The sequence below is a fragment of the Dama dama genome, chromosome 21 (genome assembly GCF_033118175.1).
Source record: "Dama dama isolate Ldn47 chromosome 21, ASM3311817v1, whole genome shotgun sequence".
Lineage (NCBI taxonomy): Eukaryota > Metazoa > Chordata > Mammalia > Artiodactyla > Cervidae > Dama > Dama dama.
Window position 1 is genome coordinate 15,929,415 of NC_083701.1, and position 463,688 is coordinate 16,393,102.

General features: G+C 42.9%; 7 protein-coding genes across 17 annotated transcripts; 4 read left to right on the forward strand and 3 right to left on the reverse strand.

Annotated features, from left to right (window-relative positions):
- The first annotated feature begins 20,874 nt into the window (after positions 1-20,874).
- On the forward strand, positions 20,875-181,138 carry MTSS1 (MTSS I-BAR domain containing 1). 7 transcript variants are annotated; one of them, XM_061123232.1, is made up of 17 exons: positions 20,875-21,502; positions 45,016-45,077; positions 49,326-49,399; positions 144,466-144,550; positions 147,099-147,190; positions 148,649-148,723; positions 152,715-152,726; positions 163,531-163,688; positions 164,871-164,978; positions 166,350-166,447; positions 168,716-168,935; positions 173,251-173,370; positions 174,199-174,393; positions 175,636-175,809; positions 176,154-176,316; positions 178,045-178,398; positions 178,507-181,138. In XM_061123232.1, exons 1-17 carry the CDS (start codon positions 21,431-21,433, stop codon positions 178,737-178,739), a joined length of 2,295 nt encoding a protein of 764 aa, XP_060979215.1. In that variant the 5' UTR covers positions 20,875-21,430; the 3' UTR covers positions 178,740-181,138. The 7 variants fall into 7 exon arrangements, with proteins under 7 accessions (XP_060979215.1, XP_060979213.1, XP_060979214.1 ...); XM_061123230.1 differs by having other exon boundaries at positions 20,876-21,502; positions 178,045-181,138; XM_061123231.1 differs by lacking the exon at positions 152,715-152,726 and having other exon boundaries at positions 20,876-21,502; positions 178,045-181,137.
- Positions 181,139-181,650: 512 nt separating this feature from the next.
- On the reverse strand, positions 181,651-188,907 carry NDUFB9 (NADH:ubiquinone oxidoreductase subunit B9). Its single transcript, XM_061123243.1, has 4 exons — positions 188,749-188,907; positions 185,558-185,750; positions 184,883-184,996; positions 181,651-181,960 (listed from the first exon to the last, which is right to left on the reverse strand). The coding sequence occupies exons 1-4, from the start codon at positions 188,847-188,849 to the stop codon at positions 181,829-181,831; spliced, it is 540 nt and encodes a 179-aa protein (XP_060979226.1). The 5' UTR covers positions 188,850-188,907; the 3' UTR covers positions 181,651-181,828.
- An 18-nt stretch (positions 188,908-188,925) lies between these two features.
- On the forward strand, positions 188,926-220,598 carry TATDN1 (TatD DNase domain containing 1). Of its 4 annotated transcripts, XM_061123238.1 has the most exons (12): positions 188,926-189,008; positions 194,390-194,455; positions 196,252-196,301; positions 197,452-197,515; positions 198,648-198,791; positions 198,893-198,935; positions 210,038-210,123; positions 210,206-210,246; positions 213,458-213,534; positions 216,858-216,928; positions 217,981-218,107; positions 220,414-220,598. In XM_061123238.1, exons 1-12 carry the CDS (start codon positions 188,987-188,989, stop codon positions 220,514-220,516), a joined length of 894 nt encoding a protein of 297 aa, XP_060979221.1. In that variant the 5' UTR covers positions 188,926-188,986; the 3' UTR covers positions 220,517-220,598. The 4 variants fall into 4 exon arrangements, with proteins under 4 accessions (XP_060979221.1, XP_060979222.1, XP_060979223.1 ...); XM_061123239.1 differs by lacking the exon at positions 216,858-216,928 and having other exon boundaries at positions 213,458-213,530; XM_061123240.1 differs by lacking the exon at positions 220,414-220,598 and having other exon boundaries at positions 188,927-189,008; positions 213,458-213,530; positions 217,981-218,058.
- Positions 194,488-195,970, forward strand: LOC133042270 (mitochondrial import inner membrane translocase subunit Tim8 A-like). Its single transcript, XM_061122796.1, has one exon. It carries the CDS (start codon positions 194,792-194,794, stop codon positions 195,086-195,088), a length of 297 nt encoding a protein of 98 aa, XP_060978779.1. The 5' UTR covers positions 194,488-194,791; the 3' UTR covers positions 195,089-195,970.
- RNF139 (ring finger protein 139) lies at positions 219,613-233,743 on the reverse strand. Its single transcript, XM_061123237.1, has 2 exons — positions 233,514-233,743; positions 219,613-223,265 (listed from the first exon to the last, which is right to left on the reverse strand). Exons 1-2 carry the CDS (start codon positions 233,692-233,694, stop codon positions 221,449-221,451), a joined length of 1,998 nt encoding a protein of 665 aa, XP_060979220.1. The 5' UTR covers positions 233,695-233,743; the 3' UTR covers positions 219,613-221,448.
- A 6,340-nt stretch (positions 233,744-240,083) lies between these two features.
- Positions 240,084-244,692, reverse strand: TRMT12 (tRNA methyltransferase 12 homolog). 2 transcript variants are annotated; one of them, XR_009689513.1, is made up of 2 exons: positions 243,200-244,692; positions 240,084-240,419 (listed from the first exon to the last, which is right to left on the reverse strand). XR_009689513.1 is itself a non-coding variant. In XM_061123244.1 (2 exons), the coding sequence occupies exon 1, from the start codon at positions 244,602-244,604 to the stop codon at positions 243,288-243,290; it is 1,317 nt and encodes a 438-aa protein (XP_060979227.1). In that variant the 5' UTR covers positions 244,605-244,692; the 3' UTR covers positions 240,084-240,419; positions 243,255-243,287. The 2 variants fall into 2 exon arrangements, 1 of the variants encoding a protein (XP_060979227.1); XM_061123244.1 differs by having other exon boundaries at positions 243,255-244,692.
- A 47,919-nt stretch (positions 244,693-292,611) lies between these two features.
- Positions 292,612-336,357, forward strand: TMEM65 (transmembrane protein 65). Its single transcript, XM_061123245.1, has 7 exons — positions 292,612-292,911; positions 321,977-322,021; positions 325,015-325,082; positions 329,615-329,669; positions 330,497-330,539; positions 332,869-332,974; positions 334,535-336,357. The coding sequence occupies exons 1-7, from the start codon at positions 292,617-292,619 to the stop codon at positions 334,634-334,636; spliced, it is 714 nt and encodes a 237-aa protein (XP_060979228.1). The 5' UTR covers positions 292,612-292,616; the 3' UTR covers positions 334,637-336,357.
- The last annotated feature ends 127,331 nt before the right edge of the window (positions 336,358-463,688 follow it).

Genomic DNA, 463,688 nt, shown 5'->3' on the forward strand with positions numbered 1-463,688 from the left:
TTCCTTTTATAGTACCTCCCATCAACTGCTTTATCTTCTGGGGCATCCTTCCGCACCAAGATTATCTGTTGCAGAGAATTCAGTTTCCTGCAAGAGAAAGCACTATCCCTTGTTGTTGGAGAAGGGTTTTTACTACTAGACACCAAGGGGACACAGCCTGGAGAATCCCCAAAACAACAAGAAGAGGGACATCTAAGAGACTGAGGAAATGTAACAGGCCCTTATGTCATGATTTGTTTGCCTTACAAGTCAGTACTTGGGTGGCACAGAGGGAAAAGCCTGGCTTTGGCATCAGGCAACCTTGAACTTGAGCAGTGATTCGGTCACTTAGCAGTATGGCATTGGCCAAGTCATGTCCTTGAGTTCCCCCAACTACAAAGTAAATGAATAACAATGTTCTCATAGCAATCTTCTGAAAATTAAATAATGAAAGAGTGCCTACCTTAAAGAAGGGGGCCAAATGATAGTTCAGAGACATCTCTGCCTGTCATCCTGACCATCCAGACAGAGGCGCCAGAATGGTAATTGGGATTTGGGTGGATCCCTGGCTTTGGAAGGGCAAAATCTTCCAGCCTTCAAACCTCACACTTCCTTCCTCTCCTCTGTTCTGAACCGGCCCTCAAACAACTGTACTTCCCTTTAACCCCCTTCCCTGCTTTAAAGCGATAGCAGGGGGAAAAAAAATCCAATTTTTTTTTCCCAACATTATTTCAGCCCCACTGAAGTCCCATGTGAATGTCCAGTACCTCAAGGACACTTGCAATGTCACACTGGCCTCACACTTTCACTTTCTGATGAACGTGGCCTTGACACATCTCCAACTGAGTAAGTGGTCGAACCTGGAGGCTCTTTCCATAAAGGTGGCTTACAAATGCAAAATAGTCCACATCCCCGGAGATGTCTGTAAAAGCTATTATAGCCATGCCGGAGAAATGAGCAATCCAAAAAAAGCTGCCAGCAAGGAACAGGATCCCGCTGCATTCACTGTGTGTGAATTGGGTTCCTAGAGCAGCTTGTTCACAAGCCTGTAAACTTAGCGCCGCTGCCTGTAAATGGTGTCAAGGAGAAGTGGGTGATCTTCAGAGAGAGGGTAGCGAAGGGGACCCTCAGGCGATGGCTATTTGGAAACATTCTGGACAGAGCCTCTTACAAGGGGAAATAAAAACAACACACCCAAAGGGAAAGAGGAGTGAATAATGGATATAGGTCTGAGTGAGAAGTAAGCAAACGATCTTTCTTTACTTTTTTTTCCTAGCACCTGTTGAAACAAATGTACCTTTTCATCCTACAGGACGTCCAAATATAACAAAAGACATGTTATACAGTAGGTAAATACAAACATAAGTCTAGTGGGGGTAGGGTGGACAAATGACTGTGTGTAGTAAAGTCTTTCTCTTAGATTATTAATGATAACTTGGAATAAACTCAATCAGGGACACTGGATAGTATTAACTCCCAGTGTATATGGGATGTTGTGTTAGACCCTGTACAGATGAAATATTAATAGAAGCCGTTCTTTCAATCTTCATTCATTCCATGAAGACCAGTTTAGGTACTCAGCTTTGAGGTAGGTGCTGGGAATTCAGTGGGGCACAAATGGCTGTGGCCTTTTCCCATATATGATTATCAAAATATTTATTTATTAATTTATGTATTTGGCTGTGACAGGTCTTAGTCAAGGCATGCAGGATCTTTGATCTTCCTCATGGCATGAGAATTCCCAGCTGTGGTATGTGGGATCTAGTTCCCTGACCAGGGATTGAACCCCAGGCCCTCTGCATTGGAAGCACAGAATCTTAGCCACTGGACTACCACCAGCGAAGTCCCATCCATATAAAATTGATGTTGCAGAGGGTAGAGTTGTAGCCATGAGCAGTACAGGTTCAAATCACCTGTGAAAAGTCCTGGTTCCATCTTACCAGCTGCATGATCTTGAACAAGGTTACCCTAACACTGCCATATCTCAGTTTCCCCATCTACAAAAAGGAGGTGCTACTGGCCTCTAGCTCACGGGGTCACAGTAAGGATCAAATGAGATAATAGCCATGATGTACTCAGAACATTGTCTGCCAGTAAGCATGCTTTAGCTGTTTTTGTTGTTTTTATTACTGTTGGCAGAGGGGCTGAGCAGGCTAGCCTTGGGCAAGTAATGACAAATGCCTTAGAACTATGAAGGAGAGGGGTAGGGCTGCATGTATTGGAAACACCGAGAGAAACTGATCTAGGAGGTGGATGTGCAGTTGGTGGCAGAGTCTAGACTAGGACCCAGGCTCCCAGGTTTTGATTGAGCTTCTTTTCTCCTGATGGAAACTTACTCAGAACACAACTACAGTGGAACTCTGATCCTCAAACCAAAATACAAAAGCCAGTACACTATTGTAACAGACATTAGTCTCATCTATAGCATGGTCGGGCTTCCCAGGTGGTACTAGCGATAAAGAACCTGCTCGCCAATGCAGGAGACATAAGAGACACAGGTTTGATCCCTGGGGTGGGAAGATCCCCTGGAGTAGGAAATGGCAACCCACTCCAGTACTCTTTCCTGGAGAATCCCATGGACAGAGGAGCCTGGGGTCACAAAGAGTCAGACATAGCATGGCCAAGCAGCACAAAGGTTTACTGGGGCAAATGGCAACCGGAATTAAAAATCAATGAGTCAGAAGGCAAACTGTAGAGTCCAGTGGGCCAGGACTCACTCCCTAGCTCCACCACTTGCTGGTTTCATGAACATAAGGAGACTACTTGGCTTCTCCTAAACTTTATTCCGTCAAGGTTTGTGCATGGGTTAGAAAAGAATTTCCAGACATGAGGCAGAGTGAGAGGAGAATAAAGTTTATTACAGTGGGAGACACTGTCTAGTAGCCAGGCTTTATAGCCTAATGATAGAGAAATCCTACTGGAATGGTGGCATTAGGTGATTGGTTAAGATGCTATAGGGTGGGAAATTGGGTGGGTATTTTATGTAATATAAAATACATTCCCTTGTGGCTCAGCTGGTAAAGAATCCACCTGCAATGCGGGAGACCTGGGTTCGATCCCTGGGTTGGGATTATCCCCTGGAGAAGGGAAAGGCTACCCACTCCAGTATTCTGGCCTGGAGAATTCCATGGATTTTATAGTCTGTGGGGTTGCAAAGAGTCAGACACGACAGTGACTTTCGCTTTCACTTTGTGTAATATAGTCAGGGAACTGGCCAGTTTAGATCCACAGGCTCTTGGCAACAGTTGCTATGGGGCTTGGTCAGTTCCAGAGATTCTTGTCCTGTAACCTTGGTATAAGGCTCCACCCCTGTGACCTTGGTACAGGGCTCCACAGGTTCTTTTCCCTGTTAAGTGAGGTTAGTGATAGAACCCACATTGTGGGGTTATTGTGAGGACTGGATGGTCAAAAATAGCCTTTGTTGTTGCTGCTGCTGTTAAATTTCATGTGCAATTTACTGTGGACATTTCTCAATCATTCAGTTTTTATTATGTCTGCAGATTGGGATCGTAACATACACACTGTTCTGCAACTTGCTTTTAGACTTAGTATTTTTTCAAGTTAGTACTTACAGACAGACCTCATCTTTTTAACATAACATTTCAGAGACTCCTCATAATAGGCATTGTGCATTCTAAATGCATTTGTGCTTTGCATGTCACAACAGCAGCTATAGCTATTCAAAGAGTGTGATATGTGTACAAATGAGCCACACTATATCTCTGGAAATTAAGGAAGAACAACCAAATGAGAAAAGCAAAGGCTGTTTACAACAAGGGAGAGACAAGATGGTCACTTGCATTTTGCAGAAACCGAAAGGCAGGCAGGGGAGTGGAAGAGCTTTCTGGTGGGAGGAATTGGAGGGCTTCGGGTGTGCCCTGATTGGAGACCGTTGGCTTGCGGCAGCTCCAGGCTAACTGAAAGCAGGCTATCCTATTTGTTAGGGGTACATATGTAGCTTTCTCTGGTTGGTCCTGAGCTGGAAGCAGGGACAAAAAATTACAGAAGCTGTCATTTATTAATCAAGTCCTGGGCATTTGGGGCTGATTTTTTTACAGAATTAGTGTTTAGCTTCCTGGATTGTCACTGGAAAGAACAAACTGGCTGCCTGCGAAAGTTTGACTATTAACAGGCTGACTACCTGAGTCATTTATTGTAGATAAAGGGTTGGGTTCCTGGGCAGGTTGCAGGTCAAAGTTCTACTTTTTTATGTGCTCTGACCATTGTTTATATACTCAGTCTCTCAATACATGAGGCTTGGTGGTTCATATGGATGTATGGACCCCTTGCAGTAAATTCACGGGCCACAAAAGGAATCTATAGTTCTAAAATGTCAAAAAACTATTTTTGGCATGTATCCTGGGACTTAGTTGCCTTTTTGTAGGTAGCAATCTTGTCTGTAAGTTTGCGCCCCCACAAAGACCAGATGTTTCCCAGGCTTGGAGCAGAGTACTCAGTCGGCATGCCCTTCTCTCCTGGGTGAGAGTTCAACCAGGTGGTTTTAGTGCTCCAGGGAGATGGTTTGTTGTGCCATGGGAGGAGGTTCTGAATTAGAAGCCCCAGGTTCTGGTGTAACTCCTGCCTCTTCTTAGCCCCGGGCCTTTGGGACATCAACAGCTCTAAGCCCGCATCCACTTCTGGAGTCCAGCTTACTTCTTTCACAGCCATCTTCCTGGCAACACCGTTTGGGAAAATGTTTTGTAAACTGTGCAGAGTTATGCAAATGTAAGTGAATATTATCAAGATGATAGAAATGTTATTGCCTGAAATCATCTTTCCAGCATTTTAAGGAATCCATTAATAAGATTCTTTCAAGAATTTTTTTTTTTTCCCCCTGCTGGCATTGTTCTCAGTCAGGCTACAGCGTGGAGTCTTACCTGATCAGCTATTAGGTCTTTTAAGCGATACACAATTTTCAAGTGAGTAATTCAATTAATCATTTCTGTCATATCTACCATGTCCATTGGATTGTCTGCTTCTGGAAAGCATGGCAACTGGAGAAGGGGGTCCTAACTCCCTGCTCATCCTCCAAACAGATCAAATGGCCTTCGGGGGAAAGCCCTATTAATGGCCAAATGAATTAGTTGCAAGTTGGAAAAACAGGAGAGAGCCAAATGGTTACCAACACAATTTACCTTCCTTTACACAATGAAGGGGTCCAGTAATGCAGCTAGCTAAATGGGATTGCTACAGATCGAATGGAAATGCAGGGTGGGGATGGGGGTAGATTGCTATTTAAGGGCCCCTGGGGGGAATTACTTGATAAAGGATCTTTCCATTTTCATGAATGAGTCCCCTGATAGAACTGCTTTCTATAAATTTGAATTTTTATAATCTAGCTTTCAAATGATTATTATATATTATAAGGTATATTAAAGGATAAACAGAAACTATATTATAGAATATATAAATATGTACATAAAATATGGTATATTCTATGTAACATATTGAATATAATTTTATAATAATAACAGCTATTGAGACAGTGGCCAAAGAGTACATGAACTGTGTGTCTATTTAAGCTTCTCCTCTGAGAGACAATGTTTAAGGAAAGGTAGTGCCTTGATTATAAGTCCCTAAGAGATTCGTTTCAGTAAGGGGAAAAGATTCGAACTCAGGGTAAAGGAAATATTTCAAATAGCTATGACCTACAAGGGAAGGGATTGCCATTTTACAGTATTAACCTCCCTATCAGGAAAAAAAATTTAAATTATGGAGAACAACTTAGTGGAAATGTGTTTACATTTGATGATTGGGTTGGAATTTGTTCTAGAAAATACAGATATAGGAGATGCGAGATGGGCAGGCCTCTACTACTTCAATCTGTTTAGGTTAAAATAGCTTTAGGGTAAAATGCATCAAAGCAATGGAGGGGGGAAGTGCCCCAGTTGTAGGGAAGATGAGGTGATGGGTAGCCTTTGTCCTGCTTCATCCAGTGATGGGTGTTCTCCAGCTGTTTGCATTTATATGTACAACAAGGTGGGGGGCATGGGAAGGCTTAAGACTAAGAAGTTACTTTCTTCTTTCACTGAGTCACTGCCCAGAGCAAACAGCACCCATCCTTTCCCTAATCTCTTTTTCCAGCTGTCTCCCAAACAGAAAGACACATATCCACAGAGACAGACATTTATACCTATATCTAAAGCAGACACAGAATCCAGAGAGAGCCTAAGTTCAGTCTGCCGTTCACACGGCAGACACCTTTAACCTCCCCTGGAAGGGACCAGTAGTAGTAGTAAGTGTTAGTCACTCAGTCATATCCGACTCTTCATGATCCCATGGACTGTAGCTCACCAGGCTCCTCTGTCCATGGAATTCTCCAGACAATACTGGAGTAGCTAGCCATTTCCTACTTCAGGGGATCTTCCCGACCCAGTGATCAAACCTGGGTCTCCTGCATTGCAGGCAGATTCTTTACCGTCTGAGCCAACAAGTCTCTCCTTTTCAAATGGGAACATTGAGACCCAGATAGGATTTGTGACTCCCTCGGAATCACAAAGTCCTCTCTTCTGCCTCTGTCTCCTGATGGGCATCACTGGGGAGATTACTACAGAGCATCATTCCTGCCTTGGGGACAGGGAACCGGGGGTGTTGGGCTCATTAGTTGGGTAATGCTTGCAACCACCTTTGAAGCTGTTGGATAGGATCAGCGGTAAGTATCATTACCTCTGCAAATGAAATGTTTCCCTATACACAACCTGTTTTCACTTGTTGCCTACGGCCACTGGCCACTTGCAGCTGCAAAGATTGCTACCGAGTTCCAGCTCACAAGCATCCATTTGCTCACAGGCTTCAGAAAATAGGAGGGTTGGGTCTGGTTCTTATTATTAAAAGCAAACAAACCCATTATTAAAAGTAAACAGGCAGAACTGCTTTGCAACAATTGAATAAATGTTTCCCAGCTCAGAGGCTGAAATTCACCTCTGTTACCCCAAACAAAGCCTCCCTTATTGGACTCTGAAGGGGGGATGCCAGCAGTGTCTTGTTAAGGAGACTGCCCCCTCTTCCCAGTGTTTGTTACAGGTTAGGCTCAAGAACCACGTTATCTCCAATCCTTAAGACTTAGTAGTTGGCGTTATATTTTGTGTTTTGCCAGTGATGGTAAGGACTGGTTAAGGAATTTGTTCGTGGACACAGCTGAATTACAAAGCCATGAGGATTTGAACTTGAATCTCTATGACTCCAAAACCCATACCCATTCCATCCTAGCGTGTCACCACATTAAAGACAGGTCCCCTGTGTTGATTTCAAACAAAAGTTGCAGGCATAGGAGAAGGAAACTGGTGTCTGCCCTGGCAAAACCTCCTGAAATTGCAGGTATGCTTGTGGGGTTGCCAGGAAGAGGGAGCCCTGGACCACCTATGTCACTTAAATGTGTGAAGTGGGTGGAACAGAGATTGTTGATGCAAGTTCCTAGGGCTCAGCCTCTTACTTCCAGGTCTGCCTAACTCTTGTGCCACTTTATGTATTCTGCTGTCCAAACACATCAGAATGAGATTTATAGATCCAGGATCTTGGCCTTGCCAGTGAATCTAGAATTAACTGACTTAGTGATAGATTCCCATTAACCAAACTTATAAGAGACAGATGTACAGATAGAATATGAATTGGCTATAGTAGAATTCTGTTTACCTGGGAGTCTTAGTGCTAGAAGCACTTTAGCAATGGGATTATTCTAAAATAAGTTTTAAAATCTTTAAAATTATGCTACTAGAAACCTCAGAAAACAATTTACTATGAGTGAAATGCAGGGTAATAGGTTTACTATTCCATCAATGACTAGTTGGAGATGACACAGCAGGAAACTATCTTGATGTGGACGGATGATGTCACCATTATAAATAGACAATGACTCCATCAGAGCTAATTCATGTTGTGAAAAAACATTATGAATTATAAGGAGTATAAATCTACTTACTGGGAAACAGACAATTCTTCAAAAGATTACAGATAGATTTTCCATATGACTCAGCAATTCCACCATAGGGGGGATGCCCAGGAGAACTGAAAATACATGTCCACAAAAAACCCGTTCACAGTTACTCACAGTATCTTTATTCATAATGGCCAATAGGTGGAAACAATGCCAATATCTATCAACTGATAAATGAATAAACAAGATGTGGTATATCCATATAATGAAATATTATTCTCCCACCAAAAGGAATGTAGTACTGACATGTGCTGTGACATGGGTGAACCTTGAAAACATATGCCACGTGACAGAAGCCAAACATAAAAAGCCACATATTTTATGATTCCATTTATATGAAATGTGTAGAATAGGCAAATCTATATTCAAACTGGTTTTAGAAAAGGCAGAAGAACCAGAGATCAAATTGCCAACATCTGCTGGATCATCGAAAAAGCAAGAGAGTTCCAGAAAAACATCTATTTCTGCTTTATTGACTATGCCAAAGCCTTTGACTATGTGGATCACAATAAACTGTGGCAAATTCTGAAAGAGATGGGAATACCAGACCACCTGACCTGCCTCTTGAGAAACCTATATGCAGGTCAGGAAGCAACAGTTAGAACTGAACTTGGAACAACAGACTGGTTCCAAATAGGAAAAGGAGTACGTCAAGGCCGCATATTGTCACCCTGCTTATTTAACTTATATGCAGAGTACATCATGTGAAAGGCAGGGCTGGAAGAAGCACAAGCTAGAATCAAGATTGCCGGGAGAAATATCAATAACCTCAGATATGCAGATGACAGCACTCTTATAGCAGAAAGTGAAGAGGAACTAAAAATCCTCTTGATGAAAGTGAAAGATGAGAGTGAAAAAGTTGGCTTAAAGCTCAACATTCAAAAAACTAAGATTATGGTCCCATCACTTCATGGGAAATAGATGGGGAAACAGTGTCAGACTTTATTTTTTTGGACTCCAAAATCATTGCAGATGGTGATTGCAGCCATGAAATTAAAAGACACATACTCCTTTAAAGGAAAGTTATGACCAACCTAGATAGCATCTTAAAAAGCAGAGACTACTTTGCCAACAAAGGTCTGTCTAGTCAAGGCTATGGTTTTTCCAGTGGTCATGTATGGATGTGAGAGTTGGACTGTGAAGAAAGCTGAGCACCGAAGAATTGATGCTTCTGAACTGTGGTGTTGGAGAAGACTCTTGAGAGTCCCTTGGACGGCAAGGAGATCCAACCAGTCCATCCTAAAGAAGGTCAGTCCTGGGTGTTCATTGGACGGACTGATGCTGAAGCTGAAACTCCAATACTTTGGCCACCTCATGCGAAGAGTTGACTCATTGGAAAAGACCCTGATGCTGGGAGGGATTGGGGGGAGAAGGGGACGACAGAGGATGAGATGGCTGGATGGCATCACCAACTCGATGGACATGAGTTTGAGTAAACTCCTGGAGTTGGTGATGGACAGGGAAGCCTGTCCATCCTGTCCAGCCTGTGCTGTGATTCATGGGGTCGCAAAGAGTCGGACACGACTGAGCAACTGAACTGAACTGAACTGAAGTGATAGAGACAAAAAAGTAGATGAGTGGTCCCCGAGGCTGGGCTTGGGGAAGTTGGGGAGAAATGCGGAGTGATGCTAATGGGCAGAGAGTGACTTTGAGAAGGGATGAAAATGTCCTAGAATTGTTGTAGCGAAGGTTGCCCTACTCTGTAAATATATTAAAAATCAGGAAATTTTATACTTGAAAAGGGCACATCTAATGGTATGTGAATAAGAAAGCTATTTTATTTCATTTTTGGCTGCAGTGGGTCTTTGCTGCTGTATGCACGCTTTCTCTAGTTGCAGTGAGCAGGGGCTACTCTCTACTGAAGTGTGTGGGCTTCTCATTGTGGTGGCTTCTCTTGTTGCAGAGCACAGGCTCTAAACATGTGGGCTTCTGAAGTGGCAGCTCACAGGCTCTGGAGTGTGGACTCTGTAGTGTGGCACATGAGTTCAGTTGCTCTGTGGCATGTGGAATCTTCCTGGACCAGGGATTGAGTGCTTATATTGTGTCCCTTAAGTTGGTAGGCAGACTCTTCTCCACTGTGCCACCAGGGAAGTCCAATAATAAAACTATTCTTAAAGAAATGTACTGCTAAGCAGGAAATGCTAAACCTGTATTCCTTCACTAGCTCTCCATTTTTGGCTACTCTGCCTGGTTCCCCCAGGAAGCTGACGCTATGAATTGTATCAACAAGCTCCCTTATGCAAGCCATCAAATAATTTACTGTCTAAACTGAAACACTGCTGAGAAAGAAGACTCAGACAGTCAGTTTAGTTGTTCAGTTGTGTCCAACTCTTTGCGACCCTGTGGACTGCACCATGCCAGGCTCCCTGTCTATCACCAACTCCGGGAGCTTGCTCAAACTCATGTCCATTGAGTCAGTGATGCCATTTAACCATCTCAGCCTCTGTCATCACCTTCTCCTCCTGCCCTCAGTCTTTCCCAGCATCAGGGTCTTTTCCAATGAGTCAGTTCTTCACATCAGGTGGCCAAAGTATTGGAGTTTCAGCTTCAGCATCAGTCCTTCCAATGAATATTCAGGACCAGTTTCCTTTAGGATAGACTGGTTGGATCTCCTTGCCATCCAAGGGACTCTCAAGAGTCTTTTCCAACACCACAGTTCAAAAGCATCATTATTCAGTGCTCAGCTTTCTTTATAGTCCAACTCACATCCATACGTGACTACTGAAAAAACCATAGTTGTGACTAGATGGACCTTTATGGCAAAGTAACGTCTCTGCTTTTTAATAGGCTATCTAGGTTGATCATATATTTTCTTCCAAGGAGCAAGCATCTTTTAATTTCATGGCTGCAGTCATCATCTGCAGTGATTTTGGAGCCCAAGAAAATAAAGTCTGTCACTGTTTCCCCATCTATTTGCCATGAAGTGATTGGACCAGATGCCATGACCTTAGTTTTCTGAATGTTGGGTTTTAAGCCAGCTTTTTCACTCTCTTCTTTCACTTTCATCAAAAGGCTCTTTAGTTCTTCTTCACTTTCTGCCATAAGGGTGGTGTCATCTGCATATCTGAGGTTATTGATATTTCTCCCAGCAATCTTGATTCTAGCTTGTGCTTCATCCAGCCCTGCCTTTCACATGATGTACTCTGCATATAAGTTAAATAAGCAGGGTGACAATATGCAGCCTTGACGTACTCCTTTTCCTATTTGGAACCAGTCTGTTGTTCCAAGTTCAGTTCTAACTATTGCTTCCTGACCTGCATATAGGTTTCTCAAGAGGCAGGTCAGGTGGTCTGGTATTCCCATCTCTTGATGAATTTTCCACAGTTTGTTGTGATCCACATAGTCAAAGGCTTTGGCGTAGGCCATAAAGCAGAAATAGATGTTTTTCTGGAACTCTTTTGCTTTCTCAGTGATCCAACTGATGTTGGCAATTTGATCTCTGGTTCCTCTGCCTTTTCTAAATCCAGCTTGAATATCTGGAAGTTCATGGTCCATGTACTGTTGAAGCCTATCTTGGAGAATTTTGAGCATTACTTTGTTAGCGTGTGAGATGAATGCAATTGTGCAGTAGTTTGAGCATTCTTTGGCATTGCCTTGTTTTTCCAGTCCTGTGGCCACTGCTGAGTTTTCCAGATTTGCTGGCATATTAAGTGCAGCACTTTCACAGCATCATCTTTTAGGATTTGAAATAGCTCAACTGGAATTCCATCACCTCCACTAGCTTTGTTCATAGTGATGCCTCCTAGGGCCCACTTGACTTCGCATTCCAGAATGTCTGGCTCCAGGTGAGTGATCACATTATCATTGTTATCTGGGTCATGAAGATCTTTTTTATATAGTTCTTTTGTGTATTCTTGCCACCTCTTCTTTATATCCTCTGCTTTTGCTAGGTCCATACCATTTCTGTCCTTTATTGAGCCCATCTTTGCATGAAATGTTCCCTTGGTATCTCTAATTTTCTTGAAGAGATTGCTAGTCTTTTCCATTCTATTGTTTTCCTCTATTTCTTTGCATTGATCACTGAGGAAGACTTTCTTATCTCTCCTTGCTATTTTTTGGAACTCTGCATTCAAATGGGTATATCTTTCATTTTCTCCTTTGCCTTTAGCTACTCTTTTTCTCTCAGCTATTTGTGAGGCCTTCTCAGACAACCATTTTGCCTTTTTGCATTTCTTTTTCTTGGGGATGGTTTTGATCCCTGCCTCCTGAACAATGTCATGAACCTCTGTCCATAGTTCTTCAGGCACTCTGTCTATCAGATCTAATCCCTTGAATCTATTTGTCACTTCCACTGTATAATCCTAAGGGATTTGATTTAGGTCATACCTGAATGGTCTAGTGGTTTTCCCTACTTTCTCCAATTTAAGTCTGAATTTGACAATAAGGAGTTCATGATCTGAGCCACAGTCAGCTCCCGGTCTTGTTTTTGCTGAATGTATAGAGCTTCTCCATCTTTGGCTGCAAAGAATATAATCAATCTGATTTCCGTATTGACCATCTGGTGATGTCCATGTGTAGCGTCTTCCCTTGTGTTATTGGAAGAGGGCATTTTCGATGACCAGAAGAATGGAGGTGAACAAACTCTCCTGGGCAAACCAGGGGTCCTGGTTCTGTTGGGGTTTGGTCCCTGCAGGGCAGGTTGGCTGCCTCACTCTGCTGAAGCCGACAGCTCCTACCAGGTGACCCTCTCTGCGCGGCTGCCTCTCTGGGCTCCAGGCTCCAGCTCTCCTTGCCCTTCAGTCCCAGGAGTGGCCATGGCATCCTGCCTCGGCCCCCGGAACCACACAGTCCCACTGGTTTCCTCCAGCCCTGCCCGTGTCTCTTTCTTAAACTTCCTCCATTTTCAGTTGCACTGGGCCATCTGTTTCCTGACAGTACCCTGCTGATACAAAACTCCAGATAAACAGCCTGAAAGAGAAATTTGACAAGGAAAAGTGTGGTCAGCACAGTGATATCACTATCTCTTCCAAAGGGCCGTTGTACCAGCCCTCCTTCAGTTTCTGCAGATGGTGGTTAATACTGATAGTAAGTTCTGATAATAAGTGATTTTACTACACTCTCTAGCAGCAAGGATGTTCAGTAAAAACAGTTTTATTTTTTATTATTATTGTAAGTTTTTTTTTTCAAAACACTTTGAAGGAAATGAGTATACAGCAGAAATTACAATTTTTCACTATAAGAATATATACATTCATTGAGTTTATCTTGTTCAGAATGTGATGTGCTACCTAAATCTGAGGATTTATATATTTCATCAACTCTGGAAAATTCTCAGCCAATGTCTCTTGAAATATCTGTTTTCCCCTCCCCTCCTTTTCTAACATTAAGCTTTATTCTCCGTATGTCCTTGTCTCCTAACCTCTTTTTTTCTATTTTCTACTTTCTTATTTCTGCGTGCTTTCTTCTGATCTTTCTGATCAAAAATTCTCTTTTCGGTTCTGTGTCTATTCGGCTTCCTAACCTGTCCATACAAAGTTCAAATACACATGGTAGTTTCAATGATTTTAGTTTTTATTACTAGTCAGTCAACGTAATTCTTTCACAGTGCTTTTCCTCTTTTCACAGCGCGTTGTGCTTTTATTTCCTTCTTTATTTTAACCATGTTAGATATACTTATCTCTCAGACTGTTGGATTAGCTTTAACTCTCCTGGGTTAAATCTTGATATTAGTTATGTCCACTGACTCTTCTTATTAACATTTTCTTTCTTTGTGTCTGGTTTTAGTTGTGGCACATGGGATCTTTGCTGAGTCATATGGGCTCTTTCCTTGTGGCACATACACTCTAGTTGTGGTACGTGGGCTCAGTAGTTTCAGCACTTGGGCTTAGTCACTCTGAAGCATTTGGAATCTTAGTTCCTCGACTCAGGGACTGAACCCATGTCTCCTGCGTTGCAAGGCGGATTCTTAATCACTGGACCGCCAGGGAAGTCCCTGTCTGCTGACTCTTGATCTATTCCTTTATGTAATGGATTATAATTTTGAATTCTGAACTCATTCCAGGGCCTTTATCTGTGGGAATCCTATGAGGACTTGATTGAAAGTGGGTCCCCTCCGAGCCATTTCTCTGTTGCTTCTGTTGGGTTACTCAGGATTATTTTAGGCCAGTAACAAGTTTTTCACATTAATTCTTATGTTGGGCATTTTGGATCTATTCAAGGTAAAAGAAATTCAAACTCCAAACGCAGCTGTGATGCAGGCCTCAGGTTGCACATTCTCAGTGTACGCTTTTTGGCCCCCTACCCAGAGCCTAAACCAAGGCTATCACACTTTGCATCGGCTACCTGTCCTGCTAGGCACATTGCTTCCTGATCCACCTGTCCTTGAAGCTGTGCCATTGTAGGGGGTGGTTGCAGGAGGGAGGGGGCTTCCTGACTCTGCAGAGGGCTCTCAGTTATGCATCCTTCATACATGGAGGATGTATGGGTCCAGGGCCTCTTTTTCTGAACCCCCTTTGTGGGTGAACATCTGGGCCCCTGGATTACTGAAACCAAGGGCTCCTCCCAGGGAAATAGAGGCATCAGCTCCACATATTCTCTGCTGGTTGTCAGCTTCCTCTTTGCTTCCAACCTCTGAGGACTTCCTTTCTTTCATGCCAGCTCTGCCATGTATTTGGAAGGATTCTGGTTACATCGTACCTTGAGTGTCTTCATGGCTATAGCTGGAGGGCTTTCAGGTTATAGAATCTGCCTCTCTACAAAAACTGGAAGTCCCCTTTTCAAACTGTTTATATTACAAAATATTGGGTTTTGTATAATGTGTACTATTTTCCATTTCTAGGTCAACTCAGATGCCTCTGATTGATTAGAAATAACTAGATGGTTTTTCAATTGCTTTGCACGGTATGTTAAAGGTAGGGTGTTCTCAAATAATATGCTTTTCATCTTCTTTTATTGCTACTCTAACCAGAACTCATGTATTACATACAAAATGTTCCTTTGTCTCATCTGAGTTGTGTGGAACAGAAAAAGCTAAGCTTCAGAAGAAGAAGTGATCAGGCCTGGGACACTCTTGTTCTAAAAATGCAATGGGGATATCAGCTCCCCTGGGAGCCCCGTTCTCAACATCAAGGCTACTCAGAAGCCAGATTAGTAGTCAGCAGGCATTTGGGAGAATATAAATAAGGAGAAGGATGTCAGAGGTCCCTACATGCCAGTTGTTGTACTGTACCATTGTATTTTTCAGGGTACTGTGCCATCAGATTTAAAGCATTTTCTGTATTTTTTATGTTTGTTTGCTTTTTATGTATGTATTATTTTTGTGAAAAATATTACCAACCTATTGCAGTACGGTACTATGGAGCTGATTGTGTTACTTGGGTACCCAGGCTAACTTCGCTGGACTTATGAACAAGTTGGACTTAAGAACGTACAGACTTATGGACACAACTGGGTAGGGGGGAAGGAAGGAGAGGGTGGGATGTATGGAGAGAATAACTCCATACATTATTATATATAAAATAGACAGCCAATGGGAATTTGCTATATGACTCAGGGAACTCAAACAGGGCTCGGTAAGAACTTAGAGGGGTGGGAGGGATGTTCATGTGGGAGGGGACGTGGGTAAACCTATGGCTGTTTCATGCTGATGTTTGACAGAAGCCAACACAATACTGTAAAGCAATTATTCTTCAGTTAAACATAAATTTTAAAAAATATGTTAAAAAAAGAAAAGAAAAAGCATGTGCTCCCAGAACAGATCTTGTTCCTAAGTAAGGGAATTACTGTATTTGATTCCCATGATCAGAAGCTGCACACTGGTTTCCAGGCGAGTTTCTAAAAACAGGGAAATTTTAAAATGTTTTGATTTGGGCAAACTTCTCATCAAAGTCCAAGCTTTCAGCTCTACCAGAAGGACTGGAACATGTGGAAATTCAGGGCTCACTTTCCCATTTGGCCTTGGACTGGGGAAGGACTTGGAAGGAGAACTTGCTCTTCAGAGCTTGACAGTCTCCCTGACCAGGTGAACTTACACCTGGCCTGCTTCACTCAGGTGTGCTGCCTGACCCCTGTGGGCATGGGCTTGTGACCCTACTGCTCCAGCATTATTTGGCCTGGCAGCCAATCAGTTCATGAAGCGATACCTTCTTTCATGAGTTTCCTGCCGCTGTGACATATTCTGCCCACTGAGGTCACATTTGAGTGTCTCCCAGGCCACCATCCACAAACACATCACAGACATCTCAAGGTGAGTCATTCCCACAGATAGGATTTGTTGACTCTTGCTAGTTTCATTTTCAAAAGGGGCTCTGACTCTACATTTGAGACAGTTTGATACACCGCGTGCGTGCTAAGTTCCTTCAGATGTGTCTGACTCTTTGTGACCCTATGGACTGTGGCCTGCCAATCTCCTCTGTCTATGGGATTCTCCAAGCAAGAATACTGGAGTGGGTTGCTATGCCCTCCTCTAGAGGATCTTCCTGACCCACGGATTGAATCCATATCTCCGACTCCTGCATTGTAGGTGGATTCTTTACCACTGAGCCACCAGGGAAGCCCTTAATGTACTGACAACTCCTCAAGGGATTTGGTGGCTCTGGGCTTATAAAGAGTTCTGCTTAGAGGTCATGAGAGTGAGCTTAAACCAATTTTATTTCATAGAAGAGCCATGCTAATGATTAATATATGTTAATAACTGGAGAATTCCTTGGCGCTCTAGTGCTTATGCTCTCAAGCTTCCACTGTAGGGGGCCTGGGGTTCGATTCTTAGTCAGGGAACTAAGATTCTGCATGCTACATGGCCAAAATATTTTTTAAAATACTAATAACTAGCCTTTATTGAGTACTTACTATATACCAAGTACTAGACTAAGTAACGCCATTCAGGCCTCATACAGCCTTAATGCCTTGTATTTCCATGGTCTGTTTTACAGATAAAGAAACTGAGGCACAGAAAGGACGAGGATGAGCCAGAGTTCAAAGCCAGGCAGTCTGATTCTGAGCCTATCCGCTCAACTATCTCGCACAGCTCCCTCTAATGCAAAGACCCCTCACGAGGATCAGGGATTTTACTAACATTGCCTGAAGTCTCGCAGCAAACTAGGGGCCCCTCACACACAATCTAGCCGCACATTAGAATCAGCTGAGAAGGCTGTAAACCACACCTAGGCCTGGAGCAAATACCATGATGGGTTATCATCTGGGGACTCTAATGAAGAGTAATGGAGAAGCCCTGCACTCTCCTTGTACTGTTTCTGTACCTCTGAAGTTTCATCAAAATTTAAAAAACAAAAAGTGAAAGTAACTAAAGAACATAGTAGGACAATATTAGCTGAGCAGGAGGGATTTCTCCAGGAATTGTTGATAGCAAGAGGTGCTAATAAAACTGTTACTTACAAGATCCAGAAACGTGTGTGTGAGTGTTTGTGATGTGATCTCATTTATGTAAGGCAAATAGTGACAAGATACACACATACACACGTGCCTATACATCCTTTTAGGAAGATGGAAAGAAATCTGTATGATACATTAAAAAAAATTCTGGATCCCAGTCCCCAGCGACTCTACTTTAGTTATTTAGAGGTAGGACCTGGGCATGGGTATCGTCTGTTCAATTTCCTTAGGTCAGGGTTCTTAAATTTGCTGTACATTAGACTTGTCTGGGAGATTTTAAATTAAAGTCCTGAGGCCCAGGCCATAGACCTGTTAAATCAGGCTCCCGTGGGAGTGGAACCCAAGCATGGGTGTTTTAAAATTCCGCCATGGCATGTCAATTGCCAAGTTTGAGAACCACATCAGGCCCTTGTGCAGCTCACGCACCCAAGGCTAGGACTCACGTCTGGGAGGGAAGAGAACTGCGGTGTGAGGCATTACACGGTAATAGGCCCATGGGTTAGGAACTCCTAAGAGGCTGACTGCAGAGATCATACAGGGTCCCTGAGGTCACAGAGCCAGGAGATGGTGGTGCACACCCTAGTCCACGGTCCACAAGGAAGGTGACGGGCACTGCTTGGGGAAGACTTCCTTGCCTTCCCAACTCTCCTTCCTAAGATCGGGGGAGTTGAAATTCCTTCAGTAGATTCATTACTTTGTGTTCCTCCTCCTAAAAGTTATTAAAAAAACAAGCAAATACTGCTGGGATGAATTGCATGTTAATAATATCTTGATGCCTACTCACTGAGTGTTGGGTGTTTTGAAGAGAGAAAAACTTACAGGGATGCTCAAACATGGGGGAAAGCATGTCATGTAGGGGTTGACAGTCTGATTTGTTATTTTCCTGCTCATAATACCTCCGTTTCTCAGAATCACCTTATTAAAAATGCCAAGTGTTATCTCACCTCCAGGCCTTTCCTGCCTTGTGGAAACTCCCAGACTCCCTCTCAAGGTGATTTGGGATGCTTCACTTAGTTGTCAAAGACAAGGGCCTGCCTCTCAGATCTGAGGCTAGCATAGAGCCAAAGAATAAGGAGGCAAAAGGGGTGAGCTTTGGAAAACACCGATAGAGTTGGCGCTTTGGGGGCATCTAAATGCAGGCATGTGGCAGGAAAGCCGGCCACAGGGTCCTTGGGCTTAGGTGTGGGGCTCTAGCCCAGGAGGGCTGGAGACTGGGTAGAAAGACCCCTCAGGCATGGGAGTCAGCCCTCCACAGCTGGAGTCCTGACTGCCACTTTCCAACAGTAAAATAAAGGCTTGATTGACCACCTTCTTCTCAAGGCTGTGGTGATGATTAGATATAACACAGGTAAAACACCCAGACTGTATACAGTAGGCCCTCGGCCATGTCAGTGGAACATGCCAACATTACAGGCTTGCAACGTGCACTCTGGGACCAGGGTGAGAATCAACCTTGACCTGGTCCCTACTTTTTCAAAGTTTATTTCATTGTGGTAGGAACACTTCACATTTGATCTACCCACCTGACAGATTTTAAATGTACAATATGGCATGGTTAATTATAAGCAGTGTTGTGCAACAGACCTCTGGAAGTTGTTCGTCCTGCGTAGCTTGAGATTTCATGATCATTGATTAGAAACTCCCCATGCCCCCACCCTCCAGCCCCTGGTGACCAGCATTCTTATCTCTCCAATTTGATGAGCTTGACAAGTTTACACACTTCACATGAGCGGAATCGCGCAGTATTTGTCCTCTGACTTAGCTGTGTCTTGTCCCTTAGTGAAATGTCCTCAGTTTCATCCATGTTGTTCCATAAGGCAGGATTTCCTTCTTTTAAAATGTTTATTTATTTATCTTTTGGCCTCGAGGTATGTGGGATCTTATTTCCCCGAGCAGGGATTGAATCTGCACCCCCTGCATTGGCAGCGTAGAGTCAGGGAAATCCTGGGATTTCCTTCCTTCTTAAGGTTAATGTCTCATTGTGTGTATAGACTACATTTCTTTATCCATTTAACTGCCATGGACATTTAGGTTGTTCCCACATCTTGGCTCTTGTGAACAGTGCTGCAGTGAATCTATTTCTGTTGATGAGATTTACTGAGTGCTTCTTTACTGTAGGCCAGGAACTAGTCTAAATGCTCTATGGGTAATAGTGCAGGTAAAACTCGGAACAGGCCTATGAGGTTGACACTCCCTTTATCCCCATTTGCAGGTGAAGAAACTGAGGCCCATTTAGTATGGCCAAAGCTTATACCACATATAGGTTTTCACCTGGAGTTTGAACCCAGGCAATCTGGCCCTACAATCAGTGATTCTGATCACTATAATACTGATAATATTAAAATCATAATAATGATAATGATCAAAAGGAAACTATGTGTCAAGGTTATTGGCAAGGTAAAGATGAGAGTTATGCATCCAAGTGACCTTGGGGACAGGATCCAGGGGGTTGCCCAAGAGATGAGTTAGTTCTAACAGTAACACTCATGACTTGGGGAACAGGGGTGGAGAGGGAGATGATGACTAAGAATGGGGCAGGGTGGCCCAGAGGAAAATTATCTGCTACAGCTGTGATATTCAGCTCCATGCATTGCTTTGGTTCATGCAGTTTTCAAAGCCAGATCTTTTCCTATTTGAGTCTGATAGGAGCCTGTACAGCATTTTGCACACAGTTTCTTTTGTTACCCTCTCCCACCTATTTTCCTTTCCTCCTGTTTTGTGCTTCAAAGGATCAGCTCAAGGGTCAAGGGAACAGCCCAGAGTTGGGGGCTTGTTTTCAGGTCTTTGCAAAGCTACTAGTTTGACTCCCCTCCTCCTTGTCTATTTGGTGTTGATCTAAATGACAGAACTGGTTGCGTGGTGGGAAAACAAACCACCAGCTCCCAAATCAAACTGAGTCCAATGGTGCTGTTTCCAGGTTAAAACTCCCAGCGGGGCTCTCTGCAGTGACACCACCACCCGGATGTCCTCAGAGCGCCTGAAAAACCACAGACCAAGTCAGGGGCTGCCAGCAATCTCCATAAACTGATGAGCAGGACACAGAAGCGCAATGCCACTTATTTTGCAATGGCAAAAATCAATCTACTTTCCCGTAATCCTGCAACTTATTGAACTCGGCATCTCGCTGCAGGATACGCCCCCGAACTCTCCCTAATTACGTATTTGGCTGCTTGCAATCGTGACTTAGCTCTGCAGTCCTGCTAGCAGGGAACGGGCCTCTTAGAAGCCTGCAGCAGTAGCAGCAGTTTTCCCGCCCTACCGAGCGCTCCCTAGTTGCAAGGTACTGCGCTAATCTTGCCACCGTGCAAGTCCCCGGGCCGGCGGCTGCAACCTCCGTGCCGAGCGCTCGCAGCCATTGTGGTGTGGGCGCTAGACCAGCCGCGTGCTGATACTCCCTCTCGGCTCTGCGACCCGCGGCCCAGGGGAGGCGGGGGGCGGGAGCTCGGCGGAGGAGGCTCCCGCGGGGGTTGGATCTTCTCCGCACCGCCCGCGCGCCTGCCGGCTCTTCTCTGCGGCCGGCGCCCCACGCGCCTCCCGGGCACGCGCTCCCAGCCCCGCCCGCGTGCAGCGGCCGCGCGGCCCCGTGCGCGCGCCCTCCCCGCGCCTCCGCGCGGACGCAAGGCCGCGAGCGCGCGTGCGCCCCTGCGAACGTCCCCGGGAGCCGAGCTGTAGCGAGCGCCGGGGCTGGGCGCGCAGGACAGAAAAGGAGGCGGCGGCCGCGGCTGCGAGCAACAGATCAGGGCTCCGCGAGCAGACCAACTCTGCTCTTGGGCGATTTTTTTTGTTTCATTTCAGAAACATCGGTTAAATTAGAAAATCTTGCATTTTGAAATGGCGCTGGCCCCGGGTCAGCGGGCGATTTTCTCTGCTTCAAGATGGGCTTTGCCTTTTCTGTCGTGGGCACCAGTGGTGGCCTGATTGTCAGTCTTCTCCGGGCATTTTTAAGGCCAGGAGCTGAGCGCTGCCTGTAGGCGCCCTACAGAGCGGTTTGGCTTTTTTAAAATTTTTAGTATTATTTTGGGCAGAGAACAGTCGATCTCGGGCATTTCGTCCTCTTTGCAGAAGAGGCTGCGAGTCGGAGGTGGGTCACTCAGAGGGTGAAATTCCTCCCGGGCTGAGCGATCCCCGGCCCCGCACACAGTCCAGGCGGCTCCGAGTGTGTGTCCTGCCCCTGCCCGCGCCGGGAAAATGGAGGCTGTGATTGAGAAGGAATGCAGCGCGCTCGGAGGCCTCTTCCAGACCATCATTAGCGACATGAAGGTAGGACGCTGGGTGAGCGGCTGCGGCCGCCGCTGCGCTGTGACCTCGCTGCGCGGCTTCGCCTCCGCCCCGGGCCAGCCGCCCGGCCTTTGCCTGCGCCGTGGCCGCCGGCCACCTGCGAGAGCGCTCCGGCCCGGGTGTCACCTGCTCACCCGGGGCGCCGCTCCGGGTTCTGCTGGGTCACCGAGCGGGCGGCTTCTCTTGGTTGGGGGGGGGGGGGGTTGGTATCTGATGGTCGCTGCCCTCTCCCGCTCATTGTCCCAGGGGACCGCATCATCTTATTTCCCTGGGGGCCCGGGGCCCTGGCTCCAAGTTTTCCATTGTCTGTCGCTGGTCTGAGTGTCTGCGACCCGCAGCGGGTGGATGCTTGGGCGGACACCTGATTCCCCGGGGTACGGGAGGGGGTGCCTGGCGCGGTGGTGGGGAGAGGGGAGGGGCTCTGCCCAGCTGTGGGAAGGAGCCCCCCCAGCCCGAGAGACTGGGAGGGAGACCTCCCTCTCCCTCGTGGGCTTTCAGGTCCACCTGGGGGCTATCTGAGCAAATTAGGTATTAATTAGGCTCTTCCAAAGCTGGTAAGGGTTTGCGTGCCTCCCCTCTGCCCTCCCCTGGGGCGTGGAGCAGAAGTTCCCAGAGCAGTCTTGCGGGGGACCCCAGGTCCCCAGACTGAGGCTCTGGGGCACCTTAAACAACTGTATCCCCCACCCGCCCAACACGCATAGACACCGGGTTTTCTCTTGGAAGGATTGTGAAGAGTGTGTGTGTGTGTGTGTGTGTGTGTGTGTGCGCGCCCGCTCGCGCGCGCGTGAGTGTGTGTGATGGGGGCGGGGAACACCACCCAGGCTTTTTCCTGCGAAGGGTGGGACTGGGGATAACCTGATCCTTGAATGTGGATTTTCTGTGCATAGAGATAGACCGGGGCCCTGTGTTACTAACCTAAAGGAAATATAACCAGCCGCGCGAGATGGCTGGAGGTGGGAATTGGGGGCGGTGGGGGGAATTTTTTTTTTTTTTCCCATGTGTATTTAGGGAGCTTCTCTTTGGCTCTAGCCCAGCCCCAGTTTGCCTCAACGGATCCGGGGAGGTGGTGTTTAATTAAAAGCTCGGCTTCCAAAACGAGTGGGCAGGTTTGGAAAGCTGTGCAGCGAGTGGGTGTGGACAGCCCCTCTTCAGCCGCTGCCTGCGCGCCTGGAGGTGCTTTTGTCTGTTGAAATGTAAGGTTTGGAGAGGACTGGGAGATGGACTTTGGGAAGGAATGCTCAGCTGTCATGGCCTGTTTTCCCCTCTTAGCGCCAACTGCCACTCAGCCAGGGTGAACTTTGCCAAGGTGCCTGCGTCCTGGTCTGATCCATTTTGAAATCCTCCTGCAGAGCCTGTGCCTTTTGTCAGAAATTGACATTCGTGGAGCATTCTGTTCAGCGACCCCGCTTGCTCAGGAATGCCTCTAATCCAGCCCCTTGGAATTAGATGGATTATGTCCTGTTCAAAGACAGCCCTTTCATTCCTTTGCCCCCAACCCCCATTGAATAATTGAGACAAAGCTTGGTTCCCTCTGTAGACTCTGGGATATTTCTTGTTAAGTGAAATCTACAGGCCTTGTAATCAAACAAGATTTGGTTGGAGGCACATGGGGATTCTGATCACCAGGGGAAGAATTTGAGATGGGTTGGGAGAACTGCCTGTGTGTTTTGGAGGAGAAAAATGGGTGTTTCTAGTCCCTCTGTATAATGCAGACCCAGTGACCTGACCCATGTCCCCACTGCAGTCTCAGTGTGTTCACACCTGATTTTTTCCTCCTCTTTGTTCATGAATCCAGGCTTCTTACGGGTTGGAACCCGAAGCCCTTCAGAAAGTAACCCACTTTAGGGCGGGCGCCCATGCTTTCCACCGGGTGTCTCCTGGCTGCCCTGCCGTGCTTTCTGGTCAGGGAGGCCAATTTGTGGGTGCCAAGGTGGTGTACTTCTCCTTCCACAAGATTCCAGTTAAAAATAAAGACTTAATACCCTTTGAGTGCTGGATCTGTAGTTTATGATTCCTGAGCTCTTTCTCTGAACTGAGTCAGGTTTGTTCAACATCCTGTTGGGAAGGCATTTATTTTAAAAGTTTATTTTGTTTTGGCAGTCAAGGGTTTTCGAAGTGAAGTGGAGTGGAAGACGAAAACATGCCTTGAGATCTGCAGAATTTCAGACTTTTGGGGAGTAGAGAAATAAGGGAAAAAGGGGGGGGGGATGTCTAATTTCCATGATTGTTTATGCCTAAGACAGTTGCAGAGTGTTTTTCATGGAGTTTTCTTTGGAAAAGACTTCTTCGTGGATTAGAAGGCACTGACATTTTAAAGGGAAATTTTAAAATTTGGGCGTGTAGCGTTGTGTGGTATGCTTATGCACGAAGTTGTCAGCAGTAAAAATCACTGTTTAATATCTGAAGTGGGCTGTCTTTCTAAGGACCTGCTTATCCTTTTTTCTTGAACTCCCACGATAGGTTTACGACGCTTGTGGTCCCCTTTCTGTTTGCTGTGAAGGACACATGTACGTTTTGGAAGCTCATTTGGAATGCCATCTTGAGAACATTTTTAGGTTATTTTCTCAGAAGTGATGTTGAAGTCGGGTGAGGAAAGAGTAAGGAAAAAAAATTTTGTTTTAAAGTAGCATTTGATTCTCCAAAATGTACAGCAACACAGGAAGGGAGTCAATTTCCTCTTTGGAGGCAAAAAAAAAAAAAAAGAAAACAACAGAAAATGGAGTAATTTCAAGGCTTAGCCCCATCCATCTTCCCAAACCAAAGAACCTCAAGACATGGAAAAGCTGGGGAGGATTCTTTCTGTTTTCTTCTAACAATCCTTCATCTGACTAAGTCCTGGGCTGTCAGGGTGTGTGGTTTATCCTTTTCAAGGGGACGGGAGCAGTGAAGAAACCCTTAGTTTTCTTCCACTGGGATCCCACAGCAGCTGTTAAATAACTTATTGATTCCTTGAGAGGAAACCTTGTGTTTTTTCCCTTTCTTCCACCCTACTGTGGTGGCCACTAATGAATGGTAGTGTGCAAAATCGTTTACTGGCTGCCTTTCCACATAAATCAAGTCGTCTGATGTGAGCTGGTCCCAGAGGGAAGGAGAGACAGGATTCATGTGGCTGGAGGCATGGGCTCATCGGCGGTTCATCTAGGGGAACTGTAGCTTGGAAGCGACTGTGGAAGACCAGATGACTGACTTCTGGTGTTTCAACCCTGTTGACTACATTGGTTGATCCTGAAATCTTTTTGGAATTTCTCTCCAAGTCCCAAGAAACAAAGCTAATGCTTCAAACAGCACATCTGTGCCATTACTTTCCTTAAATTTGAGCTGTGACACATAACGTTAGTTTCAGCTGTACAACATACTGATCTGACATTTGTATTTGAAAATCTTTTTAGTTAAGTAATTGAACCGGCATGTAGAATTCAGTGATGTTTGGAGAGCTTCTAAGACCAGGAGACCCTGGCCAAACTTGAGGTCAGTTCACCCTGTTGATGTCTGTCTTCTTTTAATAATTAACTTAGTTAAAAAAACAAGAAGTTGGATGCTAAAATCACATATTTTCCTCTGCTTTGTTGCTCAAGAGTCAGCATGTTAGGAGCTGTGTGGGGCCCGAATGCAGGGAGAACTTTGTACTGGGCTGGAGAGTGTGTTTGGGGTTATATAATGTGACTGGGGGTGAAAGAATACCCAACCCCACCTTGAATTCCCCACCCCACGTCTCACTTTAGACAAGGGTGTCCTGTTACCGGCACCTGTGCCAAGCAGAATAGGGGCCTTGTTCAGTTTTCTTACACTGCCCCCACCTCTGTTTGCCACCAGTATGCACCCCTCCTAAATTCTACCTAAAATTAGACCTGCTAAAGGGACTTCTTGAATTCCATGGAAATCTTCTGTGGTTCGAAGACACATCATGATATTTTCCCTTACTTATCCCAAGATCAAGAATGTGAGCAGTGAATCCAGGGCTGGATAATGATTTCAGGGTTTTCTCCCCCACCCCCGTTACTATTTTGTTTTGGGGTTGCTGTCAGACAAGAGGTTCACTTCCTCAGTGTTTGTTGAAGGCCTGCTGTGTGAAGGCCTTTTGCTGGGCGGTGAGGAGCCAAGGCTGCCCTTGGAGACCTGCTTGTCCAGTTCAATTCAATATGGTGGCCATGAAGGAGGGGCTGGTCGTCCAGCCTGGGGAAGGACATTGGTCAGCCCCTGTGGGACTTCCTTTTGACTCTTTCAAAAGAAGGGAAAAAAAAAAAAAGTTTTCTCTAGAAAGATGCTGAAAGTCCAGCCAAGGCCTCCGGCAGTGGCCTGGTCTCTGAGTGAGGTGGGCTGCTCTGTAAACGGTGACATGCAAAGACAGACGAGCCAAGCCCTTATAAAGTACAGATGGGCCCCACATTGCTTTTTCTCTTAGCAAATGGCTGTGTTTGCCCAGGCTTTTACAGCTTCCTCAGTGTAGGCCTCTGGGAGAGGGAGGAGAAGTGAAGATGTCATAAAACCAGCAGCAGGGAACTGCCCGGAATGGTGCCTGTTCAGAGACACAGGGTTAGCCCTCTGTAGATCAGTCTCCGAGGGTTTTCAGGTGTAATTTTTCTTGTCCCGGTTTGAGAAGAAGTCTTTTTTTTTTTTTGGTCTTGACTTGAGTGACTCTGGGGAGAAGCCCTTATACATCATATTTAACCAGATTGTTTAGAACTTGTTTGATTCTGTGAACCTTGATATTCTGAGATCCTAGTTGGTAATGCCCCAGTTGAGAGGAGGTCATTCCTAGTTACAGTTTGCATGGACGGTAGGCTGACTTTGAATTTTGCCCAGTTCAGCTATCACTTAGTTCTTTCTTTTTTCCTATTTTTATTTATATATTTTTTAAGAGACTGATTTTATTTATTTTATGGCTTTGCCATGTGGTATGCGGGATATTCCTGACCAGGGATCGAACCCATGTCCCCTAAGTGGAAGTGTGGAGACTTAACCACTGAACTGCCAGGAAAGTCCCATCATTTAGTTCTCAGACTAACGTGTCCTCACCGTCCTACAGTATTGATCAAGCATTGGTGTCATCACAAGTGTTGAGCTTGATGCTGTATTTTCAGCAAGTAAAGATACAGGGTCCCTAGTTGAGTTTGTATTTCAGAGAGACAGTGAAGAATTTTTTAGTACGAGTATGTCCCACGCGTGCTCTGCTGCTGACCTTTTAGTCTTCGAACTCTTTTTGCCTCTTGGGGTAGAGAGAAGGAAAAAACTAAAACTGTCAATTTGGCCAGCTCACTTGAGGTCTTTAAAGTGCTTGGAGGGTGAAAAGGTTGAAACTATCGATTCATTAGGCTCTTTATCTGTAATTTTCACCTAAGCCCTTTCCATCTTCCCAGGGATGGGCAAGAGCTGGCCAGATTCCTTCTATAGCAAGGCCATTTAGATGTTCCGATCGGGTATGGGAAAATGAGATCATTTTGAGTTTGCCATTACTTCTCGGAACTGCCTTCAGGACACTTTCCCCTAAAGCCCACACCTTTGCAAAAACAGAGAAATACCTCTCCCGGAGCCAAACGAAAGCTCCAGGGCAGGTTCAGCTGCCTAGGACAGCAGACAGGACGCATTTGGGACCCTGGAAGGGAACTGTGATGCCTGAAGCCGTTTAACTCAGATTTTCAGATTGCACTGCTGATATGTCCTTATTAAGTAGCAAACTGGAGAGACAAATGGAATAAATTAATTGGATGAGCACTGAGGAAGCCCATTGTATTTGACTGCCAAGGTTTTTCCTTGAATGAGCTGGAGACTGTGGAAGGGTTCTTCTGAGTCTGTGTCACACACACACATGTTACATGTTACAAACCCCCCAAAGGTAAATGAACCCACCCCTCCCACATTATCAATGTTTCCTACCTCTTAGCCCAGGGAAGGCCTTGGCGTGGGGCTGTGTCATTTGCTGCTTCTCAATTTAAGATGGTCTGGGGCGCCACTTGGTATACAGGTGCTCTGTATTTATTTGGGCTTCCCTGGTGGCTCAGTGGTAAAGAATCCTCCGCTAATCAGGAGACTCAGGTTTGATCCCCGGGTCGGAAAGATCCCCTGGAGAAGGAAATGGTGACCCACTCCAGTATTCTTGTCTGGGAAATCCCATGGTCAGAGGAGCCTGGCGGGGCTGCAGTCTATGAGGTCGCAAAGAGATGACATGACTTAGCCACTAAACAAAAGCAACTGTATTTATTGCATGTAGTGAACAGGGGGCTGGAAGGGACTCGATGAGAATCTATTATGTGCCAGGATTTCCTGTCATCCTCACATCACCCCCGCTTTACAGTTGAGAAAACTGAGGCTTTGAGTTGATCATTTGTTTAAGGCCCTGGTGAGGTAGACTGGCATTCAGACCTTGGTCTATTTGACCCTGAAACTGGAGCTCTGTAGAGTATGCCTAAGGTAGAGAGGGGGCTGTGTATTAGTTTCTAGAAGGCAGCATTTCACTTGCCTGAGTCCCGCAGGAGACCCTAGCAAGGAATTGGGGTCACATCGCAGCTCCTGCAGCCCAGAGCCAGCCTGGGGGTATGAACCTGAGCTGAGACACTGGGAGGACTCGGGGTACAGGGAGTGGAGATGGGGGTGGGAGGCTCCCCTCTGGCTGTCACTTTTGTGGAAATGATTTAATTTATAATATATCAACGTGTTGTGGCTTCCCTGCTCCTCCTACTTACCAGTCTTCTCTGATACAACCTGTCTTTCTCTCTCCTCCCCTCCCCCTGGCTTCCTAGAAAGGAAAGTCACCCCCAACCTTGGCTTCTGTCCTTGTCCTCATACAAAGCCCCATGGTCTTCTCCGTGACTGGCCAGAGGGTCACCTTTATATGTCCATGGAGCCCATTGGTCCTTGAGGTTGGGTGACTATGCTCATTGGTACCCTCAATTACATGAATTAAGTAAATTCACCCAAAGTTGAGTTAACTCCTCAATGAGAACACCTTGCCTTGAATTCACTTTGTGTCCAGCCCTGGAACTCTCTTGTAAAAGGACTTTCTGTATTGAATTATTTCCCTGTCACCCTCCAGTTGGGTTGAGTCAGTCAAGCCATGGCAAGACTGTGTTTGGGGGAAGTTGATGGAATTCACCAAGAAAACCTCCCTTCTGTGCCGATTTCTTGGCATATATGACCTCCATCATAGTGTCTAAGTGGTTTTTCTTTTCCTGTCTAGTTTAAGTGGGTGGAAGAAAAAAAAAATCAATGGAGTGCCTTTTGAGCTCTGTGTCTTTTTATTTGCTTTCTTTCCCTTGAAGAATTTGGACAGCAGTGAAAGTATTAGCTGGGTCAGCACCAGCCGCCTCCCAAGTCCTAGAGGTGGACGGTGGGTTTTGCCTGGGCCTCGCTCCCCGGCCACCTCCCCCAGGCATGGGTCTCCAGGGGGCCTGAGGGGTGGGTCTGGCTGAAGGGAGAAGAGGCGGTTCTGTACCCCTTTTGGTAGAACAGACATGGTTACAGCGATGAATGGATTCCCTGGGAGCCATAAGATGCTGATACCTGGACCCTACTCCCCAGAGGGTCTGATTCAGTGCCTCTGGGGTACACCCTGGGCTTTAGGATTTTTAAAAGTACCCCCAGCTGTACACAGTCTGAGCGCCCTCGACATGTTTTCTCAATCTTGCCTCAGTAAAAGTGTCTTTCATGGTGACACAGCAGTGAGAATCTGCTTAACACTACCGGGCTTCAGGATGGTCAATGTTATGTGTATTTACTACAGTTAATAAAAATAAATTTATAGTGAAACAACATTAAAGTGAATACATTTTAAAAAATAGCAACAGAAAAAAAGCATCTTTAGAATCCTTGGGTGTTTTTAGTTGATCTGTAATAGTCTTGTTGAGTACGGTTGTATACTATCGTGGAAATTGTCAGATACAGTAAGCACTAGCCTCATGTGACTCTTGAGCACTTGAAGTGTGGCTTGTGCAACTGAGGAACTGATTTTTCAATTTTATTTACTTGCAATTGGTTTCAGTAGTCTTATGTGGCTAGTGGCTACCGTATTGGACAGCGCGGATCTATAACATGACATCCAAGTGAAAACTGCTTGCTCAGCAGCACAGCTCCCTGCCCACATCCTATTCCTTCTGGCTACACCATTGCCCCTAAACCCCTGCTATGGAAATTCTGGAGCTGCTGCTGAGCTTGGAGGCAGAGAGGTGGTTTATTCACTAAGTCGTGTCCAACTCTTATGACCCCATGGACAGAGGAGCCTGGCAGTCTACAGTCCATGGGATTCTCCAGGCTAGAATACTGGAGTAGGTTGCCATTTCCTGAAGGAAATGGCAGAGAGATCTGGTTTTAAATCCTGTGGGCCAATTTCTTCATCTCTTTGAGCCTCATTTTCCTCTTCTGTGAAATGGGTCTCATAAAGTACCCATCTTTACAATGTTGTTGGGGCAATTCTGAAATGAGATTGCACTTGTAAAGGGCTTTGCACCATGCCTGACTTACATGCACTCAGATGTTGGCTGCGGTTATTTTCTGTCTTGCGTATTTGGAAATGAAGTGTTCCATAGTTTTGAAATCAATAATTATCTCCACCACTTCTTAGGGCAAACAAGACCCCACCCTTTACTGAGCTGTATTTAGAACTTGCAAATGAAGTTGCAGGAAATGGAGAAGTTGAGTTGTTGTTTTCTTTTTCTTTTCTTCTTGCTAAGTATATAAATCACTCCTGAGTTCATTATAACCTCATCTGGCTCAGCAGGGCCTATTGGCATTTCTCTGTTTGCAAATCTTCTGTAGATAAAGGTAGGGAAGGCCTGGGTGCCTGGCTGAGGTCCTCAGGGCCTTTAATGCTTTATAAAAAAATGCCTTTTAAGAGATGTTTACACCAGTGTAAGGGGAGACAGTTGCTTTGTAACTGTCGTCTTTTCTTGTCCACCTTGTTTGAGTTGCGCTTTCTTTTTCTGGAGTGAACACCAGGAGAAGCGGCCTCATTTGCCTCCAGTCTGCATTTTACCAACAGCTTTGTACTGGCTTCTGTCCCTTCCTAAGGCTTGGCCATGTTTGTGTTCTTCCTACCTGCCTACTGGGGCTTCCCTGGTAGCTCAGCTGGAAAGGAATCCGCCTGCAATGCAGGAGACCCTGGTTCAATTCCTGGGTCGGGAAGATCTGCTGGAGAAAGGGTAGGCTACCCACTCCAGTATTCTTGGGTTTCCCTGGTGGCTCAGCTGATAAAGAATCTGCCTATAATGAGGGAGACCTGGGTTCGATCCCTGGGTTGGGAAGATCCCCTGGAGGCGGGAATAGCTCCCCACTCCAGTATTCTGGCCTGGAGAATTCCATGGACTGTATCATCCATGGGATGGGAAAGAGTCGGACATGACTGAGCGTTTTTCACTTTCACTATCTGCCTACTAGCTGTCTATGGCCCACCTGTCTTAGCCAGGCCTTCAGGCCTCCCTGTGATTGACTCTAGTGGAGTGGCCTGCTCTGTGCCCAGTGTCCCCCAATCTGGATCCCCTGGCTTCTTTGAACACTTCCTGTGCTCTTCATTCTTGCTGTTGTCCCACTTGAAGGACCTTCTCTGCCATATTTTGAATTACTGAGATCTTTCTCATCCTTCAAGGCCTCACCAGAAAGGTCGCTCATTTCTCCATCCTCCTCTTTATACCACATCAGGCACTCTTGGGCATTTTTCCACATGCGTGTTGATTCTACCTGTACTCACTGCATGCCGCCTTAAATGGTTGCCCTTGGACTGCCACTTCCTAGCTCTATTACTCTGGGCATGTTACTCTTGTTCCCTGAGCCTTGATTTTCTTACCTGTAAAATGGGTGGAGTAATAGTCTCCTATTTAAGTTGTGGAGGATTAAAAGAGAAAGTGTATGTAAAGGGCTTAGCATGAAATGAGTGCTAGATAAAATGCTCTTATGTCTGAAAGTGAAAGTTGCTCAGCCGTGTCTGACTCTTTGCGACCCCATGGACTGTCCATGGAATTCTCTAGGCCAGAAAACTGGAGTGGGTAGCCTTTCCTGTCTCCAGGGGATCTTCCCAACCCAGGGATCAAACCCAGGTCTTCCGCATTGCAGGCGGATTCTTTACCAGCTGAGCCACAAGGGAGCCCAGAAATCTGCTGGCAATTTCTAGCAGAGTACCCTGCCCACAGTGGTATTCAGATGCTTCAGAAAATACAAGAAACCTGTCCCTTCGCTTTGATAATGCAGTTGAGACAAGAGTGAAATGCTTTTCAACTTTCAGCATGTAAATAATTTGAGAGAATGCAGTACACATATTCGATAGATATGACAAAGTGCCTGCTCTCTGCCAGGCACTGCTGGCGGCAGGGGAGGGGGGTAGAAATACACCCATGACCTTGCCCTAAAGTTGTTTAGTCTAGAGGAGTAACAGACAAGTAACTGGAAATCAGTGTGACCAGTGCCATAATAGATGTCAGCATGAGATTTTGAGAGGGGCCAGGGGAAGACCTCAGATTCTCATTTGGAGCTGGGGGACAGAACCAGGGGGAGGGTTTTGGTACAGGTACAAAACCCTCCCTGGTTTTATTTTCTTTACTTAACAAGCATTTGTATGGTACAACCAGGCCTTATACTAGTGCTTTACGGTTCTGTTAATCCTCCCAGCAACCCAGGAAGGTAGTTACAAATGCCTCTATCAGTGAGGGAGTTCCTGCCATAATTCCCATTTTACAGATGGAAACTGTAAGTGCAGAGTGGGTAAGCCATTTGCCCCCATCATACAACTAAGGAGAGGTACAGCTGGGAGTGGAGCCCAGGCAGTCTGGCTCCAGAGTCTGTGCCCTTAATCCACGGGGCTGAGCTGTCTCTTACAGCATTTTAGGATTTCCTTTTCAGATTCCGTAGTGGGTATATGTCAATGATCGCTTTGATCATCGTCCTACTGATAACTTTAGGACTCAGGACGAACCAGATAAAGCAGTAAAAATCTAGGCCCTCCTCTGAGCTGCTTCAAGAGGCTCAGCAGGGCCTCCCTTTATTTCAAGAGGGGGTGGGACCAGCCAACAACATGAAATTGTTGGGTGGTGGACTCACCCCGGGGGGGCCGCTGACTCGTCCACAGAAGGAAGTGTGTGGGGCGCAGGCGGGCTGTGGTTCGCAAGGGTCTGACATGGTTGTCCGAGGTGACAACCGCATGACACATGTTTGTTTTGCTGGAGAACCACCCCCCCTCTGTCAGGGTCTCCCCAGTAACAGCTCTGCAGCCCACAGGATTGCACAACAGGAAAGGGGGACCGTGTAGGGGAGGCGGCTGGAATGGCGGCGAGATTAGTTCCCAGGAAGACCTCTAAGTCTCACTTCTGAGGCCCGGCCTGCTCCAGCCCGGCCGCAGCTGAGCTCGAGGCCATTAAGGAAGTCTTTGAGTTTGGTTTAATGGTCCTTCTTTGTTTTGAAGTGATTGTTTACTGAACCTTCAAAGCCCGCTCTCCAGCAGGATGTGATCTGGGGCCTGGATAATTGGATGAAGCACCCCAATAGGAAACAAGTAGCGGGGAGCAGGGCCAGGAGGAGACAGCTGATGGCCAAGCCCCTGGCATCCGGGCCCTGGGCGGCTCTGAGCCACTGCTGGGGGAGGGGGGTCATCCTGCCACCAGGAGTAGACCTGGAGCCAGGGTCCCTAGGAACCTGGCCTCTTTGATGTTGGGCTGGCCTTAATTAGGGACACCCTAATTAAATCACAGAGAAGAAAGCTTTCCCCTACATTTAGCATGAAGTGTTAGCAAATGTTTTGAGAGCGTTTCTACAGGGATTACTTCTCTAAGATTATGCAAGTAATTGAAAGTTAATGGAAGAAAAAAAACCTGAAGACCTCAGGTTAGTAAAAAATAAAAGTCACCCATAACCACTTGATTCCAAAGTGGGTTGTGGACACACCTTTTAGAGGAAGGCTTTTGAGGCCTTTGCCCTGCCAGAAATTTCTTTTTCCACTTAGCTTTTCATTTAACACTTTCCGTGTTGTAATTAGAAGCCGGGTTAGTTTTAATGGCTGTGTGGTGGTCTGTTGTTTTGTTCATAGTTAATTGATTTAGTTAACACCTATTGGAGAACCTGCTGTGGGCCAGGCTCAGTGTTAAGTGCTGAGGTGTGTGTGTGCTACGTCACTTCAGTCTTGTCCGACTCTTTGCGACCCCATGGACTGAAGCCCGCCGGGCTCCTCTGTTCATGGGGTTCTCCAGGCAAGAATACTGGAGAGTGTTGCCATTTTCTTATCCAGGGGATCTTCCTGACCCAGCGATTGAACCCACGTCCCCTGTATTGCAAGTGGATTCTTTACCTTCTGGGCCACCTGGGAAGCTCTAAGTGCTGAGGACATAGCAGTTAACAAAATGGACTCAGGTCTCTGTCCTCTTGGGTCTTACATTCTAGTGGACAAGGGGTGGGCATCTGGGACAGACAAACTGAATAAGTCAGTTGTGTTGTATTTTAGAAGGGGTGTGTGTGATGGGGAAAAATAAAGCAGGCCCGGTGTGGTTGTTTTTAAATAGGGTGGTTGGGGAAAGCCTCACCTCAAAGAGAAGGTGACATTTGGGTGATAACTTATGAAGTTTGTGGCCATCAGAGAAATAATGAATGTTCCAGGCCCAGAAAGAGCATGTACAAAGGCCCTGGGTCAGGAGCCCAGTTCCACAGTGATTTGTGATCAGGCTGTGTCCAGTTTTTCACCATGAGCAGCTCTTCAGCAAATAGATCCTTGCAGTTACACCTTGAGTTACATTGGTGGTTTCCCCAGAAAGATTTATCCTGGGTCAAAGGCACATACTTTCAAGGCTTTTGAAACCCGTTGCCAAATGCCTTTCAGAAGATGTGTGTGTGTCCACATTCTCCTGTGCAGGTGATTATCACCGGGGATTACTCCTACAGGGGCATGGCCTGTACGTCAGGACTGAGAAATCGCTGAGGCCACAGTATCCAAGGCCTCAGACGGCTGTGGCCTGCTATCTAGAGTGATGAGTCTCAGATCTGTGTGTGATTTTGGCCATCAGAGCATGAGTGTCCCCTGGGGAATGTGTTAAGTGCAGACCCCTGGGCCCCACCCCTAGGGATCTGGTTGTGTTGATTTGGGGCTGGGTGTAGACATCTGTAGGTTTGGCAGGCATTCCCTGGTGGTGAGTCTCAGTGAGCTTGTGCTGGGAGTCTCCCTTGGGTTAGAAGAAGTGGGGGTGGCTCCCGGGCCTCCCTGAGCACCACAAGCCTCCTCTGCAGCTCGTGGGGTGGGTGGGATCTCCCTGCTCTTCCCCCCACTCTCATCCCCCAAATCACACCTTCCCGGGATGTCTTCCAGCTGAACAAAGTGATTCATGTCTGAATGTAGCATGATCTCCTATGCTTCCTATCCTTGGCTAATTCTTTTTCTTTTGCAGGGAATGCTTCCTCCCTCCCTTTCTTTCCCCCTCTTCTTCCAGGCTTCCCAGGTGGCACTAGTGGTAAAGAATATGCCTGCCGATGCAGGAGACCCAAGAAATGTGGGTTAGATCCCTGGGTCAGGAAGATCCCCTGGAACAGGAAATGGCTATCCACTCCAGTACTCTTGACTCCCATGGACAGAGGGGCCTGGTGGGCTACAGTCATTTAAGACCCCAGTGAGGAATCACTCCTGTCCAGAAATTTGTACCAATTGCACCTTCTAGTGCTTTATATCTAGAGTATGGTGCCCTCCGGGATCAGTGGCTTACACGGCAGCATTCCTCAACACTCTGGCTTCTTTTAAGCCACACCCAGTGCCTGTGCATAGTAGTGTAAGTCACTCAGTCGTGTCCGCCTCTTGCCACCCCATGGACTGTAGCCTACCAGGCTCCTCTGTCCACGGAATTCTCTAGGCAAGAACACTGGAGTGGGTAATCAGTCATTCCCTTTTCCAGGGAGTCTTCCTGACCCAAGGATTGAACCCAGGCCTCTTGCATTGTGGGCAGATTCTTTACCATTTGATCCACCAGGGAAGCCCAACCTGTGCATAGTAGGTGCTCATTAAATGTCCAAGTCTGGGTGGCCTTGTACGTGACTCATTAAAATGGCAGTTGCCAGCATTTCTGGAGTTCTGGGTGTTAGTCACCCTTCTGCGCCCTCCTTTTCTTTGACTTACCCTCGTTAGGATCCTTTGAGGAGGGGACCACCATGGTCATCGTTTACAGATGAAGATAAAGTCACCGGATGACTGAGTCATGTAGGTCTGGGGAGATCTGAAGCTGGGCAGCCTGACTCCACCCACTAGACCACACTGATCCTTTCAGACACTGGGTATGGCTGCTCATCAGGGCCTTCTATCCAGGCACAGAGATGGACACTCAGTGGAAAGACACTAAAAAAAGAGTAAATGACTGTAGACATAACAGGCACAGCCCTTTTTGGTGGTTCCTGCCCCGGTGTTATTCCTAGCAGCCTGGGTGGGTTTTGGGGCTTGTGGAGTTTGGTGGGAGGGAAAATCTGTTGAAATGGGAAGCGCCAGCATCCATGAAGTGTGCACAGAGCTGTGAGGTTCTCTTCACAGGCATTTTATTGCTGGTGAGCTTGGGTAGGTGGGTGAGGGTGGGCGTGTAAGGAAGCAACTGCTGATTATCTGCAAGGCTGTCATCCACTTGATGGACAGGGGTAATTAGTGGATTAGGCAAGCCCCAGTCAGAAAATAAAAGCCCAGGAATGGTTTTATGATGGAGGGGCTTAAGCAGCGCCTTTCATCAGAGGACCTTGGGAACACTTCATCTTGCCGGATGGGGTGGGGAAGGGTGGCTTTGGGGACGAAGCTGTGACAGGTACCCACTCCTGGAAGTCGCAGATTCCTGCCTTGTGCTTCAAGAAGCGTGGAGTCCAGAGGTGCTCCTGCTTTGGTCAGAAACTTCCTCTTGGAGCTTTGTTTTTGTTTCCCTGAAGGCTGAGCTCACCTAGGGGTGTCCCTGGAAGAAGGGGAGGGATGCTGTGGACTGTGCCCCTCACACTCACACTGGGGAGGGACCTGGTGGCAGGGCTGGGGATGGAAGCCTGGAGAGATGCTCGGGACAGTCTCCCCCACCTCCTGTTAGAAGCCGATCAGTTCCAGTGTCCACAGGAAACCTGAAGACGCAACAGAATCAGCCATAATCACACTGCTGATGGTGGTGACTGAATATTTCCGGTGTGTGTCTATCTGGTGTGTGACATTTTCTGCGCAAAAGGCTTTTCTTTCATGTTTTCTTTTTCACATGGTTGAGGATCCTGACTATTTCTAGGGTGACATTACAGTTCTCCCAGGTCCTTTGCAGTTGCAATCAGGGGTTATATGTTTGGGGAGCCCTTGCTCCCCGCTCTATCTGGGCTTCTGATTGTTGTTCAGTTGCTAAGTTGTATCCTATTCTTTGTGACCCCATGGGCTGCCACGTGCCGGGTTTCCTTCTCCTTCACTATCTCCCAGAGTTTGCTCAAACTCATGTCCATTGAGTCGATGATGCCATCCAGCCATCTCATTCTCTGTCGTCCCCTTCTCCTCCTGCCTCAGTCTTTGCAGCATTAGGGTCTTTTCCAATGAGTTGGCTCTTCCCATCAGGTGGCCAAAGTATTAAAGCTTCAGCAGCAGTCCTTCCAATGAATATTCAGGGTTGATTTCCCCTAGGACTGACTGGTTTGATCTCCTTGCTGTCCAAGGGACGCTCAAGAGTCTTCTCCAGCACCACAGTTCAAAAGCATCAATTATTTGGCTTCTACTGAACCCAGATATAAAGCAGGACCCAACCTGCCTACTGGGCTTCCTGCAGCCCTAGGGCCTGGTCTGTATATCTTGCTGCTTGCTCTTTCCAGAGTCAGGGTAGTGCTTAGAGGGGCAGATCAGGGATCACATTTCAGCCTAGAGTGCTAAGATGCAGCCTCTCTGGCCCTGGGTTTCTTCAGCTGTGGGATAACAGCAGAACCTGCCTCATGGGGTTTTTTGAACACGTAGTAAGAGTGTGTATCAAGCTGTGCCCCTCCAAGTGTGGTTTATGGACCGGCAGCCTCAGCGTCACTTAGATGAAAGATAAAACATCCAGGCCCCACCTCAGACCAAGAGATTCAGAATCTGCATTTTTGCAGGATCTCCAGATGATAGGATTCTCAGTTAATGTTGGAGACATGCTGATCTCTTTATCAGGCACCTAGCAACTGTTCAGAACATGGTGATGTGTAATGATGACGGTGGTGACAGTGATGCTTGTCAAGGTGAAAAGGGGCTTGGGAGATGACCTGTCCAGTCATATATCTAAAACTTGGGTTCTCATCAGCCGTAGCCACTGGTCAGCCAGCTCTCTCTGGAACCTGACTCCTGTAACCTGTCCCCGCTGGTCCCTATTTCATTTTCAGCTGAGCCAAATCCCCCTTCCTCTCGAGAGTCCCCTTCAGTCTCTAGCTCCTCTCAAATGGCCCTTTCTCCGACACAGGCTCTGGGCTCCTCTGTGTTCCCCAGGTGGCAGCCCTGCTGTCTGATTCCCTCAGCTGTCCCCGAGGCTCCACTCTCATGTGGGCACGGCTGGGAGAGGCAGTGGCTGCCTTATTTATGGGGCACTGTTAACTCGCCGGGCCGGTTAGTTACAGTTTTTTTCTTCTGCTCCGTGTGGGATGCCATCCCGGGCCTCTGTTTAATACAAAGCAAATAGAACCCCAAACCAGCAAGTGGCCTGCCCAGCCGTTTGGCTGTGGGATATGTGGGGGAGAGGACCAGAACTCGGTGTCCCCAGAGCTCAAGTCTGGGTCGGGAAGATCCCTTGGAGAAGGAAATGGCAGCCCACTCCAGCGTTCTTGCCTGGAGAATCCCGTGGACAGAGAGCCTGGCTATACAGTCCACAGGGTCGCAAAGAGTCGGACATGAGTGAAGCAGCTTAGCACACACCCAGGGCAGCCCACTTGCCTGTTTGCTTAAGTGGCCACCAAACTCTTGGGGAGTTGACCGAGATAGGTAGACCTTTTTCTCAGAAGTAAGAAGATGACTTTATTCTCCTCCCCACCCCCCAAGGGACCAGGCTGCCTTCAGGTATTTGATGGGGTCGCCAGGTTCTCTTGTCACCATACTGGTTTGGGATTCATGTCACCCTCCATTTGAATGAAGCCCCATTTGTAGTTCAACCCAGGACCTTCCCGTAGACAGCTGCCCAACTCTCCTTGTCCGTCCTTCCATCTCCTGCTTCCCCCAGCACCACTGTGCCACTGTGGTGTCCCTGGAGGAGCCCACATGTGTCCTCCCCGTCTCCCTGTCCTTGCCCCTCTTATTGGAAATAGTTTCCCTTCCCCCCTCTGTTTTTCTGTCCTCAAACCCACAGTTCAGTGGGGAAAACCTAGGCTCAGAGAAGTGAGCTGCGTGATGTGAGGGAAGTGGGGGGGGGGCAGTCCCAGGATGCTCTGCAGGAGGTGACATTTGAACTGGGTGCTGATGGCTGAGTAGGAGTTTTCCAGATTGTCGAATGCCCCCGGAGGATAGAAGAGAGCACAGCCGGTGTGGGTGAGGGTTCGGGGTGGGGAGTCTGTGTGGTGGGCACCCTGCCTGTGGCTGCAGACTTAGAGCCTGTCTTCAGGCAGGCCCCATTTCTCTCCTTGTAGGAAGTGGGCATATTCAGGCAGCTTGCTAAAGAGAGTCCTCCGCATGCTTGCAAACACAGCAGTTTCCAGCCACAGGGGTCTCTCCTTTCTCCCAGAACCTGGTGTGATCTGAATTCTATTCTCAACAAACTGCCAAGGCTTCAAAACCTCCCTGCTGTCCCCCCCATCCCCTGGCACCCCCAAAGAAATTCAAGAAGGAGATTCCAGAAGGAGAGTCTCGTTTCCCTTTGCCCGTGACTTTGGACTTGGCGGAACCCAGGTGCTCGGCAGGAGTCTTGTTTTCCTTGACTTTGTTCTGTCTGGAAAGCTGTGAAACCTGGCTGTGTTCTCTGGTGAACTCCACAGTGGGGTCTATGTTGAGACTTTCTCATAGTTTAGAGGATGCATCCCTGGAGGTTCCATAAACGTGAATTGAGCCCTGCCAGACACAATGTCAGGAGACAGCTTTCTGGGATTTCTTGGTAGGCAGCGCAGATTAGAAAATTAAGGACCACATTGGACTGGCTTTCTAAAAGCCCTCTCAGTGCACATGTTGTCTTGATTGGCAAATTTCTTCTGCAATTTGAGTCTGCTCTCCTTTACCCAGTCTTATTGTCTAGAACAACCCAGGGCTTTTTTCTCTCAATTACCTTTTCATTTTCCAAGTCCCTTCTCCCTCCTTCCTCATTCCCTCCAAGCTTTTGAATTTTTGTAGTAAAACTACTTTCAGGTGGGTAGAAACTTTTTTTTTCCTTGAAAGAAACTTAAAAAAAAAAAAAATCTGGAACAACCCAACATCACCTTGCCTTTTAAATTTTAATAACATTTACACACTTACATTTCTCAACAAGGAGGTTTTTGTCTTCTGTTCTTAGAAGTTCTTTTTTTTTTTTTAGAATCCATTAAATTATATATTGCCTAAAACAGGTGGGCCTGATACTCTTTGATAGACTGTCAAATATCTAGACTGTCAAATATCATTAAGTCGGGAGAGAGTGGCTGTTGGCAGGCTTCTTCTGGCAGAGTGGGTGTTCGTAGGTGGAGAGCTGGGTGCTGTACCCCCTAATTGCAGCAGGGACCCTCCTTTTGTTGCTAATTTGGTAAAGACTGAAATGAGGCTCCAGGTGGGGGCAGGTAAGTCATTTTTAAAGTGGCTCTAGTGGTTGTTTTCAGGCACATTTGTCTGGGGTCTGAGTACTCCATCCGCCTTGTACTAGGAACGGCAGAGACGCTGACCCTGTGTGTCCCGCTGTCTCTTTCCATGTCTGCTTTAACTAAGGTGAACTCAGAGTAGGATGCATGTTCAGGGCTGTTCTTAGGATTGAGAATGAGGGATTCCAGCCTGTGTAGACCGTCTGACCTCAGGAGTTTTTTTTTGGCCACAGTGCATAGCTTGTGGGATCTTAGTTCCCAGACCAGGAATCGAACCCCCACCCCCTTGCAGTGGGGGCACAGAGTCTTAACCACTGGACACCCAGGGAAGTCCTGACCTGGAGAGTTGTAAACGTCTCTCCCAGCACCCCAAAGGAGATTGTTGGGAGCCTGCAGACGCTTGGATCAAACCTGTCAAAGGTTACTGAGCCCTTACAGAATGCCCAGCATTGCTCTGGGCACTTGGGATGACTGACCTCACTTCCTCCTTGCACCAACCTGGGGTAGTGGTGACTGACCCATGCCAAGGTTGGACTACCTGCCTGCTGTCATGCGGCAGGTGGGAGAGCTCAGATTCTAGCCAGCAGATTGGCCTCCGGCGTTTGTGTTCCTTATTTCTTCCCTACATTCTTTCAGTGTTGCGTGATGTCAGTGTTCAATAATGGTGATGGAATTATAACTTTTTATTGTTGATCATTTTAAAGAGCTGACCTGAGAGGTCAAGTGACTTCCCCCCACATAGTTCACTGCCAGGGCCGTGGCTAGAACTCGGGATTTGGTGCTCCTGCACATGGATCCTGCCGTTCTGGTGTGTTCTTGCGTGTCTCACCCGTTTCTTAAGTGCTGTGGATTGTCTCAGTGACCTTCTGCAGGGGTTCCATGGATAGGAGCGGTTGGTGCTAGAGAGAGGAGGACCTAGTTCTCATTTCCTTCTATGTGCAGATGAGCGATGATAGTTTCTTTGACTGGAAGTTGATGCTCAGTGTCTGTGAACGCAGGCTTTTTGTAAAGCTTCTCATGCTGTCTTGTTGACCAGAAAGAGAAGGACTGGCTAGATGAGGCTGTAATTGGTTGGTAACACTCTCATCTTCTGAAGGATGCTGAAGTCCATCTGAACAGAGATCTCTAGTGCCCAGCCAGAGGACTCTGATCTTGGTCCATACCCCTCATTACCTGGATGTAGATATGTTAATAGAAGGCATGTTCATATTTGGTATTGATAACAAAATGGTAAATGCTATAGGTGGGATTTCCCATAATGTCTTCATGGGCCTGGAAAGGTAGCCTGAGCCCTTAGAGGTTTCATTCAAAGCAAATAAAGTTATACTCTAGGGTTGAAGAGACCCCCTGGGGCACAGAGATAGGATGGAGGCGAAGTGGTTTAGCAGATGATGACCAGACATGTGCATGAGTGTTGGTGTCAGTAGCTCAGATGTGGATGCCAAAGAACTTCTGCCAGGAGCCAGTCAGGCAGAATCCCTGGCCTGGTGCAGCTCAGCGTCCCATGGGAGCACATTGCTGCTTGGAGGAATAAATCCAGAGTGTGCAATTGAGCCGAGCAGGTCCCCAGTGCACAGATGCAGAATTGATGGATGTGATCTAGCAGCCCAGGTGAAACAGACTTTAGGGGCTGTGTGGATTGTAAATTCACAGTGCTGTTATTGCCAGAACCGCTAATTTGATCTTAAATTTTTTTAAGTGTAGTGGTGACTACATTGTTTTCATAAAAATGATGTATGACCCTTATTTAAAAAAACAAACAGGAAACTATAGCTATGGAGGAAAGTACAAACAGGAAAACAACACATTGGTCCAAATCTCAGCTCCCGAAAATATTCCATTTTAATGTTTGGTAGATGGTTTTCCTGACATCTCTGCACATTTCAGACAGACTTGATAGCTCAAGAAATATATTGTTGTTCAGCCACTCATGTCTAATTCTTTGTGACACCGTGGACTGCAGCAGCCAGGCTTCCCTGTCCATCAACAACTCCCAGAGCTTGCTCAAACTCATGTCCATCAAGTCGGTGATGCCATCCAACCATCTCATCCTTTGTCACCCCCTTCTCCTGCCTTCAATCTTTCCTAGCATCAAGGTCTTTTCCAATGAGTCGGCTCTTTGCATCAGGTGGCCAAAGTATTGGAGCTTCAGCTTCTGTCCTTCCAGTGAATATTCATGGTTAATTTCCTTTAGAATTGACTGGTTTGATCCTCTTGCTGTCCAGAAGACTCAAAATATATAAATGAACACACTTTTAGAACAGATATTCTGTGCAAGATATTTTCAAAGTAAAAATTATTTTTATTACTTTAAGAGAACTGAAATTGAAATTAAGTAATACTGAAGAAATTGCTGAGCTTCAGATAACTGTTTCTTCACCAGAAGAAACTCATTTCTCAGACATTCCTCTGAAGCAGTGGTTCTTCACCAGGGGTGATTTTGCCCTGTAGGAACAATGTCTGGGGGCATTTTGTCACATCCAGTGACACCTGTGAATGTTACTGACGTCTAGTGAATGGAGGTTGGAGCAGCTGCTGAATATCCTGTAATGCGCAAGACAGCCCCCCACCTCCATCTTGACCAAAAAAAAAAAAAAAATTATCTAGCTCAAAATGTCAGTGGTGGCAAGGTTAAGAAAGTGTGCTCTTAAGAGTAAGGGGATGTATGGAGAGAGTAACCTGGAAACATACATTACCTGTAAATAGATAGCCAATGGGAATTCACTGTGGGACTCAGGGAATTCAAACCAGGGTTCTGTAACAACCTAAATGGGTGGGATGGGGTGGGAGGTGGGAGGGAGGTTCATGAAGGAGGAGACATATGTATACCTGTGGCTGACTCATGTTGATGTTTGGCAGAAACCAACAAAATTCTGTAAAACAATTATCCTTCAATTAAAAAATAAAATTAAAAAAAAGACACAATATTATAAATCAACTATATTTCAATAAAAATAAATAATAACTGAAATAGTAAGGGGGAAGAGGTTATTAAAATTATTAGGGGAAAAAATTAGAAAGCTGAAATCATTATGTTTTAACTCAGTTTCAGTTTTAGTCTATTTTGATGGGACTTATTTTTTCTTTTTTTTTCCCCTGGGCGTAGCTTTAATTAGAAGATTTTAGTTATTTACAGAAGTCCACAGCTCCCACCGAAGGCCCCACTGTTCTGTGCTCCCTGCTGCCTGGGGATTGGTGGGGCTTCCATAATAAAAAAATATATAATAAAAAAAATGAGATGATTCACTGTATTACAGTTTCTCCATCCTCTCTCCTTAATGACAAAATCAAGAGGTGTCATGTTATTTTTACCTTGTCGAGGTTCATAACATTTATATTCTATCCTACAGCCACAATCTGCCAGGTGTTTAGGGTTAGTTCTATGTCTAAGTGATTCAGTGCCAAACACTGCTTCTCTAACCATGGCTTCCTCTTCTCTGGGTTTATTTTGCATTGACTCTTAGTTGGCTACCTGATCTTGTTGTTGTTCAGTTGTTAAGTCGTGTCCGACTCTTTGCGGCCCCATACACTGCAGCATGCCAGGCTTGCCTGTCCTTCACTGTCTCCCGGAGTTTGTTCAAATTTGTGTCCATTGAGTTCTATGTTTAAATGATCTGGTGCCAGACACTGCTTCTCTAACCATGGTTTCCTCTTCTCTGGGTTTATTTTGCATTGACTTTTAGTTGGTTACTTAATCTTAGTATACATTTAATGTGTTATGTAAGACCCCACTCTGGTTTGCCCCAGCCAGAACTACTCCTGCAGTTTAGAGTTTGTCTCAAGCACCGTAATTAGAGGGCTTCCCTGGTGACTCAGATGGTAAAGAATCCATCTGCATTGCGGGAGACCTGGGTTCGATACCTAGGTTGGGAATATTCCCTGGAGAAGGGAATGGCAACCCACTCCAGTATTCCTGCCAGGAGAATCCCATGGCCAGAGGAACCTGGTGGGCTGCAGTCCATAGGGTTGCAAGGAGTCGGACACGACTGAGTGACTGAGTGACATACCATACTTAGAAGAGTAGAGACATGTGATGGAATATCCCCAGGACCCTGTGGGGATGTGAGACAGGGTCCCGTGTAGAAATGGAGTTGTGGTTGGGAGCTGAAAGAAGCAATGCTGTGAATGAATGTGCTGGTTGTCCTTAGTTCTTTGAAAAGACAGATGTGGAAGCAGGATTGATTTAACTCTGTGGATCCCTAGGTTAGAAGTAAGACTGCGTGGATAGAAAGGAAAGCTTGGCTGATGTAGGTAGGTTGCCATGGAGGGTGGCGAGTGTCCTGTTAGCTGCAATATGCTGGGGAACCACCTGTAACCGTGTAGTATGTAGATGATGGTCCCAAGCCATCAGCTGAGCAGCTATATGTAGGTAACTTCCCAACCTTGAGATTCTGCTAGACTAACGCTGTGCTGGATGCTTAGTTGCTCAGTCGTGTCCAACTCTTTGCAACCCCATGGACTGTAACCCGCCAGGCTCCTCTGCCCATGGGATTCTCCAGGCAAGAATACTGGAGTGGGTTGCCATGCCCTCCTCCAGGGGACCTTCCCAACCCAGGGATCGAACCCAGGTCTCCCACATTGCAGGAGGATTCCTTACTGTCTAATGCTTGCCAGTAGCCTCCTGTCCTGGAGAGGAGCTGCAAACACTCTGGTTCCCTCCTCCTTGCCTTCTGGGATAAGGAGGAGAACAGCCAGAGTCATGATCAGGTGGTTCAGGGTAGAGCCTTACATGTTCCACGTATTTAGAATTTGGACCCACCGATCATTGGAGTTGGGTGTGTTATTAGTGTCTTCATCAGATATCTATCACGCTGGACTTACTGATCGATGGCTTTGTTTTGTTGTAGGGGAGCTATCCGGTTTGGGAAGATTTCATTAACAAAGCTGGAAAGCTGCAGTCCCAGCTTCGGTAAGTAGAAGCATGTCATCTCCAAGAAAGTGGCAGCAGCCTTAGACAAAGGATGCAAGAACAGGGACCCAAGAGTTGAACTAGGGTTACTTTTGGAAGTCTTACAGGTTGAGAAGCATGCATTGGCTTTGCCACTTACTAGCCATGTGTCCTGACCACTGATTCCTGTATGTAAAAGCAACTCATATCTGTTCTGTCTCCTTCCGCTGGAATTTTGAGAGTCAAATGAGAAGTCAGTTATATGTAAGGTAGTCATGGATGACATATAGAGAGTGTTCCCTACATGCCAGGTATATGGTAACAGTTAAATCTCATGACTCCAAGAGGTAGGTATAGTTGTTATCCCATTTTGCTGATGAGAAAACTGAGGCAGGGATAAACTGAATAACTTACCCAAATTCACGCAGCTAGTAAATGAGAGAGCAGGGAATTGAACTGAGGCAGTCTGGCTCCACAGTTCATTCTGCTTCCTGCCTATTCTTACAGAGCTTAAAGTTTAGTTTGTATAATTCCATTTCCATGAATTGTCTATATAATGCAAATCTGTAGAGACAGATGGAGACTAGTGCTTTCCTGGGGCTGGGAGTGGGAAAGGAGGTTGACTGCAAATGGCCATGAGGGACCTTGTTGGGGTGATGGAAATATTCTAAAACTGGATTGTGGTGGTATTTGCATAACTCTGAGTTTACTGAAAAATTGTTAACTTAGACACCTAAAAAGGGTGAACTTTATGGTATACAAATTATGTCTCAATAAAGCTGTTTTAAAACAATGGGATCTAATGCTGACCCGCTCTAAAGGGCTATTATTATTGCCTCATCATGTGCTCGTTAATACATCATTTGATATACAATAGGAAATATGGCAACATCTTCTTGTTAAAGCCGTATGCTTTTAAAATCAGTGGGGAGTGGGGTGTGATTGCATTTAGTGGGTTCTTCAAGAGAGCTGGCACATTTGAAGAAGAGGTTGTTTTCATGACCCTGGTCATGGCTATGGGGATGGTTTTCCAGAGAACAAAGCAGGTAGGTGTTTTCTGGGATGAGAAGCTATGTGGATGGCAGACAGAGGAGGGAGGAGTAACATGATGTTCTTAGGACTTTGCCTGTTGACCTCAGGCGTTCCTGCCCAGAACTTTGGCCACAGGACTGGGCATTCTGTGGCTCCCCTGTAGATTAGGAGAGAACTTGAAAGATGTGGAAATTTCCCAGTCCATTATTCAGCTTCGTGGGGCCTGGGATATCCAGAGCCATGAGTGGGCATCCAGATGGACTGTGGGCTTCAGAATATGGCCCTCTTGCTGCTTGTTGAGTCCTTTGCCATTTCTTTGCTTAAGAACCTGTGATTACTTTGTCCTGGATCAAATCCAATCTCCTCTTCTCAGAATGTAAGGCCCTCTCCCCCAACTCTGCTGCCATCATGGTTCATTTCAAATAGGCTAGTCTCTATCCTGTAGGAGGTCGCCTCCTGTAGTAAAACATGTAAGTACAACCCCTACCCCCCACACCTCTTCTTATCTGGCCTCATTTAATTTCTGGCAGGTTTTCAGGGTTGACCAGGGAAAAGGTGCTTTTCTCCTTTTACCAATGAACCAGCTAAAGCTTAAAATAATTACCTGATTGGCTGTCTTAAACATACAGAATAAGACTTAAAACAATCTAATCCCCACTGGTACAAAGTACATTATAATATATTGGGGTTGGCCAAGAAGTTCATTCAGGATTTTCTGTTACAGCTTATGGAAAAACCCAAATGAACGTTTTGGCCAACCCTGTATAGATATAATATGCATATTATATATATAAAGTATTAGTTGCTCAGTCATGTCCAGCTCTTTGTGACCCCATGGACTGTAGCCCACCAGGCTCCTCTGTCTGTGGGGTTTTTCCAGGCAAGAAAACTGGAGTGGGTTACCATTCCCTTCTCCAGGGGATCTTCCTGACCCAGGATCAAACCCAGGTCTCCCACATTGCAGGCAGATTCTTTACCTTCTGAGTCGCCAGGGAAGCCACACACACACACACACACACACACACGCGTGTGCACATGTGTGTGTGTGTACATATATGTTAAACAATAGGCCCCGTGAGGCAGAGACCATTTCTTCATTTTGTCAAGCTACTATTACCTGGTTGACAGCACCATGGGAACCTCAAGCCTGTGGTTTAATTTTCTGTGTTAAGAGAGTGGATGAGGATGAAAGCAGAGAAGAGGCCGACTCTTGGAGCGTGTAAGCTGAATCACTCCTTTCTCCTGCTGATGGATGCACGTTTGCTCTGCGCCATCGGAGAGGGCTAAGATGTCCTGTGACAAAAGCAGTCTGTGAAATATGGCTCATCGGAAGGCGCTGTTTAAAACCTCTTAATTCCTCACACTTGACCACAGTCTGTTTCCACGGGAGCCCTGGTGACCGTGTAATGCTTGAGGCACCTCTACAGCTGGCTCATTTGGAAGATTGGCCTTGACTTGAGTGAGAGTAAATCCAGCTGTTGGGTCAGATATTAATTATAAATTTGAATGAGTTGTTTATAAATCTCAAAGCGTAAAGCTAACTTTTCCATGGTTTGCAGTTGGTGCCAACTCTTCAAGAAATATGCTTTGAAGTGGGTTTTTGTTTTTGTTTAGTGTGTATGTCTTTGTGTGTGTGTGGTTTTTTTTTTTTTTTTTTTTTTGACCAGAATGTTTTCCTGCTCTACTGGAAAATATCAGGCCTCATTTTGAAGCTTGGCTCTAAGGGACTGTTGCCCAGGTTTTCCTGGGGACCATTTCTAGCACCTTCCAAGAACCTTTTGCTTCACAGCTACCTTGCTTAGGCTCAAAGGTCATTTCTTTCTCTTTTTTTTTCTCCTCCATTTTGAACTTCCTTTTTAAATCCTTCTTCTCATCTTCTTCCTTTTTTAGTCCTTTTTCTTTTTCTCATCTTCTTCCTTCACAACTTTGCATTATTAGGGATGCTCTATAAGGACTGTATTCGTATGTGAACTACTTGCACATTAACATCAGGCTGTAAACTCTGTTGTACAGTGTTCTTGTGAGTGAGCCTGGGGCTGGCCTGCTTGTCCTGGTTGTTCATAGCCCTGGGATGCAGTGGTGTTTACCTTGTTGAATGACATCTTGGACCATGATTCTAGGAACCAGTAGATCACAAAGTGCTCAAGGCGTCTCCCAGTGCTCAAGAGAACGTGAAGAATTCAAGACAACTTCTAGGAAAGTAAATGAGATAGTAACCCCTCTTTGTTCTCAGCTTTTAGGAATTCAGGAGATGCTGTTGAGATAGCATTCTAATGTTGAAAATAATAATATGTCGGTTTCACTATAGTCATGATTTAGGGGGGAAAGTCACATAGCTGGGATCCTATAGTGGGATGAACATGGGATTGTTAAGTCATGCTGGACTGCTAGTCTCAGCTGTGGTATGAACGGGTGATCTTGACAATCACTGTGTAGTTATGGTCTCAGTTTTCCCATCTCTAAGATGAATTGTTTAACCTAGATCTCTTCAGGATTCCTTCTACCAATCCATGTAGCTATATTGTTTTCCTGCTCTAAAGTATCTTTCAGCCATACCACTTATGTATTTTTTAAAGATGTTTTTCTTTTTAGGTAGAAACACCTGTCTTTTCCTTTTTTGTGAAATTTTACTTGTTGATAATTTTATACCATCAGGTGAAATGGAGTAGGAAGAATAGTTAGCATTTATTGATTAGTACTGCATAAGCCATACATTATTGGGGTACAGTGCAGTAGGAGAAAGTCTTCTTTAAAAAGTAGGTCCACACACAGTGCGGGAAGGAGAGGGTGGGATGAATTGAGAGAGTAGCTTTGAAACATATACATTACCATATGCGAAACAGGTAGCTCATGGGAAGTTGCTATATAATACAGGGAACTCAACCTGGTGCCCTGTGACAACCTAGAGGGGTGGGATGGGGTAAGGGTGGGAGGGAAGTTCAAGAGGAAGGGGAAACACACACACACATGTATATATAAAGATATATACACACACACACATACCAATGACTGATTCATGTTGTTGTATGGCAGAAAGCAGCGCAACATTGTAAAGCAGTTATACTCCAATTAAAAAAAAAAAAAAAGGGTCCATTAAGCTGATGCTTGTCTATCTAGTCAGGTTTTCCCTCTTGGAGGGTAACTTTCAGTCCCTGGCAGAGATTCCAGCCCTTTTGCTATCACACATGTGCTGGTGTGAGACATTCCTCATGCTTTTGTTATCTGTTTGCATTTTAGGACAACAGTAGTAGCAGCAGCTGCCTTCTTGGACGCCTTTCAGAAAGTGGCTGACATGGCCACCAACACACGTGGTAAGCAGATGGAGGAATGGCACTCAGCATGTGGGCTCTTACCCTTGGCGGCTTCACATGAAGATGGAGCTTAAGTTATCAGGGCTTAGCTGACTCATATTTTAAAATATATATATTTTTAACTCTGGGGGATTCTGCATAGTAGATGCTGCAAATCGTTCTTCAGATAATAAAACGCATGAGAAGAAGGAAAAATAAACAAAAGGAACCAGTGTTTATGCCTGAGATGGCTTGATGTGTTTGTCATCACTTTTAACAGTGTGCTGGTTGCAGAGTCCTGAGCTGTGTGTTTGGTTGCAATTTGTTTTTCCTTCCTCATATGTATCGTCTTAAGATTTTCCTCATTCCCTTGTGGAATGAGAAGCAGTGAGAATGATGGGTTAGACCATTTTTTCCTGGGTTCCCATAAAATGAGGAAACCTATTATAAGTAGCATCCTATTGTGTTGTATGTGTCTCCCATGTTTGACTGCAAACCCCTCAAGGTATAGACTGTGACTGGTGTGTGTCTGAACTTTCCCAAAACATAGCACTTGGCACACAGTAGATGTTTAAAATGTGTTTATTAAATCAGTGAACAAAGGGAATTCTTTTGAAAATTTGTATTGGTTTCAGTGACTATTAAATCGTGGAAAAGAATTTTTAATAACCTGTGAAAGGTCTGTAGAGAAGAAAGTAAAACTTTCTCTACCCAGCACCAGCATTAGAAGTATGACATTACCCATAACCTAGAGACCCCCGTTCAAAGGGGGGTGCTTCCCAATTCATTCTGAGACAGAGAATCTCTTCTGCCTCTTTTTTTTTTTTTGCCTTCTTTCTGGGCCTGCTTGTTTACTGACAGCTACAGGTCTGTTCTTGTTACCATCGTGATGACACTGGAAAATGTGGTTGTCGGGGGCCGGTGTTGGGTGGGTTTGCTCCCAGTCACACTAGAGTTAACCTGTGAAGCCCACGATGGGTATGTACCTCTAGTGGACTTCAGTATGTTCTCATTTATCATAGGTACTTGATTAAATATTGAAATAAATTTGCAATGAGGACTCTTCTCATTCAAGATACTTGAAAACTACTGATATTTCAAGCACTGTCTTGTGACCACAAAAATCAGCATGTTATATTCTGCATCCTGGAGGGGCTTGTAGTTTTCGGTGTGGGGGGAATGCTACCTGCAAATCAAGAATCTCAGTATAGAAATAATATGTTTGATATGGTAATAGTGGTAGAACAGAGCGCTGGGGGAATATGGAAAAGTGAGCAATTAGCTCAGCTCAGGGAGTCAAAGTTCTCCCAGGAGAGGTAATGTTTCTCCTCATTTCCAAGATGCCAGCGGTGTTTTCAAAGGTTCCCTGGGAGAATGTGATGGAGACCCAGAGCGTTGGTTTCTTCGTCTGGTTTGTCAGCTTGACTGGGGTCTTAACCAGTATCTTTTTAAGACCCTTAAAAAAACTTTCTACATACCACATGTGTGTTTGTTATAAAATCTTTAGGATATACTAGTATAAAGAGGAATATGACATTCATACCAGTGTTGACTGCTGTTAGTGCTATTGGGTCTGTTTTATCATATTTTCTTCCATTGCAGCAGCATCTGGGACTGGACTCACCAGTCATAAGGATGTCTTTCTAGAATGACCATCAGAGTGTATCTTTCTTAAAGAATTTCTCTATTATTTTATGAAAACTTAAGTATCTGATTCTTCATTTTTGAGGCTCTGTGATTCATAAGTTTAAGTTTTAGTGTTTAATTACTCAGTGGAACCTAGAGGATGGAATAGAAAGTTATTCTATGATTGTCCATAATTTCCTGCAGTAGGAACCTGGGTTTTTGCAGAAGTTGCTGCCAAGAAGGGTTCTTGGTGGGAAGCTGGAAGGCCTGCAAGTTCTTATGGTTGAAGGGAGGAAAAACCATTGTTTGTACAAAAAGAAATCGGACTAACCTCTCTGTGGTGCTGTTGGAGGTAGAGGAGTTTGGAGGCGATGTCTTTGACAGAAGACGAATAATGTCGCAGTGAACAAGATCCCTACTTGGATCTATTTTTAAACCATCTGATTTCAGTCATTTTTTAGTGATGCCACAGTACTTTACATCTCGAGATGTCTAGAATCTATGTGCATTTGAAGGAAATAACTTTCTATTAAATGTAGGAGTGTGAGAGCTTACATGACCGAAAAAATGTATGGTTGATGCAAAGAAAGGTATATTTTATGGTGATAAGAGAGAAACTTGAAGGCACATCTGATGTTCAATTAAATGTAAAATTAGTTTTATTAAGTTAATTTTTTACTTAGCAATTGCTTAACAATTGAAAAATGTGGAACATGCTCCTTAGTTTAAAAAAAGTTATGTAACAAAGTATATAAAGTCTACCCTCCGAGTACCCTCTGCAGAGGTGGGGTTTAGTGTCATTTATAGACTTTTTTGCATTCTTAAACATATATATAGCAGGAAAAATTAATCATAGAACAATATGTAAATTGATATATAGAATAAAATATATTTTTAAGATCTTTTTTCAAAAAGTGGCCTATAAGAAACATTGTTCCTGTGTTTTTAGTTCCCAGTGTATTATAATTATCTTTCTATGTCAGTGCCTAGAGAATCTACCTCATTCTTTCTAGCCACCAAATGGAATTTCTTGTCTGGATATAGCACAGTTTAATCATTCTTCTATTTAGGGATATTTAGATTATCTCCACTTACTGTTAGACACCACACTGCAGTTAATACCCATGTGTACATGCTTTTAGAGATCTATGGGTAATCTCTTTTTAATGGTTGTATGCATCTCCAGGGAAATGAAGAATCTGTTAAAAAATGCTTCAAGCTGTTTTGGTCAGCAGCAAATGTATTTTGGCTCACAGTCATTACAGGCTGCAGCCCTAATACAGTTTGCAGTTTGATACCTACACACTGTGGAAAGGCCAGTCTCTTGCTTAGTGCGTTTATTTATTTTTGGATGTGCTCGGTCTTTGTTGCTGCATGCAGGCTATCTCTAGTTGCGGTGCTCGGGAGTCTTATTCCAGTGGTTTCTCTTGTTACAGAGCGTGGGCTCTAGGGGTCACAGATTCAGTAGGGGCTTCATTGCCCCGTGGTATGTGGGATCTTCCCGGACCAGGGATCAAACCCATGTCCCCTGTGTTGGCAGGCAGGTTCCTAACCATTCGACCGCCAGAGAAGCCTGCTTAGTGCCTTTAGATGTAATACTTTTCAAGCCCTTGTTTTAAGTAAGAGAAGGGAGTAACAGTTATTCTTATGTGTCTCTTTTGGACAGGCATCCAGAATCTCAAACTAGCGGGTCTCTGGTTTCCAAAATATTAGCATTCCATATTGTTTCCCAGAGGAAATGGCTCTGAAAAGTTTTTGTCCTTTTTAGCAAATATTTTGCACTGGCTGTGAAAATAGTTTATTTAGTGCTAGTCATTATGACAGCAAAGTCAATCTAGTCCTATAACTATAGTTAAGTAGCTATGAATGTGGAAATAAATTAGAGCTGTTTTGTTCATTTTTTTTTAAAAGAGTATATGCTGCTACTGTAATGTGTGTGTTTAGGTTAATAATTAAACTATAATGGAATTTAAGAATTAACACCATAATACATACAGTTCTGTATTTTGTTGATCTTTGCATTCTGGAATGAATATCCAGCTTGTGCTCAGTATGAAAGTATACCTGTTTGCGTGTTACTGGCCACAGAGAATTAGTGTCTTGGCATTTGGTGTACAAAGAATGCCTGACTTCGTGAAGCAGGGTCTCCATTCTCCTCGTGTCCATGATGGAGCAGCACATGGGCTGTCATGGAAGTGGTTTGAACTGACTGGGGCACAATGGTCTGAGTTACTTAAAGAAAAGAGAAAGCACAAAAGTGCAGGGAGGCTTCTCAGCCCTCGGTGGTCGGTACTGGGGAGCAGTGTGCCTCCTCCTGTAAGCGTGCAGCCTGGTGCCCGCCAGGCCCTTACCCACCCCTTTCACTGCAAGGCAGGGGCACGTTGCTGATGAAATGCTCCGCCTTAGTCAGCACTGGCCCTTCGTGGCCACTGCTTCATTTGCTGGTGTCAGCATGGGCCTTTGGAGAGCATGATGCTGGGTGACTTTCATTGCTGGCTGCCTCTGTGTGCTTCTGTAATTACTTTATAGCTTTGAACAGCCATCTCTGGGATGTTGAGATGATGATGCACCAGACCCAGAGTGAGGAGTTTAAGATTCTAAGAAGGAAGGAAATGGATCCCGGCCGACTGGATGGTCTCTAATCACCTTTGTTGAATACATAACACAGGCCAGGCTCTGTCCTACATGTTTTACATGCAGTGAGTCTTTTTATTCTCAGAACAGTTCTCTGAGGTCAGTGCTTATGATCTTCATTCTAGATGATGAAATCTGGATGAAGAGAGCTTATCTAAACCAGCCAAGGTCATATAGCTTGGAAGTGGAGAGACTGGAGCCTGGCCCAGAGTCTGGATTCTAACAACTAAATTATGATGCTTTATGTAAGAAGCTACTGGGTTTAGTATAAACTTAAGTTTGCTTTTTTGGGGGGATCTGCATGGCTTGTGGGATCTTAGTTTCCTGAGCAGGAACCCACACCCTTGGCAGTGAAAGCGTGGAGTCCTAACCAGTGGACTACCGAAGAAGTCCCTTAAGTTTGCTTTTAAATTTATTAATCGTGATTGCATTGACAAGAAACCAATCTATGTAGCACCTTGAAGTGATGACTCAGTCGGAAGTTGGATGCTGTGTTTGTCTTCTGCTTGGCCAGCTCTGTAACCCTGACTGATTTTGTTTTGCTTCTTCAGGCTTTGATTTCCACATTTGTAAAAGGGGTTTTCCCAGGATCTAGTCGGGCCTTAGATAGTTGCAAGTAATCTTTTTTTGGCTCTAATATTCTATAATTTAAAATCTCGCTTTGGCCCTATTAAATCTTAAAATACAAATTAAGTTGGACAGTCAAAATTTTCTTTTTCTGTATTATCTTTACAGTTTCTGATTTTTGCTTGGGAGACAAAGGAAGTGGAGGTAAGAAGATGATAAGGAATGAGAAGGTTAGAAGAGACCCTGAGTGTGTGCGTGAGGAGGGCAGAGGGAAGCTGGAGCTTTTAGGACACCCAGCGAGGTCCAGACAATCCGAGGTGGACTTTAACCAGTGAGCCCGGATTGCTGAGGTTCTGTGAACTGATGAAGACAGTCTCCAGGACGCAAAGTGAACAGAGCGGTTGTGGTTCATAAAATACGTGATGCTTTTTAGTACGTGCTTAGTTGCTCGGTCGTCTCTCACTCTTTGTGACCCATGGGCTGTAGCCCGCCAGGCTCCTCTCTCCATGGGATTTCCCAGGCAAGAATACTGGAGTGGGTTGCCATTCCCTTCTCCAGGGGATCTTCCCAACCCAGGGATCGAACCCATGCCTCCTGCCTGGCAGGCAGATTATTTACCATCTGAGTCATCAGGGAAGTCCTTACTCTGCTGCTGCTGCTGCTGCTAAGTCGCTTCAGTCGTGTCTGACTCTGTGCGACCCCATATATGGCGGCCCACCAGGCTCCCCTGTCCCTGGGATTCTCCAGGCAAGAGTACTGGAGTGGGTTTCCATGTCCTTCTCCAGTGCATGAAAGTGAAAAGTGAAAGTGAAGTCGCTCAGTCATGTCCGACTCTTCTCAACCCCATGGACTGCAGCCTACCAGGCTCCTCCGTCCATGGGATTTTCCAGGCAGGAGTACTGGAGTGGGGTGCCATTGCCTTCTCCAGGGGATCCTCCCAACCCAGGGATCGAACCTGTGCCTCCTGCCTTGCAGGCGGATTATTTATCATCTGAGTCATCAGGGAAGCCCTTACTCTAGAGTTTGATAAATGCTATGCTCTCCTTATGTCACTGATGGATCTTAATTACTTAGGACGCTTGTTTTAAACTACAGATTTCAAAGGCTACATATACATGTATGGCTCAGTTGTTTTGCTGTCCACCTGAAACCATCACAACATTGTTAATCAGCTATACTCCAATATAAAATAAAAAGTAAAAAAAGTACAGATTTCAGAGTCCTGCCTGAAGATTATTGATTAATTGAGTGGAGCTTAGACCTCTTAGATTTTCGAAGGCTTCGCAGGAGAATAAGGCCTCTCACCATCTTGCTGTTACCCACCTGCCCAGTGACATCTCTGCCCACGGCCGGCAGTTCCACCCACAAAAAAATGCCCTTGGCTCCCTGCATCCCTTTAAACTGTTGATCCCTTCCTTCTTGGACTTGTGAATTCCAGACCCAGGGTGTCCTTCCCAGCCCACCCCCTCTCCACCCCCTTTAAATGCTTGAGGATCTTTGGCTTATCTTCCTAGAGCCAGTTTAAGAGTCAGGTTACCTGTGAAATGCTTGCCCTCACCGCCCCCTCCCTCTGTCCCCAGGGTAAATGGGGTCTCCCCGCCTCCTTGTGTAGTCACCATCCTCCCCGCTAGACTCAGCCACCTCCAGGGCAGGGTCTGGGTCCTGCTCCTCTCTGAGGAGCCCAGGTACCCAAGTGCTAATAAGTATCTGGTATTTAGGAAGGTGCAGACCACATTGCATGCAGTCCTCGGTGGGTCTGGGTGAGGAAGGCTGTCATCTCTGGAGGCCGGAGCCTGGTGACATGGGGTCTTTGGCCAGATTCCACTTAGGAGTTCAGAATTCGAATCTTGGGACCCCTCTCGGTGGTTGAGTCTCTGGATTATATGACTTTATAATTCACTGTTGCCCAAGAGGGCCCAGCACATCCATGATGGGGGTCACAGGAAGTGGGCAGGTGGATGCATGGCAGCTGTCTGCTCTTGGCTGGAATTGGAAAAGAAGGGGAAATCTTCCTTTTTAGGGAAGGAGGTGCCAGCAAGCTATTTCCAAGAGACAGCCATGCTGGTTTTGTTTGCCCACAAGTTTTATTTTAATGAGGTTGTTTAACTGAGACTTCACTGACTCTTAACTTCTGGATTGACTTTGGTGTTTCAAACCTGAACTCTCTTTCATGTGATTAAAGCAGAATTTCTACCTAGGAAGCTGCTCAGCCACAAACTGAAAAAAATAACAATAAAAAAGGTCATTGTGTTTGTGCATGCTCAATCTTGTCCAACTCTTTGCAACCCCATGGACTGTACTCCACTAGGTTCCTCTGTCCATGGGATTTTCCAAGCAAGAATACTGGAGTGAGTTGCCATTTCCTTCTCCAGGGGATCTTCCGTCCCGACTCAGGGATCAAACCTGCATCTCCTGTGTCTCCTGCATTGCAGGAGGATTCTTTACCTGCTGAGCCAATGGGGAAGCCCCAAAACAGGTCATAAAAAACTTTTTCATGGGCCTGGAACTGCATATTCTTTGAAGATGACCTTAAAGAAACCTGGACAGTTTCATTCACTTAATTAAAAAGAAAAAGGCATAAAACTGCAATCTACTGATCTAGAGAGATGTGGCTGTTGATCACCAAAATGGTTTTATACTCAGGTAGTCCAGTTCAGGTTCCTTAATCATTTTTGGTTATTGTCCTTAACAACTCTTAAAAGAGCCGAGCCCTTATGAGTATTTGAGGAAACAGCTCAGTTGTAATTTTTCTTTAAAAGCCAAGTTTATGGTTTTGAAACATTCAAGGATAGTGTATTCATTTTTCTGATGATCTTATTCCAGTTGAGACTTTAGAAGTATTGGGGAGCAAAGGGAACCTAGCAGAAAGCATTAGGAGCCTCAAAGTATTACGGAAAACTGGCTGGTGTGAATTTTACTCAGAGTCCGGATATGGTTCTCATAGGGGCACCTTGACAACCCTACACAGGCTCTAAGTAAAATTAATGCCAAGCTCTAATATTCTGGAACCCTGGCACATTATAGATGCCCAGGAAGCAGTTGCTGATTTGTTAAATAAAAACTGATGAAGTGAAGTACTTTGTATCTTGCTTACAGAGTGGATGGATCAGCAGCCGTATTCTCTGACATTTTAAAACATGAATCTGGGCAGACTGTATTGACAGTGACCTAGAAACTCTACTGCCTTTCATTTTCGCGGTTTTGAATTTGACCTCTTGATTTTGATTCACATGAATTATTCTGAGGAAGCCCGAAGCCAATTTTGCTCTGCTGGTAGTTACATTTTGAAAATTCTCATTGCTGTGTTCTAGGTGGGTATGGGGCGTAAGAACAAAGCTTTGAAAAATAAGAATATTTGTAGTTGATTAAAGCGGGAAATTGGCAAGGCCAAGACAAAGCCACGCTTTTCCTCTTATTTCTTGTTTATCTCTTTCTAATTGTGTTGCTTTATGCCAGAGCTTGACGTGTCCTGCGTGCGCTGTGGTGAGTGACCCCAATGCGGTCCTGGCCTCTTGTGGAGCTTTTAGGTTGGGCCACGGCCATTCTCTGTGATAGAATTTTCTATGGTGATGACAGTGTTACACATTTTCACTGTCCAGTATGATAACCAGAAGCGACCTGAGGTTATCAAGTACTTGGAACATGGTTAGTATAATTGAAGAACTGAATTTCTGATTTTTAAATTTTAGTTTTAAACAGCCACATATACCTAGTAGCTACCGCATAACAGAGCATGGATGTAAGGGCTATAACAATGTCTACAAAGAAAGGCTTATTTTGCCTTTAACAGTAAATGTACTAGTTTATGAGTCACTTGATTTATTCTGTTTTATATCTACTATATTGAGAGTTTACTAGGTACTTGGTAAAGAATGCAGAGAGGTGCTGTTTCGAGGCATTGGGTCAGTGGGTGGTAGAAGAATCTAGACAGGCATGTAAGCAATAATAATTCCCAACAGTGAATGCTTCCCACTTGTTTTTATAGCATATCTGTTTCATCTGTTTCATGTATTCACGATGGATAAGATATCGTTCCAAAGGGGCAGGGGGTAATTGGATCTTGAGTAGGGAAGGAGGTCTTACCCTTTTTATGTATCAGGTACAGACATGCATACAATACATATGCAAGCCTACACACATCTGTGAAATTAACATTTTATGAGGAAGGGGGCTGATTAGGAAAAATGTGTCCAAAAAGGCTCTTTATGGGAGCAGAAAAAAGGGACAAGCTTGACAAAACTGCTTTGTGATGAAGCCTAAGCTTTTAAGACATTAGGTTAGCCTTTTGCTTCTTGTCTCCTTCCAAGTACATTTAAGTAATTTTCATGAACTTGAGAAGGGTGATTGCTATTGGTGTATCTCCTTTATTTGAAATAACTTGGCAAAATGAATCCATATTAACAGACTGTAGACTCATCGAAAAGTTACCTAGTGTTGAATAATAAGTAGATTCAGAGGTAGCCAAGACTGAGTGTCCACCTCACTGTTATGTGTTCACTATTTGTAAATATTCTTAACCGTGATGAATGCAGAGAACAATTTTAATCCTGGGTTGTATCAAACAGTCCTTTAATAATTGGGCTTTATAGGTGTAATCCTTTCAGTGAAGATGTGTGTGTTTGTGTCTGTCTATACACATAGTATCTATACAACCAATGTCTATAACATATATAACAACCTGTTTATATAACATAAATATATATATATACACACAAGTGTGTGTGTGTGTTGTTAGTTGAAAGAATTAAAACATTAGATTGGTCTTAGAAGTTTCTTGCCTAAAAGGACAGAGACACAAATTCTGTGCTCCAGGATGACTGGTTTCTATGCAGAGCTCATCCTTGATATGCTTACGACTTTGCTGAGGGCTCTGGGGGGACCAAAACCTGGAATAGTTTTAGTGTAGCCTCATTAACAGAGCTTCCCTGGTGGCTCGGTGGTGAAGAACCCGCCTGCCAATGCAGGAGGTGCAAGAGACGTGGGTTAGATCTCTGGGTTGGGAAGTTCCCCTGGAGAAGGATATGGCAACCCACTCCAGTATTCTTGCAAAAGCATTTGACACGACGGAGCGACTAAACAACGGCAGCCTCATTAACTTCCTTAAAGCCCCTCAAGCCACTCCAAATTTGAGTATGTGTATGTACATCTATATTTATACTGAATACCTATGAGTTTCAATCATATGAAGTGTGAAAAAACTTTTGTGAATTATTGCTGTTTCTAATAATATGTAACCTAGCTAAAACTGTATGCCTATTATGTAAATACAGTTTCAAGGAGCTATCATTGACCTAGTAAGTGGTGACATAAAAAGATGTAATGCCTTTTAAAATGAGTTGATAAATGTACATTTTGCTTTGAGTTTCATCATTTTGGTGTTTTACTCCTCTGATGGTGATTTAGTCACTAAGTCATATCCGACTCTTGCGACCCTATAGACTGCAGCCTGCCAGGCTTCTCTGTCCACAGGATTCTCCAGGCAAGAATACTGGAGTAGGTTTCCATTTCCTTCTCCAAGTGATATTTCCCACCCAGGAATCCAACACAGGTCTCCTGCATTGCAGGCAAGTCCACTCTGATAGACCTTGAGTATTTTAACTCTTTAGCACAATACCTTTATTCCTGCATATTCCGTTTAGGATAAAACAGTTTTTGTTTTTTTAATGGCACTATGAATATGAAGTTTGTCTTAACCATTTTCTATTTTCTTAAAGTTGTTTTTTGGTTTGTTTTATATGATACTCAGACTTGGTGTTGAGTCTAGCACAGTAAGGTGGCATGTGTATTTTAAACATTTTTTTCTTTTACAAATCACACTATAGGTAAGGACTAGAAATAACAAAGGAATCCACATATTTACTGAGTATTTTTATTTAATAAACTTCTAAAAGAAAATTTTATTTTCTGTTCCCCCCCCCCCATTTTTGGGTCGAAGGAGTTGGGAGATGGGGACTTTATGTATCTGATGGGCAAATTTGTGTATTTCAGGAAGTTTGGAATAGTGAACTGACATCACTACTGCTGAAATGAAAATCCCTCCTCTGCGTCCTCACTGATCTTGATGTTAAAACTGATCCCTGACAGCAGCACTGGTCTCCACTCTACAAGTGGTTATTATTGTTGATCTTTGGTTGGGTAGCAACAGTTGCCAGAGATGGGCTGTTTCCTTATGTCCCGCCTAGATGGTATTTGACTTTTCACTGCATCTTCACAAAATGACACTTGAACAGTTATTGTGTGCTCACCAGCAGGGCACTAACCTGACTCCCACGTTTACATACCTGTATCCCAGATGTCCAGGGCAGGATGTCCCCAGCATCCTAAAATCCTCTACCAGGGAGAGCTCAGGATGGAAGAATCCCACACCCATGGCCGAGTGTCCGGTTAAGGCTCATCCTCCCACTAACCAAGAGAAGCATTTGCTCCCCCTGAAGTCAGTAGTGTTTCCTCTTTTTGTCTTCCTTGCCCTGGCGATGCTTGAATTATCATGCGTACTGTGCCGTTTAACCCCAGCAGCTGTAATAAACGCTGGTGAATTATGCGGTGGTGGTGGCCGCGGCGGCAGTGGGGAGGAAGGTCCAAGCGTGGTGGGGATGTGTGTTTTTATGGGTGACTGAGTCGGTCCGTGCACGCGGTTGTTTGTGTTGTTAGGCAGTTTGCATAATGAAGTGGTTTACTCAGCAGCTCCGTCCTTCCAGCTGCTTGCAGGGCTGTCTGCCTGGGGCCGTGGGGACTCTCCCACCCTCCTCCCGACCCTAGCTCTTTCCCTTTGCTTTTCATTGTGGCTTAAAATAACTAATGCCCCTTCACCCCATCCTGCTAACCACACACACAGTCACGTTTGGTAAAACATAAATTACCATTCTAAAAAGGTGCAGTTATTTCAATTCATATACATGAGGCATTTTTTGTTTTTTTAAACAATGCTTGTAGAAGATTGTTTGCCATAGAGTTGTGAACTTGGTTTGTTCTGCCTGTTGTAAAAATAACCATTTGGAGTGTAAATGTGCATTGGAAGACACTTGGACTTGTCAAACTAGTGTTTTTCTAGGCTGAGTCTATTTTGCCTGATCGTGTAGCTGCCTCCCCTCTGCTCTGATAAAGCCCCAGCCTGAAAACATGCACCAAATGTGAAAGCTGCTATGAACTAAAATTTTCACCTTAGCTGTTTTTGTGTGCTTTGCTGGAGGAAAGATCTGGTGTTGGGAAATTGCTCAGATAAGAGATAAAGAATATTCAAAAGGTCTTCTGTCACTAGGAATCTGGCAGTGAATTCTCCTGGTACATCTTAAAGAAATTTGATTTTTATACACTACTTTTGGAAACATATCTGTGGCCTGACATGAGAATTACCTGGAGTCTGTTGCCTTGTTTAATATAAGGCTTTGGTCTTTGATTTTTAGAAGGTGGAGAGGTCTGTTCTAGACCACATATATCTAGTGCAACCTTTTCATTTTTACAGGGCAGACTGTGAGCTGAAGTCATTTGCCTGAAGCTTCTCTGCTCACGGAGGGACAACGGGATTCTCACTCTATGGCAGGGCCTTCTGTCCCATGTTTTCCCTGAAAGCCTCCTGGCCCACTTGTTAATTTCGCCTCTTGAGACCATTCAAGTAGGAAAGATCATGAGCTATGGGAAAAAACTCTGTCCTGGGCTCTCAGTTGGTTATCATTAGTCAAGATTTTTGTTGGCTTATTTATGTGGAATCCTTGGTCATCTGGTTTTCCAAAGCAGTTTTCCACTTCCATTGCAGTTCTTTATGAAAGATGATTTTGTTTTCCTTTAACTCGTATGTGTGTGTAAGTGTGTGACAGCCTGTTTTCTTGTATTTTAATAATTTGTTATGTTTGACAGAAGCATATGTATCTGTAATAATAGCTAGGCTTCTTTCATCTCCATTGTCTTAGTTTTGTGACTGTATCTTTCTGTGTGCACGTGCGCACCTACATGCGTACACACACAGTCCACACACACACACACACAGTGCTTTTCGATTCCCAAATGTTTAAAATCGCCATGGGACATCTTATGTCTAGTGAAAAGATACTGCTTTGGAAATCTGCAGCACTTCCTGCTGTGAGTGCCAGGGCCCAGGGACCCTGGTTACCATGGAAACCAATATGGAGCCGCTGGGGCTGGGTGGTGCTTGCCTTCAGAGCTGCATTGCTGCTTCTTCCCCACTCCCCACCACCTTTGAAATTAGGGGAGGGGGAAAAGCTGGGTGGTTACGAGTAGAAAAGAAAATACTGTTTTAGCTAAGGCAGAATGAGATCTTTAAAATGTACCCTTTTAATGTGATCACCTACAGTGGGGCAGAACCGTTCCCTGAATATGGCCAAAGGTACCTGATAAAATACAAAGAGACTGTGGAGGAGATAGTGAAAAGGAGACCTTCTTCCTGTGTTGCTGACCTGCGGCTTCTCCTTGGGGCATGTAAGGCTGACTCGGCTTTATTCCCACGGACTCTGTTTGAGCCCATTTAGTTTGTCCTGGGGGCTTGACGGCAGACAAAAGACCTTCAGCTCTTGGCGTGTGCCTGCTCTCCTCCATTCCCTGGCTCCTCTCTCTCAGAACCTACCCAGAGAACCAGATCTGAGTGCCTGGAGAGCTCGTCCGGATTTTCGCCCTCGATTTGCCATTTAAGCACGTGAGAGCCATCTGTGCTTGTTGAAAGGGAATGCTGATTACGAGAGCAGTACTTCATTCGGATAGTACGATTTAAAGCAAGATGTGTTGCTTATACTGGAACTGGAGGACATAATGAGCCGTGTAAACACACCCCCTGACCTCCCAGGGGTGGTGGCGATCCTGCCGGTCAGGGGCCACAGGTGGGCTTACAGCAAGTCTGTGCAGGAGACTCAGCGATCCCCAGCGCCAGGCTCCTACTGCCTATCAAGCAACTCCTGTTTCCAGAGACTGAAGGATAATAAAATTGCCTCCAACCTTGTTAGATGGATGCCTTTGTGCTCTGGTGTTTGTTCTTCCAAATGTGTTTGTATAAAGCAAATATCAGGAGTGTGTTCTGTTTAGAAACAGTGAAGTACCTTGGAGTCTTTGACTATTGCAGGCGGCTGAGATCTTAGTCCAGCCTTGACCTTGAGGGTCTTCTGAGGGCCCTCTACCTGTTGAGGCTCTCAACTAGCCCTTCAGCTGCTCAATCTCACTGAGGAAGGTAGTAGGAACCTTGTTCTGCAAACAGGGGAAACCGGATGGTGATTTGAAGTGCCGTGGTCAAAATGCCACACAACTCTGCAGCCACAGAGCCTGGCGTGTGTGTATCCCCTCTTCAGGACCCATCAATCCACCCTCTTTCCATCTCTGAGATCAGTTGTATTTATGTAGTCACCTGGGAATTTAGAGTCTCAATCCATCATTAGAGGCATTTTGGGCCATGTAATTCTTTGTTGTGCGGGGCTGTCCTGTGCGTTGAAGGCTGTTCAGCAGCATCACTGCATCTCAACCCTTCAGTTGTTAAAGTCAAAAATATGCAGCCATTCCTGAATATCCTCTGGGGTGCAAAATGACCCCGGTGGAGAACCACTGAGCAAGACCGCTTAGGTGTTCTTCTTTGACAGCTTAATGGACCTGTGGCTCTGCTTTTTCTTAAGGCAGTCACGAACAGCTTGATTCATTTAAGCTAGGCTTTAAATTATTCATAACTCAGGATATTAGAAATTCGACGGTCCATGCATGGTTTCATCTGGGAAATGACCACCATGCTGAGTTGTGCATAAAACTTTGTGACTAGTCCACATCTTACATATATAATAATAATTATTATACTGTTCATTAGATTTGAGGTATTACAGGAACATGAATAAATTTTGATTTTTATTTTAACAATGTATTGTAAAATGTTTCCTGCTTTTTTGAAGTATGATTGACAAATGAAAATTGTGTATTTTTGGTACTACAGTGAGATTTTTTAATAAGTTCTACAGCATGATAACTAGATACACATATTGTATGTTGTGAAATGATATCTACAGTCAAGTTAATTAATATAATAGACTCATCACCTGACATAGTTACCAGTTTGTGTGATGAACGTTGAGTGTTTTAGTTGTCTCCCTCATGCCCAGGGATAGGGAATCCGTCACCTTTGGAGTGCCTAGAATCTTCCTCTCCCTTCTCTCCCGCCACATATTCCAGCTGATCCCTTAGGGTTTCTCGCTGGCAGTCTGTCCCCTGTAAAGCGTTTCTCAGTCCTCAGAGGGGGTTAGAAGCTGCCCTGCTCTGCTCCAAGCCCTGAACCTGGGCTCCTCCTGCCCTCTCAGTGTTCCCCTACCAACCCGTGAGCTTCTCCAAGACGAGGACTCATTCATTCATCAACAAACAGTGAGCTGGTAGTATGCCTGGCACTGTTGTTCCTTTTTTTAAAAAAAAATTGAGGCGAAATTTACATAGCACAACATTAGCCAGTTTAAAGTGAACGATTCAGTGGCATTCAGTACATTAGGTAATGTGCAACCATCACCCTTGTCTATTTGCAAAAAGCCCTTCAATTCAGTTTAGTTGCGCAGTCGTGTCCAACTCTTTGTGACCCCATGGAAAAAGTCCTTTCATCACCCCGAATTAGACCCCGAATCCAAGATGAAGAAAGAGTTCTGGAGATGGGTAGGGTAGTGGTGCTTGTTGTATAACTAGGTGAGTATATTTGAATGCCACTGAACTGTACCCTTAAAAGTACTTATACTGCACAGAGGATTTTTAGGGCAGTGAAAATACTGTGTGATACCATGTAATGGATACATGTCCTTAAATATTTGTTCAAATCCAGAGAATGTACAACAAAGTGAACCCTAATTTAAGCTATGAACTTTGGGTAATGATGTATCCGTGTAAAATTCATAAGTTGTAACAAATGTACCCCCTTTATTAGTGAATGTTGATGGTTGTGGAAGCTATGTGTGTTTGGGACAGGGAATATATAAGAAATCTCTGTACCTTCTCCTCAGTTTTGCTGTGGACATTTGAACTGCTTTAAATAAGTAAAATCTTAATTAAAAATAATTATGATAAATTTTATGGAGGTATATTTCACCACAAAAACCAAAACCCAGGCCCATTAAACATTTATTGCCCCCTACCCCCAACCCCTTCCCCTCCTCTGGCAACCTCCTTGGCAGTGTTTCGTGTTTTATTCATCATTATTTCCTCAGCCCCTAACGTGATTGTTGGGCTTCCCTGGTGGCTCAGTGGTAAAGAATCCACCTGCCAATGCAGGAGACACGGGTTCCATCCCTGGTCCAGGAAGATCCCCTGGAGGAAGAAATGGCAACCCGCTCCAGTAGTCTTGTCTGGAAAATCCCATGAATAGAGGAGCCTGGTGGGCTACAGTCCATGGGGTCGCAGAAGAGTCAGACATGACTTCAGGACTAAACAACAACATGGCTGTTACTAAATATAAAACTTTGTTGAATGAATGAAATGAGCTTTTATTTTAACTTTGATTTGTGTTTGTATATTTCTTCAATGGCTCTTTAATGGGAAAAGTAGGAAAAGTTATCTTTAAGGAAATTCATTTAAGGGATTTCTTCCCTACTGATATTGCCATAGAAATGCCTCTAAAACCAAAGGTAATTTGTAGTTTTTCTGCTCATCTTGGTAATTTTTTAGTTTACATTTTGGAGTAATGGTGGACTGGTTCTGTACCTGGTGGTGTGCTTGTCTGGTGCACTTGGGAACAAAGAGGTGTTGAGTCTTTCAAATACATGTAATGATGTCACATCTTAGGATGCTAAAGTTTTTGATTACTCTTTCCTATACGGAGGAGAAAGGAAATGTAACTATTCTTTCAGAAATCAACATTTTTACCCCAATTTTGTCCTTGAAGAATGGCTGCCTTGTTGTTAATCCTTTTCTTTTTGCTCACAAGTCACAAAATCTTGTTTTTCTTTGTTGCTCTATAATTTATAAAATTGTATTGCAGTTGGCTTGGGTAGAATTTACTTAAGCATAGTTGAGCCTCTAGATTTTCTTTCTGGCATAGACAAAAGCATCATTAATTATGAATATGAATTCCTTTTGCAGAATGACAAGATTGAACATTTCCTCATGCCAGTATCCCAGCTGTCTCATTCTGATGCTCAAACAAAGACTTTTCAGAGATTGTTTTTAATAGCCATGGTATCAGATACTAAAAAAAAAAAAAAAAAAGCTGAAAAGAATGCAAAATAGCTACAGTTCATCTGTCTAGGAAAAAAAAAAAACATAATGAAAGGTTTTGGTTTTATTGCGGCTGTTTCTACCCTTGTGATTGCATTTGAGGTCTCAAAATTTTGGCCATGGCCACAAACCAAAAGATCATTTCCATTCTCAAAAGTGTTCTGCTGTTGGCAGGTGCGAAATTCCATTTGTTCAGATGATCAGTGCTTGAGAACCCCAAGGCTTCGGTCACCTTGTGGCCTGCCCTCCAAGGAGCAGAAGCTCACTCTTGGTTTGGTCACGGAGGTGGTGGGGTTGGAGGTGATGGGGTTGCTGGCGGGTGGGCGCTGAGTGCTGAGCCCTCACTGTGTGGCATCTCTGACCCACCGCACTCACAGGGCAGCTTCTGTTCCTCCCACTGCAGGGGGTGCCCTGGGGTCTGATTCCCGAGCCTTCAGGCTTTTCTCCACCGTGTTCCGTTGCCTCAGTCCTGAGTGTGTCTGTCTAGCCATTGGTTGACCATCTCAGTGAGACAGTTTCTGGTGTCCTCACTTGCTTCCTTCTGCATCACAGGGGCCAGGAGTGGCCGCGCCAGCCTACCCTCTGGTGTATTCTTACCTCATAAAAATTGAGGCTGCAGGGAAAATCTATCATGTAGTAGGGCTGAGCCCAGCATGAAGGAGGCTGCTCTTGGCTGCTGATGGCCTCTGATGGTGATGGGCACACATTGATAAATGGCTTCTCCACCCTGCTCTCATTCCACATGAAAACGACCACAAAAATCATTACAGCGTGAAATGGAGAAGACAGTAAATTATTCTGGTGCGCAGGCTGCCCTGTCGTTAGAGTTAAGAAATTGCATAGCACGCTGGCAAAGAACCTTCGATTTGAATTAAATCACAGGCTGCTTTTTTCTTTTTTGCCACATGGCCTTTGGCAAGTTGCTTAACCTCTGTGTACGTCAGTTTTCTCGTCTGTAAATTGGACTTGCTAAGGACACCTATGCAGGGGGAGAGTCTTTGAGAAGGTGTGTAAAGGGCAGAGTCCAAAGCCTGGTCCACAACCGCCTTCAGATGCTGCTGTTACAAATAAGGAGAGCTCCTATGTATCAGCGGCTTCCCTGGTGGCTCAGGCCGTAGAGAACCTGCCTGCAATGTGGGAGACTGGGGTTCCATCCCTGGGTTAGGGAAGATCCCCTGGAGGAGGAGATGGCAGCCCTTCAGTGTTTCAGTATTCTTGAAATACTTCAGTATTCTTGCCTGGAAAATTGGAGATGAACCCGGCAGGCTACAGTTCATGGGGACATAAAGAGTTGGCCACAGCTGAGAGACTAACAGCTTCACTTTTACCTGTGTATCAGGACACATGAACGTGCCAGGCTCTGTGCTGTGTGCTTGGTATAGACTGTATGAATGAATCTTTATAGAGAGTTGTTCTTAGATGGGTGGGGTTGATTTTAAACAGTGGTCAGAGTGCCTCGGTCATTGAAACAGTATGAAATAGATGCAGGATGTGTACATTTTCATTGTGGATATTTTAAATAACACACACCCCAACAACGCAACAACTGGGAATGGTGCAGAAGAGTCCCTTTCATGCCTGAAATAGCTTTTCCAGCGTAACCACATGCAGGAGCCTTGGGGCCGGCTCTTCTCTCTGCTGAGAGAGGATTGGTGATGCCACGTGGAAGGTTAGTTACTTGAGTTTATCGTTTGCTTTATTTTTTTTTTTTAATCATGCCACCGCTTCCCTGTGTTGTTTTGAGTTCGGCAGTCTGTAAGAATTCCAGAGTCCAGCTTTTCACTTGGGAGGAGGCTGAACACAATAACCCTCCTTTTTGTTGCTAACACTGACCTTTGGAGTTCACTGCACGGCGGGGGGTGGGGGGGGGTGGGGGGGGTGGGGGGGTGGGCACAGGGGGTGGGGGACAACCTTCCTCCTCTGTGCTCTGTGGCTGCATCCCCAGGTGGCCTTGGATAGATCATGGACTTGCTTTCCTGTGATTTGGGAGCTCCTTTGCTGTGGTCTAAGGAAACCACCACTCTGGCCCTGAGGGTCTTTGTGGCCTGGCTTAGCTTTCCTCCTGTAGGAAGGAGGGCTGGATAAGAACAAATGCAGATAGCAAGGCGTTGGAGGCTTCCCTGGTGGTTTAGCAGTAAACAATCAGCCTGCTAATGCAGGAGACATAGATTCATTCCCTGGGTCAGGAAGATCCCCTGTAGAAGAAAATGGCAACCCACTCCAGTATTCTTGCCTGGGGAATCCCATGGACAGAGGAGCCTGGTGGGCTGAAGTCCATGGGGTCACAAAGAGTTGGACATATTTTAGCGACTACACCACCACCTTGGCGGGGTGTTAAAGGCAGTGAAGGGTAGTGATTGGAGTTCCTGCAGCTTCTCTTGCTTGGCTGAGGGGCGTGCCCTTCATTCATTCGGTAGAAACCCGTGCCTGGCCCCAGTGAATGTTCTCTTGTTCTCTGAGGCATGTAACAGGTTGTCAACTTTCTCTATGAAGAGTACTTTGGTGGTCAGTTCCTGGGTGTCTTTTCAAAGAGATGACTATAATAGAAGTATTGTAATAATATACTATCAGTGTAATAGGTATATTATATACTATTAATACAATAGAAATGTTACTGGATTCTGGAAGCTAAGTGCCCTAGACCTGGCATATAAATAGCCTTTGTTTTTTCTTATAATCCTCCTTCCTACCTTTATCTTGGAGTAAGGGCCTCCTCTCTGAGCACATCCTTGCACAAGTCTTCCTTCTTTGTCACTTTTAGCTGAGAGCGGAGGCCACAGCTGGGTGACCCAGGTTCCTGTAGGTTTGATGTCTGGAGGGATGAAGGCCTTTTGCAGGTGGCTTATCCCTCTCCTGGTCCAGACCGCCTGACTTTGAGTCTTGCAACAGAGAGACAGACAGAGTCCTGGTACTCTGTCTCAATGCCTGATGACTGAGCTGGGGACTGAGTTGTTCTGCTTGGGAGAAGCGCCATGTTCTAGGATGTAGTCTGAGCCAGTAGGAAAAACGTTGCCATTCAAAAACCCCTCCGAGGGGCCCGTTCTGTCTTTCACGCTTTATGTACTGAAACTCTCATAGGACTCTTCATTTTCCCTGTGTGTTTCCCAGGCTTAGTGTATAAATAGCAATCGGGAGAACCTGACTCACTGTTTTGCTAACCCTAGATCCTAAAAAAGAAAAGTTCTGGAGAGGATAATAAAAGACTAAATGTAAAGAATGTCTTGGCAGTGGTTAGAGGAGATTTTAATTAAATCTTGAATTAGTGGGTGTGTGAGGTTTTAATTCCTTTTTTGAGGATGACTGTTGGGTTTAGTCCTGCTTAAATCCAGGTATAAAGTGTTGTATGAATTTTTCGCCCATTGAAGAGTTACACAGCTTTCCAGGCTCTTTCACTTAAGCCTTGTTGTGAAAGTGTGGGTAATTTTGAGATGTTCACAATCTGTAAATCTTCTGTTGGCATTCTCTGAAGTTCGTTTTTGAACCCGGATATGGAGGAGTTACAAGCTGACTGATATTGTGGGGTTTTGCATTGCATCCAGGTTTTCCATTGTTACCAAATGGCAGTTGGTTCTTTGGTTCAGCCAACATAGTCTGAGCATGTTCCATGATTGGAGGATAGGGCCAGCTTCTGGAAAGAGCTTCTAAAGCAGATTAGACAAGGATTCGGGCCCAGAATGGGAGAGAATGCATGTCCCTTAACACCTGTCTCTCAAAGGAGAAAGGGACTGTTTCTATGGGTGTTTGGAGTATGAGTTCCTGAATATTCCCTGGTAGACAGGGGATGAATCTGATCTCTCAAAGCACAGGGAACGATGTAAGACAAGTGCATGTTCACCATGCAGAGGCCAACTCCAAAAGCCAGAGGGTCACTTGTCAGGTAGACTCTGTTATACTTGCTAACCCTCCTGGTTAGCAAAAACCAGGAGGTGGAGGGAGGGAAGGAGAAAGGAAACACACAAGCCATGGCATTAGGCTTTAGAGGTGAAGACTTTGAATTTGTCTAATCAAGCCCTTGGGCAGGTTATATTTAGCAGGGTTTCCATATGACATCTAAGGGATGGGAAGGTCATGTAAATGAATGAATGTAGCCAGCGTGCCAACAAGAGAGCGTGCACCCTGTTTGGAACAGGCAAATGACCCTCTGACCAGGGTTATATTGTTGGAATTTGGGCCTCAATTCTCAGATTTTTGTGAACAGCGCTGTGATGGTGGAAATGTCCCGTGTCTGCGTCATCCAATATGGCAGCCACATGTGGCCCTTGAGTTCTTGCAGTGGGGCTAGTATGACTGAGGAATCGAATTCCTAATTTTGTTTTATTGAATTAATTTAAAGAGCCACATGTGATTCACAGCTACCATGTTGGGCAGCGCAGCTGTGGATGCAACCGAAATCTGAGCATTACGGGAGAGCTTCTGACTTTTAAGAGTTTGCCAGTGAGATTTGGCCCATGGGCCGTCACTCTCCAACTTCTACCCAGAGATTCAGAGGAGCCTTTAAAAAATCCTAATGTTTGGGCCTCTCTCCCAGACGGTCTGATTTAACTCATCAAAAGTGGGGTCTGGACGTCAGTATTTTCTGAAGCTCCCGGGTTGATTCTAAGTGCAGCTGAGGTCAGGAATCACTGCTTTCACCCCTGAACATTGGAGGGTGATAGCACAAGATCCTTGTGGGTTTTGAAATGCTAAAAAAGTCTCCAGTGTGCAGTTACTTTCAGATTCTACACATGGCCAATAAATACGGTTATACTGATTTCTTAGAGCAATTGCAGGGATTAAATACAACCATTTGTTAAGTGAGGAGAACAAATGTGAGTTAGATGCCGGTGCTCGGCTTGGCTTACTCACTAGCCAAATGACTGCCCCTCCCAAACCACCCTTGCCTCTCTAGGAGACGGAAAAATGTCTTTTTCTACTACCTTCTCAGGTTTTCCAGCTGGGGCCCTGTAAATTGGCCTGACGCAAGACAGACTAACAAGAGAAAAGCATACAAATCTATTTAATGTAAGTTTTATGTGACACAAGAGACTTTGTAGGGAAATGAAGACCCTGAGAAACGGTTAAACCTGAGTGTTTTTATAGTTAGTTTGATGAAGAGTGGAAAGTCGTGGGAAAACATGACGGCCCCTAAGGGAGTGAGCGGAGGGTAGTTACTGGGGAAACACAGCAAGGTCTGTTTGGTTGGATCCCTCCTGGCCTCCTTCCGAGGTCAGTGAGTCCTTCCTGCACCTGCCATTTCTCAAATCCCTTTGGTTTAAGATATTTCTGACACGAAAGTGGCATCTTGGGGGACAGCATATCATGATCCCGAGAAGGGATTCAGACTTCGCCTTGGCACAACCATGAATTAGCACTTGCTGTAGGATTTCTTAAGAATAGCCTCAATCAGGAATATTTATATTTTTTAAGACTTTTATTTTTTTTTTTGTGAACCATTTTTAAAGTCTTTATTGAATTTGTTACAATATTGTTTCTATTTTCTATTTTGTTTTTTTTGACCGTGAGTCAAGTGGGATCTCGGCTCCTTAACCAGGGATTGAACCCACACCTCCTGCACCAGAAGGCAGAGTCTTAGCCACTGGACCCCAGGGAAGTCCCTAGGGACATTTAACTCAGCAAATGTCCGTGGTCTCCTAAACTCACACAAAAATGGCAGATATCTGACAGACCGTATGTGTTGATCTAGGTCTGTGATTATTCCAAAGCTGGTGTCACTCTCAGAATTGCAGGTTGAAATAGAATTAAAAGGAGAGAAAGTGAAGGAAGGATAGGCATTTTATAGTTTAAGAAGTGTTTTTGGCATGCATGTTTGTTTTTAATGAAAAAAACCAATGAGTTACCACTGGTCTGTAAATCCCAGTGTTGGAGACTGGATCTGCCTTGTTCATTGTGTTCCCGGGGCCCTGTACATTGTAGGGGCTCATTGAACCTTTGTTGGATGAGAGGATGAATTAGTGCCTACCAGACCCTGCACCAGCGTGTTGGGATTATTTGAGAAAGTTACTTTTATGTCTGTTCTTACAGGATGAAGGATTTGGAGAAGTTGGTTAGTTTCCCCAGGGTCACAGAACTATGGCAGAATCAGTATTTTAAAGCCTGGAACTGTTCCTACAGGACTGTGCTAACTTTGTTGCTTTTATAAACATGTATGCTGCTAACCCTGAGCTAACATCATCTCTAAAATTGTTGCAGTGGATCAAAGGGAGAATCAACTGGCATCATGGTTTGGGAGGGATCAACCCTAATCTGTCGCCTCCATACTGGGGCTCTACCTCTGAAAGCTCTTGGGGATCAAAGACCTTTGAAGTAAAGTGAAACTGTAAGTCGCTCAATCGTGTCCGACTCTTTGCAAACCCATGGACTGTAGCCCGCCAGGCTCTTCTGTCCGTGGAATTCTCCGGGGAAGAATTCTGGAGAGGGTAGCCATTCCCTTCTCCAGGGGATCTTCCCAAGCCAGGGATTGAACCTGGGTCTCTGGCATTGCAGGCAGATTCTTTATCATCTGAGCCACCAGCTAAGCCCCCAATAGACCTTTAGGAGAAGAGAGATTTTCTGATGTCCTTCACATTCAGCAGTGTGACCAGTGAACACACAGAGGCATCTAGTGAGTACCTGCTGATCTGATTCAGATAATATAATGTCTCTTATATTACTTTTTCAAAGAGAAGGGAGTGAAACTTTTAACTTTCAGAAGTAAGAAGGCACATTTTAAAATTCATGGTCCTCTGCCAAGAGGTGATTAAAAGAGTTTTCAAACTGTCTTGGGATTTATATATCTGAGGTATGTGGTTTCTTTCTGGAATATACTGTTGTAACCCTCCCTTTCCCTGGTTCTGTCCTGCTTTACACGGATCTCTGAGCCTCCCTCTCCTCTTAAAGTAAAAGAAAAGTGAAAAAATCATATACACTGCATCCCTAAGAAGCTGGCATGAATAATTTAAAGGGTTGGTAGGCTGTAACCTTGTGTCCCCAATCTTGCCTGCTGCTGGCCAATGAGCTAAAGATGTTTGTTTTAAATAATTGAAATAATTGGAAAAAATGTGAAGAGTCATATTTTGTGACATGTGACAGTTAATGTGAAATTCAAATTTTGAAGTCCATCCATAAAGTTTTATTGGAACACAGCCAGCTCCTTTCTGTCCACAGCTGATCTGTGACTACATTTTTGTGCGGCCTCAATAGAGTGAAGGAGCAGAGACTGACCGACCCACAGAGCCTAGAATATCTACTAAATGACCCCTTGCAGACAAGTTTGCTGATCCCTGATTGAAAGCAAAGTAGCTTGGGAAGAAAGGGTAGGGGATGGGAGTAAAGGTAGAAAATATTATTCTTTACTTTTTCCCTGCTTTGGGTAAAATTTGAATCTCTTAAAAATCCCCCCCCCTGATTTGCATATCCATAAATTCGGAATCTAGACTGAAGAAGACAAAAGAAAAAAATTAACAAGTGGCGGTTGTGGAGACAGCAAGAGAAAAGGTTCTTTTTAAAATATTTTAAAAAACATTTTTTGGCCACACCATATCACGGGATCTTAGTTCCCTGACCAGGGATTGAACCCACGCCCCCTGCAGTGGTCGTCTTGACCACCGCATCGCCAGGGAAACCCTCATGAGAAGGAAGGTTCTGATACAGTTCAGCAAAAGGATTCTTATGGTTCTCACTCCCTTCCCTTCTGTGTCTTAACCCAGCACCTTTAACAGTTTGAACAGCCAGCTTTTTTGTTGCATCACAGTATGAGAATGTTCATCTGACTGACTTTATTATGGCTACAATGACGAGTGCTTGACAGGACGCAGTGAACAGTGCCAAGCTCTCTTAATCAACATGGGCAGGGGGCCTGCAGCAAGCAGGGTTCTTTCCTAGAGTGAGGTTGCATTTTGCCCTTCTTGTGATGGGGTTCACTTTACACTGCATCTGAAGCCCCAAACCTTGGATGAACAAAGAATTCAAGGGCACTGAGACTTATTTCTTGACAACTTGAGTGTCTTAACACTGACAAGGTGTTGGGTCTCCCTGTCTCAATGAGGAGTGGTCTTGGGAGTCAAACAGTGACCCTGTTAATTTGCCAAAGTTTCAGTCCTCAGTCGTATCCTGACTCTTTGCAACTCCATGGACTGTAGGCTCCTCTGTCCATGGGATTCTCCAGGCAAGAAAACTGGAGTGGATTGCCATTTTCTCCTCCAGGGGATCTTCCCGACCCAGGGATTGAATTACGTCTCTTGCATTGCAGGCAGTTCTTTACCACCGAGCCACCTGTTTAGATCTGAGCAAATTGTCCTTCCATTGGACCAGCCTTGGACAAGTGCACTGAGGGTCTGTGAGGGTCCCTTGCTTTCATGGTTGCCCACGGGTTGCCTGCCTCGCTTAGGGTTTTGAGCTGAAAGTCTCTGAACAGGAGTGGAAGTGTCAGCGTGATTGCTCAAGGGAAGGGCTGCATGTCCTGAAGGCCCTGAATGAGATGTCGAGGAAGGGCTGAGCCAGGGATGACATTCATTCTCTCCCAACTACTTTCTATAGGATTTAATCTACTTTTTACTGCAGTATCTTTACTCTTTAAGGAATTTAATCTTTTTTACAGGCTTTATGTTTTCTGCACATTAAGAATGATGTCCAGAAAAAAAAAAAAAAAAGAATGATGTCCAGGTGTGTAAGTCCTGTTACACATGCTCAGTTATGATGAATTTTTTAAAAGTTAATTTACATAAATTACATAAAATTTATTTACATGAAAATTTACAAAAATTATTAATGACAATTAATTTCCTTGCCACGCAGTGTCCTTGTGTGTCTGATTTGGCCTCAGAAGTCCTTTGCCATTTTTGTCTTTTTTCTAATTGAAGTATAGTTAATTTACAGTGTTGTATAAATGTACAGCAAGTTTATTCAGTTATGCATGTGTATATGTATCTTTTCTTCAGATTCTTTTCCATTAGAGGTTATTACAAGATGTTGAATACAGTTCCCTGAGCTATACAATAGGTCTTTGTTTATCTATCTTCTATATGATAGTGTGTATCTGTTAATCCCAAATTCCCAATTTATCCTTCACCAGTCCTTCCTCTTTGGTAACTACAAGTTTGTTCTCTATGTCTGTGAGTCTATTTCTATTTTATAAATAGCACTTTTTTAGATTCCACATATGTGGTATCGTATGATATTTGTCTCTCTGTCTGACTTACATCACTTAGTATGATGGTCCCTAGGTCCATCCGCATTGCTGCAAATGGCATTATTTTGTTCTTTCTTATGGCAGAGTAGTATTCATTGTGTGTGTGTATATATGCCACAACTTTATCCATTCATCTGTTGATGGCCATTTAGGTTGCTTCCAAGTCTTAGCTATTATAGATAGTGCTGCAGTGAACATTGGGCTTGCCTGTATCTCTTCAATTTAGAGATTTCATCTTCTTTGGATATATGCCCAGGAGTCCTTTTTATTGATTAAAAAAAGAGTGGGGGGGGGTGTTGAGTGTGATAAATGAATGAAAGCAGTATACCTTAAATATTATTCATATGACCAAGGTCTACCTCACAAACTTGTCAGAATCAAATGTATTACAAAAGTGCTTTAAGAGATAGCCCACTATATGAATATTCATAACACCACTATTCACATGAGGGAAAACGTGGAAACAGCCCTGCTGTCCATCCTGGGATGAATGGATAGCAAATGTGGTATATCCACAGAATGAAATACTATTCAACTATAAAAAGGAATGAAATATGGTATTTGCTACAACTTGGATGAACCTTGAAAACATACTATGCAAAAGTCAGGCAAAAAGGTCTCATGTGATTCTGCTTATGTGAAGTTTTCAGAATAGATAAATCCATGGAGACAGAAAACAAGTTCATGGTGGAAAGAGGAAATAGAGACTGAGCATGGGAAGTTTATTTTGCAGCAATGAAAACATTTTGGAATTAGATAGAGGTGGTTTTTGCACAATGCTGTGAATGTACTAAATGCCGCTGAATTGTTCACTTTAAAATGGGCTAATTTTATGTTACATCAATGTCACTTAAAAAACATAATTTTATGTTATGTCATGATTTCATTTCCAATAAAAGCATATATGCACACACATACATATGCACACATTTAACTGGTATCAATACCACTGTGTGTAGTACACCTGCTGAATTGCCAGGAATTGTCAGTCCTCCATGTCCTTGGTTTCCAGGCTGTAACAGAGGAAGAGCTACACACACCTTTGCACATGGGGAGCGCGAAGATAAAGGATGATGGAACTTGATCGAGGTCACGTCACTAGAAGTGGCAGTTGTAGAACTGGCTCCTAGATTTTCTTGTCCGTCTTCACTGTTTCCATGTGATGGTTGCTGGCAGGGTGGCAGAAGCTGACAAACTGGACAGACGAGGGAAGGATCAGAATTCCTCCTGAAGCTTCAAGTCTGCCTCTCTCAAAGATAAAGTTTCTTGACAGTCCCCACTGTGAAGCAGACGGGTTAGTCTTTGCTCTGACTCTGCTCTGCTGTGTATTTTTGGCCTGGTTCTTTCCCACTTCTTTGAGCTGGTTTACTTTCTTTTAAAATAGAATTATTAAGAATTATAAGAGGATCATTAGGAATTCTTAATAAGATGTGCAGTGCCTGGGAGAGGTGTAATGAATGTTATCTATTACATATGTACCTGCCCCTTGTATTAATAGAGTCTGGTTCATTAAGTTTTTTGGCAAGCTTCAAGGAAAAAAGCCTTGTGCCTTTAGAGGTATATTTGTACACAGTTGGTGTGGGAGGCCCAGTGACCTTAAGTGGCGCTCCAGCTGGAATTGTGGGCATTTTCCCTCCTGCTCTCTGACGAGGACCAGCCTTCCGGTGTCTAGGACAGCTGGGGCTGCTCTTGCAGTTGGGTAGCTTTGACAAAACCAGAAAGACTAAAGTGCTCTACCAGCAGTTCACCTTGAGCCATTTTTCAGGTGGATCTGGTCTCTGGTTCCGTGAAATATGGCAATGTTCGTGAAATGCTCTTAGACTTTACAAAAAGGGAGAAAGAAAAGAAAAGCAACAGTGCTTTCAGCTATGCTGACGCATCACATCTTCATGCCCTAACAGGAGGCAAGAGAAAGATGCTTCTTCAAGCCTCGGTCTCCTTATCTTCCTGTAGTAACAGAAATTGATGCAGCCATCTGTGCTGCTTCAGAACAAACAAGAGTGAAGTCATGGTGCTTAAAATAGCACAGGGTGGCGGGGTTGACAGCAGCCCTTGCTCACTCTCATCTCCCTTGGGGACTTTGACGCAGGATTTTGGCATCTCGGCTCGTGTTGGGCTCACTCTGCGTGTTTGTTTCTGGGTCACGCGTGTGCTCGTGATCAGCGTTGACCCCCGTGCAGCCCTCTGAGGGGTGCTTTTCTGCAGGAGGATTCCTGTGTGTGGTCTCCTCTTGGTGTTTCATTTCCCCGGCCTGCCCTCCTTCACCTCTTTGGAGCTGTCATTACGTATTTGAGAACCACTTTAAAGCCAACCTCGCCTTACTAACATAACACATCAGTCCAGTGTGGAGCTTTTCATTTCGAGCTTGGAGAGTCCCTGAAGGAGATCCTGACTACTTAATCCCAGAGCCAAGGGCATGGATTGGGTTCTTGAGGTTTTACTTATGAGGAAGTATTGGGTCAGCCAAAAAGTTCATTTCGGTTTTTTCATACGAGCTTACAGAAAAACCTGAACGAACTTTTTAGCCAATCCCTTAGAAGTCAGCTTGATTCTCTTTCCCAGACAGTGAATGAAAGGCTTCATTTCTCACGATGCCCTTCTCCATAATTTTAAGTGGAAGAAAATAATATGATGATTTAATGCTGCCTTTGTGTTCTTTACAGTCTGGGTGCATCTTGTTACTCCACACATGTGTTTTTAAAAAATGCATCTTCATTCGTGTTCCCTGTGATAATGATAAAGCATGAATTCCAGGTGGCATCTCTAAAGATGCAGTGGGGATTTGGCTGCTTAATTTCTCTTAAAACTTCTGCAGAACAGTGCTTATTAGGTGCAGAGACATGTACCCTTAGCGTGTGTTGTGTCAGTTGGGATTTTTCCGGTAAAGCCACTGAAGAGGGCAGAAATTGAGCTCTTGTTTGTCTTCTTTTCTTGTACAAATAGTTTTGATCACAATGTTTATGAATGGAGGATCTCAGTCTCTTCTTCCTAAGTTGTATTTACAAAGAAAATGGATGTTGATCGTGGTAGGCTTTCTTGGGGAAGGAGTATAGTGGCAGAGAAGTGTCTAAGGAGGTCTAGATACACTTGGAAGGGAGCCTAGTTTAGGAAGATGGTGGTAGGGGCAACCCAGACGTGATGAGCTTAGCAACAGGGATGAGAAGGCACTTCAAGAACACACACACACACACACACCCCAACCCGGGAAAATGAAGGATGCCTGTGTCTTGTATTTTAAAATGACACATGTGGGTTTTGTTTGTTTTGGGTTTTTGATGACCAGGCCTTTTGGACTCATGGATCTGTATCTGAAGCCGTGTTAGAGAAATGATTTGAAGTCTTCAGTGGGAGAAGAGCCCGAAAGCCACCTTCTTTCATCAGTCTTTGCAGTTATTTTCTTTAACCATGTTAGAGGTGGGACAAGTTGGTTTCAAGTAATTAAGAGCTGGTCCTTAACCTCTGCTGCTCCCTGTCTTCAGTATAACCATCCAAATGAGATGCGGTGAATGCTCTTGATAGGCCCTGGGGTGTTATATAAATGGTGTTTATCATAAGCCCACTTCCTTATTTTTATCCTCTCAGATAATCAATTCTAAGTGTAGTAAGTTTGCTGAGAGCACCCGTACACTTGCATTTTAAGCAGTGCCTCCTTGTTGGTATCTGAGACCCCTTCGCAGGTAGAACAGTCATGCTCAGTTGCTTCAGTCGCGTCTGACTCTTTGCGACCCCCTCGACTGGTGCCCGCCAGGCTCCTCTGTCCATGGGGCTTTCCAGGCAAGAATACTAGAGTGGATTGCCATGCCCTCCTCCAGGGGTTCTTCCCGACCCAGGGATCGTACCTGCATCTCCTGCATTGGCAGGTGGGTTCTTCACCACTGACGCCACCTGAGAACACAGTCAGAAGTTCCTAACCACAGCCTGCAAGCCTGCATGGGGTGCCCCCCTCCCTCCTGAGCTCTGCCCTCCTCCCTACTTGATCCACCCCAGTTTGCTGTGCTCAGTCATACTGGCAAAATGTTTTTCCATCCTAGGATCCTTGTACTTGCAGGTCCTCCGGCCGGAAATGTCCTTCCCCAGACTTTTGTATGGTTTCAGCTCAAATGTAATCTTGGAAGGCCTTTCCGACCAGTCCAGATAAAATACCTCCACCCTCCTAGGAGGTACTTCACTCTCCTTCCCCCAGTCATTCTGGTTCACTGCCGTGTTTGATAATTATATGGAATTTTAATTTATTTGCATGACCTCTTTTCATCTCTTTTCTTTTCCATTAGCATGTAAGCTCTGTGAGGGCAGAATTTTATGTACCTCTGTGTTCACAGTACCTGGCGCTCAGTAAAGATTGATTGAATGTATGAATGGACCAGAATTTTAAATGAATGAATTTAAAAATAGCTTGTGCTTGCAGACACATCCTTCTGTGGAGGTGATATTTGGATACTATTAGTAGAGCATGAGGGAGACTCCTACCATCTGCCTTTATGTAGTGGAGGGAGGCTCTCTGTTGTAACTATCCATTTTCTTTTGCCAGAACTAAACCAAGGAGAACAAATATTAACTTTGCTTAGTCAAGTGGAATGAACGCATTTTAGCACATGAGCTAGAAAGGTCATCACTTTGCCTTGTATCCCTGAGTTTGTGTAGACAGAGACACTGAACATTTGTAAAGAAAAACAAAACAGCCAAAACTATATGATTCATTTTCTTTGACTCATTTCTGTCTGGTACCTTTTGCAGTACTGTTATTGTTTAGATGCTAAGTTATGTCTGACTCTGTGGCCCCATGGACTGTAGCCTACTAGGCTCCTTTGTCCATGGGATTTCCCAGGCAAGAATACTGGAGTGGGTTGCCATTTCCTTCTCCAGGGGAATCTTCCTGGCCCAGGAATTGAACCCACATCTCCTGCATTGGCAGGCAGATTCCTTACCGCTGAGCCACCTTGGAAAAGCCCCTTTTGTAGTACTGTAGCTTCTATGAAACAAAAAACCTACCTTGAATGTATTCCCTAGCCAGCTCTTTTTTTTTTTTTCCTCCTCCCAGTCCAAGAAATCTAGGCTATATCTAAAGGGACTGTTTTCCACTTAGGATGTCTAGTACTAAGTGTGTATATTTCAGATTTCGAGCAAGCTATGTTTTAAAAGCCAGGCTGGGTGGGTCATCTCAGCTTGTGCAAACATTTGGAGCCAAACACTGTTTTATTTGCCCCTTGGCTAGCGTCATTTGTCACACAGTCTCCAAGTAGTAAGACAGTGACACCCACGCAGTTTCTCAGGCTGTGCTTTCTACTAATTGTTTGTTTAATTAGAAAATGAGTAAGTATTTATAGGGAAAATCTAAAACTGTGGGGCTGAAACCTTCTCTAATTGTACCCTGTTATCACCATCTCCTAAGGATTGCACTTTGGGAGTGTGTGGGTGGTGAGGGTCTTATTTTGCTGCCGGTGTTTGCTAAGAGATTCTGCTGAAGGTTTCAAGGGCAGCAAAATGAAATCCAGTGGCAGTAAACCCACTCTGAAAGAAGGTTTGAAAGCCAGATAGACTAAAAATGTCTGTCTCAACCACGAGGCTTGTGTGCATTCAGCAGCTTAGGCTGGGAAGCTGGTACATTCAAGACATCTTTGAAGACCCGTAGCTGCATGGGAAAGGGCCCGTGTGTACCAAAAGGTGTTTTCTTTTACGTCATAGGAACAAAGTGAGTCACACGTTGATAAGCTCTGTAGAATTTGCTGGATGAAAGCTCAGAAGCAGGTGAGATCTGAAGATAAAGCTAAGAATGGAGTTTGGGTTCTGGGTAGAGGAATTGTCTTCAAAAGGGTGGTCGATTTTGACTGATTGGTTGAATACACTGAGACCTGGATTTCAATTTGACTGCTTTAGACATCTTTACATTTTGATTTTCTGGTCACATTCAAAGGTATGGATTTCCACCACCACCCCACGCCCCCAACCAAATCTGGCTTGCTGTTAGCGAGTGTCAGTATATATGTTAAGTTGACCTTTTAGGTCTAAACAGAATGGCTGAAACAAAATGGGCAACGGGAAGGAATTTTTTAGTTTTTTAATAAAAATTAATTTATTTTTAATTTTTTAGAGGAAATTCCCTATAAATTTCCTCATTTCACCAAGGAAATGAGGACTTTGTCTGCAGACCCAGTAGGGGTAGGCAAGAACAAGGGGAGGTTGAGACTGGAGAAGAGATGGGATCAAATTCCTGCTGTCGCTCTTAACTGAGGTTGGCCACCTAACTTCGTGTCTTTTGGATCAAGGCGGTCTGGGGACACCTCCTGTCTACAGTGTCCTGGTCCATGAAGACGTTTGTAGGTTGAGAGCCAGGATAAAACAGTGCTGACAAGCTGTGACTTGTGGGGTGATCGTGCTACAGATGGAGAGTAGAGACACCGTCATGCACCCTCCTCCAGCCCCCTCGGCGGCCTTGGGGGAGCTCACTGGGCTGTTTGCCCTCCGCTGCCGCCATCTTGCTTGTAGAGTCAGCCAGTGGGGGTGAAAGCCTCGGAGCTCAGCTCCGCAGCTTGGCATCTCTGCAACCTTGTAGTAATTACAGAACCTTTCTAAGCCTCAGTTTTCTCTCTTGAGAAATGATAATAACACCTTGCAGGGCTATTATTTTTTATTGAAGTAAAATATATATATAACATAAAATTTACCACTTTCACCTTTTTTTTTTTTTTGGCTGTGCCATACATCATGTGTGATTTTAATTTCCTGACCAGGGATTGAACCTGTGACCCCTATAGTGAAAGCACAGAGCCCTAACCACTAGACTGCCAGGGAATTCCCACCACTTTCACCATTTTTAAGTGTACAGTTCAGTGGCATCAAGTAGATTCACCTTGCTGTCCATCCACCTCCAGAACTTTTTCATTTTCCCAAGCTGATACCCTGTACCCAAAACAATAACTCCCCATTCTCTCCGTTCCCCCCCCCGCCCCCAAAAAGAACTGAGATCTGAATGTGGGATTTTTGGCTCCATGGCATCTTTTCTACCATATCGCATCTCAAGAGGGTTTGCTGTCTTAAATGTTGGACATCTCCTAAGAATCTGTTATGTTAATCGGTACCATCTACAGAAATGAGTTTTCTAAGTGAATGTATACTGCATTCCACGATCTGTCGCTAAGGGTGGATGAAGAGTCTGGGTGAATGAAGCTCCCTCTTCTGTTCTGCTGAAATTCTCATCAGTGATGAGGACATTCCAGATTTCCCAGGAAGAGTGACCCACAGGTGTCCTGTCTGCACCTCCAACGTACAAACTAAAATCAAGTTCTAAGAGGGAAGGAGATGGAGGCGGTCTTCTCCCCAAAGCCTGCTCCCTGAGTTGTTCTTCTTTCCTTTTTATAGAGCTCTCAAGACTTGATTTCTGTCTGTGGTTCGCTGGAACATTTCCTTGCTCCTGAAATGGGAACCCTGCTCTCTGTTTTTATTCTCACCCTCTTTTCCATCTCTCTCTCCTGAACTCCACCAGTGGTATCCCAGCCAGTCTTCTTTCTCCTCTCCTAGCTAACCTACATGTGCTGGTGGATTTTCTTTGCAGCAGTTCAGATCTGATCACCCCACTTCCCTACTTGGAAACCCTCATAGCTCCCCTTAGCTACTAATTAAAGTTCAGACTCTACCAACTGACCTTCTAACCCTCTGCCTGCTGGGTTCATTCTGAAATGTGTGACCCCCTTCATTCTCCCTCAGCTCTCCCATCCATCAAGCAGGAAGACAGGACCCTACAAGGAGGCCGGAGACAAGGAGTAGAGAGAGAGTGTAGCCAGAAAGAAGTCCCTGCAGGCTTCCTGGAGGAGGGTGCAGTGTAGAGACAAAGTCAGCAGAGGCCCAAAGATGAGGCTGAGTAAGTGAATGAACTTCGGATGAAATTTTATGAACGAAGGTCTATAGAGCTGGGAAAGGGGAGGAAGGCAGTATTCCCTGAGTAGCTTGAAGGGGGGGGGGGGGGAAATAGAATTAACTGGTGTGCAGATTATTGAATTGAGCAGAGGAATCTTTAAAGAATCCTAGAGAGAGAAAAATGCCTTAGACTTTGTGGGGCTAGTATTTGTTTTTAGTGTTGAAAGGCAGCTCTGCTTCTTGGCTATATGCACATTCAAATGATTTCCATGCTGAAAGACACCCAGCAGATTACCTGGTAACAGAACTTTGCATTAGGGTGAGTCATTTACCCTCTCCCTTCTCACTGTCTGTATCGGGAAGAACAGGATAAAATCAGATACTTCCTCAACCCCAAGATAACCTCAGTTAAGCTGCAACTTTAATTTTTTTTACCACTCAGGAAAAAATCCTGCCAATGAAACTGTGACATGCCTTTCAGAGATGTTAAAAGTGTGGGACAAAAAAGGATTGGCCACAGAACTGAGTCTAGGATTGTTCTGGAATCAATGGAATACAGTATCTGCTTCCCAGGGTTCTCGTGGACAGTGCCAGACAAACAGCAGTAACTCAAATTGTTGTGGTGACGGTGACGGCGGTGTTAACACAGAGAAGGAAACAGGCCTGGAGGCTGCAGTGACTAATGACTTGATGTAAGCATAAGTTCTCAAGGAAGTGCTCTTTCTGCAGATTTTGCAGATTTCAGACTGGTCGGGTCTCTGAACAGGCAGGAGCCCTTGTTGCCTGTAATTCTGTGTTACTGCGGGCTATGACTGTGGGTGCTTTTAGGTACGCTGCAACCCAGTGGTCACTGACCTCTCCCAAGCCCGAGGGGGGCAAAGGGCTCAATTGCAGAGCCTGGCCTCTAATCTCTCCTTAGCCCTGCACTCTGATCTCCACACTCCCAACCATTAGAGAGACGTTTTTGTAACCATAAATGGTCGGCTGCAGGCTAGAGTGCCTGGGTGCTCCCAAATTACAGGCCAGTGGGAAGCTGCGTGGAGAACCTGGACTCCGGCCCTTGTGGTCGAGAAGCCTTTATGTAGTGACAGGCCTTGCTGGGAGGAAAGGGCCACGCCCGGGTCTCAGGCGACTTTAATTAGAGCTGTAGAATTGGTTGCCCCGGGATGACAGGTCGAAATGAGGTCTGCGGCTCCATGGCATGAAACCACCCCCGGGAAAAGCCTCGCAAAAGCGTGGGTGGCAGCTGGGGGATTCAAGAGAGGGTGGCCCTGTAGTGCTAGCCCCTGCCTGCCATCTCCACCTCCACCGCACCTACTGATCGCACTCAGGTGTCTGGTTTCTTCCCACAGATCAGCAGGGCTCCCTCTGTGTCTTGCTCCCGCTCTGCAAACACCACTTGGCCGTCAGCGATTCGTCCTTGGGTTTGGACCCAGACTGGGCACCCTCTGGTCCTCACTCAGCCCTGGTTCCCTGGCTTATCTCTTTTGTCCTGTTTTTCTACCGTAACTTTGTGTGTTCTGTCTTTGCCCTTGGAGAATGGGGCTGCATCTTATTTATCTTTCCGTCTCCTGTGGTTTACACATAGTAGGTCCTTTACAAAAGGGCACTGGACAGAGCAAGATAGCAAAGGTGGTACTCTTGAGGGTCCTTGCACGAGAGGGAAGGCAGCTCTTGAATGTGGATGAACAGGGGGCCACATGGGCCCTGCCGAGAAAGGGAAACGAATGCACAGAGTCTACTGCATTAAGGAGCATGGGGGCAGGGGAGGGTGGGACAGCCCTGCTCTTGACCTTGATGGAGTCACGGCTCGGGCTGGTGAATGGTTCGGGGCCAATCGTGCCTATAGGAGCTCAGGCTCCCACTGGCCCCCTGGTCCTGCTCTCAGAGGCTTTGGGAGGGAGGGGGCTGTGGTCCCGCCAGCAAGCACCAGTTGCTAGGGTTTTCTGCACTCTAGGGACGAGTGTCCTTGGCTTCTCTTTGGCGAGGCTTCTAGAAGCAGAGGGCACCTGAGGCTATGAGGTTCTCAATAGACGTGCATTGTTCACTTAGGTTTGGGCAAGTGACTTGAGAACTGCAAGCGCAGTTAGCGTGCTGCTAACTCCCCAGAGGGAGTCTGGGGCTGTGGGTGGAGGAGACGTGCTCGCAGACCTCGGGGTGCAGGTCAGCACCGACGGCCTGGGTCCTGAAGACCAGGTGGTCAGCTCCTGCCACAGCGGCCCCAGCCCTGCAATCCAGTGTCTTCATCTGGCTAAAGAGGGCTGCTGCCTCTGGGGTCCGAAGTGGCTCAGGGTCACGGCTCCATCACTTGGACCCTTGGGGAGATGCCCTGGATCTCTACCCGCTCTGTATCATGGCAGGTACTTGTCAGGTTTAGAAAAGCTGAAGGCGGGAAGGGAGGTGTTAGTCCTTACAAATGGAAAAAAAAAAAAAAAAATTAACCTGTGCCTCCCCCATGCCTGCCCTCCAATATTTATAAATATAATAATAGCTTGATTTTTACTCTCTGGAGCAGAGGTTCTTAACCGTGTGTCAGAATCACTTGGGTAGCTCTTTGAAAACTTGCCAGACCCCGTCTTCAGAGGTGGTTCAGAAGGTCCAGGGGAGAGCGTGGCTCCTGAGTGTTTTGGAAAGGCTCGCCATCTCCAGGTAATTGTGATGGATGCTTAGATCAAGATCTGCTGCCTTAGATGGGAAAGCTTCCTCGGGCCAGAGGTGGAGTTCCACGTATCTTGGGGTCCCCTGCACCTTTTATCTTTCACTCAGAGTGTTTATTGAACACTTGTTGTGGGGTTGACCCCGGAATACAGTGCTGAGCACCACTGATGTTGTTCCTCCTGGAATCGCCCCCCTGGGCAGAGGGGGGGTCCCTTTTTCTCTTAGATCCTAGAAAGTGTGGAGACCAGCTTCTGTTCCTTCTTAGGCATCACTGGATCCTGGTTTTTTTTTTCCCAGGTGCCATAGAAAAGGTACCGGGTAGCAACAGCATTGAGGTTATTCCCTTCCCCACCATGAACCTGGAACCCAGCTCACCCAGAAGGGACCCCTGGAGTACTGTCAGTGTTAACAAACAGGATAAATAGAGCTAAAACTCCAACCCTGACCTTCCCATTGAGACTAAAGAATAGAACCTTCAGACAAGACTGGAATGGAGCCTGCCCCTTTCTCTCTAATGTAAAAGGAAACCGAAGTTTCGTGCCCTTCCATTCACTCCTTGTATTCATGGGTTTCCTCACATACTTGGCAAACATTTCCTGAGCACCAACTAGACACAGAGGATGCAAAGATGAATGAAACACAGCCCCAAACCTTAGGGATTGCTTAGTCTAACCTGGGAGGTGGATGTGCAAACCGACACTTGCAAAAGAAGATTTAACAGGTTCTGAATGTGTGTTGTGCAAACTGTGAACAGGCTCATCACTAAAACATCTTTGGTGGTTTTGATAAATAGAGAATCCTTCATGGATCTGCGCTGATGCCCGGATGCCCTGCCATGACCCCCAGCTCCATCTGTGAAGGGCGAGGCTGGGCCAGGCAGGAAGGCTTGCACCTTGCACGCGTTACCTGGTCAGGAGAGGCTCTGGTTTGTGTTCTCGCTCAGCGGTGTCTGCCCCAATGGCTTTGCTAGGATCCCACTACCTAACCATTTCCTGTGTGATGGTCACATGCATATGTCCAACTGCATGGTTCTTTTTGAACTAGCCTGAGACAATCGTGGCTTCTGTTTCTAAGAACGAGCGCTTTGGTGAGAACTGGGGATCTTGAAGCTTGCCCTTTGTCTAGATACTGTAATAACCAGCTTGTGCAGGCAGGAACTGTTTGCAAATATCCATCTGTTTACAGAACAGCAGCAACAAAAAACCTGGGGGAAATAAACTGACACATCTAATTTTCGAGTTGTTTCTAGGTGGTAGGTTTTATGGGTGATAGCGTCCCAGCCTTTTTACTTTGCACTGTTCCCCTTTGGTTTTGGAAAAAGCAATCAGCTGTGTTTTTAAAAACATAGATGGGTTAGTGAGTTTTTCTTACGGAAACTTTCCTCGGAGGGTGAAGGTTCTGAGTGATAAACGTTCTAATGACCAAGCTCATCCTCCTGCCCTCTGCCATCTTGCTTGGTGGCTGGCTCTGGTTTTTCCTGTTCACAGATGGGGTGCCTCCGTGTCTCCCATTTTCTCTGTAGATTGAAAATGGCCTCAGGGCTGAGAGGTGACACTTTTCAGAGGCTAGACTATGATCCAAATTAATTGTGTGTGCATGAGTTCAGCGGTGCCTCTAGGGTGTCGGTCCCTCATCCTTTTGCCCTCCTGGGGAGGAGGACACTGAAGGAAGACCCTTCCCAGAGGGGAGAACCAGGATTTCTGGGGGTGGGGGGTGGACCCAGGAGGACGGGAAGCATGGAAGACTGTGGGGGCTTCTAGGGCTGAACTAGCATGAGGTTGTACCACATTCAGAATTTCAGGACCACTGGTGCCATTTGCTCTGAGAACTCACTTCACAGAAGTGTCATGACTTTATGGATCCCCACACGAAGGCTTGGGCTTGTTTTTGGTCAGTAGCGGGAGGCGTCTCAGCCCAGGCATGTGGGAGCCGGTTAAGCTCTGACCCAGGAAATGCCTTTCTTTTGGAGGAGCAGGGCAGTGATCCCTGCTGTTGCGGGGGATTTACTGATTTATTGACTTGATCTTGCCTCCCCCTTTCAAGGGTGTGTGTGTGTGTGTGCGCGCGCGCACGCCTCTTTCTAAATACCAAAATATGCCTTCTAATTATAAACTTGTGTCGTTGGTTCCTTGCCCCCTTCCCTCTGCTGTTGACTTTTTGGGTTTAAATGCTCCTCTGTTTAAGGCTCGTGTTTCTATTGGCCCAACCTACTCTAAATCGCGCAAATGGTTGTGCTTTTTTGAAACCTCACTCAGGGCTGCCTGGTGCCTTTTCATCCCCCATAGCTGAGCCCAGAGAAGAGTAGGGTTTTCAAAGTTCTGAAAATGTCCATGGGTAGACCATCTTGACATTCAAGATGGCATTGGAACAGTTGTGTGGTTTTGAGGTCTGCCTGGTTAGCTAACAATGACCATCCCACCTGCCACATTTGAGAGGGGACAGCGAGGCTGGCAGAGCCTTTGAGTCTGTGAAAATAGAGACTCTGTCTAATTTTCTGTGGCTTTCGTTGTTTCAGTTCCTTGGGAAATGGTCACAAGGTCTGGTTTTAACAGACACAGTCAGGAGGAGGCATTATTCCTTCTAGTGGTGTATATGTGAATTTATTTCTACTTAAGTTGTGATTTTTATTTGGACTCTCATTTAATTCTATGTTCAGGACAGCTCTCACTGCTTGAAGTTGATTTAATTGTTCCTTATATAAATACCCATTCCTTTCTCTGATGTCTTCAAGGTACTTTTAGTTTATCCTGTTTCTTCTGAGCGTTTTGTTAATTTTTCAGGCTAGATTGAGTAGGTTCTCTACTCATCCATCCACCCACCTGCCATCCACTGAGCAGGCATTGAGTGCCAGCAGTGTGCCAGGCACGGTGCTTGATGATGCCGACTAGACGTGTGAGTGACAGTCCTCTCCTTCAGGGACTTGGTCTAGATGGACATTCTCCTGGGAAGCGAGCCCCAGGGGAAATGGCATCTGAGGCTGGGAGGGGTGTCTGTAGGAGGGCAGGGGGGTCACCCAGGTGGCAGGAGAATGGTCCCGGTGTCGTCCCACCAGTTGCTTAGGGAGAGGCTCTAGGTGATGACCAGCTACTTTTATGTGATCTCTTTGGATCCTGTGACAATTGTGCTTGGTCTCTTTCCTCCCAAGGATTTCTGTGGACTTCATAATTTAATCAGTGGGAACAGCATGATTTAAGTGTGCCGGCTGTATTTTTCTGAAGTCAAATCATAATTCTCAGCCTTAATCTCCTGAGAAATGAGCTGAGTAGCTCCGTGTGATTTTTAGGTAGCTTTTCTGGAATAAGCCTAGAGTGGTGATCATGTGTTGTGATCCAAGCATTTTGCTTTATTTAAAGGGAAACTTTCCTTATATTATCAAATAAAGGACTGCCATATCTATGATCATTCCTGAGATTCAAGTTACTGAAATGGATTAAGACTAATGGGGACATTTTAATAAATGATTACTCTCAGCTACACAGAATTTGAGCTTTAAATCAGTGTGGTAATTGATACCATTTGGCTATTATTTATTTAAAGTTGCCCTAATGTCGGAAGTGGGCTTCCCTAGTGGCTCAATGATAAAGAATCCGCCCACCAATGCAGGAGACATGGGTTTGATCCCTGGGTCAGGAAGATCCCCTGGAGAAGGAAATGGCAACTCGTTTCAGTATTCTTGCCTGGAAAATCCCATGGACAGAGGAGCTTGGCAGGCTACAATCCATAGGGTTGCAAAAGAGTCAGACACAACTCAGCTACTAAATAACACTAACAATGTCAGAAGTAACTGTTCTGAACAGGCAGAAAATAATTTTTGTGGCAGATGGTGGAATTTATCTCTGATCATCCATGATTCATCTTTTTGCAATAGTAACATCAAAGATCATTGATTACAAATCACCCTAACAAATATAATAATAAAGAAGTTTGAAATACTGTGAGAATTACGAAAATAGGACATAGAGGCACTAAGTGAGCAGTTTTTGTTGGAAAAGTGGCACCTTGCTCAAAAAATGGTAGACTTACTCAATGCAAAGTTGCTATAAACCTTCACTGTGTATGTGTGTGGATACATATAAAAGCATTATCTGTGAAGTGCATTATAGCAAAGCACAGTAAAATGAGTTGTGCCTGTTGTTTGAGCCTCAGCTTGTTCTTTCCTAGAATGAGCAGAAGATACTTCTTTGATGAGACGTTAAGTAAACCGTCAAGGCGTTCATGTTCATCATCAGGTTTGCGAATAGGTGGGTCACATGTTGCTCCTCGCAGAGTAGTTGTGTGAATTATGACCTCTCTCTGTTAGGACAGCATCTGAGACCTAGATAGATTACCAGCTGGTTATAGTTACCTTGTTAGTAGTGACCGAGCTGGGTTTAGGGTGAAGGTTCTTGGTGGTGTTGGCATAAGAATATGCTTCATGTGGTTTAGTGTGAACCTTTGAATGTTTATACTTAATAAAACTCTTGTTTTTCTTAAAACTCCTCATAATTTTGATTTATCCTTTGCTCCTGATCTCTGCTATATAATTTATAAATGAGCCTTGCATTTATAGACACTGTTATCACCATGGAAAATGGCAGAGACTGAGGGCTAGGTGGGAACTTTTGCTTCTGTTGTGCTTCATAAGACAGTGAATCTTTGCTAACGATGCATTTCTTTTAAATGAAGACTGGATGGGAGAAGAGGGTCAAATGCTTAAAAATAGGTTAATAATTCATCTGGCCAAGATTCTCTTCCTCAGGATTTTGCTGGCAACTGTCCTCAGGAATGCCTCAGGCCTGTCCTTTCTTTCTTTGGAGTTGAGCCTGCTATTAGCTGGCTGGTTCGTGATGCTGATTTACCTCATTACCCTCATGTAGGGGAGTGGTAAGATATTTCCAGAAGCATCCGCCCAGCACTGGGAGCTCTGGAATGTAAATAACCTGAGACAGGCTGCTTTGCCTGAATCAGTGATAGGAAAGAGGATTTTTTTCTTTTTTTTTTTTTTTTTGTAGCCAAAGCCTCCATCTGCCTCCCAATGGGCACTCAGGGAATCAGTGAGTTAAGATCTTTTTAAGTTTTTACCATTCTCCCAGGGTAGTGAAGAGCCTACTCATTGGAATAGACTCTGATGCTGGGAAAGATTGAGGGCAAGAGGAGAAGGGGGCGACAGAGGATGAGATGGTTGAATGGCATCACTGACTCAATGGACATGAGTTTGACCAAACTCAGGAAGATAGGGAAGGACAGGGAAGCCTGGCATGCTGTGGTCCATGAGGTCGTGGAGAGTCAGACACAACTTAGCAACTGAACAACAACGTTACATCTAGTGGTTCTGTGGACTGTAGACTTACCCCATCATTGTCACAGAAACTCATATGTGTTGTGTGTCCTAGGAGGAAAAGGAGTATTTTATGCATAGTAATGTTATGAAGGCCTGTTTTGTACTTTTTTAAAGATAGCACGCATCATGGGTAGACCTAAAGATTATCATACTAAGTAAAGTAAGTCAGACAAAGAAAGACAAGTGTCATATATATTACTCATATTTGGAATGTAATTTTAAAAATTGATACAAATGAACTTATTTACAGACTCACAGATTTCAAAAACAAGCTTATGGTTACCAAAGGGGAGATGTGGTTGGGATGGGGAATAAATTGGGAGTTTGGGGTTAGCATCTACACACTACTATATATATAATAGTCAACAAGGACCTAGTGTATAGCACAGGGAGCTCTATTCAGTATTCTCTAATAATCTAGATGGGCAAAGAATTTGAAAAAGAATGAATTATATGTATATCTATACCAGAATCACTTTGCTGAATCACACCTGAAATTAACACAGCATTATAAATCAACTGGACTCCAATAAAATTTTTTAAAAAAAGATAGTACATATCTCCTCTTCTCTGATGTTCTACCTACATAGTTGCAATGAATAAAAACTTATAAAAAGACAAAGCTTGTGGAAAGGTATTAGCAGGCTGTTTTGGGACTAAGCCGCGCAGTGTGCTTGGCATCACTTAGAGCTGCAGCCTTTCTGTATTGTCCTCAGTTGTCACTGCGCAGAGGACTGCTGTGTGGGAAGCCCCAGCCCCAGTTTTTACCCCCTTGTTGGCACAGGAACGGGTCTGGACTCTCCTGTCAGGCCCACCTTTCTGAATTCCTACCCATCTCCTCCCTGACTCACATCTGGCTTGTGCTTCTGCCCCATCTGGGCATTCCAAAGAAAGGCCAGCCCCCGTGTGTCTGGGCACAGAGCCAAATATGTCTTGGCTTTAAGTCAGTTACTTCTTCTTTTGCCGTGCCACGTGCCTTGCGGGATCTTAGCTCCCCGACTAGGAATTGAACCCGTGTCTCTGGCAGTGGAAGCACAGTCCTAACGACTGGACTATAAGGGAAGTCCCCAGTCACTCCCTTTTGAATGTTGCCCCCAAAGGGACAGAGAGCTTGGAATACAGGTGGTCCAGGTGAGGCAGAGAATTCATTGTGGTCAAGCCATGGTGTGAACAAGATTGCAGAGGTTAACTCCTCACAGGTATTTCCCACGAAGGCAGAACTTTAGAGTGTTTTAGGTGGTTATTCATTAAATCAGAACCCATGGGATCAATGTTTAGAAGCACTTTTGATGACAGTTATTGTAGTTTCCTATCCATTTTTGAAAGATACAAAGGTTCACTGTCTCACTGTATCCATTGGAGGTGGAAGGAGGAACTGGGTGTGTCCTAAAGGCCCCTAGACAAGAGAAATACTGCTTGTTTTCTACTTTTAAGAGGAATGCTTGATGTGCCTGTGATTATCTTTTTTTTTTTTTACCCTTTATGCTAGTCCTGGTATCCCAGTTAAGGGTGGGAAGGGGAACATTGGACTGAATTGGTGAAACGTGAATTTCCTACATCTCAGAAATTTAGGGCTTATTCAGAGGAAGCAGAGTTGTGCTGCCTTCTAAAACAGTTTTCATTTTAAATTATGTGTAGATACAGATGTGCATGCATGTTAGCTTGCTTCAGTAAACTCTTTGCAACCCTATGGACTACAGCCCGCCGGGCTCCTCTGTCCATGGGATTCTCCAGGCAAGAATACTGGGGGTGGGTTGCTGTTCCCTTCTCCAGGGGGTGTTCCCGACCCAGGGATCGAACCCAGGTCTCCCACATGGCAGGCGGATCCTTTACCATCTGAGCCACCAGGGAAGCCCTTGTACGATAGGAATGCCAACAGACCGTGGTGTAGAACTGCCCTGTCCCACACTGTAGCCACTGGCCACATCTGGCTGTTGAGCACTTGGAAATGTGAGTAGTCTTGATTGAGATGTACTTTCCAGTGGAAATCACACACTGGATTCCAAAGACTTATTATGGGAAATAAAAAGAATTAAAGTAGCTCTTTAATAATTTGTATGTTGGTTTCATGGTAAAATGGCAATATTATAGATATATTAGGTTACATAAAACATATTAAAATTATTTTTTTCCCATCTCTTTTTATGTTAATGTGGTCACTAGAAATTTGAAAATGTGGGTAGGAAATTAGAATGGGTATTCTCTGGGTCTCATCCAGTTATTAAAGAGTTTATGACTGGGTAAACAGAAAGGGAGGAAAGATGAGAAGGAACCCCAGGGATGGTTGAAATGGGTAGAATATGCAGGAAAGGGCTTCAGAGGCAGGTGGCAGTTGGATGAGTTTTGAAGTTGGGGAGTGAAGAGTCTTTAAGGAAAAGGAAACTGCATGGGGCTCCCCCTGACACATAAGGCAGGGCCCACCCTCTGCTCCCGAGGAGGAAGGAGGGTCTGGCCGACAAGCACAAAAGCAGCTCTCCCTCTAGGACGGCAAGTGCAGCAGCTTGGAGATGAGAAAGCTGAAACCCAGCGAATAGGCCATCGTTGGTCCCCTAATCTGGGGACCAGGGTGAGCCAAGCCCAGTGGATTTTCCTGTCCCTGTGCTCCTCGGTGATGTAGCAAGTTCTTCCTGAGTGAGGAGTTTTTCCTGCTGGCTTTTGGTGGGGACTGGGCCTCCCAGCGGGAACTTGGGTCCCAGAACAGCTGAAAATGACTGCTTTGCTTCTGAAGGTTTTCACATTGTTCTTTATCTGGCCTGTGGTTTCAGGAATGAGCCCTTCTGCAGTCAGGAATCATCAGTGGCCTTTATTTAGAGGGCAGAACCCTGGAGACATGCTTTTAATGTGACGTGTTCCCAACAGTAGGCACGTCTGGCCAAAAAATGCCAGCGAGGACTGTGTTTAGTAGCTCAAAGCAGGCAGAGCCATTCGGTATTGCTTCTGTGAGTGTGCTACATGCGTGTGTGACGAATATTCTTCAAGCGGGCGTGTCACGCTCAAGTTCTCGTTTTAGACTTACATGCCTGACCAATGGGTGCTATCAGTTGGCTTTGTGGCATATTATCAGCTTAAGCCAGATGTCCTTTGCAAAAGGCTCCTGTTGCCTGATGCTTTCATACCACCTGAGAGGTGGCTTTTCTTAATTCATAATTTCATTTTTTTAATTTTTAAAAAAGTGTTTTGATGGGAACCATTTTAAAGTCTTTATAGAATTTATTACAAATATTGCTACTGTTTTATATTTTGGTTTTTTGGCCCCAAAGCATGTGGGATCATAGCTCCCTGACCAGGGATTGAACCCACAGCCCCTGCTTTTGAAAGGTGATGTCTTAACCACTGGATCTCCAGGCAGGTCCCCTTGGATAATAATTTTTAAAGTTGCCATAGGCGTGTTTGGGGAATGATTTGTGAATGAGAAGGCAGAAGTAGTCCAAAGATTTGGGTTTAAGTCGGATAGATTCGATTCAGCAGATAACAGTGGCCAACATTTAATGGCCTCATACTTAGTGGCAAGCACTGTCCTGGGCAGTCTTTGTGTATTAACTCACTTAGGCCTTATGGTGACCCTGTGTGCTAGATTAATGTTATTTCCATTTCACAGAGGAATGAACTTGTGCAGAGAGAAGTAAATTGACATACCCAAAGTCAAAGGCTAGTAGATGGAAGAGCGGAGTTTGAATCTAGGTCCTAAGCAATGAACTGGGCACCTGATTTAACTACCAAGGTCTTGCTGGGCCTAGAGATGGATATAGAGCAGTGAGTGAACCAGTCTGATGGATGTGATTTTGCTGCCAGGTCATACTGAATTTCTGAGCCTCAGTTCTCCAACTCTAAAACTGGTACCTAAACTCTGTCCTCCCTACCTCATGAGATGTGTTTTGTAGCCTCAGTTGCCCTGTGTCATATTCGTGTTTGGAGGCTGTCTCAGGTGGTCGAAGGCTGTGTGCGTGCATGGCTTTGGTTTGCAAACATCGAGACGATGGAGTAGAAACGGGAGGGCAGGAGAGAGGGCTGAGGAGAGGCTCCTGGGATGTGGTCGTGATGTGGTTGTGTCGGGCACCCAGCTGGTCACGTATTCCTGATGATCTGGTTCCCTGTCATCGCTGTGTGCTCCGGCCGGAGTCACACCCCTCAGCGTGAAGCAACAGGAGCTTGATTTCACAGCCCTTTAAAATGCCGCCTCCTCGCCGCCCTGGCTGGCCCGCAGCGTACTTTGGTCACCCTCTGGGTATCCGCTCTTCCCCTTGCTGCCTGATAATAAGGTTACACGGAGAGTGTTTGAGGATGGACTCTGGGCTGCTGGCTAAGTCTCGGATCCTAGGGATGGCCTTCCATTTAGGATTGAAGGAGTCCACCCTCAAACAGCTCACAGTATTTTCCTTCAAGCACAAGAACAGAATCCAGAGCCTTTAACTTTCTGTGACTCAGCAAAGAATACCTCACCCTTTCCTTGTACTATAGTGCTTTGAGTCCGTGATCCTTTCGAGATCACGGTAAGAGGCGCCTTCGTGACTCATAAAAGTGAGTTGCTCTCAGTGATTCACGTTTAGCACTGAATTCTTACTCCGGGAGCCCTGGTGTGGGTCATTAGTATGGATGGAGCACGCTAAAGAACCAGGCCTGGTTCTAGGGGCTTTTTATATATGCCTTCATGTCTGAGCCTCACAACAGCCTCGTAAAGCCAGTATCGCAGCCCTAATTGTATAGACAGAGGAACTGCGGCCTGCCAGAGTCATGTGGTCTCAAAAGCTGGTAAGAAGCAGGGCCCCCAGCCCTCTGTCCACACCAGAGCATTGTTTAGGTGAGGGCTGCTTCCTGCTGATAATGATATGTATATCCTAGAGGTTTAAATGCTTTGTGCCAGTTATGGGAAACTTTTTCTGTAAAGGCTGCAGGGTAAATAGTTCAGACTTTGAGAGCGTCTCTGTCACAGCTGCTCAACTCTACCATTGTTGAGCGAAAGCAGCCAAAGGAAATAAGTAATTGGGTGGGCCTGGCTCTGTTTCAATAAAACTTTATTTAACTAAAACAGGCAGTGGGCCAGATTTGGCCTGCGGGGTGTGATCTACCAACTCTTGACTTAAGGTTTTGTCTGAATGGAGATGGCTATTTTTTTTTTACTTTTATTTATTTTTATTATTATTATTATTTTTTTTTGTCATACATTGATATGAATCAGCCATAGATTTACACGTATTCCCCATCCCGATCCCCCCTCCCACCTCCCTCTCCACCCGATTCCTCTGGGTCTTCCCAGTGCACCAGGTCCGAGCACTTGTCTCATGCATCCCACCTGGGCTGGTGATCTGTTTCACCATAGATAGTATACATGCTGTTCTTTTGAAATATCCCACCCTCACATTCTCCCACAGAGTTCAAAAGTCTGTTCTGTATTTCTGTGCCTCTTTTTCTGTTTTGCATATAGGGTTATCATTACCATCTTTCTAAATTCCATATATATGTGTTAGTATGCCGTAATGTTCTTTATCTTTCTGGCTTACTTCACTCTGTATAAGGGGCTCCAGCTTCATCCATCTCATTAGGACTGGTTCAAATGAATTCTTTTTAATGGCTGAGTAATATTCCATGGTGTATATGTACCACAGCTTCCTTATCCATTCATCTGCTGATGGGCATCTAGGTTGCTTTGGAGATGGCTATTTTTATTAAGACTATTATTTCCTGACTGTTTTGGAAGAAGGACAACAGATGAGCTCACCAAAGATAGAAAGGGTCACTTTTTTTTTTTGGAGGTAATTAAATCACGATCCATTCTTACTTGGGGGGCTTCTCACAGAGTCTGGATATTGTAGAAGCTGTGTGAGGGCTGGCTGTATGCACCCCACAGCTTGGCGAATGCAGACGTGGGAGCCACGGGTGTTGGATAAATTGGGCATTTTTCATCTCGATGTATTCACAGCTTTTTGATGTCTGTTTCATGGTGATTTCAAGGCCCTGAAGCCTTGGAGTCTCACTTAATCTCACTGACTTTGCATTGAAATATCTCTGGGCATACCTACAGTTTGTGTGGAGGGTGGCTTCTGCTTCTTGCCTCCTGAATCTGACACCAGGGTGTTGGGTGGCTGCTGGACATCCTTGGGAAATGCCACTGAGCTTCCCACCGGCTTTGGTACCAGGGTCCCAGACTTTTCCAAGTTTAATGTATTATCTGAAAATGGAGTGCACACCTATGGGTGCTAGCCTCCTCACCTAGCTGAGGAGTTCAGTGAGCTGCTTTTCTGGGCCCGAGGAGCTCGAGGAGGGGGACGAGGTGAGTGTCCAGGGAGGCTGTGCAGTCTCTGTCTGATGCCACCTGGCGTGTATCAGGTTTTTTAAGCAGTTCTCCGTGGCGTGGCCTGACTGCTAAAATGACAGAAACCCACTGTCAAGGGTGACCTAATGAGCCCATGGTGGGTGCTTTGAAATACTTATAATCAAGCAAAACCCCAAACTAAACAGTGTCAACAGCAAAACCATCTCACTGGGATCTCTCCTCCACCCCCCATGCATCGGTGCAGTATCTCTGAAGCGGCTCTGGGAACTCCTGTGTCCTTTTGTCCTCGGTGATTTCCTCTGTAAAAGGCTTTGAGATGCTGGGATGGGGCGAGTCTTGCTCCCTCCTGATTTCAGACGTTAATAAAGAACCTGATGGTCCATGCCTACCTTAAATGGGACTCCAGCCCTGAAGGAGGAAATCTGCTTCGGTCCTATCGCCCACCTTGGTTGCCTTCCTGTTCTTGAAACGTAAGGTGAGTTGGAGACAACTATTTCCAAGATGGTCTCTAGAGTCATGTCCCATCATTTGGGACGGATTGGGTCACACCAGAGACCTGTGAGTGACTCCAGAAGCTCTCGTTTATCCTCTGGTTTTAGGGAGAGAAGTTCTAGATTTCCATGCCCGTGACCTTAGCCTTGATCCTGTGTTCTGTTACCAGAGATATGACTACATAGTTATATTTCAAAAGGTTGGAATTGTCCTACTTTCTACCACTGACCAGCTATAACACTAGGAATAAGTGAGAAATTATTTCGTAGTACTTTTGATTTTAGTTAAAAACATGATAATGAGGGTAGAAGGAATGGTAACACTTCAAAATGTACACACACCTATGTATTTTTGCTTATTAGAGCTTGCTTTATTAAGGATAAAAACTGGTAAACATGAAAACTTTGATGTCTAATAAAAGCCCAAAGCAAATTGTTACACAAAGTTCCCAGAATCTTGGCTGTATCCGAACAGAAATTACATAATACATACATAAATAGTATGAATTTGTAGTTTGAGGTAGTTCTTAAAGATATAGATAAAGTTCTTTTATTTTAAAAAGGTCTGTGAAATGCAGCAGATTATTTTTAACCATGTAGAAAATAGCTATTAGCTATCATCCAGTAGGTAATATAACATTTATTTAGTGAAAATAAGTGAAAATTTCCTTCAAGGTACTGGGTAATGGCTGTCTAATAGTTCTTTTCAGTCTGAAAGGTTTAAAATTCAGGGGCATTTAGTCTTTTAAAGCATTTGGAAAATCTTATTTCTATGGCATCCAAATACTGCATTCCATTTTTCTCAGTAGTAGTTTAAGTTTTGAGGGATCTTGCCATTGGATTTCTTGCAGGTTGTCTGAATTATCAAAGTATGGATTTTTAACTTGCTTTTAAAAATCAGTGGATGTGTAAGAGATGTCTTATCTAAAGATAATTTGAGAAACTCCAGTACTTAGTTGTTCTTTGTGATCCAGGAAAAGATGTTTAGAAACCAAAAATTTTCCTAGTATCTGTTTATTTATTCCATTTAGTTACAAAGAAATGCTGATTAGATGACAGCTATATTTAGTTTGCATTTTCCAGGTCATAAACTGTTTAATATGTAATTGACTAAAGATGAGATGACCCATCCATTAGGTTAAAGGACTAAAGCTTGTGAGCTCAGCCTTGGTGATATTACCTTGAGAGGAAGGAAAGAAAATACAGGAGAAAATGAATTCCTGGTTTCCTGAAGGAGCTGAAACAAGATAGCCCAGGACTGTCTTTAAAAAGTGAATTAAATGTAATGAAAAAAACCTCCACTGTCCATTAAGTGTATTTAAAGTACTTAACATTACTTTTTCTAAGTTAACCCTGGAGAGAGGGGGAGACATATAGCAGGCTTGATTGGGATTCATTTGCCTTTAGCTGCCTTAGCAGCCCCTGATGGTACCACAGTCTCTTTGAAATCAAGTGAGGTTCATTGACCTTTCTGACCCAAAAGAGCAAAGGTCATTGTGTCACCACCTGGGCTGAGGGAGAAGGAAGCTGGGGTTTTGTCTGTGTGGGAACATGGACAACTGTTTCCAGTGCAAGCTTAGAAGTGCTCAGAATAGTAAGATGCATGTGTTTCTTGTTGCTTTCTGGGCACTCGTGATAAGGAGTTGAAGTCAAAGGCCTGGGCTTGAAATTAGAAGTCATGCTGAGCTGTAACAGAGAAAATGAGATTTGGAAAATAGTTAAAAAAAACAACAAAACAATTTGGTAAAGGGGTGTGCTTTCCGTTTGAGATGTCACAGTGGCTGCATGTTATTGTAGCTGCTCTCAGATAAGTGTCTGGGGTTCTTGTGGGGAAGAATAATTCCACCAGCCACCTTGCGTGTACAGGAGCCCCTGTTTTGTTGTGTTTGTGGAAAGATGTATTTTGACTAACTTGAGAGGGTCTCTGAGTCAGGTGAATTTTTTTGACTTTTGGGTCCCCAGTACTTATCACACTGCCAAACTAATGGTCAACCCCCACCAGATGCTTAGGATTAAATGACTGTGCATGCCATACCTAACTTTATCCAGTTTATCTAGCCAGAGCCATCCTCAAAAATGACTCAAGGAGCAGACACATTTCCACAAAACATTTAAAATCCTTTTATATTAATAGTTACCATGTCATAAAGGGATGACTTCAGTGTCCTCATCCCCCTCTTTGGAATGATCTCCTGGTCGCTCCATAATTTTCTGTCCATAGTGTTCAGATGTCAAAGCCTTTCTCACAGCAAGGCAGGTTTTTGTTTTCCTCATTTTGACTTTCACTTGTTAAAATTAGGTCTGGGAAACAACCCACTGGCTGCTCAAGGGACACCAGGTGGAGACAGTAGGTAAATGTTTAGACATCAGTACTGTTTAACGAAGTTGGAGACTTAAGTGTAATTTCCTTTTCCTTCCTCTTATGAAAAAGATTAATTATGTTTATGTGATGCTAAAATTAAATTTTGGTAATATGTGAAAATCAGACAGTTTGAAACTCAAATGGTGAATATATCAAGATTCTGCTCTTTATGATCCGTTGTGTTATGAACAAATGTATCCATTTGTGAACAAATTTGTTAATTAGAACTTCTTAGTGAGTGAGCCGTTCTGCCACCATTGGCCACTGTGGTGCTGGCAGTGAGTCTCAGGGACTTTAGAGGACAAAGATGATTTCATCTGTAGCTGAGATCAAAGAAGGCAGAGATAAGGTTGCCAGGGAAACCAAAATACTGCAGAATTAATGTGCTACTCATGCATTTCAATGTGGTTTGTGGTTTGGGAGCTCCTGCCCCCACACACACACAAGTGATCATACATATGTGGAAAGGGGTGATGCCCATGTGCCTAGGTCTTCAAGGAAACGACCCCAGGCTTAATATAGCTCAAACTGTGGGGCTCAGGGGATCATATTCTGTGCCCTTTTTCTCTGTGCTTGAGCATCAGCTACTAATGGTGTCCTTCCAGTTTGTTTTCACGCAAATACACTGTGGGATCTCTCTTTAAGTACTTTCTGTCCATCCCACACACACGCTTCACAAACCTTTTTTTTAAGTTTATACTTTATTTACAGTTTTTATAAAATATTGCCTATATATCCATTTTATACAATAAATATATCCCTGTGGCTTATGTAAATAGTTTGTACTTCTGAATCTTCTACCCCTATATTGCCCCTCCTGCTTCCCTCTCCCACAAACTTAGTAACATTCTTCTTGATTTTTAAAATAAATTCTTGGTACAGAATTTTAAAAACAAGAAGCAGTTTTCCTCTTACAGATGTATAAAAATAACCTGTAATTTCACCATCTGGAAATACCTAACATAATATTTTGTTGTACTTCTAATATTTTCCCATAAATATGCATATATGTATATACGTGCATATGTGTATAATTTAACTGTGAATGTATATTATTTTAAATATACTTATTTATTATATATAAAGTATCTAAGTTTGGGGCACAGATTTTAATTTTTAAATTATATATATTGTGATAATTGTGGGCCACAGAAACATTAACGCATGTGAACATACAACTGTTTCTTTAGCCATTTCCTGACTGTTGGTTGTATCTTTGTTGTTTCTAGGGATCCAGTATTATACATGATGCCATAGCAAGCATTCCTGTGCGTCTTTTTGCATACCTTATTTCCCTAGGTCAGAGTCCTAAGGTTGAATTACTGGGTCAGGGCACAAGTATTTTTAAGGCTTCTGTTCTGTATTGCCAGATGCTTCTTTTGGAAGGATTTGGCAAGATACCCTTCTACTGGATGGTGGGTAAGCTGTCTGAAGTAGGTTTTATTCTCCCCATTTCACAGATGAGGACACTGAGACTTAGAGAAACAGAGGCTGTTGACTGTTTTCATATTTTCTTTAAGTTACAATGAAGACAAGTAAGGCTGCCTTAAGAGACTCATATTTCCAGATTGGGTGGGTTAATGCATATGTTATTAGCTGAGAAAATACTGGCTCTTTTAAAGCTTAGTGAGACCCACATGGGTTGTTGGAAGAAGGGAATTAGCTGAAACTGTTGGAGAAGGGTAAGCTGACTTTGGCTACTGTTTAAAATTGAGACGTTTTTCTCCCCAGAATATAGTGTCCCCTCCCAAGGTGTTTTGGGTATGTCTTGTTAGCACTTTGAGCTTTTGTTTTAAAAAAAGTCTACAGAGTTGGTGAAAGCCTTATTTGCAGTGGTTGATTCATTAAAAAAAAAAAAAAAACTTAAGATGTGTTGCGCTCAGGGCTTTTCCTTCTGCCTGTGTTTTCATTCATATCACTTCCACCTCGGAAAGTATGTGTTCCGCACCTGTTTCATTTCAGAGCTTAAACATCCTTCCAGTTAACTGTGCATTTTATGCAATGCTAAGTACTTGAAACCAAGCCACATGGTTGTGCTTCTGGAACTATTTTCTGTTTCAGACTTACTATTTATTGACAACGAAAGGTGAATAATTTATCTTTTCACTGAATTTAGTTGTCTGTACTTTAATCTGCCCTTTGGAAAAAAGTCACATTCTATGTATCCTCATTCTCAATAACTACAATTGGAAGGAAGAGGGGAAAAAAGATCTGTCCACCAGTGAGCCAGTTCTTTTGTTTAACATCTGGGACTGATACTTTTTTTTTTTAATTTTCTTTTAGAAGGCACAGATGATTTGTTTAAATTAATAGATTTAACCTGTTTACTAGATACAAAATCAATATGCAAAAATCAAGTTGAATTTCTATATTCCAGCAAACAATAGAAAATTAAATTTTAAGATCATTTTAAATAATATCCAAAATATAACATTTTTGGGAATAACCATAATGAAATAGGGCAATCTTTCATGGAAATATGCTTGTAAATTTATGGAATGCATGACCGATACTTTCTGAACTCTTTTCTGCTTGCCTCTTTTCCTTTTATCCATGTCCATGTTGTTGATAAAATTAGAACTCATCTTCCAGTGGGGAAAACTCTGCTACAGGATAAAGCTTCTTGATTCATTTATTGGGGCCGTTTGAGCTAAGGGAAATTACAAAAACGAAGGGATTTTAAAGTTCTGCCACCAATCCAGTTGTCCACCTGGCTGTCCTTTCTGTCTGTCCATCCATCCATCCCTCCCTCCCTCCCTCTTCAGTGCTTTCTACTCTGAAGCATGTTGCCAGGCTCCGAGGGGGAAAAGTACACAGGCAGAGAAGGAGCTCATGTTTATTGAGCATTTCTATGTTCCAAGGCCGGGGCTGGCTGCTTTCCATCTATTCTTACTGAATTTTTGCAGCAGCTGCAAGAGAGACACTTTTAACCACTTGTTAGGGGGCTCAGAGAGGTCCTGGGACTTGCTAAGGTCATGGTTCTTTGGACCCGTGTCTGTTGGGTCTCATTTCTCCTGCTCTAGTACTGTTCTGCTTTCTGATGGAATCGCCTGGTGTTGGTCCCATGGTGCTTACAGGTGCGTGTGACAGCCCCTGTCTTCACTGGCCTCCAGTGGGCCGGCTGGCCAGAGATGCTGCCCTCTGTCCCTCCCCGTGGTCCATGGTGGGGTTGTGATTTGCCCCTTCTCTTTGCCCGACCTCATCTGCTTCCTCGAGACCAATTCTCTGCTTCCTGCTTAGTTGTGCTCTATCCCCCAAAGTTCTTGCTTTTTGTAATTATATCATTGAATGAAATATATTAACAGACACAATCTTGAATGTGAAGAGAACTTGTTTTTCTGAAAACTCCATTGTGTGTTTCGGAAAGACTTGAAAAACAACTTATTAAAAAAAAAAATCCTGGTGTTTTAGATGTGGTTGAGCTGCATTGGTATAAATTAAGAGGGGGCATGGTGGTGGTTAAAATCTAGAAGGATTCTTCTCTTTTCAAGTAGTCTGACTCTCCTTAAAGGAACCTGAAATCAGACATTGCAGGGCGTGGTTTTTTTGCTAGAAAGATCACAGACCTCCCGTTCAGCTGATCCGTACTCGAAAGGAAAGACCTTTGCCCTTTATCACAAAATTGAGGAATGAATGTTTTAAGTCAAAGTAAATTATTTAAGGGGTGTATATATAGTTTCTGAGTCCTTCCCTGCTCTGAATTCTTAAAGTAATCAAGCAGCCATCTCATCAGACAGGACAGTTTTTCCACTGACCTAGAGTGGCTGCATTACCTCGCATCACTTCTGGTTGATTGGTGGGGAATAGGCGTGAGTGGTGAAAGAACAGTGATGGGGCTGCCTGGGAGTCTAGAGAGCAGAGTTCTTACCCGGTGTGACCAGTGGTAAGACCTAAGGGAAACCACTCAGTTTCCTCATCTGTAAAATGGGATGAACAGTTCTTGTCCAGCACTGCAGTTGAGGAGCATCCAGCTAGTCAATGGTATATGTGAAAGTGTCTTTTCACATAGTGCTGAAAAAAAGTTAGGCTCTCAGTGGTGTCTGACTCTTTGCGACCCCATGGACTGTAGCCTGCCAGGCTCCTCTGTTCATGGGATTTCCCAGGCAAAAATACTGGAGTGGGTTGTCATTCCCTTCTCCAGGGGACCTTCCTGACCCAGGGATCGAGCCCGCATCTCCTGCACTGCAGGCAGGTTCTTTACCATCTGAGCCACCAGGGAAGCCCTTTCACATAGCAGATGCTCGTAAACATGATAGGCTTATTGTATTTCTCTGTCTTTATAATGTTTATGTTATTCACTATTATGTTTATCAGTTTTGAGGGGAAGAAGTTTAGCAGAAATCTGATTCAGTTAGGCTTCCCAGATCCCAAGTTTATGAACATTTAGACATGATGGTCCTAACGCTACATAGAAAAGAAGTTTACAGGGCAAGTGAATACTATCAAAGATTGTCTATTTAACAGCATCTGTTCTTATGGCACTTTGGAGAAGTTTATTTACACAGTTTCATTGTGAGAATTTTACGTCTTCATTAAAACAGGTTTCTAGGATTTCTGCTTGCCAACACCTTTTAACCTCGCTCATTTCTATATATACATTTGAAAAATGAAGTTTTTTTTTTTGTTGTTGTAAATGTATGATTCATGTTGTTGTATAGCAGAAACTAACACAACTTCATAAAGCAATTATACTCAAAGATTTTAAAAATGGGTAGTTAACACACCTATTTGTATTGCCAGTTCAGCTTTTTGATGGATTCAAAGTGGCCTTCTCAGTTAATTAAAATTCTTTACCTCGTGGGGGCTGTTTCTGTGTTTCGAAAATGATATTTATCATTTGTTTGCTTTTAACATTAAAGCAATAATTACTAGTGATTAAGAAAAGCATCATTGCCTCTCCTACTCATTCTTTGGTGGCCTCAGGGTCCTCGTCACCCTCCTGTGTCCTGACTGAAGTGGCAGGAAATAACGTCTATGAGGGGTGTTAATCTAGAAACTCCGAGGTTATTATGAGGGAGGCGTTTGGGGGAATTTCAGCTTCACGCTTGAACGGTGGTGATTAGCTCTGTGGTTTGGGTGCTCTCAGAGCTCCAGGGAGACCAGAACTGCCCTGAGGATGTGGGGACAGCAGGTGTCTGTTTATCCCATCACGGACCCTGCGGTTTCCTGACAGTGCTCCAAAGGGCACGGATCTCCGCCAGGGAAGGAACTTTGGAAATGGAATGTCCGAGTGTGATCTTTTTTCCTGTTTCAGACAGGACTCTTCTCCTTCCAAGCTTGTTTTTGGATGACTGGGGCTTCCTTTGAAGCTCGGTTCAGTAACATTACTGAGTGCTACAGTGGGGCTAGTTTGGGGTTGTGGATTTGATCACAAACACTTGCATGCAGCTTCTTAACTGTCTTCTCCATTGATAGAGGGGTAGCAGTATTCAAGCTTTAAACCTTTTGTAGTCATGACATTTGAACTTTCCTTGGATTTTTCTAAGGTTAAAAATATATATATGATTAACATCTTTTTTAGATTTATAGTCAAAGGCTACATTCTCTGTCTTAAAGGATGATAACCATAAAGCAGTCACTATCTTCTGCCATAAAAATATACAGGAATCACAGTTTCATGAGAGACCTTGTTGGGGAAGTTTCTCAGGCGATTTTTATTATGCGCAGTAAGACTTGGGAAGGACCATCCTAACTCCCAACTGAAATTAATCTAACTTCTCTGTAAACTCCCAAACCTGTTTTACCTCCTTAATTTATCTAACTTGTGTCTTCAGTCTTCTATGAGAGCAGACTTTCTTTGAGGGCAAGTTCAGGCTGACTTGATTTCATGTTCCCATAGCAGCTTTCACACCTGGGCTCGGTAGGTATTTGTATGAAATGAATGAATGAACAAGTGCTTGCATCCGCAATGTAGCTATTGAAACCCAGCCCTTTAAACTTTTAGAGGCAGATCACCCCTTCACTTAAAGATTCATCAGGAGAACGCTGCTCTGGGTGAAGACTCTGAGGCCCAAATGTGATGCAAAAATTCCATTCCTGCCAGGATGTGAACGGAAATGACCACCTGTTTCCTGCAGGCCCAGTGTGAAACAGCAGCTGGGCTAAGGCCAAGGGTTTGCAAATGCTCTAACCCCCTCGTGCCTGCAGTTCGACAAGTGTTCAGTGCTCATCTTCCGGTACCAAATTCCCCCCGCCCCATCCCACCAGCTCATTCACATTAGAGCCCTGTCCTCTGCTGCTGTCTCAAAAGAACTGCTTCCTTGGGCTTTTATCCACCCACTCCAGCCCTCTCGGACATCTTAGCCCTGTGCATTCCTCATTTGGGATTGCCTGTTAGTGTACATATCTTCTATTGTCACCATCCTAAACCTCTCCTGATTCTATTTGCTTCTCTAGTTAACCATCCCATTTCCCTGTTCTATTGCATTTCACAGGCTATATCCTTGGGAGGCATTAAATTAATACATTCATTTAAAAATCTAACCACCTTAATCTGAACTCTGTTTTGAGGGAGCAAGATGACTCCTTAGAAAAGCAGAAACAAATGTACTTGCTTCAGAGTAGACAGTCCTGAGCCTGGTGCTTACTTTTGTAGCAGGACCATGGTTTCCTGGTCTTTGGGGTAAATGTCTAATTCTCTAGCTTGTAGTGATATCAGAGCAGGGGACCATGTAAGGTACAGGGGACACAGCAGAAGATTAAAACATCCTTCCCGATGGGGGAAGGGATAATTAGGGAGTTCGGGATCAACGTGTACACCTGCTGTGTTTAAAATGGACAGCCAGCAAGGATCTACTGTACGCACAGGGAAGTCTGCTCAGTGCTATGTGGCAGCCTGGATGGGTGGGGAGTTTGGGAGAGAAGGGATACAAGTATACACATGGCTGAGCCCCTTTGCTTTCCACCTGAAACTGCCACAACATTGTTAATCAGCTATACTCCAGTATAAAATAAAAAGTTAAAAGATGAATAAAAGATCCTTCCTTAGCCATTTCCATGCACACCAGAGCAAAGTCTCATCTTAGTTTCAAGTTTTATACCTGTGAATTTTTAAATGAAGTAAACAAGTCCTGAAAGGTACAAGATCAATAGAGTCAGTTGCCATTGGCAAATACTGCCCACAGCAAATGCTGACCGTTGGGTCCCCTAAAGAGGCTCTGAGGCCATCACACAGCTCAGGATGGGTCAAGGAGTCCCACATGCCAAGATGTGAAGCAGTCGCCTCTCCAAAGCGCCTCTGCGAGGGTGCTGGTGTTCAGAGGGGTTGGTTGTGCAGGAATCCTCGGAGACTCTCCATCTGCGAGCTCTGAGTGACAGCCGGGTGTGCGTTTCCTCAGCAAGGATCATGAGGACTCAGTAATCACAGCAAAAGGAGCAGGGAGGACTCTCAGGCAAATAAAGCTTAATTTGTCATAGCTGTCAGAATGATCGTGTCACCCTGGCTGCCCTCTGGAAAACTTTTTGGAGGTAAGCTCCCTGAGTTAATAACCTTTGTGACTGTTTCCTTGCGTTTGGAATCTCAAAACATGTTTAATAAAAAAAAGAAAGAAATCTCTCTAGCATAATTCCACAGTGATCAGAGACCAGACTCCGTATGATTTCAGTACCTTTAGACCATGACATTTTTGTACCTTGTTTTATGTCCCTGGATATGTTCCAGTGTCTCCTAGTTTATAGTCTATGGGAACTTGAATAGAATTTGTATCCTACTGTTAGGTGAAGATCTTATAAATCTTAATTATGTTGAATTGGTTCACAGCGCTTTTCAGATCTACTGTATACTCCTACTTCTCTGTATAATTCATTCTATTAATTTTTGAGAGTTTGATATTGAGATCCAACTAAAAACTTAATTAATCTACTTAAAAATTGTAATATATAGTGGAACTATATATTATTGTTATATATAGTAAAGAAGACAGAACGCCAAAGAATTGATGCCTTCCAACTGTGGTGCTGGAGAAGACTCCTGAAAGTCCCTTGGACAGCAAGATCAAACCAGTCAATCTTAAGGGAGATCAACCCTGAATTATTCACTGGAAAGACAGATGCTGAAGCTGAAGCTCCAGTATTTTGGTCATCTGATGCAAACAGCTGACTCATTGAAAAGGTCCCTGATGCTGGGAAAGATTGAGGGCAGAAGGAGAAGAGGGCGTCAGAGGATGAGATGGCTGGATGGCATCACTGATGCAGTGAACATGAACTTGGGCAAACTCTGGGAGATGGTGAGGGGCAGGGAGGCCTGGCGTGCTGCAGTCCATGGGGTTGCAAAGAGTTGGACATGACTGGGCAACTGAACAACAACAACAACATAATGTAGTAGTCATATGTAACTATTCTGTATTTTCCAAGTCTCTGGTAAATGTGTTATACTTTCATAATTTAAAAAATTAAAAAAGAGGGGAAAAAAGAAATCTGGCAGTAACTGCAAATAAACCCAGGAACCTGTGTCTGAGGCCGCTTTGGGCGCTGTTCATAGCCCAAGAGGCCCGGCAAACAGACCCTCTCACCTTTGTGTTCAGGGCCTTCCTTGGAGACTTTTTCAATACTTGGTGTATGCATAGGGCATTTTATTCAGTATTTGGCCTAAGTGAGAATGTTTAGACAAGATAAACTTTCTCATTATTTTGTTTAGCAACCAGGTGGAAAACATAGCAATCGAACAAAAGTGAAATCAGGATCATAAAATAAGTGGAGTCCACCTCAAATTAGGACTATTCCAGTACAGACGGTAACAGCTCAGGACATCCACGCAAGAGCAGTGATTGAGCACTCACTGTCTCCTGGGTCTTGCATTGCTTTGGAAGGTGTAGAGATGAGTAAACCACTCTGTCCAGCCTCAAGCAGCTTAGCATGGCAGATGGGGGCTAACCCACAGTAGGTGATGGTGATAAGGACTTCGCTGTGCTCCGGCTGGAGGGAGGTGGGGGATTTTTAAAGGAACAGAGGCTTTAGGGCCTTTGGCTGGCTATGTCAAGCGTTACACTTTTCTCTATTTACATGTAAATTTATAGCTGAGCTTTTTAGAAAAGAAGCCCCAGGTCTTCCAAAACATTGGGACCCATAGCCATGTTCCTGGGTTGTTAAAACCACACCGGACAGCCAGCCGCCACAGCCAGCCACCACCACCAGCCGACCCGGATCTGTTTTGTCTCAGGCTACTCCAGAAGGCTGGGAGTGGGTGGATGGACAGTGATGGAGCCTCAGCTTAACTGAGTTTGGCTTTGAGGAACCCTGAGTCTTATTCTGTCAGCATGCGGGCCTGGGCAGGCAGGATCAACAGAGACGAGAGTAGTGCTGAAAATGGTTTGAGCTGTGGAGAGACAGACGCTGGTAGACCCGGGGGCTCTGGGTGTGAGGTGCACAGGATGGAGCCAGGATATGTTGGGACACAGATTGGGTGAGTGAGGGGCGGGGTGGAGGTGACCAGGACTCAAGACCAGGTGCCTGGCGAGGTTCAGAGGAAAAGCAGAGCTGTGAGCGGGGTCATGTCCACTACCTGGAAGAGGTTCTGACCGGCACAGGTTGTCTACCTGTTGTGTAGACAGCCTTGATTTCATATGTGCCTTTGGTAGCTCAGTGGTAAAGACAGCCTGCCCATGCAGGAGATGTAGACGATGTGGGTTCGATCCCTGCATCGGGAAGACCCCGTGGAGGAGGAAATGGCAACTCACTCCAGTATTCTTGCCTGGAAAAGTCCATGGACAGAGGAGCCTGACGGACTATGGTCCGTGGGGTTGCAGAGTTGGATGTGACTGAGCTTGCATGTATTTGGTGTCCCAAAGGTCGTCCCTGTTGTGAAATCGGTGTGTGGTGTTTGCTGGCTCTGAAAGTAAAGGACATTTTGTGTCAGTGAGGAGATTCATGGGTCAAGGTAGTGACCGTTGGCCTGTGCTGTCCTCACGGCCCCCGGCTGAGGCTGCTCGCCTGGAATCAGAGTCCGAAAGAGCCAGCCTGTCCCATCCCCTGGCTTCCTTGCTTTGGACCTCAGTGCCAGCGTGCGAGGTGCTTTAGGCTCGGAAACAAAGCCTCGGGGTCCTGGCTGATGAGATGCCTGGTGCCCCCGCCATTGGTCACTATTTGCCTTTTGTTATACAAATGGATCTTTGGCTTCAAGTGTGGTTGGCAGCTTATCTAGGTGATAATGCTGTGAAAATTGTGTATTGAAGAGCACAGTGGTGAGTGGCAGGACACTGCAGCCTACCAGGCAGGTTCTAGAGTGCCATGTCTAGAAGTTTCCAGAAGGATGCAAGCAATGAGAGGTGGTATCTGCTAACTTGGGGTCTACCTTTAAATGTTGGCAATAGCAGAGCCCACTGCTGTTTTTGGGAGGTGGGGGTAAGGATTTTGTGCTAAGTGCTTTACATGCATTATTTTGTCTACTTCTTAAAACTGCCCTATAAATAAGTCCTGCTTTTACAGATGAGAGTAAGCAGGCCTGTTGGGCTACGTAGCTTGCTCCAGGCCACATGACCCGTGAGTGGTGTTACTGGAATTGGAACCCAGATGTTTCTGACCCCAAAGCCTGTGCACTAGACTAGCACATCTCAAACATGAAAGTACCTATGAATTACCAAGAGTCTTGGTGGGATGCAGGCTGTGATGTAGGAGGTCTGGAGCAGGTGGCTCCCAGGTCTTGCTGCTGGTCTGTGGGTCCCCTTGTATATAGCAAGTGTCTGCACCACCTGGTATGTGGCTGGATTTCCTTGATTCTCACTTCCACTCCTTGTAACCCAAGGACATCAAGTCTTGTTTGCTCCTCATTCCTTAGAATTGCAGAGAGAAATCATGTAAATCTTTGAAAATCAAAAAAAAGAAAAATACCAGGGGCATCCTTCATCCTCTTCTCCTTCCAGTCTTTTCTCCTCCTCTTCCTCTAGGTCTGTGCTCTGCTCATCCTCCAGCCCCATGTCACCTTCCATCCCCGTGTGAATGACACCATCTCTGTAAGGGGGATCGGCTTGTCTGTCTGTGGCTCTGTTGATGTGTGTAATATGTTTTTAAAAAGCTCACAGTTAAAATGAAGACTTATAGATGCTCGCAGAGGGAATTTTAGTTGTTCGGATGATTCACTTAGGGAAATCCTTCATTCTTCCAGGGTGCGGGGGAGACCTTGCACTATGCTGTCAGAGAAGAGAGTGTCTCTTGGGGCAGGCTCTCTGTGGGTTGGGATGGAAACAGTGCCCGCCCAACCTCCATCAGGACAGGAGGCTATGTAATGCTGGAGGTACTGTGTCTGTCTCAGCGACTGGGAGTGTAGGCACTTGGGGTCTGTTCTGGGGAGGAGCTTACACAAAATCCAGCTGTAGTGTAGCTCAGTGATCAGATCTTGGGTGTCGGAGTCCGGTGCCCTGCGAGCTCAGTACCCAGCTCTCGCATTCCTTAGCTGTGCCACTTTAAGTGACCTAGTTGCCCTGAGTCTCAGTTTTCTCATCTGTCAAATGGGCATGATAATAGTACCTCCTCACGGGGTTGCTGGAAGAACAAAAATAAATTAACATGTATATAAAGCTTACACCTTGACCTGGCTCTTGAGCACTCCATATATGTTAGCTCCCATTGCCCTGTTTGCCTCGTGGACTATCTTGGTGGATAAAACTTTCCTGTAGATAGTCCAGGATGACACAAAATCTACGCGTGTTCCTTCCAGAGGGTGCCATGGCATGATGGGGCGTGAAGTACAGACTTTGGAGCTAGACGCTGTTTGGATTTGAATCCTACATTGACCCACACACAGCAGCTTTCTCTTAGCCTCAGTTTCCTCACCTTTAAAAATGGGATGGGTGGGTAACTTAACACTTGTTTCAGAGGGTTGCCATAAGCAAGGATTAGATGAAATTATATCAGGTGCTTCTTGCAGTTTCTGGCCCATCGTAGGCATGCGATCTTAGGAGTCTATTAGGCAACTAACAGAATGCCTATAACTTGGATGTTCTGTAAATTGTCAGTGGGGAAAGAACCCCCATTGGGGTTGATTGCCTTTGCCATCAGCATCCTCAAATAAATGATAATCCCCAAATAAATTCCTGGTGCAGGACAGTGGACTTGAAGGTGAGTGAGCCCTGTCTTCTCCAGGTTCTGCCATCCGTGTCTTCTTGCCCTTTTCTGGAGCACCTGCTCTGGGGGCTTGTGGGCATGGAGGCAGGGGTCCCACTGGGCTCACCCATGGTCCATGTTCCTTGGGTGAGCTGTGGGAGCCCTCCTGCTAATCAGGGTCATAAATGCCAGCCCAGGGCTGGCTGAGCATCCTGAGGCTGGTTTGTGTCACTGGATTTAGTGTCCTGTGGTGGTGGTTTAATTGGAAGAGATAATCGGCGCAGTGTTCTGGGGAGCACAACTGGGGAGTGAGAAGGCAGGGGTGGGAGGATGGTGGAGCTCAGGCTCGCTCCTGCGATGGGAAAAACGCCTCCTCCCCCACCAAGCTTGTAGCCTCTTCCCTTTTTAGTAGCCTCTGCTCCTTCTAGTGGCCTCCTTTGCATCTTGCATCACAGCTAGTATTCTATCCATTGGGTAGTTCTGTCTGTAGCAAATGGTGATTTTTTTTTTTTTCTTCTGTTTGAATGCAGTCCACGTGGCTTCCAGTGCTTCCTTTCCTGGGTCCCTATGGCCGGAGGAGGTTCACATACTCAGCCTGGCTTCTCACCTCCCTACCTGACCCACTGGGTGGTCCCTGAGGGACCCACAGCGCTGCTTGGGCTCTGACGCATCCTGTCCCCTCCATGACTTCTTTCTAGCACCTTCCTGCCCTCCTGGTCCCGGGTCCCCTCTCCTCGTCTGCAGCTCTGTTGTACAGGAGAAGCTGAAGCTGGGGATTTGGCTCCTGACAGTCCCCTTTTGAATCCTGGCCCCAACACATTCTCCGCTTGTGATGTTGAGTAAGTGACACAACCTCTGTGAGGCTTGGTCTCCTCTTATCAAGTCGAGGTGTCTGCCGTGTGGGCTTGTGGGGAAGGGGAAGTGTTGAGTGCCCAGGGCATGCAGTGGTGCTCAGAAGTGTTGGCTGATGCAATGATTGGCCTCCAACCTCTCCCTGATCGTCAAGTCTCATCCTTTGAGCACTCACTTAAATAGCCTAATGGAGCAACCAGTTCTAGATAGTTTACAAGGACTTCAGATCTTCAGACAGCCCCAAGGCACCATGAAGACACCATCAGAGATGCCAGGGAGCCGGAGATGATAAACACAGCCTCGGGTATTCTCCTGAGAACTGGGTGGTAGCTTCTTAAGGCCCTGGAAGTTTTTCTCTGCACCAACTTTGAGCGGCAAACAGGAATGTGGGGAGGACACCAGGAGTGGAGCAGCATCCTGTGAGAGGCTCCCTTCCCACCCGGGTGTGCAGGCTGACCAGGGGCCGCGAGCAGACCGCTGGCTTAACAGCCGCAGTAGCCGGGAGATGCCTCGGGAGACCTTTCTTAGCACCAGCCCCTGTGATGGTCACCGTGGAGATGCCATCCCTCCTTCCTTTCTCTCTCGTCTGCTGGAGCAGAGGCTGGGGCCATGCCCAAAGGAAGAAACCTGCAACTGGATAGCCCAGACAGAACTTGCAGGACACTCTGATCTGTCTTCACTGAGCTTTGGTCAGTTCTAACCACCTTGTCCTGTGATCAGGTACATCTCATTACCTCTGTTTTTGAGGGCAGGCGGCGTGCCTCCCAGCAGACCCTGCCTCAGGGAGTGGGATCTCGCTGGATCCCCGTCTCCGCCTATGAACTCCTACTCAGGCGGCTCAGGTCGCTCATTTCTGAACTTCAGGCTTCTCAGGGTCCTTTTGCCTGGGTCTGCTTGGACCATGGGATTGTTTTCTAGCTCAAGCATCATGGCAGAAAAGGCAGCTGAAAAGCTGTCTGTGGGCTGGACCAACCCAGCACTGTGCATGTAGAATGTTCTCTGGGAAAGAATCCACGAAACATTAGAAACGCTCCGTGTGATGAGAAATCATCCTCCTCCTGGGAGATTCATGCACCCCAACTTCCTCTCCCACAGCCCTTCTGATTGGGGGTGGTTTTGCTTTTGTCTGGTCCCTTCACCCGTTCTCATCTTCATCATCCTTGTCTGCGCAGTGTTGTGCTTAAGACAAGACGCCTGGCCCTGGAGTCGTCACACTTAGGCTTGAATCTCAGCCTCCCCCATCCTGTTCTCATCAGACTCTGCACAGTACCCTACATGTAACGGGTGCTCGTTTTGCTTACATCGAAGGTGCAGACTGTGGAAAATTGACCCTGTAAGCCCCCTGGAAGGTGTGAGGGGGCACTGGGGACATTGCCTGCATGTAATCCTGTCATCTGGATTTCTTGGATGGATACCCTGCTGTGTATGAGGGTTTGCTCATGAAAATGGATGTGTAGCCCTCCTGTTCTGCCGCAGTGCCAGGGAGCCTGTTCATCAAGAAATTTAGAAAAAAGAAAAGAAACTCAATGTGTTTAAAGAAGACAGCATAGCTGCACTTGCAGCTGGGGCATTTGAGTGCCTTTCACAGTGGTTCTCAAAGCTGCGGGTTGTGTGTGTGTGTATTCAGGGTGTGGGGTCCCTTGACTGGCCTTCTCTCTCAGAGCCAAGACTGGGCTGTCTCTGGGGGTAGAGTTTGCCTCGCAGGCAGATGGTCTGCACCAGCTGAACCTGGCCCTGAAAGCCGCCTGTGTGGGGGAACTAAAAGTCTGTATCTGAAAGTACTGGTCTGTCTCAAGTTTTGGGTTTTATGATTAGCCTTGAGTTCTCCAACACACACTCTTTTCCCTGGACTGGACCTCCTGCCTGTAAGAATGAGTCAGAATGATTGTGATAGGTTCAACTGCAAAGATTTGAAGGATCCTGCCCCTTGCCAAGAAACTCTTGCCCTGGTGGAGCTATTTGCATGGTTTTTCTTCTGTGTTCCCTAACTAGAATCTTGAAAGGCCCACTTTGCAGGCAACCACACTGAGGTTCAGAAAAAAATCCTTCCCAGGGTGATGTACCTAGCAGGAGGCAGAACCAGGACGTGAGTCTGATTCTTCCTGACAAAGAGGACAACCACTCACACATGTCTTCTCATTCACTCTTCTTTCTGGCTCCCAAGTCCTGCAAAGAAAGCCATTCCTTCCCCCGGCCCCCTGAAAAGGCATGATTTGCATATTTGGATCTGAAACACGCACACCCAAACTCCCGACAGGCTGGGGGCCTCATACCATTCCAGCCACTGAGGTCGGTAGCAGGGGACATGTGGCCACGTCGTTCATAGCATTCGTCTGTGAAACAAGTACAATGAGCTGAGAGCATCAGGAAATTGCCAGGCATTTGCCAGACATCTGTCATTTGTCATGTGGTGGGAAGGGAACAGCTTTGTGAGGGGGCTCATTCATTCTCGTGCTCACACCTCCCCGCACTGGGCACATCCACCCCTTTGGGTCAGTCTCCAATCCCTTCCCGCCATCTGCTGGTTGGTCTTCGTTTATCTGGACAGACATTTATTTCAGCGCCATCGACACACCTGGCATGATACAGGGCTGCTTGGCCCTCCCAGTGGCACCTGAGACTCAGCCAAACCAAACCACCGCCTCTTGATTTCCGCGTCTGTTCATGGAACTCCCAGTTGAGGTTGTCTGGACCGCAGACGTCAGACTTGCTTCTGATTCCCGGTCCTGCCTTGCTCACACTCTCTCGACTTTCAAGGTGGACAGGTGCGGCTGCCTGAAGCCCTGTCATGCCCATCCCTTTCTTTTCTCTCTGTCACATCGCCCCCTGAATCTGGACTGCCTTCGGTCCCCTCCTGTCTGAACTCTGGTCCCTGCCTCTCATCAGCCCTCCCACAGCCGGGACAGACTGGTCACTGCCCCGCCCTGCTCAGGAATATGGTGCTCCCTTGGCGTCTGAACACAGCCTGTGGGTTTGGAGCTTTTCTGTAGCTCATGTTAAAGCCGTGTGTGCAGGCTCCCGTCCCCCCCAACTCAGCAATCCAGTCCTTGGGAGCAGAGCTGCCTTGTTCTTCTTTGTCCTTCCAGGTCTTTGCACACCCATGAGCCTTCTCAGATTCGTGCGTGAGCGCTGACTAGCATGTTTAAATGCAGACTTGGAGGAAATCTCTCCCCTTTGTTTTAAGCTGGTTTAGCCTGCCGTTAACAATTCACCTGGGGAAGCTATGGCTGGTGGCTTTTTTTTTTTTTTAATTTGGCTATGCTGGGTTTTAGTTACAGCGCACGGGATCTTCATTGCAGTGTGCAGGCTCTAGCTCCCTGACCAGGAACTGAACCTGGGCCCCTGCATTGAGAGCACAGAGTCTTAAGCACTGGGCCACTAGGGAAATCCCATGGTTGCTAGCTTTGATGAGCTGATAAGAGAGGAGGCGTTTTTTCCTATGTTCTCAGGGAAGAGCAAGGTGGCAACATATTTTACAAGGTGTTTCTGTGTTTTAGGTGTTCTTTCTATATTACAAGCTTCACTCTTTCTGGCCAATTTGTTAATTCAACAGATGTTCACTGTGCAGATGAGTGGTTTGGGGAGAAGGTCAGGGCACCAGACTTTTTTGATCTTTGGATTTATTTATGTTGGGGAAAAAGAAAGTATGGTGTTCACATTGCATTTTCTAATAATTTTAGCCTTTCAGTACTTGCTGCCTGTGAAGTTGATGGATCAGCACCTTAATGGAAATTATCTGGGGGAAATATGACAAGTTTAGTACATGCATGCAATTTAGTCCCCTGTATTCTTTGTAAGAAGGAAAATATTTGTGTGAGTTCTGATGACAACAAATGAAGTTAAACACTTTCAGTAGGGTAACCATACCCTGTGACAGCTACACTGAATAGTGTGGGGAATCTCTTGTTATTGGATCCTTCAGATGAAACCCTCCTCTGGATTAGCTGTCACTAGACTGCTTCCTTTAATCCCCAGGACTTCATTCAGCCCCTGAAAGGGCCAATAAAGGCAAGTAGGTTGGCTTGTTGTTACTCGTGTACAAGGGTGGGGTTGCTTGTACTCTGATGTTACTGTAGGGCCCCTCCCCTTATTTTCTGGCGACTCCAATCAGCGAGGGTCTTTTGAACTGAGAGACTCAGGCCAGCTCATGGTAGCACATCCCCCGAGAGAAACAAAACCCAACCAAATCCTGAACCACTACAGTTCAATGTCAAGCGCCCCCTTGAGAATCCTCATGTGTCTCCAAGGGTTAAGGAGGATTCTCTGGGAAAAGCAATGGGGACTAGTCCATGAGAGGTCACTGCTTCTGCAAGACCGAAAGATGATGCTGCCGTGCTGGCCGTGTTCCCTCCCCCAGGACTGCCTCCCAGCTCTGGTTTAGAGCATCCCGCCCCCTCCCTTCCTGGGGCCGACCCTTCAGCCATGAGACCATGACCAGCGAGAACACGGCCCCGCCATCAAGGCTGCCTCAAACAAAACCTAAGGCCATTAAATTTTTAATTAAACTATTTCACTGTTGGGGATATTGTGACTCATGTTGAAAATGAATCACCTACCTTTTTATCTAGCTCTTAAAAAATAGATCCCTGGTTAAACATTTAAAGGTCAGAGTCATGGTGATGGCAGTGGGGCCCGTGTTTTCTTTCCTTGTGGATTTGGGTGTGGAATGGGAAGAAAGGGGCGGGTTTGAAGGGAGGTGGTTTGTGAGGAGTTACCTTTCTGGTAAAGGGATTCCAGGTGATCAAGGTGGCTGTGCTTTTCCTATTTACTTTTCTTTTGCCTCTTCTTGTCTTGGTTCTCCGGAGAGATGCCAGGAAGGGGCTGGAATGTGGGCGAGGCTGGCCTTTGAACTAGACCTCCGAGCTCAATAGGAGAAACCGTATTCCCCGTCCAGTCATTCTAGATAGTGTTTCATTTGCCCTGTTGGAGCTCGGTGAGGTATCAAAATCTCCATTGTTCAGCTTTTTAATTTAATTTTGTACTCAGGCAGAGAAGAGATGTTTGGAGATTCTCAGAGTGTTCTTGCTGTGTGCACAAGGCCGCCGTTCCTGCCGCTGAAATGTCTGTCCTCACAGGGGTCTGTCCCTGGCATTATTACTCGGCTATAAAACTGGCTGACTTAATTAGTTTCAGTGAAAGTAAAAAATGAAAATGAAAGTGCTAGTTGCTCACTCATGTCCAATTCTTTGTGACCCCGAGGACTGCGGCCTCTGTCCATGGGATTTACCAGGCAAGAAGATTGGAGTGGGTAGCTATTTTCTTCTCCGGGGGAATCTTCTCAAGCCAGGAATCGAACCTGGGTCTCCCGTCTTGCAGGTAGTTTCTTTACCATCTGAGCCACCAGGGAAGCCCTTAATAAGCTTTAGGTGACTCCTAAGAAGCTTTTCATCCTGTTCTACATGATGGGAATTTCTGGGGAAGAAATTGAGGGCCTCAGAAGTGAAGGTGTGTGGTTGACATTGGGTTTTACGATGGTATAAGATCAGCTATGAAATATTTTGAGCTTCCATTGCCCGCCAAGATCTTGTTAGGCACCCTTGGGAGCTGGAGTTGATCTGATGACCTCTCAAGCGCCTTATCTAGACAAGTTGAGCAGAAGCTCTCCATTTTCTGATTGCCCCATGCCATTTTCCCAAAGACAAACTTCAAACTTTGCATATCAAGCCCTAACTCATAAGTTTCTTTGCATCTGATGGAGATGATAAGCAGCAAGAAAGTTGAAGCAGTGGAAAGCAAAGCAATCTGCTGTAGTTTGTGTACTGTTATTCTCTGGCCTGCAGTTGATGGCTGTTTGGGGAGAAATGTCCGCCAGGGTAACAGAGCATTAATGGTGTGTTGGGAGCAAAGCAGACACATGTTTCCTGCGTTATATGAATTCTGGGCCACATGACGAAGGATCTCTTCCAGTTCCAAGAGTCTAAACTCTGTGGTGTGTGTGTGCATGCTAAGTTGCTTCAGTTGTGTCCGACTCTTTGAAACCCTATGGACCATATTCTGCCAGGCTCCTCTGTCCATGGGATTGTCCAGGCAAGAATACTGGAGTGGGTAGCCAGGCCTTCCTCCAGGGACTCTTCGCGATCCAGGCGTCAAACCAGCGTGTCTTACGTCTGCCGTATTGGCAGGCGGGTTCTTGACCACCTGCTAGTGCCACCTGGGAAGTCCAAGTATTTAACCAGCTAGAGATGTCAAAAAAAGTCTTTTGAAACAAATCTGAAAAGATAAACCAAATCTATTTTGTATGAATATGTTTGTATTTCCATTGGCTTTAATGACATCTGTTACCCCACCCCATTTCTCAAGTGATTTCTTCCTTCACAACTTCTCAGCTTCTGTTAGTCAGTAAGTACTGTTTTATTTTTTGTCCAACATATTTTTTTTTAACTTTTTATTTGATTTGATTTTGGAGTAGCCAATTAACAATGTTGTGATCATTTCAGATGAACAAGGCTAAGGGACTTGGCTATTCATATACGTGTATCCATTCTCCCCCAAACTCCCCTTCATCCAAGCTGCCACATAACACTGAGCAGAGCTCCAGGTGCTATGCAGTAGGATCTTGTTGGTTATCTGTTTTAAATGCAGCAACGTGTACATGTCCATCCCAGACTCCCTACCTTCCCCCTCCTCCCATCCTTTCCCCTCGATTCAGCAGGTGTCTTCTGAGTGTTGCTCATGCCGAGCGCTGTGCGGTGGACAGGAGCCCCGCCTGCAGGAAGCTTAGTCCTGGTGGAGGAGACGGAGTAAAGAAGCAGTGGCAGGATGCTGTGTGACAGGCTGTGTTGGACACAGAGGTCAGGCCAGCGGGGCCCCCTTGCAGGCAGAGCTCCTGGAATGCTGCTCAGTCCTGGCGACACCCAGACAGGGTCACATGGGGGCACAGACACTGGTGAGAAGGGCAGAGTCCCAGCGTGTGCCGAGATGAGAGAGAAGGGCTTAGGGAGGCCGGGGTGTTTGGAGGCTGCTAGGATGCCTGCTGTCTGGAGCGTGTGTGTTGGCAGTTTGTACCGATTGTGTGTGAGTGTGTGTGTGTGTGTGTGTTTTTCTGCAAAGATTCTCAGGTGCCAGTTTAAAAGAACATTCACAGCGATCTGCCTTTTTGTCTGTTGACTCGAATGGATGTCAACTCTATGTGATGCAGGTGAAATTCTCCTCCCGTGAATACTAATTACCTCTGATACTGAGTACAAGGAAATTTGCCATCAACCAACTTAGCAAACATCTGTCCAAACCATTTGGAGCAAAGCACAGTGTCTTTACATTTTCCAGCCGTCATAGCCCTGAATGTGATAAATCTGTTGCTGTGGAATGACTTTGAAGGTGTGCGGAAGTCCTTGTTAAGCCCGAGACGACATCACATCTGTTCCCTTTTACGCTGGTTTTTAGAACCGTATCTCAGCCTGCTTGTTGTTAGTTCATGCTTTGGGGGGTGGTTTTCTTTTCCTTCTTTTTCCCTTGTGTCTGGGGAAGCCTCTTCTTCTTGCCCTTGTGTTTGTGGTGCTGAGGGTGAGCGGGCTCCTGACTTCTGGAGACTCCTGGAGAACCAGGGCCATCAACCACAGAGCTGATCTGGGGAAGGCTGGGCAGGAAACCCTGTACTTGATGTCCCTTTGGGAAGGAAAGGATTGGCCATGGGCTCCTGCTCCTCCTTGCTGTCCTTCTGCCTGGTCACGATGCGTACAAGGCAGGTGTGGTTTCTGCAGGGTCACCAAGTCTGCTGTGCCAGCTGCCGAAGCATTTGTTTTGTCAACTGCAGATCACATAGGAAAAACTTGGCCCTCATCCTCTGTCCCGTTGACATCATCTTTGGAAACCTGTCTTGTGATAATGTGGAAAGATGCGGCGGTGGCTTCCTCTCCGCCTGGGTGAAGGCCAGAAACGTTTGAAGCAGAAGAGTGTGTTTTGAGTACTTGTCTGTTCGCTTGTGAAAAATTGGTTCAGCTGGGGGATGGCAAGTGGTTCTCTTCAGCTTCCCCTGAGCAGCAGCCTTGGGGGTATTGCACTTAGAGAAGCAGTGAGTCTGATGGAAGGTGCCTGGGCTTTGGAGACAGAGGACCTGATCTGCAGGCCACCAGCTCCCTTGCATGTTAGCTGTGTGACCTGCGGCAGGTTACTCACCCTCTCTGTGTACTGGCAGCTTGAGAATGTTTTCAGGAAGTGTTAGATACCAGTCCATCGGGAAGGGATACTTTCACACAATACTTTGTGCAAGACTGAGAAAATATGCATAGCACATGTAAAGAATCCCCCTTTCAAGAACAGAATTAGGGGCAGGGTGAAGGATAAGGGCTAGGCCACCTTTTGGAATACCTGCAGCTTCTGTGCCTCGGGTTCCTCATCCATGATGGGAATAGTCATTCCCAGCACATAGTGTTGACATGAATATTAGAAATCTAGTACATTCATTGCCCAAAACAAGATTGGTGGCCCAAGCAAGAACTGTAACCTGTGGTTGTAAATTTTGCCAACTGCTTTTATTATTATTATTATTATTTTTTAATCTCAGAAGTCTCTAAAGTTTGAGTGTGCTCTGGTTTTGAGTGGTATAGTTGGTAAGTGGACTCTTGGAGGGTGACCGGAGCCTTAGGGTGGAGACCGGTGTCTACAGAGACCCCCCTTTATGTCCCCACCCCCTGCGGCCAGATATGGATCTCTTTTCTCCCTTGGAACAGCATTTTAAGCAACATTTTGCTGCTTAAAAAAAATTCCTTTTTTTGAAAATTTCTGGTTTGGGCAAGATCCCTTCTGAAGGACCAGATGGTTTTTCAAGGACCTTCTCACTTCCCCTCTGGTTTTCTCATTTCTGAAGAGTAGAAGAACTGAATTTTAGGTCTTTTATCATTGGCCAGGAAAATGAAGGTAAATGGGTTAAGGGGGTTAATAGCTTTGGGATCTAAATGTCTGCCCCACCCAACCTGAATGGGGACTGTCTGGGACCCCGCTGGCCCTCTGGTGGGTACCTGTTCTGCAAATGGGGGAGAGGTGTGGGGTCCCTGCCTCGTGGTGGCAGCTTCTGGTCGCCCAATGACTCTGCCAGTGGGCCGCGTGGCAGCCACATCAGCACCTCTTCCAGGAGGGAGGAAGCCCTCACTGGATACCCAGGCTGCCTACAAAGCATCTTTTTGCCACCAGCATTCTGGGAAGGAATCCTGGAAAGAACGTTAAGCCCAGACTTTTAAGTCTGAGGTAGACAGACAGCCTGCCCTCACCCTGAGCCGAGAGCCTTTCCAGCTGTGGGTCTCCTGCTTACATAATCCTGATTGGAAAGACATTAGGATTTGCTACAGGCAGAGAGCCGCTGAAATGCTAGTCCTTAGGTGTGGATTTATGCCAGTTAATCTGATTGTTAATCAATCCCTGTTTTCCTAAAGGGGCTCAGAATCTGAAATGAAAAAGCAATCAAGATTGCAACAGCTCAATGCCTTCCTGCTCAAGGGGTGAATTGAGAAAGAATATAATTCTCTCCTGGATATTATCATCAGTAGCAATCACTTCAGACTCAAAAGGGAGTGTGTTAGAGGATTAGGGGTAGGGGGTGGGTGCTTACTGGATCCACTTATTCCATCTTCTTCCTTTCCAGTCCCTCTGTTCCATCATAAGATTAATATCTGTGATGAGCAGGTGCCCATTTATGTATTTATCTAACGCTCCCTTGAGACCTTCCCAGGTGGCATTAGTGGTAAAGAACCTGCCTGCCAATGCAGGAGACATAAGAGACGTGGGTTCGATCCCTGGGTCAGGAAGATCCTCTGGAGGAGGGCATGACAAGCCACTCCAGTATTCTTGGCTGGGAAATCTCATGAACAGAGGAACCTGGCGGGCTGTGTAGTTCATAGGGTTGCAAAGAGTCAGGCACAACTGAAGTGACTTAGCATGCATGCTCATGAAACCATGGACTCTTTGGTGAGGCATGGTCTTACTTGTTTTATACATCCCATCCACAGCGCCGGCAGGTGGGCAGAACATACAGCATCTCGGTGGGCCAACCCCACACAACAGAGCAACGCCGATGGGGTGTTTTTGCTGCCCGAGACCAAGCACACTTGCAGCAGTGGCGGCAGCAGCAGCACAGACCGAGAAGGTACCTGAGCCCGTGTTCTCAGCCCCACCGGCTTCCCAGCCCACCCAGAGGCACGGGAACGTCGCTCTATGTGCAGCTCATGGCCCCGGAATCACGTGTTGGAGACTCAGGCCCAGGGCAGTGCAGAGCCTCAGACACAGTCACGGCAGAGTGTTGGCTTGTTCCTCTGTATGCTGAGCGTCTTCCTGTTGGGTCTGGTTGATCTGTGCCCGCAGCTGTAAATGTGAAATTGCATTCCTGTTTTGGTTGGAGGCAGATGTGGCCCAGAGTCGCGAAGACCTGAGGTTGTCACCTCTGGTGATGGCAGAGGAGAAAGTGGTCCTGGGGAGGGACGGGGGACCCTGCCGGTTCCAAGGGCCCGGGGGCCCAGGCAGGTTCATCCTGTGATTCTGATGGACTCCTTCTAAGGCCACCAGACTGCTCTGGTTGGTGAAGGCATCAATATGATGAGTCCTGTGCTGGACTCAATTCCTCCTCCTGAACCATCCCCAGAGCAGAAACTCAGACTGAGGTGAAATTGCCGAGCTCCTTTGACATTTTTCATTTTCAATAGTTGGCAGGTGCACATAATATAACAATTTCCTTGTTTATATTTTAAAATGCCATTTTTCAGTGTACAGCTCACGTGGTGGTGTTATTCACTAAGCCGTGTTTGGCTCTCTGTGACCCCAGGCTCCTCTGTCCACAGGATTCTCCAGGCAAGAGTACTGGAGTGGGTTGCCATTTCCTTCTCCAGGGGATCTTCCCAACCCAGGGATCAAACTTGCATCTCCTGTGTTGGCAGGCGGATTCTTTACCACTGAGCCACCAAGGAAGCCCTTACAGCTCAGTACTGTTAAGTGTATTCACGTTGTCTTGCAGATGGGAAAGTCTCTGGAACTTTCCCATCTTGCACAACTGAAGCTGTATGCCTTAGGTGACAGCTCCTCGTCTTCATCTTACCCCAGCCCCTGGCTCTTCCACATTCTGTTTCCATGATTTGGATTGCTCTAGCCACCTCCTGTAAGCAGAATCAGGCCATATTTGTCTTTTGTGACTAGTTCATTCAACAGAATGTCCTCAAGGTTCATCCACACCATAGCCTGTGTCAGGATTTCCTTCCTTCTTAAGGTTTGACAACATCCTTTCGTAGAGCTCCTTTGAGTATGTATTTGTATGGCTTAAGAGTGACTGATGGACTTGGGTGCTCTTTAGCTCGTCCAGATTCTATTGCTCATTTTTTCTGAGGGCCCCCTGGGCCACTTCCTCTGCTTTTAAGAGGTGTTATGATTCATATAAACCAAATACGACTGTTAACATTTGTTGAAAGGTTTTTCCAGTGCTTCACTTGGGCCTGGAAGTCACAGCTACCATTCTGTTGAATAGCTTTGAGTGGATGATACTGTAAAAATATTTATTAGTTGCACCGGGTGCAGCGTTAGGCGTTCTGCGTAGAATAGCCGCCACATTCGTGCTGACCGTGTGCTTGGCCCTGTGTCTCGTAGATGCTGTCTCGCCGAGTCCTCTCAGCAGCCTCGTACTGTTGCTCCTCTTTGTAGAGATGAGGACGCAGGTTGGGAAAGGTGAGGACTGGTAGGGCCTGGGGGAGCTGGGGTTTGAACCCAGGTCTAACTCTGGTGGTTGTGCCCTTGAACTGCTGTTCTTTAGGGGCACTGGCCAAGGCCTGGGCTTTCTGTTAGGAACACAGGTGAAAGGTGCAACAAAATTTCTAATTCGGTGCACAGAAGGGTTTTGGGATATGTGTATCAGAAATGACCAGGGGTTAAGTAGGTTATTGCAGGCAGGCTTGAGAGCAGGCACTTCCTGAAGGAACATCTCATTCAGTCATCTTTCACTGGCCAAGTGAAAGATGTTTTCATGAAAACAAAGTGTTTCTCATGAAACAGCCCTGCTATCAAAGAGCTTCCAATGGATTTGAGTGACTTTTTATGTTAGTTTGAAAATAGAAAAACTGGTAGCCAAGCACTTGCCATTGTATCTGGGACCTCGGCCACTCACCCCTGACTTTTAAATTAATGGATTAATTACCATCTTAACCATTTAAAACATATAGCTCAGTAGTATTAAGAATATATTTATTGTTATGCAATAGATCTCCAGAACTTTTATCAACTTGCAAACTGAAACTGCATACCCATTACGAATTCTCCCTTTCCCCTGCCCCCAGCCCCTGATAACCACCATTCTCCTTCTTGATGAGCTTGACTGTATTAGGTACCTCATATATGTAGACTCATATAGTATTTGCCTTTTTGTGTCTGGCTTAACTCCACTTGATGGAATACCCTCAAGGTTCATCCACGTTTGTAGCATGTCACTGGATTTCTTTCCTTTTTTAAGGCTGAATTATATTCCATTGTGTGTGAGCACCACATCTCGTTTATCTGTCACCCACAGGCGGGCATGCGTTGCTTCCGCCTCTTCCACCATGCCTCTTCTTTTCAACCTTTCTGTGCTCTGGTTTGCCTTGGGGTGAAGTTACCCCACAAAGCTTGACCTTATTGTTGGCTCCATCTCACACTTGGCCCATGCCTGTGATGCTGTGGTCGCTTGGACTCCTTAGAGGCCCCCAGACACACCCTGTCCCTTCTTCTTGTTCTTGCCTTGTCTCTGTCTGGAATGCTTTATCTCCCCAACCTTCTGGATGCTCCAGGTGATAGTCTTAGCCTGTCTGTGCCTTTCTGTCTCAGCTTAGACAAGCTCGTCTTGACTTTGCAAATCTGGAACCTTACCACATTGTGTCATCCATTCCCATTTACCTGTCATTTTGTACCATGGGAGCTATTTTTAGAGCAAAGACTGCTTTATTGACTCATATTATGGTCTGTGCGTGGCGGGTATAGAATATTTATTAAGCACAGCAAGAGTACCATCCTTTCAAATGCAGGAGTCTCCTCTTTATCCCTCTGCTCTTTTCTCTTTGCCACGAAAATCCATGTCCCAAGTTGAAACTGAGTACTTTTGGGAATTCCCTGGCTGTCTAGTGGTTAGGAATCCATGCTTCCATTGCAGGGGGCACGGATTTGATCCCTGGCCTATGAACTAAGGTCCTACAAGGCGTGTGGCACAACAAAAAACAAACAAAAACACCTGAGTACTTTTTTCTGGTAGAAGCACTGTGATGGGATGTGGTCAGGTTTAGTAGTACATGATTTAGATATGGAATGGGTTCAGTTTGTCCTCTACTCTGAGAACTTAATTACCATTCACCACATTGTTTCTTTGGGGGTAAAGAAATCATGTCTGTTTCCAAAATGACTGAAGTATAAACAGTTTTCTGGAAAGTGCACTTCTTTGGTAAGTTGAGGTCTGCTGTTGGTTTAGAAATCAGAGATGATTTTCCATCCCCATAATGAGGACAAAGATGAGTGGTCCTCTCTCCAACAGGAAAAGAAATCTACTCATCCACCCAGAAGGGAGAGGCAAAGGGTATTGCAACCTCATTCGTAGTTGAGTAATTCTTGAGAATTTAAAGTGTGATTTTTAAAAACATAACATACGTGTTGGGCCATTGGTACTAGCCTCGGTTTACACCAGGTTTCAGTAGTAGATAATATCCCATCCTGTCCTCTAGCCATCTGGTTGGGACTGTCCCTTTGCTGAGAGTGAATTTGTCTGTTTTAGTTTGCCAAAAGACAAAACAAAAGATGACAGTGGCAGAGCTGGTAGTGCCATGACTCAGATTCCACTGAGACCTCATTCCATATTTGACTGGGGTAGAAATGAGACTTTAGGATGCCCACAACTCATTGCCGATGGGAATATGGTGGCTGCTGGAGTTGTGCAGTGCACGACCTGTGCAGCCATACATGGCAGCCTTCCTTGTTAACCTAGTAGTTTAGTATTGTCAGATGCCCTCATCTGTCCCTACCCTTGGGTTCACTCGTGTCCGTATCTGTCTCTCTTTCATAGACACACAGACACACATGCATCCAGACACATTCTTTCACCTTGAGGTCATTCAAATGTCACTGTTTTTCCTGTTTTCTCATTTGGGACCAAAAGAAATCTGATGCCAAGACTTCTACCTGAAAGGTCAGTTTTAGCTTTGTAATAACTGGTAATTGTTCTCCTAAAATAAACCAGCCTCTCCAGGGCTGGAAGCCGGTCTTTTCAGCTGTCTGGACGCAGAGCCATTCTCACCTAATGGCCATGTGCCTGTGCTGTTTCCTGTAGCCCTGCACGGTCATCTGGAAATGTAGCTCTCAGGCCCATGGTGGGGGAGGACCAGCTCCTTTTCTGGAAGGAAACGAGCCTACTCCTGCCAGTCCCACCACCCTCGTCCTCCGCCTTCTGCTGGGGAGCCACTCTCTGCCTTTGTCATCCCCCGTTGTTACTACTGGTTTGGAGTGGCCGTCCCCATCTCTGTGGGATGCTCACCAAACTGACACTGATTCTTCCTGAAGCTAATTCCTGCCTCTGACTTTAAAGTTTGCTGATGATGTACCATTACGATGGTTTTCTGGGTTCTTCCCCAAAAGAATGCTGCGTTCCTGATTAAGAACATTTGTGGGGGGACTTCCCTGGTAGTCCAGTGGCTGAGATGCCAAGCTCCCAATGCAGGGGGTCCCTGTTTGATTCCTGGCCAGGGAGCTAGATTCCTACATGACATGACTAAGAGTTCACATTCTGCAACTAAGAAAAATCCTGCAAAAAAGAGCAAAGATCCCATGGGCCGCAACTAACACCTGGTGCAGCCAAATAAATTTTAAAAAAGGTTGGGTAATCCTGGGGAGCTGTATGGCAGCCTTTTGGGGCAACCCCTGCTCACTGGTGCTGTCTTCATATTAAATCTATTCCAAGGAAAATAAGCCCCCACCTGGGTGTTTGGTATCAAGGAGAGCACAATCTCTTTGTGCAAACCTTTTTCATTTTTTCCAGTTTTGCTTTTGGGATTCTTTATAAGGCCCTGAGCACACTGGAGTTTAAAAATGGATTCTTTGCTTCACACTTTTCTGGCTCCTTCTTATATGAAATGAGGTAAGCTTGCTTCAGGATGGTGGTCCTGGGTACTGCTGCCCTGGCCCAGAGTGACTGATGAAAGATGCAGATGCTGTCCAAAGCCACCTGGGAAGTGGTGAGAGACCCTTGGAGGTGGCCTTTTCATGTCGGCTGAATCTAGAAGCCTCCACTGCAGGCCAGGCTGCTCCTCCTAGCAGCACATGTGGGTGAGGTGTGGGGGTCCCCTTCAGTCAGACTTGCACCCACTTTTATGATAACCATCCCCCCAGCTTACCCCACCCCCGTCTCCTAACCTGGGCTACATACATGAACCTTCCTGGGAATTGGCCAAGAATCCATGTGCATGGATCTAAAAACAATGCCCAGGGCCCTGGGAGAAGCCATCCTTAATGATGCTCTGCAGGGGTGACTAAAGAGTCATATCCATGGGGACTCCCCAGGGGTCCAGGGGTTAAGAGTCCACCTTCCAGTGAGGGGGCGTAGGGTTGATCCCTCACCACGTGCTGCGAGGTGCAGCCAAAAATTAAAAAAACAAAAAGAGGCACATCCTGATGGGTTTGTGGGTACATGCACGCATTCGTGTGCACTGTGTATACAGCATGTGAACACAGGGCATATCGTTATGTTTTTGCCATGTGCAACCTCCCAAGTGGCTTAATGATAACCCCAAGGTCCTTCGCGCTTTCTATATAGGTGACAATTATGAATTTGCAGGTAGCACTCAATGGCTGGAATTAGAAACCAGCTCTGTCCTTAAGACCACCTTCCATGGCTGGCTGTTCTTGTTTTGTTCAGCCTCATGGAACGATGGCAGCCATTGCCAAAGAAGCCCTTTGTTTGGGAAGGGAAAGTTTCTTCAAATAACCCCCTCTCTTCCTAATCCTATGCTTGCTTTACTCCACAGATTATGGGGTTTGGGGTGGGGGAAAGCTCCCTGCGCTCTTCCCCTGAGGGTGGAGCAGAGTAAGGTCTCTGGCCCTAGATATATTTCAGCTGAGTCTAGGCGACTCAGGCAAGGGCTAGAAAAATTACGGTGACAAGCTAAAACTAGGTTACTCCTAAAGCCTCCTTTAGTTTGTAAATTCTGTGACTCCGAGATGCCGAAGGTCCTTTAGAAAGTGGCTTTAAGAAATCTTGGGGCTGACTGCTGAGAATATCATTTGGTAGGTCCCTTGTCCTCCTTCACACGCTGCCAAGTGATTGTTGTCATGGTAACAGAGCTGCTCCTGCAAAGGCTTTTATAACAGCATATGAGGGGATCTGAAGCTTCCTGAGATTGTTAGTAATTATCTTCTAAAAAAAAATGAACTCTGAATATTGCAAACGTTTTAATGGGCCCTCTTCCATCCTAATGGCGATTTTTGAGGTTCATTATCAGCCCCGTATCTTAAAACAAAATGGCTTGATTCTTTAGTTTTCTTTCCTTATTTTTCTTTTGTGTGTGTTCTTGCCTGGAAGAAGAGGCATTGAATAGATGCTCAAATATTTCAATTGAAAGGTTGGCAGAATAGCCAAACATTGATATAAATATTCTTTATCATATTAGCATTTAGATATGCTCTTTCCCTAGCTGACATTGAGCCTTAAACCAGGCAAGCCTCTCAGAGCTCACAGCTTGTGGATCTAGAAGTCCTGTTTTTTTAATTTTCATACCGGGGGTGCCGAGTGGATCCACAAGTGAGTCTTACTTGTAAAGAACCTCTTAGCGCCCTCTCCTGGGAGTATGATATTATCCAATTAAACTTTGTTTTTCTTTTTGTCTGCAAATATCTATTGAGTCAGAGATGGGTCATGCATCTTCCCCAACACTGAGAATTCCGTGGAGCCTCAGATATTGTCACTGGAGGTCACCTGTGAATTGAAGGACAAAGGCCCAAGAAGTAGTAAGCCCGTGCTGAGTCACCCAGGACAGCATTAAAAATGCACATAGTTATCTGAGAGCAGGGAGGTGAGCTAGTGATTGTCTGGTCCCCTTATTCACTCCTTCCCTCCACTATTCCATCCTTAAATGCACATGCTAGAGGCTTCTGAGCTGCTCATCCTCCGAAAGGCAAAAGAGAAAGATTACTCCATGCCCACCTTCCATACTGAGTTCTCTGCAGGCTTCTTAATGTCCCAGGCATGGGGTGAGACCCAGGCTATTTGGTGACCCACTCTCAGCTTCTGTTGACTCACTTTGCCCTCAGACATTGTCAGATGCTCCCAAGTCTCCTCTTTTCTTTGGATCCTACGTTGCCATTTCTCTGCTGGCAAGAGGACATCTGGGAAGGGGCTGGGGAAGCTTCACCAGCAGGACCCTGTGCCAGCCGAAGCCCCCGAGTCCTATGGAGGTAGAACATGGTGAGCAGTCACATTCCACACGTCTGCCCTCTGAGTCCAGGGCACAGGAGCCTCATCTGGTCTGTGAGGTGGCGGATTTCTCAGGAAACGGGGAGAAATGAATTGCTTTTGGATTTGTATTACTACTTCTTGACCTTGAGACTCCATTGGGGAACTAGGTACTATAACCAGTTTGTACCCTTTATAAGTGGGCTTCCCAGGTGGCTCAGTGGTAAAGAATCTGCCTGCCAGTGAAGGAGCCACAGGAAATGTGGGTTCAATCCCAGGGTCAGGAAGATCCCCTGAGGATGAAATGGTAACCCGCTCCAGTATCCTTGCCTGGAAGTTCCTATGGACAGAGGAGCCTGGTGGGCTACAGTCCCTGGAGTTGCAAAGAGTCAGACACGACTGAGCGTGCACGTACCACCCTTTGCAAACAGGTGGAGGTTGGGAGGGAGGGGCTGGCCAGGGACCCCTTGGTGGTGCCATAGTGCTGCTTCCTTGCGTGCCAGAGCTCTAGACCTGTTTTCTTGTGTTTGGCTATAAGAGCCAGCCTCCTGCTGGCTATATACCAGGGTTAGAATTTCAGTTGCTCTTTGATCAGAAACCATCCAGTCATTCAGGAACCACTGGGGAAGGTACAACCCAAGATAGAAATCAAGGGGAAGACTAAGGTGGTACTAAGTCCATTTGAATGATCTTAGAGGAATTTGGCTGGGAAATTAGCTGCAAAATGGAATTCTGCCTGGATTTTATGGAGCCACCCATGGAGTCTCAGCCCAAATGCAACCTCTTTTCCCTTAGAATCTTAAATCTTATCTTCTGCTGATCGGTTCCTTGTTGGTGTGGAATAGAGTGGGGAGGAGGGAGATGCACTAAGAGAATTGGGAAGAATGGGTGTTACAGGCTCAGTACTCAAAGCTTGGTGTGTCTGCCAGGTCCCGCGTACGTTTGTTGAGCACCTACTATGTCCAAAGGTGTGCACACATCCCATTATGTGCTGCTTTACGAGATGTCGGTGTTGATAGAAAACCGTGGGATGCTGAGTTCAGCTAAGCAGGGACTAGCCGTTTCTGGGACACTATACTGCAGTGGCCCCACCTGGGATGGGTCAGTAGCCTAAAGGGTGATCTGTGGAAAGATTCTCCTGGCAAGTAGGGAAGGGTCCCCTGCTTGAATAAACAGTACCTCCGTGCCACAGGAAGCTGGCAGGGGGCGATGCGTGCTGAGACAGTCCGTGCCCACTGATCCCAGGGCCTCGCGTGCCCACCAGCCTGCCCACACACAGTCCAGCAAGGAAGTGGTGGCAGTGTGGTTTGAGTCTGGCTGATGACACAGATGTCTGAGTGGCAAGGTTTTTATTTTCTTTCAATCACAGGATGGGGGTGGAGAGCAAAAAGCTACCTTCTCATCCGCTAAATATGTTGGTGCATATTAGCAACAGCGAGATGTTCTCAAGAACAGTTCTAAATATGAACTCAGCCTTGGATGAAAATCCTGATTTCTCCTGTGCCACCGTGGGCAAGTTGCTTAACTTCTCTGAGCCCCTTGGCCTCATCTGTAAAACGAGTATAATAATTCCTATCTGACCATGCTACCTACAGGAGGCATATAATGAGATTTTAAAATTGAACACATTGTGCTTGCAAGTGCCTGTTAGATTGCCAACACTGAGTAGATGGTAGCTATTCTTAATAATTTGGAAAGCAGCAGAATTGCTTCCTGAGAGATAGTTAAGTCAGCACATTCTGGCATGGTTCAGGGAGGTACAGAAGCCCCTTAAAGGGACAGAGTAGTACTTAGGCCAGCAACACTCAAGAGAAACCTGATTCTAGATACTGGAGGTTTTCAGCAGTAGCAGCAGAGCTCGAGGGTGGCATCACAGACCCACTTTCTGGGGTCTCATCCCTTTGGAGGCAGTGGGTGCCTCAGGCTCTTGCACTGACCCCTAAAACCATAAACTGCCCTCCTCTGCCTCTAAATTCATCAAGTGACCCTCTGATTTAGCTGAAAAATGCCTGGGAGATAATGCTCAGATCAGCAGCTGTGAGCATCTTATCTGCCTGACAATTCAGCTTCATGAGCTAAGAAAATGATGTGTGGTTTTGCACATCAGCCCACATCTGCTTTGCTGGCATGAGCTGGCGTCCTGGGGTCCCTCCAGCCTGGCCCTGGTGGGAGCATCTTTCTGCACCCGTACCCCAGAGGCAGACCTTGGCAGCGGGCATGCACGGTGACAGATGTCGGGGAGCCAGCGGCATTTCCTGGTGACACCCCGACCAGAGCTTTTCAACCAGGCTCCACTCCATTGGAGACGAAGGTGGGCAGAGTCCCCATCGGAATGCCTTCGCTCCTTCTCTGGTTTTTCCTAGAAGTGTGAGCGTGTTCGTGTTGTTGTGTTTCCACATTACCAGTCTCACTTTGCTTTTAAAACAGCAACAAAGGAAGAGGAATATTGGTCTTTGTGGCTGCCAGTACCGTGCCTGCCAGAATCTTGTGCTTGCTGGTCTCAAGCCGCCAGATGGTGATGGGACTGTGTGTGGTTTTTTTTCTTTTTTTTCTTATTTCCTCTGCTTTTTGAAAAGTCGTGAAGTGGGAGAAGTTGGGAAAGGTGAGTCTGACTGAAAGATTGTCAGCTGATAAGTTTGCAGTATCTTCTACCCCACCCACACATGGGCACAAGGATGTCTTCCCAAAACGTGTCGCCGACCCTCCTTGGCCTTTGCTGCACACACAGTATCGGGTGTCCCGTGAACACCAACCTGGATTGTCCCACGTATCTCGGCCACATACAGGAGCCCAAGAATACAGTTTCTGAACAGGAAACTGCATGTTTTTCTCTTCCTTGAAGATGGAAGCATGTTAGGTTTGCCATTGTAGCAAAAGGGAAGTTACACTTCCTTTGTCCGGGAGCTTGCAGGGTTTATTTTTGAAAATCTTTTTAAGTTTTTCCACATTTGACCTAAGCCACCTCATGAAGACAAAGGGTCAGATCCTTCCACTGCTTAAAATACTACTCACGTTTCTCACTCGTTTGTTTCCTTGAGATCAGATTGTGTATTTGTTGCAAGAATATTGTGGTGATTTAAATAGCACATTCAGAAAGCTGGCGCAGTGGTAAAGAATCTGCCTGCCAATGCCAGAGACACAAGAGATGTGGGTTCGATCCCTGAATCAGAAAGATCCCCTGGAGGAGGGCATGGTAACCCACTCCAGTATTCTTGCTTAGAGAATCCCATGAACAGAGGAGCCTGGAAGGCTACAGTCCGTAGGGTTGCAAAGGGTCGGACACAGCTGACCGCAAGCACAACAACAGAAATGTTTGGATAGTTTTGAAGCCATTTTCAGGACTAACATAATAAAGTACTTGGACAGTCTTCAGTGATTTGTGATGACCAGTGACTCCCCTGAGTGGGGCTCCCTTATGTGGCTGATGTAAATGATAGATGGTCTGCAGGGTAACTTGTAAGACCAGGAACTGATTGTTCATCCCTCACCCTCCGCCCCATGTAAACAGATACAGGACATCAAACGATGCCGTCTCTCCCAGTGGTCCATCTTTTTGTGCCTAAGGATAAAAATAAAATGCTAATGAAGCCAGGAGAAATACAGTTTGTTGGTTTGATGTTTCGATAGTCTGAGTGCCTCCTATGACCTTTGATGAAAATGACGGTGCCCTTGACAGGAGCCGGCCGCCTCACCAGGACACAGCCAAGGACACGGATGCATTTCTCTGAGCAGGAGGAATAGCAGTGAGGGCAGGACTCCTGAGGGGGCACCTGGGGCTTCTCTGCTTGTTAAAGGCAAGCGTTGGGTGCTGAGCAGGAAGGCACTGCTGATTTGTTGCTTCATGAATTTTCCAAGGCACCTCTCAGCCCGAAGTTCACCCTGAAATCTGTGGCTTCTGAGTTTAGATGAGCCACATCCCATGAGGGCGGGGGCTGTCTCTTCCGCTAACAGCACAGGAATCAGACCACAGGAGTGTCTCCTCTATGTTTGTGAAATATGGGATGCTGCTAATCTCTCCTCCAGCATCCTGGTTTCCATACGATCTTTTCTCTTAAGATGGTAAAGGGTGCCATCTAATCCAGCCTGGAGGTCACCGGGAAGATGTGCTTTCTTGAGCTTCGAGCAGGTGTGCCCACCTCCAGCTGAGGTCTCCCTGCCTGGGGTCCTCAGGGCTCCCCGATGACCCTGTTGTTGGTCTTGCAGTAGGGGTCCACCTAATGGCCTTTCCGATTTGGTTCCTTGGACTGAACCTTTGCATAAAGCATGGGCTTTGTTGGCTGGCGCCTCACAGTTGAGCCTCCCTGGGCATCAGAATTGAGTTCCCTTCTTCCTCTTAGAATTCAGGTTTATTTAATATTTTTTTTCAAAACCAAAAAAATCTCTTATTGAAGTCTTAAAGTACAGTTAGCTTAATTGCAAATAAAGCAGCCATCTTCAAGACTAGTAAAAAGATAAGTCATCCCAAATCACAGGAAAAAAATGAAAAAAATACCAGATGCTTATGCTCTGTACCTCTGATTGTACATAAACCTCAACAAAGAAGGGTTAAAACTTCAGCATGTGAGGAAATTAATCTCCTGATAATTTGCAGACTTCACTATGATCAAAACAGAAACATCTTTCATTAACAAAAGAGTAAGAATTTTAGTTTTGACATCTGTAAAACTAAAAGGGACATAGGTCCTGACTAATTCAATATCCATTTTCATTCAAACGTATGAATAAAATGATGTGTTCTGAACTTGGTTTTGCCCAGAGAGCATATGCCCTTTCTTGCTGTGCTTGATGTATATATTATAGGAACAGCCTATTACCTCTCTCTATATATATATTCACATACACACACACAAAAAACAAAATGCTACAAGGAGAGACAAAAAAAAAAATCTCTATTTCCCAAGTTTGTATAATTATATGTATGGAATTCAGGTTTATACCCAGGATGCAATTTAAGACTCTCCCTCTCCCTTTTGAAGTCTGTGTGTGTGTGTGTGTGTGTGTGTGTGTGTGTGTACTGAGTTGTTTCAGTCATGTCCAACCCTTTTGCGACCCTGTGGATTGTAGCCCACCAGGCTCCTCTGTCCATGGAATTCTGCAGGCAAGAATACTGGAGTGGGTTTCCATTTCCTCCTCCAGGGGATCTTTCCGACCCAGGGATTGAACCTGTGTGTCTTATGTCTCCAGCATTGGCAGGCGGGTCCACCAGCACCCCCGAGGAAGCCCTCTTAGCCTGTGTACCAGCACTTAAACTTGTGAAATGAAAGCGTCCCAAGCATGGCAGGGAAAGTGCAGGAGGAGGGAGCCAAGCTTCACAGTCAGCTGCGATGCTGGTGTGGTGGGCACAGAGCCGTGGGCATCGCCCGGGACAGCGGGTGGGACACCCGCTGGGCTGGCCAGAGCAGTGGCCGCTGAATGCTGAGGCAGTTTCTGCGATGCAATGCTCAGACAGTGCTCTAGTCAGCCTTCAAGGTGAAAAGACACCTGATATTTCACAGTTCTGGGCTCAGAGAGCAGGGGCTTGAGAGGAAGGAAAGAGACACCCTGTTTCCTAGTTTACTGAACCCTCAGCTTTCCAAGCTGCCGCAGGTCATTGCGGAAGCGGTCCTGGATCTCATAGGAACTTTCGTTTCCAGTCTCTGTTAGCAGAAAGCTGATGACACAACTGTCCCGAGCTTTGCAACATGAAAAGAAAAAACAGAGAGAGATCTTGGGCTGGAGACACCTTTAGGAGCTGGTTAGCCGGGGAAACTGTCTCCCTGTTTTGAAGGCATAGGTCACCAAGAGATAGACTTTCTGCAGTCAGTTGACCGTGGACCTCTCAGCCCTGTGGCTTCAACTTCCACCAATGACCACTTGGTTGGTGATTAACTGTTGATGGCGAGGAGATCCTTCCCAAGCAGACCTTCTGGACCTCTCCTTTATTATTATTATTTAAAAAAATTTTTTGGCTCTGCCGCATGGCATGTAGGATCTGAGTTCCCCAACTGGTGATCGATCCCATGCCCCCTGCAGTGGAAGTCTGGACTCTTAGTCTCTGGACCACCAGGGAAGTCTCTGGTCCACTCACTCCCTTTTGAACTTTTGTCTTTGAAGATGTTTGGGAAGAAGGAGCTGTCAGGGAATTGGCAGTTCCTCCCTCTTCCCCTCTTGAGTTCTTGTGGCCAGACTAATAATAAAATTGACACAAGACAGATGAGCAGGAGAAAAAGAGGCATTTTAATTCCTGTGTGTGGAGGGCTCATAGAAATGGGACTAAGGAAATAGCCAAACTTAGCAACTTGTAGACTTTTAGATGAAATGATGTATCAGATGATACATCTGTAAGAAATAGGCAGGACAAAGAAATGTAGGCTTGGGGTGGCCAATTAAGGAAGAATCTAAACAGAGTTTGGGCTTGGGGTAATTAATGAAAGAGGTAACAAGGTTTGTTTACACAAGCTTGGCCCGGATGCTCTTTCTGGCAACAAGGGTGTCCTTCCGTCTCCAGATGCGGGGAGCACACCTCTCACAGGAGAGATGTCATTCTTGCGTTCGGGGAGACAGAAAGGAGAGTCAGAGTGTCCCTCTTGCATTGGCCGTTTCTCAAGCTCTTTAATTCCAAATAATCAATATGCCAGTATGGCATGTTTGGGGGTGACACACCCTGAACCCTAATGGGACAATTCTGGCTTTGTTCCTTTGTACTGTTACTCCATTAGCCAGATCCTTGGAGAAGGATGATATTAGTTAGATGTGGGAGAACTGGGGACAGTCACATACTGACTAGCACATCATTGTGGGCGGACACTTCGGCCAGGGCTGAGGTGATTACTCTGGCCTCCACCTTCTTGTAGGACTTGACTGATTACTGCTACATCAGAGCCCTGCTTAAGTGGCCCCTTTGATGTAACCAGGGCTCTTTATTTTTTCTATAATAATGTACCGATCTCTGCCTGCAGTAAGCTCAACTTACTGTAGACTTCTCTCTGTGTACATACATTTCTTCTACCTGAGTTGTCAGCTTAACCAAGGGTCAGATGTGCAGTCCAAAACCTGTATATGCCAGTTGTACATCGTTACATTATTTAAGGTATATAAATCTTTGGGATGAATGTGAAAAATCAAGATTGGTGGTTCCTGAATAAGTGGAATGTTTAGAAAGCTAAGACAAAAGCAAGTTGCTTTTCAAAAAAATATGTAGATTGCCATCAGATTAAGTGGGAATGAGGCAGTTGTAAATGATCAGAGACAAAAATGATTTTTAAAAGTCTAGGATACCTCAGACTGTTTCTCAAGAATCCCCAACTGGAACCCATGGACGGTGCATTTGGAGTGTGATGACAGGAAACACCAGTGGGCAATCATTTCTTGGGAATATAGTCATCAACAGTTGAGTCTAAGCACACAGACACAGCCAGTGAATGGGGGAGCTGCGCTTTGAATCTGCGTTGTCTGACTTCAGAACCAAGCGATTAACCCTTTTGGCTTGACTGCTCTTCTTCCTGACCCTCTCACTAATTCAGGAGACGGCAAGGAGATTGTGCTAAGACTCCAGACCAGCCACAGTGGGAAGCAGCTGCTATGGGTGTCCTGGGGCTTGCAGGCTCCTTGGGGTCTGCCCGTCACCCTCCAGAGCCTCAGTTTTTCCATTTATAAAATGGGGACAGTAGTACCTACCTCCTAGGATTGCTGCAAAGATCACGTTCCCTGCACCATTTCATAGCTATCCCCCCAGCCAGTCTGTGAACACTTCCAAGGCTGGGCCCTCCACCTTTATCATCTTTGAAGTCACTTTAATCCTTGTTGCATGGTAGATACTTATTAGAGGATGTGTTGTGATTCCCCATCCCACAAAGATAGGTTGCCATTCTAACCCCTGGTCCCTGTGAATCTGACCTCAGTTGGACATGAGGTCTTTGCAGGTGTCATCAGGTTAAGATGAGGCCATTAGGGTGGACCCTAGTCCAGTGCAACTGGTGTCTTTATAAGAAGAGAGAAATTTGGACACAGATACATGCAGAGAAGAGGGTGCCTTCATGTATGTCTCATGTGAAGACACACATGCTGGGAAATTGCCAGGTGAAGACGGAGGAAGAGATTGGAGTGATGTGTCTACCTGCCATGGAGGGCCAGCAGCCACCAGAGGGGGCAGGGAACAATCCTTCCTTAGCAAGTTTCAGAGGGAGCAGGGCCCTTCTGACCCCCTTGATTTCAGACTTCTAACCACCAGAATGGTGAGACAGTAAGTTTTGGTTGTTTTAAGCCAACCAGGAGGGTACTTGGTTACAGCAGCCTAGGGAACAGATGCAATACTGAATAAATGTGGAATTTGTGTCTTCATGTGCCCCCACGTTCATACTTTGGTAACCTAAGCTCTAGACTTTTTACTTCTTTCTATTTTATTTTTATTTATGTATTTATTCAACTTTATTAAAACCAGGTTATTTTAGGTTTTCCTAGAGGCTTTATAGGAGGCTTTTAAAGGAGGCTTTGCAATATCATGTTAGTTTCTGCTGTACGATGAAGTGAATCAGCCACATATATATACACACACACGTATCCCCTTCCTCTGAGGCCTCCCTCCCACTCCCCCAGCCCACCCTCTGGGTTGTCACAGAGCTCCGAGCTGAGTTCCCTATGTGTAGTAGCTTCCTGCCCGCGACCTGTTTCACACGTGGTAGTGTGAAACAGTATATGTGTATATATATGTGTCTACGCTGCTTCTTTCCACTGATTATCTCCTTTGCAGATCACCTAGTTTCAATCACCTACTGATTTTGTGCTACTTTTTAATAAAAAACCTTTGCTTGTTACGGGAGGACATCCTCAGACATATCACACAAAAAAGAATGAAAACTGTTGCCATCAAGTGTTCGTGCGTCCCTCAGCAGTGAGTGACGGACTTGCTGTTCCTTTTGGCCACAGGGTGGTTCCCGGTGCAGGGAGGACGTGCGAGGCTGTTGCTCCCTTCCCTCTTCTTTGAACTGGCAAGAAACAGAACCAAATCAAAGTGGCTTTAAAAATAAGGAAGTGTGTGTCTTTGCAGAACCGGAGCCCCAGGTTCAGGGGAGCAGGCTCCCAGCGTGTTAATTTGGCAGCTTTGTGAGCTCACCCGGAGACTGGGGCTCCTTCTCGGTTCCATCTGCAGAATGTGCCTTCTCCTAAGGCAGGAGTCCCCACTGCTGTAAAGACGGTTAACCACAGCAGCTGGGCAGCCTGCTTCCTGTTCTCACCCTGTGGGGTCTCTTGTGTGTGTTGATCTTAAGATCAAGGATATTTTCCCCAAAGGCTTCCCCAGCAACGTCTCAGTCTCTTGTCTCGTCCCTGAACTGCCAGAGCGGATGGAGTGAGATCATGTCTCAGTTAATCATCTGACAGAGGACCCCAGTGCCCCATACATTCTCCAAATTAACAACTCCTACTCATCTTTAGTAGCCAGAATAATGCCCCCCGCCAAAGACATCCATGCCTTCAACCCCAGAACCTGTGAATATGTTACTGTACATCACAACAGGGGCTTTCCACATATCATTCAGCTAAGGATCTTGGGGTGGGGAGATTATCTTGGGTTATTAAGGTGGGTCCAGTACAGCACGAAGCTCTAAGGAGGAAGAAGGAAGATCAGAGTCAGAGAAGATGTGAGGACAGAAGTGGAGGTCAGAGAAGAGTGAAGGTGCTACTACTGACTTGAAGGTGGAGGGAGGTGCCATGAGCCAAGGAGTGCAGGCAGCCTGTGGGAGCTGGAAGAGGCAAGGAAAAGGACTCTCCCCTAGGGCCTCCAGAGGAATGAAGCTCTCCCAACACCTCGATTTTAACCTGGAGAAATTGATTTTGGACTTCTGACTTCGAGAACTGTAAGATAATAAATGGGTACTGCTTTAAGCCACTAAATGGGTGGTAATTTATTACAGAAGCAATAAAAAAACCGGATAAACAAAATCCTACTGTGTCACACAGGGAACTGCATTCACTATCTTGTAATAAACTGTAATTGAAAAAATCTGAGAAAGAATACATGTATATACATAGCTGAATCACTTCGCTGTGTACCAGAAAATAACACAACATTGTAACTCAACTATACTCCAATTAAAAAGAAAAAGCCAAAGCGAATACACCATTGTTTCTCCAGGCTGACCTTGAATCAGTATACACCTTTGATAACATAATAAGAATCTTGTATTGATTTTGAATCTTCTATTGTATGCACAGAGAAGATACCCAAATATTTATGCATTCAACAAAAGGCAAACCCATTCCCTCATCCTGTCTCTACCTAGCCAAAAATACTACCATTTTGCCCTCCAAAACGGTCTGGCTTTGTAACTAGAGCCAGTTTCCTCTGAAGCTTTTCAAACCTGCTGATTTTTTTGTTTTTAAGTTTTAGCAAGGGTCAGGAAGAGCAGAAGACATTGTTAAGCACATCCACAGATAGAGCTATTTTTAGGGGCCTGGAGTGGCGGAGATCCGCAGGCATTCTGACGGTTGGGTCCTGGCGTCCACGGAGGAGGTTAGCTGCCTGTCTCCTGCCCTCCTGCCCCTTGGACAGAGAGGCTGCTCTTTGGGACTTTTCTCTGTGGTTCTTCATTTCCTCCTCTCACAGGAAGCCCTGGGTGCCACAGAGCAGGGGGGTCCCCAGCCTCTGAGATCTAATGCCTGGTGATCTGAGGTGGAGCTGACGTAATAATACTAGGAATAAAGTGTACAATAAGTGTCATGCACTTGAATGATCCCCAAACCACCACCACCCCCCCCCCCCCCCGCCCTTGGTCTGTGGGAAATTTGTCTTGCATGAAACCAGTCCCTGGCGCCCAAGAGGACTGGGGACCCCTGCTGCGGAGCAGAGTGGAGGGGTGCACACAGTCTGTGAAGGACCGCTTGTTAGCACACCGCAGTTCAGTTGTTTCCGGGAAGCCTTGGGCTTTCCCGGGGATGATAAATGTCCAGTGGCAATCTGTGAAAGTATCTGGGAAGCTAACAGAAATCCAGGACCAAAGGAATGGAGTTCGGGAGCCAGGCTTCGAGGTGATCTTTTCCAACCACGGCATTCTGTTTTGAGGAAACTGAGGCGTGGGTAATCAGTGACACAGCTCTCGGTCACGTGTGAAGCAGCTTAGCGAGAACCAGAGCTTAGTCCCCGTGGTATCAATTGTGGACAGTTCTAGGCTCGGGAACCGAAATAAGCGAGCTGGACCGTGAAGCCCTGATACCCCTAAGAGTGTAGATAAGTTAGCTTCCAGGGTGTTCTGGGCTCTTAGCTCTGCTTCCCATCTCCCGTTGTCTGTAATAAGTGCCAAGTGCTGAATGGATAAATGCACGGACTCTGGAGGTTTGGCCTGGGTTGGAATCCCCCTTACTAGCAGCGTGACCTTGCTCAGATTACCAAAGGTGCTTTCCTTGTCTGCGAGGTGGGGGTGATAGGAACAGCAGCATACCAGGTGAGCTGACTTAGTGAGTTCACATGTGCAAAGCAGTCACCTTGGGGCCCAGCACTTCCTCAGCTCTAACAAACGACCTCCTTCCTGGGACCCGAAGCATCTCTCCAGCACTTCGGCTCACTGCGTGCTTTTTCCATCATGTGACTGCATCCTAGGGTTTTATTCAGCTCGCTCCCTAGAACAAGATGTTGTTTCTTGTTTTTACTATGGTAAACAACATTTCAATGACTATCCTCATAGGTGAGGATTTGCTTTCACTCGTGTCCTCCGATAAAATTTTTCTGAGTAGAATTGCTGGGTCAAAATGGGAGCTTGTTTTTGTAAGACGTGTCTTGATAAACGCCACCAGATTTTCCTCCAGAAAAGTACTAGTTGACACTCTTACCAGCTGTGAGTGAGTGCGCCAGTTTCCTTGCGTCGCCAGGTCATTAACTTTTAATCAACTGAAGGTCCTGGAAAAATAGGAGAGATTTCTTCTGGGGATCAACTGTTCCTAGTCCTTGCTCCTAAGAACCTGAAGGGAGCCCAGACGACAAGTGGCGCGTGTGATAACGGCGCCCTCTACTGGTTCTCCCTGGTGGAGCAGTGCGAGCGGCCGTAGATGGTCCGGTTGCCACTGGCTCTAATTGAGATGCCAGGAACTATAGGGCAGTATTTTACCCTTCTGGCCATTTAGAAAGTCAGCCTCAGATGACCTTTAATTCTCACTCAGGTTCCTTTCCAGAAGTACTTAACCAGCTAGGGGAGAATTTGCTCCGAGGGAGCCCCCGGTACTGTCTGGAGTCATTTTTGGATGTCACAAACTGGGGGCGGGGGCGCTACAGGCTTTGGCTGGTTGAGGCCAGGAATGCTGTGAACCACCCTTTAACAAAGAATGGACCTGCGCCTATGTATCAATAGTGTTAAGACTGAGAAACCCTGTTTTAGAAGAATGGCTGAAGAGGCTTCTTTTCAGGCTAAAATAAAATATAGAAATATCAGATGTTTATCACCATTACTACTATTTTTTGGTTCTGGAAACCTGATAGTTTTGCAGAATAAAATGGAAAATAGGTGGACGTGAAGCAGCACACTGGCATTTCTAGGAGAGAAGGCAGAGCGGAAAATACAGCCCATAATAAATAATGTCACGAGTACTAATGAAGGAGGGAATTTTTTTCCCTATTAAGTTGACTTGGTTAAACCTGCAGGAAATTCCTGTGGCTTTCCCTTGAAGATCGTGTCTATTCTTTTTAAAAAGATAGTGCTTTTGGGGACAGTTTTCTTTCTGATTTCATGAGCCCCAGTGTTTTCATAACATTTATAATTGTGCTTTCCAGTGCTTGGTGCAGAATTACCATCTGTAGTTACTGTTTGCCTCCCCCTCCTCCACGCCCAAGTAAATGCTGATATAAATGTTGTTTCTAAGAGGAGGAAGGAAGGGAACTTCAAAAATAATCTTAGAAAAGGGTGTGCCTGAAGGGAAAAGTATGACAAGAATTTTGGGAAAAACCAAGCCATATTTCAATGTACTTTGACATTGGCTGAGTTTGAGGACTTTTCACACTGGTGTTACCCAGACCCATCAAAAAAAAAAAAAATCCCCTATTGTTTCATTTTGCTTTAGCCCTGCTCTTCTCTACACTGCTTGAATTCTAGAATATGTGACTTTATGCAGTAGCTTCACTGGCTGTTCTGAATAGTGCTAGAAGGATGATTTTGCCAAAAGTGGAAAACGAAACAAAACTACAGCTTTTCCCTAAATATCAGATACTATTTTAATAATCTTCCTTGAGAAGTATTTTTGACCCAGTGAGTTGTAAAATCAACTTCTTCTGTGTCACAGTCAGTATAATAAAAAACAATAGAAAATATTAGAGAGTATTATTACTTATAGTAAAGATAGCTTTTATTTTGGTGATTATTTCAAGATGTGTAGCCATATATATATATCTTGGTGGTTCAGACAACAAAGAATCTGCCTGTGATGCAGGAGACCTGGGTTCGATCCCTGGGTCAGGAAGGTCCCCTGGAGAAGGGAATGGCTGCTCACTCCAGTATTCTTGCCTGGAAAATCCCATGGACAGGGGAGCCTGACAGGCTACAGCCCCATAGGGTAGCAAAGAGCCAGACATGACTGAATGACTAAGCACACACATTTATGTCTGTGTGCACAAGCCTGGTGAGAAGTCTGAAAGACAGTGGCTTGGGTTATAGCGCAGTGAAATCTGGCTAGTTTTTCAATTTTTTCATTCTTTTAAGGATCTCAGTGATTTCGACTTGTCTCCTGTCCCTCACGTTTGCCTCTGTTGTTTTTCCAGGTGGTACCAGGGAGATCGGATCTGCCCTGACCAGGATGTGCATGAGGCATCGGAGCATAGAAGCCAAGCTGAGGCAGTTCTCCAGGTGAGGACCATGTTTCTCCCAGATCTCAGACGCCCCTGATGATTTCAGGTTAAGAAAGCGCTGACGAGGAGCATCACTCGCCTTGAACAGCACGGGTTTCCCGGTGACGTGAAATCCCCGCGGCTTGTCTCTCATCACAGCCTGTCACGCTGCTCACTCACTGAACAAGTTTTTTTTTTTTTCTTTTAATTTGTTTATTTTTGGCTTCTCTGGGTCTTTGTCGCTGCGTGTGGTCTTTCTCAAGTTGCGGCAGCAGGGGCTACTCTTCAGTTGTCGAGCGTGAGTCCCTCGTTGTGGTGGTTCTCTTCTTGCAGAGCACATGCTCTAGGCACGCAGGCTTTAGTACTTGTGGGGCACAGGCTTAGTTGCCCTGTAGCATGTGGGATCTTCCCAGACCAGGAATTGAACCTGTGTTCCCTGTATTGGCAGACAGATTCTTAACCACTGGACCACCAGGAAAGTCCCTAAGCATCTGCTTTGTGTCATTTCTTTCTCCTGCCTGGAGAATCCCATGGACAGAGGAGCCTGGCGGGCTACAGTCCACGGGGTCACACAGAGTCAGACACGACTGGGCGACTAACACTGCTATGTGCCAGGCACTGGTCTGGGCCCTGGGAATACGGTGGAGAACCGGATGGCCTGGGTCCCCGCCTCGCAGAGCCCATACCCCCCACCTTGGGGTCTTCTCTATGTGTCTCTGCTCACTCCATCAGTGTGGGGAGCCGGGCATCCCACTGAGACCTCCGGGCCCCACCCCTACAGGACCCTCCGAGGAGGAGAAGCTGCTGTAATGGACAGTGGGGTGTACATGCCATCCTGTTACCCGGGCCCTGAGTGCATCCTCCAGACCCACCTAGGAGGGCAGTGGTGGCTCGCAGAACCTTCTACACTGCCAGCCTCATTGTTTCACGTGCGTCCACAGTGGGTAGAAATGACAGTGGCTGGCATGGGGATTTGGAGTCGCCAGTGTTCCAGTGAGAGTAGGACGTCCTTCCAAACAGATTAGCGTAATCGTCAGTCTTGCTGAGTCTGCTTTGTGAATTGCACGTTGCGTGAGAGGCTGCCAAGGCGGAAGCCCTCTGACCCTCTTGCAGGGCCATCTCAGGTTGCCAAATGTAGCAGCAAGCGCCTAGTCTTGAAGTCACTCGGGCCTGGGTTTGAATCTCGGGCTGGCCACAAGTGTGCTGCAGTATGGGGCTGGGGTCTCAGCCCCTGGCAGATGAGTGTAGGAATCCCTGAAGGGCTCTTGTGCAGATGTACACTGTGTCCACACAGCAGAAAGCACTCACTGGAGCTGGTGACGAAACTGAACTTCCTCCTCTCCTCCTCGCTCCTGGGGAGCACGCCCCATGATGGCACCTCCTTCCGCACCCATCATCTTGTTTACCCTCGGGCCAGTCTTGTGACCCTCATTCCATCGTAGTGATGAAGAGACGCCAGCTCCATCAGCCACCGTGTATTGAGCACCTACTATGTGCCGGGCACCATCTTAGGTGTACGGGGCATAGCCCTGACTAGGACCACATTCTGCACTTACAGGGCTTATGCCGCAGACGCTATAGACACCTGCCAGACTGTCAGGCGGTAATGAATGATAGGGGGAGAAACACGTGGGGTGCGGTGGGTCGTGGTTGCTGGATACAGGCTGGGCAGGGAGCATCTCTGTTCAGAAGGACAAAGCTGAACGGAGACCTGGAGGGAGTGAGGCTGGAGGAGGACGCGCGAGGGTGGGAGCTGCCGGGAGACCCTGGTAAGAATGTGGGGAGGTCGTACCAAGAACTTGGAGATTTTCAGCAGGCCCAGGATCGAAAAGCAGTCTGAGAACTGCGTTTGTCGTAGTTCTCACCACCATCATTCAAACAATTTATGGGCATTTTCTAATTTTCGACAACATTGCTGTTATGTAGGCTTGGGTTGATTTTCCTTCCATTGTACAGAAAACCCTGTGTCCCATGACTCATGATTTCTCTCCATGGGGTGCTGTCTTTCCACTTGTCTAACCGCAATCTGTTTGGAAATCTGCACAAAATAAGAAGGAGACCTGGAGACCCTCGTCCCTCTGATCCTCTCTAGGCTGTCCGCAGTCTGCAGTCACAACTCATTATCCTGAATGCACATCAGAATCACGTGGGTCTTTTTTTTTAAAGTAATTCTGGGGCCCCACCCCAAGTTTCTGTCAAGTATTAGGTGAGGCCCAGGTGTCTTCTTTTTTAAAGTTTTCCAGCTGGTTCCCTTGTGCAGCAAGGGGCATGACCCCTTTGGTCTGCAACCTTGATTGTGAATATAAGTGTTGGAATTTTTAAAAAAAGGCGATGAGAAGGGGTCACACCAATCGGTCACATGTACAGCTTCTTAACAGTCATTGAAAAGCATCCTGAGGACACAGTCATTGTGAAATTGGGAGGCTTGGAGGTGAACTTGGGCTTAGGGTGCTGCCTTGTCCTGCTTCAGGTAATTGTGATTCGGGTGTGTTTTGACAACCGAGTGTAAACCTTGACAACAGATTATATCTGTGTAATTTCTCCTTCTCTTTGTCTTTTTGTGCAAGTGCTTTAATCGATTGTCTGATAAACCCACTTCAAGAGCAGATGGAAGAATGGAAGAAAGTGGCCAACCAGCTGGATAAAGACCACGCGAAAGGTACAGGGCTAACACATGTCAGTCTCAGATGGCAGGTCACTGGCTGCTGCTTGTGCCTCTGCGGGGGTCACTGATGTCACCTGGAGGACCCTCTCCTCCCCCGCTGCTCCTGTGGGCATCTCAGTGTTGGAGGGTGAGAGATGGGAAGTGATCCCACCACAGGGCTCGGTGCTAGGTTTGGGGCATGCAGCCTCACTCAGGGGATGCCGTCATCATCCTGTGGCGTCAGTTGTGATCAGCTGAATTCAAAGTGATTGTAACCTCAGGCTTAAATGCTAGAGACTCACACTTCAGGTGTTTCAGCACATTTTGAAAACCAAACTTTTTAATGATTTTTGAAAACCAAACTTTTAAGGAGCCTTCAGTCTCCTGCCCAGAACTGGCCGTTCTCTTTGTATATACCTTCAACCGGTGGGTCTCAGAACCTCATGTGCCAGCTCTGGGGACTGAGTGGTCCAGACAGTCATCACCCCTGTCAGTCTTCCTGGAACCAAAGGGTAGGGGTGCTGGTGGCATGGAAGGGTCAGGAGACCTTGCTCCCAGCATCGTACAACCTGCAGTGATTATGGTGGAGGGAAAACGTGTGGACGGGTCTGAGGGATGAAACTGGAAAAGGTTGACTAACAGTGATGCCAAGAGCATATAAAAGAGAGCTCTGATAGATGCCAAGAGCATATAAAAAAGAGCTCTGATAGGTTCAGGGTGGGAGGGAGGGAAAGGATTGGAGTGGCTTTGTGGGAACTGGTCAAACTGGTGATTATATTGACTATGAGGGTAGCAAAGGAGAGAAGTATCAGAGCCAACTGTCATTTCAGATATTCGTGCCTGGGTGACGAAGATGCCAGCAACAGAAATGGGAAAGTTCGGGGTGGGCGTGAGCGGTGGGGGAAAAGAAAAGTGTTTGGTGGGGATGTGGGTCGTGTGGGCTGCCCCTCCTCTGGGTCCACAGGGTCCAGCCTCAGTATTAATGTAAACGTAAGGCAGCCAGGCCTTTCCCACTTCTCTCCCATGTGGTCTAGTTTCTCCTGTAGTCTGAGATGCTCGTTTTTGAATTGTAGCATCTGGCCAGCATCTATCCATGTGGATTCTTCTTGGAGTGAAGCCCTGTAGATTTGGGCCTTGGGAAAGTAGATAATACTGGAAGTATTTCCTGATACTTACGCTGAGAAATTGTGAATTTTAACATTTTTATTGAAGTCTTCCCAAATGCCATCTTTTCTCAGAGCTGGTATGAATGAATACTGAAGAAAAAGACCCCGGTGCATTTTGTCAGTTTTCATGTTCATAACCCCTTTGCTGTAAAATGGCATCAGAAGATTTTTTACCATTTTGTATTCCAATAAAGCTATTTATTGCATGTCAGAGTTTATGCTTTCAGCAATAAAAGTAATGGCTGTTACTAAAATGTTTTCTGTTGAGCTAAGTGGTAAGATTGTTCAATATTCTTCTCTCTCTTAGAATATAAAAAAGCTCGCCAAGAGATAAAAAAGAAGTCCTCAGATACACTGAAACTGCAGAAGAAAGCCAAAAAAGGTAACTCTACAAATTCTGCCATTAATATATGTTGCTTTGGGAAAAATGAACACCTGCTTGATTTTTCTTTGAAGCAGAAAGTCTTCAATCAGACTTCCTTACATATAATGGTCCTGTGAACAGATAGGAACTAATAGAATCTATCAGGACCAAAGTCCCCAAGTGCAGAATATCTGTTAATTTGAGATACAAAGTGGTACTTGACTTGTTCCCTCCCCCAACCTGATCTCCAAAATTTGACAGTTTCCATGTCTATTGTGTGTTGTGATGAGACCTATAAATTTCTTGGAAGCCTTGGGATAGTACATAAAAGCCTCTATGCAAATGTTCTATAGTAATTATTGCAGAAATTATGTAATTTTCTCCTCCATCCTTCATAGCCTATAATCTCCAAAACCCTTTATTAAGTCTTGTGAGTATGTTAGAAAAGCCTGCAGTGAGAGCCTGGGAATCATGCCTGCATAGGGAGATTTTTCATGAGTGTTCTTGAGGGTGGGAGCCAGGTAAGGAAAGTGAGACTGCTAGCCGATCATCCCCCTAGCCGATCATCAGTTACAGACCAGTTAATTATCAGATCCACTACCCAGCTTTGTTCTTCCAGCTTGAACTGGGAGTTTGAAGAGAAAAAAATCTAGCTACATCCACTTTGCAAGCATTTTATTAAGACCTAACAAGATATAGGGACTCTTTTCTTGAACTTGAGAATGTAACATTCCCTCTAGACTCTTCTTCTCAATACACAATTTTGAGTTTGCTGATAAAATGGTTCCCTCTCTCCATCAGGATGCTCTGTGGGTGGGTAGTTTTTAGCGTTTGTTTGAAACAACTTTTTTAGGTAGACATCTCCAAAACCAGAGTTCCCCTTTCTTAAGCAAGTGGTTCTCACTTGGAATTAAAAGAAACATTGGGAGAGATTGGACACTTTGGTAGAAGAGGAGTGAGGATAGGACAGACTTTTCAAGCTAAATGTCGTCTCTCCCCACCCCCACCCCCGTGCCCTGGTTCTTATAATAACCAGGAGACCATCTCAGTATAAAGGCAGCAGGATTTTCACTCATGATCAGTTTTTCAATTGGTATTGGCCCCAATTGTTCCTTTTTGGATGTGTTTTCCTGTTCTTGGTGCTTCTGCAATTTACATTCTAACTTAGGCACCTGGGAGCTAGTATTCCACAGGTGGAATAGGTTTTGTGGCCAGTAACATTTTAGTGACTCTAGAGGCAAATGTAAATAAAACTGCCACCCTATTCCATTGTATCTGAGGTTTCTTGGAAGAACAGGTTGGTAAAAATTTGGAGCTGAACTCTACCTAATTGACACCATGCCAGCTTTGAGATGAGAGAGATGAATGGGTTTGCAGAGAGGGTCCAAGTCTATGGACTTGAAAAAGATTTGGGAGTTTGGTGGAAAGGTTGAGGTAAGGAAAAAGTAGCTGTTTTACTTTCTCTCTTCCAGAATTTTCTTTTCAGAGGCCTTAAGTTCTTGGCTGCAGTGATAATCCTTTTATCTGAATTCTGCCTGGAGACTGAAACGGTTTTTTTCTGTCACTCAAAGTCACTGGCATTGTCCAGTTAGCGGAATTTGGACCTGGAGGGAATGCCTGATAGGTGGATTGCAATGCAACATAAAAGGAAGTTTCTGGCAATTAGACTTGCCCAGCACCACTTGGGCTGTCTGGAGAGGGTAACAAGCTTCCCATCAAGGCGCCGGATGGAAAAAGTCAGGAAACATAGGGTGCCGGACTGTATTACGTGAGAAGATGCTGCTGGTCCTGGGACTTGGGGATAATCAGCTTTTAGTTGATTATTGAGGCACTTGAACCTGAAGGCTGAGACAGTGGAGGCTGTGATCAGGGGTTTCTGATCCATCTTGTCAACCCCAGTCCTATAGCTGATGGTCTTGGGCACTGTGTTCTTTCCAGACAACAGAGCCATGATGGTGTTCTTATGTCTACAAGCCAAATCAGATCAGTAGCTTAGAGTTTTCCAGATGATTTTCTAGTTGATCCAGAGAACAACTGGAAAATTATTTTTATTTATTTCCTTTATAAAATTTTTTTTTCTTCTAAATTATGTCAGTGCCTTTAAAAAACTCACATTGGTGTATTTCTGGGGTGACTGGAGCTTCCTAGGAGGTACCAGTCATCCTTCTGAGTGAACTCTTATTATGAAGCGCTCTTCTGGAAGGTATATGGCCTGAGAATGGACTAGAAGGACTGCGATTTAAGGGCTGGAGGAAATCTGGTTATTTGAGGCTCTCAGTTATTTTTGGGGGTCTGGTTAGCTGACATTTCCCTTTTTACTAAGATGCCTCTCTATCGCTTTCATCTCCTTCAAGTGGTAGCTTCCTAGACTCTTGGCTTATAAAGTATCGGTAGATCCTTCTGAGATTTGCACCATGTGTTAGGATGGTTTGAATACATTTTTTTTTTGTCCTGATAGAACTAAATTTGGTTTATACAGCCCAATAATCACTTCCTTTTAAATGTGTTTTCAGGCAGTTGTTGAGCAGCTTCATGTCATTCCTTTTTTCAAAACTGTGATCTTTGATCTAAAAATTCTTCTGACTCTTCTTTTCAACATTTAAATGCCTTTATGCATTTAACTGTGGATTTGGCATTCCTTTTGACATAGACACATATGGGATGTGATTTTCGCTTGCTACTAATTTTACCTTAAATTTCACTCTGCAGATAAATCACCTTTTGCCACATTCTGTATTTGACACTTTTTTACTATCCTGTAGATAATGGTAGTTTATAGCCTAAAGGTATTTAAATATCACTGTCAAAAAGTGTTTAATGTTTTTTGGGGTTTGATAAGACTTTATCTTAAAATCGTTTTAAAACAACTTGACATTTGCTCCAGCCATGGGTGAATATACCTATTTTTGTGGAAGGCAGGCTTCTTAAATACCTATGGGGCATAAACCTAGGTGGGAGTTGGGGGCTGGAGGGAGAGAGGGTCCCTGCCCTCCAAGAAGTTCCAGGCGAGGGCCAGGGGTCCATGCATGGGGCAGGGTCAGTCTTGCTGACAGGTCAGGGCGACAGGACAGAGGTAGCAGGAGGGTGGAAAAGTGGTGTGGGACTGACCCAGAAGCCCAGGCTCTGAGTGGTGTCTCTTGAACCCTCATCAGGCCCTGCTGCTTGACATCAGCTCATGACTTTTGAAGTCCTAGAGTTGGCTGTAACCCAACTGGGGGAAGTAAGAGCGGATCAGAAATGAGAAACATTCTGTGCTATTTGCCCACTTCTGCCACCTCATCATGCAGTCAGCAGCCTTATTTCTCATTTAATTAATTCTCATATTGTTATTAATTTTACTTGAATAATTATGGTAAAGCCTTCCATTTCCATCTATAACTACTTTTATCAGAGACATTGAGGGAGGAAACTGCTGGAACATTTTAATATGTTAACCCTTGAGCCTGACCATTGAAATAGTTGAATGTGTCATCTTTCACCAGAGACTGCAGAGCTGATTTTATAAACCTAATAAACAGACTCCCAGAGTCCCATATCAGCATATTATTCACTGTTATGTGAAAGTTTTAAGTTCTTTAATTTTTTTTTTTGTTTTCACCCCAGCTTGAACTTTGGATGCTGGCTTCCTTAGTGACTTTCCAAGTTACAGTAAATTACACCTGAAAGCTTTTCTTGTGAAAGCATCTTAATTGACTTCTTACAGGAATATATTCTTCCTCTCTCTTTTTAAGGAAAAAAACCTTGTTGCCTTCTCTAGGACTGACGATTACAAACTAGGAAGATGTCTGTTTAGATGGGAAGTAAAGACTCTTAGCAAGGTGGGGTGGGGGACCTGGGTTGCAGCTCTCAGTGGCTGTGGGTTTAATCGCCCTGATATAAAATTCTGTGGCAAACCATGGACTGTTTTAACACAGGTAAGACTGCTGCCCGAATACCAGTTTGACTTTATTATTTTCCTTTTTGTGTCAATTGTGTATCCTGCACTTTCTCACCGTGTGCCCCCTGCCAGTGGACGCTCTCGGTAAGTCTCTCATGCTGAATCTCTGGTGGCTGGTCACGGTGTGGTCCTTGCTGTGGGCTTTCCGTGGTTGTCCAGACCTACGCTAGTTGCTCCAGTTTTCCTCCCAGTTCAGAGCAATCAATGGTGCCTACTTAATCTTCCGCAACTTTAGGAAAATAGTGTGTACGTGTGTTTCAACCAATCATTTTCTTTTTTCGAAGTTTGACCCTTTAACGGGTTAGCTTAACATTCTAAGAGTCTTTACATCCTCATGATTCAGTATTAGACTCATGGAAAAAAGAAATACAGAGTGACTTAAACCCTCATTTTCACAGGAAAAAAATATATGTATACATACATATCTAAGTGTATATGTGTGTATTTACATCACAAACAAAACATGGAGAGCTATACTTAATAACTTCTCAAAATAATTCCCAAATCGGATTTGGTTTTATTAAGCTTGCCAACTATCTTTAACTTAGTCTGCCCTGGACCATTTGGTTTTTTCAAAACCAATCATTTGTTTAAAAAAAAAAAAAATCAAAAGTATTTCTTATTTCAGCAGAGTTTGTGGAATGTTTCATTTCGAAGGTATCAGATCTTCAAATTCAATAATCACAGTGATTCTTCTTGACTAAATGTTGACCCTCATTCTGTGGGTGACGGCGCTACTGAAACTTCAGGTTGCTTTCGGCGTCTCGTGGCTGTCCTTCTGTCTTGGAAAGGTCTGTCTGTGGGCTGTCCATGTGGTTTCTCTTGCCTGAGTGTGCCTGAGTGTTCTCTGAGCCTTTGTACTGAACAGCTCTAAAGAGATTTTTGCGTTGAATTCTGTCGTCTCCGAGGAACCCAAACCACATGGTCCCCTCTGGCAGGTGGGGCCGGGATGACCTGCTGTCTCGGGGGACACAATTCTGCCCCTTTCCCATCATGGTGACTTTGGGATAACGTCCCCCACTTTTTAAAAGTGATAATCCTTTCCAGTCCTCAATGCTGTGGTTATGACATAGCCTCGTGTACCTTTGGGAGGAAGGTAAGACACAGTTCCCCTTCTGCTTATTGTGCTAAAATTCATGTAACATAAGATGGACCATGTTAACCCCTCTAACGTGTACATTTCATTGGCTTGAGTGCATTCCCAATGCTGTGCAGCCATCACTGCTGTCTAATTTCAGGATGTTTTCATCACCCCAGAAAGACATTCCCTGCCATTTAAAACCGTCATGCCTCATTCTCCCTCCCCTTCAGCTCCTGACAGCCATTCATGTGCTTTCTGTCTGTATGGATTTGCCTATTCTGGACCTTTCTTATAAAGGGAATCATATAATATGTGGTCTTTTGAGGACACAGAGTTTTATGAAAGCCTTTGCTTGGCAGCCTGGCGTGGGTTTGTCTATGGAATAAATGGGGCATGCTATTTGTTTTAAATGATGGGCAATGGGATTAGGGATGAGGGAAGGAACCACACAGCCTTTTGACTCTGTGACTTGGATTCTGCTCATGCTAGGAAGAGTCCCTGCAGCCCCCTCTAGTTCTCTCTCTCGCAGGGGCTGTCTCCCAGAGCTAAGCCACGGTGACGTACGATCATAGCAGTGAACTTGGGCGTAAAGATGTAAGAAAGCTATTTGACTTAAAGCCCTCTTAAATTTTATTTTACAAGTTTTAAATCATTTTGGAACCTGGACATGTGTATTTTAACAACATTTCATGCTAGTTAAAATGTCTTGGTTTAACAAAAGAATATATGTTTATATATATATATATATGGAACTTTCTTTCAGTCAAGTCAGAAGTATTTGCCTTGAATCCTTCAGAAGTATTTACCTTGAATTCTGCATGAGCAATAACTGAGTGCCCCCACAGGGAAGACATTTATAACTCAATGAAGTGTACTGAGACAGGGGTACGTTGCTCCCTCCAGGAACGGAGACTCTAGTGGAGGCAAGCCAGTTATAGTTGTCCCTCAGGATTCAAGGGGATTTGTTCCAGGGTCTGCCGCATGCCATGAGATGCTCAAGTCCTATAGTCAGCCCTTCATATCTGCGATTCCATATCCACGGACTCCAGCAAGGATTGTAAACAGTACATGAGGCACAGTTGGTTCAGTCTGCGGATGCAGAACCCATGGGTTTGGATGCCGATTCTGTATTTACTGAAAAAAAAATCCATGTGCAAGTGGACCTGTGTTCAAACCCGTATTATTCAAGGGTCAACCGTAGTTCAGTCTGGTGTGCTCAGCGCCGTGATGAGTATCAGCAGAGAGTGCGGCACTGGGGCAAGGCAAAAGGAACCCGTTTACGCTTGGTGTGGGCAGGTGATGAGGAAGATGAAACGGGATCGGCTGGTGGAGAATGGGGCAGGGGCTGCTCAAGGTTCAGGGAAGGGTGTGAGCCATCATCATTTACACGCGGGCACCAGAACCGAAAGGAAGGGTGACCATGCTGCAGGGTGGGGGGCGTTTATTGTGTGACCCTGAGTCAGCTTTAGGGGTGAACTGCGAGCCACGGTGACCCCCACTGCCCATCCTCAGCTACCTGCCTCCAGATGGTTCTATTACTCAGCCCCATTTCTGATCACATCCCGTTCTAGACTGACTTTCCCCCCATCACCCTTCTTTTCCTCCACGTGGAGAAAGCAGAACGCTGGAGTGATGCCGAATCCTTTCCACTGGCTCAGTGGTTTCCATGGCCCCAGCCACATCAGCGTGAATGTTTGCATTTCCTGCTGGTTTCTTCTGCACTTACGAAACTGGCAGAAACCCCTGATGCCCCAGAAACTGCAGTCAATGTGTGGATGGTTCTCCCTGCTCAGTGGTAAAAACCGAGTGTGTCTCAGACCGCTCCAACTGCCCCCCTACCCCCGCTTCAGTTGTTGAGGAGTAGTCCTGGGAGTCCTCTTGCCTGGAGGGAGCTCCCACCTACAAATCTGAAGTCCAGGTTATCTGTTAGTGGGTCACCTGGCTTCCTTGCCAGGCATAGTACAGAGGCTCTGTTCCCTTTGTCGAGTTAGGGGAGATGGAGAAGAAGCAGACCGCGCAGAAAGTGGTGTGGCCCACACAAAGAGACCCTTGGGTGTGCCTCCAGGTGTGGTCAGAAATTGTCCCCCCAGGACCTCCTGAGTGACTGGAGTGAGCATGGAGCTGGAGGTGGCCTGCCCCGAATTGCTGGCGATCCAAACTGTGAGACCCAGCCCTGGAAGGAGGCAGCAGCACCAGAAGTCTCCCCTGGATGGTTTCTCTAACCACCTCCTTCTGATGCATGTCAGCTCTCTGAAAGATGACACCCCAAAATAAAAATCCTTCCTGAATGCTGAGATGAAGGGCTACAAAGAGCTGGTCTATGGTTCTAGGCTGTTTTCTCCACTTCCCGCTTCCCTCCAGTGAGCATCCCTGGAAGGGGTAGATTGCCACATCAGTGCAATTGGGAAACATGTACCTTGAGCCAAAACCAACGATTGTTCTCTATTGGAACCAAAGCTGGAAAAGTTCCCTCTGAGGGCAAGGGAGGTGGCTATGCAGACAGGTGATCCCTGAGACCCTCCAGGGCTTGTATGACCACTTGTAGCCTTGCGATCTCTCTGGACTTTTAGATGCAGCTGCGCATAACACAGCAGGGAAGACTGTTGAGTCACTGCTTCCTTCCACACTTGGGAAAGGTGTGATAGGAGCCTGCGAAATATTTGAATGGGTACAGTTTTACTCGATGGGACAACCTGTGTGAAGTGGACAGGGGAGGACTTTTTAATGAGTCAGCATTGGAGAGCTGCGGCCTGCCATACGTTCTGGCCCAGGAAACGCCAGGTAAAGCCATCAGCAGAGTGAGCAGGGAGAAGGGAGAGGTCAGTGGGTGCAGCCAGTTGTGCCAGCCTGGGCTAACAGGCTGATGGGGAAAAGCATACCAAAGGGGCAGCCTGACGCCTTCTGTCTTAACAGCAAGAGTGGTCAGACTTTCCTCTTTAGACCCCGTGTGGTTCGGTGAGCTGTCCCTGATTGTGGTCAGTGGAGATGTGGGAATCTAACCCAAGAAACTCCCGCAGGGGACTGTTGTGTATGTGGTAAAAGCGTGGAGTCTTCGGAGGCCAGGGGATTCATATTTCATACCTGGGAATGCTAGGTTATAAACAGACTATGCAGATCCACCCAAGGCCCAGAGCTGTGTGAGCTCCTTTCCTTTGCAGAGCTGGTCTCCGGGAAAGCCTTGGCCTGCTATAGCTCATCAGGTGCCTTGCTTGTGACTCTGGCTGCAAATGGCTGATTGTAGGAGTCAAAAGAGATGCAGAGAAATGTCCCTGTGCATGAGGAGACTTTGTCAAGGTGTAGATCACCTGGCTTCCCTGCGGCTGCATTTAGAGGCTGGGAAGATGCTTTTAAGGGGGCAGGGGGAGGACACGACAGGAGCCCCATGCTTTTCTTAGTGTTAGTTTTGCCAGAAGATAAAAAGGACCATGTGCTTGAAATACCCATCCCCCACACGCCATGGTGTTGATTAACCCCGTGAACGCTGAGCGGGTGGTGTGGTGCAGGGCTAGATGGGCAAATGGGGGTATAGTCCTGCCTTTCTCAAGTTGCGAGCCTGTCACAGTTTTCACAGGGTTAATTGTTTCACTTCTGGTGCCTCTCTTTCATTCATAAATTCTCCAAGATTGCCACAGAGGAGCCCTGTGAGCCGAGTGTGTCTTTGCACGTTCAGGACGTAGGTGTCAAGGGCCTTCTCTGGGCTACATCCCCTTGGCGGCTCTAGTGCCTCTGCACTCAGGGCCATCCCCAGGATCGCAAAGGCCTCTGTGTTCTGACATCAGTTCTCTGACACCAACCAGGTGTCCGCCAAGTCACATCAGTTCAGATACTAGCTACCCGGGGTGGGCTTGGACCCCATGGGCTAAGAACAAGAGTTTCTCCACTTCAGTCACCAGCCGCAAGCGGGGTCCACAAGCTACCCACCTGTGTGCCCAAGCCAACCTCAAATTTAGGGTTTCCCATGAACCCCCTCAGGTTTGACAGTTTGTTAGAATGACCCACAGAATTCAGGAAAGCACTGCTTTTTAGGGCTGCTGGTTTACTATAAAGGAAAGAAATGAACCCCCAGGTGAGGAGCTCTATAGGATACAAGATGGGGCCAAGGTGGGTGCAGTCTCCTTGTCCCTGACAGGCATGTCAGTGTATTTCACTGGAGCTCACTGCGCCAGAGTTTTTATTGCATTTAATCGTTATGGAGGTAGGCTGTCTCCTGCTGAGATGCCCGGGGTTTAGGAGGAGGGCTTTAAAGATGCTGTGTTACTGCCAGTGGCGCCTAACACTTCCTAAAGCTCATCATGTGCTGGGTCTGGTGGTGAGTGCATTATGTGAATGAATCCATCTGCTTTCACGACCATGTGAACTCGGTGCTGTTTTTTATGTTTAACAGATGAGTGGAAACTGAGGCACAGCCTGTTGAAAGAATAGCGGACATTGAGTTTGTTCGAAACTGTTCAAGCCCAAAAGCTTCCAGTCTTGTCTGATGACATCTCTCCTTCTTTTGATCTCTGGTTGGTTTTGCTTTGGAAAAATCAATCAAAAACTGCTGCAGGATATTAAGGGTAGAAGATGACGTATGTAGGAATAAGAAGGACAGCTACCTTTTGGTGGAAAGAGGGCGTTTTTCATTCCAAATTCTAATCTTCAGCATCACCTTGCATGTCTGTCTCTGAAATTCTATCCTGTATTTCAGTATTTATATCCCTTATTGCATTGACTGCAGATGCCATCAATGGTAAGATGCATTATTATTTTCTCAATGATGAAAAAAAAAATTTTAAATGCTGTGTAAACTATGACTCCTACTGACTGTAAGATAAATCTTAATTTTTAAAGTATAAGCATGAAAAAGCAGGCATCTTCAGATGAAACACAGTATTTGCATGAGTGTGTCAGGGACATATGGAAGTCATTTTATGGGATTCTAATTGCAGAGCTTATGTGTGCTATGAGCATGAAGCTATGCTTTTGAATGGGAAAGATGGAGAGTTGGCATCTCTCTGCATCCATTCCTAGCTCAGGGGCTCTTGCACGCCACCCTAATCTCAGTTTACCCCTCTGTCAAATGGGGGTGGTAATTCCTGCCTTGAATGTTTTTGTAAAGATTAAGGAAAATGTAAATGTTGGGGAAATATGGAATCTTGGTTTCATTCCAGAAAGCTTTGTGAATTCTCCCTACCTACTTATCAATTCTTTTTTTTTCTCCTTTGAGGGTTCTGCTTTGGTCCATGACATGGTGCCTATTAATAGTGCTTTTGCCCCAGGAGCATTTTTTTGTGAAGAGAGTAATCATATGATTTCCCCTGTTGGGGAAAGTAAAGGGGCTGCTGGCTGTATTCACCAGAATTCTCCAGCATGAATCCAAGCCAAGACCTGGAAACTCGCAGGGGAAAAAAATTATCGAGACTGAGATGATTTTTTTACAGAAAAGGCCACAGGCAGTGCTTTACTCAGGAATTTTGTCTGGAAAGCCTGTTTAAGCCCGCTCTTCTTTTGGCTGATGGGCGGCCCTGGAATTTGTTCGTTTTCCAGTGTTAGGCCATTTAAGGGCACAATGGTTGAACAAACTCAGTAAGCAAACTCAGCTCGTGCTATTATATAGTGAGTGCCTCATGCATGCGCGCTCAGTCACGTCCAACTCTTTGTGACCCCCCCATGGACCGTACCCCACCAGCCTCCTCTGTCCATGTGATTTCCCACGCAAGAATACTGGAGTGGGTTGCCATTTCCTCCTCCAGGGGTGTCTTCCCAAGCCAGGGATCAAACCAGAATCTCCTGTGGCACCCGCACTGGCAGGGGGATTCTCTACCGCTGAGCCACCTGGGAAGCTCCTATCAAGGCCTCATTCATTTGCAAATACTTGAGTACCTGACTTCCAGGCAGGTGTGCTGAGGTAGAAGGTACAGTGCTGGGCAAAAATATTCGTGGTTTCTGCCCTCGTGGGGCTTCCTGATCACCAGGGGCGACTGCCGTCCGTGGAAGAACTGGAGACGTAAAGATGAAATGAGAACTGGGAGGAGGGTCATGAAGGCTGTGTAGAAGGAATCTCTGAGAATTAAATATGAGAATTTAGCCACCGAGGGTTCAGGGAAGGCTTCTGTGAAGAACTGTGACCTAAGAATGAACAGATGCCCGACAGCTGGGGTGGAGGGAGAGGGGATGTGTAGGTGGGTGGAGCCAGACGCTGGAGCAGTGCCTGGGAAGTGGGCACGGGGTGAGGGGGGATGGAGAGTGGTCTCAGAAGCTGACCCACGTGTGTCTTGCAGGAGAGGCCATGTTCAGGACATTATTGTTTTGGCTGCACAGTGCAGTGGCATCCAAGGTCTTAGTTCCTCATCCAGGGATCAAACCCATGCTCCCTGCATTAGGAGTGTGGAGTCTTAACCACTGGACCGCCAGGGGAGTCCCCACTGAACTTTCTTGAAAGCAGTGGGAGCTACTGAAAAGTGATAAGATTTGCATTTTGAAAGTAATTCAGGGCTGTTCCAGGCACGTTCGTCCAAATGCAGTCAGAATGACCTCTTAGGGACTGATGGAGCCATCCAGGTGAGAGATCGAGGTAGTGCAGTGAGGGTGGCAGAGCAGAGATGAAATAGGAGACAGAGTCAGGTCCACATCGGAGCTGTTGCAGTCATCGGCAGTGGCTCTCCTAACATTGCTGATGGGAGGGAAATGAATGGGCTTTTGTGTGTTAAATCAGTGCTAACACAACTCCAAATTTGTGGACCTAAAAAGATGACTGTAAGAACCAGTATCTCCAACTGAGACATGGAATAATTTCTTCCACGGTGTTTTTTTTTTTTTTTTAATAAATATATGTTGTGGTTACTGAATTTAAGAAATAAACATTGTGTTTCTAGGTTATGGTATATCCCACATGGAAATGTATTCACTATGACTATAATTATAGCAATCTTTACAGATTATACTTATTTTAGACTACTATAATTTGAAAGTCCTTTAATTATAACATAATACATATTTAAAATAACTTGACTAATCATAGAATGATTTAAATTTATATTTACCAGATTAGGTAACACTTGGTTCTAGTCACTTTGCTTTCCTATGTCAGTGTATTTTTAGAAATCAGTGTCATTAATCACAGATAGATGTGCGCCTTACAACTTGTGAAAGGAAGTAAAGATACCCACTTCCTCAATTTCTTATAATTATAGGCTAGTATTGAAAGAAATTGCTACCATAATTAAACTTTGCGCCCCTGGAATTAAGAACATGCTGACTTGGTCCATGGTCCTCCATGGGTCCTCAGCTGGAGCATCCTTGGAGAGATTGAGAGGCTTACAAGAAGGCCTTGGGACCCGCCACAACCACGTGGCCTCACTGCAGGCTTGGCCAGGCTGTTTGACAGGTGGTAGAGAAACAGGGAGTTTCATCACCAAAGGGCTTGTATCATATACACAATCAGTGTGCGTGGATTCAGCTGCACAAGCCAGCATTTTGTTTACTTATTTTTAAAAAGTTTTTGGCTGTGCCTTGCTTTTGAGATCTTAGTTTCCTGACCGGGAATTGAAGCTGGGCCCTTAGCAGTGAAAGTGCAGAGTCCTAACCACTGGGACTTCCCTGGCAGTACAGTGGTTAGCAGTCCGTGCTTCCTCTGCAGGGGGCATGGGTTCGATCCCTGGTTGGGAGACTAAGCTCCTGCCTGCTGTTCAGCCCAGTTAAAAAAAAAGGAAAAAGAATAGAGAAAATTATCAATTTCATGGGACTGGGGTGCCCGCACACTCGCCTCCCTGCAAGTCCCCCTGGAGAATGAAAGGGTGCTCTGACAAGTTTCTTGTCCACAAAAACTCATGAAACCTATGACTGTGCGACTGGGTAATGTGTGAAACTGGCTCCTGGGCAGAGAAACTGGAAGAACAGGTAGAATTATCGGGGTCAGGGAGGGATGGTAGCTGATACACCTAAAAAGTTCTCAGAGCAGATTCTCACATAATTGTTGGATAAAATCCCTCCGCATGGAATTAAACACTGTGTTTAGCTGCACCCAGCGCACGTGTGTGCTGACCTGACCGTGAGGACTCCGTGTACGGACCACTGACTGTACTGGAATGCCATCTAAGGCATTTTCAGGGACGACCTTTGTCCCCGATTTTCCCCTTTTGTGCTAACTTAGAACTTAACCCCTGCCAAAAATCCAGTGACTTTTGCTAGTTGGATGTTCTTGATGCCTGACTGCCTTTCTGGCTCCAGAGGAAGCTTTCTCATCTGCTTGTGAGAAAATAACAGAATATATTCCTACATTCAAGGCAGTTTTCCCTGACACTGTACTTTTTCAAACCAAATAACACATTGCATCTAAGTGTTCTCTGGGGCATTCTTAAAGAGGAGGGTATGTGGTGACTGGTCAGGTCCCTTTCTAGGTGGCGGGTGGAATCCAGTCCCTCGACTTGAGGCAGCTGGTGGAGGAGGGGCAGGAGGAGTCCAGTGTCAGAGGGTCAGGCGGGTGCTCTCTGTCTGCCTGCCTGCCCCTGCATGGCCCTGGACGGTCCTCCCCTTCTCCCCTCCTCTGAACTGGGAGCAGGTTGGCTTAGAGAAACCCTAGTGCTCCCTCCATGCTAACATTCTGTTTAAAACACCTATTGAGTATCTGTTGTATGCATTTATTAAACACCTGTTGAATACCCATTGTATACACCTATTAAACACCTATTGAGTACCTGTTGTATACACCTATTAAACATCTGTTGAGTACCTGTTGTATACACCTGTTAAACACCTATCGAGTACTTGTTGTATATACAGAGAGCATTTCACTGCAGACTAGGCTAGGAAAGTCCATGCCTCTGTCCAGAAGGAGTTTAGAGATTACTTTTTCTGGTTCAGGTGGTAGGTGAGCCTGGGAGCCCAGTGTGGAAGCTCACGAGCTGGTCTCCTGATGGTCACCTTTTTGTCCTCAGATCAGATTTACAATAGCCATGCCCTCTGACACAGTGTCTATTTGCCCAGGTTTATCCATGTTTATGCAGACTTCTTCTGTAAATATTCTCAGTCCAGGAGCCAAACGGTGTGTGTTACAACAACTTTACTCAGCAGTTGTGATGAGAGCGGGTATAGACAGCCTGTAAATGAATGGGCGTGACTATGTGCAAATAAAACTTTATTTACAAAGACAGTTGCCTCACCAAGTTCTTGAGTTGTTGAAAAGTCTCGAAATGGGTGCCTCTGCGTATCTGGGGTCTGTGGATGGGGCCAGGTGATTCCCAGGCATGGGCCAGCCTCAGTGCCCAGGCCCCCTTCAGTCCTCCACCAGCAGAGCTCTGACTGTGGGTCTTTTTGTTGCTGGGCTTGTCCTACAGGGAAGGGCCTTCAGGACCCTCCATCAGGGAGTTAAACTAGCTGCCAAGGGTCCCAGGGGCCTCCCCAGAGCCAGGAGAGCTGATGCTCACCCCCTTTGTATCCCGGGACAGACTTCTCTTTCAGACAGAGGCTCTTTCATTGAGCATGACCCAACAAAGCCAGCTTGTGCCCATTTTTGGAAACATCCACAGGCCTTCACCTTGTTCTTCATATCTTGGCCTCTTCAGAATGCAAGTCAGGAGACGTTACCCCAGGACATTTTACTTGTCATAAATAAGCTAGGACAAGCATCCCCTTTGGGCACTGGAAATTGGAAATGGCTGATCCTAGAAAAACAGCTTCTTCAGATCCTTTCTGGGTATAAATAAATGAGTTTTTAGAAGTCCCGGGGGATTGTGGTTTCCACTCCAGCAGGGACCCGAGGGAGGAGGACACTGCTTCCAGGAGCTGCTGTTTCAGCAAGCCAAGCTCCGGGCTCTGTCTCGTTTGCAGGGCGAGGCGACATCCAGCCCCAGCTGGACAGTGCGCTCCAAGACGTCAACGACAAGTATCTCCTCTTGGAAGAAACGGAGAAGCAGGCTGTCCGGAAGGCTTTGATCGAAGAACGCGGCCGGTTCTGCACCTTCATTTCTATGCTGCGGCCCGTGATTGTGAGTCAGTGGAAAGTTCCAGAAGGCTTAAACTGCCAGTTCCGAGGAGACCCTCCTTGTTTATCTGGAGGCGTTGAGAAGCTGCCCTGTGTCAGGAATCATGATGGTGGAGTCACATTTATGAGCCAGTAGTTGTCTGCAAGCTGCTGATGGCCGCACGGCCCTCTCTGTATTCTGAAACTGGTGGTTCCGCTTACTTTTTCTCCCCAAGATGCCCCACAGAGTTGTTCCCAAAGTTGGTCCCCAGACCAGCAGCATCACCTGGGAACTGATTAGAAATGGGCATTCTCAGACCCAACCTAGACCTACTGAATCCACAACTCTGGGGCTGGGAACCCCACCCAGTCATCGGGGCTTTTTAAACAAGTCCTCCAGCTGATTTCGAGACCCGGTGACCAAGATGAGTGCCAAGGAGTGACTGTGAGGTTAATAGAGGAAAAGCCTCAGTGAATCCATGCAGATTTATTTTTGAAGTCAATCAGTTGTATGCCTTGAAAAGTTCTGCTGGAGCTTTTCTTGAGGCTGATAAAAATGCACCAGCTGCCGTCCCTCAGCCCCGGCAAAATGCCCAGATTGGAGTTGTTCCCCTGAGCGTAGTGCTTTCCCGTGAATCGTTCTTACCTGGGCCCACAACCCCAGCTTAGCTCCTTGGTGATGTCATTCTTCTACAGTCCATAGTTTGCCTCACTTGCCATTGATTAAGTTGATGAAAAAAAAAACAAAGACGGGGCTGTTAACCTCCAGTGAACATACATGTGCTGTCACTTCGGTCTGTCAAATCTGGACCAGAATGTCCCCAAATGGTGTTATCTGCTGAAGCCAATTGTCTTCCAAGGGGGAGGGGGCGGGCGAGCCTTGGCTTGCGGAGGGGGCTGTGCTGCAGGATTCCACCCACAGGCAGACCGCCCCCCCCTGCCCCCAGCAGGGGTGCCGGCCCCCAGACACTTCTAGGAAGGCCCGTGTGTTTGCTGTGGAGCTCACCGGTCTCTCCGTGGTTATGGCTGATTTCTTGTTCTCCATTTCCCCAAAGAAAGGGCTGGTAAATGGCTTCAGCACAGATGTATCAGGCCCTATGCTCCTCTTCTGAAAAGCTGAAAGTATAGATAGTGTCCCTAAGAAAAACAGCTGGATCCAGATGATAAATTGAATCATGCACAGTAACAGGTTGTAAATTACTTTCAGGAAGAAGAAATCTCAATGCTGGGGGAAATCACTCACCTGCAGACCATATCAGAAGATCTGAAAAGCCTGACCATGGACCCTCACAAACTGCCCTCCTCAAGTGAACAGGTAGGCATCTTGGGATAGGTGCTCAGAACAAACCCAAGAGATGAAGGTTCAAGGTCCTGAGGGTTCCTTGCGGCAAAACCTCATCTGAAATGGTACCGTGTTTTACATTGTGATATGTGGCTGTCATCCTCACAGGTCATCATAGAGCACCTACTGTGTGCCAGGCCCTGCTCTGAGCTCTTACATAGACTTCCTCTGTGAATATCCACCATTATCCCCATTGTACAGAGGACCCTGAAGCACTGAAAGATGAAAGTCACTTAACCAGGCAGTTACTGGTAGAACTGGGATTTAAACCAAACTCGCAGTTTCCTCAGCCCATGCTCTTAATCATGTGTTTGCCGACCCTCTAGAGGTAAAGTTGTCTGCATGTTCCTCCCCTAGGAACATGACGGTGGGGTCTTTTGGTTATCACTGTAAATCATTCTCTCTGGATTTCTCCCATTCTAAGTAAGGAATGAATGAGGATCCCACTTATGAAAAAGGTGACTTTATGTTGACTCATTTGGTTCATGTGACATTAATACTATGTTCAGTAGAGCAACAGCTGAAAAATCACATGCTTTTGCTTTTGCCTTTCATATGAAATTCTTATTGTTGCCTTGGGAGCCAGCTCAGCAGACAAATTTGGGAGCTTATATTTTCCATCTTGCAAAATTGCTTTCATTAGACTATAGCCTTCAGGCATTCATTCACTCAGTAAGCAGATATTTATTGAGCACCTACTATGTGAATAGAAACTAGAGCTTACATTCAACTAGCTCTTTGTCAAGTAAGGGAGACAGATGTAGGAGTCATTATGAAAGAACTGGTTTGTTCTTGATTCTGTCAGGTTTTATTGGTCAGATGGGGACATGAGTAACTATCAAGTGGCTAAGATGTAAGGTCAGTTCAGTCGCTCAGTCGTGTCTGACTCTTTGCGACCCCATGGACTGCAGCACTCCAGGCCTCCCTGTCCATCACTAACTCCTGCAGTTTACTCAAACTCTTGTCCATTGTGTAAGATCAACACATCCTAAAAGCGTTATCATCTCTGTTGTGCTGTAAACAAAATCCCTATAGATTCTAACCTTGGTGTAAATGTCTCTTGTGAACTGTAACTGTAAATCTTTTTCTTTTTTGACAGGTATGTTGTGGTTTTCCTCTCCCTTCCCCATTAATTATATCTTTGCTTGTCTCAGAAAAAGGATTATGACACTGATGGATTGGTACTATGATTCTTCCATTGAAAAGGAAACTTCACAACATATTTTTCTTTGCTCCCCACTCCTCCATGATGGTGGAATTTCGACGTTATGACGGTTGTTAACATTTGACGGATAACGTTTCCCTTCTCAGCACTTTGCTGACTCTCCTGCTCTGTCCCCTTAGGTGATTTTGGACTTGAAAGGTTCTGATTACAGTTGGTCATACCAGACCCCACCCTCTTCTCCGAGCACCACCATGTCCCGCAAGTCAAGCGTCTGCAGGTAGGTGAAGCTAGGCTGGGCTGTTGCCTCGGGGATGTGGCATTTCGCTTTACACTAATTGTGAGTGTTGGAGCCAGTCTTGGGCTCTGAAATAGTGCATCTTAAACAGGAAATGGCGATCAGGTGAAAGGGTCCCATCACGATTCTGGTCTCACTCTTTAGTTTTGGAATTAATTTTGGGTTAGAAGGAAAAATCCCATCAGACCTTAAATTGGTGGACACAGCTTTCTCTCTCAGGGTACATGGTACAAATCTCCCCATTTTATGAATTCTCACTGGATTTTCCTGTTTAGCAGAGGAGGAACCACATGGGCTCCCAAAGGGTGAACAGGGGTCGCTTCTCGTGCAGACGCAACTCGCTGTGGCCAGAACAGATGAAGGCAGTGACGGTGGCTCCCGCTCTCACTTGCCCCCCAGTCTTTGTCTCAGGGCTTCACAAAGTGAATAGAATCCTTGATCTGTTCACCTCTCCCACCACCACCATCACTGCTATTGTTAACCTGGTGACTCAGGGTCCATCGGAATAGTCCTGCCATCGGTCGGCAACACCGTTCCCTGGCAGCGTGCTGTTCAAGACCGTTCTTTACTTGCTGACGGCCAAGTTGGTTATTCTCTTCCCGTGAGGGTAGAAACACCCTCATGCATCACGTCCTTCTTGGTACACTCTCCCTGCTGATCTTTTTCTTTGACTTTTCCAAGCCGAATGGATTTCCTCTTCCTGTGACTTGGCGTTGAGAGTAAAGAACAGGATGGAGCGTGGGAATCTCTGTCTACACACGTGTGTCTGTGTGTCTTTGATTTTTCATGTTTGAGCTCATGCAGTGTACAGGCAGCAGGAAGTTCAGACTTGAGATGCTACAGCCTGACATTCTGTAGCCCGAGGATGGTGTGTGGTTTCTTGTCATCTTTTCTGTGCTGTGTGTGTGTGTGACACATCTCCTGAGGTTTTTTCCTATTGAGGATTTTTTCTTCGTTTGGTAGTGAAGAAAACTTTATCTTGTTAGTATAAAACAAAGCTGCGTGAGTCTCTTTTTGTAGTTTTAGTGTCAACAGAAAATCCTGTCACATGGATACCGCCAGCCCTGAGCTTGCTGTAGTGAAATTGCCATGAGCTTTGCTGTCAGTCTCCACATGCCCTGTTCTGTCTGACGGGGGCGGGGGGGCGGGGAAGCAAAACTCATGATAATTATCCTTGATCTCCTCCAGCACACTTCGCTATATCTGTTGGAACGTTAGCACCAAGTCATTCCGGTATAAAACACCAGAACAAGGTAGTCAGCCCTTGACTATCTTATTAGCTGGCTGAGTTTGTGAAATTTGACAGGAATCTCTTGCGGAGTTAGGAGCAGAAACCACAAGTCTTCTAATCCCAGTCTGGGTTGTTTATTTCACGCCTTCTGATGCTGCTACAGCTGCCCTTTATCTGTCAGCTCTGCCTGTTTGGGCCAGGAGACTTTGTTCAGTTTTCTGGGTTTCATAATTTGAGTGATTAGACAGAGTGTAGGACATACTGCTTACGACTGGAAATGGAACAGGCAGAAGTCCAGAGGGCAAGTGTCATTTTCCGACATCCTGTTTACTGTTCCATCCTGGAAGCAAACAGCTTCGATTGATGACCTTTAGTCCCTGAAAGCTGCCTGCCTCTTGCCAGGTGTTCTGTTTGCTAGGCTCACAGATAGTTAAACAGAGAAATACCTGTGTTCGGGGTCAAGCCATTCATTAAACCACCAACTTTGTTAATACTAATAAAATGTAAGTACATGAACACAGAGTTGCCTCACATACAGGCATCTTGAATGAAGCACACTTAGGATGCAATCACCTTGAGAAATCTCTTGGTGCCAAGTGATGGTTGGCCAGGTTGATCCAGAGGGTTCACCTGAGGAAGACACTTGGGTGCTCCAACTAGGTCATGCTGAAGCCTTCATGTGGTTTTTGTGAGTAGAGGATATGAACCTTTTTCATGCCTCAGACATCGAGTCCCCTGGCTTTGCTGGTCGGTGACATAGCAGAGCTGGGCAGCACTTGACTCTTTAAAATCACAGCCTTCCATCCTAAAGATGCCTCATGTGCCGTCGGAGAACCACGTCTCCACAGTTGGTTCCCCCCCCCCTCCCCTTGCTCACAGTGAAGAGAACTTTTGTTTACTCGCTTAATGATTGGGTGTTTTGAAAACATGCCTCCGCGCTGCGCTGCTTCTTGGGCGGGGGGCTGGTTGCATGATGCGTTCTCCCCTGTCACCCTTGTCCTGTCCCGCTGCCCCCGCAGCAGCCTGAATAGCGTCAACAGCAGTGACTCGCGGTCCAGCGGCTCCCACGGCTCCCACTCGCACTCGCCCAGCTCCCACTACCGCTACCGCGGCTCCAGCCTGGCCCAGCAGGCGCCCGTGCGGCTGTCCAGCGTGTCCTCCCACGACTCAGGCTTCATCTCCCAGGACGCCTTCCAGTCCAAGTCGCCGTCCCCCATGCCGCCTGAGGCCCCCAACCAGGTAAGGGTTCCCTTGGCCCCAGGAGCGGCCGCCACACCTGAGGCCCTGGATCAGCCTTGATGGCTGGAACCAGAGAGCTTGGACAGACCCTGGTCGTCTGACACGGGGAACCTCTGGTTTAATTTCTCATCTTTAGATGAGCTGATCCCCTAAAGGGAGAGATAAGGTAAGTGGGGGTTAAAGCTTGTGATCAGGCTTCCCTGGTAACTCAGACTGTAAAGAATCTGCCTGCAATGCAGGAGACCTGGATTCGATCCCTGGGTGGGGAAGATCCCCTGGAGAAGGAAACAGCTACCTACTCCAGTATTCTTGCCTGGAGAATCCCATGGACAGAGGAGCCTGGCGGGCTACAGTCCATGGGGTCTCACAGAGTCGGACATGACTGAGCGACTTTCACTCACTCAAAGCTTATGATCACCATGCAGGTGATGGTTGTCACACCGTTGGAGAGTTTTCACACTTATGTAGACAGACTCAGAGTCTTGGCCACTCTCTGGCGTCCCTGTGCCTAGCTTGGCATGATGTAGTCATTATCCCATTTGCACAAGGGGACAGAGATTCTGCTGTTGAACAACGCCTCGGAGCCCTTCCTTGGCACTTTCAGCTTCCTTGCATCAATTTGTGATGAGGATGAGAATAAGAAAGTATCTTCAGTGGCCATGCAGGTAATTCTGTTGGCACCTTCCTCCTGGGAGAAGGGAAGGTGTTGAGTCTCTGAATACAGTTGGGTTAGATGGCACTAAACGCCCAGCCCAGTGGGTGCAGAAGAGCAGAAGGCAGGAGCTGGGCATCCAGCACCCTTCACCTGCTCCGCTGGGTCCCTTTTTTGTGTCAGTGGGTTGGCGTCTAGACTGGTAAGCACAACGTACAGACAACCAGGAAACGTGAACATCCAGATGTCCCGTCAGCGCCATCTGCTGGGGAGTGTGGTGACTGCGAGCCCATTGCACATTAGGTTTGCCAAAAAGATCATTAGGGTTTTTCCAAAGTAAAACGTTACAGAAACTTTTTTGGTCAACCCTATATAATACATTTTGAGACCAACCACAGCCTTTGGCCCAAGATCCTTTGGATTCAGAAGGTCACGTGCTTGTCTTGTTCATCCAGGTATCCAATTTGCCTGACAGTCAACAAGTATCTCCTGTGTGCCAGGTACCATCCTAGGAGCGCCTGCCTGTTATCTGTATAGTCCTGCCAGCAGCCACTTGGAGTGTTGTTATCCCTGTTTTGTTGGGGGAACGGGCTCAGAGATGTAAAGCAGTCTGCCCGAGTGGCACAGTTGTATGACCTGTAGTCAGAGATCTGAAACAAGGGTTTTAGCAACTGGTCCAGTGGCCTTTCTGCACCACTCTGGCCATAAGGTGCCCCTAGCAGAGTGTTCTGGGGAGCACTCCACATCAAGGAAGCACCTGTCATGTTCTGGGAGCCAGACAGCCACTCGCATGATTCGTCTGACATTGGTGAACCCAGGGCCGCTCAGCCTGGAGCCCCGCCTTTGGCATTTCACAGCTGTCCCCGGGGGCACTGTTGTGTCTCTCTGTCTTCTTAGGGTTGAGATTCAATTTTAAACAGAAATGCTCGGAGCTAGGAGCTGCAGCTTTAAGTCCTCTACTTGTCCTAGCTGGGGCGCTTTGGCTCACTGTCTGAGAGGTCCCGTCTCGTGTGGCACTAAACTGCACCTGCGTGTCTCGTGAGCCTAGAGTGAGCATGGTCGGACAGGGAGCAGGGATTTGCAGCTCCTCGAAGGCTTCTCTAATGTGCAGCGTCATTCTGTGTGTGTTCTTAATCAACTGATGCATTAACAAAATCTCGTGCGCTGACACCCCTTCCTAAAAAAAGAGGCCATGCACTCCAGCCTTGCTGTGCGTGTGTGGATCAGGCTGAATGAAGCGGGGTTTCTGCCTCCAGTCATGTCGAGGGAAACAGAAGGCGGGCTTGTTGCGATTTACTTAAATCTGAAAGCCAGTGCCTAAGATAAATGCTTGGCTAAGCAACTCTAGGGTAGTTTGAGTAAACTCAGGGATGCTGCAGAATTTAATTGAGAATTCTGTTTTTCTTGAAAAAGGCATTATGGCTGCTTCAAAGGCAGAGGGTAAATTTAAGGAGATTGTACACCTCACACAGGCCAGAGGGTGTAGTTTCCTGGGGGAAGTTTTATTACCTTTATTTGGGTGGGAGAAAGGGAGCACACATCCATAAGCGGGGCGATCCCTCAGGTGCACGGGTGTAAATGAATGCCATGTGGCAGGATGTATTCAGGATTCTCCCACTGTCCCCCACTCTGCTCTTTACAAGTTGTGCCACATGTGCCCAGGAGAGATGGGACCACGTCTGCAGCGGGGCTCCTGCCTAGAACCGTCCACTCCATCCACTCAAGGGGCTCTTCAGAAAAAAATGAGCAGAAGTCAAAGGAAATAAGAACCTGTAGTCCTGGGGTGCTTTACTGTTTCTTTTTTTCAAATTGAACTTATTTTAATTAGAGGAGCCAAAATAAGTAGTTCTGGTAAATTATAATGGTAACTGGCTTTTGTTTACAGTTGGTTAAGCACTACATACATAGATACACACACACATGATCTCATTTAATCTTCATCCGATAGATATTATTGATCTCTATTCTAAAGAGGGAGGAAAAATGAGGTTTAAGAGAGATTAAACCCATGGTTCCTAGCCTGGGAAGTGGCAGAAAAGGGACTTCAAACTTTCAGACTTCAGTCTGAACCTGGACTGCTAACTAAACACTGAGCTGGGAAAGCAGCTGGGACCTCCAGTGTGGGGTCTGCCCTTGCTTTGGCTCCGAGGAGCCGCGTGCACATGGAATGCCTTTTTGGTTCCTTGCTCTTGTAGGATCGGAGCACCAGCTTTCAGATTTAAGTAAATTCAGATTTAAGCTCGCCTTCTGTTCCCCTCGACATGACTGGAGGCTGAGACCTCGCTTCATTCAGCCTGATCCACACACACACAGCAAGGCTGGAGAAACCTCCCTTTGGTCGGTGAAAGTTGGGGGACAGAAACGTGACTCTGGCCTCCTTGCCAGTGAATACAGGGACACGTCCAGGGAGAGAGTAAAGAGGCTCAGACTTGCTTATACGGATGGGCTGAGACTGCAGTTAATAGAAGAAAACTGAAAGCAACGTCTGGGTGGGCCCAGAGCATGCCCCCCGGGGGGACACACTTACATGGGAGAGATGGTCATTGTCACTCATCCATTCAGCACTGCTCGGCACCTGCCACGTGCCAGGACAGGACCAGTATGTCAAGATGGAGTGATGAATTAACAGGCAGTCTCTGCCTCGGCTGAAGCTTAGGACCTGGGAGCAGGTGCCTGGTTGACACTAGGAGACGGGTAGGGACTGGAGGTTTATAATCAGATCAGCCTGAAGAGATGTTTTGTCAAGGCAGACCTCAGTTCTGTGATGTCTCAGATCTCACTGGATGGTTCATCCTCCCTGTGACGGCCACTAGAAACATTGCCCTAACCAATGGACTTGACTGCCCACAGCCTCAAAATCACTCCCCAGGCAGAAAGACCTAAAATCATGTCCTGTGAGGATACAGCTTCACAGCTGGAAAACCACCCCTTAGGGATTCGGAGGCTGCATGTGACAAAGGGAGAGAATCCAGGAATTAGAGCCATTCTAAGGAGACAAGGGGTTTCCCTGGTGGCTCAGCGGTAAAGAATCCACCTGCAATGCAGGAAACACAGGTTCAGTATCTGGGTTGAGAAGATCCTCTGGAGAAGGAAATGGCAACCCACTCCGGTATTCTTGCCTGGGGAAATCCCATGGAGAGAAGAGCCTGGTGGGCGACAGCCCATAGGGTCACAAAAGAGTCAGATGTGGTGTAGTGACTAAACAACAGGCAGACGTGGAGCCAAAGCCCAAGCTGGGGTGTCAGTCCTCATGTAGTAACAGCCGGGCACCCGAGAGATGTAAAAGGAGGCACAGGGAGAAATGCCCTGGGGAACACAGGAGCCCCGCACCGCGACCAGAGCCCCTCTCCCGGGCCAGGCACGCAGCCCATGCACTACACACACCCCGACGTCAGGGTCCCGGGCGTGCCACAGTCCGGCGGGTCTGGGTCTCACTGGGCATCACGCTTCCTTTCCAGGGCTTGGAAGCCTCTGTGTGGGCGCAGCTTTGGGGGGAAATAACCCTAACTCTGCTTCTCTCATCCTTCTCTCTGTGCATGTCTGTCTCTCTCTGTTGCGTGACCTTCCTCCCCCCCCCCCCCGCCCTCCCCCATCTTTTTATTTTTTACGGGTGTCCTTTTGTGGCGGCACGCGGTCCCCACGCGTGGTCCCTCCCGGCTGCAGAACTCGTCCAGCTCGGCCTCCTCCGAAGCCTCGGAAACCTGCCAGTCGGTGAGCGAGTGCAGCTCGCCCACCTCGGTCAGCTCAGGCTCCACCATGGGCGCCTGGGCGTCCACGGAGAAGGTGACCGGCTGGGGTCCCAGCCTCTCCCCCGACCGCCCCCCTGCCAGCTGTTTCCCGCCCAGCCGCAGGAACCCAGAAACTCAAAATCTCCAAGAGCGGCCCCTCTTGGGACAGAGGGAGGGACGAGACTGAGGGGTTTTTCGGGAAGGGGTGCCTGGCTCCTGAAGCAGTGACCTTGTGGTCACCCAGAGGGAGAGGAAGGGGTATGGGGAACTCGGAGGTGTGAAGGCTTCTTCCCAGGACATGGATGGTCATCCATCTTTCCTCCTCCCCCTCCCCTGCACCCCGCCCACCGTGGCCACCTCGTCACCCTGTCGTTGGATGTGACATTCCACCACGTCAGAGGCTGTGTGCTTTCCCGCCTTTTCGTTTGCAGCCCCCGCTTCTTTGCCCCAATTTAGAATCTGCTCCTGAACACTCTGATGATTTGGAATCCTGGAACGAACAGCTTCAGCTGATGGTGTTGAGTTTTGAAAGCTGCATAATGAGATGAGCAAATCACCATCACTGTGAAATTATTAGTGGAATAATCGAAGACCATTGAGCACTGCACATTAGGGACACCGATCATTTCCAAACTATTCTAAATGTAGATACAGTATTTTCCCCCACTGAATGCTTGGTGTCAGATAAACATGCATTCTTTGCGGCCTGGAGCTCTTCTCTCGCATCATGGACTGTCCATGAGCAGCAGAGTCCCTGACATTTATTTGTAAATACTCAGGTCTCCCCCATCCCTTGAATGTCAATGCCATCTTGTACCTCCACGCTCATCCTGTTGTATTAATTTTTTTTTCCTTTTTTCCTCCCCCTTTTTTTTGTTTCCAGTTGTCTAACGGGTTTTCTCACTATAGTTTATCAAGTGAATCCCATGTGGGGCCCGTAGGGGCGAGCCTTTTCCCTCATTGCCTGCCCGCCTCCCGCCTGCTCCCTCGGGTCACCTCTGTCCATCTTCCAGACTACGCTCATTATTACACCATTGGGCCCGGCATGTTCCCGTCATCTCAGATCCCTAGCTGGAAGGTTTGTGTCTCTCCGCCCTCTCCCCACTCCCTCATTGCTTCTGTGCTCACCCCTCTTCTGCCCCCACGATTCTCACCCCGATTCTCCCCTCAACCCCTTCCTCTCACACTCTGCCTTCTTCCCCATAACACCTCCTCCCTGAGTAAATTCTCCCGGGGGGGACCAGAAACCAGCAGGCAGCGCTGAGGCAGAGATGTCCACGCGGAGCTGAGGTTGGAGGGGCTGTAGGAGACACCAGTTACCCCCGGTTAGGCCCCAGTAGACCCAGATGGAGCACGGTGGGGATGTCTGGTTCCTGAGTGTACGTCCCGGTTCTGCCCTCCTGGGGGATTCCTGAGGGAGCCGCTGATACCGGGGACAGTGTACCCCAGACTGTTCCCCTGAGTCCCTTATCGGGGCATGGTAATAGAACCATGCCCCCAGATAGGTTTTGGCTTTTTTTTTTTTCCAAATCTTCAAAGTCCATGCAGACTTTATTTTTTAGTCTTAATGGTTTATATTAAGACATATAAATCAATAGACATTGCTTTAAAGCAATAAACATTGCTTTAATATAAAAAGTTTTTATATTATTTCCTAGCAAGTACAAATGACACCCAGAGGATATTTCGAGAGGTCCCTAACTGGAATAGTAGGCCCCTAGGCAACCTGCATTTTGAACAAGTGGTGCAGACCTCTCAGACTCCTCGGAATCCTTCTTCCAACCCAGGGGCCTTCCCTTCCTCTGTGAGGACCTCAGAAGGCCCTTTGGGGCTGCTTCCCTGAAGTGAGGTTCAGCCTCAGGGAAAGTGTCTGACGTTCCTTTAGTGCCCCCTGGTGGCCAGGCTATGCAAGTGCGCTCAATTGAGCCCATAGGCCAGGGGCTTCCTCAGACATCCGGGGAGGGCCTAGTCCCTGGGGACGTCTCTCCACTGGCTGGTGCCTTTAGACACGGCAGGCAGTTGGTCAGCTGTTTGGTGGCTGTAAGAGTCTCCCCCAGGCTCCCTGCCCAGTTGTTGTGGGTTTTCTGTCTTTGGGCAGATAAGAGGAAAGGAGAGGTACCCAGGGGGTCCCCAAAGGACTGTCCATTCCTTTCTGCTAGCATAGCACTGGGTGAGGGGAGAGGGGGCTGCTGGCTTGTCCCAGCGTGAGCTCCCCCTCGGGGACCAGCCGCCTTCCGTGGGTGGGCAGCTGTCTGGGGGGTTCTCTGGCCTCCAAGTGGAGGCCGAGGCTCTGGCGCCTGACCACGCTTGCTCCACTCAGGACTGGGCCAAGCCAGGACCTTACGATCAGCCTCTGGTGAACACCCTTCAGCGCCGCAAAGAGAAGCGAGAGCCAGACCCCAGCGGAGGAGGCCCCACTGCGGCAGGAGGTGCCCCCGCCGCTACCGAGGAGGCCCAGAGGCCAAGGAGCATGACCGTGTCGGCCGCCACCAGGGTGACACTCTTGTTTTCTTCAGCTGGCCGGGGCCCTCCACACCAGGCCAGGGGACATGTGCTGGCCGGTGGCTGGAGGGACCTGAGCCCTTTTCCCTGACTCCCTGGTCTATGGCATTTAGAGGGCCCCCAGGGAAGGTCTCATATGGGAGCTAGACTCTAGAACTTTCTAGAGCCTGGGTAGGGCCCAAGCAAGCTGACAGCCTCCTGGGCCCACAGACCCAGTGGTGGTCATGGGAACAGAGTAGATCCAGACAAGGCCCCACTGGAAGAGTAGAAAGGCTCTGGGGTTATCAGACAGGGACTCATGGCCCCGGGGGCTCGTCTCTTTCCTCCCACCTGCAGCCTGGAGAGGAGATGGAGGCCTGTGAAGAACTGGCCCTGGCCCTGTCTCGGGGCCTCCAGCTGGACACCCAGAGGAGCAGCCGGGACTCGCTCCAGTGCTCCAGTGGCTACAGCACCCAGACCACCACCCCCTGCTGCTCCGAGGACACCATCCCCTCCCAAGGTAGGAGGCAGCCTAGGCTTTCCAGCCCGGCTTCCTGAGCGGTGTCAGGTGAGGACGGGGGGCCCTCCCTCCTGGGAGGAGGCAGACGTCCGTCCAGACACCATTGAGCATCTTGGAATGCTCGGGAGGGCTCTGCCTGTGATTGTTAGGTAGCTGCCATCCAAGGAAGTGGCAAGACTTTCACAGCTTCGCTTGTTCTTCAACTTCAGGGTTCAGGGCAGTTCCCAATGTGAACACAAGATGCTGTTAATGGTACTTTATCATTTGTGTTTGGCACTTTATAATAAGCACTTTGGGCTTCCCTGGTGGCTCAGAGGGTAAAGAATCCACCTGCCAATGCAGGTTTGATCCTTGGGTCAGGAAGATCCCTTGGAGGAGGATGGCAACCCACTCCAGTATCCCTGCCTGAAAAATCCCATGGACAAGGTTGCAAAGAGTCAGACATGACTGAGCCACTAAACAGACGAAAACAGACTAAGCCCATTTATTTGTCACAGCCACTTACATAACATGTATGCGTGCTCACTCAGTCGTGGCTTGCAGCCCCATGGACTGTAGCCCACCAGGCTTCTCTGTCCATGGGAATTCTCCAGGCAAGAATACTGGAGTGGGCTGCCATATTCTCCTCCAGGGGATCTTCCCGACCCAGGGATCAAACACTGCATCTCTACATTGGCAGGCAGGTTCTTCACCACTGCGCGACCTGGGAAGCCCATGTGTATATTTATCCTCATTTTACATACATGGAGACTGAGGCCCAGGGTTCACACAAGTAATAAGAAGCAGAGCTAGAGTTTGAAGCTAAGATCTTGTCAAGAGTCTGAAGCCCAAACTCCTAACCTGTTCCAGCCAAGTTCTCTATGAACCGCCTCTCTGATCCGTCTCCCCAGACAGCCGCAAAGCCAGCATGATGGCATCGCAGCCACTAGATCTGTGTGTTGGCCAAGCCTGCTGGCAGTCCTCCATCGAGGTCTCTGACAGTGGGTCTCAGTGGAGGGCCATCTTGCTCCCCAGAGGACACTTGGCAACATCTAGAGACATTTCTAGTTGTCACAGTTGGAGGGGGTGCTACTAGCGTCTAGCAGACAAGGCAGGGATGCTGCTAAACATCCCGTAATACAGCCCAAAGACCCCCACACCCCCACCCCTGGACTGACCTGGCCCAGATGCCAGAGTGCCGCTGTTCAGAAACGTACTCTGAGGTGTTCGGCCGGGACGCCTCCCGCTCCCACGTGACCCTGTGTTGGGAGGAGGTGAGCACACTGCACTGATGGAACCTGTCTTTGTGCATAGGTTTCAGAGTGCCAGTTCCATTGTTTTTCTAGTCTTTGCACTAGTGAGCTGATCATGAGGGAGCTCTGTATGGTCCATGTGGGGTTTGTTTCTCACATTATATTCCAGGTTGGAGAGGTTATTTCCTCCTTCCACCCTCTCTATTCCTCCCAGAGGTTCTCAGAGGTAGCGTTTTGCGTCCTTCCCAGCTCAGCGGCATTTGAGTGCAGGCCGCTTGTGTCCAGCTCTGCTCTGGGTGCTCAGGGCTCCCTTGGTGAACAAAATGACAATCCCCGTCAGGGAGTTCTTAGATGATGGGGGCCTGGAAACCCAGGGAGGCTCGGGATAAAGTTGCGGGTGAAATCCCTGGCTTCTGGGGCCTTCTGTCCTCCCAACACAGAAAATGAAAAAGCACAGCCACCACCTCGGAGATTTCTAATCGCATCCTGTAATCAGTTTCAGATTACGATTATTTCTCTGTAAGTGGTGACCAGGAGGCTGATCAGCAGGAGTTTGACAAATCCTCCACCATCCCAAGAAATAGCGACATCAGCCAGTCCTATCGAAGGATGTTCCAAGCCAAGCGCCCGGCCTCAACCGCGGGCCTTCCCACCACCCTTGGACCTGCTATGGTCACCCCAGGGGTTGCCACCATCCGACGGACCCCTTCCACCAAGCCTTCTGTCCGCCGGGGGACCATAGGAGCTGGTCCCATCCCCATCAAGACACCCGTGATCCCTGTCAAGACCCCCACTGTTCCAGACCTCCCTGGGGTGCTGCCAGCCCCTCCAGATGGGCCCGAGGAGCGGGGTGAGCACAGCCCAGAGTCGCCGTCTGTGGGTGAGGGCCCCCAGGGTGGCACCAGCGTGCCCGCCTCAATGTGGAGCGGCCAAGCCTCCGTCAACCCCCCTCTTCCAGGCCCGAAGCCGAGCATCCCCGAGGAGCACAGACAGGCGATTCCAGAAAGCGAGGCCGAAGACCAGGATCCCCCAAGTGCCACTGCCTCCCCAGGCCAGGTTCCAGAGAGCGACCCTGCAGATCTGAGCCCGAGGGACGTCCCTCAAGGAGAAGACATGCTGAATGCCATCCGAAGGGGCGTGAAACTGAAGAAGACCATGACAAATGACCGCTCAGCCCCGCGCTTCTCTTAGGCTCTCAAGAAATGCTGCCAGTGGGGAATGAACTGTCTAATTAATAAGACCTAATTTGTCTTGATCCATTCCAATCTATAATCAAAAGATTTTGTAGGCAACTCAGAACACAGCTCTTTTGAAAGTACACCTTTAGATAAGAATTAAAAGTAACATGTAACTGACATAACCTTGATCTTTTAATTTGTAAATATCAACAGTTTTCTTTCTGCACATTTTAATCTTAAGTTCCTCTTTTGATTTTTCTGAAGGTGCCAAATTCCATTTAACTTTTTTACAAGTCTTTGTAAAATTTTAAATGCATAAGGGCGGGGGGAGGTCGGGCAGGGGAACCACAAAGTTAGTGAGTTCAGAAGAAAGGATAACTATACTTAGCTTTTTTCCTTTTCTTTGTTTTCCTGCAAGCTTTTGTAGATGCATTGTAGTAGTCTGGCTTAGGAGCAAATTCAAGTTATTTTAATGTACAAACAAAATGGATAAGGAGTAAAAATCCTTATCCAAGCAAACTACTTTCGGGATGAGAAATGCGGGAGTCAGTTGATGAGCAATATTTGGAGTGAAGTAACTCTGGAAATGGTAGACTGTGTTGGGATTGGGGGGAGGGTCGGGGGAGGGGCACACTGTCAACATAGCCGATCCTGTTACATTTAAGGGTAGCCTCGTAGGTTGAAATTTCTAGTAGCTTCATGGTAAATGCATCCGAATAAGCCATACTGGATTGCAGTGTTTGTTTCTGTAGGGTGTTTAAGGACTTCCTTTCTCCCACGATTCCTCCTGACTGCACACAGCACCCACCTCCAGTCCTGTGCATGCGGCCGCCACCGGGTAGACATAGAACCCCCACTTCAGTTACTCGTCTGTTATACCCACTTTCATTGAGTCCAAATGCATCCAAAATGGTAAGGCAGTTTTAAAAATGTGAAAACATTTAAAAATGATAGCAGGGAATTCTTAGATATAGCAAATGCCTTTTACTTAACTGTGCCCAGCAGGCTGGGTGCGTTGAAAAGCCCAAATATTTTGAAAAAACTCGAGCGGATTTAACAAGGGTAACCAGCTTGGAGTCTAGCAACTTGCCAATGTGTTTACCAGTCTGGGGGCTTGTTTTTCTTATCTTCTTTTAAATAAGTGGCAGTTAACTGGCTTCATACTAAACATCGGAGAGGAGGATTTCTTTCTTGTCACCTGGAATCTGACCACTATACTGTCCTCTTTTGTATCCTAGGTAATGTTTTTTGGAATGGATTTCTGTCTTTTATTTTTTAAGTGAAAGTTAAATTTGTTATAATGCCCATCCCCTAAAGCCAACAGAGATTTGTAGATTTAAAGGATCACATCTGGGGACTGCAATGGTGTTTCAAAAAAAAGAAAGCCAGCCTCTTAATGGGGTCAGTTCAAAGTGCTCATTTGGGACCGAACCTCTCAAGGAGAAAGAGCCTGGCGGGTCTCCCGGGGCCTGCAGATCTCTGTTGGTGGCAAGCTTCGGCTACATACTCTTATGCTTTAATACATAACTGCATTGGATGTGAAAGAAATGTACCTGTATAGTCACTGTTCTATATATTAACATTTAACACTGCTGTGATCGCTCAAGGACATTTTATGTTATGGCTTTAAAGCAAAGGCATGATTATTAGAAACTATTTAAGCTTTTTTTCTTTGAAAAACAAGCTCCTTTTACAGAATATAAGCAACAGTAGTGCCTGTGGTTTAGCCCACCAATCTTGATGACTAAAAGTAGCTGATGCATTGTGCATATGATGCTTGAGATGGTTTTTGCAAAAGCAGAAATCACTGCAAGGTAATTACGTTAGATAAAAGTGGTATTTTAAACCTTTGAAATAAATGGATGTAACTGTACCCTGGTACAGCTTTTCACTTGTTTAGTTTTTAAACGTTAGTATAATCTGAATAAATTTAATATAAAATGTTGCCAAATTCAATGTAGAAGAATGTGACAAAACACCTTTGGTAGTTCTGTTTGTGTTTTTGCATATTGTAAAAGCAGTGTCACAGCTGAAAATAAAGAGATCGTTTCTAAAGGTAAATTATTGTGGTTTAGTTGCTAGTTTGTACTGAGAGTTGACCTCTCCCTGTGCAGTTTTTTGTTCTAAACTTGTATAAATAACAATTGTGTAACGTGTCTCCCTTCTACCTTGTAACAGTTGCTTCAGCCTACATTATAAATAAAGAACCACTAGAAAAAAAAGCCCTGCATTTCAAGTCTTATTAAAATTCAGGCTGAGGTCTTGGTCAAATGTTAGAAGATGGGCTGAAACTCACATCGAGCTTAGTTAGAAAACTGACATCATTTCTGTGCACCCTAAGAACACTTAGTTGCCTGACCTAAGTGAGTTTAATGTTAACAGTTCCAGTGAGTTACCAAGAACTCAGAGTAGCTGAGTTTGGCTGAATTTTTTAAATGGCTTTACCTTTAGAAAAAAAACAAAAAACTTCATTTAGTTTTTGCCACCCTTACCTTTGTGTCTGCAGACAATCCAAGCTACAGTAGAGGAAGCAAAGCTGGGAAACTGCCTTTGAAATGACTATCACAAAAGTGCCATTCAGATCGAATGCTTTAACCCCAGCCACCAAACTCCAATCCTGAGAACCCCATAAACTGCATGCTTATTTGCTGAACGTGTGCTTCGTGTGCTTAAGAGTGGTCCTTTAATCAAAGCTAAAATTCCATGAGTGGAATCTAGGAAACAGCAAAGTTATCTTACACACTCACTACTGGCATGCTTTCTCTTCTTAGCCTCTCATGCCTTCCACTCATTACAGCTGAGTTAAGCCTTCAACTCAAGTTTATTCAAGTAACTCTTGTATCTGGTTCTGCTGTGTAGTTTTCCCTTGATAGCATATTTATCAATATGACTTAATGGGGATGAACAGAACACATCTGACCGACTACATTTCACATACTTTTCTTTATATGCATAACTGCTAAAAAAATGACAGCGGCCCAATCATCCAACATGTCACTCCTCAGAACACGTCAGTCATACCAGGTGGAGTTATTTTATTAGGGCAAGTGTGTGTCCTATTAACTCATCTCACTTGCGAGCGTGACTGTGAGGCATCTTCCTCTACATGGGCCGCTCCCGGGGTCTGGTCACGATATGCCACCACAGAGGGGGCAAGTCACCTTGCTTTCGGGCTGGGGGCAAAGCTTCAGTTCGGGGACCACCAACCGGGGTTTCCTCCTGCAGCTGCTTCACCTAAAAGAGCGGTAAAGAGGGAACAATTAGAACAGGAGTCAAACTGATGGTCCGACCTCTGCTGTGGAGCAGTGTCAGCGTTGTTTCTACTCTGTCACATGACACTGATCCTCACTACAGAAAAGGGCTGTTTATACAGAACTGCATTATTTCTATGCCTGTATTTTAACTCAGACACAAAAGCTGTTCTCCTCAAAGGTTTTCCCATTCTAAAACAGCAAAGCTGAGAACAAACCCTCCTACCCCACCTCCTACTCATTAAGCAAAACCCTGACAATTACTACTCCAAGTTCCCCTTGTTATGGCCCCTTCACCTGACCACTCCCCCCAGCATGTTCTCGTGTCTCTGCAAAGTGGTCTCCGAAAGCACTGTTAAGAAACGTCAATTTGAATACATCAGGGATGTTAATTTAAAAGCCCTCCAAATAGCAATCAGGTACAAATGTGCTCAGTCCTGCCCCCTGCTGCCTAGCTACTCCTGTTCCAGCAAATCTCGGAGATCACCACTGTCCTACTAGAGGAGGAGAGCCAAGGCACCCACTTTCCAGAGCCATGGTTTTTTGAACCTCCCTACAGAAAACCAATTCTGGGTTGTGGCAAACCTGGGCTACAGTACATATGCTGTTTAATAATGTCGATGGAATAAGTAAAGGAGGAAGGTTCTGGGGAGAGGTTATCAAAGCAATCAACTGCAGAATGAATCTGCTGCTCTCCATGAACAAACACACCTGAAGTTCCCAAATGCTCACATACTTCTTGGAAAACACTGCCGTCCTTGATCACAAAATCATGACTTCAAGTAACCCAATATCCCAGTAACCAGTGTCCTCTTCCAGCTCATTTACTTAAAGGCCCGTTGAACATAACTTCTTGAACTCACAGAGGCTCCCAGTTCCCACGTTCTCCTAACTGGCCCTTCTCTGCATCAGTCTCCTGTGTACGTCCCTACTTGACCCAGCTAGACTCCATCACGAAAATCACTCCCTATGGAGGAACTTCAATTCCTTGTCGCTCTTGACAGAGAAGAGCCACACAATCTACCTTCAGGCCTGCACCCGTACAGCTTAGTATTGCTAAAGAGAAAAAAAAAAATTCCTGGAACAAACTGGAGTCACAACACATTTATTCCCAGCCTCACATGGGCCTTCACCACCCCACAGCAATCTTACTGCTCCTCTCCAGCAAGCTCATCCTCTGCCCACGCTTATCACACCTTTTCATGTTCTACAAACATGCTTTGCCCACTCCCTGGCTTTTCCTTATTTTACTTAAAAAAGAGAAGCCCGCACATGAAAGTCTGTCATTTCCCCACCATCCAAACTTCTAACCCAGAAGTATTTACCTACAGCTTCTGTCCAATAAGAATGGAGGAAGAATCCCTTCTCCTTTCAAAGGCCCCCACACAGGCTCGGGATCCTCAAAAATTTTCCTTCTGTACCTGTTCTATCTTGATTCGGCATTACCAGACTCTCCCTCACCCCAAATCTCACCAGTACGCATGCATCATTATTTATTTTAAAAGAAAGTAATCTCTAGGTCTCTAGTTACTGCCCCATTTCTTCGTTCTCCTCAGCAAATGTTCAAGAGTCATCTCTCCCTCACGTTTTCTCCTCCTCACGTTCCGATCAATCTTTGTGTGACAGATAAGCTCAAGTCAGGGCCACTAATGCCCTCTCTGTAATTAACACCTCTCGATGTTATTTCCAGGACTCTAGACCACATCAAAGATGACTGACCCTGACCACTATTCCTGAAACACTTTCTCTTGGCTCTAAGGATCTCAAACCTTTCTGTGGCTCTCTGCCAGCCTCCACTTAATCCAGTTCCTCTGCTGTGGAGAGGGAACCGGGAAGAGGCCCCCATTCCCTCTTCTGTGGCTTTTAAAACAACTGATAACACCCACATTTCTATTCTGAGCCTAAATCTCTCCTCTGAGTTCCAAATTTGCACATCCAGTCACTGTCTGACACCTGCATCAGATGTCTCACAGGATTCTCAACTTTTACATTTTTAACCATTTAAAACCGAACACCTGATTGTCCTGACATCTGTTTTCTCTTCTCTTCCCTATCACAATAAACACCACCACCAAACTCCACATGTTGAAGCTTAAAACCTGGAAATCATTCTTGATTCTTCCCATCCTTCACTCCACACGAAACCCCCACCCCAATCCAATCCCTCTTCACATCCCTGCAAACAATACCCTGAAGCTGCTTCCTTCCACATCCACCATTCCCATCCTAGCGCTGGTTGTGTAGTCTTTGGACTGAACTACGGCAATAACCCAAACTGGTCTCTTCCCTTCTCCACTTGCCCTCTCCAATTTATTTTTCACACTACCGCAGACTGAATTTTTTAAAATATAAATCAGGGCTTCCCTGGTGGCTCAGTGGTGAAGAATTCACCTGCCAATGCAGCAGATACAGGTTCAATCCCTGATCCAGGGAGATTCCACATGCTACAGAGCAACGAAGCCCGTGTGTCACAGCTACTGAGGCTCTGCTCTAGAGCCCGGGAGCTGCAGCTACTCAAGCCGACACACCTCGAGTCTATGCTCAACAACAAGAAAAGCCACCTGCAATGAGAAGTCTGCAAACAGCAACTAGAGAGTAGCCCTTGCTTGCTGCACCTAGGGAAAAGCCCTCACAGCAATGAAGACCCAGCACAGCCAAAAAATGAATTAAGTTTTCAATACATACATAAATCAGTCATCATGAGTGGAAAAACACCCAAGGCGCTGGTGGAGAAGGTTAAGAGATTAATAAAGTCAAGCAAAGGATAATGGAGGGGAAGGAGAAGAGAAGCAAAATTAAAGAACAGAAAAGCCCAAAGACCAGGAAACACATTTAACCTCTTTCTAAGATGGTTGTAAATGTTGTATTGAACACACCTGAGAGACAAAGTATAGGCAAGACTCACCTCCCGCTCCCAGCTCTCCCTCCGCAGTTTCTTCCACTGCTCTCTCTTAGCAAAGTAGTCAGGATACATCGCTTTCTCCGAAGGATGCCAGTCATCTAAGCACCACTCAGGAACCTGTCAGGAGGGGAAATCACAGCGTCATTCCACAGGACACATTTACACATCACGGGGAGGGCCTTCTCAGGAGACAAAAATCAATGTATTTTTATAACAATTCTAAGTTCCAGACTTGCTTCTGACACTAAGCCATACATAGCAGAGGACCAAAATAAAGAACACCTTAGACTGAAACAATCTAGGACCGAAAAACAGCAAGGTCAGTCCAAAGAGAAATGGCATCGCCCCTCCCCTACCCAAGCTCTCTAAACATCCAATGTGGCTTTATGTTTTTTGGAAATACCCCTTAGAATACTAAGCACCAATTGAAACTGCTTAACTTCAAGATCCAAAAATGAGTTATTGACCCATTCCTTAAGCAATTTCCTTTGTCAAAATGTTTACTGCAAGACCCTGGCACTGAGTTTGGAAAGAAAAGTCTTGATGGCATCTGGGAGAGAGGAAACTGATGCTGAAAAAACATGTAACTGTCAGAAAGGAAATCTAGCTGCCCTTAAAAAGGCGAGTGGTTTCCGGGGCTGAGGTTTGAAATTCGACACACCTGTGGTCCTCACCTACCTTGTAACACTCGTATCTCTCATAGGAGGTGCCCCCCGGAGACTCAGGGAAGGTGTACGGCTGAGGATGCTGACCATGCCAGAATTCTTCCTCTGCCTCCCTCAGCAGCTGGGTGGCCTTCACCATGTCCTTTTCATTCTTATGTTCATCAAACCGGGCTCTCAACAAGCAAGCAAAGTACCGGTATTTATCCCTTAAACCAAAATGGTTTTGGAGATTAGAAATGTAATCTACTCGATCGGGAAGTATAACTATCTGACAGTTATCTGACAAGAGGGGTACTTCCATTAATGCCTCCCAAGTGAGTAATGCAACTTCCCAGCTCCTCCCCGGACCCTGTCAATGGAGCAGCTGCATCATTATGACAGCTTTCTTGGCAGTCCCCCCCAAACACCAGCAGCAAAAAACTATTGTATTAATAAACACAGCCTAACTTCTTTCCCCATCTCCTCTATAGGAGGATCATTCAATTCATTGAATGACAGCTTATGTAACTTCCTCCTACCTTGTGCTAGACACTGAGCTAAATTCTGGACACAGATGTGGGAGGCAGGTATTACACGGTGGCACAGTGCGGCTCAAAACAGAACTGGGTTCAAATTCTGAATCTGACACTAGCTGCATGACCTTAGGCAAGTTCTGGTCAGGTTCTAGAAAGTGTTAGTGAAACTGTTCCTCAGTCGTGTCTGACTCTTTGCGACCCCCATGGACTGTAGCCCACAAGGCTCCTCTGTCCATGAGATTTTCCAGGCAAGGATACTGGAGTGGGCTGCCATAGATGCAGAGATCATTTATGGGGCTTAAAAATTTTTTTTATTAAATTTTTAAAACAATAATTGATATACAATGTTGCCTTAGTTTCTGGTGTACAGCAAAGTGAATCAGTTATACATACATACACTTTTTCATATTCTCTTCCATTATAGCTTATTATAAGATACTGAATATAATTCCCTGTGCTATACAGTAGATCCTTATTATAGACAATAGTCTGTATCTGCTAATCTCAAACTCCTAATTTATACCTCCTCCCCAACTTCCCCTTTGATAACCATAGTTTTGTTTTGTCTGTGTGTCTGTTTCGTAATTAAATTCATTTGTATATTTTAGATTCCAAATATAAGTGATATCATATGATATTAGTCTTGTCTGTTTGACTTACTTCACTTACTTCATTCTTTTTTATGGCTGAGTAATAACAGGGCTTTGATAATCCAGACCAGAGATGATAAGGGCCTGAAGCAAGCCACAGTGAATGGATGGTGACAGGAGAGAAACATTTAAACTACAAATTTATGAGAGCAGGCTCTGGAATCAGATTGCTTAAGACTGAGTCTTAGCTCTGCACTTACTAGCTGTGTGATCTAGGGTAAATTACTTAAAGTCTTTAGGCCATGGGTTCTTCCTCCATTAAGGTATTAATAACATCTGTATCTTCAGGCTGTCCTTAAAGATGTGATAAGCTAAAACATATAAAGACACTTCACACAGTGCTGGGCACATCCTCAGTGCTCAATGTCAACTACTAATATTATTACAGTGGGAAGAGAATTTACAAAAATCAGTGTCCAGTTGTACACGGCATATAAGTATGTATATATACCCCTCTGCCAGAGGGGTAAGTTTGGAGCACCTGAAAATACTACTAAGACTTAAAGCTGAGTGACTATATTACTAGTAATGCCATTAGCTGAGGCAGGGAATTTGGGAAGAGAGTCAAAATGAGGTAGTGAAAATAAAAGTAAGTTCAGCTTCAGCATACTGTAGGTAATCTAACAAATAGTTAGAAATACAGCTCTAGAGACAAGTCCCAACAATAGATGAGGCTGCACAAGGTATATACAGCAATAACCAAGTGTCTAGAATGGACCCATGCAGAACAAATAGCACTGTGAGGGCAAATGGAAGAAAAAAAATATCAAGAAAGTACAGAGAAAAAGATGTTAGGAGATTTAAAGGAACGCTGAGTTAGTGTTATCATGGTAAATACATTTATCCTTTCCTCCAAGGCTAATATTAATATTCCCAGATGTAGTTCAGCACTGCCTGAATTCTTGATGGCTTGACTTCCTTCATCTTATAAAACTGATAATTCCCTATGCTGTTTACATGTGTCCATCTTCCCCATTAATCCACAAACTGCTACAGCTAAGAAAAAAGCCTTGTTAACATTTATTTATTCATCAGCCAGCATAGAACCTGAATAGCAAATTCTGTCATGAATAAAAAAAATTAGGAAAGTAATGAACCCTACAGCCTTGAACCTCGCCATCCTGCTGCCTAGCACAGAGAAGTAAGTCGACGACTTACAGTCATCCCAAATATATAAAATCTGGGCTTGCCCTTCACAGCTTTTCCAGATATGCTCAGTTTCCTACTGCTTAGAAGTTTTCATCAGAAGCGCTTCTCGTTAGACTAGGTTTTAGGATTCTGCTAAGGGAGTAGAGGCCTTGCATTCATACATCTTGGGTTGTTACCCCAGCATGCATTGCACTTAGATCACAAAAATCCGTGTTTTAAGACTGTGTTCTAAGACTAGTTCCAGATGGACAAGAGAGGGAAGAAGAAAATTATGTGGGAGGTAAAGAATTACGTGGGATGAAGCTAACAAAAAAGACTGGATGAAGCTATAAAGAGGAAAGCTGATGGGGGTGGGGTGGGGGTGATGATGATGCTTTGGAGTTAAGACACCTGAGTTTTAACCCTGGCTAGGCCACTTACCAGCTGCAGGGCCTTGAGCAACTTACTCTCTTGCCTTTTCTCATCTATAAAATAAGGCTAAATCACCCCTAATTCCCAGAAGTGCGAGGACTAAAGAAAACGCACTTGTTATTACTGCCAATATTAGGAAGAGGTCACAATAGGAAGAAAGCTATTAATGAGTGAGCGCTGGAGGGACAACAAAGTCCATCTGTGGTACTTTCTTTCTCTTAATTGTTATGCAACCCTCTGCGTGGGTACCGTGTCCGTTTTCCTGATTAGAAAACTGAGCCCGGAGCCAGATAAACAAGTCTTCAAGGTCTCCCAGATGTGGGCGATGAATTCCGCACTCGAACCCGGGTGTAGAGGCGGGCTTATGGGGGCGAGGGGCCGTGTTCCCACCCTGTCCCCGAAGTCCTTGAGCCGCCCGGTACCAAGGGCCTTTCAGCCCCCGGGGTCAATTCCCCGCGCCCTGGCTCCCCATATCCCACCTGTGGATGCACCATGATTCCAGGTGTCGCAGCGCCCGCTTATAAAGCCGGAGCACCTTCTGCTGGTGGGTCAGATAGGCCGCCGAAGACAAGAACGCCATGACGGCCGGCTCACCTTCAGCGGCCCCGGGGGCTCCCGGGAAACCGGATGTCAGCGGCGAGGGGGCGGGGCTGCTGGAAGGGCGGGGCAATACAGGGCCGTTTCCGCTTCCGTCGAGGAGAACGTGGGGCTGCAGTCATGAGTCGTTTCAAATTCGTGGGTAAGAGTTTGCCAGCATTGGGGGCATTTCGGTTCCCGGGCGTCGCGCACCGCTGCTAGAGGGCCCAGGACGTGAGCTCTCCAGCTCTTTGCCGGGTTGAAAGTGCACCCCTCGGAAGAGGGCGCGGGGAGGCCTCTGGGTGCTGGTAATGTTCTGGTGCTCAGTCTGGTGCTGGCTTCACCGGTATGCTTATTTGTGAAAATTGACGAACTTCGCAGTTATGACTTGTGCTCTTTCCAACATGTTGTTGTATTCAATAAAAAGGAAAAAAAAACTACTAAAAAACTCAAAGCCAGACGTTGTATTCTCCTGTAGCCTCCGTGCACCTCCCACCCCTTACCGTTTGTTTGGCGGAGAGGAGGATGGGGTTTGGCTTCGAGGGACGCGGTCACGCACTGATTCGTATCGTAGTTCATATCACAGTTACTGAGGCCTCTGGTGGGCCAGGCACCGGACCAGGAACACAGGTACCTGCCCTTAATCTGCTGGCACCAACACCTGGTGGGGAAACTGGAAGACACACACAATGGGAAGAGAAACAAGTTCTGTACTTGGCAAGTACACTAACCATTCAGCATCGGTAGAACAAGAGAGGGAGAATTCGACAAGGACTAAAGGAGTAAGCGTATTTAGTACCAGGCACTCAGGAAAGGGGGGGGGGGGCGGGGGCGATGGGGGGCGCGGACATTGTGAGAGCTAGGATTGGAAGGCTGACTTGGGACTTGAATGTGTTGCTGAGTTTAATTTTACTGTGTATAGAGGTTCACTGGAGGCTTTTGACAAGGAACATTCCTTAAGCAAATCATTGGGTGCCAGTTTCCCATTGGGAGCCTTGGGCTGTGGGATACAGCAGTGGGTAAAGCAGGGCATGCGCCTTCTTTGTGAACTTTCTAGCTACTTGATGTGGGAAAATGACAGCCCTTCTGTCGGTTTGGTAGGTCACAGGGAGAGGCAGGGAAGCACATCAGAACTTGAGCAAGGGCATTGGAAAAGGGAGAGAAATGGGGGAGAGGTACAGATGCAGCATTTAGCAGCTGAGTGTTTATGACAAGTAAGGGAGAGTAAACATGATTCAGGTTTGGGATAAACACCTCAATATGAAATGGAAGCCTGATTAGTTTGGCAGTGGGTGGGCGATGTAAGGAAATCCATTTGGATTAGGTAAATGTGAGAATCTTAACAGGACATCAGGTGGGGACAGTTACTGGCCAGTTGGAAATGTCTTGCATTCAAAGAGGTTAGGATTATAAACTTAGATCTAAGTTGTTTTGGGCAGTTTTTTGTTTTTTTTAACAAAGATATTGTGCTAAGTATGTGGAATTATAAAGAATCTAGTGGTACAGTTAGTACCAGAGGAGCGTGGCACCTTACAGTGCCATGAAAGAGGCTTTTTAAAATACTGTGGGAGAGCCTGGGGTGGGGGACAGGTAGGTCCTCAGAGGTTGTAGACCCTTTGCAGGTGTGGTGTCTCTCAGCCTCTTTATTACAATCTGTGATATAATTGATGGGGTAGATGGGGTGAGAGCCACGAAACACTCCACAAAGAAAAGGAAACACACTTTTTAAAAAGTTTTGTGTTTGTCATAAAAACTTAATCCTTGCCTCAAGTTGTCTCTTTAAATCCTTTCTCTAGCCTCCAGAGTGGTCTGTATAAAAGTCAGCTACATTTTTCTCCTGCTTCAGATCTTTTAGTTACTGTCCTCAGAATAGTTGAAGTGCCTTAACGTAGCATTGGAGAAGGAAACGGCAACCCACTCCAGTGTATTCTCTGGAGAATTCCATGGACAGAGGAGCTTGGTGGGCTACAGTCCATGGGGTCGCAAAGGGTCGGACACAACCGAAGTGACTCAGCACACAGCCTAGCATACAAAGCCTTTCTATGGTCTGGTCCTTCCTGCTTTTCCAGCCTCATCCTTTTTATGCTCTATAAACACTTGGAGGTGCTGTTTCTTGCTTCCGAAAAGGTTTTAGAGTGGCAGTTTGAGACCATAATGTCCCCGCTGTCTCTCATATCCTCTTGCCTGGTTGATTTTTACCTACCCTTTACTTTACCACATTATTTTATAATTAAAATACTTATGTATCTGCCTTTCCCATTAGTCTACACTCTTTTAAGGCAGATGCTTGGTGGTATTTGTCTTTGTTCCCAGGGGCTTATCTAGTACAGTGACTGTTCAGTGGAAGTATGAATGAGTGAGTAGAAGAAGACGTGTAATTTCAGTATAGGTGGTAAGAAAATTGATAAAAGAATCTCAACCAGATAAGCTAGAGAAGACTTCTTACAGAAGGTGGGTTTAATTGAAAAGTATTTCTTTCTGTATGCTCTTCATTTCCACTCTCCAGGGGTAAACAATGTTTAAAATTTATATCCTTCCATAGTTTTTCAATTTATATGGAGACATAAAAATAGGCAAACATATCAGATGTGTGTCTCTTTATAACAAAAATGGGATCATACTATGCATTCTATCTTTGTTATGTGAGTTTTTTCCATGCCGTTTAAAAAGTTCTGCCTATGACCCACTACACAAATTTCTGCCTATAGTACTCATGAGCAGTACTTTGGAAAACAACCTTTTAGACCCATGGACAGTTGTTCCATGAACAAGCTTTACATGTAGCAGTTGCATGAAGAATTACACCAGTGGAGGAAGTTCCCTTGTTGGTCTAGTGGGTGGGATTCAGTCCCTGATTGGGCAACTGAGATCCCGTAAGCCAAAAGGTGTGGCCAACTTTTTTTTTTTTTTAAATAATAGAAAAATTAAGCCAGTGTTATAAAAGCAACCTTAGATTTTTATTTAGGAAAGCTGACTATCGCCAGGTTGTAATCCTACATTACCCCCCTCTCAAAGCGCATAACCAATGGCTGCCTGTGTTTCTAATCTGGGGAAGGAGAGCATGAAGCAGAAGTATTTGTGTTTTATGGGAAATATTGCTCCCTCCTAGGAGACACTTCAACATTGTGTCTTAGGTTATACTTGAGACTGATTTCTGTGATATTGTCTGCATATCATACCACAAGTGACCATCTCCTCAATTTGAATAGCAATAAGAATCTATGCTTAATCATTGCAAAGTAATAAAATTTGGAATGGAGTGGAGCTCCCTTTTCAGTGCTGGTGAGTTCCTGCTCTAAAGAGTAAAGTGGCTCAGTCTGATTTTTTGCAATCCCATGGACTGTAGCCTGCCAGGCTCCTCTGTCCATGGAATTCTCCACGCCAGAATACTGGAGTGGGTAGCCGTTCCCTTCTCCAAGGGATCTTCCCAACCCAGGGATCGAACCCAGGTCTCACGAGTTGCAGGTGGATTCTTTACCAGCTGAGCCACCAGGGAAGCCCTCCTGCTCTACAACTCACCCACCAAAGGTCACTTAAGGGCCCAGAGTGAAGGATATACCCCCGGGTGATAGGGGTGATGGTAGTGGTATGTAAATCTTGATGCATTTACAGAATTTCTCTGGATGTCTTGTGTTTAACTTTGAAATAATATAGTGCCCTTCTAAAATTAAAAACTGTGTTATCCCCAAGATTTTCCAAAGTAAAATTGATACTCCAGGGAATCTCAGGGTGTTACATACTCTGGAATAACCCTCGTTTGAAAAGCAGAGGTTTAGAAGATTCCCATCTAGTAGCCTCTCTGCCCACTCCCATCAGATGAACCAGTGAGAGAGCAGCTTGCAGTAATTAGTAACAACTACCTCAACCTCAGGTTGATCCTGGGGGATCAACCAGCTGGGGGCTCTTAGGGACTGTCAGGAGCACTCCCCTCAGTGTGACGACTAGAAATGAACACAGACATTGCTGGATGTTGGGAGCAGGGTTGGCAGGGAAGGGAGAGGTTAAACAAAGTGAGGGACAGTAAAATCACTCTCCACTGTGAACCTCTGCTCTACAGCACAATGAATTTCTTCCAGACTTCTACACACACCTGTGTGTGGGATGCCCTTTCTGTTTGAAGCTTTTAAGCTTCAGCTTTCTACAAGATCTAGATCTTCTGTGAAGCTTTTTCATCATTCTTGCCAAAACTGTTTGTGCTCCTTCTTGGCACTCTGAAGCACAAAGCTGTAAAGTGATTATTTACAGGCTTAAAAGTGTATAAAGCTCCTACTATATACCAGCCATTATGCTAGGTTCTAGGGATACAGCATTGAAGAAGATAAACGCTTCTCGCCTCTTGTTGCTTACAGTCCAGCTTATTTTTTTTTTTTGTTTTTTTAAATTTATTTTTTTATTGAAGGATAATTTACAGATTTTTGTTGTTTTCTGTTAAACCATCTTATTTTATATCACAAGTTTTATTTGCAGTTCCTATATAGACTAAATTCCTAGAAGGCTGGGACCAAGTGACAGGTCTTGTTCATTTCTATACCCCCTAACTCCTTACATAATATTTTGGCATAGTGTGGGTCTTCATAACTATTGGGTGAATAAAGAAAATAACTTATTGCCCTCCCTGCATCTCCACTTGTAATTCAGTTTCTCTGCATTGCAAATAGGAACTCTTGACTGTTTCCCGATGAACTACCCTGACTCCATTTGCCCCCTTCAGATCCCACCTTCTACAAAGACACCAGAACGAGAGGTCCAGAATACCAATCTTGGAAGCCATCAGTGCTTCTTGGTGCATCTGGTGTTTTAAAGACAAGCATCTGTAACATGGTTGAGTTTGCTCTTTTCTGGTCATTCGCCTCTCTGCACTTCTCTCCACGATCACTGTGTTATTTCAGACCCCGGATGCTTTATTTCTGCTGCTTCCTCTTATCTGCAGTTTCCTGTCTTCTGCTGGGTAACTCCCAACTTATCCTTGAAGATTCAGTTCAAGAAGTGCTTCTTTCTGGAAACCTCTTTTGGACTAATTATCAGACTAAGTTGGGTGGTCCTCCTGTGTGTCCCACAGTGCTAGTATCTACTTATGATTTCTTTCTTTAAAAAAAAAACAAACTTGTTTATTTCAGTGTTTAAGATACTGTGTCAGATCTTAGTTGTAACACACTGAATCTCTGACTCTAGTTGTGGCTGGTGGGCTTAGTTGCTTTATGGCATGTGGGATCTTAGTTCCCCAACCAGAGATCAAACTTGCATCCCTAGCATTGCAAGGCAGATTCTTAACCACTGGACCACCAGGGAAGTCCCCTAATTGTAAGTTCTTAATTGGCTATTAAGGAGTATGCCTTGCCAGTTCTGCAGTGAGTTTCTTGAGAGCCGGACTACTGGCTTTCATCTTGGTATCCCAAGTGTCTAGCACAGTGACTGACAAGCAGTAGGCACTTAGATTTTGTATGAATGTGTGAATGAAAAGGTTAGTAACTGGACCTTTTATTAAAGTAAAAATTTCAAATAGAGGCCCTCCATGATGATGTGTTTTGTTTTTGCTTTCCACAGATATTGGTATCAACTTGACAGATCCTATGTTCAGAGGAATTTATAGAGGGGTTCAAAAGCATCAAGGTAAACTTTTCTTTTGATAAGCTATTTATGAAGACAAATTTTCTGACCCAAGGGAGAGCATAAAAAGCTTAACCCACCCTTAAAATTGAAATATTAAAGGATTTATTGTGCATCTTGGCTAAAACTATAAACAAAGTGAAACCCATATCAGCTATATTGGTAAACCACGGTGATGAACATGTGTAAAATGTTATCAAGTTTACAACTTTGAACATAGAAACTGAGATAACCATGTGCATAAAAGGCAAGCCATAGTGCTTCCGGTTCCTCCGCGGAGGCACGTGAAGGTCGGTGAGTTGGCGCAGCGTTTGTCTCCGGCCGCGGGGCGGCGCTTGGATGGATCCCTCCTCATCGTCGTCCTCCGCGGCGGGTATGGGCTCAGTCGACCCGCAGCTGCGGCATTTCATCGAGGTGGAGACCCAGAAGCATCGCTTCCAGCAGCTGGTGCACCAGATGACGGAACTCTGCTGGGAGAAGTGCGTGGACAAGCCTGGACCAAAGTTGGACAGTCGGGCTGAGGCCTGTCTCGTGAATTGCGTTGAGCGCTTCATTGATACAAGCCGGTTCATCGTGAAACGACTGGAGCAGACGCAGAAATCCAGGGCAGGCTTCTCAGAAAGCCTTTCTGACTGACCTCAGCATTACCTGTTGGAAAAGGAAGGTAGTTGAAGAAATGAAGAGCAGTTGATGGGATGGTTGAAGAAAAGGCTGTAGGGGATTGGCTCCCACCTTCGTCACTCTTGGGACGGCCAGTCCTCTGAGAATGAACAAAGACCAGTGTTTGGTGTGGGTGGAGATTTAAGGGTTAGATGTGTTTGGGGTTGTGTTTTTTTAATGCTAATCTTGTGAAAACAACTGATAGATGAATGGAAAACTACTAGATGAATATTACTCTATGTGGGACGATGCTTTTCTCGTAGTCCCGTTAACTGCTTCTTATAATTTTAATAGTGGAATTGCTGTATAATTTGACAGTGGAACCACATAGGTAATAATCTGTTAATTTGTTTTTTGTGTGGGTTCATTTCAGATTTCTGGGGATACCAGTGTACGTCTTTGTGTCTCAGGGCAGCAGTCTGGGAAGAGTAATTTGGTACTTACCTGTAGGCCTCCTTATCTAGCGTTTGACTACAGGTGATGGCAAAAATGTATGGTATCTTCATACAGTACATTCCAACTTTCTGGATTATCTCCCTCCCTTATACTGTGATTCACTTAAATATTTCTATAAAGTATGGTCTCAAGCTAGGACAGGTTGCTTGAGAGTCTAGAGGCCTTTAGTTAAAGGAGGCTAGCCAGTGAACATAATTTTCATACTAAACTGCCACAAGGAAGAAAGTTAACTTACCGTGAATATCAGGGTCCAAAAAATTTTATAAAGATGTGCCTAAAATGAGAAAATTAAGATTTGGGCCAGTCAGAAACTATTAGCAGTATCAGGTAGAGGTGCATGCCTGTTGTAAATAAGGATAGTTTCCATTTACTGCATCTTTTCATCATTGAAATAAAAGCTTCTAAATGAAAAAAAAAAACAAACCATAAACCCAAACAGACTTTTCGCCCTTTTGGTCAACAAAACAGAAGTACAGTTCACCTATTTTGCCTTATGTGGTTGCTTTTTTTTTTTCTTTTTAAAGATATTGCCAGGTCTTATTATATGATAAGCACTTATCAAATAGTATTGATTTGACTTTGATTTAGTAACTGTGATTTCTGTTTTCTTTCAATAGAGGATAATTAAATTATAAGCGAGTTCTTATTTACCAGATTTTTAATGTGGGCTTCATCTCTTACAGATGACTTACAGGACGTAATAGAGAGAGCTGTTCAGATTGGTGTTAAAAAGGTAATGTTTCATTTTTGTTATTACGATTTTTTTAAAAAAACCTAAATTTTGGTTAAAATACTGCAGATGAGAAAGAGCCAATGCCACACTTAGCATTTTGTGATATGTATTGTCATATTAGCAAGTTAATAAAATAAAATATCAAAATATTATGTTCTCATCAGTTTAAGTGACACACACCTTGTGGGTGGTTCTTCCATGCGATCAGAAATGTGGTAAATGGCCAAGTCTTCTTGAGGAAGTTTTTTAAAACCCATCTGAATTACCAGGCTTCTTAAGAGGCAACTATTAGTAGATTTTATAACATAATTTAGCTTTGGTTAGAAGTAAGCAATCATCAGAAAGATATATCTCCAATCACCATGTTTAGCTTTTATACTGTGTATAACATTTCAAGCAACTGAGAGAACACTTTAATTTTTATGGTAATAATTTGATAATCAGGAGAATTCCTACTACTTTTAGAGAGTTCTAAGCAAATGAATTTTAGCTCTGTCAAATTGTTTGAATAGATATTTCTCTTTAACTGGTATTTTTTAAAGTAGCAAGCTAGCGCACACATGCGCACAGGGAATAAGATTTAAGTTCCATATGGCTTCCTGGCAGCTCAGTGGTAAAGAATCCGCCTGCCAATGTAGAAGACACAAGTCTGATTCCTGATCTGGGAAATCCCACATGCCATGAAGCAGCTAAACTGCTGCACCACAGCTGTTGAGCATGCCCTTTAGAGCTGGGAGCCGCAAATACTGAGCCCCCACACACCCTAAAGCCCAAGCTCTGCAACAAGACAGTCCCCCACAATGAGAAACTCGGGCACCAAAACTGGAGAGTAGCCCCCAGCTCGCCACAAGTGAAAAAAAGCCTGCACAGCTATGAAGACCCAGCCCAGCCAAAAATAAAAATAATGAGTAAATAAAATATATATATACATATATAAAAAGATTTAAGTTCCATAGTGTGGTATCAGGGCACTTAGTAGCTATTGCTTGTAAGTTAAATAAACCTCAGTTTTAAAAAGTGACCAGGTGAGTTCTGCAGGTTGGTGTGTGACAGTCGAAGAGAGAGAAGCATTTTGGGGAAAAAAAAGCAGGAAAGCACATTTGGGAAACTTGTTGACAAAGTGGACTTATTTTATTCCTTTCTGTTTCAGTTTATGATTACAGGTGGAAATCTACAAGACAGTAAAGATGCACTGCATTTGGCACAAACAAATGGTATCCTCATATTACTTTTACCTCCCACAATGTGAATTAAGTTATTTTGAAGAAGTCTTTCTGAGAACTGCCTCAGGTACAGGTACAGCAGATCATGACTGTAGACACAGCAGGAAGATAGACTGATTTCAGTGGGACATGATTAAGATGAAAAAATTCAAAGTGCCCATTGTCATATCAGATGAACCCTCTTGTATTTAATAAGAATTGTTTTAAGATTTCAGTTAATGAGAATTAAGTTCACTAGGCATAGAATTTAACCTCAGATATTCCCGATACAGAATTTTTGTGTGTATGCTGTAATATGTTTTAAGATATGAGTTGCTTTTAAATAAATAGCAAATAGCTCTTTAATTTAAGCTACAGAAGATATTTATTAAAATATTTATCATGCAGATTAGAGACACTGTGCAAGGCCCCAGGAATGCAAGTAACAGTATATAACCCTTCATATGCTCACTTTATAGACTAAATAAATACAGGCATATGAACATAAAGTTTTGGAGTTGGTTCCTACAAGAACCCTAGTTACATAAAACACCATCCTTTATCTGGCATTTATTTACTTAACCTTTTTGTTGTTTGTTTTTGCTGGGGAGGGGCCGGGCGCACACTTCATGTGCTTGACACTAAAGAATTAGGCATTCCATGTTATTTTGCAAAATACTGATTTATTCATTAAAAGCCGTTATTTATTGAAATCTTTTGAAAATGCATACTTCAGGATTCATTGACACTTTTTCTTAGTGATTAAAGTCCTAAAAACATCTTCCCAGAGGCTTTTGATGTGTATAAGAATATTACCTTCCATACTACCTTCCATAAATAATATTACTTCCATATTACCTTCCTTATTCATTATCCCCAAACAGATAGGCTTTTAAAAGGTCTCGGTTCTTCCACTCTTCCACTCCTCTGCATGTTAAAGCAGTTTTCATATTCAGGTCCAAAAATGGCATTAGTATTCCAGAAATTCTTATGTGATTAATCCAGCGCATTTCCAATAGTTTGACTAGTTTATGGGTATTGTTAAAAATGGACCAGTTGAAATTATGTGATATTCTTTTTTCATATTAAATATAAATATGGAAAAAATACTTTGAAAATAATCCTAAGCATTATTTTGTGCTAGATATGTTTTTCAGTACCGTTGGGTGTCATCCTACAAGATGTGATGAATTCGAAAAGAATGACCCTGATCATTACCTGATGGAGTTACTGAATCTTGCTGAAAATAACAAGGGGAAAGTTGTAGCAATAGGGGAATGTGGACTTGGTAAGTGTCAACTTATCCCTTTAGTGTGACTCAGTTTGAAAATAGCTGATTTGTTCTTTACAAGTCATGAGTAATTCTTGATTCTTTTTTATCTTTTCAAGATTTTGACCGACTACAGTTTTGTCCCAAAGATACTCAGCTCAAGTAAGGAAATTTATTGTCTTTAGAAATTTTTGTAAAATCTTAAGGGTGGTTTTTATACAGTTTTTATCAGTTCAGAATGTGTTAGGTTAAGCTTCATGGTTTTTTGTTTTTTTTTCCTTTGTATATAAGAAGTTAAGTGAAGCACATTCCATGCATGCTTGTATGGAGTTTGTGAGGGGTGGAAGAATGCGGTTCCCTATCGGTTTAACTGTCTAATTTATTAGAAACAGGGATGATTTTTACATGCTAGACTTTTGATTTTTGTTTGTTTGATAATAAGTGCATTCATACACGAACCATTCCAGTGAAATAAATTCAGCTGTGGGGCATATGACTTAAAAGATATTTTTTAAAAAATATAGGGTCAATTACCAAAGCTACAAAAGCATATTTCACTCTTGTTGGGCTTTGGATATTGTGATTGGAACTTGAGAATCCTTTTGTAGGAGCCATGTTGAAAGTGGTGTCTTCTAAGAAAACTCCAAGCTCACAAGCTTCAGAGACCTCCTATAATAACATTGCCTATAGCTGTTAGTTGGAGTTCCTGTTGCCAGACTGTTGGGTTGTGTTGAAGGCCGAAAAGAAAAATTGCGTCATGGGCTTAATTTAGGACCTAGGCATTTTGTTGAGTTTCAGGTACAGTGTATTAATTATCAGATGGCAAAACAGAATGAGCTTCTGGAGGAGGCTAATTTAGGTATTCATCTATTCAGTAAATATTTATGGAGTAATATGTGCCAGAACCTGCTGGGAACTCATAGTATACAAAACTATAAATAAGGTGTAATATCTGTTCCTCGAGCATTTAAGAATAAACAGCCCTTCATCCTGCTTAGGTTCTCAAACAAGACAGAGGAGTCTGGATCAGATTCTCTCTTAAGATACTATCTAGCTTGCTCATAATATTTAATAACCATTTTTGTCATATGGTCTTGATTAAGCCAGTGCTTGATGGCCTGAAGGGACTTTATAAGTTATACCTGCCAGAAGTGTACTTCCTCCTGCCCCCTCCCCTACCTACACACAACAGTCCCAGTGTGTCTGGTCCATGGGAAGTCCCCACAGTGAGGAGCAGATTGACAGTGAGTCTGTTGTACCCTGGACTCCAGGGTCCAGAATTCCTGAAGAACCATGACCACGTGACACAGGATGGGGTACTGTTCTATGGACTCTTCCTTTCAGGCTTCACGGTAATAGAGCCTTTCAGAGCTGTTTGGTTGGTAGCATGTTATTTGCTGTGTTTTTTTAGGGACATTTGACTGATTACTGGTAGGATTACTAAATCTCTGTACCTTTGCTGAATACCATGTAGGTCAGTTCGCTTAACCTTAGAAGTTCACATATTCACACTTAAATAGAGGATCAGTTGTCTGTAATAGTTTCTTAGGTTAAGCCCGCAGGTCATAATACCTCCACTTTCATGGCTGTTTTTGGCCAAGATGAGCCTCAGGAAGTGAACAGATTGTGTGGTGGGACCATCAAGGACAGTGGCAGAGTCCCCCAAGATTTCTTGCCCATGACTTTATCCAGATGACATAAACTGATTCTAACATGCAGCCAAAATGCTTTAAACCTGATTAGTGTGTGTATTACATGAAAACATTGATAGTATCAGCTCTGCGGATACTTGACCGTCATCTTAAGATCAGAACTTAAAAACAGTATATGTATAGCAGTGCCATAGTTCATGGGCTTCTGTGGTGGGTCAGTGGTAAAGAACCCGCCTGCCAATGCAGGAGACTCAGGTTCGAGATATTCCCTATGTTGAGAAGATCCCCTGGAGAAGGAAATGGCAACCCTCTCCAGTATTCTTGTCTGGGAAATCCCACGGACAGAGGAGCCTGACAGGCTACAGTCCATGGGGTCTCAAAGAGTCAGACATGACTTAGCGACTAAACAACAACGTATAGTTTATGCTTCAGCACACATGCCAGTTGTCCAGGTGTTGTCCTGTAATAGAGTTGAATTCCATTGGTTAAGTAAATGATTACCAAGTGTCTCCTCAGTCTGATACAAAGAAGAATAAATATGGCAAAAGTCATCACAATATTGTAATTATCCTCCAATTAAAATAAAATTTTTAAAAAAAGACTTGGTTCTTATGCCTCTACAGATAGTAGAGGACATAAATAATTAAATTGGTTGGAAAAGCTATCAGAAAGTATGTGAACAGCAGAGGGAAGGATTCACTTTCTGGGGCAGTCAGATGGTTTTGCTCAGGTGACAGGATGTGACTAAGGCCTCTTCCAGAGCAGGTAAAGCTAAGGACAAACTAAAGTACCATAGAAATTTTAAATAGATGGGCAGTTCAGTTTGAGATTTCATTTTCTTACAAAACATCAAATGACAGTTTAAAAAAAAAATGACACACCAGTAGTAATTCATTTGGATTGTTGTCATAGAAACAGATACCTATGTCATCTGCCTTTGCTTCCTCCTTTCCCATAGGGTGTACTAACAGCATCATCCCTATTCTCTGCCACATAGCACTCTGTCCTTGTTGCCACATTTCTCACACTGTAATAAGTGGGTTTGTGTTAACCCCTTCCACTCTCACAACACATCAGTGTCTCCGAGTTCTTCAAAGGCCCAGACCAAGCCTTCCGTATGTTTTAGTTCCTATGTCACCTTAGCACAGAGCACCTAGTACTCTGAGCACCATGTATATGTGCACAGAATTTTTAATAATGAGGGAGGCATCTTTTTGATCCCTATAGAGCATCATGGATAAAACGTTTATAATTCAGCTTTTACTGGTGAGTCTGTTTGAAGAATTTAGATTTTGGTCTATGCTTACATATGCCAGTTGTCCATCTGACACAATTACTAGTGTGCAGTTTGTTATTGTTTTGCTTTTTAAAGTAAAAACGTATAGTCAGAAAAATGATGTATGAGAAGAGACAAATAGAAAATAAATTAGTATAGTGGATTAGGAAGGAGGCAAGACCAAAAAAAAAAAAAAAAACCACCAAAAACCCGCTACTATGCAGTAGACAAAGTATCTGGGGGAAAAAGAAAGGCAATAGATAACATAGTATTAAAAATAAGACCTTTTGAATCAGCAGATCTTTATGTTTGAATCATACCTGCCTTTTGGTGTTTTCCTTTGTAAATTTCAATTTCCTCATCTTTAAAGCGGGGATACTGTGCCTGCCTTTCTTAACATTTAGTACGTCAAGTCCCTCGTGCTGTGCCTGGCAAAGAGTCAGCACTGAATAAATGTTAGAAATATTGCCATCCTAAAAGAAGACAGTGGCTATCATTTTTGTTTGGGGCTTTTGAAAAGTTGGGTTTTTTGAAGAGAAAGAAAAGCAAGTAGATAAGGAAAAGGCCTGATTTAGATATGGGAAAGTTCGCCCTTAAGCATACCCTGCATTTTCAGTTGCTCTGCCTGGTGCTACACTCCTTTCTTTGTTGCAGGTTAAGAGTTAGGTTCATTTGAGTGGGAGGAATTTGCTTTGGGCATTTTTCTTGGGATTTTAGAATGTTGATACTATATTTAATCAGACATCAGATAAAACTTCAAAATAATCATTTGGGGCTTTAAGGAACGTAAGGGCTGATGGTATGGAGTGTCTCACTCTCCCATTTGGCTGATGTGAGATTAACACTGGATTAAGGTGTACTGCTGGAATGCTTGGGTCTTTGGATTTACATCAAGCCAAATACAGGCATTCCAAAGAGATATCAGGGGTTCAGTTCCAGACTATCACAACAAAGCAAGTCACGGGGATGTTTTAGTTTCCCAGTGCATATAAAAGTTAGGTTTACAATGTATTGTCTATCAAGTATGTGATAGGATTGTCTTAAAAAACAATTCACAGACTTTAAAAATGCTTCATTGCTGAAAAACGCTAACCATCATCTGAGACTTCAGCCAGTCTTTTTGCTGGCTTTTTGCTGACCCTTTTTGCTGGTAGAGGGTCTTGCCTCAGCGTTGATGGTTGTTGACCGATCAGGATGGTGACTGCAGCAATTTCTTAAAATAAGACAACAGTGAAGTTTGCTGCATTGATTGACTCTTCCTGTCACGAACTGTTTCTCTGTAGCATACAGTGCTGTGTGGTAGCATTTTACCCACAGTAGAACCTCTTTCAAAATAGGAGTCAGTCCTCTAAAACTCTGCCACTGCTTTATCAAACTAAGTTTATGTCATGTCATTTCAACAGTCTTCATAGCATCTTCACCGGGAATAGATTTCATCTCAAGAAATAACTTTCTTTGCTCATCCATAAGAAGCAACTTTTCATCCATTAAAGTTTTATCATAAGATTATGCAGTTCAGTCACATCTTTAGGCCCTGCTTCTAATTCTGGTTCTCTTGCTATTTTCATCACATCTGTAGTTAACTTCCTCCACTCAAGTTTTAAACCCCTCAAGGTCATCTGTGAGGGTTGAAATCAACTTCTTCCAAACTACTGATAATGTTGAGATTTTGACCTTTTCCCACGAATCATGAATGTTCTTAATGGCATCTAGAATGGTGACTCCTTTCCAGGTTTTCAGTTTATTTTGGCCAGATCCATCAGAGGAATTATTATCTATGGCAGCTATAACTTTACAAAGTGATTTTCTTAAATAATAAGACTAGAAAGTAAAAATGACTTCTTGACCCATGGGCTGCAGAATGGATGTTGTGTTGGCAGGCATGAAAACAACGTGAATCTCATTGTACACCCCCATCAGTGCTCTGGGGTGAACAGGTGCATTGTCAGTGAACCACAGTATTTTGAAAGGGATCTCTCTTTCTGAGTGTTGTCTCAGCAATGCACTTAAAATATTCAGTAAACCATGTTGTAAACAGATATGCTGTCACCCAGGCTTTTGGTATTCCCTTTGTAGAGCATAGGCAGAGTAGATTTTTAGCATAATTCTTTTTTTCTCCTTTCCCTCCCTGCCCCCGCCCCCACTATTTTGGCTGCATCACGTGGCATGAGGAACTATCCTGACCAGGGATCGAACCCATGCACCATGCAGTGGAATCAGAGTCTTAACCACTGGACCACCAGGGAAGTCCTAGCGTAATTCTTAAGGGTTCTAGGATTTTCGGGTTGGTAAAATGAATATTGGCTTCAACTTAAAAGTCACCAGTTGCATTAGCCCCTAACAAGAGTGTGAGTGTATTCTTTGGCATTGACTTCTCCTCTCTAGCTGTGAAAGTCCTTGATGGTATCTTTTTTTCAACATAAGGCTGTTTCATCTGCATTGAAAATCTGTGGTTGAGTATAGTGACCTTCATTAATTATCTTCACTAGATCTCTGGATACCTTGCTGCAGCTTCTACATCAGCGCTTGCTATTTCACCTTGCACTTTTTTTTTTAAATTTTTAATTGGAAGATAATTCCTTCACAATATTGTGATGGTTTCTGCCGTGCATCAACATGAATCAACCATATATATACGTATGTCCCTTCCTCTTAAACCCCCTTTAAACCAAACTTTGTGATTGTCTTATTTTAAGAATTGCTGCAGCCACCCCAAACTTCATCTTGTATTTTATGTTATAGAGATGACTTCTTTTCTTAAACCTCACAAACCACCCTCTGCTGGCCTCAGATTTTCCTACTGCAGCTTCCTCACCTCTCTCAGCCTGCACAGAACTGAAGTTAATTGGGATCTTGCTCTGGATCAGGCTTTAGCTTAAGGGAATGTTATGGCTGGTTTGATCTAGTATCTAGACCACTAAAACTTTCTCCATGTCAGCGGTAAGGCTGTGTTGCATTCTTATCATTTGTGTATTCAGGGGAATAGCACTTTGTTTCCTTTAGGAATTTTAACTTGGCATTTACAACTTGCCTAACAGGCTCAAGAGGCCTAGCTTTTGGTCTGGGCTTTAAAAGCGCCTCCCTTGCTAAGCTTAAATATTTCTAGCTTTTGATTTAAAGCATGAGACACGAAACGTTTCCTTTTATTTGAACACTCAGAGGCCATTCGTTGTAGGATCATTAGTTGGCCTAATTTCAAAGTTGTTGTGTCTCGGAATAGAGAGGCTCAAGGAGAGGAGAGACGAGGGGACACACACTGTTTATCAGCTTTGCTGTCTGGTATGGGCAAAGTTTGTGGCACTCCAAAACTACAACTATAGTAAGATCAAAGATCACTGATTACAGATCCAGTCATGAAAATATGGTAATACAGTACAGTACAAATATGATCATGAAAAAGTTTGAAGTATTGCAGGAATTACCAAAATGTGAGACAGAGACACACAGTGAGCAGATGCTATTGGAAGAATGGCGCCGGTAGATATGTTTCATGTGGAGCTGCCACAAACCTTCAATTTGTAAAAAAACAAAAAACTGTCTGAGAAGCTCAATAAAACAAGATATGCCTGTAATAATTACTGGTACTCTGAAGTTGAACTTTTCAAGCTCTTGTCCTTAGCTATTGTTGACCCTAAAATCAAAGAAGCAGTAATACAACCAGAAGCAAATTAAAACTTCACTAAAAAGAGCAAATCTAACTCAAGTAGAGATTAATTCCCATTTCTGAATTTTTAAAAACCCTAAGTAAAAGAAGCAAAGAAGTCTCTTAATAGGTGCCACTTCCTGCCCTTTAGCTTCTGTTATCTTGTTACCACTGTGGGTTGTTTTTCCTTTTAAGCCAATAGTCATATGATGATAACTACCAATTATCCTCAATTTGTATTATTAGGAACGCTGTTTTACCTCTTAGTTTTCTTATATAATACCTAGTTATTAGCTTGAGCACATCAACCTTTCTTTCCTCAAAGTATATAAAATCCCTGTAAGCACATTGTTTGGGCATCTGTTATTTTCATAAATTGTACTTTTGCCTTCTCTGTGATAGGAAGGCTTATTTCCAAGGTGATCATTAGATTGTGTAACTCTGTGTCTTGGTTGTGTGGCTTTGTGTAGCCAGAAGCCAGAAACAGAGTAAAGTTTACATAATGACTGGAGAACACTTAACTGCTGACATTTGAATTACTTTAGAGGTTATGGAAGTAATGACTAGTAGTAATTATTAAATTTTTTTTTCTTCCAAGTGTTTGTTTATATTTTCTACACTGTGAAGTTTCAGCACCATGCTAATTAACTGAAAGTATTTTTACTTACTCTAGCCCAGGAGAATCTGAAAGAAACAAACAAACAAACAATGGATAATACATAGACCACCAACTTTGGGATGGCTGTTTCTTTGAGAAGTACATTTCTATTTCTGATTTTAAAATTGAACATTTTCAAGAGCTTTACAAAGGAGGTGCTCTAGGAAAATAGTTGTCTGGCATTTCCAGGAGATCAGATATAGGAAAACACAGCAATGGCGATTTAAGTTAAACAGAAAAACTGTTCCTCTAAACACCTTAATAAAAGCTAAACCCTTGTCTGTAACTCCTGGTTTAGCTTAAATTGCATGACCATTAATGAAATAGAGAGGGACCACCACTGAAATGAAAGGAAACATGAACTTCCACCCTGTCATGTCCTGTGATGTTGTCATTATTTGCTGGGAACAGGAAGAGGCTTCTTGAAAGCCTCTTGCGTGTTGTGATTTTTTTTTTTTTTTTTTTTTTTCATTCATAAAAGGTAGATTTTATATTATCACACTTGATTGATATATGAAGTTCAATGTTACTTTTTAACTTTTTTTCCTTTATTTTTATTAGTTGGAGGCTAATTACAGTATTGTAGTGGTTTTTGCCATACATTGACATGAATCAGCCATGGATTTACATGTTCCCCATCCTGAACCCCCCCCCCACCTCCCTCCCCATCCCATCCCTCTGGGTCATCCCAGTGCACCAGCCCTGAGCACTTGTCTCATGCATCCAACCTGGACTGGTGATCTGTTTCACACTTGATAATATTCATGTTTCGATGCTATTCTCTCAGATCATCCCACCCTCGCCTTCTCACATAGAGTCCAAGTCTGTTCTATATATCTGTGTCTCTTTTTCTGGCTTGCATATAGGGTTATCATTACCATCTTTGTAAATTCCATATATATGCCTTAGTATACTGTATTGGTGTTTATCTTCCTGGCTTACTTCACTCTGTATAATGGGCTCCAGTTTCATCCATCTCATTAGAACTGATTCAAATGTATTCTTTTTAATGACTGAGTAACATTCCACTGTGTATATGTACCATAGCTTCCTTATCCATTCGTCTGCTGATGGGCATCTAGGTTTGCTATTATTTTCTCCCATTCTGAAGGCTGTCTTTTCACCTTGCTTATAGTTTCCTTTGTTGTGCAAAAGCTTTTAAGTTTCATTAGGTCCCATTTGTTTATTTTTGCTTTTATTTCCAGTATTCTGGGAGGTGGGTCACAGAGGATCCTGCTGTGATTTATGTCGGAGAGTGTTTTGCCTATGTTCTCTTCTAGGAGTTTTATAGTTTCTGGTCTTATATTTAGAATTTTAATCCATTTTGAGTTTATTTTTGTGTATGGTGTTAGAAAGTGTTCTAGTTTTCATTCTTTTACAAGTGGTTGACCAGTTTTCCCAGCACCACTTGCTAAAGAGGTTTTTTTCTTTCCATTGTATATTCTTGCCTCCTTTGTCAAAGACAAGGTGTCCATAGGTACATGGATTTATCTCTGGGCTTTCTATTTTGTTCCACTGATCTATATTTCTGTCTTTGTGCCAGTACCATACTGTCTTGATGACTGTGGCTTTGTAGTAGAGCCTGAAGTCAGGCAGGTTGATTCCTCCAGTTCCATTCTTCTTTCTCAAGATTGCTTTGGCTATTTGAGGTTTTTTGTATTTCCATACAAATTGTGAAATTATTTGTTCTAGTTCTGTGAAAAATACCGTTGGTAGCTTCATAGGGATTGCATTGAATCTATAGATTGCTTTGGGTAGGATAGCCATTTTGACCATATTGATTCTTCCAATCCATGAACACGGTATATTTCTCCATCTGTTTGTGTCCTCTTTGATTTCTTTCATCAGTGTTCTATAGTTTTCTTTTGTTTCTTTAGGTAGATATACTCCTAAGTATTTTCTTTTTGTTGCAATGGTGAATGGTATTGTTTCCTTAATTTCTCTTTGTTTTCTCATTGTTAGTGTATAGGAATGCAAGGGATTTCTGTGTGTTAATTTTATATCCTACAACTTTACTATATTCATTGATTAGCTCTAGTAATTTTCTGGTAGAGTCTTTAGGGTTTTCTATGTAGAGGATCATGTCATCTGCAAACAGTGGGAGTTTTACTTCTTCTTTTCCTATCTGGATTCCTTTTATTTCTTTTTCTGCTGTGATTGCTGTGGCCAACACTTCCAACACTACGTTGAATAGTAGTGGTGAGAGTGGGCACCCTTGTCTTGTTCCTGACTTTAGGGGAAATGCTTGCAGTTTTTCACCATTGAGCATAATATTTGCTGTGGGTTTGTCATATATAGCTTTTATTATGTTGAAGTATGTTCCTTCTATTCCTGCTTTCTGGAGAGTTTTTATCATAAATGGATGTTGAATTTTGTCAAAGGCTTTTTCTGCATCTATTGAGATAATGATACGGTTTTTATCTTTCAAATTGTTAATGTGGTGTATTACATTGATTGATTTGCAGATATTAAAGAATCCTTGCATTCCTGGGATAAAGCCCACTTGGTCATGATGCATGATCTTTTTAATATGTTGTTGGATTCTGTTTGCTAGAATTTTGTTAAGGATTTTTGCATCTATGTTCATCAGTGATATTGGCCTGTAGTTTTCTTTTTTTTTGTGGCATCTTTGCCTGGTTTTGGAATTAGGGTGATGGTGGCCTCATAGAATGAGTTTGGAAGTTTGCCGCCTTCTCCAATTTTCTGGAAGAGTTTGAGTAAGATAGGTGTTAGCTCTTCTCTAAATTTTTGGTAGAATTCAGCTGTGAAGCCATCTGGTCCTGGGCTTTTGTTTGCTGGAAGATTTCTGATTACAGTTTCAATTTCTGTTCTTGTGATGGGTCTTTTAAGATCTTCTATTTCTTCCTGGTTCAGTTTTGGAAAGTTATACTTCTCTAAGAATTTGTCCATTTCTTCCAAGTTGTCCATTTTATTGGCATATAGCTGCCGGTAGTAGTCTCTTATGATCCTTTGTATTTCAGTGTTGTCTGTTGTGATATCTCCATTTTCATTTCTAATTTTGTTGATTTGGTTCTTCTCCCTTTGTTTCTTGATGAGTCTGGCTTACGGTTTGTCAATTTTATTTATCTTTTCAAAAAACCAGCTTTTAGCTTTGATTTTTGCTGTGGTCTCTTGTTTCTTTTGCATTTATTTCTGCCCTAATGTTTAAGATTTCTTTCCTTCTGCCAACCCCGGGGTTCTTCATTGTGTGTTGTGATCTTAGACAAGGTCTTATACCCCCTCTGATATCAGCTGTTTCCTATTCTAGGGTTATTTTGAGAATTAGATGAGATAATGGTATGAGGCACTTGAAAAACCTTTTTATAAAGTACTCTAAAATATTCAGGTCTGCCACTTTATCATGTAGTTTTCATTTTTCTGAAAAAGAGTATTTCAGTTTTTGTGCTCATTTGTTTAATAAATCCTCTGCGTTTAGTTCTTTAAGGGAATCCTTTTTGCTTAGTGGCAGTAACTTCTTGTATAACAGCACATGAAAAACACTGAGTATAATGCCTGGCTTCTCCCTGGAATGAGTTGATTCCCCTGGAGGTGGTCAGCCAGCTTTGGGGACAAGGGGCTGGCCATGTCTCTTCTGCCACCAACACATGCTTTGGGGAAAGGATCCATGGGTATTAGGAGGGTGTCCACTTCATTTGTTGGGATTTAGTCAGAAAGCTAGTTAAAAGTAATTATTTGGGGAAACAGTCCCCATCACTGTAAACTTCAACTTTATAGCTCTTTACTTCCAGCAATGAGATAGTAAAGAACTACCTAATTACCTGGCAGTTATAATGGAAGAACTAACAGACATTTCTGAAAATAATTTTGTAATCCCAGAAAATCAAGCAACCCTTTAGGAAGTTTTTATAAAAGCCTTTGGCTAGGTCTGATGTATCTTAAATGCCTGAATTCACTATTTCTGTTCTATAATTTCTAGAGAATAAAAGTCCTTTTAACTTAAAAATCATTTGACAATTATCTTTCTCATGCTAAAATAAAATTCTTAGGAAAAAAAATTTTTTTTGCATTATGCAGGTATTTTGAAAAACAGTTTGAACTGTCAGAACAAACAAAATTACCCATGTTTCTTCATTGTCGGAACTCACATGCTGAATTTTTGGGTGAGCTAAAGCTAATATCTCATATAAGAATTTGCAGAAATCAAGCTATTTGCTAAAAGGTGTTTCTGTTTTAAATTCACAGACATAATGAGAAGAAATAGAGATCGGTGTGTAGGTGGAGTGGTAAGTATAGAAATTACTTTTAATAAATGATGCACAAAAGCGCTTTGGTTAGTAAGGTTGGCCACTATCAAGTAATTTAGATGTCAGCAATAAAGTTACTAAGGTTCTGCGCTCTCTTAAATTAATTGAGGGCATATAAATTTACTGTTGAATCTATGGACCAGATAAGGTATAAATATAAACCACACTGTTTTAGTTGCATTTACTTTGTTCAGAGTACAAGAATGAGTACAAGAATTCTGTTCACAAGAAAATCCCATGAATTTAGTTCTATACCTTGTAACACTCTGCATGATCTTTTTCTCTGCTTCTTCCCTCAGCCATTCTTCAATGTTTTTCCATTTAAATTTTGAGCAAAATATAAATTTAAGCACTGTTTTCAGCTTTTCACTAATTTCTTGTAACTGTATTTGTTTGTTATTGTCACTCTGATTAGAGACACAGTGTCATTTCTGTAGTTTGCTTCTGTGAGCTGTGGTCATTCAGTTCCATAAATATTATCTAACACTTAGCTTGGGTATCCATAGCAGTGATTTTTGTTTTTTTTTTTTTTTTTTTTGAACCATAGACTCTTTTGAAAATTGCCTCAGAAAAATGCTCACATGTACAGTTTTCACACGTGATTTTAAGGGAGACTCACTGATCTCTAGCAAAGCTGTGATCCAGGTGTATGAAATCCCATAGTTACACTGTGCCAAAAAGGTGGAGCTGGCAAGAAGCACATACTGTATGCCCACATTACATTGCTTTGATAGTTTTTTGTATATTTTCTCAAGATTGCAGCCTCTGCTTCCTAGTTCATACTACTAGTGATATGCACGTTTTCTACACTACTGTGGTGTTATCATTGGGCACATTTTCATCTGTCCTTTCAGTCAGTCAGTTCACTCACTCAGTTGTGTTCACCCCTTTGTGACCCCATGGACTGCAGCACACCAGGTTCCCTGTCCGTCACCAACTCCCGGAGCTTGCTCAGATTCACGTCCATTGAGTTGGTGATGCCATCCAGCCATCTTGCCCTCTATTGTCCCCTTCTCCTTCTGCCTTCAATCTTTCCCAGCATCAGGGTCTTTTCCAATGAGTCAGTTCTTTGCATCAGGTGGCCAAAGTATTGGAGTTTCAGAGTTCTGCTTCAACATCGGTCCTCCCAGTGAATATTCAGGACTGATTTCCTTTAGGAGTGACTGGTTTGATCTCCTTGTAGTCCAAGGGATTCTCTAGAGTCTTCTCCAACACCACAGTTTAGTGCTCAGTTTTCTTTATGGTCCAACTTTCACATCCATACACGACTATTGGAAAAACGATAGCTTTGACTAGATGGACCTTTGTCGACAAAGTAATATCTCTGTTTTTGCATATGCTGTCTAGGTTTGTCATAGTTTTTCTTCCAAGGAGCAAGACTCTTAATTTCATGGCTGCAGTCACCATTTGCAGTGATTTTGGAGCCCCCAAAAATAAAGTCTGTCATTTTTTCCATTGTTTCCCCATCTGTTTGCCATGAAGTCATGGGACCGGATTCTGTGATCTTAGTTTTTTGAATGTTGAGTTTTAGACCAGCTTTTTCACTCTCTGCTTTCACTTTCATCAAGAGGCTCTTTAGTTCTTCATTTTCTGCCATAAGGGTGGTGTCACCTGCATGTCTGAGTTTATTGATATTTCTCCCGGCAATCTTGATTCCAGTTGTGCTATATCCAGCCCTGTGTTTCTCATGATGTACTCTGCATATACATTAAATAAGCAGGGTGACAATATACAGCCTTGATGTACTCCTTTCCCAATTTGGAACCAGTCTGTTGTTCCATGTACAGTTCTATTGCTTCTTGACCTGCATACAGATTTCTCAGGAGGCAGGTAAGGTGGTCTGGTATGCCCATCTCTTTAAGAATCTTCCACAGTCTGTCGTGACCCACAGTCAAAGGCTTTGGCACAGTCAATAAAGCAGATGTTTTCTGGAACTCTTGCATTTTCTGTGATTCAGCGGATATTGGCAATTTGATCTCTGCTTCCTCTGCCTTTTCTCAATCCAGCTTGAACACGTGGAAATTCTTGGTTCATGTCCTGCTGAAGCCTGGCTTGGGAGAATTTTGATCATAAAAGAGACAGACACAACTTAGTGACTAAACAGCCAGGATAATACAGTTGACCTTTGAACAGTGTGGTGGTGGTTAGGGGCACTGACCCTGTGTGCATCAGATATCCATGTATAACTTACAGTCAGCCCTACGTATGTGGGTTGCCCACATAGTTCTGCATCTGCAGATTAAACCAACAAAGGATCATGTAGTACTGTAGTATTTACTGTTGGAAAAAACCAGATGTAATTGGACCTTCTCAGTTCAGGCCTGTGTTGTTGAAGGGCCAGCTGTAGTTTAAAAAAATTAACATCAACAACAAATCCAACCTGTTTGAACTTTATTAAAAAAATTGCCAAATAAAGAATAATTTTCTACAGTGGTTTATGAGGGTTGTATTTCAAATTATCTTGGTGCTATCAGAGGCTCTTTTTCTCTCTAGTCAGCTGGAGATGCTGAGAGGTAGAACCGACCCTCTTGAACAGCTGTGTTGTTTTATTTTTGAGAAACACATGATCCACAGTATGTTCAGACTCTAGGTGGTGTATTAACATGACATCACTTGTTTAAAGGAGTCATTTCACTTATTGTTTTGATTACACAAATAACAAATATATCAAAAGTGTGAACATTTTTATCTTTGAAGGAGAAAAAGACCATCTTAATCCTTTTTGCTTGCTGAGCTGATATAGACTATGTAACAATTTACAATTTAATTGATGTTCTTACAATCTCTTTATAGATCTTAGTTTGTCTCTTAATTCTCTTTTAGGGAAAAAAGTATCCTCTAACAGAAAAATTGAACATCTAAAATTTTAAAGTTATGTACATGTCCACTTTTCCTTATGCCTTGCCTAGAATGTGGCTCCCTCTTCCAGTCCCCTTCCTAGAGGTACAGAGACCTCAGCACAGCCATAGACAGAAATTCTAGCAACCATCTCCTCCTTTCTTCATCACATTGGAGATGACAGGCTATAATTGTAGTTTGATTTGAAAATAAAAACTGTAGTAGCCACCTTTGAAATCCCATATTCCAAATATCCATATTGCATTTATATTTTTACTTAGAAAGCCTATTAAGGTTATTTAGAATTTTAAAGAAAAAGTATTATAATAAAATTGTGCCTTCATGTCCTTAGGTGCATTCATTTGATGGTACCAAGGAAGCAGCAGCTGCTTTGATGGACTTGGGTCTCTATATAGGGTTTAATGGTTGGTAGGTCCTTAAGTGCTTTTAACTTTTATATTAAGCAGATTCCTTAAATTGTTTTATAGTGAATTGCTGATAAAGGTTTAAATTTGTTCTATTAAAATTTGTGTATGTGTATTGTATTGATCTTGGTCTGTGCATTTTAGTAATAAATGTAAGAAATAATATGTTACTATTACAGATTAAAGCTTGAAAATTATAAACTGCTATCCTGTGTTCCAGTGATGGAAAACAATTTTTTGCTGATGTCAGCAGCTAGCTTTCTCTAGCAATGCAGTTTATTTTCAGATCATTTCATCCCTTTAAAACATGTATGTATTCCCAGCATTGCATATACATATACACAAGTGATATCCATCTATGAGGGAAAGGTCACACTATGACAGTCGTCTTCTGTGTCTGTAGGCCAAGAAACGGAGGCACAGAGAAGTTAGGAAACAGGTGTAGTCACTCAGTGTGAGAACTTTATACTTTTCCTCACTTGGTGACCTTCCTGCTTTTATATACACTTAAACTTCAGGCACCCAATGCAGTCCACTAGCATGCTGGATCCCTGGGCTCAATTTCTTCCAAGTTTTTTAATTTGGCGTTTTTACCAGTGTCTTTTCTCAGCTATCAGTGTAGTTCAGTAAATCAATTGCGAAATAGTAAGACTTCCTTCCCCTCTTCAGTGTTCTAGTTCATTATTTTTATTATATATACTTTTTTTTTTTTACTAAATTCCATTTTTGAAAATAGAAATAGGAAATTATTTTGCTCTAGAATTAAGACTTAAGTAAATGTCCTAGATGTTTCTTTCATATTTTAAATTAATCAATGATTTAATTTTATAGTACATTACAGGTGGCTCAGTAGTAAAGAATCCTGCTGCCAAGCAGGAGACAAGGGTTTGATCCTTGGGTTGGGAACATGCCCTGGAGAAGGGAGTGGCAACCCACTCCATTATTCTTGCCAGAAAAATCCCTTGGACAGAGGAGCCTGGTGGGCTACAGTCCACGGGGTCGCAGAATCTCAGACACAACAGCAGCAGCAGCACCCTTAAGTGAAATTGTGGGTCAGCACGCCCAGTTCTGGCCTGTCCCACAAGGGGCTTCCAGGAACAATCTCCATTCAGAGAGCTGGCAGTAAAATAGTCCTATTTACACAAGAGCAGAGGAAACCCAACATGGGCAACCCAGGCTTCCTTAAACATAACCAGGGGACCATCAGATAAATGAGGTGAACCAGCAGAAAGAAAAAGACCCAGATAAACAGAAAAATTAACATTAGAGGAAACTATTTAGGGAAAAGCACTTTAAAAGAGATCCTTTAAAGATTTGAGATGTTTCATCTATAAAATATGAACAGAATGCTAAGGAAAAATACAAAAGTAAGAGCTTCTTAAAGATTAAAAAAAAAACTTAAAGACTTTAATTTTTAAAAAATACTAAAAATTAATGTGTTAAAAATAACAGCACCACTGGAGGAAGCTAGGGAATCAACACACTTAAAAGATTTTTTTATTTACCTCTACCACTGAGTACCTAATAGTAGACAGGAATTTTCTCTCTATACAGGTATTCTAGCTAATAAATGACAGGCTGATGGAATTATAGTATTATTTTGCAACTCCTTATGAACTAATCAGTCTAGGCATTGGGGCATCTACATCTGACTTAAAGGACAACTAGATATTATGTGCTTCTGGACAGAAGATCATACATACTACTGCCTATGAAATTCTTGCAAAAAAATAAAATTCAACTTGAATCCGATCAAGATTCTGGATTGTACTTTAGAGCTCCTTGAAGAAATGCAGAGGACGCAGGACCCTGTTAAAAGACAACGCACAGATGAAGTCAAGACGGGGAGATTATCAGGGCAAACAACTGGTTTTCTTCAACATATTTCATGGGGGAAAAAAGATGCAGGTGAAGTTAATAGGTTAAGAAATTTAGAACACTGATGACCAACTGTAATATTTGTCCCTCATTTGAACCCTAGGTCAAACAAAAGGAGTAGGTATGACAATTTGAATACTAGATATGATAAAGAGTTGGATTTTTCTTAAGACATAATAGTACTGTCTTTTAAAAAATCCTTATGCTTAGAGATGTGTTAAAATGTTGAATCCATACAACTTTCCTTATATAGGAGACAGCAGGGGTAAGTGGATGCACAAGATCAATCAGGAGTTGATAACTGATGGGGCTAGATAATAAATACAGGCGGAGAGTTCTATATATTCTAGTTGTGTATCTATTTGAAACTCCACAAATAGTTATAAGAGGTCTTGAAATAAAAAGTGCAACATAAAGACAGTATTAGTCATCATCACATTACATAGCAAACCATCCCCAAACTCACTGGCATATTACGTTAAACTTTAACACTCATGGGTTTGAGTCTGGTGGGGTTTAATTGATAATGTGAGCTCTCTGCCACAGGGTACATGTTGGGTTCAGATCTTCACCCTGTGTTTTCATTCCAGGTGCCTAGACACCCAGGTAGCAGCTACTTGGCGCATGCTAATCTCAGAAGATCCTGAGATTGCCATTGTAAATCATAAAAGTGCATTCCAAGCCTCTGGCCATATCCCATTGGTCAAAGCCAGTCTTGAGGCCATGGCCAGATTCAGGTTCCTTCTTCCTACTAAGAAATGGCAAAGATGCAGATACATAATTCTGTCAAAGGAGAGAGAATTGGGACCAATAATCCAGTCTGTCTCAGAGTCTGAAAATGAAAATCAATCCCCCAGAAAAAGAGGTATGAAAGAAGCAGGACCTAGGAGACCAATTCAGGAGTCCTAAACTTGACTAATGAAAGTCCCAGAGGGAAGAGAGAAAATGAAAGAGGAAACATCCTGTTTTTCCATAATGTTTTCCCTGAGTTAGGCATGGGGGAAAATCTCAATCAGAAGGTTCCAACTGCCTAAATGGATGAAAATGTTTCATGCTCGGACACGTTACCAAGTTTCACAATGTCTAGAGAGTAGCGGAAGATTCTACAAGTTTCCAGATTTGGGAGGGTGAGGAATGGGGGGTGCAATGCAAGATCTTTAAAAGATTTTTTAACATAGACTGTTACAGAAAGTTATTGGATGATCAACTGATAAACATAAAAAATTTCATCCCCTGAAGTGAGATCTGCTTGGAACAGTTCTTAATCTGGATTCTATAAGGAAAGGATGTGCAAACACTTTTCTAAAGTACACTTCCATTGTAGCCAACCAAAGTTTTCCTTCAGGATTTTGGGTTAGTTTTGCAATCTGTTTTAAACACGTTTATAGTATGAAAAAGTCGTTATTCATTAAATACATTTTTATATATAAGTAACCTTTCTTTTTAAAGCTCACTGAAAACTGAGGCTAATTTGGAAGTTCTAAAGTCAATACCTAGTGAAAAATTAATGATTGAGACTGGTAAGTTTGCTTTTAGAACTTAATTTTCATATTAAACCATACCCCCAAGAGTTAGAGAAAAGTAATAACAAATATTTTATTTTGAAAAGCATTCTTAAACCTCAACAGTTATACTTGTCAGAAAGTCTTTGGGGAGTTGTAATAGAAAAATATTCATGCAAGCGATTTTTTCAATCTAGAAGCTTGACTAAGCCTAAGCATTTAAAAATGCAGTGTGAGACTATCTGGTAACTAAGGAGATTATTTTATTAAACAAGAATGGATTTAAAAACTATTCAGAATTTTTTTATACAATGGCTTAATTGTATAATACTTTTAAAGTAATGCAAACATTTAAATCAAATTGGGTTTAAGCATTTTAGAAATTAATCTCTTGCCTCTCAGAATACAAAGTTCAGAGCTAAAAATTCTGTCTGTAGTCTGAACTTGAGGCTCTTCTTATACACATGGAGTTTTTAAATAAAGTCAAGACTGAGTCATTCTGAAGAAATCAGGTATATTTCCTTAGGGAAGTCATGAAAATTATTAATGGTTGTAAAATGTGTAAACTATTTTAATTCTTTATTAGAGAGTTAGGTAAGTAAATAATCCCAGTATTCAAAGCACAGTTGGGGACCTCCCTGGCAGTCCAGTGGTTAAGACTTCATGCTTCCAATGCAGGGGGTGTGGGTTTGATCCCTGGTCAGGAAACTAAGATCCTGCATGCCACACTGTGCAGCCAAAAAAAAAAAGCCACTGTTTTACATTTAGTAGAGGCAAAAAAAGTTTTAAATGTTTTCATGTTACTACTGTATTTTATTTTAGCTTTAGATCATTTTTTAAAAGCCTATTGTTAGTGGGGGAAAAGAGGAATAAAAGTTTTAAAAGAATTTGTACAGTTCAAGATTTCATCTTGTACTTTCTTAAAGCTGTTTTCTGTTGCCTTTTACCATTTAAGCTGAATCATGGCTTATATTTTTTAGAGGTTATATAATAGTTTGATAATATTCACTAAAACAAAAACAACTTAAAAAGGTAAATCTCTTTGAGAATCTTTCTTTGCTTACCTTTAGATGCACCTTGGTGTGGAGTCAAAAGTACACATGCTGGATCAAAATATATAAAAACTTCATTTCCTACCAAAAAGAAGTGGGAAAACGGGCACTGTTTGAAAGACAGAAATGAACCCTGCCATATAATGTAAGTATCTTGTTTTCAGGGCCTTCAGAATATTAAAGTCAATCACCAACAGTTTACAAAATTAATTCAAGGTACAGAATTAAAGTTGGATGAAATCCAAATGATGTTATCAAAAAGACCATTTTAATGCAGTGATTTGGAGGAATTTGTATCAGCTTTTTTTTCCCATACCCTCTCAACCCAAAGTGGTTTTACTATATAGCAGTAAGAACTTGAAGTGATTCTGGTCATTTGTCATTTTGTAGGGACGGGGAAAGCTCTTAAAGCTCTCCATAGATAGAATTACCTTACCTGGCTTAAGTTCTGTTATCTTGCAGGTTTCCTGCTGATGGTTATAAAAGCAATCTTAGCAGGAGACCCAAATGATTTCACAGCTTGAATAAACCTAAGAAATAACACTGTTCTTTAAGCCTCTGAACAAAAGGACAAATCATAGAAAGGATTTCCTTTTTCCAACTGGAAAAAAGTGCAGAACTTTACAGAATTTTACTTCCTTGGGAAAATCAACATTTGCAAACTGAAAAATTTTAAACTACATTTCAGAAATAAACATGCCTCTAGTCTAATGCTGAATACTAATTAGCATCTTTTTAACAGTTTTAATTATTTGAATAGAGATTACCCCTCCCCCCACTTTAGACTGTGAATTCCATGAAATACATTCTGGAGCTCTTGTCAAGTATCAGGGGGGATACAGGTTACTGAGTCCCTGACCCCACCAGATAAGCAGGTGCACTGTGCCAGGCACTTTGGGTCAGGCATCAAACAAGTCTGACAAAGATCCTCCTGGTGCAAACAAGCAGACAGTAAGTATAATCCAAGACAGCAGTGCTGTTACAGGGGTAGGGACACACACAGGACAGAGCAGCTGCCTGCCCTGAGGGGAAATAGAGCGCTTAACTCGAGTGACATTTCAACTGTTTACTGAGCTGGACTGGGAGTTAGGCCAGACGGAGATAAACACACAGCTTGAGTGAAGGCAGGCTGGGGAAGAGCTGCGAACAGTGACCGCAGTGTGGCAGAAAGTAGGATGCTCAGTAAGTGATAGGGAGGACAGGCCAGAGAGTGCAGCCCATGTGCCACCATCTGTGGTTTAGATTTTATCAGGACCCAAAGGATTTTAAGTAGGAAAGCTATTGAACTGGTTGGTATCAATCAATCCATGTGGAGAAAAGACTGGAAGGGAGACTGGTGGCAGGAATCATACTGATTTCTCAGTATTATGTATTAATTTCCAGTTCCAAGTAGTCTATAGAAGAAAACTCTGTAATTTGCTAAGAAAACCGGGTCTTTAGTGTCACTTTAAATGTTAATAGATTTTCTTTTAGCATATTTTGTCAGATAAAAATTTCCTAGTCACTTCGTTTAATATATGTTAAACAAAGCATTTGTCACTATTATAGAACTTAAAAGTTCCAGTTAATTGCTAATCTCTGTCTCTTGATTCCTCTTAGGTGCTCATATTTTAAAAACCCATAAAGGGAAACAAAAAGCTTAAGACAAGGAATATTTAAATGTTTAATTTGACTGAATTTTCTAATTCATGCATAAGAAATATTCTGTCTACATGCAATATTGCTAGAAAACACTGCTGATAATTACCATCATTCTAGGCAAAGAAAGTGAAAGACGGGCACCTTTCTGTTGCAGGGCAAAACCTACAGGAAGAGAAAGCACCTCTCTCCCCACCCCCACCCCACCCCCAGTGCACTTCCAAGTCCCGTGTTCTAGCTTCCTCTGCTGTCCCCGTGCTGATGATGATGCGGCAGTTTCTTGCTGCCCTTTACAACTAGTTATCTAAGCAGTGGCTTTCAAACTCTTGACTGCTATCCCCACAATACCACACTGTGTGACTTGGTACACATTTGCATATATAAATATAACCCAAACAAAAATGGAACACTATTTCCCTTACTAAATGCAAGTGTACTTTTAATTTTTTAAAAGTTCATCGTGACCCACTAATGTGTAATGACCCCCAGTTTAAAAGGGCTCGTTATTTTCACTGGTTAGTTCCACAACTGTGGGACACATAATATGGGCTGGCTTTATGATTTACTTGAACCTGGTTCCTGGCTCTAGTTACATGCAAGATTGTCCCAGAAATTTATTTCTAATTGCTTTGTTTTAAATATCCTAGCAGTTAAACTTTTCTGTTAACACTGCTGAAAACTTTAATACATACTGTTAGGCTTTTTATGCTAAAGATGCTAAAACAGTATCTTTTCATTTATGTGAAAAAAGATAAATATCTTTAAAACAATATTTACTTAGAAATTTAACCATCTATTTTTGTTTTGTTTTAGTCAAATCCTGGAGATAATGTCAGCAGTAAGAGATGAAGATCCACTGGAACTAGCCAATACACTATATAACAACACTATTAAAATATTTTTTCCTGATATGTAATTGATATGTGTCTCCCATTTTCCCACCATGTATATAAAATTTCATGATAAAACTTAAGTTTCAATAAAGGAACTCTCTGGAAGTTGTCTAAAGAGGTATCATATCACTGCATACCACCCATGAAGTCAGATCAGAATTTTCTAAAATCACTTAATTTTGGTTTAAAATACTGAAAACCCCCCAAAGTATTTCATTTTGTAATCTCTTTAAAAGTTTAAAAGGACAATGTTATGACAATGCTGCAAAGACAGAATGGCTTATACTGATTTTTACATCAAAATTAAAACCATTAGCACATCCTGGTTTATACCAAAGTTTAGCTGCTATAAATAAGCTTACTTCTCAACTCGCACAGTCTCTGATCTGAATCATTACTTTGAAACCCAGCTCAACTACAATGCTAATCTCAAGTGTCAAAAAAGTCTCAGTCACTTCTGACAGCCTATTTTCCCCTTAATTGCAAAATACTCTACATACATATAGAATTTATCCTCTGGTCCAAGTTGTTTTATTTCCTTGATTTAACATAGTTTCCCCTGATTTGCATTTTTATTCTCTCGCACCCATTTTAAAGAACAACTAGGGTCCCGAGTTGGATACATCACAGACTTTCATTGAGGAATCTTTGGCACAGTTGACGCACCATATTATTACATCTATTAAAAAGTTATTTGTTCAAATTTGTCATAAAAATGTGAAAACATTTTATTCTATGTACAATAATGTACACAAATTTAAATAGGTCACCAAAGAGACCAGAAGTAATTAAAGAGGTATATTTACAGTAGCACATCACAGTAAACGGAAAACCATTCACAGATTCAACACTGATACTGTTTTTGTGCTTGGTTACACACTGAAGTGAAGCAGATTACTCCATTCTGGATGAACTGAATTTTAAACAGATACCTCAATGATCAGTAAATGCTATTTTAATCAGTATCGTCATCAATCAGTTCTTCAGCTGCTGTGCCTGTGTGCTGAATCACTCCGTTTCTTTCTCTCTGAGCATCATCATCACAATCTGTACTGTCATCTTCATTCAATTCCCTGTCAGATTCGGCAGCAGCTTCTCGTATAGCTTCCTCTGGATTTTCATTGGGTGCAATAAATCCATTGTTGTTAGATGTATTTGTGTTATCCTTGATATCATCTTCAATGTACACTTTTTGATGGCACATTGGACAAGTATCTTGAATGTACAGCCATTTCCGAAGGCAAAGTGCGTGGAAATAGTGATTACATGGTGTGATACGAGCAGATGTTGTAAACTCATGGTAGCAGATTGCACATACGTCATCTATTTCTTGTAGGCGGCTCCCCCTTATTTCAGGAAGTGAATTAATTTTTTTTACAGCAGTTCTACGATTCATGAATGTCTTCCAGCCATTTTTCGCTTGTAAGTAGATGTTAAAATAGGCATGTAAGCACATCATACAAGCCCGGATTTTACTTCCTGACTCAAACATCATAGTATAAGCCCCATTTCCAAACATTACTACTCCAAATATAAATTCAATAATATTGCCTGTTGAACGAACATAGTAGACATAATCATCAAGCTTTTCCCAGAGGACATTATAGTAGCCATCAATCATGAATAACGTATAAACAGTGAGAGAAACTATTACTTTTAAGCAGAGCTCCACACAAAAGGCTGTAACTGCAAATAACCATGTATTTAGTGCATAGTGATGCCAAAGAACATAACTGAGTATAACAGGAAGAATAAACAGGCAAGCAGAAACAAAGAGCACAGGAAAATGTCTACGAAAAGATGACACATGAGAGGCACTGAGCGACATTAATACGGGGTCTGTCATTCCATGGATGAAATGCAGGACTGCTGTTAATAAAAGGCACATGTTTCTGCTTAAGCGAATAAGTCTCTCTTCTGGTCTTAGCCCACTTAAACCAGTCTGAAGAGCCAAAATGAAAAATAAAACAGGTGCTACAAAGCCAAGTCGCCTGTCGTCTTCTTCAGTCGATCCAATGAAGGCCAATATTCCAAGACCCAAGTAGTGGGCTACTGAGGAGATGACAGCACTCATGCCCAGGACAGTGAGTGTGGAGTCACATCCACTAATGATAAGGTTGCAAATGAGGTCCCAGAAGTCATCCCAAGAGAGAAAGAAGGAATCCGCTTCACTGGCCATTCTTAAAATGTACACTAACACTGTAGCCTGAGCTGTAACTCTTGTCAGCCAGAAGACTCTCAGGACATCTGGGAAGCGGATCCTCTTCCAAGTGTCCTCCATCAACAACTGTAACCCATAAATTCGATACATGTGCCTCACTAAAAGGTAAACATATCTTGTGGAATAATAAAACCACTTAAGTTTCACTGCCAAGACAAGCACTGTATTTAATGTGAGAATCAAGGAAGAAGTAAAAACTAAAGTCTCTCGGATGTGTAACGGTAGTTCTGTGATTAAGCCTATTACAGGAACCAAGAGATCCAAAATAATTAACTGTGAATAGATGGAATGAATTTGGAGTAGTGTGATGTATCCAATTCCAAATGTTAGCTGTAGAACAATGAGTGCCATCCACAGCGAGGGCCCTTTTCGAGGAAGCAGCTCAATTCCAAAAGCTGATGTGTTGTAGGCACCATAGAAGTCAATGTGCAAAGCAGCATAATAATTTACCAACACTGAAGTCGCAGCTAATAGAAAGGCTGAGCTGTACATGTAAAACTTGAAAAGTGATCGCTGTGACAAGATCAGAACAATACTGGATACAAATATACCTAAAAAAAAGAGAGAAAGAGGTCATTCGAATGAAACTTTGTTAAAGAATGTTTTTCCATTAAAAGTTATGATATTCTTCCTTTAATAAGTATGAACATTTTCAAACTGACGAACATTATGCCTCAAGACAATTTAGGCTTAAAGGCCAATAAATGTTTTGTAAAATCAGAGTTCAACAGGACAGATCAAACATATCCTTAACATCTTACTCCTTATTTTCTAATTTTCAAAGTAATTCAAGTAGCATTATATCTCCAGAAACCAAATTACTAAAATATTTCCAAGATGAGATTGTTGTGATATACAGTTTAACAAAGCTTTAAACTTGAAAGAATGTATACTGTAATTTCAAAATTATTCAAAAATAGTTTTCTTAGATACACCTGTCATTTAAAAGTGGACATTTAATTTCCAAATACATGGGATTTTGTTTAAAGTATCTTTAATATTAATATCTCATCTTGATACCACAGCATTTAAATGCTTTCTTCTCTGAAATTACCCTCTGTGTTTTTTTCAGCTTAACTTTATTGAGGCTTTCAATGGGTAGGTGGAAGGTCTCTCCAGGTGAATGTCACATTGCACCTGAAAATATGTGGGTTATTTTCAAATATCCCTTGATACTGATTTCTAACATAATTCCACAGTGATAAGAGAACAGACTCCATATGATCTCAATATCTTTGGACCATGAAATTTCTGCACCCTGTTTTATGCCCCTGGATATGTTCCAGTGTCTCCTAGTTTACAGTCTACGGGAACTTAATAGAATTTGTATACTACTGTTGTGTGAAAACTGTATAAATCTGAATTATGTTGAATTAGTTCACAGTGCTTTTCAGGTCTATTATATCCTTCTCTGTATACTAATTCTATTAATTTTTGAGAGTTTGATATTGAAACGCCAACTAAAAATCTTCATTTATCTACTTAAAAAATTGTAATATGTAATTGAACTATATATAACCTTGTTTTGTATGTTCCAAGTCTCCTGTAAATGTGTTATCATACTTTGATAATGTAAAAAAATTTGAAGAAAACCTTAAAAAAATAGTTAAGATAATTTCATTACAAAAACACTAAAAATAAGCAAAATGGACAACATTTATTCCTATTAAATCTGAGATTTTTCTTAAAAGTGTTCTTTAGGATGTCAAGTTTAAGTTTTACATTTATAGTTACTCCTATTTCCTCCTTTTACTTAAACTGTGAACTCCTGCAGGCTCTTATTTTTCCTGCTGCTTAAATCTGAGAATTCTCCCTTGGGTCCAAATTCACTTTCTGTACATACTTTCCTACAGATACCAAACATGTCCTCCACATTTCCTTTCTCCTTATGTTTGAGTCTTTTTCTTCAAATGTGTGTGTGTACCAAGTTGCTTCAGTCATGTCCAACTCTGTGACCCCACAGACTGTAGCCTGCCAGGCTCCTCTGTCCATGGGATTCTCCAGGCAAGAATACTGAAGTGGGCTGCTTTGCCCTCCTCCAGCGGATCTTCCTGATCCAGGGATCAAACCCGCATCTCTTTACATATCCCTGCATTGGCAGGTGGGTTTTTTGTTTTATGGGTTTTTTGTTTTTTGTTTTTTACCACTAGCGCCACCTGGGAAGCCCTTTCTTCAAACAGTCATCCTTCTGATTATTCTTCAAACTAAAGTAGCATTCAGAAAACCAAAACGTATTTTAGTAAGTTTCCCCCCCTCCCCAACTCCATAAGCACCAATATACGGTCTCATATGCACCATCTTTCTTGGTGCTCTGACAAATTTTTAAGTGAGATTACAATAAACATTATTATCCAAGGTTTCAACTATGGAAACCACATCCAATTATTCACCTATTTCTACTTCTGCACTGCAACTACAATACTCAGAATTTCTAAAACCTAAACCTAAACTCACCTCAAACAGCTCTTCCTTTCAATTTCCAATTTCAGTCAGAGATACCATTATTATTCTTTTAGCTGTACCTCTAGACCCCCAGCCTCAAACTCTGATATTAGTGACAAATTCTACTAATAACTATAGCTCCCTTTTCCTCAATGACACCCATCTATTAGTCTGTCTCAAAAACTCTTTCATTCAAATCCACCTACAAGCCACCAAATTGCCTTTCTTCATGTCTGTGGCTCAAAATACTGCAGCAGCTCTTACTGATTAAAATCTACAGGTCTTGTTCTAACATTCAAGGACCCAATTTGCTATAAAGTATCAATAATATTCCTCTCAACACAGGAACCAACACTTAAGATTTCTTTCTTAAACACACCCCTTCTTCTCTGCTGTAATTAGTTGTATTTACATTCTTCTCTTTGCCTAGCAGGATGGCCCCATCAACTTCCCAAATCCCTGACTGTCCAAATCCTACCCATCCGACAGACACTCAGACATTACCTGATACTGTAGTTTATAATTGTGTGTGTGCGCTTAGTCACTCAGTCATGTCTGACTCTTTGTGACCCCATGGACTGTAGCCCGCCAGGCTCCTTTGTCCATGAGGATTCTCCAGGCAAGAATACTGGAGTGGGATGCCATGCCCTTCTCCAGGGGATCTTCCCAACCCAGGGATAGAATTCTGATCTCCCACATTGCAGGTGGATTCTTTACCAGCTGAGCTACCAGGGAAGCCCCAGTTTATAATAACCTGACCGTAATATATAATGTGTCCTTGATAGCAAGCAAGGATCTGAACTTTTACATCTATGGATTCCAAAATATTTTGTAGAAAATAAAGTCCAATTAGTATTCACTAGGGAAATAAACATTTCTGTTGAATTCTGAATTATATTTTTAAAGGCAACCATGAAAGACAGCCCACTTGGAAATGAAAAACTATGACAAGACAAAGCGGAGAAATCAAGCCATGGCGTACAGAAAAAGTGACAAACTCCAAACAAAACATCCATCTCTCCATGTGACTCCGGTATGTAACCAAGACCGACAACGCACGTTACAACGCAGGTGTTTCACAACCCACTGCAGTCAGAAGCAAGAGCCAAGTTCCTCCAAATGATGACTGCCCACAAATTTTATTTTGGGCCAATCTGTCAGGTCATTTGTGAGAATCAGAACAAAAGGAAACAATCACCTGGAAGGTAAATACATCGACCTCCGTGCAAGAACTACCCGATTTGCTGAGCAAGTGGACCACTAACAATCTCCCAAAAAGCTGTCAGCTGGGAATGGCCCTTTCAATAGAAAATGGGCTTTTTTTTTTTTTTTTTTTTGAACAGGATGAGAAACCCCCTTCCATGGGATGTAACAGAAAATAGAATTTATTCAGCCACCACATGCCATATGTAATCTTACTTTCTCTACACAGAAAAACAAAACTCAGTAGTTTTCTCCTGAGACAAAACTTAATCTAAAATAAGTCAAAATTAAATCAAGATAACTTCAGTTCTACTTTATGCCACTTTTTAAAAAGGGAGAGAGTTAAGTAGGAACTGTAAATTATTTTTAACTTGCTATTCACAAAGTGGTAAATTATCTTTACCTGTCAGTATTCATGAACTTTGCTATAACTTATAACCAGACTTTATTCTAATAGCTTTTTTCCCACCACTAAAGCTTATTTTTACACACAGATTAAGGAATGATTTGGGTTTTTAGAAATACTTCCAGATAAAAAGTGCCATTTTGCTTTCTGCAATGTACCAAAAGAAAAAAAGAGAATATGACAGGCAAATAAGGCAGTGAGACTACAACTTCAAAGACTGGTATCTCCTTGTAAGTAACAATCTTATACTACTCTTTCCTGATCAAAATCACTCCCCAAGATTTAATAATGACCAACATTTCCTGGTGGCTCAGTGGTAAAGAATCCACTTGCCAGTGCAGGAGACACAAGAGACACCGGTTTGATCCCTGGATCAGGAAGCTCCCCTAGAGTAGGAAATGGCAACCGGCTCCAGTATTCTAGCCTGGAAAATTCCACAGACAGAGGAGCCTGGTAGACTACAGTCCACAGTCCATGGGGTCGCAAACAGTCAGACACAACTGAGCACATGCATGCCACCATAAACATTTCAAGAATAGTATAACATGATTTTAATTCCCACCCAAAGTTTGCATGCATATGAGGTTCTTAAATTTTTCCTTTATATTCACGTTCCTGTGTATGGAATACAGAATCAGCTCTCATCTTCACAGGAAAAACGTAGGTCAACTTTCCAAGTCTCTCAAGAACTCTTCCCTCTCAAGGCCTTCAGGAAGTGTTGTCAGTAACACCGACGTTTCATTTCATTTTCACAACTCCAGACATTCAACTCTTGATATTTAACCTGTAGGCCTAAGAAAATTTAGCTCCTAGACAGGAGTCCTCACTAGGATTTAAGAGTGACCTGCAATAAGTAATCAAGGCTATATATAAATGCTGCTTTACAAGGAAAAATCACCTTGGGACAGTGGCAAATAGAACTAACTAACATCACAATTTAGGGATCTGGTTCTCCAGTGATTAGAGTTTTACTGAAGTGCTCAAGGCAGGAAAAGAGGCTAGAATCCGAATCAATTCAGGTGCTCTGAAGCTACATATGAATTCAATTCATGAAAGAGTTGAGGGCCTTTTCAATTTGGATTACCAAAAGCCAACAAAACAAGCAGACCAAAAAAAAAAAAAAAGCCCAAACAAAAAAAACAAATCACCATGTACGTCATACAACAAAATGTTTAACTCTTTTATGTGTAAAGTCCATTCACACCATTAACCATTCTGAAGTTTGGGACTAAAAACTGGAAGGAAATAATAATAATACAACTCCCCAGGTACCTTCAATACCTTTAGTATATAACCTAAAGCAAGCTGTGGAAAAACATTTCAACACCTGACAGAATAAAGGTGAAACAGTAGTAAAATAAATCTTGTAACTGCCCTATTACTCCCAAGGGAAACCTATGCAATGAAATGTAGAACAAATAAAACATCTTGAAATGTTAATCTGTAGATGTACCTGACAAACTATAGCATAAAATTTTTTTCTATCAAACTTTTAAAAAAAGATACTCTTATTAATAAGATAAATTGCTTTTTAATTTTAACAAGTATGTTTTTATTAAAAACATATGAACATGATTTTTTAAAAGTCCAACCCTATAGGTATTAAATGAAGAATTAACCAAATTTTGCATAAACAAACACACTCATGGATAAATACTTCTTTTTGCTTTTTACCCAAAGGAGATCCCATTATAATAACTGAGTCTTTTTCAACCTTTTCAAAAAACTGCATTTCTGAATACTCACTGGGCATCTTCTTACTTATTGACCATTCATGTTTCTTCCTCTGTGAAATGCCAGTTTATCTTTTGCTCATTTATTTATGGAGCTGTTTTTCCTTGCTGAAAATAGTCATTTAAAAAAATATTCTGACTACAGACTCTTTGTAGCTATCTGTAATGCAAACATCTTCTCCAGATGTGAGGCTGCTCTTTTCTCTTTCTGATGCTCCCTCTGATTAACAGAGGTTTTTAATTTTAATATCACTGAATTTATTATTTCATACATTTGTTTTTATATAGTTTTAAAGAACTTTTCCCTTACTCTAAGATAAAAAAGTTCTACATTTTCTTCTAACTTTTTAAAGTTCTGCTTTTCACATTAAGATACTAGTCCACTTTGAACTATTTATATACTGATGTGAGGTAGGATTCAATATAATTTTTTCCATATAAGTAACTAAATTACCACAAATTGAATAGTCCACATTTACCTCAAATGTACTTCAATTCTACCTCTGAAACACATCAAGTTTCTCCACATACATAGATAGTCTGTTTCTGGGCTTTCAACTCTATGCTCTTTATTGGTCTAGTTGTCCATCTCAGTGGTTCTCAACCAGAATCAGATTTTGCACTAATCATTTGGCCACAATCGCGCCACCCCCACCACCAAAGAATTATCCCTCCAAAATGTCAATGGTACCTGCTCAGACTCCCTAGGCTACCCCAGTGCAGTCAATAATTACAATTGCTTCACTTTGTTTTTACAGTCACAGGTTTTCTGAGTTCCTTCTACAGCACCAAAAGTAAGTCACTTTTTGCAACAACTTCACTGCATGGCTGTAACTAGTACACATATGAATAGATTCTCTTTCAACAGAGATTTAGATTAACAATTTTTGTTTTGTTATTACCAACAATGCTGCAACAGATATTCTTGCCCACATTTTCTCTAAAACTGTATCTTCAGGCCAAATATTCAGAACTAGAATCGTGAGTCAAAAGGTATAATGAATTTTAATTTCAGTTGACAGTGCCAAGTGGCTTTACATAGAAATAACAGCTTACCAAAACTGTTTAACATCATCTATTTTCCCATATCTTTGCCAAACTAGTTTTTATTCAAACTTTGAATTCTTTACCAATCTTGTAAGTAAAATTTTAACTGCATTTCTTTAATTATAAATGAGGCTGAGTAATTTTTGTTTTGCTTATTGACCTTGTGCATTTCATTTACTCTGATATGCTTATCCTGGGGCCTATTTTCCTCCGGGAGTAAATATTTTTCTTATTGGCAGAGTAAAACTCTTACTAGTACTTCAACTAAATATGACACAAATATTTCACCCTTAGTGTGTCATTTAAAAAAAACTTTGTGAAAAAGAATTTTGTCATCAAGAAGTATTTCATTTTTATGTACTCAAATTTATCAAAATTTCCCTTGTAATTTCTGGATTTTCTCTTATGTTTAGAAAGGCCTTTTCAAGCCAATGAATTGTCATTCTATGAGTAATACTATTAAAACAAACTCCTCTGCTTGCATTTTCTGCCTTGGAATTAGATTTGCTAAATCAGCATTACACTGCACTGGGTTACATTTCATTTAGCATTTAACACCTCCTAAGAATAGCTTAATATTCTTAAAAATTAAATATATTATGATATGATCTAATTTGGATCTCCAAAATGAGATGCTTTGTATTTTGACCTGCAGAAGCCTCATATTAGTTTGATACCATAAAAATAACAGTTTCTTGTAGGAGAGTAAATTCTTTAGACACTATAAATAAAACTGGATGCAGAACAGATTTCCATCTTGACAATTCCATCTTAAAGAAAAAGGTGAGACTAACAAATTTTGAGATTTAAATTCAGTAGTACAGAGAGGTCTACAATTATTAAAAAACTAACCAGGGAGAACAATTGATTTCAACTATCTTTGGGTATCTTTTACACACAAACCTGTCACTTTGAATAACAAACAAGATCCTTCATTGTTTTGCTGTTCAGTTGCTAAGTCGAAACTAACTCTCTGCAACCCTCCAGGCTCTCCTGTCCTTCAATGAATGGTCCTCAAATATTTAGGACATTTATTTTTATTCAGGGTGAAATTTTTTACCACCAAAACCAGTTTTTAATAATTTTATTATTCTTACAAATATGATAAATTAGTATAATTACATTGTCATAATGTGAGGAGCTTCCTTTGGGGCTCAGATAGTAAAGAATCTGCCTACAATGCAGGAGACCTGGATTCAATCCCTGGGTCAGGAAGATCCCCTGGAGAAGGAATGGCAACCCACTCCAGTATTCTTGCCTGGAGAATCCCATGGACAGAGGAGTATGGCAGGCTACAGTCAATGGAGTTGCAAAGAGTTGGACATGACTGAGTGACTAATACACACAATGTGAGGAGCAGCCAAGAGATAGACTTGGAAAATATTTTGTATCTTTCATAAAGTCTGACCCAGAGAACATTCTGAAATCAAAATTTTCAAATAAACAGCACCAACATTTTGCTGATGACTTCCAAAAACCAAATTATCTGTAACACAGTAGTATGGTCTTAACTGAAGTATAAAAATTTTGTTTAAAAGCTATTAATACTATGTTTACTAGTAGCTAACAATTAAATGTTCCTTACTAGATTCCAGATACTGTTATAAGAGCATATAGCCTTACTTATTGCCCTTAACACTCTATAAGAGAGATACAATATTATGGTTCATCTTCAAAAAGGTAGAGAAAAGAGGCACACAGGTTAAGTAACTTGACAGAAGTCACATTCTTATTTAACCTGTCAAATACTAACTTCCATGATTTGCTACAAAAATAAGAAGCATGGATATAGTACAAAGAAAATACCAGTTCAATGTTCTTGAACTACAAAAGAGTTAATCAAAGAAAATACTCCTTTCAAGTTCCCTAGCCTGAAGCTCAACCATGAGCGCCCTGCACTGAAGTACCTGGTATACAGGCCAGAACATTCAAGGCATTGGCTACACTGCTGCCAGAATGACTTTGTGAATCCTCTCTAACCCAGTTTTGGGTTTTTTTTTTTTTTTTTGGCTCCTCCTCCTTGGCCTCCTGCCTCCTCTCAAAACAGACTAGGAAAAGCCCCTCCTACCACCCTCAAATCCGTTACACTTGTTATTTATTGCCCAAAACAGAACTGAGTAATTTCAAATTTCATGAAGTTTTCTAGGAGTCTGTTAGCTTCTACTCTCTAGCAAACTTTCTCTTCTCCTATGGGGTTCAGGAATAGAAATGATCCATGTTCTCCATTTCTCAGTCTCCCCACCCCAGGAATCAGCACAGGTACTGACTACAGGCACGTATGTTATCATGTCATCAATTAAGGTGGAGAGGTGGGGGGGTGGGGGGGGGTGGCAGTCATAAGTTCAGCTGGGACCACCTTTCTACCTATATAATGAAACAAGCAACTGCCTTATTATGATGAGGAACTTCTAAATGACATGAATAAAATGCTTTCCCAACAGGTCCCTGTTCTTATTCATTTCACTGTAACATTATTTAACTAACTTCATTTTTATCCCCCCCCCCCCAAATATCAGTATTAAACAAAATATGTTAAGTACAAAACATTAAGGTTGCTAATTCTCTTTTTATATTGTAGCAGAAAACAGTAGTTTCAGGTGAATAATGTAATGATTCGCTATTTCAATATACTGGAAATCACACAGCTCCATTTTTGCTACAAATGATGAGGGCATCACATTTTTGCAGCGGTAAGTGGGATTACGTTACTGACAAGTCTTGTGCTAAGGAACATCACATTCACATTTGTTAGTTTTAAGGCCTAGCGTTATGATCATTACTATACCATTCTGCATCTGGATTACAGCTGTACTGAGGAAGAAAATGAGGCACCCCTGATGTCTTAAGACAACGTTAAGACAAGGATCTTGCTGTGTATCAACCTCTAGAACTTTCAGTTTCCTCACCTGTAAAATGAAACTATTCATAACACCACCCAACTTCCTTTGAGGGATTTTTGAAAGTCAGGTTAGATAACACCAGTGAAAATGCACTGCAAAAGTAAAGTATCAAAAAATGTCAAGGGTTGTTATTTATCGCTGAAAAGAAAACTCAATATTATTTTTTAAAAGAATAAAGTAGCAACAGATGGCTTCTAACTCAGACAGGCTTAGAAAGGATCTCACCATCCGCTCGTCCTCAGCAATACTTCAAAAGAACTACCTCACTAAAACCTGACACCCTGATTATTTCATCAACAAAATCTGCCACGTTTCAATTCCTTAAAAACTTAAACAGAAATGCTTCTCACTCCGGCAATGCAAGAGAAAACGGGGAATGAAGTACAACATGCTTTTCACACTCCACTGTTATAGAACGAAGATACTGATTTTCATAAATCTCATCAGTTTCTAGCCACCTTTTTATAACCGTTCTCAATACCTTCTCCTCTATTCACAGAAAATTTTAGGACTCATTATCAAGTATCACCTTCTTCATGAAGGTCTTTGGCAAGTCTCAAGATTTGATTGACATTCTCTTTCGTGTGGGTGTCATTCAGACAACACCACACGAATACTGCGCATTTTGGAAAGGGGGAAACTGAGGCCCAGGCCTTGGCACGACGAGCCCAAGGTCACACACGGCGAGATGGCAAAACGTAAGCAGAGGTGCTGTTTTTCCAAGGCTGTCCGTAGGACGCGGCTCACTCCCCAAGAGAGCAGCAGGCGCAGGGCCACATGCTCGCACATCGCTCTTTGCTCCCCACCCTCACTCCAGAGGCAAAAACCAACAGGAGGCTGACTCGCCCGGAGGATCGCTCTGCTGTCAACTCCGACACCAGTGTCATCTCCTCCTCCCGCCCGGCCCACAAAGACGCCGCCCGCCCGCCTTGGGGTGGGGGGTAAACGAAACTAGTTGACACACACACGCCCCACCCCACCGTCCACCTGCACACGGCCGCCCTCCCCCTCCTGCACTTCTCGGCCCGCTGAGCCGTCCCCGGACGCATCCTACCCCGTTCCCCTCACCAAGGAGCCGGAGGAAGATCTGGAGTCCAGTGCAGAACCGGCTTTGGCTGGAATCGTAGTAGGTGTTGAAAATGGCGTCGATGATGTAGAGGCAGGGCACCCGGAGCGCCACTTCGAGCGCCGCCCAGACCTGCTGATGGGCCATCCGCACCTGCTGCTGCGGGGGCCCCACCGCCGCCATGAGCCGCTGCCACACCGGGGCTGGGCGGGCCGGGCAAGGCCGCGCGGGGCAGGGCCCGGGACGGCGGCCGGGGGCGGAGGCGAAGGCAGGCGACTCCGCCCCCGCCCTCCCTCCTCTCGTGTCTCTCTCACGGCCCGCCCCGCCGCCCGCTCGCGTCTCCCGAGCTGGAGCAGGCGGCGGAGGCAGCGGCGGCGGCTCCCGGGAGGCCTCCGGGTGTCGGTGTTTCCGGCCGGCTACGGTCTGGCTCCTCCTCCCTCCACCGCCTCCCCCGCCCGCGGAGCCACCATCTTGACCTCGCCCGCCCGCCCGCCTCTGCCGTTGCTGCTGTTGCCAGACCGGGAGGCCGCGCCCGCGGTCACGCGAGACCGCGGAGCCCGCGCGCCGACGCTCGCGTCATAATCCGGCGCTAGGGGCGCTCCCCGTGCAGTCATCACGCTCGGCGTAGCAGACGTCCCTCTCGTTGCCATGGTTTCTGCGCCTTCGCGGCTTTTGGCGCCACCCAGTGGCGCAACCTCCGGGTAGCTGCCTCACCACTAGAAGCGTCGGGGCAGTGTGGATTTCCTTGCTTCCGTGGGCGGGAATTATTTGTTACTTTAATAGAGCCCATTAAACGTCCCATAAACATGATTCAGAGCTGCTGGGAGTTGGAAAGCCAAAAGGCGCCGCCCGCCAGAGCAACTCAACTCCACCGACAGGCCGGGTCTGAGTGGCCGACCTTCCGGCGAAGATGCTACCAGGCCGCCTGGGGTTCTGTTGCAGGCGTCGCTGCTCGCGGGTTATGGAGCAACGCTGTGGTTTGGGCTGGGTGTGGTAAGCGATACCGAGAAAAACATCCCTTTGCACATTATCCTTCCTGTCTCCTACCTGATTGGGCAGAACTGCGGACACTAGTTGGCCACATTAGTATTATGTAAAGGGCAAGACCTCTGGCCTTGGTATTTAGGTCACATCTTTGAGGTACGAACACCCAGGCAATCCCTTCTCAAGGCGGAAGAGACCATACTTTTTAATGTTTCTGTGGGGGATTAGAACATAAGACCAAAATAAGACACTTTGACATGATTATTTTAAGTTGAAGATAGTTGAGACACAGCAGGAACAAACAAAAAGCTCTCCACCTCAGCACTTAACCCTTCTATTTGCCTAAATGATCTTAATTTCGTGAAAGTCGCTCAGTTGTGACTCTTTGCCTAGAATTTTCCAGGCCGGAGTACTGGAGTGGGTAGCCGTTCCCTTTTCCGGGGGATCTTCCCAACCCAGGGGTTGAACCCAGGTCTCCCACATTGCAGGCGGATTCTTTACCAGCCGAGCCACAAGGGAAGCCCCAAGAATAAGGGAATGGGTAGCCTATTCCTTCTCCAAGGGGATCCTCCCGATCCAGGAATCAAACCGGAGTCTCCTGCATTACAGGCGGATTCTTTACCAACTGAGCTATCAGGGAAGCCCTCCATTTACCTAAAAATCAGACGTAAATTTCTATTGGTAAAGTTGTGTCCCGCCCCCTTACCAAGAGGACAGCTCAGACTCAAAACACCCTCAAACCTTATTAAACTAATCCTTATCTTCCATTAGTTTTCCCCATATGTTTACCTTCCCAGAGTTTGCCATCCTTGAAAGCCTAAACCCCTTTTCCTTTTATCCATTTCTCTACAATATATGGTTCTTTTTTAAGATGCTGTATAAGCCCCAAACTGTAGCCACCTCATTGAGTTATTCAACACTTAGCTTCTCCCAGGCGTCTGTGCACTGCATGAGTCAATAAACTCTTCTTTTTCTCTTGTTAATTTTATTTTAATTTTTATCAGTTTAATTTCCAGGACCCCAGTCACAGAACCTAGGAAAAGGCGTTTGTCTCTCCCCTACACTTTCTTATCCATGTTTTAACAGTTTCTGATTTAAATCTGATGCACAGATTTTTATTAGTATAAGAATTTCTAATTAAAACTAAATACCACCTTGGGACCAGAACTTTCAGGGTGGTGGCACAGTTGTTCTTTCAGATAGGACTTCAAGCAAGTCTCTAAACTCACTATAGGTCTCACTTTCCCCATCTGTAAAAATGAAGGTTTGAATAAGATCCTGGCAAGGACTTTAAAATACTACCTTAAAATTAATTTATATGAGTGAGGTAGTTTTTAGAAAAATTGTAGGAATTTTGAAGATAAAAGATAAGCTTTCAAAGAAATAGCTGCAATTCACTGAATCTAATCTCTCTGGCTTCTACATTGGTTTGAGTGTTGCACAGCTCATGTATATAGTAAACTGGGTCTACCCAGAACAATAATGTGGTGTCTATGTATTAATAAATTACCCATGTTAAGAAATAAAATTCTGTTTCGTTTGACAGTGGTTCAAAAGCCTTTCAGTAGCTCTAAAGAGTCCTTAGATGTAGAATGTGTAAAACTTAGTTTGAATTTTCAGTTTATATTTTCATCAGCCAAGTCTTTGTTACATGCAACAGGAACTGATTCTGGGCTATCTGAAGCAAAAGATTTTATTAGAGAATTGTTTTAATTATTTCCTCAAGATTTCAAGCTCCAAGAGTGACCATGCAATTGGTCAAGCTTATTGGATTATATCTCTGTACCCAGGGCTTCCCAGGTAGCACAGTGGTAAAGAATCTGCCTGCAGGAGACCCAAAAAATGCAGGTTCGATCCCTGAGTGGAGAAGATCCCCTGGAGAAGGAAATTGCAACCCACTCCAATATTCTTGCCTGGAAAATCCCATGGACAGAGGAGCCTGGGGGACTATCGTCCATGGAATTGCAAGAGTCAGACACCCCTGAGCACACATACAGGCATCTGTACGGAAGCTGCACCAGAGGGTAGATACAAGCAGCTCCCTTAGTGGAAGAAAACAATAGGAAACCAGCACTTAGAATTTCCACCCCTCCCCCAATGTATTATGTATTTTTTCTTTTGAATGAAAGATGGGGGTGCTGGTAGGAAGGGTAGGGATTGATAGCCCCCCCAAAGGATAAATACATACCGTAACTTTATCTCAGACCTTGGGAATTAATTAAGAAATAATCTCTTATCCTAAATTGCTTTATAGTTTTCTCATTAAATTTCAGATACACTCAAGACCAGTGAATCCCATGGCCATGTGCCCACTGAAACATCACCTGCCGTAAAGCGGGTCCCTAGGTCAAAGGCAGTATTAGGCAGGACACATTGATGGATCAAACACTTGGAAATCATTGGCTAAGTAGTCTGACCAACACCCTGTGGACAGGAAAGGCAAACCCATACCTGGAGATAGGAAGATTCTAGTCAGGGTCAATCACTGTCCTTCCAGGATAGGAGTCCAGTGTAATCAACTTGCTATTAAGCAGATGATATATGAGGTGCTCAGGGCTGAACATGAGGGAGTGGCCAGCTAGTGAGTGGAGACCATGTTGTTGGCCTCTCAATAACCTGCATTTCTGGACATGACGATGTACGTGAGCCCATTATGCCAGTACTGGGTTAGCTGGTGACGCGGCTGCTGGTTAACTGGCCACGCCTATTTACTTGGTTGTTGAGTGCCTTTACTGTGGTGGACTGTCCCCAGTAGGCATTGTTATACAACCCAAAGCTCTTTACTCACATGCCCAAGCCCATAGATGTCTCCGCTGCTTCTTCTCCAGGGTTCCTAGTCCCAGATCTTTTTCATTCCAGGCCCCTAATCCCCTAGCCATCTTATTTGCCACTTGCCAAGAAGCTCTATTTTTACTTCAAGCCACTTCCCTTTCCACACAAAAGGGATGATCAGGAATACTGCCCCAGATTCCCCTGTCATTTAACACTACTGAGTAGGACTGTAGGGCAGCAAAAGTCTGTTTTTGTTTTGAACCCATATCCCAACAAACCAATCTGTGAAGTTAGCTTGGGCTTTTTTGGCCTCCGTCAGCTAGACAGAGAGCCTCTCAAGCAGCCTCAGCTGTGAGTCGTGGGAGGGACCGTGGTGCGACATGGGAGCCTGGGCTGCCTGCCTGTGCACCTAATTTCCCCTGGCCCTGCTTGTCATCAATCCCAGGAATACCACTTCCACCTTACGATGGATTGACTTGGTGGGTCTGACAAAACTTAGGGCAACTTGGGCTATAGGGTCGCTTGATGCCCCACGAGATGCTCAGTTCCTACCAAGGCCCATCAGCATGCAAGGAGCCATTTGTGAATGACATGTTCTCCACTGCAGATTCCTTGGCCTTGCTACGGAAACTAGAAGTCTACTTTGGGATTCTCCAATTGGAGTCTGCCATGAACTCCTGTGACTGCTTTGCTTATCAGGTACTCCTGTCCTGTAGAAAATCTGCCGTATCAAATGGCTCATGTATTAAAGCTAATTACACTTCAGCCTGTACCTGCTTCAGAGCCTCTCTGTGCTCTGCATCCCACTGAAAACTGGCAGCCTTTCAGTCAGTGTATGAATCAAGAGCAGTATTCCCAGGTTCTGAATTCCCACAAGGAAGGCTGGAGCTTGATGTGCTTCCTCGGTGGCAGAATAATACTGATAAAATGAGTGAGATGCAAAAATTCATTCTTTATTGTGGAGACATCTTGACATTCAAGCAGACCACCGGACCTTAAAAATTTCACTGATGTAAAAAGGATGCTGGTTCCTACTAGTGATTATTTCTTATCCTTGGGACTACAATATGCTACCTACATATCTGGCCCAAGTAGTAATGATGTCACGAATGTAATAGTGACGTTCTGTGGAAGGTTCAGATGGTCCAGGTCTCTCCAGACTACATCATGACAGAGGGTGGGTGGGTACTGCGCTCTGTCCTGTATGAACACAGTTGCTTCTGACCCCACATCCTCAGGCCCAGTTCCAGACTCATGGCTCCTGTTGGTACACGTAGGTTAGGTCCTGAATCTCCTTTGGCACATAGGCCCACTTGAGCATGTTGAAAGTAGACAAAGTGAAGGGAAATGAGCTTTAGAACTGTTTTTTTTTTTTTTTTTTAATAAGAGTATGCATAGCTTTGATTTTAAAATAAAACTCAATTACTCAGTCTGTCCATCTATATCTACTTGCCTAAACATGTTATACCAAAATTCAGTTTTAGCTTCATATTCAATATTTTCTGCTTGCTTTTGATTCAGCCTTGACCTCTTAAATACCCAGAGGCAGATACCTGTTTTCTCACTGTTTCTGGCCTCTCTGAAATCGTGTGTGATTGTTGGTCAAGAAATCTTGTAAGTTATCATACCTAAAAAGAAAGATGTCACTGCTAAAACATAATTGTAGCAAGAAATTCTTATGTGCTTTACATATTGAAACATGTCAATTGACGTGTGTTATGTATATTTATTATTGCTAGAGTGAATTTCTGCAATGATTGTGAAAGCTGTACATTTACGTACAAAACAATTATTGTAAACTTCTAAATAGTTTAAAAAAACTAGACAAAATTTATGAAACAACGCAAGCCACTGGACATAGGCGATGAAGGGGGCAATGTCCACGAGAGCTGGAAAACAAAGTGAGCCATACAGTTGCTTTGGTCCACTGCCTGGAGAAGTGTTCTAGGCTGTGGCACAAGAAGCGAGGGGAGGCCAGCAGACTCCCTGTGGTGAGGAGATGGGACTCAGAGTCCTGGGAGCCCAGGTAACTATAGAGTTCACAGGGCAGAATGCCAGGAAGCAGAGAGGCACACACAGAGAGAACTCCAGAGATCTGCTGACCAGGCCCTAAAAGCATTCAGCTGAGTAATGACCCGCCCACGTGATAGGAAACTACCAAAGGCCAACAGAAGAACCATCGGAAAGGATTACAGGAGACAATACTCAGAGCTCACACACACAGGGCGCTGGGTAATTCCTGTTCCTACCAGTAAGAGTGGCAAATGTCCTAATTCACAAGGCATCAGTCAGAGAATGAAGAAAGGTCTTGCTTCATGATGGAAAAAAATTCATCCCAGACTAAATGCTGCTCTGACAAATGCTCAAAAACAAGATTCAAAAAGATCAAACTGTTCAAGTAACTTAACTGTATTCCAGAAAAAAACTCAAAAATGTTTTTAGAAATATGAAAATAGTTTTAATCATTTAAAATAATAGTTCAGCTTGAAAATGACTATTTTAATGGCTTGTCCAGTGTGAAGTGGCTGCACCCTGAGGCTATTCAGAATGACATATATTGAGTTTCTTCTCATATGTGCATTCAGGGTGGGAAAAACTGAAATTAAAAATGCTTTTTCTAAGAGAAAAATGATCTCATAAGCCCTATATTTCCATTCCAGTTAAATCCTGATTCATGTTGTTCATTAATGTATATCAAATGTACTATGCAAAATGGAATAGTTATTAAAAAACCCAATGCCATCCATTATACTTAAAAAAAAATCACTAAAGATGTGGTTTAAATTGGAAAAAAAAACCAAAACTTTTTTACATACTAGTTTCTCATCATTTTTAATTTGCATATTTAAAATTATACATGATACTGATATATTAATACAAGTATATAATTTATTAAAATTATGGAGTTAATGAATATAGTTCATGGTTAAGTGTTTGATAAAATCATTGCTTTTTAATCACAACTTCTCCATCAAGTGGGAGCATTAATCAGCAACTAATACTGACACCTGCAAAGGAAAGCTTTAGCGCTTCTACAAATTCCTGGATTGAATCTGTAAGGACTCTGTGAGCCTCCTGACTCCTTTAGTCTTTCCTTGGTTCAGTTACACGTCTCTTCTGGGTCAGGCCATCCAGCAAGTGCTTGGAGAAAACTGTAATGTAAATGGATATACTCAATTGGAGAAAAAGGTTAAGGGACCCTTATTTTCTTCCATTCACACACAACTCCTGCTCACTCTGGAACTTTCAGCCTAGGCATCCCTGCTCCCACCTTCCCAGTCACCCTCTTCACCCCCCACAACCCAGATCCCCAAATGTGGGAGGTGCCTCCCGACATGTGCCTGTAAAAGCCCATTTGTTTCTGTATGTGCACTTAGTACATGGTACTGACATTGTTTCCCTCATGTCTAAGTCACCAGATGGTGATTCCATGTAGGCAGGACTTGGCTGCACTCACCTGTGTCCCTGGCCCTCTACCCAGTGCCGGATTCGGAGAATTCACAGAACATCCTCATTAGCCAGTGAATGGCTTTCAAAATATGGACCTTCTGCTAAGTAAAGCAGATGTGTAGCAGTCACTCACAGGCAAACTGGGAAATGGTAGTTGCCCTGACACAAAGACTGACGGAAATATTCACGATATACTAGTCACTGTGATGACAATTACCGTATGTTAACTCATTTAAACTCAAACACCTTCATTTCAGGACACATTCAGTTGTTAACTCCAACCTACAGATGAGGAAACGAAATCATGAAAGATTCACGATTTGCCTCAGGTCACACTTCTGTGTAGACCTGCCAGGAAATGAATGAGTGAACCTGAATTCCATGAAGGCAGAGCGCACATGTCTCCCTTTCCCACTAATACTCCGGGCCTGGTGTGCAGAACAAGGTGAGTGAATTCACTTGGGTGCACCTGACGTGAGCCGCCTCTCCCACACCTTACAGCAGGAAGGCAGCGCCTAGCCCCTGGACAGGTGGCTCCCTGACTCATTCCTCAGTTTCTCCCCCACCTCCCTCCCCATATTGGCTCAAGCCCCAGCCTGCCATCTTGAGCTTGAGGAGAGAAAGCAGTAGGCACCCATGTGGGAAGAAACCCAGTGTGTGAAAGAGGAAGTGAGGAAGGCAAACCCAGGAAGGCTGCTCTGTGGGATGGGAATGGAATCCAGGCGCCCTCTGCAGGATCACGTGACTGCCAGAATTCCCTGGGGGCCTGCCCTGCACCAGACACTGTTCCTTTTAATCCTTACATCAACCCTCATCTTCAGCATGCCGCTCACTGCTGCTGCTGTTCCAAACTGATCTACTGGCAACGCTCCAAACACTCTCTGAGCAAACCGGCACCTGTTAGTCTCTTCAAGCAGCACCTGCTTCCACACCAACTCCACTTAACAAAATCTTGCCCAGTTTTTAAGAGCCACTTCAAACACTACCTCTCTGAAGACCACCCCATTCAATTCTCAGAGCTTTTCTTCCCCACTTTCACACTCCCATGACAACTATCACCCACATGGACACATATTGTGTCCCAACTTTTTCTGCATTTGTGTTAGGTCTGCTGCTAGCCTGGGAGTTCCTCAGAGACAGCATCTAATGTCTCTTCATATTTCCTTTAGCTCATGTGGACAACAGGCATTTAATATTTGCAGAATAACACACACAGCAGCAATCCTGTCCTTACTGCCACCACTGCAAGAGAAGGACAGGCAGCCCAGCCCAATGCCAGGTACAATCACAATCCTGAGAAAGCCACACTTTGCTTTTTTTTTTTGGCCAGGCCACACAGCTCTTGGGATCTTGGTTCCCTGACCAGGGAATGAAGCCAGGCCACAGTAGTAAAAGCCTGGGCCATGAGGCCACCATGAATTCCCAAGCCACACTTTGTATTTCTTTCATCAGGCAAACAGGCCCATGTGGCTTCAAAGTGCCCCAAAACAAAGCTCTGAAAGGTGATTCTTGACTATTAGTCAACCCCAAAGGTAAACTGACTCCCTACAATTAGTCATTCCAACAGTAAACCAAGGTAAGGCCTGGAAAACTCACAATCTCCGACATTCCTTAGGGCTCCTTATGTTGGCCCTGATGTTGCCAGGAAGGAAATGGAAAGGGAATTTGCAGCCTGTAAAGATCCTCAATTTTAACTCAAACTTTAAAAAATATCTAGCAATTGGCAGCTACTGCACAAGCTACAGCTGGAAATCTAGTTTTCCTATCATTTAATATAGTCATTCTTTAACATTTTCTCTACCACAATAAACCCAACATAAGATACACTCTCCCCACCCTGCTCCCCACACACTCATTTAGGCATGCTAAATAGGGAACTGAGTCAGTACACTGGAGTAATTGTTGTCTTCATCCCTCCCTAATTTAGTCAGTCATAATAACCAAGCAGCACCACTCTGTCTTGCTTTGGAAGCCACGGCTTAGGCCCATCGATTTTATTTCTCAAGTCCATTCTCCTCCCACTGCCACCACCCTAGTCCAAGCCACTATCATCTCATGCCTCAACAACTACAGAAGCCCGGCTCACCCATCTCCCTGCTTCCATCCTGGCACCACTCCAGGCAAGTTCCCACATGACAGCTGCAGTGATTTTGAAAACAGCATTGTGTCTTCCACTTTAAAATAACAAATGCCCTGTGTACAACTGTCTATTAGGTAATACGCATGTGAAACCATACATGGAAAACCTCATTTTGCAAATGAGAAGATCCTAGGCCAAAAAGAATATTGAAACCATGTACCCTGGGTCAGACAGACAGAGCCAAGGTCAGAATTCAGAACTGTGCAGACAGGTCTCATTTCAATGAGCCACACTGCTTTCTCCCACGTATGTGGCTCATTCTGTAGTGTGTTAATGGAAGACAAGTGAAGTTATATGTATTGATTGAGGGCCTGCTTTCGGGGTCACAAAATGTTAGATTACCAGGAGACAAGAGGGGTGAGACCCGGCCTGAGCTGATGCTTTCAGGGTGACTCACAAGTAGATCTTCCCATCTCAGGATCCACCTCCTCTAGCCAACTAGAGGACAGGGGCGGCATTCCAAATCCAGGACTATGTGATCCACGTGGGGAGCATAGGATTTCACTGGTTGGATGTGCAAGATTTGTGTCTTCCACGGTTTTCCATGCACCTGATGAAGAAGAGTGGCAATTCGAGTCTCTGCAGCTTCGGCCCACCTCTGCCACTCTGGCTTGGTAGCCACTGACAGTGTTTTCCTCCTAGAATCACTGGTAGCTCCATTTTTCAACTGGTTGCTGATAATCTGCTGAGGAGAAGGCCAATGCTCTTCCATCTCACTGCTTCCAGGAGGCTGGAGAGTCTTCCCTGGGAAAGACTCAACATTTTGGTGAATATGCAAAATGCCTCCAGCATCCTGTTTTAGCAATCGGCAGGCAATGGGCCAGCCTTCTTCAGAGCTGGGAATCAGCCCCAGATTCACCCGGTCCGCAACGTTTGATAGCTTCAGTTTTCTGTTATCCCCAAAGTGTATTTGGCATTGATCAGCTACTCCATTGAGTTCAAGGTTATTTCTCAGAGCAACTACCGCATGGGGATTCCACTCACAAGCATGGACGAAAGCAGCCTCGGCATGAACTAGGAAAGGCAAGGTAAAATAACCAATCCCCGCATAGAGATCCACCAGCACTTCTCCGGCGCAGGGCAGCGACGCCACACGAAGCTTCTCAGTGATGTTTCCGAAGGAGAACATGCACTGGGTCACGTCAAACTTATACCGAATCCCATTATCCACATGCTCTACCCAGCCGTGGTTGCCCAGCAGCATCCTCACTGCTGGAGTCCGAGTGCTATCCGGGGACACCCGCCCTCGTTTGGCCAAACGCTGGACGCCAAGTGCCGAGGCAACCGTCTCCCAGAGTTCTGGCTCCAGATGTCTCCACTGCTTGGCTTGGAAACAGTCCTCACTCAGTAACAAGAGGTCACCGTGTCGTTGCCAAGATCGGGGCAGGTCAGCCTCCAACTCGGCCGACCACGTCACTCCGCGGCCCTCTACCCAGCGACTCACCTCAAGACACAGCCTTTGGGCAGGTGAGTAACTCTGGGCCTTCTTTGAAGGAACAGGATCCAGGAGCTGCGTCAGCACACAGGTGCTGCCTGGAGCCACACGATTCCTCAGCTCCTGCAGATGCTGCTCAAGGAGGGCCTCTCTCAGAACCGGTAGCGCCACGGTGCCATCCCGCAGCTTTTTCACACGGTGTTGTCGATCCAGGAGTTTCTGCTTCTCGAGATATTCCCTGTATTGCTGGGTAAATCGAGGCTCAGTCACAACTGCAACAACAGCAGTGGGCTTCCCGCCTGTCCCTTCCATGTTGTTGCTGGCCCCACATTCTCTCCGACTCCCTCCACCTGCCTCTACACATTCACGCACAAAACAGGAAGAAAAGCTCGCACAACGCCGGCGGGGGCCGGAAGTGACGTCAAGCAGGCAGGCCGGAACTAGATTATATTATCTCTGTTGTTGACGAATGGCGTCGGCGTCGCCGTTAGGTGTGAAGCCGCCGCCGCCATCTTTGTTGTGGTCAACCATTACTTGCTCCAGCCTATGAGAAAATTAGTAACAAGAAGGATTTACAAACTTAGTCGACTTGAACTGTCGACTTATAAACTTCAAATTAGTTGGTATCCTCCGGAAGCCTCAGTCACTCTCTTCCATGCTGTTTAGCCATCAAAAGAGAGACGTGAACCTGAAACGATGCCCTATATTTGGAGAAAGCCTTCCCCTAGTCTCCTGCTGCACCTAAATCTCAGTCTGAGATGAAATTATTCTCAAGGCTAAACACACTCTAGGGACACCGGTCTCCTTTCGCTTTCTAAACCAGGCCAAACTTTTTCTTGTGCTTTTGCCTCTACACTTGCTGAAATGCCCTTCCCCAGAAGATAGAATGCCAGGAGATTTGTCTGACGGTTATTTTCTTGTGAGGCCTTCATTAAACACTCAAAAGTGTCACTCTCTCCCCTCCACGTTATATCTATTTAACACAGTGATTCTGATTTGCTATTTATTTGTTTACACTCAATAGCCCTCAGACAGTGACACTTATAGTTGCTCAGTTATGTCCAACTCTGTCATTTTTTTTTAATCTGTTCCTTCTTTAGTCTCTCTCTCTCTCTTTTAAATCCATTTTAGCTGCACTGGGTCTTTCTTGTGATTCACTGGATCTCCATTGTGGCGTCCAGACTCTTAGTTGCAGCATAAATGCAGGATCTAGTTCCCTGACCAGGGACCACACTCAGGCCCCCTGCATTGGGAGTGTGGCTTCCTATCCACTGGACCACCAAGGAAGTCCCTCTTGTCACTGATTTCTAACTTCAGTCCGCTGTGGTCAGAGAACATACTTTGGTATGATTTCAATCCTTTTAAATTTATCAGGGCTTGTTTTATGATTTAGTATATGGTTTATCCTGGAGAATGTTCCATGTGCTCTTGAAAAGAAGAATATGTATTCTGGTGGTGGTGGTGGAGCCAACAGGCCTGTGTGTTAGCTGATCCATTTTAAAGTTCATGCTCAGATAAGGTAATTCTGTCATCACTACAATTCACAAACATAGCCTCAATTCAGAAACAAGAATGCTTAGTATTGAGTATATCTAAATGCATGGCCTTCTTTTATTCCCTTGTATTCAACATACTCCCTCCCTTTGCTGAAGCTCACTTTCAGGACTGCTCTCACTCTCTTCCTAACCTGGTTATTCCCTGAGATTTCAGAAATGAATCTCAGGATGTGCTGGATAAGCATCTCCTGTACAAATCAGATATTTATCAACGATAGTCATAGCCGCATGCTCTTCTCTTATAGCTCTTCCCAATACTTTTCATCTTTAAACTTGATTAATGGCTATCTTCCCCCAGATGTGTATGTTTGAAGAGGCAAGAAACTGAATTTCCTCTTCTCATTATCATATTCCTTACTGTGTTTAAGAGGTATCACCACACATAGTACTTCCTCATAAAATATCTGTAGACTGAACATGAGTGAATGAGGAAAGAAGAAAAATCTGCAGGTGAAAATAGTTCATGGCCAGAAAGAATTTTAGCTCCAAAATATTGCCACTAGATGGCAGCAATAACCAGTACCAGAGCAGTTGAAGTGTCTGAATTCCTGGATTTCAGATGGTTTGGGTTTTCCTGACTTCTCAAGGAGCCTATCCTTTCCAATAGGCCTTTATTCATTAATCTCTATTAGACATCCCTTATTGACATGGTTAATCCAGACGTGTGAGTATATTTGGCAGCAAGTAACACAAGCGCCCAAAACAGCAGCTCCACAGCAGGCGGGGAGCTGTATAAATTTTAAATATAACAGCCCAGGGCAGGTGTAGCTGCTCAGGGAAATCCTCAGTTAACCAGGCTCCCTCTCAGCCTCAGTGAGATCCTTTCATCCTTGTGGTTTCAAGACAGGCACTACATTTCCAGGCTCTGTGAGCTCACTGGGGCAGGAAGAGTAGGGCAGAGCTAGAGGAAACAAGAAGTGTCTGCCGCATGGACTTCTGCCTACCCCTCTGGGACAGAAAGGGGTCTTACTGCCAACCTCTGACAGCTGCGGAGGCTGGAAATGGGGTTGGTTTTAGTGTTTGATTGTGGAATTAACCAAGAACGCATAAGGGAGAGTGAGCAAAAGCCAGGCATTAAGTTGACATTCCTCTAAGGCACTAGGCGAAAAAGCCCCTGGAAACAACAAAGAGTTCTGAAGAGAAGTTTAGAAGAACGACAGGAAGGAGACCTAAGAGACAAGAACAGCATCTATGGAAAAAGTGTTCATAAAATGTACAGTTTACTTAAGAAAAGGCTGACCTGACTCTTATTTACCTTCACCTTCACCCAGCAAACTCCAGTGTGTTTCTGAAAGTTCCAACTCAGATTGGGGATCACCTTTTTCAGGAAGTCTTTCCAGGCTTCTCTCTCCTTCACCTCACATCTGGGTTTTTTTTTTTTTTTTTTTTTTTGGAAGGACAATGTAAAGCAAAAGATTTTAAATTGTTTTAAATAGGGGAACTGAGGAAAATAATAATTAACATTTAACAAGTGCTTACCATGTGCCAAGCACTGATGTCAATGTTTTAATTAACCTTCCCAAGAACTCAGTGAGATGTGTACTCTTTTCATTTGTGTTTTAAAGAAAAGGATATTGAAATTATCACACAGAGAGGAAGTGGTGGAGCCAGGATATGCATAAAGGTCAGCTGGCTCCTGAGTCTACATTTTCACTTGTGCTGGGTCTTAGTTGTGGCACATGTATTCTTTTAGTTGCTGCTAAAAGGCTGTAAGATCTAGTTCCCTAACCAGGGATCAAACCTGAGCCCCTGCATTGGGAGTGCAGAGTCTTAGCCACTGGACCACCAAGGAAGTCCCTGCATCTACATTTTTAACCACTCTCCCCATACTGCTTCCAAGAACAATTTGACCACACTGCTTTTCAGAAGGCTCCAAAATGATGCAGTACACCCCATGAGTATGCCAGATGGTCCCAGTGGGAGAGAAGGAGAAATACTAAACTTTTCAAATTTCAATTTTTTTTGTATCTCATATCTTTAATTTCTATATCTGCATATATTTAATAAAGTACAAAATACATTAGTACTATAACTCTTTTCCAAAATTTGTAAATAAAATATGTAGATACAAAGTTTAGAGCTCTCAAGATTAGAGTTGCTGGCTTAAAAGCCTGGTGCCGGTGAATACTTAGCCTGAATGTACATGTGTTACCAGGTCTCTGCAGGGGTGTGTTCATGGGAAAAGAGACGGGAGGGACTGCTTCAGTTCCTTTGTGTGGCTGTAGTGAGGGCGCTGTGAACATACTCCCCGCTTTCCTCCTGTGCAATGGATGCTTCTTACCCACCTGGCCAGTCCATCCACCTGTAGGCTTTAGGACGACCTATCACAGCCCAGGGAGAAGGCTGAAGGGCATTGCTATCCTGCATCTCCCCCTGCACCCTCCTCGCCTTGAAACTCAACTCAGGCATCACCTCCCCTACCTTCCCCAACACACTCCCTCCCTCCCTCCCTCAGCCACACCCTCACGTCAGGAGGGGCTCCTGCTTCTTCTAGGGGGCCCTTAAAGTTGCTGTTCATTTTTCACACGTGGCACATGCCACCGAGTACAGAGATCCACCTGGCCGGACAGTGACCCCTTCAAGAGCAGGGGTGCACATTTTCTTTCTGTCCTGACCCTCAGCACAGTGCCTGGGCAAGATGGTGCACAGCAAATAACTTCGTGGAGAAATGACTTTTCAGCGACTTCTCTGGCAACTCAGTGGGTCGTACTCTGCATTTCCACTGCAACGGGTACAAGTTCAATCCCTGGTCAGGGAACTAAGGTCCTGCATGCCGTGCAGTGTGGCCAAAATAATAAGAGAGAAATGACTATTTCAGAGTCAGGCTGTTCTGCTTTAGATGAGCAGACGTGTAGCCACCTCGCCAGCTGAATTAAGGTGGGTACACAAGACTCACTCTAAGCAGAGCAGCAGCTAGTGAGCTTCCTGTTCTCAGAAGCAGATTTACTGTGACATTAATGAAGCTAAGCTCAGGTTCCTTCACTTGCCCAGGCCCCTTCCAAAGGCCTTGCATGGGACCCTTCATCACTGTTTCACAAGGTCATGTGTTTGGGTAACATTTGCACAAGTAAAGATGTCTTCACCACAAATGGTTAAGCTCACTGTGTTACTCCACGCCACTTTCCTCCTGGCCGACTTCCCTTCTTGAAGAGTGACCTTCAAGTGGCTGCAGGCAGTCTGGGGACCGAGCAGGTTAGATGAGAATACATTTAATTGGGGGTTAGTGGGATACACTTATGTGCTGCAGTCCACTTCCGTGTGTGGTTAAGTTCTAGCTAGCTGTTCAGGTTTGAGAAGTATACTCCTACGGCTGATTGCTGACTCATGGGCATCTTGACACAAAAATGCAGGCCAGCTGTCACACAATGACATGAATGTGTTCTCTGGTGCTGAGCACTGGAAGGACACTGTTCATGGAGGAGAAACCAGGTTTCAAAAGTAAGACATCAGTAACTAGAGTAGAGAAAGTTCTTTTAATCTTCAGATAGGTATAACTTTATTTTTTTATTTAAAAAATATTTATTTATTTGACTGTGCCAGGTCTTAGTTGGGGCACACAGGATCTTCAGTTGTGGCATGTGGGACCTAGTTCCCTGACTAGGGCTAGAACCCAGGCCCCCTATATTGGGAGTGCAGAGTCTTTGTCACTGGACCACCAGGGAAGTCCCCAGACAAGTACAATTTTAAACAGAAGATTCAGTTCTTGATAATGTCTGGTTAAAATGGAAGTTGTCTCCTGCTAGGAATATATTCAATAATGTAGCACATATAATCATAAATACCCTAGACTTTAAAAAAAAGTCTAAAGTAGAGTATCTAATGAAAAATCACATTCGATACAAGTTTGACTCACTAAAACATACTCTTCTAACTCACTAAAAGCATACAGCACTCATTAAACTGCTAGAATGGAAGAACAAGCACAGAAGCCCCAAGTTGCTGGTCTATGCTCCAGCCTTCCTGTCTTAATCATGCCAAATTCACCCTCCAAACTCAGGAATCTTCCAGTTTTCAGGTTTACCTCTCATTTTGGCAGAACAGCATAAAGAAATATCCCACAAGAAGAAACTTGCTCTAGGACAGGAACATTGATCGCTCTTAAGTCACGAGAAGGGAAGGAATGAAAGGGCAACCTGGTTATCAGACGTCAGCAGCACATTCAGTGCATGAAGGAGGCAGGCAGAGACACACATCCGATGGTTAGGGCTCACCTTAGCCCTCCTCTGAAGAATCTCCTGTCATTCAACCCATTTGTCTTAAGAAGTCTAATAGAAAAAAAAAAAAGTCTAATAGGTAATCTCTCTGACAATGTGTTCAACTCTTTGCAGCCCCATGGACTATACAGTCCATGGAATTTTCTAGGCCAGAATACTGGAGTGGGTAGCCTTTCCCTTCTCCAGGGGATCTTCCCAACCCAGGGATCGAACCCAGGTCTCCCGTATTGTGGGCAGTTTCTTTACCAGCTGAGCCACCAGGGAAGCCCCTCTCTGACAATGTGATTGGATCCTTTATCAAGAAATTTTTAGGACTTCCCTGGTGGCCCAGTGGTTGAGAGTCTGCCTTGTAATTCAGGGGGCTCGGGTTCAATCCCTGGTCAGGGAACTAGGATCCCATATACCACGGGGCAGCTAAGCCCTTGGGCCACAACTACAGAAGCCCACATGCTGAAACTAGAGAGTCTAATCGGGAAAGATCCCATGTGACACAACAAAGGTCCTACGTGACCCAGCGCAGCCAAGTTAATTAATTTTTTCAAAAAGAAAATTTTAAACCAAGTGGTTGCTGGCCGAGGATTTTCCAAAAGTTTACATTTCTTGTGTAAGCCAAAGTAAGAAAAGAAAAATCCAGCATTATCCTTCCCTGTGCCAACTACATCAGTGCAGGAGAGAAAATTAAATAGGAGAACCTCCCTGTCTTGGCCATGAATGGCCCCTGATACTTATCCACTATGTTTAGAACAAGCAAGAGCTGCTTTATTTTCTGTAATTCAACTTAATTTCTATCCTCAAGGTTCCCTTTCTCCCAACTGATAGAATCTTCCCATTGAGGACTGGGCTATAGTTTTGCACCTGGAATTTTGACATAATTTCAAAATTATGATGATGCTGAAGTAAGGGGTTAAGAGGGTTCTGGTCAGCTGTGACTACAACTGTCTGCATCGGCATGGCCTTTTGGGTCTCCCCACACTTGGTGGGTTAGGGTACTTTGGGAGCCTCCCTGTCTTTTTGTTTGCCCAGACAAACCCACTCTGGGGTGTGGGGGCTGTTTCTCTCTCTAGCTTGGCCCCTTAGCACCTTTCTCCTCTTTCAGCTCCCCCATCCTAAATATTTTCAGATTTTCCCTTTTAAAATTTTGATCCCAGGCTTCTCACTAATGGAAGAAAATTTCACATATTGAGGTATGAGGAATTTTACAAGGAATGCATTGATAAAACCTTACATCCACACATATATGGTTGACTAATTTTCAACAAAGATGCCAAGGAGACACAAAGGGAAAAAGACACTCTCTTCAATAAATTGTTTTGGGAAAACTGAATATCCATGTGCAAGAGAATAAATTTGGATCCTTATCTTACACATATTCAAACATCACCTCAAAATTATTAAAGGCTTAAATGTAAGACTTAAGGACAGAAATTTCCTTTTATGGAATTTGATTCCAGGGCTTCCCTGGTGGCTCAGCTAGTACAGAATCTGCCTTTACTGAGGGATGAGGGAGACCTGGGTTCGATCCCTGGGTTGGGAAGATCCTCTAGAGAAAGGAACGGCTTACCCACTCTAGTATTCTGGCCTGGATAATTCCATGAGCTGTATAGTCCATGGGGTCGCAAAAAGTCAGACATGACTGAGCGACTTTCACTTCACATAAATGTAAGACCTGAAACCATAAAACTCCCAGGAGAAAGCTCCTTGACATTCGTTCTTCATAATGATTTCTTTGGGCATGACAGTAAAGCCTCAGGCATGGGAATTCCCTGGTGGTCCAGTGGTTAGGACTCTGCACTTCAACTGCAGGGGACCTGGGTGTGATCCCTGGTCCAGGAACTAAGATCCCTCCAGCCTAAAGACATGGTCAAAAATAAAAATAAAATAAATAAAAGCAAAGACAACAAAAGCAAAATTAAACCAGTATGGGGCCTTCCCAGGACAGACTGCCGCTTCTGCCCCCATCCTATGTCCTCTGCCTGCCTCCTGTCTGGACAAAATACTTTAGGCAAAGTATAAATTTAATCAGAAAAATAAGAAAATGCAGAAACAAATGAAAATAGTCTAACAAGCCAAAATAATAATAGTTTAGCTCTTAAACAAAGTCAAGGACCTTTAGTTTCTCCTCATACATAGATTTTATTCTGACCCATACCCTTTGAGCTGCTTTGCAGCTACTGAAACCCCCAGAGCAAGAAGTTAACTGTATGCTGACCACAAGCATGTAGACCCCAAACTGGTTAAAACCAGGGCCAGCTAACCAGAGACTTGTGGCTCAGATAATGTTCCAACCACAACTGAGAGGTGATAGCTACTTAGAACCACATGATGGAAATAATCATCTATGAAAACAGAATATTACCTCCTCCCCAGCATATAGCCCTTTCCTCTTTTCCCTATCTAATCTCCAAACAAAACCTGGGGATTTGAGAGAATTGATTACAGGGGCATGAGTCCACCTTCACCCAGGACTGCCAGCTTCCTCAATAAAGCTAGCTTTCTTTTTACCCAACCCTTGTCTCTCATTATTAGGCTCTTGAGCAATAAGCCCTTGAACCTGAGTTCAGTAACAAAGCTAAAAATCTTCTGCATCCAAAAGGAAACCATCAACAAAATGAAAAGGCAGTCTGTGGAATGAGAGAAAGTATTTGCAAACCATGTACATAATTTTTAACCCTTATATATTGGGTTAATATCCAGAATATATAAGGAACTCTTATAACTCAATAGCAAAACAAAACACCAAATATCCAAATTAAATAATGGACAAAGGAGATGAAGAGACATTTTACCATAGAAGACATCCAAATGGTCAATAGGGACAAGAAAAGGTGCTCAGCCTCACGAATCATAAGAGAAATGCAAATCAAAACCACAATGAGATGCCACCTCACCCCTGTTAGGATGTCTATTATGAAAAAGACAAGAGATGGAGGTCTTTGCAACCTCCAGACATTCTTTGGATTCATTGGAGAGTATATAACTCCATTGCTAACACTATCAAAGGGGTACTCTTTTGCCCCCTTCTGATGCCTATGTCAGAAGCTTTCTCTATCTCCTTTATACTTTAATAAAACTTTATTACACAAAAGCTCTGAGCGATCCAGCCTCGTCTCTGGCCCCGGATTGAATTCATCTCCTCCGGAGGCCAAGAATCCCGTGTCTCATAGTTCAGCAACAACTTTTCACCTTGGGGGCTCGTCTGGGAGCCTTCAGGACAAGATGGGCCTGATAATCTATGTGAGCCTACTTCTGCTGACTCCAGAAATCCTGAGTCTGCCGTTCGATCCTCAAGACAATGCCTTCCTGTCCTGGGCTCACTCCTATGCTGCATTCCACAGCATAGGAGTCTAACTGCTGGGTCTAACTGCTGGGTCTGCGGAGCACTCCCCTCTTCATCAGTGAAAGGCATCCCATGGTGGACATCTCCACTTCAAGGAAAGGACTTTCTCCAAGTCTGCAAATACCTTCAACAATCGCATGTGATGCCTCTTCTTAAACTGATGACATCTAACAACCTTAAGATGGACTGATGTAACTATGGACATAATGTGACTTTTCATTTTGATTTTAACTTGGTTTAATGACTATTTTGCCTTACATCTGTAACTGTATAATGGGGTTTTCTAATCGTCTAAAAGCTTTTAATTTACAAATAGTTGTCCGAGCTCCTATGAGTGCCACAGCCTCCTCCAACTATTACTTGGAGCCCCTGGATCAGACATCCTCACTATGAGGATTAGGAGAATATGTTGCCTCACCAATTTAGGGACAACGCCCCTTGTCAGCTCGGAAGCAGTTATGGAATGAGAACGACGCCCCTTTTCCCTAGGCAACATAATTCTCCTAAAAGAAAAGAGGGGAATGAGAAAGCCATTTCCTAGGCAGGTTGATAAGAAGTCTAGGGGTCCCCAAGGAGAGAGAGGTCTGGGATATTCAAGGAGGAAGAAAGGACAAACTTTTTTTACTTTTTTCCCTCTACATTCCTTAGGATTATATAACAATAATGTATCCTGCCTGAGGACAGTCTTTGGATCAAACCTTCTGGCTAATTCTGTTATCTTAAAATGTAAATTATGGGAGTAGGTCTGGTCTTTACAAGGATGTATCCTGCCTGAGGGCAATCTTTGGATTAAACCTTCTAGCCAACTCTGTTATCTTAAAATGTAAATTATGGGAGTGGGTCTGGTGAGGTCTTTGCAACCTCCAGACAGTCTTTGGATTCATTGGAGAGTATATAACTCCATTGCTAACACTAGCAAAAGGGTACTCTTTTGCCCCCTTCTGATGCCTATGTCAGAAGCTTTCTCTATCTCCTTTATACTTTAATAAAACTTTATTACACACACACACACACACACACACACACAAAAGACAAGAGATGACAAACGCTGACAAAGGTGTGGTGAAAAGAAAAACCCCATACAGGTTTAGTGGGAATGTAAACAGGTACATCTAAAGTGGGCCTTAGGACGCATCACTATGAACAAAGCTAGGGGAGGTGATGGGATTCCAGCTGAGTTATTCAAAATCCTAAAAGATGATGCTGTGAAAGTGCTGCACTCAATATGCTAGGAAATTTGGAAAACTCGGCAGTGGCCACAGGGCTGGAAAAGGTCAGTTTTCATTCCAGTCCCAAAGAAAGGCAATGCCAAAGAGTATTCAAACTACCACACAATTGCACTCATCTCACACGCTAGTGAAGTAATGCTCAAAATTCTCCAAATCAGCCCTCAACAGTATGTGAATTGTGAACTTCTGGATGGTCAAGCTGGATATAGAAAAGGCAGAGGAACCAGAGATCAAATTGCCAACATCTGTTGAATTATAGAAAAAGTAAGAGAGTTCCAGAAAAACATCTATTTCTGATTTATTGACTACATCTTTGACTGTGTGGATCACAACAAACTGTGGGAAATTCTTAAAGAGATGGGAGTCTCTTTAAGAGACCAGACCACTTGACCTGCCTCCTGAGAAATCTGTATGCAGGTCAAGAAGCAACAGTTAGAAGTGGACATGGAACAACAGACTGGTTCCAAATTGGGAAAGGAGTACATCAAGGCTGTATATTGTCACCCTGCTTATTTAACTTATATGCAGAGTATATCATGAGAAATGCTAGGTTGGATGAAGCACAAGCTGGAATCAAGATTGCCGGGAGAAATATCAATAACCTCAGATACGCAGATGACACCACCCTTATGGCAGAAAATGAAGAAGAACTAAAGAGTCTTTTGATGAAAGTGAAAGAAGAGAGTGAAAAAGCTGGCTTAAAGCTCAACATTCAGTAAACTAAGATTATGGTATCTGGTCCCATCACTTCATGGCAAATAGATGGGGAAACAATGGAAAAAGTGACAGACTTTATTTTCTGGGGCTCCAAAATCACTGCAGATGGTGACTGAAGCCATGAAATTAAAAGACTCTTGTTCCTTGGGAAAAAAAGCTATGACAAACCTAGACAGCATACTATAAAGCAGAGACATTACTTTGACAACAAAGGTCCATCTAGTCAAAGCTATGGTTTTTCCAGTAGTCACATATGGATGTGAGAGTTGGACTATAAAGCAAGCTAAGCACCAAAGAATTGATGCTTTTGAACTGTGGTGTTGGAGAAGACTCTTGAGCATCCCTTGGACTGCAAGGAGATCCAACCAGTCCATCTTAAAGGAAATCAGTCCTGAATATTTATTGAAAGGACTGATGCTGAAGCTGAAACTCCAATACTTTGGCACGTGATGCAAGAACTGACTCATTGGAAAAGACCCTGATGCTGGGAAAGATTGAGGGCAGGAGGAGAAGGGGATGACAGTGGACGAGATGGTGGGATAGCATCACAAACACAATGGACATGAGTTTGAGCAGGCTCAAGGAATTGGTGATGGACAGGGAAGCCTGGCGTGCTGCAGTCCATAGGGTCTCAAAGAGTCGGACACGAGCGACTGAACTGAACTGAAACTGATGCAATCACTATACAGTATGATGTTTCCTCAAGAAATTAAAAATAGAATTACCATATAATCCAGCAATCCCACTTCTGGGTATATATTCAAAGGAAATGAAATTACTATCGGAAAGAGATATCTGAACCCTTATGTTCACTGCAGCTTTATTCACAATAGCCAAGATATGGAGAGAATCCAACTGCCCATTGGTGGATGAATGGATAAAGAAAATGTGATACACACACACACACACACAGAGGAATATTATTCAGCCATAGAAAAGAAAGACATCTTGCTGTTTTTTCAATATAAATGAAGTTGGAGGCCATTATGCTAAGGTAAATAAGGCAGACAGAGAAAGGCAAATACCATATGATGTTATTTATATGTGAAATCCAAACAAAGAATGAAGGGGAATTCACAGCAACAGAACAGAATGGTGATCCCAAGGGGGTGGGAGGCGGGGGAAATGGGGAGATGATAAAGATCAAGGTGTATAAAGTTTCAGTTATAAGATGATTAAGTTCTGAGGGCCTAATGTCATCTAACAGAGTAGATCTTATGTGTTCTCACCAAAAGGAAAAAAAAAGATGTATGAGGTGATGGATATTTTAATTAATTTGATTGTGGGAATCCTTTCACAATGTAGACGTATATCAGATCATTATTTTGTACAACTTTAAATATATTACAATTTTGTGTGTGCGTGTGCTAGGTTCTGTCCAACTGTTTGGGACCCCATGGACTGTAGCCTACCAGGCTCCTCGGTCCATGAGATTTTCCAGGCAAGAATACTGGAGTTGGTTGCCATTTCCTACTCTGGAGGATCTTCCCCATCCAGGGATTGAACCTGTGTCTCTTGAGTCTCCTACATTGGCAGATGGATTCTTTACCATGGAGCCATCTGGGAAGCTCATTACAATTTTACTTATTGTTATTTTATACCTCATTGAAAAAAATTCCTTAAACCCTCCATACTTCCGTAATAGTTTAAACAGTTAATGAAATAATGGTTCAGCAAGGAACTGCCAAATGTCAACACTTTATTTTAATGAAACCCTCAAGAGGCCTCTCTCAGATCCCCATCTACTTAACATGTGCAAAGTGATATATTGTTCCTAACCCTTACAGCAACACTTATGTCAACTGCTGAGTCCCAAAGACATTCTAAACTCTTAGAGTTCCCCCTAGTCTCTCCAGGGAGGAGGGGAACTACCTAGGAAACTCTAGCCAGTTAGGTCACAGTCATTTACAAACAGACCTGGCAGAAAAAGGAGCAGTTCTGGATTTCTCCTTACTTTTCTTATGAAATAAATACGTGTTATCCTATTCCTCCCCCACCCTTTTTTGTTGCTTTTCATATTTCCAAGATGTTCAATCATAACTGTTATTAGTTACGTGATCGCATCCAATTTTTTTTTAGTTCTCCAGGTTATAATTAAGGTCTGTTTGTTATGCATGCCTCGTTACAGCTTGTGTGGCTTTATGACTCCTTTAAGTTTCCGTGGCAAATACAAATTAAGTTACAAGTCATATGCACTGTTAAATACCTATCAGTAAATAATATTCTTGCCACATTCTGAAGAAGGTTTTCTAGCAAATGAAGTGGGTGGAATAGTGAGTGCCCTCCCCCTCACTTACCTCCACTTGGAATCTCAGGATGTAACCTTATTTGGAAATAGGGTCTTAGCAGATGTGATAATTAAGATGAGGGCATACTGGATTAAGGTGGGTGCTAAATCTAATGACTGCTGTCCTTATAAGAAGGAAAGGGGAATTCTCTGGCAGTTCAGTGGTTAAGATTCTATGCTTCCACTGCAGGGGGCATGGGTTTGATCCCTTGTTGGAGAACTAACCTGATAACCTGGGGCTTGCTTCCCTGATAACTCAGTTAGTAAAGAATCTGCCTGCAATGCGGGAGACCTGGGTTCAATCCCCGGGTTGGGAAGATCCTCTGGAGAAGGGAAAGGCTACCCACTTCAGTATTCTGGCCTGGAGAATTCCATGGACTACAGTCCATGGGATCACAAAGAGTCGAACACAACTGAGCAACTTTTGTTTTCACTGGGGAACTAAGGTTCCACACGTGGCACAGTCAAGAGCAGAAGAAAAGATGACGCACAAAGATACACAGAGAGGAAAGAAGGCCGTGTGCTGATGGAGTCAGACTGCAGTGAAGCAGCTGCAAGCTCATCCATTTGCCCATGCGTCTACGCTACTGTCCTATTTCCGTGCCAACGTGCAGGGGGCCCTGACCTAGGCCTGGGGAACCCACAGTGGGTCACGGGCAAGCGTCACGAGTATGCAGCCTGTGCAACAGCGCTTGGCCAGGGGCTTAAAAGGGCCCTGTCCTTGGTTTAACACTGCTGTTGTTGTCTTAAAATACTTGCTGCTGCTGCGGCTGCTAAGTCACTCTAGTGTCCGACTCTGTGCGACCCCATAGACGGCAGCCCGCCAGGCTCCTCTGTCTCTGGGATTCTCCAGGCAAGTATATTGGAGTGGGTTGCCATTTCCTTCTCCATTAAAATTCTTAATAATATTTTAACAAAGGGACCCCTCATTTTTCATTTTGCACAGAGCTCCACAAATTATGTAGCTCCATCTTCATCAGAATAGATACAGAGTTACTCATGTTACAAAGAGGGTAGAGAAGAGAACCCATAGTCTGAGGGGATGATTCACTGAGGCAGCGAGGGAGGATGAATTCCTTGAAGAAGGAGTTTTGTTCAGAGTTCCTGTGCTGGCAGGTCTTTGGGGCATAGAGAACGCATGTGACTGACAGGACAACTGAAGGGACCGTGGTTGTGCTAGCGCCAGAAGTACCACTAGGGGGTGCTCAGAGAGAGGATGACGGAGAGGCAAGGGTCTGATCCTGAATGGCCTGAGAGCAGTTCGAAGTTCTTGGCTTTCGTTCAGAAGGTGATGGGAACCATGGAAGATGCTGACCCCCATCCAGGACACACCCCTCAAATTTGCTCCTCCAGGATTTCAGCTGATTCATCCTGTGCTCAGAGATCCAGTCCCCACAGACTTGTACATCTTTTCTCACGTGTGCACACTGGGGAAGGGTCTAGAGAGAACCAATCCTCCCTTTGTGTGTTTACTGCTTCCCCCCCCCCCCCCACCCCCGCCGGGTATTACAAATTACATGAATAACAAATATGTGTTCAGAGCCTGCCAGGATTTACTAGCCTGAAACATGATGGTCCAGGAGGACTTTCTGGTGAAGCTCCCCTGGCTTAGCCCCCCAGTGGGTGTCCAGACTGGTCATCTCTATAGCAAGGTTCATGTAACACAGGAGATTTTAGGAACATCAGACTTTGTGGTGTGCTGAATGGGCCCCCAAAGAGGTACAAGTCCTAATTTCCTAAGCTTGTGAATATGTTACCTTACACAGTAAAAGGAACTTTGTGGCTGTAATTAAGGATTTTGAGATGGGGCGATTTTTCTGGGTTACCTGGGTGGGCCAATGTAATAACAAAGGTCCTTAGAAGAGGGAGATAGGGGGATCAAGGTACATTGCAGGAGATGGGAAAACAGAAGCAACAGGCTGGAATGATGTGGGGAAGGGGTTGGAATGTAGGTGGCTTCTAGAAGCTGGAAAAGGCAAGGAAGTGAAGTCTACAGCCCCATCACCTCGATCTTAGATTCTGACCTTCAGAACCATAAGAGATAAGTTGTGAGCAACTAAGTTTGTGTTACAGCAGCAACAGGGAACTAATGCAGATCTTTAACAAATATTTTAACTCATTCTTTGTGAAGTTCTATCTTAGTGTATGTTTATAATGTACATAATATAGTGGTATGATACCAGCACATATATAGCTTAAAAAAAAGTGAAAAAACTTATATTGGGGCCTTCAATCTGAATGACAAATGTGTGCATATTTAAAAGTTTTTAGGCCTCTAGGATAAAGTAAGGGTAACAGAAGTCTATAATATAAATTAATATAATTATGTAAATTAATTATAATTAGTATAAATTTTCAGTGTGACTATACACATACTCAATAATCACAAAAGAAAGAAAATACTGCTGTTAAGCAACTGGTAATATTTTCCATACATTTGGTGGTTGCCTTAACATAGATTAGAAAAGTCAAAGTTTAAAAGCAGGAAATTCTCTGTTCTAGTCTGTTCTCTTGGCTAAAAGGCTGGAGGGCATGTGTCTGAACCTGTCACCCAATGATGCTGTTATTGCCCACCAGTATTGTTCTCAGAGAGTGATTTCCATTACAAATCAGTTTTACTACAATGAGGTATTACCTCACACCAGTCAGAATGGCCATCATCAGAAAGTCTACAAATAATGAATGCTGGAGACAGTGTGGAGAAAAGAGAACCCTCCTACACTGTTTGTGGGAAAGTAAATTGGTGCAACTACCATGCAGAACTCTATGGAGGTTCCATTAAAAACCATATGATCCGGCAATCCCACTTCTGGGCAAATATCCAGAAAAGACAATAACTCAAACTTGAAAAGATACGTGCACCCCAATGTTCATAGCAGCACTACTTACAATAGCTAAGACATGGAAGCAACTGAAGTGTCCATCAACAGAGTACTGGATAAAGAAGATGTACTATGTATATAATTGGACAGAGAAAGACAAATATCATATGACATAGCTTTATATATGCAATCTAAAAACTGACACATATGAACTTATTTACAAAACAGAAACAGACTCACAGACATAGAAAGCAAACTAGGTTACCAAAGGGGAAGTAGAGGATGAATTAGGAGTTTGGGATTAACAGATATACAATACTATATATAAAATAGATAAACATTGATGTACTGTATGGCACAGGGAACTCTATTCAATATCTTGTAATAACCTATAATGCAAAATAATGTGAAAAAATATAATACATATTATATATCTTTTTCAGATATATATATATATCTGAATCATTCTACTGTACCCCTGAAACTAAATAACATTGTAAATCAACTATACTTCAATAGTTTTTTATTCAGTTTTCATTCACCCAAGGATGTTAAGATTGTTTTGAAATATTGTTGATACAAACTCATTTTATCAGAGATCATTAAACAGGGTCAAGCATTAGTATTTGGGGGATATATCCTAGAAAAATCTATTATATGTTCAACTGCACAGTGCCTAGTTTGATTTTAAGGAAAATGATTATGCAAATAGATATATGTTTAGAATTTTTTCTGTGCCATTAAAAATAGTTTTCAGGCTTTTAAAAAAGTAAAGTAGATAGTTGCCCAGATCAGAAGTGAAAGATAACCCTTTCTAGCAGGAATAAATAAAATGTTCTGAAAGGCGCTGTTCTAATTACTCTGCATCTCTTGACTAATGTAATCCTTAGAGCAACCCTGTACCACTTTTTAAAACATTAACTTATCCACTTATTTATTTTTGGCTGTGCTTGGTCTTTTATTTTTGTTTTGTGCGGGGTTTCTCTAATTGCAATGAGTGGGGGCCACTCTTCCTTGCGGGGCACGGACTCCTCATTGTGGTGGCTTCTCCTGTTGCAGAGCATAGGCCCTAGGCACATGTGCGCATGCATGCTAGGGCTTCGGTCGTTGCAACCCGTGGGCTTGGTAGTTGCGGCTCGCAGACTCTAGAGCATGGGTTCAGTAGCTGTAGTGCAAGGGCTTAGGTGCCCCTTGGCATGTGGAATCCTACTGGACCAGGGATTGGACCTGTGTCCCCTGCATTGGCAGGTGGATCCTTATCCACTCTGCCACCAGGGAGGTCCTGTACTACCGTTTTTATAGATGAGGAAATGAAGGCTCTGGAAAGTTAAAGGATGTACCCAAGATCACACAGCAGAAGACAGAGCTGGAATTTGCACCCCGTTAGTCTAGTTCTATAGCTTTTGCTCTCAACTATGGCACTACGCTGCATACCCAATTAAGAGAGAAACAAATGAAGATGTACGTTACTGTTTAAATTTGGGGTTTTTCATTGCTTGTTTGTTCATTTTTTTGGCCATGTGGCATGTGGGATCTTAGTTCCCGGACCAGGGACCGAACCTGCGCTAGAAGCACACAGAGTCTTACCTGCTGGACCACCAGGGAAGTCCCTTGAGTTCTATTTTAAAGTATGGTCAGGTTAGAGAAGGTTTTTCTACTTGTGACCTTACATTCAGTGAGTGAATGTCGCTCAGTCGTGTCCAACTCTTTGCAACCCTATGGACTATACAGTCTGTGGAATTCTCCAGGCCAGAATACTGGAGTGGGTAGCCTTTTCCTTCTCCAGGGGATCTTCCCAACCTAGGATCAAACCCCGGTCTCCCACATTGAAGGCTGATTCTTTACCAGCTGAGCCACCAGGGAAGCCACAGATTTATGTGATAAACAAATATAGATAGGCAGGCTATCCTTGTGCATGGCCTCCGGGCAAATGGAATAATTGTTCAGGATTTCTGTCCTCCAAACTGGTTCCTTTACAACCAGTTTTGATTCTAAATTTCCTTTGTATAGACAAAGTGTCATATGATAGAAATACTGCCCCAAGGACTAGAGATTTGGGCTAATCTTTCATTGTCTTCAGTAATAGTTATCATTTGCATTTAAAGCACAAAGTGGTGGTCCCTGGTCACATTTTTTTCCCCCTATATAGATTCACTTAAAAGCTAGCCCTGGGGACTTGCCGATGGGGAAGAAATAAATAAATTAATAAAATGAACAAACAAAAAGAGGTAGTACAATTTACTGCTACCAGCTTCCTTTACAGGGTTGCTCTAAGAATTAAATGAGTCAAGAAATGTAGAGTACTTAGAATAGCCCCTTTCAGGACACTATATAAATTTACTTATTCCTGTTATTAGTGTAATCTTTCACTTCTGACCTGGACAACTATCTACCTTTACCTTAACCACTGTTAAGAATCCTCCTGCCAATGCAGGGGACATGAGTTCAATGCCTGGTCCTGGAAGATTCCACATGCCTCAGGGCAACTGAGCTGGCACTCTAGAGCCTGTGCTCTAGAGCCAAGGCTCAGCAAAAAGAGAGGCCACTGTGATGAGAAGCCCGCCCACCACAACTAGAGAGTAACACCCACTCACTGCAACTAGAGAAAGCCCAGAGGCAGGAAAGAAAACCCAGGTTAACAAAAAAAAAAAAAATTTTTTTTAATTAATTAATTTAAAAACTAGACTTTTAAGGGAAATAAGTGAATGAAAAGGAGTGGATAAATAGATTCTATTAAATTATTTTTAAGTTAATTTCTTGGGTTCAAAGAGAAGGCTCCAAGGGTTAGAATGGTCCAAAGAAAGAAATTCAGAAAAATACACAAGGTTGCCTGGGAAATCATCTTCATTTTGGAGTGCCAATTTCAGAAGAAATATAAAGAGCTCAGAGTGGTCATGTTAGAAGGTGAAATTCCTGGCCAGGGTTTCTTTCTTTCTTCCATATTTATTTATTTGGCTGTGCAGGGTCTTAGTTGCAGCATGCAAGATCTTTTAGTTGCAATATGTGGGATCTAGTTCCCTGTCCAGGGATCGAACCCAAGCCCCGTGCATTGGGAGCATGGAGTTTTCGCCACTGGATCACCAGGGAAGTCCCCTGGCCATGGTTCTAAAACCAAGTTCATTACAGAAATGAACATAGGCACCAAATTTGATCAGAGTACATTTTTTTTTGCATGGATGTTTAATCAGTGCATTTTTCTGCTTAGCATTCTGTAATGACTGCCCATTCATTTTAGAATACATTTAAAACTCCTTGGCACTGTCTCTGAGGCTTTTTGTGCCATGGGCCTTGTCTGTCTCTTACGGAATATCAGGCCTATCTCCTGAAGCACACAGTGCTCCAGCCCTGGGGGATGACCTCAGCCTCTTTCCTGCTTTCAGGGACAACACACACAGCCGTGCTTATGTCGTGCTGTGAAATGGCTGCAATGCCAGCACCTTCTCAGATATCTGCCCTGGCTGCCTCCCTTTCACTCTGGTTCAGTTCAGCTCCTTTAGGGTCCATGGTGCAGCTAGTCCATAACTCTCCCATAGCACTCACCCCATTTGTTTTCCGGTCTGTCTTCCCCACCAGACTGAACCCCTGGTGGGTCATGACTTAGCTCTTTTCCTCTGAATCCCCTGGGGTATGGGTAATCTCAACCTGCTGTTTTTATCAGTTCTTCTCAACTCCTCCTTTTTAGTCCTGAAAGTATGAAAGGATGGATTCTGTATTAAACATGCATGTCATTGAAGACCAGAGACAACTGCCCTTGGTGCTACACTGCATGGATGATTAAAGAGGTTTCCAAAGTCAATTTATGTCTACACCTGAGTGTTTTAGGCACATTTAAATGCCTGACTCCTGCATAAGATGAACTCCATTGACATTATATTTGTTACATACACTTTTTGAAATTTTTTGGTTTAAGAATTCTAATACTAAGTCTCAGTAAAGCCCAATTTTAAACTCATTAAGGAGCTTGCTATTTTATAACAAAAAGGAACATTAACATAAGTATCTCTTCTGGAGAAATAGACTATTATTTGTTTGGATTTGTTTCAGCAAGTGATCTGTCATGGTTAAAAATGAGGGCTAGGGCTAATGTCTCTAAATAACAAACTCTCAGGAAGAAGCAAATTAGAATTTTTTTTTCATCCTGACACTGACAATTAAAATCACTGATTTATTTAGACACAGATGGCATCCATTTATTATATTCAGTGCTGCCTCTTAGAAAGGGAATTGCTGAACTGCACTTAGGCGAATCGAATAGGTCTTATATTTCTTGGTATGGGTTCACCCAAGACAATATTTTATAGAGCAACCATTCTTAGAAGGAAAATGCTCTCACTTCAGCTACTCAGTAGGATTTCATAATAAAGCTAAATGAGGATTGAAGTTACTGCATCTGCTAAAAGTGATTTCCAGTTTTACCATGAATTCTCTTTTTTTTTTTTTGAGAACTTGATTCTTGAGAGTCCCTTGGATAGCAAGGAGACCAAACCAATCAGTCCTGAAGGAAATCGACCCTGATTATTCATTGGAAGGACTGAGGCTGAAGCTGAAGCCCCAACATTTTGGCCATCTGATGCGAAGAGCCAACTCACTGGAAAAGACTCTGATGCTGGGAAATATTGAGGGCAGGAGGAGAAAGGGGTGACAGAGGATGAGATGGTTGGATGGCATCACTGACTCAATGGACATGAGTCAAAGGAAGCTCTGGGAGATAGTGAAGGACAGGAGGCCTGGCGTGCTGCAGTCCAAGGAGTCACAAAGAGTCTGACTTGACTGAGTGACTGAACAACTGCTCTTTTCCTTGATATCTCATAAGTTAGAAAATATAAGGATCATGTTGGTGGATTACAATCTAAAGCCTGAATAATCATCTGTAAGCTTTATTGTGTCCCTGGTAATTTGCAACTTGACTTGCTACCACACCTTAAGTTGTGACGCTTCTCTCCTCTCCTCCTGTTGGTCCTTTAATGGACCGGAACCTGGTGGTCCAGAGTAGACGATAAGAAAGTAAGAGAGAGAAAGAGGCTGATATCCCCTGGTTTACGCGGAAAGCCAATAGAGTCCTGTCCTTAGGGCTCGTGCTGCTGCACGTAGGCACCGGGCGCCCTCTCGAGTGGGTGAAGGCACAGTGTGCCTTCTCCAGACGGTCTCAGAAGCCCGGGCAAGAAAGTGAGCTCAGTGGGCCTCCGCGCTCCAAGGAATTAGCCAGAAATAGAGAGAGAGAGAGAGAGAGAGAGAAAGACACGGGGACCCAAGCTGTGATGGAGCAAAGGTGTTTTAATCAACGTGGTGTGTGCATATATACTGTCTTACAAGGTGGTTATTCTCAGCAAAGATAAAGATTAAAATTCCAGACTTACAAAACATAAGACGATCCCTATCAAAGAGAGAGTTGCAAACAATCACCTTTTACGGTATGGCTCATAAAAAGGAAGAGGGTGCTTATCACCGTAATGAGAAATGCCTGGATTCCTCAGCCCCGGGAAAGGCGTGCCTCTCCTCTTAATAGGAATTAATAAGGGCCAGAGGGTTCCTGACAGATCCAAAACAGCACACAGGAAGCCTCTTGTTAAATGCTTCCTGACATCCTCCCCAGTTGTCACTAAATTTCCTATTTACACCTGCAGAAGCAGAGTTTCCTCAGGATGATCTTGGATTTCTGCTCTGAGAATCACTCAGAGCTCACGTTAAAGATGCAGGTTCCAAAGTGCTTCCCTTGTGGCTCAGCTGGTAAAGAATCTGCCTGCAGTGCAGGAGACCTGGGTTTGGTCCCTGGGTTGGGAAGATCCCCTGGAGAAGGGAAAGGCTACTCACTCCAGTATTCTGGCCTGGAGAATTCCATGGCCTGTATAGTCCATGGGGTCATGAAGAGTTGGACATGACTGAGTGACTTTCACTTTTTCACTCACTTTCCAAAGCCCTACCCCAAACCCACTGAAACCTTGGTGGAGAAGGTACCTCTCCCCATATTGGTTCAACCAAATGGGCTTTTATTTTTCTCATAGCAAGAAGTCCTGAGGTAGGTATGGATTTTTTTGGTGGTCCAGTGGTTAAGAATTTGTCTGCCAATGAAGGCGACATGGGTTCCATCTCTGGTCCTGGAAGATTCCACAGGCTGCAGAGCAACTAAGCCCATGTGCTGCAACTACTAAGACTGCTCTAGAGCGCATGCTCCACAACAAGAGAAGCCACCGCAATGAGAAGCCTGTGCACTGCAACAAAGAGTAGCCACCCCTTGCTGCAACTAGAGAAAAGACCAAACAAATCAATGAAGACCCAGGGTAGCCAAAAATAAATAAATAAATTTTTTTTTCCTTAAGGGAGAGATGGCTCAAAAATAAGACACACATATTTCTATAGAAAACTGTGCTAAGAAAAAGGAAACTACAAAAGTAATTTGTTTGCAATTTGGGGTTTTCTTATCTGGCTTTAAAATTTTTGAAGACATCACTGAATGTAATACATACTAAATAATTTGTCCAAATTATCCAAAAATGTGAGGAAAGAAAACTACAAAATCCCAGTCCTCAAGGAACTAATATAAAAGCAGGGATTTGATAAGTACTTATTGATTTCTAATGCACTGAGCTTTGAAACTTGGATAATCTGGCTACTTATTATGTCACGCCTTCCTGATATCAAATAGACACCCAAAGTCTAAGGATTTCAAAAGTGCCTAATTAACAACAAGGGACTACTTCAAACATTGGCAGAATATGGGGTTCATTAAGTACAATTTAATCATTAAGACAGTAATGTTTTTTGCACATGCTTTCTGGGGAAAATACCCAATCACATCCTTCTGTCTTAATTACCATCTCAATTATAAATTATATTTGAATTTATATACCAAAGGTTACTCCAAAGGAAGGAAGCAATGGTATAAATAGAAACAATAATTTTTTTTTTGCCCAGAGCTATTCAGAAAATGCTAGTCAAAAGAGGAACTAGGCTTCTAAACACACTGTGAGTATTTGACTATTTCAAGGTCAAAGTCAAAGTAAGCAACTTGGTCCTAGATATTTTTAGCAGTAGCTACAATGAAGACTTAACAACACTGTATGGGTCTGGAAAATGTCATAATGCCATACGCTGATTATTATCTTGAAATTCATTAAGAAATTCACAATCATTAGGGTTTGGGAGAACAAACAATGGAAAGAATATTTTGCTGGGTTCCTACTATGAGCCTGGTGCTCTATGATTTTTACATAAATTGTCACATTTAATTCTCACAACAACACTGACATGCAGATTTTTTTTTTATTCCCATGTTACAGGTGAGGAAACAGGGGGGAAATAATTTGCTCTGTGTCACAACAGCTAGTAACTGGCAGAACTAACTTTTAAATCCAAAAAAACTGCAGAGAAAATGACAAAGGAAGATAGCTGCAATGAATGATCATATTAACAAAATGTTGCATTGATTTCCTTTTATGTAAAAAATTATGGCAAACCCAATGGCTTAAAACATATTTATTCTCTCACAGGTCTGGAGGTCAGAGACCTAGAGCAGGTCTTGTGACACCAAAATCAAGGTGTTGACACAGCTGTGTTCCTTCCGAAGGCTCTAGGTAGGGGAAAATCCATTTCTTTGCCTTCTGAACTTCTAGATGCTGCCCATATTCTCTGGCTCAGGACATCCAGCGAGCAATTGTATTCCTCTGATTCCATGGTCAAAGCCCCATTGCTCTGACTCTCCTCTCTTTCTTTTTCCCTGTTAAGGAAAAAGTCACCTTCGTGTCTAGAAGGGGTCCAGCTGCATAGCCCATGATAATCTAACCATGTTACAATCCTTTAGCACATTGGTAAAGTTCATTCTGTCCTGTAGGGTGATGTATTCACATTCTGAAGGTTAGGATGGAAACTAGTTTTTAAATTATTTACTTATTTATTATTATTATTATTATTGTTGCACTGGGTCTTCGTTGCTGCGTGTGGGCTTTCTCTAGCTGTGGTGAGCAGGAGCTGCTCTTGGTTGCAGTGCCAAGGGCTTCTCGTTGCAGTGGCTTCTCTTGTTGCAGAGCACAGGCATCTGCTAATCCCAAACTCTCAATCCAACCCTCTCCTACTCCTTTTCCCCTTGCCAGTTCAGTTCAGTTCAGCCACTCAGTTGTGTCCGACTCTTTGCAACCCCATGGACTGCAGCATCACCAACTCCCAGAACATGCTCAAACTCATGTGTATCAAGTCGGTGATGCCATCCAACCATCTCATCCTCTGTCGTCCCCTTCTCCTCCTGCTTTCAATCTTTCCCAGCATCAGGGTCTTTTCCAATGAGTCAGTTCTTCACATCAGGTGGCCAAAGTATTGACAAAGTATCCCCTTGACAACTACCAGTCTTTTCTCTATGTCCCTGATTCTGTTTGGGGAACCATTATTATGTCTACTGAAGAGTTATAAAAACAAATTTATGATACAGTAATACATGTGATTCTTTAAAAATATATTAAATAACATGATCCATGCTGGGCCCAATAACTACTGTAACATTTAAGTAATGTTGAGTATAAACAATACTTTGAGATAGCTGCAAAAATTATAATGAAAAATATAAAACATCTGTGATTACTACTGGGTGGTCAATGTGAATAATACCGTGGTTTGTTTTCTCTATCCATAATTGAAGATATTGCTGTATTTCAGTTGAAGGTTAGTGAAAATGAAGATGTAATTTTTTTCCCATTAAAGTTTATGGACTTCCTAAATTTTATCCATGGACTCAGGCAGTGGGGGGAAAGAAAATGGGCAGAAGATCCTCTGCATTGAACCAATGAGCCAAATTCATCAAGGGTCAGTTTTGAGTCATGAAAATATGTGTCTAGCTTATTTTATGGATAAATATCTTATTTTATGGACTAAAACAAGGCTAGAACTTGAAGGTGAAAGTCTCATTTATTCAACAAATGTTTATTGAGAACCATAAAGCAGTCCCTTGGCTGCAATGTGAGAGGGCCATCAAAGTGGATTCTTCTGTCCCCTACTGGAAAGAGCAGTCACTTGGAACCTTGGCTGTACCACTGTGTGACCTTGGATAAGTTATTTAGTCTCCCCATATCAGTTTTCCTTTTATGTGAGACATAAAAGGTTCAGCTTATGTGATCTTCATCTTCACACCCAGCTCCAACAATCCATTCATGTACATAATATTGAATATTTATTGGTGGCTCAGATGGTAAAGAATCCGCCTGCAAAGCAGGAGATCCAGGTTTGATCCCTGGGTTGGAAAGATCCCCTGGAGAAGGGAATGACTACCCACTTCAGTATTCTTGACTAGAGAATTCCATGCACAGAGGAGCCTGGCTGGCTACAGTCTATGGGGTCGAGAAAACACAACTGAGCTACTAACACTTTCCCTTTTTTCACTTTCACTGTTCATTTTAATGTTTCATGAAAGTTCTGATTGCAATTTGTGAAGTCAATTCTTCTCTCCGGGCTGAGATTTAGATGACTGCAATGTTGATGGGGATCCATCAGAGTATTTGGCAAAAATTTCATGAACTCCTTCACTGAAGCTGAATACAGATGAGAAACTGTGAAGCACCCCAACTAAGTCATCCTCTTACCTTCTGCTGAATTTACAGAAAGTGAAGTGAAAGTAAAGTCGTTTAGTCATGTCCAACTCTTTGTGACCCCATGGACTGTAGCCTCCAGGCTCCTCTGTCCATGGGGTTTTCCAGGCAAGAGTACTGGAGCTGGTTGTCATTTCCTTCTCCAGGAGATCTTCCTGACCCAGGGACTGAACCTGGGTCTCCCCTATTGTAGGCGGACGCTTTACCATCTGAGCCACCAGGGAAGCCCTCTCCAGTTTATACTGCCTAATGTTGTGGCAAGGAAGAGAAGGCAAGAACTAAAAAAAAATTTAAAAAACAAAAGCATGGAAGCCTGAAAGCATGGAAACCTATTCTAGGGTAAGGTAAGGTAAGGGATGCTGCCCAGAAGTAATTTTCTGGGAGTCTATAGTCGATTTTTTTTATAAAAGCAGTGTGAATTATGGGGACCTGATATATTAGTATAGCACTAAATTTGGTCTTAAATTTAGTACTTTTTTTTTTTGCCTTGCTTGACATGTCACCACTGAGAAGAATAATTTTCTGGGACAAACATACCCCAGGTTGCAAACAATTTATCAAGCTAGTTTTTAGGGTTCCAGTCATTGACAAATTACAGATTGCAAAAAAAGTGAATATTTATTGGAGAAGAATTTCAGCAGTTCAATATGAATTGATAGCACTCATCTAAGCCCCTTATTGCTTATTGATAAAGGTTGTTATTTTAGATATCCAGTCATACCATCACTTTTTAAATGTTTAATTGGAGGATAATTGTTTTACAATATAATTGGCTTCCCTGATAGCTCAGTTGTTAGAGAATCTGCCTGCAGTGCAGGAGACCCTGGTTTGATTCCTGGGTTGGGAAGATCCCCTGGAGAAGGAATAGGTTACCCACTCCAGTATTCTTGGGCTTCCCTTGTGGCTCAGCTGGTAAAGAATTTGCCTGCAATGCAGGAGACCTGGGTTCGATGCCTGGGTTGGGATCTTCCCTTGGAGAAGGGAACAGCTACCCACTCCAATATTCTGGCCTGGAGAATTCCATGGACGTTTAGTCCATGGGGTCTCAAATAGTCAGACACTACTGAGTGACTTTCACTTCACTATTGTGTTAGTTTCTGCCATACATTAACTTGAATCAGCCATCAGCATTCATATGGGTGAGCTCCCTGCATCACAGAGCAAATTCCCACTGGCTCTCTATTTTACATATAGTAATATACATGTTTTGATGTTACTCTTTCAATTAGCCCCTCTCTCTTCTTCCCCTACTGTGTCCACAAGTCTGTTTTCTATGTCTGTGTCTCCATTGCTGCCCTGCAAAGAGGTTCGTCGGTGCCATCTTTTTAGATTCCATGCATATGTATTAATATACAATATTTGTTTTTCTCTTTCTGACTTACTTCATTCTGTATAATAGGCTCTAGGTTCATCCACCTCATAAGAACTGACTCAAATGCATTCCTTTTAACAGCTGATTAATATTCCATTTTATATGTGTACCACAACTCCTTTATCCATTCATCTGTCCATGGACATCTAGGTTGTTTTCATGCCCTGGCTGTTGTAAACAGTGCTGCAATGAACACTGGGGTACATGTATCTTTTTCGGTTATGGTTCCCTCAGGGTATATGTCCAGCAGTGGGATTGTTGGGTCTCACCATAACTTTTCAGTGAGGTAATTGCAAGCCCCAATCCATTCACTTTAGTGATGTGTTCTTTTTTTTTTTTTTGGCCATGCCAAATGGCATGTGGGAACTAAGGTTCCCAAACCAGGGATCAAACCTGCGTCCCCTGCAGTGGAAGTTCAAAGTCTCAACCACTGGACCACCAGTGATGTGTTATTAAAGCTAAAGTAAAGTAATGGAAGATAATTCTATTTCCATATTGGCAGTTTTCACTTCTACACTGTTGTTCAATCTTTATTTTAAAATGTATTTATTTGGCTGTGCTGGGTCTTAGTTGTGTCATGCAAGATTTTTAGTCACAGCAGGGAAACTCTTAGTTGTGACATGTGGGATCTAATTCTCTGACCAGGATTGAACCTTGGCCTCCTGCACTGGGAGCACATAGTCTTAGCCACTGGACCACCAAGGAAGTCCCACGCTGTTGAATCTTTCATGAGAGTACAAGTATGTCTTAGCTCTTTGACAGACTGTAAGCATCTTCAGGGGAAAAGGCTGTGCAATATAATTTTTATCCTTCACTTATTCACATCTGCAATATTTATTGAGCATCTGTTTTGTCAGGCCCTGGCAAAACAGGAGCAGGGATTTAGCAACGAGCAAGACAGATAAAGTCCTTATTTTCATAGAACTTATCTTTAATATAGAAATAGACTATAAAAAGTATCTAACTATATGAACAAGGTTATTTTAGATAAAAACTGCTAAATAATAAAACAAACTGACATGAGTGACAGTCAACTGGGGAAACAGTGGAAACAGTGGCTGACTTTATTTTTCTGGGCTCCAAAACCACTGAAAATGGTGATTGCAGCCATGAAATTAAAAGACGCTTACTCCTTGGAAGGAAAGTTATGACCAACCTAGATAGCATATTAAAAAGCAGAAACATTACTTTGTCAACAAAGGTCCATCTAGTCAAAGCTATGGTTTTTCCAGTGGTCATGTATGGATATTAGAGTTGGACTATAAAGCAAGCTGAGCACTGAAGAATTGATGCTTTTGAACTGTGGTGTTGGAGAAGACTCTTGAGAGCCCCTTGGACTGCAAGGAGATCCAAACAGTCCATCCTAAAGGAGATCAGTCCTGGGTGTTCATTGGAAGGACTGATGTTGAAGCTGAAACTCCAATACTTTGGCCACCTGATGTGAAGAACTGACTCATCTGAAAAGACCCTGATGCTGGGAAAAATTGAGGGCAGGAGGAGAAGGGGATGACAAAGGATGAGATGGTTGGATGGCATCACCGACTCAATGCACATGGGTTTAGGTGGACTCCAGGAGTTGGTGATGGACAGGGAGGCCTGGCGTGCTGCAGTTCATGGGGTCGCAAAGAGCTGGACACGACTGAGCGACTGAACTGAACTAAACTTTATACAGGGTGGTCAGAATGGTTTTGACAAAAAGACAGTGGTGGGGAAACTGGGAAGCCAAGTGCAACATGCTGGAGAAATGGCAAGTGTGGAAGCCTTGAGGCAGAAACAAGATTTATCTGTCCTACGATCATAAGGGGCTTCCCTCATAGCTCAGTCGGTAAAGAATCTGCCTGCAAGGCAGGTGATGCGGGTTAGATTCCTGGATTGGGAAATCCCCTGGAGAAGGAAATGGCAACCCACTCCAGTATTCTTGCCTGGAAAATCCCATGGACAGCAGAGCCTGGCGGGCTACAGTCCAGGGTGTCACGAGTTGGACACAACTCAGTGACTAAACCACCAGGATCTTAAAGGGAGCTCTGTGCCGATAAAGTGTGGAGCAAAGGCCACATGTAAGGAGAAGAGGTATCAGATGTGGACAGAGGACAAGTAGGTCATAGAAGACCCACTGGAACTCAGTGGAGGGGTGTTTTGGGTTCTTTTTCTTAATATTTACTTGTATCTGGCTGCTTCCAGTCTTGGTTGTGGCAAACAGGATCTTTCGTTGCGGCCCATGGGCTCTCTAGTTGTGGTGCACAGCAGTAGTTGCAGTATGTAGGCATGTGGGATCTTAGTTTCCTGACCAGGGATTGAACCCTGCATTGCAAGAGGGATTCTTAACCACCTGACTACCAGGGAAGTCCCTAGTGAAGAGTTTTTATTCCATTCCAAGTACAAAGGAAAGCCATGGGGGATGGGTAGAGAGGGCTTAAGCAAGAGAGTGACAGGGTTGGATTTACACTGTAAGAGAACCATTTTATCTGCTTTAAAGAGTAGGGATTAAATGAGTGGAACCAAGGAAACAGGTTCTTGTGGTTATATTGTCCAGAGATGACAAGGCCAGAACTAAAATGGTGGCCGTGGATATAAATATAAAGGGAAGTGGTTATATTTGAGACACATTTTGGAAGACAGCCCAAAGATCTGCTGGTGGATTTAGATTTGAGCCTAAAGAAATCTTTTAGTTTTTAAATTTCAGAGTGAAAAAGTAACTCTGAGACATTTTTTACAGTTTTTTTGAAATATACTCCATATACCAAAAAATTCATCCATTTGGTGCCTTAATTCAATGGTTTTTTAGTATATGCAGAGTTGTACAAACATTATTATAATTTTAGAACATTTTCATTCACTCCAAAAAGAAACCTCCCCCCTATTGGCAGTCATTCATCAATACCGTCCACCTGGCAGCCCTGTGTATTACCAGGACTCGATAGTTGAAAACAACAGAAACTTACTTTCTCATAGTTCTGGAAAGCAGAAGTCAACTGTCAGCAGGACTGTGCTTCCTCCAAAGGCTCGAGTGGAGAACCCTTCCTTACCTCTCTGGCTTCTGGAAGCTTCAGGCATTTCTTGGCTTGTGGCTGCATTACTCTAGTCTCTGTCTCCATCTCCACATGGCCTTCTCTCTTCCATGTCTTCTCTTCTTGTCTTATAAAGACACTTATCATTGGATTTAGGGCCCAGCTGGGGAATCTTGGACGCCTGCATCCCAAGATTCTTAATTACATCTGCAAAGACTCTTTTCCAACATCATATTCATAAACTCCTGGGACTAGGACACAGCCGTATCATTTTAGGGGCCATCATTCAATGCACGACACCTAGGAAATCACTACTTTATTTTCTGTCTCTGTAGATTTGAATATTATAGACATTTCACTTCAATGTATTTGGAAATGTATTTATTTATTTGACTGCACTGGGTCTTAGTTGCAGCATGCGGGACCTCTGATCTTCCCTGCAGCATGCGGGATCTTTAGTTGTGGCATGTGAAATCTTTTTTTATTGCAGTATGCAGGATCTTTTACCTGCAGCATGTGGAATCTTTAGTTATAGTACACAAACTTTTAGTTGTGCCATATGGGATCTAGATCCCTGACCAGGTATTGAGAGAGCAGAGTCTTAGCCACTGAACCACCAGGGAAGTTTCCACCTCTAGGATTTTGACCCAAGAATTTGGGTGGATAGTAGTGCTGCTTACCCAAGGCTAGACTGGGGATAACTGGTGTAGAATCAAGAGTTCTCTACCTATGTCACATTTGAGATGCAGATTGGACATCCAACTGGAGATGTCTAGTAAACAGCTAGATACAGGAGTCTGGACATGTTAGTCTGGAGACAGAGATTTGGAAATCATTGGCATATAGATGGCATTTATAGCTGTGGGACTGAATGAGACCACCTAAGGATCAAGTGTAGGTAGACAGAGAAATAAGCTGACAACAATCCCTGGAACGTGCTCGAGTACTGCAGAGAAGCCTTTTAAAAACACTTAGAGGAAGGAACAGCCAATGAGATGGTAGGAAAACCGGAAGAGTGTTTTCCCAGATGTCAAAAAACAAATAAATAAATAGAGGGAATTCCCTGGTGGTCCAGTGGTTAGGGCTTCATGCTTTCACTACAGAGCACGGGTTTCAACCTTGGTTTGGGCAATAAGATCCCACATGACTTTTAGCACCATCAGAAAAAAAGAGCATTTCTAACATGAGGGGGCTAGTTCATCATCTCACAAACCTTTGCAATTTGGAGGAAAATCAAAACAGAAAAGTGAACACTGGATCTGGCAACACTGCTCTTATTGTCAGATAAAAGTGGTTTCAGGGCAGTGGTGGAGATGGGGTTATAACTGAGCAGGTTAAAGAGTAAATGTGAAGTGTGGAAGTGGAGATGCTGACCACGAACACCTCTAGTCTGAAGTGAAACAGACCAAATGGGGCAGAAGCTATAAATAAGTGTGCTCAAGAGATTTATTTTAAAGATGAAAGATAATGGGAGATGCCTTTATGCTTTATCCAGTGGGGAGAACTTAAAGATGCAAGAAACTGGGGATTCACACTAGCAGTGGTCTGCTTGAGCAGGCAAGATCCATAGACCAACCTCTAATGAGAGAAGGAACCCCCCTCTGTTGTAAAGGGAGAGAGGCTCCCCTGGCAGTCCAGTGGTTAAGTCTGTGCTTCCATATCAGGGGACAAGGGTTTGATCCCTGGTTGCAGAACTAAGATTCCACATGCCATGTGGTGCAGTCAAAAAATTAAAAACCTCGGGAGCTGGTGTGGATACCTGGCAAATATTTGAGTTTAGCCAGTTGACAACTTGCCAAACAAGGAGCATGGAGAGAGAGAAAGGCAAGCAAGTTAACAGTGTTTCAAAGGCAGTCATGATAAGGCTGTGTAATATAAGGTGGGCTCAAAGAGAAGGGAAGATACAAGATGATTGATGGATAATAAAAAAGTGGTAGAGTCAATGGATTGAAGTTCCCCGTAGGGTTAAAAACTAGAGTGAGGAAGCGTAAGAATGAGAATGTCTAAAACAGTAGAACAAGATGATCAGAGAGAGGAGTGCATTAATTGAACGTTGAGGTTTTGACATTTAAAAAACATTTATTTATTTAATATTTGGCTGCACTGGGTCTTTATTGCTGTGTGAGCTTTCTCTAGCTGCAATGAGTAAGGGCTACTCTTCGTTGTGGTGCACAGGCTTAATTGCTCTGCAGCATTTGCAGTCTTCCTAGACCAGGGATGGAACCTGTGTCCCCTGCATTGGCAAGTGGATTCTTAACCACTGGACCATCAGGGAAGTCCAAAGTATTGACATTATTTGTGATGGCCAAACCAGGTATTACCATGGGGATTAGTGGCTAAAGAGAGAAGGAGTAAAGAATCATTGGCGGGAAATGAGGTCATGGATCTGAGAGGTCAGAATGCCAAGTACAATGCTAAGCAGAGAGGAGGTTGCCAATAAATACTTGCAAGTGGAAAAGTGGAAATATATTAATCCTGTCTAATGTATTGTGCTATGGTTGGTCTCAATGGAAACTAAGATAATACCCTAAACATATTTTGTATATTATCTTACATAACTTTTTCTCAAATGATATATTTTCCAATGCCTCAGGAATAACATTACATGGAGAAATCATTTGAGGTAGTTAAAACAGGTAATGATAAGGGGAAATTCAAATTGGAGATTAACAAAGTCATTAAATGTGACGCCAGTCAGGCAACAGAAGATTTATTGAAGGAAATTGCTGCTGGAGCTATCAAGAGGGAAAACGGACTTTTTGATTTTGAGGAACCTTGAGACTTACACAGAGATATGTCTGTACCTGAACTTGGGTCGGGCTTTTGAGGGGAATAAGCTTGAACTCTAGAATCACAGAGACCGGAGGTCTGAGTTGTCTCATTTATTAGCTGTATGACCTTGGGCAAGTTACTTAACCTGCCTGTACTTCTAGTTACTCATCTAAAAAATGGGGATTAAAAATAGTTCTTACCACATAGTGTTATTAATAAAGATAAAGAGAGGCAATTTATATCGAAGGTTTAACACAGTGCCTAGGCCATGCCAAGCAGTCAAAAATGTTTGAGCTATAACGATCATTATTACTGTTATCCACAAACCAAAGATAACAAAAGCTACTTTTGCAAGGCTAACAGGATTAAATGAGATGAAGTATGTCCTTAGCACAGTGTCTTTCATGTTGTGAATACTAAATAATGATTAGCTATTACTATAAAACTGGTCAGCAGAACTAATTCTTTAACTTTACAGCAACTGGAAACAGTGGAGGAAGAATTAACTTGAGTTTTGCTTACATACATCAAATAAGCTGCATTTGAGTTCTGCTTATGTGGCTTAAATGGTTTTGTCTGCCTGAAGGATTTTCAAGCAGTCTTCATTTTATTTTAGCAATATGCCACCTTTTTTTTCATCCATTCATCTGTTGAAGGACACTTCAGTTGTTTCCACATCTTGGTTATTGTGATTGCTGCTGCAATGGGCATGGGAGAGCAGATATCTCTTCAAGATACTGATTTCATTTCTTTTTGATATACCCAGATTGAGGAATCTTCATGCTATTTCCATAATTGTTGGACCAGATTACATTCCCATCAACAGTGCAAGAGGGGTTCTCTTTTATCCAACCATTGTCAACTCTTGTCTTTTGGTACTAATCATGCTAACAGGTGTGAAATGATATCTCATTGTGGTTTTGATTTGCATTTCCTTGATGATTAGTGATATTAAATGCCTTTGTCATATGCCTATTGGCCATTTGAATGTCTTCACTGGGAAAATATCTTTTCAGGCCCTTTACCCATTTTTACCTCTTATTTTTTTCCTATCGAGTTATAAGAGTTATTTATATATTTTTGTTATTAACCCCTTATCAGATACATAGTTTGCAAATACTTTCTCACATTCTGCAAATTGCCTTTCCATTTGTTGACTGTTTCCTATGCTGTACAGAAGCTTTTTAAGTTGTGGCATGTGGACTCTTAGTTGTGAGGTGTGGGATGAGTTCCCTGACCAGGGATCTAATCTGGGCCCCTACATTCAGAGTGAGGAATCTTAGACATTGGACCACCAGCAAAGTCCCCTCCCTCATCACTTTTAATAATAACTACCCAGCTCTGTTAGATTAAAAACTAGTGAGTGTTCTTGACAACTGCCTAACAGCTCTCTACACTGATAATAAAAAAATAAGCTATCATTTACAAAGTGTACATGATGTATTCCAGGCATTCTGCAAAACTCTTCATGTGTATTACAGGCATACCTTGGCAACATTATGAGTTCAGTTCCAGACCATCAAAATAAAGCAAATATCTCACTAAAGCAAGTCACATGAATTTTTGGTTTCCCAGTGCAAATAAATGTTATACTTTCACTATACTGTAGTCTATACTAAGTGTGCAATAGCATTATATCTAAAAAACAATGTACAGCCTTAATTTAAAAATACTTTGCTGCTAAAAAATGCTAACCATCATCTGAATCTTCAGTGAGTACAGTAGTAATATCAAAGATCAGAGATCACAGAACATTATAGTATATATAATAATAATGTAAAGGTTTGCGATATGGACAGAAATACCAAAATACAGAGACATAAAATGAGCAAATGCTGTTGGAAAAATGGTGTCAGAAGACTTGCTTGATGCAGGGTTGCCACAAACCTTCAATTTGTAAAAAACACAGTTACTGCGAAGTGCAATGAAGCAAAGCGCAATAAAATGACTTATGCCTGTATCTCATTTAAATATATGAATGACTTTGGGAGGTAGGTAACATTATTGTGTAAATTTTGCCAAGAAGGAAACCGAGGAAAGAAGGCTCAAAGAAGCTAACTGGTTCGAGAAAATGCAGCCCGTAGGGGCAGAGGCAAGATTTTAGCTAAGGTTAATCTGACCCCAATACTTTTGTACTCATACTTTAATTATGTGGCAGCCACAATATCAGGTTTTGGCTTCTCAGTTTTAATAGAACCTTTCAGTTCCCCTACACTCTATCTTTTCTTAAGAACCATATAATATTTTCCTGTCTTCCTGGGACCTGGGGTTTGAAGTTAGCTGGTCTTATTATGACAGCAGTTCTTAAGATCACTGCTCTTTTTTGCCTCTCAAATGACAGTATATCATAAAGTCAAATATTGACTGGCTGACTGCCCCTTTACCAAGGGGCAGGGGGACAGGAATAGGGGAGTCGTTCAATGAATATAAAGTTACATTTATGCGAGATGGGTAAGCTTCAGGGATCTTCCATACAACATAAAGCCTATAGCTAACAATAAGGTGTCATGTGCTTAAAATTTGTTAAGAAGGTAGATTTCATGTTAGGTCATCTTACCAAAAGCCAAAACTAAAACAAAGAGATACAAGGAAAATTTTGGAGGGGATGGATATGTTTATTACCTTGATTTTGGTGACGGCTTTATAAGCGTATAAATTTGTCAAACTGACCAAATGATATGGGCTTCCCAGGTGGCACTAGTGGTAAAGAATCCGCCTGCCAGTGCTGAAGACATAAGGGATACAGGTTCAATCCTTAGGTTGGGAAGATCTCTTAGAAGAGGGCATGGTGACCCACTCCAGTATTCTTGCCTGGAGAATTCCCATGGGTAGAGGAGCCTGGTGGGCTATGGTCAATAGGGTTGCAAAGAGTCAGACATGACTGATGCAACTGAGCACACACCAAAAGATATACATTAATTATGTGAAAATTTTGGTATACCAGTTATATATCAATAAAGCAGGAAAAATACTGATCGGCTATTGCATTTAAAATTCAACAAATGTACTGAGTGTGTATATGTACAGGATGCCATGCTAGCTGCTCAGGGTAAACAAAGATGAATTAGGGAAGTTTTCTTCAAGTCGCTTTTAAGTGAAACACCCCAAGGATTAGAATGCAAGGATTTCTTTCAGAGAAAGAGATGGTGGTGGGTGGGTGGTGGTAGTGGTTGGAAACAGAGCTCATGCCTTCCTGGAAAGCACCTCCAGAAGCCAATTCAAGAATGAGAAGGCATTAGAACTGGGCCCTGAAGACTGGGAACGATTCAGTACACAGAGAAAATGAGAGAGTGAAGGTGCTGCAAGCAGAAGCGGCAATGTGAACACAGTCCTGGAGAGTGGAACTCTTGGTAGGCACCAAAGGAGTGTTTGGCTCGAGAAAGGGGAAGTAATAAGATCTGTGGCTGAAAGAATAGTCTTTAATAAGACCAGGAAAAATTATTTAACAAGGGGACCTATTGGAGACGGAATTTACAGGCTTACAGAAGGAGTTAAGTCTCATACTGACATCAACAAATCCTGATGGCTTACACTCTGTCAGGGTTGGCCAGGGTGGAAAGAAGGAGCTGAAAACGTTTAATAGGTAGAACGTATAGCATTTGGCAAGGACAGGTTAGAATTGAAAGAAGAGGTCAAAGAAGGTTCAAATTTTGACTTTGAGTTGAGAAGGTGTACAAAGGTGTTCAAAGAAAATAGAGCAGAAAGAATGGATGTCAAAGGTAAGGTATTATTTCAGGGACAGGTTAAGAAATAACAGCCAGAAACCATTTTAATAATTAAAAGCACAAAACAATGTTCTGAATCCTAAAACTTCACATGAATATACTAGACACATGAATTACATATGTGGGCCCAATACGCAGAGCTCATTAAAACACAAATCCATGCACCATACCTGTGGCCTAGCTAAACTAACAGACTAGCTATTAAAGACATTATTTAAACATTTGATTGATAACATTTGGCTGCCTTTTAGAATTCATCTCCCACTTGTCTTAGCCTCTCTCCTTAACCCACTACAATCTGACCTCAGCTCCCAACACTTAACTGAAATTACATGGCAAAAGATTATCAATGATTTTCTCACTCCAAATCCAAAGAGCACTTAAAAATTATTTATGTCAAATTTACATTTAGTTTGTAAAAGTCAAATTGTTCTACAAAGTTTATAATCAGTACCCAGTCATTGTGTAACACATAATGATACTTATTGTACAACAAAGCCTGAGTTTTTACCAACTGTAAACCCCTAGAGTTAGGTGTCTCCCTCCTAATCCATCCATCTATACCATGGCCTTTTCTCTTCACACTCAGAAGATTCATAAGGTTATTTGCCTTTAGCGATTTCACTTTCTTACAGTATGAAATGATGAAGGTTGATAAAAGGAGAAATTACATTTAAAAAATAATAATAAAGAACAGGAAAGCAAAGCTAAAAGAAACAGCAGCTCTAATTTATTTCTCTGTGAGAGTCTCAGGTCTTCTTACGTGTTTTCCTGTTTTGGCTCTTCAAATCCAGCCTAAGCTAAAATGAAGAGGTATGGTAGATGCTGTTACACATATACACAGTTCCCAAAGACCCCAGCAGGATAAAGACCAAAAGGAAGCAAAACTAGAAGATAAAACAGGAGAGTTGGGTTTAATCCCTGATTTGGGAAGATCCCCTGGAGAAGGGAACGGCAACCCACTACAGTATTCTTGCCTGGAGAATCCCATGGACAGAGGAACCTGGTGGGCTACAGTCCATGGGGTCGCAAAGAGTTGGACACAACTGAGCAACTTTCACTCACTCACTCATATATAAAGCAGTCATCAACCCTGATCTAATTTCTGATTTTTATTTCACAAAGGCAACTATTTTCAACTCTTTGAGAATTCTCTGCTGGGTACATAAGAGGATCATGCCTATGATTTCTTTGTTTTTTGGCTTTCTTATTGTGTTGGCTATCTCCCTTGTGTCCTCTGGATCTATTCTCTACCCTTCTCCTTGCTCTCTGTTCACAGAAACTCATCTGTATGGACCACATCAGTGGGCTGATGAATGGGCCTTTTGGCTTCCAGATGAGTTTGTGTTTCTCCTATTGGGAGAACCTAGAGAGGAGATCAGAGAGAGAGAGAAAAGACTGTGAGATCAGAACGTTTATTCCCGACTCCCTCCTTGACCATCTAATCCAGCAGGCTGTGTCCTCAACAGGAGACTTTCTAAACTCTTTTAATCTAGATTCTCATTCTAGACTGTGATCCCCATGCACTTTTCCACTCATCCCTGTAAGCCCAAGGCTGGTAACAGTGCAATGGCTTCTAAGCCCTGGGTTACTGCACTCTCTCTTGTGAGTTCCCTACATCCACTCCTTTGCAAATAAACCCTCCTCAAGTGATCCTATTTAGAGGGGACAACCACCTGTGTTCTATTGTGACACTACCTGCTATGCTGACTAGGAGAAAGATTTAGCTTTTTCACTCCCACTTCCTTGTCCCACAACACATGTCCAATATAAACACTTAAGCACACTTTTTATTAGGAACTGAATGTGTCTTCCACAAAGTCATATGTTGAGGCTCTAAGTTCCAATGTGATATTATCTGGTGGTGGAGTTTGGGGGAGGTAATTAGGATTAGATACGGTCATGAGGGTGGGGCCCTCACGATAGGATGAGCACCCTTATGGGAAGAGACACCAGACAGCTTGTTTCTCACACACTCGCATAAGGAAGAGGATATGTGAGCACAGAGCTGGATGGTGGCTGCCTGAAAGCAAAGACAAGAGGTCTTAAAAGGAAATCTACCTTGCTGACACGTTCATCTTGGACTTCCAGCTTCCAAAACTGAGGGAAATAAATTCCTGTTGTGTGAGCCATGCAGTCTATGGCATTTATTATGGCAGTCTGAGTTAGTTAGTAAGATCCTTCTCCTTGCCCATCTGCCTTGCTGTTTTTGCTATTCAGTCGTTAAGTCATGTCCGACTCTTTGCAGTCTGCCTAGTTTAGATTTATCATAATTTTTGGTTAGATCAGTATTTGCTATTATTATAATCCTGTATACACTATTTACCTGTGACTTTTAAATTATAATTTCTCCCTAATGTAACTTATTACTAGAGTTAATAAAGTTTCAGTTTGCTTAATTTTGTATTGCTCATCCACTCCCAAACTCTCTCCCAGAACTGTAACTCTCCTTTAATATTTCAAATACATCAGAAAAATGTATTAAGTCCATCTCTTTGTTAGAGGCCCACCTCCCAAAACCTTCCATTGCCTTGTTCCCAGGTAGACCCGATGCTTTCTAGATCTGTCACCCTGTGATTTCTCATTTCCTGTATCTCTTGGTTTATCCCTTCAATTTGATGGAGTGCATCTTCCAGTGTCTTCTGATAAGATGGATGGGACATAAACATTTTAAGATTTCAGTGTCTGAAGCAACCCTCAAACCAGATTGCTGGATACAGAATACTAGATTGGAAATGACTTCCCTCAAGATTCTAAAGTTATTTCTCTGTTGACTTCTGGCTTTCAGCAATGCTGTTGAAAGTCTGGATGCCATTCTAATGGCACTGAACTTCCCTTGACAACCTTTGACTTTGCTGCTGGTAATGTTTAGAATCTTTTCTTGGTTCCTAGTGATCAGAAATGGCATCATGACAGGATTTGGAGTGGGTCTTTTTCTCATCTAGTGCTCTGACCCCTCAATGAACTCTTGATCTGGAAACAAATGACCTTAATTTTAGGAACTTTCCTTTAGATTTGAAAATTTTCTCCCTTGTGTTTTCAAAAAACGATTTTATCTTAACTCTTGTCCACCTCCTGACCTTATTTTATAATTTTGTCACTCACCTTCTATTTTATATGTTATATTATCTACCATCTACTTTTAAAGGTTTTTCTTGGTTTATCTTCCAATTTTGCTACATTTTTCACTTTGTCGTGTTTTAATTTTCAAGTCAGATTTCCTGTTTTCTGAATGTTCTTACTTTTAAAAATATTTATTTATTTGTATTTTATTTATTTGGCTGTGTTGAGTCTTAGTTGCAGTACTCAGGACCTTTAGTTGTGACATTTGAATTCTTAGCTGCGGCATGTGGGATCTAGTTCCTGATTAAGGATCAAACTAGTGCCCCCTACATTGGGAGCATGGAGTCTTAGCCACTGAGCCACCAGGGAAGTTCCTGGATGTTCTTACTTTTACATACTCCTATTTTCCCACAGATGCAGTATCTCTCTCCTTATTTTGCAAACATGTTAATGTTATGCATTTTCAAAAATTTTATTTTGCTCCCCATGTCTTCAGAAGTCCTTTATTTATTTTTTTAATTCAGTTCTGTTTTTCCATCTTGAAGGCTTTCTTCAGCTGACTAGTGAATTTAGGTTGTTAGCTCATATTTTGTATTTAAGAAAAAGACAACAAAAAGCTGGAAACTGAGATGAGCGGAACTGGTTAACTGGTGGCCTGGTTAACTGAAGGTGGCCTGGTTGTACTCTCTTATTGGCTTCTCAGAATGGAATAATGAAACAGAACAGGACCTATGATACTTCCCTCCATGTTCTCTGCCTGCCCTTTGTCTATGGAAAACTTTAGTCAAAGAATAAATGTTATCAGAGAAATGAGAAAATGTAGAAACAAAGGAAAACAGTCAAAGGAGACCAAATAATAATAACGTAGTCATTAAGCAAAGTCAAGGACCTTTAGTTCCTTCTGAAGGGCTATAGATAATATTCTGAGCCATCACCTATGAACTGCTTTATAGATACTGAAACCGCCCCCCACCCCAACCAGGTGAAGTTAACTACATGATGACCAGACTGTAGCCATGACATGAGCTGCCACAATTCTGAAGACTGGCCTCAAGGAAATGGAAATAAACTGACCCTGGAACTGAAGATGAACTGTACCTAAAACAATCCCGATGACACTGGTCAGAACACTGCATGACCAATTTCAAGATGACTGTCAAGAGCTGACTGTGCTGTTTCTGCATGTAACCCCCTTCCTCTGTCTATAGAAGCTCTTACACCCTGCTTGTCAGTGCGGGAGTAGGCCTTTGGACAGACGTCTGTTACTCCCCTCTAGTTGCTGGTATCTGAAATAAAGCAAACTTTCCTTTCCACAAGCCTAGTCTATTTATTGGCTTTTAAGCAGCGAGCAGCTGGATCCCACACATTTTTGTAACAACAGTATGGCTAATAGTGTTGCTGAAGGAGAGCGGGAGAGAGATAAGTGATTCATAAGTCAATTTGTGACATTCACTTAACCTCCTTGTTTGCGGGTGGCTTCCCTTACCCTCAGGTGTTCCTGGAGCCCTCAAGCTAGTGTTTCTCCACTAGTAAATATCTAGATTTCTCCTGGGGTGAGGGAATGGCAATCTTCCAGCTGCAATGGAATCTGAGTTTATAACTGCTCCATTAAAAATTTTCACCCAGATCTTCTGATTTTAGTTCAATTATATCTCTACCTTCAGAGATACCTGATGGCTCCAATTCCTGTACTTTTTTGAGGCTGCTGCTAGAATGAACCGGTGCTGGAGAAGACTCTTGAGAGTCCCTTGGACTGCAAGGAGATCAAATCAGTCAATCCTAAAGGAAATCAACCATGAATATTCACTGGAAGGACTGAAGTTGAAGCTGAAACTCCAATACTTTGGCCAGAAACTCTCCGCAAGGTCCAACTCTCACATCCATACATGACTACTCGAAAAACCATAGCTTTGACTAGACGGACCTTTGTTGGCAAAGTAATGCCTCTGCTTTTTAAAATGCTGTCTAGGTTGGTCATAGCTTTTCTTCCAAGGAGCAAGCGTCTTTTAATTTCATGGCTGCAGTCACCATCTGCAGTGATTTTGGAGCCCCCCAAAATAAAGTCTTTCACTATTTCCATTGTTTCCCCATCTATTTGTCATGAAGTGATGGGGCAGGATGCCATGATCTTAGTTTTCTGAATGTTGAGTTTTAAGTCAGCTTTTTCAGTTTCCTCTTTCACTTTCATCAAGAGGCTTTTTAGTTCTTCTTCGCTTTCTGCCATAAGGGTGGTGTCATCTGCGTATCTGAGATTATTGGTATTTCTCCTGGCAATCTTGATTCCAGCTTGTGCTTCATCCAGCCTGGCATTTCGTGGAGGTACTCTGCATATAACTTAAATAAGCAGGGTGACAATGTACAGCCTTGATGTACTCATTTCCCGATTTGGAACCAGTTGCTCAGTCATGCCCTACTTTTTCCTTAATGCTATTGACTCCCAAATATTTATCTGTGGCCCCCGGCCCACATAAAGCACAGAAACCAGACAAAGGGAAAGAGGATCCTGTTTCCCTATATCTTAAGCCTGAGGAAAAACAAACACCTGGGAGCCAAAATATCCTTTTAACAAAAATAGAAGGAATGAAGGAAGGCATTCAAGGTAAGAAACAAAGGAGGAGCTGTACTAGTCATCACAACATGGAAGTTTTTGCCTAAATCACACTGGCTTAACACAAAAAAAGTTTATTTATCTGTCATGTAAAATCTGCTGTGAACTGGGGCAACTCTCTAGAGCAGCTGTCCTTCTATACTGTTTCACTACTCCTTATCTCCTCAATTTCATGGAACTTCCATTTCAACACATGTTGTGAAACTTACCATGCTAGGGGAGGACAGAGCTGCACAGCTAAGCACAGGCAATTAAGGGCCTGTATCTGGAGGTAAAAATGTGTCAGTCAGGTTTCCATTCATTGGCCATAGAAAGTCACATGGCCACCCTCAACTTTAAGGGGACAAGGAAGAATGATCCTCTCAGGCCCTAAGAATCAATTCTGTTGAGCAGTAGTGATTAATAACAGTGAAAATACTTGGTCTGAAATGGAAAATCTGGCCTTAAACAAAATCTTTTTATTTTTATACATCCAGTCCTAGCTTGGTGGCTGGTACAGACAGGGGAAGGGTCAATATTATTTGAATATCAGATAACACAGGTATGTGTTAGAAGGGGCATCTGTAGTGACTCAGTGGTAAAGAACTTGCCTGCCAATGCAGGAGATGCAGGTTTCATCCCTTGGTCAGGAAGATTCTCTGGAGAAGGAAATGGCAATCCACTCCAGTATCCTTGCCTGGGAAATCCCATGTACAGAGGAGTCTGGCGGGTTACAGTCTGTTGGGTTGCAAAAGAGGCAGACATGACTTAGTCACTAAACAACAACGTGTTAAAAGATAATTTAATAAAATGTCTATTTAAAAGTTATTCAATAAAGTCTGAGTTGATGCCTTATTTTTCTTCAAAACCAAACAACTAAAGGGACTTCCTTTGAGGTCCAGTGGTTAAGACTCCATGCTTTCAAAAAAAAAAAGACTCCATGCTTTCAATGCAGGGGCCACAACTTCGATTCTTAGTCAGGAAACTAAGATCCTACATGCCTTGCAGTCAAAAAAAAAAAAAAAAAAAACTGACATAAAATGGAAACAATATGTAACAATAAAGACTTTTAAAATGGCCCACATAAAAAAATCTTAAAAAAATTAAAATAAAGTGGACAGCAATAGCTGGGTATATAATGTATCATAAGATGTAGACAGAACATGGCCTTGTGCCATACCATGAACTGGGATGCCAGGAGTTCTGGAGAGCATCTGCATGATGTAACCTATTGAGGACTGCTGATTCGGCAACAATTTTTCATGAGGAGGAGACAGTGATTGTTAACTGAGGCATGATGTTTGTCATCTTGAAAAGTGAAGAGCAGGTTCTGCTGATCCCAGGCCAAGATTGCCTTCTGGGACTTCCTTCTCGCCATCTTTCACTTCTGTAATCTTCTCCAATCTGCTGAAGCTACCTGCTCAGCACCTTCCCATTTCCTCACAACCTTCCTCTTGCTGCCCACAGGTAGACCTGCCTTATCCTAATCTTCTCCATAGCTCCATACACGGACCCTGCCCCATCTCCTTCATTTATTCATATTTAGGGTATTCAAGTGTTCAGAGAAACAGTGGATAGGGGATCTAGTTAGTACACGTGATATGTGTATCAAATGATAGCTAGGTAGGTATTTCCCAAATTAGGGTCCAAAGACCTAACCCTAGAGGTTTGAGGGGTCCACAGGAATTAAGGTAATAATAATGCATTGAGCACTTACATGTTTCAAGTGCTGTTTGAAGTGCTTTACAGATATTTACTTTCACTATAACTTTCTAAAGCAGATACCCTTACCTCCATTTAACATATAAGCAAACTTAGCAACATCTTATTACCATCAAAGACATGAGCAGTTATACAGCTAGGTTATACAAGGTTATACATTTACAGCTAGTAAGTAGTAGAGAGGGACTCAAAACCTAGTCTGCCTCCAGAGCGAATGATCTCAACCACTTTGCAACGTTGTCATCTGGGGCTTGACAGGGACTGAATGGTCCAAGATGGCCTCATGCATGTGTCTGGTAGTTAGCTGGGGCTATTGGCTGTCACCTCCTCCTCCACACGGCTTTTCCAGCAGGATACTCCAAAACTCTTTACATGGCAGCTGAATTCCGAGACTGTACCATTGGTCATGGAACAGATAGGCTTATAGACCAAATTAAGATGTGTGAATCACATTGTTAGGTGGCAGCTTTAAAACATGTCCCTAAATTCTCTGACTTCTTCCACTGAGAGATGGAGGTCCATTGTTATTCAGTCTCTTGGTGGTGTCTGACCCCATGGACTGCAGCATGCCAAGCTCCCCTGTTCTTCACCATCTCCCTGTTACATGGGCTGGCCCTAGTGGCTTACTGGTGGCTGGTAGAATAAGTGGAAGTGACACTGCATGATTCCTTAGGATAAGTCATTAAAGGTCATGAACCTGGTATTTTTTCAGACACTTGCTCTCAGGGAAGCCAGCTGCCATGTGAGAAGTCTGACCTGTTGGGGGTGTGTGAAGGTATTCTGGTTCACAGTCCCAGCTGAGCTTCCAGCCAGACAACAATCAGCATCAACTGTCAGCCACTTGACTGTGCCATCTTGGACATCCAGCCTTGATGAGCCTTTAAATGACTGCAGTTGCAGTGACATCTGATAAGAGACTCTAACAAAGAACTGCCCAAGCAATTCCTTCCTGAATTCCTGTTAGTATATCATGAGCAGGATAAACTGCCTAGTTAAGCCACTAAGTTTGGTTTAACGTGTTCACTCAAAGACTAGCAAGAGTAACCCAGTTTATCAACCAATTTAGAACAGAGTGAGAAGCAAGGACAAAGAGATAAACAAGTAGATAAACAAGCTTAGGATGAGACATAAGCAGGGTGGAAGGACCATAGTAAAAACCATTTTGTTTTATGCGATGTTCATATGTGTTAACAGTCTCTGCCACTCTTCTCTATAGATGGCATAGTTTTAAGAACTAGAGTGGAGAGGAAGTGAGGGGTTTCAGCAGACTGAAGGGGCCTGGAATCAACACAAGGGAAGTGTGTCTTGTCAAAACCATAGCTGGCCATCAGCTGGCTAAGTAGCTAGGGATTCATCTGCTAGAATAATTTATCTGCTAGATTTATCTGTGCAGAGACTATATAAGGCTGTAATGTGGGCATAATGGATATTACGAATTGGTGATAACATAGCTGTCAGTCTAGAGGTAGTATGATCCATGCCTTATTAATATTTAAAGTTAACTTGGTCTATTTCTTTCTATCTAAAGTAGAACTTTATTTATTTGACTGTATTGGGTCTTAGCTGTGGCATGCAGGATCTACGAAGCTTCTCTCTAGTTGCCGTGCACGGGCTTAGCGGCCCCTCAGCATGTGGAATCTTAAGTTTTCCAACTAGGGATTCAACACACGTACCTTGCATTAGAAGGCAGATTCTTGACCACTGGACTACCAGATAAGTCCCTAAAGTATCATTTTCATTTGTTCCAGCCTTTTTATGTTTAACACATACCCACTCAGTCTATGTGTAACATGTCTTATAAGCAAATTGTGTCTATGTTTTCATTTCTCTTATTCTCTGTAGCAGAGCTGATCACTCATAAAGCATGCAGCAAACACATTTCAGCAAGCCTCAGGGAACAAGCACTTATCGGAACATGGTTGTTATGTCCCACTTACTGCTGAAAGTATCACATGGCCAAGCCCACAATCCTATGGTACAGGTCTACACAAGGAGGTGGATACCACAAGGCATGATTCATTGGGACCATAATGGAACAATTGAACACTAACACTTAGCTAGGAAGTGATTGATCCAATTATTGAACTTTCAGCAATCTATGCTTTTGGAGCCTACACACAAAACTGATGTCCTGGAGACTGCTGGGAATTCTTACTGAAGAGCTTTTTCAAATCTCTCTTCCCAGGCCCCACCCCAAACCCAATGAATCAGAATCTCTTGGGGGTAGAAGGTATACATGGGGGGAGGTGGTAGAAATCTCAAGAATTTGAGACTTAAATAACTCTGTAGAAGATTCCAACACACCATGGGGGATGTAGGAGGTTTCAAAGACAAGAAAGTCTCTTCACTCTTAAGAGCTTGCATTTTCCACAGAGAACATTCTTAATTATCATTACAACAGGAGCATTGCCCTGAAATTTAAAAATTTTAAAAGTGCTTTCCCTGTTCAAGTTAGAGCAGTGGTTCTTAAACTTTTGTCTGTGTGTGTGTGTGTGATGTGTTAGTCACTCAGTCATGTCTGACTTTTTGCAACCCTATGGACTGTAGCCCCCTCCAGGCTCCTCTGTCCATGGAATTCTCCAGGCAAGAATACAGGAGTGGGTTGTCATTCCCTTCTCCAGGGGATCTTCCCAACCCAGGGATCAAACCTGGGTCTCCCCCATTGCAGGCAGATTCTTTACCATCTGAGCCACCAGGAAAGGAATTAGTATTAATTGGAGGGCCTGTTAAAACGCAGATGACTGGGTCCAAAACCCAGTTTCAGATTCAGGAAGTCTCTGGTGGAGCACCTGAATTGGCTAGGGACCATACTCTGAGAACCACTGAGTCAGAGCAGTAGAAGGATTTGGTGATAACGTTCCTCCAATGACTCACATTTTTACAGCACATGGACTGCATATATGGTCTTGGGCTGGGTGCAGCAGCGGATATAAGGATAGGATTTAGGTCTTGATTACACTTGAGCAGATTTATTCTCTAAGTGGATCTATTCTCTAAGAAGCCAGGAAGCCTAAGTGTCATCAGAGAGTTCAGACAGAGCAGAGATCTCCTCCCTTAGGAAAAGATAAATGAAAGCTCGTAAAAGGAGACCCCGTGACTCCTCCAAAAATGCCTAGGACACGTGCAAATGGTGGAAAATCGCAGAATTCTTTCTGTCTCAGCATAGATGAAAAAACCAACCCAACAGACCTGAACAAACACCTGGAAAGGTCTGCGATATTCCTGCCTTGGGCTCCAGCATTAACAATCTGCAAAGTGCTTGCATCAAAACGGGGAAAAGTGTTCTCAGTGTCAAGGTCTCAAAGACTTCTTGGGAAGGGGTAGACATGACTTCGCCTTCCCTTTACAGTTTCCAGAGATCGGGGTCCGGCGGAAGCCTGGGTGTGCGGTGACTTGGCAAACGGCGCGGCTTGAGCGCTTCAATCACCCAAAAGCTGAGCAGCGCTGTGGTGAGGCCCGTGCCAAGCGAAGGAGGCCACACGCTGGACCATCATTCAGAACCAGCCTCAGATACAGGTATGACGCTAGGGCGGGCCGGGTGGCAGTCGGACTACCCAGCCCAGCGAGGGGCTCAAGGCTCTTCTTCCGTACCCCCCAGTCTGGACTCAAACGTGGTGGAGGCCAGGGCCGGCAGCCACGGCCCTCTGGGCACCTTCACGCACCGGACGGCTGGAGGACGCGCGTGCACTCGCCTCACGCGGGAGAGCGCGCGCGGCCCGCGAGCCTGCGCACTGCGCCTGCGCGACACCGCCCCCTACCCGCCCCTTTCCTTCGCCCCGCCCCGTTACCCCGTACCCTGCCGCTAGGGGTAGCGGCGGCGGCTGGGGCCCGAGAGCGCGGCTGCTTTGAGGCAGACGTGAGGAGTGAGGACTAGCGCCGGCCAGAGGGTGGGAAAACCGGCGGTAAGGGAGGGCGGTGCCGGAGAAGGGCGGCGCGTGGCTGACTCATCCCTGTGGAAGATAAGACTGACAGCCGCAAACCCTTGCCGAACCCGCCCGCCCGCCCGCCCGCGCTGCTCCGGGTCGGCTGGGAGGCGCCCGGCCGCGCCGCCCTCCGCCCGCCAGCCAGTCTTCTCCGGGAGCGCTCTCCCGGCCCGGCCGCCTCAGAGAAAGTTTTCGTCGTCGGGAGGGACCGGAGGCGCCGCGGGCCTTCGGGGAAGGGAAGGAGGACGCAAGAGGAGGCTCCTGCCGCGCGGGCCCGGGAAGTGCATGGTGCCCGGCGCCTCGGCCGCCTGTCGGGAGGACGTCGGGGCGGGGTCGGGCTGAGGCCAGCTCCTTCTTTCCCGCGACCTCGTCAGAAATCGCCCTCCCGGACTGCCGCGGGGTCCCCGCTCCTCAGCCCGCCATGTCCCGGCTGCTGCCGCTGCTGAGGAGCCGGACCGCGCGCAGCCTGAGGCCGGGCCCGGCCGCCGTCGCCGCCGCGCCCCGCCCGCCCTCCTGGTGCTGCTGCGGGCGGGGGCTGCTGGCGCTCGCGGCCCCGGGCGGCCCCCGGGCGCTGGGCACCCACCCCAAGAAGGAGCCCATGGAGGCGCTGAACACGGCGCAGGGCGCGCGCGACTTCATCTACAGCCTGCACTCCAGCGAGAGGAGCTGCCTGCTCAAGGAGCTGCACCGCTTCGAGTCCATCGCCATCGCCCAAGGTAAGGGGGACCCGAGGCGGGCGATCCCGGGGGCCCGGCGCCCTCTCTTCCCCCGCCCGCATCTCGGCCTGGGCCCCTGGCCGCCGCTCCCCTCGCCTTCCTGGCCTTGTGCCTGGGACTTTGGAGGAGGGGAACTTTCCGCCTCCTGAGTGCCCTCGGGGCAGGTAGGACAGGCGCGGATAGTGCCAGGCAGCCGGGGCCAACGCTTGGCTGGTTCCTCCCCAGCCTCAGAATCGGAGCTCAGCCCCAGTTACCAACAGACGAGGACCCGATTTTCTTTAGATTTGCCGTGTTCACCGCCCCCCACCCCCCACCCCAGTCCTCCTGTCCCCTAGCTCCTGCTGCTTTTCCTGGGAACGTGCAGCCGTGCAGGTGGCTAAGCCGACAGGCAGGAGGAAACTTTGTTGAATGGTTATCAAAAGAAGATGTGTGGGTTCGAAAGAAGGGATGTTGCTTCTTAAGGCAGAGATACTCTCAGCTGCCTGTTTGCACACACCTCCAGTTGTATTCATCTGAACAGCCGAAGGAAACATTTTCCTGGGAAATGGAAAGAGTGGAGTAGACCAGCAATAGCACATACAGACTGGCAAGTCAGTCCGTCATAGGTTTGGTGCTGCCCAAGTTAAACTCCCCTTTCTGTTGTTTCCCCAGAGGATGAAAGGATGCAGTAGATAGGAAGGTATTTTTTTCTGGAAATCTGTGACTCTACAATAAAAAGCAGACTTCTGCTCAAAAATAATCTGGAATGGTGAAAACCAAGCTATTTTTAAGCTAACATGTTAAAAGAGGATATTTTTAAAACCAGTGCAGAATGCTGGTAGGTCAGAATTTGAGTCCAAGTGAAAAAGCTAAAAAGTCAGAAAACCAGAAGAGGTGAAAGGGACCAGTGATCAATCATTCATTCTTAAAATACCTTTGCCATTTAAATACCCTAATACAGACAAAATACATTGCTGCTGTTTTATATTACATTCTGGTGTGTTTGAAAGTTGTGGTTTTTTCCCCTAAATTTACGCCTCCCTTCCTTCAGGGTTGGTACGTAAATAAACATTCCATAGATTCCTTACGTTAAGAGCCCATTTATTTGGAAAAAGACGTTTCATTTGCCAGAGCCACTTGAAAGTGCTTCTTTGACCTGTGGATAGGAATGAAGGAAAGAATTATGTACCTCATAAGCATGATTTTTCTATACTACTTTTTCAGAAACTTTTTGTTAGTTGGGCCTTTAACTGCTTTATTTTCCTCAGTTCAGGGAATTGTGGAACAATTTATGGTATTGGATCATTCCAGACATTGTCTACCCACAGTGCTTCTATAGGAAAAATGTGACATCCCAATCAATTCGATTACTCAATATGTAATCATGATACTATATGAAGTCATAATCAGATATTAGCATATTTGTAAGCTATATGTGCACTCAGTGTGGTTTTAAAATAATCATTTCCGAAAATGTGACCATTGGAAAAAACTGTAAAGACATCCATGCCAGAGCATTAGTTTTAGGAATCTTTCTCCATGGACAAGACTGTTTGAATGCACATTTGGCCTTTTCTAAGTAATTTCTTAGAAATTCTGCATTAACATTGTTTCAAGATTGGAGGGCCTTCTTAATATGACTTTATGACAGTTCATGAAAAGCATGTACTGTGATACACATGGATAAATTTTACCTTATACCTTATTGTTGTAGCACATGCCAATAGTATTGTGGTAGGAATGCTACATTTTCCAGTGAAGATAATGCTTTAAAATTTAACATGGTTTTAAGTATTCTGGAAAGGACCTATAAATTTCAGTCAATGGAGATCAGTTAGTGCCAAACTTAATAATATGTAAGTTACCTGAGAGAGAAATTGGTAATTTAAATTGTGTTTGTTAGCGCCTTCTTAGCGCAGTGGGCAGCGCGTCAGTCTCAAATTGTGTTTGTTCAAGATAAACAAGCAAGGATATAGGAAACAATGTAGTAGTCAAATGCTTATTTGACTTATAAGCTAAACAATTGTAAAGTTTAAGTCAACTAATTTTACCAGTGTTGATGACTAAATTAGTGCCCTTTGACTCATGTGACATTTATTGATGATGATGCTTTAATTTTTAATATAGTCTTAATACTAATACAGTTTTCAATATCAGTCAGTGCATATAGTTTTGAGGGAGATAGCTGGGATCATAACTAGTAAATTACCCTATTCATTAACCATTTAAGGTAAAGAGATTTCTTATGTCAAGAATGCATACAGCTCAATCCATTGCTGAAATAAATTTTTTCCTCAATCAAATGAAAAATTGTCATGTTTTTCTTTTATTGTTGCTTTTTGAGTGTTTTTAAATACTCAGCCTGTGTTTTAAATGTGTGTGTACTAAGTGCACTTTCTAATGAAATAAATCATTAAAAGAGCTGTTTCTTATAATAGGAAATCTTATATGTTCTTGGAAAGCGTGTGCTTGCATGATCTAATGTAGTGTTTTGGATTTGGTGTGGAAACATTACAGGAAAACGTCTATGCTTTGAAATGGAAGTGGGGTCTACTGGTGAAATTTGTCACATTTGTCCTTATCTTTCTTATGTGTTTATCAGTAGGCAATTGATACAGTCTGTGGCAAGATAAAGCCTTAGAATCAATTTGTAATAGATAAAACAGACTTTGTGGGATGTCTTGTTAAGTAAGATATTGTGATTTTTAAATTACAAACTGATTTCCTCCCTAGTTTTAAAAAAGTAGATGTTATGTTCTCAACTTATCTGTTCAACCTGCTTTCTTCCAGAAAGAGTCCATATTCTTCTGACAGTACATTGTTGTGCTGATATTATTACTATTGCCTTTTAATTTTATCTGAGCTTTTTAAAACCAAATTTGTTTTCAAATTTCTGCAATTATTATTTCTATTTGTAATTATTTTTAAAAACGTTTAAAATATCAATTTGGTTTTTCAAGAATGAGCAGGATTCACTGGATTAGTTATACATTGCTATACAACAAATTACCTCAAAACATAGTGGCTTAAAACAAATATGTATTTCACATGGTTTCTGAGGATTAGGAGTCCTGAGGCAGCTTATGGGGTTATTTCTGGCTCAAGGTCTCTCATGAAGTGTTAATCAAGTTTTCAGCTGGGGCTGCATCATCTGAAGTCTTGACTGGGGCTGGAAGAACCAGTTCCAAGAATACTCGCTTACATAGCTGTTGGCTAGAAGTCTCAGTTCCTTGCCACATGGGTGTCTCCATAGTACTGTCTGACTGTTTCAAGACATGGCAGCTGGCTTCTTCCAGAATGAGTGATTAGAGAGAGACCTAAGCTGGAAGCCACAGTGATTCATAACCCAGTCTTAGAAGAGCTAGTCCATCCTTTTTTGCCCTAATCGTACATTGTGGAAAGATACTATATAGGATGTGAATACCAGGAGGTGGAAATAATTGGGGTCATCTTGGAGGCTGCCTTGCATGCTTATTAACTTGTTGTAATTAATGATCATTGGAGAATTACACAGAAAAGTAAGAGCTGGCTTTTGGGGAGGCACAAAGAAAGACGTGATTTGAAAAAAGGAGCTTCTTAGGAAAATTTTTTTTTTTAATGTGTACTTATTTTAAAAATGAGATTATATATAAATATATATATATGTATACAAATAAACAATGTTTTGAGGGGAACAGGGCAGTGTTTTTTTTAATCAATCTTAGATCCTAATCAACTTGCACTTTTTTGTTTCTCTGTATAAGTGGTAATTGTATATGTTTAAAAAATTTTTTTTAACCACTTATCTGCATTCATATAGATATCTCATATAATTCTAAAGTTAATCTTGTAGTTCTCCACCTTTGTGATTATTTACTTAAGGTATGATAAGGAGTTTTGTTTTGAGAACTTGTCATATAGCATACTTAGAATACATAAAAACAAATATGACTTTTCCTGGAGTTCAAATCCACTAGGGATCTTGGACTCTTAACAAGAGTATTCCCATTTTTGTCAACCCTTTGTATAGGATTATATAAGAAAGTAGCGAAGCTGTTAAGCTGTTGGCCTCTGGGATGAATTGAAGATAATCTTGGCTTTTGCTCAGAGAGAATAGGAAAGAGGGCAAGAAAACATTTCATACTCCAGTTTAACATTTGTGAATAAAGATATTTCAGTGCCTTAGTTGAAACAGTAAAAGAAAGTAAAAGAACAACCGGACCTCCAAGAGGAGAACAGATGAGAATATGAAATGTGGATTGAATCAAGAGGAGTGAGTCATCTCTAATAAGCTGGGAACTTCTGTATCTTGGCCCTGGATAAGTAAATGAAGCTTTGTTACAATCAGTTATTTTTCCAGTGTGGAAGAAACCTGATTATAGCAGTATATTCCAACAACCTTAATTACAAATAGTTTTAGAGTTAATGAGCATATTAGAGTAGCCTTATAACTAGGGTTTCTGCCTAGAAAACAGATAACATAAATAGGTTTCCTTCCATTGTAAAATGGATATATTCTATTAACCATCTTTAATCATCATTTAGCATATAACTTGAGCTCTAGAGTTATTTGTGACATAAAACAGTGACCATTGCATTATATCTCATGGTTTTATGGATCAGGAATATAGGCAGGGCTCAGCTGGGTGATTTGTCTCTTTCATGCAGTATCTGTGGGGGTCACGTAGTAAACAGCTGGCAGATGAGCTAGTTACAGGACCCAAGATGGCTTCACTCACTTGTCCGGCACTTTGTTGGACATGACTGGGAGTTTGGGCTCACATGGAACTACTGACCAGTGTAGATGCGCTTGATTTTACCAGCATGACAGTTTTAAAATGAATCAGGACTCCCAGAGAAAGTGTTCCAAGAGAGCTGAGTGGAAGTGGCAAGACTTTGTATCAGTTTCCTATTGCTGCTGTAACAAATTACCACAAATATAGTGACTTAAAAGGACACAAATTCATTCTGTTGGAGTTTTGTGCTAAGCCAAAATTAGACTTAAGGGGCTGAAATAAAAGGATTACCGATGTTCTGTCCTCCTAGAGGCCCTAGTGGGGAACCTGGTCCTGGTTTCGTCCAGTTTTTGGCACGTGTTCTTCCTGCTCACATTAATCTCTGCTTCAGCGGCCACATCATTGACCTTTTTACCTGTCTCTTATAAGGGCCGTTGTGATTACATTTAGCACTGACCTGGGTTATTCAGGATAATCTTTCTCTCTCAAAATCCTTAACTTAGTCACATCTGCAAACTCTCCTGTGAACACAGGTTGAAGGATTAGAATGTGGACATATGGTGGGGGATAATATTATTCAGCCAACCACAGATTTATGACCTAGCCTTGGAAGCCCCCAAATGTCATTTCTGCTGCATGCTATTGATCAAGCAAATTGCTAAGGCCAATGTAGATTCAAGGGAAGGAAAATTAGGAGGGAATATGCTGGGAGGGATTGGGGGCAGGAGGAGAAGGGGACAGCAGAGGATGAGATGGCTGGATGGCATCACCGACTCGATGGACATGAGTTTGAGTAAACTCTGGGAGTTGGTGATGGACGGGGAGGCCTGGTGTGATGCAGTCCATGGGGTCACAAAGAGTTGGATATGACTGAGCGACTGAACTGAACTGATTCTGTGTAGTAACCATAACTGATAACTGTAGTCTGTTCCTTTTTCTCAGTACATGTAAAAATTAATCGTTTCTGTTAGAAATTTTGTATTGCATCATTCTTTATTAATGCATACCAGTAACATTGAATTTTTGTTTAAGACTTTTGAACATTCTGAGTGCCAGTGTAGTGACAGTGATTCCTTTGATTGATATATATTAATATATTGATTTATATATATATATATATAGAGAGAGAGAGAGACAGATATACAAGACCTTTCCTCTATATCAGAATTTCTCAACGTTGGCAGTATTGACATTTTGGACTGAATAATTCTTTGTTATGGGGGTTGTCCTTCACATAGGATATTTAGCAGCATCCCTGTCTTCTAGCCACTAGATGCCAATAGCCCCCTCCACCCTCCTCACCCCAAGTTTTGTGAACCAAAAATGTCTCTAGATATTGCCAACTGTCCCTGGAGGAGACATTGAACGGGAGGAAGGGGAGGAATTTAGCAAAATAAAACCAGTCTGATCAATGGCCGTTGCTTCATATGAAATGCTGTATTTCATATAAATATATAAATAGAAAAGACGATTTTTCTTCACTCTTTGTCCCTGTCTCTCCCCTTTTCCTATCATCCATTGATACTTGCTATTTTCAATATATTCTCTTTGATTCTAGCTCATTTCCTTCATTTTACATTTATTTTTCTATGGATAAGGACAGAAGAGTAATTCCTCACCTCTCTATCAGACTCTTTGGGGCTTCCCAGGTGGATCAGTGGTAAAGAATCTGCCTGCAGTGCAGGAGACTCAAGAGATGTGGGTTTGATCCCTAGGTTGGGAAGATTCCCTGGAATAGGGAATGGCAACCACTCCAGTCTTCTTGCTTGGAAATTCCATAGAGGAGCCTGGTGGGCTACAGTATGTGGAGTCGCAGAGTCAGGCACGACTCAGCGGCTGAGCACATGTTCCCTGTCAGACTCTTCACCTCATTATTATAAATGAGCTCTGCAATAGCTGTTTTCCTTGATTGTGATGTCCTTTCACTTCTAAGTTCTTAACTAAATTCTGAGTTAGACACTTAGAAAATAGGGCTTCCAGATAAGTCAAACACTGCTATAGTTGAATTCACCACTAGTTTGGTGGTGGTCCTCTCAGTAGTGACTATTTGCTTACTTTTTATAGTAATTGTGACAAGTAAATTTTTATAAACAAATTTGTAGATAGGGAAATCAAAATAATATAAAGTCTGCAGTGTTATAGGGTCATCCAAAGGGTCAGGCAGAACTAATGATAATGGATGACCTTGAAAGTTAGGGATGATCTGTTATTGAACCACTATTAACGGTGACTGTTTTAGTTTTTCTAAAAACAGTGATGAGTTTGCGTAACTATACTTTTTTTCTGGTTTTCTTTGGTATGTGAGAGTATAAAGCTAACTGGAACAAATAGGGGCTAAATTCCTGAGTGCAGAGTTTATTAGCATTTTGCTAGTCAGCTGAATTAATTAGCGAAACTCTAGCCTTGTCCTTGACTCATAGGTTTATGTCTGCTCTAAGTTAATGAAAATAACCACGTGAAAGCAAGTAGTTACTTGTTAAAATATAATAATGTAGTTACCTGAAACCATCTGGTAAATGAGAGACTCTTCTACACAAAGGACTTTGCAGGTAGCAAAATGTCATTTCTCTTAACCTCTGAAATGTTTACTTTGACTATTTTTGATGGCAACATATCTGAACATACTGCATTTTTCTCTGCCTTAGTAAAGTATATTGGGCACAGTTTTGCTTCTACCAGATGTCAGAGTTTTTGTCTACTGTATTTTAATACAGTGATTCTCTTTGGGGCTACTTACTCCTATTTGTAGATGTACTAGTCATCACACTCAGCGCCTCCAGAACACTGTGCTGTTTCAGTTGGCTTGCTTTTCAGACTGTGTCATAGTGCTGGTGAAAGGTGTTGGATTTCTTGTGCCACTGTCCCATCCCATCTCCAGTGCCCTCAGACGATGCTACTATATTCTCATTCATCCCTTGTGGTTGTGGTAAACTTTTCTGCTATGTAAGGAGGTCTGCTTCTTGGCAGCTCTGTTACGGTTTCTAATGTCTGCTTTTTGTCACTATTCCATGGTGTTTTCTTCTTATTATTTTTCTTTCATTTTCTCTCTCTCTCTTCACCCTTAAGTTTTTCAGTAGGGCTTACTCTTTTTTTTTAAATTTATTTATTTTTTGCTTGAAGGATAAATGCTTCACCAGCCTGAATCAGCCACAGGTATACGTATGTCCCCCCCTGGAGCCTCTCTCCCGCTTCCCTCCCCACCCCACGACTCTCACTGGTTTGAGTTCCCTGAGTCAGACAGCAGATTACCATTGGCTGTTTATTTTACAGACGGTAATGTAGGTTTCTATGTTATTGTCGCCATCCATCCTACCCTCTCCTTCCCCACCCTCACCCCTTGTATCCAAGTCTGTTCTCTATGTCTGTGTTCCCATTGCTGCCCTGCAAATAATTTCATCAGTAGCCTCTTTCTAGATTCCATATATATATATGTTAATATACATTATTTGTTTTCTCCTTCTAACTTACCTCACTGTAGAAATCTTAGATGTTTCAGTGTCACAGACCACTACTCTCTCCTGTCTTTCCAGCTAGCTCATTGTGCCTATCACATTGTTACTGATCTTTGATTCTTCAGATCTCACACTGAAGATCTCGTATTTGTGCTAACATTATGATTATGGCCGTTCAAAGGATTGTTGTAAATCTGAAAGATACTTAGCTGAAGTTAGAATGATGTTCTTTACTTGGCTTAATTTAGATTTTCTTCTGAGTCTTAGTCTTCTTTCTGAGTCTTAGTATAGATTATTTAGGGCACTAGGTTATTAAAACATTTGTGATTTTAAAATAGCGTGATATTTTTGTAATATAGCTTCTGAATTTCTGTTGTATAATGGTTATTATATTTTATAGTAGACATCCCACTGCTCCCCTATTGCTGCTGCTAACACTATTTTCATTACATTACTTAGCAGTTACTGAATATTTGCTGTAGACGTACTGAGCTAATTAAGTGAGTTTTCATGTAATTATTCTGTTTACTTCTCTTGGAGAGAGAACGAATTATCTCCATTCTCTGGATTAAGATGCTGAGGCTAAGAGGAGCTTGCCCAAGATCCTTAAACCTGTGTGGCAGAGTAGAGTTTTTAGCTTAGTTTGTTTGACTCATAAAATCCCTGTTTTTATTATTGCACCTTTTGAGATATTCACAGGGATTTCCTGGTGGGTAAAGAATCCGCCTGCAATGCAAGAGACCGGGTTTTGATCCCTTGGTTGGGAAGATCCCCTGGAGAAGGAGATGGCAACCCACACCAGTATTTTTGCCTGGGAAATCCCACGGACAGAGGAACCTGGCAGGCAACAGTCCACGGTGTCACAAAAGTGTTGGACATGACTTAGGGACTAAATAACAATGACAACAGATATTCATATCTGGGATTTTTAACATGCTGGAAAAAAGATAACAATTCAAATGCTTGTGCTGGTAACATAACTTAGTCTACTTTTTATATGTTTGCATAATATACCCATTCAATACAAAAGCAAATATGGCATTGTTAGTTTTAAAATAAGGGAAATCAAAGCAAAGTCAGTGGGCAAAAAGTTTGTAAATTGTGGGAGGATTTTGAAAAAGTCAAAAAACTGGTATCTGGGACTTCCAACTGTCATAATAAATCTCTTAACTTTCAACTTCTACTGTAATTTTCCTTTAGATTTTTGAATGAGCTTTTAAAAAACATACCTAGCATACTGTTCAAAGAAAACCTTCCTAAACTTTGAAAATTTATTTATGTAACAAATACTTGTTAATCTCCTACCATATCATAAACATGGTACTGGATATTGGGGGTGCATCAGAGAATTAATTCAGGAAAATATTCTCATGAAACTTACATTTTTGCGAGCAGAAAGATATGAGAAATAAATAATAAAATAATTATAGATAGTGTGTGCTATTAGAAGTATAAACAGAAGGACCTTTTCTTAAAGGTGATCTAGGAAGGCTTTTGTTTAGGTAATATTTAAACTGAAAATAAAGGATTGAGAAGAAGCCATTCATTCAGACATAAAGGAAGAGCATTCTCAGAAGGAAAAGCAAGTATCAAGGAAGGGACCTGGAGTGTTGTAGAAATTGAAAGAAGGCAAACATGAGTGGAACTTAATGAACAAAGGGTATGGGATGAGATGTTGGTAGGCAGAAGCCAGATTAGTCAAGACCTTTCTGGGTGAACCATATGAAGGCCATTTAAACAGGAATGGAGTAATGGTATCTAAAGAGCCCTCTGGCTGCCAGGGTTGCAGTCAGACACGCTGAGTGACTGAGCACACTGGCTGCTGCAAATTAGAGGGCGCAAGGCACGAGCTGGGGGACCACGTAGGAGCTGTCCCAGTGGTCTAGGCTGGCAGCGTTGGTGGCTGAGACTAGGAGGCCATGGAAATGAAGAGGAAGAGACAGATTCCAAATAGACTTTTGAGAGTGATCTGATGGGACTTGCTGATGGGAAGGAAATTAAGGGAAAGGAAATAGTGAGTGATGACTTAGGTTTCTGACTATAGTGATTGAGTAAAACATGTTATTATTTACTGCAAGGGAGAAGACTGGGGAAAGAATAGATATGAAATTTTAGATACCTCTGTGAATATAAATGGAGATGTCAAGAGAGTAGGGGTGTGTGTGTGTGTGTGTGCGCGCGCGCGCTTGTGTGTATGTATGTATTTATACACTTAAATATAGAGCTCATTGAGGTTTAGGCCAAAGATGTAAGTGTAGGTGTCAACAGTTGTATATAGATGGAGGAGATCCAGGATAGAACTCTGAAAAACAGTGATGTTTGTTGGAAGGCAAGACGAAGATCAAGAGACATACATACACCTGTTGCCAATTCATGTTGATATATGGCAGAAGCCAGCACAATATTATAAAGCAGTTATCCTCTAATTAAAAATAAAGAAATTAAAAAGAATGAAAACTAGAGAGAGACTGAGGAATGTCTACAAAGTTAGGAAAAATAACAAGAATAGTGTATTCTAGAAGCTAAGTGAAGACGAGAGCATTTCAAGAAAGAGGGAATGATCTGATGCTTTAGATAGTTCAAGTAAGAGGAAGAGCGGTGAGGGGTGGGTGGTGGGGGTAAAGAAGGTTTATTGGATATAATAACTTGAAAGAGAGCGATGTATTTGTCAGTTTTGTAAGAAGTATGTGGAGAGAAGCTGGATTTTAGTTGACTGCGGCGGAGGGAGTGCCAACAAAGAAGGATTCAACTCTTTTTAAAGGGAACTTTGGACGTAGAGGGCAGGAGGTGTTGGGCAGTATCCTGAGTAGTACTGAGGTTATCTATCTCTTTCCCTATCAGTCAGGAGTCCGAAAGTAATTTAAACATATGTTACCAGTTTACTAATTTTTTACAGAGTCCTATGTAGAATTCTAGTTTATCAGAGAAAAATGTAATATCACTGGTAAGCAAAAGCATGCTCTTTTTAGCAGCATGGTGTAGAAAATATGCAGACCATTTAGCAAGTAATGTCTTTTCATTTCCTTTGGTAGGAAGCTTAGAGAAATCAGGAAGATGATTTGAAACTCCACTTTCAAATCAAAGTACCCAAGGACTAGGGAGAACATTTCTTTTCTTGGAATGTGGGACTTTGAGTGCTAAAACTGAATTAGTCTGAGGCAAAACCTACCCTAAGGGTGACAGTATTTTTGCCCTTTTCATAGATTAAGGCTTTGACTCACAGGAGAGATTGAAAAAGGGATTCAGATAGTTTCCTGTCCCTTCTGCAGCTTTTTCTTTCCTCTAGATCTGAACCACTGAACACTTTCTTAGGGCTCCCTCTGTTATCATTTGTGTCTGGTGGGATTTCTAGTGAAAGAACCTGCAGGAAGGTGCTGGCTCCCACAGAGTGTTCATACCCGAATCCTTTACAGCGACTCACTGACCATCAGTCTGCCTTCACCTGTTCCCTTACTATTCTAGCTGTCCTCTGCTTATGGTGTCCGGTTGCATCTGTCTCAGATAAACATGTGCTAACATCTCCTCTGTCCTTGCAGGGGCCTCTTCTCTTTTGATTTAGGCCCAGCTATTTGTTTTGTGACTTGAGTTCCCTTAAGGCTTAAAAATAAATTATAAATTTGAATTTAGTTTGACATTGTTTCTCTGTAAGGGTGGGAGCAATGCTCTTTGTAGCTCTCTGTATTCCACAGTGAAAACTAGAACCTGCTTCACCAAGGTTAATGTACATATAAAATCATCTGGGAATCTTACTGAAATACAAATGCTGTTTCAATAGATATGGGTTTGAACCTGAGTTCTGTGTTTCTGACAATTCTGTGTTTCTATGTTTCCCAGTGGTTCAGTGCTACAGGTCCAGGGGGGCAATATTTTGAGTAACAATAGAGCAAATGTTTTGTTTTTAAGGTGAGAAAGAGTTGAGGTCATGTAGATAAACTCAGGCATGCTTGCATTTTGAAAGGAAACAGGCAGGCAAACAGGTGCGAGAGCAATATTGTAAGATGTGGCATATTTTGTGAGCTGGCAAAATTTTATGTTTGTATGTGAGAAAGATCCTATGGTTTCAAAAACATTATTATAGCATTTTTAATACTCAAAAGGGTTTGTTAAGGACATTACAGAAAGTGTGCATTGTTAACACTGATTTTATAGTTATGCAGCAATCACTGAGTAATAAATGCTGTGTAATAGATTTATTCCTTGTTGCTCATCTCTTTTTCTTTTGCGTCATTACCTTGAATGTGCTGTTCATTGGTTAGTCTCATTTCTTCGGTAAACCATGCCCTCTGTCATACATTTTTTTTCTGCTTTTCATCAGCCTGTTCTTTCTGTATTTTCCCCACTCAATTTTATATTGCTTTCTTCTTTTTTTAAATTTTATATTACTTTTATTAAAACTTAGAAACAACCTCAAGTTTATAGAAAAGTTTTACATATAGTACAGTATAAGCTTTTTTTTTTTTTTTTTTATTCTTTCCCTCGAATCATTTGGGATAAATTACTGACATGATGCCCTGTCATTCCAGGTGCAGGGAAGGTTCCTTGGGAAGCAGTCTCTGAGAGAAAGCTTAACATGCAAGGAGTTTATTGGGAATGCTGTCTAAAATCCTCACCAGGAGGATACTTCAGTAGTTTAATATCATGAGCTATTTCATGCTATTAAAAATATGAAAGATAAAATGTAAGCTCTTTCAGACTTAGAAAAGAGTATGACAATTCCCCAAGGCATAGGAAAGATACTTGTTCCATACTGTAAGTTACATGATGAGACAGAGTGCTAGCACTGTTGAAGCAACTTTTGATCATTTAACTTTTTTTTTTAACAAGGAATAAAGCACTTTTTTTAAAAAGGTCCTTGTTAGTTATTCATGAAGAAAGAGACAAAACCAAATTGAAGTACTGCTTCAACATAACTGGTCTATAATCCTCAAAGTATAATCCTCACCAGAGCCTTGAGTGAGTTGAAGAGCAACGTTCTTCAACTGAGGCAGTCCCCTCACAAGACTGTCACTGAGGAGTGTCTCTGGGAAAGACTTCAGGCAGCTAGGGATCGACTGCATCCCAGTGCCCACTACAGCTGGCTTATATTTCCTATAAGAACATTGTTCTGTATAAGCCACAATATAACATGGATAGATTCCTTCCCTCTTACAGTTGTGTCATTCCAGTGTTCACCAGTTGCCCCATTGGTGTTCCCCTACATCAAAAAGATCCAGTCCAGAACCATGCACTGCATTTAGATTTCCCTTTATTTGAAAGTTTCCAAAACAGTTTCTCAGGCTTTCTCTTGGCTTTCATGAGGTTGATACTTTTGAGGATTATAGTCTAGTTATGTTGTAGCAGTATTTGGTTTTGTCTCTTTCTTCATGAATGCCTTCCAGTTAAGCATCTTAAGCAAGAATATCACAGAAGTAATTTTATGTTCTTTTTTCCATCCTGTCAGTTGCTCATGATTTTTATTTATTCCTGATGATGTTAACCACTTCTTGGTTAACCATATCCTTTGAACACTGGACTAAATAGTATCAGTCTGCTTTATCCACTGTAGAGTTTCTATTTCCCTTTTGTGATTAGTATTTTGTGGGGAGGTACTTTGAGTCTATGAAATACCCCATTCCTCATCAACTAGTCAAGTTATGAATTCATATCAATATATGTTCATGAATTCTTATTCTGTTTAATGGGTTACAGTTCATTACTTTCATTTTTGACCTTCCAGCTGTCCCATGCTTCACATTTAAAAAAAAGATAATCAAAAGAGAATTGACCAAAAAAAGGGTGAAAATGCAGCAAAGAAATTAGAAGTGGTAACGCTGATGTGATATTTTAATCAAATGTAAAAGAGGTTATAGAAGAAATAGCTGACATTGGGAATCTTCATACTGTTGTTGAACTGCTGCCATTCAAGAGACTCCGGATACTCAGCCAGAAGAGCTAAGAGAAGGCAAACGTACGGACATAAATGAGGAAAGTGAGAAGGTTGTGGTGAAAGGATAAAGACTTGCAGAGGAAGGGATTCTGGTAAAATTTTCACATTCAAGGAACTCTCTGAGCTCTTTCATAATATTAAAAATATGAAAGGTAAAATGTAAGCAATTTCAGACTTAAAAAGGAACGTGACAGTTCACCAAGGTATACGAAAGTTGCTTGTTCCATATTGTAAGTTATATGATGAGAAAGAGTGTTAGCACTATTGAAGCAACTTTTGATAATTTAATTATTTTACAAAGAATAAAGCACTTTTTTTATAAGTTCTTTGTTAGTTATTCATTTTATATATAGCAGTGTGTACCTGTCAATTCCAAACCCTAAATATCCCTTCCTACCACCCTTCCTTGCTGGTTCCCATAAGTTCTTTTTCTAAATCTATGAGTACAAAGAATAAAACACTGTACTGTAATTCTAAATGTGTCTAATATTTTCAGTTACAAATATTTTAGTCAATAGTTTTACTATTTAAAAACTTTCCCTTTATATTTATAACTACCAGTAAGAGAATTTTTTAAAGTTTTGAAAAAAAATTTAAAAATCACAGAACAATGGTGATTTTTCCTACCAGTTACTAAGACTGCTTTGCCACTTACATTGTCATTTTTATGTCCCCATAATATTGTACGAAGTGAGGACTGCCCATATACTAGCATGTTTCACTTCAAAATTTCATATACATTTAAAGTTTTATACATATTTGTGTTGTTGCTTGAATACATTGATTTAAAAATATTTTTAGCATGCAGGTATCCCAAACCTGAGATTGCCATTGTGAAGCGAGCGAAGGAGGTATCATCAGCAGAGACCCCTGATAGTTTTGGTACAGTACAGTATTGCAGTATTGATTGTTTGTCAGATGTTTATTGCAAGTGGAAGAGCATCTATTTGACAGGACTTCTTGCTTGTTTGAAATAGAATGGTTTGATTATAGTAATAGTCTTTTTTTGTTTGTTTGCATCAGTGTTTCAGTGTTCCATTGTCTTTGGAACATCTATTTTTATTATCTAACCCTAGACCTGTGGATATGATTGACTAATAATTGCATGTTTAACTGACTGAAAGATTACATTTATGATCTTAACAAAAGACAGAATCACTAATATTTAAATAACATATTTTAAATGTTGTTGAAATAACCACAGCAAAGTGAGACATAAGAAGCAATAAAGATGATGAATTTCTTTAGGATGAAAGTAAGACAGAGGGACCACACACAGGGAAACCTTCAGAATATTCTAAGAGAAACTATGTTTCAGTAACTGAACTTTAGTAAAATATATTTTATGAGTATACTCTTGAATAGTTTGAAAGTACGTTCATTATAAGGCCATTCATGAACTTTTTTTATAGATTAAGTCTCTATACAGTTTGCTATCTGACTTACATTGTATGCTGTGGTGGTGGTGGTGGAGGAGGAGGAATTGTGTTGAGTGTGTGTGTGCGTGGGATGGAGGGAGAAATAAAAATAAATATCTCTGTCCATATTTTATTTTTTGATTACTATTTAATATAGATGAATTGCCTCAGAAGTATAACACAATGTATGGAAAGGCATAAGAACTGTTTTATGCACCAATTGAAATTTTGTAAGAAAAAGTTTCTTAGACGGTATATACAGTGTCAAAAGCAAAAGCTAAGCTGAAAGATCCTCTGAGAAATGGGGAGGCATGTAGTATATATGTACAAACATACACAGTTGTGTATATTTTAACATATCAGTACAGTGCAAAAATCTTCCAATTTGCTCTACTTTGCCAGTTCTAGTGTTATTCTAAAATTAAAAATTTTATCTCAGTGTGTATGCAGAAATTAAACATTTAATGAAAATGTCCTTTGAAAAAATAAAAAAAAAAAGAAAATGTCCTTTGAAGAAAAAAGTTTCAATTTTGGATTATTCTGAAGATTGTTTTTAAATAATCCTTGTTTTAAAGACACTGTAGGGAAAAGGAATGATACTTATTCTATAGATAATGGCAAATGATATCACTAGGAGGTAAAGTGCTACTGAACAATAACTAATAGGATTTAACCTGTCAGTGATCACCTTTTGAGACTCAGTCTTTAATTATGTCCCTACTCACTGTAGTGTGCCTCTTCATAAATGTTTATGTGGTACACCTCTATTTTTTTAATCCTACTATTTCTACAATAAGGAGGCAATATAGAGTCAGAATATTAGAGCTAGAAGGGATACAGAGACCTAAAATCTTTGTTTTATGTAACATGAAACATAGTTTATGATGTACTCAAGGTTTGGTGACTGGTTTTATATGTATATATATGTATATCAGAGCAGGGATTAGTGTGGAGGCCTTTGAGTTTGTTGTTGTTATTATTATTGATTTGTTTATTTGGCTGCACTGGGACTTAGTTGCATTGTGTGGGCTCTTAGTTGTAACTTGTGGGATCTTAGCTACCTGATCAGGAACTGAACCTGGGTCCCCCGAATTGGGAGCATGGAGTTCCAACTACTGAACCCCCAGGGAAGTCCCGGCCTTTGGGTTTTTAGTTCAGTGCTTTTTTCATGGTAATAAATTACGTTAGGATTAGCAGGGGAGATTAGTGCTAGATTAGAGGGTATCTGATTTTGATGTTCTTGCAGGAGAAGATGCATGCACATCCTTCTACGCTGCCATCTTGACTTCTGTGCTATGGCATCTCATCTAGTCACATCACATCATGGCAAGTAGAAGGGAAAAAAATGGAAACAGTGGCAGATTTTATTTTTTTGGGTTCCAAAGTCACTGCAGACTGTGACTGCAGCCATGAAGTTAAATGATGCTTGCTCCTTGGAAGAAAGGCTATGACAAACCTAGACAGTGTTTTAAAAAGCAGAGACATCACTTTGCCAACAAAGGTCCATATAGCCAAAGCTGTGGTTTTTCCAGTAGTCATGTACAGATGTGAGAGTTGGACCATAAACGGGGCTGAGTGCTGAAGAATTGATGCTTTCGAACTGTGGTCCTGGAAAAGACTCTTGAGAGTCCCTTGGACAGCAAGGAGATCAAGCCAGTCAGTCCTAAAGGAGATCAACCCTGAATATACATTGGCAAGACTGATGCTGAAGCTCCAATACTTTGGACACCTGATGCAAAGAGCCGACTTATTGGAAAAGACCCTGATGCTGGGAAAGATTGGGCAGGAACAGAAGGGGGCGACAGAATGAGATGGTTGGATGGCATCACCAACTCAATGGACATGAGTTTGAGCAAACTCCAGGATATAGTGAATGACAGGGAAGCCTGGCATGCTGCAGACCATGGGGTCACAAAGAGCCAGACACAACTAACTGAACAACCGCAACAACAGATAGTATCCAGTTCTGAAACCAGCAGAAACTATGTAATTTTCCCATTCAGAAAATGTTTTATTTGGTAACTATAATAGATGAGTTGATTTCTTCCCCTCTCAACTTTGATGGATTTCTTTTAATGATTTATATGAAAAAGAACGATTTCTTAGAAGAGAAAAAAAGCAATTGGAAAAGGTATTAGTATTTTAGATAATTGCGATTTTACTTCAGTTTTGAATATTAATACCTGACCAATGTTTTCACAGTTAGAACTGGACATGGAACAACAGACTGGTTCCAAATAGGAAAAGGAGTAGTCACGGCTGTATATTGTCACCCTGCTTATTTAACTTATATGCAGAGTACATCATGAGAAACGCTGGGCTGGGAGAAGCACAAGCTGGGATCAAGATTGCCGGGAGAAATATCAATAACCTCAGATATGCAGATGACACCACCCTTATGGCAGAAAGTGAAGAGGAACTAAAACCTCTTGATGAAAGTAAAAGAGGAGAGTAAAAAAGTTGGCTTAAAGCTCAACATTCAGAAAACTAAGATCATGGCATCTGGTCCTATCACTTCATGGGAAGTAGATGGGGAGACAGTGGAAACAGTGTCAGACTTTATTTTTTTGGGCTCCAAAATCACTGCAGATGGTGACTGCAGCCATGAAATTAAAAGACACACTCCTTGGAAGGAAAGTTATGACCAACCTAGATAGCATATTAAAAAGCAGAGACATTACTTTGCAAACAAAGGTCCGTCTGGTCAAGGCTGTGGTTTTTCCAGTGGTCGTGTTTGGATGTGAGAGTTGGACTGTGAAGAAAGCTGAGCACTGAAAAACTGATGCTTTTAAACTGTGGTGTTGGAGAAGACTCTTGAGAGTCCCTTGGACTGCAAGGAGATCCAACCAGTCCATCCTAAAGGAGATCAGTCCTAGGTGTTCATTGGAAGGACTGATGCTGATGCTGAAACTCCAGTACTTTGGCCACCTCATGCGAAGAGTTGACTCATTGGAAAAGATCCTGATGCTGGGAGGGATTGGGGGCAGGAGGAGAGGGGGACGACAGAGGATGAGATGGTTGAATGGCATCACCGACTTGATGGACATGGGTTTGAGTAAACTCCAGGAGTTGATGGTGGACAGGGAGGCCTGGCGTGCTGCGATTCATGGGGTTGCAAAGAGTTGGACACGACTGAGCGACTGAACTGAACTGAACTGAACTGAGTACTGTCTCTATACCTAAAACATAAAAGTAAGATCTGCTTTTTTTAAAAACTTGTACTGTTAGTTTACCTTCTTAGCCTTTTTAAAAAAGGCAAATCATTATATATAGTAATTGTTTTCTTTGTCTGGTTTCCTTCGGCATGAAAGAAGGAAAGGAATACAGTGTCTGAGTTAAGCAGTGTATATAATTGTTCTAAATAGACAACTTAGACATGTAAAAGCAACCACAGATGGATAGTATGTTTGATTATCCTAAAAAAAAAAGAACTCCATGAAATGACAGATATAAGAGAAATAAATTACTGTATATCTAGTATTTACTATTTTTTAGATTTATTTTTATTTACTTGGCTGTGCTGGTCTTAGTTGCCGCGGGCGGGATCTAGTTCTCCAACCAGGGAGTGAACCCTGGTCCCCCCCTGCATTGGGAGCAAGGAGTCTTAGCCATTGGACCACCAGAGAAGTCCCAATATTTACTATTTCTTAAGCCAACATTGATGAAGTTAACAAAGGTGATGATCAGTTAGGCTCTATCACCTTCCCGGGGCTTCCCTGGTGGCTCAGAGGGTAAAGAATTTGCCTGCAGTGAGGGAGAACTGGGTTTGATCCCTGGGTTGGGAAGATCCCCTGGAGGACGGCATGGTGACCCCACTCCAGTATTTTTGCCTGGAGAATTCCCATGGACAAAGGAGCTGGGTGGGCTACAGTCAGTGGGGTCGAAAAGAGTCAGACATGACTGAGCCAGTAAGCATGCACATATCACCTTCCTCATCATTAGTACTGGCCAACTCTTGTCATCTGTTATACCACTGGACTGCCTCGGACCAGGAATTTGTTAGTCTCCCTTAAGTAAACTGCAGTGAAGCCCCAGGTTGCATGCTATGTTCCCCTGAAGTTTAGTGAGTGACAATATTACATGATCTGAGTAAACATTTCTTTGCATGTTGCAGTAAACTTTTAAATGCTAAATAACAAAATCACACTGAAATACTTCTTTTTGGTCTTAGTTAAGGAATGTGTTTAAAAAACTAAACATCGTTTTATAATTAATAGCCATTATTTTAAAAGACAAGACCTGTTAATTGAAATTTACAAAATTAAAAAGTTAAGTTTTTTTCTGTTTCTAAAGTGTTTCAATTTTCATTTCAGAATGTCAGGTTTTGTAAGTAGGTTAAGCAATAGCTTAACCATATTAATTTATTTCTTTTAAAAAATATTGTGTTGTAGCTTTATAAACCCTTTTGGGTGCATGTTTGATTTTTTTGGCACCTGGTATGATTTGCTTTGCTTAAATTATTTTGAACAGCATGATTTGCATCTTAAGTTTGTCTTCTTTAATGCATTATATATTTATTGTAAATTTAACCTTACCTATTGGAACTTTTGGTTCTGTTAAAAGTCTAAGCAGTTTATGTTTATATGTACACCTATTCTTTTTCAGATTCTTTTCCCTCCTAGATTATTACAAAATAGTGAGTTTTAATTAAATAATGTAATATGTAACACTGTAGTCAAGGGGTGTAGTTTTGTTTTCTAGTGAATGTGAAAATCGCTTGGTCATGTCCAATTCTTTGTTACCCCATGGACTGTAGTCTGCCAGGTCCTCTGTCTGTGGAATTCTCTAGACCATAATACTGGAGTGGGTAGCCTTTCCCTTCTCCAGGGGACCTTCCCAACCCAGGGATCACACCCAGATCTCCTGCATTGCAGGCGGATTCTTTCCCATCTGAGCCACCAGGGAAGCCCACCACTTTATAAACACATTGTTTTATAGTGGAGGCTAAAATAAAGAAACTATAGGCGTTCCACTTACTTTCTTCTACCAAAGTATTTTGATTTTCAGTTTAATATATATTTCTTGCTAGAATGACTTACAATCCTAAAAGATACTATAGAATCGTTTGTTGATATTGGACTGAAGCTTTTTAAAACGTATTTTTATGGGAAAATATAATTAAGGAAGGACACAGCATGACTTAGTGACTGATCAACGACAACATAATTAAGGAGGGGTATGCAGGTTAATTAAATTTCATAATAAACTCTGTGAACCTGTCCTCCTTATTCGTTGTGTTGAAGTCTTTTGTCAGTTAAAGTAACTTGGCAGTTGACTGGGGCTTGAAATTTTCTTTCAAGGATTTTGTTTTAATGACATTTTACCTACTTTCTGAGAGCATAAGAATATTTATAGTAAAGGTGTAACATGAAAAAAATTAAAATGTATCAAGATGGGAGTAATTTGGCCTGCTTTTTCTGAGAGAAATTTTGTAAAATTTTAGAAATCCTTAAATTTATGCCTTTTTTGGATTCAGTAATGCCACTTAGGAATAATCTATGTTAAAGAATTTTCAGAGAAACATAAAAAGATTTAGGTACAGGTTTATGTAAGTGTTATTTTAAAAGCCAAAAATAATGAAGAATAAATATCTAGTTAAGGGGATTAAACTATTGTGTATCATATAATGAAATAAAATACTACCAATGCAATTATTGCCTTAAAGAGTTAAAAGGGGAAATGTTCACCATATAATGCTTTGTAAAAATCACAGAATACAATTTTATGTGCACTTCTGTATTGAAAAACGGCTTCCCATGTGGCTCTACTGGTAAAGAACATGCCTGCCAATGCAGGAGATGTAAGAGACCATGGGTTTGATACCCGATCAGGAAGATCCTCTGGTGGAGGAAATGGCAACGCACTCCAGTATTCTTGCCTGGAGAATTCTGTGCACAGAGGAACCTGGTGGGCTACAGTTCATAGGGTCACAAAGAGTTAAACATGACTGAGTGACTAACACACATACAATTATGAATAAAGAATGGCTACTTAACAAAGAAATACAGTGGAGAGACTGAAGAAAACCAAGTCCTAGCAACTCCATTCGCCCAGAACTAGAGTTTCCTTCTTGTGTGGCCTTCAATGAGGCTCCTTTCAAAAATTTTCTCTCTCTCTCTTTTTAAAAAAATCTCTACAATTGTTCCTCATCTGTTTTTGTGACGTTGCTCTCTCATTTCTTCCTTTGTCTTTCTCTTTCTAATCTGACACCCCCCACCGCCTCCTTTTAAGTGAATATAGTATGAAGTAATTATTTATACTTATATAGCAAAATATAAAAAACTGCTGGATTAAATACATTTTTATTCTTGAGATAGGAGAAAAAAACCTTACTTTGTATTTCCTTATGACTCTTTTGACTTTTATATGGCAGTGACCCTCAGTTTTATATTTCCTAAATAGATAATAGTTGACCATTAAATGATGATTCTGATGCACTGTAATATTCCAATTCATCAAGGAAATATTTCTTTTAAAAATTCAGTGTTAGTTAGTAACAATATTTTGTAAGCTACAACAGGTCTTTGGTTGCTTTTGTTAATTAGAAGACTAACTGGAATTCCTCATTTTTTGTACATCCTAAAAAATCAAAATTTCATTTCGTAAAAGTGAAATTGCATGTTTTAAATTGTTTTCTCTATTCTTCCTGGGTTACTGAAGCAAAACAAAATGTTGAAAGTGTTGAAATTTTTTATATTTAAACATGTGAAGTGTTAATAGTTTTCAGGATTTATAATTAATATCTAGGGAGTTTTTAATTAGGAAAAGATTTGTTTATACATTAAAATAATTGAATGTTTATGTTCTCAAGGATAGATTAGAAGGAGAGAAAATCCTACTTAAAATAATTTTCATTTGGTTTGATGCAGTATAAACAAGCAATTTGTAAAAACTATTATGTCTTACTTTCCTGCCAGTAAAGACTTAAATGTGAAATCAAAAGGAAAAAAAATGTATGTGTAAATATTATCTCATAGACACATACAGATAATTGTCCTAACCTATATATTTCTTTGTGTGTGTGTGCGTGTGTGTGTGTGTGTCTTGTTTGGATTTTCATTATCAGTAGATCAATTCAGTCATTTTTAGCTAAAGTTTATTTGCCTTTCTGCCTGTGTACATAAGACTTTTAAGAGCAAATTTCAAAAGCACCTAACTTCTTTTACTCCTGTTCATTAATTTTAATTAAGCTTTTTATTTTGACATAATTGCAGATTCACATGCAATTGCAAGAAATAATACAGGCTACCTACTTTCCCCAAAGGTGACATCTTGTAAAAACTATCATATGGTGTCACGTACAGAATATTGACATTGATAGAGTCAACATACAGCAGAGTTACAACCCCACAGGGATACCTCTTGTTACTTTTTTTTTTTTTAATTAATTAATTTATTTTAATTGGAGGCTAATTACTTTACAGTATTGTGGTGGTTTTTGCCGTACATTCACATGAATCAGCCGTGGGTGTACACGTGTCCCCATCCTGAACCCCCCTCCCACCTCCCTCCCCATCCCATCCCCCAGGGTCGCCCCAGCGCACCAGCCCTGAGTGCCCTTGTCTCATGCATGGAACCTGGACTGGCGATCTGTTTCACATATGGTAATATACATGTTTCAATGTTATTCTCTCAAATCATCCCACCTTTGCCTTCTCCCACAGAGTACAAAAGTCTGTTCTTTACATCTATGTCTCTTTTGCTGTCTCGCATATAGGGTCATCATTACCATCTTTCTAAATTCCATATGTATGCATTAATATGCTAACCTATATATTTCTAAACGTGAAACCCTGTTAAGTGCAGCTTCTTCAAATAATGAAAAATACCTGAGAAAAAGAAAAAAATAAGGAAGTCTGGATGTTAGTTATTTTTGCCAGTATTGTGAATAAACACACTTTGGAAAAGCAGTTTCTATTCTGTTATCATTCCGTTAAGTTATTTTTCCACTAAGTTATCATTCTGTTAAGAATTTTTCTGTCTGTGTTCATGAAGGATATTGGTCTGTAGCTTTCTCTTTTTTTGGTAATTTTTTGGTTTGATTTTATTTTTAGTACTCTTCTGACCTTATAAAATGAATTAGGAACTATTTCTTCATTTTTTGTTTTTCTGAAGGAACTTGTAAGTTTGTCTGAGATTGGCGTTTGCTTTTCTTTAACTGTTTAATAAAACTCATTAGTGAAACCATCTGGATCTGGAGGGTTTTTTTTTTTTTTTTAGTGTGAATGTTATGGAAAGGTGCTTGTCAACAAATTTGATTTTGCTACTAGATAGGGCTATTCAGATTTTTTATTTCAGCTTATATCTTTTGGTAAGTTGTATTTTTCAAGGAATTTGTTCATTTCATCTAAGTTGACTAGGTTGGCATAAAGTTATATGTGATATTCTCATTTTAATGTCTGTAGAATCAGTAGTGATGTCCCCTGTTTTATTCCTGATATTAGTAATTTGTGTTCTCTTTCTAGATTGGTGTACCTAAGGGTTTTTTCATTTTGTTAATCTTTTCAAAGAATCAACTTTTGGCTTTGTCTATTTCCGTTATTGTTTGCTTTTTATTTCATTGATTTCAGCTGTTTTTGTCGTTATAGCCTTTATTCTACGACTTACTTTTCATTACCTTGCTCTCTTTTTTTGGTAGCTTTTTCAGATAGAACCATGCATCATTTATTTTAGGCCTTTCTTCTTCTTAATATTAGTACTTAAAACTCCTCTAAGCATTCATTGAGCTGTCCTGACAAATTTCAGTATACTGTATTTTCATTGTGATTCATTTGAAAAGTATTTTCTAATTTCCTCTTTGATTTCTTCTTCGGCCTGTGTATTTAGAAGATGTTACTTAATTTCCACTTTCTTCCCTAGATATCTTATTATGAGTTGTATTTTGGTCAGAGAACATATTCTTTACAATTGTAATCATTAACTTATTAACACTTGTTTTGTGGATCAGCATGGATCAGCATATGGTCTCTTGATAAATGTTATCATCTGCACTTGAAAAAAATATGCATTCTGTAGTTGTTGAGTATGGATGTTTAAATATTAGTTGAATGAAGATGATTGGTAGTGCTGTTCAGATAATCTATTTCTTAGTGATAATTTCCCCTGGTGTTCTATCAGTTGCTGAGAGAGAAGCTTTTGTATCTTCAAGTATGATTGTAGAAATGTTTATTTTCCCTTTAATTTTGTCAGATTTTGCATCATGCGTTTTGAAACTTTGTTACTGCTGCTGCTGCTAAGTCGCTTCAGTCGTGTCCGACTCTGTGCGACCCCATAGATGGAAGCCCACCAGGCTCCCCCATCCCTGGGATTCTCCAGGCAAGAACACTCTAAGCATAAGCAAATTGTTATTATGCCTTTTGATGAGTTGACTCTTCACATTTTGAAATGTCCCTGGTTCTGGTAATAACTCTTTAAATCCACTTTATCTGTTTTTAACATCGCCTTTTTTGCCAACAAAGGTCCATGTAGTCAAAGCTGTGGTTTTTCTGGTATTCATGTACAGATGTGAGAGTTGGACCATAAAGAAGGCTGAGCACCCGAAGAATTGATGCTTTAGAAATGTGGTGCTGGAGAAGACTCTTCAGAATCCCTTGAACTGCAAGGATATCAAACCAGTCAATCCTAAAGGAAATTAATCCTGAATATTCATTTGAAGGACTGATGCTAAAGTTCCAGTACTTTGGCCACCTGATGAGAAGAGCTGACTCACTGGAAAAGACCCTGATGCTGGGAAAGATAGGAGGCAGGAGGAGAAGGGGGTGACAGAGGATGAGATGGTTGGAAGGCATCACTGACTCAATTGACATGAGCTTGAGGAAACTCTGGGAGATAGTAAAGGACAGGGAAACCTGGTGTGCTGCAGTCCATGGGGCGCAAAGAGTTGGACACGACTTAGCAACTGAACAACTCCAGCCTTAGGGGCTTCCCAGGTGGTAAAGAATCCACCTGCCAATGCAGGAGACACAAGAGATGCAGGTTTGTTCCCTGGGTCAGGAAGATCCCCTGGAGGAGGATATGGCAACCACTCCAGTATTCTTGCCTGGGAAATCCCAGAGACAGAAGAGCCTGGCGAGCCACAGTCCAGGGGGTCACAAAGAGTCAGATGTGCCTGAGCAGCTCAGCACAGCACTGCTGCAGCTCCAGTCTTACAAGCTTACTGTTTGTGTAATGTGTCTTTTGCCATTTATTTACTTTTAATCTATTGAAGTGTAGTTCTTGCAGATATCGTATAGTTGGGTCTTGCCTTTTTGTCCGTTTTAACAACCTCTGCCTTTTAATTGGATTGTTTAGTCCTTTAACATTGAAAGTAATTATTGATATAGTTGGATGTAGGTTTACTATTTTACTGTTCGGTTCTCTTTTCTTTCTTCTGTTCTCATTTCCTGTGTTCTTTTGACTTAATATTTTTTTGCAATCTCCTTCACATTATTTAGCTTTTTAACTGTGTCCTTGATGCATTTTGTCTATATGTGTGATTGCTCTAGGAATTGCAAATAGGTATCCTTTAACTTTGCATACTGCTTAGAGCTACTTCTACTTAGAACCTTGTACCATGTCACATTCATTGTTTAAATATTGCAATCACATTTCCAAATTGGTCCATTTGTGACCTCCTTCATCCTTTATGCTTTGATGTCAAATGTATTATATCTACATACATTATAAACTCCACATGGCAGTGTTGCAATTTGTGGACAATCAGGTTTATTTAAATTACTAGGGAGAAAGTAGTCTTTTATATTTACTCAGTATTTGCCATTCGTGATGCTCTTCATTCTTTTTATTTTCTTTCTGTTTTACCTTAAGCTGGGATTTTTGTGGTTTTCCCTGCAAAGGCGCAGTTCACACAGAAGCCCTATGTTGAACTGAATGTGTATCAGAATTGAAGGCTCCTCCTTTCTGACTCTGCTCTTTTCTCTCACTTTGCAGTGGCTTTGGTTATCGTGTACCTTGCCCACTGCTTCTTTAGGCCAGAAAGACTGAAGGGTTCTTCTTTTTTTAAGAGCTGGTTTAGGCCAAAATCTTCATGAAATGGGTAACTCACTTAGTTCCATTCTTCTTTGTAATTGTTGATTCCTCTCCACAATCAACCTGCTTTTTGGTCATTTTCCGGAGCTCTCAAATATTTATTTATAGTTGTTCTGTATAGGATTAGTTTGATAGAGGATAATTCAGCCTGTACTGGAAGTAGAACCAGGACTTTTTAAGCTAAAAATGGTTGGAAAATATGGTGTGGTAATGTACAGTCTTTGGAGAAGGAAATGGCAGCCCACTCCAGTATTCTTGCCTGGTGAATCCCATGGACAGAGGAGCCTGGCGGGCTACAGTTCATGGGGTCGCAAGAGTTGGATATGACTTAGCAACTAGATCAATAGTCTTCTTATTTTAAAATATTTAGAAAAAGAGAGAAATTGTGATGCATGTAATGCACACGCACACTGAAACGGAAAGAACTAGTTTTTCTAACTCGAGTCTGCTTAATAAAACATTAGATTGGAGTACATTTCCATGTAAGTGTACATAGTTTACCGTGTGTCAGAAGAAAAAATTTAAGGTTAAGATGTGTATGTAAGGATATAAAGCTTTGGGATTTACTATGATTATTTTCAAGGGGATTATATTAGCTCCCCTCACATTTTAAAATTGGCACAGACTGCTGAAACCTTGGGCTTATTTCAAAGATTGAGTTTTATTGTGTGTTATACACCTAATGTTTTTTCACTTCTGATATATATTTGTCTTCTTTCTGTTAATGTAGTAAAGAAGATATAGTGTCAGAATCCTCAAAATGGTCAGCTTATGAGTCACAATTTTTGATGGGTACTTTCCAATAAAATTTCCACTTTCTAGGAAATGTTCCTTTCCTGTTTCCTCTTATTACTCCTTGGGTTCTTTATAATGCAGGAGGCAAAGCTCTGTGCTTTGATTTTGCTTTAACCTCTGTGCCAGTGGTTTTCCTCCCTGCTATGTTTCCTTTACTTTGTATTATTTTCTTTTTCTTTCTTTTAAAAAGAGTTATTTTTCATTACCTTTAATTTTTTAATCCTTGTATGTACTTAGAAAGACAGATTCGAAATATTGCTTACATTATTTGATTTTTTCCCCCTCATTACTTTTACACATTATACATTTGCCTTGCTCTTATCCTTTCATCCTAGGAGTTGTAAAATATTTTAAAATACTTTGCTCAGTATGTAGAGAATTTGAAGAAGTAAAAGCAAGGACTCTATATATTCTCATTACATTGGGAAGGTCCTGCTTGTTGAATTTTTAGGTATTTCAAGATGTTCCAGTCAACTGACAAGGACTTCTCCTCACAGTGTCAGAACTGTAGTGATGGTGAGAGTAATGCAACTAGGAAATAGTTCTGGTATGTAACCACTTGTGCATGTTTACTTCACCAGAAAACTGTGGAGTACAGTGGTGTCTTATATTCCTTGTTAAAAATTTGGAAAACTATTTGCATGCTTTCAAAGTAGATTTTGAGGTATTAGTACTAGTCAAAGAATAGAGATTATATTCTAAGCAGATATAAAATACTGCAAAGTTTTAGATATCTTCATTTCTTTACTGTCCTAGAAAAGGAAAAACAAAAATTTGCATTCTTAGAATTTCTTAATAATCCAATAATTGCCTAAACTCTAGGTTTTAGCGCATTTCTTATTATAAAGTCATTATGATACTATATGCTTTTTTAGTAAAATAACATTTACAAATATATCATACTCCTTTTTATGTAGCTTATTGATGGAGATTCATTGGCTTTTCACATTTTAAAAACTAAATTCTTCAGTTCTTATGTTGTCATAGATTATAAATATTTTAGAAAATATATATCCAGTTTGTAATGTATTTCTTTGGACACTTTGGTTATACTAGATCTTTATTGCAGAGTGACCCATGGTTTGGGTTCTTCTGTATAGTATATCAGTTAATCCTGTTGGATTGAATGAGAATAAAGAAGGTGGAATTCTCTGCCATTTTACTGTAATTTACTCTTATACAAATGATAAGTTGGTTATTATGAGATTACATAGGTAGCATTTTTGTAATTGTTAATTTTTAGATTTAATGATGGCACTTGAATATAATTTGATAAAATATACTTGAGAAAACTTTTTGTGTTTATTATGACATATAAGTAATGTTGCTATTTAGTGAATCACACCCTACTCTCTGGGGTCATTTTGTTGTGTAAATGTTCTTTATTATCCTGTAGTATATTTTTCAAAACTCAAAATATTCAGTATATTATCAAGGGATATTAATTAGTCTCATTGTAGAGATACAAAGACTTATTTACAAAAAGCCAAAAACAAGTGATTTGCCCAGGGATATAGGGTTATAGTAGGCCTGTAACTAAAGCTCAATTTGTTTTTCTAGCCTTGTAATTTAATCTATACCAAGAAATATTTCCTGTATGGATAACTTTGGTTCATTCACCTAAAGATAATTTATGAATAAACTCTGCTGTTCTCTCATTTTGTAATTCTGCTAGTGTTTTCTTCATTGTAATAAAAAAGAAATCTTGCTATAGTAACTAATTCTTGACCACACCCTCTCTTTCCCCTTCAGAAAAGTTGGAAGCTCAACCACCAACCCCAGGACAGCTGAGATATGGTAATGGTTCTATAATTATTTGTGCATCTGTCTTTTACTTGAAATAGCTATGTTATTCATTAATAATACAGAAGAGTCAACAAATTAATTCATTCCAGATAGAATAGATTATCCTATTTATTATGCTAAAGCAAAAGGTTTGTAAATTTGGTTTAAAACATAGTATTATAGAATTTCTAAGATTGTTAACCATGTCTGTTAATGTTTAAATATTGTTACCATCTAGAGATAGAATTGTAGTAGAGGTTTTCTTAGTTCCTGGATAAAAGGATATGTTTACTTTAGTTTGGATTTAAGTTGGGTTATTTCAGAACTGGAATTTCTAGGCTATTTTCTTTGGTGGAGAAAATGCTCTGTCTTGTTTCTAATAATGAAGAAAGTAAAGTTCATTTTAAGCCACCCCAAAGAAGAACCTTTTAATGCTGCTGGTCTGCTCTCTTTACTGTATTGTGATTGGAGTAACTGTTCAAGGGCTAACACCAAAGGAATGTAAAACAGTTCAGGGTCTTCTTACAAAGACAGTGGAAGAAGAGAAGTATTCAGCAGTGCAGTGAATTTGAACTGGTTGCAAGTTAAAGCTAAATATTAGATATGGTTTACTGATAACTGCTGAGTTATAGAATAATATTTTCCAAAGGAAACTGAAGAAATCACAAATTGGTAGTCTGTCATTACATACTGGAGAGCAGACATATAATTAAAATGTAGTAGCTAGTTCCTTTTTTTCTCTCAGAGGTAGAATGTAAGTTGCCTTAGAAATTAGTAGCTTTTCCCAGGTATCAAAACAATTTAAGAATTCTTTAAGATTTTTCTTTCCCTGGTAATCTTTTCTGATGCTTCTAGGCTGGGTTCACATGCTCTATATCCATAGCACTGTATAATGCTATCACCAGTTATGGAGTCATGTTGACATTAACTATATGGCTCTGTTATCATTCCCAGACTTCTTGAGGGCTGGGATCAGCTATCTCTGTTTCTCAAGTGCCCAGCGGAGTGTCCAGTACATGTTATGTAATTTTTTGAAACTTATATTTTTCCTTTGGGTTGAAAATAAATTTTTATTTATAGGACACATTTATTTACATCTAAGCATCAAAACATGATATATTTTACAGTTGCAGGTAATTATTATAGCAATGTAGCAACATGCTTTGGTTTTACTGACCAAGTTTCTACTAAGATAACTATTAGCTTAATCTTAGTTTAGTAACCTTGACACCTAATTTTGAGATATTTATAACTAGCTAGTTTTAGAGATGCCGTCAGATTAACCCTAAAATGTTTAGTAATTCCAAAAGTTTCATATTTTACCATATTTACTTTTCAAAGATGATTGAGAAGGTGTTTGGGAGTCTTCTCTTCAAATATATATATCTAAGTAGCAGCTCTCTCTTCTCTATAAGTGTTTCATATAGTGAACTATTAGAATTTCATTATATTCCTTTGACTTACCAATTTGTAGTATTTTTTGAAATTCTGTATGTGTTTTAGAAGCTGATTATTATAAAATTTCAAATGTCTGGTCATTAAGCTCCTGAACCTAGGCAAAAAGTTGAAGAATTAAGACAGCCCTTTAATAAAGAAACGCTGTTTCATTAATGTCATTTGATTTTTTATTTTTTAAAACAATATACTTTGTAATTAAAAAGATGCTGCTTTTTACCTGGGACATTCTTATGTGGTAACAAGAACTCTGAAATGACCTAAAAATATACCATTTCCCCCCTTGATTCTTAGTCTTTGATAGTGCTTATGGGTAGAAATGTTTCTTGTTTTACTGTTTATTAGCCTTCCCTTATTGGTGCAGAACTCACCATAGTAGTATCAAATTTTCATAATTTCTGGATTATATTTTAATTGTATTTTCTGTGGACTTAACTACATTAAAAGAAAAAAGATGTAAAGTCACTGAACACTAAACACATAACTAACCAATTGATTTAAGGGACAATTTTTTGGATGTGGTATAAAACTGAATGCTTTGATGCCTATTTTTAAAAAGTCCTCAGTTGAACGGATGTTGACTATACCTTGGCAGATTTATAGATTAATTAGAATAAAGTCTTAACTGTCCTCAGCTTTTAATCTGTTTCACAGTCTTCCCTCAATTGTCTTAGTCTGGAATTTTCTTCCTTTCCAAGGTAGATGTCCTCAACTTAATTAACTAATGCTTGTTGAGCATCTACTATGCACTAGGCATTCTGCAATGTGCTGAAGATGCAAATAGGAAAAAAAGATGAAGCAAAATATATTTAAAAAATAGATATTAGCTCTTCCTAGTTACATTTCTGTTTTCTCAGGTCATCCAGATTATGTACTTGGTAGATAAGATATGGTGTGTTTTTGGTAGGAAGAGGCCAAGTTACATTTTTATTTAAATCAAATATTATTTGTTTCAGTTTGTGAAAGCAATCAGGGATACTGATGTGTCGAGGAAGGAAAGAGGACTTTGAATCCAGATGTCTAATAGAAATGACATAATCACAGTTTCCTAACAGTATTTAAAAAATTGTTTGATAAGTAAATGTGACCAGATAACTTCCCTGAAATTTGATTCAAACATTTTTTATTACTTCTAATATGGAGATCAATTTTATGATATCAATCTTTAGGTCTAAGAGAGAAAAAGATTGATGTCAATAGTTATTTAACAGGTAAAATATGGTACTCATAAAATGTATTTATTTATTGTTCTGTCATTAACTGTATGTAATTTGTATGTGTGTGTGTATGTGTTGCCAGTAAGAAAGCACAAAAGCCTAACACAATTAATTTTACATGTTACGTGTTTTTTATTTTGTTTTTTCCCCATTATAGCTTCTACCAAGTATATAAACATAGCAGAAGCAGAATCTTTTGGCTGTGGGGAATGGAAAGCAAATTCTAAAACTTAAATCATATCTACTTATGAGACTTTAATCATATGATCTGTTTTGTCATTTTAAAATTATAGAAATCTTAAAATATATTTTTCTGTTTTTGATGTTTTTCAGTATTCATCCACAATGCGATACCTTTCATAGGGTTTGGCTTTTTGGATAATGCAATTATGATTGTTGCAGTAAGTTCTTTCAACCCTTCTATTTTGAATTAATAAAGAAATGTGGTCTAAATTTTCCTAATAATTTATATATTATAGTTGTAAAGCTTTAATTAAGAAATGAATGACTATTTTTAGCTGTATTTCATGTTAATTAGACTGTAGCTCAATTTTAAGGCATTATATCTATTAATCAAGACTTTTGGTAAAGCATTGACAATAATAAACAGATATTCATTGAGTCTATATTATTCTGTTCTAGTTTCAACATTATTAAAGAAAAAAGTTTGTAAAATTTTCTGATGTCCTTTAATTTTATCAGCAGTTCTCATATGTGTATGTTATTAATTAGTTCTTTGTCCAGTTTTCCCATACAAAAATGTTTACAAGAGTGTTTTGATATTCAGTCTATCCATTTAACTCAAAGGTGATTTAAGTTTCAATTCAGAATACTGTAAATGATAAGGCCTTCAGTCTATTCCATCAGTGTTAAAAATTCTCTTTTGCTGAAGTCATTTTCATTTAAGGTTGTTGCTTAAAGGTATTGTTTAGTCTTGCTGCTGTTTAGTCTTAGGAATGGTCAATTGACCTTTCTTACTCTTCTGTGACATCTTTTGTCAATAGATGTCAATAGATGTCAACCCAGTTTGGGGTTTAGATTAGAAAGTCATGATGAAAATACATGTCCATCATTAGTCCACAAGGAAAATGCAGGTCTTCTGAAGCTGCCTAGTCCTGTATCCAATTTTCCTCACTGACTTGAAGTTTTAAAAAGTCTAAAAATTCTAGATATTGTGTATCTCAAAAAAAAAAAAAAGTGATTTTAGGATTATCAAATATAAGGAAAAATATTTGAAAGATGCCAGGGTTTTTTTTTTTTTTTTATTTGTCATCGTTTGTTTTGTTTTTTTGTTTCAGTGTTTTGACGGTCACATGTACTGTAGGCGGAGGAGATAGAATATTTGGTTTTAAAATAGGGATGAAAGTATAGTTTACATTGTATAGATTATAAAATTTGCCTGAAGACTATCAAATTGGTTCGCTCAAGAATGGTTTTCTTTGCTATATAGTCTTAGTTTATGTCCAGATTGATGGTGATCAGATATCCAGAGATTGTAGCCATTCAACTGATTGAAGAAACACAAGGTTTACACATCAGGAAGGTATCTCGCTTGGTAAACAGTCATAGAAGATACTGTAGCATGTACATAATTTGAAAGTGATAAGCACCCATTGGATGGATAATTCTTGAGCAGAGTAGTCTGGTAAGAGCATCTAAAATATAATTTCAAAATGCTAGCTTTTTGGCTGATTATGATATTTTCCTAATATGTATACAAGAATCAAGATTATTAATTTATGTATCTGTGAATAAAAGAAACTTTTTCAACCATGCCATACTACCTTTTCTGAAATAAGTAAGCCTTTAGTAGGCCTTGAGTTGGTTAGATTATTTAAATTGTTAATGTAAATAAAATCTAATTTTATTTACTATCTATAGAAAAACCCACTATGATTAAATTATGAACTGTCATTTAAAACTTGGTATATTCCTGAATAGATTGGATTACAGCTTCTCTGTGACAATTTTACACTCAGTATTTAAATTCTGTATTGAAAGCAGGTATCCCCCCATTCTACCATCTTAATAACCTTTTTATTTTTTTGGCCTCAGTTGAACAAACCTTAGATACTCAAATGATGAAAAACTATCCTTGCTAAAGGGAAGCGTTGAGGTTTAGTATGGCATTTTGCTTAAAGAGGGGGGCAAGGAGATTTTGAAGAGGGAGCAGAATAGGGAAACTGGGTAGTTTCTTAGGTCCTGAATAAGACCTTCACAGTATGGTCTTGGGGATTCCCTGGTAGCTCAGCTGGTAAAGAAACCGCCTGCAATGCAGGAGATTCCGGTTCAATTCCTGGGTCAGAAAGATCCCCTGGAGAAGGGAATGGCTACCCACTCCAGTATTCTGACTTGGAGAATTCCATGGACTGTATAGTCCATGGGGTCACAAACAGTCAGACACGACTGAGTGACTTTCACTTTCATCAACTTGCAGTATGGTCTTACTATTTCTTTGAAATAAATATCTCCAGTAACAGATGTGGTGCGCTGAGTCACTCATTTGTGCCCGACTCTGTGACCCAATGGGCTGCAGCCCGCCAGGCTCCTCTGTTCATGAGGATTCTCCAGGCAAGAATACTGGAGTGGGTAGCCTATCCCTTCTCCAGGGGATCTTCCCAACCCAGGAATTGAACTGGAATCTCCCACATTGCAGGCAGATTTTTTATCAGTTGAGCTACCAGGGAAGCCCCAAGAAACGGATATCTGTGTTTAAATACCAATTAAGACAGTTACCAATTAAGACAGAACAACCACACCCACATTCTAAAGTCAAATTATTGTAATGTTGTTCCTATCTTGTGTTACTCAGGCCTGTGTCTAATTATTAGTGTGACTAGAGTGGACTGTTTTTCTAGGCCTGAGATGATTGACTCTAACTCAGTAAAATTTGTTTTTCTGGTTTATGTTGAAATCCAGTTTCACAGACATCACCAGTTTTTTATTTATATAGTACTGAAATAAGTATTTAAACTACTGGCTTAAAACTGATTAAGAGTAAGAGGTGTGGCAAAAATATCCTGTGATAATTGCAGAATAATTCAGAAACAGTTAAATTTTTCCAGAGAGACTTTTTTAATAGACTGTTAAGACTAAAAATCCATAAATAATATAACTATAGAATCTATGAAAAGGCAAATAAGTGAACATTGTTATCTTAAGAATGTTTTTCACCTTTTTTAGTTAAACACTAACTGCCATTGTAGGATAGCTGTGATTGTTTGAAGATAGCTAGTTAAGAAACCCTTCTTTTTAATGTTTAATTTTTAACTGATTCTTTTTTTTGTATTGTGCCATTTGATGTTTTTCCTGTTAGATATACTTTCTTGACTGCTACCCTAATTGCAATCATGTAAACAAATTCCTATATAATTTCTCATAGTAGATTTGACTTTTATTCTTGGCTGCTGTTCATACTAAGCTTGTGATTTCATAGTTTTTTATTTTTGTGTTGTTGGATTGCTTTTTATAACTTAGATTTTAGTGGGTGGGGGGAATTCTTTTCCTTACAATTTGATTAGGATAGAATTGATTAGAATTCTAGAATAGATGAATAAGATTAAGGTGACGAACCAAGTACAACTTTCTAACTAGTACTAGATTTATTTATAATTTCTACCCCACCTGTTAACATGAAATTTGATGTTATTATGGGAAAAAGGAAAAGAGTGGAGATTTCATTGCCTTCAAACCAACTTTGAGTTTACATGAAGCTTTTCATGCTATTAAAATCATCTTCAGGTTTCTTAAATTCAACCAAGTGATTAAGCATGTAAATGCTTTATAAATACATGTGTTGGCAGACAGATTAATTTTAGGTAATTTCCAATGATTCATTGCTGTTAAAGATGTTTTATTTATTTTTTATACATTGTAGCTATCGGGTGCTTCTCTCCTATATTAATACTCCAGGGTATTTTGCATCCATGGATAAAGATTTTTCTTTGTGCCAGTTTTCTTTTTCTTCAGAAATCTGTTTCTTTGCGTTCCTTTACAACCTTGTAACTTTAATGCCTGGGAGACCTTTACATCAGGCTATTTGGTCCATACTCTACAGGAATTATATTTTAAAGGAGTGGAATCAAAAGGCTTAGGGGAAGGAAAATTGAGGAAGTTAAACTTAACTTCTCTTCAGTTTTGTAAATAAATGCATAATGCCATATTACTGTATACCAGATAGGGCATTCTCTTTTGTTTTTCCTCAACAAATATTGAGATTTGTAGGGCATTTTTTTTTTTTTTTCTCTATAAGTATCATTGAGATTTAAAAAAATTTTTTTAGAAATTTTCAACCATCAATATTTAAGAGAACTTTTGAGAAGTCCATTTTTGGCAGTATTGCATAAGGGTTAGAGCTGAATTAGCACAATAGGTTCTAGGATTTCTTTTTTGCTGTATCTCTAGTGTATTAAATGCTATTGTTGCTTGTAAATGAATTATGTAGTCTCATTATCTAGTGATTAAAGAGCTAAATGTTTTAAAGATAATTTTTGAAGTCTGATTTTTTGGGTCCTTAGAAACTGGTCTAGTCTTTTAAATCTTTTATAAGGTAGATACCAATAGTATATAATTGTATCATTCAGAATTTAAAATTTAGATGAGTTGGTTGTCTTTGTGTTCAAAAGCATTAAAGTACCTTTCAGTAGTAGGAAAATATAAATTCTAGATTATTAATGATGAATTGTATTGCTCTGTGTGTTGCTGTTTTTTATTTTTATGAAGGCTTAATTGTAATGAATAAAATATTGATGTTATTTCTGCATGAATGCATGTATTTAATAAGTGGTTTGCTATAGTATATGCATTTTATGTATATTATATATAACTTTGCTGTAATAACATTGTTTTATCTGTTTTATTAATGCTTTGCTATTCTTTTATAGTCACTTCAGTTTTAATTTTTAAGATTAATTTCTTTGTAATTGTTTTGCAGGGAACCCATATTGAATTGTCTATTGGAATTATTTTTGGAATTTCAACTATGGCAGGTATTTAATAATAGTAGTGTTATTATTCCATTGTATATTTATGAAACATTTTAGTAGATTAAGTATAGAAGATACTTCATTTGAATGAATTTACTCACTGAGATGTCTGTCATTAATAGTTTATCTCCTTAATCCTATCTTTTAATTTTTAATTTTGTACAGGTAGTATGCATTTTTCTGAGAAAGTTTGGGTACTTTATGTTAGTTAATGAGTAACAATAATCTACTATATTGACTGTGTTAAAAATTTTTTTTTCTCTTAATTCAGTGTTACCCTAAAACCTTCCTACCCATTTTCTCTATCAAATTATTTATTTTCAAGTTGGGAAGAAAAATCAAGGAAGGAAACACAAGATCAAAAATCTGATTTGGTTCTTTTTCCTTCTTTCCCCACAAATACCACTCTACTCTTCATGATGGTGGGATTTGGGAACAATTCTGTGTTGTGTTATTATGGAACATGTGAAGTAGATGAGTAATGAATGAGACATTTCTTCTCCTTGATTTTCTTGAATGTCATAGCTGTACATATAGCTTTACTCTTTAACTTTCAAGTATCCAAATTCCCTTAAATATTGTCTGAAAGTTGAACTACAGAATGTTATGCAGATGTTTTAATATTGAAACCAAACTGGAAACTGGCTGCCACATCAGGAAAAAAACTACTAATTGATGGAGGTTTATGAGTTACTTTGGATATAGTCATTGTAGCTTGGAAAGGTGGTAACTCTTCCAGACTAGTGCTTTATTGATTACACGGTGATCTGCTATAGTGATTTTTCTGACTTTTATGTAGTAATTCACTTGTCCATTTTTTGTTTTTTTAGCTGCTGCTTTGGGAAACCTTGTGTCAGATTTAGCTGGTCTTGGGTAGGTTCACTTGTGCATGTGTATACTTACTCTCTATTCTCCATTCTCCTTTAATTGGGAAGGATTTTGAAAAGGGACACTTATTTTTGCATGTGTGTTTTAGAACTAAATTTTTAAAATTAATGTTTCTAAATCAGCAGCACTAAATCTTCGGTGTGCATCAAATATAGATGCCTAGCTCACATCTCAATCTTGCAGAATTAGTGTCTCTAGGGATGGGGCCCTGACATTTGTGTTAAAGAATCTTCTCAAGCAATTCTGATATGTGTAAAATTTTTTTCTAAAACTACTGTAAGGTAAGCAGAGTTGAATTTTTCATTTCCTGAAATGTTTATATGTATTTTATAAATATTTCTAAGGATGAGACAGGACTAAAAGTAAGAAACCCTATCATTATTTCACACCCCCCGTCCTCCCACTAAGTCCAAAGATAAGAAATATGGCTCAAATATGAGGATACTGACTGGGCATGTTTTCTAGAGAGAGGAATTTTCAAAGCAAATAATGGCCAAAGCTTACATGGACTTGGCTAATTTTTGCTCATTTTATTCCATGTGGCAAGAAGGAATGATGAAACAAACAGGGCGCCTACTCAGAAAAGGCCAGCTTTCTCCTTCTGTTTTTACATTTTCTCTTCTAAGCAGCAGATGGCCTGGGCTATTCCCTGAGCTTGGGGAAGCCTAGGAAGTATGAATTAGACAGAGTTGGCATTAATTATTGTGATAAACATACTCTGTCTTGCTCAGTCTTTGGTTCTGTTTCTTCCTCTTTTTTTGGGTTCATTTTGATGGTAAGTTTTGAGATTTGAATTTGCGTCTAGGAGCAGTCTACTTAGCCCTATAATCTAGGGAAAGGCAGCTTTATTCATGATCTAACTCTGTATGTTAGACATCTGCACTTGAGTATGGGGCCACAGCTACTGTTCAAAACACAGTTTCTTTGTTCTGGGCCAAAGCAGAAATTTTGTATTCCTGGAATTTCTGATGTAAACCTACAGTGATATTATCCCTTAAACATTCCATTTCCCAGTTTCCAACATTAACGTTTATAATGATAATATTATAGATTTGTTGGGACTCTTCCATCTAAGAACTATTTCTCCTCTGCCTTAAAAAAATACCATTATATAGTAAATACCACATTTTATCAATCTTAGTTGCATAGGTTTTTAGAATTTAACATATCTAATATTGGGATCCATTTATAATTGATGGTATGCATAATTTAATTGGCAAATTTTTTCTTTCTTCCAGTTCTGAAAGTAAGATTGTATCCAATAAGCAATGGCCACTTAGAAAATAACTTGAAATTACCCTGAAAATTATAGGCTGTTTTTCTTAGTATATCAGTCTGATAAATTTTAAGAAAACTTTTTTTCTGGTGACAGTTATTAAATTGTATGTTAAAGTGCATTGCTTTGAATTTGGATTAAATGCGTTAATTGTAATTGTAAAATTTTTATATACCTTGAATTGTTCTTTTTAAAGCAGTGGTAGAGAGTAATTACTTTTAAGTCAGTTAATTTACCTGTATTAAATATGTCAATCTGGAAAATATTAAACCAAATATATGTATATATAATAAAGATGAAAATTGTAAAAGAATGTTTACACCATTTCTGGAGTATACAGATATAGAATTATCTTTGTTGTAGTCATGAGTTTTTCATATATGAGGACATAGTTTTTCATATGTGTCTCTTTAAAAACTTATTTTCTGTCCTCTTGTATTTTTTTTTATTTAAAAAAAATTTATTTATTTTAATTGGAGGCTAATTACTTTACAGTATTGTGGTGGTTTTTGCCGTACATTCACATGAATCAGCCGTGGGTGTACATGTGTCCCCATCCTGAACCCCCCTCCCACCTCCCTCCCCAGCCCATCCCTCAGGGTCATCCCAGTGCACCAGCCCTGAGCACCCTGTCTCATGCATCGAACCTGGAGTGGCAATCTATTTCACATATGATAATATAATATATGTGTTTCAATGCTATTCTCTCAAATCATCCCATCCTCACCTTCTCCCACAGAGTCCAAAAGTCTGTTCTTTACATCTGTGTCTCTTTTGCTGTCTCACATATAGGGTTGGATGGCATCACCAACTCAACGGACATGGGTTTGGGTGGACTCTGGGAGTTGGTGATGGATAGGGAGGCCTGGCATTCTGCAGTCCATGGGGTCGCAAAGAGTCAGACATGACTAAGCGACTGAACTGAACTGAACTGATACAGGGTCATCGTTACCATGTTTCTAATTTCCATATATGTGCTTTAATATACTGTATTGGTGTTTCTCTTTCTGACTTACTTGTCCTCTTGTATTTTTAAAGACTTGCAGGCTATGTTGAAGCTTTGGCTTCCAGGTTAGGCCTATCAATTCCTGATCTCTCACCAAAGCAAGTTGACATGTGGCAAACACGTGTTAGTTCACATTTGGTGAGTACTTTGTGTGGTTTATGATAATGAATTTGGGTAGCCAGAGCGACACTGTATATAATTCAGTCCCTTGAGAAATTTGAGATTAAAATTTATTTGAGTGGAGTTTTTAACAAAAACTGTCCAAACCTTAGTAGGTTTCAGAAAAACTAATCATTGACCTTTTTTTATAAGCATACTTGATTTTTGAAAAAAATCTTTATATGATTCAGTTACTGTTGAGGAGTATCAGTTATGTACTGAGACTGAAGGACATAAAATGAGTAATAAACTATAGTTCTTTTTGAGCATTGTATAGGTAAAGAATCAGACATATTAGAACAAATTATAATTTAGTGTGGCATATTCAGTAATAGAAATGTACACTGGATATAGCAGAAGCACCAGGAGAAGAATTAAGTCTTTGTGGAAAGAAATTTCTTTTAGTGGGGAGATTTCTTGGTGTATATTAGATCTAAACTTATTTTTAAATTATTCATGAGACATTTATTAGGTGGGAGAGAGAATTCCAAGTATATTGATTAGCAAGTAGAAAGGTATGATGATAACTAACTGGAAGTTCCTGGCGGAGAGAGGGACTGCATCTGACTAATCTCTGTCTCCCTGGTACCTGCCATAGAGTTTGGTACTTTGTAGATTCTCAGTAAATGTCTGTATGAAGATGTAAAACTTAATTGGTAAGTATTTTAACCTTAATAGTCATCATAAGAATGCAACATTTAAAAATCATTTACAAAAATTAAATAAATTTTTCATAATATAGGTGAGGTCACAGAAAAATTGTGTGTATGTAGGCATATAAATATATTGCAGTGGGTATATACATATATTTGCAGTTTTGTCTAGAATAGACAGCAAAGCAGTATAATTATTCACAGATATTCATATTATTTGATTTTTAGATAAATCATTGAGGAAGAACTATACACTGAAATATTTATTGTTCTATCACTGACAATAGCAATGATTTTTAATGGTAAGAAGAGCTTTAACATTTATTATAGGCCCATCAATTCAGTGGAATTTAGAAGTTTTTGTATTAAGTTTATGAAACAGTTTGAAAAAGAGGTTTTCATAACATGTGTGACTGGTGGGGGGGAGGCGGAAAACAGTAAACAAAGTTATGTTTACATAATGATTAGCCCTACATATATAATTAGGTGTACATGGGGATAAATACTGAAAAGGAATATATACAAAGGACAGCAAATCCAAATATGTTGAGAGTACTGGGTGAGATTTTTCGTTCCTTTCTATCTTCTGACTTTAAAATATATGTGCATTTTTAAGGTATTTTCTATTTGAATACTTCTCTAATGTTATTTTTATGGCAATTTGAAAAAATTTTTAAATTTTTTTCCTGGTTGCCTTGAACTTTACATATTATTTGTTCTAGAACCTTTTTGTATGTTATTTTTTAATTTAAGTTAGCATGATCAAAAGAAATATAGTAACAGTTGAATTATATAGTATATAGTAATTTTTATCATAGATACTTAAGCAGATGTTCCTCTTACAGGGATAAAATAACTGAAAAAATGTTTTCTTTTGTTTCCATAGGGTAAAGCTGTCGGAGTGACTATTGGCTGCATTCTAGGAATGTTCCCTTTGATCTTCTTTGGAGGAGGTGAAGATGATGAAAAACTGGAAAAGAAAAATTAACTCACATAGAATACCTTTAAAAAGATGTAAACTAATGTACCTCAGTTATCAAATATGCTGTCAACAGCATTTAGGAATTAAGACAGTAACAGTGTATAGATAACGGGATCAAATAATTCAGCATGTATTATGGAAAACACTAACTTATTGTGGCTTGGTTTTCTTAGGACATCTTTTTAAAAAATTTTTGTGTAAATTGGTAAAATGCTTTTTCATCAATGGCAGTCAACACTTTACCTTTTCTTTCTCTTTATATACCAAAATACCATTTAAGTATCAGTTGTTGATGTACCGTGCTAACTTGAGATTTACCTGTTTGTTACTTACCATGTGTACACGCATGAAAGCATTTTCTGTCGTCGTCGTCCCCTACAGTTACAATTCAACCTTAAAATTCTTTCCAAATTACTTAAGATATTTAATATCAGTTGAATATTTCTTTTTTACTCTCTTTTTGGCAACATCAATTTTGTACTGTTTCACAGTAAACATTTACAATCATCTAGTTTCAGTCATTTTTTTTAAAACTCTCACATCTATTCAAAATGAACAGACTTTAAGTACTTATCACTCATTTTAATTTTCTGACCTCTCAGTCTCAAGAGCCGGAGATTAATTAGGATGAACAATTATTTTTAGTCTCCCTACTACATAAGAACATATATGTTAAGAAGTGCATTATTTTGAGTTGGTTTTTATACTTTTATTTTCTCAACTTTGAATAATTCTGTAGTGGTTTTTGACTCCTATGGGAAAGGAAGTCATTAGAGTGCTTTTAATGGGGATTGTGAGATTTAGGTCAACTAAGAGGTTTCACATGACACTTGGAAAGTTACGAGGCTAGAAAAGTTTTTTTCACAGAAGTATAAAATGGAAACTGTTAAGAAGGTCTATGGTATAATTGGTGAAGTTGAGGTGATGTGTGTAAGGTTAATAAGTACAAATAATATTGTTTGGGAATGCTCCTCCCCTCCAAATGTCTTCTTATCTGAGTTGAATGAATTTGAATCCTAATGTTATATCTTCTTTAGCAGATTTTATTTCTGGATAACTTCGTTTGAGGTGAAAAATAAATATTTTGTATTTTACTTTTTGCTATATATATATAGCCTGGTAATCAAAAGATGTATGAGGAAAAATTTTTTCTCCCATTTTTTGTTCCCTTTCTTTTTTTGTGGTGTTTAAATCATATTCTAGATTGAAGTTCCTTATGTCCAGTCTTGTGTATCTGACCTAAGCGTAGCTAGAATTCACATCTATATTTGTGAGTCATAAATTTTAATTTTATGAACCTGTAAAGTTTGTTAGCATGTGATCTGTTACACATGCTAAAAAATTACTCTTAATTGTAAGAGTACTTAAATATATCACAGAGGAGAAAAACAAATTAAAATTACTGTTTGGGCCACTGAAACTATTTACTTTGCTAAATAGATGAAAAAGAAGGGAAGCTTAAAGATGGCTGTATTTACAGCTACCTTATTTTAAAGTTTTATTTGCACATTTGCTTTGAACTCTTATTTTCAGAGGAGCTGGTTTCTCTCACAAGACAGTTTGTGATAAATTCTTTTCTGTTTACTTCAAAATTATTTTAGAGCTATCCTGTAGTTATAGATTTTTGAGGGAAAAATAGATCATATGCTATAAAGATATATAATGTTCTTATTATGTACAAATAATGTGACAGTTTCGTTTAATCAAATTAAAATCATAAAACTTAACATCTTAAATAGAATTGTGGTTTGTATCTCCCACATAACATCACAGACACCAAAATTTTTTTTTTTATTTCAGTTGATAGGATTAGAGTGATTATTTAAAAAAATTTTTTTTGGTAAGTTTAAGTGTTTTTGTGCCTAACTTGTATTGCCAGCCCTGTCTGTTCTCTAAAAACATATGTTATTGTGGTGCTTAAATTTTCTTTTTATTAAGTCCTATATCCAGAAACCTTGCCTCTGAGTTTAGAAAGGGCTTTTGATTTTACTTTCTTTTTTGCTCATGAAAATAACCCAGTCCTATAGAATCTTTTAGTTTAACTGAGCATCTGTGGAATTATTTAAGATTTCAAAATATGGAATATACAGCCTTCATATTGAAAAGTACTTTAATTTATGGTTATAATAAAATTTGCATAATTCAGGTAATTAGTTTAAAAGAATGGAGCTCTTTCGTCCTTAACCTAAGGTACACATTTTTTTCCTAGTATGGTGCTTTGCACAAAGTGACTTCTGAAAAATGGTTCCCTTTAAGATAATGACTTCATATAATCATTGTTTTATGTTACTTGTTATGAAGAATGTTATTTCAGGTTGAAACTGGAGTTCTTATTTCTCACATTAACTATTTCTTTATTGGGAGCAACTATAACTATGGTTAAATGCAACGTGAGCTGTGTCAATACTGTTCATGTGAAATCATATTGTCTGTGTATTATGATTTATTGACTTATTTATGCATGTAAATTGGGTGCATTTTGTTGCCACTGTATGTTAAACGGTGACCAATGTTTTTACAAAGGAATTGAACAAAGAAAAATACCTTTTAAGAAATTTTGGAATGTGGTTTTGATTTTGAAATTTGATTTTCTTTCTAATCTCAGAAAATCCTGGTTATTCTGTAGCTTAAAGGAAATAGTATAAATAAATGCAGACACGACTGAAGCGACTTAGCAGCAGCAGTAGCAGAAGAGATATCCAAGCCTTCTATATAAGAATGTGTCATATACTTTACTCCTTTTCTCCAGAAAATGAATTTTGAAAGTAATAGAAGTTTATCTTCTATTCCAAAAGCTTGTGCAAACCATTTTGAAGTAAATTTTCCCAGTTTTAAAATTATAGTTTCTTGCCATCTTAAGAGTGTATTAAATGTAATGTAATCTTTTTCTTGACCAATTGGTATCTTACCTAGGATGCAGTAGTGGGTCAATGTAAGGGGGTCAATCATTGTAATACACTGCATTAATAGAATGAAGCAGAAAATACCACATCATCATCTCAATTCTTGCAGAAAAGTGATTTGACAAAATACAACATCTTTTTTTGTGTGGAAAAAAACAATCAGAAAACTAGGTATATATCTGGTTTTTATAGTTTTTTCATCCCCCCCCCATCCCCCATTTTTTGTTGCTCTCTCTGGAAATTGCTCACTGTCTCTAAGTTGCTGTTTTTTGGCTGTGTGCACTTAGAAACTTGATAGTCAGTCTTACCATAAATTATTTGAGAAATATTAGAAAATAGGCTGTGGAGCCTGAGTGAGATGATGGTGGTGGTGATGATGATAAATACAATGTTAGTTCCCTTTTGTTAAGCACTTACTGGTTGCTTTGTACTGTAGTATTTTACACACATTTCCACACTTAATCTCTGTAATAGCAATGTTAAGTTGGTACTGTTATTGTCCTTATTTCATATTGAGCAAATGGAGACATGGAGAGGTTAGTTTGCACAGGGCGTCACTATTAATAAGTGGACTAAAGTCTGGCTTTGTCCAAGCATGAAGTCTGTGTTCTTAACTACTTACTATGCAGTCGGGACAGCAGTTGCAGGGATCTATAATGTCTGTTCTCTGCTCAGTCTTCTTTTTGCCTGTATATTTATGGAGTTATTTTCTCACTTATACCTTAAGGGAATTGTACTAAAACTCTCCAAGTTCATTTAACAAAACTTGTTTTTGACTGTATATTATGTACTAGGAACTGTTCAAGTCTCTGAATGAATAGCCAGAACATCCATATATCCTTAGGAAGTTTATTCTGTGGGGGAGTGGAAGTGAGGGAGGAGAATACCGGAAAGCAGTTGTACCCTTAAATAAGTGGTGATAAGTTCTTTAGAAATAAATGAAACGAGAAGGCTAGAAAGTTCCAGTGGTCATATGTGGGGGGTTATTTTTATACAGAGTGGTCAGGGAGCACCTGAAAGAAGTAAGAAATAAGCAATACATATATCAGGGAAAAGAAGGTATTATGCTAGGTTCCAGAAGGTTGATGTTTAGAGAATCTCTACTATATGAAATATTTTCGTATTTCACTTTGGAACGCATTATATGATTTTTTTCTTTTAAAAATTGAAGTGTAGTTATATACAGTACTATGTTAGTTTCAGATATGCAGCACAGTGAGTTATATATATATTTATATGTATATATTTTTTCAGATTCTCTCCCCTTACTGTTTATTATAAAATATTGCGTATAGTTCCCATGCTGTACAGTAGGTCCTTGTTGGTTATCTATTTTATATATAGTGGTGTGTTTATGTTCACCTCAAATTCCTAATTTATCCCTCTCTGTTCTCTTTCTGCCTTGGTAACCATAGTTTGTTTTCTGTGTCTGTGGGTCTATTTAAGTTCATTTGTATCTTTTTCTTTAGATTACACATATGAGTAATATCATATGATATTTGTCTTTCTCTGTTTAATTCACTTAGTATGATAATCTCTAGATCCATCCCTGTTACTGCAACTGGCATTATTTCACTCTTTTTATATGACTGAATAATATTCCATTGTATATATGTGCCACATCTTCTTTATCTGTTCACCTGTTGATGGACATTTAGGTTGCTTCCATGTCTTGGTATTGTAAATAGTGCTGCAATGAACATTGGGATGTGCATGTAAATTTTCATAATTGATTTTCTCCAGATACATGCCCAGGAGTTGGATTGCGTGTAAAAAATTTCCTTGTTTGTTTTGCAGTATTCATGTTTTCAGAATTAAGCCTGAATATTAATATTTAAGTTTTAAGATTGATACTCCCTGCATATTTATTGACAACAGTAAAGGGAAATGACTTGGAAGCATGGAGAAGCTACCTTGGGATTCATAAAGTCAGTGGGTGACCAATCTATCAGCAAATGGTTTAGGGTTTATTATGTACTCATAATGAAACCTTGTAATGTTTTTTTACCAAGGTAGTAAATGCTATTGGTGTATGAGTTTTAACACTGAGATAAGTTTTTTTCCTCTAAATTTTAGGACTGAAATAGTAATTAAAGCAGGAACTTGTAACATTTTAACATTGAAGCTTTAGAACTTTCAGGATCTATTGATCTTATGCTGATAGCTGTATGAAGCACATGGTGTTTTTTATTGGTATTTGTATGAAATTTTATAACATCATACATAGGTTAATGCTATTGATGAGTTTATGAATGAAAGAAATTTCAGCAAACTTTTTGTTGACTTCTGAGATTAAAAAGATGGAATAGGCATAGGATAGATTATAATTTCTCCACAACTACAAGTCAAGCCTTTAGATGAGTAAATTGTGAGAATGATGACTGAGGAGTTAACAAAAAAAACTACTTTGGGGGGAGATGAGGGGAATGTTCAAAAACTGTAGGATAAAGAAATTTTCTGTGAGAACTGTAAAAGTCAGTAAAGATTTGATATCTGCTAATAATATGAGAGCTATACATTTACATAGTGCTTTACCGTTTATAAAATATTTATGCAAATGCAAGCTGTGAATGGAGTTTCAGAGAGAGTTGAGTCAAAGAAAGCTGTTGAGCACATTTCTGTGGATTGGCTGTGCAACTAGTCTGCTGGTTTTGCCTGGGTTCAGTCATGTGACTGTAGTCCAACTGGTGAGTTGGCAGAAGCTAGAGGGTTTAAGATGGTTTTGACATGAACAGAGGGAGGACTAGGATCTCCCACCATGTGGTCTCTGATCATTTCATAGTCTATGACCAAATCTTAGCATGGCAGTTGGGTTCCAAGAGAGTAAAAGTAGAAATCATGAGGTCTCACAGTGCCTACACTCTGGACCTTCTACAGTGTATCTTCGGCCATCTTCCCTTGGCTAGGACAAGTTACAAAACCAGCCCAAATTCAAAGGAGTGGAGAAACTGACTCCATCCTTCTGAGGGGAGGATCAACAATGGCCTATTGCAAAGGGGCATGGACATAGGGGAGCATTGTTAATTGGAGGCCATTATAACATCTCTATCCTTCCAGATTATGCTTTATCATGGGCATATTTTTGGGTACCCATATCCCTTCTGTTATATTGTGAGTTCTTGAAAGTAGGATTTTATTCATTTTTTATTTCCCTTTGCAACCATCACAGACCTCAAACACTGTCGTCAGTGCTGAGTTTCTCGTGGATGATGAGATGAGAGAAGTAAAAGGAGAGTGGGAAAAAACTAAAATTGAAAATCTGTCTTTGTCATGGTAGGGTGAAAAGATCCCAAGGTGTTTAAAATGATAATTTCCATAGCCAGCAAAAGCAAATCACAGCTATTGATAAGCCATTTAGAATATCCTAATAATCACAGCATTTTGTAGCAAAATAGGTAAGGGCAATGCAATCCTTAATTTTATAGATGAGAAGAGTTAAACTGTTTTTAAGTAATTAGATCTTACATAAATACAACTCCTTTGATTCGAAATTCTAGTTTTTCTTCAAATTTTATAGAATTACATTTTTAGATAATTGGAGAGCAGGTGGATAACTTTGGGATTTTAAACTTACAGAAAAAACATTCTGGTGGCTAGTACCTTGCTTTTTGTGTTTATATTTTTCTGTGTAGATGAAAGATTTTAGAACAATGCTTGAGGTGCTTAAAATAAACATTGTTCATTTATTCCAAGTCCTTTGTATTTCTAAGCGCTTAGATTTCAAGAGACAAAGTATATTGCAGAGCAGCTCTGCCAAAAGCTTAGTCCAAGTTCTTTAGTCTTTTCTAGAAACTGCAGCCAATGTTTTGCCTATCTGCTATTAACACATTACCCTTTTCTTGCCATCTGATATCTGGCATGTTTTGTAAACAAGCTGAAAACTCTAGGCTGGATCCCGGCTACGTTTTAGGTTTTATAATTATATCTTCCTGCAATATTCTTCCCACTCAGACATCTAATAAATAGTTTAACTAATGCAAGATTCACCCTTTCTCCTTGTCTCTAAAATACAGAAATTGAAAATGCAATTCAGAGAAAAACATCTTCTGTATTCACTCCTATTATGAGTTTGGTGTCCAGTAAGGAACCAGGTTATGAGGGAGGTAGATCAACAGAATCATGAGACCCGATCCCTTCCCTGGAGGATCATCTGGTATCAGACAGATGGACAGTCTTTGGGTGTCTGCAAGCTCTGGAGTTCTGTGATTCTAAGTGCGTGATCCACGTGGTTCACAGTATTGCTGTTTAGTTCTTGCAATGCATTATATTATAGATTTTTTAAGAATTTATATTTATTTGGCTGCACCAGGTCTTAGTTGCAGCATGCAGGATCTTCAATCATCATTGTGGCATGTAGGATCTTTTTTTTCCTTTTTTTTTTTTTAAGTTGCAGCGTATGGGATCTAGTTCTCTGACCAGGGATCAGTCCTGGGCACCCTGCATTGGGAGTGCACAGTCTTAGCCACTGGACCACCAGGGAAGTTGCTATTAGAAGTTTTTTGTTTTTATATAATTCAACATATCGGGCAATAAAGTCACTTTGACACTATTCATATTCATCTTTACTCTGAAGTAAGACTTAATATAACCTTTTAAATAAAAACACTGAATTATTCCAATTCAGGAAAAATATAAATGAAACACAGTGATCTTAGAGGGCAAGACATCAATTTAGTTTGAATTATTGAGTTAAAAATCTCAGCGATCCCATGGCTCTCTGTGAATACCATTAATTCACATCCATTGTATGATGCCTCAGCACTGAGGCCAAGGCTGTATCTAATTCATTCTTGTCTTTGATATTTACCACGATAGTATATTATAGGTTTTCCTTCTTTCTATATTTTTTATTAGTCTTGGTATCAATTATGAACTTCTGAAGGCTTGGTAAGATAGTTGGAAATTCATTAAAAATACATAATTAGATTGAAATTCTGCACCCATCTCATGTTCATTTTAAGCCTCAGCCTCTGAATCTCTTAGTAGAGTGGCTCCTGCTGATCCATCTGGCAGTCTTTGTAGAGGAAGATCTCCTTTCACAGCTGAAGTCCTTTGCTTTTCTGAAGTCATGTGAATAGCATCGATCATTTGGCATCCACACCTCTAAGCTCATCAGTTCATAGCTCTGGGAACTTACATACCCATGAGGACTAATCTCTCTGAACTCTCACAGTGTCTGCATTATAAAATTGAGACAGTAATACCTCCTTACAGGATTGTGATTGCATATGTATCATGCCTGGTGGAATGCTTGGCATATAGAAAGTGCTCAGTTGATGGTCATAGTGAAGATAGTATTTTTCAGAACTCTTACTCCTGTCTTCAATTTGGTGGTTAAATCTTTGGGAAAAAATAGAATCTGTGGAATATCTCTGAGCTGAGAAATACTGGGAATGTGAAAACATTCCACTTTCTCTTTGGTCATTTACAGTGTGATTGTAAGTATTGAAATCTCAGTCCATCAGACAGATCTTTGATGAAAATTAAGCAACCAAAAGATAACCCAGATCAAACACGTGGTTTTGTAGTTATTTTCCCACTGCTACCCCTAAAATAACTGCACTGAAGTGCAATGATTTGGAGCCTTCCAGTATTTTTCTGGTGTTGTGGAAGGCTGCTAAGGGCCTATGAAACTCCTGTAGTTTTACTGAAATAATGTTTAAACCTAAGTTCTCAGGTCTTTTGTTTACTAGCTGTTTGGTCCTAAACAAGTCAATCAGCTCATCTGCAGATTGAGTACTAGACACACTTCTTTATCTCACAGGTTTAAGATTGAATGAGACATTTCATGGGGAATGACTCTGTCATTGGGATGGCTGTTAAGCTGTAATCATTCTAAAGACCTATTGGGGTGAAATGGGACTCCATTTAATGGAATACTTCAGAAATACCTTTCTCATGTGAAACAAGACTGACTACAGTTCACTGGATTCTTACATAGATACTTAATCTCATAGCGCTAAATTCTCAATGGGCCATCAACTTTAACAATTCTAGCCTTTCTCAATCACTAACCTGGCTAATTCTCTCTCATAGGTTGTATGTATCTGCCATATTTTGCTTATGATTGTTGGACTTGAGGGGAACTTGTCACTTCCTGGGTCCCCTTTGGTATCTGCCTCTCTGCAGAGAAATTGGCCACTTGATAAAATTATTAGAAAACATTTTGCTCCTGCCGAAAAAGTCCCGAGTTTACAAAAGACACATGTGACTTGGTAGCTAGTCTGCCTAGTTCTTGAGTGCAGACTTATGGAGCCCATTTTTTCTGTACACCATATTTTCACCCTAGGCTTTATCAGCAGTAAGGCTGCTATTTTTATCTTCAACTGTCCGGCTTATTTGTTTCTCAAAATGTTAAGAATTTAACTGGGAAAGAGAAGTGTTCTTTATTACTCTACTGAAAATTAAGGGCTGACTTAACCCAAAACTGACTCCTCACATGGTGGCCTCTGAAAAACTCCATACAAACTAGCTACAGCTGAGAGTTGAAGACAAACCAACATAGGGCCTGGTGAAATCTGCGTGGCAGTTTAGTTGGACTGATGTTCCCACAGCCAGGGGTGGACTTCTTAGGTGGCTCGGTGATAAAGAATCGGACTGCCAGACTGGGCTTCAATCCTTCGGTCAGGAAGATACCCTGGAAAAGGAAATGGCAACCCACTCCAGTATTCTTACCTGGATAATCCCATGGACAGAGGAGCCTGGCAAGCTATATAGTTTATGGGGTTGCAAAGAGGCAGACACGACTGAGCGTGCAACACTCATTCACACATTTCAACCAGGGATACCAAGGTGGCAGACCTGGGCTGCATACTGAGGTTCTGCCATGTTATACAGCTGTGACCCCCCAGATCTGACCAACCTCTTGGTTTTGATAACTGATGATTGCTGGTGTTATGACGTCAGGGTGGAGTCAAGGCTCTGCCCCATCATAGCTGGGGTCACAAGTTTTAGACCCCATATCAATGTGTGTTTGTGTGCCTATGTGTGTGTGTGCATGCACATACACCTTGCTAGGTCATTCGTCTTTGGTTGCTGTCACCTCTAAACTTCAGCATTGTCTGCTCAAAAGCAATGATTATAATTTATCTAGAGCTCTCTGGTTGACAAATTTCATACTGATTATCTCTTTTGGCCATCACAATAACCTTGAAGACATAGATATCCCTTCAGTCAGGCAGTTCAGTCACTTAATTGTGTCCGACTCTTTGTGACCCCATGGACTGCAGCATGCCAGACTTCCCTGTCTGTCACCAGCTCCCGGAGCTTGCTCAAACTCATGACCATGGAGTCGGTGATGCCATCCAACCGTCTCATCCTCTGTCGTCCCCTTCTCCTCCTGCCTTCAATCTTTCCCAACATCAGGGTCTTTTCCAGTGAGTCAGCTCTTCACATCATGTGGCCAAAGTATTGGAGTTTCAGCTTCAACATAAGTCCTTCATATGAACACCCAGGACTGATTTCCTTTAGGATGGACTGGTTGGATCTCCTTGCAGTCCAAGGGACGCTCAAGAGTCTTCTCCAACACCACAGTTCAAAAGCAGCAATTATTTGGCACTCAGGTTTCTTTATGATGCAACTCTCACATCCATACATGACCACTGGAAAAACCATAGCCTTGACTAGATGGACCTTTGTTGGCAAAGTAATGTCTCTGGTTTTTAATATGCTGTCTAGGTTGGTCATAACTTTTCTTCCAAGGAGTAAGCGTCTTTTAATTTCATGGCTGCAATCACCATCTGCAGTAATTTTGGGGGCCCAAGAAAATGAAGTCTGTCACTGTTTCCATTGTTTCCCCATCTATTTATCTTGAAGTGATGTGACTGGATGCCATGGTCTTTGCTTTTTAAATGTTGAGTTTAAGCTAGGTTTTTCACTCTTCTCCTTCACTTTCATCAAGAGGCTGTTTAGTTCCTCTTCGCTCTCTGCCATAAGGGTGGTATCACCTGCATTTCTGAGATATCCCTTACCCCATTTCATAAGCAAGGAACTTGAATTCTGACAACTTCAAGGTCAAATACAGTGAATGAACAGAGGTGGTTCTCTGGTACCCACGTCTTTGGCCTCTAAATCCTGTGCTGTTTGCTTTATAACCCTTTCTAGAAGTCAGTAGTTTTATAAACATCTACTGGGTCATGTCGAAAAGCCTGATTCCCTTGTTGCTATGGGAATAGTTGAATGCTTTGTTTTCCAAAAGCCTTTTTCTTTATCCCAGATAGCAGTTCCAGTAATGGATTTAGCTTTAAATAAAATAAAAAATAGCCCATCTCTGTTCTCTAGAGCTTATTTTTCAGCTAATTTTTAAAAGTTGCACAAGAGCTAAAGAAAAGAGAATAGACAGTGAAATCTCTCACACCCAGATGCTGCTGAGGTGGTACTGCAAGTGAAAAAGAAAAGAATACCAGTTTGGGATGCATGTGTTCAGAGCCTACAGGGAAGATTAGATGATAGCCAAGGAAAGGTGGAAACATCAGATGAAAGGAGGTGTTAGGTAAAAGAGAAGAATGCACATCCAGCTTTTTAAATTGTGTCTCTGCACATTGGTAAATCACATTGTTACACCTATTGCTTTGTCCCAGCGAAAGTTCTGGACGTGCCGGGCAGTCAGGCCACTTTCAGCCCTGAAGGGACCAGGAGGAGTTACAGCCGTGATAATGGCTGATTGGTAGAAGTGGGGTCAAACAAGAAGGGTAATCCAATGGATGGAGTCTAAGTTAGGAGAAAAACTTAGAGCCTCAAAGGACCGTGAAGATGCAGGAGTGTTGTAATGAGAACTTCAAAGAGGGTAAGACTTGATCTCTTCTAATGAGCTTGCAACCAAACATGGCACACAAGGCCTGACAAATACATTTTCTACCCAGAAGTGTCTAGAGACACAATGGTTTAGAAAACAGATGAGCAATGAAAATATAACTCGGGAATCAGAACTGTCCCTGGAGCAGGGGAGAAATTCATAATATAGGCCCAGAATATAGCAGTTCAGAATTGCTGTGGGCCAGCAATTACCATGTGCTGCCATTCCTTTCTATGTTGAATGGGAATGTCTATTATGATTACCCTATCTCTTTCTTACCAGTATGTGGGAAAAACCTGTTTGTCTCTTAAGTTCACAGGTTTTCAGATCTAGAGGAAAATAGACCTGAGGGAGTCTTACCTACACTTGACCCTGTATTAGATAAAAGATCTTAGAGCCTGATACTGGTGCTGTCATAGGGTGCAACTCCTAGAGGTCTTGGAATATGGGAGGACTGTGAGCCATCCAGGATCAGAGAGCCAAGTTGCTGTCTGTCTGATCAGCGGCCACAGGAAACAATGCCTCCTGGCATTCACAGTCTTGTGTGGTCTCCTTGCCATGAATCTGGCCTAGGCTTATGACTAGCTTTAACTAGTGGAATGTGGCAGAAGTGGCAGCATGTCAGGTCCACCTTGTCGGGTCTATGCTGACATATAAGGAGTCTGACAATTGTGCCAGAGGGTATGTGGAGTGACCTGAGAGAAATTCTGCCATCCCAGAGAATCAGCTCCGCCCAGCCCCCAGCCAACCCACAGCTCAATTCAGCCAGGGAGTGACCACCATCAAAATCAGCAGAGGGTTTGTCCAGCTAAGCCCAGTCTGGATTTCAGAATAGTGAGCTAATACAAAGTGAGTTGTTTTAAGCCACTCAACCTGGGGGAGGGTCTGTCTATAAGCAATAGACATATGAAATAGAACCAATTTGAAAAGTGGATCGATCTATGAGCATATGATTAAAATAATTATGTAATAACAATACTCATAAGAATGGAAAATAAATATCTGGTTTGACTGAAGTTAATTGACTAAGTTAACGCAATCATAGTCTGAGCATAAATCACAATTGAAAAGACTGACACTGCAGAGTAAATGCAGCAGGTTCAGAATGCTGACTATATTCAGCATCTTGGGATTTGGTGTAGGATGTGTGTGCATTTTAAAATCAGGAAAAGGGGGGAAAAATCAAGTCCTAGTAGAGCCTAGAGATTTGTTTATGCTTTTTAATGCCAGAAACTTGAGATGGTTTTCCTCCCCTGAGGAAGGAGGGTCCAATTTGTAATCCTGCACAGCTGAGAAAACATATTTCCGTTTTCCCTCCTCAAGTCTCACTTGTCGAATGCTGAGTGCTTAGTCTCAGTTGTGTCTGACTCTTTGTGACCCCATGGACTATTGCCTGCCAAGCTCCTCTGTCCATGGGATTTCCCAGGCAAGAAAACTGGAGTGGGTTGCCATTTCGTCCTCCAAGGGATCTCACCGACCCAGGGATTGAACCGGTGTTTCTTGCATCTTCTGCATTGGCAGGCAGATTCTTTACCACTGTGCCACCTGGGAAGCTCCTAAGAATCATTGCAGCCCCTCAGATATGCTAGGGGCTCTCACATCTCTCTGCCTTGTTCATGTTATTCTTCCTGCTTCTGTGCCCTGTCCCCAAATCATCCATCAACCTCTATCCTCCACTCACCTTTTAAACATATAAATTTGGCTTCTTACATATACAAGCAAGTGGGTAAATGAAGAGAGACATGCCAGAGGGTATGTGGAGTGACCTGAGAGAAATTCTGCCATCCCAGAGAATCAGCTCCGCCCAGCCCCCAGCCAACCCACAGCTCAATTCAGCCAGGGAGTGACCACCATCAAAATCAGCAGAGAATTTGTCCAGCTAAGCCCAGTCTGGATTTCAGAATAGTGAGCTAATACAAAGTGAGTTGTTTTAAGCCACTCAACCTGGGGGAGGGTCTGTCATCTTTCTTTTAAGTGAAGAGGATTTCATGATGTAGAGTCCTTGACAATTTGGATTTGTTCTTCACGCTATGCACTGACTCTCTGGGATTCCTGATTTTTTCTTCCAGACACAAACCATCTGCTTCATGACCGACCACTGACTGCCTCTTCAACACTATCTTATCTCTTCCCCTTACTCTTGATGCTCCCGCCACGCTGGCCTTCTTTCTGTGTCTCACACTCAGCAGACTTTTCGCCTCAAAGTGTTTGTCATGCTGTTTCCTCTGGGGAAAATGCCTCTTCGATGTGCTTACAGGACTGGACCCTTCTCGATATTCATACCTCAGCCCCAAATTCTCAGAAAGGTCTTTCCTGAATTCTCAGTCTAATCTTCTTTCTTGTCCTGCCACAAATCCATCTATCATGGGAGGTTTTGGAGTTTTTTGTTTTGTTTTGCTTTTACCTTAATTAAAAATAGCTTATTGCTAAAATTCTAACCATCATCTGAGTCTTCAGCTAGTCAGAATCTTTTTGATGGTGGTACACTTCATCCACTTTGTCCCCCTGGAAAAAGTACAGGGAAAGCTTCCACTTGGGAAAGAACTGCTTGACAACTGTCCTCTGTGTCCCCAACAGGCAGACCTCTCCCACCCCCATATTTGGTTTTATCTCTATTATTTATGGTTTGTTTGCTTATGTTTTGCTCCTTCTAGACCATGCATTTCTACTGGAGACCTGGAGAAATCCTACTGAGATGACACATGCATAATATGGGGCAATAATGGCACGGTTACACTTGGCCTGAGATCAGTGGTTTTCAAAGTTCTGGTTGCATCAAAAGTGCTTGTTAGAGATGTGTACTTTCAATCCCCAATCCACATAGTCTCATTCATTTTGAGGCTGGGAGATCTGCATTTTAACAACCCTGGTAACCCTGATGCAATAGGTCAGGTGACTCCATTTTACAAAATACAACCTGGGTTCCTCTAGTCTCCTCTGGCCTCTTAGTACTTTGGGCTGATTCCCTCCAGCAAAGGAGGAGCCTAGGATGGTATTTGGTGAAACTCAAATCAGGGGGACACATTTGGGTAAAATGTCCTGTCCTAAAGTCAAAGGCACAGGCTAAAATAATAATTATTTGTTGATGTTATTTATATCCACTTGCTCTAACATACTTTTCCACTAACAGTCAAGAACTAGCCATATTTAAAGGTGTGCTGGTTGATTTTTTTTTTTTCAAGGCACACTGTGAATAACTCCTCAAAGCTAGAAAAGTTCATGCATTTGATAATTGAATTGTGAGGAGCTTATCTGTCAGCTGCACGGTGTTTCCGCAGTCTTCCTGTTCTGGGCAATAAACCCATCATTATTGAAGGCAAGAGCTATTCATTAGTTATGTTCATACAGTCCAGTTGGAAGGCCCAGATTATCCAAATTGACAGTAATTACAACAGCCGGGTTACACAGTGGTAAAGAATCCACCTGCCAATGCATGAGATGCAGGAAACCCAGGAAATACTGGTTCAATCCCTGGGTGGGGAAGATCCCTGGAGTAGGAAATGGCAACCCTCTACAGTATTCTTGCCTGGAAAATTCCATGGCCAAAGGAGCCTGGTGGGCTATCATCCATGGGGTCACAAAGAGTTGGACATGACTGAGCATTAAGCGTGCACCATTTATCTACCTATTGCTTTGTATCAAGGCTGTGCTCAGAGTTTTATATCCATTTTATTCTTTAATCTTCATTAATACTTTTGAAACAGGTTTTATAAATGAGGGAAGTGGGGCTCAAAGAAATTTAAATAACTGGCCCAAGGGACAGAGCAGGGATTATTACAAGGTCTGCTTGACTCTAGGACCTAGGTTTCCATATTACACCACAGGCTCACTCCTTAGAGCAAACCTCTGTAGGTTACAGATGGGAGAATGGCCATTTAGTATCAGAGTAGAACTTAGGACCCAGGCCTCCTGACCCTCAGCATAATTTCCTATTCATGACCTTATATATGGGGGAAATGAAAGAGGGAAACTGGGACTATTAATGATTAGTTCTAGGGAAAAAGAGAGGAAAAAATCCTCTGATTGTCCTTTACTTGCTTAGATAATTTGGGAAATTCTTGACTCCTCCAGAAAGTGTGGTTTTACAGAAATACCAAAGTCTAAATTCGCTATTATACATGGAATTGGAACGGATGATCTGGGCCCTGGCCCAGTTTCCACAAACTGCTATTCCCTTAACTTTGTGGAAATGCTAAAACCATCACATAATCTTCTCCGTCCATTCTGAAGATTCTCAAAACCTCTGAAGGCCTTGTTAGACCCATTCAGCCATTACAGAGCTTTTCACGGAGAACTGGCAAAGGATAGTAGCTAAGTCACGAGGAGGGTATTTGAGACTGAGAGCAGGCTGGTTTTATGAAAACCCAGCAGCTTTTGTGAATATTAACAGAAGAAGCAGAAAGCAGCACAGGCAGTGCCGTGAGCAGCCAAGACTGTGGCTCCATGTGACCAAGACCCACGGCGTGGCCAAGGAGACCCCAGACCAGCCTCGAGCCCCTCTGTTTACTCAGCTCTGCCTGTGGCTGGTGAGAGCGTTGGCTGTTCAGTCGTGTCCGACTCTTTGCGACCCCGTGGACTGTAGCCCACCAGGCTCCTCTGTCCATGGGTCTCCAGGCAAGAATACTGGAGTGGGTTATCATTCTCTTCTCCAGAGCATCTTCCTGACCCAGGGATCTAGCCTGGGTCTTCCGCATTGCAGGCAGATTCTTTACCATCTGAGCCACCAGGTGAGACAGGCAAACCTCTCAACTCAGGCGGGCTTTTTGTTTTAAGTTATTATCTAAAGTATCTATGCTGCTAGTGGAGGTGAGAATTGGGCAAAATGTCAAAAAACTCACCACAGCTCATTTCTCTGTGTTTTTGTTTGGTTTGGGTTGTTCACTTATTTATTGTTTATTAGTTTTGTAAATTCCACATGTGAGTGAAACCAAACAGCACTTGCATTTCCTCCTCTAACTTAAGTCACTTCGCATGATATGCCCAAAGTCCATCCACGTTGTCACAAAATTTCATTTTTTGTTATGGCTGAGTAGTATTGTGTGTGTGTCTGTATGTATATATATATATATATATATATATATATATTTATGCACCCACACTACATCTTTATCTACCTATCTGTTGATGGATACTTAGGCTTTTCTAAAGTGGGGAGGGATGGGGAGCAAAATAGATAAAGGGGATCAACTGTACAGTGACCAATGGGTGGGATGATCTGAGAGAACAGCATCGAAACATGTATATTATCAAGGGTGAAACAGGTCGTCAGCCCAGGTTGGATGCATGAGACAAGTGCTCAGGGCTGGTGCACTGGGACGACCCAGAGGGATGGGATGGGGAGGGAGGTGGGAGGGGGGGGTTCAGGATGGAGAACACATGTAAATCCATGGCTGATTCATGTCAGTGTATGGCAAAAACCACTACAATATTGTAAAGTATTTAGCCTCCAACTAATAAAAGTAAATGGAAAAAAATTAAAAAATTTTAAAAATGTAATAAAAAAAAAAGAAAAGAATCCACATGCCAATGCAGGGAATATGGGTTTAATCCCTGATCCAGGAAAATTCTATGTGCGGTGGAGCAACTAAACCCCTGTGCCACATCTGCTGAGCCTGTGGTCTAGAGCCCGTGCTCCACAGCAAGAGAAGGCACTGCAATGCGAAGCCCGTGCACCGCAATGAAGGGTAGCCCCTGCTCACTGCAACTAGAGAAAGCTGTGCAAAGCAACGACCCAGCGCAGTAAAAAAAAAAAAAAATGCAAGCAACCAAATACACACGAAAATAACACCCCATGTAAGCTGCTGGGAAGTTTAGAGTCATCTGCCATCTTTGCTGGCCGTTCTGTGATTTTTCAATATGACTTCACAGTTGATGTGATCAACATTACTGCGCACAGCAGGAGTGCAGCCAGTACTTGGTGGAATCAAGCTGCTGGATGTTTATGATAATTGAGAACTTCTAAGATGAGTTTGAATCCCACAGATGTCACCTTGTCCCTTGTCTTCTGGAAATTCAAGAGCTAACGGGTTGTGCTGGTTGGAGATCTCCGTTGCCTAGAGTGTGGGATGTGTTCTGTCACTATAACATGCAGGATGTTTCACAGGGTAGACAAACGTTTTAAATGTGTAGTTAGATATTTAATTTACTGTGTATATTGTTAAATATTCATTTGAAAAATGAAGTTAAAAGTTATCACTTAAAAATATATAAAGCAAACAGTAAGGGTATGACAAAAATCATATGACAAAAAAAAATCAAAGTGGCACACATATGACTACAATTTAGGATCTCCTAGAATATTGTCCAGGTCTTTGCAGCCCCATGGACTATAGCCCGCTAGGATCCTCTGTCCATGGGATTTCCCAGGCAAGATTACTGGAATGGGTTGCCATTTGCTTCTCCAGGAGATCTTCCCAATCCAGGGAGTGAACCCAGTTCTCCTGCATTTCAGGCAGATTCTTTACCATCTGAGCTACCAGAGAAGCCCCAGAATATAATTCCTTAAGCCAAACTCTTGGAGCCAGATGTGTTCTAGAATTCAGAATATTTCATGCATTACTTGATACCACCAGAGGTAACTGGAACAGCACTCTCAAATCAAACACATTGTTGGTTCTGCAGTAAAGCATGTGAATCGGATAAGTAAAGTCTATAAATAGACTTACACTAATTCAGGTCAAGTATTGCAGTCAAATGAATTACAAAAAATACTGCTTTTCAGATATAAAAATGTAAAAGCATTTTGTAATTGAGAGATTTTTAACCTATGGCAAGAATACTGGAGTTGGTAGTCATTTGCTTTTGAGATCTTCCCATCCCAGGGATTGAACCTGGGTCTCCTGTATTACAGACAGATTCTTTACCATCTGAGCCACCAGGGAAGCCCATTGTAAAACAGATCTAGGGGAAAAAGAGATATATCCAAGAACCTTTCACATGAACTATACTTTGTAGTTTATAAAACACTTTCCCTCTCATTATCTTATTGGTGAAGTATAATACCTCATATTATAGATGAGGAATCTGATGCCCAGAGAGGCTAAGTGACTTAGACAAGATCACACAGCTCAGCTAGTAACCAGTCATGTCAGGACTGAAATCCAGGTCCACTGGCTCCAGGTTTCTGGATCTTCCCATACCATAACCCACACATTAAATAAATCTGAAGAGTCAGAGCTGCAGAGGCTGAATTCTTGAACACGTTCTCTGGAGCACAAAAATGCTTTCCCCTAGGGAAGTGGTCTCATCAGACTGCAATTTCCACAGGGAGGCTTCTGGAAGGAAGAATGAGAGAGGAAGATGAAACTTTGACCTTTTAATGTTGAGCTACAGATGCATCCAAGGTATTTGGTTCAGTCTCTTTGGGCAATGCATAAAACCCAGCCCAGGGACTTCCCTGGCAGTGCAGTGGTAAAGACTACACTCTCGGTGCAGGGGGCACAGGTTCTATCCCTGGTGGAGGAACTAAGATCCTGCATGCTACATGGCATGGCCAACCACCGTCCCCAGCCCCACCACCGCCCCCAGCCCCGCCACCACCCCACGAAAACAAAACAAAAAACCCCAAACTGAAACAAACAGCAAAGCAAACAAACAAAAATCCCAGCCCAAATGCTTGTCATGGTTCAGTGGTATTTCAGAGGAATCATTGCCTGCTACTTCCAGGAATTCTAAAACTAGTATTTATTGACACCTGCTATATGCCAGGCCCTCTTCATCATAACATTTTGGGGTGTTTTTACTACTCCCATCCCCCAGAAGAAGAAATGAAGGTTCAGAGACATGGTCAAGGTCCCATAGCAGCCAAATGACAAGTGAGGGTTGAGCCAGGTCTGGTTCTGCCTGGGGGCACAGTCTTACCAGATACTTGCACAGAGCAATGGCAGTGCTCGGCATTTCCCATCCAGCCCTGGGAGAGATGCCTTTTCCTGTGACCTAAGGCTGCTGGCATGCGTGCAGGCAGGATAGGTTGAGGAGTAAGGACCAAAAGCACATCTCCCATGGTCGTCCTGAAGGAGACTTCAGACAAACTCTAGGAGTGTTCTCTTTGCAAGACACGGATGCAAAGATCCTCGAGGATTATGGGTGTGCTCTAACTTGATCTTGTGTTTTGCAAGCCTAGAGTCTCAGAAATCCATGTACAAATGGGTTCAGCCTCCTGATTTTGATGGTATAGTCTCCTACAGTAGGGAAGTTTGAGGGAGTTTGCTGTATTCACAGTGGAAGTCACAGTGTGTGCATATGAATGGAAGTAAAAGGAGGGTGGAGTTTGAGGGAGGGCTGGGGACAAAGGTTAAATCGTAAAGGGCCTTATTGTTCTCACTAAAGAGATTAGAGTTTGTTCTCTAAGCAATGGAGAGTCATTGGTTTGGAGGAGGTGAACTACCCGGTCATATTTCCATGTGTGATATCTCATTTGACTCGGAAATCAGGGACTGTTTTCTTGAAGAGGTATCAGTTACCCTAGGACTGAATGGACCAGCAGAGATGGCCTTTCATCCAGGGCAGAAGTCGCTGTGACAGCCAGATGTATCCAGGGTTCACAGTGATGTGACTCAAAAGAAACCATTTCCATGTGTTGAGTACCTACTATGTGCACCAGCATACACACACGTCTCTTTAATCATGGCAGAAGCCCTGCAAGGAAAGCCATCGCTCCTAGGACACAGAAGTGGAATTCAGACCTATCCCTGTCAGACCCCAAAGTCCACTCTCTCCCCATCCCACAAGCTGCCTCTCCTATGGAGTTCAGTCTGGGCACAGAGACAGAAGAAGGTGGAAGAACAGAGGCTCAGACAGAAATGAAAGTTGGAACTATATATATATATATATATATATATGTACATATAATATATATGTATATTTAAAATATATATGTAATATGTATAATTATATATATAATTGTTCTTATTGTTCAGTCACTCAGTTGTGTCTGACTCTTTGTGACCCTACGAACTGCAGCATGCCAGGCTTCCCTGACCTGCACTATCTCTTGGAGTTTGCTCAGATTCATGTCTATTTAGTCAGTGATGCCATCCAACTATCTCATCCTTTGTTGCCCTCTTCTCCTCTTTCCCTCAATCTTTCCCAGCATCAGGGTCTTTTCCAGTGAGTTGACTCTTCGCACCAGGAGGCCAGAGTATTGGAACTTCAGCTTCAGTATCAGTCTTTCCAATGAATATTCAGGATTGATTTCCCTTAGGATTAACTAGTTTGATCTCCTTGCTGTCCAAGGGACTCTCAAGAGTCTTTTTCCAGCCCCACAGTTCAAAAGTATCAATTCTTTGGTCCCGAGCCTTCTTTATAATCCAACTCTCATATCCATACATGACTACTGGAAAAACCATATATAAAATTACATTGTCTTGCATTGTCTGTTGCCAGTTTGATAAAAATGGTGACTTCCAATGAGAAATTCCACCATTACTTGATTTGTGTTTAATTTCATATGTATAGCTTTTGTTTTGCTTGCCTATGTTTCTTTTCTTCTCTTTTCTGAACCAAACTCCTCTGTTTTTTTTATACTAAGAAACAGTGTACAGAAGGAAATTCTTGCCCTTTGTGTAGATTCTTTAATAAATTTGAGCCAGAATACTTTCCACTGTCTTCTTGGCAATTTCGGGATTTCTTAAGGCTGATATATGGATGGATTCTGTGAATGGAAATTTTAAAGCAAGTTCCTAAATTATGTATCATTCTTGAAGGTCATGGGTACCTATTGTGAAACTGTGAAGCTGTATTTCTGAACCTGGAATAAATGATAACATTTGAAGGACAAAATATATATACATATAAATATATTAAATATATGTTAAACATATGTATATATATTTTATATATAATATATATATGTATGTATGTATTTTTTGGCCATGCCATGCAGCGTGCAGGATCTTAGTTCCCCCACCAGGGATGGAACTCAGGTCCCTGCACTGGAAGCATGGAGTCTTAAAAACTGGACAGCCAGGGAAGTCCCAGAAGTAGGGATCAAACTTTAAAGAACCTTAACAACTTAGCAACTGTTCCAAACTTGGTCTGTCCAGATACCATGCTGCTTTCAAATATACCTGTGCCCCTAATAAGGCTGTATTCATCAAAGTGAGATTATTATGTACGAGAGGAGTGTTCCAAGGGAACTAGTTTTAATCCAGGATTCATTTCCCTAGCCTGCTCCTTTGTCTGTGTGCTTTTCTCTTTTTATTTTTCAGAGTCTGTATAGTCTAGGTGAAAACAGAAATCATGAGAAAGAATTTAGGGAGCGGGCCACATTGCAGCTGACACTGTTCAGAAGGCGGTGTTGAGGATCTAGAGAAATTGCAGAGGTGGCTAAGATGTGAATGCGAGTTGGATACTGGGCTAAGGAAGGCTGTGGGGGATATAAGCATCTTTAGGGCAACCTTCCTGCTCCCCTCCACCCCATGAACATCAAGGAAAATACCACAGGAGTCAAGGATGTACCTTTGAAGCAATCAGAAACGATGGCATGCTTATGTGTTAGGTAATGGCTGAGAGAGAGGGTTTGGTGATGGGACAAGTGTGGGGTTATCGTGGATGGTGACAGGCAGGGAAGGAAAGGCCCTGGGTCTTGAAAGCGCTGGAGCCTGGATGCTGGCTGTCTCTGACTAAGGGGCCCAGGTGTGGGGCAGCATGGAGATGAGTTATTCCCTGGCATGAACGCATTCCATGAAAGCTGACTCACTGAGAGCACTGGGGCCTCCACACATCAGTAGCCCCAAAGATTAACCCTGGGGGTGAGGTGGTTACCACTACATATCCCAAGGGATAGATATATTATTGGCCGCCAAACCTGCCTCCCCAAGCCCTCGGGGCTCATATGAATTAAATAAGACTGGGTGAGGAGGCGAGATCAGCACCCAAAGGACAAAGGTTACCTGAGTGTGGTTTCCTTTGGCCCAGCCTCCGACCAGGTATTTATAGGATAAAAGCAACCTGAGGGGCTCTATGTGCAAGACAGCAGAAGAGACACAGATATAAAGAACAGACTTTTGGACTCTGTGGGAGAAGGCAGGGGTGGGATGGTTTGAGAGAATAGCGTTGAAACATGTATATTACCATGTGAAATAGATGACTAGTCCAAGTTCCATGCATGAAACAGGGCACTCAGAGCCGGTGCACTGGGACAGCCCTGGGGGGTGGGATGGGGAGGGAGGTGGGAGGGGGCTTCAGGATGGGGGACACATGTACATTCCTGGCTGATTCATGTCAATGTATGGCAAAAACCACCACAATATTGTAAAGTAATTAGCCTCCAATTAAAATAAATAAATTTTAATGAATCACACACAAAAAATTCTCTCAATACAGAAGTCTTTAAAAAAAAAAAAAAAAAGCAACCTGAGGGGCTTTTTATAAAATGGTATTGTCACAATCCAGGGAACACTACTTTTTCTGAAAAAGGATAGACTCTTTGCATATGTGCCATGCCAAAGTCCATGAAATAGCCAGGGCCCCCAGTTATCAATGTACCTTTGACCCTGTGTTCTTTACCTAAAGATTTCTTTATTTATGTCTTTGGGAGCCAGACTGAGTCTGTCTTACCATGAAGCCCCTGGGATATAGCTTCTCCTGGCCTGATTCCCAGGAGCTCCCCCTTTCTGTCTTTCCAAAGGCTCTAGAATCTCACCCTGTTCCCCACTCTGGCCCCACTGATCACCAGAAATTTCTCTCGACTTTGTTGTCTCTAAGGACCAGCAGATGGGCTCCTCTTGTTTGAAAGTTTTTTATTCTCCACTAATCATACTGGAAGCACACATAGCAGAGAGACCAAAATCAAAATAACAAGCCCAGGGAGGTCATAAAGTTCAGGAAATCTTACAGAATTCATGCTGTCATGGAGTTTTTCTGGAGGTGCTGACAATGTGGCCAAGCGGAAAGGGGTCCAAATCTTGGTCTAGCCACTTACCAGCTGATGACCTCAATGAATCAACTACTTATCCCCACCGAGCCTCAGTCTTCCCTCTGGAAAATGGGGACAGAAGCACCAGCTCCTGGTGCTGATCTAGAAACAGAAAATATCACACACATGGAGCATGACAGCTAATGCCCTGCATGTAATAGGTGCTCCACAAGGAACTGTTTTTCCTGCTAGTGTTTGGGAAGACCCCTGGGTCCAGCTCTCTGTCTTCATTTCTGGAGGAGATGGTCATCCCCTCTGCCATGATGACCTCTTCTCAAGCTTATAGGCTGCAGATGGACTATCCAGAATCATGGGCGTCAACCAGTCCCTCCAGCTGCCTCCACCCTGCCTATGGGGATTGACTTGAAGTTCGGAGAATGCAGGATGGGCTGGTTCCCTCCTCACCAGGCCCCTAAACTGTCCCCTAAGAGGAGTTCCTGGTACTTCTCCTTTCTTACTAAAAAGGAAATGTCAACTGTTCCATTTCCTTTTCACAATCTCTGCTCCATCTCAAAGCAGTGAACATCAGGCCTTATCTTTGCTCAAGAGGTCAGGAGGCTAAGGTATCCAGCCATGTTCACCATCTTGGTGTGTCTGTTAGTGGCTCAGTCATGTCCAACTCTTTGTGACCCCATGGACTGTAACCTGCCAGACTCCTCTGTCCATGGAATTCTTTAGGCTGGAATACTGGAGTGGGTTGCCATTCCCTTCTCTAGGGGATCTTCCCAACCCAGGGATCGAACTCGGGTCTCCTGCACTGCAGGCAGATTCTTTACCATCTGAGCCGCTAGGGAAGCTCACCATCAATGTGCTTCACATCAAAGTTGAATTTCTGCTGGGTCCTTGACCCTCTCTGTAGGTCTGTGCTAGAGGTTTTCTTAGAGATCAACCCGGGCAAAACTTCATCGTCAGCTTGGAGAGTCAATCACTGTCCCCAGCAGGTTGGCTATCAGTCAGGCCAACAAGGTTCTAGCGCTGCCCTCCACTGAGGACCCACATCCGTGGCTGGCCTGCCACTCCCACAGTCTCCCTCAAGGTGTTCCCACACCTTGAATCCCATCAAGGTTTGGCGTTTGGCTAGGGTGTGGATTCCCACCATCACTCAGTGGAAGATCTCTGGGACTTGCACATCTGTCTCCTTGCCCTGTGATGGCGTGATTGGATATGCAGAGCTATACAACTCGCTTCACCACTTGTGGGAAAGGAAACCAATGCTTCCTGAGTGCTCCATGGTGCTGAACACCAGGATCAGAATGTTGCATGCATCATCTCGTTCTCTCTCACTCAACAGCCCTTTTAAAAACAGGAAAGGGAGGCTGGAAGGGGGCAATTAGCTTGATGTTTCCCTGGGAACTCAGATGAAAAGTTTCTGTTTAGGAGTCAAATCAGGAAAAACCGTTCAGGAAGACTGGGAGTAAACCAGGCAAGAATCTGCTGATGAGAAACCAAGGATGCTGGGAAACTGTAAGCAAGGTGACCTGAGCCTAAGGAGATCAAGCAGGGGTCTTTGGAGTCCACTCAGCAGAAGCTATTCGCTTGTAGTTTATGGTTTTTGTGAGGGACTAGGGGAAGCAAAGGTGTGCATGAGGTTGAAGAACAGAACAAAGAAAACTGTCAAAGAGCCAGGAGCAAGTGGAGCCTTTCCAACACTGTGCTGGAGAATGTCTGCTGCCCCATGAGCATCAGTTCAGTTCAGTTCAGTCGCTCAGTCGTGTCTGACTCTCTGTGACCCTGTGGACTGCAGCACGCCAGCCTTTCCTGTCCATCACCAGCTACTGGAGCTTACTCAAGCTCATGTTCATTGAGTCGGTGATGCCATCCAACCATCTCATCCTCTGTCATCCCCTTCTCCTCCCACCTTCAATCTTTCCCAGCATCACGGTCTTTTCAAATGAGTTAGTTTTTCGCATCAGGTTGCCAAAGTATTGGAGTTTCAGCTTCAGCATCAGTCCTTCCAATGAATATTCAGGACTGATTTCCTTTAGGATGGACTGGTTGAATCTCCTTGCTGTTCAAGGCCACCCCTATTTTTGGGTAGATGTATCATACCATGCATCAGTCTACATACTCCCCAACTCGGCAACCCCACTCTGCAAGCAAAGCTTCTGATTGTAATTTTGATGTCTATATATTTGGCATGTAGGGAAAGGCAGATATTTCTTTCTGGCTATGCTGAGCGGCATGCAGAATCTTAGTTCCCCAACCTGGGATCAAACCCGTGCCCCTGCAGTGGAAGTGTGGAATCCTAACCACAAGACCACCAAGGAATTCCCAGGAAAGGCAGTTGAGAGGTGTGCTGAAGTGGGCAGCTGGGCTTGCTTGACAGTTTTACTTTTCATCTTTGACTCACAGGCATTCTGACTCCTGTCTCAGTCTCTAAGAAGAGACATGTGCCCTGTAAGCCCCAAGATGGACACTTCCCTCTGAGACCTCACAGGTTACAACCCTCTGCAGCACATTCTCACACTGGCTCATTTGCACAAACTCTAAGAACAAGACACTCAATGTTCTAAATCAATGAACGAACAGAGATGCACTTAGTGGTTCCTAATGAGGACAGCAGCCCAAGGAGAACAAAGTCATGATTGAGTGTAAAAGCAGAAAGGGTTAAGGGGGATGCTCAAACGGGTGAAGGAAAGGAGGAGCATAAGAACCTCACGTAGGACCAGATTGCTTCCCTTCCCAGAGATGATTATATAAAGGCGGTCATTTTATCTTTGCAGGCTGTTTCCCAATGTCCAGAGTAGACACATCGAGATCCAAGGAGCTGCTCTAATATTCACCAGATCCTTTTTCCTTCCTTAGTGACTTGTATTATTTTTCTTTTTGGAGGAAAACGCTTCACTTAGAAATGTCTGCAAATCAATAACGTTTATAAAGGGCATGTGAGTCACACAGCGTGAGGCTGGGAGGGAGATACTCGTATATAACACGGCTTCTGCCAGGGCCGCTTTGTACACCTGTGCAGGTCCTACTAGTGTGTTACCAGCCCTGTCGTCTCTGCAGTCGTCCCCTCTCCCCAGCTTATTCAATGCAATTCGTGGTATATGGGGGGCTCTGGCCCATCCAGGGGGCTTAGAGCGCAGTTGGAATTTGAAGGCTACAGCTGCTTTGTGGAGCTCCCCACAGAATCTCAGATGCTGAAACATTTCGCAAAGTGTAGGAACTGGGACTGAAAACTGTGAATTCCTTTGGTGAGTGGTTTGGTCCATACTCATTCAGTCGGTGCCTTCCAGCGAAGTGACAAGGAATGAATGTACGGAAGGATCTGACGTAGAAGAAGCCAGACTGTGCGTAGAAGTAACCATCCGCTTGGGCCTCACCTTTGGGAACCACGGTGTCTCTTCAGGAAGAACGACAGACCCGGAAGAAAAGCATCTTCTCAGGTGCGTGGCTCTCCCCTCTCTGCCCCTGTCCAGGGACACCTTAAATAGAACTGGCTCTGGAAACAGAATTCCCCAAAGCCACCGTAGAAGTGAGTCAGTGTGGCTTATCTGAACACGTGAGTTGATGTCAGAGAAGTGACTGGATATTGGGGAATGCAAGTAGACTGTGTTAGTCAGCTCCGGCTGCCATAACAAAGTGCCACAGACCGGCTCAAACGAGGGAAAGGAATCTCACGGTTCTATAGGCTGGGAATCTGAGATCAGGGTGTCTGTAGGTTTGATGTCTTCTGAAGTCTCTCTCCTTGGCTCACAGATGTCCATTTTCTCCTCCTGTCTTCACATGGCCTTTTTACCGTGTGTGTGTATCCCTGGAGTCTTTCCGTATCCAAGTTCCTCCTCCAGTGTGGACACCAGTCAGTTTGGATCAAGGCTCAATCTTTTAGCCTCATTTTAACTGCTCTTTAAAGGACCCACTTCCAAATATAGTCACACTTTGAGGTCCTGAGGGTTAGGGTTTCAACATACAAATTTTGGATGGGTAGGGGACACAGTCCCAACTAACTTAAGATGGCCCACCCTAAGCATTGTAGGGGAAAGAAAGATGGTACTCTCAGGGAGGAATGAACGGCTGTCAGAAGGTGGACTGCAACACAGCCTGCAGAAATCTAATCAGAAACGGAGCAGAGGCTCACCAAACATAGGACACCCAGGCCTCCAGTCTGGGCCCTTGGATCTAAGTCAAACCCGCCTGGAGGAATTTGGTGGGACAGGATTCTGAGGAATTTGGAAATATCAGAGCAAAGCAGAAGAATGCCTCCACCTTGAGACCATCCAACCAAGGGAAATGAATGGTAAAGGGAACAGACCTTCACTGAATAAGAGGTTCCATGTGGAATCTGAAGGGCCGCTGGCCCCAGAGGGCTGCCCTTCTCAGACTGCACCCAACCACAAAGGACACAGCCATGTCTGAACATAACTACACACCATCCCTAGTGGTGTGGACAGTTCAGTTGAGGTGACACATGTTCAACTGTGACACTGGTGATATATGGGTTTTTTAAAATAGTCTATTTGCTTATTTGACTGTGTCCAGTCTTGGTTCTGGCATGCAGGATCTTTCAGTTGCAGTACGCAAACTCTTAGTTGTGGCATGTGGGATCTAGTTCCCTGATTAGAGATTGAACTCGGGTCCCCTGCATTGGGAACGCAGTCTTAGACCCAGTGAAACATGTTTCAGCTGAGATGGTTGTGTTAATCATCCTTCCCTATGGTTCTTCTTGTCTGTGTAAGAGCAATGATAATAATGAATGATTTTAACACTATTTAATCTGTACAGTCCTTTCAGGTGGGTTTTGATTGAGAACCCGGACCCAAAGTTCAACCAAAAGTAGATGTCAGCTCTGGCATTTAGGCTCTAGCCTGGCTCACTCCATAGCCCACTCATTTTACCACTGGGCTATGGTCTCATGCAGAAAATTCTGGAAAGCAAAGCCTGGAGGCTGGAATCTCAGCTTTGCCAGTAGCCAGACAGGCCATCCTTGTTTCTGCATGTTCACTTCCATGTCAGAGAAGACACTCTGGTGGAAACAAGGGGCCTGTGGACATTATCAAGCACCCTAGACTCAGTAATTAAGGATTGCCCTTGAAACAGTTTAAGGATATCTCTGCCTGCAGACAGCATCATGGTGGTGGGTTGGAGGGTTCACTGATAATTCTTCTCTGATCCTACATTCAATTTGCTTGCTTAGGGAAATTGAATTACTCAAGAGGTTGAGAAAGGAACATTGGTAATAAAGTTCAAAGACATAGTTTGCACTCAGATTTCAGCCTTTTCAGTGCTAAGCAATTGATTAAATCTTGCCTGTTTGACAGTGATGGATGGCTGAGGAACTAAGAATTTCATCCCCTTTTCCAAAGGATGTCTTTTCTTGTGTCTAAATGAACTCAAGAATGGTCACTAATTGATCTTTTTCTAGGGTCTCTGCTGAGAGGCCAACTTTTGATATGTTTCTGGAGCCCAACAAGCTCCATTAGTATGGAGATGCTAATGGTGGTTGTCCATGGGAAAAGACATCAGTCCTTCTGTTTGATTCTCAGTCATAGTAGCATGGGAATGTAGTTAGAAGGGTGGTTTCTGGCCCTGGGTGAAGATAGTATTTATGCATTTAAAGAAATAAGTGAGTAAACAAGCATGAAGGGATCCTGCAATGTGTCCCAAACCACACAGCAGTGTAGTTGACCCCAGAGCAGCCCAGCATGTAGACTTCCTACTCCACTCATTTCTATGGTCTCGTTAAATTCTTCCACCAGGATCAAATTGGGAGCGTGTAGCTCTCCAAGTTGGCTTTCCTGGTGGTTCAGTGGTAAAGAATCCACCTGCCAATGTAGGAGACGTGGGTTCGATCTCTGGGTCAGGAAGATCCCTTAGAGAAGGAAATGGCAACCCACTCCAGTATTCCTGTCTGGAAAATCCCATGGACAGAGGAGCCTGGCGAACTACAGTCCATGGGCTCGAAAAGAATCAGATATAACTTAGTGACTAAACAATAGCTCCCCAAATTAGAAGTTAGTTTCCGCAGATTAGAAACTCCCAATTGGGTTGTTTGAGATAGCTCCCGGCACTTTTGAGGAGAGGTCACTGCACCTTTGAACATGAACTCAGCAGCCTTGGTCAAGCTTGGGAGGCTGGGACCACATCTCTTTTCCTTGGAGTCCACCTCCAGTTCATTACTCACTAGGCAGTCACTATCTAAATGGTGGGAAAAGCATTACTCTTAGTACAAGAACTCTTTTGAAGGCCCCACAAGAGATTGTAAAAAGCTCTGAATGTTGTTTATGAAGTAAACAGATTAGGAAAAGAAAATTGAAGTTGGCCCAGTGCCAGAGAAGAGAGGTTTAATTAACAACAAAAGCAGAGAATCAACAGAGCAATGTTTTATTTTGGTAGAGCTTTTTTGTTCTCTTTAACTAAACAATTCTTTTGTGTCAATCTTTTGCTATGAATATAAGCTAATCTTTTTCTCCTGCCCTAAGCCCTGGACAGATTTTTTTCCCGTGGCTCATTGTGTGAGAGAAAGGAAAGATGTTTGTTATGTACTATGTGAAACAGCCAACTAGGGGTGGTGGATTCACCTGTTCAGATCATCCTCACACAGTCCAGCGAGGTTAGCTTCATATTCAGAATCTCGTCTTGTCATCTGATCGCCTGCTGTTTCCAGACACTAGCTGAACTGAATTAGAAGCCAGAGGAGCCTGGCTGACTCAACACTTAAAGGTCAGCCTCCCTGGGCACTGAGGAGATGTTGAGGGTGGAGAGTGAATCTGAAGGGGCAAGCAGTCACTGACCATCACAGCACCCACGCTGACTGCGTGGAGGTGGGCATTGTGATCACAGTGATCCAACAAGGAATTTAACCTGGCTTTGAACTTGGCTCACTGAGCTTGCAGATGACTAGGGCTCATAAGCAAGCCCAGGTCGTCTCATAGAATGTCCTCGGGATCTTTCCAAGCCTGAAAGCTACATCTCCTGGCAAGAAGCCATTTGATAGAGTGGACAGAGGACCGACTAGGGGCAAGGAGACCAAGGGTCCAGTGCAGCTTCTTCCATGTAGAATGTGTAACCATGGACAGGTCTCCTCTTTCTAATTTTTTTCAATTAAAATTTTTTTTTTCTCCGCCCTACCCCTGCTGCAGTTTTATTGAGAAACAGTTGACATATACAAGTTTAAGGCATACAGCATGATGGTTTGATTTACATCTATCATGAAATGATTATCATAAAATGTTCAGTTAACATCCATCTTCTCATACAAATACAATAAAAAGAAAGAAGAAAAAAGGGAAAAAGCAATCTCCTTGTGATGAAAACACTTAGGATTTGCTCTCTTAATAAATTTCCTGTGTTTCATACAGCAGTGTTAGACATGGTCATCATATTGTGCATTATATTCTTAGTACTTACTTATCTTATAACTAGAAGTTTGTACTTTTTGACCACTTTCCTCCAATACTCTTTCCCTCCACCATCTGCTTCTGGTAACCGCAAATCTGATCTCTTTCTCTATGATTTTGTTTGTTTTTCAGATTCCACATATTAGTGAGATCATATGGTTTTTTTATGTCTCTATCTGACTTCACTCAACATACTACCTTCAGGGTCCATTCATGCTGTCTCAAATGATATGATTTCCTTGTTGTTTTAAATGGTTAATGTTCCCCTTCGTGTGTGTGTGTGTGTGTGTGTGTGTGTGTGTGTGTGTATATATATATATATATATATATATAACATATATAACTTCTTTATTCATTCCTCCATTTATGGGCACTTGGCTTGTTCCCATGTCTTGCCTGTTGTAAATAATGCTGCTCTGGGGGTGCAGATATCTTTTTGAGTTAGTGTTTTTGTTACTTTTGGGTATATTCCCAGAAGTGGAATTGCTGGATCATATGGTAGTTCTATTTTTAATTTTTGAGGCTCCTCCGTACTGTTTTCCATAGAGATTATACCAACTAACATTCCCACCATCAGCACACAAGGGTTCTCTTTTCTCTACATCCATGCCAGCATTTGTTATCTCTTGTCTTTTTGATAATAGCCATTCCAATAGGCATGTGATATCTCATTGTGGTTTAAAGTTGTATTTCCCTAATGACTAGTGAGGGGCTTCCCTGATGGCTCAGTGGTGAAGAGTCCACCTGCCAAGGCAGGAGACCCGGGTTCAATCCCTGGGTCAGGAAGATACCCTGGAGAAGGAAATGGCAACCCACTCCAGTATTTGTGCCTGGGAAATCCCATGGATAGTGGAACCCAGTGAGCTATAGCCCAAGGGGTCACAAAAGAGTCGAACACTACTTAGCAACTAACCAACAACAATGACAATGAGAGTGATGTTGAATAGCTTTTCATGTATCAAATACCTGTTCGCCTTTCATGAGTCTTCTTTGGACAGATGTCTATTCAGGCCTTTTGCCCATTTAAATTTTTTTTCTTTTTTTTTGCTATTGAGCAATATGAGTTCTTTGTATGTTTTGGATATTAACCACTTGTCAGATACATGGTTTCCATTTTTTTTTCCTGTTTCATAGGATATCTTGTCACTTTGTTGATGGTGTCTTTTGCTGTGCAGAAGCTTTTTAATGTGATGAAGTCCCACTTGTTTTCTTTTGATTTTACTGCTTGTGCTTTGGGTGTCTGTATGTTCAGGTCACTCAAGATGGCCGTTCTCTTGCTCTGTGTACGTCCTCCACTGGACCAGTCCCTACTTCACCTACACCGTCTCTCATGAACGTGCTTGTCCCCTGCTCCAGCTAGTGACTGTTCTAATCCTTAGTCCAGAATGGCTCCACCTGCTAGTGTTGTCAAGGGAAACATCTGCTCTCATGATGGTCATTAACCTGAGGAGGTGTGCGGGACCTGCCCCAGCTGCTGGTTTCCCTGGTAACTGATGAGGTAACCCGATGTCAGCTCCTTCTATAAATGGCAGTCTCTTTCTCCCCTGAGTAGTGAAGACTGTGGTCACGTCTGCTGCACACAATGGGTTGACGCTCCAGGAACTTTTGCTTCAGACATAAGATTCCTCTGTCCAATAAACCATTGATGTCTCTGTCACTGTCTCCAGGCTCTTTCTTCTGTCTTGAGGCTGGGCAGCTACAGGGCTTGCAGACTTGTGGGTACAGTTCAGCATGTCACATCCAAAAATCATTATCAAGACCCATGTCAAGGAGCCTTATTCCTGTGTTTTCTAGGAGTTTCATGGTTTCAGGTCCTACATTTAACCCTTTAATGCGTTTCAAGTTAATTTTTTGTGAGTAGTTTAAGATATGGATTGTTTCATTCTTTTACAAGTGAATAATGAATTATTCCAGCACCATTTATTAAAGAGACTATCTTTTCTTCAATGAGTATTCTTGGCTCCCTTGTCAAACTTTAGTTGATCGTGGGAAGTCTTCTTTCTAAGCCTGATTCTTCATCTATGAAGTTAGTAGGTTTGACCTGATTTGCAGGTCTCAGAGTTCTGCAGCAGAATCCCCAGGAAACTTTAAAACTATTCACCTGCCTGAGCCTTTTAGAGCATTTGTTTCGCTTGTCTTGGGTGGGGCCTGGGGATTGATATTTTACAAACATGATCTAGATGATTCTCATGTTCAGCCAGGGTTGAGAAACGCTACACTAGACCCTCACCTCCAGTTCTGGGATTCCACTTTCACGGACCAAGATCCCTTTAATTAGAAAAGTTTACTTTTCTATGGAAATAGCAAGAAGGAAATAAGCATTTTATTGAGGATCTGATAGCACATTTGTGATATTTATTCTGTATAACAGTCTCTAGGCTGTCAGTTATCATATCCATTTTAAGAGTTGAAGTAACTGAGGTCAGAAAGTTTTGACATTCATTCAGCAATCCTTGCTGAGCATCTACTCTGTCTGGTGCTGTTGTAGGTGCTGGGGACACTTGATGAACAAGACAGACCAATTCCCTGCTCTCATGGAACTCATGTCCTAGTCTGACAGGTGGATAATTTGTTGTTGTTCAGTCTCTCAGTCATGTCCAATTCTTTGCAACCCCATGGACTGCCGCATGCCAGGCTTCTCTGACATGAGTCAAGCTCATGTCCATTGAGTCAGTGATGCCATCCAACCATCTTATCCTCTGTTGTCCCCTTCTCCTCCTGCCTTCAATCTTTCCCAGCATCAGGGTCTTTTCTAATGAGTTGGCTCTTTGCATCAGGTGGCCAAACAATTGGAGCTCCAGCTTCAGCATCAGTACATCCAATGAATATTCAGGGTTGATTTCCTTTAGGATTGACTGCTTTGATCTCCTTGCAGTCCAAGGGACTCTCAAGAGTTTTCTCCAACACCATGGTTCAAAAGCACCAGTTCTTTAGCACTCAACCTTCTTTATGATCCAACTCTTACATCCATACATAACTACTGGAAAAACCATAGCTTTGACTAGACGGACTTTTGTTGAGAAAGTAATGTCACTGCTTTTTAATATGCTGTCTAGGTTGGTCATAGCTTTTCTTCCAAGGAGCAAGCATCTTTTAATTTCATGGCTGGCTACAGTTACCATCTGCAGTGATTTTGAAGCCCAAGAAAATAAAGTCTGTCACTGTTTCCATTGTTTCTCCATCTATTTGTCATGAAGTGATGTGACTGGATGCCATGATCTTCGGTTTTTGAATGTTGAGTTTTAAGCCAACTTTTTCACTCTTCTCTTTCACCTTCATCAGTAGGCTATCAGAAGTTCCTGGTTTGTCTGGGATCATAAATATCTGTCATTTTTAACATGGCTTTTGGATCATCGAATTGGTTGATCAAGGAACACATCCTTGAGAAGGTGACATATGAGTTGAGATGTGAATGGCAGAGACCTGAGACCCCAGGCAATGGGAACGATAAATGTAAAGACTCTGAGCTAGGAATAATTTTGTTGTGCTGAGGACCAAATACAAGGCCCAGTAAGACAAGGTCAAAGAAGTGGGCAGAGCAGCCTTGGGAGTTTTGTTGGTGACACTTTGGATTTTATCCTAAGTATGGTGGGAAGACTCCAGAAGGATTTAAGCTGGAGAGAGCCAGGATCTAATTCAGTGATTCTCAACCAGGAAACATTCAACAACGCCCAGAAATATTTTTGGTTGTCACATTTGACGGGTGAAGGTATTACTGGTATCTAGTGGGTAGAGGCCTGGGATGCTGCTACACATACTATGTCACATGAGACAGGAACTCACCCTCCCCCACCTCTACAAACACACACACACACACACACGCAACTGGTTACCCAGCTTGAAATGTCAATAGTACTGAGGACTTCAAAGATCATTTTGCACTCTTGGTAGGAATATAAAATAATGGCATTCATCATGGAGAACAGTGTGGCAGTTCCTCAAAAAGTTAAAAATATTATTACCATATAGTTCAAAAGAATTGCACGAAGTGTCTTGGAAATTCATACACTCATGTTTGTAGCAACAATATTGATAAGAGCCAAGAGGTGGAAGCAACCCAAATGTCCATTGACAGATGAATGTGTGTGCTCAGTTGTTCCCTTGTGTCTGACTCTTTGCGACACCATGGACTATAGCCTACCAGGCTCCCCTGTCCGTGGGATTTTCCAGGCATGAATACTGGATTGGGTTGCCATTTCCTACTGCAGGGGATCTTCCGGACCCAGGGATCAACCTGCGTTCTTATGTCTCCTGTATTGGCGGATGGATTCTTTACCCACTGAGTCACCTGAGAAGCCCTGACAGATGAATAGATAAACTATATGTGTTCTTCTACATACAATGGAATATTATTCAGCCTTAAAAAGGAAGACTATAGTGACACATATTACAGCATGAAGGGAGCCTTAAATAATTATGCTTAGTGAAATAAGCCAATTACTAGAAGACAAAAACTGCTGATTTCACTTATATGTGGTACTTAGAGTAGTTAGACTCACAGAAACAGAAGCTAGAATGGTGGTTGCAAGGGATGGTTAGGAAATGAAGAATTGTTTAATGGGCCCAGAGTTTTGCAAGATGAAAACATTCTAGAGATTTAGTTGCTCAACAGTGTGGACATACTTAACACTACTTAAAAGTGGTTTAGATGGAAAATTTTATTATGCATGTTTCATCACAATTTTAAAAAAAACATCAGCTCACTCTGGCTATTGAGTAGAGAATGAACTCTTAGGTGACAACTATAGATGCAGGGAGAACTAGTTAGCAGGTTATTGTAGTAATCCAGATAAGAGATGATGGTGGCTTGCATGCAGTGGGTAGCAATGGTGATGAGAGAAGTGACCAGAGTTAGGACGTCTTTTGGTGGTGGAGGGCCTGCTGATGGTTTGGATGTGGGGATCAGGCCTATGTCCAAGGTCACCCTGCCGATAAGTGGCAGAGCTGGGACTCGAATGCAGGGTTGACTCCACACTCACTGTCTCTCCCAATATCACACTTTCCAACATCATCTAATTGACGAAAACCTCACTGGAGTAGCATTTCTTGCCATTTTGATCCATTTCACGCTATTGGGTAGGTGGCAATTACTTCATATATTGTCTTCTAAAAAATACCATGACATATATTTCTCAAAGCCCTAAGCTTTCAAACACTGCTTTTATTTCAGCTCATTGCACACAAGCTGGTCTTTCTGCCAGCAGCTCCCAGCTTCACTGCCTTATTTGCAGTTGTACTTTTGTGTGGCTTTAATTGTGAAGGGGAACTACAGTCATCAGCCTGTGGTTTTCTGTTTAGCCTGTGGATTAAGATCACAGACTTTATTCATGCTGGCAGTCAAAATGCTTCTAATTCCACAGATACCTCTGCAGATACCTAATTCAGTCAGAATGCTTCTAATTTGCTTCCAGTACCTGGTGAGGGAAGCCATCGGGGATGATCTCCTAGAAATTTTTGTTTTCACCTCCATTTCTTAATGTTTAGGTTGCTAGGAAACCAGACAAATATCAGAGAAAGGGCTTTCTGAGGTTACCTGAGCACCAGCTTGTGTTAATGGCCACAAATTGCAATCAAGCTTCAGTGGTTGCCAAGGTCTCCTGAAGAGGTTGAATAAGGAGACTTCCCTATGGTCTGGTGGTTAAGACTCTGTGCTTACATTGCAGTAGGCACGGGTTGGCTCCCTGCTTAGGGAACTAAGATGCCATGTGCTGCGTAGCGTGGCCAAAAAAGATTTTAAGAAAAAAAGAAGAGTAAAGGTTAAGTAAGGGTGCTGTGGCTGCCTTGTGGGGCCAGTTTATTTTCCCTTTCCTGGACTTCTCCTTACCTGTGAGAGGGTAACAGGCAGGAAGGCCAGGGGTCTCCAAATGGAGGAAATAGGCTGCAAGTGTCTATAAAATGCAAGACATTTTTTATCTCTCTCTTAAGTGGCAGGAGGAAACAAACTAGTGATATATATATATTTTCCCTTCTCTATACAAATTTAAAAGGAGGTTTCTCTTAACATACTGTGTAGCCATAATGACACCTGGTTCCACCTGAAGTTAACTATTCTCAAACCTTGAGTTAACCAATGCATTCTTCTTATGGAAATGCTTGTCTTAAGCTATGTTAATATACTGTGCATTTACCCCAGACTCTGTCTTTAAGTCGGTTCCTTCTAATAGCTCAGAACCAACTTGACAAACCATTATGTTATCCTCAGACATTGTTCCCCTAATCTATGTAAATGAAACTATTTGTATGGTAATCTGCCCTTCTACAAGATTCAAGTCAATCGTTTTATGGCCCAGGATGACTCATGACTCTTCTGGTGCCAAGATTATCCCAAAACACATTTTATGGATTAGGGGCCTGGTGCCATTCTGAGTTTTAAGACATTCCTTTCTCTCATTAATAGACTGACATTAATAGTGACTATATAACATCCAGCTAAAAACTAGCAGGGGGGTACTCTTTCTGCCCCCCTTTGATGTCTGTGTCAGAAGCTTTCTCTATTTCCTTTATACTTTAATAAAACTTTATTACACAAAAGCTCTGAGTGATCAAGCCTCGTCTCTGGCCCCGGATTGAATTCCTCTCCTCTGGAGGCCAAGGATACCAGCGTCTTTTCGTGGTTCAGCAACAACCTTTCACCTGGTCCAAGGAAAGACCCTTAGGGAACTAAGCCACCAAATCTGGGAGGCCACTGAAGCCTTGGCTTTCCATTCTCAGCTGCTATGGAGGGGATGCTTGGATCTAGGCTAAGCAGAAACCTGCTGCTGCTTCTTAGGAATACATCTGCTCAGCAAATAATGGTATTGCATGTACGTTGGTGGGTAGGGAAACCCAACAACCTACCCTAAAGTTATGCTTAAGGACTCCTCCTCCCCTGTTCTTTTTGACTGAGGTTTATGTAGTCGATACTGTGGCCATAAAAGCAGGTGTTCTCAAACTGTGGTCCCTGGACCAGCAGCATCAGCATCACCTGGGAACTTGTTAGAAATGCAGACACTTGGGCCCTATCCCAGACCTCCTGGATTAGAAACTCTAGGGCTGAAGCCCCGCGATCTCTTGACAAGGTTGTTGGGTGATATTGTGCAGCCTTGGGAAAAATCCAGTCCCAGGAACCCAGCATTTGTCAGTTGAGTTTATACCTTGGTTCTTTTCCATGAGCCTCAGTCTAAAGGGAGGAGGTAATTCATGCCAAGCATCTGGCATACATCAGGGATGCAGATCCTCTTCCAGTAAAAGCTGCTTTTCATGATTTGTTAGGCAGCACCTGGAGTTAAAATATGTGTTCAAAAAGAAGGGACTTCTGTTACAACTTAAAGATTATTGTTTGAGTGTAACCTGTCTTATCACAATATAAAATCTGAATCACAGAGCTTTTACTGTGGTTCAGAATCTATGCTTCTCAGAAAAGAGGATGCTGGGGTCATGAGTACCTGTTTGAATTCTGGTGGTGGTGACTTCTGTACACATAAGGGAAAGAAGACAGAGAGGCCCTCTCCTTCCTCACAGCCACTCAGGTTCAGAAAATCCACTGGGTTCAATGTCTGATACTCTGCCCAGTGGAAACTGATAAGAGCTCCTAAAAAGTCCAGGACCCAGGGCATATCTCCCAGGGCAGCTGTCCTTCTCCACCACCCAGAGATGCTGCCCTCTGCCCTCTGGGGCTGTATGTAAAGGCCAGTTTGCAGCTGGGGAAAATATTTAAGCTTTTTGTGTTCCACCTCAAGTGCCAAGGGGAAGGTTATCAGAGGGAAGAGAGGAGAAAGATAAATGATAGCAAATTCCTCCCAGATCACCAGGCACTGTTCATCTTGTGTCTTCTTCTCCTCTTCGTTCAGGGTGGCATAGTGAGAGTTCAGAAGTCATGACTATTCCAGGGCTCACTGTGTGCCACATGGTACACTCAGCGCCTTATATATATATTATATATATGTTACCTTCGTTAATTCTTGTGATGATCCTCAAAGAAGATTTAATCTCCATATATCATCATTCTGCCATGCCTTTGGACCCACAACTAGAATTGTAGGGGAGGTGGGATTCGCAATGGCCTGGGGATGGACTGCAGAGGCTGGGACAACACCTGCCAGGCTATGGTGTGATGTTAACAGCTGTTGAACTTTGGCAGCCCAGCATTCTGGTGCAAGCTGGGCTTCGGGGAGACAACTGACACAGCAGTGGTCTCGACTTGACTTGTACACAGGGATTGTCTGGGGAGCTTTAAAGTAATACTACTGCATGGTCCCTTCCTAGAGATTCTGATATAACTGTGCTGAGGTGGAAAGTGAAAGTAAAAGTCGTTCAGTCATGTCCAACTCTTTTCCACCCCATGGATCATACAGGTCCATGGAATTCTCCAGGCCAGAATACTAGAGTGGGTAGCCTTTCCCTTCCTTCTCCAGGAGACCATCCCAACCCAGGGATTGAACCCAGATCTCCCAATTGCAGGTGGATTCTTTACCAGCTGAGCCACTGAGAAACTCTATCATAGGCTCAGATGGAGCTTGGGAGGCAGTTAAGCACCAGGCATGTGCAGATCTGGCCTTGACTTATAGACCTTTCAGAATGCAATCTTCTGAGGCTTCCCTGGTGGCTTAGTGGTAAAGAATCCGTGCAGTGCAGGAGACACGGATACAATCCCTCATCTGGGAATATCCCACGTGCCTCGGAGCAACTAAACCCAAGTACCACAACTACTGAGCCTGTGCTCAGGAGCCGCAGATCCTGAAGCCTGCATGCCCTAGAGCCCATGCTTCTCAACTAGAGAAAAGCTGCCACAGCAACAAAGATCTAGCACAGCCAAAAATAAAATAAAAAAGAATGTAATCGTCTGTAATCAAACACATACAACAACAAACCTCATCAAGTCCCCAGACCTCTCCAGCAACAAGAAAGCTGGCACTTCTATAAGCCAGAAGGAAATGGAAATCTTTGCCAAGTTTAGAAAAAATTCCCTGACTTTGAGCAATATTTGACCAGTGTCTTAACAGTCTCTCCCCCGCAAAAAATACAGAAATGATACATTCCAGACACATCCAGTCAGTTTCGTACATAGCTTCTTATGTATTTAAGTTAAAAGTGACCCTAGTAATAAAGTGGCATGATTTTCTTTTTTTAATTTTTTAAAAAATTTATTTGACTATGTAGGGTCTTAGTTGCATCATGCAGGGTCTTGTTGCAGTGCATGGACTCTCTAGCTGTGGCTCGTGGGCTCAGTAGCTGTGTTGCCGGGACCCCAGCGCACACAGGCTTCAGAAGTGGCAGCATGTGGACTTAGTTGCTCTGTGACATGTGGGATCTTAGTTCCTTAACCAGGAATCGAACTGCAACCCCTGCATTGCAAGGTGGATTCTTAATCACTGGACCACCAGGGAAGTCCCATAAGTTTATAAATCCAAGCGAGTATTTCCCTCTCCAACAAATCCATTTGAGAATGAAGTCCCATGTTTTAGTGATGCTGTCATTGCTTAAGACTCCATGGAGATCCTTTCAGAATTCCCTGAGAACTGTAGTAATTAAAAAATAATCTTCACAGATTATTTAATCATTGCCTTGTTCTTTGATCAAAATTGGATTTACTTCACTTCTTTAATGTCTTTGTTCCCCTGACTGGCTCTGAATAATGTCTAGCAATGTTTGCTAATCTAATCTGCAGGCAGTCACGTTTTGTCATAAAGAGAATATACAAATGAGTGTGGCCCAGGTGCTGCAGGCATTCCAGGGTTTGTGATGTGGCAAATAAGGAAATGCTATCTTTATATTATAGCAGTTTGTTCTAATGTGTGTTATTCTTGTCTCTCCAACTCAGCTCTTTTGTACCACCCAAAGGTCTGAGGTGTCTTAGAAATATCTCCACAGTTCCTGTGCTTGGTACATAGTGAAGTTTAATTGGTGCTTGTTGGTTGATTAAATAGTGGTCACAGGTTTTTGCCACCATGTGGATGAACTTTCTCAGGAGAGGATTCTACACAGAGAAAGATCATAGGAGCAACTGCTCCTGAAAGTTGCCTCAAGCACTTTTTTTTAGTAACAGTGCTAAAAGGATAGTAAACAGAAGGACTGCTAACTACATTAAAGAACAAGCAATTGTAGAGTTGGAAGGGGGCCAGTCATTGGAATGAAGGTGGAGGTAAAGCTGCAGCCCCATCAGTCAGTGGCTCAGTGTTGAGATTACAACTTCCTGTGTTTCAGTTTCATCATCTGTGAAATGGGGATAAGAACCTTTGCATTACAAGGTGCAGAAATGGATTACATCCATAGTTGGGCACCAGCGACTGAACTGGAGATGAGCTCTGGGAAAGCAGGTGCCTGGGAGGAGGCTCTGGCCTTCTGGGGTCAAGTCTTCAGTTCTCTCAGCATCACAAACTTCTTTGGAAATGTGGCAGTTATGATACTGTTTTTTTTATTGTTGGTCACAACTCTCTGGCTACTATTCATAGCTGTCCTTTGCAGAAATGTTACTGTCTCAGCTCTGCCTTTGGAAAAGAAGAAAAGGACATGTTGGTCCAGCTTGGGCTAGAGTTTTAAGGGAAAGGAAGATAGCTCTGGAGTCTAGTATCAAGCTGACCCCAGAGCTCAGCAGGAGAAAGCTGAGACCCAGGGGACGTCAAAGGGAGACTCTTACCCATGGGGTGCAGAGCACCCCCACTTTGTACCCCTTCTTAGCGGAGGTTGTATATGTGTTTACAAGACTTCTGCTGTTGTGCGAGGGAGACTGGCAGGTGGAAAGCCCTATGCTCTTCGGAAGGACCCACCAGCTTTGCAACACCTTGTTTCTCAGTCCAGGAAGCCTGGTTCTGAGTCCTCAATCTGCCCCAAGAACCTGCCTAAACTTGAGAAAGGCACTACACTCTGCTCCTAGCCCTTTTTTGTGTTGGTTGGTTTGTTTTTTGTTTTATTTTAAATTAATTTGTATTGGAGTATAGTTGTTTACAATGTTGAGTTAGTTTCTGCTGCATAGCAAAGTGAATCAGCAATATGTGTGCAAATATTCTCATTTAGGTCACCAGAGAGTACTGAGTAGAGTTCCCTGAGCTATACAGCAGGTTCTCATTAATTATCTGGTTTATATATAGTGTCAGTAGGCTTCCCAGGTTGTGCAGTGGTAAAGAATCCATCTGTCAATATAGGAGATGACAAAAATGTGGATTTGATCCCTGAGTCGGGAAGATACCCTGGAGTAGGAAATGGCAACCCACTCCAGTATTCTTGCCTGGAAAATTCCATGCACAGAGGAGCCTGGCGGGCTACAGTCCATGGGGTCACAAAAAGTCAGACACAGCTGAGCGACTGAGCACACACACATCAATGGTGTATATACGTCAATCCCAATCTCCCAATTCATCCCACCCGCTTTTCTCGCAGGGTGCTAGCTGTTAAATGAACGTTAGCACCTGTATCTTATCTCCCAGTCATGGGAACCCAATAAAACAATGGAAGATGAGTAAAGACACAGTGCAGATCAAGACACTCGAAAAGCAAAGCTTTTTCAGACGTCCTGAGTTTCATTCTGTGAACAAACAGGAGCTTGGCTTTTTCACTCCTCAGTGACAGTACCAGAATTGAAAATATTTGCTCTTGGAATTCAGATGAGTTTATTCTTCGCATCCAAGGCTGGCCTGGAGTGTCGAATGTGACTTTGGCCATATTTGCAACAGTAATAATCGTGTTCTCCCCATGTCTTCTCTGTGCCTATCCCCACCCAGAGTGTCTGTTACTGGTTTTAGCCTTTCAGAACAGTCACCCAGTGCTTCAAGGTGACCTGTTGGTGGGTAGCTCTCTTTTCTCCCTGATTATTTGCCTGCTGAGTTCTTCTAGGATAGAGATTCATGATCTTTCCCTTTCCATCCCTCTTGCAAAGAAAAAAGCCTTAAGCTGGGTGTTCATTGTGATCCAATTTGACAATGAGCTTGCGTGTGTGTGGCTAATCTCAGAAATGACAAGTGGTTTCCTTTCCCCTTTTCTTAAAATAACTGATTTGGACCTGAAGAAAAAAAAATCCAAGTCTGTCAGAGTTGAAAGAGCACTTACCTAGCCTTCGCCCTGGAGGAGGGAAGGGGAGAGGAGGAATTGCCACCCATCTCCTGGGTTTGATGCCAACTGTAGCATGCTGCCATGTCCTAGGTGTGCCCTGGGGTCACTGACTGAGCCTTGTCGGGGCAATGGCAGGAGAGAGGGGCCCAGGACTGTCCCTGTGGTTGTAGCTCGGTAACAGTTCTAACTGCAGGGGTGACTAAGTCGAAACAAGGCAATCTTATCTGTAAAATGGGAACTCTAAACTGGATGATTTCTGAGGCCCTTTCAGTTCAACTTAGTTCAATTGCTGAACTTTAAGAGAACAAAATTCAAATGCTACCAAGGTATTTCTTTTTTTTTTAATTGAAGGATAATTGTTTTACAGAATTTTGTTGTTTTCTGCCAAACATCAACAGGAATCTGCCACAGTTACCAAGGTATTTCTGATCCACTTGGTCTTATATCTAATATTAGTAAAATAGGTTTGTGAACCCGGAAGAACTTCAAGAAAGCATAGCTTTCTATATTATCTACTTGTTAATGATAATCTGAGACAGTTTCAAAGCTTGATGTTCTGACAACCAAAGCCATAATTATTATAGAAATATTTACTGAGAAACTACATAACTGGCACTATCTAGTTTAACAGAGCGGCTCCTACACTTTTCCTCTTTACAATAAAGTTGGAGAGGGGAGGAAGAGATTCATATACATAAGAAACTAACACATGGAAAATCTATTAAATGCTGAACTGGAAAAATCAAGTGTTGTGGGAGCTGTGGAGGAATGAATGGCAGCCTGTGACTTGTAAGAATGGAGAAGCTGACTCAGGACGTCTGGCTTAGAGAATGAGAAGTGTCTAAAAGAGTCTAACTCAGCGAAACAGAGAGTAGAATGGTGGTTGCCAGGGGCTGGGGAAGGGGAAATGGGAAGTTGTTCAATGGGTACAATGTTTCAGTTATGCAAGACAAGAAGGGTTCTAGAGTCTGTCTTACTACACAATGCCCGTAGTGGACAATACTGTACAGTGCCCTTAACCACCTCTTAGAAGGGCAGATCTCATGTTAATTGTTCTTGGGCTTCCCAGATGGCATTAGTGTTAAAGAATCCATCTGCCAATGCAGGAGAGTCAGGTTCAATCCCTGGGTCGAGAAGATCCCCTGGAGGAGGGCATGGCAACCCACTCCAGTATTCTTGCCTGGAGAATCCCCATGGACAGAGGAGCCTGGCGGGCTACTGTCCATAGGGTCTCAAAGAGTCGGACACGACTAATGTGACTTAGTACGCAGCACGACAGTAACAACAACCACAACACGGAGAGGCACAAATAAAATTTCAGAGGTGCTGGCTACGCCTATTACCTTGATTATGATGATCACTTCATGAGTATATGCCTATGTCCAAACTCATCAAATTGTATACATTAAACAAGTGCAGTTTTTTGTATATCCATTATTCCTCAATAAAGCTATATAAAAAGAAATGAGCAGAAAAGGGGAGGGGGAGAGAGAGAGAGAAGGAAGTAATTCTGGGCAGAGAGATCCTGTGAGCAAAGGCAGAGAGGGAAAACACTGGGTTTATTTAGGACGCGGTAAATAGTGCATCAAAAGCAGAATGAGGGCAGTGAGTAGTAGAAATATTGGCAAAAAATTATATTTGAGACAGATTAAGGAGGATCTTGAAGATAATGTGGAGTCAGAGACATAAAAAATAAGGGGCTGATTAAATGAGATTTGTATTTAGTGATAACCTACTGATTATTATCAAAAGGAATTGCTTTGGGTGAGACCGAAGGCAGAGCGGCCAGCCAGGGAGAATAGTTTCTACAAACACAGCATCTCTACGAGGCAGATTTTCCACGGCAGCTCAGATCTCAAATAGACCTTTTATTTGTCTCCCTGTGTGCTTGTCACATGCCCTGACTTCGGCTTCAGAAAATAAAATCCTGAATCACAGATGATGTGATTGCTAATCTTCTAGATAGATGCTGATGGGTGTGTTGCCCAGGCAATTTGTGCCACTAATAAGGGCTGCCTGGAGAAGACGTCCTTGTGCAAAAGCGGGTGGGAGTGTGAAGCATGGTACAGGCTACTGGGGGAGGTAAATTCTGACTTTTGGTGCCCTTGAAACTCACAGCGCTGATTGTCACATATTTAAAAAATAGTTAAGGCCACCTTTCTCTGTAGGGATCAGGTTGTTTTACTCTCAGCTAGCCCCATCCTTCATGCTGCTGCTTACACCTCCCTCGGGCTCTTTTTATTTTCTGCCTCTTGCTTTAATTATGTGTGTATGAGTCTTTTGATCTTTCCACTAGATGAGAGAGCTCTTTTGGGGCTTGCTGAAATTGCAGTTCATTTTGTATATCATCATTTCTCATCCATCAATTTTTGTGGAATTACAGAATCTTGGATTGTAAAGGACAATAAAAAACAATCCATTCTAAGGGTGCCCTTCGACATCACAGACCATGTCTGGGTGATTTGGATGGGTGGATGAGTGGATAGATGGATGAACAGTTAAGTAGAAAGGTAGGTATATGGATGAATGGATGGATGGGTGGGTGGGTGGGTGTTAATCAGATAGGTGTATGGCTCTATAAATGGTTAGACAGGTGGAAGGATGGATTGAGGATTGGAGAATGCGTGAATGGGTAGATGAATACTACATATGGGAGACGCTTTTTCATCGGAAGATGTTTACAGCAACTCTAAGCAGCACTTTGGTTTTTCAGATGCACAATGAAAGTCAGTTACCTTGTTCTGGGTGGGGTAGATGTTCTGCTTGTGGTCAGCCACCTCTGAGGTTTGCATACTGAACTCTGTCCCAATGATGGGGACCAACACTGAAGTTGATTCATTTCTTTCTACATCAGGAAGCAAATGACCACACAATTTATACATCTTGCCAACATAATTCTATTCTTCATGTAAGTAAGTCTTTGGGGATATTTGGATCACTGAGTCAAATGAGAAAGTGATTTAGAGGTAAGGGTGACCAAGCGTGAAAACTGTTTCCATTGTTGTTCTCAAGCACACGGGCATTTGCTGTAGCCCTGATATCTCCAGGGATGACCATCTTCCTTTCTTCAAATGGATGACACACTGTTAAGTGACTATGGGAACTGAGGCTCTCCTGTACCCCTAACTGGTAAGGTGCCTGTGAACTTTACCTCGAAGAAGCTGACTCTTCTTGGTATATTACTCTTGGTGCTAATCATTACCTCTATCGCCATAAATACAGAGCATTTATCACAAGTCATGCCATGTGCAAAATGCTTTGCATGCACTCCACCATCTGATATACCCAGATATATCCACCCAGATATGTTACCTTTCCTTGCCCACTAGAAGGATGTGGATTTTTTTAAAAATAATTTGTAAAAGTTGTGGGTTTTTTTTTTTTTTTTTGGCTACACCACACAGCATGTGGGATCTTACTTCCTTGACCAGGGATCGAACCCATGCCTTCTGCATTGGGAGCGTGGAGTCTTCACCAACGGATCACCAGGGAAGTCCCAGGATGGGGATTTTTTTAAAATATTTTTGTTTACTGCTCGAATTCCAGCAGCTAGAACAATGCTGGCACATTATAGACATTCAGTAATATTTATTGACTAGATGGATGAGTTATCTCATCTATTTCTCATAGAGGCTCTAGGAGGTGGATATTTCCCTTTCCACTTCAGAGATGGGAAAATTATGACATGGATCTTAGGTACCTTTGGAGATATTTTAGTTTTTTTCAGGAGGATGTACCATCTGAGGCTCATAAGAAGGGAAAGGATGCATTTCACCAGAAAAACATAAAGAAAATAAAATCCAGCTCAGCTTTGCTTACATAAGGCAGTTACACAGGGTCTTCACCATGGACTTGTTTCCCTCAACTGTGTATTTCATCTTCTACTTACCACTAGCATCTGTGTTGATGGAGGAGATATATGCAAGGGCTCCAAGGCAGACATGGAAGGGAGTGAATAAGGATGAAGCACACAGCCCAGCCAAGCCTTTATGTAAAATGTTACCTCACTCCCTGGTTGAAAGCAGAGACAGGATTTCCTAGTCACATGATCCGAACGAAGAGGCCCATCTCTTCCCCTCCCCATCTGTTTATGTGCCTACCCACTTGTTAAGCTCTTGGACAGAAAACCCTTTGTCATCATTACATCTCCACTGCTCAACAGAGTTGGGCAGGTGTGCAATAGGTGCCTCATAAATGCCGGTTCACTTGATGGAATTTCTTTGGAGTAAATTCAGGGGCACAGCCTAGCTCCTAAGCACTCTCAGCCCCTTACTTATGCCTTCCGGTTGAGACTTGATCACACAATCCAAGCTGGGAGGAGGTGAGAGAAAGACTGGGCTCTGTTGACAGAGATGGTGGCTATTGGCAGGTTTCTGTTTTGACCTTATCCAGCATTTCCATTTTTCTCTGGCCTTTTGATTGTGTGACTCCTAGTGCATGTGGGTCCATTTCATGCTTCATTGGAGAGTCCCACAAAATGCTGTTAAATCAATTAGGTTGGGGGGAAGGGATGAGAGAAGCGGGGAGGGGTGGAGGGGGAGAAGGGGGAGGCGGAAGCTCTGTGACTTTGCTGTTCAGACCCAGTTGTGGGACTGCAGTGCAGGGGCCTCAGTCCACAAGCTGCTGAGCTGGGTGCAGCGTGAATCCACGTGGATCCTGCTTCTGATGTGAACAGCATCCAGGAGAGACAGAGATGGGACTTCCCTACACAAAGCTGAAATACCTGGGACGGGGTGTGAAGTGTCACAGCAACAGTGCCAAGAAAACACTCTGAGAGTTTAGAGAAAGGAGGGGAGACTCCTGGTGGGGTATGCGTGGTGATGGTGGGCAGAAGGGATGAGGGAAGATTTTCTGGAAGAGACAGTATTTGGTCCTGGGTCTTGAAGGGTGATGGGGTCGGCTGTGCAGAGAAGGCAGGAAGAGTATTCTGGGAGGCAGGTGTTTCCTAAGTCTCGGCAGAGTCTGGGAAGCCAGAGCACGTATGTTAAATAGTAACTCCTCTGGCTGAACCAGAAGGTGCACAGAAGGCAAAAACTGGGGTATGAAGTGGAATCTGTGGACTGGATCCTGGGGAGCCCAAATGCCAGTCTGGGATGCATTTAGGTGCAGTGGCGAAGAGTCCTGGATTTAGAGTATAACCCTCTGGGTTTGAAATTCGGCTTGCTAGCTGAGTGACCTTGCAAAGCTGCCCCATTGGCATCAAAAGACATTCAATTTACTCTCTCCGTGACCCTGTAGCAAAGCTGCAACAAGGATTCAGATAAACTGTGTAAAAAACTTCACACAGGTACATGCTAAGCATTCGGTAAGTGGTAACAGCTATATTTGGAGAAGGAAATGGCAACCCACTTCAGTATTCTCGCCTGGAGAATCCCATGGACAAAGGAGCACAGACATGACTTAGCAACTAAACAACAGCAAAAACAGCTATATTATTGTCATTTTTGTTTTTAATTGCTAAACAGTAAAATTGCAAGAAAGGTTATATTAAAACATATAAGAAAGAAGGATGGAATATACTTTGGAAATATCTGGGATCTTTTGAGACTTTGGTGAGCATTGTTTATTAGTGAGTTGTTCATGAGAACAGATACTTTATTTTTGGTGTGTCAGGGGTGTAGCACCATTTATCCTGAGTCACAGTGAACCACTGTTGAGATAGGAATATTGAATTTTTTAAAAACAAATTAGATAGTTTAAGCAGGAACAACAACTCAATTTAGAGCTCACTTAAAAAAGATTTATTGAGCATTATGCATCAAATACCAAATTAAGCAGTGACCATACAAAGATAGATAGTCCATGGTCCCAGATGAGTAGGGAACACTGACATGAAAATAAATACAAAACACAATAACTTCAGTAAATGAAGTTTGCACAAGTTTCTAAATTTAAGAAATTATTGAAATAGCTCTAGATAAAGTACCTATTGTTACCTGGTGAGAGCATACCTAGGCCTATATTTTTTAAAGTAGTACCCGTCCTTTTCATGGCTAACTCAGTAAATGTGAATAATGTAATTAAGGCAATGAAAGCACTAGAACCGTAAACGTTATAAAGCAAAACACCCTGGAATTTTGTTATGTTCTGAGGGACTACAGTTCAGTGCTGGGAATTCTGGGGACACTTGAGAGACCATGGAGAAGGCTGACAAGCAATTGGATGCTCTGTCTAAGCACCGTTATACATAATGATTCACCTAGGGAGGGAAGAGGGCGATGTATGGTCATTGTCAATGCTAGGCTTCCTCTGAGCCTAGCGTTGTCTGTGTACAGCACTTCACAGATGCCATCTCTTTTGACACTCAGCAGTAACCCTGTGGAGTGAAAAGTATGATTCCCCATTTTACAGACAAGGTGGCAGAACCGGAGAAACGAAGCAACTTTCCCAAGGTCACTGAGCGGAGCAGGTATGTCAGACTCTAAAGCCCTGTCTGCATTTGCATTCTAGACTCTCGAGTGTTACGTTTGTGAGGCTGACAGGGAACAATTTTTAATCAGCCTAACGCAGATGTATTGCATCCTTGTAAAGAACCATTCCCTTTGTGGATGAGTTGTTGATCATTCACTCTACCTGGAGCGGGAAGGTAGAGGTGGCAATTGCTTCTCTCCTGCTGTGTGAGGTGGCGATAACTCACTCAAAGAGTCTATCTCCATCCCTCCCTGGTTTCTGACTGCCTGGCACCCCAGCCAGGGCCTTTTCTCTAAACCTGGCTGCTTCCGGGGCGGCCTCCCTCCAAGTGGCTCTGAGATGCGAAGGCTTCATTTCAGCAGCCCTGCTCCTCATCCCAGGGCCATTGAGCATCCTGCACTCTGCATGGGGGCAGGTCTGAACCAACACAGTACAAATGCGGACTTGCTTGGTGCTGATCAGTCCAACGGTGCTCTGTCTCCTAAAACCCACACAAGTGAGGACCAGCTAAACACCAGACATGTCAGTAAGAGGAATAAAGGTGGTTACACTGCACATTTACATTGTTTATGGTTTATGATGAGCTTTCTCATGCCTTCCTAAGGATAGCAAGGTACTGTGTTGTCATCACAACTGCTCTCAAAGGAAAGTGTTCTTCTTATCCTAATGTTACCCAAAAGGGAAGTGGCACAGAGAGACTACGGTTTACTCAAGGTCTCAAAAGCAGCGAGCGGGAAAGCTAGGGTGTGAGCTCAGGCAGCCCAGCCCCAGTGGCCAGCTCACACAAGCACTAAAGCACCGTGTGTCAGGTCGGTCCCTCGTGGACGTGGCCAGCCTCGCTCGCTTGCGACTTTGTTGGTCTGTGTAGACCACTGTGTAGACTTGTCTGTATGAACTGGAAGCTGACTAGACACATACAGGAAGGGAGAGGTGTGGTGAGAATGGGCATCCTTCTGTGTGCAGTGGGGGTGAGATGCCATGAGGTGGGGTTGGGGGAGCGCTTTTCTCTCTGCTGGGGAAACGAAGGGGGTGTGAGCCTGTAACACTCAGCATTTTCAGTTGTCAAACTGGTCGATGTGGACACAGCAATATTTTCAACAAATGCAAAGGAGAAATATTTTGACAGAGGAAGAGGAAATTATTTCTTAGAGACTCAAAGTCTGGTCTCTTGGGCTTGCTAATCACATGTGTCTGTTTTACTCAAAGGCTATTCTTCGTGTGGGAATCAGGAGGGTGAGAGGAAAAGTACAAGCCAAGCTTCTGTTCTCCACTTGTGAGTTGGGAATTTTTTTTACAAACCATCTTTTATTGGAGGAAAATTTCTTTACAATATTGTGTTCGTTTCCACCACACAACAGTGCAATTCAGCCATAGTTACACACATACCCCCTCCCTCTTGAGTCTCCCTCCCTTCCCCCTACCCCACTCCTCTAGGTCATCACAAAGTGCCAGGCAGGGTTCCCCGTGTTTGAGTTAGGATTCCTGAAAATAAATTCATTTTCTGTCTTCCTGAGTCATGAACCGAATGGTATGCACCGGGAACATTTGCCGGTAGTTATAAATAGTCTTGGCGAGGTGGGGGGCCTGCTGCTGAATCAGGGTCTCCCAACCTCTCAGCGAAGGACACTTCAACCTGGACTCTTTATCAGTTTTACACCAGCCTCTCCCAAACACATTCCTTTCAAATATTTGAAACTCTGCCTTATTATGTAATTTATGAACAACCCTGTGCTGAATGCTTTGAAACTGTTCTGTGAAGACACACACAGCTGTAAGATTTGTTGCCCACCCCCAGAAGCACACTGTTTGGTGAAGATAAACACATGGCACAATCAGTGAATGCTTCCTGCACCCATGACCTTCTGCTCCTCATCAGGGCCTGAGGCCTTATCTTAGCCTTCCTTTTACGATTATGTTTTTCTTTTTGATAATGCTGACTCCATGGCACTTTTCTTCTTCTTAAGATTGCATATTCTGATTTTCCTTTTCTCTCTCATTTTCCTCTGTTTGTGATTGCATCTGTCCCCCAAATGGGTTACCAAGTCCCAGTTCTTACTTATCTATTTTCTTTTTCTTTTTAAATTTTTTTTACGTGGGCCATTTTAAAAGTCATTATTGAATTTGTTACAATACTGCTTCTGTTGTTTATGTTTTGTTTTTTGGCTTCCAGGCATGTGGGTCCTTAGCTCCCTGACCAGGAAGCAAACACCCCCTGTGTTGGAAGTCTTAACCACTGAACAGCCAGAGAGTCCTGGCAAAGCTTTAACATACTGTATTTTCTATGATCCTTCTTTGGAAATTTCACACCAAAAATTTTTCTCCCAAAAAATACAAAATATTACTATAGCCAATAATTGCATTTGAAGTCCATCATCTTCTTATGTAGAATATTTGACACAAAAACCCATATTTGCAATTCATGTAGAAGTATATGTCTGTATATTTCATATGGAATGTATCATAAGCTTCTTAATCTATAAATTGGGACAAACCATGAAAGTCCTGTTAAAAGTGGCATGGGACCACTGAGATACAAAATTGCATGAACAGAATAATCCCAATTTTAGGAGACTATTTATCTATATTCTGTAGTAAATCAAAATATTGGCATTAGCCTGCAAAATTCATCTATGTTTGCAGTTTCTATCTTGATGAAAATAGTTACATTGACCTAACCAAAGAAATAAAATTTATCTCTATTTCAAAACATCTTTTTTAAAAAAAATGGGATGTGACAACCATCATCAGAAAGAACTTGTCAACTGAAAAAAATTCACAACGTGAGAGTTGCAAGTTTAGTTTTACTTGGGGCAAATGAGGACTGCAGCCCAGGAGACAGCATTAAGATAGCTCTGAGAAGCTGCTCCAAAAATGCAGGGGGAAAGGACACCATGTGATTTGGGTAAAGGGGGAGTACATGCAATCAAGCACATATTTTTTTGTAGAAAGTTTCTGCTGGTCTTGTGAAGCTTCTGCTAGTTATGAGGAATAATCATCAGCATGAGATTGAGCTCATAAAATCAGCTCCTGAGAATATCTAACTATCTGAGGACCTGTCCTGCAGTTTCCTGGAGCACAGAGTGCCTCATTTCTGCTCTCCCTGAATTCCTTCAGTGGGCGTTGAAGGTCAGTGGCTGCAATGGCACATGATTTAGTCCTTGTAGATGGCAAGCACTCATGGCAAGTGACAATTTTGTGGTTGACAAACGATATCCAAAGACTTCATAGGTTAACAAGGACTGAGACCGCCAATTAGTGAAGACTTGGATACTGGAGTATAAAATCTCTGCTGGCTCTTTTTTCCTTTTCTTCTTTTTTAAATCTTGATGAAGCCCATCCAATCTCTAGTCTTTAAAACCCATGGCTTTTATGTAGATCGTTCCTAAGTGCTCACTATTCCCAGATACTGAGGGCTGATTTTCCAGTTTCCTGATCCACACTTGTACCTGTGTGTCCCACTGAGACCTTGAACTCAGTACACTCTCCACTGAGCTGCTCATTGTCTCTTCCAGACCTGCTTGCTTTTCCTGTTGTTAAAGGCACCACCACCCTCCCTCATTCCCAGGCCTAAAACTGTAATCCTATTTGGCTGCTTCTTCTTCCCCAAAATATCCTACGATTAACTTTTCTCTGAAATTCCCTGGTTGCCCAGTGGTTAGGACTTGGAGTTTTCACTGTTCAGGGCCTGGGGTTCAATTCCTGGGCAGGGAACTAAGATCCTTGCAAGCCACACCAAGACACCAAAAAAAAAGGAAAAAAAATTTTTTTTCTTCTCCTTATTGCCACAGCCACAATCTTAAGTCTTTGTGCCTGTTAGTAGTACCAGCAATTGTCTTTTTATTAAAAAAAAAAAAAAAAAGGATAAAATATAATCCACATATTGTATTCAAAGGCTAAAATTTAGGGGTTTTATTATAATATATTCATAAGACTTCAATTATCACTATCTAATCCTATATCTGAGCTCTAAAGGAAGGGTCAGATATGGGGAAAAGTAAAGTCACTGGGGTAAGATAGAAATGAAGCGGGAGTAATGTTGGAACCCCTTCACAATCAGATCTTCAAGCAGGGAGGCCAAGGTACAGGAGCCCTGGAATCCGCTTATAATATCAAGCTGATGTCTCTGTGGCATATTTTATATCTTCTTTTATTGGCGCGTCATGGCATCCTATGAGGCAGACAAGTCAGCTATTATTACATCCACTCAAGAGAAGAAAAAACAGAGGACTGCTGAGAGGTGCCAAGACTCGTCCAAGGTTATGTAATTGGTTCCTGCAGCTCTGGTCTGGACTCCAGCCCAAGCTCTTTCCAATGGGCCACATTTTTTTTCCCCCAGAGTAAAGAGATGACGTTGGACCCTATCTTAGGAGATGTAGATACATGAATTAGAAATGTATCTAGGTAGAAGCAAGCACCTTTCTTTTGAAGTATTCCTTAAGCATAGAATAAACACTAAACTTGAACTTGGCCGTTTAGTTCTAGTTCTGCTATGTATCCGTTTTATGATCTTGAGGATCTCACTGAACACTTCTCAGGCTTAGTTTTCTCACCCATAAAACTGAAATGATAATAGTTATCTCACAGATTTGCTGTGAGGCTCAAATCAGGAAACGCATATGTAGTGCTATGAAAACTGTAAGGTGTGAGACTAATAGAGTTTGTTAAGCTTTTCCTTTGACTAGCAGTGGATTCTGTGGATGGGGGTCAAGGGCTGTTCTCATGTACAGGCTGTCTCAATCTGCTAAAGTATTTATTCACCCACTCAGAAATAAATTTCTGTCTGTAAGCCATCCAGTGCATGGTACAGCCTGAATGGACTTAGATACATGCTGATGTGATAGTGAGTGAAGGAGTGGATCCTTGCTAAGATCCTGAATTTTTCTCCTGCATTTGCTCACCTGGATCAACTCCCAAAAAATCCTGCAGAATGAATTGCTTCCAAGCTGGTGTCTTACATGGCATAGTTGGAATAATCATAAAAAATTGCTGTTCTCTTCTTTTCTTCCCTGGCTTTCCAACTGGTGGTGGCACGGAATACTTTGGTTGGATGATCCCATAAAATCTGTGGGGAGTGGCATAGTGGACCTTGGGCAGAATGAGGTGATGCAGTCTGTGACAAATTGATTTTCCTCCCCCTGTGCACTCACATCATCTCCTTTTGCATTCCAGTGCACACTGGATCTAATAAGCTGAGCCTGGTCCCTGAATCATCATTTTTTTCCTGTCCCTCTGAGTTCTGTGAGCATCTTTTTACCAGGCTTCTGGAATACAATCCCGGGCAGCCCTTCTGAGTATGGCAAACTGAGGGTGGAGGATGGGGTTTTGGAAGGTTCTTTTAATTTTGAAATCATTTAATACATTAAAAATTCATGACATAATGGAAGTACAGGGATACTTCCATTCTTGGGGCTCTGCCTGGCACACAGGTTTATTCCTTGCAGCTCTCAGTTTTAGCCAGTGAGACCTTGTGGTCATGCTCACTCCTGTCAGTACTGCCCACTCAGCTCCCTATGACAAAAGAATGCATACAGCTCAGTACCAAAAACCAAACAATCTGATTGAAAAATGGACAGAGGAGTAAAATAGGCATTTTTCCAGAAAAGATATACAGATGGCCAACAGGCACATGAAAACATGCTAAACATCACTAATTACCAGGGAAATGCAAATCAAATCACAATAAGATATCACTTCATACCTGTCAGAGTGGCTGTCATAAAAAGATAAGAAATAAGTATTGGTGAGGATGTGGTAAAAAAACCTTGTGCACTGTTGGTGGGAATGTAAATTGGTACAGTCATTACAGAAAACAGTATGGATGTTCCTCAAAAAATTAAAACTATTACATGGTCCAGTAATTCCACTCCTGGATATTTATCTGAAGAAAATAAAAACATTAATTTGAAAAGACATATGTAACCTAAAATTCATTTCCACACTATTTATAATAGCCAAGATATGGGAGCAATAAATGAATGGACCAAGAAGACTTGGTATATACATACAGTGGAATAATACATACTTGGCATAAAAAAGAATGAAATAATGTCATCTGCAGCAACATGGATGGACCTAGAGATTATCATACCAAGTCAGTCAAACAAATACAGCATGTTTTTACTAATATGTGTAACTTTAGAAAAAAAGCAGATGAACAAATATAAAAAAACAGAAACAGAGAAGAAACTAGTGGTTACAGGAGCAGAGGGACAAATAAGTGAAGGAGATTAAGAGATACAAACTAAAAAAAAGATTTACAAAAGAGAGATACAAACTACTAATTATAAAGTAAATAAGTCACAAGGATATAATGTATAGCACAGGGAATATAGTCAATAATATAATAACCTTTTATGGGTCATAATCTGTAAAAGTATCAAATTATTATGTTGCATACCTAAAACCAATATAATATTGTAAGTCAACTATTACCACACTTAAAAAGCTAAGTAAAGTGGTAAAAATTATAAATTTTATGTTATATGTCGTTTAACCACAATTTTTTAAAAAAGCTGCACCTTGGTCAGCAGCATCCCAAGTCTGCCTGTTAAGGGCAGTTTGCATGGCCTCACTCAGTATATGTTCTCAGTGATGCAGTGGGACCTGGCACTTGGCTGGCACTCAGATCCAAAGGACTTTTCAGGTTTTTGTTTTATTTCAATCCAATCTATCATTAAAAAAAAAAAATCCCACATCCACCAGATGTCAGGGATGGTCCTAAGCACTAGGGAGGGAAGTAAAATTTAAAGCTATTTCTCTGCTTCCATCTGGTGGAAGCCATCATCATTTCTCTCCTGTAGTTTACATCATATTTCTTTCCAACACAAAATCTCCCTGCTTCACTCAGGGTAAAAGCTCCTGTCCTTTCCTTGGCCCATCTATTCGTCAGTCCTCTCCCCTCCTACTCTCCCAGGTTCGCTGAGCTCCAAACTCTCTGGCCTCCCCACAGACCCAGGTACACACTCACCTCAGGGCCTTTGCACCAACTTGCTCTTTCAAGCACTTATTACAAGCTGTACTAGTCCATGTGATCATTTCCTTACCTCTTTCATGCCTTCATAAAAATAACACCTCACTAATGGATTTTTGTCTGTTTTGTTCACTGAAATATATTTAAAAAACAAACTAAGTATTTTGTATTAGGGTACAGCCTATTAGCAATGTTGTGATAGTTTCAGGTGGATAGTGTAGGGACTCAGCCATACATATATATGTATCCATTCTCCCCCAAGCCCCCTTCCCATTCAGGCTGCTGCATAACATTGAAAGGAGTTCCCTATGCTATGTAGTAGGTCCTTATTGGTTATCCATTTTAAATAGAGCAGCGTGTAAGGCAACCATAAGTTTGTTCTCTAAGTATGTGAGTCTCTCTGTTTTTTAAGTTCATTTGTATCATGTTGTTTTAGATTCCACACATAGGGAATGTCATATGATAACCTATATGTCCTTCAAGAGAGGACATTTAGGAGAAGAAGATATAGTGCATATATACAATGGAATATTACTCAGTCATTAAAAAGAATGAAATAATGCCATTTGCAGTAGCATGGATGGGCCTAGAGAGTATCATACTGAGTGAAGTAAGTCAGACAAAGAAGGAGAAATATCATTTCACTGAAGGATCTTAATCAGCTGCAACAGTGCACTCAGGAGATAGGTCTTCAATGAACAAATGAAGGAAGGACTTTGCCAGGTAGTATGGGAAAACAGGACATGTGGTTGAGTGTGAAATCTTTTCTTTTCCCACAGTCCTGTTCTTTTTCATTTGCATCTCTTTGAGCTTCCGCCCAAACCTACTTTGTGCTGTGTGGGTAATGTTCACCTCTATCTCCTAACACCCTGGACAAATGCTACATGATTCCTCCAGCACTTACCGCCAAGTTCTGCATGCAGTGCGCACTCAGTACATTTTGGGTTGGCTGAAGAAGGATCTGAGTCTTGCAGAAAAATAGTTAACAGTTTGGGGGGTTGATGATGACTGTGGGCTGTAATATTCAGGGAAGGAACTCTGGAGCTGGACACTGAGTCTGGAAGAGGGACCAGAAAGGGAACTCCAGCTGGAGGAGAAGAGAGCGGAGGGCTGGAGGCTGGGATGCATTTGGGGCCTTTGCATTGACTAAAGTTTCCTCCTGGGCGGGGCAAGAGTGTTCGCATCTTTTGTTTCCCCACTTTCTGTACTGTTGCCCATCTTCAGTGTCTGGCTCCCTTTCCTTCAGCTCACACTTTTGCCTCCTCTCTGCCCCAGAAATCGCCTGTGGCCTTGTGTCATTGGCCAGCAGGTGTTTCCATTCATTGATGCAGCATGCTGGCCAACTGAAAAACTCATCTGATGCCAAGAGATTCCCTCCCAGACTTTCCTTTCTCTCCGTGCCCATTTCTTCTCGAGGGAAGACCTGCAGGCCACTCCTCCCTTTGCTCTGCAGTGGACGTGTTGCCCTCTCTGGCACTGGGCTGTCCTCTTGTCAGTTTGTAATAATCTGTTTCCTCTGTTGAGCTGTAATTCCCTACAGACCTGGGTTGTACTTGTATCTTTCATCATATCCATACCTTTTATGTGGCTCATAAACAAATTCCAACAAAATGAATTGCAGAGTGAATGCCCGGATGGATGCTGCTGTGTGAGGCAGAGACAGGCCCAGAAGAGTGGTCCATTTGACCAGGTGGAAATGGTGGGTCATCCTCTAAGGCGTGCACTTCCCAGGGAGACTGTAATGATTAATAGCATTTAATGTGTACCAGGCAGTATGCCAAGCATTTCCTGTCCCTCATCTTATTTATTCTTTAGAACAATCCTGTGAGGTAGATTCCATTAGAATCTTGGAATCTAGATGGAATCTAGTCATGCTTGTGCTGAATCCTCCCAACCCCACTATATTGGGTTGTTTTAAGCTTGGTGAGAAGAACCTTCGTAACTTTCAGGACTCAGTTCACATGTCACCTCCTTGGGGGAACCTTCCCTGACCCCCCGTGTCTAAAACATCCTCTCCCAGGGAATTCCCAGCCTGTCCAGCAGTTAGGACTTGACACTTTCACTGCCATGACCCAGGTTCAACCCCTGCTTGGAGAATGAAGATCCCACAAGCTACATGGCATGACCTAAGTAAATAAACAAACAAATAAAGCATCCTCTTCCTGCCATCAGCCTCCATCACAGCACCCCACATCTTTCCTTCCGAGCACTTATTACAAGTTGAAATTGTTCATTGATTTTTTTTTTTCTTTTATAAATTTTTCCTTTCCCTTCCTCCCAACAGAAGGTCCACAAAGAAAATGGCCTTGGTTGGGTTGCCCAGCATGTCGCCTGCAGCGCTGTGCAAAGCACTGGCATGCAGTAGGCTCACACACATGTTTCCTGAATGAATGACTCTGACATAATCATTTTGTACCTTATTTAATGCCTGTGAAATTGTAAGGACTCGATACATACCGATGCTTCAGGGAGGTACTTTAAGTATTTCTCTCTATTCGTCTGATTCTTTCACATTCAAAAAATATTTTCACAGCTGATTTTTCCACAAAAATGGATAAAGAAGCTGTGGTACATATATACAATGGAATACTACTCAGCCATAAAAAGGAACACATTTGAGTCAGTTCTAATGAGGTGGGTGATCCTAGAGCCTATTAGAATGAAGTAAGCAGAAAGAGAAAAGCAAATATCATATATTAATGCATATATATGGACTCTAGAACCATGGTACTGATGAGCCTATTTTCAGGGCAGCAGTGGCGAGGCCGACATAGAGAACAGACTTGTGGACACAGAGGAGGAAGGAGAGGGTAGGATGAAGTGAGAGAGTAGAATGGAAACATTTACATTACTATATGTAAAATAGATAGCCAGTGGGAATTTGCTCTAGGTCCAGGGAGCTCAAACCAGGGCTCTGTGAACAAACTAGAGAGGTGGGATGGGGTGGGAGGAGAGAGGGAGGTTCAAAACAGAGGGGACATATGTATACCTATGTATACATCACACCCCACATCTTGAGGTATGGTAGAAACCAACACAATATTGTAAAGCAATTATCCTCCAATTAAAAATAAATAAATTTTAAAAATTCTGTGAAGCTGGTTATTTTTTTCTTTAAAGAAAGTATGTTGCACCTACTATAAGCTGGTAGCATATATACTTAAGTAGATAGTATAAGTGCTTTACAAATGTTATCATAACAACCCTGTGAAGTAGGTACTGTTATTCCCATTGTACAGATAGCTTAAGTGATTTGCTTAAGTCAATAAATGGCAGAGCTAGAATTTGAACCCAGGCAGGCTGGCTCCAAATTTCTCAACTGTCATGCTATGTTCCTCTTCAGTCCTTTAAGGAGGAAATGGGTAACAAACTTATGGCAGAAAGTGAAGAAGAACTAAAGAGCCTCTTGATGAAAGTGAAAGAGGAGAGTGAAAACGCTGGCTTAAAGCTCAACATTCAGAAAACTAAGATTATGGCATCTGGTCCCATCACTTTATGGCAAATAGATGGGGAAACAGTGGCTGACTTTATTTTGGGGGGCTCCAAAATCACTGCAGATGATGACTGCAGCCATGAAATAAAAGACGCTTCCTCCTTGGAAGAAAAGGAGCTATGCTATGACCAACCTAGACAGCATATTAAAAAGCAGAGGCATTACTTTGCTGACAAAGGTTCGTCTAGTCAAGGCTATGGTTTTTCCAGTAGTCATGTATGGATGTGAGAGTTGGACTATAAAGAAAGCTGAGCACAGAAGAATTGATGCTTTTGAACTGTAGTGTTGGAGAAGACTCTTGAGAGTCCCTTGAATTGCAAGGAGATCCAACCAGTCCATCCTAAAGGAGATCAATCCTGAATATTCATTGGAAGGACTGATGTTGAAGCTGACACGCCAATACTTTGGCTACCTGATGCAAAGAGCTGACTCATTTGAAAGACCCTGATACTGGGAAAGATTGAAGGTGGGAGGAGAAGGAGATGACAGAGGATGAGATGGTTGGATGGCATCACCAACTCAATGGACATGAGTTTGGGTAAACTCCGGGACTTGGTAATGGACAGGGAGCCTGGCGTGCTGTGGTCCATGGGGTCACAAAGAGTCGGAAGCGATTGAGTGACTGAACTGAACTGAACTGGGTAGCAAAGGGGGGAGAGGAGGTTATCATTTATTGAATCTATTAGATCCAGGAACTCTGCTAGGTCATTTCAATTAAGTTTCAAAATTGGATATTATCTCAGCTTTATAAACTGAGAAACTGTGGCTCAAAGAGATTAAGTAACTTGCTGAAAGTTATAGAGATCAATAGTAGCAGAGTTGGGATTCAAACTCAGATCTGTTTGGTTGTAGAGTTCTGTTTATTTCCCCTTCTTTATGTCAAATGGAAGCTAATTAGAGCAGGCCCAGAATTAAAAGAGCTTCCTTGGTGGCTCAGTGGTAAAGAATCTGTCTGCCAATGTGGCGATGCGGGAGATGCAGGTTCGATCCCTGGGTTGGGAAGATCCTCTGAAGGAAATGGCAACCCGCTCCAATATTCTTACCTGGGAAATCCCATGGACAGAGAGCCTGGTGGGCTACAGTTGATGGGGTCGCAAAAGTCGGATACGACTTAGTGACTAAACAACAACAAAACCAGGATTAGAACCCTGGCTCCCCTTCTGGAAGGGTCATGCTCCTTACGAAAGACCAAGGTGTCCTTTCCCTAATTTTACTGTAATGGAGAAGCAGCTCTTCTCATCACAACATGGTTTCTCTTTGCATCTCTGCTGAGCACGATTGGTCAGGCTCCGGCTCATGATGGAACCAGCCCTTGAAGAGTTATCAGAACAGTCTGCTCAGCCTCTCTGAACCCCCCTTCCTTGATTAAACGATTGGAGGCACAAACGTGCATGGTTCCTGCCTCAGCAGCTTCTTGCAAAGGTCTAATGACATTATGCACAAGAAAGGAATTTGAAGACTACAAAACTCTATGAAAGAAACACAGAATAGTGGTGCTTGAAGAACAAGCCCTGGGGAGACAAGGACAAAAACCTGGCAGAACTTGTGCCTTGGTACTTTTGAGTGATTTCTCTGTAGGTGTGTCCTAGACCTAACTTCTGTTTCAAAGTCATGATTTTCAGGTCCATTTTTCTCCAATTGGCCTTTCTATACTAAAGGTGGTTAGCAAAGCAAAAATCACCATCCATCCATCCATCCATTTATTCATTATATAATAAACATCCCAGTTACTGTAGATAGGATACAGTGGCCAAAATAATGGAACTCCCCCAGCATAGTCCTAATGGAAAGATGTGTGTGTTTATGTATGTGTGTGTGTGCACACATGTATACACACACATATTTAGTATATTATTGAACACTTAAAAATCACTAAAGTAAAGGACTTTCCTGGTGGTCCAGTGGTTAAGATTCTGCACTTTCACTGCAGGGGGCTCAGGTTTGATCCCTGGTGAGGGAACTAAGATCCCACATGCTGCATGGAGTGGCAAAATAAACCCAAAATCCCACTAAAGTAAGCACTTTACACACCTTTTCTTATTTCATCTTCATAGAAACTTGATAATAAAGAGATTATCCTCCCATTTTATAGATGAGCAAACTAAGGCTTACAAGTTAAACAACTTGGCTAAAGCTCAATGATTAGAAAGTGTAGAGCCAGGATTCATTTTAAACTGTAACTCCAAAGCCCAAATACTATCCTGATGATTGCACTAGACTATATGAATATAATTGCTTTAAACTTTCCCCCTTTTTTTCTGGAAGTTTTTATAACCTTTGCTGGCGTTTATCAATCATAAAGCTATGGGCATCAGGCAGATTGTAAAAAAAGGTTACCTGCGACTGGCTCAAGAATGTATCTTAGGGGATGGTATGAACTAAGATGGAAATAACATTGGCCTATAATGGATCTAGGGGCTTCCCAGGTGGCACAGCAGTAAAGAATCCACCTGAAATGCGGAGACAGACACAGGTTTGACCCCTGGGTAGGGAAGATCCCCTGGAGGAGGGCATGGCAACCCACTGCAGTATTCTTGCCTGGGAAATCCCGTGGACAGAGAGCCTAGCAGGCTGCAGTCCATGGGGTCAAAAAGATCTGGACATGACTAAGCAACTGAGCACACACACATAATGGAACAAAATCTGTAGGATGTAGCAACATCCCTACAGGGATGGATGAGTAATGTTTGGAAAGTAGCATCAGAAAGTAGTTAGCATATTGATGATTAAAAATCTAAGCTTTTAAGGATGAGCTCACATGGAAATTTCTTTTGCCTGACTGTACCTATCCATGCTGTATCCACTATGGTTTTATCAGGACAATGGAGCCACCATGAGTGATAGGGAATAAGGGATACATCACAGGTATAGACCACAAACACAGCAAAAAAAGAAGGAGAGAGAGAGAGGGAGAACCTAAGAAAGTCATTCAGCAAACATATGCTCTTCCTTGGCTCTGCTGCCTTGAGATCATGGCAGGTCTCTCTGAGTTCATTCTAACTATTTAACTTATGTTATTTAAACTTATTAATATTGACATGTTAAGACAACAGTTTTCACAGCCAGAAACAATATTTCTTTGGAAAGAGTGTAATGTTGGGGTCAGACTTCCTCACTGTGTGATTTGGGCAAATAATAATGGCTTAATAATGGCGGCTCTCATTCATTAAGGGCTCACTGTATGCCAGGCACATTGCCAAGTGTCTTACATACACTGTCTCATTTACTAAAATCAGGTACCATTATTACCCCATTTTGTAGAAGAGATAACTGAGGCACAGAGAAGACTCATCCATAGTCACAGAGTAAATAGTGAAGCTGGGAACAAAACCCCAGTTGTCTGACTCCAGAGCCAATGTCATAGCAACTCCTCTGCACTTCAGCGTGGCTTCCCCCTCTGCCAGTTGGAACAGTAACATCTAATGTTTCATTTTTGTATATATAGGGGACAAAAAATGTTAGAAAATATTGAATGTATCTGGCATTTCGTAGAATCTTGATAAATGGTATTTTGCACACACAAAAAAAACTCTCAGGGCTTTGTGCTCTGTCTCTTTTGGCCTCTTAGAGATTCATTAATTGAATTTATTGTCCCTGTCTCATTTAACTTATCAAGTCATTTGGCAGAGGTGATCACTTTGCTGGTAAAGTGGTTCTCAGGCTCTTTGCCTGGCTCTTCCTCACCATGATGCGTGTGTGTGTGTGTGTGTGTGTGTGTGTGTGTGTGTCTGTGTGTGTGCTGTGTATGCACAGTGAGAGTGTCTGTACCAAGGCATGGGGGAGAGCTGTGATGTGTTTAAAGCTGTGAATGTTAATCAATGAACAGGAGAGGCAGTAGGTATTTGAGCCCCTTTGCTGGCCTGCCAGCTGCAGGATACAGCAAAGTCACTGCCTGCCCTGGAGTGTCCTGGCCTCCCTGTCTCAGTGGCCTTCCTGCTCCACTCAGGTGTGGCTCTCTGAAGGATGCACTCATTGTCATTATCGTGATCCCTGCAGCAGGCAGCTGGAACCACGGCCAGACAGAAGAGACAGGAGCCAGAGTGCAGGGGACTTCTCAAGGTCGCAGAGCTTGGTTGTCTGCTGGTGCTCTGCACGGATTGTGGTATATTAGTTCTCTGACCAGGGTTCAACCAACCTGCAGCCCAGATCCCTTTAAAACAATAAAATAGTTTGAGCTTACAAAATCTAAACTATGGAAGGGGGCCCCTCTCTGCTACCGGCTTTAACGGAGGCTGCCTCTGTCTCCCATGCTCTGCTAAAAGTGGCGGGTCCTGTGTCCTGTCTTTTCTTGGAAGAGCTTGTCACCCTTTGGAATTAAGGTATCTTAGTTACCTTGTGACTCTCTGATGGGCTCCAGAAAAGATATGACTGTTTAGATTATCTAATTACCTTTTACTGTCAGATTGAAAGAAAGATTCCCTTTGCATCTTTCTACATCCTAAGTGGGGCTTCCCAGGTGGTGCTAGTGGTAAATGCAGAAGATACAAAATGCCGGTTTGATTGCTGGGTTGGGAAAATCCCCTGGAGAAGGGTCTGGCAACCCACTCCAGTATTCTTGTTTGGAGAATACCATGGACAGAGGAGCCTGATGGGCTAGTCTGTGAGGCCACAAAGAGCTGGACATGACTGAAGCTACTTAGCATGCACGCATGCATATCCTAAGTGATATGAGACCCTGCAGCTAGGCAGTTTTGTTTATTTCTCAGAAACATTTGTAGTCAAATATTGTCTGGGCTGTAGTCATCTTGAGGCTTGACCTGGGTTCAGGATGGTGCACACACAAGGCTATCTGGTGTGGTTGTTGGCTGTGGTCACCGCTGGGGCAGTGGCTTGGGCTTCTCACAGCATGGCAGCTTAGCTCCAAGATGCAGCATCTATAGAGCTAGCATCCCCAAAAACCCAGGTGGAAGCTGCCAGGCATCATCAGCCTACCTCGGATGCAGCGGCGTTTCTGCCATTCCAGGGCCAGCCCCATTCACTGTGTGAGAGGCCCACACAAGGGCCCGAGCACTATGGTTCACAGGGGGCTCATCTTGGAGACGGGCTAAACCACAATTAATAATGGGCCCCACATCATTTTAATTCCTGCCCTTTACTTTGCTCTTTAGCAATAATTCTCATCTGAGGGGCATGCTAGTACAGTGGGTTATTGTACTTTTATGAGACTCAGGTTCCGCAATTATAAATTGGGAATAAGACTCCCCTGGTTATCATTAGGAGGGAAAGTCATCATTTAGGCACTCAGAAATGCTAGTTGTTATAATTGACTCAGATGTCTTGAATGCTAAGTACAGGTCTGTACAAGGCTGTCTGCACATGTTATTTCATTTAATGTCCCAAATAACCCTGTGAGGGATGTACTAGGCTTATCCTCACTTTACAGACGAGAAAGCTGAAGGTCAAAAAGTTTTAAAAGCTTATCTAATGTCACACAGTTAAGAAATAGAAGAGCCACGCTTTTAATTATGGCATAGATTGTCTTTGTAATTATTATCTCCCTCAAAAAATTGGAAGCGTCTTGAGATAAATGGTTTTATATTAATAATTTTTTGTATTCATCCTAGTCTCCAGCTCAGAGATAGGCACAGAGTAGATGCTAAAACAATGACATTTGTTAAAGAGATAAAGGAAACTAATTGGCAGCAAGCATGGGAATATAGAAATTCTCATCTAGCACAGTGACTTGCTACAGGGCTCTCTTGGGAGAATTTTTTAAAGATTTTTTTAATTTAAAATTTAAAAAAAAATTTTTGGCTGCTCTGCACGGATTGTGGTATATTAGTTCTCTGACCAGGGTTCAAACCCATGCCCCCTGCCTTGGAAGTACAGAGTCCTAACCACTGGACTACCAGAGAACTGGGAGAACTTTTTAACCTCCTTTGTACCCTTTCAATGAAATTCTCAAGGTCACAGAAAATGCCCCCTCATGGCTCCAAAGGAGGAGGGCTAAGATTGATTGTATTTACCTATTTTTACTGTGGTGAAATCTTGTCAATTTCAGCCTGATACCAAAACCCAAGTAGTCTCTACAGTGACATTTGTTTCAGAGACTCTTACAGACTTTTAAATATCACCTAGTGCTCTGTAATCGCACTGCCTGCCCACATAGGACACATTCAGATTTATTAATACTCTAAAAACCTTGTGGTTTGATGCAAATCTCATCCTGTCCTGCTTCCCCAAATCTCTGAATCCCAGCTAATTCTCAAAACTTACTAATCAAAAAGACATTGATAAAGGCTTCTGTGAGGTTAGGGAGAGAGGTATAAGAGAAAATAATGACAGGTCACTCTGTCCCCACACCACTCTTTGAAATTCTGTTTCTATGAACTGCCATAATTAGCTGGGTTTTTTTTTTAAATGTTTATTAGTCATCTTGAAATGAAAAGAGTCATGATTTCCTGCAGAATTATAAATAGTTATGGAGTGGCTGACCTCTAACAGAAATCATGGTTTCTGTGGCCAGTGTTAGATGTCAGGAGGAATTAATTGGAGAAAGAGATACACAGCTCTGCAGAAAACACAAAGTTTCTGAAAACTCTGCCCAGAAAGGACTTGGAAGGGCCCAAGACATGTAAACCCTGAAACAGATCACGGCCTCTGTATTCTCTCACTGTTAACTGCAGGATGCTGTCAGAGTCACCCAGTTGGGTGCTCACATTCAAATAACCCCTGCCCACTCCCAGCCATCCCTTGCATCCCTTGATTGAGAATCTACGTGGAATGAGGGGTAACAGAAATATTGGTGCTACTATTATCTCTTTTGTAGTCCCAGTTCTGATGATAGCTTGAGATAAAATCATCTGGGAAATCTAGGTTTAAGGAATGGTTATGGATTCTTAGAACTAAAAGTTATGTGAGAATACAGATTCTCAAAGTGTGGTCCGTGGACCCATGTGGGTTCTGAAACCCTTGTAGGAAGTAAGTGATGTCAAACCTGTTTTAACGATAAAACTAGGATCTTACTTTCTCTCTGCCATTTTTATTTATTTATTTTTTCAAAGTGCTGACATTTGACCGATGAGGCAAAAGCAGCATAGATGAAACTGCTGGCACTTGGGGGCAAATCCAGGTAGTGAACCCAGCTGGACTGGTAGTTGGGGCATTCTTTACCGTCATGTACTCACCATACAAACAGTGCCTCTTTCCCATAAGACCGTCCTTAATGAAGCAGTGAAAATTATTAATTTAATTTAGACTTGGCTTTTGCGTACACCTCCTTTTTAATATTCTGTGAGGTAAAATGGAAAGAACAGTGCACATAAAAACACTTCCACTGTATCCTAAAGCAAGGATTGCTTAGTTGTCTAGGGAGAAAGCAGTTGTGCTGTTGTTTTAATTATGAGCTGAATTAGCCAGTTCCCCCCCCCCCCCAAGAAACCCCATTTCTGCTTTTAAAAAAGTGACTCTCAATCTATGGTTATTTAGACTTGGATATTTGGCAAACAGTTTCTCAAAAATGAATGAAGTGAATCTGTCACTTCAAGGCAGCTTACTGGCAGAATTTGTTGCAGTCATAAAATACACATTTTCAGGTGAAATTTTCCAAGTGAAAATTAGAATTTTGAAGCTCTTACATCTGGCCCTGTGACCCTGGACAGCCTCCCAATAGTTACACACTTTTTACATGAGATTCATAGTGATATTAGCAAATATGATCCTTTTTTGTTATTGTGTAGTGAGCTGTGTTACCATTGGGTTCTCTTTGGAGGCTTTATTTGGCTTCCTATACCCTCTTATTTGATGAAATAAACATCAGCTTGGGCAGACTCTGGGAGATAGTGAGGGACAGGGAGGCCTGGCGTGCTGCAGTCCATGGGGTCGCAGAGTCGGATATGACTAGGCGACTGAAGAGCAACAATGACCACGCTCTCATTTTACAATAAGAGCACTGAGTCCTCTGGATAAGGAGATTTGCGGAGATCAGGGCTGATCTGGGGTCAGGAGAGCTGAGACTCTCTATCTCCACTCTTACCAATCCATGGTTTAGAAACTCTGCTTGAGACCTTTGACCTCATAGGCAGGACCATTTCTCCTAACCCTTGTAGCTCACTCACAGAGCTGACACTGCACACACAAATCCAAGACACTGATGACATCATATTACACCGATCCATCGACTACTGTATGCATGACGCCATCTTGAATTTTGCAATATAGTGTCTCTCCTTTCTCAGTGATCAGAGACTGGGAGTAATACTCTATTCAACAGTTTTGAGGGCATCAAAGCCACGTAATGTCAAGAGTGAATTAATCATCATTTAGTTCATGTCCAAGTATATAAGGAAAGACCACACGGTGCACGACTTGGGCCTATAGCATCCGCACTGTTATGTATTGTGAAGTGAAGTCTCTGAGTTGTGTCCAACTCTTTGCGACCCCATGGACTGTAGCCCACCAGGTTCCTCCATCCATGGGATTCTCCAGGCAAGAATACTGGAGTGAGTTGCCATTTCCTTCTCCAGGGGATCTTCCCGACCCAGGAATCGAACCCAGGTCTCCCACATTGCAGGCAGGTGCTTTAACCTCTGAGCCACCGGGGAAGCCCACTGTTATGTATAATGTACACCAAATTTGATATTCTTTCTCAGGAGTTCTTTTGTCCCATCTACATATCTCTAGTCACTATAGTGTATTCCATCCCATCCCTCCATCCCACAAACTCACCCCCAGGCTGTATTTATACGTGGTTCCAGGGACACAGTGACCATGATGGCTCTGCCTGTTAGAATCTGCGAGGATGGACCATGAGAGGGTTCCTGGAAAAACAGCAAAGAGAGTTTTGCAGCTGACAATCAAATGCTGTCAGGATTTAAGACTCTAAAAATAAGAATCAAGCAAATGCTTTCCTTTCCAAATCCATTTCTCCAGGAGGTGGCTTTTGTAGTGAGCTAAATGGTGGCCTCCAAAAAGGTATGTCTGTGTCCTGATCCCCAGAACCTGTGAATATTACCTCATACGGCAAAATAATGATATTGTTGTTGTTCAGATGCTAAGTCATGTCCAACTCTTTGCGACCCCATGGACTGCAGCACGCCAGGCTTCCCTGTCCTTCACTGTCTCCCGAAGTTTGCTCAAGCTCATATCCACGCAGGGGGCCTGGATTTGATCCCTGGTCAGGGAACTAAATCCCACATGCTGCAACTAAGAATCCACATGCCACAACTAAAGACCCCACATGCCACAGTGAGGACCCAGCACAGTCAAATAAATAAATATTAAAAGAAAAATTTCCACCAGGGAAATGCTACAAATTTGATTATGTGCTTGTAGGAGTGTAGGTGTTGGCATCTGAGTTTACAGGCATTTTTTCTGAACCAACACGGCCCTTATGTCCAAGAAGAAAACATTGGTCCATCTTGGCAGAAAAGTGTCCAACTTCAATGTAAAGCTCTGCATCTTGCCACAGAGATGATGGCTGACAATGAATCAGTACAATGCCTTAGTTCAAGCTCCACAGTTTTATCCTAATATTAATCAGGCAAACGTGTCCTAGACACGTCCTAGACAAAGTGACAGGTGTCTGGACAAGGAAGGATATGACAACCAAGGATTCACTTTGCTGCTTGGTCCTTTGTTTTGGCCAGTATTCCAGAATGCCTTAGGAAACTGTTGGAATCAAGACTAGCATCAGCATGATGGCAGAGCCTATGCAGTGAACCCCGGGGACCACATAAGTGGTGACTGCACTCATTATTGCAATGGATTCAGACACTAACAAGCAGGTAGATGGCAGTCGAATCTGGGTACCAATCACATTTTGTCTTCCTGTGTTTGAGTCTAGGCCCAGGCAGAAATATGATCACAGCTCTAGCAATAGTAAGAGCTTCAAATATGTGGGTGATCCCAAGAAGTTAGAATTAACATTTAAAATTGAGGCAGGAAAAAAAAAAGGCTTAGCTGATGATGCTCATAATGGACAGCATGACAAATGCTGATCTTTCTATCTTATGATGTTTTAAAAAAGGCTTCTTACATCAAAGTTCATCAGCATGGTATTCATTGCAGAGGACGTTTTAGGAATATTGATGTACACTGGTTAACCAGCATATATTGTACACCTGCTGGGAGCTAGGTCTGGGGGAGGGGGACAGACTAGAGAGATGAGAAAGTTTCAGTACATGCCCTGCAAATGTCGGTCATTCAACTGATGGCCCATTGGATAAGACAGGCCTGGAGAAGTGGATAAAATACAGGGGTGGGTGTGGTCAGATGTTGACTCATTGGACTAAACAAAGGGCTCTGGAAACAGAGAAGGAAGCCAGCTGTGTATATGATACATAGTGCAGTGTAAAGAACATCACCTTTGGGGCCAGTAGATGATGTTAGGAATCCTACATCTACCACCCACTGATGTCTTCACCTTGGGCAAGTCAGCCTGGCCTCCATAAGCCTCAGTTTTCCCATGCCTGGAATGGAGTATTATATTTATCAGCAGAGTCTTAATGAGAAATGGATGAGATAAAATATACAGTGTCTAATGACATAGCACATAGTTGGTGCTCAAAAAATGATAGAAAATGTTAATATAGATTTTTAAAAAACATTTATTTATTTGGCTGTATCAGGCTTAGCTTCCCCTTGGCATGTGGGATCTTAGTTCCCCAATCAGGAATTGAACTCATCCCCTGCATTGGAAGATGTATCCTTAACCATTGGGCCACCATGGGAGTCTCTAAAATAGATTCTTAAGTAAGGTATTGCTCTACTATAACTTTTTTTCTCTTTATAATAAAAAGTCACTATGTCCTGGGATATCTTAGAACTTCTCCAAAAAGAAGTTCTGATGTGAATATTTGTGCCTCAATAAACTGGATGGATAACTCTATACCATGAAATGCAGTGGGTGATGACTCATGAGTTGAGATACCGGACCTGGGAAAGGATCCTGTTTCTAAATAAACAGTGGATGGAAGGAAAGCAGATTGGGTCTCTGGGCTGGAGAATTAGGGGAGAGGCTGTTATGAAGGGGCTGCAGGCAACCTCAGAGACCATCTCATTACGCTTCCTTGTAGTACAGTAGAGGATCCTGAAGCCCAAAGAGAATGAGAAACAATTCTGAGACTCAAAGGCAGAACTGATGCTGCAACCCGGTCCGTGGATTCTGTTGTTTTTCCCTTTCCTGTTCCTCGTTTCCTGGAGTCCCTGAAAGCAGATGGCAGTGATGATTCAGAATCATTGAGCTTAGAAAATCAGAATAGATTTAACTTCTGAGCTCAGCTTCTCTGCTTAGCTATGAGAAACCACTACTTACATTCCACTGAGGAACAATTCTGTAGCCATAACACTGCACTTGTTCGGCCCCATGGCAACTGTCCCTGGTTCAATGTGTTTTCTGGAGCGTCTTGAATGGGTTCTAATTGGCTGCTTAGTTGATTGACTGAGCTCTGTCTCTGAATTCTGACTGAACAAAATGATGTTCAGATGCCAGAAACGTCATGGTATAATTTGGGGAAAGAAATGAAAAATCATAGATGTAGAAAAATGTTGGAATACAATTATTACACAAAAACTGCCTATCTAAACCTATTGTTTGAGAGAACCCAAAATAAATGCCCTTCACCAAGCCTTGGGTAACATGTTGGAGAAGAGAGAACCAGCATCTTTGAAGAGTGCTTGAGTTACTGTTTGTGACGAGCAGGGCTGACGATGGAAGGCACTGCAGTTGATGAGCCTTCTTGACTTCACTGAGACTCTGGGTCAGTGGTCACAGCTGCATTCGGTCACCGGAGGCATTGGCTGTGCATAGAGTGAGCCTTGCAGAGGTGCTGGCCCCAGTGGTCTGAACCTGAATCAACGTGGTATCTAATCTCACAGTGCTTCTGTTTCTTTTTTTGTAAAATAAAGCCACATCTCTCTAATTTGCTGAAAAATGATATGTACACTGTACTTACCTAGCGCCTGGCTCATAACAACTTCTAGATAAATGGTAGCTGTTATTTGTAATTATGTTCAGTTCAGTTGCTCAGTCGTGTCTGACTCTTTGTGACCTCATGGACTGCAGCACACCAGGCTTCCCTGTCCATCACCAACTCCTGGAGTTTACTCAAACTCATGTCCATTGAGTCGGTGATGCCACTCAACCATCTCATCCTCTGTCGTCCCCTTCTCCTCCCGCCTTCAATCTTTCCCAGCATCAAGGTCTTTTCCAATGAGTCAGTTCCTTGCATCAGCTGGCCAAAGTATTGGTTTCAGCTTCAGCATCAGTCCTTCCAATGAATATTCAGGACTGATTTCCTTTAGGATGGACTGGTTGGATCTCTTTGCTGTGGGATTCTGGTGGCCGAATATTAAGGAAATATGTTTGTTGTTGTTTTAGTCGCTAAGTTGTGTCCGATTCTTTGTGACCCCATGGACTGTAGCCCACCAGGCTCCTCTGTCCATGGGATTTCCCAGGCCTGAATACTGGAGTGGGTTGCCATTTCCTTCTCCAGGAGGTCCTCCCCACACAGGGATCAAACCTGTATCTCCTGCTTGGCAGACAGATTCTTTACCACTGAGCCATTACAAGTAACATTAAGGAAATAAAGGGAACCTTATTTTCCCTTCCCCTTCATACCCTCCCATCTCCTCTCTCTACTTCTCTTCTGAGAGGGGGAACCTCTCGGCTTCTTTTAAATACCCCTTTAAAAATACTGGGCCCACCTACCCAGATTATCTAGGATAACCTCCTGATTTTAAAATCAGCTGACATCCAACAGTCTTAATTCCCCTTTGCCAGGAAGTCTATAGAATTCATAGTCAGAGATTCTGGGATTAGGACATGGACTTTTGAGGGGGAGGCACTATTTTATCACCCCCACCAGTTAGGTGTATTAGTTTAGGCAAGTTACTTATCTTTAATTCTCCTTTCCTTATGTGTACAGTAGGAATAAGTATCCACATGTTGCTGGGGTGCTCTAAGGATTAAATGAAATAACTACACATCGAGTACCTAGAACCATACCTTCTTCTTCTCCAAGTCGCTCAGTTGTGTCCGACTCTTTGCGGCCCCATGGACTATACAGTCCATGGAATTCTCCAGGCCAGAATACTGGAGTGGGTAGCCTTTCCCTTCTCCAGGGGATCTTCCCCACCCAGGGATCAAAACCCAGGTCTCCCGCGTTGCAGGCAGATTCTTTACCAGCTGAGCCACCAGGGAAGCCCATACCTTTGCACGTAGTAAATGTTCAGTCTGTTGTGAACTCTTTCCTTCCTAAAATCAACAAGTACCCAACGTAGAATTTCAAAGCCTATATCCTGAACCTTACTGTCCTTAAATGGTGCCAACAGTGATGTCCCGGGACATGGAGGCCTCTGCTCAGTCTGCCTTGTGCGAAGTCACTTGTTCCTCTCCGGCACTCTGGGCTACCCCCGCACACCATCCTCGAGGTTTTTGGCACTTGGCAGTGATTTTCCTGGGAAGGAAGTGCTCTTCTCGTGTCCCCTGGGGGGACAAATGAGTCACTGAGTGTGGGCCTGGCAAATGGTTCATTCTTCTAAGAACGGTGACAGATATCCAAGAGGAAAGAGCGCTGAGAGTCCAGAGACCTGCTCTGAACACAAACAAAAATATCAGTGATATTTACTAGTCCAGGTGCCTTCACACTTCTGATGTCACTTAAGCTTCATAATTGGGGGAACGGGTGAGGGGAACCCCCAGCACGAGGCCACTGGGGAAGCTGAGGGATGGAGATTAATGACTTGGCTGCTGGGACACCGCATCCCAGAGCCTGGATCCCAACTCTCTCCGCGCCCTTGCCTTGGTCTCCTTTCCACCAACAGGGCGCAGGAAGGGGAGTGAGTGGCCTCACTGGAGTCTCATCTTCTCTGGTTTGCCTTCTCCTCGGCTCTTACGTCCAGCAAGGGAGCTCAGGCACAGAGCACTTCCTGACCACACACCTGGGCAGGGTCCACTCACCAGGGCTCTGATGCCTGGCAACTCCTCCATTAAAGAACGTGGTGCCTTGTTAGGCTCGGTCTCACACTGTTGGCTGTCCTGCGTTTGATGCCGTTTCCTCCTAATTCCACGCGTGTAACTGAATTAGTGAAAAGAGGAAAGAGGAGCAGGCAATCGCCTATTCAGCGATTCTCACCTGAGGCAGAATCCTCTCCCGCACCCAGAGAATATGTGAACATCTGTGTGGGCCATTCTGGTGTATTATGGTGGCCTGGCTCTGTGGGTGGGGAGGCTGATCATTGTGCAATGTGTGGGGAACTCACTCACTCCATGAAAATGGAGAACTGACTCGCCCCAGTTGCCAATCACAGCCCCCATAGAGAACTTGGCTTTAAGTGGATAATAGCACTTGTGAGATTAGGACTCTGTCCAACGATCCTTGTGATTTATCTTGTAACTCTTCCTTGGATGAAAGGTAAAGAAGAGCTTTTTTTTTTTTTTTTCATGAAATGATCAATTCCACAGCTCATTAGTAGGTAGCATGGTGTAGCAGACAGAGCCAGGGCTGGGGACTCAGGGGGTTACCGATCAATAGCACAGGTTTTGAAGCTGCCCACGTTGACACTGTGGCTGCAGCATTCACTAGCTCTGTGATCTTGGAAGGTTAGTTAGTCTCTTTGTGCCTCAGCTTTTACTGTTTGTAAAGTAAAGACAACTTGCTGCCTGGTTTTGCTGTGCCTGGCACATCGTGAGAGTCTACCAAATGTTGTGAAAGTGAAGTTGCTCAGTTGTGTCCGACTCTTTGCAACCCCATGGACTGTAGCCTGCCAGCCTCCTCCGTTCATGGGATTTCCCAGGCAAGAATACTGGAGTGGGTTGCCATTTCCTTCTCCAGGGGATCTTCCTGACCCAGGGATCAAACCCAGGTCTCCCGCATTGCAGGCAGATGCTTTACCGTCTGAGCCACAAGGGAAACCATCTACCAAATGTTAAATACTGTTGTTAGAATCACTACCATCTTCCAGACCTTGGGCATGGCACTTCTTGGCTCTGTGTGTCTGTTTCTTCAAAAGCAAGTGGGGATAATACTGACTTCAAAGTGTTTTTGTAACATCAAATGGAAAAACATATGTAAAGAGCCAAGTATGATGCATGTGGTGCTCATGAAAACCTCATGAAGGTACTATCCCCATTTTACAGGTGAGGAAACTGAGGCACAAAGAAGGTGTATAACTTGGCTAAAGACACAACCACTCATAAGTAGGAGAGCTGATATTTGTGCCAAGGCTGCCTGGCTCTAGAGCCAGCATTTCCAGCCATTCCAACCATTAGCTGCTTTTCATTAGGAAGCAGCTAGAACAGTGCTCAGCCATCTGTGAGCCTCACTGGCTGGCAGAGAGACAGTTTTGACCATCAGCTGTGCCTTCCACTGGCAGTGGCAGAACTCTCAGGCTCTCGGCCCAGAGAGACTGCCCTGTATGTGGGGTGGCTAGAAAGCAGGAGACCTGGAATGGTCCTTGCTCTGTTGTTGCCCTGGCAACCACAGGAGGTAGTGCAATAGCTCGGGGCTTCAGTTTCCCTCAGGGGAAGGAGAGAAGAATCCAGAGATGTTACAATGACAGTGGAAGTCTGATGAAGGGACATGCCTCTGTGTACCACTCTCTCTGTTAGCAGGAGCATCCCTTTGGGATGGTGTCATAATGGGATTTGCAACAGAGCCAGTTTGGGGCAAAGCCTCCGGTTTCCCCTTAGACTATGGACAAACAGGAGTGAGTTTCTACAATAATAATGAAAGTGTAAGTGAAGTCATTCAGTCATGTCCGACTCTTTGCAACCCCATGGACTGTAGCCTACCAGGCTCCTCTGTCTATGGGATTTTCCAGGCAAAAATACTGCAGTGGGTTGCCATTTCCTTCTCCAGATCTTCCTGACCCAGGGATTGAACATGGGTCTCCCACATTGTAGACAGACGCTTTGCCGTCTGAGCCACCAGGGAAGTCACACACAATAACAATAACAATGAGAATCAGTGCAATTCAGGGCACCCTCTTGAGAACCAGGCAGGAGAGGATGAGTGTATGAAAAGGCTCAGGAGAGAGCTACCACCCATTAAATATTTGCCATGTGCCCCAAAGTATGCGGTCCGGGTCTTAGTCAAACCATGATGACCTGCCATGTTGGAAAGTCATGAGGGACAGTGGTTATTGGATTAAGGCCATTTATGACCAAGTCTTAGAGCCAGATAGGTGTGGGGCCAGGTATTCCGAAGAGCTGAATACCCTCCAACACGAAGTCTAATCTCATGGTACCTTAGCATCTTCTTTTGTCAGATAAAGCCACATTCCCTCCACAATTGCTGGGAGCTGATACATGTAAAGTGCTCACCACTTTAGTGTAATTATGGGATTCTAGAAGCAGAACATTAAGGAGTGAAGAGAGGCTTATTTTTCGTTTTCCTTCAGTCGCTGCCATCCCCTGTCCTAAGTACCAGTTTTGTTTATCACTTCAAGCCCAGGACTGCGCCCCAGGATGCAGTGACCTGCCCTTGCAATACTGGCAATGACAAAGTCCTGGGGCCAGACCCTTTTGCTCCTGAGGCAGAGTCTCTGCCTCAGAGGGAGGTTTCCAGGACAAAGTGGAATTGGGCAGTAGGCAAAGAAGGAGGAATTCCCCTTGCCCCTGAGTATCAGCTTGTTCAGCTGCAGACATGGTTCTCAAACTCCGACAGCCATCAGAACCACCTGGAAGCCTGGTTATGACACATGGCTGGGCCCCACCCCAGCACTTCTGATTCAGGAGATCTGGGGAGGGGTCAGAAAATTTACATTTCTAACAAGTTCCGGAGCTTTTACTCTGCTCACTAATCTATGTTGACTCTTCCAGGCTTGGAAGGATAGTAAATGCACGTTCCTGAGGTGGTGTGATGGCCAAAAGATATTGATGCTAAGAGTTTGAGGACCACAGTTGGAGCATCACTGAGCTAAAGAAACGGGGTAGACAGATCTGGATGCTTCCAATGAATTTCTCTTTCATGGAGAGTGTTTTCGTTTGTTTGTTTGTCTTCTCTGAGTCACCTAATGAATATTTATGGGCCCTGCTACTAAATACCACTGTTGAGCAGCCTGAATTGAGAGTGGGGTAGGAGATAGCCTCTGAAATGCAACCCTGTCTGGAGTCAGGTAGGGCAGGGGACCTGGGGCCCCTTAGGACGTGGGTTCCTTGTTTACACACTTCTAGAGCTGTTCCTGCCTGCAGAATATCACCCTCCAGGAGCCAGGCAGGATTTTTTTCCCCGTTGGGCTGACTCTCCTCCTGGAACAGAGATGGGGCTGCAGACAATCACTGACAACCTGGGGTAACCAAACATTGGACTCAAATGGAGCCCTTGAAGGATGGACCACACTTTTTCCCATGGTGGCTGTTGGTAGGACAGGATGACCTGGACCTGCTGCTTGAAAGGACACTGATGAGGTTTGGATGGAGGCAGCTTGGTGATTCTGCCAGGTTGCTCAGCTCCCCTGGATCTGCTTATGTTCCCCGTGAATGGCATTTGATGGCACTTGTCAACTCAGTGTCAGATGTCAACCTTGCTCTGATTTTCCATTCCTCTGTCACCTCCTGTCCCAGGCTCAACCACTGACATAGCTTGGCACCTCTGGGTCTCTTCCATAAAGATAACTCTAAGTCCATGACCCCCCAACCCCATCACTCTGGCCTGTATGTCAATCAGCGTATGAGGACTGTGGTATTTTTCTATATACCTTGGCTGCCTTATTATAGACATTAAGGCATTTCAGCAATAGAGATTCATTTCACGAGAGAACTTTGTGATGTTCCAGTAAATGTCAGGCACTGGGAAAGATTTCCATCGTGAGAAACAAGAGTTATGGCAGGCCCCTCTGGAGTCCTGGACACAGTCCTGCCATCAGCCAGAATGGTCGGGCTCTGCATCCAGCAGAATTCTGTTCTGCAGAATCACAGATAAGCTGTTCCCATTTTTATTTCGGCGCTGCAGAGAAATGACAAAATCCAGGACCAGAATTTGCGCGAACTCAATAGAGCTGAAAGAGATCTGAGAGTTCATCAGGTCAAAGGGTGGCAAATCAATTGTATTTCATGTTGATCGTGACTGAAGGAGGGTCGCTGAATGACACTCTGCATTCCGTTTGAGCCCAGGGTGAAATGGTGCCCTGGTCGATAGTCACGGCTGTCCGGGACAGAGGGCAGGAGGGTGCCCATTTGTGGATCACACATTGGCATTGCTGACCCAGCTCAGTTCTCTTCATTTATGGAATAAGAATCTAAGTCCCAGTGAAATGGAAGGACCTTCCCCAGTTCACATAACTTGTCAGTGGTGGATTCAAGAAGAGGATCCAGGTTTTTAACATTAATTCCATGCTTTTCCATTCACAAGGAGAGGCTTTGGAAAGAGATAAGCCTGAGTTTTCAAATCTCTAACCCATTGTTTACCAGCTGTGTGACCTTGGGCAAGTCACTTAACATCTCTGTGCTTCGGTTTCCTCCTTTGCAAATGGAATAATTAATTCTCCCGTGTTATTATTGGGAGAATTAAATGTGACAATGGTATGTGTAGCTCAGGGCCTCATGGGTAAATGTTTAATTTCTCTCCTTTTCCCAACAGAAAATGATACGCATTATTAAGATGACCTGCTTGGTAGCAATTTGCACACCACGGCAATGATTTAATTGTATAATTGCACATCTGGTTTGTTCCCTTGTGAACTCAGGATTTGGGAGCAGATTCCTATCACGTTTCCTCCAAATTTAAAATGCTCTGACTGTAAATACAGAAAAGAATTTTCTTTGTTTCTATGAGCTAGTGCTTGGTAAATGAGCCCTGGAGGGTTCTCCAGAGTCAGACCAAAGTCTTTCCAGGTAAAAATGCCATTTATTATCTCTTCTCTATTGTGCAACTCATGGCCTGAGACTTTAGTACGTCACACTCCATTGTAGTAATGGGTTTTCTTTGCTGTTGCCTGCTGTGGATGTGAGCCTTGCAAGGGCAGGAATTACTCTGAGTCATCGCAGAGTCCCAACACAGGGCCTGGGTGCTCCCACCCATGGTGGCTGGCTTCATATTTAGAGGCTGAGAACAGGGGTCCCAGGCTTCGCCATGGCTAGAGCTTAGGAATTGCAAAGCCCAGAACTGGGCTCATCTGGAACTCTGGGACCGTGGCCCAGTCTCTTCCTTTCACAGACTCTTGACTTTTCTGTGCATGAAATGGAGAAGCTGTGCTCAGCGACCCTTCTGTCCTTGAGGCAGGGGCTAAACAGGAAATCAAGACAGGGAGCTGGACGGTGCCACACACACTGGTATGAACAGCTGTGCCTCCTCTGAAAGCCATTTCAGGTTAACCAGAGCATTCTGCCCCCAGGAGGAAGGGCGAGAGGGAGGTGGGGAGAAGAAATAGGCTCCAAAGAACTGGGCTCAAGTGAGGTTTATAAATAGGAACATGGAAACTCACAGAAGAAGCCAAGCAAGGCAAAGGAGAATGGGTGAGTCTCAGCAAGAGCATTCTAAGATGTAATAACTAACGAGAGAAGCCAGATTTCTTGAAGATGCTTTGAGGGCCATTATGTAACTGTCTTCTCAGACTAGGGTCACAGAAGCAGTTTGCAGCTGAGAAATACCGCCAAGGATGAAAGAAAACTCTGATCCTTACCCTGCACATTCATATATTCAGGTAAAAACACTTCTTCATTGCCTCGTGTACACCTGATGGTGCTAGGTGCAGGGAAACCATAATTAACACATCCTGTTTCCAGGAAGTCAGAATTTAACGAGGGAGACAGACACATAAGTAGCTTAAGAGAGGCAGTTGTAATGATTGCCGTGCCGTGACATACACTGCTTGGTACTCTATCATGTCTCTCATGGTGGCCACCCATTGTTCTGTCTGCCTCGATCTCTTCTGCTCCCCCTTGGTGTTGCATCCTCCTTCTTTGAGGGGTATTGTCTCCCAGTCTGTCATAGTGTGAACAAGAGTGTATGTCTCCATCTCTTTAGCCTTAGTGATGGTCGGGGGAGATGCACACGTGACTCAGGTCAGGATGATCAGAGTCCTTCCCTGGCATTTTTCTAACTGGAACTCAGAGAAAGAAGCTCCTTTTCTCTCTGGAAGTGAAGCTATGATGGGGGAGGGGTTGGGCTGCAGAGACGAGTTTCCTGCTTCAGAAAGGCTGGCAGTTAGAGTAAAGGTGATGGGAAAAGCTGAGATAAGATACACACACACACAGAGGGAGAGAATGAGACAGAGAAGTGGGTAGGCGAGCATGACTGAGTCCATAGTTTCAGCTATCACCCTATTTCTCCAGGGGTTTAGAAACACCAGCTAATCACTTCCCTTTTCGGTTTCAGCTTAAATTTGGTTTCTGTCACTTGTAATCAAGGGTCCTGACTAACACACACCTCCTCCCCTCTCCCAGGGAGAAAGGCTAGGGAACCGACATTAAATATCGACGATAGGGCAAACACTATTCTAGACACTTTGCAAACCATCTCGCTTAATTCCCCAAATAACCTGTAAGGTAGGGCTCCATCACCATATTTTATAGTTAAAGAGAAAGGCTGACTAAATTGCTCCAAGTCACAGAGCAAATAAGTAAAACTGAATAATGCAAAGCACTGGGCTATGGTGGCAATCAGGCAAATGCTTTTTCTGATTCAGGTAGTTGTAGGATTAAACACACAGTCACAAATAGATATTTATGCATTTTGGTAGGATTTTTGAATAAAGGGGAATAGGGTAGAGTATTGGCTTAAGTGCTGCACGCTGAGAAGGGAGGTTGGCAACAGGTGGAAAGAACAGAGACTCAGAAGTGTGTTGGCCAGGAGCATGGAGACCATTTAGGGGGAGGACATGATAGTAGACAAGGTTGGGATGCTGGTGGCCCACCTTGACCTGGCCCGGGAGCAGGAGAAGTGTTTGAGGGAATGTCTGAGTTGGATGCACCAGGACTTGTTCAAGGGTTAGACATGGTAGGGAAGAGGAATCAAAGCTGGCTTCCCAGTTCAGAGAAACAAGGAGGTGCCACATGCCTTGGCTGACATGGTGGGACGAGAAAGGGGACTTGTGCCGGGAGAGCTGCGGTCATTGTGCTGCAGGGAAGAGTGAGCTGAAAGAAGTAAAGAAAATGCGAAATTATTCTTGGCATTCTGATTGCTCGTTGGGGGTGCATCCAGGTTACTGCAGCAAGGAAGACAAAAGGAATGAAGTAAAATCTGTCTTGAAAATGGGATTCCTTGGCAGGTTGGATGACCCTGTCCCAAGAGCAATGGCTGATTCAATAGTGCCCATGAGGCCTGTCTCAATGCACCGTACTTTGTCCACATCTTTGGTACTTGGTGTCTTTTTTTTTTTTTTTTTTGGTGTCTTTTTTTAAGGAGGAAGGAAAGGAGGGAGAGAGAAATATTCTAATTCTCAAAACTATGCCTCAGTCAGCCAGCATCCTACCCAGAAAACTCCACAATTAACAGGGAAGTAAACTGCTAGGTCTCCTGGCTCAGGACCTTCTGAAAGCTTCTTACTGCTATTCAGTCATCGCCAAGTCATTTCCAGCTCTTTGTGACCCCATGGACTGCAGCACTCCAGGCTTCCCTGTCCTTCACTGTCTCCTGGAGTTTGCTATATTAGTTCAGTCCATTAACTATGAGATTATTTCACTGCCTTCAACAAATAAGCTTTTTCCGAGGTGGCTCAGCTGGTAAAGAGCAGGAGATGCAGGTTCGATCCCTGGGTTAGAGCCCCTGGAAAAGGAAACGGCAACTCACTCCAGTGTTCTTGTCTGGAGACTCCCATGTGCAGAGAAGCCTGGCAGGGCTACAGTACGTGCGGCTGCAAAAGAGTTGGAACGACTGAGCTTGCACGCACCAACTAATAACAAAATACTTCACTTGTCTCCAGAATCTTCTCTATTATGGCCTCAGTCAAATTGCAAAAGGCCTTCCCACTTAGTGATAATGATGTGAAAAGAGTGCTGTATGCCAGGCAGGTGTGCCTTGTGAAGCTCCAGGAGGTGTCATTTACAGAAGTGACAATGTGCCGGTGTCCCCTGGAACTGAGTGTGCAAAACCCACACAACCACACTCTGGTCTTACAAGAGAGGATCTCAGCTCAAGTTCCAGCTTGATGGGAAGGTCATGCACACACTGCTATATTTAAAATGGATAACTAACAAAAACCTATTGTGTAGCACAGGGAACGCTGCTTAATGTTATGTGCCAGGCTGGATGGGAAGGGGATTTGGGGGAGAATGGTTACGTGTATATGTATGGCTGAGCCCCTTCAGTGTTCACCTGAAACAACCACAACATTGTTAATAGGCTATATCCCAATACAAAGTGTTTTTGGTGTTAAAAAAAATAAAAATTACATTTTAAAAAAGTTCCAGCTTGATTTCTTAATGGTTATGAGCATCTCTGAATGAATCCCTTTCTCTCTCTAGGTCTTAGTTCCACTGGCTACAAAATGGGAAAGAAAAAATGGATCAGATTGATTTTTCCAAACCTGTGTTTCCTAAAACACTCAATTCTATGGCTTATTAGGTCTTGTATAGAAAAAGAGTTCTAAGATTTAAAAAGTTAGATTTTAATAGTTAAGATGGGATTTTAAATTTTTTTATTTTTTAAAATTTATTAAGATGGGATTTTAAAAATGAACCTATCTGAACCTATAAGATAATAATGTACAATATGAAGCAATAAAAGTGGAGTTACAATTGCAGAGTCTCACCAAAGTTTGACATTTTTGGACCAAGAATATATTTTTGTTTTTCAATGTATGATTAGCCTATGCTTGCTAGTACACTACTTTGTGGCTAGAAAAATTTTTTGCAACTTCAAATTATTCAGTAGAGTTATGACACTAAAATTAGAAAATACATATCAGTGAAAGAGAAAATGAAAGCCACTCAAGGAATTGAAATATTTATAAAATGCTTCATTTAAATGTAAAAACTAAGATCTCCTGCCATCCAAAAAATCTACACGAGTAACGTTTTATATATTGCCTCCTGAATATTTTTTTCTCTAAATATATATGTATTGCCCAGATGGGATGATGGTATTTGACAAAGACCCATGATGCCAACCTTCTGAGTTGTGACCATAGGAAAATATTAATATACACATAAAGGATGAGGCCAGACAGCACAAGCTTTCATTACACTGAAACATTTGCTCCAAGTCCTGTGATGTCCTGGTGATCTGGCCTGGGAGAATGGAGGCTGCCTTTTATCCAGGTTACATGAATTCCAAGTGATGGACATAAGAGGTAGTAGACTAAGAATACACCATGGTCCTTCCCCTGTGTCACAACCACACCTGAGTACTCGGTAACTTGCAATTTCAGTGGTAGAAAGTGTTTTCAAACACACATGCACAAAACAGATCAGAGCTGTCGGAATGTCATCACCCCAGACCTGTCTAGAGAAGGGGCGTCTCTCAGAGGGAACACACCTCACTCTTGTTACAGCAACAGTCTGGAGATAACCCCCAACAACTGAATCCAAGACAGGCAACACAAATGTATGCAAAAGGAGAGGGTCAGGCCATTTGACAGAAATCATCTTTTTCTTGGGTCATTTAACCTGAGGATGGTGGAATAACTACTGTTGGCCACAGCCTCTTGGACCACAAAGGTGGCAATAATCAAGGACAGAGTTATTGGAAAGACTGTTCACATTCTGATCAAAGGGTCAGGGTGGGGGGATGTTGGCAGGGGGAGATGGACGGGCTTGGGGGTGTTCTCTGAGGGCCCTCCAGCACTTGTGGTCAATCTCTTTGAAGAGCAGAAGGACTTCCATCCCTTAAACTAGTGTTTCTGAGGTAGAGGATGTATGTTCTTGGTTCTGTTCATTGATGATTTCAAGGCAAGTCATGAAACTGCGTCAGCTCAGAGGGAGGGAACAATTCTCCTTTCAATTTTCTTTCAGCCTTTCCAATTATATCAAGAGAAAGCAGTCCTTAGCAGTGTCTTCAGCAAGCAATACTATTTAGTTAGAAGCTGATTAGACTGCTCTGTTTTCGTAGTCATCATTTTGAGCGACCCTCAGTTGTTGCAAGAATTACAATAACAGAGAAAGATCTTCCCAATATAGATAGATAGAGATCTTCCCAACTATCATTTATGATAGTCAGGTGCAGTTTCCTTTTGAAATGAACTTAAGTTAAAAAGTGACTAGATTTAAAGAAAGCTATTGAGTAAATAATAACGTGGCTGGCATCCAAGTATGACAGAAACTTGGAAGTTGAAGTCTCTCTCTCAGGAGAGACTGTGGAGGGAAAGAATTTGCATGAGGTGAGGATGTACAGGGATTCTCTAATTAGGAAAGACCATTGTTGTCCACCTCCCACGCTGGTTTCTCCAGAAAGGAAGTGATGCACACGAGGGCCAGGTTTCCATGTCCGGGGAATGGAAGAGACACTTCTCTCTGATTCTCAGGTACTGCGAGGCAGGACAGAAATGTTGGGTGTTGGAAGTGGAATGAGAAAAGGGAGCTGGACTGGCTGGCAGGACGGGACTGGCGGTGTTTGTGATGCCTCCTTGGGAAGAATCAGGATACTCAAGCTGTGCTTCCTGGGACTCGGGTCCTTCTGTCTGTCCTCGGGACGAGAGACAAATCTACTGGAGGATTGGTGGTGCATTCTGCCACGCTTTACAGTGATATCATCACAGGCAAAATTTCAGGACTTGTAAGCCCAAGCACTGAGGAGGGACTAAGCCTCCGTGATAACTTACTGAGAGAAGGAATAAACACCCTGAGTTTCTGCTTACACTGTTCCTCACATCTCTGTTTGGAGTCCTTGCTGCTGGCTGGAGAAGCTATTACTGGAGTTAAAAATGAGTTTGCTTCTTCTTTCTTTCGTCCTTTTTTTTTTGCCACACAGCATGGCATGTGGGATCTTAGTTCCCCAACCAGGGACTGAACCTGTGCCGCCTGCATTGGAAGCATGCAGTCTCAAGCATTAGACCACCAGGGAAGTCCCAAACCTGAGTTTTCACTTGAAGATTTGTCTGATGTGAATATAACCCCTGGAAAAAAAAAAAAAAACAGAGCAGCTAAGCAACAGCTGTGACATTTCAGTTTGACCAGAAAAACTTCAGGTTAATTTAAAAAATAAAAAACCTTCTGGTTTTAAAATTATATTCACGAACATTAGCTCACATTTCTGAAAAGCACTTCCAACAGTGCCTGAGGCATATTCAACAGCGTAGAGATGTTAGCTTGGTTGCTGTTGTTATTGTAATTTTTACTCACCCTGAGAGGTAGACAAGTCAGTGGTCGATACTGGAGTCATTTTATGGACAAAGAAAGAAACTCAGAGAGAATAAGTCACTTGTCCAAGTCTGTACAGTAAATGAACGGCAGAGCCAGGACCAAAAGCCAGATTTTCAGGCTATAAATTACAGCTCTCAAACAATGACAAAACACCTCCACATATGAAGTGCTCACATGTGTGACTTCATTTGTCACCTCACCACCCTCTTAGGCAGGTAGCAGTGAGACAGTGGAAGAACCAGTCATGGATGTAAGTTCAAGTTCTATTGCTTATCAGCCCTGTGACCTTAAGCTGCTTTCTTAGCCTCTCTGGGCCCCAAGACTTCCATTGGTAGATGGGCTGTGAGTGAGGCTTGAGGGAGATATTATGATGTAAGTCTAACACTTAGCCCACAATGGCAGCTGTTATCATCACCATGTGGTCCTTTTTCAGAAGAGAAAACAGGCTCGGAGAACACATGTGACTTTCTCAAGTTCTTGGGTTTCCCAATTCCAAGTTCAGGTTCAAATGATTCTGCCTCACTCTGAATGCTGTTAAAAATATTATCTGAACTAGGAGTTGGAGGAAAAGAGAAGTGGTGTGAACCTGTTTAAAGCTGAAAGCCCGCTGACGAGAAGCAAGAGGATGATGGTATTGAATTGATCAGAAAGATCTGACTGCAAAAGTGTTTTAAACTCCCATATTTCTAAGTATCTTCTCCTTAAACAAGATAATGCAGTGAATCAATAATAATAAGTTCTCTTTCCTCAGACCAGGTCCCAGAAATAAGTAAACTAACCAGAAGAGAGTCTTTGCTTCTGATGCTACAACCTTGGGGGAAATAGACCAATGAGCATCAAGCACTAATTTTGATGGACAGGAGGGATGGGAGAAAAGACAGTCTGAGACTTTGCTGTGGAAATTCTAGTCCTGGGCCCAGCAGTGCGGACATCAACTGAGCGTTTGTCAGAAATGTAGAATCTCAGACCCCAGCGCAGATCTACTGAATCTGAATCTGCAGTAATATTGATGCATGGTTTCTACTCCTGGAACATTTAAAGTAATCAGTCTGGAGTGTTGTCTGGACGTTAGGACTTTCAAAGCTTCCCACCTGATTCTAAGGGGATGAGCAGGGAGAAGAGGCAGAGACTCTGTAGTTGACCTACTGTTATCCTGTTGAGATAACAACTTCAGACAACCTGGGGGCTCTGATTTTAATTGGAGACACTCAATCCAGTCCGTACTAGTCCATCAGAGCCACTAAAGTGCCTCTGCCACTAGCCACAGACGTTTTGCTCGTCCCTGGATTACAAAGACACATTGCCATAAACCACGGGCAGAGATGAGGAGTAGACACATGAGCACTGGGACGTCCTTCCACTTCTGCCATTGTCCGCTACACCCCATCAATAGGGCCCATCTCTTATTTTTAAAAGCTTCCTATTGAGGTCTGTTTGGTTGACCCATGGGGTGTATTAGGCAGGATTTAGAGAAGTCTCAGGCTCAGAGCTTATGAAACTACAAATCCTTTGAGAAGAGGTCAAAGGAAAGACTACTTTCTGTCAACCACACTCTATTGGGGATTAGTTTTCTCTTCTCTTCCTGGGGTCAGTTTGCTTATAAGTTGAAAAAGGAAACACTGGACCCTGGAGAGAGAGACAGATCTCACTAAATGAAGTTAGAGGGTAAATAAGACAAAAAAAAAAAAAAAACAGAGAAAGTCAGGTTCCAACCAAGTATTTGCTCCTGGAGACATTGGAGGATTGCCAACCTAAATGTTTAATTCAGGAGCGACCGCTGCTCTAAGGGCTTTGCAAAATAAACTGAATCCTCACAATAGCCCTATAATGTAGGAACTGCTACTATACCCACTTTACAGACATGATCACTGAGGCTCAGAGGAGTTCAGGTTGCTTAGCTAGTAAGGGCTGGAGCTGACCTTCCAGTCCAGGCCTCCTCCTGACTCCCAAGCCCACTCCCTCTCCTAGTCACACTTTCCACTAAGACGTAGCACACGAGGATCCTAGGATAGGATCACTTTAATTCTGGAAAAAATGGAGGGATCATTTGTTAATGAGACCAAATGAGAAGAAGAGTTACATAAGGAATAATATGGAAGCTTCCCTGGTGGCTCAGAGGTAAAGAATCTGCCTGCCAATGCAGGAGACATGGGTTGGATCCCTTCAATCTCTGGGTCAGGAAGATCCTCTGGAATAGGAAATGGCAACCCACTCCAGATTTCTTTCCTGGGAAATCCCGTGGGCAGCAGAGCCTGGCGGGCTACAGGGCATGGGGTCGCAAAGTCAGACACAACTAAGCGACTAAACAACAACAAAAATATGGAAGCACTCTTCTGCCCAAGCAGCATTTAAAAGAGAATGAACTGCCTCTTAATTACTTATTTTCTATTGAAGTATAGTTGATTTATAATATCATATTAGTTTCAGGTGTATATCATAGTGATTCAACGGTTTTACAGTTCATACTCCATCTAAAGTTGTTACAAAATAATAGGTGTATTTCCCTCTGCTGTAACTTCAACTTAGATCTTAGTTTTCTTATGGGTATAAGGAAATGTCCTTGTGGTCATTGATTTAGCCTAATTTCATTGTAACAGTGCTGTGAACTCCTAAGTTCCTTAGAACAAACACTCCATTGGTTTTTGCCATTAGCAAGTAACTTCTGTAAATGTCAGGTAGACATTTGGTAGCAAAAAATATTCAGGTACTTGTCTGTTGCATGCATTTTAAAAAAGTTTTTTAGATGAAAATCATTTTTAAAGTCTTATTGAATTTGTTACAACATTGCTTCTGTTTTATCCTTTGGTTTTCTGGCACTGAGGTATACGGTATCTTAGGTCCCTGACCAGGGATCGAACTCTCGCCCTCTGCATTGCAAGGCCGAGTCTTAACCACTGGATCACAAGGGAAGTCCCAGCATGCATCTTTTGCAAGATTATTCAATCAGCATTCGCTGAGTTGATGCTTTTGTCACACCTTATATTTTGTTTGTTATGGACACTCTCTAATAAAAGGAATGAGCATAATGCTCAATTTCATTTCATTTTACTCTATTTTATTTGACCTAGTCATGTGGCTTGCAGGATCTTAGTTCCCTGACCAGTGATTGAATCCAGGCCCTTGGCAGTGAAAGCTAGGAGTCTTAAACACTGTAATACCAGGGAATTTAAAGTGTTCCATTTTAGAGATGAAAACATTGAAGTTCAATGACCTGAATATTCTCAACTGTAAGGGTCCTTTACTGTGTAATAAGCCCTGGAAATCAAACTGGGGGTATCCCAGCCCAGTCAGTCCAAGACCACTGAGGCAACCCTGTTGTCCGACACAGTCAGTGTTGATTGGCCCACTGGGATGAGACAGGTCACATACCACAGGGCCCATGGCGTTTCTTGACAAACAAAGAAAGGACAGAGATATTGTAGGATTGGAGGAAGTGTGGAGTGTAGGTAAAACTTACAGTTGACACTTGAACAACATGGCTTTAAACTTTGAGGGTCCACTTAAATGTGAGTTTCTTAAATAAAAGCACACAGTTCTACAAGATCAGTGGTTGACCGAATCCATGAATGTGGAACTGTGAATACAGAAGAGTGATTAAGGTTAGACCTACGTAGTCTTGACTGTGTGGGGTTGGCATCCTTAGCTCTGATGTGGTTCAGGGGTCCACTGTATATGAAACAGAGCTCAAAGCAAACCAGCTCTGTGGATGTAGGATCAACATCAGTTCTGGATGCAAAGTGGATGAGGACACCTTCATAACAAAGTGATACTAGGCGTGGACTGGTGTCTGGAAAACCTCATCAGATACTTTGTACCTGGGCTGGAAATGAAGTCTCTTTCTCAGGGTCATAGTGATTTAGATTCTCCAGGCAAGGGTGGGGCATGTCATTCTTGCTAATATAACTTCAAACAACCAAGTTTCTGGTAGTCAGTGATTTTGTAGTTCAGGGTAAGAAAGTAGGCCATCACAGAGAAGGGGGATGTTATGACACTTTAAGGGTTATCTCAGCAGCAGTCTGTTCTGGGCAGAAATATTGTCACCTAGTCACTCAACATGCATGTGTGTGTGCTAAGTTGCTTCAGGCGTGTCTGACTCTTTGTGACCCCATGGATTGAAGCCCACCAGGCTCCTCTGTCCATGGGATTCTCCAGGCAAGTAGAGTGGGTTGCCATTTCCTCCTCCAGAGGATCTTCCTGACCCAGGGATCAAACCCATGTCTCTTCATCTCCTGCACTGGCAGGCAGGTTCTTTACCACTAGTGCCACTGGGAAGCGCAGTCACTCAGCAATTGATTTCATCTGTGTCTGTTATCTTATTATTTGATCTGTATGATCTGCATCTAGAATTATCATCTGTCTTTTTTATCTTATTTGTGTCTGATCTGATGAACAGCAAGGCAGATTTTTTACTTTCTTATTCCAGGCTAATTTTTATTTTCTCAGAGTTTGTGAGTGTATTAGCTTCCTGTGGCTGCTGTAACAAGCACCACAGATTGGGTAACTTAAAACAATAGAATTTTTTTTCTCTCACAGTTCTAGAGGCTAGAAGTCCAGGATCAGAACTTTGGCAGGACTGGTTCCTTCCGAAGGTTCTGAGGGAGAACCTGTCCCCTACCTCTCTCGTGGCTGCTGGCAATCCTTAGCCTTCCTTGGCTTATAGTTGCAATTACTGCAGTCTCTGCCCCATCTTCACATGACCTCCTCCCTGGGTATCTGTCTTCATGGGGCTGTTTTCTGTGAAGGACACCAGTCATATTACATTAAGGGCCCAACCTATTCCAGTGTGATTTCATCTCAGCTCATTCTGAGGTATTGGAGGTTTCGGATGTCAATGTATCTTTTCTTTTTTTTGGAAGACACAGTTCAACTCATAACAAAGAACATAAAAAACTTGTTATGAGAATTGGTGCCTCATCATGATTCAAGTGTGGCACGCAGATTAGCAGTTTCAGCATCTTCTGGAGCTTGCTGGAAACTTAGAATCTGGGACACCACTCCAGACAGAAGCCCCAGAATCTATGTTTCAACACTATCTCCAGGTGATCGGTCTGCACATTAAAGTCTGAGAAGCAATGCAGTCAGAGATGGCGCCTAAGCAATCCCACAGACATGCATGGTCGTGTCAACACGGCCTGATCTGAATCTGTTTGTTGTTAGGAATTAAGATCCTCAACAGCGGCTCTCTTCCAACGAAACTGCTCCAAACCAGCAACCCGAAGGGTGGCAAGGAATCGAAGATGGGGACTGGAATGGGGGGAAGGCTTTCTGGGGTCTTAGAGCAGGCTCATGGAGAAAGAAGGGGAGGGAGCAGTATGGGGGCTGCTTCCAAACCATGTGCTAGGCTGGGCTGTGCTAAGCCGCTTAGTCATTTCCAACTCTTTGTGATCCCATGGACTCCTGCCAGGCTCCTCTGTCCATGGGATTCTCCAGGCCAGAATACTGGAGTGGGTTGCCATTCACTTCTTCAGGGGATCTTCCCGACCCAGGGATGGAACCCACCATGCATTGGTAGGCATGTTCTTTACCACTAGCGCCACCTGGGAAACCCCCAAACCACATGACCACCCCTAAACTTTACTCTAACTTTCTGTTCACAGGTGTAAAGTGGAGTGAATACCTCTTATCTAATGACTGGTGTGAGAATTAAGAGCAAAAACACACCTAGAGGGTCCAATACAGCATCTGCAGGGGAAAATGCAAAATGAAGAGTGACTGTGTCCACCTTTGGAGAAGAGGAAGCTTGAGAGGTGGGGCGAAGCTTGTTCAGTCATTTCTTCATTCATTCAGCATTTGGATCCTATGGTGCTAGCCTAGGCGCTGGGAATACAAATAGGAGTACGTCCTCCAGTGCTTCCAGGTCAAAAGGAGAAGAAGATGAGGGAGCTGCTGAGGCACCAACAGCGCAGGCTGGATCAGGAACTTCTCCCGGTATGGCCCATGGGCACCAGGAGGGGCTGCACCCCCAGCTTGCAGCAGGCAGGCTGCTCCAAACCCCACCCCCTGACTTACTGTGCTGTGTTGTTTCATGCTTCCCTGCCTAATTCTTTCTCACCAGTTGGGTTCTGAAAATCACTGGTCATGAGCCTTTAGCTGCCAGATCTTAGAGTCTAACTGATGAACAACAACAGCAAAGAGAAGGCAGCTTTCTTAGAATGGAATAGGACTTAATCATTCACCAGATGTTACCATAAGCACAATGCACGGATTATCGTATTCAAAATTTGAGGGGTATACCAACTTCTGGGGTCAATAAACCTAGGTCTGAACTCTGGGTAACTTGGATAAGTTACTTAACCTCTCTGAGTCTGACTTTCCTCCTCATTTTTAAGTGGGATAAAAATGGTACTGCCTGAAGTGCCTGGAACATGCGATAACAGTATTTCATTGAACTGGACTGAACATTGTGAGTGTCAGTGGCAAGGAGACTCCCAGCCGCTTTCTCTTTGGGAGACATTGGTGATACCCCCCAGTTCTCAGCTGTCAGCTAGGTATTCAGGAGCCCTCATGATGCTTTAGTGTAGGTTTTACTAGATTACAGGAAAGAAAGTAGAAATTAGACTTTTTATTTGAGTAACAACCAAATTGACATTTCTCAGAATTATGTCTAAGCCATTATGAAGAACCCAAATGATCTGAGCTAATGAAGAGACGTGAATATCACCTGGGAATGACTTTGGGCCTAAGCTTAAAACTCATTCTAAACTGGGACCCTTAGAGTAATCCAACTGCCGGACAAAATTTGTCTCATTTTCTCTCTCTCTTCATGTACCTTTCAGTGGAAGGGCTAAGAAAGTCTGGAAGGGGAGGAAGGAGAAGGCTAAAGTTGAGATAAACACAACTGAAAGACTTTCCATCATCCTGCTCTAGTTTTGTCCTGAAATGTCTCACTTTCTGATAATTACAGTTTCTCTGCTTTCCCTCCACACTGCAATCTAAGCTCCACACTGCAATGAAAGCAGTGACTGGCTCATGGCTATCTCCAGTACCAACCACAATGTCTGGCATATGAAAGCCCAAGCTAGGCACTTCCCCAGTGGTCTAGTGGTTAATACTCTATGCTTCCACTGCAGAGGGCATGGGTTTGATCCCTGGTTGGGGAATCAAGATCCCACATGCCAAAACAGCACAACCAAAGGAAAAAGAAAAAAGCCCAAGCTCAATAAATATATGTTGAATGGATGAAGGAATGAATGATGAATGAATGAGTGATATAGTAATGTATTTTTTTTTAACCCCTGACTATAATTCAATGGTACTGTGGGCTTTAAAATAAAATCCAAGTTTGTAGATTCTCTATCCTGGAAATTGTGCTACAGAAGGTCTATGTGTGAGGTCCCAGAAAGGGCACGTCTTAAAAATCTACCCATATCTCTGGAAAGACCCAAGAGAAATTGATGACATCATTTGATTTCAGGAAGGAGAATTGGCTGGTCCAGGGCCACAGAGGGAGATTTTTTTTTTTCCCTTTTTACTTGTGCGTCATATATTTCCTACTCATAAAAGAAAGTAAGATTTAAATTAAAGATTAAAAAACTGCCTAGGTGATTCTGATGTGCAGCCAGGGTTGAAAATAACCAACTGAAGACAAGTTGTTATGCCTACCCAGGAGCTGGTATTGGGCAGACAGTTGAAATATGGGTCTTCCATGCTGCATGAGTAATGGGCTGTCACTGAAGCAGGCCAGGAGGAGAATTTACTCTACTGACATACGAGGTCAGTTAATCAATTGGGGAGAAGAAGTGAGGGCTGTTGTCTGTCATGCCAGGTGCTCAGAAGCCTTGCAAGCCTGTGTTTGAGTAAAATAGGAAAGAAGTTTCCTGTGCTATGTGATAGCTAAGCATTCAACAAGAAGCCACCATGTCCATCCTTATCTGCTCATCAAAAACTCACCAAAACATCAGATACATTTTCTTTTTTGGCTTATCAGATTGGTGGCGATTAAAAGACTAATTTCTAGCATTAGAAGGCTAGAGAAACAGAGACTTATATGCTCCTTGTGGGAGAAGACAGTGCTATTGGCTTCTTGAAAAATGATTTTGCCATTAAACACAAAACCTTAAAGGCTTTTCATGGTGTTTTGACTTAGTAATTCTGAATGGTCCATCCTGTGGAAGTCTTCAGGTGAGTGAAAAAATTTGTATACATAAAGTTGTTTATAGGGACTTCCCAGGTGGTGCTAGTGGTAAAGAACTTGCCTGCCAATGAGATGTAAGAGACGTGGGTTCACTTCCTGGGTCAGGAAGATTCCCTGGAGGGGGAAATGGCACCCCACTCCAGTATTCTTGCCTGGAAAATTCTATGGACAGAAGACCTTCGCCGGCTACAGTCTATGGGGCCACAAAGAGTTGGACAGGACTGAGCACAAAGTTATTTATCATAGTATTTATAATAGTGATTATGTTGGTTAAAAATTATAAATGATAGAAAAATCTACCAATGTAAGATAATTTTAACTATGTTGTGGGGACATCCCTCATGGTCCAGTGGCTGGGGCTCCACAGGGGTTCAATCCCTGGTTCAGGAACTAGAATCCTGCATGTCATGCAGCATGGCCAAAAAAGAAAAAATAGTTTAAAAGTAAAAGAGGAAATTGTAAAACACTCAGTAATTATCCTGGGATAACAGCTATAAACTGGGACGGTCACAGACATGCCAGGACCTGGTCTCCCAATTAAAACCAGAAGCTGTGAGACTGAGCAGATCACTCAACCTTTTGGAGCCTCACTGAATCATTTACAAGATGTGACTAATAGTATCAACCTCTTAGGAGTGTAATGAGGATAAAAGAGATACCATATGTAATGTTCTTACCCAGCACAAGGCTGTTAATTTCTCCCAGACCCAACACTAGCACATTAGACTAAAATGATTACACAAAGGCAACTTTCCTCCCATGTCATCATTTCTGGTCTGTATGGATATAAACAACCATGAGATAATTGCATTCAAACTTTGAAAAAGTGTATATTAACTTAATTGCCTTCAGAAATGACCTATGTTACTGGCAGACCAAGGGGGGCATGTTACATAGCCGTTTTGTTCTTTCAATTTAATTAATTTTTATTTTCCAAATAGTTTCTCTGCATTAACTCTTGATTATAGTCTGGAGAAGACTCTTGAGAGTCCCTTGGACTGCAAGGAGATCAAATCAGTCAATCCTAAAGGAAATCAACCTTGAATATTCATTAGAAGGACTGATACTGAAGCTGAACCTCTAATACTTTGGCCGCCTGATGCAAAGGGCTGATTCATTGGGAAAGATCCTGATTCTGGGAAAGATTGAAGGCAAAAGGAGAAGGGGGCGTGAGACAATGAGATGGTTAGATGGACATGAGTTTGAGCAAACTTCAGGAGATAGTGAAGAACAGAGGAGAGTGGCATGTTACAGCCCATGAGGTCATGAAGAGTCACAACTTAGCAACTGAACAACAACAGTTTTGGAGGCTCTGTTTTTAGGTGTTTGTAATTTTCATTTCGTGGGACTTTGTAGCTTTAAAAAAAAATGACTAAGTAATCAACAGAACCCTGCATCAGCTCAGGAACTTCCAAATCCATGTGACCATCCTGGATGAGCAAAGGGGCAGGTTGTGAAGTAGGTCAGTGTATCTCACTTCTCTCTTCCCCTATGAAAGGGTGTTGGAATCCTTTAAGTCTGGAGTCAAATCAGTCACCACTTTGTATCAGCTACAAAACCTCTCTGACGCTTAGATTCTTAACCTGAGAAATAGAAAGCATAATAGTGCTCATTTCACAGGATGATAATGAAAGCCAAATGAGACTACGCATTTGTTCCTTCTTAAGACTGGTCTCAGAATGGTGATGCTTCCAAAACAATAATGCCAGGACATTTTTCCAATCACTTTTCAAATACCACCCTCCCCAAAGTCCCACCCATGATGGTACCTCTCTCTCTTTTTAAAATGTTTATTGGGGTTGTAGTTTCTTACCAATGCTGTGTTAGTTTCTGCGGTACAGCAAAGAGAATCAGCTCTGCACATACATGTATCCCCTCTTTGTGTGTGTTTCCTTCCCGTTCAGGTCACCACAGAGTGCTGAGTAGAGTTCCCTGAGCTGTTCAGCAGGTTGTCATTCATTATCTATTTTATGCGTAGTAGTGTCTATGTGTCCATCCCAATCTCCCAATTCATCCCACCCGCCTCCTTCCTGCCTTTGTGTCCAATCACTTGTTCTCTCTCTCTGTGCCTCTATTTCTGCTTTGGAAATAGGTTCGTCTGTATCATTTTTCAGGGCTTCCCTTGTGATTCAGCTGGTAAAGAATCCACCTGCAATGAGGGAGACCTGGGTTTGATCCCTGGGTTGGGAAGATCCCCTGGAAAAGGGAAACGTTACCCACTCCAGTATTCTAGCCTGGAGAATTCCCTGGACTGTATAGTCCATGAGGTCACAAAGAGTTGGACACGACTGAGCAATTTACACTTTCACTTTCAGGTACCGTTTTTCTAGATTCCCGCTAGAAAAAGGCTTTATCCCATTCCTGGGCATATACCTGGAGAAAACCATAATTCCAAACTGTACTTCTCTCTTCCTGCCCCCCACTCTGCCATACTGCCTGCCTGTAATCCCCTTTTCCCACTTCCATGTCTTTCTTCCCTGCATAACTCTGAGACATTCCTTTTGCTTATTTACTAATCTTATTCCCACAAAAAGAAATCAGAAGCTAACAAACTGAAAGAACCCTCCTTAGAAAGTAGGGAGATAAGAAATGCTGTGAATACCTATCATAGGTACATTTTTGTTGCTGTGACTGCTGTGGTTTATAATGCATCTGGGTACAAATTAATTGCTTGGCACATGTATGTTCTCTTTTTCTTCCGGATTCTCTTTTAATCTCCTCCTCTCCTTCTTTCCCCTAGTAAGATCTAGTGCCCTCAATTTTCCTCTCTGTCACCCCACCCAGAGTCTAAAGTTCTTTTTATGGATGTTTGGTATTCAGTTTCTTCTCTGGAGAAAGGAAGAGCATCAATAAGGTGCAAGTTTAGAGCTAATACCTGACTGTGGGTCAAGGAAAAGTGCTCTGAGTTTGGGAATCAGAAATTCTGGGTTCCAGTTAACCATGGTCAGGTTTTCTGTTGCAAATAATAAGACAAACTGTTGCTATTTCAACCAAGAAAATAATCTATTTAAAGGTAGTAGGTAGGTACCACAGTCTGGGAGGGTAGGGAAGATTCCCTGGAGAAGGGAATGGCAACCCACTCCAGTATTCTTGCCTGGAGAATCCCATGGACAGAGGAGCCTGGCAGGCTACAGTCCATGGGGTCACAAAAGTCAGACACAACTACATGACTAACACACACACATACACAATCTGGGAAGACTCAGAGATCTCTGAAGCTACATAATCAATTTCAGCATCACAGGAACTACTGTGGTGAAAAGCCCGCGAGGATCTGCACCCTCTCTGAACCCCAGCTGGGCTCAGGACTAGCCCCCAGCTCGTCTACCTTGCATCACCCTTGGCAGCAGACATCTCCATCAGCACATCTGCTTCCTCAGCAGGTGGACTCCTCCCTGGAATGTTCATGTTGGAACCCAGGCTTCGTGTGCATCTAAGGGGTGGAACCTAAGTCACATGTGGAAAATCAGCTGCAAAGGAATGTGAATGTGAGATTTTTCGGAATGGCAGAGCTCATGACGTGACTAATTGCTAACAGGGAGACAAGGGGTTCAGAGAATTGGGAAGACACAGTGACAAGTGCCTACAACCATCTCTCCTCCCTGACCTTCATTGGTGATGCTACACGAGACAGATTCCTCTGAATTTCAGTTACATATCTGAAATATCTGTCAAATGATCAAAACCTGGTAAAGATGGAGGTCGTAGGATGAATAACCCATTTCCCCTAATTCTGGGTTCTAACCATGAACGTGTAGTCCAAGGAGCTGGGTAGGACCCAGTGCCAATTCTGGAAATAACAGCTAGCTAGTTCCCGGGTGGTGCTAGTAGTAAAACACCCGCCTGCTAATGCAGGAGACGTAAGAGAACCGGGTTTGGTCCCTGGGTCCGGAAGTTCCTCTGGAGAAGGAAATGGCAACTCACTCCAGTATTCTTGTCTGGAAAATCCCATGGACAAAGGAGCCTCATAGGCTGTGGTCCATGGGGTCACAAAGAGTTGGACAGGGCTGAAGTGACTTAGCAGTGATGGATAGCTTCCTTGGTGGCTCAGATGGTAAAGAATATGCCTGCAATGTGGGAGACCCAGGTTTGATCCCTGAGTCAGGAAGATCCTCTAGAGAATGGCGTGGCTACCTGCTCCAGGATTCTTGCCTGGGAAATCCCACAGACAGAGAAGCCTGGCAGGCTACGGTCCACGGGGTCTCAAAGAGTCAGACATGACTGAGTGACTAACACACCCACACAGTGACGGATAACCCTCAGTGCAAAGCCCTCAGTGCAAAGTGTAATTCCTCGTTTGGAGAATGTGACAGGACTGCATGTCTCTCCTGCAGAAATGGATCCGCCAGGTCCCAGGGATGGACAATTTCAAGACGGTTTGGTCACAGATGGAACGGGCAGACTTTGGCTGGTCTTGCTCAGGCAGGAATCAGGAAACGTGAGCTCCCGGTGCACCTGGGCACCAGATCTGAAGAGCAGGTTGTAACGCCCTTGGGAATCCTTCAGGCGTCCACTGTGCCAGCTCCGAGGCAGTGACGCAGAGAGGAGGAGCTAGAGGTTGCCTCATTACAGGAACATGCCTTCCTGTGCTGGGCACTGGGAGGATATGAGTGGTGAAGGAGAAATAAGGTTTGAAACAGAGCCAGAAGCTACCAGAAGCATGCAATTATTTCAGTCATCAAACGTACAAAATTGTACATGGCATGTTCAGTTTCCATTCATGCTGGGTCAAGATGGAAGTACTCTCCCGTCAGGAATAAATTATACAGTGCAATGCTTGCAATTATAAATGCATCTTTCCCCTTTGTTGATGAGAACTGAAAAAAATTTATGAGAAGTTTTGTGTTTGTAGGACCCACATCTGTAGCAGTACTTCAAGGACTGAGTGCAGTCTTTGCATGACATTTCATGTTTTATGTACCTCAGGTTATCAGATTGCCCCTTCACACGTCTGATACCACCTGTTCTGATGAAATCTAATGACTCCAGGTGAAACAGCCTGAAAAAGCCCCTGTACTTTTTATTCCATATTTTAAACTTTTTAGTTTTGTGTTGGGATACAGCCGATTAACAATGTTGTGACAGTTTCAGGTGGACAGCAAGGGGATTCCAGAGTTCCCTTCTAAACAGAAAGTCTTTGCTGATTATCCATTTTAAATACAGCAGTGTGTATAGGCAACCAGAAGTTTGTTCTTAAGTCTGTGAGTCTCTTTCTGTTCTGTAAGTTCATTTGTATCATTTCCTTTTATATTCCACCATATGAGGGATGTCATAGGATATTTCACCTTCTCAGTCTGATTTCACTCAGTATGAAACTCTCTAGGTCCATCCATGTTGCTGCAAATGGCATTATTTCATTCTTTTTAATGGCTGAGTAATATTGCTTTGTACATATACATCTTTATCCAGTCCTCTGTTGATAGACATATAGGTTGTGAAGAAGCCCACATATTTTCAAGGTATTGAATACTAGTTATTTTGGGATGCCCACCTCTTATTCCAAAGTCTAGACAACTTAATTCAATATATTCATTATAGTAATCCATGCTGAATGGATTCCAATTCAGCAAATTGAAATGGAGTAATTAGCAATTTATATGAGGTGGCCACTAGCTCAGATTTGGAGAATGAGGCAGCTGGAGAGTCCCAGCCTTCAAGGACTTGTGGGTTAAAAGTCTTTGGAAACAAATACAGCTTATTATTGTTAATTTTTGAGCAGTAGGATCATCAGTAGAGAGATCTAAGAAGGAGCTGAGAACTGTTGGGAGGAAAGCCTCTGTCTTAGTCCCTATCATCTTACACTCACCCTACGTGACTGTCCCTGCTGGAACATAAGCTAATTATAGCCTGATAGAGAGTCACAGTGGCATGGAACAGGAGACCAGGGTTAGAACAGGCCCGGGCTCCCTGTATGTGTGTGTGTGTGTATGCACACACTTGTTTCGTGTATGCTTCCCTGGTGGCTCAGATGATAAAGAATCTGCCTGCAATGCAGGAGACCTGGGTTCAATCCCTGGGTCAGGAAATCCTCCGGAGAAGGGAATGGCAACCCACTCCAGTATTCTTTCCTGAAGAATTCCATGGACAGAGGAGCCTGGCGGGCCACGGTCCATGGGATTGCAAAGAGTCAGACATGACTGAATGACGAACAGGCACACACATAAGGCCAGGAGTTACAGAACGAAATTAAATCTTGCTTTCAATCCTTTCACTGTGATGACAACTACTCATTTCTAATGGATAGCAGCTGCTTCTTGAGGAAGCAGGCCCAAGAATTCCAGAGAAATTAAATGACCTCTTGAATGGCAGCGGACACCTGGTGTCACATAAGATGGGAGCTGTCCTTGCACTGTTCTGTCCTGCGCCTCTCAGTCTGGCCTGGTACTCCAGGTCCTGCCCACCGGCTGTTGCCCTTCCATGGCAAGCTACAGCCTGCCACGTGGCTATTCTACCTGGGGGACCCTTTCAAGCTACCCATCTCAGTTTTCCATCTCTCCTCTTACTGCCTAGAAATTCGGTAGTAATTGATTAACTATATTTGTTTTCCAAGTGATGAGTCTCACAAATAACTAAGTAAGGTAATCTTTGAAAAGAGACATACCATTTTTAGCTTACTGGATTGTCAGCTAAAACAAATACTCAGTGATGTTGAAGGTACAGAGGCTGCTGATAGCTGCATAATTTGCTATAATTTTTCTGGTCCTTGGAGAGCAACTGGCTACCTGTTTTAGAAGGCTTCACATGTGTGTATCTTTTAGGTTGGCTGTGCTGTGTCCAGAAATTTAGGCCAAGAAAATAATCAAGAATATGACAAATATTTAGCTACTTAGATGTTCAGTTCAGTTCAGTCGCTCAGTCATGTCCAAGTTTTTGCGACCCCATGAACCACAGCACACCAGGCCTCCCTGTCCATCACCAACTCCGTGAGTCCACCCAAACCCATGTCCATTGTGTCGGTGATGCCATCCAACCATCTCATCCTCTGTCGTCCCCCTTCTCCTCCTGCCCTCAATCTTTCCCAGCATCAGGGTCTTTTCAAATGAGTCAGCTCTCCACATCAAGTAGCCAAAGTCTACTTTGGAGTCTCAGCTTCAACATCAGTCCTTCCAATGAACACCCAGGACTGATATCCTTTAGGATGGACTGGTTGGATCTCCTTGCAGTCCAAGGGACTCTCAAGAGTCTTCTCCAAACACCACAGTTCAAAAGCATCAATTCTTTGGCACTCAGCTTTCTTTATAGTCCAGCTCTAATATCCAAACATGACTACTGGAAAAACCATAGCTTTGACTAGATGGACTTTTGTTGACAAAGTAATGTCTCTGCTTTTTAATATGCTATCTAGGTTGGTCATAACTTTCCTTCCAAGGAGCAAGTGTCTTTTAATTTCATGGCTGCAATCACCATCCACAGTGATTTTGGGGCCCAGAAAAATAAAGTCTGACACTGCTTCCACTGTTTCTCCATCTATTTCCCATGAAATGATGGGACCAGATGCCATGATCTTAGTTTTCTGAATGTTGAGCTTTAAGCCAACTTTTTCAGTCTCCTCTTTCACTTTCATCAAGAGACTCTTTAGTTTTTCTTCACTTTCTGCCATAAGGATGGTGTCATCTGCATATCTGAGGTTATTGATATTTCTCCCGGCAATCTTGATTCCAGCTTCTGCTTCCTCCAGCCCAGCGTTTCTCATGATGTACTCTATATATAAGTTAAATAAGCAGGGTGACAATATACAGCCTTGACATACTCCTTTTCCTATTTGAAACCAGTCTGTTTTACCATGTCCAGTTCTAACTGTTGCTTCCTGACCTGCATACAGATTTCTCAAGAGGAAGGTCAGGTGGTCTGGTATTCCCATCTCTTTCAGAATTTTCCACAGTTTATTGTGATCTACACAGTCAATTGTATGGCTTTGGCATACTCAATAAAGCAGAAATAGCTATTTTAGAAGACTTCACCTGTGTGTATCTTTTAGGTTAGCTGTGCTGTGTTCAGAAATTTAGGCCAAGAAAATAATCAAGAATATGACAAATATTTAGCTACTCAGATGTTCACTCCAGTGTTATTCCTAGTAGAAGAAATTTGCTGGGGAGAAAAAACCTTGTCTGTCCAAACTACAGACAATTGATTTAATCAATAATAGCAATGTAAATCAATGCAGTGGAATAATATGCAGCCATTAAAATGATAATATGAGGTAGATTTACTTGTATGAAGAGATGATCCATTGAAAGAAGGTTATAAAACAATAGAGCAGAGGCTCTGCTTCTGGGAAGATGGAATAGACACAGTTTTCTTATTTCTTTCACTAAGTACAATTAAAACCCCTGAATGTGACGTATGGGCTTCCCTAATGGCTCAGCGGTAAAGAATCTGACTGAAACGCAGGAGAGCTGGGTTTGATCCCTCAGTGGAGAAGATCCCCTGGAGGAGGAGATGGCAACCCACTCCAGTATTCTTGCCTGGAGAATCCCATGGACAGAGGAGCTTGACAGGCTGTATGTAGTCCATAGGGTCACACAGAGTCAGACGTGACTGAAGGAACTGAACTCACATGTGATGTATAAACCAAGTGGATGAAGACTCTGAAAAGTAGAAGAAGGCAAACTGGCAGAGACCTCAGGATCCAGCAGTGAGTCTCCTGGGTTTTATTTTGCTTCATATATCCTGGACTTGAGCTAATGAAATCAGCAACCTGGGAACATCACTGGGCACAAACATCAAAAGACCTAAGAAAGACTCATATTCTCTAGCCACCAAAGCAGAGGCTGCCTAGCAAGACAGAAAACTTTTAAACAATAACTCCTCTACTCCAGCTAAACAGCATAGAGAAAACTGCTCACCCACCCCATTAGCAAGGCTTAGTGGGAGTTGTGACTTCCCCACTCACCCAACTGTATTGAGGCACCCCAATACCCCCAGGATACCCAAACTCAGAAGCATCAAGGTTTTCCTGAGTCTCACAGCTGTTACAATCCTGTGCTGCTAAAAGCACCCTTCTCTGTGTCCTATAGTAAAACCTATACTGTTTTACTGGCCTTGGCTGGTTTAGCCCAGGGAGAAAAGTGTGAACTCTTCAGAGCTGGTAGCAGGTAGGACTGAGGGATGCATGCATGCTCAGTCATCCGACTCTTTGCGACCTCAGGGAATGTAGGTCACCAGGCTCCTATGTCCATGGGATTTCCCAGGTAAGAGTACTGGAGTGGGTTGCCATTTCCTTCTCCAGAGGATCTTCCCAACCCAGGGATCGAAATCTGATCTCCTGCATTGTAGATGAATTCTTTACTGCTGAACCACAGACCCTTATTTCACCTGAGGGGATGGCTTTTATTAGGTTCCAGGCTCCTGTGCCTTCCTGTTTAACTCAAGGTGGTGGAGGAGGGGGAGGGGAAGAAACATTAAGAAACAGCCCAAGGATAATGCAATCACAGGATTCCACTATAACACGGTGGTACAGCTGAAAGAGATACATGGGTGATTGAAGTTGAACCCACAAAGGAAGGTGGACTTCCAGAACCAAATAACCTAAGGGGATTACCCAAGTCCTCAGTGGGTGTGCAGTAAGGTCTTGCTCAGATGTTGCTGTTCAGTCGCTCAGTTGTGTCCAGCTCCTTGTGACTCAGTAGACTATAGCCCACCAGGTTCCTCTGTCCATGGGACTTCCCAGGCAAGAATACTTGCTCAGATGAGAAGAAGGTATTTGCACCTCTGTTCCCTCTGGCTTCGGAAACTATCTTCAGATTCGGAAGAGGTGCTGTTTCTATGGGAATCAGACACATTATGGGGGGCTGAGAGCTGTTGCAATTCTGTGAGGTTGCTGGGAGAAAAACAAAACATTCAGCTTTCTCAGCAGGGGAACCTCAACACCCACAGTGTCACAAAGGAGCAGGATGCAAATATACCAGATTGAAACACATATATGCGCAAGCCCAGGGTCTGGAAAATTAGTAGTCTTGGGTTTCCTGGAAGATTCAAGCGTTTTGATTGAGTTGGTTGGCTGGAAAATAGTCCAACTCTTTCTTGGCCAAGCTCAGAGGTGGTAGAACCAGAATTAGCATGCTTCCTATACTTTCCAAAGAGCTGATGGAAGCAGATTTTCAGTGGGACTTCTGAACTATTGTTTAAATTTGTATTTTAGCCTTTCATGTGGACCTTCAGAATAAATATGTTCACTCTTGAGAAAATGACACTTTTTAAAAGGAACCTCAAACCCAGATGGAGGCTTTTGTTTTAATTCTGCTTCTGAAACAGCACCAGCAACCACTGGATATGCCTTTAGGATGTTTTTGAATAGTTTTTAACTCTAAATCATGTGGTTTTACTGGTGGCGTGTCTTAAAATGTAGGACGATTTAACAAGAAATTGACTTTGGGAAATCTAAATGTGTTGACTACAGAGCAGTTTTTAGAAAAGGATTCTGATGCATTTAAATAGCATCTGTGGGGATTTTCCCACAAAGTCCCCTCTCATCTGCCAGCTGGAAGAAGCAATTGATTAGTAAGGATTATACCATGTCGACAATTTATTGAGCACCTACCATAAGCCAGCCACTTGAGATATGTTCTTTCCATTCTTTATGTGACAAGCAGACTCTTTTGACGTAGTTTTCACAAACATATCAGGATGCTGGTTATGAGGATAGCCAATGTGTGCAAGACCTACTGTGTCTACCTACACCCTCACCTGGTTTGAAATCATGATGAACGACTGAGAGATTGCTAAGCAGATTGGAGGCGCCACCTTCTAGCCTCAAGCCCAGTGAAACCTGGGATGTGCTCTCTGACATCCTACCCACCTGCACGGTCAGACTGTGCAGAATCACTTGCTTCATGAACTGTCCTCTTCTCTCACCCTGGTCCCAGCTCCGCTCTCTGTTCCTGGCCTGGGTGATCTGAAGGAGCAGGAGCAGATGTATGGGAAAGAGGGGAAAGTCAGCTTCCCCTTCCCCACTGTTCCCTGAAGCCATAGAGTTACTTGCAATATTATATTAAAGTACACAGCATAGTGATTCGGTATTTTTATAGATTATAGGGCTTCCCTGGTGGCTCAGACGGTAAAGAGTCTGCCAGCAGTGTGGGAAACCAGGGTTCGATCCTTGGGTTGGGAAGATCCCCTGGAGAAGGAAATGGCATCCCACTCTAGTATTCTTGCCTGGAAAATTCCATAGATGGAGGATTCTGGCAAGCTACAGTCCATAGGATCACACAGAGTCAGACACGACTGAGCGAACTCACTACTACTTACAAAGTCATTCTAAAATACTGGCTATATTCCCTGTGCTGTACGTTACACCCTTGTATCTTATTAATATTTTTTAAAATTTTATTTATTCGGTTATTTGTTTATTTTTGTCTGTGCTGGCTCTTCATTGCTGCATGGGCTTTTCTCTAGTTGCAGAGAACGGGGGCTACTCTCTTGTGGTGCTTGGGTTTTGCAAGTTGTGGAGCAGAGGCTCTGAAGCACAGGCTTAATAGTTGTGGCTTAGCTGCTCCGCGGCTTATGGGATATTCCTGGATCAGGGATTAATCCGTGTCTCCTGCACCGGCAGGCAGATTCTCTACCACTGAGTCACCAGGGAAGCCCCTTGTATCCTATTTTAGACCTAGTAGTTTGTACTCCTTAATCCTCTTCCTGCATCTTGCCCCTCCCTCCACCCTTCTTCCCTCTGGTGACCACTAGTTTGTTCTGACAGTCTGTTTCTGTTTTATTATGTTCATTTATTTGTTTTTTAGATTCCACGTCTAAGTGAAAACATGCAATATCTGTCTTTCTCTGACTTATTTTACTTAGCATGACACCTTCCGGTTCATCCATGTTGTTGCAAATTTCATTCTTTTTTATGTCTGAGTGGTAATATTCCATTGTATATATGCCATATCTTCTTCAAGCTAAGTCACACATTCAGAGTTTAGGGTCATTACAAAGGGCTGGACTTTGTACTTGCTGAATTGGGGCTCTAAATGCAGCCTTTAGACTATCAACTGACCAAATGTGAGCGGAATAGGCAGAAGCCTGCAGGGTTTGTCACTCAGAGGTGAGGGGAGACCATCCCCCCACCTCCAATGAAGTTTAAATGTAAGAATAACAGTGGAAGTGCATTTTGATTGCAGTGCACCATTGTGTTTATGCGGCAACCAGTTACATTCAGCACCACCAACCATGTGGGATTATGTCCTCATTTTGTAGATGAGAAAATAAAGGCCAGAGAGTTTAAATGACAGCTGGGAATCAGTTTCTGATTTCTCTGTCTTTCAAGTCTTATGCCTTACTATTTTTGGTTATTATGCCAAAAGGGGAAAAGGTTAACTAAAGATTAGAAATAAGGAAGAAATAGATTTCTAAGGAGAAAAGGTCAGTTTCCTCTAACACCTGATTTTAGATATTGCTTATATTTTTAAGGCACTTTGACAAAGTCCACTATTAAAAGGTAGAGGTGATTTTTTTCTTTTTTTAAAAGCTAGGGATATTTTGTTTCATTCCAATCTGCATGAACCACACAAGGGTATATTTTTTCCTCTGCGTCCATAGTCTCCCAGGAGACATAGAACCCTGAGTCCTTTTCCATCTTGAGGGTATATTATTTTGTGTGAAAACTTGAGCTTATAAATCAGATTTGAAGAGCCGAGTCTTTGCTCTGTAAAATTATTCACTGTGGGTTTTATCTATTTACAAATAGCAAGGGTACCAATTGCATTTTGAATTTCATTTGATTTACAGAATTTAGGAAATAAGAAAGGGTCCAGGAACATATCAACTTCCAGAAATTCAGGGTGTCCCTGTAATCTATTTCATACAACTTCCCATTGATGATAGTCTCTGGATGGATGGATAATAGGGGTGATGAATGAGGCTCAGACACACAAACAGTAATAATTAGCTGTGTAGGGAGAAACCTACAGTTATTCCTCCTGTGGGTCTTTCTTTTTTACTAACACAGAACACTTCTGTTGCTTCTGGTCACCAAATGTGTGAAGCTTCTTCCCCACATCAAGCAATTCTCCTCAATGCCAGCTGGGGGCCATACAATTTGGACATGGTTTACCCAGAAAAAGTGTCAGATTCTGCAAGTTGAGGGCTGGGTCTCATGAGACTACTCCACCTGACTTCAGATGCCAATGGCAAGTAGTAAATACCCGAGTTACCCGTGTTTTCTGTTCCACTTGGAAAAAAAATCAGAAGTTCCCACAACCTCTCCCCTCTCTCAGATTCCATTAATTTTTTATGTTGCTCACAGAACTCAAGGAAATACGTTTATCAACTTATTAAAGGAACTGCCATCTCTGTTGAGTTGAGGTCTATCACCTTTCAGGTATGTGAATGTGTTCACCAACCTGGAAGGTCTTGAAATTTTTGCATATATATATATATATGGAAATTTTTGTATATATATGTATATACATATGTGTATACATATATATATAGAGAGAGAGACTTCATCACATAGACACAATCGATCATTAACTCCATTTTTCAGTCCTTTCCCCTTCTCAAGGGAATGGGGGACAGGGCTAAAATTCCAAGTCTCTAATCATGGCTTGGTCTTTCTGGTGACCAGCCCTCATCCAGGAGCCATAAGAGCCCACCCAGAGGGCCTCTAACGTCACCTCATTAGAACAAAAGATGCTCTTATTACCCAGGAAATTCCAAGGGTTTCAGAAGCTCTATGCCGGCAACTGGGGACAGAGACCAGAATCGATTTTCTTTTATCTCATATTTAATTGTATCCTGACTCATTGAAAAAGCCCCGATGCTGGGAATGATTGAAGGCAAAAGGAGAAGGGAGTAGCCCAGGATGAGATGGTTAGATAGCATCACTGACTCAATGGACACGAATTTGAGCAAACTCCAGGAGACAGTGGAGGACGGAGGAAGCCTGGCGTGCTGCAGTCCATGGGGTCGCTAAAAAGTCGAACACAACTTATCACCTGAACAACAACATAGTCTCCTTCTTGAAATCAGGTGCTTTACATGTATAATCACCTGGAATCCTTACAGGAACCATGAATAATTCTCACTTCACAGAAAAAAACCAGGAAGAAAGAGGCTGTGACTTGTCCCAGACAAGGAACTCACCCTCACTCTGTCTACCCAATCATGCTGCCTCTTGTGAGTCCTCGGTGCATTCAAGTCAAAGGTTGGCCGGCCCAGGGAAGAGGAGATGACAACAAGGGCTGAAGGTTAGGGGCAGGGAATGTCCTCTGTCTGCAAGCTGTGTGACCAAAGCCCACACCATCACACCCAAAGTCAGCATCCGCAAGCCCATCTCTGTCCCACCTCCTTTTTTAAAAATTTAAATTTGTTTTTTTGGTAACACGGTTCAGTTTATTGTTTTTTGTTTTCACAGGACTGTTTTTTTTTTGCATACTATTTAAGACTCTTTAATGACAAGATCATGAAGGTATCTACTAATGTCTTCTTTTTATAGTTCTCTTACTTTACCTTTCACATTTAGAGCCACAGTCTATCTGGAGTTGATTTTCATGTCTGGTTAGAATTTTGTCTCTTATGGATATTTTGATGATGAAGCACCATTTGTTGAAAAGACCATTCTTCTGCTCATCACACACCCAGTGCCACCACCTCCTTTTAAGATGTGTAATTGGGTCAGCCGATCTCCTCCCACTCCGCACTCCAAATTGAAGTTGTTAATGCACTAGAAATGCAGTTGAGCTAAAATTGGTCTAGATTCAGTCTCCAAAGGCCATCTTTCCCCCTCCTTGCAGAGAAAAGATTTGCATAATTTTATTCTGAGGGGAAATCATCCCTCAGTCTTTTAAAAAATGAACCTCTTTAAATATATAGTTTTGCCCTCTTCAGTCACCTTTCACAAGCTGCCTGCCAGTTCTGCTTTATGATCTTTGTTCTCATTTCAACATTGGTAATAATCCCAACAAAATGGGGAGGCAGGCAAAGCAGAAAGGGGCAGGGAAGCTGGGAGTGTAAGAGCAGAAGAAAAGCAATGGGGACTTCGCTGGTGGTCCAGTGGTTAAGACTCCATACTCCCAATGCAGGGAACCCGAGTTCCTTCAGGGAACTAGATCCCACATGCTGCAACTAAGACCCAACTCAGCCAAATAAATAAATAAATATTAGAAAAAAGAAAAGCAAGGGCCTCTCCCTGAAAGGCTGTACCCCAGTGCTTCATCATCCAACTGAAATCCACAGGGGCCCCAAATTATCTTTTAAAGTGATAAAACTATGCAGACGGGACTCATGCAACATAAGATACCCCAGATCCACTGTCAGATGGGGCAGGCCCCTTCGCTTCTTTCAACTGTAAACTTTTCCATCTGGAAAACGGGGATTATAATCCAGAATCTGCTCCAGAGATTCCAGTGGCTCATTGTTTTTGTTTTGGGGGGAGTTTGTTTGTTTTAGGACTGCATGAGCTTAGGGAGTGGTTATGGAAACATGATAGTGGTTCCAAGCACAGCACAGGTTCTCCTGTCTTGGGTTGCACTCCCGGGCTTATTTGCTGGTTGAGTTTCTTGGTGTGTTACTAGGTCATCATTTTCCCACTTGTTGTACTTTAAACCTCGCGTTAACTGGGACTGGATTTCCATGTGAGCCAGATGACAGATTTCCATGTGGTCCTACAATGAGAAGACCCCCGGAGAAGTTCCTCTGCCCAGAGTAGAAATGCAGATACAGTCTGTATGTAGGGAGTTTGTATTCTAGTTTTCTGCCCCCAGCCTGTGTGTGTCCAGTTGTAGGAGCTGAGTGTTTCTCAGGCCAGTAGATATCGCAGGTACTCTGGGGGTGATTGCCTGGGGTGGACCCTCTCGTCCAGGCGCTTGCCCTGGGCTTAGGCTCCAGTCCCTGTGTCCTGGTCAGTACTATGTAACTAACTGCTCGTGCACCTGACTGGCCATGGATGGTTTAATTTTTCTAGAGGTGAACACCTGACCCTGCTGGGCTAATTAAATTTCTTCCCTAGAATTTGGAAGAACGGGACTGAGACTGGGGTTCGTGGGTCTGGAAGCAGCGATGGTGAAGGCCAGTGACCTGCTGCTGAATCCTCAACCATGTGACACACACAGCTGTTGTTCCTTCCTTAAATATTTGATGGGTTTTACCAGCGACACCATCTGGTTGTGTGGGGACATTTTGTACTATGAATGCAATTTCTCTGATAGAGCAGTATTTGAGTCATTCATTTTTCTCTTGTTAGTTTTGGTAAATTGTGTTTTTCAAAGAACTGGTTCAGGTACTGACGTTATCGGCATAAAGATGTTAGTAATATTGCCTTAGTGGGTACATGCTCAGTCATGTCCCACTCTTTGCAACTTCATGTTCTGTAGTCCTCCAGGTTCCTCTGTCCGTGGAATTCTCCAGCCAAGAATACTGGAGTGGGCTGCCGTTTCCTTCTCCAGGGGATCTTCCCGACCCAGGGATTGAAACTGTGTCTCCTGCCTCTCCTGTGCTGGCAGACGAATTCTTTACCATTTGTGTCTCCTCAGAAGGCACATCTGGTAACATCTGGGGTTATATCGCCTCTTTAATTCCTAATATTAGCAATTTTCTTTTCTCTGTTTTTTCCTTATTATTTTGGGCTTTGTTAACATTTCTCGTGCTTGTTTTCCATTGTCGTTATTTCACAGATTTCTGATCTTTGTTATTTTCCTTCCTTGATTGCTTTTCTTTTTCTGATTTTTTAAGATAATTTAAATCATTAAGAAATTAGTCTATTTTAAACTCTTCTCCTTTTACTTATTGAGATATAATTGTCACATAACATTATGGAAGTTGATTTGATGCCCTTTATATACTGCAATATAATTACTGCTGTAGCATTAACTAACCCTTCTATCACATCACATAATTATTATTTCTTTTTTTAGTGGGAACAATTAAGATCTAGTCTCTTAGCAACTTCAAAGTTTATAATAACTTTTGTTGACTACAATAAAACTATGGAGTGGATTGGATCTCCATGACTTATTTATCCACTAATTACAAGTTTGTGCTCTTAAATATCTCCCCAGTTCTCACCGCCCCACCCCCGCAACCATTCTACTCTGTTTTTACATGTTTAGCTTTTTAATGTTTCACTTATAAACTATATCATATAATGTTTGTCTTTCTATGTCTGACATCTCACTCAGCATAATGCTCTCCAGGTCCATGCATGTCATCTCAAGTGGTAGGATTTTCTTCCTTCTCATGATTGCATAATATCCCATTGCATATATATATATGTATACAAATATACACATTCATCATATTTTCTTTATCCTTTCATCTGTTGACAGGCATGTCGCTTGCATATCTTAGCTATTATATATAATTGCATATAATATAATATTATATTGCATTTAATAGCGCGATGTCTTTCCAATACCCTGTTCTCATTTTCTTTGGATATATACTAAAAGCCAGATTGCTGGATCCTATGGTTGATCTAGTGTTAATTTTTTGAAGAACTTTCATACTGTTTTCCACAATGGCTGAACCAATGTACATCCCCACCAACAGTGTATTGGGGTTCCCATTTCTCCACATCTTTGCCCCCACCTGTCTCTTGTCTTTTATTTTAATGTTTTGTTTTTTTTTAGATAAATAGGAGTGTGCATTTTATTTATTTATTGGCTGCACCATGTAGCATGTGGGATCTTAGTTCCCTGATCAGGGATCGCACCTGTGCCCCCTGCATTGGGAGTGCAGATTCTTAACCCCTGGACCAACAGGGGACATGATGTGAGGTGCCATCTCATTGCGATTTTGATTTGTATCTTCCTGATGATTAGTGATGTCAGTATCTTTTCATGTACCTGTTTGTCATTTGGATATCTTCTTTGGGAAAATGTCTATTTAGGTCCATTTTAAAATCAGATTTTTAAAAATTAAATTTTATTTTGAGATAGTTGTCGATTCACCCATAGTTTTTATTGTTGTTGTTATTGAGTTGTATGAGATCTTTATATATTTGGATATTAACCCTTGTTAGATATTTTCAATATTTTAAAATATTTTCTCCCATTCCGTAGTTTGCCTTTTCACTTTGTTGATTTTTTCTTTTTTGCTCTGCAAAAGTTTTTTAATTTGATGTAGTCCCACTTGTTGATTTTTTATTTTGTCGCTTGTGCTTTTGTGTCATATCCAAAAAACCACTGCCAAGGCCAATGTCAAGGAACTTCTCTTGTCTTCTTCTAAGAGCTTTATGATATCAGGTCTTATGTTTAAGCCTTTAATTCATCTTGAGTCAATTTTCTTTTTTCTAACATTAGTATCTAATGTGCATTTCCGTCTATATACTGTTTTAGCTACATGTCACATGTTTTGATGTGTTATATTTTTATCATTCAGTTAAAAATGTTTTCTAATTTTACTATTGACACATGGTTGTTTAGCAGTGTTTTTTTGCTTTGTTTTTGGCTGCACTGTTGAGCATGTGGAACGGCCCTGACCAGAGACTGAACTCGTGCCCCTGCAGTGGAAGCAAGGAGTCAACCACTGGGCCACCAGGGAAGTCCTAGCAGTGGGTTCTCATTGCCGAGTACTTGGATGGGTTTTTAGAAGACTTTTTAATAATTTCAATTTTGATTCCACTTTGGCCAGCCAAGAATATACCCTGTAAGATTTTAAACTTTCATGTATATTAAGACTTATTTTATGGACATACATATGGTCTATCTCGGTAAATGTTCCTTGTACATTTGAAAAGAGTATGTATTCTGCTGTCATCAGCAGGTTTTAAATTCTGTAAATGTTAGTTCAAGTTGGTTGATAGAGCTAATAGTAGTTGATAAGTCTATCAAATATTGAAAATTTTAAAAAAACATTAAAATTGTGTTAAAATATCCAACTATGATTGTGGATTTCTCCCTTATTTTCTTTTAGTTGTGATCAATTTTTAATTCAAGTATTTTAAACCTTTGTGATTAAGTACATACTTATTCAGAATTGTAATGTCTTAATGAATTGATACTTTCATTATTTAGAAGTGTCCCCTTTTTATCTCTGGCAGTAATCCTTTATCTTGACATCTGCTTTTTATCAGTATATCCACACCAGCTCTCTCATGCTTAGTTTTTTCATGGCGTATCTTTTTCTATCCTTTTGTTTTCAAGTTATCAGTGCTCTTGTACTTAAAATACATATCTTATAAGATGGCATGTAATTGGGTCTTGCTTTTTAAATCCAGTTTGACAATTGTTGTTGTTCGATTGCTCAGTCATATCAACTCTTTGCAACCCCATGGACTGCAGCACCCCAGGCTTCCCTGTCCTTCACCATCTCCTGGAACTTGCTCAAATTCATGTCCGTTGAGTCAGTGATGCCATCCAAACATCTCTCCCTTTGTCGTCCCCTTCTTCTCCTGCCTTCAATCTTTCCCAGCATCAGGGTCTTTTCCAATGAGTCAGCTCTTCACATCAGGTGGCCAAAGTATTGGAGCTTCAGCTTCAGCATCAATCCTTCCAATGAATATTCAGGATTCATTTCCTTTAGGATGGACTGGTTGGATCTCCTTGCAGTCCAAGGGACTCTCAAGAGTCTTCTCCAACACCACAGTTCAAAAGCATTAATTCTTTGGTGCTCAGCCCTCTTTATGTTCCAACTCTCACATCTGTACATGACTACTGGAAAAACCATAGCTTAGACTATACAGACCTTTGTCAGCAAAGTGATATCTCTGCTTTTTAATACTCTGTCTAGGTTTGTCATAGCTTTTCTTCCAAGGAGCAAGCGTCTTTTAATTTCACTGCTGCAGTCGCCATCTGCAGTGATTTTGAAGTCCAAGAAAATAAAGTCTGTCACTTTTTCCATTGTTTCCCCCATCTTTTTGCCATGAAGTGATGGAACTGATTACCATGATCTTAGCTTTTTGAATGTTGAATTTTAAGCCAGCTTTTTCATTCTCATCTTTCACCTTCATCAAGAGGCTCTTTAGGTTCCTCTTCTATTTCTGCCATAAGGGTGTTGTCATCTGCATATCTGAGGTTATTGATATTTCTCCAAGCAATCTTGATTCCAGTTTGTGCTTCATCCAGCCCAGCATTTTGCATGATGTACTCTGCTTGTAAGTTAAATAAGCAGAGTGACAATATACAGCCTTGATGTATATCAAAATATACAGTTTGACAATACCTGCCTTTTAATTGGAGTGTTGAACCCAGTTTAACTTATTTATATGACCAGACTTCACTCTGACATTTTGCTATTTGTTTTTTCTTTCTTGTATTTATTTTTTGTCCCTCTGTTGGAACTATACTAAATTAAGCTGAGGGCAGAAAGAAAGTGAAAGTGTTAGTTGCTCAGTCGTGTCCGACTCTTTGAGACCCCATGGCATACCATGACCACGTCAGGCTCTTCTGTTCATGGAATTCTCCAGGCAAGAGTACTGGAGTGGGTTGCCATTCCCTTCTCCAGGGGATCTTCCTGATCCAGGGATCGAACCCGGGTCTCCTACATTGTAGGAGCTATTCAGGAAGATCACCTTATCAAATCAGAGATTGAAATTATTGGAAGCCTCTGTCCTTGGGAGGGATATTTCATTTCCAATTTACTATTGCTTCTGGGATGCCTTCCTGTTTCCCAACTAAAATCTCTGCATAATTTTCAAAGCTCCTCTTCTTTGAAGGATGGTGAACCCATTTCATTTCCCTCTAGGCCTATGAGAATCCCTACTCTCTTGATAAGAAGTTCTACTCTCAAGTTCAGCTTTGTTGTTGTGTTTTGCTTAGTCACTCAGTTGTGTCTGATGTTTTGTGATCTCATGGACTGTAGCCCACCAGGCTCCTCTGTCCATGGGGATTCTCCAGGCAACAACACTGGAGTGGGTTGCCATGCCCTCCTCCAGGGGATCTTCCCAACCCAGGGATCAAGACCAGATCTCCCTAATTGCAAGCAGATTCTTTACCATCTGAGCCACCAGGGAAGCCTAAGATTACTGGAGTGGGTAACCTATCTCTTTTCCAGGGTATTTTCCCAACCCAGGAATTGAACCAGGGTCTCCTGCATTGGAGGCAGATTCCTAACCAGCTGAGTTACCAGGGAAGCCTTGGAGTCAACAGTTGAACTTAGTAGTAAAGGAGTTCCAGTTTCTGGTGTCACTTCCCCTGGTTTTGATGGATCTTAATCCTGTAAATTATCTTTACCTCGGTAGCTCTTTGATTCCTTCAAATAACCACTATTTTGTGTAGGTTTTCTTGTGGTCCTCAGTGGGATGATTGGTCCTAGTCATTGATGATAGTGAAACTCACCATTAATATTTGTAGAAAAGCCAACTCAAAAATGTCAAGGCCTTATCTGGAAATCTAAGCTATATAACTTACGGCTATATGATTTGGGTGAGTCATTACACTTCCCTGAGATCTGGGTTCCACTACTGGCCAAGCATTCAGAAACCTCTGTCCTTCGTGTGTTTTGGGGGCCTGGCAGGAGTTCACCTTGAAAAGGAATTGTTGTTGTTTAATGATTTTTTCCTTTCTATGGAATGAAACTGCTTCATCAGTTATCATATAATTAAGTTTCTGAGGCAATTAGCAATTTTTATTATCTGGAAGGGTCAGTTCATTTGATTTAATCAAAGTGTGGAGGGACAGCAAAACTTAATTCTGTTCTGTACCTATATTGCTCCACAAATATTATTAGTTTCCATTTATTTTTGCATAATAAAGATTTACCCAAACCTTTAGTGACATTTTCAGGACATAATTTTAAGTGTCATCTGTTATTTCATCAATTTGCTATGTTTTTGTTGTTTTATCATAGTTGATTGATTGATTTATAAGAGTTTGATTTAAGGATGGCTCAGACAGTAAAGCATCTGCCTACAATGCGGAGACCCGGGTTCAATCCCTGGGTTGGGAAGATCTCCTGGAGAAGGAAATGGCAACCCACTCCAGTATTCTTGCCTGGAAAACCCCACAGATGGAAGAGCCTGGTAGGCTACAGTCATGGGGTCTCAAAGAGTCGGACACAACTGAGCGACTTCACTTTCACTTTTCACTTACACTGGAAATATACAAGTAATTAAGTAATTTTTGGTTTCAGTCATCCTACTTGAACTATTTATGACTTTTTGAACTGAAACTTAGGTTCCTTTTTAATTGGAAAGGGGTATCAATGCATTACATAAAAAAATCAGTGAAAATGGAGCTCAGAAACAGAATGGGAGGGGAGCAGCTGGCTGGGAGGCTGGAGGAAGAGATTTTAAGAGACTTTGAGGTTCCCAACAGAATAAATCTTAAGAGTTCTCATCACAAGGAAAAAATATTCTGTACTTATGTGAGGTGATAGATGTTAGCTAGATTTATTGTGTGATCACTCTGAATATAATCAAGTATCAAATCATTATGTGCATACCTGAAATTAATATACCTCAATTTTAATAAAAGAAGAGAAAAAAACAAAATAAAACAAAGCAAAACATGACTTCTCTGGGAGTCCAGTGAGTTAAGAATTCACCTGCCAATGCAGGGGACACAAGTTTGATCCCTGGTCTGTGGGAAGATCCCACATGACCCCGGGCAGCTAAGTCTGTATGCTGAAACTACTGAAGTCCCCTCACGTAGAACCTGTGCTCTACAAGAGAAGTCACCTCAATGAGAAGTCAGTGCACTGAAATGAAGAGAAACTCCCACTCAACACAACTAGAGAAAGCCTGCATGCAGCAACGAAGTTCCAGCACAGCCAAAAAAAAAAAAAAAGCAAAACAAAAAAGAGACTTTGGGGACAAAACTTTTCATGGAAAAATGCAATGGGGTGAGAGTTAGGAGACCTGAGTTCTAGTCTCTGGGCTTCTCTTGAACATCTGTGAAGCTTTGGGCAGGTCCTTTCTGCCAATAGGAAGCTCAGGAGGGTGAGACTTGGGAGAAGAACAGGTCTTAACGAGGTGGAGTGTCTCTTTCCTCAGTTTACTCTGAGGAGGATGCCCAAACAGTTGGTATCCCACGCCTTCTGTGTGTGCACCCTAAAATCAATCTGCCAGAGAACTCCCTATCTCTGGTCTTTGGTTTCATATTTGTAGAAATAAGGAAATTGAAACCAATCATCTTTAAAGCCCCTTCTAGACCCTAAAACTTAAAGATTTTAGAAGAGATTTTTCAGGTTTAACTCAATTTTAGGGGCTCTGGGCACCTGATGAAACTGATGCATAATTTCATGTGCTTGTGTGCATTTGTATAGATGTGCATTTTTCTCGGGAGAGGGTTCTTAATGCTATTATTCATTTCTGAGATATTCCATGAGTGTGAAATATCAAGAAACAAATAGATAATAATATAATCACACTAATTCATTTAATTACAATAATCTGACAAATGACTATCTTTTATGTATTCACATCAACATGTAGATGAATAAGACAATTTAGTGACTAAATCATCAACACCATTGTATTGTTTCTCCTGGAATGTGTTGAATTGGGTCAGTGTTAGAAATTCTGGCATCTAGTCCTGCCTGTGGTGCTTGGCTGTGACTCTGACCCTCAATTTCCTCAAATGGGAAATAGACTTAAATATGTCTCACTTACTCCTCAGGGATGACAACTCAGTTGATAAACAGATTATAATATACATAACACTATACATTAGGCACCTTGATAAGTACAAGTGATACAGCCATGAATTACACTGACAACCTGTTACCATGGAACATAAAGGCCATTTGAACTATGGATTTGATTTTCCTGGGGTAAATATGCTACCGTGTGGGACTGAGAAGTGGGAAATATCAATAATCCTGTTATTCACCTCAGATTAGAACCTGAACAGACGTCTTCATTTCTCCTCCTTTTCTTCTCTCTGTATTAAATTGAATCAAAGAAATAAAGAAGCATTTAGACAAACCATGGATACACCATGCTTCCTAAATAAAGAAAGGTAACAGAAATGGTAACTGTGGGATTTCTCTAAAAGACAGCAAAGGGAGTTCTGCAAATTGATCTCTGGGCTTTTTGGAGATGGACTTCCTGGAGTCTTCTGGCTCCAGAAAAGGGTTGAGAGCAAATGGTTGTACTTCTCACTCCAGATGCTAGAATAAGCATGGGGGAAAATGCCCTCGTTTCAAAAACACATAAAAATAATAAAACTATTTAAAAATATTTACATGTAATTAATGAAAATTAAAAAGTATAATTATATGTGTAATTGAATCACTTTTGGTGTACACCAGAAACTAACACATTGTAAATCAACTATACTTTGATTTTTAAAAACATAAATTTTTTTAAATGTGAAAAGGTAAAATTTTTAAAAAGAGTAAAATTATGAAATAGCATACTAAAATAAGGTAGAGAAATATTAAACACATCAGATACCAGGTAACAATACCAGGAAACAATGGAGGATCAGCCTCCGAGTTTTGAGCATATGTATGTACTGTGGTGTTTTCTTAATGATAAAATGATGTTATGACTTATTTTATACAAATATTAAAACTAACAGACTATTTCTTACATCAGATAATTGTGTAACAAGGATGATATATCATAAGAGTGTTAAGGTACATGACTTCAGGATATTCTTGGGAAATTTCCAAAATACCTTGGCTGTCTAGCATAAAACCAAGCTCTTTATTGAAGACCTGTTGATATACTTGATTGGCAGTGCCAAGGAATTCAGTGTATATTAAAAACAAAGAGAAAGTGGTTAGAGGATATGTGTCTTTGAACCTGAAATTCTTTATCAGCAAGGGTGGAAGAGCACTGGATTTCCACAAGCCTTTCAGGTGATTCTCAGGCACATGAAATTTGAGAACCACCAGGCTTGAGCATTCTCCTGATAGACATCCTGGGAGGGCTTCTGGTTTCTGACACCTCACTATTAACTTCTTCCTTCTTGCAAATACTTGGAATTTGATTCATCTAATTTTGCCCACTTTTGCCAGCACCTGAAGTGGGTTATATATCAGGGAAAATATTTTTTTTAAGTAAATACATTTATTCTAGACTTTCTTGGAGTATGGGAACCATGAACATACATTCCATGTGTGTTTTTTTTGTTTTTTTTTTTTTAACAAAATCATACCCAAAATTCATGATCTGCACTCTCCAATTCTGTTTTTGTTTGTTTGTTTGTTTTTAATTTCCCTATTATAAACTCTTTATTTGTACTACATTTAAAATTTTTAACTGTAGGATACTTGCTTCACTGTTGTGTTGGTTTCTGCCATAAAACAACATGAATTAGTCACCTCCCTCCCACCCACCCCCATCCCACCCTTCTAGGTCATCACAGAGCACCAAGCTAAGCTCACCAGGGACAAGGTCTTAATCTAGAAGAATGCAGTCACAGTGATTGAGTTTCAGATACCCATAAGGCAGGTGTGAGTGGGACAGGAGGGGCTGAGTTAAGATGTGATATCTGGGGAGCTGGGTGACTTCCAGCAGTCACCTTGTTCCGTGAGGGTGTTGCCTGCTTGTGAAGCAGATCTGGTCCATGGGAACATGAGTCACCCTTGTCTTCCCTCAGCCTCAGTCCTCAAGGAGTGGAGGTTCCTCTGAATGAGTGTGTCTGCCTCTGTGTGTTAAATTATTTCTTTGCTCCAAGACAAAGCTAGAGATGAAATGTGTCATGAACCTACATGGAGGGAATGAGACCCATCTGCTCTGTTCTTAAGAGTGTTTGTTTTCAGCCTCTTTAGTGCATGTCCCGCAGAAGCTCTTTAGAGAAGATCTTTTCTCCCTGCTAGCTTGAGTGTTTACTGTCTGGTTTCTCTGAGTCCAGTTTCCTGCCTGAAGTCCTTGTGTCAGCTTTAAAGTGTTTATTTTTCTCTTTGGCAAAAGGAGAAAAAAATGTGAATCTCTCTCGGTCAGTAGTGGAGAAGTAGCTGGAAGCTTTACTTTTCAATCCTAGCAGACTTGTCTCATTACAGTCCCATTTGTTCAGTTACTAAGTCATGTCTGACTCTTTGTGACCCCACGAACTGTGGCACACCAGGCTTCCCTGTCCTTCACATCAGTTGGCGTGAGTGTTGGAGCTTCCGCATCAGTCCTTCCAATGAATATTCAGGGTTGATTTCCTTAAGGATTGACTGGTGTGATCTCCTTGCAGTCCAAGGAACTCTTGAGAGTCTTCTCCAGCACCACACTTTGAAAGCATCAATTCTTTGGCACTCAGCCTTCTTTATGGTCTCACCTCTGTACATGACTACTGGAAAAACCATGTGTGTGTGTGTGTTGTGTGTGTGTGCACATGCACATGTGCAAGCTCAGTCGTGTCTGACTCTGAGACCCCATGGACTGTAGCCCACCAGGCTCTGCTGTCCACAGGATTTTCTAGGCAAGAACACTGAAGTGGGTTGCCATTCCCTTCTCCAGGGGATCTCCGTGACCCAGAGATTGAACCTGCGTCTCTTGCATCTCCTTCATTAGCAAGCAAATTCTTTATCACTAGCGTCACCTGGGAAGCCCCATTTGACTATACGGACCTTTGGCTTAGTTCCAGAACCCAGACCTAATAGGGGTGGGTAGAAAGTGGTCTGGGAGCCTGTAGGATCACTGTATACTCTACCTCTCAGACTCAGTCTCAGGTTATAAACTACCTTATTCAGCAGCATCCAGCTCCAAGCACTGAGATGATGGTGGTGACCAGGAAATGCCTTTTGGATACATGAATGGATAAATGAATGAACAAACACATTTTTAATTTTCTAGTTGAACTGGTTTCTATGTTTCCTGGCACCTGAGGCAAAAAGTCAATCCCTTGGTCACTAGTTACAAATATGTAAACAGTGACCTACCGTGTATAGAGCAGCTCCACATCCACTGTTTGTGATTGATGTCCCAGGGGGCACTCTGAAGCTTGGGGGAAATGTGCTTTCCAGCTCCACTCATTGGATTAAGAGCCTGAGTCCTGGGAACATTTAAGGACATACATTCAGACTGTACCTGAATTGAGACCAAAAACCATCTCTTTAGAATCTCCCCCTCAGTTAGGTGGGTAACAGAGTAATTGTATTTTCAGCCATACTTGCCCAAAAGGTGAGAAATGCTGCTGAAATGGAGAGCTTGACGTTGAATCCTGGTTTTGTCAGTGAATGTATTTGGTAACAGAACAGGGAAGGAATAGAATAATGTAGTCTGTGTTTTGGGCGAATCCAGATAAATACTTAAGTTGATTATGATTGAGAAGGGGAAAGTCACGGAACAGAAGCTCCTTAAAAATTGCAGCCCCACCACTGGATAATCCAAAGGTCATCCAGGGTGAATTTGGAGCATATTTTTCATTTTCCTTACTCATTGTTCTGTGTCAGTTGATAAAAACAACTTTGCCTCCCAGAGTATACACCCCATCTAGAGTACACAAGAAAACGAGCACATTTTAAACAATTTTAAAAATAGGATTTATTGTTTCAATTACTGGTATTTTCTTATTCCTTTTGTTTAACTATAATTTAGGTGTTTTTTTTTTTTTCCTGATTCCCATGCTACAGATGTTTTTTGTAGAAAGTTGGGGAAAAAAACAGAAGCAGAAAGAACATACAAATCACCAGTAGTCCCAACACTGAGAGCAGTGCTTTGAAACCGAGGGTAAGCATCAGTTAGATCCATTAAACTTGTAACCTGTCCCATGGCCACCCTAGTCTCTGCCTTTGTCTGCACATCTGTTCCTGCCCCCACAGCTGGAGATGAAACGAGGATGGGTGAACTACCCTAGGTCTGGTTTTAGGTTTTATTTAAAAGCTTCTGGGGCTGAGTAAGTGAACATGACTTTTTAGGAGGCTGAGTTCCTATAAATCAAACTAGGTTAAAAGAGTCCTGACCTTGGGGTTGTTACTGTTACCGTCATTACATTTCTACACTTCAGGGTGATGGGACCTGAAGAAACTCAGGACACAGAGGTGAATAAGGCATATGACAAGTATATATTGATTGCAGAGCCAGATAAAGTATGTCTGGATCATAGGAGAGGTCCAAGAAAAGTGCACCGGTGCTTGGCAGAAGGGAAGGCAGCAGGACAAGAATGAGCAGGGCATGAGGTACCTTCGAGGCTGCTTATTTTAAGAACTGACATCAATGCAAATTGACTTCTACTTCGTGGCCTCTGTGGCTGCCTCTACACGCCTGGATCCTAACTGCTAAGACTCCAGCTGAGCTGCCTGAGTCAAAGGAAGTAAAGTGCCACTGGGGTGTTTCTTGAGAGCCCCAGGTGGACTCTTAGGAGCTGTAAGTGGTTCTGGTGAAGGAGCTCAGGAAAGCCGTAAAAATGATTCACCACCATCTGAATCATGGTGTTTTATTGAAAATCACTTGGCTTACACTTAGCAAGACATTTCATTAAATCATCACAAACATCACAAAGACTGATACAGGCAGAAAATTAGACAATTTTTTAGGGAGAACTTAGTCTATATCCAGTATACTAAAATGTAATTATGTCACCAGCAAAAATTCTCTTTACTATATATTAGAAGGAGTGAAAACAATGTCAAAAATGCCACCATATTTGTTGACCTCCTAATAGCTACTCGTGACATCATCCACATTTGTAGCTCTACAGCTGTGGAAATCTGCTGAATTTCTAGAGCCATGGTTAAGATTTCCCTGATAAACTCCAGGTTTGGAATAAAATAGCACCAGCCTCCCCAGCAAAGTCCCTGTGTTCTACATGTGTGGTGACACCTCTAATTGCAGGTTTAAAAAAGTGGGAATAAGGAGAGAAGATGGTTTAGAACCAAACAGAACTTCATTATAATTAACTCTGGAGACTTAATTTTTTGACGTGTAACCTGCAAGTAATCATACCCCATGCAGAAAGCATTGCTATTGTTCACCAACACCTAGTTCTCCTCTGTTTCTGAGCACAGGGTCCTTGTTTTTGTTCAGTTGCTAAGTCACATCTGACTCTTTGCAGCCCCATGGACTGCAGCACGCCAGACTCCTCTGTCCAATACCATCTGCTGGAGTTTCCTCAAATCCAGGTGCTCTAGTGGTAAAGAACCCGCCTGCCAATGCAGGAGACATCCAGGTGCTCTAGTGGTAAAGAACCCGCCTGCCAATGCAGGAGACATAAGACACCTGGGTTCAATCCCTGGATCAGGAAGATTCCCTGGAGGAGGGCAAGGCAACCCACTCCAGTATCCTTGCCTAGAGGATCCCATGGACAGAGGAGCCTGCAGACTACAGTCCACAGGGTCACGAATAGTCGGACGAGACTGAAGCGAATCAGCACACATGTCCATTGAGTTGATGATGCCATCCAACCATCCGTCTCATCCTCTGTCACCCTCTTCTCTTTTGGCCTTCAATCTTTCCCGGCATCAGGGTCTTTTCCAATGAGTTGTTTCTTCACACCAGGTGGCCAAAATATTGGAGCTTCAGCTTCAGCATCAGTCTTTCCAGTTCAATGTTAATTTCCTTTAGGATTGACTGGTTTGATCTTCTTGCTGTTCAAGGGACTCTCAAGAGTCTTCTCCAGCACCACAATTTGCAAGTATTGAGCACAGGGTCAGAGGATTATAGTTCCTTGCTCCTTTGAAGTTGGGCATGTCCACGTGACTTATATTGGCCAATGAGGTGTGGATGGCAGTGTCTTGTGTTACTTCCAGTGGAAAGCACTGTTGGAGTCTGATTGTTCTATTTTCCCTGGCCCCACATTGTGGGGCTTCCCAGGTGGCTCAGTGTTAAAGAATCTGTCTGCCAGTGCAGGAGACACAGGAGACGTGGGTTTGATCCCTGGGTCAGGAAGATTCCCTTGGAGTAGGAAATGGCAACTCACTCCAGTATTCTTGCCTGGAAAATTCCATGTTCAGGGCAGACTGGTGGGCTACAGTCCCTGGATCACAAAGAGTTGGATACGACTGAACGATTGAGCCACATTGTATTGTCAGTGTTGACATGGAGAAGAAAGTATTTTATTTTATTTACTTTTTGGTCATGCCACGTGGCATGTGGGATCCTAGTTCCCAGACCAGGGATCAAACTCACATCCCCTGCATTGGAAGTGCAGTGCCTTAACCACTGAACCACCAATGAAGTCCCAGATACAGTATTTTAGACCCTTTATGATCCCATTTATAAACCCGCAGAGTTGGACACAACTTAGCGATTGAACAGCAACATAATCTTCTACTTCTGTCCCCAGAGAGGACCACTACCCAAATGCCCAAACACAGACAATCCTATAAGATCTTACATATCGGAAAGATAAGATTCAGAGTTGCTGAGTAACTCATTCAAGGTCACACAGCTCCTGTCTGTGCCCAAGTTTCACATGCTATTATCCGAGTCTCCAAAGGCCATTTTTCTTTCCACTAGTAAAACAATTCAGTGAAAAATAGAGTGCTTTTTTCTCAGATCACCCTTTATGAACTACAGAGAGCCAAGACACAGGTTTTCTCCAGACTTAGAAGAAACTACTGCTGTGTTAAAGGAAAGCTGAACCTAAGAGGCTTATTTGAACACTCCTGAGGCAGAAATGTTAAGAGGAAACGGCAGAGTCCTTTCATAGCCAGCTGCAAACACACCTCATCTACTGTGCTTGAAAGGACTTTAATGAGTCAGGGAAGGATGGAAGGATCTTACCTTTTTCCCTGAGACAATTGTTGCTTGAGAGGCTGTACAACAAATGGAAACATCTTGTTCCAGAAAGAAAAGTGTCTGTGGAGCCTCCTTCTTTCCATACACCCATATAATCACCCCCACCAGCTTTCAAATCTCTGTTGAAATGGTTTTCAAATTGAGCTGAATTAAAATACCAGGGTAATGCTCAGTGTGGTAGACAGAATAGTGCTTCTGTCTGCAAAAAAAAAAAAGAAAAACAGTCCAGTCATAATCCCTAGACCCCATGAATATGTTACTTTACTTGGCAGTAGGGTATTTCAATGGAGACAAACTTGGGCAAACTCCCAGAATAGTACGAGACAGGGAGACATGGCATGCTGCAGTCCATGAGGTCGCCAAGAGTATGAACAACAACAACAGGGTCTTTGCTGATGTGATTACCTTAAGGACCTTGGGGTAGGAAGATTATCTTGGATTATCTGGGTGGCTCTGATGTAATCACACAGGTCCTTGAAAGCAAGAAAATTTCTTTCTACAAAAGAAATGCACAGAGGGATGTAAATTTGCCGGCTTTGAAGATGGAAGAAGGGGCCACAAACAAGGAGTGCAGGTAGCCTCTAGAACAGCAGTCCCCAGCCTTTTTGACACTAAGGACCAGTTTCATGAAAGACAGTTCTTCCACAGATGGGGTGGAGCGGAATGGCTCAGGTGGTAACACCAGCGATGGGGAGTGATAGGGAACAGCAGGTGAAGCTTCCCTCCCTCACTTGCTATTGCTCACCTGCTGCTGTGTGACCTGGTTCCTAACAGTCACCTGACACATACAGGTCCACAGCTTGGGGGTTTGGGAACCCTTACTCTAGAAGGTGTAAAAGGCAAAAAACCAGATTCTTCCCTAGGCCCCCAGGAGGGAAGATGGGCACAATAAAGGGCAGAAATGGTATGGATCTAACAGAAGCAAAAGATAATAAAAAGAGGTGGCAAGAATACACAGAAAAAATATACAAAAAATATCTTCATGACCCAGATAATCATGGTGGTGTGATCACTCACCTAGAGCCAGACATCCTGGAATGTGAAGTCAGCTGGGCCTTAGGAAGCATTACTACAAACAAAGCTAGTGGAGGTGATGAAATTCCAGTGGAACTATTTCAAATCCTAAAAGACGATGCTGTGTGATGCTGCACTCAATGTGCGAGCAAATTTGGAAAACTCAGCAGTGGACATGGGACTGGAAAAGGGCAATTTCCAATCCCAAAGAAAGGCAATGCCAAAGAATGCTCAAACTACCACATAATTGCCATCATCTCACATGCTAGCAAAGTAATGCGGAAAATTCTCCAAGCCAGGCTTCAACAGTACAGGAACTGTGAGCTTCCAGATATTCAACTGGATTTAGAAAAGGCAGAGAAACCAGAGCTCAAATTGCCAACATGCACTGGATCAACAAAAAAGCAAGAGAGTTCCAGAAAATCATCTACTTCTGCTTTATTGACTATGCCAAATTCTTTGTGTGGATCACAACAAACTGTGAAAAATTCTGAAAGAGACGGGAATACAAGATCATCTGATCTGCCTCTTGAGAAATCTGTATGCACGTAAAGAAGCAACAGTTAGAACTGGACATGGAACAAAAGACTGATTCCAAATTGGGAAAGGAGTACATCAAAGCTGTATATTGTCACTCTGATTATTTAACTTACAAGCAGAGTACATCATGCAAAATGCCTGGCTGGATGAAGCACAAGCTGGAATCAAGATTGTTGTGAGAAATATCAATAACCTCAGATATGCAGATGACACCATCTTTATGGCAGAAAGTGAAGAAGAACTAAAAAGTCTCTTGATGAAAGTGAAAGAGGAGAGTGAAAAAGTTGGCTTAAAACTCAACATTCAGAAAGCTAAGACCATGGCCTCCATTCCCATCACTTCATCGCAAATAGATGGGGAAGCAATGGAAACAGTAACAGATTTTATTTGAGGGGGGGACTCCAAAATCACTGCAGATGGTGACTGCAGCCATGAAATTAAAAGACACTTTCTTCTTTTGTAGGAAAACTATGACCAACCTAGACAGTATGTTAAAAAGCAGAGACGTTACTTTGCCAACAAAGTCCATCTAGTCAAAGCTGTGGTTTTTCCAGTAGTCATGTAGGGATGTGAGAGTTGGATTATAGAGAAAGCCGAACTCCGAAGAATTGATGCTTTTGAACTGCAGTGTTGGAGAAGACTCTTGAGAGTCCCTTGGACTGCAAGGAGATCCAACTAGTCCATCCTAAAGGAAATCAGTCCTGAATATTCATTGGAAGGACTGATGTTGAAGCAGAAGCTCCAACACTTTGGCCACCTGATGTGAAGAAGTGACTCACTTGAAAAGACCCTGACGCTGGGAAAGATTGAAGGCGGGAGAAGAAGGGAATGACTGAGGATGAGATGGTTGGATGGCATCACCAACTCAATGGATATGAGCCTGAGCAAGTTCCGGGAGTTGGTGATGGATAGGGAAGCCTGGCATGCTGTAGTCCATGGGGTCACAAAGAGTCAAACATGACTGAGCGGCTGAACTGACCCCCTGCACCTCCAAGAGGGAAGGTAGCTCTGGTGACATCTTGATTTTAGTTCAGCAGACTAAATCTGGTGGACTTCTGACCTACAAAACTGTATGATAAATTTGTGCTGTTGTAATCCACTGCATTTGTTGTAATCTATTACAGAATCAATACTAAAGAAATACACTTGGGAATATTATGGGTTGAAAGTTTTTTCTAAAACATAAGTCTGATCATCTTTCCTCACTTCCAGGTCCAGTTAGACTGCACATCCTGCTGATTCCACCTGTAGAGATAACATTTATGACACTAGCTACTATCCTTTGAGGACTTGCTTCATGCCAGGCACATGCTAGACATGTTACATACCTTTTCTCCAATCTTCACAACTCTTGCCAAGTAGGTAATCATTCCTTTACATCCGATGAGAGAACTGAGACTCAGAGATCAAGAGACCTGCCCAGATAGAAAGGATGCAGCCAGGATTCAAGCCTTCCTGTCCTCCTTTGCAGGTATCTTGGGTGCCAGAGATAGGGGTGGTGGTTGGGGAAACCTCACTAATGTTCCAGAATCTGGCTCTTCCTGTCCATCCTCATGGCTATGGCCCTGACACTGGTCCTCCCACCAGGGTTTCGGCTTATGTCATGTGTCATGTGCTCAGTCATGTCTGACTCTTTGCTGCGACCCCATGGACTATAGCCTGCCAGACTCCTCTGTCAAAGGAATTTTCCAGGCAAGAATACTGGAGTGAGTTGCCATTTCCTTCTCCAGGGGATCTTCCCCACCCAGGGGTTGAACCCGCGTGTGTCTCCTGCACCTCAGGCAAATTCCTTTCCCACTGAGCCATTCAGAAAGCCCAGAGTTTTGGTTACTGCTTCCTGAAACATCCCCCGGCCTCTGGATCTCATCTTCATCCATCTGTCATGCACTGTAGGGAGAATAACTTCTCTAATACATTGACTGGTTCTTGTCACTTCTCTGTTTAAACTCTTCCAGGGGTCCCCACTTTCTGCTGCAAAAGGTCCAACCTTCTTGTTTGGCATTCAAAGCCTTTCATAGTCTGATTCTGAGTTCAATCCATCCTGCTCCATGATACAGACCCATCAACACCTATTTTTCACCAAAATATGCCATGGTCTTTTCATCACTGTATATGTGAACCTCCTTATAACACAGACAAGGAAAGTATAGATCAGAGATGTGAAGTTAGGTGCCTTAGGTCACATAGCCTGTATGAAGCAGAGTTAATACCAGACCCCAAACTCCCCATTAGACCACCCTGGAACCATTGAGGGATCATCTCAGATCCCTTCTCTTTCCTTCTTTGCCACAGTTGCTGAGTGAAAATAACCATTCTCTCTTGTGGGAAGGATGACCTCCAGTCTGTTCTCCACATGAAATAAAAATCTAGTCATTCTTTTCCACTTCTTAAAAATCCTCACTATTCACTGCACTTAAAGTGAAGACTGAAGCCTTTAAGGGTGTGGCCCCTACATGACTTTTCAGCTCCATCTCAGGACCCTCTGCTTCTCACTTGGTACCCACTGTCTTTTGCTTCCTCCCACCTCAGGGCCTTTGCACATGCTGCTTTCCTCTGCTAGCATGCTCTTCCTCTCCATCTTTCTTCCTGACTGCCAGACTGGCTATGGGTCCTTGTTGAGATGCTCTTTCTGATCACAGTACTTTGCTCTATTAAATCTATCAGTCTGTATTTATCTGGCTTTATGTGATTATTTGATTAATATCTTCTGTCTAGCAAACCCTATGCTCCTTTAGAGTGAAGATTTACTTTATCTATAAAATTGTGTACTTTTGAGTTGATCACAGCAATTGGAATTAGGATGGAACGCAATAGTTATCTGTTGAATGAATAAACACCAACTGGCCCCAGCTGTGACAAAGACAGTTTAGTTTTCCAATTTCCATTCATGGGTCTTTTGAGGGAAAAGAGCAAGAAAGGCACAGACCATTTCTATTACTGGAGAATTAGATATCATATCCTGTGAGTTGTTTCATGATGTTGTTGCTGGTATTCCATTTTGCTTAGTTAGTTTGAGGGGAAAGATTTAAATGTTGTCTTTTTTTAAAAAAAAAATGACCAAAACCACTCTGAGCCAGATTTAAGCAGTAAGAACAACTCTAATCCATCAAACAAATAGATTTAAATTAATCAACCCTGAGGGATGGGATGGGGAGGGAGGTGGGATGGGGGTTAAGGATGGGGAACACATGTATACCCACGGCGGATTCATGTCAACGTATGGCAAAAACCACTACAATATTGTAAATTAGCCTCCAATTAAAATAAATTAATTAATTAAAAAAATTAATCCCATTGAAGAATACAAGTAAGGACTCATGACAGCTTGTTGGGAAATGGGTATTCTGCTTTAATTTTTAAAATTGTTTTAGTTTTTGGTTGTGCTGGGTCTTCATTGCTGTTTGTGGGCTTTCTCTAGTTGCAGTGATCGGGGGCTACTCTTCATTGCGGTGCACGGGCCGCTCAATGCATCGCTTCTCTTGTTGCGGAGCACAGGCTCTAAGCGCATGGGCTTCAGTAGTCGTGGCTCGAGGGTTCTAGAGTGCGGGCTTAGAAGTGGTGCAGGGCTTTAACTGTTACACGGTGCCTGGCATCTTCCCGGACCAGGGATCAAGCCCTTGTCTCCTGCATTGGCAGACAGGCTCTTAACCACTATACCACCAGGGGAGTCCTAAATTTTTAAAATTCTTAAGCTGTAGTTCCTTTAAGGCTAGCTGTGCACAGTTGGCCTAGAACATTATTTTATTTTATTTATTTATTTTCTACACAGGATAGGCCATGAATGATAATCTATATGTAAAACACCAGACAGAGCTGATTCCAAAATGATCCTCATTAACCATTGCTCCTCACAC

Bases quoted from the DNA above. Each gene is read 5' to 3' on its own strand.
- MTSS1 (XM_061123230.1), top strand. From the start codon at position 21,431: ATGGAGGCTGTGATTGAGAAGGAATGCAGCGCGCTCGGAGGCCTCTTC. The intron at 144,551-147,098 runs GTGAGGACCATG...TTTTTGTGCAAG, and splicing joins AAGCTGAGGCAGTTCTCCAG to TGCTTTAATCGATTGTCTGA. The intron at 147,191-148,648 runs GTACAGGGCTAA...TCTCTCTCTTAG, and splicing joins GGATAAAGACCACGCGAAAG to AATATAAAAAAGCTCGCCAA.
- NDUFB9 (XM_061123243.1), bottom strand. From the start codon at position 188,849: ATGGCGTTCTTGTCTTCGGCGGCCTATCTGACCCACCAGCAGAAGGTG. The intron at 185,751-188,748 runs GTGGGATATGGG...TTTTGGTTTAAG, and splicing joins GAATCATGGTGCATCCACAG to GGATAAATACCGGTACTTTG. The intron at 181,961-184,882 runs GTGAGTCTTGCC...CCGCTCTTTTAG, and splicing joins GGGAGAGCTGGGAGCGGGAG to GTGAAGCAGCTGCAGGAGGA.
- TATDN1 (XM_061123238.1), top strand. From the start codon at position 188,987: ATGAGTCGTTTCAAATTCGTGG. The intron at 189,009-194,389 runs GTAAGAGTTTGC...TGCTTTCCACAG, and splicing joins GAGTCGTTTCAAATTCGTGG to ATATTGGTATCAACTTGACA. The intron at 196,302-197,451 runs GTAATGTTTCAT...TTTCTGTTTCAG, and splicing joins TTCAGATTGGTGTTAAAAAG to TTTATGATTACAGGTGGAAA.
- LOC133042270 (XM_061122796.1), top strand. From the start codon at position 194,792: ATGGATCCCTCCTCATCGTCGTCCTCCGCGGCGGGTATGGGCTCAGTC.
- RNF139 (XM_061123237.1), bottom strand. From the start codon at position 233,694: ATGGCGGCGGTGGGGCCCCCGCAGCAGCAGGTGCGGATGGCCCATCAG. The intron at 223,266-233,513 runs GTGAGGGGAACG...TCTTTTTTTTAG, and splicing joins GATCTTCCTCCGGCTCCTTG to GTATATTTGTATCCAGTATT.
- TRMT12 (XM_061123244.1), bottom strand. From the start codon at position 244,604: ATGGAAGGGACAGGCGGGAAGCCCACTGCTGTTGTTGCAGTTGTGACT.
- TMEM65 (XM_061123245.1), top strand. From the start codon at position 292,617: ATGTCCCGGCTGCTGCCGCTGCTGAGGAGCCGGACCGCGCGCAGCCTG. The intron at 292,912-321,976 runs GTAAGGGGGACC...TTTCCCCTTCAG, and splicing joins GTCCATCGCCATCGCCCAAG to AAAAGTTGGAAGCTCAACCA. The intron at 330,540-332,868 runs GTAGGTTCACTT...GTATTTTTAAAG, and splicing joins TCAGATTTAGCTGGTCTTGG to ACTTGCAGGCTATGTTGAAG.